Here is a 576,716-nt window from a genome sequence, read left to right on the forward strand (position 1 = left end):
CTGGAAGCCACTGGTTTTAAGCTGGGAAGTGAAATAATCCAGTTTATGTTTGGACTGACCACTTTTGCTGCTTGCTGCTTTGTGGGGAATAGATTGGAGTGGTAAGTGCAAGTCCCAAACAACCAGTTAGGAGACTGTTGCAGCAATTAAAGTAGAGATGATAGTGAATGTGGCTAGAGGGAGGTCATTGGAGATGGAGATGTGGGGACAAATTTAAAATATATTTTGGAAGCTAATTAAACAAGATAATTGATAGAATGTGGAAGTGAAGGAGAAGAAGAAATAAAGAGGGGGGAGGGATAGCATTAGGAGATATACCTAATGTAAATGACGAGTTAATGGGTGCAGCACACCAACATGGCACATGTATACATATGTAACAAACCTGCACGTTGTGCACATGTACCCTAAAACTTAAAGTATAATTAAAAAAAAAAAGAGAGACTCCTTACCCACAGCTTAAAACATTAAGTAATTAATGGGTGCCATTTACTAAGAAATAAGCTTATTTGGGAAGAAGGATTACATGTTCAGGGGACCCGTAATATAAGGGTAAGATAAGGTTTTCTGGAGAAATTTACTAGTAGAGTAGAAGCACACTTCATGGGTCCCTGTCTTCTCACTATCCTCTAAGTTGCATGCTTGGATCAGGTATAGCTTGCTTCACTAAACAGCATTTTCCAAAAAAGGGGCCCTCTTACCCATTGTTTTACATATTCATAGGTAATTGAGGTTGAAGAAACATTTTCTCGACCACTGAATAATGTAAGTTCGCTGATAAAGAAAAAGGCTTCATAATGGGTACCTCTGGAGCTCAGTTGTCTCGACTTCCTTTATGATAGCTCAGATATGCTGAACAAAACTTGCTAATCTCCTAAAACAGGAGAGAAAATGAGTCTCCAGAGCTCTCTGAATTTGGCTTTCCTCAGAAAGAGAGAAAAATCAAAAGATTGGGATGTTTGTAGGCTATGCAACAGTGAAAAGCAAGCAGGAAATTTGAAATGGTAAGGGAACAGCTGGATTTAAAATATACATTTGAATATACATTTCAGGTAAGAACCATAGTATTGATAGTCACAAACAGGGAGATGGGAGAGGACAAAAGACTTTGCAAATACCAGTAATTAAAGGGAGGTTAGAATGGGAATATCTGAGAAAGGAGAATAAGAATAATTGATTAAAGAAACAGGGAAAAAAAAAAAAAACTCTCCGTGTATTTTCACCTTAAGCTAAAAGCTGTTGGTGGGGAGATAGGGAGGGCTTCAAAATGGAAGGTATGGTCAGCTGTGTAGACTGCTATGAGAGTTTATAAGACAAACACAGAATCTGCAGACAGCTGCTGAGAATCAGAAGGGTTACTAAGTGATGTACTAAGATTCACTTAGACATTAGAAAAAAATAAATTTCTAATATATTTTCTAATAAACAAGCATATGTAAAAGATGTAAAATGTTTGTTAGTCAAGTGTAAAGTTATAAAATAAACTGAACATTTTCCCTAAGCTGACTTTTTGCTTCATATCTTATTATTAATTTTGACTACATTTGTTCTAGGTCTGAGAGTAGAGCCTAGAGTCATACTTCTGGTGTGTCAGGCATTCCAGAAGCCATCATGGTACTGATTGATATTTCATAAATTACACTTATTAGAGTATTTTTAAAGGACAAAAGACTTACATGATGCATCTGTGGGGCCTGGGTCCACAACATATGCTGTACTTTCAATGCATTTATATCAGTCCAGACATGAAACTTCATTGAAACTTGTATGTGAGATTAAATTTGCAAAGTTGGCTATCAATCAGTGTCAGAAAACACAATGATGCATGAGGCATAGAAATACAAGCAAAAAAAAAAAAATTAGCCTGCATGATAAAAAATGTCAATTAAAAAAATCTCATTTAAAATTGTTATTTTAATAGCTTGTGTGCTTCACTGTGTTCAGCAGAAAGACCCAGTAAAGTTCAAGTAAGCTCTTCAAATGCTAAGATGTCGAAAGTTAAATCTAAATATACAATCATTTTTTTGAACTCACTTTAGTCAATATAGGAAAGTTGTTTATAACTACAAATCTCTAGTGGTATTTGTTTCTAGTAACTGATGAAATGAAAATAGATTCATATTTCTACCTCAAAAGATGTGTCTAAGTGTGAAAGTTTATCTAAACATATACTTGCTGAATTTAAACCCATTCTTAGTTTTTCAATAAAATAGACATATATGACATTAAATTAGTCTCTACTTTTTAAACTTATGAAATGAGCTTTTTTAATCTGTCTTCTGGGTCATTTATCTAATTTTATGTTATTTTGTGCTTTTAAATTACATGGATACCCAGAATTTGTATTCATATTATCCCTTTAATGTAAGTTATATTGCAGACAATATGCTTCATACAAAAATTCTAGTTTTATAATTCCTCCTTCTTAAAAATCTAGACGACCATTTTCTTTTTAAGTTTTTAGAAGTAATACAAAACTTACACTGTTTAATTTGTTCTCTCTTCTACCTACTAATTCACAGTAATATTCTAATAATTTTCACTCACTTTTGCCTCAATGTCCACATCAGTAAAATAAGAGTATTCAAATGAAACTTTTTATGGGCAACCTATATCCATTAAAACATTCCAGTTAAAAATACAGTGATAGCAAATGGAGTAGGAGAGTGAGGTGTAGAAGGAAGTGAAGGAGGAGGAGCAGAAGAAGGTGAAGGAGGAGAAGAAGAAGGAGAGGAAGAAAGAGAAGGATAAAAGGATAAGGAGAAGAAGAAGAAAGAGGTGGAGGAGGGAGAGGAATAGGAGGAGGAAGAGGGGTAGGAGGAGGAGGAGGATAGGAAAAAACTCAGATCACAGGGGAACCCAATAAGGGCTTGCAAGTCCGAATAGATTTGCGATGATATTTAAGTCCATAGGATCTAAATTTTCCTAGAGAAAAATGGAGGCAGAGCATCTTTTTGGAAACAAATTACCTGCTATAAATTTGCTTTATCCTATTAAAGTATCATGGAACTTTCAAAAGAAATAGAGTAATTTTCCGATAACTATAGATAGACTTCAACAACTTTATGAAGTGTTTAGTTTGAGTTCATTTCAGTCTCAGAAGGCACTTTAAATTTAATCTCACTTAATTTGCTTGGACATCTTTAATGAAACCACTCATGTGGACCATCAGTGATAGTTTTCACCCAGTTTTACACCTGAGCTGACTGAGGCAAGAGAATTAAATAATGTGTGCAACTCACAAGGTGAGTTAATGATGCAGTTGAAGGTAGAAAATGGCACTTTTGTCTTCCTTTTAGCCATTATTTCCCAACACTTAAACAACTTTGTTTTATCATTGGATGGAGAATTACACATTTAGAAACCAGATATGTTAATGAGCAATCAGTAGGCTGCTGTTAAATGATTTTTTAAAATATCTTCAGAATAGAATAGGGCAAAAAGAAAAATCACATCCTTTCTGCAAGAGTTCAACATAGAAAAATAATCCCTAATGTTTATTCTTTATTTTCTTATCACTCCCACTCCACCATTCATTACAATTATTCCTACAGGAGGCTTCATAAAGTCCTATTACTCTTTTGTCCGCTTTTATGTGAATTTCCTACCTTTCACTTGTGTTTGGTTTATCCAGCCTAATTCATTTATTCATTAGTTTAGTCGTTTATCTGTGATGGTGCCTTGTTAGGTATTGGTTTACAAAGATAAACAAAACAGATCTCTTCCTTTAAAATGATCATAGTCTGAAAGGGAAGGACAGAAGCAACTAAACAATATAGTGTCAATAAACATTTCTAAAGTACAAAATAGGGAGAGTGTGACATAGTGAGTCCAAAAAAGATCTTAGAAAATATGATTATTAAGTCCATGCAGATAGACATTGGGTTCACTTAACAATTATTTAAAATGATGACTAACAGCATTTAACAAACCAGATACAATTGTAAGAGTCATAATATTAACTTCATGGTTTATCAGCACCAAATAGGCTCTACTCTCTGACCCAAAGCAATTGATAGAGCATGTGTTACTACTTGGTTCTTAAAGTAAATACAAGTGAGCCTACTAATACATGAACCCTGATTGATTTTAATTTTCCCCACTGTATTAGTACATTCTTGCACTGCTATAAAGAAATACCTGAGACTGGGTAATTTATTTTAAAAAATAGAGGTTTAATTAGCTCACAGTTTTGCAGGCTGCATAGGAAGCACGGTGACATCAGCTTACAGGGAGGCCTCAGGGAACTTATAATCATGGTGGAAGGCAAAGCAGGAGCAGGCATGTCTTACCTGGCCAGAGTAGAGGGAAGAGAGAGGGGAGAGGTTCCACATACTCTTAAAAAGCCAGATCTCCTGAGAACTCTGTCATGAGAATGGCACCAAGGTGATGGTGCTAAACCATTTATAAAGGATCTACCCCCATGATCAAATCACCTTCCAGCAGGCCCCACTTCCAACATTGGGGATGACATTTCAACATGAGATTTGGTTGGGGACACAAATTCAAACCATATCATTCCTCCCCTGCCCCCTCCAAAATCTCATGTTCTTATCATACTTAAAAATAAAATCATGACTTCTCAAGAGTCCCCCAAATTCTTAACTTATTCTAGCATTAACTCAAAAGTCCAAATCTCATCTGATAAAAGGCTAGTCCCTTCTGCCTGTGAGCCTGTAAAATCAAAAACAGTCTATTTACTTCCAAGAGACAATGGGGCTATAGGCATTAGGTAAATACTCCCATTCCAAAAGGGAGAAATTGGCCAAAAATAGGGGCTAAGGGCCCCATGCAAGTCCAAAACCCAGCAGTGCAGTCATTAAATCTTAAAGTTCCAAAAAATTACCTCCTTTGACTCCATTTCTCACATCCAGGGCATACTGGTGCAAGAGGTAGGCTCCCAAGGCCTTGGGCAGCTCCACCCCTGTGGCTTTGCAGGGTTCAGGCTCCAGAGTTGCTCTCAAGGTCTGGTGTTGTGTGTCTGTGGCTCTTCTAGACTGAGGGTGCAAGCTATTGGTGGATCTACCAATCTGGGGTCTGGAGGATGATGGTACTCATCTGAAGCTCCACTAGGTAGTGCCCCAGTGGGGACTCTGTGTGGGGGTTCTAACCTCACATTTTCTCTCTGCACTGTAGTAAAGGATCTCCATGAAAAGCAGCAAGTTTCTGTCTGGGCATCCAGGCTATTCCATGCATCCTCCGAAACCTAGGTGGAGGTTTTCAAGCCTCAACTCTTTCATTCTGTGCACCAGCAGGCGTAACACCAGATGAAAGCCACCAAGGCTTATGGTTTACATCCTCTGAAGCAGCAGCCTAAGCTGTACTTGGGCTCCTTTGAGTCACAGCTGGAGCTGGAGTGACTGGGATGTGGGAAGCAGTGTCCCAAGGCATGGCAGCTGGGCCCTGGGTCTGGCCCAGGAAACCGTTTAATTTTCCTAGACCTCTGGGCCTGTGATGGGAGGGGCTACAGGGAAGGTCTTTAAAATGTCTTTGAGGCTTTCTCCCTATTGTCTTGGATATTAGCATTTATCTTCCTTTTAGTTATGCAATTTATGCAGCCTGTTTGGATTCCTCCCCAGAAAATGGGCTTTTCTTTTCTACCACATGGTCAGGCTTCAAATTTCCCAAACTTGGCTGGGCGCAGTGGCTCATGCCTGTGATCCCAACACTTTAGAAGGCCGAGGCGGATGGATCACAAGGTCAGGAGATCAAGACCATCCTGGCTAACACGATGAAACCCCATCTGTACTAAAAATACAAAAAATTAGCCAGGCATGGTGGTGGGCGCCTGTGATCCCAGCTACTTGGGAGGCCGAGGCAGGAGAATGGTGTGAACCTGGGAGACAGAGCTTGCAGTGAGCCAAGATTGTGCTACTGCACTCCAGCCTGGGCGAAAGAACGAGACTCTGTCTCAAAAAAAAAAAAAGTTCCCTAACTTTCATGCTCTGTTTCCCATTTTAATATAAGTTCCAGTTTAAGTTATTTCTTTGCTCACTTATATAAGCATAGGTTGTTAGAAGCAGTCAGATTACATCTTGAATGCTTTGCTGCTTAGAAATTTCTTCTGCAAGATACCCTAAATCATCATTCTCAAGTTCAAAATTCCATAGATCTCTAGGGCAAGGGCAAAATGCAGCCAACTTCATTCTCAAGTTCAAAGTTCCATAGATCTTAGGGCAGGGGCAAAATATAGCCAACTCCTTTGTTAACACATAATAAAAGTGACCTTTACTCCAGTTCCCAAGAAGTTCCTCATTTTTATCTGAGACCTCATCAGCCTCGACTTCATTGTCTATATGCCTATCATCATTTGAGGCATAACCATTTAACAAGTGTTTAGGAAGTTCCAAACTTTTCTTCCTCTTCCTATCTTCTTTTAAGCCCTCTAAACTGTTTCAACATGTGCCTATGACCCAGTTCCAAAGTAACTTCCTAATTTTCATGTATCTTTAGAGCAATGCCTCACTCCTTGGTACCAATTTTCTGTATTAGTTCATTCTTGCACTGCTGTAAAGCAATACAAGAGACTGGGTAATTTACAAAGAAAATAGGTCTAATTGGCTCATGGTTCTGCAGGCTGTACAGGAAGCATGCTGATAACAGCTTTTGGGGAGTCCTCAGGGAACTTACAATCATGGCAGAAGGCAAAGGCGGAGCAAGCATGTCTTACATTGCTGGAGCAGGAGGAAGGGGGTTGTGCCACACACCTTTAGATAAACAGATCTCATGAGAACAGCAGCACAGGGATAGTGCTAAACCATTTATGAAGGATCTAACTCCATGATCACACCACCTCCCATCAGGCCTCACCTCCAACATTGGGGGTTACAATTTCACAGGAGATTTGGGCAGGGACAGAGATTCAAACCATATCACCCATTTTTACTGGGCTCTGGAATTATAAGCAAAAGGCAATGGCATTCCATTATTTGGGTGTGCCTTTGGGGAATATTGTAAAAGGAAATCAAGCAAAAAGAAGCTTAAGCATAAGCCTTTATTCAAAACATCTCAGTCATTTCTTGGGAAAGAAGGGGAGAAATTTCATAGAACTTTAACAGGAATCAGCCCACGTTCTGACAGTTTCAAAACGATTTCATCAAAAATACTTCTTGGAATGCTAAGAATTTTTTGTGTGATTTGGCAGTTACTGGTAGGGCAATTGAGATTTATTAAGAATGATGAGGCAGAAGAGTTCAGAATGAAGGTCATGAACAAGAAGGAGCACGGATAACAAGTTCTGAAGGCTTACAACTCTCCTGGAAGTTAGACTAGGTCAGTGCTTTTTCCTCCCTCCAGCAAGGGGGGCTACATCCAATGTCATTTTCCCATGAAACTAGGGGCTGAAAGCTTTGGGCAGCTGTATCTTTCAGCACTCTGAAACATGTTGCACCAAATTTGAAACTAATTGGGACCTCAAAACAAATGTTCATTTCACCATTATTATACTTGCCATATAAAACAGTATCTGAATCTGACTAAAGAAAGATGGAAATAGAATGTCTTTCTTGGAAATCAATTACTTATTTTGCATACATATGCTTTATTCTATTAAAATATCATAGAATTTTTAAAAGAAATAGAATAATTCCTCTGGTTATAATAACAATATTTTAATATATAGAAAGGGAGAGACTCAGGAGTCAAAGTCCTTCCACTGGACCATGCTCTAGGGTGCTTCCAGTTGAATCCCAGCCCATAAAATGTGATCCTATACCTCCTGGCCCTTCTATTTCTGAGTTCAAGCCTGCTGCAGCCAACAGTTACTGGTGATTACCTCAAGCCCCAAACCATCCATTAGGCTTAATTGTGAAAAAAAAAATAATCTGCAACACGGAAGGATGTGTCACTCATAGGGAGAATGAATAAAATTATTTGGAACATGTTGAAAATTTCTAATTATGGCCAATTATAAATACATTCTGTTAAAGGAAAATATCCTTTTAGCATATGTGAATCATTCTTGAGTTGAACTATTATAAATAAGCTAATTTTAAAAAATTATCATGGCTACAAATCAAGTAAGCTTTGATGCAGCAAGCCCACATAGGGGTACCCTCATATGCTGAACAAAGATTAGGTAAACTACTCTGCTCCACATACCATGCAACATCATGGTATTCCTTTTGTAAAGAACCAAGAAACAATTCTAGAGATTTAATGATGTATTATTGAGCAAATAAAACATACTGTGCTGGTTCAGGTTAGAGAAATAATTCAAAAATTTAACTATCAAATAAAACTACATCTGGACATAGCTAAGAAAAAAACTTTATTCAAAGGATTATTGCAGCACAGGGAAGGAACTATTTGCAATAGCTGGAGGGAGACTATTGCAAAACGGAGAAATCTTTAATCATAAGAACTGTAAGTATATCAGAAGTCAGGCAGAAAAGAACTCTTATGGAATAAATAAGTCTAGAAAAAAATAAGTGTGGAGTGGGTGGTGTGATTAGACAGTTGATCATTTAATTATTTGCCCTGAGGTCAGCCTATTCTCAGAAGAAAATGAGGAGTGGCTGTGTGCTAGCTCAGGGTGAGCAGCGGCCAAAGCTCAGGGGCCTGGGAGAAGATAAGCTTATTTAAAATTTGGTTTTTGGTGTGATTACTTTTGGCATCTTTGTCATAAAATCTTTACCAGTTCCTATGACCAGAATATTAGTGCATAGGTTATCTTCCAGGCTTTTTATAGCTCTGGGTTTACATTTTAAACTGTCTTTCATCCATCTTGAGCTGATTTTTGTATATCGTGTAAGGAAGGGGTCCAATTTCAATCTGCATATGGCTAGTCAGTTATCTCAGCACAATTTACTAAATACAGAATCCTTTCCCTGTTGCTTTTTTTGTCAGCTTTGTTGAAGATCAGATGGTCTTAGGTCTGTGGGCTTATTTCTGGGCTCTCAATTCTGTTCCTTTGTTCTATATGTTTGTTTTTGTACTAGCATTATGCGTTTTGGTTACTATAGCCCTGTAATATAGTTTGAAGTTGGGTAACATGATGTCTTCAGCTTTGTTCTTTTTGCTTAGGATTGCCCTGGCTATTTGGGCTCGCTTTTGGTTCCATATGAATTTTAAAATTTTCTTTTTTCCAGTTCTGTGAAGAATGTCATTGGTGATTTGATAGGAATAGTATTTAATCTGAAAATTACTTTGGGTAGTATAGCCATTTTAATGATATTGATTCTTCCATTTGTTTGTGTCATCTGATTTCTTTGAGAAGTGTTTAGTAATCCTTGGTGTAGAGATCTTTCACCTCTCTGATATGCTGTATTCCTAGGTGTATTGCATATTCATAGGTATTTCATTCTTTTACGTGTGGCAATTGTGAATGCAATTGCCTTCCTGATTTGGCTCTTGGCTTGGCTGTTGTTGGTATATAGGAATGCTAGTGATTTTTGTATGTTTATTTTATACCCTGAAACTGCTGAAGTTTATCAGCTGAAGAAGTTTTGGGATGACACTCTATAGAGTTCTAGATATAGAATCATGTCATCTACAAACAGGGATAGTTTGACTTCCTCTTTTCCTATTTGGGACCTTAATTTCTTTCTCTTGGCTAAACTTCCAATACTATGTTGAATAGGAGTGGTGGGAGAGGGTATTCTTGTCTTGTTTGGGTTTTCAAGGATAATGTTTCCAGATTTTTCCCGATCAATATGATATTGGCATTGGGTTTGTCATAGAGGGCTTTTATTATTTTGAGTTACATTCCTTCAATACCTAGTTTATTGAGTTTTTAACATGAATGGATGTTGAATTTTATCAGAAGCCTTTCTGTATATATTGAGATGATCATATGGTTTTTGTCTTTAGTTCTATTTATGTAGTGAGCCATATAACCTAGCTGGTTGTGTAAACAGATAGTAACCTACTCTTATGCCAATCACTGAGTTTCAGCCAATCAAAGATGGCCAACCATTCAAACCCTGTTCAAATAAGGCAAGTTCCCAACTGTAACCAACCCAGCTGTTTCTGTACCTCATTTCCATTTTTCTGTATGTCACTTTCCTTTTTCTGACCATAAATCTTCTTTGACCATGTATTAGTGCTAGAGAATCTGCAAACCTATTCTGGTTTGGGGGGCTGCCCAATTTTCCTATCATTCTTTACTCAATTAAACTCTGTTTAATTTAATTTGTCTAAGGTTTTTCTTTTAACAGAGGTATTTGGTTAGTGGAGAGAAACAATTCAGCTAATTATTTTTGAGGCATAGCATAGGAATTTGGAGGGTCCACGTTTGTGTCTGGATTTGCCATAGATAAACTAAGTGGTTATCCAGAAGTCTTATGTAAGCATGTGGGGAAGGCTACTTCTTTGCTGTCTTTTCTTGAAACAAAAAAGTGGGGGTGGGTTTCTTATCACTGTCCTTCCTTGTTTTCTAGGATCCTAGGGCTCAGGTAAAATTCAACATTTTCACAAGTTACTGAAATTTTTCTCTTTACTGAAAGCAATACTCTGTCTTTCTCAAATATCTTTTTATGAATAGATTTGTGGCAGTTCCCTGCAGCAGAATATAAAGAGCCACCCGAAAATTTCATTATGATACTTTCTGTACTAGAAAAAGTGGATTCACCAATCTGTGTTCCACTATCTGACTGTCTGACAAAGAAGCTTGGATATTTTTTCAAGTATATTCAGCTCTAACGGAGAAAGAATCTTCTTTTCTTCTTTCAGATCAGTATTGATTTTTGGCTATCTTAAAGACCCATATGAACATGCCCAGAGGCAAGAATTCGATTTTCTATTCATCTACTGGGTGTTTGCAGGAGGTAGAACTCTGTGTTTATCTCACACAATTGTCATGTCTCAGCACATGTGGCAGCCTGATATTCAAAGAAACAATGGTTAGTGTTAATGAAACACTAGTGAACCCATATTTTTGCAATGAAGTAAAGTTTATAGGTCATTTATAATCAGCATTTCTAACATACTTTGAATATGAAGTTCATGAATAACCCATCGGTTCATTGGGAAACTGTATTATGGGGCAATCATGTTACAATTTCTGTTAGTAAAACTACTCTGTAATCAATTCCATAGATGTGAGGACTGCAGAACAAATGATCTAAAATCACTTTATAAATGTACAAAAATGAATTAACTGAAATGTATTCTTTTAACTTGAAGTGACTCATGCAAATGTGAAAATGAACACACACTATTAAATGAGAACAGAGGCTATTTATTCAGAATTTGCTATATCAGGACAATTAGCCACCATAATTCACATTTGACAGAGTTTTAAAGGCTGACAGAGTTTTAAATACAGACAGAGCAGTGGAAAAGCTTCATAATGGAAAATGAAAAATGCAAAAGCTTCACGTATTCTCCGAAGGGATGTTGTAAGCATGGGGAAGCTGCAAGTGGGTTAACTAAAAATAGAGCATATTGTATGATTGGTTTAGGAGAGATATTTACTTTCTTTGGTCCTGAGTTAGAATCAGGGCTAATAATAATGATGAAGAAGAAAAAGAAGAAGAAGAAGAAAGAAGAAGAAGAAGGAGAAGGAGAAGGGGAAGGAGAAGAAAGGGGGAGGAGGAAGAGGAGGAAGAGGAGGAGGGGAGGATGAAGTGACGGAGGAACCCGGTAGTTATTGGTCAAGCCCTAATTGTTCTGGGCCAATTGCTGCAGAGTTTTGGTTTGGCTTCCTGGGCTGGCTACTGCCAAATTCTGTTGTCATATGTGGTCTGTCCATTGTTTGTTTGCATATTTAGGCTCACATAAAATTATACAGTTTATAGTAATAATTTAATGATTTTCCATTGAGACATTGCATTTCATGATAGAAAATTCTCAAGCTTATACATTGAAACAAACCAATAGAAGAGAATGTGGTATTAGTTTAATTACTCCTAAGGAGTACCTGCTCTAGAGAAAAGTATGTTAACTCATCAGGATCTGTAGATTAACACTACTGTGCTAAGTTCTAAAAGAACTCAGTTAATGTTTCCATTCTCTAATATTGAATAACACATATTTAGTCCATTATAAGAAACCAGTTGTCTTTCAGTTTAAAAGACTAGCCTTTCTGTAGGCTAAAAGTATGGTCTAATATAAAACTGATACTTTCAAAAGACATTTTTTTAGCCTAGAGTAGAAATAATTCTCAAAAGCCCTAAAGATCTAATCTTGAGTATATTTTGCAACATCATTTAATGCTCCCCAGAAATAAGAAATACAAAACAGCAAAGGCATAGAAAGCAAAGGCAATAGAGAAGCAACAAAGAAAAACACAAGCAACAATGAATGAAACAATAAAGTTAAAGGCAGAATACAAATTGAAATTAAGAACAGAGCCACTAAAGAAAACAAAGGTCAACAAATCTCTGGCAAGACTTATAATGAGAAAAAAGAAAGAAGATACAATGAACAATATAAAAAATGAAAATGTGAAAAATAGAAGCAAGCATTTAACAAATAAAATAAAAATAGCAACAACTGCATAAACATACAGAAGAACTAATTAACAAAAAAATAGAGAATACCAAAACTGGCACGCGAATGAATTGAAATGAGAAAAAAAAAATATTGAAAGAATTTAAATGGTAATCTTAATGTACCCAGATTAAGATGCTGTTATGGTCAAGTAAACAATCCTTCTTACATGAGTTTATATGAAGGAAAAAAAAGAACAAAAAAAAAAGAGTGAGGAATATCTGTCCATCTAAGATAATCTGGCCGGCATAACTTTGATAAAAATAGTGTATAAAATAAGACCCAAATAACAAATATACAAAGAAGAGAACATTTTAAATATAACTTTAGCTAATTCTGTGTATCTGTAATTATACAGCATGATCAATGACATAATGCAATTTATGTGAATTAAATTATCATACATAACTCCATATCTAATATTTTAAGGATACATACATTTTCCTGGATATTTCTTTATATTAAACACATTAGCCAGGGTGCCATTTGAGGGAAAGTGAGTGGCATTTGTGATACAGTTAAAACAAAATATAATAAAACCAAATAAATTAGTTTTTAATGAACAGAAAAACTTAGTTCTTAACAGGTTGATGGGGGAGACATTTTGATGTAACTAAAGCCCTGTGGCCCCCTCTTAAGAAATTACTGGGTGAAGCTTTCCTACAGCACTAGATGACATACCAGTGCTGAGTATTGTGGGTGTCATAAAAGGATTGAAAGTGTATTATAAAAACTAAAAATGCCATTGGTAGGAGACACAAAAAGGTAAGAAACTAACATATTTGACATTTTGGAATTTTATACTTCTACTTTTACATGTTATTTTTCTGCCGAGTATTTTTTTTTTTTTTAACGGAGTCTCAGTCTATCACCAGGCTGGAGTGCAGTGGCACGATCTCTGCTCACTGCAACCTCCGTCTCCCAGGTTCAAGTTATTCTCCTGCCTCAGCCTCCCGAGTAGCTGCGACTACAGGTGCATGCCACAACGCCCAGCTAATTTTTTTTTTTTTTTTTTTTTGTATTTTTAGTAGAGGTGCGGTTTCACCGTGTTGGCCAAGATGGTCTCGATCTCTTGACCTCGTAATCCACCCACCTCAGCCTCCCAAAGTGCTGGGATTACAGGCGTGAGCCACCGCGCCTGGCCTCTGCCTAGCAATTTTTAATTTGGAAACCAGAAATTAGGAAGACCTACAGGGGGAAAAAAAAGAAAACCAAAACAAAACAAATACTCTTTTAGAAAGACTTTACAAAGCAATTGGATAAAGACAATAACACTCAGCATTAAATTTGTGAAAATGTCATTACTATTATTTTAGCATTATAAATACATTATCTTGTATAATTTCAACATTCTTCCATTTTCTGAGTTTGTTCTTAGTGCCAAGTGCAACATTATGCTGGGAATATAAGGAAAATGAGGCCTGACTTCTGATTTCAGAGAGCTCACTTTCTAACTAGTGTTTACCACATTTCCTCAAGTACCCATGTGGACCAAATACATTCTTTTATTTTAGTGCCTCACATTTAAGTAAAATGTTCTTTTATTTTATTATTTGTATTTTACAATATTAGAATCTAATTATCTAATTATTTTTATGTGTAAATAATTTTCTATTATCACTTCATAATGGGATAGTTAACCAAAAAATAAAAATACTTTTTTTTACTTCTTATAAAGTTTTAAATCTTTTTATAAAATTCTAAATTTTAGATTCAGGAGATACATGTGCAGGTTTGTTATATGAACGTATTTCATAATCGTGGGGTTTGGGATCCTAGTGTACCCCTCACCCAAATAGTGACTACTGTACCCAATAGGCAATTTTTAAACCCTCACCACCCTCCCAAGCTGCCCCCTTTTAGAGTCCCCATATCTATTGTTTCCATCTTTATGTCCATGTGAACTCATTGTTTAGCCCCCACTTATAAGTTAAGGACCTGCGGTATTTGATTTTTTGTTTGAGTTAGTTTACTTAGGATAATGGCCTCCAGCTTCACCTATGTTGCTACAAGGGACATGATTTTGCTCTTTTTTATGGCTGTATAGTATTCTGTAGCATACACATACCACATTTTCTTTATCCCATCAACTGTTGATGGACACTTAAGTTGATGCCATGACTTTGCTATTGTGAATAGTGCTGTGATCAACATATTAATGCACATGTCTTCATTATATAATTATTTATTTTCTTTTGGGTAGATGGTAGCCGGATTATTGGGTCAAATGGTAGTTCTATTTTTAGTTATTTGAGAAATCTTCACATTGTTTTCCATAGAGGTTGTACTAACTCACATTCCCACCAACAATGTATAAGTGTACCCTTTTCTCCACATCCATGCCAACATCTGTTGTTTTCTGACTTTTTAATAATTACCACTCTTAGAGGTATAAGATGATATCTCATTGTGGTTTTAATTTTCATTTCTCTGATGATTAGCAATGTTGAAGATTTTTTCATGTATTTTTTGGCTGCTTGTATGTCATCTTTTGAGAAATATCTGTTCATGTCCTTTGTCCACTTTTCAATGGGTTTAATTTTTTTGTTGTTGTTGGATTCTTTCAATTCCTTGTAGATTCTGGATATTAGCCCTCTGCTGGAGGCATAATTTGCAAATATGTTCTCTCATTCTTTATGTTGTCTGTTTACTCTGTTGATTATTTCTTTTGCTGTGCAGAAGCTTTTTAGTTCAAGTCCCATTTGTATACTTTGCTTTTGCTTTGTTTGTTTTAGGGGGTCTAAGTCGTAAATTCTTTTTGTAGGCCAGTGCCCAGAAGAGGTTTTCCTAGTTTTTTTTTTTTTTCTAGGACTTTTATACTTTCAGGTCTTACATTTATGTCTTTAATTCATCTTGAGTTAATTTTTGTATAAGAGGTTGGGTGTGGTAGGTAGCTCACACCTAAAGTCCCAACTCTTTGGAAGATCAAGGTGGGAGGATTGCTTGAGTCCAGGAGTTTGAGACCAGCTTGGGCAACAAAGTGAGAACCCGTCTCTAAAACAATAAAAAAATTCGCTTGGCATGGTGATGTGCACCTGTAATCTCTGCTACACAGAATGCTCAGGCAGGAGAATCCCTTGAGTCCAGTGGGTCAAGGCTGTAGTGAGCCATGTTCATACCATTGCACCACAGCCTAGGTGACACAACAAGACCTTGGCTCAAAAATAAATAAATAAATAAAAAATATTAAAAAAATAAAAATTTTACCAGGCACGGTGACTCACACCAGTAATCCCAGCACTTTGGGATTATGAGGCCAGAGGATCACTTGAGGCCAGGAGTTCAAGACAAGCTTGGGCAACATGGTTAAACCTTGTCTCTACTAAAAAATGCAAAAAAAAAAAAATAGCCAGAAGTTATGGCCCATGCTTATAATTCCAACTACTTGGGAAGCTGAGGAATGAGAATCACTTGAGCCCAGAAGGCGGAGGTTGCAGTGAGCTGAGATTGCACCACTTCACTCCAGCCTGAGTGACAAAGTGAAACTCTGTCTCTAATAAAAAAATCTAGAAAATTGTATATGATGAGAGATAGGTGTCCAGTTTTTTTTTTTCTACCTGTGGCTAGCCAATTTTCCCAGCACCATTTATTAAATAGGGTATCCTTCTCCCATTTTTAAAAAATTTGTTGAATAACATTTGGTTATAGATGTATGACTTTATTTCTGGGTTATTTAATCTATTCCATTCATCTATGAGGTATTTTTGTTTCAGTAAAATGCTGTTTTAGTTACCGTAGCCTTGTAGTATAATTTGAAGTCAATAATGTGATGCCTCTGGCTTTGTCTTTTTTACTTAGCATTGCTTTGGCTATTTGGGCTCCTTGTTCGTTCTTCACAAGAATGTTAGAATTATATCCTGCTAATTCTGTGAAAAATGTTAGTAGTTTGATAAGAATTGTGTTGAATCTGTAGATTGCTTTGGGCAGTATGGTCATTTTAGTGACATTGATCCTTCTAATACATGAGCATGGGATGTTTTTCCATTTGTTTGTGTCATCTATGATTTCTTTCATCAGTGTTTTGTAGTTCTCCTTATGGAGATCTTTCATTTCTTGGTTAAACGCATTTTTAGCCTTTGCGTGTGTGTGTGTGTGTTTGTGTTTGTGTGTGGCTATTGTAAATGGGATTGAATAATTGATTTGGTTCTCAACTTGAATGTTATTTTATGTAGAAATGCTGCTGATTTGTGTACATTGATTTTGTATCCTGAAACTATTAAAGTCATTTATCAATCTAGGAGTCATTTTTTGGAGGAGTCTGCTAGATTTTCTAGGTATAAGATTATGTCAGGCCGGGTGTGGTGGCTGATGCCTGTAAACCCAGCACTTTGACAGACCGATGCAGGTGGATCACCTGAGATCAGGAGTTCAAGACCAGCCTGACCAACATGGACAAATCTCGTCTCTACTAAAAAATACAAAATTAGCTGGGCATGATGGTCCATGCCTGTAATCCCAGCTACTCAGTAGGCTGAGGCAGGAGAATCGCTTGAACCTGGAGCCGGGAGGTTGCAGTGAGCCAAGATCACGGCATTGCACTCCAGCCTGGGCAACAAGAGCAAAACTCCATCTCAAAAAAAAAAAAAAAAAAAAGAAAAATCATGTCATCAGTGAACAGAGATAGTTTGATGGCTCTCTTTTCCAGCTTGGATGGCTTTTATTTCTTTCTCTTACCCGATTGCTCTGGCTAAGACTTCCAGAAATATGTTGGATAAGAATGATAAGAGTGGCCATCCTTGATATATTCCAATTCTCAGAGGAATGCTTTCAACATTTCTTCATTCAGTATATTGGAAGTGGGTTTGTCATATATGGCTCCTATTATTTTGAGGTATGTTCTTTGATGGCTAGTTTATGGAGGGGTTTTATCATGAAGGGATGTTAGATTTTGATGAATTATTTTTCTGCATCTAGTGAGATGATCATATGGTTTTTGTTTTAGTTCTGCTTATACACTGAATCACATTTATTGACTTGCAAATGTTGAACCATTCTTGTATCCCTGGAATAAAACCCATTTGATTATAATGAATTATCTTCCTGATGTGCTGTTGGATTTGGTTTGCTAGAAATTTGTTGAGGATTTTTGCATCTATTTTCATTAGGGATATTGACCTGTACTTTTCTTTTTTTGTTGTTGTATCCTGATGAGATTTTGATATCAAGATGATGCTGGTTTAGTAGAAGGAATTAGGCAGGAATCCCACTTCCTTGATTATTTGGGATAGTTTTCATAAGATTGTTACCAGCTCTTCTTTTTACACCTGGTAGAATTTGGTTGTGAATACAATAAAAATACATTTTAAGGTCACCTATTTCTTAGATTTTATTTTGCAGGATGTCAGCTTACCATTTGTTTTATTTTAAGAAAAGAAACAGGGAGAAATCTATAACCAGAGTGGTTTCAGACAATGCAGGGCACAATGTCAAGGCAAATTAGTGAAACAATCTAAATGATAAATGATTTGTGATAAATGTTGTTACTATCTTTTCAGGCATGCACAATAAACTGAAATCAATTCTGAGAGAATGTTGGCTACTTGAGAAACGAAATATGCATAAGCAGAGAAAGAGCACTGGTCCAGCTGTGGGGAAAATAAGAGTTTGGTTAATCAATTTGTCTCTCTCATACATTCATTATGCCACAAATTTATTTGGAGCACTTTCTCTATGCCAGGCACTGTTCTAGGTGTTTGCAGAAAATCAAGAAACAAAACAGACATCCTGCTATTCTGGGGCTTCCTTCCAGTGTAGGAGACAACAATAAATGATAAAGAAATAACCCTATATAAAAGATCAGTTAAACATACATATATTAAGGAAGGAGAAGCAGGGAAAGAAAATATGGAATAACATTTGTACCTTAGAAAAAGAATTGCAGGAAGCCTTCTCTGAGGAGGTGACATTTAAGTTGAGATCTGAATGTAATGTGGGAATATGGCATTCCAAAACACTGCAACACAAGGAATCGTATTCCAGAAACCAGGAATAGCTAATAGATGGGGTCAGATGCAAAAAATCCCTAAAGTGTTTGATAAGCGTCACATGGCTTGAGCTCAATGAGTAACAGTGATAGAAAATTAAATGGAACAGATCATGTAGATTGCCGAAGTCAGTAAGTAAACATTGCCTTTCATTGGAATGCGGTAGGGAACAATTTAATTGGTTTGAGGAAGGTCTGCTCTATGATAAGATACTGTTGGAGATGGGATGCAGGAAGGACATCAGAGAGTAGTTATTGTAAGGAGAAAACAGTATTAGCAGTGGGTGTTGTAAGGCATGCTCACATCTGGGATTTTACGGAAACTAAAATAGGAAGTATTGGCTGGAGGTTTTGGATGTGGCATGTCATAGGAGAGAGACAAAGATGGAGTTCTGGTTTGGGGGTTGAACAACCTTGATGACTAGAAGTGTAACTTTGAAATGAACACAAAAAATGATGTTATGGGCCGGGCGCAGTGGCTCACGCCTGTAATCCCAGCACTTCGGGAGGCCGAGGCAGGCGGATCACGAGGTCAGGAGATCGAGACCATCCTGGCTAACACTGTGAAACCCCATCTCTACTAAAAACACAAAAAATTAGCCAGGCGTGGTGGGTGGGGGGTGCCTGCAGTCACAGCTACTTGGGAGGCTGAGACAGGAGAACGGCCTGAACCTGGGAGGCGGATCTTGCAGTGAGCCGAGATCACGCCACTGCACTCCAGCCTGGGCAGCAGAGTGAGACTCCGTCTCAAAAAAAAAAAAAAAAAAAAAAAAAAAAGATGTTTCAGGAATAGGGGAATGATGTGGTTCAGAACAGATTAAGTTGAATGGTTCATTTGACATTTAAGTGAAGATCTTCAGTAAACAGGTTCATAAAAGTCTGGAGTTTAGGTGTGAGTAGGTAACTGGATCTAAAAATTTGAGAGTCAAATATTCCCATTTCTTAATTGAGAATGCAGAAGAAAGGAGCTAGAGGCTGGATAAACTTTAAGGGAAACAAATGACTACTTATGATTGATTTGTTGATGTAGGTTATATGTTTAAAGTAATATTAAGAGAAAAAGCTATAATGAACTTGAGAGAGGCATTTGTTATTGGAGGAAAACAAGTCATATATCTTCTACTATAGACACAGAAATGAGTATGAAATATGGACAAGATCATCAAAAAATAAGGATTATTATTTTATATATCTAAAGATGTATATATATCTTTATATATTATCATTTTACATGTAAAGTTATGTATATATATATCTTTCAAGAATATTTGACAATTTGTTTTGTATTTGAAAGCTAAAATTATATTAAATGTTTAAAAATTGACTGGGCAAGAGCAGGGGCAGTTTAGATCTCATCATGAAAAGATAAGAAAAAATATTTTTTTCAAGTAAATTCTGGGAACCAAATAGAGTAAATTAAGAGTTTAGATTAATTTTAACATACTAGTACAAGATTTGGGGAAAATGTAGTGATTTCTTTAGCAATGGTCAAAATACAATGATGAGGAAAATTGCAGGATTAGTAGATATTATAAAGGGTTTTGCTAAATTATGTTCAAATAATTGTTATGTGAAGGAACACAAATTGATTAAAACATTGCAGTATATTTTAAGACAAATGAATATAATTCTCTATATATGTGTGGCTATGTCGGGCTTAAGGCCATTTTTTTGCAGATATTTCAGAATTATTGTTTACTTGCAATGAATTCAAGAATTTATTTTTTTCATAGGAAAGTTAAGAGGTTAAACTTGCAGAAGCAGGGTGCTGGTGTTTTTCAAAATAAATAAATTATTTTTTTATTTAAACATTTCAATAGCAAAATATTTCTTAAATATATCATAGCTGCGACAACTAGAATAAGCTACAGATGTTTTTAATAAGTTGAATAAATTTGATTTTCAAAACAGAATCACAATACCACCTTGCTTAAAGCCAAAATATATAAATTGAAAGTGAATTTATCATGTAAAGTGAAATGTAAGTGCCTTTTTTGAAACTTGGAGTACATAATTGATACATATATTGAAGTGTCTGTGACTTTTTAAAATGTCTCATTTGGGAATAGGAAAACTGATACATTACTCTTGCCTGATAAATCCCAGACACCAAAAGGAGAAAAGATAAATAAGAATTGTGAACGTCAAAGAAATGCAATTATGTGCACCCCGACATGCAAACAAAACATCAGCTACTTCTATTTCATCTAGAAAACTTTAAACATTTATATCTTCTCATTTTTTATGTTTATGAATTTATCATCATTAACAATTCAAATAAAATACAGAAGATAAATAAAAACCTGAGGCTGAATAACACTTTAAATACTATCAGTAATTTCTTGTTTCATGTTTTCTACATTAAGTTCATATATAAATGTTATAAACTTACATGTGGACTTATAAATAAATGTATATGAATAACACACCACATTTATCTCTGTGTGTTATTTATATTACATATATAAATATATATATATTTATTTATTTATATATTTGACCCTTGAACAATTGTGAAGTTAGGGGCGCTGACCCACTGTGCAATCAAAAATCCACATATAACTTTAGATCTCCCATAAACTACTAATAGCTTAATGTTGACTGGAACCCCTGCTGATAACATGAACAGTCGATTACCACATATTTTGTATGTTATATGTATTATATACTATGTTTTTCCAATAAAGTAAGCCAGAGAAAAGAAGTGTTCTTAGGAAAATTATAAGAAGGAGAAAATACATTTACTATTCATTAAGTGGAAGTGGATCATCACAAAGGTCTTCATCCTAGTCATCTTCACATTGAGTAGGCCGAGGAGGAAGAGGAGAGATTGGTCTTGCTGTCTCTGGTGGCAGAGACTAAAGAGATGGAGGAGGTGGAAGGGGAGAGAGGAGAGGCAGGCACACTCGGGATAATTTTATGGAAATATAGTTTCTATCTGACATTTTTTTTTCTCACAAAATGTTTCTATACAGTAGCGATGCTTCTTCCACTGTTTGCTTTAGTTTTAGTGCTTGTATCATAGAAGGGATCATGTTGTAAAAGAAGTCAGAAGCAGTCTCTAATAATCTGAACACTTTTCCCAGATTGTTTAATGTCAATTTGTTTCCTGGCACTGCTTCTTCTACATCTTCTTCTTCATCATCGAGCACTGGTTCAGAAGCACTCACCTCTATTAAGTAATCTCCTGAATTCCATTAAGATCCATGTTTTGAACTTCTCTGGCAGGAATTTACTGTTTGGGGCTTGGTATCTTTTTCTGTAACAACAATGGCATTTTAGATGGTGTAAACCTTCCAGAGTTTAATAATATTTTATCAGGGCTCTGTTTCATAGTGTTGACAATCTTTTCTATATAGTTCTGTGTGTAATGAACCTATAGGTCAATATGACACAATTATCTAGACGTTGAATTACAAACTCTCTGTTTGGGGGCAAGCAGACCACTTTAACACCTTCAGTGTGAAACTCATGGTGTTCTGGTGGTCAGGGGCCTGGTCCAATATCAAAAGAACTTTAAAAGGCAGTCTCTTACAGACAAGGTGCTTCCTGATTTCAGGGACAAAGCATTGATGAAACTAATCCAGAAAAAGTTTCCACATTCATCTGGACTTTTTTTTTTTTTTTTTAACAACAAAAAGACTGGCAGCTGGTGTTTGTTAAAATGTCCATGCTACCCAAAGTGATCTACAGATTTAATGTAACCCCTATCAAAATACTCATTATTTTTTCATAAAATAGAAAAAAAATTGAATTTCTAATGGGACCACAAAAGACCCCAAAGAGCCAAAGCAGTCTTGAGCAAAAAGAACAAAGCTGAAGCCATCACATTATATGACTTTAAAGTATACTACAAAGCTATAATAAGCTATAATAACCAAAACACATGGGACTAGCATAAAACAGACACACAGATTTACAAAACATAATAGAAAGCACAAAAATAAATGCATATGTTTACTGCCAGCCAACATTTGACAAAATTGTCAAGAATAAACAGTGGGGAAAGGACAATCTCCTTCATAAATGGTGTTGGGAAAACTGAGTATCTACATGCAAAAAAATAAAAAGATATTGGATACTTATGCCACTCACAAAAATTAACTCAAAATTAACATGTAATCTAACACTTACATGTAAGATCTGAATTCATAAAACTAGAAGAAAACATAAGGAAAGTGCTCCTTGACTTTGGTCTTGACAGTAATTTTCTTTTTGAACATATAGCATCAAGAGCACAAGTAACAACAGCAAAAATAAATAAGTGGGGCTGCATCAAACTAAAAAGCTTCTGTACAGCAAACAAAACAAGAAAATGAAAAGATAATCTATAGAACGGGAGAAAACATTTTAAAACCATGTATCTCATAAAGATTTAACATCCAAAATATATAAGGAACTAATTCAACTCAATAGCAAAAATCAACAAACAAAACAAAAAACAAATACTTCAGTTAAAAAACTAGTAAACATTCTGAATAGACATTTCTCCAAAGAAGACATACACATGGCTAATGGGTATAAGAAAAAGTGATCAGTATCACTAATAATCAGAGTAATGTAAATTTAAACCTCAATGATATATCACCCCAGCCTGTTAGCATGGCTATAATACTAAAGATGAAAAACAACAAGTGTTGGTGAGATGTGGAGGAAAGGAAACCCTATACACTGTTGGTGGGAATGTAAATTGGTACAGCTGTCATAGAACAGAGTATGGAGGTACTTGAAAACATTAAAAATAAAACTACCACCTGATTCAGTAATCCCACTACTAGGTATGTAGTCTAAAGGAAATATAATCGGTAGCTAGAAGAGATATCTACACTTCCATGTCTCTTGTAGCATTATTGTCAATAGTCAAGACATGGAAAAAAACAATTTTTGTGAGTATGTAATTGCATGTAACCTGAGTTAAATCAAATGACATATGCCACCTGGTCAAATTCTCTTTTTCCTGCTTATCATATATTAATAAGGCCTAAGATACATCCTGGCTGTGGCACATGCAGACCATTCTTACTTTTGTGAACATGAATTTAGGTTTCATGTCTTATGCCGATCATCTCAGAGAAATTTATTTCTTTGTCTTTTCCTGGTATTAGTTACCATGGTAACTCTCAGCTTTCTCTCACAGCCATCCTTGTTTTTTTTCCATAGATTTGGGAGACCATTATAGTATTTATTTGTTAATTTGGTGGTATAGTGATATCCTGGTTTCTATAAAGTCAGAATTACCTGTTTTGTAGTGTTCTTTTAATTTTAGATAACTTCTTAAAAATGATGATAGACAATTTTTATGTTACCATATTCTTGATTGAAAGTCCCAGATGTTATATTTCTCAATGTTTCTTTAGGCAAGGAAAGTCCCTGACAGGGGATCTGGAGCTAGCAGAAATACTATTGACTTTAGGTAAACTCTGTCCAGAACTCAAAGCTCAATTCCTGGCTACCACATAATCCTTTGATTCTTGAGGTTCATATTACTCTTTTGGAATTTATATGTGTATACATTTCTCTAGTTTGGTAGTTCTCCCTGACAGGGTTAGCTGCAATTAGTAGCTGTTCTGCAGCCAGAGAGATCTGATTTGATTTGAGTAGAGTAGGGTAAAACCTCATGTCCAGGACATTGTAGAAGATAGTTGCAATCTCAGGGGCAAACAAGTGGTAAAATCCAACGGTGCAGCTGCCAGATGCTATAATACTGCTTGATGCAAGCATTCAGCCTTTCGCTACTAAAAATGACATTAGCCATAGATTTCTTGTGGGTATCTTTTTATCAAATTGTGCATACTATTATCTATTCCAAGTTTGTTTGAAAGATATTGAATTTTATCAAATGCCTTGTCTGCATCTATTCAGGAGATCATGTTTTTTGTCCTGATATTTTATTAATGTGTTATAGTACATTAATTGATTTTCAAATGTTAAACTCACTTGTTATTCTGAGATAAACTATACTTGACTATGTCATATATTATTTTTATATAATGCTGGATTTGATTGTTAATATTTGTGAAAGACAGTTGCATCTCTGAGGGCTATTGTCATAAAATTTTCTTTTCTTGTAATGTCTTTGTTTGGATTTAATATCAAGGTAAAACCATGTATTTGTATGTATCCAGTAGTGTAGTCTATTGTTACTTAGAACTCAGAAAACTCCCAAACTGATCTCATTATTTATTCCACACTTGGAACTTCTAACTTCCTTTTTCTGATTCCATAAATGTATCATTCTTCCAATCGATCCCATTATTTTTCTGTTTTCAAAAACTAGAAACATGGGAGACTAGTATGTCCCAATTTTCTCTGCCTATATCTAGTCATTAACAGATGCTATTGGCTTGCATTTTGACAAAATTCCTATCTAAGAAATTGTTAGTCCAAAGATTAGCATTTGTTTGTTCAGCTTTTTGCTCCTTGTCACAATCCATAGCTTACAATAACATTGATAATAAACAAAGATAAAAAGTAAAGAGCACTGAGACACTATCATCTCAATCCACATCCTCAATATCTTCCTACCGGACTTCAGTAACAGCCTCTTCTCTTGCCAGATTTATAATACCTGGAACGTAGTTAGATGTAATACATTTTTGTAGAATTGAGCTGAATTATCTAAAAAGTCATCCTCCAATTTGTCCCTCCTTATCTTCTACTATTTTCCTACATCAGTTCTTGACTTCGAACAGTTCTCCTTCATATCCCCTAACAAGTTATAAATTTTCACATCATGCACATGTCTGATTACCTACAACATCCTAGTCTCCCCTTTTTTCTATCAAAGCAGTTCTACTGACTCTTATAAACTCACCTCAATTTTATCTCCTCTCATAAGTACCTCATGAGACTGAGATATACCTCTTCCTGAGGCAAAATTAATTAGACATTCATTTATATGATTTAAATATTTATGGCACTTCTATTGTAAAATTTAAAACTTTGGATATCTTTTTTTTTGACTCCATTTAAATAGTAGAAGGGAATTTATGTAACTGTTTGTTTCACGTCAATTTTCTAGTTAAACCTGGTCAGTATTCAGGCAAGTCCTTACTTGAAATAATGTAAAATAATTTTCTGAAAGATGCCATTAGTGTGTTTAATATACTTGAAAATAACTATATAGAAACTTTATAATTTTCATTTGGAAAGCCAGATGCAAGATCACATATTAAATATGCATTTCACAGATGAATTTTTACAAATATAAGTCAGTGAGAACTCTATGTCTTATGAAGATGTCATGTTTTCTTATTGGCTTCCTAGGATTCTTTGGGTAAAAAATGTTTTCATATGAATAATAACGCTTTCAAATTTGTAAATATATGTCATAATATAAATTTAGCATTTAGTTTAAAATAACTGGGAAATGCAAACACATTATTCAAGAATTACTTCATTGTCACAATATTTTTATAGTCATTACATTTTGCATGTTTAAACTTACTCAATTTGTATAAACTTTAAGTGATTTGAGATGTTATATTCATTTTCAAGTATCATTTATAACAAATCATATGTTTTGGCTATCTTCTCACATTTGTGGCACTCTGCAGAAATCATACACATAGCTCTAATCTCTGGGGGTTAATAATGTCAGAAATCTAGACAGATCCGAAACAGTAAATGAAAGTAGAAGCGTTCTCTAAATGAAGATCAATATTCTAGATTCAAACTTCATTGACAAGACTCCTTGCAGATGATATTATATAGCTCAATGAAGAACTATTTTTAAGTGATATATTAGTTATCTATTACAGTGTAACAAATCACCACTTTCTTGATGCACCAAAAGATAGTGTATAACAATATGGTAGGTGTTTTTTAGTCCCCAGAGTTGGGAGTAAGCTGATGCACAGCAATGATAGCTAGAACATCTAAATGTCTGAAGGCAAGTCATATCTTTCTGATATACCGAATATTTAACATGTATCAGCATTTAAAAAGTCAAACACGCTGAGGTTTCTGGGAGATAATATAAAATATTTTAGGATGGGCCTGGTCTTCTTGTTCCAGGGCAGGGGCCCTATCAACAGCCACTGGGGAAATAAACAAGATAGAGTTTACAAAGCGTTTTACCATTTGTAATGCTAATTTGGTTTTGGTTTTATAACGTTTTACTGAATTAAAAAGAAAAAGGATACAAGAAAAGCCAAATAGTAAAGTTAGTTGAATAAATCCTGTGTTGTAAGATTTTAAAAATACAAGAAAACTAAGTTTTTATAGCAATGATGCAATCCAAACCCATCCAAAAAGAATATTTTGTAAAAAGTATAAAGGTATTTCACATAAACATACCTCAATTATTTTTAAAGGAAAAATAGAAAAATAATGAAGCTGTAGTGAGTGTTCAAATTTATATTCATCACTCTTTTATTTAGCATTTATATCTATATTAAAATCATCAAAACCTAAAGTTTACTAGAATAATATTGTCATATTTTTAAATGCCATGCCAATATTAAGCTATGGTTTTATAGAAATTCCCTAGACCATAATATACACTTCAGTATGTTGCCTATGGAAAGGTTGCTGCACATTGTTATACAAATAGAAGAAAGAAAATTGTGACTAATATCTGAACTCAATGCTAGACGAGAAAAAGCAAAGGATTCCTGTACCAACTGCTAAAGCAGGATTAATGTAGAGATTCATGATATACATGGTTTTACTATATATGGTTTTATGTTTATTATTACTATGTATGGTTTTATGTTTATTATTAACTAAAAGACCCTAGAGAGTTTAGCTTGCAAACTTACTTTGAATACCATGTATGTGATGCTTCTACTCTTAGATTCTTATGTAAGATAGCCACAGACATTATTCTCTACTTGAGAATAGATCAAATAATGCCTTCAGGTGGTAAAAATTTGCTTATATTTTTAGTTTCATAGCAACACAGCGCAAAGGCTGCCCCTGGAAACTGTCAACCTTAAAAGGAAGGCCAGCACATTAGAATATCATTTCTGGAGTTGGTAGCCAGCGGCTAGATGACTACAACCTCTCAGCAACTGAATTTCTCCACAAGGTTCTCCTTTGAGGGCAGCGGTCCACCTAAACTAAAATGAAAGAATTTGAAACGCAACTTACTTGCAACACTGAGAGTGCTTATGCTAACAACATAACCAGAATTTATGAAACATATGCCAAATGTAGCTGGAATTTAAAGAAGTCCAACATCTATCTGATATATTATTCACATTCCTTAAATTGGAATCAAAATGTCACTGGTAAAGTTTCCAATGCTAGCTGAAAAGTTATATGTCAAGTCATGGGATCAAGACTGCAGTTTGGAACACCAGCCTTCTAACTCTGATGCTAATCACTCTTCTATATTCTAATTCTTAATCAGATAGATTTTTCCTACTTTATATCCCTGTCAACTGTTTAGTAATTTCCTCTGCTAGGTACAGGTGTCAGTATTTGCCCTAAGATTCAGCCAGGCAGCATTTCAGTTTTCATGATTACTAAGACTAACAGAGCCAATGATCCTAAGTCAAAGGTATAAAATATCAGTACAACAGTTCACCTCTCAGGGACCAGACCCAATTTAACTCTTGGTTCTTCACTGATGTACTTCCAGGGCTAAAAGCTTGTAGCTATGCTTGCAGTTTATCCACTTCCTTGTATCTGTTTTGACCTGAGGTTCAGATTCTTCACTTTTTAAGGTTTGATTTTCTTTTAATGCAACTCCAGGGTTTTATAAACCTTGTTGAAATTTTTAATTCCTCTACTAAGAAAACTCTAACTGATCTCTAACACCTGAATTTCAAAATTTTCCTTATGAAAGTCAGGTAAGAAGGAATAAAAGAAATGAAGTTTCTAGCATGTATAAATTATTACTCTAGCTGATTTATATATTTAATCTCATTATTCTACATAATCCAATGTATTACTGTACACGTGCTTTACAAATAAGAAAACGGAGCCTCATAAAAGTTGGGAAATTGTAAACATACTTCCTCCAAAGTAAAGGTAGATATGAAAAAAAAAAAGAATATCTATTATTCAACTATTAAAAATAGAAAACATTCCATTTATATCAGTGGTTCTCAACTAGCGGTTATTTGCCCCATCCCCAGGGGACATTTGGCAATGTCTGGAGTTATTTTGGGTTGTCACAGGAGGTGGGAGGAATGATACAGTTATCTATTCTATAGATAGATGCCAATGATACTGTTAAACTTTCTCCAATCCACAGAAAATGGCTCCAGAACAAAGAATCATTGACGTGGTTTGACTCTGTGTCCCCAGCCAAATCTCATGTTGAATTGTAATCACGAATGTAGGGGGAGGGACTTGATGGGAGGTGACTGGATCATGGGGGCAGATTTCCCCCTTGCTGTTCTTCTGATAGTAAGTGAGTTCTAATGAGATCTGGTTGTTTGAAAGTGTGTAGCACTTCCCCTTGGCTCTCTCTCTCTCCTGCTCTGCCATGTGAGGATGGTGCTTGCTTCCTCTCTGCCATTTGCCATAATTGTAAGTTTCCTGAGGCCTCCCTAGCCATTTACCTGTACACCCTGCAGAACTGTGTAGCAATTAAACCTCTTTTCTTTAGTAATTAGTCTGCCTCAGGTAATTCTTTATAGCAATGTGAGAACGAACTAATGCAATTATCTAGTTCAAAATGTCAATAGTATCAAAGTTGAGAATTTTGGATGTAGATTAATAAAACACACATTTCATTTCAATTCTTACAATGCACTGCTTACAATACTATTTGTCTTCAAATTTGGAACCCTGTATTCATAGAACTAATGTGTGAAATTATCCTAGGAAGTAATTACATGTAATTGATGACTAATGGGACCATAAGAATAAATCTAGAAAAGTGATTCCCCCTTGCTCTTTTATAAAATAAATACAATTCCATACAATCTTCCTACACATAACCTTGTTTAATTAAGTTTTGGTTTGTATTAAATAAATTGAAATGTACAAAGATAAGTCACTATGAATTAATAAGAGTATAATATTGTATATAAAAAACAATGTTTGCATATAGTTGTTTGATACAGAATTGCACTCACTGAAGTACTTATAAAATAACTGCAAAAGCAACTTGGAAGGAAACCATATCAGAAGATATTCTGAAAGATTACAAAAAGTGTGTCTTATCATGAGCATATAAAAATATGCTGATCTCACCTATCAAGAGGAAAAAAGTTGTTTCCCTACAAAACATCTTATATTTTAATGAAAGAAACAACTATAACAAACTTCAGTTGTTCAGAAGAATTTGGAGAATGACAAGTTAGTATTATGGAGAGTTGACATTATAGAATATGATAATGTAAATGCACTTGATCAAAATATATTACCAATGGCCCCTAAAATTATAAGATTATAACCTATGTACTATATTAATGATTCTCTCCAATGTATAAACTAAAATAATCTATAATTAGCAAAGAGATTACCTTTAACTAAATGCAAGTTTCTGAAATTCGTGGGGAGATTAAAAATATTTTCCTCCTGAGGTGGTGCTTTATTCTTCTAAGTCTACTATAGCAAATTACCATAGACTATGCGGTTTAAACAGACATTTGTTTCTCACAGTTTCAGAGGCTAGGAAGTTCAGATCAAAGTGACAGAAGTGTCCATGTCAGGCAAGGGCTCTCCCTTTGGGTTGCAGGAGGTGATCTACTCACTGTGGCCTAACATGGTGGACAAAGAATGAGCTCTGATCGCTCTTCTGCTTCTTAAAAGGCCACTAATCCTTTTATGGGAGCCCCACCTTCAAGATCTCATCTAAACCTAACTATTTCCCAAAACCTCTACCTGCAAATACCATCATATTGGGGGGTATAAATTTTGTATAAATTTCTGGGGGATACAGACATGCAGTATACAACTAGTAGTTTAATCATTATTAAGAAATGTATTTATATTTCAAAGCTTTTCTTTATAAGCATTACAAGTATAATTCTTATTCTAACCTTTACGTAGATTGTTATAAGTTCTGATCACTGAAGTCTGAATTAATTAGATTTTACTCTAATCTCTATTACTTAATTCATAAAGATTGAGAAAGCTTCCTCATCGGTAATTCTTAAATAAATAAAATAAATAAATAAATAAATAAATAAATAAATTCTTAAATGCTTTATGTAAGTATGGTGTCATTTTAACACAATTCCAAATAGAATGTACTTTAATATTTCTTCTTAATTTGATTTTTCATTTCTTTTGTAAGCACAGATGCAGAAACACTTAACATCATATGATTAAGTTTGCATGTCATAACATTTCTAGGATCTTTGTGGAAGTTGCCATAAATCGGCATGTTTCTGATGCTGCTGAACAGCAGTAACTTTCAAAGAAGAGAAATTTTCACATTTTTCTGAAAATTACTCTCTCACTACAGGTTCCCATTTCCATTCAAATTTGACATATGACTCACTTTTAATCAGAGGAAATCAAATGCAAAGCAGCATAGTCCCATGGTGAATGTTTCCTCTAATGAGGGCTTAACTTTTGGTTACATCAGGTATCTAGCATGCAATGTTAGAACTACTAAGCCAAAAAAAAAAGTCCAAATGAATCTGTGTTAAGTTTCTCCAGAAAATATCTGCACAAGAGAAATGAAAACATGTCCACACAGACTTGCATGTGCATATTCACAGAAACACTATTTACAGTAGCCAGAAAGCAGGGAATAAACCCAAATGCCAATGCAAATTGTTAAACAAGATGTGATAGTGTATTCATACAATTGAATACTATCTTACAATATAAAGCAATGTAATATGGATACATATTACAACATAGACTGACTTCAAAATACTGTGTTAAGTGAAAGAAGCACAGTTCCACGAATCCTATAGCCACAAGGAACTGGAAGCTGCTGACAACCAAGAGAGTGTAAATGTGGATCATTTCCCAATCAAGCATCTGATGAGAACCCAGTTGTGGATGGCATTTTAATTGCAGCCTTAGGAGACCCTAAACAGAGCACCCAACTATGCCATGACCGGATTTATGACCCACTGAAACTATGGATAATAAATGTGTTGTTTTAAGCTGCTAAGTTTGTGATAATTTGTTATGCAGCAATGAGAAGTACCTTTAATAAAGCTGTTCACGAATTTCTCCAGGAAGCAAGACAGAAATTTCCCTATATTATTCATATAAATTTCTCATAATTAATGAGGTCATAATTTCTTAAGAAGTTCAAGTTCACCTAAATTATACATCCCTTTGGATCTCAGATTTTGCACTTAAATTTTTATCAAGAGTCATGATGAAAACACAAAAACTAACTTGATATAGCTTGGCTCATTTGTGGAGACTTCAAGGTTAAACCAGCCTAATTAAGATGTTAATATACTTTTTAATGATTTTGGCTCTGTTTTTCTATTTATCACACATTCTTCAAAAGAACTAAACGTTAACACCATCTGCATGCTCTCTTTTAGTGGCATAAACATTAATGTGAGATGTTTTATTTAAAAAGTAGAACTAGGCTAACTACGTGATATGATGAAGAATTTGTTTTCTTAAGCTTGAAAACAGAAAATATTTGGTTGCCTTAATATATTAAGGACCACTAGAATAATGTGTCCTTACTAGATTTTCAAAATCTTGAAAAAAATACTTCAGCATATCTGTGGTTATATCAAGAAATATTAGACAAAAGTCAAGTTTTTTAATATTATGAAAAATTATGTAATGCATACTTTAAGTGAACTGAGATAACGATAATGGAAAATTAGAAAATCAGATACCGATGAGTAGGACATGAAGTTGGAAATCAGTTTATCATCTTGCTGACATGAGAACTATCAACATTCACTTTCTTACTTCTCATTCTGAACAAATGGGAATGTCAGATACTAAATTTAGACTGAACTCATCAGTGCTTGGGTTCGACATGGATGGAACTGAACTATTATCAGAGTTGTACTGGATAGACTAAAAGAGCATCAGAGGCAAAATGGTCAGGCACAAAGTATCATTGAGACTTTGGTACGGAAGGAGCAAAGCAGAGAGACTAAATTCTAATGTGAGGCAAGAATGTGTGTCTGAGAAGACATAGATTCCAATGAAGAGAGATCAAAATAGCAGGAAAGAAACTGAGCCAGGGTATATTTCTTGAACTGGGTACCTGTGGTCTAGCGGATGTGTGGGGAGCAAGTTTATTAAGGGTGTAAAACCCACTGAGATAGAAATGCTATTTGAAATATATGAGAGAAGGAAAGCTGAGGTAAAACTATATTAAATGAAGAGTGAATGAATAAAAACACATTCTAATAAAACTAAAGTAGTTGAAGAATATGAAGATTGTAGAAAAATTAAGGGAAGAACAAATAGGGATCTGATGGAAGCCCTTAAACAGATAAAAATAAAGATGTTTAAATACTGTGGAAAGAATGACACAAAAGGGTATTAATTAATTCCATGAACATGCCTAAAATACTACAGGTGAATTCCATAATAACAGAAGCAACAAAGCAAATAATTTGAGATGTATTATAATCTTGTAGTATTAGGGTTCCGTATATTACAGAGTTGTACTAGGATTTTAAAAATTTGTGTACTCTTGTTGGTTTCTGCTTATTAGCGCAAACTGCACACATCCTAATTTGGATATATCTGGAAAATGTGAGCTACACGTTGCACATTGCAAAAAAAAATTTTTAAGTGTGAATATTATCCCTGATATTTAAATAACACATACAAAAAAAGGTTTTAAAACAGGATGATCACTGATCATTGGCAGTGGCCAGAGTGCTGCTGCCTCTAGAAGGATTTTGAGGTCGAGTTCAGATTCAGTAGGAAAGTTTAATATTTAATTATTCATGTTTTCCATGGTTAAAAGAGGAGAGATGGGAAGTATGCCTGGTTTAGTAGTTTACCTTGTATTGCTACAATGTACTTAAAATCAGTGTGATCCATTATAGAGGATTATGCCCAATATCTGATGGTTTACCTTAACAGGAGAGTTAAATAGCAGTTTTCACTAATTCAAAAAGTTATACTGAATATATTACAGCCCTGTTTTTCTTCTTCAGTATGGATTAAAATAAAGGAAATATATTTCATGAAGGATTTACCTTAAAATTAGAATTTTCTGAATATGAGTATGGACTCTGATATGCTTTGGCTGTGTCTCCATCCAAATCTCATCTTGAACTGTAGCTCCCATAATTCCCACATGTTGTGGGAGGGACCTGGTGGGAGATAACTGAATCATGGGGGCGGTTTCCCCCATATTGTTCTTGTGGTAGTGAATAAGTCTCAGGAGAAATGATAGTTTTAGGAAACCCTTTTTGCTTGTTTCTCATTCTCTCTTTGCCTGCTACCATGTAAGATGTGCCTTTGCTCCTCCTTAGCTTTCTGCCATGATGGTGAGGCCTCTGTGCCCATGTGAAACTATGAGTTCATTAACCCTCTTTTTCTTTATAAATTACCCAGTCTTGGGTATGTTTTTATTAGCAGTGTGAGAACAGACTAATACAGATTTATTTGGCTGTTATGTTATGTTAGTGAGAGAAGTTACAAATGCTGTTCAATTTGCAATGCTTTATTTAATCAACTTACAAATCATGTATGTTTCTGTCACCCTTTCAATAAATATTCTTACTTTGTATTTTAAAATAATAAAGGGTTTTATAATAGTATAGTTATTTTCTCTGAAAATCCTTTAATTTAAATGTGCCAGTTCATTTTATGTTCAAAGAATACAAAAGAAAATAATTTGAATTATGATGACCTATTCAATATATTTAATTTTTTTATGAATGTTTAGTCTTTTACTCACAAATTCAATTGTGAAGTGTAAGCAAACAAAATTTTATATTTAGATTTATATCTCTATTGGGAAAGAATAAAAAATTTATTTTTAAAAATTACTAAGAGTGATAGATCCCAACAGTAATCTCTGAGTCAATTACTTTGTGTTTTATATTTAATAAGCCTTGAACTTTCTTGTCAAATTTGGTTGCTCTAGCAAAAGAAAATGTCATAATAGTCATAGTCATATAACAATGACAATATTTTCTTTTCCAGATAATCCTCCCAACAAAAAAATTGTATCAGCAGTAGAATAGTAACTTTTAGAATCTATGTATCCATGTCCTGTGCATCGTTACTGTCATCTATTACAAAACCTGACCAAATTTCAGAATCACATGTAGAGTTTTAAAAGCACTGATATTCCTAGATCCTAGTCCCAGTCCACTAAATAAGAATCTCTAGGATAGAGTATTCAACAAGTTATGTATTTAAAAGCTCCACAGTGGCAAGTGATCAGCCAGGCTTGAGAGCCGTTCCCACATCTATCTAAAGTATTTGTGTATACGTGGGCATGTGGAGATGGTCAATAGTGAAGAGAAAGTCCTTGTGTTAATATTTATTGCTGGTGCACTTGTATAGTCCTTATAAAGAATCTCTTAATAATATTGACTTAAGGCCACATTTAGATCACTGCTAGCTGCTTTATAATGATTTCTCACAAAAACTCTTGAGAATTTTTGAGCATTTGACACATGTGATATACTGGAATAGAAAAAGTATAGAAATGAACTGTGCCAATAAAAAAGTCCTTTAGCTAAAAATAAAAATAAAAAGTTGAAAAACATGCATAGAAAGAAGAGGGTTGATTTTAGCTTAGTGACTAGATAAAAGTAGATTAAGTAACTGTTGTTGTTTTGACACAATTTAGGAGATTACTGACCTTCATTTCTTCAGTGGAGGAAGTGAGATTTGTTGCTTACAGCTAGTGATTTGAATCCAGGCCTTTTTAGTTCAAAATGCCTCACATGTCACTCTTAGCCCCTTTAGATGTCACTGTCAGTCCCTTTACTAGAGAGGCTGCCTATCTTACATTCACATCACAGGCCACTGAACTTGATTTCTTGGATGACATGGCATACTACCAAATGTGATACATAAGTATACTGACAAAAAAAAAAAAAGAGAGAGTACAAAGTAAAGTTTCCTGAGACAATTTCAGCTGGAAACACAGAAATCAGTAAGATGCTGGGACTGCTGCAGGTTGTATTTCAAAGATGCCTGAGGTAGGAGGTACAAAGACCCTTTGGAAGTAAACATATCAGAAGTGGTGGGGACTAGAAAGAAACAAGCATATTTAGATGGAACTCAAACACCCATATTTATTTATTTAAGGAATCCCTGAAAATGGGTATAAACTTCCTATCAAACACAGAGATGATATGGCTGATTTAAGATGTTTCAGGCTTCATAAGACACTGTAATAATCAATATAGAGGAATAAGGTTGTAAAGAAACTGAAAATTTATTTGATGAAACAAAATTGACAATATAGATAATAGAGAAATATCATGCAGAGAAGGAGGTGAGACAAAAACAGGATTTTATTTTATTTATTAATATTATTTAGAGACAGGATCTCACTATTTTGCCTAAGCTGATCTCAATCTCTTGAGCTCAAACAATCCTCCCGCCTCAGCATCCCAAACTGCTAAAATTATAGGCATGAGCCACCATGCCTGGCTGAAAACAGGATTTTAGCTAGTACTTACAAATGTACAATTGTTTTTTTTTTTTTTTTCCCCCCGGAGACGGAGTCTTACTCTTTCACCCAGGCTGGAGTGCAGTGGTGCGATCTCGGCTCACTGCAACCTCCACTTCCTGGGTTCAAGCAATTCTCCTGCCTCAGCCTCCTGAGTAGCTGGGATTACAGGCACGCGCCACCATGCCCAGCTAATTTTTGTATTCTTAGTAGAGATGGGGTTTCACCATGTTGGCCAGGCTGGTCTCGAACTCTTGACCTTGTGATCCGCCCACCTTGGCCTCCCAAAGTGCTGGGATTACAGGTGTGAGCCACCGTGCCCGGCCAAACTTACAATTAATCGGAATCTTCAAGAAAGATTTTTTTAAAGTGCAGATTCTTAGGAATGACACCCAAGAATCCTGACTCAGTTGGTCTGAAGTAAGAGTCATAAATCTGAGTTTTGATGGATTCCCCAGGTGAGTCAGATAGGGAATTAAATGTAGAAGTCACCAGTTCTTGGAAAGAAAGCTATTCTTGGACTCTTAAAATATGAATTCTACTTCTGTCACTTAGTAATAAAGCCAGATGGAAAACACTATTTTAAGTTTCTAGGCCTCGATGTAAAATTAGGGACATGAACTAGAATACAAGGCATGAACTTCTTTGCTCAACTAGAGTAGTCCATGGAACCCCAAGAGCTGAGCAGTCTTGATGAATTAGGAATGGGACCCAGATCACTGTCTGCTTAGCCATCCTCCCCAATGGCCAATAGCCTCAGAGAGGACTTCTCAGAGCCCCTCAGAGTCCAGGTTGAAAACCATGAAATTAATGCATGCTAAGATCCCTTCCATGTCTAAGATTATAAAATCAGTAAGACTAGTTCCTGGCATATTAATTAGTTATCAGTCAAATGAGGCAATTGGAAGACAGAAGGAGGGTCAGCCAGAAGGTCCAATTATTAGAACAAGAATTCTGTCTTTAGGTGGGCAATTGGACAAATAGGCTGTTCAGGGTGAGAAAAAATGGTTAAGGAGGATGCAATGTGTGCCTCTTCTTTTGCACACAGCAGAGATACATTTGATAGGAAGTCTAACATCTGTTATATGAGCCAAGAAATCCAGGCTTCCATGGCAAATGTCATAATGATGCATGAAGCTGTGATCCATCATGTCTTTGGGTCCATAATGGAGTATCACATCAATTCCGTCTTGCTCTGTTGACAGTTGACGACATGCTCTCTAAACTGAAAAACTAATGCCTTGCCAAACAAAGGAAAATATTATTTAAAGGTTACCGTGCTTTTTAACTTTTTTTTACTTTATTAACAAATAATACTGAGATCATCATCTTTATCTCAAAAGATTTAGGTATTCCTCCACAAATTTATTTTACAACCACATTCTAAGTTGTATAGACATCTGTATCAATTAATGTATTCCATTTTATTTTTAACCGAGTACATCTAATTTGCAAATAAAACATCCCCAGGAGGTAGAAATAATACTCTGATTTCTTTACTGAATTAGCTCATTAGAGTAATGTGTATATATGCACTACTTTATTTTATGTAGTAGGAACATTTCGTGGACACTTTAGAACAGTAATTAAGTATTTAATATGTAAGATAATACCCATAGATGTGTCTTTTCTATCTCTTTTTTTTTTTTCTTATGGACACATTACCCTTTCTTGGCTCTCTAAGCCTCTCACCTTTATGCTAATAGTCACTATTTAAAAATATTATTTAAGACTCTTAAAAATTTTGTAGACAAGTACATGTTACCACTAGGGAATGTATCTGAGTCACACGGCACCAAAGTATGTTAGGAGCTGAGAATCCATATGGGTCTGTAGCAACCTCAATTCTTGCCTCCTCAGAAGAAACAATTCAACCTAGGGGCACAAGGTAGAGTGAGAGACTGAGGCAAGTTTTAGAGCAGGAGTGAACGTTTATTAAAATGTTTAGAGCAGGAATAAAGGAAGTACACTTGGAAGAGGGCCAAATGGCAACTTGAGAGATCAAGTGGACAGTTTGACTTTTGACTTGGAGTTTTATACTTTGGCATTCTTCCAGGGTCTGCATCTTCTCCCCTGATTCTTCCTTGGGGTGGGCGGTCAGCATGCACAGTGGCCTGCCAACACTTGGGAGGGGTCACATGCACAGGTGTTTACTGGAGTGTAGACATGCTCACTTGAGGTGTTCTTACCTTACGAGTCAAATGTTCCCAGAATGTCATATGACAGTTGAACACCATCAATTTTCCTCTTAGTGTGTGTGCATGCTTGAGCCCCCTCGCCCAACTCCTGAGATCACCAGGTTCAGGGTTTTTTTCTGTGTATTGGGAGACTGCTTTTCCCTGGCACTGGCTGCAACCAATTATTATTTTACAGAGATAGTTTTAACAACTGCCTCCTATCACCTAATGATTGCCTGTCATTCCTTGGTAGGGGCCCTCTCCCACCCTGCTCATGTCTGACTGACTTCCTACTGTAACACACATATGTTTTGAAACATTATTTAGGAAGGAAAGTGGATATTTATCTTAAAAAATGTGTGTTCTATTTCGAAATCGTTGACCAATCAAACACAGACATTTGCCTTCTCCCCTTCCCAAATGCAATTAAAAAGATAGAAGAGTTTTCGTTTTGGTTTTTTAATGAAAATAAATAATAAAGCCATAGAACTAAAAAAACATGGGGGAAATGTTCCCTAAACACAAAAAGTTTAGGGAATTTGGGGCAATATATAGCAGTTGGGCTTCAGATTAATGACAATAAAACAAAACTACTGGCATAAAACGTTGTCTCCTCAATTAAGTCCTAAGGACTTGCTCTCATAGTGGTCAGCAGACCAGCAGCATTGACATAGCCAGAGAGTTTGCTAGAATGGAAATTCTCAGGCCCCACGGTGCACCTAAGTAATCTGAATGCATTTTCACAAAATCTCCAGGTGATTCTTATGCACAATGTAAGTTTGAGAAGCCCTGTCCTAGGGCACTGTAATACAAGCACTATTATTCTTAGCTTAGCAATAGACTCACTTGGAGAACTTTTAGCAGCCGATCACTTTTCTTTATCCCTAAAGATCTGAGTGAATTGGTCTAATGCAGATATGACTTAAACTCTCCTTGGATCATTTTAATGTACAGCTAGCATTGAGACTCTCAGGAGTAACAGGAAAGCTGTGAGAATTACCAAATTACCAGAATTACCAAAAAACTTCGGGCCAGCTGAGCTGCACACTAATCTAAAATATTGTCTGCTTTATGTAAAAACAGCAGCAGAATGCATAAAATAACTGAAAAATAAAAACTGAGTGATCTTCTGTGAACATTGATTTTCAGTCATAGCTATGAATGAATAATCACCTCTGTGGGTGGGATACAGGCAGCAATAATTGTTAAAGCTCCCCAGATGTTTTCAATTTGCAGTCAAGTTTGAGATTCACCAGCCCAGAAAGTGTTGGAAATGGAGACATTTGATGATAATGTCAGGACCACACAGAGAATGCAAGCAGAATTATTTATTGAACTTCCATCGTACACACAGAGTGGAGGAAAGGGTGCAATATAAACCAAGAAGACTTTTTTCCTTCTATTACAAAATAAACCATAAATTTGCCTATGTTCTCACACCTCATTCTGAAAGGAAGTTTGCCAGTTTGAACATCCTGCACAATTATCTCTAGAAAATTATCCATTTGAGGGATGAGATTCCATGAACAAAGACTCATTTTAAAATTGTCACAAGATTCTACATCAGCAACAATTTGTAATTATGCTTAGACAATGAAACATCATTATATATTTGGGAAAAATAAAAAATAGAGAAGCATCTTGTGGATTAAAAGAGAGAAAGAATGAAATACAAGTGACTGTATAAACAAAAATTCAAGATTAAGCTTTTGCATTAAAAATAAAATAATAAGGAAATCTCAGAAATCAAACATCACTGCCGGAAGTTAAATATATTAATAGCGGTACTGCAGAGTTGTATAGACATAATCGAAGACTGAATTCAAAATCCAGAGTATGAAGGATAGAAAATCAGCCAGAAGGTAAAGAAAATAGAGATGCAGCATATGTGAAAGATAGGGAAAGAGAGTATGAAAGAGAAAGAGAATGAGGACAAGGGAAGAAATATAATCTACAAAGAATATAAATAACTATAATTAGAATTCTGACCTTGATTCTAAATTCTGGGAGATAACGGCATAATTTATACTAAATTTTAAGGGAAAAGATTTGAACCCATGTCCAACATGACTATCATGCAGACAAAAGAGCAAAATTCAGGAAACAACAGATCCTGGAGAGGATGTGGAAAAACAGGAATGCTTTTACACTATTGAGGGGAGTGTAAATTAGTTCAACCATTGTGGATGACAGTGTAGCGATTCCTCAAGGATCTAGAACCAGAAATACCATTTGACCCACCAATCCCACTACTGGGTATATACCCAAAGGATTATAAATCATTCTGCTATAAAGATACATGCACACATATGTTTATTGCAGCACTGTTCACAATAGCAAAGATGTGGAACAAACGCAAATGACTATCAATGATAGACTGGATAAAGAAAATGTGGCACATATATACCATGGAATACTATGAGGCCATAAAACAGGATGAGTTCATGTCCTTTGCAGGGAATGGATGAAGCTGGAAATCGTCATTCTCAGCAAACTAACACAGGAACAGAAAACCAAACACCACATTTTCTCACTCATAAGTGGGAGTTGAATAATGAGAACACATGGACACAGGGAGGGGAACATTGCACACCAGGACCTGTCAGGGGGTGGGGGGCAAGGGGAGGGATAGCATTAGGATAAATACCTAATGTAGGTGACGGGTTGATGGGTGCAGCAAACCACTATGGCACATGTATACCTATGTAACAAACCTGCACATTCTGCACATGTATCCCAGAACTTAAAGTATAATAAAAAAATTTTTAAAAAGCAAAGATTCAGAGATAATAAGCCGATATACCCAATGTTAGAACTAAGAGAAAGGAGGGGAAGAAAGAAGATTGCAGAAAAGACAGAACAAATATTATTTCAGGACACATTCTAGGAAAGCAAATTAAATAAGAACAAATGAAGTGAAACACACACAAAAAGGTATTATAACATGTCATAAGATGCATATTTGTCTAAAAATGATTGATCATAAACCTCTGAAATTCAATATAATTGTATAAAATGATTTTTTAGAATGGTAGTGTAAATGTGGTAAAAATGAAATTTTAATATGAGTGATGAAATAAGTGAAGGAAGGGAAAGGAGATAAACACACATCAGAGTTCTTGTCTTGTCAAAATTGATATAGAATATTAAAGGTGAAAGAGCATGTAATTATAATATTTTTGCCAAGTTTTAGCGTAACTACTAGAAGAATAGAGAATATGTAATTTTAAATGAATAGGGGAAAAACAAAATAATGTTAAACATTTCAAAAAAGTCATTAAAAACATGTTAATAACAAAATATAAAATACAGTGGCAAGGACAATCTAAAATTTTAAGCGAATAAATGTAATTAAATAGACTAGATCTCACTCTGTAGATAAAAATGCCAAGATGTGTCCAAAGTAATATTATACAGAATGCAGTATATAAACAAAATGAACGTAAAGGGAAACTTAAATTATTTGTTTTAGGTAATTCCTAAAATGGTATCATTAAGTATGATGAAAAAGAATTTAAGGAAAACTTAGAATGCTAAAAGATATAAAACCGATATGTCGGTAAGGGTTGATCAGGAAAATGGAAGTCACTCCTTGTATTGCAAGTAGGAAGGGCTTTTATACAGGAAAATAATGGTGTGCAAAATCACTGGAAGGTCATGATAAGGAAGGGTGGGAAAGCCATTACCTATCTCTATCTGCAGTAACAAAGCTTTGATTCTAAAGAGTTGAAAAGAAGTCTATGCAAATCTCAAGGATTTCTGTGAGGTCGAAGGAACTCTGTCATTTGCAGTCCTAATACAAGTACTTCAAATCTCACATTGGCTAGCTACCCATGCTACTGCTTGCTTTGAAAGAATGAGAACATTTCCTTCTCTTCAACCTTTGAAATATCATTGAAGACATTTTATTGAAAACTCATACCTGGAATCACAGAAGGAAAGGAAATTTTGGAAATGTGGTTTCTGACTTCTTTGCAACACAAGGAAAAGGAAGTGATTATAAAGCAAAATTTACAAAAGAAAACCCTGATAATTTTTTAAAGGTACAATCAATTAAGAACACATGCATCACCTGATAAAAACTAACTAGGCCAGTTAATCAAGTGTAATATCAACAGTGGTAATACATGTTGATCATATGTACTCTTCACTAGTATGATGAAATGGCACCACACATTGTTGATCTTCCTTATAATTTACAATTCTGGTCTATTACAAACAAAAAATCAGATCAATTCCAATTGATAGAAAGTCTGCAAAATACGTAACCAATATTCATCAAAACTGTCATGGCCATTAAAAACAAGGAATTATGAGAAACTCTCACACCAAGAAAAGCCAGGAGAGACAGGATGACTAATTGAAATGTAATAGCTTTATTGGAATCCTAAAACAGAGAAAGGAATTAGGCCAAAATTAAAGAAATTAGAATAAATTCTGACCTTTAGCTAATAATAAAGTATCAATATTGGTTCATTAATGGTGACAAATATTCCATAGTATTTTGATGTGTGAATAGCAGGAGAAACTGGGTAAAGGGTATATATGAACTCTCTTTACTATATTTTACAACTTTTTAAAAACATCATTTTACTCTAAAATTAAAAATATTTAAAATATGTATTAATTTTGATAGGAAAATGAGCATATTAATGTTTTACCAGTTTTCATGTCTTTTTACCTACTGAGAAGTAAAATAAAACTTGAAAAATAACCTGTTAATAATACACATAGACTAAATACAAAAGATGCCAAATGTTATCAATAACATACTTCACTGTGAGCTCAGTCTGTCACATTTTCCTATTTGTTTTATTTTAGAAGTAGAATTTCTGTAGGTATAGTCGTAACTTTTGAGTGAAAAGGTATTTTTCTTCAACTGCATTTGAATATTAGTTTATTTTGCTAGTGTTTGAATTATCACTCTTAAATATTTAATATGAGCATATATTTACTTTTAACATCCTCTGCTTTCTCAAGCAGTTATAATTTTGAAATTCAGTTTTAGTGACAGATAGACCCATTTATTATTTTAAATAATCAAATGTATTATTATAAAAATAATCAAAATCACTTATTATCTAAAAATAATAGAAAACCATTGTAATATATTGAAAAATAATTTTTAGGATCTTTCTTTTTCCAAAGTTATGTTAAAGATAAAATGACTATATACAATGAGGTCTAAAATATATAACATTTATTAAATTTATATCTACAGTAGGTTTTAAAAAGTTGCCATACAGTTCTGGAAAACTAAAAAGCTATGCACATATACAGGACTGTATTCATGCCTAGAAAATACCTGGGAAAACCATAATCTCATGCCTCTAGTTGATCCTAAGGTCCTGGCCAAGTAGAGTGAAGTTTTTAAGGCAGAATTGAAACCACTGGGGTATTAAACGGCTCAGCACATAAGCTGTGCTTGTTAGCCAGAAGTGGGAGACTTACTTGTTCAAAGCAATTAGGAAGATAAATTTTATTGTCAAATATTAGGTGACTGCCAAAATGCCTGAGCAGAGCTTACAGTGTTTACACAACAAGGAATATAAATATATAATTAGTAAAGAAAATTACTAACAAATAAAAAAGCAGCAGCAATAAAACCACCAACAATAATGAATATCAACAAAATCAAACTATGCGTAGAAGGGGATTTGATTTCCAAACTTGGTTTACATTATTTAAAGTCATTTTCCATTGACAGAAAAAAATTACACATGCAAAAAAAAACATAAAAGAATGGTCTACATGGCAGGGAGAGCATGGTCGAGACTTTTCCTTAGAAAAATCAGGTGCTAGTTTTAGTGGATAAATCTGTTTATCCACTAAAAGACAAACATGTGTAAAAAGTGTAAAAAGTTTTTTTACACTTTTACACTTTTTTTCTCCTCCCTGTGTCCATGTGTTCTCATTATTCAACTCCCACTTATGAGTGAGAAAATGTGGTGTTTGGTTTTCTGTTCCCGTGTTAGTTTGCTGAGAATGACGATTTCCAGCTTCATCCATTCCCTGCAAAGGACATGAACTCATCCTGTTTTATGGCCTCATAGTATTCCATGGTATATATGTGCCACATTTTCTTTATCCAGTCTATCATTGATAGTCATTTGCGTTTGTTCCACATCTTTGCTATTGTGAACAGTGCTGCAATAAACATATGTGTGCATGTATCTTTATAGCAGAATGATTTATAATCCTTTGGGTATATACCCAGTAATGGGATTGGTGGGTCAATCCCATTACCCATGTGTAAAAAGTTAAAGTGTGAGGACATGTATTGACAAATATAGGATATCAATAAAAAGAAAGAAATTATAAAAACAAAATAGAAATTGTAGAGTTGAAAAGGATAATAACTAAAATGAAATTTTCACTAGAGGAGTTCAACAACCGATTTAAGTGGCCAAAGGAAAAAAATCAACATAATTTAACATAAATCAAATGAGATTATCTTATCTGAGAGCCAGAAAGACAACAGAATGATGAAAATGAACAAGTCCTCAGAGGACCTGTGGAACTTTGTTAATTGTACCAATATATTAACACATGTAATTGACTCCAAGATGAAGAGGAGATGATAGAACAGAGGGAATGTTTGAAAAAATTGTGGCTGGTAATTCCCAAATTTGATAAAATATCAATTTATACATCCAAGATCAGCTAAGTTCAAGTAAGATAATCTCAAAGACAACCACACGTATACACATACTAAAGCTTTCAAACGATAAAGACAGAGAGAGAATCTTGAATGGAGAAAGAAAAAGTGACTTATCATGTACATGGGATTCTTAATAAGTTAATAGCTGACTTTCTGTTACATATTACTGAGTGCAGAGGGAAATGGAATAATATATTTAAAGTGCTAAAAGAGAAAAATGTCAATCAAGAATTCTACATACAGCTAAACTCTCTTTAAAAATGTAGAAATTAAGATATTCTCAGATAAACAAAAATTGAAGAACTTGTCTCTAGGGAACCTACAAAACAATCCTAAAAGGAGTCATTCAGTCTGAATGAAAGAACATTAAAAAGTAACCTGAATCAATATAACAGTAACTTGAATCAATATAAAGTAATAAAGGGTACCGGAAAAGGTACCTATAAGTAAATATACTTATATTTTTATATAGTATTTATATCTGGTATATATAAATACATAATATATAGTTAGTATAAATAAATTTTTGTTTGTAAAACTTTTCTTATATCTTATTTAAAATCCACCTGTGTATATAACCAATTGTAACATTATGGTGGTGAATTTATATAATAATGCAGCCTGCATAATAATAATAGCACAAGTAGGGTATTGTTAAGCACAATTAGGGTATTGTTAGGAAGCTTATATTGGAGCAAAGTTTTCATATATATTGGAGCAAAGTTTTCATATATTTTTAAATATTAATTAATATTAAAATTAATATTTCCTATATTATTGAAATTTTAATATCAATTCAGATGATGTTAATTCAAAGTATATTGTATTAATTTCTTTATTATAATTACCAAAGAAACCACTGACAAAAATTTTAAAAGTAAATATTAAAGAAAAAATATATAATTAAAATGGCCCTTGAAACACTAAAGATATCTATTTAGTACAAAAATATGGTAATTAAGAAAAGAGAGCAACAATGAATAAGACATAGACATATAGAAAATGAATAGCAAAATAGCAAATGCAATTCCTACCTTAGTAATTTTATTCATTTGAATGGATTTCTAGAAAGGTACAAACTACCAAAACTCACTCAGTAAGGAATAGAAAATCTGAATTTATTCATAAGAAAACAGAGATTTAATTCATAATCAACAACCACTCTCAAAAAAGTTACTGGGTAGATGGCTTTATTGGTAGATTCTACCACATGTTTGAAAAATTTATACCAATACTTCAAAGACTTTTTAAAAATTAGAAGAGGAGGGAACACTTCAAACTCATTTATGGGTCAAGTAACTCTGATACTCAAACCAGAGAGTCATCACACAAAAAGAAAACAAAAAACAATTTTCCTTATAAGTATGATGCAAAAAATCCCAATTATATGCCAGCAAACTGAATACAACAACTAACAAAGAGGATTGAACACCAAGACCAAGTGGAATTCACCCTAGGAAGGCAAGGTTGGTTTAATGTTCAAAAATCAGAAAACAAGTACATGATAATCCTAATAGAATGTCATGTGACAAATGCAATTTCATTTCATGATAGAAACACTCAGCCAGCTAGAAATAGAGGGCAGCTCTCCCAACCTAAGCAAAGCATAAGAAAAAAGCCCACTTAATATCCTATTAGCTGAATGACAGAATGTTTTTCCCTTAAGATAAAAAAGCAGACACATATGTCTGTTCTTACCTCTTGTGTTCAATACTGTACTGGAGGGTCTAGATAAACAATTAAGCAAGAAAAAAACAAGAAAAATCATGTTGGAAAAGAGTAAATAAAGCAATCTATACTTAGAAAACCTAGATTTAGTACATAGAAAATCTAAAGGCTCTACTACAATTTGTTGGAATTAATAAGTGATTTTTAGTAAGGGTGCAGGATAAAAGATCAATATAAAAAGATCAACTGTGTTTTTATACACCAGCAAAAAGAATTTTTAAAATTAAATTAATAAAAAAGTTAATTTACATTTGCCACAAAAAGAACACAATACATAGAAATAACAAAAGAAATATCAGATTTGTACACTAGAAACAACAAAAACTATGTTGACCGAAATTAAAGGAGATGAATAAATGGAAAGACACTTGATATTCACAGATGGAATATTTAATATTGTTAAGATAGGAATATTCTCCAAATCGATATACAGATTCAACACAATCTTTATCAAAGTCTCAGATTTCTTCTTTCAGAAATGGACAAACTGACTTTAAAATTTATGTGGAAATGCAAGGAACCCAAAAGAGGCAAAAACAATTATGAAAAAGAAAAACAAAGGAGGAAATACATTCTTATTTCAAGTCTATCTACAAAGCTACAGTAATCAGACATCATGGTGCTAGCATGAGGATAGCTATATAAATCAATAGATTAAAAATTAATAACTTGTATTTATAATGATAAAATAAATTCATTTTTTAAAAAGGGCAGAGGAAATTCAGTTGGGGAAATAAAAATCTTTAAAAAAAATAGTGATGGGACAATGGAATATCAATGTACAAATGAAAAATAGGACCTTTCCCCAAAATCATTTAAAATAATTAAATGAAAATAAGTCATAGATCTACAGGTAAGAGATAAAACACAAAAATTCCTGTTAGAAAAAAGCTCAGGAGTAAATTTTTATGACTTTTAGTAAGTCAATTATTTCTTAAATATTATGTCAAAACCACCAAGAGAAAAATAGATTGGATTTCTTTAAAATTTAAACTTTTTTATTTTTTGCCTCAGAAGTTGCCATCAGTACAGTAAAAAACGAGCCCCAGAATTGGAGGAAATATTGGCAAATTATATATCTGATTAGATTCTTGTATCAATTTAACAAAAGATCTAATTGTACATTCCAGCAAGGAAGATACATAAATGGTCAAAAGACACATAAAAAGGATAGTCAACATAATAATCATTACAGAAAGGCAAAAAAAAATCATAATGATATACCCATAAAACCCACTAAAATGAGTATAACTTTAAAAAAATTGTCAGATGAGGTAATTTGCTTCAAAGTAAAATTGTTGTTACATGGTGTGAAACACATTATCTTAACCCTAGTTTTCATGACAGTTTGGTGTCATGTTAGAATCTAATAGTCTTAGCCATTAGCATTTTCTTTTGACTGAAGGAGAAAAAAATCCTAATGGTGTATAAATTAGGAATTTATACACGCCAAATAGTGGTGTGCCACCATCACACTCCTTGGGAGTTACCAAATAACAGCTTCACATAGATTCTATTATCTCATGTTACACCATTTGGAAATATTTTAATGGTTGGCAACCTCCAGGTAAAGCAATACAATATTTTTTTAATGGTTGGCAACCTCCAGGTAAAGCAACACAATCTTTTTTTCTTTTTCCTGGATATCTTGTATTTCAATAGACCTCAAGTTAGGATGTAATTTTCATTAGCACGAAGACTGTACTTCTACTTTCAAAATCTCAGGTTATACCTCATACAAGTAGATATATTCCTGGGCAGGAATTCTATGCATTTACTGACTTTTAGAATTACTCCTTTCGAAGGATTCCAAAAATACCCCCCCAAGAAATGATTTTGTAGTACATTGAATTATTTGTCCCAATTGTTTAAAAACCTTTCTGTGTTCAAGCCCTTTTCCATGTGATGTTGCAGCTCCTACCACAATGGGAAGAGTGTAATTTTCTGTGCCTTGACATTGAGACCCAAGTTGCCTTGGTCAATATAATGCTAACAGATGTCATACAAATCAGGCTCTTAATGTCTTTATGGAGTATATATTCTCTCTTCTGATTTTGCTTTCATTATGAGAAGATGTCCTGACTAATCCACTTGTTCAAGTAAAATGAGAGATGTTGAGAGCAAATCAGTACACAATCTGCGGTTTGTAGTCTAGCCTACCTGGGCACAGTCTGAATCAGTGTGACTTTCAACTGTGTGTTCAGTGCTATTGTAGTGTCATTGCTGTTATGCCCGCTTAGTTACCAGAGCTAAGGAATATATGCATGTTTACTAACTTTCTTACATATTAACTCTGACTTATATATTATGTAAAATATAATCCCAGCACGTTGAGATGCCAAGGCTGGCAGATCATCTGAGGTCAGGAGTTCGAGACCAGCCTGGCCACCATGGCTAAATCCTGTCTCTACTAAAAATACAAAAATTAGCTGGGTATGGTGGCACATGCCTGTAATCTCAGCTACTTGGGAGGCTGAGGCTGAAGAATTGCTTGACTCTGGGAGACAAAGGTTGCAGTGAGCTGAGGTCATGCCATTGCACTCCAGCCTGGGCAACAGAGCAAGACTCCATGTAAATAAAATAAAATAAAATAAAATAAAATAATTATACACATATGGTATAATATATACATAAAACTAAAAGTTTACACTGATGCCTGTCATTCCAATGCAGTTCTTTATAGTTCATTTTAGCCTTCACCTTTTCCTATTTATAATTTTTTTCTAGCAGTGAGAAACCTGACTGTCATTATCTATATTATCTTTACTTATTTGTTGAATTCTGGTATATACATAATTTCAGAATAAGGATCCTATACTGCTGTGAGAAAACTTCCTTACAATATTACACCACCTGAATGATCATTTTGTTTCTAGCCTGACAATATTCATTCAAGACACAATAATTCCCTCTTATTCATGGGGGATAAATTCTAAGACCTCCAGTGTATGCCCAAACCTACAGATAATACCAATACTTATACAGTACATTTTTTCCCTATGCAAACTATACAGCCACATGAAAACTTCCCCTTCATCCTTTGAAGGTTTGCTAAACATCAACTGACAAAATGCAGATTAATAGGAAAAAGACATATACATTTTATTTTAATGTTTGCAGCACAGAAGTACACAGAACAATTACCCAACTTCCCAGTGGAATATAGATGTTTATGTACCCTTCTTCATGGCAGAAGGGGAAATGGGGAAAATGTGGCAATTTGAGAAACACAAAATGAATTTTAGGAGGAAATAAGTGGACTTGGAGAACACACAATGGCCTAGGACAAGGTCTGCTGGGCCCACAGAGCAGAAAATTGTTTGTGACAAAAGTCTGTCCAGTGAATACTGGATTTTGCCAAATGATTGTGCTGCATCTACTGAGATATTCTTAAGTTTTTTTAGATTGTTAAAATGATGAATTATACTGATTGATTATTTAATGTTAGGCCAACCTTGCATTGCTGACTCTGATATATTGTCTTTATTATTCGTATTGTATTCAACTTGCTAAAGTATTGTTTAGGGTTTTTTTAAAAATTTCTGTTCATGAGACATATGGTCTTTTTTTTCTTTTCTTGTAATATCTATATCGTTTTGGTAGTACATTAATTCTAGTCCCGTAAGAATTGGGAAGTAGTTTCTGTATTTTTATTTTCTGGAACAATTTTTGTAGCATTGGTATGGTTTTGTGTTTGAATGTCTGATAGAAATCACTAGTGAAGCCATTTGTTTCTCAAGTTTTCTCTCTGAAATGGCTTTTAAATGCAAGGTCATTTTTTAAACAGAGATATGAGGGTGTTCAGTATACCTATTTCTCCATGAGTAACCTTTAGTAGTTGGTATCTTTCAATAAGTTGGTCGATTTTGTTTAAGTTACTAAATTTATTGTTCCAATAATATCTCCCTATTGTTCATAATGTCTCCCTATTAAGCTTTTGGTGCCACTGGAAAATAAATTGATAATTTGTGTTTCTATCTTTTTCCAGCCAATCTAAATAAAGGATTAACAATTTTATTAATTTTCTGTAATGGGTTTCATTGATTTTCTCTATTATTGTTTGAGTTCTGTTTTACTGGTTTATTTTCAAATATTTATTATTTCAACTCTCCTTACGTTGAGTCCTATTTTTATTTTAATAGATTCTTTTTGAATTTTTATTTATTTATTTTCTTTAAACAAGAGTATTGCTCTGTTGCCCAGGCTGGAGTGTTGTGGTGTGATACTGGTGTGCTGCAGCCTCAACCTTACAGGTTCAAGTGATCCTCCTGAGGTAGATTGGACAGAGTGGTCATACAGCCTTACTTAAAGGGGAAAACACATGCCAAATGGATGGATAAAACAAACTGCCCAATAACGTACAAACAGCATCATGGACTCATGGTTAGAATGTTCTGCAGCAAAGAAGTAGAAGAGCAGAAGGAAAAATTCCCAAATTTTTGCAAGTGCAGAAACCTACGATTAGTGTCCTTGGGCTGACCTGTGCTCATTATAATAGTAAAAACACACCCACGGTGGAGATTTTAGATGCTAATGAGACATGTGATGTATATACTAGCACACACAGCCACTGTGCATGCAGGTTTAAGAAACCACCAATAACATGCTAAATAGCAACACCCTTTCCCACCCCTTTATGAATCATCATGTAAAATTCCCATAAAGGGACGTTCTTCAGTGCCATATGGTGCTGTCTCACCAGTTGCACCTGCTTTGAGCAGCCTGCTCTGATCAGCTCTCAGAGTGCACTTCCACTTTGCAATAAACACCTTTAATGACTTTCACTTTGGACTCACTCTCAAATTATTTTGTGCAGCCAAATCAAGAACCTGAACTGGCCCACTTGCAACACCCCTACCTCAGCCTCCTGAGCGGATGGGAACACAGGCATACACCATCACATCTGGCTAATTTAAATTTTTTTTTTTTTTTTGGTAGAGACAGGGTTTCAACATGTTGCCCAGGCTGATCTCTAATACTTGGGCTCAAGTGACCACCTGCCTCAGCCTCTGAAAGTGAGCCACCATGACTGGCCTAATTTTTTTAACTGACATAAAATTGTATATGTTTATCATGTATAACATGTTGTTTTGAAATATATATATATATATATATATATACACACATTGTGGAATGACTAAATCAAGCTTATTAACATATGTATTACCTCAAAAAGTTGTCATTTTTTTGTGGTAAGGACACTTAAAATATAGTCTCTTAAACATTTTTCAAGATCACAGTATATCATTATTTACTATAGTCACCATGTTGTACAGTAGAACTTATTCCTCCTATCTAAATGAAGTTTTGTAACCTTCTACCAATATCTCCACAGCCCCATATCACACCATTGCCCCAGTCCCTGGTAACCACCATTCTATTCTCTGCTTCTGTAAGATCAACATTTTTAGATTCTACATATGGGTGAGATCATGCAGTATTTGTCTTTTTGTGCCTAGTTTACTTCGCTTAATATAATGTCCTCCAGGTTTATCAATGTTGTTTTAAATGACAAAATTTTACTCTTTTTTGATAGCTGAATAGTATTCCATTATGTATAGATACCACATTTTCTTTATTCTTTAATCGACTGATGGACACTTAAGTAGATTTCATGTCCTAATATTGTGAATAATGCTGAAATAAATATGAGAGTACAGATATCTCTTTAACATACTGATTTTATTTCCTTTGGATATACATAGCCAGTGGTGGGATTGCTGGAATTGCTGGATAATAGAAAAAGTCCATTTTTAATTTTTTGAGAAGCCTCCTTTCCATTTTCCATAATAGCTATACTAATTTACATTCCCACCAACGGTGTGCAAAGGTTCTCTTTTCTCCACAACCTCACCAACATTTACTTTTTTCTTTTTGATAATGGCCATTTTAATAGGTGTGAGGTCCTTTCTCAATGTGGTTTTAATTTGCATTTCTCTGGTGATTAGTGATGTTAAGCATCTTTTCATATATTTCTTGGCCATTTGTATGTCTTCTTTTGAAAAATGTCTATTCAGGTCTTTGCTCATTTTGAAAATCAAGTTGTGGCCTGGAGCGGTGGCTCATGCCTGTAATCCGAGCACGTTGGGAGGCTGAGGCGGGCGGATCACGAGGTCAGGAGATTGAGACCATCCTTGCTAACGCGAGGAAACCCCGTCTCTACTAAAAATACAAAAACTTAGCCGGGCGTGGTGGTGGGCGCCTGTAGTCCCAGCTGCTCGGGAGGCTGAGGCAGGAGAATGGCGTGAACCCGGGAGGCAGAGTTTGCAGTGAGCCAAGATAGCGCCACTGCACTCCAGTCTGAGCGACAGAGCGAGACTTTGTCTCACAAAAAACAAACAAACAAAAACAAGTTGTGTTTTTGCTATTGAATTGTTTTAGTTCCTTATATATTTTGAATGTTAACTCATTATACAATATATGGTTTACAAATATTTTCTCTCATTTTGCAAGTTGTCTTTTCACTGATGACTGTTTCTTTTGCTGAACAGAAGCTTTATAGTTTGGTGTAATCCCATTTATCTATTTTGGCTATTGTGGCCTGTGCTTTCGGGGTCATATCCAAAAATATTATCGTTCAGGCCAATACCACAGAACTTTCCCCTTGTATTTTCTACCAGTATTTTTACAGCTTCAGGACTTACATTAAAGTTTTTAATCCATTTTGAGTTTATTTTTGTATGGTCCAATTTCATTCTCTGCATGTTGGTATTCAGTTTTCCTAAAGCCATTTATTGAAGAGATTGTCCTTTCCCCATTTTGTGTTCTTGACTATTTTGTCCAAAATCAGTTGGCTGTAAATGCACGGATTTGTTTCTGTGCTTTCTATTCTATTCTATTGTTCTATATGTTGGTTTAATGCCAATATTATGCTGTTTTGGTTACTATAGCTTTGTAGCATATTTTGATGCCTGGTAATGTGATGCCCCCACCTTTTTGTTATACATTGCTTTGGCTATTTGTGAGCTTTTTGGTTACATATGAATTTCAGGATTGTTTTTCTATTTCTTTGAAAAAAATGACGTTGATATTTTGATAGGGATTATATTTTTGTAGCTATTTTAAATCAAATTATTTTCTTGATTGAATTTTCAGATAGTTTGCTATTTGTTTACAGAAACGCTGTTGATTTGGGGATGTTGACTTTGTATTTGGTAACTTTTTAAATTCATTTATTACTTCTAAAAGTTTTTTAATGCAGTCTTTAGGGTCTTCTTTATAGAAGAACATGCCATCTGCAAACAGGTACAATTTAACTTCTTCCTTTTCAATTTGCATGCTTTTTATCTTTTTCCTTGCCTAATTACTCTGGCTAGGACTTTCAGGACTTATTTTTCTAGTTTCTTAAGGTGAAAACCAAGGTTATTTATTCGAGAGCTCTTGCTTTTGCCACTGTAAGTATTTATTGTTATAAATACACCCTAATAATACGTTAGTGGCATACCAAAACGAATGTGTTGTATTTTAATTTTCATTAAGCTAAAATGCATTTCAGTTTCTCTGTTGACGTTGTCTTTGACTTATGAGTTTTTAGAAGTATGTTTTTTTTAATTTTGATAATACTTTTGTTTTTTCTTTTTGTTATTGATAGTCTATTATATTAATAATTTCACTGTGGTCAGAGAACATTCTTTGTATTGTGAATTATTTTATGACCCAGAATATGGTCTGTCATGGTAAATTTTTTGTGCGCTAGTAAGGAATCTGTATTCTACTGTCTTTGGGGATAATATTCCAAAAAGTTTATTTAGATCAACTTGGTGGGTACTGTTCCTCACATCTTTTATATTTGTACTGATTTTCTGCCTACTTTTTCCATCAATTATTGAGAAAGAGGTATTAAAATCTTGGCCTGTATTTATTTGTTTGTTCATTTCTTGTTGAAGTTCTATCAGTGTTTCTTTACATAATTTGAAGCTCCAGAAAGCATTCAGGATTGGCATGTTATCTTTTTGAATTGACCTTTTTATTAATTCCATGTTACCTTATTTTTGGTTCTTAGTAATACTCTTTGTTTTGAAATCTACTTTGTTGTTAATGTAGTCACCATTGTTTTCTTTTTATTAGTGTTAGTACAGTATTTTTTTATAATACTCTTTTAACCTATTTGTTACTTTATATTTGTAATACATTTTTGTAGACAGCATGTAGTTGAGTTTTGCTGTTTTTATTCAATATAACCTCCTCTTTAATTTGTACATAGACACTATTTATATTTAGTGTGATTTATCCAAATAATTAGGTATAAATATTGCTTTTTAAAAAATATTTGTCTCTATAGGTTTTTGGGTTTTTTTCCATTCTTCCTGTTCTCCTTTTAGATTTATTAAATATTGTAGGGTCTCATTTTTCTCTCATTGACTTATTGTCATTTTCTCTCTCTCTTTTTATTTTACCTGATGTTTTCTGATTTATAGTTATCTATCACAGTCTAACGATAAGTGACACTGTACTAACATTAGGTAAGAACCTTAAAATAGTACACTAAAATTTTTCCTCTCCTGAATGTTTTACTTTCATGTTAAAAGTTCCACACTATTTACATCTTTTTGTTTATAAACAGCGAATAATATTGTAAGGATATTTAAATAAAAATATATTTACATAAAAATATTTACATAAAAATATTTAAATAAAAAATAAAATATTTAAATAAAAATATTTTATATTTACATAAAATATTTTTAAAAATTACATAAAAATATTTAAATATAGATATTTAAAAAAACTATAAACCCTTATATTTTTACTGATGGGCTACCATTTCTCATGTTCTTCTTTCCTTTGGGTAGATCCATATTTGACTTGGTGTCAATTTCCTTCCTCTGGGATGATTGCCCTTAATATTCCTTGTAGTGTAGGTGTGCTGATAATAAATTTGTTAAGCTGTTATACATCTAATAATTACAACCTTATTTTACATTTATTTTTGAAAGGTATTTTTACTAGACATTGAATTCTTGGTTTGTAGATTCTTTTATTTCAGTATTTTTAAAATGTTGCTCTACTGACTTTTTACATCTTTGTCTGGTAAGAACTCTGCTATCATTTATCTACTATTTATTCATCTGTAGATCATGTGTCTTTTGTTTTCCCAGAAACTTTAGTAATTTTTTTTTCACTGACTTTTGCTATCTAATTAGAATGTGCCTTTAATTAGTTTTCTTTGTATTTCTGCACTTGAGCTTTCTTGTATTACTCGGATCTGTGGATTTACAGTTTTCATCAAATTTGGGAAAAAATGCATATTATTTTGTTAAATATTTGTTCTGCAACTCTTTCTCATATCTCTTTCACATTAAGTATATTAAGCTACTTAAAGTTACTGCACAGCTTTCTGATGCCTTTTAATTCTTTGAGTTTTATTTTGTATAGTTTCTATAGTTATATCTTCATGTACACTATTCATTTTTTGGCAACATCTACTCTGTCTTTATTTCAGTCAGTATATTTACCATCTCATATATTGTAGTTATTACAACTTATATGTAGAATTTATATTTGCATTTTCTTTTTACCTTTCAGGACTCTTTAAATTTTTGATCCTTTGGAGTACAATTATACTTACTATTTCAATGTTCTTGTCTGCTAATTCTAACATTTCTATCAGTTCTTATTAGTTTTCAATTAATTGAGCTTTTTTTCTTCATTTTGGGTCACATTGTCCTACTTTCCTTGCATGTTATATTGAATGTCCTTCATTGTGAATTTTACCATGTTGGGTGCTAGATATTTTTGTATGCCTATACATTTTCTTAAGTTTTTCTGAGACTCATTTATGTTACTTAAAAGCAGTTTCATCCTGTCACATCTTGTTTTCACCTATTGTTCAATGGGACCAGAGCTCTACTCAGTCTAAGGTTAGTTATTTCCTAACACTGAGACAATATCCTCTTTGTAATCTACCTAATGCCTTGTGGCTTGTGAGGTTTTGCAGTCTGAATAATTAGAACATCACAATTCCCAGACATGTATGTGTGCTGGCTACTGTTTCCTCCTCAGGTTTCTGGAGTTCTTTCTGTGTGCAGTTTCCTCTTCTCTGATAGTCGGTCCTATGATCCCTACCTTCTCCTTTGCCTCCCTGGAATCTCAACTTTGCACCTTCAACTCAATAAATTTTCCAAACTTGAGCCATTGCCTAAAAACTCTCTCAAGACAGTAAGCTAGGATAGTCATATGGCCCACTTTGTTTGTTTATCATTTCCTAGGGAATGTTGCCTGATGTCTGTTCATTCCCAATGTCTAGTGTCTATTGTTATGTAATATATGTGTTCTTTTTGTTTGTTTGTTTTTAAGGGAGAGGTCCTTGTTTTTTTTTTTTCAGTTGAAAGGATAAGTCCATTTATCTATTTTTTTAAAGCAGCAAATAAAACTGGAGAACAAGATCTTACATAAATGCTGACAGACCCAGGCCTGTTGTGAAAAGCATTAACAATGAAAAATATCCTAAGACAGAGCTAGGTTAGAATCTAAGATTTATATCCTGGACAAGTTATTTAATCTCATATAGACTCAATTTTCTCATCACATGTAAAGTGTCTAGCAGGGTAGTATTAACAGTGGCTTAACAAATTACAAGTGATGTATCCTTCATTGTTTTGTATAATGTCACCTCTGATAAACAATTGAATAAGCATGTTCTTTTAATTATAGAAACTAAGTCCCTTAATTCTGTAGCCTAATCCACTGTACCTCTTCAGAAATCGTAAGAAGCAGCAATAGCTTTATATGTGTCTCTTGAGTATATGTGTTTGATAGATTTCTTTTCCAATTTATATATCTTTGACAGAAACTTTTATATTCTCTCTCTTGAAGATTTGCCCATTAAAAGCCCCATTTCCTACTCTCCTTAAATTTACTCTTCTAAAGTCATATAAGATTTTGTATCTTAAGGCAGGGCAGATTGTCCAGTGAACTTGACCTAGCCATTCATGCCTCAGAGGTTTTAGTCTGTCTGTTGAGCAACTACAGAACTTCTCCTCCTCCCCCACCTCATAAATTATGCTTCCTTCGTAACCCTGGCCAAGATCACTTTTCCCATGAAACACTTGATTATCATGTTCAAACTTTCTTTAAATTCTTTGCTTCTCTCACACAGTCAGTACGACACATTCTAGCATTTATATCTACATATTTGTTCACTCATGGCTCTTTTCTTTAGGATATAGGACCCTGCATAGATAAAAATGAGAGTGATCTGTTCAATTATTATGAATCCAGATAGTTGGGAAAAGGTGAAGAGATTGTTTTTTGGTCAAAGACCCCAAGGAAATGGGCTAGGCAATTTCTGTGCCAAGGCTGAAGGCAGCTAGAACATCCTAAGGCTGTCTGCTTAGAGATAACTTGTCTTGCCAACTCCTCTCATACCTATTTAGCCTGCCTCATTTCATTAATATTTACCATTCTACAAAAATCCAGTATCCAACAGCCTCTCTATACCTAATAGAGATAGTGAGCTTTGCCACCGTGGTCAAAGCTCAATCATCTCTTGGTTGGACAGTGATGATATCCAAACAGCTGGTCCTAGCCCTGCCTTTGTTTTTGTCTCAACATAGAGTGCAGGAAAATCTCACTTAAAGTAAGGCCAACCTTGTTAGTTGTCTGCTCAGGGATCAGCTATGGCTTCTCCTCTCACTCTGAGTAGATCAGAACAGTGTCTGCTGGATTGTGGGAACTCAATAAATATGTGTTGAATGATTAAATGGTGTAATTGAATATGCAGTGGACAGCTTTTGTACTCTCCCAGATTGGGGGAGTGTAAGTTTCTAGCTAATTCCACTTAATTCCTCTCAGGCATGTGTGGGTAGCTTTTCCTTTCTTACAGCCTCATTTATGGATTTCCATAGCCTTCCTTTAGTCTTCAAGAGCTAAAAATTCCCAGGGTTGTCAAATTGGAGGTTGTCTGAGACCAGTCAGAGCAGGTACCAACGAACTTCAAGGCCACAGAGCATCACTCCCATCAGAAAGTCATGGGATACTTGTTAGTATGTTGCCATTGTCAGAGGAAGAGCTTTGGTGAATCACAATTGGAAGTTCAGATGATACATGGCGTAGATAATAAATGATATTTTTAAAGGAAGGCTAGATGGCCTGTTGGTCCTGAGTTTGCACACAATTCTTGGTGGCTAGCAACAGAATGTGCTCACTGGAGTAAGGGCTGGAAATAGTGAATGCTATCTCAATTTCCTACCACACCACATGGTGCTTTCAGGTCTGGTTTCCTCATCTCAGCCCTCAAAAATTGCACCCTCTCTGCTTTCCTTCTCACTTACCCTAGAAAGTCTATTCTATTCTTACAAATAGGAAGACTTGCTTTTACTCGTCAAATGTTTTACTATCTCTTTGTCCATACATATGAGCTCCTTTCTTTTATATCAGAGAATAAAACTTTTAAAAGGTGAACACCAAGGGTTGACTCCTCTTTTCTATTTTCTGTTGGGTTATCTTTTCCATGGAATTCTAGAAAATTTAACAAGCAGATGAATGGCCTAGGGATTAAAGAAAATTAATGGGTTTTTTTTTTCATTTTTTTTTCCTTGCAAGGAACAATTTATTTTCTAATAATTCTCTGACAATGTTTCTAAAAGTGGGGTTCAGATCACTTGAATAAGAATCATCTGTGGTCTGGAGATCCTGCTGCAAACATTTTGAATTAAAATTTCTGAGAACGAGCTCTGAAATTCTAATTTAAAGAAGAAGGAAAAAGAGAAGAAAGGAAAAAGACTGTGATCATTTATGTAACATCATTTTTCCTTATTTGAAGGCTTCCTTCTTGAAGCTTCTCATATCTGAGAGTTAGCTCATCCTTCCATCCCAAAACAACTTTTTCATTTAATTTCTGTTATTCACTTCTCTCACTTTTTAATTCTCCTATTAAATGGCCTTGCCTTCTAGATTCCACTATTGGCTCCTCTTCTACTAATCATTAATGGTGGAACACCTGAAGTGTCAATTTTGAGACATTTTTTTCTTCTCCACATTCTCTCCCTAGACTACATCATACAACAACCTAGTGTTTTTTTTTTCCTCTGTGACTTCCTCTACACTGATTTTCATACTCATTTTGTAACCTTAATAGGTTCCTTGCCTGAAGCACATGGGAGATCAATATGTAGAGACAACAGCAGAGAAAAGATTAATTGTAGGGATGCTGGATTAGGATACAGAGGAAACCTCAACTCCATCTCCTCAAGGAGTTTGGAGAGAGGGGTTTTAGGGGTTTTAGACTTGGTTGAAGAGTGGAAATCATTGATTGGTTGAAGAGTAGGGGGAAGTCATAGGATAGAAGGCTGAAGAAACTGTTTTCTCATGCTGATTTTTTCCTCTGTAAAGAGGTCTTCAGACTGGTTGGCATCAGCTGTTTCACTGGAATTTGGGGTCTGGAAAACATTTTAAGCAAAAAAAAAAGAAAACAAAAAAAGCCTGTTTTTTCAAATTTTTTTTTTCTTACCATACGTGTTGAACATGAAGCATTAATATCAGGTCCAGCATTGAGTAGTACTAATGCCAGTTCATGCCAGTGTTCTATAAAATGGATATTTTATCTTGACCTTTAAAGGAAGTTGGTAAAAATGTAAACAAATCAGGAGTTTTCCTTCTTCTCATAGCTTTACAATTTACAAAATCCAAAACATGGAAGTGTGGCATAATGTGACTAGGAGAAGTTACATGAGAAAGATGGGTGGTTAGGGTCAGGGCAAGGCTTCTAATCCTATAGGATAGCTCTGCAAATAAATAGCCAAACATTTAAATCATTATATGCAAGGAAGAGAGGCTAACCAGGCTCTATCGTAGTGGTTGATATTCATATAGGGAAGCTAATCCTGGGCTGTGATGCAGTAGTTGGAATTTCAAGACAGAACTGATGATTGTGGTCATACATATAGGACAGGACACCAGCCTGTGGAAGTAAATAAGGCATCAGTGTCTCAGTCTAATGGTCTGGCATTTTAGCAAGCCTTGAAGTATTTTTGTTTTGTTTTGTATTTTTCCTCTTCAGGGTAGAGGGTAGTAGGAAGAGGAAGGGTATGTCCGTTAAAATACTTATCTATGTCAAGTGCTTTGCTGGATATTTTACAAAGAATATCTTATTTAATATTTATAATCAAAGGTGTTACAAGCCTTCTTCCAGACATACCAAGCTTGAGAGAAAAAAATGTATTTTATACCTCACTTAGAGAATAAGACTTTCTTTACTTCTGTAAGGCTTAGTCAGGCAGGAACAAATTAACCCTGGGTGGACTTGAATCTGCAAGTTATGTTCTTAAGTACTTGCAGCTGAGTGGAGCCAGTGTAGCAACCAAGACACTAGGCACCCCATGATCTGGGCAAGGATCAAGCCAAAAGGATTCTGGTAGTTGCTGATTGCTTCATTGCCTCAATTTAGCTGCGGGCTTGCTTCTTTGCCTAATGGAAAGGTTATGGGCTTTGGGAGATATGACTTCATCTTAAAAGCAATTTTGTTTTCCTGGATAATTTTTGATACTAGGAGAAAAATTGAATCCTTTATAGAATAGTAATGAGAATTAAATTATAACACAATAACTCATCAAAAGACTAACACTTATTAGGTTATTCCTAACTAGTCTCTTTTATTTGCCCTTCTGTGTTCCCACAAGGCCAAGCACAGTTTCTCAATCCCACATGCATATCAGAATCATATATGAAAGTAATTATAAAAATATGACAAAGTTATACTCCACAGGAAATCTAGCACAGACCCCTGAAATCTATATAATATTTAAAGATTCCTAGAGGAGATGCAAATGCAAAAGTCAGGGTTGAAATTTCCCGGCCTAGTACAATACTGAGGGCTCCATAAATGAAACATTGATTAATTGATTATGTAGTAAAAAAGCAAAGAGACATGATGAAGAATTTTGCTAACATATAACTGGAGAGACTTGTGAAGCACATTGTGTCTTATGTTTGAAGAAAGAATCTGGTATTTTCTAACATCATTAACACTTGTTGTTAGCACCATTTTAGACCAGCTGCCAGGAATTTCAGCACAAAAGGATTTCTTTGTAGGCTTGGAAACTAATAATTTGAGGTAAAAACCAAGTATGTTTGCAATAATAAGGGAAGTGAAATTTTAGAAAGAAGTAGGGTTTTTTTATTGCTTTTTTGTTTTTTTTTGCTCTAGATGCTATTGCTCTGATCTTAACAGCATGTGACCTTCTTTGTAACATTTGATGACCATGCTTCAAGAGAAATAATCGAAGAAGGTGTAAAATTACATTAAAGATAGTTTAAATTAAATACAACTTTCTGTTAATCTGATACAAATACAATGTTATATTATTTCTTGAAAAGTCATAAATTATCAGTTGTTGCCATTATGTTGAGTACTATTTTGACAAAATCTCCCTACGTTTGCATATTCAAACCAAGCGTTCTTAGGATTAGTTTAGGGAAGAGGTAGTCTTAGGTGGGTGAGTGTGAGGCTTCTAGAACATCCTTTTAGGTAGATTTCCTTAGTGCCATGCTCTGGGATTTTGACTTAGTGCCCTAACAAATAGGTGTGCCTGAATAAGTGTTAACAGATGATGAATTCAGTGAGCATAAAGGGTTCTGATTAAGTATAATTGAGCTGGCCAGCTGCTGAGACAAAGAAATAGCCTTGGCCATGCGACACTGGCTTTTACAAGTTGTCATCATTTCCACGTCCGTCTCATAGCCACAGCTTACAGAATGCTGCTCAGGGGGCATTTCAGAGAGGAGCTACTGGGAATTTTAGCTTAATCTCCCACTAGATTGTCAGAGAGAGGATCAAGTCAGGACACCAAGCTTCTAGAGAATTAATGCGCTGTTCTAGGGTGAGGCAGCCTTGAGGGAGAAAGAAACAGCTCCAAAGTATCTTAGCATTGTCCTCAGAGTTTCACAAAATAATGTCTGCTGGACAAAGTAGGCCAAGGACTATTTTTATACAACTGTCAGCTAAGAATGGTGTTTTACAGGCACAGGCATGTTTATTGCAGCACTATTCACAATAGCAAAGACTTGGAACCAACACAAATGCCAATCAATGATAGACTGGATAAAGAAAATGTGGCATATATACACCATGGAATACTATGCAGCCATAAAAAAGAACGAGTTCATGTCCCTTACAGGGACATGGATGAAGCTGAAAACCATTATTCTCAGCAAACTAATACAGAAACAGAAAACCAAATACCACGTGTTCTCACTCATAAATGGTAGTTGAACCATGAGAACACATGGGCACAGGGAGGGGAACATCACACGTCAGGGCCTGTCAGTGGGTGAGGGGCTAGAGGAGGGACAGCATTAGGAGAAATAGCTAATGTAGATGACAGGTTGATGGGTGCGGTAAACCACCATGGTGTATGTATACCTATAACAAACCCATACGTTTTTCACATGTATTCCAGAACTTACGTATAATAATACAAAAACCAGTTAAGAGTATAGTTCTTATATAAAATGCTCTTACCACCAATAAAAAAAGGTGCAAGGAAACTTTCAGAGGTGATGGATATGTCTGTTACCTTGATTATGGTGATGGTTTCACAGGTGGATGCATATGTCCACACTTCAAACTGTACATACTTAATATGCTTAGTTATTTGTATATCAATTATATCTTAATAACGCTGTCCAAAAATAAATTTGAAAATAAAATTTATTTTCTCCTTTTTTAAAAAGTAAAATGTTTAATAATTATCAAGAGCATTACAAATTTCTATAATTTATAAGAAAACTGCTTTTATGCTGTTAATACAACCCCTTCTAAAACAAAACAAAACAAGAATGTTGTTTTAAATATTTAAAGAGTTTAAACAAACACAAAATTATTTGACAAACTGTTTGTAGCCTACGCATCCTAAAATATTCACTACTGGACCTTTACAGAGAATGTCTGCCCACCTTGGTCTACCTAATCCTTCTGTGCCTTTTACTGAGAGGAGGAGGAAAAAAAATTCTTCAAGTAATCTGATGAACTTGAGATTCTCAAGTCTAGATGACAGCTGGGGTCATTTTTTTACTGCTTTAAACAATGTTTTGGCCCTCAAGTTTGTATGTATGGGTTCATGCATTTGTTTATTCATTTTCTAAATTTGTTATTCAAAAGCATTGGTAGTTGGAAATATATGCATATATAACTCAAAGACAACATCAGAAATATTTGAGCACAGGAGAAACTAAAGAAAAATAAGGGGGAGGGAAATAATGGCACTCCCCATTACCCTTATTATTGATGTATATATAAAAATACAATTTATATATGTTCATATGTTTTTTATATATGCTCATTTTATAACAGGAGCATTTATATTTATATTTATATGATTTTATAACATCCTGGGAAATTGAATGATCTATATAAATGTTTCAAGAGATGTTAATTGCTCCCAATAATCTATATTGTCTACTGGGCATATTATGGAGGTTTGTTATTAAAATACTTACAAATAGATTTTTTTTTGATTTGGGTTTTAGTTACACCCTGGGCTTTACATAACTAAAAGAAAAATATCTTCATGGATATCATCATGAGATGCTGATTTTTGTTTTCTTCCTTTCAAATTTTCCAGTTGCATGTGACCAAAATTTGCTATATCAAACTACATTTTTGTTATCTGAACTAACAAAAATTGAAATGGCCAGATGTAAGAGTTGCCTAAAAGAAACAATCTAGTAAATGGAAAAAAAATCCAGTGTCTGGAAAATCATGCTATTGTTAGAAATAAGAAATTTTCCAGAAGGGGATTTTAAATGGATTCTATTTCTTTTTATAAAATTTGAGCAGACATGAAACACGATTCATCAATTTTACTATCAAAACCTTTCATTGTAACAGAAAATTGTTCCAAACTGTTATGATAAAGCATTTAATAATGAATAAAATATAATGCTAAAAGTATTATGTCAACAGATACAATAAAATGGTATTCAAACCTATCATGAGTTTCAGTAAATCATCTTCACCAACTCATTTCCCTTGAATATGAGAGATGTGTGATGTCATTCTTCCCTGTGGATGTTTTGATGGCGTGTAATAGAAAAATAAGGGTGTACTAAAATTTGAGGAAAAGGCACAGCACAGTGAGGAAACTACAGACAGCAAATAACTGCATGAAATTACACATAAGAATGAGATACATATGAGTTACAGCAAATTAGAAGAAAGTAGACTGCATATAGTTGCATTATTTAAGCTGAAATATGTTAAGAAGGAGAGAAAGACTCATTGTGGTGAGGAGCTGTTAACGTACACTGGATGTGTCAGTCAGTTTTCGTCAAAGTCAGTTTTCAGCAAAGTCAGTTGTCAACAGGTTGTAGACTCTTTTTGTAAGTGATACAACTCTCTAGGTAGCACATAGTGAAAGAGGTAATGACACTTTAGGGGTCAAAACAATTACTTTTAAATTTGAGTGAAAGCATCATTGTTTTGTGGTAATTTGACTGGATTTATGGTAATTTGGGTTTCCTGATGGCTTAGAAGACCAGATTAATGACATAACAGGGTTTGCATTGGAAGTTTCTCAGAGCTAACACATTCTAGGTCTCCTTAGGACTTCAGTTTCCTGTCACCCTCACACTTATCAAAAGGTGTGACAGTATTTGAGAAAATCATCCTGGACTCTTCAAAATATAAATCCTAGCAGGTATCAAACTTCATGTTTGACCTGTAGGAGATTTGGAAGTTTTCAGTAGTTTTTGCTTATATTTTTTCAGAAAGATGATAATTTATCCTGAAGACAGTTTATGGAAATAATGCAAAATTTTCCCCCAACCTTGACAAAATTTTTTTTTATAAATGTGCTTTGATCCGTAAAAAGTCCTCCAAACTAGTCTTCTTTTATATAAACGTATATGCAAAGAAGGTTATTCTTATATTGTGTTTTACATATATTATGTATTATTATTATCTATATATTACATTTCTATTAAATGGTCCACTGTCAAGAGGAGTTTGTGACTTCTCTGAAAACTGATAAAACTAGGCCCAAGAACTGCCTTCATTTATATTCTCTCATGAAACATATTCTATCCATGAACTTAGTGTCAGCTTCTAGAAATTACTTTTTTACTGTGTTACAGAAGTGCTGAAAGATATCTATGGATCTAATTACATAAACCCTATAGTCACATTTTTTAAAGTGGTCACTGTATTGTTGCAATAGAAGCTTTATTAATTGAAGTGAATAAATGAGCATTATCTAAAAGTTATCTAAACATTTTCAACCAGTTCTCCTTAGTGGCATAATTGCAGAAAATCTTAACACTTGGAGAAAGCTAAAGCAGACATTTCTTGACTTCAAAAACATTCCATTTCTATATTCAAAATATAGCCAACTTTTCAAAAATTTAATCTTGTTGTGCTGTTTTATATCTATCAAGAACCAATTATGGTAAGGGTTACCACTAAGGAAAGAATAGTGTGTGGAAGAGGGAGCAAGAGCTGAGAGAGTTTCTCCGAATCAAATTTCAGATTTCTGTGACATACATGTGTGAAATTCCACTGAAGTCTTTTTGATTACTACAGATTTTCAGTCTTTATTTCTGACATGAAATTAGAAAACTAAGAATGTAAAGCATATCACTTTGAAAATAAAGCTGTGGGTTGTTATGAAAATAAAATCTGTGCCATAATAATAATCCTGGGTTATTTTTTTAATGATGCTGTCAATATGTAAAGTGTAGTTAGCAGCACACATTTAATTTACTTTGTAGAGATTTTATCACCTCTGTTACCATAATATATCTTGCATCCCTGTTTAACGATTTTTATTTCTTTGATGCATTCATACAATACAGTTGGGGCTTAGAGAACAGTCTTTGTCTAAATAATTATGTATCTGGGTAAGAAAAGTATCATACTATTTGAATCATTTGCTTATGATTTTACAAGAATGTAGCATCCCTACTAAATGGTAGGTATTGGGCCAGGGGTTTTCACATATTTTGCCTAATTTTATCACCAAAATACCTTTTGGAGATGTACATCTCATTATTTCCTGTGAGGAAACTCAAACTCAGAGAAGTAATGCCCTAATAAATGGCATTGCCTAGATTCAATAGCAAATCTTCAAACCTGGTGCTATTTTCATGATTTCATAATAATCCACAATAGATTGAAAATAAATAATAAATGAATTACTGCAGTTGCTGCAAGCCTCATGTCTTTAGATGAAAGATAAGTGATTGAATTTCCCAAGAGGAGAAGAGAAATTCTCTCTTAATTGTCCTTGAATGAAGGAAACATTTTGTTCCATGATCTAATGAATATTTTATACGGGAAAACTTTCTCAGGTTGTAGGGTGTGATTCCAGCCAAACGGGGCCTAATGAGGCTCTAGAAAGCAAGAGGCAAGAGATTGCAGTAAATTATGACAGGATAACAGGGCAGACCTTCATATGGTCATGAAGAGTGTTTACCACCAGGAAAGATGGGAGATTTAGTTGTTGTAGTTGGCCATGTTACCAAATGAGCATTGTTTGTACAGCTGTGATCATTTCCCTGATGTAGTCAGACCAGGATGTCCCCATTCTTGGGAGATAATTAGTAGTTGCAGATGACAAACTTTCACCTTATCTTCCCCAAGCTGTACTGAAAAGACATTCAGAACGCCCAGTGAATTTAGAGAAAATGCACTTCTCAGTTAAATAGCCCTTGTGACATTCTATGATATATCACAGCAATTTGTGGAAACAATTAATTGCAGATGCATCTACATGTCTCTGGAAATAAAAGGAAGAAAAGATTCACCAGGGCTACTGAGTGATGTAACATAAATTACACATATTAAGTATCTTTAGGTACCCCAGTTTAAGGACCTCCTTGGTGCTTCCGGAGAATCAGCTACATTCTTTTAGGCAGGATCCCATCTGAACTCTCTCTGCTGAAATTATGTTTGTAGCTCTAATGGATTTGTTCAATTCACTGCTGGACAGGAACTGAAAAGCTGATGAAAACTGTATCATTTTCAATTTTTAAAATGGCTTTTAGGTCCATGCTAATAAATTTTGAATCCGTAGTTCTTAAGTTTTGGTTTAAGCACATAATTCTTATTTTGTTTACTGTCTCGAGTCTTAGCATAAAATGCTATGCTCATGATTCTAGGCCCTAAAGAAAAATTACCTGTCAGCTTGAATTAAAAGTAGTTTTTCAAAAATATTTTAAGAAAAACCTCTCGTTCAAAAGTACTAAACAACCACAAACCTTTTGTTCACATATTTTTAAATGTACAGAGGGAGATAAAAAGCAATGAAGAATATACATTTCCATTTATTTATTACTCTCTATATTACTATTTTTAAGAACTTTGTTATAAATACTGCTCTACGTAAAAATGATGGAAAATACTTACTAGAGGGTAGCATGGTATAGCACAATATGCAATGCATCAGGCTTGGGTAGCTCTAGGCTAATTTTTGTTGCTCCTCGGTTATAAGTCTGAACATGTCATTTAAGGTGTTTCGTTTTCCCATTTATAAAGTGGGAATAAGAAAATCTAATCCCCATTATTTATTGATTGAGTTATACTATGTTTATTTCCCAAAAGGATATCTAGGAACTTCATAGTATTTACATACAAATTTTGCTTGTTTGCTAGACAATGCCACTGCTTGTTAACATACTAATTCACATTAACTAGAGAGAGGATTTTAGCTTTCACTGTTAATAAGCTCAATACAAGCCAATGGTGTCCTGTGTTCTTGCATTAATAGAAGTGAGGTTAGGATGGGGCTTCTCTACTCTGCACTGGGAAGACCTCACTAGGGTACTGTGTTTTCTTCTGGAAAGCTCACTTTTGGAGGTCTTTTAATCATATTGAAGAATGTTCTAGTACAAACAGTGAGAACATTGCTGCTCACTGTAAATCACGACATGAGAAGCTACCTGCAAGAGCTGAGAATGTTTCATTTGGAGAAGAAAAGTATGAGGAACTTGATAACTCTTTTTGATTATTTAAAGATTCATATGTGTAGGAAAGTCTGGATTCATTTTGAGAAGTTCTGGAGGACAGGACTAGAGTAAAAGGTGGAAATGATGGGGAAGAAAAATTTAACTTAAGATAAAATAATTTCCAATAACTAGAACACATCTCAAAATGGATTGTTACCTCTTTCGAGAATGTATTTCTCAGTCCTGCAAGTGTTCAGTGAGAGGCTAAAAAGACACTTTCATGAACTTTCATAAAGAATTAATCTAGGCCGGTCGCCGTGGCTCAAGCCTGTAATCCCAGCACTCTTGGAGACCAAGGCAGGTGGATTATGAGGTCGGGAGATCAAGACCATGCTGGCTAACACGGTGAAATCCTGTCTCTACTAAAAAAATACAAAAAAAAAAAAAAAAAAAAATTAGCCGGGAGTGGTGGCAGGTGCCTGTAGTCCCAGCTACTCGCGAGGCTGAGGCAGAATGGCGTGAACCCAGGAGGCGGAGCTTGCAGTGAGCCGAGATCATGCCATTGCACTCCAGCGTGGGTGACAGAGTGAGACTCTGTCTCAAAAAAAAAAAAAACAAAAAACAAAAAACTAGATTACCTGTTAAATGTTAAAATCCCTCTTCTATTTACATTTGAAATTTTCTTGTTTTTATTTCTCTTTTTATTAATCACAATTATCTGTAAGAGTCTAAATTTCTTTCTAAAAAGTACATGTGAAAATAAAATAAAATTGCATCATTATGTGTCCGAAATTGGTGGGTTCTTGGTCTCACTGACTTCAAGAATGAAGCTGCGGATCTTCACAGTGAGTGTTACAGTTCTTAAAGATGGTGTGTCCTGAGTTTGTTCTTTCTGATGTTCGGACGTGCTCGGAGTTTCTTCCTTCTGGTGGGTTCGTGGTCGCGCTGGCTTCAGGAGTGAAGCTGCAGACTTTTGCGGTGAGTGTTACAGCTCCCAAGGCGGTGCATCCGGAGTTGCTCATTCCTCCTGGTGAGTTCCTGGTCCCACTGGCCTCAGGAGTGAAGCTGCAGACCTTCACAGTGAGTGTTACAGTTCATAAAGGCAGTGCAGACTCCAAGAGTGAGAAGCAGCAAGATTTATTGCAAAGAAGGAAAGAACAAAGCATCCACAACGTGGAAGAGGACCAGTGCAGGTTGCCGCCACTAGCTCGGGCAGCGTGCTTTTATTCCCTTATCTAACCCCACCCACATCCTGCTGATTGTCCAATTTTACAGAGAGCTGATTGGTCCACTTTACAGAGAGCTGATTGGTCTGTTTTGATATGGTGCCGACTGGTGCGTTTACAATCCTTGAACTAGACACAGAGTGCTGACTGGTGTATTTACAATCCTCTAGCTAGATGTAAAAGTTCTCCAAGTCCCCACAAAATTAACTAGACACAGAGCACTGATTGGTGCGTTTACAAACTTTGAGCTAGATACAGGGTGCTGATTGGTGCGTTTAGAAACCTTGAGCTAGACCCAGAGTGCTGATTGGTGTGTTTACAATCCTTTAGCTAGACATAAAGGTTCTCCAAGTCCCCACCAGATTAGCTAGATACAGAGTGCTGGTTGGTGCATCCTTAAACCCTGAGCTAGACCCAGAGTGCTGATCGGTGCATTTAGAATCATCCAGCTAGACATAAAAGTTCTTCAAGTCCTTACCTGACTCAGGAGCCCAGCTGGCTTCACGTAGTGGATCCCGCCGCGGGGACGCGGGCGGAGCTGCCCGCCAGTCCCGCGCGCGCGCGCGTTCCCGCACTCCTCAGCCCTTGGGCGGTCAGTGGAACCGGGTGCTGCCAAATAGGGGGCGGCGCACGTCACGGAGGCCCGGCTGCCCGGGAGCCCACCGCAGTGGCGGGGGGCGGGGCTTGGGCATGGCGGGCTGCAGGTCCTGAGCCCTCCCCTGGGGGTAGGCGGCTGAGGCCTGTTGAGAATTAAAGCGCGGCGCGGGCGGGCTGGCAGTGCTGAGGGACCCGGCGCACCCTCCACAGCTGCTGGCCCCGGTGCTAAGCCCCGCTGAGCCTGCGCCCACCCGGAACTGGCGCTGGCTCGCGAGCGCGGCGCGCAGCCCCAGCTCCCGCCCGTGCCTCTCCCTCCACACCTCCCTGCAAGCAGAGGGAGCCGGCTCCGGCCTCAGCCAGCCCAGAAGGGGGCTCCCACAGCGCAGCAGCGGGCTGAGGGGCTCCTCAAGCACTGCCAGAGTGGACGCTGTGGCCTAAAGAGGTGCTGAGAGCGAGCGAGGGCTGCTAGCACGATGTCACCTCTCAATTACAGTATTGTAGTTTAACATAGCTAATCTTGGCTTCATGAGGCACTGTCTTTTCCGCGTTGCCATTTGGTTTGTGAGGTATTTAAGTACATGTTTCCCTTTTGACATTATCTTTAAAAATCTTTAAAAGATTAAGAGTTGAAGGAATCTTTAAAATTTCTAGTCTGATAATTTATCCCAAGTTCTTAATCACCCTGTAATACCTTTGGCCAGGGTTTTCCTGCCTTGTGCTTGAACTCTGAATAGTCTAGCATTATAAATTCATTTTAAGTTTGTTATTCAGAACTCGACTCAATCTTATTATAGCTGTGGTTTGGCTATAGAGAGCAGAAAAAGACTGTCTCCTCCCTTGTTCTATTGCCTGTAATTCTATTAATGCAGCCTAAGCTTTAGATGATGTCTTGTAGCAGCTAGAACTGACACTTCACTTATTAATTCACTTGTGCATTCAGCAAGTATTTAATGAATGTCTACTGAGTACAAGGCTTCAGTTGCAGGTAAACAAGGAGTGAGCAGTGGGCTTTTACATTTTAGTGAAGCACATGTAGAGAAAACACTTCATTCTCTTTCATAAAAGCTCTTGTTAAACCGTGGTCTCTATTGGAAATTATGAAGTAATTATTAATGATGTGTAGGACATTACGTTTTTATTCTATTTTGTTAGGTTGTGTTTTGTTTATTCACTCCACAAATTTTGTATGTTATTTCAGCATTTGAGGAAACCGTCTTCCTGAACTCCACAGATTTTATATGTTATTTCAGCACTTGAGGAAACCGTCTTCCTGAACTCCACAAATTTTATATGTTATTTCAGCACTTGAGGAAACCGTCTTCCTGAACTCCACTGCATCTCAGGTAACATTGTATTACATGTTCATCTATCACCCTTCTCTTGTGGAAAATTTTTAAGCTACAATTTGATCAGCACTGGCAAATTTGTCTGGCATGCTAATAAACCCTCTGAGGTACTAACTGACACTGCTCTATATTAGTAATTCCTGTTCTAGATGCAAAATATAATAAAAATAGAAATAATATAAATGAAAAATGTAGACTAAAAAGAATAAGATAAAGCAACAAATATAAAAAAATTTAATAAACATCTCTTCATACGCTGAAAAAACATTATGTTCTCAAAATTTTATTAGATGTTGTGATACGATGAGAATTAAAGACAAATGCGATCTCAATCCTCTTGAAATTTGCCATCCAGTGGGGGGAACTGGCATTAATCCAAAAATCCAAATAGTCATGCAAATATATTTAAAATTTCAGCTCTGATATAAATTTTTTAAAAAGGGTATCTATCTTTTAGAGATACATGTTGAATTATTTGAGATGAAAAGGGAATTGTCTCAAAATAATCTGGATGGGGAATGGGTGATTGCATAATGAAATAAGACTACCGTGAATTGCTGGTTTTTCGTTATTAGTCCATTAGAGCTGGTATAGCAAAATACCATAAACTGTGTGGCTTATAAACAATAAAACTTTATTTCTCACATTTTTGAGGTGGAAAGTCCTAGATGGAGGCACTAGCAGATTCAGTGTCTGATGAGGGCCAACTTCATCATCCATGGTACCTTCTCACTGTGTCCTCACATGGTGGAAGGAACTACCTAGTTCTCTGTGATCTCTTGTATAAAGACACTAATCTCAATCGCGAGGGCTTCAGCCTCAGGACCTAGGCACCTTCTAAAGGCCCTGCCTCTTGATACCATTACCTTGGTGGTTAAGATTTCAACATATAAGTCTGGGGAGGACACAACATTAAGACCACAGTGATGTCTTAGACCTTTCATGCTGCTGTCACAAAATACCATGAACTAGGTGGCTTAGAAACAATGAGAATTTTCTTCTCACAGTTCTGGAGGCTGAGTGGAAAGCCCAAAATCAAGGTGCTGGTAGATTTGGTTTCTGATGAAAGCCCTGGTTTATAGACAGTCATCTCTTCAGTGTGTCTTTACGTAGCGTAAAGGGCAAAAGAGTTCTCTAAGGCCTTCTTTATAAGGGCACTAGTTCTGTTTACTAGGCCCTGATGATCTAATCAATTTCCAGAGGCCACCTCCTAATATCATCACCTTGAGGTATTAGGATTTCAACATATAAATTTGAGGGGACACACTCAGACCACAGCACTGGATCTCAGATGGGTAAATGAGGCTTCATCATGCTCTTCTATTTGTGTATATCTTTGATATTTTCTGTTAAAAACTTTATAAACATGAAAATTCAACTCTGACAGGTGGTACAGAGGAAAGGCAGCCAGTTTGCTGACAGCACATAATAGAGGGATTTCATAAAGTCAGGGAAGTCAGGAATGGCCTCTGACAGGAAGTGATGCAACATTAGACTGGAAGAATGAATGGGAGTATGGAGAACAGATCCCTATACCCATTTGGAGCCCTACTGCAGAGGGACCCATACCATATCTGAGGGACAAAGGGAGCCAGTGTGGCTGGAAGGCTAGCAGAGTAGTAGGTGTAGCTGGGGAATGAGACAAGGACACTGTAAGAAGTGATCTTCGTGTGTCCTAACAACAATAGGAAGCCACTGAAGGATTTTAACCTTGGAAGTGACAAAATCATATTTGCTTTTGGCTGCTATGTGAAAACTGACAGTAGGGGGCTAGAGTGATGCAGGTGGACTGGTTAGATACTGCCAGTTTTTTTCCAGAAAACAGCCTTGTTACATTAGCACCCTAAAGCTTTAGCTTCCTTTAGTTTAGACATATAGCCTTCCCTATTGATTTTATCACTTTCATATTCTATAATTCTATCAGCTTTCCTCTAGCTTTTCTTTTATCTTCTTAGTGCGAGTCTCCTTCACCTCCTGTCTAGAATACATAACAGCCTCGACACTCCAGCTGCATCTACTCAGAAGCATTCTTTGCCCAGGAAACTCGTCCTTTTAAAAATGTATATTTCATGAAGAGTTTTGGGCATAATCACGTTTGGCTATCATAGTTTAACTAAAATTGAGTTCTTTAGTTCAAAAGTGTGCATGACGGGGTTGCCAGAAAAATTAAAAAAAAAACAATATCCAGTTAAATCTGAATTTGAGACAATGAATCTAAAGTCTAAATATGTCTCAAAAATTAAGACATATAATACTTATATTAAAATATGGGATGGGCAATAGTTAGGATTTACCACTACAAAACATTATTTTCTGTTTATTGAGAAATTCAAATTTAATTGGCCATTCTATTTTTTTAATTTCATAATTCTGACCATTCTAGAAGTTTGAAAGCAAGTAAATGCCTATTCATGTAAACCATGAGCCTCAGTGACTATGCCATCCACTTTATGAACAATGGAAAACAATTATGGAAACCTAATTCCAAATATATAGTAAGTTAAAATGGAATATTGCATTCAGTACATATGACACAACTGTTATTTTGAATATAAAGAAGTATATAGTTGTAATAAATGGAAAATCAGTTTTCTACTTGCTCCCATTAACAAAGATTGAACAAAATATTTAAAGAATATTGGTGAGGAGGGAAGCCTGCCTAGCATCTTACATTTGTAGGTTCAGACCTGCCTTAGGTCTTGTTCTTATTCCTGTCTGTGGTTTTCTCTCTGCCTCTGTTATTATGAGCAGAGACTTACACCATATCATGATGAACATATGGTCCAACAATAGTTCCCCAGGTGAAAAGAAGTATCTCTACAAAATTTCCAGGAGGCATTTGACAAAGAGATTTAAAAATTACATGAAAGTAATTATATCTACTGCTTTCCTCCCCACATGCCCTTTCCTGGTATTACTCCATTTGTATTGTTTTAATATAAGCTGGCAACTTATCACATTGGAAAGTGAACAGATGTGGTGCGTGGTGCACTTAACAATCCAAAGGGCATTAAATTTAAATAGAGAAACTATTAATATTTATAAATACAAATGACTTATTTAATTAGAACAAAATTTCATTAATACAGGATCTTTTTAAAGCACTGACTCTTAAGTCTGTTAAAAATGAAGCACAAGAATGAATGGGAGTCCAGTTTGAATAATTCTGATAAAGAAATTCTGTAACGTTTTCTTGCAAACAGTTGTTCTAAGTCCTCTGATTTGATAAGATATTTATGCTACTTTGATGATATATAGACATTTCAAGTACCTTATAAAACACAATATTAAAACTGTGACATATCAAGTTGTGCTTTAAAATTTAACTATTAGAATAGTAGAAATATTTAAAGTTATGAATTTCATATATTTATTGATAAAATATATTTTAGGTGAAAATGCAGAACTTATTTATAATGTAGAAATGCTTTGTTTATTTTTTTCGCTATTGTGAACATCATGGTTGTGCTGTAAAAAAACCCTGATCTGCATACTGGGTTTTTTCTTATAACAGACATACATGGGCTATTACACTTTCAAGCACTTTAAAAAATATATGTCACCTAAAATCTTGGGGAAAAATATAATACAAATGCAAATTAGTTGAAGAATCAAAATGATATGTTTTTATTAATATAGTGTATTTAAGTTTAAAAGGAGCTGCTTTAATGGAATCCCACAGGATTTATTTTAGAGCAATTGGATACAGTGTACTGATCATTAATTTCAGAGATGAAGAAATGAAGATGGATATATATAAATGTGCAAATGGCTATAATAAAATATTATGTGCAATGAAGATTCAGCAGAATTTCTGCAGAATAATGAAATGGGCCATTAAGAAGCAAATATTCAGCAACCTGGGAATAGAACATGACTTATGGGAAAAGTTTAAATGTTAAACAAAACAAATTTTAAATCTCTAAACAAAGATCTGTATGCTTAATGGGTGCATTCTGTTTATTTGATTTAGATGTACATGATTTCTTAGGGGGTGGTGGGTTTCTGAAAATGTTGATAACAAGAAAGAAACTGGGCAGAAAAGTAGATTGAACAGCTAAACTGATACAAATGAGGATTATGTTTGAGACACAGTGTAATAGGGAACAGATGGGAAGACCATTTTCTATGTAAACTTATCATGGCTAGGCTCCAGCTAGCTTCAAATGAAGTATTGGCTATCATCTCTTTAGAAGATCCAGGCTTAAGCAGAACTGGGCTCTAGTTCAATTAGCCAAAAGTCAATTCACCCAATGACCAGTTCACTTGTTTCTTTTAAATATTTTAGTTTTAGTTGACCAGTTTTCCTTTTTTCTACATAAAATCTTCAAAAGTTTTTAAGGTGCTTCTGATTCCTATCCATGTTGCTGCGTCTAGAGACCAAGGAAGGGAGAAAAAGAGAGATTGTAGAGCAGAGGAACATGTTTTTGGATATAGAGAATTCTTGTCAATATAGTCTTTATAAATATATTGAATATATTTTTATTATATATTACAATATTATCGATATATTTATCTAAAAGAGAACATTAACACATTAGGTAAAATTTATCTTTTAGTGAATAAATTGTTATAAAAATGTTCCTTTTATTTGGGAGAGACAGAGTCTCACTCTGTCACCCAGGCTGGAGTACAGTGGCATGATATCGGCTCACTGCAGCCTCTGCCTCCCGAGTTCAAGCAATTCTCATGCCTCAGCTTCCCCAGTAGCTGAGTTTACAGGCACCTGCCTCCCAAGCCTGGCTAATTTTTGTCTTTTTAGTAGAGATGGGGTTTCACCGTGTCGGCTAGGCTGGTCTCAAACTCCTGACCTGAAGTGATCCATCCACTTCAACCTCTCAAAGTGCTGGGATTACAGGCATGAGCTACCACACTAGGCTGTCATGAAAATACTTTTAGGAACTTCATAATTGCATATATTTATATAACTATATAACATTCATAAATATTAACAATATTGCCATAGATATTTTAGAATACCCACATTTATTTATAGTTCATTTTAATTTTATTCATAGGTCCCTCAATTCCTGATCCCTTCTCTACATTTCTTGCTCTACCGTGGTTCTCGCTTTCTTCCCTCAATCACCTGCTTCTTAAATGCTGGCATGGGGGACAATTGATAAGATAGAATTGTGTATGTATATATTTATAATATAGAATTAGAATTAGAATGATAAGAGACCAGTAAATTTGGTGAGTTCATGTATTGACTGGAATCTGTGGCATTTAACACTGGTTGAAACAAGGTTTTTTCTGTTGACGAAAGACAATATACAGAAATTTGGAACTTAATCCATAAGATAGAATGAATTAAAAGCCTAATTATTGGCTTGGAATTAGCATTTTATATTCCTTTTTGTGTCATACCTATTTTGGCTAGATATTCATGAAGATTCATGATTTAAAGCAATATTTATTTAGGGTTAGTTACTATTATGTAAACTTAGTAATCCTCCAGTAGATTTGCCACTTCGTCCTGGTTTTTTAAAAAATTGTATACATTAACATCTCCCATAGTAAGTCTTTGTATATGTGTATGTGTTTATTCTACCAATTATACTACCAACATTTCCTTAGTAAGATGGTATTAACCAAACTAAAGGAGTGGATAATATTTCATGTATGTGATTTATTTGTTTCCAGATAATGCTATTAAATAAGAAAAATGCTGAAATTAAAAGAAGGAATAATGTGGAGTTTGCTTTTAGATTAATTTATTTCAGAGATTTAAGGAAATGCATACATCAAAAGCAAAGTATTCCCCAATATTTTGAATAGAATAGCCTTAGAGCTTCCCATTCCACTGGGTGACAAAGTGCACATTGTTGTGCTGTGAATAGGTCTCTTGCAGCCTTATCTGGTTACCCCTGTGTGGTAGATGACACTAATAATAATCAATTTTACTGAAGGCTTTAAGGGGTAGGTGATTAGCCATCTTATCTTATAGCTCCTAGGAAACAAACAAAAAACCCCAAAAAACATAAGTTAAGCAACCATTGTCTTTTTTGATTTCTTAAAGAGAATTTAAAAAGCTGAGTAACACTTATTAATTCTAATCAAATTCACATCAAAAGGATTGTGTTCTGAGAAAATAAATGAATGCCACCAAGGAACATCCCTTGCACTCCTATCACATCAAGTTAGATGTAATAAGTAGAAAAGCTGAACACTACTTCCAGAAGCTATTATTCTGAGAGACTCATTTGGTAACCAAAGGAAGATATTAATGGGTGAATTTTTTGATGACTATAATGGAAATGAAACCTTCACAGAATGCTAATAGATGATAGCTTACTGTTTTCTTGATTTCCAGATGTGCTGTTACCTGGGAGTTCATTTGAAAAACAGGGGACAAAAGTTGAGAGTGATCATTATACTAAAAATAAAGATGCTTCAAATCTGAAAATATTTATAGAGGCTTGCTAGGAAAGATAACTGTTAGAACTTTGGTTCAAATGAATGAAAATATTGAATTCCAAAAAGCATCCAATGAATGGCAGCTTTGTTCACTTTAAATTCATACAATTACTCAGATTAACTTAATATGTTTTATTAAATGTCTTTATTTATTAGTAGATAGAAATGATTCATGAAGCAGCATATTAAGCTATCAACCCATAAAATCAAGTTTCAATTCCTACTGCAGGAATATTTTTGAATTTGCAATATCCAAAATATTTCCTTGATGTCTGGAACTTGTTTTGTAAGAAATGACATTTCTTAACTTTTATTTCAATGCTGATTTCTTACCAACTCTTTATGATTATCATGACCAATGTAAACCTTGGTTCACACCCTTTTTCAAGTCACCACAAATTCCAAACTTGTAAAATTAGAAAAACTATGATCCATAATTATATTTTTATAATTGTGGTTAGTTCTCATTAATATAGGTATTATCTATACTACACTCCAGTATTTATTCTGGAGAAAGTAATCTATTAAATAATGAAATATGACAAATATGTATTAAGATTTGGAAATGTTCTCTTTAATTACATAGTAATGTAATTTGTTCAAAGCAGCATATGTTGTCATAATGAAAGTTTTCAGCCAAAATTCTTTCTTATAGCCAAATAGATATTTGAAATAATCATTGCTGCTGAAAAATAAACAATTAGGTAGGGAAGAAAGATGTAGATGTGATTTTTCCAATATTTCCTACCCCTCTTAATTTATTCAGTCCACCTTTTCCTTTAAGATCCAAATAGAATATATCCACATCCACAACACTTACATGAGGGATCCTTTTGGTATCCTCCTTAATATCTTTGGCACTTGAGTAACATGGAGTAGAGGTCACATTTCATATATGTCAGTCATTGTTTCCCTCCTCCTCTATCTTAGCTGTAACTCTGAGCACCTGCTACTTGCTGTCATGTCTTATTGGCCAATTGCGTCCCATGTTGAACACCACCCTTGTATAGGGCTGTGAAGAGATTTAGAATTTACCCTATTTGCAAACTAACAGGTTAGCTTGCCACAGTTTCATGAACTCTAACAGGCAACACAAGACTCCTGGGTCAGAGACAAATGACAAAGCATTATCCCTTACAAAGCATTATCCCTTACCAATGTCGTGGCCAGATAATCAACATTTTGTCATTTTCCTAAGCTTTGATTCCTATAATGCCACATAACAAATAGAGTGGATTATAGAAAAGAACCCTGAGTTTAGAAAATCCCAAACTCTTCAATACACTGTAAGAAAAGAAGAGAATATTTGCCCCCAGAGAGCAGCATTGTCTTTATTACACCAAACAGCAAACAAACCTGCCCTCTACATAGAGAGAGACATTATTTCTGTCTTCAAGGCTATGAGCTATACGAACATCCTTAGAAAGATAGTTCAGAACAATAAGTTGTTTAGTGCCTCTGCACTCATGTATCCCAACACATTCTTATTTTCCACAGTATATTCCCAAGGTTGTCATGTCTGGCAGAATATTATTGAAGTTTTGGCGATAAAAGAGTTCCAGAAAACAGTATTTAAATTAATCTTTAACCACTATTCTTAGCAATTTTTTTTTTTACTCCAAAGAAGCCATTTGTCATTTGTCATATCCCTTAGAATACCCCTCTTATCTCAACGTATTTCAGGGACTTATTTTGGTTCTACTGAGCTCATCTCTCCTCCCTCTTGGTCTATTCTCAGAAATTCAAATCTCTTCTCTTAATTGTGCAGGTCATTTTTTCTCTTTGTTTTACCTTGTCTTTCAACATGAAGCTTTGGCCATACTTGAGATACCAATGGCAGAAACTGACCATATTCAGAGGTCCATCAAAGCCATTTTCAAAAAAGAAAAATGAAATAAAGGATGGAAGAAAGAAAGGAAAGAAAGAAAGACAGAAAGAAAGAAAGATAATTCAGAAAGCATTCAGATAATCCTAAAAGCCAAAATCACTAATTTAGTGAATGTTGACCTTAGCCTCAGTTCCTTCTTTTTATCAACAATTATTTTTAGTTGACCTCAGGACAAAGGGTTCTGCTAAGCATAAACTTTAAGGAAGTATTTTGAGATGTCATCCTGTATTTTTTGTTCCTCTTGGTTGAAAGCAGGAAATTTACAATGTAAATAACTGAAATACAAAGGATCTCTGATGTTAAAATAAGGTACTTGAGAGAGAGAAATGAGCTATCTCCCAAATGATATAAGCCACATAGTTTATTTTGATTCTTATGTGCTGCCTACCTTGAAATCTATTCTCTATAATTACGTGGCTTCAAGAAATATTTTATTTTGCCCTCTTGCTGTATAAACAAATTATGTAGAATTCACTTAAAAAATAATCTCTGGTAAAAAGATGAAGAAGAAAACTTGTTTCCCAACATTATTGTAAGGCATTGTTATATATATTATACAAATAAATAAACATATATAATAACTTTCAAGATATGCATTATACAAGTGACTCAGTGAAATATAAGATTAATAAACTCTAGTTTCTGATTCACTATTCTCATCTGCAGATAAAGTTTATTCCTTAAAAAGGGAAAATAACAACAACAGAGCATATAGTCATGAAGGAACTCTTGTTATCACAGCAAATAAAGTGAAGTAAGGGAAAATGGCTATGGGTTGCAGACTACAACTCAAATATGCACAGCTACACGTATTTAAATAGCTGAGGATGAAAGTCTTTTATATTCACAAACAGGTTATGTGAACTGAGTTGGTTAACTGATAGGTAAAAAGTCTCTGTATTTATGAAGAAAATAATGTATATAGTGGCCCATTTCCAAGACAAAGTGCCTTGAATCAGCTTAGGTCAGCAAACTACAGAAGAAACAGGATATACTAGGCCCCTGCTTAGACAGCTGACACCTGCTTGTCAGCCTCCCTCTTTTCACTCCCTTCTTCCTGCCTTAGTTGTCTTCACCCAAACCAAAAAAGTTTAGTCTAAAATGAAAGTTTACTAGCCTGCAAAATAGCTCACTTTGTCTGTTCTTATCAGCCTGCCCAGCTGCTTAGATCATAAGTCAAATACTTAAAGAGCTCGTAATCTAACTAGGATTGAAATGCATTGTGGGCTGCAACAAAATGCAGCAAGACAACCCTAAAGAAAACACCTAAAGCCCCTACTCAATAATCAACAGGCGATGTCCAGGAAGATTGTGACCCCATAGTACCCAGCCTATGAGGAAAGGGGGAGAGACCTCTGCACTAGGGAATAAATTGCTTGTTGTGACTGTGCTGGGTGTTCCTGCCTATCAGACACCCTATCTTGCAAGACCGTCATTAAAAGTCTTATTTTTTGGCCACGTGCGGTGGCTCATGCCTGTAATTCCAGCACTTTGGGAGGCTGAGGCAGGAGGATCATGACGTCAGGAGATAGAGAGAATCTTGGCCAACATGGTGAAACCTGTCTCTACTGAAAATACAAAGATTAACTGGGCATGGTGGCACGCGCCTGTAGTCCGAGCTTCTCGGGAGGCTGAGGCAGGAGAATCGCTTGAACCTGGGAGGTGGAGGTTGCAATGAGCCAGGATTCTACCACTGCACTCCAGCCTGGTGACAAAGTGAGACTCTGTCAAAAAAAAAAAAAAAAAAAGAAAAAAAGAAAAAGAAAAAAAAAAAGTCTCACTTTCACTGTTCTCTGGGTCTCTGAGTCCCTTCTTTGGGCTTGGACTGGTGAGTTTGTTTCTCACAACCTGGTGGCCCTTATGAGGATCTCTGTGCCTGCGTGGAGTGAGACTCCAGCCAAGAGGGGAGATGCGTTCTACCAGATTTAAGTGACCCACCCTCTCCGGGTATCCTAGCTCCCTGCAGAAGCCTTGGCCAAACCTGAAACTTTTATTCAGGAGGCAGCAGAAGTGACACACGGAGAAAAGCAGGCACTGTGGCAACCAGGCAACCTAGTGCATGAGCCAAGGTAAGAAAAGTGGATTCTAAGTACTGCCTTGGTGGTTGGTCATTTTCAGAGGTCTCAGGATGTGTAAGAAACCTCCAGTGGGGGGGTTGAGTACACAGGGAAAAGCTCAGACACACAGACTAACCGAAAATGGGAAACAGAAATTTTAGGCCTAAGGAACAAATGAAAGAGGTTAAGTAAAAAGACCCCCTCTGACATTCTCCCAGATAGTCTGTTGGGGAGAATGTTGCAGGTTTGAAGATATAATCCTCAAACCAGGGACAAGGAAAATCAAAAGATGATGAAGTATTGCTTTTTTATCTAACTCAGAAAGCCCATTTATCAGCCTTTGGTCTTTTGGCCTAAGTTTGGCTCAGATGAAGATTGGGTGTGCGAAGCTTTAATTCTCTATGTCAATGATAAAACTCCATTCTCACAAGAGGAGATGGGTTATGCTCTTTGTTGGTTTGTTGGATTAATGAACTAGCCCCATATTCCCCCTTAAAGAGGAAGAAAAAGCAGAGTAAGGAGTGCTTGTCCAGTGAAAAGCCCTGGGATCCCCTAACATGGTACCCCCTCACTGCACATACATCTCACAAAGTAGAGGACAGGTAGATCAGGGGGCAACAGGAAGGCCGGAGGAAAAGGAATCTGGGGGTCATGAAGGAGCTAAACCCAGTCTTGCCTTAAATACTTATCCAAACTTGAGGAAAGAATTAAAACAATGTAAGAAGGACATTGAGAATTTCCCTATTCCTTCTAAACAGTAGCTGTCTAACATGTACGCTCTTAGAGAAGTCCCTATGGGGCAGGGAGAAGTTGGATTTGTGAGTGTGCCTTTAACAAGTACCAAGGTTAGGAATTTTAAAAACAAAATGAGGCCACTCTTGGAAAAACCCCTCAGTTTAGCAGCTACATCAATTTTTAGGACCCAATTTTTATACTTGGGCTGAGACAATGTCAATCATAAATGTTCTGTTTACTCGGGGAGAGAGGGGAATGATTATAATAGGGCAGCCATGACCATTTGAGGGAGATAGCATCTTCTGGGGCAAAGAGTCCTGCCAGCTGAGCAGAAATTCCCAAATGCAAATCCCAGTTGGGATAACAATAACCCCAGAGATCGGGTCTAAATGCAAGATCTTAAGGAGCTAATAATAATTAGAGGAATTAAAGAGTCCACTCTTAGGACACAGAATGTCTCGAAAGCATTCGAGATCCAACAAGAAAAAGAGACTCCCTGTGCATTTCTGCAGAGGCCCAGGGATCAAATGAGAAAATATTCAGAATTAGATCCGGAGGACCCAGTCGGGCAAGGCCTTTAAAAGGTTAATTTTGTGACGAAAAGCTGGTCATAATTGCTGCAGACAATTTTCGTTGGTTATAGATGATGATACTTATTATCCATTTCAATCATAGCTTATTCTCTTGCTGTGTTTAACTGCATTACTCCCCATGGTTTTGCTAAGATGATACAAAACTAAGTAATTTAATTAATGTCAATTCATGACTAGTTAGTTCAATCTAAACTAATTTGTTTTTTACATTCCTGACTTATGTTTGGCTGCTAAGAAGTGATAGCTTAAATGTATCTAAGATAAGAGCAGGGATTTTGTGCATAATGAATATAGAGTTTGCCAGAGTTGAGAGCATATATATTGTGAGAAACAAAATCACCCATCCAAACTGAAAGAATGGACTTAAAGAACAGTGAAAGTGAGACTTTTAATGACAGTCTTGCAAGATCGGGTGTCTGATAGGCAGGCACACCCAGCGTGGTCACAACAAGCAGTTTATCCCCTAGTGCACAGGTTTCTCTTGCATCATGAATTGCTACAAATTATTGTCTTTCAGTTTCAGTGGGGTGATTAAAGTTAGTTTTCATCTCTTAAAAATAATTTCATATTAATCACCTTGCACAGTTTCTGGTATGTAGAAAGGGAGAAATAAACATTAATATTTTATTACCATTACTTATATAATATTTAAACGATTAGCTGTATAAAGCTTAGTAGGAGGGCTTCGTTTATCTTCTTCCTACCTGGCTGACCTTGCCACATGTGTTTCACAATACACCCTTGTTTCTGTTATAGCCAAATGTTTATTCACCCACCTTGACTTCCTTTTTGCTTCTTTCACTGGTCAATATCCAGCTGCGCATTGCTTTCACCTCACTTTGAGTAGTTGCAAGTAGTGTTTATCTGAAATTTTTTTTTTTTTCTGATTCAGATTCAACCCAAATCTGTATTTTGTGACTTTTGGGCTTTGAAATTTGATTCCAGCCACCAACTTCCATGCAGTCTTTTCACAGAACTCTCTAAGAGGAATTTCTTCAAAATACATTGCTGATTTTATTTCATGACTCTTCAAGCTCTTGATTCTTTCCGTTTTTTCTATTGTTACTTTTTAGACTTAATGGTTGCATTTATTTTTGTTATTAATATATCCACAGTCAGAAGGCAGGAAAAGTATATCCAATTCCCAGCGAATGGATGTTCACTGACATCAGACTAAGTCTCCTTTTAATGATTATTTATCCTATCTGAGTTTGGAGAAGTGAGAATTTAATAAAAGGAGCATGGAAGAGAGAGAGTCTATACAAGACAGTAGCCTCCTACCTGGTGAATAAAGCAATTACCTCAACTACATGTATGTTTTTCTTATATGCCACATATCCATGGGTTTATCAATACAGAGATGCTTCAAAGTCAATTTGTAGAAATAATCTGTTAGTCATGTAGATATGATAAACTAGCAGATATTTTAGTGTGGCTATTGTCCATATCAAATTTTAGTAGGAGGATATTGAGGAGTTCTGCTTCTGATTAAAAACCTATGTGTGATTTTTAGGCCTGACAGATGCAGCTACAAAGACTTTATTTGACAGGCCTCACCAGGGAAACTGCCCTACCCACACGAGACTTGGTGCCCAGTCAAGGGTACTGCATTCTCTGAAGGGAGTTGCAGTCAAGAATACAGGCTCTCTTTGCTGGTCATAATCTTTCACATATTTGCATTTTTAGTTTAATGCTTCATCTGAGGCCATTAGCAAAGGTACTCTTCAGGTGTTTCCAGGGGTCTCTTTTTAGAGGAGAAGGGAGAAACCTTAAGGATACTTTCCTAGACTGATTCAGTAATCAGTACTTTTCCATTCCTAGCTTAAAACTCACCCCCTTCCCACCTTCCCTCTAGCCCCACTCAAATCCAAAAAACTGACAAATACTTTTGTTTGTAGATCCCTGAAGAGTGAGACAATCCCTATGTTTGCTTTAATCCTCCTGACTCTCACTCTATGTGACATTCTATGGGGGAAATGGAGCAGGGGAAGTGAGCATTTCTTCTGGTTTTAGACTCTTGCTTACACCATCACAGTAAGGGACTAAAGACTGAACTCTTTATTTATGGCTTGTTTCTTTGATTGGTGACTTTGACACCAGACAGCTCAGTTCTGTCTCTCCCAGCCCAGCTGAGCTCCTGACATTTATATGTGTAGAAAATAAAAATAATATCTATTTTTCTAAAATTAAATAATTAGTAATTAGTTTTTGTATTAAAAAAGTATGTCTAAATAAAGTAGCCTATATTTTGATTGAACCTTTTTAAGTCACTTATATTTTCTAAATTAAATAATTTATAATTTTAATTTTCAGTAACATAAAAATAATTTTGTATAAAAGAGATTCCCTTTGTTAACTAAGCTAAGCTGGTGATTTCAAAATGAAGCTAATTCAATACAATTCACACTTGATTTAGGATTCTTAGATTGCTAATGAAAATACAGCATCTCAAGTCCAAAAATATGAAATCCAAAATGCTCCAAAATCTGAAACTTTTTGAGTGCTGACATGACTCTACAAGTGAAAACTTTCACATCTAACCTCATGTGACAGGCTGCAGTCAAAATGCAGCCAAAACTTTGTTTTATGTGCTAAATTGTCAGAAATATTTTATAAAAATTACCCTCAGGCTATGTGTATAAGGTAAGTAAAAATATAAATAAATTTTGTGTTTAGATTTGGGTCCTGTTCCCAAGATATATCATTCTGTATATGCAAATACTCCAAACTCAAAAATAAATAAATAAATAAATAAATAAATAAATAAATAGATAGATAGATAGATAGATAAAAACAGAAACACTTCTTGTCCTAAGTGTTTTGGATAAGAGACACTCAACCTGTATTGCTATCACAAATGAAGGAAAACAAATAAATGTACAAAAAGTTAGCTTCTCTCACAAATTTTATTTTATTTTAATAAAGCTTCAAAAATTATAAATAATGTCTAAGCAGATTTAGAATCTCAACAATAAATGCTTAGCCTTAGAGTACTGCATTTTTGTATTATAATTTGATGGCCACTTCTTGCATGGTTTCTACAAAAATTAAACAAGTTCCTCACCCATTTTTATCAAATATCTTTTAAGGCACAGTTTGGATGATCAAAAAGGAAGTGGTAAATTTAAATATTTAATATATAGACTCTTTAAGACATTGGTATTTATTTAAAACTTTGTTCTCAATTATTTTAATGTGATGTGGTTAGTCACATTTAAACAAAAAAAGAGTTTTTTCTTATTTATCAGCATGAAATATAATAGGAAAATAATATTTATATGTTAGAAATTTACACTTTTGAGCATTATTGCATAGAATTACAGAATAATGAGCTTGTCTTCTCTTCAGGAAGACAGTAGGGCAGAATCTCCTAACTTTTGGAATAATCTCTGATGGATAGTCGTGGGTTTGTGTCAGTCAGTTATAAGCCCCAGAAGGGAAATAGCTCATGATACTTTTAACAATTAATCCTGTGTCTGTAATGACATTTGCACAATTAATTCTAAACAAAAAGGCAAAATAAGTGATCTTTGCATTTTCACTTGTTCAAAGTCAACATTCCTCAACAGAGAAAATCAATTTTCTTGAATATGACTTTTGCATCTTGTCTTTAATATCACTGTGTTTTTGTAGCCAAGACGAATGTGGTGTAGAATAGCAATCAGATTTTTGTCAGTTCTGTAGGCATAAATCCAGGGTTTAAATTTAAAACCTGAATTAAGTATACCAGATATGGATGAAGATTTACTATAAAATTCCATTATCCCTGACTCCAGGAGATTGATATATCCTTGGATATTTTTTTAAAATGCCATGCCTTTTCTTGCCATTTTTGCACTGCTTAATATTTTTTTTCTTCCCTTTTCTTTGGAACAAGCTTTCAGTATTTAATACTGGAATGCACAACTTTATGATGCATACTATAGCATTCATTTTTCATAATGTGATGAGTGATCAATTTTAAAGCACTTGCCATTCTTCTGTAATGTAATATCTAATGTATAGAAGGTTTAGTACTTGGAACTTATTAGAAGCAATGCTTTTCAGAAAATAGAGATATTTATCGTCATATTATTCCTAGTCTAGTTTTTCTCTATCTTTGCTCATGCGTAGGTCTTGACATTTTAATTTAGTCCCACAGGGAAATTATCTTCTGCCATTTCCTCTCTCAAGACTTAGAGTGAGTTCAAAAGAAGCCATGGACACAGAGGAAGCTCTCGTTTGGGGAATTTGACCATAGAATAATTTGAATGAATGCTACATATTTTTTAAAAATTGTATGCAGTACAACAGAATATAAGATTAAGTGTAAATGAAGAGTAACATAACAAACTCAGCAAGATGACAGGAGAAAGGAAAACATTTGTTCCTTATTTAAATAGTCTCATTATAATTTTCTGTGCTATTCAAGTTTACCAGGGACTGTTAGAACTTGACTTTTGGAGTTAGGCTTTCATGAGTTCCATATCTTGCTGGTTTTGCCCTTTACTTAGACTATCACACTATCACTTTGACAAGTTAGTTCAGCCTTCTTATGTTTATATTTTAAAAAAAGGAAAGGAGGCCAGGCACGGTAGCTCACACCTGTAATCCCAGCACTTTAGGAGGCCGAGTTGGGTGGATCACGAGGTCAACAGATCAAGACCATCCTGGCCAACGTGGTGAAACCTCATCTCTACTAAAAAAAAAAAAAAAAAAAAAAAATACAAAAATTAGCTGGGCATGGTGGTGCAAGCCTGTAGTCCCAGCTACACAGGAGGCTGAAGCAGGAGAATTGCTTGAACCCAGGAGGCAGAGGTTGTAGTGAGCTGAGATCTCACCACTGCACTCTAGCCTGGCGACAGAGAGAGACTGTCTCAAAAAAAAAGAAAAGTGAAAGGGAAAGGGAAGGGGAAGAAGGGGAAGGGGAAGGGGAGAGGGGGAAGGAAAGAGGAGGGGGAAGAGGAAGAAGGGGAAGGGCAGGGGGAAGGGGAAGAAGGGGAAGGGGAAGAAGGAAAAGGGGAGGGGAAGGGGAAGAAGGAAAAGGGGAAGGGGAGGGGAAGAAGGAGAAGGGGAGGGGGAGGGGAAGAAGGAGAAGGGGAGGGGGAGGGGGAGGGGAAAGGAAAGAAGAGGAAGGGGACGGGGAAGTGGAAGATAAAGGAAAAAGGAAAGGAAAGGAAAAAGGGAAGGGAAAGGAAGGGAAGGGAGGAAGGAAAGGGGTAGATTCATTGGATGTTTTAGACACGAAAATGAGCTGGGACTGGTGTTTTCCTGTATTCTCTCACCCTTCATCAAAAGCAGGAGAGGTTCAAGGCCTGAGTATTTGCCTCTGGATGGCCATTGCTGGTATATTATTAACTTCTCTTGAGATCAAGACAATACAAAACTCAGGTCTTCTCTGCCAAGGATCCTGTCTATGAAATACTGAGTGTTTGGGGGTAGTTTCAAAGATTTTCTAAATAGATAGTAAGTGCTGAGAGTATTTTACTTACAACTTTTGGGTGAAAGTTTTTTTTTTTTATTATTGTACTAGTAAGTAAATTTCTACTAAATTTGTAACTAATTATTTCATTTATCCAAATAAGCACATTTTAAAACAAACTACTTAATATTTAAAACTAAAAATATTCCATAAAATTTCAAGTCCTTTTCTCTTCAAGGCAATAAAGCTACAATATTCTTTTAAAAATTGCTACACGGATTGTGAAAAGAGCCTAACATATTGCTTGTCACATAGCATGCTCAATCAATGTTATTCCCACATTCCTCTTAGCAGGTCCTGTTCTTCATCTATAGTGAATTGCTTTTGATTTCAAGGTCTTAGAAAAAAGCTTTTTCCTAAGAAAGTAAATTATGTTATTGTCAAACTACTTTTATAAAAATGATATGTTGGATTCAGTGGCTAACTTTATGGATTGGTTTTCTAAATATGCATGAAAATGCTAGATTTTTATTTTCTGAATCATTGCTGTGTTGATGATTGTTTGCCCACTTTATTACTTCACTGAAAAACAAATGGGATCAAACAAAATGTTGCTGCTCTTCTCTTTGGAAGCCTCGAGTCATTCTGGAGCATATAGTATATTCTGTATTCTGACTGATGTTTTAACAATGTAGTGTTGCTATATTAGTACTATATTCTTTAAATTGTAATATTTGTGATAATATTTTTGTTTACTTTGAAACTACAGAGTCTACACTTTTTATCAATATAACATTTTGTGAATTATAACAAAAATATATAAATATTGTTTACTAAAGAAAACATAATCAAGCTTTGGAAGGATTAAAGTTAGTGTTATTCAGAAGTCTTACTGAAGACTATAGACTGAAGCCTGTAGCCCTAGGGCAGTTCTGCCAGACTGCTCCTGCTTAGTGTTCCAGCCACTGCTTATATACAAGTGGTGGGGGTTCAGTCTGTGCAAAATCACATCAGACTTGCTCAGGAGTTACATTAAAGCAGAATCACATCAAGCTTTGGGTGTAAGGGTACATTTGGTTATAGATTACAGAAGCATAATCACTACCCCTGTCAGAAGTTATCTTATGTGCAGGGAAAGGCAAGGACTAGGGTCCTTTATCTTGTAAGAAAAATATAGTAGCTCAGACAAGAGACACTGGGGGCTCTGCACACTATCCTGTTTTATTTCCAAAGCCTCCCTTGAGAGAGCTGCAGATGGTAACAAAGTCAGGGGTTTGTGAAATTTTGCTAGCAAGCAGAAAGGAGCAAACGTGGTTTGTAACATTTGCTACTTTGTCTCACAATATATTCATGAACTTCACTTGTGATTAAGAATAAAACCGCATTTTAATGTAAAATTTACATGCATTCAAGTAAAAGAGAGCTGATTGTAGATAACCTAGTTTTACTGGCACTAATGTCAACATTTGCAGTAATGCTATTGTATTAGTCTGTTTTCATGCTGCTGATAAAGACATACATACCCAAGATTGGGCAATTTACAAAATTGTACCCTAAAACTTAAAGTATAATAATAATTTTTTAAAAAATAAACAATAGTGAAATAACAGCAAAAAATAAAAAAATAAAGAGGTTTAATGGACTCACAGTTCGATGTGGCTGGGAAGGCCTCACAATTATGGCAGAAGGTGAAAGGCATGTCTGGGAAGGCCTCACAATTATGGCAGAAGGTGAAAGGCATGTCTCACATGGTGGCAGAGAAGAGAAGAGAGCTTGTGCAGGGAAACTCCCCCTTATAAAACCATCAGATCTCGTGAGACTTATCCACTATCATGAGAACAACATGGGAAAGGCCTGCCCCCGTGATTCAATTACCTCCCACCAGGTCCTTCCCACAACAAGTGGGAATTCAATATGAGATTTGGGTTTGGACATAGCCAAACCGCATCAACTATGAATTAAGTTTTTAAGTTTTAAGTAGTGATGTGCTGCGAATGTCTAAGAACTGGCCTCAGGGAGGGAATCTGGTCTGAAGAATTTGCAGGCCTCCATAGTATAAGTAACTACCTCATCACCATATTCAAACTATCGATAGTTTAAAAATCTGCTTGAAAAAAATCCTGAAAATTAAAAGATAAAATGGCTCTTGTGAACCAATGTCTTCGGCCAGTCTTAGCACTATGTTGGGATTAAGTAAATATCAACTGTGACATACAGGCATGACTTTTTTTTTTTTCATTGTGCCTTGCTTTTGTGCACGTCACAATATTACATTTTTTACAAACTGAAGGTTTGTGGAACCTTACATCTAGCAAGCTTATCAGCTCAGTTTTTTTCAACAGCATGTGCTTGCTTCATGTCTCTCTGTTACATGGTAATTCTCACAATATTTAAACTTGTTAATTATTATCATATCTGTTATGATGATCTGTGATTATTCATCTTCCTTTTTCTGCATCAAAAATTTTAATAAAGAAAAATATGCTTCTGAGGGAAAACAGCTAAGCTCATTGGTCTGTAGTCCTTTGAATAAAGCAATATGATACTTGTGGTAGTATCCCGACTGTGGAGCCCACCCTGTCTTCCATATGGTTCGGAGGCCTTCCACTTGGAGACAAAAATAAGTCTTGCTCTTATTTTAGGAGGGATATATCCACTGAGATGAGAGGTCAAGCTAGGTTTTTAATGAAATTTATTTTTTGCTTTTATTATTTTTTAATTGACACATACTACATTCATTCTGCATGAATACGTTCTGCATATGTATGGGGTAAAGTGTGATATTTTGATACGTGTATACAATTTGTATAATCAGGGTAATTAGCATATCTATCACCTCTGACATTTATTATTTTTGTGTGAAGAACATTCAGAATCCATTCTTCTAGCTATTACTCTGAGCTTCATTTTCTTCTTGTCGGAATATGTACAACAGCATGCCTAGAAAGACTTTGTTTCATTGCAAATGTTTTGCCACAGCCAACATGTTCACATGCAAAATGGCACCTTTTTTCTCATGGAAAGGATATGGATTTGTAGAGTAAACACAGTTGTGTAGGTTCTTCCAGAGACTTCTCTTGTATGTCAAAAATATCCCTTTCTGGGGCATGAATGTTCATATGTTGCTTAAGATAATGTTTAAATGTTTTCTGGCCTGCTTCATATGTTGTTTCCTTTTTATAAGTTTCTCTCACATGTTTCAAAACTTCTGTTCATGCTTTCACCACAAAAGAACACGCTTTTTGACATATAGAGCCCTCATGGGCCTTGCTGCTTGCTGGATGGATGGGGAAAAATGCTTCCCACATCTTTCCTGGGTACAGTTGAATAGTGGTTCATTGGTATGCTGGTAGTGATGGTTTTTCAGCTGCTGATGTTTGTAAAGGTCTTCTTCCAACCTCCAAAATTGCATATGTATTTTTTTTTTTGGCTGGTTTTCATGTTTGCCTGTAAAATGTCTCTTCAAGTTTGATTTTGTGTTGAATTTTTAGATCACAGCTACTAGCTGCACAAACATATGGCTTGTCTGCAGTACGATCAGGACATGACAACTCAGATGTTAGTCTCTTGAGGTGGGTCTTGCCACACCCTTCACAGTCATAAACAAATGGTTTCTTCCCCATGTGATTACAGGTGCACATTAAGCTTCCAGGCCTTTTTGTAAGTGGTGCCACACTGGGGAAGTAGCAGATGACCCTCCTAAGAAGTGTGTGAAGGGGGAACAAGGGAAGGGAGAAGCAGTGGCGGGGCTAGACTCTCACAAGCCTCCTTGAATACATCAGTGATGTATTCTGGAGACCAGAGATCAAAGTCAATGGCTTCAGGTTGCTCAGGCCTGTGTGTCTTGGCCCAGGCGTTTCCATACTAAGCCACATACTATAAATTGGCCACTGGCCAGTGATTTTTGATGTTACTGTTGTAATTGTTCTGAAGTGCCACAAAAAGCTCCCATATAGGATGATGAATTTAATTCATTCACTTTGTGTGTGTCCTAAGTGCACCATTTACCAGTCATTCCCCCTTCTCTCTTCCTTACCTCAGGACTCCTTATCCCTTGCAACATAACAATATTTTAATTAGGCTAGTTAATAACCTTACAATGGTCTCTAAGTGTTCAAGTGAAAGAAAGAGTTACACATATTTCACTGTAAATCAAAAGCTACTAGTGATTCAGTATATTGAGGAAAGCACATTGAAAGAAGAGATAGACTGAAAGCTAGGCCTCTTGCACCAAACAACCAAGTAGTGAATGCAAAGAGAAAGTTTGTGAAGAAAACAAAAGTTCCTATTCCAGTGAACACACAAATAATAAGAAAGTTGAAATAGATTTATTGCTGATATAAAGAAAATTTTAGCAGATTGGATAAAAGATAAAACCAGCCACAAGATTTCCTTAAGCCAAAGCTTAATCCAGAGCAAGGCCCTAATGCTCTTAAATTCTATGAAGGCTGAGAAAGGGAAGGAAACTACAGAAGGAAAATGTGAAGCTAACAGAGGTGGCTTTATGAAGTTTAAGGATAAAAGCCACCCCCATAACATAAAAGTGAAAGGTGAAGCAGCAAGTGCCAAATAATATAGAACCTGCAGCAAGTTATTCCGAAGATCTAGGTGAGATCATGGATGGAAGTGGCTGCACTAAACAGCTTTTCAGTGTAGGCAAAACAGCCTCCTATTGGAAGAAGATGCCATCTGGGATTTTCATAACTTGAGAGAAGCTAATGCCTGGCTTCAAAGTTTTAAAGGACAGGTGGACTCTCTTGTAAGGGATTAATGTAACTGTGAACTTCAAAGCCAATGCTCATTTACAATTCTGAAAATCCTAGAGCCTTTAAGAATTATGCTAAGTCTACCTTGCCTATGTGCTATAAATGGAACAGCAAAGCCTGGATGACCTTACATCTGTTTAAAGCGTGGTTTACTGACTACTTCAAGTTCATTGTTAAGACTTAACTGATCAGAAAAAAAGGTCCATTTCAAAATATTACTGCACACTGGCAATGCACCTAGAAACTCAAGAGCTCTGATAGAGTTGTACAAGGAAATTAATATTGCTGTCATGCCTGCTAACACATCCTGCATCTGGTGGATCAAGGAGTAATTTTGACTTTTAAGTCTTACTCATCAAGAAATATATTTTGTCAGGCTGCCATAGACAGTAATTCCTCTTATGGGTCTGTGTAAAGTAAAGTGGAAACCTCCTGAAAATGATTTACCGTTCTAGATTTCCATTAACAATATTTGTGATTCATGGGAGGAGGTCAAAATGTGAACTTTGAATGAGGAGTCCGAGCAAAATGGCCAAATAGAAGCTTTCACTGATCATCCTCCCCACAGGAACATCATACTTGACAACTATCTACACAAAAAGCACTTTCATAAGAATCTGACAGCATGTAAGCAATCACATACCCGGTTTTGACTTCTTATTGCTGAAAAAAGCACTGAAGAAGGTAGAAAAGACATTTTTGAATTGCTGAAAACACCCCTTACCCATCCCCCAGCTGCGGCTGCATGGCGTTGAGAGAGAATTTGTGCGCTTTGGGCGAGGGAGAGCACAGTGATCGGGGGACTTTGTATTGAAACTGAGTGCTGCCAGCCCTGGGAAGAACTCAGCTGGTGCCTACGAAGGGTACATTTAGACCAGCCCTAGCCAGCGGGGAAGTGCCCTTACCAACAGTTGAAAGCTAAATTTCTTTAAGCCTCACCACCTCAGGCTAAAGTAATCTGGGGTTCTAAATAAACCTAAAAGGCTGTCTAGGCAACAGAGACTGCTTATGTCACTCCTCCCTGAGCTCCAGGAAGCTCAGCAGAGAGAGATACTCCATTTGTTTGGGAGAAAGTAAGTGAAGAGAGCAAGAGTTTCTGAATAGTAACCCAAAAAAATTTTCCAGATCATATCCAAGACCACCAAAAAGTCTGAAAGAACTACAGTTTCACTGGGCTTGGGGTGGCCCCTAATATTGATATGGCTGCAGTGACCAAAACCTTATATCACAACACCCAATTCCCTTTAAATACCTGGAAAGCCTTCCCAAGCAAGATGATTAAAAATAAAAGCAGAGTGTGAAGACTACAAGGAATTCCTAAGTCTTCAATGCTCAGACACTGTTGTATATCCACAAGCATGACCATCCAGGAAAATATTGCCTGAGGAAATGAACTAAATAAGGCACCAGGGGACAATCCTGGAGAGACAGAGATATATATGACCTTTCAGATGGGAAAATAAAAATATCTTTGTTGCAGAAACTCAAAGAAATTCAAGATAACACAGAGAAGAAATTTAGATTCCTATCAGATAAATTTAACAAAAAATTGAAGTAATTAAAATGAATCAAGCAGAAATTCTCAAGTTCAAAAATTCAATGGCCCTACTAAAGAATGTATCAGAGTTTCTTAATAGCAGAATTGAACAAACAGAAGAATGAATTAGTGAGCTTGAAGACTGGCTATGAAAATACACAGTCAGAGGAGACAAAATAACAAAATAATAGAAAGCAATGAAGCATGCCCACAATATCTAAGGAAATAGGTCCAAAAGGGCAAATCTAACGATTATTGGCCTTAAAGAGAAGGTAAAAAGAGAGACAGTGGTAGAAAGTTTATTCAAAGGGATAATAACAGCTTTCCAAAACTAGACAAAGATATCAATATTCAAGTAAAATATACAGGATTATCTCAAGGTATTTAATAATTAAACTCCCAAAGGTCAAGGATAAACAAAGATTTCTAATAGCAGCAAGAGAAAAAAGAAACAAATAATAAACAATGGATGTCCATTATGTCTGGCAGGAGATTTCTCAGTGAAAACCTTACAGGCCAGGAGAGAGTGGAATGGTATATATTTAAAGCACTGAAGGAGAAAAAACTTTTACCCCGGAACAATATATTCAGTGAAAATATCTTTCAAACATGGAGGAGAAGCAAGACTTTCTAGGCAAACAAAAGCTGAGGGCTTTTGTCAACACCAAACATGTCCTACAAGAAATGCTGAAGGGAGTTTTGAGAAATTCATGAAAATTAATTCAGAAAGAAAAAAGAACATTAATGAGCAATCAGAAATCACCTGAAGGCACCAAACTCAGTGGTAATAGTAAGTACACAAAAAACAGGCTAGGTCAGGCACAGTGGCTCATGCCTGTAATTCCAGCAGTTTAGAAGGCTGAGGTGGGTGGATCACTTGAGGTCAGGAGTTTGAGACCATCCTGGCCAACATGGTGAAAACCCATCTCTACCAAAAACACAAAAATTAGCCTGATGCGGTGGTGAGTGCCTATAACCCCAGATACCCGGGAGGCTGAGGCAGGATAAATGCTTGAACCTGGGAGGCAGAGGTTGCACTACTGCACTCCAGCCTTGGCAACAGAGTGAGACTCTGTCTCAAAAACTAATAAATAAATAAACAAACAACTCCCCCCCACCCCAGAACCCACACTATTATAACACTGTAATTGTGGTATGTAAACTACTCATATCTTCAGCAAAAAATGAAAAAAATAACTGATCCAAAGTAATAACTGGAACAACTTTTTAAGACATAGACAGAACACTAAGATAGAAATAGAAGCCACAAAAATTTAAAAAGCAAGGAGATGAAGTTAAAGCATAGAATTTTTATTAGTTTTCTTTTTGCTTGTTTATTAGTATGTTTGTTTATGAAATCAGTATTGTTCCCATCAGGTTAAAATAATGGGTTATAAGATATTATTTACAAGCCTCATAGTAAACTCAAATTTAAAAACTGCAATGAATACCCAGAAAATAAAAGCAAGAAATTAAAATATACCAAGAGAAAAAATTTACCTTCACTAAAAGAAAGAGAAGAAGGAAAGAATGAAGGAAGGAAGGAAGAGGAGACCACAAAAAAGACATAAAACATAATCAAAATGGTAGAAGTAAGTTCTTATTTATCAATAGTAACAGCAAATGTATAATAAATAGACCAAACTGTTCATTCAAAAGATATAGAGTGTGGCTAAATGGATAAAAATAAGATCCAAAAACCTGTTGCCTACAAGAAATATCTGTCACTTATAAAACACACATAGACTAAAAATAAAGAGATGGAAAAATATATTCCATGTAAATGGAAGCAAAAAAAGAGCAGGAGTTGCTATGCTTACATCAGACAAAATATATTTCAAGAGAAAAACTATAAAAAGAGACAAAGACGGTCATTATGTAATGATAAAGGGGTCAATTCAGCAAGAGGATATAATAATTGTAAATGTATACACATACTCAACACTGAAACACCCAGCTATGCAAAGTAAATATTCTTAGGGCTAAAGAGATATACCCATATACAATAATCACCAGAGACTTCAAAACCCCACTTTTGGCATTGTACAGATCATCCAGACAGAAAATAATCAAGAAAACACTGGACTTAATCTACACTAGAGACCGAATGGAACGAATATATATTTATAGAACATTTCATTCCGTGGCTGAAGAATACACATTCTTCTCTACAGCACATGGGTCATTGAAGGATAGACTATATGTTAGGCCACAAAATATGTCTTAAAACACTTTAAAAAGTTGAAATCATTTCAAGTACCTTCTCTGACTATAATGAAATACAACTAAAAATCAACAAGAAGAATACTTTTTGAAAGTATCCAAATACATGAAAATTGAACAATATGCTTCTGGATGACCAGTGGGTCAACAAAGAGATTAAGAAAGAAATTGAAAACTTTCTTGAAACAAATGATAATGGAAACCAAACATACCAAAACCTATGAGATACAGCAAAAGCAGTAACAAGAGGAAAGTGTAAAGCTATAGGTGCCTATAACAAAAAAGAATAACAACTTCAAAAAACAACCTAATGATGCATCTTAAAGAATTAGAAAAGCAAGAGCAAACCAAACCCAACATTAGTAGAAACACATCAGAGTAGAAATAAATAATATTGAAACAAAGAAAATAGTACAAAAGATAAATGAAATGAAAAGGTTTTTTTGAAGAGATATCAAAAATTGAAAAACTCTTAGCCAGACAAAAAAAAAAAAGAGAGAGAAGACCCAAATAAATACAATCAGATGAAAAAGGAAACATTGCAACTGATACAACAGAAATTCGAAGGATCATCAGTGGCTACTATCAACAACTATATGCCAATACATTGGAAAATCTGGAAGAGATGGATAAATGCCTAGACACATACAACCTACTAAGATTGAACCATGAAGATATCCAAAATATGAATAGATTAATAATGATGAGATTGAAGCTGCAATAAAAAATTTCCCTAGCAATGAAAATCCTGGGAGCTGATGGCCTCACTGCTGAATTTTACCAAACATTCGAAGAAGAACTAATGCCAATCCTACTCAAACTATACCCACCCCCCCCCAAAAAAAAAGAGAGAGAGAGAGAACACTCCCAAACTCATTCTATAAGGCCAGTATTATTACCCTGATACCAAAACCAGTCAAAGACACATCATCTTCATCAAAAACAACACCACCACCCACCTAAACTCACAGGCCATTATCTCTGATTAACACTGATGCAAAAAAGCAAAATTCTCAACAACATACTAGCAAATTGAATTCAACAATGCTTTAAAAATTAATTCATCATGAGAAAATTATATTTATTCTTGAGATACAAAGATGGTTCGACATACACAAATCCATCAGTGTGATACATTATATCAACAGAATGAAAGATAAAAATCATATGATAATTTCAATCCATGTTAAAACAGAATTTGATAAAATTCAACACTGCTTAATGATAAAAATCCTCAGGAACATATCTCAGCTGGGCGTAGTGGCTCACGCCTGTAATCCCAGCACTTTGGGAGGCTGAGGCGGGCAGATCATAAGGTCAAGAGATTGAGACCATCCTGGCCAACATGGTGAAACCTCGTCTCTACTAAAAACACAAAAAGCCCACAAAAATTCGCCGGGCGTGGTGGTGCATGCCTGTAGTCCCAGCTACTCAGGAGGCTGAGGCAGGAGAATCACTTGAACCTGGGAGGCGGAGGTTGCAGTGAGCCGAGATCAAGCCACTGCACTCCAGCCTGGTGACAGAGAAAGACTTCGTCTCAAAAAAAAAAAAGGAACATATCTCAACATAATAAAACCCATATACGACAGACCCATAGCTAGTATTAGGCTGAATGGAGAAACACTGAAAGTCTTTCCTGTGAGATCCAGAACACAACAAGGATGCCCACTTTCACCACTATCATTCAACATAGTATGGAAGTCCTAGTTGGAGTACTCAGATAACGAATAAAGGGCATCAAAATAGGAAGGGAAGTCAAATTATCCTTGTTTACAGATTATATGATCTTATATTTTGAAAACCCTAAAATCTCCACCAAAAACTCTTAGAATTGATAAACAAGTTTAGTAAAGGTGCAGGATAAAAAATCAACATACAAAATCAGTAATATTTTTGTATGTCGAAAGCGAACAATCTGAAATCAAGAAAGTAATGCCATTTACAATAGCACAAATAAAATTAAATACCTAGGAATAAACTTACCAAAGAAGTGAAAGATCTCTACAATGAAAACTATAAAACATTCATGAAAGAAATTGAAGAAAACATAAAAAAGGGAAAAATAATGGTTATGAATTGGAAGAATCAATACTGTTAAAATGCCTGTACCACCCAAAACAATCTACAGATTGAATGAAATGCCTGTCAAAATTCCAAAGATATCCTTCACAGAAATAGAAAAAAAAATCTTAAATTTTATATGGAGCCACAAAAGACCCAGAATAGCTTAAGCTATCCCCAGTCGAAGAAAAATCCTGGTGGAATCACACTACCTGACTTCAAATTATATTAATATTATGGAGTATACTAACTGAAGCAACATAGTATTGGCATAAAAGCGACACACAGATCAATGGAAGAGAACAGTGAACCCAGAAACAAATCCATACATCTATATTACACTATATTTGACAAAGCAACCAAAAACGTAAATTGTGGAAAGGATAGTCTCTTCAATAAATGGTGCTGGGGAAACCAGATGTCCATATGCAGCAGAATAAAACTAGATCCCATATCTCTTACCATACACAAAAATAAAATCAAAATGGATTAAAGTCTTAAAGCTAACCCCCAAACCATGAAACTACCACACACACACACACACAAATTGGAGAATCTCTCCAGGAAATTGGATGAGGGAAAGATTTATTGAGTAATACTCCACAAGCACAAGCAATCAAAGCAAAAATGGACAAATGGAGTCACATCCAATTAAAAAGCTTCTGTGCAGCAGAGGATAAAATCAAAGAAGTGAAGCAACAACCCACAGAATAAGAGAAATCATTTGCAAACTACCCATCTGACAAAGGATTAATATCTAGAATATATAAGGAGCTCAAACAACTCTATAGGAAAAAATCTAATAATCCAATTAACAATGGGCAAAAAGTCTGAATAGACATAAAAATGGCAAATAGGTATATGAAAAGGTGCTCAACATCACTGATCATAAGAGAAATGCACATCAAATCTATGATATCACCTCACCCAGATAAAGTAGATATTATCCAAAAGACAGGCAATAACAAATGTTGGTGAGGATGTGGGGAAAAGGGGACCCCTGTACACTGTTGGTGGGAATGTAAATTAATACAGCCACTATGGAGAACAGTTTGGAGGTCCCTCAAGAACGAAAAATAGACCAACCATATGATCCAGCAATTCCAATGCTAAGTGTATACCTAAAATAAAGGAAATTAGTACATCAAAGAGATACTGCACTTTCATGTTTATTCCAGCACTATTCACAATAGCCAAGATTTGGAAGCAACCCAAGTGTCCATCAATAGATAAATAAATAAATAAAGTGTGGTACTTATACACAATGGATTATTATTCAGCCATAAAAAGAATTAGATCCTGTCATTTGCAACAGCACGGATGGAACTGGAGGTCATTATTTTAAATGAAAAAAGCCAGGCGCAGAAAGACAAACTTTACATATTCTCACTTATTTGTGTGCACTAAAAATTAAAACAGTTGAACTTATGGAGATAGAGAGTAGAATAATAGTAACAAGAGGCCGGTAAGGATAGTGGGGGTAGTGGCAGGGAAATGGGGATGGTAAGTGGATACACAAATATAGTTAGATTGAATAAGATCTAGTATTTGATAGCACAACATGGTGACTATAGTTAATAATAATTTAACTTTACATTTAAAAACAACTAACATAATATAATTGGATAGTTTGCAACACAAAGGATAAATGCTTGAGGTGACGGATACCCCATTTACCCTGACACAATTTTTAGACATTATATGCATGTATCACAATATACTATATACCTCAAAAAGATATACACCTACTGTGTACCCACAACAATAAAAAATTTAAAAACTTAAAAGTAAGGTAAAATAAATTAAAATATTATATTGACATTAACAGGAGTCTGAAAGAAGTTGATTTCAACTCTCATGAATGATTTTGAGGTGTTCAAGACTTTGGTGAAGGATGCAACTGCAGATGTATTGGAAATACCAAGAGAACTAAAATCAGAAGTGGAGCCTAAAGAGGACACTTAATTGTTGCAATCTCAGGGTAAATCTCGTGATAAAATTTCAATGAATTAGGAAATTTTAGCATTTTTTCAAAACATATATATTAATTTTTTAGCTATATCCTATTGTATTATTTTTAGTGGTTGCCTTGGATATTACTGTATTTATCTTATCACAGTCTAGTTTAAGTTAATATTGTGCTAATCCAGGTACAGTGTAGGAACCTCACAAAAATATGTTTTCATTTACTCACTATACCTAGAGCTACTATTGACATATATATTGTGTCATTACACATTATAATACAAATTATTATATATTATTACTTATATATTATTACATAAATTATTATAAGGCTTACCTTAAATGAACATATATTCTCTTAAAAATATTTAGAGAAGTAAAAAATATATATGTATACTTTTAATTTACTCACATATTTACCATTTCTGATGCTCTTCATTTCTTCCAACATATTCAAGGTAGTATCTGACGACATTTTGCTTAGACTAAAGAATTTTCTTTCACATTTATACTTTTTGTTTCTTGGACCTGTAAGTTAGTATTGTTTATCTAATTATGAAAGTGTTTGATAGTCACTTCAAATATTTTTTGCTACTCATTTTCATTCTCTTTGTTCTTTCTATGACTAAATTTACATTTACGTTAAACTTCTTGATAGTTTTCTACATATAAGTAACTTAATTTTTTTAAATCTTCTTTTTCTGCATGTTTCAGATTGAGTAACCTATATTCATATTTTCAATTATTAATCTTTTCTTCTGCCATTTCTAGTATGCTGTTTATGGCACCTACTGAATTTTTAATTTCAGTATTAGTTTTTAGTTCTAGAATTTCCATTTTGTATAGTTGTAAATCATGTATTAATATATCTTATCTATTCACAGTAGGATTATTTTGTTTTTTAGTTGTTTGAAAACAACTTTTAATATTCTTGAAAATTATTTACAGTAGTTGTTTTAAAGTCATAGTACATTAAATTCAACTGCTTATTATCAATTTCTCTTAACTGATATATTTTTCTGAGTATGGGTCCTACTTTCATGTCTTTCATCCATAGTAATTTTTGTTTGAAAACATGACATTTTAGATAATACATTGTGTCGACTCTGGATTTTGTTATATGATTTTGATGACTTTTTTTTGTTGTTGTTGTTTGATCCATAGTCAGTTAACTTGCTTGCACTTGAATTTCTTCTCTCCCAGGGTACAGCAGCTACTTTTACTTAGTACAGATAGATTCCAGCTGCTGCTGTTTTATCCTGGCCCATTGGATCGTTGCTGTGACTGTTTGGTTTGATAATTACCCAATAATTTGGGGAGGTTTTATGATTAGATTTTGGAAGGAGGATTACCTATCTATTCCTTGCTTTGGATACTTATTTAAATTACCAGTTGTTCTGCAAGCCTTGAACGTTTCAATCTTTTGACACCTGAAGCCAATAATGTTTAATGTTCTGCTGCTTGACATGAGAATGGGTAGGGGAGTGCATACAGTTTAAAAACATATATAGGAAACTCAGAAACCTCATCTTTTGTCAATCTCTTTCAGGATTAGTTTCCACTCTGGACATGCCTTCTTTTTCATGGAACCCGTGGTGCCACCTCTACACATATATATTTTAGTTATTAATGTGGGAATTTGGGCAGTATTTTTACTCATATTTTGTGTCTCATTCCTGTTGCTTTTTTGCTTTAAATATTTCTCACTTAAGTTTTCAATTAATTTTCCAGCCCCAAATTCTCTCCTCTATCACCTTAAATTGAAAATTCTGTAGTTTTGCAACTGTTGTAATCATGCATGTGGGTTGGAAAATCAACCCAAGCAAGAAAGCCACAAATTCACAACTCTTTACTTTGCAGATGGGTGGTTCAAAAATAAAATCTAATTTGTTTTATGTCTTGATTTGGCCACTTTTAAATGCCTGTAGGTAGTTGATTTTCTAAAATTTATTTTGTAGGTATTTTGTAATTATTACCTATAACACGTTTCATGTAGCTGCTTCATTTGCCTTAATTACCTGCTTCTATTCACTCTCAAAATGAACTTTACTCATGGCTCAATATAACACACTGTTGCTTCATGAGCTTTCCATATGTATAATTTAAGCCTGTACTCCATATACCAACTTTTCACATTTCTCTCTTGAAACTATCAAAAGAGAAAATCTTTATTTGTTATCTAATTACCTAAACATATTTGGTCAGAGTGTCAGTGCTGACCGGGCTACATGTTGTCTTTCCTTAGGTCAGTTGCTATTCCCTAGCCTAATTAATAATGGCAAGACTGGCAAAGTCTAACAAGGTTCAGAACATGTACCCCAGCCTGGCTCAGAGAGGTAATAAATCTCCTAGGCTTTCTCTGTAACCTTGATCAACTTGTTAATTAAATAATTTTTTGTAAAGGATGTGAAAATGAAAAGCATTACAATTACTATTACCAGTTTAGAAGAAACCCCATAATGCTGAAAAAAAATTACATTTTGTTTTAATTTTATTTAGGTGATGAAAAATTAAAGTTTTTGCAAGTGAAGCTTAATTTTTTTTAAGAACCTGTAAAACTCAGTGAAGAAATGTATGATTGCATATTGAAATTTAGAACTTAAAATGTCCTTAATGTTTAATGTGTTCAACTACTAAATAGATGAATTTCAAGATATAATTTAACATTTCATAGCCAGATAATGACATAACAAGACTAGCATATACATCTTTAAACTCCAAGTCTATTGCTCCATTCATTCTACACTTCTGCCAACATATGTAGGCTTATATAAAAAGAAAAAAATCCCAAAATACTCGCACTATAACACTAATCTGAGGAATATTTATGCCAACTTTATATGGTAAAGTCCTTTAAATTATGTATATATACTTTGGTGCATCTAACTGTGATACAATATACGAAGATGTTTAGTAAATTCTACAATCTTCACAAGATTGCTACATTATATAGTTAAAATTAATAATTAAAAGTATACATTCTTGATTAGATTAGAAATGATTTTAAAATTTTTCATTCAAGATGGCAGACTTGATATATATATAAATTATTTTCTTTCATGATAAATCATAAACATGAAATATATATATTTTTAAAGACACAAACTTAACAAATAAAATAACTAGAATTTAATAATCAACAGACAAAAGATTTAAACACATTTCTGGGAGATGAGAGTGGATTGAAAAGGAGATAACAGCTGAAAAAGCCACAACCTATGCAGTGTTTCTGGTCCAGGTGAATTAGAAGGGAGCTGATCTGCCATAGAGAGTAAGAATTTCAGAGAGGCTCTGAATTCTGGAAAGTTAGCACTGTATAGGAAGGAAGAGAAAGAGATGCTGCAGACAAGGAAATATACAAAGTCCATATGAAAAAAAGGCTTGATACTTTTCCTAATCCTGCATGCCAAATTGCCACATAGGGCTGGTTGGGGGAGGCTTTCTCTAAAGAAGTAGAATGTATTATTCAAGAGAACATGATCCTGTATTTGGATCTTTTTTTTATTATTGATTCAATTTGCTGTAAGTAGTAGTGTCATCAATTTGGAGACATTTACTCTTCAGAATTCCCAAACTATCTTCTATTATTACCTAGATAATTTCCTGCTGATAATTTATATTACTAACTTGATAATTTTGTTTTATCTGTTCTCTCTTTCCAGTAATCCTATTGGTTGAATATTATTTTTACTGTGTTTTGATCTGTAGTCTAATATTTCTGCAAATATTTTCATTCTCACTAATATTCATGTTTTCTTAAAATATACATTTATCAGGTAATAATAGAAGTTAGTTTAGCAACCCTGAAGAGTGTTTCCAAATTGATGACACTACTACTTACAGAACAATGAATCAATTAAAAAAATAAAGATCCAAATAAAGGGCCATAGTTTGTGAAATCTCAGAATGCCAAACATAAATGTAAGATCCCAATGACTTTCAAAAATCAGAAATAGGCCACCTACAGAGGACTAAGTTACAGGAGGATTAGATCTTCCACCAGCAACAATAGGTGCTGAAAACAACCTAACCGAGTTTTGAGAGAGTAGAGGGAAATAATGATGTTTAATTTAGAATTCTAAACCTAGACAAAATACAAACAAGTGTGAAGGAAGAACACATCAATTTTCAGACGTGTAGTTACTGATGCCACATAAAACTGAAAGCTGCTTTTACTTCAGTGAAGAAAAATTATAGATCAAAAAGGAGGACTACAAGGGATCAAGAAAACATTGAGAGGATTTAGAAGTCCCAGGACAGCTTGGATTCACTAGGAGAATAGAGATATGAGACATAAAAGGAATTCAATAGAACATATAATATGATGAACAACTTCATTAATCCAAAATATAATAAAACTACTTGGTAGAGCGCAAAACGGAGAGTCAATTTAAACTTTATATTATGAACATTTCCTTTCTGTAGTGCATGGCTAACATAGAACTTAAGAGTAGGAAATGTAATTCCAACATACAACTTCCCTTTGCAGAGAATGATATTTTAAAAATGTAACCATGATAGTTTAAATATTATATTGGTTTTGAAATTTCAAATCAACACATCCAATGATTTAAGAAGAGTTAACAAAAATGTAATAAACCTGTATCTTCTCATGTCTTCTTACTGTATTTAATAGCAAAGGAAACAGGGGCTTGAATATATTATTGGAAATTTTAGAGTTGTAAAGTCAGATTAGTGGTAAAGCAATATTTTCGGAGGGAGTACGTGAATGGTATGAGATATAATCTTACCTACTATATCAGAAAGTCACTAAGCAGTATCTAAAGTTGACAGACCATAGAATATTATTTAGAGATGTGGAGTTAGTAACAAAATGAACTAAAAAAGCAAAGATTGAAAGGAGTTGATGGTGAGGAAAGAAGAAAAGGGATTAGTCTGGGGATGGAAAGAAAAAGATTGAGGTGGGAATTTATTGTTCTTCATTATAAACATTTCAATATAATTTTACTCTTTAAAAACCCTTTAATAACTTTAATAACTTTAATACACCCATGTTCATGTATTACTTTGATCTTTTAGAAAAAAATCTAATGAAGCAGAAAATTACCAGAGTATAGGGCATTACTAGAAACAGTGTGTGTGTTCATGTTTTGGTCTGGTCTACCAATATAGATAATAACTTGTTGGAGGCACAATCTATCATCAAAACAAAACAAAATTATATGCTTCCTACATTATACATCAAATAAAAGGCAAAATCTCCAGGAATAATTCTTAATAGTGGATTCAAAGATTCAAGTAGTAGTCACCTTCAATATAATTATTTAAGCTAAACATTTTTTAAACTGCAGACAACAAGCTAGCAGTTTGATTATGTTGAAAAACATCCAGCTCCTATGTCTAGGAATTATTTGAAGATTAACAGACAAATCCATTTAGTTAAAAGTCCTCAGGAAACACACATTTTATTCCACTTACTAAGTGCATAATTGAAAAAGGAATTTTGTTAAGTGATTTTTTTGGAGGGTAGCTATCTAGGAGTGAAGGTTTTAAGGCAATTTGATTACAACAGTGAGAGTACGATTTTGTATATATGGAAATATTCTCTCAAAAAATTGCCTTAAGACATCATTGAGTGTATGCCATGGTTTCAGTGGTGGAATGAGTTAATTCACATCATAGGGCCAAATAAAAGAATCAGAAATAAATTGAATTATCTATCTGTTGTCCTGATAAAGTGGAAGTTAGATTTTAAAAGTTCCAACATTACTCAATTATGCTCTCTACACAATGCATTTTAACTAAAAAATATATTGATATCCTGAATGGCGTTTGAAGGCCATTTGATAAGATTTCACTGTGCACGGAAGATCCTGATAACTATATTGACTAATGGTAAGTAAAGAATTTGGAACCATAGTGTTTTAATGACTATAGCTTTGTAATATAATTTGAAGTCAGGCAATGTGATGTCTCCAGCTTTGTTCTGTTTACTAAAGATTGCCTTGGCTACTCATGGTGTTTTGTGGTTCCATATACATTTTAGGATCACTTTTATCTATTTCTGTGATAAAGGATATTGAGATTTTGTTAAAGATTACACTGATTTGTAGATCACTTTGGACAGTATGGACATTTAAACAATATTAATTCTTCCAAATTATAAACATAAGATATCCTTATATTTATTTGTCTCTTCTTGAATTTCTTTTATTAAATTTCAATGTAATTTTCAACGTATGGAAAATTTGTATGTATGTATGGAAAATTTCAGTATATGAAAATTTGTAATTTTCAATGTACGGATTCTTCACCTCCTTAGTTGCGTTAATTCCTAAGAATTTCATTTTTTATATTGCTATCATAAATTGATTTTTTTTTATTTTGGGGGAATAGTTTGTTGTTAAGTGTATAAAACTGTTACTGATTTTTACATATTGATGTTGTATGCTGGAAATTTACTGTATTTGTTTATCTGTTTTAATAGTTTTTTGTGACGCCTTTAGGGGTTTCTATATGTAAGATTATGTCATCAGCAAACTGTAACAATTGTACTAAAATATAACACATTTAAGTTCTATTGACCATTAAATAAATTTGCACAGATTACCTGACAGCTACTGCTATCTCTGGTATTTATCTAGAGGGACTTTTGCCCAGATGTCCATATTTCCCTGGTTCTCAGTCTCCCCACAAGGCTTCTAAGAAGCATTGCATCCTCCCTTGCTCTAATAATCTGTTTTGAAGCACAGTATTAGAGGGCTAATAAATTTGTGCCTGTCACTGTGATAATACAGTTGAGGCAAATTAATAACATTTGGCATAAAGTATGTTTAAGATAATCAAAATAAGAAGTTAAATTTTAATTAAACCATAAAAAGCTACAACTTAAATAAAAATAGACTATGAAAACATCTTAAACATCTCTGAATACATAACGAAAACCTAAACTGTTAATAGATACCCCATTATGCTTAGCTCTAAATGTAAATTATTCATCAAAATTATTTGCCAGAGTAGCAGTAGCAAACAGCCTAAAACTCAAAGGACTTGGTAGTGCTGAATGTTGCTACTAGAGGAGCCCATTCATACTCTTGAAATGAAGCCTTTCTTCAGTCCTTTTCAGACATCATCTGGTAATTCCATCCTGACTCCATGAAACATTGCTATAGGTCAGACACTTGCCTACCACTAGCCTCTCTGCAGGAATGGGGAATGGAGTTGCCTTCTTCATGAGCCGGATCATTTGTAGGTGTGCTCAACCATTACCGCCATGTGGAAATTTCTGACCCTATTTTCCCCCCTTTATTTTTTCAAGAGGCACTGTAACATGGAGTCACACATGTTCAACTCCCAACTCCATTACTAGTACTGTGCTTGCAGGAAAGTGGTTCATCTCTTGAAGGCGATTTCTCCCAAGCAGAGTGTGAGTAATAACTGTACACATCCCACAGAATTCTTACCATAACTAAATGAAGTTATGCACATAAAATGTTTGGTAAGCAGCATTTGGCACAGAGTTGGCACTACATAAATATTAGTTATATAATTTCACTTTTTCTTCTTCCACTCTTCTGCCAGTAGTACCTGCAGACATCTATTAAACTCTACAAGAGCAATTATAAGCAGAATATAATAGTGTGTAATCCCAGCACTTTGGGAGGCTGAGGCGGGTGGATCACGAGGTCAAGAGATTGAGACCATTCTTCTGGCCAACATGGTGAAACCCCATCTCTACTAAAAATACAAAAATTAGCTGGGCGTGGTGGCAGGCACCTGTAGTCTCAGCTACTTGGGAGGCTGAGGCAGCAGAATCACTTGAACCTGGGAGGCGGAGCTTGCAGTGAGTGGAGATTGTGTCATTGCACTCCAGGTTGGCGACAGAGGGAGATTCTGTCAAAAAACAAAAAAAAAATTAGAAGGTAATAGTGATAGCCAAAGCCATGAATAACTGGGTTTAAACAGATTCTTGGCCTACTCTAAAGGTTAAGGAAAAAATAGTCCTTCTTTATCTTAGAGATAATCTATGCTTTTCTTGCTAAAATGTATATCATAATTTACACTTGCAAAATGTCTATTTTAATGTAGATTGACAATTTACTGATAAAATCGTTTGACAAAAAACCTGAAAAGGTGGATAATAAAAATGATATGCATTCAAAAACCAGTGTGAAGATTTCTGGATTTTTTTCTACCGTCCTGTTTCAAACAGAATTTATTTGTGTATTTTTAAAAGGAGCAACATTTAGTCTCTCATCTATCGCCGAACTAGAGTAGATTTCCAACAAGTATCTAGGTTGTAAAATTGTTTTAGGAAACTATGATCACTACCTTTAGGTTCTATTTTTTTTTTCATCCAAATGATTTTTGTTCAAATGCCCTTTCAGTATTCACTTTCGTGGCAGCTAAAATGCTGTCACAGTGTTCTCAAGATGCCGTCAATGCTACTCTGTAGTAAATAACATTATAATGTCAATGCATGACTAAGGAAGTGACATGATGTCAAGGATGCACTCAGTGTGGTTGTATCATAAATTCAATGGAAAATGCATATTTATGGAGACCTTTGTAGGATGTCAAAAGAGAATAATGCAGATGTTACATTACTGAGAAAAAAAATCAGAGAAACTTTGTTAAAGATGATGGAAATTCTACTGAGTAAAGGGAATTTCAAGTCTTGGCAGTCAAAGTGCCTTCAGATTTCTAGGTGTTTTTATATCTCCCGTGACAACTCTGAGGACTATACTCGCCCCTCTCCAGTCTGCCACCCAACCCAGTTGCCAAAGCTTGATGTCCTGGGTCCTGAGAGGGTCAAGAGACATAGATTACAACCTGTTTCACCTTTGAATTACTGATAGTACTGGATAATTTCTATTTATACAAAAGAAAGAGATCCTTCTGCGGCCGTAATGGCAAGGCCTGCTCCCTTTGAAGATTCTTGTTCTTCTACTATGCTTTGCACCAGAATGAGAAGAGTGGAATTGAGGTTTTGGAACTACCACGGCCTGCAGGTGAAGAGAGGGGTGTGTCTAAATCCAGTTAATGCCTGAATTTATTTTATTAGGAAATATGCCATTTGGTTTAAATATTAAAATATCAGTGCTACTAGGCAGATAACAAATGAAAGCTTCTCTTCTGGTGTCTTCTTTTCCCACCTGCATCCCTTTAAACATTCCCTCAAACCACGACGGGAGTTAAAATTATTTTCCTTCTCCTTACTTTTACTGCAATCTCATTTTATCTCCTTTCTCCATTGATGTGACTGACCTTGTATTGTTGTGATTCTGCTCTTTTTTCCTCAAGTTGGTGGGATAAGAGGATAGAGAGAAATGGGTTCTATTTTTTAAATGGAATCATTTTCCATTAATCAGTTAAACAATTATTTTTAGCTATAGGTAAAATGTTAGCATTGGTACTAATACCAACATGACAGATGCTCTCAGTGCTCTGAACTGTCTGGTGGGGAAGTGAGAATGCCAACTAATAATTACAAGGTGACAAATACTAATGTAGACCTGGATATTATGAAAGCAAAATGGGGCAGATGCTAATGGAACCTAGGGATCATTTATTATCATTTTCCAGTCAAAGTTATTTTAATTGCACAGAAAGGGAAGTTTTACTCTAGACGATTCTTGAACGGCTTCTATTAGAGCTTCTATTAGATTGATGGAAATAGAACCCAAGGGTAAGATAAGTTGTCTGGGTTTCTAATAACTCAGAGCTAGACAGCCACCAGGCTTCTAGGCTCACCATTCATCTACAATGATATCTCTATGTCTACTCCTTTCTCTTATTTAACCACCTTTCTTTGCTTTCTTTTCTTCTGCAAAGCTCTACAAGGGTATTATTGCTTATAGGACCTTATTATCCTTTCAACACCTGGGGCTACACCACCTGTGGACTCCCTTTGTAGTTCTCGGTGGAAATTCCTGATGCAAAGCAAAGAGAGAATGATTGCAATTTCCTCAATAAGTCGCTTTTTTTTTTTTTTTTTGGCTGGGGATGGGGGTGGAAGGGTAAAAGCCCTATATGTCATTATCTAGTTTATGCTTTGTTTCTACTGGAATCAAATTTAAATTGGAAAAGTATTGAGTATGGGGCTGGGCATGGTGGCTTACACCTGTAATCCCAGCACTTTGGGAGGCCAAGGCAGTCGGATCACCTGAGCTCAGGAGTTCGAGATCAGCCTGGCCAACATGGCGAAACCCCGTCTCTACTAAAAATACAAAAATTACTCCAGCCTAGGTGGCAGAGCGAGACTGCATCTCAAGAAATAAAAGAAAAGAAATTACTGGGTATGGGAGAACGTTACTAATATGTCTCATATACCTCATTCCCTTTTAAAGCTATACAAGTTTCTAATTTTCTTCTCTATTTTATAATGGAATGAAATTAGTTCCTTAAAATATGAGATGAACAGATGTTGTCAGTGGGGAGGGTGACAGGGGGGAAGTCCAGTAGAGATAAGGTCTACAAGGAAGCACCAAGGCTGGGGAAGACTAAACATTTGGGGTCACTGGGTACCTAGTTATTCTGAGGTGAGAAGAACACCAGAAAAATAAACAATATCTAGGCTACCAAAAAGTCGAAGAGATATTCAAAGGGAAAAGACAGAAAACAGTAATACTAACCTTTACCCAGCACTTCTCTGAACAATGTAAGAATAATGATTTTCCTTGATTAGACTGTTACTCTGATTATAAAGTCATTAATTTATTCCCAATCTAGTTGACAGAATTTTTGGGTTTCTTACTAAAAAGTGAACTTTAAATCCTGGAAGGGATCATGTCAATGTATGCTCTTGTTTGCCAGAAGGGTAGTGGAGTGTCGAGCAATCAGAGAAAATTGATCCCACTTATATGGCAGAATTGTTACATCATCTTATGAATAGATATATGTGAATTCATTTATCATAAGAATTATATTTTACATATGCATATTACAAGGGGTATGGAGACGGTAAAGAACTACTGATGGTAACCTGATGAAGAGCAAGTAAAATAACAGAAAAAATTCAGGTACAGTAAGGCCAACATTTTTGGAAACATGCTAGTTTCTTCCTCTCTTCTTTCCTTCTTCCCTCCCTTCCTCATCATATTCCAAGCACAATTTTAGGAGGGTTAGCACAAGCCTAAGGTATAAAAAAGAAGTAATAATAAAGAGTGGAACATAAGCAAAATGATAACCTATGATAGCATTGTAAGGTAGAACCAAGAATGGGATTTAAAATATAAAAACTAATGTGCCACATGTCTGCTACAAGTGAGCCATGATTTTAATGGCTGTAATCACATTAGAAAAAACATGGTCAATTATTTCTCTAATGGAACTGGAGTGTCCCTCCCTGCCATTTGTGACTTGTTAAGATTGCCCGATGATGCCACCTTCATTCCCCATTTTCTGGCCAATGGAATTTCAAAGTCGTTCGCTAGATTTTGGAGAATTCCCAAAGAACTTCTATTTTCCATGGTCACTTCTGGTATCAAACACGTGTCCCAGCAAGTTTGTTCAGGATAAGGGATGTCTTCCATCCTGTGGCTGCTGTTTCTCTTTCAAGCCAGTTTGACTATAAAGTGAAACTCACCACCTTCCTCACCAAAATACTCTCTCCATGAGGCATTTGAGTTTAGAAGATTTTACTGAGGAATTAAGAAGACTGCAGAGTATTTATTGTGTAACAATAGATCATCAACCTGACGACTGTTAAATTCCTCTAATTTTGGAATATTTTTTGTGCCAACTTTATTCTAACAGTACTCAGTCTTACATTATCTCAATGGCTCCTCTATCCATTTCCCTCCTTTTTTTCCATTTATTCCCCTCCCACATCCCCTAATTAAAAACAAAACAAAACAACAACAACAACAACAGAAAACCTCAGAACAATTTAGCTTTCTTTTCTAGTACATTGGCAAGGGGCTTAGGTTTTTTGCTATGTTATTCTGATCGCTTACCCCAGAGAGATATTTAAGGTATTTCCCAAAACATGTACAATTCCCAATTAAGAGATTTCTAGGGCTGACTTTAAAAAAAAATAAAATGTCACTGCATTCTAGATTTTTATCAGAAAAAAAACTTATTCTTAGATGTACAACTACTCTTGACAATGAGAACACATAGCAACAGACTCACAGTTCATCCACAGCCTAGAGCAGAGCTGTGGAGCTACAGCCAATTTGCAGCTGTAATTTGTAATGTGAGTAAAAATAAATCTTTTTATAAAGTCACTGAAATTTTAGAGTTGTTTGTGAAATTGCATTACCACAGCGAAAGCTGACTCACATGGTGCTATGCATTCTCAATTTGACAAATATGCGTTCATAAAGACCAAATAAAATATATGTACAACTATGGTCTTTATGTAGCTGCAGGTTAGCAAAATATTTTTAAAATAGGATGTGTTTAATTATTATTGTGCATGCCTCAGTTTTCCTTTATAGGCTAGTGATGTTCATGTAAGTATAAAGATATCTTAAATCAAAAACCATTTTATGTTTGTTTTCTAAAATTTATTTTTGTCTCATTTCAGAAAAATATATTAATTATGCCATTTTAATAAAGATTTTAGCATAATTTATATTTAATCGATTGAAATGACAAAATATGTACCTGTGTTTTTGAGTTTTCAATTATTACACTTGGGGACCATTTCAAATTTAGTCTTGGTCATACATCTTTGCAATTCAAACTTAAAATGACTACTGTGTGACTGGCCCCATAACAGATACTGCTGAGTTCTTTGCAATGTTGAACAAGAATCAGCTTGTGCGAGACCTCTATTTTTCCTTAGTCATCTTTACTCAGCAATTCCCCATTTCATTTTTCTAATTTTGTTTTAACATTTTCATATAGTAAAAATAACTTTAAAATATCTTGGTATGCATTTCTGTGAATTTTAAAACATGTAACCATGTAACCATGCATTATCAGGATGCAAAACTGTTAGCCCAAAGAAACTTCACCATCGTACCCCTTTATACTTGCACCCCATTTTCCACCCTCCCACCAACACAAATCTTTGGCAAAGGTGGATTTGTTCTTTATATTTTCCATTTCAGGAATATTATATAATAATATGGCATGTAATATTTGAGATTGGCTTTTATCATTTAGCACATGCTTTTGAAATGTATCAGGCTGTTGTATTAATATTTCATTTCTTTCCATTTCTGAGTAATATCCCATTGTATGGTTGTACTAGTGTTTATCTCTTTACCTGCTGAAGGACATTTGAGTTCTTCTCAGTTTTGAACTATTACAAGTAAAGCTTCTTTGAAATTTTTTTTTTGAGATTTTTGTCTGAAGATTTATCTAGGATAAATATCTAAGAGATACATCACTGGGCCATATAATAAGAACTAACTTATGAAAGAATTCCAAATCATTTTCCAGAGTGTCTATAACATTTTATGTTCCTATCAGCAACAGATGAGCAATCCAGTTGCTCTGCATCCTCCCCGGTGCTTGATATTGTTCATATTTTTAAATTGCAGCCATTCTAATAGATGAGTAGTGATATCTTATTATGGTTTTAATTTGTGTTTTCCTAATGACTAATGATGTTAAATATCTTTTTATCTGATTTACTCATCTTGTATTTTCTTAGGTGAAGTTTTTGTTCAAGACTTTGCACAGTGATTAATTTGGCTTTTTATTATTGCATTTTGAACATTCTTTATATATACTGGAGAGAAGTTCTTGTCAAATATCTTCTCCCAGTGTAAAGTTTGTTATCTCTTTACAGAATATTTTAAAGAGAAAAAGTTTTAAGTTTGCTAAAGTCCAATTAATTCATATTTTTGACATTTTTACTTTTATGTTATCGTGTCTCAGAACTCCTCATATAATCAATCCCCTGTCATGAAGGTTTTCTCTTACATTTTCCTCTAAATGTTTTATAGTTTTCTGTTTTATATTTAGAGCAATCATTCATTTTGAGTTAATTCTAATAAAAGTAGCAGGTTTGGTTTGAGATTCATTTTTTTTTTAACTTATAGCTGATCGGTTGATCCAACACTATTGATTGAAAAGATGAGCCTTTATTTTTTGAATTTCTTTTATGTGTTGATCAAAAACCAAATGACCATATGTGTGTGTGTTTATTTCTGAACTCTATATTCTGTTACTTTGATCTACATATATATCCTTTCACCAATATCACACAATATTAGTATAGCTTTAGAGTGATTCTTAGAATTTGGTAGTATTACTCATTTAAACAAAATTTATTTTTGTCAAAATGTGTTAGCTACTTTAGTTCTTTTATTTTTCAGATTTATCTAACTTTACCTGTGTAGTTCCTGTACTGAAATAGATTTTAGAACCAATTGTCTACATACACAGAAAATATGCTCAAAGTTTGATTGGTATTGGATGAAGTCTATAGATCAATTTATGAAAAAGATTTGGAATATAGGCTTATGGATAAGTCACATGATTCATATTTTGTGTTTCTATTAATGAACATGGAATGCTTCTCATTTTATTTAGAGCTCTTTAAAATTTTCTTTCATCAGTGTTTTATAGTTTTCAGCATAGGTATCCTGTACATGTTTTGTTAGATTTGTATCTAAGAATTTATTTGATATCAAAACTATTTTAAGTGGTATATTTATTGCAATTTCCAATTTTACAGTTCTGGTATATTTGTATAGCCACTACTTCTTTTTATTTGCGTAACATAAAATAGCTTTTCTACATTATTTTATTCTTTCAACCTCTCCATTTAATTTTACTTTGAATGAGTTTCTTGAAAACTCACATAATTGGGTCATATTTTTAATTTATTCCTAAAATATCTATCTTTTAATTGGTGTGATGAAACCAGTTACATTTATTATCACTGATAATGCTTGAATTTGGGTACACATTTTCTTTGTTTTCTATTTGTTGTCTCTGTTTCTAGTCCACCTACCCTTTCATCTTTCTTTTGGGTTATTTGTACATGATTTATTATCTCATTTTAATTTAGCTATAGTAATTTTGACTATATTTAATTGAATGTTTTTAGTGTTTTCTCAAGGAATTACAAAATATATATATTATTGTACTCAGTCTATTTAGAATCATGATTTTAGCACCTCAATTTGAATGTAGAAATCTTACCACCATATAAATCGTCTTTAAATCTTATGCTATAGTTGTCATATATTACATGTGCATACATTAAAATAATTTCAGAAATTTTATAATTGTTGCCCTCAACTTTTAACCATATTTTAAAGAACTCAAGAGAATAAAACTATTATATTATATTTATCTATATTTTTACCAATTGATACTACAGGTTTCTTTCTGGTATTATTTATCTGCTGTCCAAATAACTTTCTTTAACAATTATTTTAGAGCAGGCCTACTGTCTATTCCTTTGGAAACAGATCATAAACTGGGAATTTGAATACTTAAAAGAGAAAAGAAAATCCCTGTAGATTACATATGTATGAAAAATCACCTAAAATGTTTTTGGCACATAGTTGTTGCTCCAAAGCTCAGTCCGAATAGGGGATAGCATTTTTAAATTGATTGAACCTATGCTACTTCATTTACATTCCAAAATATAGACACAATTAATGATGATTTCATGAGGAAAAATAATAACAAATAAATCAAGAGCAAAAACCAAATACATCTGTAGCATAGTTTTGCATTGCATTCTTAGTTTTTTAAAAACGGTAACTCCTTAGATATTTTTTCTTCCAATAAAATCCCAAAGTAAAAGTTGCTAAATATTTTTAAATTGGATTTCTCAATATTACATTGATGCTATCTGTATCACAGTAAATGTATCGAAGAGTTGGAGGCCACATTGAAATTTGCAAATTATTTCCTGTTATGTAGATATTTTTATTTTGCATAACTTATTCCAATTTTCTCATTCCTAGGTTGGGGTCATACTAAAACTGTAGAGAGCAGACTCCTCAGAGTTAATGTTGAAATGAAAGATTGAACTAGAGCTCTTTTGCCCTGCTGGGAAGGCTCCTCAGTTGAATGTTGCTTCCCAGGGGTCCTAAAGAAAGAACTAATCAACTGCATGTTTCCTAAGGGGTAAAAGCAGCCAGGGGCAAAATTTTAGGAGACAGATCATTAAAGTGCCATGTTGTGAATTCCACTTTTATATCTGATAAGCTGCTTGATTAGGTAGCCAAGGTAGACATTGTATAAACATCTTTTAAAATATCTTTTACAGAACAGTTATCAGTTTCTTGTCTCAGAGGATTATCCTGAATAACACATACTTCAAACTTAAGAAACCAAATTACTATATTAAATTAGTTCTTTATTACTAAAAATACCTTGAATAAAGTTACTTACCATGATAAGCATATGTTTTCTCATTCACTGAACTAGGAAATGATAGTAATGCTTTTCTCAGAGGGTTGTCATGATGATTAAATGAGGGAAAATATATAAAATCTTAGAATGGTGCCTGACACATACCAAGCCCTCCAACTAATGTTTATTATTATTATTATTTTGTTGCTATATATGACATTTTCAATAGTTTTGAGGTATGTAGGAGGTAGTATTATAGTTTTACATTTTGTTAGAAATACTGGCTCACAGTAAGAGACTAAAACACACTGCAATTTATCTGTGATTAGATCAGAAAGTAAATATCAATATTAGATAAAGATTCCAAAAATGTTCCATTTAATAGTTTATCAGTCAGGCTGTGTGTCATATAGATACATGTACATACAAAAAAATCATAGAATGACCTATATAGTTTTTACTTAATTTAAATATTATGTAGACAAACAGTTAAACTACACTTAGTAATTAGCAATTATATGTCAGCTTTCCCTTCTAAAAACCTCTTTATTAGTGATTAAGTTGATCACATTCTCAGAGCCAAAACTAGCCCCCAGGATAATAGGATATTCTAGAACAAGAAGATAATATCATCTATGTTTGTTAGGGTTAAATAATGAACTCCTCCACTCATAGAGTCACATGGAACTTCAGGTATTTTGTAAACTCATTCACTTCAAGGTGTTAATAGTTTGTTATCTCCAAGTATATTTTCTTCCCCATCAGATGATATTGAAGCATAATTTCCATAGAATAAAATGCATGGACTTCATATTTATACTTCAATGAGTTTTGACAAATGTATAAAACTGTGTAACCTCTTCAAGATATCAAATATTTCCATTATCCCAAAAGACCCCTCCTATCTTTTTTTTTTTTGATCACTCTCCCCTACTCCCTATCTCAAGCACACACTGATCTGCTTTCACTCACTGTTTATTAGTTTTATGGGTTCTAAAATTCTATGTAAGTAGAATAATACTGTGTCTGATTTCTTTTACCCAAAACATTATTTTGAGATTCATCCGTGCTATTATGTGCATTAGTATTCTTTTTGTTTTGTTTGTTTTGATGTAGTTTGGTTTGATTCTATTGTATCTTTTGGTATGAATTGACTAGGTTTAGTTTACCTATTCATATTTTGAATTTGAATTGTTTTTGTTTGGGACTCCTATGAATAAAATTGGTATGGATACTCATTTACAAGTCTTTGTGTATACCTACTTTTCATTACCTTGGACAAATATGAAGAAGTGGAATAGCTAGGTCACGTAGTAAGTGTATGATCACATTTGTAGAAAATGAGCTCCCAAAGTAGTTGCAACAATTTGCCTTCTTACTAACACTATAGAGAATATTTTCTCCTGGCTATGGCTTTCCTTTTTATGTTTTATTGTTGTGTTTTTCATATATTTTTATTAACATTATTTATAGTTGACAAGTCACAATTGTATACATTTATTAGATACAATGTGATGTTTTGATTTATGTATACCAAGTGAAATGATTAAATGAAATTAATTAACATGTTGATCATCTCACTAATCTATCTTGGTATATTTTGAAGAGCCAAAATTTTTAAACTTGAAATTATCCAATTTATTAATTTGTCTTTCTTTCTTTTGTACTTTTTGTCTACCTGAAGGTTGTGAAAATATACCTTTACTAAGTGCCCGTGGGAGTGTCTGGCAACTTCTTGTCATTCTCTTTAGAACATGCAGATAACTTGTGACCCCTGCCCTAAGCTTTTGTTCTTGGCAGAAATTCTGTGATGGCATAAAAATTCCCACTCAGCATTTTACCACCTAGTTTATAAGATAAAGTTGCCAAAGAGACTGAAAACTATTTCTCTACATTTGCCTCTTATTATTTTTATTCACAGAAAGTTGTATCCTCTTCTATAATACTATGCTCTTCTACATTAAGTGATGGTTTGCTTAATATTTTTTATTTTACTATGACAACATATACTTTCTTTTATTTTATGAAACAGGGTCTCACTCTGTAGCCCGGGCTGGAGTGCAATGACACAATATTGATATCTTAGCTTACTGCAACGTCCGCCTCCTGGGCTCAAGTGAACCTCTCACGTCAGCTTCCCCAGTAGCTGGGACTACAGGTGTGCACAGTCATGCCTGGCGAATTTTGAATTTTTTTATAGAGACAGGGTCTGCTTATATTCCCTAGGCTGGTCTCAAACTCCTGAGCTAAAGTGATCCTTCTGCCTCTGCCTCGTGAAATGCTGGGATTATAGGTGTGAGCCACCCCACCTGGCCTGTATTTTCAACATTAGCAACAACAAAGTTTCAATATTAGTACAAACAAAATTTTAATGTTGATAAAAAGTTTATTACAAAATGTCTGAAAGGTTCGTTTTCATGACTGAGACTAAACGTACTGTTTGGAATTAACTGGACATGCTCTACTGACTGGACCTTAGGAACTTCCGGAAGGAATAGTTAAAAGAATACAAGTCTAGTCTGATGGACTGCATACTAGTTTCATATCTCCAACCCATTATGTGATCTGTCAGTTTTATCCTATGTAAAGTGACCTTTGGTGTTGCTTTCGGTTTTCAGTACTATGATTTTGAGTTTATTGAGGTTAATTTTGCTTTTGTAAATAAATAAATATTCCCAATGCATTTGAAAATTAAACAATCTTGTCTCTCAGTAGTATAAGCTTCACCATCAGTCTATCCTGGACTGTGAGGTCTTTTTTAAGACAAATTCTCATGGATCTTTTCATAAATAGGACCAGCACAGTGTCTGGGAGCATAATGGTACAAAATGCCTGTTTATTAAACAGTGAATAAATAAATACATTTTATTTCCAATGAAACCCTGAGATTTTCACGTTGTTTGCTCTAAGGCATTATATTAGTAATTTCCTCTACTATAAGCGAACAGATTTATAAATGTATCATTGATATCTTCTTGCCAATGGTTTAATAATCTATAAAGAATACCAAGTCCATTTCATACTGAGTTCACATATTTGATATGTAGAACAGTGTATTTGGGTTTTATGCTAATATGCCCTAGTAGCAAAGAGTGTGGTGGTAATATATGTGTGTTAATAATCATGTATGAATAAGTGTTTATTTTAATTCTATGCCCCTAGAATTATTTTTCTGTAAGTTTGGCCTTTTTCATTGAGCTTGTAAGCATTTTAGAAATCTTTTGTTAAATGAAAATGGATTATGACATTTGCTTTTTTTCTCCTTTGAGTGATTCTAAACTGCTGCAATTTACTATTCCTTTGTTAGATTGTGTAGCCTCTGTCATTTCCTTCTGGTTCGTAAAAGTTTATTTCTAGATATTATGCTCCAGTGGAGAAATAGATATACGGTGTTTCCAGAAAGAAGTCCTCTGTGACCTACACAATTCAGTAAAAAAATCTATTTCAGGATTTATAACAACTTTGTATAGAAGAATCCATAACTTTAACTTGATTCTAATAATAAACACTTAGTTTTGATGAGGAAAATTCCATTTATTGCGTTTTCCGAAAGAATAACATTAGATAAGCTATTTACTCCAAGGTATATAATGGAGTCATTCTAAGCATTAGAGTCAAAACACATTCATTGATCTTGAAAGTTGGCCCAAGGCACCTCCTTGAAACTACCATAAATCCCATTTGTGTTTATTTTTATAGTTCATCTTGGCATAATTTTTCTAAAAGTCAAAATAAAATGTGATTGGCATTCAATCTGGTTATCATCTTTTGAGCTTGAGGCTAAACTGCTTTTAACCTTGGGAGGGGAACTCAAACCCTTGACATGTATCAGTTTGTGAAGAGTCCAGCATTTCCAGAACTCCAACAAGGTCATCACTTCAAAGCTTCCACTGGCAACTATTAAACACTGAAGTTATTAAAAGATCTTACTGTATATACTGTGTCTTTTTTGTCCAGCATTTTATTATATTAGAAACTTCCATTGTAATTTCATATTACATCATTACAAGAGGGGCTTCTTTGTGTACATTAACCCCATATTCAATAAAAAAAATTCTTAAATGGCTCCATATTCCCTGCTCCAGCCTGAGACATGATTCATTATAGCATCTTTAAACAGGACTCTCATATCAGGCACAGATGGCTTATTGATTTAAAGATGGTCTCTGGAGGAAGAACTATATTTTCATGCATAAAAATATAGCACCTGGGAATTCTGTGGTGTTTTAGGTTAATATTCCTTCCCAAGATAAAATATAGGCTGTCACCAAAATGATTATTTTAAAAATTAAGGGACAAATGCTATACAAATTTTGGAAAAGATTGCAATAAGTGGAAACTTGCCTTAATAGAAGCATAAAATATTATAAAGAAAAAATGTGTTGTTCAATATGTGTAGGACTGAATGAACAACCTAATGAGAGAGTTCTGAAAACAGTATGGAGTTTCCTCTAAAAATTTAAAAAATAAATAAATAAAATAATTTAAAAAGGAACATATGATCAATCTCATTTCTTGGCATATATCCAAAGAAAATAAAATTCATATCTCAAACAGATATCTGTACCACCTGTTTATTTCAGCATTATTCACATTAGCAAAGATGTCTGAACAATCTAAGTGTCCATCAACAAATAAAAATTGGAGATATATCTAGACATAGGTATTTATAAATATAGATATATATACAATGGAATTTTATTCAGTCATAGACAAGAAATAAAATCCTGCCATTTGTGACAACGTGGATGAACCTGGAGGACATTAGATTAATAGAAATAACCCAGACAGAGAAAGGGAAACTGTATAATCTCACATACATGTGGAATCTAAAAAGAGTTCAACTCACGGAAACAGAGTAGAATGGTGGCTCCCAAGGGTTTGGGGGTAAGATTGGGAGCCAGATGTGACAGGTAATGAGTTTCAGGAGACAATTCTCCATAGCATTTCTGTGTCAGCTTTCTGGACTATCTTGTCAAGGATGTTTGTATAACAAGCAGCTTTGGAAAATGGAGAGATGATTTCCCTTCAGGGAAGAGGGCAGATATGATTCCTGACCATAATAATAAAGATAACATCGTCCTCAAAGACAAAGATCAGTTGGGTTTGCTAGTAGCTCCTTTAATAACACTAGGATTTTCTAAGTTTGGAGTTTCTCGGCTGTGATACAAACTCACTGTGTGTGCGGTTTTCAACTGGACCACTCCATGTGGCCCCTGTTGTGTTGGGAAGGCAAGGGCCAAAAATGTGAACACGAAGCTCATGCTGCTTCCCTTGATATAAGAAACACAGTTCTTCCCTCTAACTCAGGAGTCTAATGTCTCCTGTTGACATGAAGGTTTGCATGAAACATGACTTCAGTTACGTTGAAAGTATGGTAAATTTCAGACCCTTCAGAGTTATTTAAAAGGAAGACATAGTCTAAGAGAACACTGTAATAATCATCACTCATGACAAGAAGGTTTTTTTTTTTTTTTTTTAAATTTGTCTATGTGTGGGAAGCAGATTTATAGTGAAGCCATTAACTGGGCTAGAGAGTGCAGAAATAAGAACTGATTGCAGGGAAATGTAAAGCTAAATTGGGGCTTGTGAAATTTAGAATGTCAGGAAAATAATTAGGAAACTCTAGATGTTGGGCATTTTTGAGTGTGTAAGAATTGTCTGAAATATCATCTCACCACAGATAAAATGCCTTATACCCAAAGACAGACAATAACAAATGCTGGCAAAGATATGGGGAAAAGAAATCCCTCATACTCTGTTGGTGGGAAAGTAAATTAGTACAACCACTATGGAGAATGGTTTGGAGGTTCCTCAAAAAACAAAAAAAAATATGCTAATAAATGATCCAGCAATCCCGTTGCTGGGTTTATACCTCAAATAATGGAAATCAACAGAGAAGATATACCTGCACTCCCATGTCTGTTGCATCACTGTTCATATTGGCCAAGATTTGGAAGCAACTTTAAGTGTCCATCAACAGATGAATGGATCAAGAAAATCGTGCTATTTGTACACTATGAAGTACTATTCAGGCATAAAAAAATAAGATTTGGTCATTTGCAACAAGATGGATGGAAATGGAGGTCATTATGTTAAGTAAAATAAACCAGACACAGAAAGATAAACATTGCATGTTCTCATTTATTTGTGTATCTAAACATCAAAACAATTGAGCTCATAGAGATAGAGAATTGAAGGACGGTCACCAGAGACTAGGATGGGTAGTGGGGTGAGGGCAGGGGTGAAGTGGGGAAGGTTAATGGGTACAAAAAATAGTTAGAAGAATGAATAAGACCTGGTATTTAATAGCACAACAGGGTAACTATAGTCAAATATAATTTAATTATACATTTACAAATAACTAAAAAGGTATAATTGGATTGTTTGTAACACAAAGGATAAAGCTTGAAGGGGATGAACTGCATAATTTTTCATGATGTGATTATTATGTATTGCATACCTGTACCAAAATATCTTATTTACTCCCAAATTATATAAACCTACTATCTATCTATAAAAATTAAAAATTAAAACAATATTTAAAAAGAATCCTCTATATAGAGGTAGTGTGTTAATTCATGAAAGTAAAGGCAATCCTAAAATCGCGTTATGAGAATGTACTCCTTCCTCTAGAGTAAACTTAGCTTAGTTTCTATAATAAGTATCTGCAACCACTTTGCCCTTTTAAGGGTATAACTTCACTATTTAATATTTTCATAATTAATTTTTATTATAAAATTAAGGTTTTTGTTAATAGCCAGTATATAGCTACTTTTCAACACTTCTCAATTTTACCTTCTTGTCATCTCTCAAATATATCTCTTTCTATTGATTTGCACTGCTCTACCATCGAATTAGTCCATAACTGCTTCTCATTCTGACAAACCTCTAATTATCCCCTTGTGTTTGATCTCTACTCCTGTCTCCTCTCTCAAATCAGGATCAACTTCATTATTTTAGAAGACTAATGATTTAAAATACAGTTTTGACCATTTTATCCTTGTTTGCACAATCTTTTGAATTTTTCTTATTACCTACTGCATAAAACCTAACTTAAATGCATAATCAAGGGTCTCAAAAATGTCCTCTTCTATAGGTTTCTTTCAGATTTTTGACTTGATTTATTGCATGTGGTTTGTCTCTGAGATTTATGTGAGAATTTTTCTTATGCATTTCACTTTATAACATGGATCTTTATTCTTATTTATTTTTTATTATTTATTGAGATCTCCATTTATTCTGTCATGTTACGGGCTCCTGAAAGTTAAATAACTTTATTAAACTTTATATATATCAAGTTCCTATTATTGTGTCTTACACCTGTTAGGCACATAGCAAAATTTACATGCTGGATAAACACATCCAGTTATACATTAATGACTATATGTAGACATTAAAAGACACCCAATTGCCCTTATTAATTTAACAGTTCAATCTTATTGTTTACTATTTATGTCTCAATTAATATACAACAATCTACAATACATATTTATGTATTTATATTTTGGCATTACAACCCCATTGATTTTCAATATACTCTGACCCTAATGGGCTAACACGATTGCCTAAGTCAATATTTTGTTGCTTAAACCAAAAATAAGAAAAATGGAGAAATATGTCAAGTTTATTTTAAATTAAATTAAGGAGAAAAGACAGAGCTATCGCAATAGTTTATATTTTAATTAGATGGGAAAAAGCCATAATGAAGAAATTAAGATACATGATTTAAATATGTGGAAATCTAGATAATCCATAAAGATTTCCAGAGTACTTCTGCTTACTGTGTCCAGGGGCTGCCACACAATTTAATTTGCAGAGGCAAATTGATGAGACTGTCGAAACAGTATATGACATGCTGTGTTGCTTCACCACACTTTTTTCAAAGCAATTCACAAGGGTGTGTCTCTAACTATGCCTTTAAGCCTCAAATTGATTACATAAATCTTGGAGGAAGCCTGAGTAGACATTGAGTAAAATGGATAAATCATGAAAATTTTCTGACATATAAAATAAACATTCAGCAGTTTTGAAAGACATTAGAGACTTTTAATTACAAGTTAGAAGTGTCTGATTATACAATAACTATTATTAATGGGACCATTACTGGGTTTCAGGGTTTTTAAATAAATATTCTATAATTGTCAAAAAAATATGCAAAGAAATAGTTACTGGACTCATTTTACAAATATAGAAACTGTGGCTCAAAATCCATTTGCAGCAACATGGATAAAACTGAAGGATATTATGTTAAGTGAAATAAGCCAGACACAGACGGACAAGTATTACGTGTCCATACTCATATGTGGAGTCTAAAAACATTGCTCTCATGAAAGGGGATAGTAGACTGATGGTTACCAGAAGCTGGGAAGGGTAAGGGGGGCGGGGGTGAATGAAGAGAGACTGGTTAACGGGTGCAAAAATAAGATTAGAAGGAATAAGCTGTAGTGTTTCATACTGTATAATATACAATAAATTATATTTACGGATACCACAGTAGCGTGACAATAATTAACAATATTGCACATTTCAAAATTGCTAGAAGATTAGGAATGTTATTAACACAAAGAAATAGTAAATGTTTGAAGTAGTGAATATTGTAATTACCCTGATTTAATCATTACACATTATACACATGTATCAAAATATTATATTATATATACAAATTATATGTTGTATATCAAAATATATATTACATGTGCTCCCCAAAAATGTATGATTATTATGTATCAATAAAAATAGGCTAAGTAATTTATCAAAGATCACATTGTTAGGAAGTATTCAGATCAAGCTTTGAACTGCTGTCTCCTAGGCTTTATTCGTTTTGACTTTAAGCTTGAACAGAAATGGTGAAAAGGTATTTCACATTCATGAAATCACAAATGGGAGCAGCAGTCTTGTCAAGAGGTAAACCTGAAAGCTTCATAATTTTATTTAGTTAGGGGTTGGTGTACATTTCAAGCCAGGACATGCTTCTTAGAAAAGTGTAAGTTTCGATAGAATAGGAGAAAAAAAATGTAAATACAATAGATAAAGAGTAAGGTGATTTGTGGTAGAACTAATTTACAATAAGATGTAAATGACTGATAGAATAAAATTAAGTCTAATTAAAATACTACAGGAAAATTTGCCTTTTAAAATTATTTACCTTAATAATCTAAATCAATGCTATGAAATATTGAATTTACAGATTGATCATTTTTCTCTCATTTTTTTCTTAGAAATAATCTTTTAAAATCAGTTATCTATTTCTTTTTGATAATGCCACCTCTGTAGTACATATTTAATATTCCACATGTAATTACCTATTTGACTTCTAAATTTAACATACTTTATGACACAAACTTTGAACAATCTTCAACTGATTTTTAATCATTCCAGTAAAATGATTTAAAACAAAGAGCTATTTAAAACAGTAAAACTGAATTTATTTTTAAATTAATTTAATGATTCAAATATTTGTAGCCAATGATTGTGTCCCTGTGCTGTCACTCTTCAAACCATAGTAAATTTTTATGGTAGTATCTTTTCTCTCAAAAGATCTTTAAAACACTCTTGTGGATTCAGAATCTTTCTATCGAACATGAGGAATACATTTTCTAAAGGAGGTGGATAATTACTACTCATCATGTCTGATGAGGAAAGTTCTTAGTGTATTGGATGTATCATTTGGCTTGTCTAAAGCAGTGATTGTATCTATAAATATTGCTGAGATATCTGGCTTATTCATGTCCAAGAGCACTTTTAATTAGCACATTGACTTTTTAAAAGGTATTTCACATTCATGAAATCACATTTAATCTCATTTCTGGTGGCTAAGTTCTTGTCTTCTTACCTTTCTCTCTTGTTGGTCAGCATGCAATCTTGACCTTCGAAGAAGGCAGTAAGAATAATCAATGTTGAAGTTCGCTGATAGTTTACACCAGGCAAGAACCCCTTTTTAAACTTCATTCCTGTCTCACTTAGAACTAAATCTGCTACATACCAGTCATTTCAAATAGGCCTTTAAGAGGTTTTCTCCAAGTATCAAGTTTATTTATTTATTTATTATTTTATTTTATTTTTATTTTTATTTTATTTTATTATTATTATACTTTAAGTTTTAGGGTACATGTGCACAATGTGCAGGTTAGTTACATATGTATAAATGTGCCGTGCTGGTGTGCTGCACCCATTAACTCGTCATTTAGCATTAGGTATATCTCCTAAAGCTATCCCTCCCCACTCCCCCAACCCCACAACAGTCCCCAGAGTGTGATGTACCCCCTGTGTCTCTATAGGCTTTTAGTACTCCTGAGATTTGATCACATGTCATAATCTCATTTCTCTCATAGGAAAAACAACTTGACTGCACTCTTACCATTCACATGTCCTTAAAAGCAATACTGAATTATCTTTTAAAACAATAGTAATAGGTATTGAATATAGCAGGAGGTACACTGGTGAGTACCTCATGTCGAAGGGAGTGGGACCAAAGTGAAATATATGAAAAGATTTCTGTATTAAAATTAAGATTTTTCATTTTTGAAACACATATTTGTTAAACACCTTCTTTGATGGAGAGAGTATTGTATTTGAAAATAGAAAAATGAGAAAAAGTCTCTGTCTTCATGTGGTTTCTAGCAGTAAAGAAAGCATGCGTACATGTAAGTAATCCACAAGATGATGTGATTATTTCCAGAAATCAGATATATAAGGCAGGCCATGAGAGTTCATGGAGGAAAAGAAGGGTCTTTTTGCTGATATATCCAAGAAAGACTTTGCAGTTACATTAAACGTAAATGTACTTTATGATATATCCATTGTACCCCTGGATATTTACAGCAGCTATATCATCCAAGTCTAAAATTAGGGGAAAATTTTATTAACAGTAAGTAAATTAGGTACTATATATAAACAATAAAAATAGCAAACTTTGCTGGTAAATGCAAACACATAGGGGAGTGTCAGAATTAATATGTTGAATAAAATAACGGAGAAAAAACATTACCTATTGCAAGATTACATTTATAGAAAAATGCAAAGAATTATGATGATAAAATTGCCAGTAATTGTTGCCTAAAGCAAGTTATAGACTGGGGTTGGAGAGCTGTTCTCTGTCGTCAATTTGCTGATGGTTACAATGGTGTACACAGCTGTCAAAACTCATTGAATTGCCTACTTCAAATGGATGCATTATGCTGCGTATAATTCTACAATGAATTTGATAAAGTTTTAAAGAAAGATTTAAAACTTAAAAAATATTAAATTCCACTAATTCTTACATGGTAATCATTGCCATGGTTTCTCAACATAGAAACTGGTATATATAAAAAAAAACTAATAAGAGTGTAGTTTTTGACATTTACGGTTGTTTGCTGGATAGTTTATGTTAAAAATAGGGATAATTTTTATTGTACATTGTATTTTATTGTATTTTTACAGTATATTTATCTGTAGCTTTAAGAGTGTCAACTAGTAACTCAGTAAATCAATAAATCTTATCATTAATATGATATTTTGTTAAGTTTAAGGTACAACTTTTAAAGTAATATTTCCCATGTAATATTACAAAAATGCCATAAGAATAATATGAGTAATACACTGACTATTAAAAAATAAATGAGCATGAAACCTAATAGTAATTTGTGAAACAAAATTTTGTTATGTATTTGTTTATAGTTCAATAAAATATTTTTGAAAATAATTTAAAATATTTAGAAATTTAACATAACTAAAATCAAACATGAAAAGTAAAAAATAAAATGTATTTATAAATAATAATTCCATTGATAGAAATTTAAGATGAAATGGGTTAAATATTGAGCATAAGGGACTCAATAGTGCAATAGTGACTTTTCTAATAGGAAATATGCTAAAATAAATTTAAATCATTGAAGGCTTTTTGTTATAAATCAAAAAAATGAAGAAAAGAGAGTTTAAGGTTGGGATTGATATGGAGGAACAGAAATGTATTCTCAATAAACTTACAGTCTTTCCCTAAATGACTTGAATACCTTGTATAGCCACTCATATTTTAACAATTTCTTATAATGGTCATAAGATTAGGAAAATGAGTGAGGGGCCCCTATAAAGTGAGAGTCCTAACTGATTTTAAACAGGAAGTTAATTTAATGAACTGAGATGATTTATCTTATGTGCTTTGTAAGCTCAGCACATGTTCTGAGTATTAACATCAAAGTAGTGGTGTATGTTGATGTAACCTTCTGGAAGGTAAAGAAATAATAATGTTACATATATGAGTAAAATATTTAATATTCTATTACTCTATATTAAAACACTGTTATTATCCTCAGAAGAGAAATCTACAAGCTTATCCTTCTCTTTAAACTTCCTCATTGTTTTGATTAAACTGAACAACCTATTAAATAAATAATTCATATTCAGTCACACCTCCTCTTCCAGATCATCATACTTTCCAGGAGATGGCACTCTAACACTTTGTTTTATAGTCCATATAGCAAATCTATAAGCCAAAGATTATTTTAGCAATGCATTATATAATATCGAGTGATTTAAACACTCTATGTCCATATATAATCTTCAATTATTGGTCTTGCATATTAAGATTATTAGTTAGTTATCCAGGCCTGTATTAAAAGTGTGACAAGTTCTACTACAGTGTTATAATATATAATTTTAATAAATGACCTGTTTAATTTTGCAATTACATTTAAGAAAAAATTTAATCTTATAAAGAACATTAAATTATTTATGAATCAAAATGTCAGAGGTTGCAATGTTTCGTAAATAATAGTAAACTGCCAAAATGCCAGTAAAGACCAAATTCAACGTGATTTACGTTTTTAATAACCTTGAGAATCCCTGGAATTTTATCTACTCTTCTGTAATTTTGGTAGATTTCATAAACAGACATATTTTTATATAAAGAAATGTTGACTTTAACATCAATACGATATGGAATGAACCCTTTCAGTACTTAAAACTTATTTTTTTATACTTAAAACTTTCTTTCTGCTCCTTTAGTTTTTGTGTTTATTCTTATTGCATTCTACTGTACTATATGTGACCACATATAGATATTTACTTGCCAAAGCAGCATAAAATAAATCAGGTGCTTATTTATTAGTATGGCTCAGAAAAAAATATTTATAAAGCATGAGTTCTATACCAAGCATTATGATAGGTACTAGTTGTGTGACTATGAAAAAGAAAAACAAGAAAATCTTTGGTCTTGAGGAGCTCAAAGTCTTATGTGAGGCAGGTGTGAGAACTTATCCTAAATTGTTAATTTTTGTGTGATGCTGAAGACTGAACAATGGACATTTCCTTCAGTTTTTTAAGAACTTAAAAGGTATCTACAAAACCTTTTAGGGGTTTCTAAAGTAGTCATTATGCTTGTCAGGAAGAATATCCATTGAAATACAGATGAAGAACCTCTTTCACAGAGAAATTCCTACTCTCTGGAAAATAAGACTCTACCAGAGCTTAATTTTAACACTTATTCCCAATTTGAGAAGGGGATTCCTTCCCAAAGGAATAAAATCATAGTGCATAGAGGTCAGGTCTTTCTTGAAGAAAATAAATCAAGAAAGCTGCAGCCACTGAAAGGAGTAGGAGGTTGGGAGAAAATAATGCAATACCTTCGAACAAATACTTGAGAAAGTCACAAGCTCAAGACACAGGCACAATGAAAGACAGATTTATTCAGATGATTTTAGAATGCATTTCCTCCCCCAAACTTAATACCACCTGGGCTCCAGCATAACAGCTTAAAGAACTGTAAGATTCAGACTCTGTTTATGAGGAGAGGTACAAAGGGAAGCCTAAAGACAAAAATGTTGACAAGAACAAACACACTGCAGAACTTGAAGCCTCTGGCACCTATAGCCACAACAAACATTAAGTACAGAACAACCCACAGCCAGATTAACATGGATCCTGCTATTCACAATCTAATCTATCTCAGTCCCTATTACCCATATGTATGGGTAATAAAGCATGTGAAAGCCATGTCAAAAATGAGAAAAAAATAAAACATAAGCTGAAGATACAAAGAAGTCATGAGAACCCAACTCAATTATGACACAGAATTCAGATATGAGACAGGGTATTTAAAAAATTATGATTAGTATGTTAAGGACTATACTAGAGTTTGGCCTAAAGGTTTCTCTTTACATCATGAGCTATAACCTCAGTGGAGGTATAAGCAGACTATAGCCTATCTTGTGCCAATTACTGAGATTTGGTCAATCAAAGGTGGCCAACTGTTCAAACTATGTTCAAATAAGGCAAATGCTGAGTTGTAACCAATCCAGCTGTTTCTGTACCTCACTTCTATTTTCTGTACCTCATTTTCCTTTTTCTGTCCATAAATCTTTTTCCATCATGTGGTTGTGCTGTAGTCGCTGAGCCTACTCTGGCTTGGGAGGCTGCCCAATTGACAAATTGCTCTTTGCTCAATTAAGCTCTTTTAAATTTAATTCAGCTACAGTTTTTTTTTTTTTGAACAGATGGTGTCAGAAGTGGGATACAAAGTAGAGCTTTTAGCAACCCTCAGGAGTGCCAAGTGACAAAGTGAGGTACCCATCAGACCCATTGTGTCCATTGTTTTCTCAGAGCAACTGAGGATTGTGATAAGTGCTCTCTTGGATTCTGAAGCTTCATAGATTTGTGTTTTGAGCTCTCCAAGTTTCTTTGAGCAAATCTCTGATCCAAATTGGGTTTGGAAGTAATGAAGAAATAGGAGTGGGCTCAAGATTGGACTGGATCTGATAATTAATTAGCTTGGATTCAGTTAGAGGTCTCTTACATCTGAATGGATCAGAAATAAACTGACAGTAAGTGAAAATATTACAGACAGTATAAGTATTGTCTTTTGAAAATTTGCAGGGATTTTTGTATTCTATCCATTTGTTTATTTTTATTGCATGCTTAGTGTATTAGTCTGTTTTCATGATGCTGATAAAGACATACTGGAAACTGGGAAGAAGAGGATTAATTGGACCTATATTTCCACATGACTGGGAAGGCCTCAGAATCATGGCAGGAGGTGAAAGGCACTTCTTACATGCTGGCAGCAAGAGAAAAATGAGTAAAAAGCAAAAGTGGGAACCCTTGATAACCTCATCAGATCTTGTGAGACTTATGCACTATCTTGAGAAAAGCATGGGAAATACCGGCCCCCATGATTCAATTACCTCCCCCTGGATCCCTCCCACAACACATGGGAGTTCTGGGAGCTACAATTCAAGTTGAGATTTGGGTGGGGACACAGTCAAACCATATCACTTAGGTAAGGAAAAAAATATCATTGGCTAAGTTGATCAAGGGAACCTGAGAGACAAAGCCAATATTTGAAGTAAAAATGGGATGCATAATTTCTGAAGATCTGAATTCCTTCTAGCTTATACATGCATAATTATTAGGCCCCAGAAGCAGCAAGTCTTACAGAAACAGTAAAATCTTACTAAAATATAAAGTTACAATGGAACATTCCAAATAAGCAACACAGCACTGAAGAAGTATATTTGAAAATGAAGACTCCCAAATTATTCTCATCTAGAGATTTGTATTGATATGCAGAAGTTTCAAAAAGCATTTCATTTTTTAATTATTTTATTTTTATTTAAAGACTTTATGAAAAGCAAATAACAAGCTTAAGCAACTAATTGATAAGAAAAATTAAAACTGCTAACCTTTTGGCTTAGTTGGTATCCCACCCCAAAGGTGGAAAGAAAGCTATCCTAGATAAGGTGTTTATAAAAGGTAGGCTCACAGAATAGGCTTGCTTCTTTTATAGATACATCCATCCTGAGGCCTTAAGAATGCTTTCCTGTCCCTAATTGAAGGGCTGCATACTGAACTTAGTAATTTTAGCTAAGAAACAGTATCTAAGTTAAAAAAGAATACCCTACTAAGCTAAAATACCCTCTAAACTAAAATACACCTTTCTGAAATTTAATTGGCTATCTTGAAACTCGTCTGCAAAAGAAATTCACATCTATCAAGGAAATCTCCAATTTTACGGATATCTGCTATTGCATATTCAAAAATTTTACCAGTCTTTTAAATTTACATATTAAGTCATATGTTTCTTTAAGGTGCTTTTCTGGCCATCTTGTCTTAAGCGAACTTTTACTTGAGAAGTTATTTTCCCCTTTCCAAGTTTGAGCAAATGATGATACAATATTTAGGCCTGAAATCTTAGGTCTGTGCTTACGAAATATAAAATTTTTTGTTCCGTCTAAAAGTTTTTCTTTTAGAAATGCAAATTTGTTGCCTAGTTAGCAATTGCATATGGCAATGAAACAGGTAACTGGAAGATTGATAGACTGAATGGGGAAAAGAAAAAAAATATTTAAAAGCTGGTAAATGGAAATCCTTTATGAGAGCTATGAGATCTGCTTCTGTGTGTTTGTATGTCTCTATGTATTATATGTGTGTGATAGTTGGTTAATAAAGCTAGTTTTAAAATTATTGGCACAATATAAATGGCTTCAAAATTATTAGTTAATTGTAATTAGATACTTGCTTGATTTGACTGTGAACTTACATCTTTGGTTTACAATTGCTGGATTCAGGGTTCTGGATAGGTGGCCATAACGAAATCTGGAGACATGTTCTTAGTGCCTAGACCAGCAGTTATAAGCCAGAATCGAGCCAAATTTAGCCCTTTCTTTCTCTGCTTTTCCGATTTCACCTCCTAGCTATTTTGAGAGGGGTTGTATCCTCCAGATATAGTCTTCACAGCTTCTGTTCTTATAGTCCTGACTTTCATAGTCCTCCTGGGTGCCACGTGGTTACTTGAAACGTACAATGACTGGAGAAAGACATTAGGGAGGCTACCCGTGTCATAGTATCAATATTCTTTTCAGTAATTTAAAATCTTAGAATTATGTTATGTTAAATTAACCTTTTTCCCATTTGCCCCAAGTATACTCACCAGTGGTGCTTGTAGCTGGAGCATTTACCCCGAGATAATTTTGCCATGAAATATCTCACTTTTGTTATTATTTTCAAATTTCTCAAGCATATTGACTTTGCAAATAAAAAAATCATTCTATTTATAGCATTCTGTTTTTAGTAGTGGTATTTCCATATAGAAAATATAGTAATTCTCAATTGCTGAAAATGTCAAATCCTAGAAAACGTAGCATTACTACATGTAACGTTAACATCATTCTTGCACAGTTGTTAGACAAAGATTAATTTGATGAATCCAATTTTTCCAAAATAGACCATTCTGATGATTCAGATGATTCTGATGTTAGATCTGTTTAGAAAGAACTCCAAAAACAGTTTTTATATTTTATTGTCATGTTGAAAATCAGTTAGATTTGCTTCAGCTTCAAGGAGCATGTTTTCGTAAAATTAAATGAGCGCTACAAGCAAGCTGTGCTTCTTTTTTCTAAATGGGAAAAAGGTTAAGTAATAAATAATCATAAAATATCTGACTCATCTGTAAGTTAAGATACTGAAATATTAATTATTAAACATGAGTCTAAATCTATGTATTTTGATATTACTTTTATATGGTATAGAAAAGCTAAATATGTATAGATCAGTTAATAAACAATAATTTGAAGATTTTTCTAAAAAATTATAAATATTTTTTTCCACAAATACTGATATAAAACAGTTCAAAATTGCTTTCTAGGGTTTTCTCTACATACTAGGATTACTAAGATTTAAAAACTACTAGATATTAAAGAAACAATTGTGTATACAGAGTCTATAAACAAAAGCAATATATGTTTTTGATGAATAAATTTATTAAAGAACAAAAGTGTGTGTTAAAAACTTTGGTTCGAAGTTATTTAAAGTTTTCAAATGGAAGAAATAAAAAATAAATCAAAATGACTATAGAAAGTCAGGGAAACATATAAAACAAAAGTCTTATGGAAATTTTGTTTTCAAAAGATGACATATTTGATAAATTTGTTTATGAAGTCTTATTAAAATTAGTTTTAGTATTGATACACTAATATGACATTAAAATCTAGTTTTCTGTTTTGAACAAAATTTTCTTTAGTATTAACAAGACACAGTAAAATATTTTTGTCTTTTGAGTAAACTGCAAAAAGATGAAGAAGAAAGAGAGGAAAGAAATATAGATAGATTCTATTTTATGCTGTCTTAAGTCTTCTGATTGGAAAACGGAGTGTCCTTTATCAAAGCTTATAGGTATTTGCTTTTACAAATGTTTTAATTATCACTCTGGTTGAATGAATGACTGTTGTTTTATGGTGATTTGTGATACCATTTTGGTCTAATGCTTTAAGCCTTTAACACATTTGAAAGGCTTCCCAAAATCAAATTTCTTCTTCAAAACTAAATCTTTGTCGACCTCTAACTTCGGGATGTTACAGAGGGCCCATGAAGCATTTAAAAGAGAGGCAAACAGGATTATTTGACATATTAATTTACATGGGGTGCATTGTCAAATATGAAATAATGTTTATCCTTCTTCAGATTATATTTTAATGAAGTTATTAATATACTTTCCAAAATTGAATGGGATTTCTAAAATTCTGATATGTTTGAATATATGCTATCAATCATAATTATGGTTATTACATTAAGTTATTGTAGACCACAGAAATAACCAAATTTCCTTGCCAACTGTGTCTTTAACTGTGACTACTTAAAGTCATTTCCACAGTTAATTGCTTCTCTCTGTTGCAGTTTCTGAAAACTTTGCAAGCACACAAAATCCTAGAATATGGGGTATTTGAGGAAGTCCATTTATGAACGGATGAAAAAGACCCTGAGAAACGCTCTAGAATATGGGTTTTTGATCACATTAGAATTATACTATTTGGACTTTAAGAATTCCTGAAACTTGAATAAAGAGATTAACTGGTTTGTAAACTGCTATCCCAAGCAAGATAAAAATTAATAGAATACCAGGAAAATACTTTGCCAGATTTTCCTGCTAAATCAGCCAGTACTGAAATTGTTTATATATACAATTTCAATGAACAACAAGATCTCAGTAAAATTACCTGTGATAACCCATCAATTATAGTGCTATGCACCTAAATTGGAGAAACAACCGGTATTCAAAAGGACGTAAGTTCAGTGTTAAGCATGAACTCATGAAGAGCCAGGATGACCACCTTGCCCTTCCTGAGCCCTTAAACCTTTTGTTATTAAAAGTTCTGCATTCCATGATTCTTCATGGAAAAGAAAAAATATCCAAATTAAATATATATATTAGTGTGATAACTTCTAAATTACTAAAAGAGTTTATGATTAGTGTTTTCCTGAGTCATTAAAACTTTTGTTATTAAAAGTTCTGCATTCCACGATTCTTCATGGAAAAGATAAAATTATCCAAATTAAATGTATATATTAGTGTGGTAACTTCTAAATTGCTAAAATAGTTTATGGCCAATGTTTGCTTTGTCAAACACATATTCCTGGGAAGACAATCAAAACTTTAGGTATATTCGGCTACTTGATGGGCCATTTAAACATTTATAGAGGGATTTCATTCAGTTGTCATGTTTAATTCATGTTTTCTGGTTGTATAAAAGCTTTTCCATGCTAGAGGACTGATGTTACAACAGTAGATCATTATGCCACAGTATATTATCACCAGGTAAAGGAAGCTTTCTCTAGTTCACTGACTGAGGACAATTAACCCCTTCACAATCTAGAACCCCAAGCTTGGATCTTCTGAGAACATCAGAGAAACACTGCCCTTGTTAGCCACACTGCAGTAAAATTTCAGGACCTTGAACCTTGGGTTCATAATCTCACAACTCAAAAGCCTCCCTCCATACTTTTTGAGCTGTACACCCATTGGAACCATTAAGGTAAAGCTAACCAGGGAAGTTTCTCCCCAGAAGAAGACAGCATCCTTGATGTGGTCAGCTTTTTCTCAAAATCACAGATCAAGACTTCTCTACTATAATGAGACTCTTATCTTTAATTTTTTTTTCATGGCTTATACCTCTATGAAATATAGAAATGAAAAGGAGGTCTGTTTTTTTCACTCATGGGTTATACGTATATTTGTGAAGGGTTTTTGCAGTCAGCCTTATACAAGGATAACCTCATCCCTTAATCAATGGAATATGAAGGCCTAATGTAGGTGAGAAATTTTAATGGTACATATAATGCTTCATAGTCTGAAACAGAACATTGGTCCACCCTTCTTAACCTATACCAAGGGTTAAAGAGAACATTGTTGAGAGGTCTTCACTCTTCTAAAAGTGCATCATTTGTGAGATCCTTTTTTCTATAGTTTGGATTAAATGAGGTAATGATTAGGAATTTATCCCTCATATTAGGCTGTATAGCAGATTATACTCTAAAGTCTATGGTTACACAACAGACTTCAAATTTTCTTGTGAAAGTTATGCTAAATAATAGAATTGCTCTAGATTACTTACTAGCTAAACAGAGATGTATCTGGCAGCTGCTGGCACTTCTTATTGTCCATGGAGAAACACATTACATTGGGTATTAGAAAGATTTAGTTGTAGGGCACTGATTAAAAGACTGCTTGTTTAAAGCGAGTAGGCTCTTTAGCTAATTCTTGGATCTATTTGATTTTAGTTGGTTTATTTTATGGGGACCGTGGAGTATGAGCATACTCCAGACTCTTGGTATTATCTTCCTGGTAGTCACAGTAGTAGTCTCCCTTTGCATGTATCCTCTTGAAAGTTTTAAACGTTTGCACTCAGCCGTCTCTAGAATGTCAGATGTTCTCTCTTCAACTGGAATGACAAGAGCTGAAAGAAATGTGTGACCATGAGGGAACCATAACCTGTGAATGATATGCTGAAACCAGAAACCCAAAATGATGGTAACTGAGAGTGGCACTAAGACCCTAAGTTTGGTCATACTCTCACCTAAGTGAGAACATGACCGAAACAGGGGAAGTTTTAAACAAAATTACGAGGCCACTGTTTTGGACTGAGCTCATGCACTAGGCCCCAAAAGATCAGACCAAACCAAAATGGAGTCACTCATACTAAATGTGTCATAATCAAACTAAGACTTTAAGGAAACATGTAGTTCCTAGAAAAGATTAGGTTTTGTTTTTCTTCTGTAAACAGCACATTCCAGAATAAGAATGTACTCCCACTCTAACCCTTACAAAAAGAAAATCACCTTACAAATGGTTTTTATCCACAAATACGGATACAAAACAATTCAAAATTACTTTCTAGCATTTTCACTAGAAATTAAAGTCACTACAAGCTAAAAACTACTAGATATTAGAGAAACAATTCTGTGTACAGACTGTATAAACTAAAGCAAGATACGCATTTGATGAGGAAAGTGATAAAGGCACAAAAGAGTGTGTTAAAAATTTTGTCACAGTATTGTAGAAGACTTCAACATCTATCAGTAATTGACAAATGCAGCAGGAACATACTCAGTAACGATATAGTTAACTTGAACACCAGCCATCAACTTGATTTAAATGGCATTTATTGAATACGTCATTCAATGAGGGCAGGGTACACAAATTTTTCAAGCTCATATGAGATATTCACCAAGATAAGCCATATTCTAAGCCATGAAACACACCTCAACACGTTAGAAAAATTGAAATCACACAAAGTATTCTGTCAGATCAGAAAGTAAACAGGAAGTAAATAACAGAGTGAAGAAGTTTAAAAATAATACAGATTGGAAATGAAAAAATAAAACTGTCTTTACAGGCAAAGGGCATGATTGTCTATGTAGAAAACTATCTTCAGAGAAACTATTGAAAGTAATAAGAAAGTATAGCAAGGTTTTAGATTCAAAGGCCAATATACAACATTTATTTTTTTGTATGCCAGCAGTGAACAACTGGAATTAGACATTTAAAAAAATAGCAGAGATTTAAAATAGCCTTGTCAACACAGGTGTTGACTGATCAATTTTATTATTTATTTAAGCAAATGAGCAACAGAGTGCCCATTTTTTATACAATCTGTTAATACCAAGAGCATCTGCTAGATTACCAGAACTACACTGAAAGAACACCCGGTAATCTCTTTTGTTTTTTACCAAAGATTGGGCAAATTTTCCCAGCAATGCCCTTCCCCTTGACACAATACATTATTTGGAACAATTATTTTATTACAAAAAAGGCCACACTCATTTTTATCTATTATTTCATTAATGCAGTACATTTAGTATCAATGTAGCTCTTGAGTTTGTGTTGCAAAGATAGATCCAGAAGCTATTTATTCTAAGGCCACAGGACAAATTTCTGTCTGGAAGCTTTCATAAGGAATCCTATATGGAACTTTCAAAGCCTCTATTATTAGCTCTTTTATCGGGCTGATAGGAAACCCTTCAGGAAACCTTCTCCACCAGATTTTAAATGCAGTACTTGTAAATGTGGGTGAATTATGCCCTTCATGAGACCTCCATAATTTTTTAAATTTTCTAGTCTGCCTACAATTGACCTCCCTTACCACCTGTAAGAGTAGGATTCTCTACACCCAACGTTAGGCCACTTTTTCTGCAGGACTTTGTAAAGCTTGGCTCCATATAAATTCAAACAGGACACTCCACATATGGTCTTGGTTGCACAACAGGCTTAAGTTACATCCTGGTTAAAGAATTAAAAAAAGTATTGATGTTACAGAAATAATTATATTACAATATAAAGTACAGAAAGTAAAAGTAACTGCTTCAGATTTCTGGCGAGATCTCATGTCTTTGGCTTCATGTTCCAATATGGTTTTATATAGCTGTTAAAGAATAGTTTCTTTTATAACGATTTTGATTTTTTTATTAATAATTCATTGCATTATACTTATTTGTAAAAATATTATTTCTCTTAATTGCTGATGAGTATGTTTATTTTCTTTTTGCCCAGCAACATTACTTAATTATTTGAGCTCATATACCAAAAATCACATCATGATATGCCATCAAATTATATTTTAATGGCCTATCTGTTAGTCAATTAGATTATCTCTCAATATTGTTGAAAGTGAACACATTAAGAAAACACATCATTTTCAGAAATGATATGCTAATCAGTTGTTAGTTTAACAGCTCCTCAAAAAAATTAAACATAGAGTTAGTTACACTATGACCTAGCAATTCTACCCCTAGGTATATATCTAAGAAAATGGGAACATTTGTCCATGCAAAAATTTGTATACAAATATTTGCAGCAGTATCATATATAATAGCCAAAATTGGAAACAAGCTAAATGCTCATCAAAAAATAAGTGAATAAATAAAACATGGAATATTCTTACAAATACAAAGGAATGAATTATTGATAATTGATACAATATGGATGAACCTTGAAAACATTAGACTAAGTGAAAGACAATGGTCATAAAAGATCATGTATTATATGATTTCACTGATATGAAATGCCAGTAATAAGAACATTTATAGAGGCAGAGAGTATCTCAGTGTTTTCCTGAGGCTGGGTGTATTGGATGAAATAGGGTGTGACTGCTGGCATGGGGTTTATTTTTGGAGTGATAAAAAGTTTTAAAATTGTGCTGATTATTGCCACAACTCTCTAAATTACCAAAATCCATTGAATTGCACACTTTGGTGATTTTTTGTCAGGTGAAACATTTCAATAAAGTGGTCACAAGTATATTTTCATTGTCTATCAAGTACAATCAATCAGATTTTCTTTAAAATTGTTGGAAACAATTATACAGAAATGACATTATTTTCTAAAAACAAGTGTCGATTAGCTATTAGACTCATTGTAGCATCAACAAACATGATGCAGATATTTATTCCCTGGGGCTAGGTACAATAGTAATATCTGGATGAGTGCAAAGAGTTTCTTTTATGGAGTGAGACAGGAGAACCAGCAGTCTCAAGAAAAAATATATATATGGCATTGGTTCAGTTGCATGTATGCCCCTTTGGGAAGAAGTTCGGTACATCTGAGTACATTTTCTAGTGTACAATGATTGGTCTAGAGCTGATCTGTCTAAAACAGTAGCTATTAGTTACATGGGACCACAGAAAATTAAATAAAATTTAAAAATTATTTTCTTTACTAAACTAGTTACATTTCAATACCCAATAACCACATGTGACTATTGGATTATACATTTGGCAAAGTGCAGATATAGAAATTTTTATTGCTTCAGAAAGTTCTATTGGACAGTCCTGATGAAGAATTTCAAGTTTAAACTTCCTATCCTGGCCTATCTTTTTCCTGATTAGGGTTCCACACATGTCCCCAGTCCCTGCCTACAGAACGGCCCATCCCAGGTGCCTGGCAATGTGGGCTCACTAGCTTACTCCTGAATTCCTAAAGATGACAAACTTTTTTCCAGCCTCTGTGTTTTTGGAAATATTTTCCCATCTTCAGTTAAGGAAACCACGTTATTTTTCATCATCTTATTTATGCCCTGCTTCCACTGTGAGGCCATCTCTGACTTTTAGAAACAGAATATCTCATTTCTATATACATAGTCACATAATACTTTACACATATAGATCAGAGAACATTTTTACATTGCTTAATATTGTCTGTGAAAATTTTTTCTTCTAGTGTATTTCTAGGGTTTCTGAGATGTGTCTTTATATTTTATCCCCATTGTCTAGATGTCTTGATTTCCAATATTGATGACATACTCGTATCTATTTATGTCTATCAACCTAACTTATAAAATACGCATTGAAATATATTTGTATACTGATATTAATTTTATTTTATACACTCCAGCTTTGTTAGTGGTTTTACAATTCAATTATCAATTGTTGTTTTCATTATTTGCCATAATTATTTCATTGTATATGATAATTTATTGTAAGTAGGTTTGTAGTTTATTTCCAAGTATGTTTACCCTTTATCAGAGAATTTTACCTGTTTCAATGTAGGTTTCATTGTAGTATTACCCATTTCTGTCTTTATTGTTTATTGGGATTTATAAATTATAGACAACTCTAAATTTATAAATGGGCATTATTCCAAAAGTTCATTAAATTTGCTGTTTTAAAATTATAACTTTCCATAAAATTAGAGCTCTGAATGATAAATCTCAAAGAGTCGACGAATGCCTATTAAAACTCACTTCTTTGAAATATGCTTATAATGATACTGTTTAATTTAAAATGTTATGACATTTGAAGGAAAGGCATTGCCTTATGAGTTTTGAATGAATTGTATCAGAAACACATCTCCATTGCCCTTCCACGAATTGTGGAAGGAGTAGAGAAATATCCAGGGAGCGAGAGAGGGATAGTCTGTTTCTTGCTAAAATATGATTCATCAGTGGCAGAAGCATTGGCATTGTGTGGGAACACTTCAGAAATGCAGATTCTGAGAATCTGCTTCTTAACAAGACCCTGAGATAACTCGTTCACATTAATGTCTGAAAAGCACTGGGGGTCAAAAGTAGAATTTTTTCTTTTTGTAACTGTGAAAAAAACTGCATGCCATCTCTGTCAAATATCTATGTAAGAGAAATAACTACTCAAGACCATTAATTTCTGAAAATTACTAATTCATGAGCAAAAGAATATTTCTCCTCCAGAGAATTAGGAAAGAATCAGGACCCAGGATCCCTTACTTTCTATTGGTAAGTGAGTTTCTCATAATGCTAAAAATATATTTTAAAAATCTAAAACAAAACTCTCATACACACATAAAATGAACACGTCAGAGATATTATTTAACTCATTAGTTTATGAGAGAACCAGTGAGATGTTACAACTATTTCAAATAATTCAAACACGCTCACCCACACATACAGGCAATCATGAACACTGAAGTGAATTTACAAATGAACAAGAAACTGTTGTCCGTATCCACAAGACAATTGCCAACTGGATCACCAGCTGACATAATTATTTGCATTTCTGTGGAAAGAATAATTTGCATTAGCTATATTGTAAGGCTTCTATTGAAACAAGTAACCTGAAAATGTAAGGAAGGAAGCCAGAACACTCATTTATCACTATGCCTATTTCAAAGTATTTCACAATTTTTCCTGATGGTTAGGGTTACAGGGAAAATGTCTATCATAAAATTAAAAACTTGTAAACTTAAACATGAGGCCAAATTATTCAATTTAGTTAAAAAAAGGAATGATAACACATACTACTTGTTTTTGTCTTTTGTTTACTTGCCAACAAGATATTTTAGCTGTTCATGGTTTATTAGAATAATTTAAAATATTTAACAATGGTTGTTTATAATAATTCTATTGTGTTTTTAAAATTGGGGTAAACAATGATATACTTTCCATAAAGTTAACTAATGAAAAATCTGGGTTTTTCTCTTTCCCTACACAAATACACTCACACAGCATTATGATTAATTAATATGGAATAAATTTTAGGGTTCATTTCACATAAGTTCAGTTGCCATATTTTGAAGATAAATATACCCAAATAGCCACATAAGTTTTAAAAACCTCCCAACTCCCAACTTCATTAAAAAATGATGCAAATCTGAATTTAGAAAGTATATTAGCTTGTCACTGGCACTTAATAAGATATTTAAAACTGTGGATTCCAGAAAGAATTTGGGCATATTTATTTCATGTAATTAAGGAGAGTACATTGATTGAAAAGCCCTCTGAATACCTCTCTTTACTATATGCTGACTGTAACATTTCAAGAACTTTTCTCAAATGTCTAACAGGACAAAACATAATAGATAAATGCAATCTGGTACTTAGATATTTATGCAGGCTTCAGCTCTATTACTTCCTTGGTAACTAATTACAATTAAAACTAGTTGGCTTAATACATCGAGTTCTTGGAAAATGCCTTGTCTAAGCTTTAGTAATTCTGTTAGTATTTGTTGAATTGTGTTTTGAATTTTCTAGCGGTAAATTTACCTTTGTAACAATATGTGCTGAATGAGTCTTACCATGCAGAAGTCCCCAAAGACTCTGAAAATAAATAAATTATTACTGTAAGCAGAACTGAAAAGGAAGATACACAAATAGCCTTAAAATCAAGGATTATGTCAGAGACAGAGGACCCTTTAGTCTAAAGTTAATTTAGAACTCTAACAACTGCCCCGTGTATCACAAGGTCCATCCTCTAGCCGATGGGGCTGCAACCTCTTCTTGGTCCTGTGTGAGCTCAGAGACACGCACTGTCTATTGTCTTCTGTTTCTTTCAGTCCCACTGAGGTTTTCCCCATACAAGTACAAATAATCTTTCAGCTGAAATTTTGAGGAGACACCTTTGCGGATGTATAGGATTCCCCACTTTTTGCAGCTTCCTCTTTGGTATCCTGCTCTACAAATTCTAACCACCTCAATCTCTTCAAACATTGACTCTGTTTCCTTCCATCGGAGATATCACTGGCCCCTTTTTGGGTTTCAACTCCCTACTTTGCAATTTGGAAACTGCCTCTTGTAGTAATGGGGCAGGGGGACAGCTGCAAGGCTCACGTAATGTTTCCATATTATCACAGACCAAAGTCCTGTAATGCCCATCTTTCAATGGCTAAATATAGGTATTTTGTATGTTTGGAGGATTTTCTAATTATTTTACAAGAGGAATTTCTGATAGTTCATCTTTAATGAATAAAAGCAAACACAACAATACTTTTTATTTTTATAATACATATTTGTGTGTAAAGCTCCTTCATAACATGAAGATATTTTTATTTTGTTTTGTAATATAATACAAAATAGTGTTTATTATTTACATTATATGTTTCAGCATCCCACTAAGCACACTGTTTTAACCCTTATAAGAAAATATGCTAGTTATGAGAGCAAAGCTGGGGGAGATAATTCAGAATATAGAAACTTTGGGAAAAATGGTAACGAAGGAAAGTGACAAATGTTAAATTAATGTAGACTGTATAATATGTTTATTGTTTCTCAGGCATCTCTAGTATTCAGACATACATAATAACAGTACAGAAACACAACTATTAGTGATAATTTTGCAAACTATCGTAAACCAGAACTATTGTAGGGGGAATGTGAGATGGGGCTTTTTTCACATTCATAAAAAAAAAAGCTAAATAAAAAGTATAGTGTCAAAGACTATAGATAGGTATGTTCTTATTTTAAAAAGTTCTCTTCATTTTTCAGATCTTAAAAGTTGTATTTTGTTAAAAAACAAAATTGAAGAGTGAAAAAGTGGAAGTAGAAATCCTGATAGCCTTCTAGCAGCTCGCTGATGAGAGAAGCAAAAGGGAATTTGTTATTATCTCTTGTAAATTCTGAAAGGGTAATTTACACTCACATATTTTTTAATATTTGTTTTACAGTAGAAAGAGAACAGATGTTTTCTAAAAAAATAAAAATTAATAAAATATATATGCTGTCTTAAGCTAAATTTTATCTGCTACTATAAAATAGAATCATACATTTCTATATAGGAAATATATTTTTATATTATTTATATCTTACATATTTTTCTTTTATTTTAATGTTATTGTTCATTTAATTTTAGAATAAATATGTGCTACATCATTCTAAATTTGTTATAAAAGTTATTTGTGTAGCACATAATATGCATTATTATAAAAAAAGGAAGAATAGGTTACAACTACATTATAATAAATATTCGGAAAAAGATAAAATATCATTACATGCAAAAATATGAGTGTCTTATTTGGCAACATATAAATACACTGCATTAATCTAAGTTGTTCCCATAACTTCCACCAGAAGCATCTTGAGGGCAGGAAAAACAGACTGATGGGTGCAGTCCCCTGAGTTTCTTATTCAATAGTTTCCAAGAGATGTTAATGTTGCCAGTCTTAGGACCATACCTTAAGAAAGGATTCAATAGAAACATGCTTCTTTTGAGCCATTTAGAAATATATCAATATATGTGTGTTATATCTATATAAATATGTTTTTGTTAATAGGCTTTCTGTCATTTAAAATACTTAAATGAATAATAAATTGCTTGATTAAAATAATGACAGAAAATATGTGACCATAGTTTTGCAAAAGAAGCAAAAATAACATAAAGCTCCAAAATTGTCTGTAGTACTAAAAACTTATCATTCTATTAAAATAATTTCTAAATAAAAAATCCATAGTCCGAGAGGCATAGCAGTAATGTCCAAAGACAATTCAAAATAATTTTTATCTACTGCATGCTTTATACAACTTTTCTGAAGAAAACAGTTCTTTCTCTTTAGGAAGCTCCTGTAGATACATTTTGTTTATCATACTTCTACTTCTCCTGCTTACTACCATTCATACTTATACTTTTTCAAATTTTCTATCAATTTTAAGGAAAATGTAATCCTGTATATCCTGAACTTTAACTTTTTTTACAAGATTATGTGCTAGATTAATTGGCATAGAACCATATATCTTTCATCATGTGCAAGTATACTTGATTTAGATATCACTAGAAGGATAATTGAAAAAGAAATTGATTTTCCTTTTGGGAGTATTTTTCCATAACCAAAACTTAATAAAAGCTACAGTTTAACTGTAATTACATGAAAATTATTTAAAATGAAATCTATAAAGTGATGCCAAAATTCTTGCTATAGAAGTGACTTTCTCATTTAAATCCCTGCCATTAGCTTTCATTTCGTATGAGATCAAACTCAAACTTTACATCCTTGTCATATTAAATCCCCTTTTTCTGAAGCTGTTCTACTGCACTTCAACTGCTAGGTAACATTCTACAGATGCTGATTTATAAATGGAAATAAATGATCACTCATCTCTTCAGATTTACAGGTGTACCTCTGCTTTCTTCTCACACATAGAATGTTATCCTTTCCTCCTCTTCACTTACACATTATGTATTGGATAATGAAGAATTATTTCTAGTTCTAAATGTTTCAAGAAACAAGTCTCAGTAATTGCTAACAACAAATTTCTTCTCACATTCCTGACTCTTCCTACAGATTATTTTCTTTTATATATATATTTAGAAATTGATTGTATTGGCTTCTATAGGTTTTTAAAACTCTTTCATTGCTTTTTATGTAGTATACATACTGTCCTCCATAAGAGTGTTAATTTCCCATAGGCAATTTTTTGTATGTTCTATAGTTCCTAGAAATTGGCAAAATTAAGTCACTCAAAAGACTAATATTAAATTAATTTATGAATTAGTTTCTCAAGCAAAATGACAGATGAACTAGAATGAACTAGAATCATTTGGCTGGGAAGAGTTAAAATACAACTCTTTAAAATGAAAATATTATGTGTTGAAATGGCATAAAAAATTAGACAAGCAATGACATTAAAGATGGGTGCTAGGACAGAGAATGATTGAATCTCTAGAAGTTAGAGTTTTTAAAGAGTTTGTAGAAGCCCTGTTTTATGTTTTTAAAAGGAGGGGATATTTCACTTTCTGTAACGATTTCCATGTGGCTCTCTCTTAGAGGAGAGGTATTTATTAGTAGTCCCTCAGATGTGTCCTGTTCCTATAATTACATGCTTTAAAAGAATAGCAGAATTGCTACTGTCCTTGTAGAAAATGAAAAGGAGCTGAATTTAAGATGGTCAAGGTAACTTTCTGTGTATTAAAGTTTACCTCTAAAATCACTGTACACTGTGTTTTTAGCACAGAGTGCATCACTTGTGCGATAACACAAAGGCTGACAGAAACAAGAAGTGTTCTTCTAACATATTCTATGTTTGAGAAGAAAGCAAAGGTACCCTTGTAATTATACTTATTGTGTAATATGTAATAATTTTAAATATTTAGTTTTGAAAAGTAATTATTACTAGTGACATGTGAATGTTCACGAATAAAGAAATTTTGAATACAATAAAGGGATCACTATGACTGGAATCATCTTGCAGAGATTTCAGAGTTTTTATGACCTTAGGCTCTGCTCTTCCTTGAAACTATTACAATGCATTCAAAATGGAATGTTAAGGCACATGAGAGTTAGTCAAAATTTCCATTTTTTTCTCTACCAAAATTGTTGATGCTACATTTTAGAGAAAAATACACCACATATGAAAGTACTGAAGCATCACATTGTGCCCCATAAATATGTAAAATTTTATGTGTCAATAAAAATAAAATAAAACTTAAAGGGCTAAATGCTTATTAATATGAAAACAAAGCAAAAAAACACTGTATATTAAAAAATGAAAGTGAAAACAAATAACAACTAGCTTTTTATCATAATACATCTCAACCAAAGGCAATGTATATTTATATTTGTATACATATGTATATAAATATATAATAAAATATAAGAAACATGCTGGTTAATTTATTATTTGTAGTTATTTGACTGGAATCTCAAGAAGAAAGTGGACTTCATTGAAAGAAGCCAAGATTATGATTCTCACAAATATTCTTAAAATGATTGTCTCGTAGTGATCTCTAATATTTCATAGAAAGCCTAATGGAGTTTTTCTGCTTGCCTGTGTTAGGCCACAAACATTTAATTAAGGATTATCTGTTGCAACTAGTAAGTTCAATCCAGTTTCAGCAATAAAGTTTACTATTATATGTTTTAATATATATTAAATAAGTATTTTGAAGTGTGGTGTTCCTGGTGGGAAGAGTGAGCCCTATCAGAGCGTTCAGACTATAAGAAATGCAATGCTTTGGCTCTAACAGAGCTAACTTATTAGGAAAATGCTCTCAGTACTCTACTCCAAGAAGTGCTGAGGCAAGGAGCACAAAGGGGACAGGCTAACTTACCACCTGTGACAAAGTGTGACGTGAGAGTCAACAGTGTCAAGGGAAAGGATATAGAGAAACTGTACCTAATAGTGAGAGTATATAGTGTGGTGGTAGAAGACTATTTAATAAAAATATGTACATGCTTTTATTGAAGATAATAAATGCCTGTGTATGGCCTGCCAGACTTTTTCTAGAGAATTTTCACTATCATGTCTGTTATATTTTTCTATTACATTGCCCAAAATGCTAATTGTGTAAGATCTAGTCCAGATCTAGCCACACAACTGGAAGAATTTTAAAAAACCATGTTTACCTATATCTCTATATTGGCCACATGAAACAGCTACATTAATACTAATCAGTTTTAAAGGACAACTAAAACATTGGAAATCAAATAATAATGGTATAAGATATGAATTATAATCCTTAAAGTTAATATAAAGCTAATAGAATCCCTAAAACTAATATTAATAATGTCATATTTAACAATTATATGATTCCATCATAAATATGGTTGTTTTTAGTTCATTTCCATATTAACTGACATAGACCAAGAAAGCAAAATACATTAGTCATGAAAATTTTATAAATAATTTTAAAAATGGAAATGCTATCTTGACTTTATAAATCACATGTAGATTATTTAATAGTATTGCTATACAACAGATTCAGTTGAATCATTATGCCATTTATGCAAATATGAAGTTGCTTCAAATGGATATAAAATGTTTTTTAAGTTCAGCTTTTTCCCTACACTATGTATCTGAGGGTATAATGCTGTAAAATAACAATTGACAAATTAGTTATACAAATACATAATCTACTTTATTTAAAGAGATAATTTTTATTTATTTTAGAAAATGATGCTATAAAAATACTTACAACTTACAAATCAACTTGAAAAATTTTAGACATCTTTAATCATAATTTGAATCTTCATTTTTCACATTCTTTACATTTTTCTTGCTTTAATTTTAAGCCACAGTGAGAATTTAGTCAAGTTTATCTCAGATTTTGCACCCAATGCTACTTGAAGAGGCTATCATTGTAAAGTCTGATTTTTTTAGCTTATAATTAGAAACACATCTGTATATTACAGGAGTATTCTATCCTGTGTAGGGTCTGCATGTTATTTGGCACCATTGAGGTAGCATGATATACTGCATTGAATTAGACAAAGTAAAAGTACTTTACAAGATAATTGCTTTTAGATCTGACAGCTCTTGGCACTCTTGGTTGTTCGTAATCCAATTTACTAGAGCTTTGCTAGTATAAAATCCATCTCCTTTCAATTGTCTGCACACTGTAAGTTTATAAGCATTAGTGGTTGGGAATAATATATTTTGTTTGTTTAAAGGATACGACTACTAACAATAGGAGGCAAGGTACCTAAAAAAAGCATTGATCGATATTGTCAGCCCTCCAAATCCGTAGTTCCTGCGTCTGTGGATTCAGTCAACAGTGGATAGAAATTATTTGAAAGTAAAATTTAAAAAAATTAATTAATAAAAAATACAGCAATAACAAAAATACAAACAAAACATACAATATAATGACTATTTATATAGCATTTACATTTTATTGGGTATTATAAGTCATCTACAGATGATTTAATGTATACAGACAGATGTGTGTAGGTTATATGCAAATACTACACCATTTCATACAAGGGATTTGAGCATCTTTGCATTTTGGTATCTGGGGGAGTTCCTGGTACCAATCCCTTCTAGATACTGAAAGATTGTAATTGAGAACAATGTCAAGAAATAGGTGACAAATTTAAAAGGAAGAAGTCAGTGAAAGAGAAGTTTTAATCATTGAGTATAAGGGTGTCTGTTAGGGATTCATAGTAAGAATGAATGTATTTGTAAAGAAAATGAGAGATGAGAACGTAATTGGTGTTAAATTGTATTAGAAGGGAGGCAAAGCTAGAAGAATCCCTGAGCAAACAAAGCCAATTAGGTCTCATAAGTGACCTCAGTGTTGCTTGATTTGCAAACATAAGCAAAATGTAACTTGAGCTATTTCTTGTAAATTCTGATATTAAAGAAAAAAGCAGAATGTAAGATCAACCAACCAGAAACGGTCAACTAAGTTATAAATATATAACTAGAGAATTTCCAGTGGAATGGACTAAGTAGGGCAACTTTCTAATTGCAAATCAATCAAATATTTTCTTTACTTTACTTCCATGTTCATTCTATAAAAACCTCCTGGTGGAGCTTCTGAACCACTTCTTGTTTGCAGCTGTCTGATTCATGAATCCCCTTTTCCCAAATAAACTCTTATAATTGTACTGTGTCTCAGTTTACCTTTTAAACAATAGTAAATTTGCTCATATGCCTTTGGAGGATAAAATTTTCTACTTAGTATCTTCTTCAGATGATGAAGGAGCCATAGACTGAAGTTCGCAGTTAGTCCAGACCATTTCCCTGAATAAATGCCCCTCAACAGTGAATACTGAAGGGCCAGTTTAGTATTGTAAAACATGACTTTTTCTTTGGTCACATCTTCCTGGATCAGTGTGGAAAAATCAAGAACAGTTCAATCTTAGGCGGGTAAAGAAGGACAATCTGATTCTCACTTACAAAATTATATCCTGATACTCTATAGGTGGGAACCCATGGATGAAACTTGAAACAACGTGTAGGGGCTGGAGTAATTATATTTGGCCATGTGCAAGGTGATGTGTAGGAAGGGGAAAAATCTTTATATAGAATTAAGGGATTCATGGTATATAGAGAAGAGCTGTGGCCCAAAAGAGATATGAAAAGAGTAGCCATTTAATTGTTTATGTACCATGTATCCTTTATAGACATGCTATATAGTCCTACACCATTAATAGGGAGAAGTCTTGAAAAGTTTTAGTTTTATCCTGAATTTATAGATTTTCCATTGGTATAGCATATTTTCTATTCATTTCCCGGAGATTGTTAGTCTTAAGTAATGTGTGTGCATTTTTAGGGAGATATATATATATATTTTTAATTAAATATGATATATTTTATATTTCACTACACTATTAACACATATGTATGCATCTATTTACCTAATTATAATGTTATAATTATATTTAATGGTACATTTTGCTCAATCTTTAAGCACTATTTCTCCTACTGTATATGATCTCTTTTAAAATCTCAGTTCAGTGCCTTAAGCCTTTGCAATGCTTCCTTCAGTCTGTCACATGTATACCTGTGGTGTTCATGCATAGAATAAGGGATCCTTTTATCCATGTATTTACTTCACCAAGATTTCCTAGACTTTTTTCTCTATTTCCCCATCCAAAAGGGCATCAGAGTTTGTATCATAGTTTTAACTTTTCATACTGCTTCATGACTTAAGACCTTCTCTCTGAAAAAATCTATCAAAAAGAAATTACAGGTAACTAATTGGCAATCACTTATCCAATTTTTGACTCCCCTCAACAATCTGCCTCTTTATGTTTACACTACAGAATTTCCAGAAAGTTGCCTTTTTAAAAAATAAAATTTCCAATTTTATCTAGAATTTTAGCTGTTATCAGAATAGCCTGTACTTAAGAGAGTAATACAGCCACACCAGAAGCAGAAATGTGGCATTCTTCTTTAAAGCCATGCTAGTATGTTTACTTTTATGATGTATTTCTAGAATTTAAATAGCTAGTCATTAAGCATGTACCTTTAAAATTCTTGCCCTGAAAGAATATTGCTCAGTCTTATACTTCCTTCAACATTTTACAGAATTTATTATTTCCTCCATTTTCATTAATACTGGATATTAACAAACTTTATCATTTCTGCCACCATAAAGGAAGAAATACGTAACCTATCATTGCTTTACATTCTATTTCCTGATTACATATGATGCTGTTGATCCCCATTTGTATTACTTTTCAGCAAATTTTCTGATCATATAGTCATCTGATTTTGTTTTTTATACATTTTCTAAATCTCAGACACAGAGTGTTGGTTAGAAATATTTTCAATCCATTGGAAATTATCAGCAGTATTGTGTGTTATTTCCCTCTTGTTTTATTTTTTGCTATTTCTATGACTTTTTGTTTTTGTCTCTATATCTCTGCTATCATTCCATGCTGGATTCATCAGAGACTGTGCCTTGATATTTAGTATGTGTAGTTAAGTATGGGTATTTTATTAGGACATATGCAATGCAGTTTTGATTAAGTATATATTTTCATTTGCCTAAGTACATAAGTGGTATTGTGCTATAACTTTTATTGTGTTTCCTAATTCTTTGAGGCAACATACATTTAGAATAGTTCTATGTGGCATCTGACTGCTGCATTGTATTTTTCTGATAAGTTCCACCACATTTTACTGATGATATATACTAATGAGGGACACCTAAGTTATTCGACTCCCTGTTAATTGTGTGTAGTTACAGATGCATCTTATTTATCTAATACTGACAAGTTGTTTTCTAGAATAATTGCTTAAATTCATTCTCTGGTATAATAAAGTAACTTTGCTAATTAACTTACCTGTTTTTTTCCTTTGCCTATTTCAACATAAGCATCTAAGAACAAAAATCATTCTTAGTTTGTTCATCTTTGTTTCTACAGCATAACTCCATAGTGTCAAATAGAGAAGACAGTCAATAAGTACTTGCGGAAAGAATAAACACAATTCCTGGTTACAATTCCATGTGATATTTACTATTGTTCATTAAAAATTCTTTAGAACATCTCCTCTAAATGCATAAACTAAATGTTGAAAATATTCTAAAAATTTCTAGGTTGACCAATGGTCTGAGAATAAATTTACTTCCATTTAGGGACCACAACATGCTTCATTTAAAGAAATCTGATTTACAAAAAAAAAAAAAAAATTAATAGAATACAAGTACTAGATATTTTTCTGAAAGTATTCACTGTGCAGTCCTTTAATATGTTCTCCTAATTGGCCTAAGAGAGTGCTGAAAACAGATAATTACATTTTTAGTAAAATGTTTGAGCACTGAAGAAACTTCATAAGAAATTGTTAGCAGATGTTGCTGTACAATATTAGTAATAAGTATAGATAAAATGTCTGTGGATATATAAGTTAACAGATCAAATAATTTTATTCATAAAATTCTTTTAGTGTACTCAAATTAGAAACATGTCTAAGAAGGAGTGCAATAAGTCTTTTCATTTTACAGTATTACAAAGATGAGCTCATTCTCTATCTGGAGCATCTTTGGGTTATCTTGAAGAGATACTGTCAGTAGTCCAGACTGCTGACATTGATGTGATTGATCTGAATGAGCACAGCTGTCAGGAGCTAAATTTTATTTTTACAACAAGGAGAGTATCCTTTGGAAGTTGTTCCAAGAAGCATTCTTTTTATTTTTCAATAAAAATGTAATAAATATTCAAAGATTTATGTTTTACAGAGAAGTTAACTTTCTGTTATTTTACAGGTTGTCATAATCTAAGAAAGACTCTGAATAAAACCAGTGTGGCATAGGAAGCAAGGATATAAAGAGTCACTTAGCCACTTAGCACATTTCGTGTTTTGTGAAATGCTTCATTGTGGAAATGTAATAATGCCTCAAGAACAAGATTATGATTTCAGCAGCATTTATTAAGAAGATACCATTAATGACAAATCTGATTTATAAAAAAGATTTTATTTTGATTTAATTTTGATTTTAAACTCTTGATTTACGATAAAATTTTTTGTAAAACATTTGTCAGTGGATAACAAATGTAGTTTGCATTGTATGGCATGAAAATTTTTGTTTTAGAGCATATGAATTAATAGATAAATTATTTCTAAGTTTCTGTAGTCATCCACTTATTCTTCCAATATATAAAATAAAAGCATTACCTTTACAAACTGCAACTTATGTTTAAGCTACTGGTTACAGAATATTATTATAAACTACCTTCTCCAATTGTAAATCATGTCAGCATAGAAAAAAGTACTGTGTACAAAAAATTATGGATATAGCATATTATAATTAATAGAACAAGCCATACAAATGGAAGAGTTCAGTTATTATAGTCAGGAGTAGAGATGAATGGTAGTAGAGAAAGCTTCACATTAAACGTTTATTTTAGAATCCTCAAATAATACCTATAAATCTTATCTAGATTATTTTCCTTTATAATCTGTTTAATAACAAATCTAGACATTACTTGTCTAAATACATCTGTCAAATGATAGTGAAGAAAGTTGGCTCTCATCAATGACAACCTGGCTTTAGTGTCTAAGAATTACATTCACTAAGAGAGTCCTGAAAATATGATACGTATTGAGCTTCAAACTGCTGTATTTTCAGCCTCACAGAATATAGAATTTTTCTGGAGTGCACCAGTGTAAATATATATGGCTAGCTAGCCTTTGTGCTGATACATATGAGTGTATCCATAAGTATTTAGATAGTTATCCTTGGACTGTTTCTGTGGTTAAAATAAATGACTGCATGACTGCATAGTTTTGTAACATCTTCTGTGAAGTAATATTTTTAAAACTAAAAAAATTAAAAAATTTTTAAACAACGTGAACCTATTGACAGACTTTTTTAAAATTAGGCTTTTAAAAGAAGGGCTCATTTTGGGCATTGGTACCTAGATTGAAAATATGTAATTGTCAGTGACGTCACCTTGAAGTAACTAATGTTCTTTCAGATTGTCTTAACTAAGTTAATATGAATATTTTGATGTAAATCATTGTCACGGTTCAAACGTATTTACTGCATTAACAAAATAGTCATTTCAACTAATAATAAATATTCAACATATGGTAAGATATTGGTTTAAAGCATGCTATTCATTCAATAAACCTCAACTGAAATGCAAGATCATTGAATAAGCTGACAGCATTATTAGATGTATTCTATCTGCATGAACTATTTGGGTGTTGTGAAAAAAAACTCATAATCTCCTTTAATTAAAAATATGGGCCAGGCACAGTGGCTCACACCTGTAATCCCAACACTTTGGGATACTGCGGTGGGCAGATCACGTGAGGTCGGGAGGTTGATGCCAGGCTGACCAACATGGAGAAATCCCATCTCTACTAAAATACAAAATTAGCCAGGCAAGGTGGTGCAAGCCTCTAATCCCACCTACTCAAGGAGGCTGAGGAAGGAGAATTGCTTGAACCTGGGAGGCGGAGGTTGTGGTGAGCCGAGATCACGCCATTGCACTCTAGCCTGGGCAACAAGTGCGAAACTCCGTTTCAAAAAAATAAAATAAAATAAAAAAATGCAGGTGAATGTTAAAATTTGTTTCGTTTTGTTTTTTTCGTACTCTCTTACATTCTGGCATTACAAAATGCTCTAGCCTTCTCTTGTGTACTTCATGTCTCAGTCCTAGAATTAGTTGTTTCTTAAGGATCCCTGGTGTCTTTTACTGGAGAATGCTATTAGAAAGAAGGATCTATGTGCTAAGTGTGGTCCTTGCTATTGGGGTGACTTTGCTTCTAAGCCCTCTCAGGAGGTAGAGCAAGGAGATACATGCATGTATAATAACATGAAAATAAATCCGTATCTATAAATATTCATCTATGCATTCATTTGTATCTGTTTTAATCAAAACATGTTTATGCTGATATATCCAACCCTAATCTACATGGAGAATTCCAACCTCCTCTGCTTGCTTATCTGTAACAATTCACACAAATAATGAGAAACTGGGCTCCCACTGGCATGGAAGGGAAGTGCTCGGAAGGGAAGGGTGTAGTCCCTTTAAGTGATACAGAAGGGTGTAGTCCCTTTAAACGATATGGAAGGGAGAAGGGGAGTGCTGGGTTGAGGAGGGCATGGTCCCTGGCTAAGGCTTCACCCCCAGGCCCTTACCAGGGGACCTAGATGAGGACAGGCATTCTTGTTTTCCTGCCAATATGTTGCATTTCCCAAGACCACCCTGGCCTGCCATGCCCCCGTCCTGTGCCTATAAAACCCCTGAAACCCAGACAGACAGACATTCAGGTGGCTGGACGTCGAGGGGAGCACATCAGCAGGCACCGGCACACCAGCAGTCCACTGACCAGCAAAGTGTCTCAGAGTTCGGGTGGGGCAGTCACAGGAGAGCCCGGGCTGCGGAGCCACCCAGCTCCAGGGGAAAACCATCTCCCTTCTGCCTCTCCCACCCACTGAGAGCTATTTCCACTCAATAAAATATTGTACTCATTCTCCAAGTCCACGTGTGATCCAATTCTTCCAGTGCACCAAGGCAAGAACCCAAGGATACAGAAAGCCCTTTGTCCTTGCGACAAGGCAGGGGTCTAATTGAGCTGGCTAACGCAAGCTGCCTATTGTCAGCTAAGCTGAAAGAGCACACTGTGACCACCCACTGGGGGCTTCAGCTGTAAACATTCACCCGTAGACACTGCGTTGGGGTCGGAGCCCCACAGTCTGTCCATCTGTATCCTCCCCTAGAGGTTTGAGCAACGGGACACTGAAGAAGCAAGCCACACCTGCATACCACGCCCTGTGAGGGGACAAGGGAACTTTTCCCGTTTCACAACTACCGGTCATCGACTTACTGTTTAATTCCAGTATATATGCATAATAATATCAGAGTTGTTCACGTATACCCCCATGGGAAACAACTTTATCAGGTACATACAGTGCTGACGCACAGCTCCTTTCCCTTTAGTCTTAAAGTCTTTACTCATTTCCAAAGTTATTTAGCTCAGCAGTTTTTTCTCCTATTTCCTTTAGTGAGATTGTCTCATACATTTATAATACAGTTAGATTACTTTGTCACAAACTCTATTCTATCTAGGATTCTGTGGCCTTGTAAATGACGTTTTAAAATTTGTATCCATTAGGCATTAATTTTTTTCAGTTTCATGTATTTACCATTGCAGTATTATTTAGAATAATTTTCTTCCCCTAAAAATTTCCCTGTGTTTCACCTAGTCATCTTTTCTCCCTCTTATGCACCCATGGCAATCATCTGTTTATAATGTTTTTAGTAGTGAATTGTCTAAAATGTCATATAATTGAAATTATACAGCATGTGCACTTTCAGAATGGCTTCTAAGATTCCTCCATGTCTTTATGTGGCTTGGTAACATTTTTTAATGTTGAATAATTTTTCATAATATGGGTATATCTCAACTGATTTGTCTATTGACCTTTTTAACACCATCTCTGTTTGTTTCAGTTTTTGGCAATTATGAATAAAGCTGCTGTAAATATTCATGGGGAGCTTTTATGTGGATATAAGTTTTTAAATCAGTTGGGTAAATACCTAGGTTTAACTGTGTTAAAAATTATTTTAAAAATATTACCAAAAGGAATGAGAGGTTTTCAGGGGATATATGAAGCAGTATATTGCTAGGTCTTAAAGAATATGTTTTTGAGAAAAAAAAACACTCATATTATGGTTGCTGTAGCATATAGAAATATTAGTGGAAGAAATAAATAAACTGGGACCATTTTATGTACTTGGCATGCTTTCAAAATTTAAAATATCATTTTATTTATTTGCTATACAAAAATTGAACCCATAATGGTTTTTGAAGAATATAATAAATATTAAATAATTGATTAGAGCAAATGGGTATTTTCAGAATGAAGGCACAAGTGACATTTTATTTGAATTAAGTAAATGAGTATATAATGTAATGCTAAAGTAAAATAGAAAAAAACATTTAAGATGCTTTGCATTTCAGGGAGGAAAGCTTGATATAGAGAAATTTTTTCAGGGTGTTAAATTGAATGCTTCTGCTCTTTATTAAAAATATTTATTACATGGAAAACTTCATTCTGATATCTGTTGGTACTAATGAGTTTGTTTTAGAGGAGACCTTCATTTATAGAAGAAATGGAAAAATTACACTTATAAGCTAAGGATTGCATATTACTGCAAGAGCAAATTATTGAAGCATACTAAAGTAAGTTTTCTTAAAAATGCAACACATTCTAGGCTCAGGAAACAAGATAGGCAAGTTATTAATATATTGAGTTTCATGAAAGTAGTGATTAACTTTTGGAGCATACCTATGGGAAATATGTTTGAATAGTTTCATACTGTATCAAAGAGACAGTATGTGTAAAAGCGATTTGACATGAGAAAATTTTTAGCTTGATTATAAGATTTTTGAAAATGTCTTTATCTTTAAACATCAGAAATTGTTAAAGCGTAGCTTGTTGAAGTATAACTACTATAAACATTAAGATGAAATTGTATACAGAATTTTTTCTGAAATTATAAATTTTAATGCATAAAGTAAATTTTCTACATAAATATAATTTTTCCTAATTCAAAATATTTATAGACATTTTACAATTGTAATTTAATTTAAGTCTATCTAAAGTGAATTATGTACCTCCATGTCTCTTTAAAAGTAGTATATAGAACATATATTGATGGTTTGGTTCTTCTATTAGAGACGTGAATTGCTAATCAGGGCTGTGAAACAAGGATGCCATGTCACCATCAACAATGGTGTCTACTTTATGGTCTTTAAGTGTTTATAATTTATTTCATATTCTTTTTTTCTGATAGCTTTTGCTGTTATCAGATGTTTTGCTGCTTATAATCTGCTGGTTCTTTTGATACCTGATTGGCAAGTGAATGTGTTTCAGCTTCTCACATTGATTTGGAGACCGTGTTCTAGATAATCTCAAAAATCTAGTTAATCTGAATAATCCAGTTAATCTGAAAAAGATATAACTCTGAAACACAAAGTAAGCCGTTGTAGGCACCCACTGAGAGACACATAGGTGGCATCTTACAAATCAGTGTTCAATCTTTCAGTCATAAAGGCTGGTGAAAATCTTGACCAGTATATCAATCATTGGTTAAACAGAAGCCTCAAGTTCAGTTCCCTTTTCTTTTCAAGAGAATTCATACTTCAAAATATTTTGGGAAATTAATATTTCTATACATTTTTTTGCAATGTATGCAGTATTTCCATGACTCTACTTATGACCATGAGTTTGAAGGAGTGTTATTATGAAAGGGCAATCACAGTTCTTACAGTTGTCTATCAAGTGGTCATGAAAAATCATATTAAAGTAAATCTCAGGAGGTATATTCTAATTAGAGTTTACAGCAAGCTGCTTTAGGAGACTGCAGCATTTTCAGTGGTATTCAGTGTGTGTTCAGAAAATTTAGGGCAGAGTTAACTCAGAACAATTTTGTGCCAATATAACACTTTTGACACTTTCATTCACTTAAAAAAATTTATTCTACAAGCATTTGCAGTACTATGATGTGCTATGTAAATAAAATGTGCATCAGCATTCCTGAAGACCGCTATATATTTCCTTTCAGTTCTTTGTTAGAAATATATAATGTAAAGAAAAAGTAGTAAATCCTTTAAGACTTGCTTTTCCTATTTAATAAAACTTGTGTCCTTTTAATTCTTATTTATGTATTTATTTATGAGTCAGGGCTTACTCATGTTGGAGTGCAGTGCTCAATCACAGCTCACTGCAGTCTCAAACTCCCAGGCTCAAGTGACCCTCCTACCTCAGCTTTCCTGGTAGCTGAGACAACAGGCATGCACCTCCTGCACAGCTGATTTTTAAATTTTGTGTAGAGATGGGGGTCTCCCTTGTTGCCCAGGCTGGTTTGGAACTCCTGAGATCAAGTGATCCTCCTGCTTTAGCTTCCTGAAATGCTGGGATTATGGGCATGAGCTACTGTGCCTGATCACTTTGCTTCTTATTTTAAACTCTTTACCATTTTCCTGTTGTTAACAACCACACTCACTGAAAAATAAAACATTTAAATGTTAGTAATAATTATTTAAAATTCTCAAAATTTGTTTTTAAAGACAGGAACTTAAGATAGCTACGAAAAATATTCCAGAGTATTCCAGAGATACTCTACAAACTTCGTTAGGTAATTAGTTTGAACACAGATTTAATCATGAAGATGTATTGATGCTGTAAAAGGAAAACAAAGAAAAATTGCAATTTTTGATATTTTCCAGTTTAAAAAATTTCAGGTTATGTAGGTTTTTATACTCATAATTTCCTGAAATATATACAAGGTATGGGGATCATAAATCAAGAGAAAATAACTGGATGAAGATGAGACATAAACATGTGTTTGCACAGTAATTACTGAGCTTTTGTGTTTACTTGCAATTGAGCAGAATAAATTTGTTTTCAAATATAGAGATGACAGATTTTTTCTTATATCATATACTTTTATAACCAGTCCCATGTCCAAAATGAAAAGCACTATAAATTTCATCACTTTTTATTACCAAACTAATTTATTTCTTAGGGTTCAAAACTTTCTTAAGATGACTTCCTGGTCTGTATGTAGATCCAGCTTCTTTTTTTTTTTTTTTTTTTTGAGTCAGAGTCTTGCTCTATTGCCCAGGCTGGAGTGCAGTGGCATCATCTCGGCTCACTGCAAGCTCCGCCTCTTGGGTTCATGCCATTCTCCTGCCTCAGCCTCCCGAGCTCCCGAGTAGCTGGGACTACAGGTGCCCATCACCTTGCCCGGCTAATTTTTTGTATTTTTAGTAGAGACGGGGTTTCACTGTGTTAGCCAGGTTGGTCTCGATCTCCTGAACTCGTGATGCACCCGCCTCGGTCTCCCGAAGAGAACCAGCTTCTTAATCCTCAAGCTCAAATTCCAAGTACTGTGGGCCTAAACAGTGAATATGGACATAACCATCTTCACCGCTGCTGCTGTAACTCTTGCCATTTGAAGGGAAGGCAACCCTGTTGACAGTTGTGAAGTAACTCTTGACTCTTCCAAACTATTTTTCAAAGGCCGGATGGAAGAACCTGGGCTCAAACCTGCCAGTCCTGTTGGAGGTTGTGGTTACATCCATGGCTTTCTCTCTGTTACCCAGTATCACATGGTCATTATAATTGGGGAAAGGGCATCTGAGTTGATGAGATGTTCTGTCCAGAAAGTCTCTTGATGTTCAAGAGTTGTAGAATCAAAGAACTTGGCTGTGTTGTCCTTGGTTGCAGTGACAAACATGATCATGTCCTTGGATAACTTGATGTTACTGATCTTCTGGGAGTGCTATTTAACACTTACCAATACCTCTCCAGATGTGGCATTATACTGGTTGGACACTCCACTCTTGTGGTCTGTGATGATGCACTCCCTTGGGGGGTCCTCAAAAAGCACTGGTGATATTATAGTCATTGTAAAGGATTTTCATGTATGTCTCATTGCTGTCAATCTGCCTTAGGTCCTGCAGATAAAAGAAGCTCACAAAGCACTGGTAGCCCATCTGCTTGTCTGTAGAGAATATAGTGATATTGTTCCCAAAGTCCTTGCCACAGGTCTGGACAGCTAAATCAGTTTTGAGTAGGGCCAACTGCTTCCCTGTCCCAGAGATGACAGCTGTTGTCAGCTGAGCCAGGGAGGACATGCTTGGTGTGCCAGTCACTGTCCATGCAGCACACAGCTGCTGTATGGTCCACGTGGGTGCCCAGCCTCTCACCGTTCACAGAGTAACACACATTGACGATCATCCCACTGGGGACAATATATATTCTAGTTGTTCGTTTCTTATTTCTGGAAGGACTCCTTGATCCTCTTTATAGATCATAATACAGACAGGGTCCAAAAATATGGCAAATGTCATAAGTAAATGCACAGCACAAGATTCAATTTGGAGTAGTTGACTTTAAGATTTTGCCTAAGGAGAAACTGAGATGTGAACAAGCACACCCTTGACATTTTATAGAGTGTAACACCAAGTAAAGCAGGGATTATTCATAATTGTTAGAAAACTCTATTTCTGAAAGTAGTAAGATGCAAAATAGAGTTTGATGTGTAGCTGGAAAGTAAAAAATAATTTCAAACTTAGCATAAAGTTTATTTCTATAATCAGAATTTAGGGTGGAAGTGGAAAAATTCATCAAGATTGATTGGGTAAAAGTAATATTTTCTTTATTTTAATTTAAACAATTTACAATAATTTTGTAGCCAAAATACAAGAATACCTTTAGGATTTAATTAAGTAGAACATGAATTGATCTATAATGGTATGTTTTGTCTTCCACACATCTTTCAATGAACAATAATGTCTTTACATTACTGAAAGACATTAATGATAAAGAGCCTTTATCACTGAGCCTCCAAAGGCACAAGGCAACATTTGGCTACTTCAGCAGGGGCAGGGTAACTGAGAAAGCCTTACCCCAGGCACCATGGGACACAGGGCCACAACAAAGTTGACAGAGAAGTTTCTACCTTCTGCCCTGTACAGCAGAAGATACCCAGTAGTGGGATTGCTGGATCAAATGACAGTTCTACTTTTAGTTCTTTAAGGAATCTCCATACTGTTTTCTATAGTGTTTGTACTAGTTTACATTCTCGCCAGCAGTGTAAAAGTGTTTCCTTTTCACCACATCTATGACATCAGCTATTTTTGATTTTTTAAATTATGGCCATTCTTGCCCTTCTTGCAGGACTAAGTAAGGTGGTGTCTCGTTGTACTTTTAATTTGCATTTCCCTTACAGTTAGTGATGTTGAGCATTGTTTTCCTATGTTTGTTGGCCATTTGTATATCTTCTTTTGAGAATGTCTGTTCATGTCCTTTGCCCATTTTCTTTTCTTTTTTTTTTTTTTTTTTGAGATGGAGTCTCACTCTGTCACCAGGCTAGAGTGCAATGGCACAATCTTGGCTCACTGCAACCTCCCCCTCCTGTGTTCAAGCAATTCTCCTGCCTCAGCCTCCTGAGTAGCTGGGACTACAGGCATGTGCCACCACTACCAGCTAATTTTTGTATTCTTAGTAGAGACAGGGTTTCACCATGTTGGCCAGGATGATCTTGATCTCTTGACCTCGTGATCCACCTGCCTCGGCCTCCCAAAGTGCTGGGATTAAAGGCATGAGACACCACACCTGGCCCTTTGCCCATTTTTGATGGAATTATTTTTTTTCTGGGCAATGTGTTTGAATTCCTTGTAGATTCTGGATATTAGTTCTTTGTCAGATGCACTGTTTGCAAGTATTTTCTTTCACACTATAGGTTGTCTCTTTACTCTGCTGATTGTTTCTTTGGCTGTGCAGAAGCTTTTTAGTTAAGTAGGTGCCATCTATTTATCTTTGTTTTTGTTGCATTTGCTTTTGGATTCTTGGTCATGAAGTCGTGAAGACTTGCCAATGTCTGGAAGAGCTTTTCTGTTGTTATCTTTTAGATATTTTTACGATTCCAGGTCTGAGATTTAAGTCTTTGATCCATCTTGGGGTTGGTTTTTGTATAATGTGAGAGATGAGGATCCAGTTTCATTCTTCAACATGTGGCTTGCCAATTATCCCAGCACCATTTGTTGAATAGGGCGTCCTTTCCCACTTTATGTTTTTGTTTGCTTTTTCAAAGATAAGTTGGCTGTAAAAATTTGGCTTTATTTCTGTGTTCTCTATTCTGTTCCATTGGTCTATGTGCCGATTTTTATACCAATATCATGCTGTTTTGGTAACTGTAGCCTTGTAATATAGTTTGAAGTGGGTAATGTGATGCCAACAGATTTGTTATTTTTGCTTAGTCTTGCTTTGGCTATGCAGACTCTTTTTTTTTTTTTTGGTTGCACATGAATTTTAGGATAGTTTTTTCTAGTTTTGTGAAGAATGATGATAGTGTTTTTGTGGGAATTGAATTTAATTTGTAGATTGCTTTTGGCAGTATGGTCATTTTCACAATATTGATTCTATCCATTCATGAGCATGGGATTGTTTCCATTTGTTTCTTTGTGTCATCTATGATTCCTTTCAGCAATCTTTTGCAGTTTTCCTTTTAGAGGGGTTTCACCTCCGTGTTTAGGTATATTCCTAAGTATTTTATTTTATTTTTTGCAGCTGTTGTAAAAGGGCTTGAGTTCTTGAATTGATTCTCAGATTTGTCATTGTTGGTGTATAGCAGTGCTACTAGTTTGTTTACATTGATTTCATATCCTGAAACGTTACTGAATTCATTTGTCAGATCCAGGAGCTTTTTGGATTAGTTTTTAGGGCTTTCTAGGTTTACAATCATATCATCAGTGAACAGCGACAGTTTGACTTCCTCTTTACCATTTGGATGCCCTTTATTTCTGTCTGTTGTCTGATTGCTCTGACTAGTACTTCCAGTACTATGTAGAATAGAAGGGGCGAAAGTACACATCCTTGTCTTGTTCCAGTTCTCAGGGGGAATGCTTTCAACTTTTCCTGGTTAAGTATAATGTTGGCTGTGAGTTTGTCATAGATAATTTTATTACTTTGTATGCCCCTTCTATGCTGATTTTGCTGAGAGTTTTAATCATAAAGGGATGCTGGATTGTCACATTCTTTTTCTGCATCTATTGAGATAATCACACGATTTTTGTTTTTACTTCTGTTCATGTGATGCATCACATTATAGACTTGCATATGTTAAACCATCCCTGCATCACTGATTTAAACCCAAATTGATTATGGTGTATTATCTTTTTGATAGGCTGTTGAATTCTGTTACCTAGTATTTTGCTGAGGATTTTTGCATTTATGTTCAGGGATATTGGTCTATAGTTTTCTTTTTTTGTTATGTTATTTCCTGGCCTTGGTATTAAGGTGATACTAGCATCATGGAATGATTTATGGAGGATTTCCTCTTTCTCTATCTTCTGAAATAGTTTCAGTAAGATTGGTAAAAATTATTCTTTGAATGCCTGATATACTTCAGCTATGAATCCATCTGGTCCTGGACTTCTTTTTTTGGCAATTTTTTATTACAGTTTCAATCTCACTACTTGTTATTAATCTGTTCAGAGTTTTTATTTCTTCGTGATTTAATATAGAAGGGTTGTGTATTTCCAGGAATTTATCCATCTCTTCCAAATTTTCTAGTTTGTGTGTGAAAACGTGTTCACAGTAGCCTTGAACAATCTTGTATTTCTGTGGTATCAGTTTTAATATCTCCTGTTTTGTTTCGAATTAAGCTTATTTGGATATTCTCTTTTCTTTTCTTGGTTAATCTTGCTAATAGTCTATCAATTTTGCTTCTGTTTTCAAAAATACAGCTTTTTGTTTTATTTACTTTTTGTATGTTTTTGTTTAAATTTTATTTAACTCTGATCTGACCTTGGTTATTTATTTTCTTCTGCTGGATTTGGGTTAAGTTTGTTCTTGTTTCTGTAGTTCCATAAGGTGTGATCTTAGAATTTCTATGTGTGCTCTTTCAGATTTTTTAATGTAGGCATTTAATACTATGAGCTTTCCTCTTACACTGCTTTTGCTATGTTTCAGAGGTTTTCATAAGTTGTGTGACTATTATTGTTTAATTCAAAGAATGTTTTAATTTCCATCTTGATTTTATTATTGACCCAAAAATTATTCAAGAGCAGAATATTTAATTTCCATGTATTTGCATAGTTTTGAGGGTTCCTTTTGGAACTATTTTTTTTTTAATTTTATTTCACTGTGGTTTGAGAAGGTACTTGATATAATTTTGACTTTCTTAAATTTATTAAGACTTGTTTTGTGGCTTATCATATGGTCTATCTTTTAGAATATTCCATCTGCTGAAGAAAATAATGTATATTCTGCAGTTGTTGGGTAGAATGTTCCATAAATATCTGTTAAATTTATTTGTTCTAGGGTATAGTTCAAGTCCATTGTTTCTTTGTTGACTTTCTGTCTTGATGACCTCTCTAGTGTTGTCAGTGGAGTGTTGAAATCACTCATTATTATTTTGTTGCCATCTATCTCTTCTCATGTCTCGTAATAATTGTTCTATAAATATGGGAGTTTTCATGTTAGGTTCAAGTATATTTATTATTGAGATATTTTCCTGTTGGTCTTTTTCTTTTATTATTATGTAATGTCACTCTTTGTCTTTCCTAACAGTGTTTGCTTTAAAGTCTGTTTTGCTAATATAAGAATACCTAGCTACTCCTGCCAGGTAGGGTGGCTCATACCTCTAATCCCAGCACTTTGGGAGGCCGAGGCAGGCACAGTAAGAGATCAGGAAATCGAGACCATCCTGGCCAATATGGTGAAACCCAGTCTCTACTAAAAATACAAAAATTAGCCAGGTGTGGTGACATGTGCCTATAACGCCAGCTACTTGGGCAGCTGAGGCAGAAGAATCTCTTAAACCCGGGAGGTGGAGGTTGCAGTGAGTGGAGATTGCACCACTGCACTCCAGTCTGGGAGACAGAGTGCAACTCTGTCTCAAAAAAAAAAAAAAAAAAAGAATAGCTAGCTACTCCTGCTTGCTTTTGGTGTCTATTTGCATGGAATATCTTTTTGTATCCTTTTACCTTATGTATTAAGTGAGTCTCCTGAAGACAGCAGATTCTTGGTTGGTGGATTTTTTTCATTCTACCATTCTGTATTTTTTAAGTGGAACATTTTAATGTTAGTATTGAGATGGGAGGTACTATTTTATTCATCATGCCAGTTTTTGCCTGAATACTCTGTGTGTGTGTGTGTGTGTGTGTTATTGTTTTATATACTCTGTGAGATTTATGCTTTAAGGAGGTTCTATTTTGGAGTATTTTGAGGTTTTGTTTCAAGATTTTTTTGTTTTTTCCTTTTAAGGATCAAAAAGTTTAATAGCCAAGAAAGAAGGAAGGAGAAAACAGCTCCCTCTGACAGAGACAGAGGGAGGGGGGGTTCAAACAAAGAGAAAACCCCCAGTTTCAAGATTTAGAACTCCTTTTAGCATTTTTTGTAGTGCTGGCTTGGTAGTGGTGAATGCTCTCAGTATTTGTTTTTCTGAGTAAGACTATCTCTCCTTCATTTATGAAGTTAAGTTTGTCTGGATACAAAATTTTTGGCTGGCAATTATGTTGCTTGAGGATGCTAAAGATAGGACCCCTGGCTTGTAGGGTTTCTGCTGAGAAATCTGCTGTTAATATGATAGGTTTTTCCTTATAGGTTACCTAATGCTTTTGCCTCACAGCTCTTAAGATTCTTCCCTTTGTCTTGACTTTAGATAATCAGATGACTGTGTGCCTGGGTGATGATCTTTTTTTGATGAATTTCCCAGGTATTCTTTGAGCTTCTTTGATTTGGGTTTCTAGATCTCAAGTGAGGGCCCGGAAGTTTTCCTTGAGTATACCCTCAAATATGTTTTCCAAACTTTTAGATTTCTCTTCTTCCTCAGGAATACTAATTTTTCTTAGGTTTGTCCATTTAATCTAACCTCAAATTTCCTGGAGGCTTTGTTCATTTTTTAAATCCTTTTCTCTTTATCTTTCTATGATTTGGTTAATTTAAAAGCCTTTTCTTCCAGCTCTGAAGTTCTCTCTTCTATTTGTTCAATTCTATTGTTGACAATTTCCAGTGCATTTTTTTTTTTTTGTATTTCTGTAAGTGTGTCTTTCATTCCAGGCATTGTGATTTTTTTTTTCTTTATGGTATCTATTTTTCTGGAGCATTTTCATCCATATTCTGTATTTTTCAAAATTTATTTAAGTTGGTTTTCATTTTTCTCTTGTATCTCCTTGAGTTGTTTAATAATCAACTTTATGAATTTTTTTTACCTGGCAATTCAGTGATTTCTTCCTGGTTTGGATCCAGTTCTAGGGATCTAGTTTGGTCTTTTGTGGAGGTGTTATAGAACCTTGTTTTGTCATAATACCAGAATTACTCTTCTGATTCCTTCTCATTTGGGTAGACTATTTTAGTGGAAAAATCTGGAACTCAAGGGTTGCTGTTCAAATTCTTTTGTCCCACGGGATGGTCCCTTAATGTGGTGCACTCCCACTCCCCCTAGGGATAGGGCTTCCTGCAAGCCAGACTGCAGTAATTGTTGCCCTTCTAGGTCTAGCCACGCAGCAGGGCTACTATGCTCTGGCCTGCTGCTGGGAATGTCTTCAAAGAGTCCTGTGATGCCATCTATCTTCAGATCTCCCAGATGTGAATACCAGCATTTGCTCCAGGGAGGTGGCAGGGATGTGAAGTAGACTCTGTGAGAGTCCTTGGTTGTAGATATGTTTAGTGTGCTAACTTTCTTGAATGCTGGTTATGCTAGCTGTGAAGTTGTCACATGGACAGACTCAGGACCACTGGTTAGCCATGATGTTGCGGGCAGTGGAATAAGCTGTTATTTTCCTCTTTCTTGGAGCAGACTTATTCTGTCATGAGTTGCTATAATGTTTTAAGTTGGTTGGCTTCCAGCCAGGAGGTGGCAATTTCAAGAGAGCATCAGCTGCAATAATAGAAGGGGGACATAAGCTTGCCTTAAGACGGCCAGGATTAGTATTTGGTTTTCTCAGGTGATGAACGAGGTCATAAAGGTCCCAAGAGTTGGTCTTTTGTGATTGACTATTGGGGGTGGGTAGAAAAATACCATCACATGGGAACAGGATTAGGCAGGTCTGAACTCAGACTCTCCTTGGGTGCAGCTTGCCACAGCCACTGTTGGGGCTTGCAGGTAGTTCTCAGGCTAATGGGGTTATGTTCCAGAGGGGATTATGGCTGCTTCTGTTGCCAGGGAAGTGGAGGAAAGCCAGTAGTGATAGGCTTCACCCAGCTTCCATGCAGTTGGCGAGGCCAGTATCACTCCCATCGTGCCCTGCTAACAGCACCCAGTTTATCTCCAGGCAGCTTGTGTGCTGGACTCAGACCTAACCTCAGGCTGTAACTTTACTTGCTGAAAAAGCAAGCACAGCTTTCAGGCTATGCCCCTCCTTGTCTGCTCATACTGTTGGAGGCGAGTCCTGCTTTTCTTTCTGCAGCAGTTCTTGTTCCCCTTAGATTCTGCTCTAGAGAGTTTGCATCAGTCAAAACTTACAAACTTCTGTTGGAAGCTCTTTCACCCTGTGTCCCCTCCCAAATATCGCCAGCTGCCTTCCCCGAGGGTCACTTTGAGATATAATCAGGAATGGCTTCCCTGGGCTCCAGCTGGAGAAATGGAGTTCTTACAAGGCTCTTCCCACTGCTGCTTCTAATTTTACATTTCACAGTAAATCTGTTTCAGCTCCAGGTACGGTTAACTTCTTCTCCTGTAATATGGATTTTCAGGTTCCCTGGTGCAGACGTGTGTCTGGAAGCAGGTTTCCCCACTTCTCACTCTTTGGGAATTCACATATTTTGTGCCTGTCTTCCAGAATTGGCAGTGGCCTGCCGTTTCTTTCTAAAGATCTGTGAATTCTTTCAGTTTTCCTAGTACACACCTTTGGTGGTTCTTGGAGCAAAAGTCCACGGTGTGAGTCTCTACACACTTTTCTGTTTGTCCAAGTGGGAGCTGCATGCCAGCCTTGTCTACTATCCACCATCTTCCCTGACTATGCTTTTGAGTTCTTATTTATAAAATATTTTTCCTGGCCAGTGTCCTAAAGTATTTCCCCTATGTTTTCTACTAGTAGTTTTATATTTTTGGGTTTTACATTAAGGTCTTTAATCTATTTTGAGTTGATTTTTGTACAGCACGAGAGGTGGGGGTCTAGTTTCATTATTTACCTGTATTTTATGGTAGACACCCTCTACCATAGGTATATCAGTGATTAAGTCCTGCCTCTTCTGGGAAGTTCTTTCTTTAGAGAGTTTAGGTTAGTTGGTTAGCTTGTGACCTCACCTCTCTGATGAGCTCAAGAAAGTTTATAATTTTCTAGATTATTTATCTTCTTGTCATTTGGTATTAATGTAGTTCCTTCTTGTGTTTTTTTATCTTAAATGAATGCCAAAACTCTATCAATTTGTTATTAATTTTAACTAAAATTAAAATTATAGGGAGACTCACTATTATTTGTTCTGGCAGTTATAATGAAACTTTCTTATCAATAGCTTTCTACACAGAGAGGTAGTAGAGTGACTAGAAGGGATTGTTCTGAGGACTGAAACCATAAATTCCTCAGGTTCTATTTCTCAGTTTTTTTACTTATGTTCAATTACTTATGCCTCTACTTTCAGTTTATTCTTGTGTAAGTAGAATAATTATAGAATCATTCTTAAGATTAAATAGATTGGCTGGCCGTGGTGGCTCATGCCTGTAATCCCAGCACTTTGGGAGGCCAATGTGGGTAGATCACGAGGTCAGGAGATCAAGACCATCCTGGCTAACATGTAATATGGATTTTCAGGTTCCCCGGTGGGGACATGTGTCTGGAAGCAGGTTTCCCCTCTTCTCACACTTTGGGAATTCACAGTTTTGTGCTGTCTTCCAGAATTGACAGTGGCCTGCCATTTCTTTCTAAAGATCTGTTAATTCTTTCAGTTTTTCTGGTACACATGTGTGGTGGTACGTGGAACAAAAGTCCACAGTGTGAGTCTCTACTGAAAATACAAAAATTAGCCGGGTGTGGTGGTGCATGCCTGTAGTCCCAGCTACACAGGAGGCGGAGGCAGGAAAATCACTTGAACCCGGGAAGCGGAGGTTGCAGTGAGCCAAGATTGCACCACTGCACTCCAGCCTGGGCTACAGAGGGAGACTCCGTCTCAAAAAACAAAAAACAAACAAACAAAAAAGATTAAATAGACTAATGTGTTTTAAATCCTGCGTGTCACATGGCAAGTGCTTCATGAACACAAGTTAATGGAACAGGAGAGGTGTGGTTGTATTTTACATATAATATATCTATATTGGCAAGCTGAAATTTTAATTTCTTAATCCAGTAAGATAAAATCTTAATTTCTCTTTTTTCTCTTTATAAACTCATATTGATTTAGTAGGTGTTCTCAAGTGGGCACTGTACTATTATCCTCTCTATTTTCAGAACAATTTTAAAGACCATAATATGGTTGGGAACCTCACTTATTGTTCTGAATTTAGATATAATGCTAAATTTTCTAAAGAAAATCATGTTTTCTGAAAAACAAAAATAACAGGGCATATTTCTTATGTAAATTTTTAATAAAATAACTTTTATTTTTGTTGTATTTTATGGAATTAAAATAAACATTTGCAGGGTGAAAAATTGTTGCTATTTGCAATTTCACATGCCAATATGAAACTTACATCAAATTAATGTCAACTAATATGTTTAATGGCATTTAAATTTCTTTATCTCTGTTTATTTATAGATCAAATCACATTTACATTAGAGTTCTGAAGCAGCATGTGATTTCAATATTTCCTGTCTATGTTTCTGTTATTTATTTTTAAATAAAATTAAGTATGGTGTGGTAGCTAATTAAAATTTTACGTAATCCTGTCATATTATTTGATGTCATGATTTCATTACTGTTATCTCTCCATGGATAATAGTTTATTGATACTAGTTTTTTGTTGTTGTTGTTAAATTCCTAGAACTTATTAATCTATTCTGAAAGCATATTTCACTTTAAAAAGTTAAGATATGTTAAGAAGGACTTTAATGGTATATCTCAACAGGATTGTAATAGTATTGATGCCTTCGCATTTTACATATAGCACATTTTGAATAACTTTAAAAAAATTAATCAGACAATGCACCAGTTACCCTGGTGAGGGAGATGATGGTGTTTCCTTCATAGTTAAGATGCAGCGTCAACATGACTTATGTAAGAATATTCTGATATTCAGAACAGTGGCAAAGGTATAATTATTTCAATTAAGTTGAAGATAAATTTTAAAAAGTTTAATTTGATTTTATATAGTGTACTTTACATTAATTTTTTAAAAAGAAGCTGACAGATATGTGATTGGCAGACAGTTATCCTTTTTATATTTAAAATAACTACTTGAATATAGATGAAAATTAGAATGTGAGATACATTTACTCAAAATGTGTAAGTTCACATGATACAGACATTTATCAAAATGTCCTGCTAAATAAGAATTGACTCACAAGTAACTAAAAGGTATTTTGGAGAGTAGCTACTCCGAATTCCTCCAAATGCAGTGATCCTTTCCAGAGCTCTTCAGACATGGATTTTATGTGCAAACGCTAAAGGCTATCAGCTTAATGCCTTGTAAAGATGTCTGTACCCTGCTTGTCAGTTCTGAAAGTCATACTGTTTTTATTTGACCCTAATTCTGCATCTCTATAAATTCTAGCCAGTGAAAGGCTTATAAAAGCAACAGAGAGTATGTCTACTCTTCTTTCTTTATGCTATTCATTTATTCATTCATCTGCCCATTCATCCATCATGTAGCTAATAGCCAAAGTTTCTATCAGATCTTGCATATAGAAATGCACATTACAAATCTCTACCCTTGAAAAGTGAACAAGTCAAATACACAGTCGGCCAATACGATTAATCCTATGAAGAAAGTACAGCCAAAGATCTTACAGAAGCTGAATAAAAGAACTCCTGACTCACCAGTGAGGTTGGATATCAAAAAAGCCTTCAAAGAGGAAAAGACTTCTGACTAGACCAGCTATCTTCAGTGCAGGCAGGAGTATGAAGGCCTACCACGAAAGCAGAGAATGAGTCTCACAGATAATTATAATTTGCATACAGATTGAAGTAAATGGAAGTGGCGTTCAAATGTTTAAAGAAGGCTGTCAGTGCTCTCCTACATTTTTGCTTTTCCAGACTAAATAGACCTGCCCTTAGTTCTTCGTTATTTGTTATTTGGTTCGGTTTCCAAATATCTTTAACAATTTATTTTATGGCACTTTAATTCATCAAAAAATATAATGCTTAAACAGCACAAAATATTCCACATAACTGAAGTGCCTTTAGTCTTGCTGCGTTTACAAAGAGCACTGTTAAAACTAGTTTTTAAAACCTAACTTGAAGATGCTGTAGAGCTCACAACCTAAGAGCAATACGCCATAAAGTACAAACATGCAGCCATATTTTGTTTCTTATTATGTAGTTGTTGCTCTTATAATTTATCATTATTTTCAATAAGGATTCAATAATTTAAATTACGATTGATGAGAAGAAATATTTTAAAAATCTGACTGGATAATGTGTAAATTATATACAACTTTCTACATGGATCCTAGTATCATCTTGTAGGGGCAAAGCAAAGTAGCTGTTTAGCAGCATATATCTATTAATTTACTGGAATTCTCAGACACATCAACCATATGGAAATCAGAAGAGAATTCAACAAACTAGTTCTATTTTGTTGTGTTTTTCTAATGGCGAAGGATAAAGACAAATAAATATAATAGTTGGTAGATGACAATAAGAGAGGGAAGTGAGGTGAGGAAACCTATGCTCTAGAGGTAAGAAATTTTGGAATAACTGAATAGTTTCTGGAGAATTTATGCCAGCATTTGTCATAGATCATTTAAATTTATCCTTGAACACATTAGGAAGTAAAGGAAAGTAGAGCCATTGAATCTAATGGTTCATAGCAATCCAAAATTGATTATCAACTTCTAGCTGTTCAAGATCTCATCTTTGTGCCTCTTCAAGAGCAAGAACAAAGTAGAACTTTAAGTAGCCTTTGAACATATATTAGAAATTTTTGTCTGCTTACCAAATAGATAATGCTCACATTTCCCTGTATAAGAAAAAAGCACTTTCACAGCATAATTCTCAAAGCATTTGTTTTCTGTGTCCCTTATTTGACAGTCAATTTTGTGTGGGCGGTTAATTTTATATAGGTACACTGATGATTAAGAGCAAGGTTTCTCCCGCTTCCTGGGTTCACACATCAAGTTTGCCACTTAGCCCTTGTGAAGACACAAACTTGAACATAGATTGCTTAATCCTTCTGGGTCCCAGTTACAGCTAAAATAAGAATAATAATATCCAGTTTACAAAACTGATATTTGATTTGGTATGCAAAGCGGCTAAAATTCTTCTCGACACATGAGAGGAGACATTCTATAAATTGAAACTATTGTTGGCTTCCTTGATTACTTTATTTCTGAATATATTTGCTTTGCCCCCTTAACAAAGTTTGATGCTGCCATGGGAAAGGACTGTGGAATTCCTACTGTTTTACCACAAATGTAAATTGAGTTTCTGTTATATGTGGTCTGGCTTAGAACTTTGCTTTGCTTATCTGCAGAGACAAAAACAGACTATAGCTAGATTGATTGATGACTTACCTTAGAATTAGGACCAATATATTTCACCAATAATGCCAGGTAATAGGTCATTTATTTCTCTAACAAGAAACTTCGGGTGCTGACCTGACCTCCTCCTTCTAGTGTCTCATATGTCCTGAGGACTAGACTCCTCTCACTGCCCATACATCAGTTTTTTGACTAGTGTCTACTTCTCATCTCAATTTTTTAAAATAATATTCTATTTTAGGATAGTTTTAAGTTTAAAGAAAAATCAAAAAGATAGTACAGAGAGTTTTCATATATTTGATACTACATTTCTTCTATATTTTCAAGCAGTACTTGAACATTTTAAGGAGTACTGGTGAGGTATTTTATAGAATCTTCAATTGGGATTTGTCTATTATTATTTTCTCATGATAATACTGGAGATAAGGGGTTTAGTGAAGAAGAACACAGGGAAAATTGCCGTTTTCATCACATTGTATCAAGGATAAAATCTATCAACATGACATCACTGTGTGTCTTAACCTTGATTCCCTAGTTGAAGTGGTGTCTGTCAGGTCACTCCATATTGCGAAGTGACTCTTTCCCCCCATTTCGAAACTCAAGTCTATGGAAGGAAGTCTCTGTATGTGCAGCCCATACCTGAGGAGTGGAGATTTATTCTGCAGTGGAGATTTGTCTTGTATGTCCCATTTAGTTATTTATTTATTTATCTCATGTTTATTTATGTTAGTATGGACTCATGGATATTTATTTCATACTTTGGGTTATACTCCAGTACTGCTTTATTTATTTTGTTGCAAAAAATTTTCCAGCATTGGCCATTGGTAAAAAGACAAAATTGGCTCTTGTATCCCTTAGGAATATGCCCATCATTGTACATTTTCTTTTGTTTCTTTGTCTTATTTTGTTTTTTTGAGCATTTCTCTTTTTTTCTAGCCTAGAAAAACCTCCAAGCTTATCTTTTATATGTTCTGCCCAGTCCTAAAACGGGCCATTTATTCCCTCTTCCTCATATTGGAGAATAGTATTTGTAGAAAGCAAAATTTGTGCACTCTATGTGCTTCTTGTTCCTGGCCAATATTATAACATATTACATTATATGTAAACATATTAATTGAATAGCTATCACACATATAAAAATTAAGTGTACATCTAAACTTAATTGCTTACATTTGAATTTCTAAATGTGATCTAAAAATTTGTAGAAAATCCCCTGAGCATTGAGTAAATTGCCATCATGATCATGTAATATAAATATATAAATATATTAATATTGTTAATATTCAATGAGAAAAAGTATTTTCAAATACAAAATAAAATATTGTCAAATGTTATTTCAACTTTTAAAATTTCTATTGTGTGTATATTTTATAATTTCCAAAATATATTTTACAATCATAGCTGTGCCTAATTTATAAATAAATAAATATTCAAATACTAAGCATGTATGCTAATTTTTAACTTTTAAGTTTCATCATAAATAATTCCTGTGATCTCTGTTATATGTAATTTCTTCCTTTGGAGGTGATGTTGACAGTGTTACTTCTGCTGTAGACTATAGGGAAATGCTTCAAACTTTAATGGGAATAAGAATCAATTGGGATTCTTATTAAAAATGCAGATTCTGGTTTAGCATGTGTATGTTTTCTATTGCTATGAACAAAATACCACAGACTAAATGCTTTAGAACAACACACATTTATTATCTTATCATTTCCACTGGGTCAGGATTGCAGGTACAAGTTTTCTGGCTCCTCTGCTCAGCCTCTCAGCAGGCTAGAGCCACACTGTTGCCAGGGGCTGCGATCTCACATCCCCCCTCAAGTTCATTGATTGTTGGCAACATATATTTCCTTGTGGTTGTAGAACCAAGAACTTCAGTTCATAGGGCATCCCACCATTTCCTGCTATGTGGTCATCTGCATAAGGCAGTTTCTTCCTTCACAACAAACAGGAGTGTATCTCTCCTGCTTCAAATCTCTCTGAATAACCTGTAGACTCTCATTTAAGGGGCTCATCCAATTAGGCAAGGCCCACCCAGGATAATCTCCCCCTGGAATGAATTAAAGTCAACTAATTAGGACATTTTAGCATATCACCGAAGTCCTTTTACCTTTGCCATGTAATATAACCAAATTATTGGAATAAATCCCGTCACGTTGACAAGTCGTACTCGCAATCATGGGGAGATGCTCACAGAGAGTGTCTGTAGCAAGAGGAGGAGATCTCACGGATCATCTTGAAATTGATTCTCTCTTAGTATGTGTGAGGTAGGGCCCGAGATTCTACATTTCTAAGAAACTCCTTGGTGATGCTGATACTACTAGTACACAGGGGACACTTTGGCAAGACTGTAGAGCACGTGGAAGAACTCCATTGGGAATATCCCCTTTCCTCCCATCTCCTTCCTTAGGTAGGCTTGGAGCATCCATGTTTCCAGGCTTTGCTGATTGTTCAACATCTTTGATTCAGGGAGCATGACTTTTGATTAAATCAGAGTCGGAGAAAGACAAATTCACAGGCATGTTTAAAAAAGAAACAAAACAAAAAGCCCACTGTCTCTAACAGTCAGTGGATTTTCTGTCAGATACTTTGGTATAGCCTTGGATGAAGGATTTTTAAGCTAGAGATAGGTACGAAGTAACAACAAATAACCAAGCTGTTCTAGGGTTTTCTTATTGCTTTTTAAAAGAATGCTATTGTGGGGGTGGTATGCAGCAATATTATTAATAATATTTCGGTAAGGTAGACAATATTTCTTTTTGAAAGGAGCATTCTAACAGTGTATTTTATATATTCAAATACTTTGGGATACACTGAATCAGTAATCAGCATAGCAAGGTAGTTCATATCTTAGTCATTGCCACTAAATACCAGAGCGATCTCTGGTAAGTTATTTAAAAGACTTAATTTCTCCATCTGTAATAATAATTCCAATCTCACAGAGATGTTGTGAGGGTTAATGAACAATACACATGAAACACAAAAGAGGTTCTGACAGGTAAACAATGCTCAATAAATGTTAGCAAACTGGGCGAGGTGGCACACATCTGTAGTCCCAGCTACTCTGGAGGCTGAGATGGGAAGATGCCTTGAACTCAGGAGTTTGAGGCCAGCCTGAGCAACATAGTGAGACAGTATCTTTAAAATGAGCAAATAAATAAATACTAGCAATGGTTCTGGGTATATTAGTGAAACATTTCCATAAAGATAGCAGGTTATTATTCAATGAAAATATAGAAGTACTATAGTTGAAGATAAGCAAAAATGCATTGAGAATATTGTCTAAGTAAAAAGCATTAACTATATTCAAGGATACATTATTGAGGTATAATATAAATTGTGCCTGAATATTCGTATGCCTTTCATTTTATTAAACAATTCATTATATAATCCACAAGAAATACTTGCTGACCAGCTTATTCCTGTATTAGAGAGTGTAGGCAAAAGAAGGGATATATGAATTGGCTAATGTCCTTGAGACATCACACCTTAAAAAACTTAAGCAAGATAAGCAAGTGTCCAAGATTGTACATGAATTAAATGTTAAGTGGGTGTTTAGCCCAGTATGTGTTGCACTTAATGCTGACAGCCAAAAGTGAAAATAAAAGGCTCTGCTTGTTTCATTTGAGTGGCTAGAAAGCTATCAGTGTCACAGAGTCAGGAAAGCCATTTGCTCTCTATTTGTCGATTTTCTGTGTTCCAGAGTGTTTGATAAAGAAAGAGGTAGAGAAGAATCTCAATGAAGTTAAGTACTTCTGACATAGTTACAACAGAAGTAACTTAAAAGTGGCCCACTGGATACTGCAGGGTGATGTGGTGTATTTTCCAGAAGAACTGTGAAAAAATTTGTAGACAGTTTTGCCCTGTTCACCATGTATCCCAAAATATGAACAAAACATAGTATGTGTATTTAGCAGCAAAAGAGAAAGACTAAATAGTCTCATGGAAAGCATGTAGAATAGGGATGATACTGAGAATGCAGAAGACAAATTTATTATCCTCTGAAATCCTAGATTCAGCTCTGTGGAAGAGGGAAACAAAATTAACTTCTCTTGCCCTAAGACTGCCTGGAATTTAGTAAACACAAGGGTATATACACCGCAAAATTCAGTCTGGCCTTGAAGATTTTTCCACAAAGTCAATAAAGAACACTGAGGAAAGTTAGATGAAAGAATAATAAAGTAACTACTCTTTAGTAGATATAAAACACTGAATGCTTAATCACATGCTTAATATATGTTTTCTTCCCCCAGATACTGTGAGAGATCAGTATGATTTCTATTTTATGGGTAAGAAAATTTAAGCTCTGAGAAGTCAAATTATTCACTGTATGTCACAACAGCTTGGACTTGCTTGGATCTGGGTGGACTGAGTTTTTTTTGTTACGTGTAGATAACTCTGTGTGTGACTGTGATCCAGAACAGTGGCTAATTAGTGGACGATTCCAACAGATAGCAATACTCAGACAGTATGGAAACATAATGACCTGTCTGATAGGTTCATTGCCTCAGGTAATACCTACTATGCATGCTGCAAATGCACACCAGCTTTCCTGCTAGACCCCAAGGGGTAAGAGCTTGAAGAGCAGGCACTTGTCTTGCCATAAGCAATCATTCAAAAAAGCCAGGTGGAAAACGACTTTCAGTGTGGAAATAAATCAAACGCAGTGTTAAGACATTGGTGAGTGAAAAAAAAAAAAAGAAAGAAAAGAAAGAAATAAACTGCCCTGTTTCTATTTTTCATTAAGCATGCATGAGGGTTTTTCAAATTATTATTATTATTAATAAAACCAATTTTGAGTGATGATGTGGAGAAGCTAGAAGTGTCATCTATTGCAGGGAGGAATGGGAATTGGTACAATCACTTTGGAAAACAGGTTGGCTATACCTGAACATAGGTATAACCTATTATCCAGCAATTCCTCTCCTAGGCATAACTCAACAGAATTTATCTATGTGTTTACCAAAAGAAATGTACAAGAATGTTCACAGAACTATATGAAATAGTAACTAACTGAAAATCATGTAAATGTTCATCAAAATTACATAGGGTAAATAACCAGTGCTGTATTAAAAATAAAACCAAATACCTCAATAAGAATGAAAGGATTACTACTGCGACTTCTATCATAATGAATGAATCACAGATATAATGAAGAACAAGAGAAGACAATATATAATGTGTTATTTCATTTATATAAAATACAAAAGCAGATAAATCTACCATATGGTATCATAATTAAGGATAACATTTGTTTTTAGGGCACGTATAGACCAGGAATTTCGCTATTTCTAGATCTCTGTCTCTCTCTTTTTTAACTTTTTGACCTGGAGAAGGTTATATGGTATACTTACTTGGTGAGAATTGATTAAGCCATACACTTATGACTAGCTCACGTTCATATATAGCTTATATTTCAATAAACTCTTTTTTAAAAAAATTGTTAAGGCGTCACAGGTGAACGATAATGAGAGTTTCTAAAATACAGTTCCAACTCGGCAATTGAGAACAATTTCAATGAGGAGGAAAAAAGACATTTATCTAAAGAAATTATTAACACTATATTTTAATCTCAAATTGTGAAAGAAAATACTCAAATTTCAGAAAGGGCAATGTATATCAATGTTGAAAAACATTGTGCATTGTTGTGACTCTTTAAGAATATCCTTGGGAAGTCTAAAATATAGATTGAGTTTTAAAAAGTTGACTACAAGCAACAAAGTGTATGTAAAGCCTAAGGAACAGTATAAGATGGAAAAAGAAAGGATGTGTCAATACAATCAGATTTATTCGATTAAAGGCAGAAATTTATAATTTCTATATTCTTCCTTTTCTGCCAAGTATATCACTGTTCAAATATGAAAGTGTTACATATACATGCCAAAACAGAACAGAAAATATGAATGCAAATTGCTATTTTTAAGTGAGTTCAAAATCACAGCCAAGGAGTTGGCAAACTACGGTCTGCAAGCCAAATCCAGCCAGCTGCCTGCTTTTGTAAATAAAGCTTTATTGTTTCACAGCCATTCTCATTCACATATATATTATCCATATCTGCTTTTGTGCTATAGGCAGAGTTGATTGGCTGAGATAGAGATGGTAGAGTCTGCAAAGTGAGAGATATTTGCCCTCTGGCCCTTTATAGACAAAGTTTGCCAACTCGTGGCATACGTTAAGACAAATGATTTTTTAGAGTTCTAAGCTATTAAAATATTATTAATATTTGAGTTCTAAGCTATTAAAATATGATTAATAGTTTGTTTCTTTTGTGTGTGTGTGTGTGTTTGTGTTTTTGAGATGGAGTCTCACTCTGTCACCAGGCTGGAGTGCAGTGGCACGATCTCGGCTCAGTGAAACCTCCTCCTCCTCAGTTCAAGGGATTCCCCTGCCTCAGCCTCCCAATTAGCTGAGACGATAGGTGTGTGTGTGCCACCACGCCCGGCTAATTTTTTTTTTTTCATGTATTTTAGTAGAGACGGGGTTTGGTCTCAATCTCCTGACCTTGTAATCCGTCTGCCTTGTCCTCCCAAAGTGCTGGGATTATAGGCCTGAGCCACAGTGCCCAGCCAGAAGTGGTTTTGTATCTACTTTTGTAATCTCTCATGAATCAAAATTGAGAGAGGAGTTAAGTTTGGAGAAAGATGACTATTTTTGTTTAAGTTTCTATTTTTTAAATGTTCGGTCTGGGGATAATATGATGGTAACCTTAATATTGATCCTTTGTAAAATTCCAGAGTAAATTTTTAGACAAATGGTTTTCTGAATACTGAGAGCAATCAGCAAATTGATAGAGGTGGTGCTAGCTACTAACTTATTTATCACAAAACTCTATGATATAACTACGTTATTATCTTCACTTTACCAATGAAGAAAATGTGATACTAATCTAAACTCACATAGCTAGCAATAATCTGACATCTTGATGTTCTTATTTTGCTTACCCCATATCCCATTACACAGACTCACTAAGAAGTTGCATGAGTTCTGTCATGTTCTTTCAAGTATCATTACTAGGAAAATGGCATGGATATACTATATTTTCATTTTATTATGGTCTTTAGCAAAATGTGTTATAATTTGGAGGAAGCAATACAAATAGGAGGATTCATAGTATATTATTATCTAAAATATTACCTAAAGCAAAATATTGTCTAAAATATGTAAAAATATCAGATAAAAGTTGTAATTTAATATAATTTCATAGGACAACCTTAGCTTTTTTGTATTTTACATTCTTTACTACCTTAGTAAGTATCAAAAAGGATGACTGAAAACAGATAGAGGTTGCTGACATACTGCAGAGTAGAATCAAAATTCCACATTGACTCCATAGCTCAGTAGATTCATACGTACTAGGTACCAAGCCCTCTGTGTCCTGCCTGGCTTATAGCAGGGGAGAAGGCAAACATGGATGCTGCACGCACAGCATGCTCTGTTTAACACTGGAAACCAATGCTGACTATTTGGTGAGAATACTGAGTGTTAACAAGGAGCTCTTCAGTGTATAAATTACATATAACTGGCTGTTCATTGAGACCCTCCTGGAGGATTGTAAATTTGGAACTGAAGAAAATGCAAGTTAGTGAGCCAGCTAAAGGAAATTAAGAATAATGAATGTGAGTGGGTGTGTATATGCAATGGACTGAATGTTCATGTCCCCCACAAATTCATGAGTTGAAACCCTAATTCCAATGTGATGGTATTTGAAGGTGATGATCTTTGGGGGATAATGAGGTCATGAAAGGGAGCCCTCGTGAATGAGATAATTGCTTTTGTAAGAAGAAGCTAGAGAGCTAGCTAGCTCTTTGCCATGTGATGACACAGCAATAACATCTGTCTATAAAACCAGGAAGAGGGCCCTCACCAAGAAACTCATGCTACTGGCACCCTGATTTTGGACTTCAGACCTCCAGAACTGTGAGAAATAAATGTTGCTTAAACCACTCAGTTAATGGTATTGTTTTTCTAGCAGCCAAACTGACTAAGGCAATGTGGGATTGGGAAGGGCCTTTTGGGAAAAGAAACAGGAGCTGCACAGACCTTGAAGTAGAAGAGAGGATAAGAGTACATGTATGTGAAGAAATTCAGTATACCTGGACCGTGAAGATCAGAATGAGCTGTAATGATGAACAGAAACCAAAAAGCTTTCAAAAGTAAAAAAAAAAATATATTTGCATAGCAAGTAGAAATCTTGATTACAAATAGGATATCTTTTTTTGACAAGTTGTATAGTAACAAGTGTGTGATAATCTTGGTGAAAGCAAGCAAGAAGACATACACATATAGCTCTAATTACATCCACATTCACTTGCATTTACAGCAGTGTAGTGTCCGGATGAGAACATAGTCTCTGACCCTGATTCTTTGCTATCCTACAAATAGCACAATATATTGTATTGTAGGTGCCACACAGAAAGAGAAGATTGACCAACTAATACTCTCTAAACAGATTTGAAGGGTTTATGTGAGGGACAAATTCAGGAAAATGTAAAGTCTTGGCCTGGAGAGAAAAAGCTTAACCAGAGGCATTATTGCATCTTAAAGTATCTTAAAAACTTTCATTTAGAAGAGGGAGTTGATTTATTTTGTATGCTTTTAAAATGTAGAACAAGGAACAATGGGCAGACACATTTTTCACTCTAAATAATCAAGAACTTTCTGAGAATAATAGCTTTCCAAATAAGGAAGCCTCTCCACAACATACTCCCTGCCATGGGATTTATTTAAGGGAGACCAAAGGCCATTTCTGAAGGATGCTGTGCAAGGTGTTCTTTCATTGAGATGGAGATTGGGCGACGTGACCCTTATGTCTCTAAGAGGCTGTAGTTATGTGTTTCTTATACTGTCTTTCTCTTTATTCTGCTACACTGCTGGGAGAGTAAAAACTTGAGGTGATTTTAAAATGACTTGCCCAGATGCTAGTTTCTGATACTCAGTCAAAACACTGGTTTCTCTATCATGGCTGATGAGTTAGTTTTTTGTTTGGATAAAAGTCATGAATTTGATTATGTTAGGGTTATTTCTGTTAGGGCTCTCCAAGCACAGGCAACATTTTAATGACATGAATCACACAGAAGATAGTAATTACCGTTTTGTGAACTAAAAAGCCCCACCATCCTGTATAGCAGGGTAATCATCATTAGACAACCATTTCTAACAATATGTGCCACACATTTATTGTCCTAGGTTTGTATACATTCCAAATAGCTTGAAGCAGAGCTTTGAGTGTTTAACATTGTTGATACTTTTACAATATTAAAAGTTGTCTTTCCCCATACCTTTCTGGACACTTAAAACTCTGTTCTCTTTTATTGTGACCTCATCACATGCATGACAATCTGGTGTCCAGAATTTGTTTTCCTGTTATGGAAATAAAGATACACACATACTCTCTCACAAACTCTCATAATGTTTCTCACACACGCACACTTCCTTCTCTTAGTTCGGATTCAGTTTCTAACTTCACCTTTTCATTGAAAATATTTAAAATTTTAATTATTTAAACCAATATGCTAAGCTATCAAATGTTGGAGTTTAATGTCAGGTATATTTTAGAATCTATATCATACTGTTTGGTCATGGACCTCATGAGGCAATTAGGTAGTAACGTCTAATACACTGTCTTTTTTTTTTTTTTTTTTTTGAGATGGAGTCTCCCTCTGTCACCCAGACTGTAGTGCAGTGGCGTGATCTTGGCTCACTGCAAACTCCATCTCCCAGGTTCAAGTGATTCTCTTGCCTCAGCTCCCGAGTAGCTGGGATTACAGGCGCCCACCACCATGCCCGGCTAATTTTTGTATTTTTAGTAGAGACGGGGTGTCACCATGTTAGCCAGGCTGGTCACAAACTCCTGACCTCAGGCTGTTTGCCTGCCTCGGCCTCCCAAAGTGCTAGGATTACAGGCGTGAGCCATAATAGATTGTTTTGATCCTGTGTATGGTATCATTCATGAGCTGTCATGCATACTGAAAACAATGTACGGTATATCGGTGGTACATTTTGATGATCTCCAAATGTAGTTACTATAGTTAACAAAGTTACTTAAAAAATAACATTTTAAACCTTATTCTGTTTTTTAATTTTGTTTTATATTCTAGTGTTTAGTCTTATTTGTATGTTCTCATGCCTATGTTAAACTATATATAATTTACTTTAACCTATATCAGCCTGGTTAAGAAATATGTCTGTGCATTAATTAGTTGTAAACTATCCCCTTTAACCAAGAACAGCTAATTTCTAAACTGTACTCTTTAGGAAGGCACTCTCGAGAGGATGTCAGCTAGCATTTAAATCAGTCGTCCCCAACCTTTATGGCACCAAGGACTGGTTTTGTATAAGACAATTTTTCCATGGACGGGGAGGGGTATGGTTTTGGGATGAAACAGCATGAGGCATTAGATTATCATAAGGAGCCTACACCCTAGATCCCTTGTATGTGCAGTTCACAATAGGATTTGCACTCCTATGAGAATCTAATGCCCCTGCTGATCTGATAGGAGGCGGAACTCAGGCGGTAATGCTTGCTCACTTGATGTTCACCTCCTGCTGTGCGGCCCGGTTCCTAACAGGCCACAAAGGGGTATAGGTGTGTGGCCCAGGGGTTGGGTACCCCTGGTTTAAGTGATTTTTATTTAGAAGCCCGCAATGCAGGGTAAGCTACTATTAAGTATTTCTTTTAACATGGTATCTACTCAACATCTTAGAGTGTGCTAGTCTAATATATCATAGAAATGACTTTTTTATTGATAAAGTAAGTGGTTTTCATAAGGTGTGAATTGTTAAACTACTGTATAGGAATGTGCGCTTGAAACAACAGAGTTTTAAGAATGTATCCAGCCCTATAACCTACTCCATTGGAAATAATATCTTAAGTTTATGATTCCAAATAGGTTCTGTGTCCAGTAACATGTTTCGTTACATGAATCTGTAAAAGTTGAGCTAAATTGTATCTCTAAAATATGGCTGCACCTGCTTTGAATGAATCTTTCATATAACGTGGCATCGTTCTACCCAAAGAACAAAGATCTGTGACTGCAGTGAGAATGGAGAACCGGTGCTATCAAAGTATTTTGGATCTGTTTGCCCATAAAGATATATATAGTAGGTTTCCTCCTGAAAATTACAATTATTGTAATATTATACCTGATAAAAATGTTGTCAGTTAGAAGGCCTGTATTTATTACCTACCTCCAACTAAAAGGAAACTAATAAGTGTGAATCATCAAATTGATTTATGTTAATATGCATCAGGAAGAAATCTCATAAAAGGATATTTTTAATGTAGATTTTCCTGGGTATTATTAAAACTAACAATACAAAACATGTGATACTTCTTTAGTGAATAATTATCTCCAAGCCGTTAAAATTCCACTTAAAAAACTCACAGCATAAAAATCTGGGAGTATTACTTAGTTATTTTTAACATAAAAATTTCAGAATCTTTGAAAAAACGTTTCTCATTTAATTTTCTTCTGCTATTACATAACTCATATGTTGAATAAAGGGGGTTGTTACAGGAGAAAAACCAAAACAAAGCTAAAATGATGACAGATAGGACCCATCCCTTCAGGACCAAGCAAAATAGAATCAAAATTTAAAAATCCATATACCATCACAACATTATGCGTCAAAACCAATATCATTTAAAATAACCTCCAGTGGTAAAATAAATTATCTCTCATTAATATTTGAGTGCGGAATAATGTTCTGCAAGTACAATTGTGTTTTATAACTCAGATTGTACACCTTACAACTGATTGTGGTTGACATGGTAAAGCTCAACCCATATGTATCTTCCTGGAAGGGCTTATTGTACCAGCTGCTGGGAGCATTAGATGTCATTCAGTTGTCAGCCCCTTTCAGGGACTACCTCAGTGCCAAGGATTACTTTGCTCAAAGTCATTCCGTTCCCTAAGCAGTCCACCTCTAATGACTTACAGGAGAGGTTACAAAGTCTTAGCCATTTCAGACTAGCCCAGGACAACTCCAATGAGCCATATTTGCTCCAGATCCTACCACTGAATCGGAGGAGGCTTTTGCCCAGTTGGCATTACCCTTTCACTTCTCCAGCTACTCAAATCTGCTGCTGCTTCTGCTGTAAGTAGCTGTTGATCCCAAGACCCTGCCCTAATAGACCTTCTGCACATTGAATTTAATTTCAAATGTTGCTTCCTGGAGAACCCATTCTGGGACAATATTATTTTCTCTAAACTGCTATCATAATTTTAAAAATGTGCATGTGTGATACACTTCAGCAATCTAAAGCAAACACATATCTAATTTTCTTGAATTAATGTATCTTCTATATATATGATAGGACTTAATTAGATAATTCACAATAATTTTTATAGATAATTATTGTGGCGACATAAAATTTGGACATTTAAATTCACCTTAAGTAAACATATGAAAATTTGTATTCTTTTCAAAACATAATTTTAAAATTATTTTACCCAGATACAAATATTTTAAGAATTTGAGTCAATGTCATTGAATTTCAAATAATAGAAGAAATTCCTTAAAATGTAGGTTCAAGAGACCTTCTTTCTCTGGTGAGAAATAATGAAATGGAAATGTACTGAAATACTGAATGCTCATAGCAAACTTTGTACTGTGCAGGAAAGATATATTCTATAAGAAAGACATTTTATCTCTTTCAATAATGCTTCTCTTTTAAAATAGATCATTTCATTATTAGGATCAGAGAATGGAAAGAGACTCCAAAAATTTTATTTTAAAACATATTGTCTTTTTACTGTGTATTTATTGAAGCTCTGCTGAGGGTCCATTTAAAATATGTGCTGGCTCTTGAAGAATCAAGTTTCTCACTCTTGGAAAGTATGCTTGTACTTTTGTAATATGCTTGTAGTTTTGTATAAAATATGTAATTGGTGATCTACATACAAACGTGTTTTGTTACCAAAAGAGGTTATATGACATAGTGTACCTCCTTCAACACAGAAATATTTATAGATAAATATGGAGATAATGTCTTTTTTATTACATAGAGTATTTCTGAAGATTAAACAGCAAACAAAAATAAAATGTAATATATACATGTGTAAGACAAATATTAAGTTGTATTAACATAAAGGATTGTGTAGTTTATTATTATGAGTAATGATTTAATCAAGTTTCTAATTAGCATCTTTCATTTGTTAATTGCCTTTCCAGGGAAGAAATCCTACTTAAATTCTAACCAAACAATTGGTGGTTTTAGTATTATTTTCTCTTGCTTCTTTCTCTATGAAAAGTAATAAAAATTTGTAAGTACAATTCTAATCACTCTTTAAATATTTGTGGAAACTCATTAAGTTCCTTTTCTGTCTGTTTATTTCAAAGCTTACCAGCTCTAAATCTTTTCAATTTTTCTCATTTGCAATAGTTTTCTTCCTGAAATGATTCCTTTAAGATTTTTATAAATCCCTTCAATTATAAGGTATGATTCAAAATGAGAAAGTGCACACACTCATAGTGTTGTAAAACGCAAAAAGCTGTAGACATATTCTAGTGCCAATCTTTGGGGGCAAACTTTTTTTCTTTCCAAGGAGCTACTTAATTCAGCTTTTGAACAAATAGGAGTCCTGGACATGTTGTCGATAATACTTTCCTTATATTTTGATTTTTGTAGGCTAATATTTGTTGTGAGATGTAACTTTTTAATGCATGTCCCTTTCTTTACTTTTTATATATTTTGAAAAATTCTAACGTAATATCCACTTACTTTTTAGCAGGTGAAACAATAAAACAGCATATATGGTTTCCTCTAAGGTCCAATCTTACTGCTGGACTTAATGTCAATGGCCTATTGAGTATTAATCTTTAATTTTCTGCATATATGTAACTAATGTTAATGTCAATGTCCTGTTGAGGATTGATCTTTAACTTTCTCCACATATTTAACTTTCTTCACATAAATAAACATGAATAAAATCAATTATTCTTATAAAATAAAAGCTGACACATATAGCAGGCATTCCATTTTAATTTTCAACTTGAGGTTCTCTCAAAAAATTACTAAAATGCAGATGTGATTCACTTTATAGTTGTATAAAATTTTATGGTATGATATATTGATATTTAGTCAAATGTATTTCTCTTATAGGTATGCAATTTGGTAGTTTTTATTCTTTTTCATGCCTTTTGAATTTAGAAGTATGTTTTAAATAAACATCCTTGAATTTATCTTTAAATACTGATGCTTTTATACTTGAGAGATACATTCTATAAATGATGTTATTATATCAATGTTAAGTATATATCTCATTGTCTTATAATAACCATTTTGAATGAGTCTGTAGCCAAATAAAGCTGTAAATATCTTTTTAAATATGTCTTTTCCTAGTCATGACTTTCCCATTTTATACATACCGTTAGGTTTGAAATCAAAATGTGGAACTATGCAACTGTATATTTTAACTTTAATTGAATATTTAATTATTCTAAAATGCTCAGACACTTGGGCATTCTTTTAACATTAAACAAATCTGTTGTTTCTCTATGTGTCTTTCATATTGTTTCTACAGTCACATATTTTTAAAAAAAGTAATAAAGACTCCCGGCGTAGCTGAGATATTAGTTCCACACAAAACAGAATGTTGCAAAACATCCTCCAACCCTCCAAAACTATACCGAATAGGAAGCATAAACAAATCCATATAAATCTAATGCATTCAGCGTAACTAAAAGAGAACTCTACAAATTTCAAATTATCAGCAGTACACAAAAATAAACAGCATTTAAAGCCAAAATATTTTTCCTTCTCACTTCAAAACCTTGTGAAGCCCAAGGTAGAGTCTGAAGTAAAATGAAAACCATAGAGAAGAGAAAAGAAGGGAAAAAAAGGCTCAAGTTTGAAGCAAAATAACCCGAAAGAGACAAAGCTCACATTTAGTGCAAAAATATGAAAAGCACTCCTTGGAAATAAAAATTAAAAAATAACTATAGGTAAGTTACTGAAAGGTGAATGAGGAGTTTATTTCTTATATCAGTTTATCCTGAAAGTGAAACAACTACAAATATGTCAAATGGTTTTCAGACTTTGGATATCAAGCAGTGCAGAAAAGTGATCTCTGAGAGAAGGGAAACAAATAAAATGAATCCTAAAATTACCACAGTTTACTGACGAGAGAGTTTTCAGGTGGTAGCAGAGGGAATATTGGGGATGGAGACAGCTGTCCTCAATGGAGGAAACAGTTAAAAGACATAGACGACCAAAGCACTTAGAGTTGACATGGCAGGGTATTGAAAAGGAAAGAGCTCGAGAGAGAGTGCTCCAAAGTGGGTATCTGCCAAAGACCACTCTTGAGTTTTCAACTAAGTACTCTCAGCGTACGTATGTAAGAAATGTATACAAGGCAAGGAAAAATTACTGAAAAGGAGCAGGAGGAAAAATAAATAGTGCTTACAATCACACAGGGCCAGGGCCAGGCTTCTAACCAACAGATCAACATTATAATTTATGGGACATTGGGTAACATTCATAGAAGTTTTTTTTTATTTTACTTATTTATTTTTTGCATCAATATTGTGGCAAAATTAGTCCTAAAGGTCTCTTTGCTCCTGTTGAACAAAATATAAATTCAAATTGCTTCCCGGTAACTAAACTCTATTCTAAAAAAAAAAAAAAAAAAAAAAAAAAGCATGAGACTATTTACAGCAAAAATATCCTACATACAATGTGGTGAAATTTACAATTTCTGCTATCCAAAAAAAAAAGGTTTAGCATTAAAAAGTTGGAACATATATTATGAGGAGAAAATGCATTCAATGAAAACAAACACATAAATGACACAGATGATTACTTCTATCTTACATATGTTCAAGAGTATAGATAGAAAAGATTGAGCATGTTAAACAGAGATATGTAAAATATCACCATAACCCAAAGTCTGTGAGATAAAAAGTACAATATGTTAAAAGAAAAATATAATGGATGAGAAAAATGTCATATTAGACCCTGCAGAAGAAAAGATATGTGAACTTGAAGACAGGAAGAGAAACTATCAGCTGTCAAACTCATGAAGAAAACAGACTGAAAAAATTAACAGCATCAGTAAACTGTTGGACAACTGTAGCCAGATATACATGTAATTTAAGACCACAAAGGAGAGGAGAAAAAGGTAGAAAAAAAATATTTAAAGAAACAATGGCTGAAATTGTCCAAATTGAATAAACACCATAAACTTACAGATCCAAACAACTAAATAAACCCTAGGAGAAGGAAGAAGAGGAGGAGGAGGAGGGGGGAGGAGGAAGAAGAGCAGGAGGAGATCAAAGGCATATCATAATCAAATTGCTTAAAACCAGCCACAAAAAATAAACTTAAAATTACCAATAAAAAATAAAAACTGAGAAACAAAAGAAAGACAGCTAATTTCTCATTATAAAGGATACAGCTAGAAAACACTGAAAAATTTTCTTCAAAGTATTGAAAGAAAAAATAATCAACTCAGCAAAAGTATATGTCAAAAATGAAGGTGAAATGAAGACCATTCTGCATATATAAAAGCTGACAAATTTCATCACTAGCAGATTTGTACTATAAGAAATGTTATAGTACAAATAACTTAGAAACTTCCTTTAAAAAAAGGAAAATGTCAGATGGAACTCTGGATTTAAATGAAGGAGTGAAGAGAACCAGAAACAATAAATATGTGAGTAAAAACAAGGTATACCTTTACTTACTATTAAACAAATCTTTGTAAGCTATATGTATGTTTAAAGCAAAGACAGTACACTATATTTGACAACTTACAAGCCAAGATAAAATGTACGACAGCAATTATGCAAAAGCTGAAAGAGAAAAAATTGAAAGTGTACTATAGTAAGATTATCATACAATATATGCATAGGCATAGAATTGCTTGATGGTAGATTTTAATAAGTTAAACATATACTTCATAAGCCCTAAGTTAAGCACTAAAATAGAAAAATGGGAGGAGCTTATAACTAATAAGTCAATAATAGAGTTAAAATGATATCATAAAATTAATTCAAAAGTGTGAGAAAAAAGGATAAAAAACAAAAGAAATATATAGAAAAAATAACAAGATTTTAACACAATATAATCATATTAAATAGAAATCTAAAATCACAATTAAAAGACGTTTTCAATATAATTTAAAAAATAAGGTCTAAATACATGAGGCTTATAAGAAACTGATTTAAAAATTAAGAACAAATATGTTGAAAATAAAAGTATTGAAAAGATATACCATGTTAAAATAAAAAAAGAAAGATGGAATGGCTATACTCATGTTATACAAAGCATTTTAGACTACAAATTATTACAAGGGATAGAGAACATAACTATGATAAACATTTACAAACCATCTAATAGAGCTCCAATATACGCAAAGCAAAACCTCACAGACAAAGGGAATTAGACAAATCCCCAACAATAGTTGGAAATTTTACCACCTTTCTCTTCATTATTGATAGAACAAGTAGACACAAAGTTAATATTTGTAAGAGACCTGAACAACATTACCAAACAATTATAATTTCTAGAATATTCTACCCAATTTAAGCAGAATATATATCATTTAAATGTGAATATAAAATATTTAAAGATAGCTAAGATTCTGGGCCATAAAATTTGCAATACGTTTTAAGGGATTTATTTTATGCAGAGCATATTCTGTCACTACAATACAATTAAACAAAAAATTAGTAAGAAAAATGTACTCAAAATATTCTGTTCTTTCTGTTTACTTGTTCTTTCAATCAGAGAATTTAAAACTAAATAAGATACTACTTTTTTTTTTCTTTTTTGAGACAGAATTTTGCTCTGTCACCCAAGCTGGAGTACAGTGGTGTGATCTCAGCTCACTGCAACCTCTGCCTCCTGGGTTCAAGTGATTCTCCTGCCTCAGCCTCCTGAGTAGCTGGGATTACAGGCGTCTGCCACCACGCCCGATTAATTTTTGTATTTTTAGTAGAGACAGGGGTTTCACTATGTTGGCCAGGCTGGTCTTGAACTCCTGAACTCAAGTGATTCGCCCACCTCAGCTCCCAAAGTGCTGGGATTACAGGCGCGAGCCACCACGCCCAGCCAAAAACTCAGTAAGATACTTCTAAATAACCCCAAAGTTAAAGAATTTAGAGAGGAAGAAGAAATAATTTTTAAATAAGCAAATAAAAAAATACAATATGTTATGTGAGATACATCAAAAGCAGTACTTAGAGGGAAATTTATCACACTAAATACTTCAACTACTCTATTGTGGAAATAGAAAATGAAGAGCAAATAAAATTCAAAAGAAGAGAAAGAATAAAATAATAAAGATAACAGGAAAAACCAATAACATAGGAAAGAAAAATATCAGTAGAGAAATTCAATAAAGACAAATTCTGGTTCTTTAAAAATATAAACAAAAGCCCTCAATATTGAAAGGAAAAAAGTAAAATTCTTACTACTTGCAGATGGCATATTTATCTATGCAGGCAATTTCACGGACTCTACTAGAAATCTTGTAGCAAGTTTATCAAGTTTGTATAGCACAGGATAATTAAACAAAAGTATTGTGTGTAAACAATAAAAATTAGATATTGAACTTAAATTTAAAAAAATTCACAATAGCATAAAATATTCAATACTTTGTGGTATATGTTATACATGATGTACAACACCTACATGGTAAAACTTATTAAGTATTGCTGAGAATGGATTAAAGAATATCTAAATAAAGAGACACACTATATTCATTCATTGGAAGATTTAATATTAAGATGTTAATTTTCTCCAAATTGGTCTACAGATTTAAATTAATTCCAATAAAAATTTTATTTTTAGTAGAAATTGGCAAGCTGATTCTTATTCATATGGAAATGTAAATGTTCTGGAATAGCTAATACAACTTTTAAAAAGAGCAAAGTTGTAAGATCTGAAATCAATTATCACTAAAAGCTGCAGTAATCAAAGTGTGGTTCCCAACAAGATGGAAATATTGACAAGTGAAACAATAGAGGGTCTGGAAATAGATCCACCTATAGGAAGACCCAAACTTATATGATAACTGAGTTTTGGTAAAGACGCAAAGACAATTTAGTGGAGAAACGGTAATTTTTAAACTGTTTGGGAATAGTCAGTGATACGATTCAGCTGTGTCCCCACCTAACTCTCATCTTGAATTATAGCGCTCATAGTTCCCACCTGTTGTGGGAGGGGCCTGGTGGGAGATAATTGAATCATGGGGGCAGTTTCCCTCATTCTGTTCTCCTGGTAGTGAATAACTCTCACGAGATCTGACGGTACTATAATGGATTTCCCTTTTCTCTTGGCTTGTATTCTCTCTCGCCCGCTGCCATGTAAGATGTGATTTTTGCCTTCCACCATGATCGTGAGGCCTCCCCAGCCGCATGGAACTGTGAGTCCGTTAAGCCTTTTTTTTTTTTTTTTGATATAAATTACCCACTCTCTGGAATATCTTTATCAGCAACATGAAAACGGACTAATACAGTCAGCCTTAAATGTCTCTGGCTATGCTTTTCCAGTCACTTTTACTAGTTTTGCCATACCTCCCTGATTTCTTATCATGGAGTGCCATGGAGCATGATCCTCAGACCATAGTTTCTATTTACACTCATTCCCTTATTTCATCCAATCTCATGACTTAAAATTTTATTCATCCGCCAAAGTGACTCTCAAATGTATACTTCTTGCGTTGCCTGAAACTTGGTCTCCAGACACAAATATTTACTATACAACTCCAGTTTGATGACTGATAGGTTTTATCAATGTAACAAATCTCAAACCAAATGCCTGCTTATGCTCCTAAAACTGTATTCTCTACAGTTTTTTACAACCCTAATTAATACTGTATTCCAAATGTTTCTCTACTAGAATATACCATCCATGAGGGCACATGTTATTGATATATCTCAGCATCTAAAAAAAGTATGGCAACAATATTTGTTGAATGAATAATTTGGCTCAACAGAATATTTTTTCAGTCTTTATCCTATTCTCAATAATTCTCTCATGGGATTCAGAAATATAAGCATAGGGAAGCTCTGATTTGTCTCTGCATTTTATTTGTATTGTAAAATACTTATTACATATATTATTACAGGGTTGTTTTGTATAATAAATGTATTCTTAATATCAGTTAATGGTTTAATGATTACTGGAGGTGTAATACAGTTAAGGTTGGTTGCATTAAAGCTCTCACATTATTTATTGCTATTTACCTGTGCATTAAAAATTTAATAAAATGCCATTTCTAACATTAAAGAAATAATTGTTCACATGGAACATAAATACTATTGTTCTAAATAAGAACTTAAAAACGGATGCTCATTCATCTGGTAAAAACTTTTTTGGTTTTTTTTGGTAAAAAGTGATGCTTTTTTGTTAACATTTACTTTTTTATTCATATAAATGTAAGGGGTGCAAGTGACATCCGCTTTTTAATGATAAAATGTCATCTAGAATATTTCAAATCCCTTTTCTCAGGAATTTGAAAATTACATTTCAAATGTAATGTAAGCATCTAAGACTGCAGTGTAATGTAGGCATGCAGACTGTGTCAAGCTATTTTGAAAAGAAAAATTCTGTTTTAATGTTTTTTAAGATACACTATTTTTTGCAGGTTTAGCCGCAACCTAAATAAGCCTGGGTTTATCTGACTTAGTGAATCACAGATAGCAAAGACAAATAAATCTTCTAGATGTGAAAACTTTTAAGAAAATTTCCTTCACTACATTAGAATTTGACTTGTATGGAATACAAAGAAATATTTAATTAACTATAGACAAGATAAAAAAAACAAAACATACAAATTTTAGTCTTGTCACTTTTACTTCACAATCTTAGGATATTACATCTGCCAAAATGTTAAAATTAGATCTCTGGTGTTTTAGATAACAATAACTTCTATCTAGCTGAGGGACAAATGCCCTGAGAAGTTGTCTGAACAATTTCTTAAGTAGAAAGTACAATTATTTTGAGAGTTTGAAACAGTAAAGATGTTCTATTCCAAATTTAACAAATTAACAAAGCACCCGTCAGAAGAGAATAGTTTTTATTCTCAAAGTTAGCTATAGAAATAAACTTACCAAAGAGACTAAATTCAGAGTTTATATTATTTGAAGATTTTCAGGAGAGAAAAAATAAAGAATAATGTTATTTATATTTTCAACCTCATTTCATGAGTAGAATGAGAAACTTTATGAGATGCTTTTAAAGTAGTTATCAAAAAATCTAAATATTTGCTGTTATAAGCTGTAGAAAATTTCTTAAGATAGGTGTCCAATTTTTGTACTGTGTAGGGGTTTTCCTTTGTTTTTATATTATTTTGTTAATGCCATTTTTATGAGGGTGTAGAGAGAAGAGTTGGCTGGTTAAAAGTTTAGTGATAAATTGTCTACATTTTACTCACTTTCTTATAAGGTTATAATTGACACAAATTGTATTGGCTCTATTTTCTTGATGCAAATTATATAACATCTTCAACCAAAACTTCTTTATTTCTAGATACTCTCCTGTAGAATATCTACTAGGGAGGAACGTTTGCGTATAATTGACATGAGTTTAGCATGATCATACTTTTCAGAGATTTTCTAACTTATACTTCTTTCTATGATTATATTATCAAGGACACTCTCATGCACCAAATGAATCTTTCACACATTTATTGCTTCCAGTAGCTTGTTTTCTCCAAATTCTGTTTTTCTCATTAAATATAATTAAATAAAATTGATTAAGAGAATTTACATGAACAATCTCAGATGTCAGGTATTAGACACAATAACTAACATCGAATGATTACTTCTATTACAGTTCAAGATAATAAAAAAGTTATTTATGTAAACACCCCATCTATTTATATTTTTCTACAAAATTAGTCCCTACAAAGTGGCATTTTTACAATTAGGTAAGTTTGACATATATCTACAACCAAGAAACCACTGCGGTAATCAGGAGAATGAACCTATCCATATCCCCACAAGTCTCTTAAGCCCCTTCTTGAGCGTAGTTTTTATATATTTGTCATTAATATCTCTTCTTTGGTAAAGTATCATTTCAAAATTTGTATCCATTAAAAAATAAATTTTTTTGTCTTTCTAAAAATTATTATGGGGCACATGTGATGTCCCAACACAGTTCATACGATGTGCAAACATCAAACCAGGGCACCCAGGGTACCCATTACTCCAAACATTCATCACTTCCCTATGTTAAAGATATCTTTGACTGCAAGTTCTTTATCAAATACATGATTTCCAAATGTTTTCTCTCAGTCTTTAGCTTGTCCATTTGATTTTTTGTGATGCCTTTTAAAGAGCAGAAGTTTTAAATTTTGATAAAGTTCATTTAATCCATATTGTCTTTGATGAATTATATTTTATATACAAGAAATCTTTGCCTAACTCTAAGTCATAAATATTTTATTCTATGTTTTCTTTCAGATATTTTATAGATTTTACATTTGACCCTAGGATCCATTTTCATTTCATTTTTGCATAAACAAGAAATACACATTGATAATTTCTTTTCCAGGGAAGGTATAATATGGATGCACAATTGTTCCAACACCGTTTGTCGAAAATATTATTCATGTTCCCAGCATAGTGGCTTATGTTTGTAATCTCAGCGCTTTGGCAAGTTGAAGTGGGAGGATCACTTGAGGACAGGAGTTCCAGATCAGCCTGGGCAACACAGTGAGCCCCTGTCTCTATAGAAATAAAACATTAGCCCAGCATGGTGGCATGTGCCTGTAGTCCTATGTACTCAGGAGGCTGATGGGAGAATCACTTGAGCCCTGGAGTTAGAGGTTACAATGAGCTAGGATCACACTAATGCACTCTAGCCTGGGTGACAGGAGTGAGACCCTGTCTCTAATACAATAAAATATTTGTTATGCACTAAATCTTACTCAAATTTGTATGTATCGCTATTTTCTTCAATTCATCTGTCTTTATATCAACATGACATTGTGCTGATTACTGTAGCTTCTTAGTACATATTGAAATCAGTGCTTTACAATAATGTTCTCTTTCACAGTCATTTTGCCAACTCTAGGTCCTTTGCATCTCATAAAAAATTTAGAATCAATTTCTACAAAAAGTGTCTATTAGGGTTTATACTAGGATAACATTCAACCTATAAAGCAAACTGGAGGTTAATTTAAATTTACATATTATTGAGTTTTCTGACTTATAGGCATAGTATGTATCTTCATTTATTTAGTCTTCCATTTCTCTCTGTAATAATGTAGTTTACAACGTATGGATCTTGCTCATTTCCAATTACTTGAATTACTTGTTTATGGTTTTATGTTCAATACAAACTATTTTGAAAATGCAGATTAGAATATTTGCATGTTGTTTTTTCTCTGCATTATTTTTTTACCTTCAAGATCATCTGTTTTGTCTGTTCATACAACTGCATTGCTATCTTTTTTAATTGATTTTATCTGATATGGAATCACTGATGTTGAAGCAGCTAAGAATATCCTTCACATATGTCCCAAATACCACCAAATATGTAACTCTGGCATATTGACTATTTTGAGTTAAAGGCAATTGAAAAATAACAGGTATAAGATCACTTTGACCTTCTTACTATTTCTTTAAAGCATGAGTTATAAGTTCCATATGAGAGTTGTTCTCCCTATACTAGAATGAAAATAACAATGGAAGTTTAGCCCAGAAGAATTTTGTACAGAACCTATTAAAATAACTTATCTTCTAGCTGCTCCACTTAAACTAGTTATTTTTTCACAACTTACTACTCTTTGTCCAATACAATATATAAGCATTAAACTCTATCTTTGAGTCTGCATTTTCTTATGCATGCTTTCATGTCACATAAAACTAATATTCAATAAATGTGTATGTTTTTCTTTTGTTTGTGTTTCCTGTCAATTTAATTGTCAGGCCTAGTTAAAAACACTCAGAAGGTAGAGGTAAAATTTTGCCTCTTCTACAATATTTATAGAGTATCCATGGCAAGAATCACATGAAGAGATTTCTAGAATGGTACAAAGATAATCAGACTGTATATTTAGACAGACAGGCTTCCCTTCTTAATATGTGCAAAGCATTTAGACAAGTTGATTTCTTTCCTAACTGAGGTAAAGACAGCTTTCTGATACAAAATACTGCTCTTTAAAACACTTTACTCATCTGTGTTTATAAAGATGTAACACCAATCTCATTAAGAATCTCCACCTGTCAGCCTCATGGTTCTCAAAATTGGCTTATATTGATAACACCTGGAAAGCTTAAAAATTACTGATGCCTGTGTCTTACCCCCAGTGTTTCTTACTCATTTGCAACTTTGGCTGAGAAGCATTGATCCAGGGAAATATCCTGGGTTTTCCTCACTTGTCAATTCAGCCTGCAATTTCTACCCTAAACAAATGCCTTGACTCTTCATTATTTGAGATTAATGAAACAGCCCAGCTGCTCCAGAATTTTTAACTAATCCTCACAATCATCTTGTGGCTCACCAATAACTCCCACCACCTCTTGATGTAGAGCCAAGTGCAGGAATTTTAAAATCTGAATGTGCATTGAATTGACCTGGGGAAATTTTAAGTACCACTGTGAAGAAATGATCTGGAAATTTATTTTGAAGTTTTCAAACTACAAATTTAATTTAAGAGATATGGTACTGTTCAGTTGATCCATAAGTAAGTTTAGTGGATTGTTTCTTTTGAGGAATTTGTCCATCTCATCAAAATTGTGAAAATTTGAGGCATACATTTTTTGTGATTGTATTTGTTATTTGCTATTTATTTTGCTATAAATGTCTGTATTATAATTTAAATGATTGTAGAGTTTTCAGTGAATGTAGAATCTTTATTTCTTGACATTGGTGACTTTTCTTTTGTCTTTTTTTTGTTGTGATGTTTTATCACTTTTCTTTTTTTTCAAACGATCAGCTTTTGATTATATTGATTTTCTCTATTTAGATTTCTTTCAAATGCATAGATTTCTTCATTTTTTTTCCTGCTATTTGCTTTGGATTAGATTTGTTATTGTTTTGAAAGTTTTCTAAGCTAAAACTTAGATAACTGATTTGAGGCCTTTCTTATTTACTAATATATGCACAACATAAATATTTAATGCTGTTTTTTTTCTTTTAAGCACTATGTTAACTGCATCCCACATATTTGAATGTTATGTTTAATTTTCATTCAATTTAAATGTTTTCTAATTTTCATTTTGATGCTTTTGTGAATTATAAGTTATCTGGAAGTGTTTAATTTCAAAATGTTTGTTAATATTCTAGCTATATTTCTGGTTTTGATTTCTAATTTAATTCTGGTATGGTCAGATAGTATGTCTTGTATTATTTTGGGGAATTTTTTTGATGGCCCAGAATATTGTCTGTTTCTGTTTATGTTGCATGTGCTATTGAGAAAATATCTATTTTGCTTGTTATTGTGCACAGGGTTATTAATTGTCTATTAAGTCTATTTTTGGTAGTATTATTCAGGCCTTTAAATCCTTGCTGATTTTTATATCTACATTTTCTATTACTGTGGTAGAAGTGTTGCAGCTCCAATGATAATTGCATTTTTTAATGTCTCCTTAGAGTTCTATCAAGTTTGTGTGTGTGTGTGTGTGTGTGTGTTTATGAATTTAAAGCTCTATTTAGATCCATACACTTTACAATTGTTACATGTTCATGGCATATTGTCTCCTTATCATGATGCAATGTTTCTCTTTATTTCTGGTGAAATCTGTTTTGCCTTATACTCATATAGTCACTTAATTTTTAATTTTTTACCAGTTTTATTTAAATTTAAAGTAATTTCTTCTATCAAGTATATAGTTGAGTCTTGATACTTTATACAAATTTGACATTCTGTGTTTAGATCAATTACACTCAATGCAGTCATTGTTGGATTAAAATCTATTTGTTCTATTAGTTCTCTATTACATTTTCCCTTTATTCTGCCTGATTTTGATTTTTTGAAATATTCACATTTACTCTTTTTATGGTCGCTATTTATATTTCTTTTTTATATTTTAATGGTTATGTTTAACATATTAAGTTATATTGACTAACTTTTGTCTCTCTTCAAACAAAATTATACTTTATATGTAGTATAAGACTCCTACATCAGTAGGCACATACTTCCTTTTTTCCCATTTTTTTTGTAACTTTTTGTAAAATATTTAAATTTGGAATGATATATACTCACATTTTTCCTCCTAATTTTTCTATAGTCAGAAAATAATTGCTTGGTGAAAAAAATAATAAAAAACAAGCCTAACATGTTTACATTGATTTTAAGTGTTCATGAAGATCTTCATTTCTTCATGTAGATGCTGTTAATAATAATCCTATGCCTGAATTTTATTCCCTGAATAGCAAGACTGCTAGTAACAATCTATAGTAGGAGGTTTTGTTTGTCTAAAACTAATATTATGACTCTTTCATTTTTGAATGATATTTTCACAGAATATAGAATTCTAAGTGGGTAGATTTTTTAAAAAATACTCTAATGATGTCACTTCATTGTCATCTGACTTTCATATTTTTAATATGACATCTGATAAAATTTTAATCATAGTTCTGTATATTGTGCGCCTTTATCTCTGGTTAACTTTAATATTTTATCTTTATCTTTGATATTTAGAAATTAGATATCACGCATCTAGGGCTTTTAAATTTGGTGTGGGAGGGTGGTGTTATCTATCCTGATTAGGGTCACTGATATTCTTAGTTCTACAGATTAATATATTGTATTATTTTTGAAAAATTCCAAGCCATTATCTCATTTAATAGTACTTATGACCTATTTTCTCTCTCTTGTCTCATGGAGAACAATTATACATATGCTAAACTATTTGATATTGTCTCTAACAACTCTTCATTGCTATTGTTTTTGGATTTTAAAATGTATTTTTAGCTATTATTTTTCAGTTTGTGTTTTAGTTTGGAAAATTTCTGCTGACCTGTCCTTAAGGTTACTGATTCTCCTGTTGTCTGTTTAAGTAACACAGTGAATCCTTTAAAGACATTGTTCATATCTATTAATGTGGATTTTTTTTCTAGCATTTTAATTTTTTTCTTATAATTTCAATTTCCCATCCGTATTTTTATCTGTTCATACACATTTTACCTATTTTTTTAATTTATTAAATATGGTAATTATATTTTTTCTAAATTCTTTAGTAGTTCCAACAATTGTGCCATAGCTAAGTCTGAATCTGTTAAGTACTTTGTCCCTTGTTGAAGGCTCATTTTTTACTTGCTTTCCTGCATGTCTTACAATGTTCTGTTAAAACTTGAACATTGCATATTGGAATGTAGAGACTGAGGTAGTCTTTTAGTTGCTTGAGCATGGGTATGACTTCTTGTCTTCTAAGACTTTACCAGGGAATTGAATTTATGTAGCCAGAAGTTGACCTAAATTTGGTTGTTGCTATTACTTAGGTTATCTTTATAATTTACTGTATATAACTGTCTTTATAATTTACTAAGTGTTAACTAGTGCATAAAGTGAGGGCTGGATTGTTGAAGGGTTTTTCATGCTTTTCTGCCCTCTTCTTTAGGACTTCTCTCACTATTTTCTCAAAGAGTCTGTCTCTATGCTTTTGTGCTCCCCCCAGTAGAAGATCGTTAACACTTGGGAGCCTATGCTAGAATGAGAATGTTCTTTGCTGTGATCCAGAGGCGGACACAGGCAGTCTCTGGGTTTCTAGTTGTTTGGAGTAGGGCTTTCGCAGTTTCCCCTAATGGGAAGTGATCTGTGGTCTGGACAAGGGTGTTTCCATGATGCTGTTTCATTGGAATTTGGCATGCCACTTTCTCTTCTCCTGGCCACAGTGGGTCTTACCATCTGTCTTGGGATACAACAGATATGTTTTCCTTTCCATAGCAGCTTAATGGTTTTATTCTGTGGAAGTATTAATCTAGGAAGGACTTTCTGCAGGGCTTTATTCTTTCTTGAGTAGTGACCACTCCCTTCGCCACAATCCAGCATCACTGATGGAGGCTTTGTCCATTACCCACCTGCCCATATTCTTTTTCCTGAGTACTCAATGGTATTCCTTGGAGAAGAGCCTATGATTGGGTTAATAATTACACTTTTGTATTCAGATACAAGTGTTTCCATGCTACCACACTAATTCACACTTGACTTTTAGCAATTTGTTAAAAAAAAAAAAAAGATGAATTCTTAACTTCTGGTGTGGTGGCCTAGTCTTCCTCCCATTCTTTGCTCTATATGAGTCTATGTTCATGTGCTATCTCTTCCTGGGGGAGCTTGTGTTTCCTTAGATTTTAAGCTAATTGGTTGACCTGCAATCTCAGCTCTCAGAAAGACTCCAAAACATTGTGGTTTTATATATTACTGAGTTTTTTCTTCTTTATATTGGGAGCAATATTTTCTGCTTTCTATAACTTAAGTGGAAGCCAGGAGTCTCTACCTGACTTTTGATATTATGTTTTCTCTATCTTTCATATTCAACTGTGCAACTATTGTATCAATTTAGTATCATCCCTACGTCCACACCAAACACTCAGGAATTTTGTCTAAATTTAGTGTCTGAGGATCCCACTTATTCTAAATGAGAAGTAAGAAAGTGGCTGATCTGACAATTTTAATTCAGCAAAATTCAAAAATGATTCCCAACTTCATGTCATATTCTTTTCTTTGAGATCTGACTTTACCATTTTCATCATCACAGTCTAAATCTACTTAAGAGTAAAAGTAAATCGTAGACATTTAATAATATTTTAAAACCCATCAGTCTTTTTTCCATAACCATACCTGATTTGAAGTATTATTTTTTAGGTTCTGAAAACTAAGAGAAAACTTCAGTTAGCAACCCTCAAAAGCTTATCTGTTCTCCTGCTGGAAGGAAAAAAAACAAAAATAAATTATTTCTCATAGTACATAATTTGCCTAGATTTTTTTTTCCTTGCATGAGCTGAGTCAACCTATGCATGGTTTATGTAATTGAAAATGAGCCTAGAGACTGTTAACATTCAGGTCTTTTGAACAATATCTGGAGGATAGAAGAATGGATGCAAAAGTCATTTAAAATTCACCACCATGTTTAATTAAACTTATTTAACCTTGCAGGCTCAACAAATGAGCCAAGCTAGATCAAGTGAATTTTTGTTAGTGTTTTTAACATTATCCTAGATATTAATTGAAGGGATACACACAGATTGAAAATTGATGAGGCATATGTTGTGGCTGTACTTGTGGCACCAGAGAACTGTGACCTCTCTAATGATGGTGAAATGCACAAAGGTTATAGGGCAGTTTTTCTAACTTCCTGGAGTAATTTATTAGAGATTTGCTTAGACTTTTCCTTGGCTTATTAGTCAGTTATATTTTTGAAAGCTAAATTATCTGACATGAGCAGAAGTTAAGTTCTCATTAGAACAACCATTCACTATCAGCCTATGCTGCTTTGCATTTGATTATCATGCTTATTTTCTCCAATTAAAAATGATTCATATGTTGGAGTTGAACACAAATGAAATCCTAGAGCAAGGGCATTATGTTAGGCACATGTTAAAACTTCTGTTCTGTAGATGAAGATTACACTTCCTCAGCAGCATCAACAAACATGCTGATTTATTTCTACTTGCATAAACATAAATGTTTTAAACATGCTAACTTAATCACATAATGTTAAGTGTTTCTGCAATGATGCTTACAGAAGTACTGCAAAGTCTCATTACCAAGGAATATTAAGACACATTCAATATTCTCTTCTAGTTGGAATTACTTTATAGTGACACAGTACTTATTTCAGGCATTTCATCAAGGATGGAAAAGTATTTTACTGACTGTGAAACTTTCTGTGTCCTTGCAAAAATTAGAATTTAGAGTAAAATCTCATTAATCCAGACATCAGTATTTCAGAATGTGCCAAAATTTAGACAAGTATTAAACTGATGATAAAACTTATATTCTCTATAAAGAAACTGTGTGATACACAAATGTGTAATATAATGAATGAGCTACTTGGGAAGATACACTTTAAATACCCTAAACTTCTTCAGAAAATCAGTTTTAGTTCAAAGTCATTTGTTTTTAGGTTATTTTTGTCCACTTATTATGGCCCACTCTTGGAGATGTATCATGTTCTTTTAATCTGATTTTGCAGATAATTGATAATGTAGTATAATCAAATTGTGTTTTTCTTTATAATAAACCATATTTTAACCTTCCTGTAATATATTTTTTCTTCCAAACTTGTGACAATTAGAGTCACAATTACATATTAAAAATATTAACTGTTAAATTATATATATGGTATACTTTGTGGGAATATGTAATTTCTCCCCTCTATGTTACAAACCAAGTTATCAGAATCCTTCTTCTTCTGTTGCCCAGGCTGGAGTGCAGTGGCTCGATCTCTGCTCACTGCAACCTCTGCCTCCCAGGTTCAAGCGATTCTCCTGCCTCAGCCTCCTGAGTAGCTGGGATTACAGGTGTGTGCCATCACTCCCAGCTAATTTTTTTTTTTTTTTGTATTTTTAGTGGAGACAGGGTTTCAGCGTGTTGGTCAGGCTGGTCTCGAACTCCTGACCTCGTGATCTGTCCACCTTGGCCTCCCAAAGTGCTGGGATTATAGGTGTGCAGAATTCTTTAGTTTATGTATATAGTCCTTTATTTTTGTGGAGTCACTTGCAGTTGCTTTGGATTTTACATGCACTCTTATGAGTGAGTTTTCCATTATCTTCATTGTAATAGATTCAAGTTGTGAAAAGCAGATGCTGTGGTAGAACACATTTACCATGCCGTATATTTCTAGGTTAGTATTCAGCTACATTGACATATCTAGCCTCTTTTCCCATTCAATTAATCATGTAATTAGTGAGTATGGCAAAGATTCTCCATACGATATTCCCTTTCTCATTTTTAGTATCAAATATAAAATTTATTCTGAGCTTCCATATCTCTAACTGAAGACTCTCTTGACTAGTTTTCATTGCAGCCAGTCGTGGCCATGTGACTAAGTTTTCACTGATGAGAAGGAAAAAAATTGTATGGCATTTAAGAAAGTCCCATTAAGAGGAAGGATGAGTTCTCTTTCTTTCTTCTTTCCTGCTGGCTGAATGCATATGAGATGGTGCTCCTGCAGTCACCTTGGACCAGGAAGTGACTTTTTCAGGATGACAGAGCAGCAAGTTAAACAGAGCCTAGCACTCATAGAATGCATACCTCCAAACTGCCATGACATGGGCTCTATCTTGTTTACCCATTGTTATTTTGGCTTTTTTCAGCGTCAAGTAGTCAAACATAAACTAATTGATACCCTGACTTGGAGAGAAGTTACAGAGCATGTTTGGCTCAGCCTTTCTTCTCTCTGTTCCAGATCCCTAGAATTGTCTGCCCAAAGACTGGCTGCATTCAGAACTGATTTCTCAAGGGTAGCTTGCAGATGTCAGCTGCGTTGGAAAGCAGGAGTAAATCTACCTAATTATGCATTAAAAAACTAGAAAGCACATTTGGCTGCAGACTCTAAAGCAGCTTCTGCAAATAGCTTCATCATTAATAAAGGTCATATTTTTATCTCCATCTGCCTGACTTGTATATCAGCTATGTTGATGTTACTGACATGATGGTCATTGAGAATCAATGAAAATAATCATATAACTATATACAATGGTGTACAATTGAGTCTCAAGGAAAAGTAGCTTCAATCCATAGTGTTTGCTGACTTTGGTGGTTGACATATTCCTCCCTTGGCCAATTTCAAGTTATAAATGTAATATCACTGATCAAAGTAAGACAAAGAAGTACAGAAGTACACCATTATATAGTATTTCTGCCATACAGATGCAATATATATAAATCTCAAGCATATATGTAATTTATGACTGTTAAAATAATCAGGAAATGATCTTTTAATATCGATTATTTTTAAAGTTAGTAAAATTTATGTATGTTTATATAATTTAACTTTTAATAACAGTTGTATTTAACAATACTTTTTAAATTCTGAACCTAGCAATTACCATTTATATGTCAGTATACACTGGCTCTTATACTCACACACACCACTGAATGAATATATATTCAGGAATGAAAATGATCATTATTTGTGAAAATTCTATACCTAAATCTTGCATTTGAATGCCATATTCATAATGAATTATTATAGTAATATAATAATACTTTATTTCTACATTGCAATTAACTTAATACTAGTCAAAAGCTAATAAATCAATGCCATATACATGCAAGTTGTGTGGAATTTTATATTGCTTTTCCACATGAGAAAAGTGGAATGACACTCTCTACTTATCTCTTGGGATGTTATAGTCCTAGTCTTCAGTGATTACCTTTGATAACTTTGTAGGATAATTTCACATATTAACTCCATAAATATAGAATATCAGGTATGAAAAATAAGATTTCATGCATTAGTCTGTGATGATTAAAATACCTGTTTTATTAAGTTACATTGATTTACATTTTAGTATTTAATAAGTAAGTACTACTGTTTCAGTTATTCTTCTATATTTACCTTTATACAAAATGTGACAGTTCCCAGAAGTGGACCACCAATGAAATGGAGTTTTTGCTCCTTTGAGAAAGCTTTTCTTTTTTTTTTTTTTTTTTCTTTTTGAGACGGAGTCTTGCTCTGTCGCCCAGGCTGGAGTGCAGTGGCAGCAATCTCGGCTCACTGCCAGCTCCGCCTCCCGGGTTCACGCCATTCTCCTGCCTCAGCCTCCCGAGTAGCTGGGACTACAGGCGCCCGCCAACACGCTCGGCTAATTTTCTGTATTTTTAGTACAGACGGGGTTTCACCATGTTAGCCAGGATGGTCTCGATCGCCTGACCTCGTGATCCGCCCGCCTCGGCCTCCCAAAGTTTTGGGATTACAGACGTGAGCCACCACGCCCGGCCGAGAAAGCTTTTCTATACTCAATCATTTAATATTATTTAGTTACAGTGAGGCTTTATGTGTAAAATACATGAACATTGTTATGTTGAAGTTGCCGTGTAAGAATTAATGAGATGGACTATGTAAAGCAGCTAGAGTAATTATCAGTGCATACCAGGATCTTCCTGTTTGATCATTTTCACTCTTACCTGACTCTTTCAGTGCCAAATTTGCAGTTAGGGTTGGGTGTTAGAGGTTAGATTTCAGAAAAAGAGCTTACTTAAGATTGAAATTAAGACATTGTACATATGTTGACATACTTTGAGTCATATGCAAGGAGAATCACATGTCAGAAGAATGATGGATCTGAATAACAGAAAAAAGTAAATAGCAAACAGTAAAGAAAGTCAAAGTTTTTAGATTCAAAGTTAAGGAAAGTGTGAAATGATCAAAAGGCCAGCTGTATCTGGTATCTAAAAGATAAACAACAACATCATAGTTCTGAAATGCTAAGACTGTTAGCTCTGCCATTTCGAGTTATTAAAGAAAAAGGAACAATTTTGGTAAGACTTTGCAGGCACTTACACTTAAAATTATCAGAACATTTTTGGATACCTGACATGAACGTAAACAAGAAAAATCAAACTTAGTACAAATAAAGCTATAGAAAAGAAATTATCAGAATTTGGAAGTTGATGTTTCACACCAGACTCGTGATTCCATGACTAACCATATGATTTCTCAGCTGGTATTTAAACCCTGTCATAATCTGTATCTGACTTCAATTGTTATAGCTGTTCCTCTCAAGATCTTAGATCAAACATGTATATTACATGAATAAGCTATTATTGATATGTGTTTATAATATCTGGTTATGTTGGAGAGAGCAGCGTCAGTATGGTGAGGAATATGCATCTTGTATTTATTCCTTTTGTTCAAATGAGCTATAAATAATTTTACAAAATGGAAAATTATCCAGAGACTAAGTAGATGCTTATGGTATGTATTTATTATCCTGACAGTTGGCTACCTTTGGCAATGTGTCATTCAGAGCTGCCAGCCTGCCACTCACTAGGGACCCTGTTTTCACTGATGCAGTTTGAGTCCAGACTAAAATCTGTGAAATGAAAAACAAAAACAAAAACTATTGAGTTTTGTTTTGAAGAATGCAAGTCTTTACTAATTGAAGGGCTTTAACTTGTCTCTCTATGTAGAACATGGTAGTTGTGGCTGACTTACAGAAGAAATTACTCATAGAAAGCATCACACATGTGCATGGGTGCACACGCATGGGTGCACACACACACACACACACACACAGCTCCAGCCTTCAAGGTTAGGTTGGTAAACTGATCTCTCCAGAGGCCTTTATTCAATAAGAAATTAATGACCTTCCATAGTACTGCTAGTCTTTCTCTCTCTACATAATTACTGATATAGAATTCGCTTTTGCTTATTAGAACTTAGTGTTTAGTTTAGATATCAGATGTTATTCTCATTATATTTGCATGTCCGAGTACAATATCTTTCCTATAGAAAATGTACTTAAGTTTCATATGAAAGCAGACGAGAGAAGCATAATTATCCTATACCTAAGGAAAAAACAGATAATATTGTAAAAAATATTATTTTAGTTATATTAATATAGGTAAATGTGCTAAATAAAATTAAGTACTGAATTTAAATATCAACTCGGGCCAGTCATCTAAACTTATTTCTCTGATTCTTCCTTGGAAAAAAATAAAACAAAGCAAAACATAAAACTGCCAAGTTTATCTGGATTGTTTTTTTCATTTCACCCCTACCCATAACTAAAGAGCTAAATTATCATTAAATAAAAGTACCATTATGATTAGTAAAAATATTGCTACCCTGTGGCTTATTCTTTATCCAGGGAGCTGTTGGCAGGACCTTGGCACAAGAAACAGAAAATCTGACAAGTTAGCCAGAGCCTCAAGCAGGATTCTGGGTCTTCTTACATCATGTCCCAGAGCACTTACCGGACTTCTCTCAAAAATGCTGATACCTGCTGAAATTCTAGTGTATCAAAAAGATGGAGCCTGTCCTCATATGTAGATACTTAGATATTCAGGCTTTCTATTGTTGTGTAACAACTGACCACAAAACTTAGGGCTTAAAACAGATACCACACTCTTATACTTTATAGCTTTGTGGGTCAGGAATTCGGGACCTGGCTCAGCCTCATGATGCTTTTCTTCCATATGATATGGACTGAGAACACTGGATAAAATACAGCTGGCAGGGTTGTGAAATACAACCCTGTGAGCTATATTTATCCAGGGTTTATCTGAAGTATTCAGTGTGGGTTCACAGGCAGATATCTTTCTGGCTTCTTCTCTTGGAGGCTCAGAGTTCAAATAATAACCTAGTCTAGTTGTTCTCAGGTTTTATTGCCTGGATTGAGAGCATCGGCATCACCTGGAAACTTATGAGCCATGTATATTCTTGGGATATACCCCAGATAAGAAATTCTAGTGATTGTGTTATAACAAGCCCTCCTCCAGGTGTTTCTGAGGCATAATATAATTATCCTGCTTGGTACTTACCTATATCTCTACCCCTTCAGATAAATCTTCTGCATTGGCCCTGGAGGGAGTAGCATTATAAGGAATTAAAAGGATTTAAACATAATGACATTTAGAAAGATTATCCCAAGATATTACAAGATTTGATTTATCAAAAATTAAATAAAAATTTGTATCCTGCTATTACTTTTAATTACAAGTGTTCTAATATATTTCAAATAATGATGAAAGAGTAAAAATAAATTTAACTGAAACATTTTCCTCAGTTTTATTATATTTTTTGTGATGATTCCTGTCAATTTAGTTTGTTTCCAGAACATCTTTTTGTACTTGGAAGGCAAATTTACTTTATTGTTTACTATTTTAATTTTGTTTCTAAATATCCAATGTCTATGCTAACTGAAGTTGATATTCCTGAAATTTTAAATAAGAGAAAAAGTTGATATAGCAGTCCTCATGCCAGTATCATACTGTCTTGATAAATGAAGCTTCAGAGTAATATTTGAAGTTGGGAAATATTTTGAATGCTTTAACTTTGTTCCTTTTTTTCAGGATTCTTTGATTATTATGGTCACTCAGACTTCTGTATGAATTTTAATATCAGTCAATGACTACAAATAAAACAGTTGGAAATTTGGTAATTATTATGTTGAATTATGAATAGGTTATTTACAACAAATTCATTTCTCATATTTGTAGAAGATGGGAAGTCCAAGATCAAGACAGATTTCATGTCTGGTGCTGGTTCATCTTTTGGTTCATAGACGGTGTTTTCTTGCTGCCTTCTCACTTAGTGGAAAGGGCTAGTTAGTCTCTGGGGCCTCTTTTATAAAAGTACTAATCCCAATCATAAGGGCTCTGCCCTTAAGGCCTAATCACTTCCCAAAGGCCTCATGTCCTAATACCTGGCAGGTCACGATTTCAACCTACCACATTTGGGGGTAACAAAAGCAATTAGATCATAGCACTTTTTTAGAATAAAAGCCTTACATTTATTTTTTAAATTTTTTTCCAAGTATATGTTTTGATGCTGTTATAAACAAAATTATTTTCTTAATTTCATTTTCAGATTCATTGCAAATATATAAATGAGATTGATTTTTTATATAATCTTTTATCCTGCAACATTGATGAAATTTTTCATTATTTCTTATAGGTTTTTAGTAGATCCTTTAGGATTTTCCGTCCGTCTTGCTACCTATTAATATAGATTTTTTTACTGCTTCTTTTTTTAAATCTGTATGTCCTTGTCCTTTATTTTATTTTCTTGCCTAATTGCACCGCCTTGTCTCTGCAGTGCAATGTTGAATATAAGTGGTGAGAACAGACATCCTTGTCTTGTCTTGACCTTGGGCAGAAACTTAGTCTTTCTTCGTTGAAGGTGATGTTTGCTACAGGTTTTTCTAGATGGTTTTCATCAAGTTGGGGAATTTCCCTTCTATTCTGACTTTATGAGTCTTTTTATTAGGAAGCAGTATTGGGTTTTGTTGAATGCTTTTTCTGTATCTGTTGAGATGATCATGTAGTTTGCCTTTATTTTATTGATATGGTACCATATAGTAATTGGTTTTCTAATATTAAGGCATCCTTCCATTCCTGGGAAAAATACTTGGTCATATTGAATAATCTTTTTTTTAACGTGTTGGATATTTAAATTTTGTTTAGGATGTTTGTAGCTATTGTCATTAGACAGAATGTGTAGTTTTCTTTTTGTAATATTTTTGCCTGGTTTTGGTATTAAGGTAATACTGTCCTCATAGCATGAATTAAGAAATATTCACTGCTTTTTTAATTTTGGGGAAAGTTTGTGAATAATTGGTATTAATTATTCCTTAGTTGCTGGTAGAACTCACCAGTGAAGTCTTCTGGGTATTGGGCTTTTCTTTGTGGGTAGATTTTTGATTACCAATTCAATGTATTTGCTTGTTATAGGTGTATACAGATTTCCTATTTCTTCTTGAGTCAGTTTTGGTAGTTTGTACACATTTGCCTATTTCATCTAAGTTATTTAATTTATTGGCAAATATTATATTCCAATAATTTTTATTTCTGTAAGACTAGAAGTTATGTCCTCATCTTATTGCTATTTTCAGTAACTTTAATCTTCTCTCTTTTTCTATTGGTTAGTCTAGGTTGGTTTGTTAACTTTGCTGAATCTTTCCAAGAATCGACTTTTGATTTTGATTTCCTCTATAGTTTTTCCTATTCTTGATTTTATTTATTTCCACTCTAACCATTATTTTATTTTTCTTTCAGTTTTATGTTTATTTTCCTCTTTTTCACATTGTCTTTAAGTAGAAAGTTGGGTTACTGATTTGAGTGTTTTTTTCTCTTTTTTTAAACAAATGTTTATAACTATACATTTCCCCGTGAGCACTGTTTTTACTGCATTCCATAATTTTAATTTGATGTGTTTTTGTTTTTATTTATCTCTAATTTCCTTGTTGTCTTTTTCTTGAATCCATTGACTACATAATTTCCACATTTTGTGAATTTGTAAAGTTTATTTCTGTTATCAGTGTCTAATTTTATCACTGTGGTGGAAAAGTATACTTTATATTATTTCAACAGTTTTAAATTGATGAAGTCTTGTTTTATGGTAGGATATGTGTGTAACAAATATAGGAAACAATTTGAAAATATGCAAAGAACCAAGTAGAATCATATAAAATATCTTATTTCCAAGTTTTCATTATATTTCTTGAGCTTACATATTAAAACACAGATATTTTGATTATTTTTAAACTTGAAACTATTAACTATATTATTCTATTCTATATATGTTAATACAGGTACTATTTATTGAATGTTTTCATGTGAGATACTAAATTCTAATTTCCTAATTCACTGATTAATTCTTCCAGAAGTATTTACTGCATGCTTATGCTATACCATATGCAATTTGAAGACTGGGGATTCAGCAATAAAAATACAAAGTCTCTGCTTTTATAATGTTAACTTTTATTAGTGGAGACAATTCAGAAGTAAATAAATGCATGACCAGGAAAATTTCAAATAGTAAAATGTATGAAGGTAATGAAAATAAAAACATTTCAAAAAGTAGAAGATAAAAAAATAATAAAGAATTGGTCTAGATAATAAAGTATCTAGAATGTATTTTAGTAGCATTGGCAAGAGAAGCTCTCGCTAAAGACCTGGGGTAGAAACTTCCTGGCAGAGAGAACAACAAGTGTAAAATTGTTTTAAGAGAATTGAAAGGAGACCACTGTGGCTACAGTAGACTGATCAGAGGAAAGAGTGACGGACAGTACATGGAATGGAGACTTGGGCAAGGTTTGTAACTGAAAGTCTCAAGTCTTATTTAATAATTCTATTGAAATTCCCAATATTTTAATTTAACTGATGAGTATCGGTATGGGCTTAATATATATATTTTCCCAAAAATCATATGTTGAACCCCTCACTCACAATGTTGTAGTATTTGGACACAGAGTTGTTGGGAGATAATTAGGTTTAGATGAGACCATAAACGTGGGGTCCCAATGATAGGATAGTGACCTTATGAGAAGAGGAGAAACCAGGGTTTTCTCTTTCATCACTGTGTGAGGACATGGCAAGAAGGTAGATATCTGCAAGCCAAGAAATGGGCCCTCACCGGGAACTGAATCTGCTGGAACCTTCGTCTTGGACTTCTCATCCTCCACAACTATGAGAAATAAATGTCTGTTGCTTAAGCCACCCAGTTTATGGTACTTTTGTTATAGCATTCTGAGCTAACTAACTGTAAATAAATGTAGAGATTTGCCATGGTCATGCAGCAAATGAGTAAGAAATTCATGGCTCTTTTTCTCTAAACCTTTCCTCTTAGCCAATGGCCAAGCACTCTTAGAATGTTAAGCACTGTCTGCTTAAGCACTCTTAGAATGTTAAAAAAAATATTTCTAAGTCTTACATTTTTCAGACTAAAAATAATGTCAACAAAAAGCTTAACATCAAATACATTCCTGGAATAATATCTATTATTATAATGGATATTTTAAGTTATGTATAGGATTAATTATATGCATAGATATATCATTGAATATGAGACTAAAGGAAAATGTTTCATGACCAAATGGTTTCACCCAGAGTTTTAACTTAAATGTCATCATTAACGATTTATCATCAGTTAAGCAATGTGTGAAAAAAAGTTCACAGTCAACAGTATTTAATAAAAGGAACTCACTGAATATTTTATTACTAAAACATAAGCAAGTCCATTTCTGCTTTGTATACAATTAAAATATATTTGGGAGTCGTAAGAAAACCATATGAAAATATAATGGTACAAAAATATATGAGGGGCTGGGGATATATGAGGCATGGTAGCTCACACCTGTAATCCCAACACTTTGAGAGGCTGAGGTGGGACGACTGCTTGATTTCAGGAGTACAAGCCCAACCGGGGAAACATATTGAGACCTCATATGTAATAAAACATTTAAAAAATAGCCAGGTATGGTGATGTGATGTGAGCCTGTGGTCCCAGGTACCTGGGAGGCTGAAGCAGGAGGATCGTTTGAGTCTAGGAGGTTGAGGCTGCAGTGAGCCATGTTTGTACCACTGCACCCCAGCCTGAATGACAGAGCAAGACCTTGTCTCAAAAATAATTAAAAAATATGTATATGTATACATAAAGTGTGTCAGTGAGTTGCAAAAGTGTAAATATTAAAGTAATTCAAGAGGGGAAACACCATAGAGGTTGGTGGGTTATGGAACTCTTTGAAAATGATTTAGGACAGAGTTGAGTTTAGAGATGAGATGTGAGGAGGAAGAAATGAGAGAGGAGGTTGGCAAGATAAGAGGAAAACTTTTGGTGAAGTGCTTTGCATAGAAAATAGCATGGAGGATGCTTTAGATGTATGTAACCATGGAAAGACCTGATTAAATTAACAGTTGAATAAAATTATACCAGTGTTGGAGTTGAGAATGGATAACTCTTAACAGTTTAGTATCAATGAAAGATTTAAACTTTTCAAATCCATCCCATGAGGTGCCAGTGTACTAAATCACTGGATATATATAGTTTTAACTTAACAAAACAGAATATAATCACATTTCTCAACTCTCAGTATTTTATATGATAGAATTTTATATTGAAATTAGAAACTAATTATTTTTATTTATGTAGAGTGCTTACATCACTTTATATAAATGAGTTAGAAATCTAACTTAGTTTTGTAACACATACTCATGTATTGTGTGTATGAATATCTATTTTCATATGTGTGCACATATGTGAGCAAGTTTATGTGTACATACATCTATTTGTGTTGAAGGTAGCAGGATGAGTTTTTTCAGAACCATTATAAAAGAATATTTGAGGCCACTGCTTATGAAAACCACTGAACTTTGTAATTTTGCAAATGACCTAAAAATTTGCTTAACATCTTTCTGAAGTCTTCTAACAGATGATTGTTCCAAGTCATCATTGACTTGTGCAGAGAGAAAATTTAGTATAATTACAGATTTCTACATATGTTAACTAAAAGACCATATAATTCCCCTCAAAAGAAATTGCTGTGGTGATCTCTATTAATTTGAATTAGTTCTTATTGCATATACTGTTACAAAGTAGGTTCTTGAGACTTTCCAGCATCTCCCAGCATAAAAATCTTGGGGAAAATGATGATAACAATGTAATTACTATGTGTCAACTGATAGTTTATTATATATCACTTATAGTCATTTTTTAATTAAAAAGTTATCTGACTATTCAGCCGTTATCTACATGGTGTAAATTAATAGGAGATCTAATTGTGATAAAATACTTCAGATGGGGCTTTAGAGAGTATATTTGTAAGAGATCTCTAAGTGTTTTTGAAAAATATGTCTAAGAAAATTGAATTTGATACAGTACTTTCAGATGAGCAAGAGAAAAGGGACATCTCTGCATTCACTCTGCTTTTTCCTTAGTTCTGGATATGATTAAAACCAAAACAAAACACGGGAGCCTGGTGTTGGCAAAATTCTATTAAATGGAAATGCTTATATTGTGCATATTCTTCCTGAAGAGCAATATGAGCCAAAAATATGAAAGAATTGTGTTGTAACCAAGATCTGTCAGACTACATCATGTGGATTATATTTTTGTGAGTTCTAGTTCCCTTGTGAGGGGACTTTGGAAGCTGAGAGAAGCTGTTTGGAGAAATGATGCATCTGTTCTTTTCAGTATGAATGCTGGGGCATAAAGTTAACCTATACTTCATCTTTTTTTTAAAAAAAAAGTATCCAAAATATAAAAAGACAAGAAAAAAACCCACACCAAAACTCTCTTTCTGCAGAAGCTAGGAGATCACAAATTTCCCAAATCCACAGGTAAGCAGAAGGGCTGGCTGTGGCTGTGGAGAACAATGGGGTTCCTGTGGTTGGGAGCAGAGAAAAGATTCCACAGTAGCCTCTCCAAAAAAACCTAATAAAGTATGCTCTAAGAAGGGGATTGACATAACCTGAGGTGGGAAGCCTAAATCTCATGTTTTTAAAAATCTGGATAGGGTGCAGGGATGGCTATAGGAACTTATCTAGATGTTATTTAACTCCAAGAAATGAGCTGTTAAATATAAATATGGAATCACAAAAATAAGCCATATTTGCAAATAGCAGTCTACTTTCATGGGAAATAAGAAGAAAATATTTCTTTTTGAGAAACCTCAGTTTCCTGCCTTTATTAGCTGGGGAAGACATAAAGACTAAATAAAATAAGACATCTACTGTAAGCCTGGAACCCAGGCTTTTTATTTCTTTTCCAGAAGAACATATTATCCCATTTTAAATAATCATTCAAAAAATTAGTAATCAAAAGGGAATTACATATATATGTATAAAGAGAAAGAGATTGATAGGTATACACACACATGCCCAATAAACAGGAAAAAATAAGATTGTAGGTTACAAACATTTCAGGAAAATGCTTCCATGGAATAGAAGAAAACTGAACATTATTTACTACAAATTTAAGGTAACAATAGACAATATCTCAAACATACAGCCCCAATTATATATATTCTAAAAGGGAAGAAACCCACTCTTTAAAATTCAATTTTACAGTGGCTGACAACTGTTTAGTAATTTCTAGGGGTTAGGATATGGGGCTAGGGAAAGGGTTTGGTTACAAATGTTAGCATGAGGGAAATATTTTTGGTTGGGAGAGGTTGTTAAACTGTTTCTAATTCTATTGACAGAACATTAAGCTAAATGTTAACATTCATAGAACTGTACATCAAAAAAGTGAATTTTGGGTGGGCACGGTGGCTCACACCTGTAATTCCAGCACTTTGGAAGGCCAAGACAGGCAGATTACTTGGTCAGGAGTTCTAGACCAGCCTGGCCAACATGGCGAAATCCTGTCCCTACTAAAAATATGAAAATTAGCTGGGCATGGTGGTGGGCACCTGTAGTCCTAACTACTAGGGACACTAAGGCAGGAGAATTGCTTGAACCCGGGACGCGGAGGTTGCAGTCAGCCGAGACCGCACCACTGCACTCCAACAAGACTGTCTCAAAACCAAAACAAAAGCAAATTTTACTTTCTGACAACTGAAAAAATGAATTTAAAAAAACCTAAAAGTTTGTAAACCTGAATATGTATTTGCTGTCATTTTCTCAAATTTCCAAATAATTATAATTTGTTTTTCATGTTAAATCCAAATATTCTTTCAATTTATCTATTAAGCAGAATATTCTTTTGACCCTCTGTTGGCAAATCGAATTGCAATTAAATTAAAAATACCTGGGACGTTTTCCAGGTGGCTAAACTATGATATATTTGAGTGATGTTTAGCTAATAGTGTTGTTACATTAGTAAAGCAACTTATTTTATCTGAAATATTATGCCATCACTTTGCCTCTGGAAGCCTAGCCTATGCATGTCTGTGTGGCAAAGCAAATATTGAGATTTATTGCCAGTAGCATTAGAATTCTCATTATTATAAGAATTATACGAATTCTGAAATATCAGCCATTAAAATAACCAAGTTAATAAAGCTTAAACTTTTTATGGAATTATCCATTTCTGTTTTGAAAAATACTGAACTCTTTTCAAATACTATTGCTTCTTCACTTAACAATGATTACTTGAACATAGTTCAGCTAAAGCTTTTATGATATTCACTAATCTAGCATTTATTTTTGCATTGCTTTCCACCATCACTAAAGTAATTACTACATGTTCACCAACTAATTATTCTGATGGTGCATTAAGAATTGATCTTTACCTTAATATTTTATGGTATCAAGTGTTTTTGCATTCATCAAGAATATTCCATTTTGCTTATATTTTAATGATGAGCTCTAGAATATCATCACTGACATATCTAGCAAATTATAAATATGTCATTTTTTAGGTGAAATATTTAAGAGTATGTAGTGCTATATATTTAGTTATTTTAAATCAAATACTTAATGTTTATACTTTTTAATTGATGTACAATTTTCAGTTCTTTAGAATGCACTTATGAAATAATTACCCTTATTATAGTTTTATAACAACTTTCATATATCTTCTGTATCTATAGCAGATGATTTATAAAAATGCTTTTCTTTAGTAATAACTGTCTCTATATCAAGTTCTTCATAGTGAGCTATTTTTTCTTTTTATATTCCTGTAGAGATACATACTTGTACATAAACATGCCAATTATAAGTAGATATATAGCTCTCTTAAATATTATGAGCCTTCAGCTTCTGACTTTAGTACCCTCCATTGAGAAATGAGAAAATTTGACTCCCAAACATGTATCTCTAGTTACATCTTTGCACCTGAAATCCAGAAAAATATATTCAGTTTTCCACTCAATATTTCTTCTTGGATTGCAAATGCAAATGAATATTTTAAATTTAACTTGTTCCAAGTCACTCTTTCTTTTCTATCACTCTCATACCAGTTGTCTATCTCAATAAATTGTTTCACCATCTACCAAAGTGCTCAAGACCCAAACACTGATGTCATCTTTGCTCTTCTCTTTCCCTCATAAACCACATTCAAATCCTTAGCACAATTTTCCCACTCTGCTCTACAATAATCCTAAGTCTTGCCGTGCTACACAACAGCTACTCCTACTACCCGAGAATTAGCCATCACTATCCTTTAGGAGTAGATTTCTTGCAGGCTTTATTTTCCTAATGACCTGGTAACAACCAGTGAAATATAAATTTTATGGCCGCAGGGTCTATAGAAGTCATACCCAATGTTTTTGGCACTGGAGGCCACTTTCGTGGATGACAATTTTTCCACAAATGAAGGTGGGGGGTGGTTTCAGGATGTTCTACCTCAGATTATTAGGCATTAGTTAGATTTTCATAAGGAGTGTACAACCTAGATCACTCTCATGCATGGTTCACAATAGAATTCAGACTCCTGTAAGAATCTAATGCTGCTGTTGATCTGACATGAGGCAGAGCTCAAGCAGTAATGCTTGCTCACCTGTTGCTCATCTCCTGCTGTGCAGCCTGGTTTCCAACATGCCACAGATGGGTAATGGTCCATGGCCTGGGATTTGGGGACCTTTGGTCTCCAGGATCTGCCTCCTGGCTATTTGTCTCACTTCATTTCCTCATCACTCATCCAATTGACCAATGAACTCAAGCCACTTGGCTTCCTGCCATTTTCTCAAATCACAAAGGTCATTTCTACCTCAAGACCTTATACTTTGTTATTATCTTTCCTGAAATGCTGTTTCAAAAACTGTACACTTACAACTATCTAATCTTCACAAACCTGACAAAAACAAGCAATGGGGAAATGATTTCCTATTCAATAAATGGTGCTGAGATAACTCTCTAGCCATATGCAGAAGATTTAAGCTGGACTCTTTCCTTACGCCATATACAAAGATTAACTCAAGATAAATTAACGACTTAAATGTAAAATCCGAAAGTGTAAAAATCCTGGAAGACAACCTAGGCAATGCCATTCAGGAAATAGGCATGGGTAAAGATTTCATGAAGATACCAAAAGCAATTGCAACAACAAAAAACTGGCAAGTGGGATATAATTAAAGAGCTTCTGCACACAGAAAGAAACTCAACAGTGTGAACAGACAACCTACAGAATGGGAGAAAGTTTTTGCAAACTAAGCATCTGACAAAAGCCTAATAATACACAGCATCTAGAAGTAAATTAAACTTACAAGAAAAATCAACTTCATAAAAACGTGGGCAAAGAACATGAACAGACACTTCTCAATAGAAGATACACATGTGGCCAACAAGCATATACAAAAAAGCTAAATGTCACTTATCATTAGAGAAATGTAAGTCAAAACCACAGTGAGATACCATTTCGTACCAATCAGAATCGCTATTATTAAAAAGTCAAAAAATAACAGATAGTGGCAATGTTGTGGAGGTAAAGGTAAGCTTATACACTGTTGGTGGGAGTGTAAATTAGTTCATCCATTGTGGAAGACAGTGTGGTGACTCCTCAAATACCTAGGGACAGAAATACCATTTGACCTAGCAATCCCATTACTGGGTGTATATGTTCCCCAAGGAACATAAATCACTCTATTATAAAGACACATGCATGTATATGTTCATTGCAGCACTATTCACAATAGCAAAGACATGGAATCAACCTAAATGTCCGTCAGTGATTGACTGGATAAAGAAAATGTGGGTACATATGTACGATGGAATACTATGTAGCCATACAAAATAATGAGATCATGTACTTTTCAGGGACATGGATGAAGCTGGAGGCCATTATCTTTAGCAAACTAACACAGGAACAAAAATACCACATCTTCTCACTAATAAGTGGGAGCTAAATGATAACACATGGACTCATAGAAGGGAACAACAAACATGGGACTTTCAGAGGGTGGAGGTTGGGAGGAGGGAGAGGATCACAAAAAATATCTAATGGGTACTAGGCTTAATACCTGGGTGATAAATAATCTGTACAGCACATCCCCAGGACACACGTTTTCCTATGTAACAAATCTGCCCTTGTATCCTGAACTTAAGATAAAAGTGAAAACAAAAAAAAGAGATAAATGCCATTTTCTCTGGGAGGAATAGTATTTTCCTATATGCTAGCATTTCACACCTCGTTATTTCATTCAGGACTTTACTCAAATGCCAGTTCCTCAGAGAACACATGCAGAAGATTTAAACTGGACCCCTCAGAGAACACAATTTCTGCCACCTCATTTCCAGAAATCGTTACCAGACACAATTTCTAAAACAGCATGCCTGTCATTTTACATCTCTGTACCTGCTTTTATTTTTCTCTATAGTAATTAACACTCTAAGATCTTTTATTTCTATTTTTACTTGTTAATTGACTGCTTTACCCACTGCAAGAATCTCCAGGAGTGAAAGAACTTTGTTTTCTTCTTGATTTATCCAAAGCACCTAGAATGTAGAAACGTCTACAAATTGCTGAATAAATGTATGTTACCAGGGAGATAAGTCAATATGAGCACTACCAGCCATTCATTAGCAGAGAAGAGACCAAGCTCTTATTTCCCTACCTGATGGGCTGGTATTCCTTCTCTGCTTTCACATCTTATTCCTTTTCCAGTAGTGAGAATTCTTGGGGAGCTAAGTTCCAGTGACTATATATAGCTGAAAGGACAGCAATGACTTTCTTTGTAAAATAATTCATAATCCATACTTTTATTTAGCCTAGCGTTTACCCCACTTAGTCTAAAAAAGCTCTTATTATTGTTTTGCACCTGTTTATTTCAGTGGAAAAAAAGAAAAATTTGTAAGAAATATACTATAAATCATAACCAAAATATGTTTTAAATAAGGATTTTAGTTAACCATCAAATATTGATGCAATCACAATATATATGAAATTATTTTCAGTAATTTCAAATTTGAGTACTGTAAAACTTAATCACTAAGAAATGATACATCTAAAAGAAAAAAGAGTATTAAATTGTATCCAGGTAGTCACTTTAGAGAGTATTTAACTGTTTATTTAACAGTGACTAAAAATTGGAGTCTCCAAAATCAAAAGCCAGGCCTTATTTTTCCCAATATAGCATGGTGCTTGGAACTCCAGAAAAGATCAATAAATGGTTGTTGAATGGAAGCATTTCAAATTCTATATAAAAGTTTATATTTAATTTCTTACATAGTAGCAATGTGATTTCAATAAAAATATTTCTGATTGCTCTTGAATACCATTTGTCTTTATCCAATAACATATCTGGATCCAATAACATATCTCCAATATCTGGAGGGCTCGTTTTGCATTTTTTTTTTTGTCCTGTAAGTGCTCATTAATTCTGAGCTTTAAGCATTAGGGTTTAAATTAGAAATTACTAAACAGCAATGAATAAGAGAATCAATATAAAATCTCCACCTGTCACAATTGTGAGTGTCTTCTATTTTTGCTACTCTTGCCAAAAGGATCATGTTCATCTTCAATAAATGCTTTAATTATCTAGAGATCCACAATGTTCCAGACTGACCTTACATGGAAGGCTTCAGGAAAAACCTGCAGAGTATGTTTTAAGGAGGGCCACAGTGTCCTCATTTTTTCAAAATGTTTCTGACATTAGAATATAAAATCTAATTTCTTCTTTGTTAATGAAAAATCTGTTTTCTTAAATTTTTTATACCCATCACAAATCCCATTCTTTCTCATACCATATTCATTTATTCAAATGTGATTAATATTAGGGTATCTCTAGGAATCTGTGCTCTTAAAATTTTCTCTCCTGGGGTGTTCTTACATTTCTGATTTCTACTTAATGTTCTACAATATACATCAATACATCACTGCATTTTACGTATTGTTTTGGCTATTGATACATATCCCTATTTTGCTTCAAAATTACTGTAACTTCAAGCGATACTACAGTAAACATCTCTCTCTATAATATATATATATAATATGTGTGTGTATATATATGTGTGTATATGCATATGTGTGTGTGTGTGTATATATATATATGTATGTATACAAGGACCACTGCCAAATATGTATATGAGTGTTGAGGGGTGTTTAAACCTAGCAGTAACATTTCTAGGTCATGGAGTACAGGCATATTCAACTTCCCTGAGTATTGCCACAGGTATTTCCAAACTGTACTACTTACATTCTGGTTTTCATTTTCTTACATCTGGATCAATATTTCATATGATCAAGCTTTCTATTTTCTGATGATAGTTTTGATATAAATTAGAAATTCTCTGACTCCTTGTGATTTCAAGCATATTTTGTGTTTATTTAATAAACATAGAGCAATTACTATATTTCAGGTATCCTTCTAAGCCCTTAATTTGTTTTAATTTAGTGAGCATTCATTACAGCCCATAATAACTCATCTATGAGCTAAGTACTGTTATCTCAATTACATATAACTGGAAACTGAGGCATGGAGAAGTTAAGCAATCTGTTCTTCATCACATGGCTAATCAATGGTAGAAATGAGATTCAAACCGAGCTGTTTGTTTCTAGGGTATGTGTTCCTAACCACCTTTCACGTACTTCTTACCCATTTGGATTTTTATGTATTTTCCATTTTTACTTTTTGCCTGTTTTCTCTACCGATACTGACATATGTCAGTGGACACAACAAAGTACCTGATCTCATAGAACTATATTTTGACTGGTGCTGTGGGAGAAAAAAAGATAATAGGCAATGCCAAGGTGTGTAGGGACCTACACTTCTCTACATTTGTTACAGAAGATGATTCTGGTGTGATATTTAAGAAGAAACTTACATAAATAGAAGAATAAGCCAATAGAGTAGCTGGAGGAAGAGCATTTCAGGCAGAAGGAATGGGTGACAAGGCTGGAACAGGCTTTGGGAGTTTGAGCAGAGTGACAAGTGAGACTGACACAGAGTGACCAACAAGCTGAGTAGTGGTGGGAGGAGGTGAAGACAGGCATGTAAAGGGGGAAGGAGGTATATGGTGCAGTACCTTATAAGCCTAGGAAGGATTTTGGCTCTTGCTATGAATAAGATGTGAAGATAATAAAGGTTTTAAGGAGAGGAGTGGCATGAACTTAGGCCTGCTTTACAAAGAGCTCTGCCAGATAGAGAAGAGACTATATGGAGGTGGAGGGTGGAAGTAAGAAGACCAACTAGGAGAATTTCACAGTTTTGCAGGCAAGAGATGATAGTGATGCCCTACTTGATCATAATTTATAATTTCTAATGCATTGGTGCACAGAATTAGCAAGAGTTCTGTTTATCTGTTTTATCATGTATATTTACATATTCATTCGGCCTATAGTTTTTCTATATTTTTTTAAATGTATACTGGCCACATACTCCAAAGTGGACATATCTCCCTCATATTTTCTTTTAGTTATTTCTTTTATTATCTGTGTCAGCTCATATAAATTGGATTAAATATTTGAAACACTGCTAGAAATCACCTAAAAATATCATGCAGACATTATGTTTATTTTGGTAAGGTAGATTATGACTACCATAACCATTTTTTTCAGTATCTATTTTTCATCCATTTTAGTTCATTGTTATGTATTTTGACATCTTACGTTTTTCAAGAAATTTGGTTACTTTGTTGTTGAAAGTATGCTTGTCTTTAGCTATTTAATATTTTTCATTCTATATTTGCATTTTCACTCTATTGCTATTATGAATCTTGCCAGAAATTTTAAAAATTATATAGTATTTTATATTACCATCATTTGTTTTCTAAATTTGTTTTGTTTTTACTTTAATATATATGCCATCTCATACATTGTTATCTTTTCACATTTCTTTGATATTCCTTTTGCCATTATTCTGGTTGTGTGGTTAAATGTATAACTCTTTCTATGTACTTTGTGATAAATAATATATTCAAGATTTATTTCTGTTTTTTAAATTAATAATATATTTAAAGCTCTAATTCCCTTCTCACTACTGCATTAACAAGTTGCATAAATTTTTGATATAACTTATTTTGTATATATTTATTTCACACATTTTTCTCATGGGTTCACATTTATCTTTGTATTGTTATAATTTGTTTTGTTAATTTTTGAGCCTATGACATTTTAAGCTGTTATTTGCCTATGGATTCCTAATTATATTGTGTTATAAGTCTCTATTGTCCTACCTCTGAGCCTTGCATTTTATATCTCAAGTTTTATTTTATGTTTTCCACTCTACTTCTTCCTGATATTGTTCTGGTTGAATTTCTTGATCTTCATTTTTTGCTCTTTCATTTGCCCTAAGGCAGTATCTATTTTGCTATTTAATCTCTCTATTGAATAATTTATTTCAATTATTATATTTTCATACCCAATGACTCTAATTGGTCACTTTTATGGCATTGTTTTTGCTTTGTGTATCTCGTAACATTTTTATCCCATTAAATTTACTTTTATGTTTATTTAAATTATAATTCACTCTAGGCCATCAATTCTGCTTATTTTTTCATGCATTGTGTCGAAGCAAAAATTACACCAGACAATGTTAATTAGGCAAGGGAGACTCTATTCAAGCCTATTATAGTAGGGGAGAGAGAGACCAGAATATTACTCTGAACTCAACTCTTTTAAAATAATAGTAGTAGGATTTATTAATAGCTGGAATGAGAGGGATGTCTTAAGCTACTTTTGTTTGTTAATTGGATTAAAGGAAAATATACTTTAATGTGTCTTTATGACAGGAAGTAGTTTAGAACTTGGAACAAGTTACCTGCTTAAGTACTTTAATTTCGCAGTTTCTGTGGGAGAGGCTCCCACTCTCCCACAGAAACTGGAAAATTGGGACACTGTCTTCCTTTTGATCATATTTCAAATAAACAGCTTCTATGTCCTTAAGATGAAAGTTCTTGGGTTGTAAAACTGGCAGGATGCTTTTAAACAGATTACATGTCAAAGGGACAGAGAAAGAATTTCCAGTGAAAGTTTCTTAAAGTAATTGAGAAACTACTTCTGACGGGCCTAGAGTCAGGGAGAAGTCTATCTAATGTTCAGTCAAGCTGAAGGGAACATGAACATAACTTGGTCAGTGAGTTGTCTCTTCCATGATAGTTGTGGTCCCCAAATATTGTGTTGTTTATCCCAGTAAATGCATGATTCCTTAAAAATGGCAGCTTCTTTGTGAAATAATGTGAGTTAGTGGGAGGGGTGAAATACCAGAGTCTAGCCTGTGAATATTCAGCCAAGAAGGGAGAGAGATCTTGGGTGAAGAAGAAAAAAAACTTGCTATGGATAAGGCGATACACTTTTCCCCTCTTGATCCTCAGAAACTTTTCCTCTACCTACATATGTAGAAATTACACATGTTCTAAGAATGATTCTCCATGGTTGAAATCATCAAAACCAGTTATAGGACAGTGTGGCATGCAGGGATGGAAGAGAGTATGTTTAGCCAATTGTGTTTCTGTTCATTATCTCCTTGCCAACAGACCCTAGCTCTGGTACAATTTTGATACTACTTCATAGCTGACAGTGACCGAGAGACAGGTACTACTGTTTTCCTTCTCCATATCAAATATGATAGAAAGTGAGCCCTCCAAGGTAATAAAACAGTCAAAGGAACATAAAAAATGTTAATTCTATGTTGCCGTCTACCTAGAAATCCAGTCTCTTCCGTGTTAGGCTTCTCTTTCCCACAAAATGGATCTGATTGTCTTCTGTCTCCACAGGTATTTCTCTCAGCTTTCATGATTTTTTTCTTAATCACATTTTTAAATTTATGTTTTATAATTTCATTTTTGTTTTAGATTCAAGGGGTATATGTGCAAGTTTCTTACAAGGGTATATTGTGTGGTGCTGAGGTTGGGGCTTCTATTGTTCTCATTAACCTATAGTGAACATTGTATCCAGTAGTAAGTTTTTCAGCTCAAGCCTCACTCCTTCTCTCCCTACTTTTGGAGTCCCCAGTGTCTATAACTCCCAATTTTATGCTGATTTGAACCCAAGATTTAGCTCCCATGTAAACATGAAAACATGTAGTATTTGGCTTCCTATTTCTGCATTAGTTCGCTTAGGATAACCACCTCCAGCGGCATTCATGTTGCTGCAAAAAAACACATGATTTTATTCTTTATTATGCTTGTGTAGTATTCTATGGTGTGTATGTACCACATTTTCTTTATCTAATATACCATTCTGGGCACTGAAGTCAATTCCATGTCTTTCCTACTGTGAGTATTGCTGTGATGAACATACACAAAGGACCAATGAAATGGCAAATTGGTTATTTGAAAGAACACACAAGATTGATACACTGCTAGGTAAAATAACAAATAAAAGAAGAAAGAAGATTCAAATAAGCCCAATCAGAAGTAATAAAAGTGCCATCACAACCAATCACATGAAAATATAAAAAAACCTCAGAAATTATTATGTATGTCTATGCACACAAATTAGATAATCTAGGGGAAATGGATACATTGCTAGAAACACAGAACCACCAAAGATTAAACCAGGAAGAAATTGAAACCATGAACATACCAATAACTAGTAACAAATCTGAATCAGTAATAAACAACCTACCAATAAAATAAGCCCTGGACTGGATGGATTTGCAGCTGAATTCTACCACAAGAGCTGGTACTAATCCTATGGTAACTATGCTAAAAAATTGAGGAAGAGTCACTCCTCCCTAATTTATTCTATGAAACCAGTTCATCCTGATACTAAAATCTGGCAAGCACGGCACACACACACACACACACACACACACACACACACACACACACACAACCAGCCAATATCCCTGATAAAGATAGATGCAAAAATTCTCAACAAAATACAAGCAAACTGAATCCAACAGCACATTAAAGAGTTAATTCACCACAATAAAGCATTTATGTTCTGATCGAACTACTTAGGTGTTCTTGTTGCATCTATAAAGTTGGCTTCAATATGATATCTTAATGTTTTGACCTCAAACTCGTTGTTTCTAGATAAAGTCTCAGAGAAGATTAGAATATAGGGATGCAAGAAGTTGCTGCAAAGAGTGGGAGCAAATGGAGATAACTCTGAGAAGGTTTCTACTTGATACTTATACATGTGTAGAGGCTAATGGGTACAGATACTGTTGTGTTGTTCAGATCCAAATACATTTCCTTTAGCTAGATTCTATTGGTAAAAGTTGTTGCTTATAGCATGTATTGCTTACAGACAAAGAATAAACTGTCAGGTTGTATTCATAATTAAAAGTAGAGCTACTGCTAACATATTTATTTTAGCATTAGTAACATATTTGTGATAATATCTTATGCATAGAATTGAATTAATTTTTTATCAGATTTTATATTTAATTCCCAATTTTTAAAAGTATTTCTGACATCTTTCCTTCCCTCAATGTTTAAATCTATGTAAACTGCAAACACAGAAAGATCAATTTTTTCTAAGAAGTAAACTTTACTACTCTTGATATATCTTTTGTACATTACAGAGTGCTAGTTATCTGAAAGGTATAATATTCAAAGAAATTATTTGATTATTTGAGTTTATATTCACTTTACACATTAAATTTCTCTTTTCATAAGGAGGGAATGTTTAAAGTCTAAAAAAAGGCAGACTAAAACAGATATTTTGGTCATCATAAATTCAAGAATTTCTATGAAAATCAAGTATTTCATGATTAAAGTTCTGTAGGTTTATTATATACTACACTGATTATTTTTGTGGTCACCAGAAGTTAGTTTTAGTAGAAGAAGATAATTCATTGTTAACTTTAAGGTAGTAGATAAGGTATGGGTATCAGTATAATAATGTTGTAAATATAGTTGTATCTAGGTTTTTGGTTGTTTTCCAAATGATTTCCGAACTAAAAACAAATAATCTATTAAAGTATTTACTATTTTCTTATTAGACAGTTTTTTCTTCCTATAGAAAGCTTCTTTATATAAGCTAAACTGTAACTTAGCAGCAGTATTTTTTTGTAATAGACTAAACATGTATTGTTGAGAGAAATCCATTTTTATAAAATAAATACATCAAATGAATTCTGTGAGGAGTTATATGAAGTCTTAATGTGCAGATTCTGATGAGCTACGATATTTCTCTTTAGGGAAGCTGCTTTTCAATAGAGAAAAATAGCACTCTGTCTCCTTTTACATTTGTATTCACCTTCATATACTTGGGGATTTTTTTATCATAATATGCAAAATTATTAAATCATTACAATAAATGGAAAGATTTTTGCGATAATAAATTCATGTTAAAGGGATAAATTTTACTAAATTTATTTTTGTCACATACAAAATAATTTTTGGATCATTAGTTTCACAGTTGTATTTGTGGAATTGTTGGGGAATAGTTTTATAAATGTTCAGTTTCATAAGGGACATCAACACAGGGCTTCATAATAAATCATTCATCAAATTTATGTGCAAAAAAATTGGGGGTTGCTTACTAAAAATGATTTGTAAACTTTATAAGAGAAAATACAGAGATTCTAAAGAGAGACATCAGCAAGATGGCTGACTACAGATGCCTGGTGCTCACATATCTACTCCTCCAAAAGAAAAACAAAGACCAAAACAGCAAACAAACAACTAAAATTTGATTACAGTTTCTGAAAGAGGGTATTTGAGCACAGCAATGGAGTAGTAAAAACCCTGTGAAGAACAGAAACTCAGGATTGCAACATAGAGAAAGGAGTGAAGCATCTAGCCTTTGCCACACCTTATCTCCCCTACTGTGATCTGCTTAGGGCCTCCAGGGACTTTCTCTTGTGGAGAAAAGGTAAAAAGGAAGCCCCTATCAGCTCCCATTGCCACTGCAAACACTTTCAGTTTGTGGTACAGGAGAATCCTGCAGTCCTTAGAGGCTTGAGCCCAGTTTGGGGAGCTGCATGGAATTTACATGACTGCATTGCTCCAGAATAGTAACCCACATTGTGCACTACCCCCCCAAACTCCTTGACCCAAAATGCTAAAAGATGGTGACATTTTAAGCCACTTCTGGATTGCACACTATTCTGAGGCCAGTATCTACTGTGTCTCTTTATCCCTGAGGCTCCATCGTCATTCAACCATGCTCACACAGGTAGTTGCTGTGCCATGATTCTGGCTGTTCAGAACTTTGGTTCAGTGGAATGGCTGTGATGTTTGTGCCTGAGACCATGCAGTGCTCTAAACCCCAAGGAACAGATGGTTCTACACAGCAGGAAAGCCAAACCTGGGCCTGCTGAATTGTTGTGCACCCATAATCCTAGCCTGAAAAACAGCCCAGTGTCCCCATCCCCAGCAAACCAGTCCTCAAGCACAAGCTCAAGCTGGAAACTAATTCTACAGGATCAGGGTCCCACCCTTGCAACCTCATTTAACCGAAATTATTATTAATATCTTAAAGGCCTGTTCTTCAAATATAGTCACACTGGGGTTTAGGAATTTGGCATGAAAAATTTTTTGGCGGGATGGAGTGGGAAGGAGGAACAAATATTTGTAACAAATGGCAATGATAAACATAGTGTTCACTGCTGGCACTTGAGGACTGGATTGCTGGTGGTAGGACACTAGGATGTTTTTCAGGCCCGGGTTATGGGTGCACAATAATGTGTATACAGCTCTGGCCTGAGAACCAGCCCAGTATACTGCCCCCAATGAAGCTGCAACACTGCCACCAGATGCTCCTAAAGCTTACACCACTGAGGCATACATAGCCATCACTGATGTGAACTATAGCTAAAGAAACTACACAGTAACTTCAAAAATGCATCCACATAGAACCAAAGTCAATACGTCCTACCCAACTGGCACCCTAGAACCTAACATCAGGAAAACGTTTTCTTACCAAAAGTTGTTCCATAAAATTGGAAGAGATGACTATTTTACCACTTGTGCAGATGTCAATGGAGGGACACAAAAGACATAAAACAACAACAAAAAAAGAATAGTTCCAAAGAAACACAATACTGTAATTATTCAAAAGGTCATGAGGAAAGGAAACTTAGAATATGCCCACAAAGAATTCTAAATAATGATCTTAGGAAATCTCAGCCAGATAGAATAGAGTACAAGTAAATGACAAAATCAGGGAAACAATTTATGACCTGAATGAGAAATTCAGCAGAGATAGATATTATTTTATAAGAAGGCAAATAGAAATCTTGGAACTGAGGAATTCAATAAGTGAAATAAAAATGCGTTGGCAGCTTCAACAGCAGACTAGATTAAGCACAGGAAATAATTTTTGAATTTGAGGACTAGTCTTTTGAAATGACCTAGACAGAGGGAGGAAAAAGAATAACAAAGAATAAAGAAAGCCTACTAGACTTATTGGACATCAATAAGCAAACAAACATTTGTATTATTAATATTTGAGAAGGAGAAGAGGTGGAGAAAGGTACAGAGAACATATTTAAAATATAATAGTGGAAAACTACACAAGTCTGGATAGATATGTAGACATCTAGATCCCAGTAGCTCAAAGATCTCCAGATATATTCAATCCCAAAAGGTCTTCTCAGAGGCAAATTATAATCAAATTGCCAGAGGTCAAAGACAGAGAGAATGCTAAAGAAGCAAAATAAAACGCTAAAGCCGATAATGGAATCCTCATTGGACTAGCATCAGATTTCTCAGCAGAAACTTTGTAGGCTAGGAGAACATACATTCAAAGTGCTGAACATACATTCAAAGGGCTGAAAGGAAAACAAACAAGTAAACAACAACAAAAAACCTATTCACCAAGAATCTGTATCCAGCATAGTCATTTTTCAGACATGGAGGAGAAATAAAGTACTTTCAAACCAGAAAAAGCTTAAGGAATCCAGGACCACTTTAATGACCTTACAAGAAATAAAAGTTTCTCATATATTAAAGCTAGAACTACCACATGATGCAGCAACCATTACTGGGTATATGGCCAAAGGAAGTGAAATCCGTATGTCAAAGATATATCTGCACTTCTGTGTTTTTGGCAACACTATTTATAATAGCCAAGATATCAGCCTAAGTAATTAATCTTCAAAAACAGATGAATGGAGTTTTATTTTTAAAAACAAATAAATGGTTATAGAAAATATAGTATATATACACAATGGAATACTATCCATCCATAAAAAGAAAGACATCCTGTCATTGCCAACAGCAGGGAAGAACCTGGAGGACATTTTATTAAGTATATTAAGTAAAATAAGCAAGACACAGAAAGTCAAATACCACATATTCTCACTTATATGTGGAATCTAAAATGTTAATCTCTTAGCAGTGGTTAATAAAACAGTGATTACCAGAGAATGGGAGGGAAGTTGGAGAGGAGAATGTGGAGAGGATGATTAACAGATATGAGTTTTAATTAAAAAAGATAAGTTCTGATGTCCTAATGCACAGTGGGGTAACTATGGTAATTGATAAGATAGCGTATATCTCAAAATAGCTAGAAGAGAGGATTTTGTATGTTTCCACCACAAAGAAATGATAAATGTTTGATGTGATGGATATGTTGAATACCTTTATTTGATCATTACACAATGCATACTTGTATCAAAATATTACACTGTAGCTTATGAATATGTACAATTATTATGTGTTAATTAAAATAATAAAAATACCTAAATGGCAAAAAAGAAAATATATAATTTAGTGAATATTGAATTATGAACAGCTGTGGGTTTTTTTTAATATTAGTCTAGCATGTGTGCTGAGGCATACCAATTATGTAAATACTACACATGTGTATACATGCTGTGTAGTACATGCTCACATACATACATGGGTTCGTATAGCTACCTATAGCTTCTCAAAACTCCTGGAGTGCGGACAGGCAATTGAATCTTTGCCTTTGAGTATGCCCATATTGCTCATTAATACAGACAAAAACCAAAACTGAACTTAATGCAGAAACAACTATAAAAGGATGCATTTTACATTATTATTCAATGTCTACTATGTTTTATGGGCATTGCAAATGTTACACAAGGTTCACCAGACTAACTCCTTTGTTGCCTTTATTGTATTCCCTTCTAATCTAGCCTCGATTCCCTATTGATAATTGTTGTAACTCTTCCACAAATATTCTCAACTCTGTTGCATTTACTTGAGAAAACCTAAGCTTGGTTTAACCAGCTGTCCAAGTAGCTAATTGTTGCTACAGAAAAACACATAACCAGAAAGGTGGATGGTACTGACTTTATTCTGGTAACTCAAATGGGTCCTCAATACTTCTCTGAGATCCCTTTTGTTTTTCTGTAGTAAATTCACTCTGCCTTATTTTACAACACTTTTTCACACCTTGATTCCAATTTTCCACTCATCTCTTGTCCTATGTGAATTTTAGTTGATGGCCTTCAATCATTCTTCATTGAACAAATAGAAGGTATTAGAGAACTGTTTCCCTAACTTTCCATAGTCAAACAGGTAATCCAACAATTGTTTGTGCTATCGTCACTTCTTTTCCTCTTTTTACAATGAAGAAATTGGTTCTTAATTCTGAAAAACATCCATATTAACCTTCTCAGAGATTTAGATACTTTTTTTTTTTGAGATGGAGTCTTACCCTGTCACCCAGGCTGGAGTGCAGTGGCACAATCTCGGCTCACTGCAACCTCTGCCTCCTGAGTTCAAGTGACTCTCCTACCTCAGCCTCCTGCATAGCTGGGATTACAGGTGTGCCCCACCACGTCCAGCTAATTTTTTGTATTTTTAGTAGAGATTTCACCATGTTGGCCAAGCTGGTCTCAGACTCCTGATCTCAGGTAATCTGCCCACCTTTGCCTCCCAAAGTATTGGGATTACAGGTGTGAGCCACCACACCCGGCCTAGTTACTTTTTAAAATCTTCCTAAACTCTCTCGGGTCAGCGGCCTATTACTGCATCATTCTCATCAGCATTTAACAAGGGCTGCTTATTATCAGGGTGTTCTCCACAGTCCATGGCAGTAGGGCTTAAAGAAATGTGAAGTGGTGGATGGACGCATGGATAGATGGATGGATAAATGGATGGGTTAAGTGGTACAGAGTGAAAAATTCTACCTCCGAGTGTCTCTAAATGAGATATAACACAAGATATATACCTTGAGGGAAATAAGGAGCCTATATCAAAAAGTAAACGTTATGAACAAAGCAACATTTAGCAAGAAATTTTTTCCCATTTACGATATAGATTATTTGTTTGTTTGTTTGTTTTAGGATGGCCTTTTAAAATTTATTTATTTATTTTTTTACTTTAAGATCCAAGAAACAGGTTCAGAACTTACAGGTTTGTTACCTAGGTATACATGTGTCATGGTGGTTTGCTGCACCTATCAACCCATCACCTAGGTTGTAAGCCCCGCGTGCGTTAGCTATTTGTCCTGATGCTCTCACTTCCCTAACCCCTCTCACCACTGACAAGACTGGGTGTGTGTTTTTCCCCTCCCTGTGTCCATGTGTTCTCATACAATATAGATTCTTGAGAAAAAGCCATTATGCATTTTATTATAGGTAGCATGTGAATGACAGATCTGTAAAGACTGGCCTACAACCTTCCACACCTCTGAGAAGAAAGACTAGTGGGAAGTTATTTGTCCTGTTTCTCATTAATGAAAGTGTATAATGCCAATATTCTGTAAGCATAGTATAAGTAGAAACAGAAAACCTTTATAAAGCATGTATTTGAATTTAATGTGATTGTATTTTTGGAATAAGACAAACAGATATACTAAAAGAGTAAAGAAACAAATCAAACTCAATTAAATTTAATGATCTACTAAGGTTTGTAGTTTTATTGCGTATTAACCAGGTACTTGAGCTTCTTGGAAAAAAAATTGTGAAGTCAAAACAATATTATAAAAGGTATATGGTCAAAATCACTTTTATTTCTCTGTGAATGTTAGATTATATGGTGATGTCTTTCAAGGGACTTAATTTGAGTGAAGTACCTGCTGATTGACTCCAGTATCTCATAGGCACACTACCAATGTGTTCTTCAATTGCCTAATCTCTAATTGTAAAGTGTTCTGTGAAGTGAGGCTTGGGCTCTCTTTATCTCACTCTCATTAATTTATTTCTTTAAGGTGTTTTTTTTTGTTTGTTTTTAATAAAGGGTATGAGTTGGTAAATGTGGATGATGCTGTTGAGAATGACCATCGCATTGATATACTGATACATGTAATTTCACATATTGCTGGTTTTATTGAGAAAGTAATAGTTTATTTCGTTCCGAGTCTTTTTTTGTCCCCATGTTATCTGAGTATTCATTTAGCATATCCTCTCCTCTCCTCTCTAGTAAAGGAAATGCAAGAGCAAAAATAACAAAACCAAAATGAAAACCAAGTATGCATATCTATGCAATGCAGGTCCTGCTTCTGCAGAGGCAGTTTTAGTCACCTTAACTTGACTGTATTTTATTTTTCAAAACAAAATTGGCAGTGCCCTTTGAGTGAGGGCACCATGCCATACAAACAGATGGTCAGGAAAGTAGATAGCTTGGAGACCAGGTTTATTTGTCAGATTTGCTTATAGAGGGTGACATTCACAGCCAGAATGGTGAATGTTGCACTCTCAGAGTTTCTCTGCCTTTGGGAAGACTATTCCTCTTTTAAAACTAAACTTCATTTGCAAAAAATAGTAATTATCTCTGGTTCATGGTCACAAAGGAGAAAACACAGATTAAGTGAATCAGTTTTTCTAGCAGAATAGCATAATGAATCATTGGGTGACAATCTCTTATAAGGTGCTCCCACAAAATCTATTTATGAAAATAACCTTCAGAAAAAGTAGAGGTGTGCTTTCAATAAACAAAGATTAAATAAATTAGAAACATATGTTATAATTTATCCCTTTCATGTACAAGCAAAATATGGCATATTTGCTTAACAGTTAATCATTAATGTTTTGATATGTTTTTTGGTTATCTCTGAAAGTAACTAATATTATTGCTAGATATATATAATAGAGTCATTTGCCTAAGCCTTGCTTCATGCTTGTGGTGCCAAATTTAGTGTGCTTCCTGGGTCAAGCCTTTAGAATCACTATATTTTAAACATTGCTTTTCAACACTCTTCAAACTGATAAAGTATACTTTAAATAAAATGTGAATATATTTACCTTTGTAAGTATTTATTAGCATATTTTAACCCCTTTTGGGTATTGAAATAATTTGTTTTATCAGTCTTCTAGTGTTGACAATTGAATTGCATTACATTTTTTATTGTTGTAACCAATGTTGAGAAGAACATTTATGGTTATATGTTTATATACTTTCCTTGTTCGTTCCCTTAAATCCCTAAAATATGAACTCTTTTATTTATCGATCATTTTATGTCATCTTTAATTTGGAGCCCTTTATATCAAGACAAGGGATGTTTAATCTCTTTCTTGTTTTAAGAAAAATGATTTAAAGTCTAGAAATATATTAGCTTGAAACTAAAAGTCTATTGGGCAGCTGGAAGTGTCTTTTTAGAGTATAATTTATAAAAGGAAGAAACACTAGTCTATATTTTTAATAAAAAAAATTGAAAAATAAAACAAGCCTAAACAATTACAGAAAATTTTCATGATATAATGTTAATATACAAAAGCAAATCACTTGCTTATATGCCAGAAAAGAAAAAATAGAATTTGAAATTTAAAATATAATGCCATTTACATTAGCACCATAAAAGTTAAATACTTAGGGATAAATCTGACAAAATATATAAAAACTGTAATGAAAGAAATCATAACTAAATAAATAATTCTTATTCATGAATGGGAAGACTTAATATTGTCAAGATGTAAGGTCTGCCTAACTTATCGATGAATATAATGCAATCCCAATAAAAATACCAGCAATTTACTTCATTGATATCAACAAATTCATTCTACACTTTATATGGAAAGACAAGAGACCAAGAATAGCTAAACAATATTAAAAGAGTAGAATAAAGTTGGAGGATTGCCACTACATAAATTCAAGATTTACAAAAATGCTAGAATAATCAAAATAGTGGGGTATTGGTAAAAGAATAGACAAATAGATCAATATAATAGAATACAGAGCCCTAAAGTACAGTCACATAAATATACTCAATTTATCGTGACTATGCAAAGGCATATGATGGAGCAAAGATAATCTTTTCAACAAATGGTGCTGGAACAATTAGACATCTATACACACACACACACACACACACACACACACACACACACACAAAGCCTGAATCTAGATACAAGTTTTACACTTTCACAAAGATTAACTTGGAGTAAATCACATATGTAAATGTAAATTTCAAAACCAAAACCCACTAGAAAATAACATAGGAGAAAACTTAGATGACCTGTGGTTTGCCCGTGACTTTTTAGCTCCAACACAAAAGCACACTCCATAAGATAAAAAATAGATAAGCTGGACTTTGTTGAAAAGATTTTGCACTGCATAAGACATTGTCAAGATAATAAAACATGAGCCACAGACTGGGAGAAAATATTCGCAAAGACATATAAAGGACTATTATCCAAAACATAGAAAGAACATTTAAAACCCAACCCTAAGAAAACAACTTGATTAAAATATGAGCCAAAAACCTAAACAGACACTTAACCAAATAAGATATACAGATGACACCAAGTATATGAAAGATACTCCACATCGTATGTCATCAGAGAAATGAAAATTAAAACAAGATAAAGCAGTTCCCCCTTATCTGCAGTGTTACTTTCTGTGGTTCAGTTCAGCTAAGTCTCAGTCTGAAAATATTAAATGACAACTTTTTGAAATAATTTATAAGCTGTAAATTGTGAGTCATTCTGAGTAGTGTGATGCCATCCCACTTTATTCGGCCTGGGACCTGAACTATCCCTTAGTCCAGTGTACCCACATTATATTTGCTACCTGCCAGTTAATAGCCATTTGAGTTATTAGGTCGACTGCTTTGGCATTGCAGTGCTTGTGTTCAAGAAACCTTTATTTTACTTAATAAAGCCCCCAAAACTTAAGAGTAGTGATGCTGACAATTGAGATATGTGAAAACAATGCTGTAAAGTGTTTTAAATAACAAGGTGAAAGTATTCTACACAGTAAGGAAAAATAATTTCATGTTGAAGTTGCAAAGATCTGTAGTAAGAATGAGTCTTCTATCTGTGAAACTGTGAAAAGGGGAAAGAAAAAATTTGTGCGTAGCATATACATGGATCAGGAGTATGTATGGATTCCTTCATGTACTTTAGATATTGGAGGAATTTCCACACAAACCCTGCACACAGATGTTTATGGTAATTTTATTTACAATTACTAAACTTGGAAGCAACCAAGATGTCCTTCAATAGGTGAATGGATAAATAAACTGTGGTACATCCCAACAATGGAATATTATTCAGTGCTAAAAATAAATGAGCTATCAAGTCATGAAAAGACACAGAGGAAACTTAAATGCATATAGCCATAGGCATATAGTGAAAAAAGTTCATCTGAAAAGGCTACATAGTATATGAGTCCAACTATATGACATTATGGAAAAGGCAAATATACCTAAAGGATCAGTGGTTACCAAGGGTTGGGGGAAAGGAGGAATAAATAGGTAAAGCATAGAGAATCTTCAGGGAAATTAAAATACTCTATGTAATTCTATAATGGTAGATAAACATTATTAAGAACATGTCCAAACTCACAGAAAGTAGAACGAGAGTGAGCCCTAATAAAAACTATAGACTTTGGATGATAATGATGTTTTACTTTAAGTTCATAAATTGTAACAAATGTACCACTCTAGTGGGGGAGGTTGATAATAAGGAGGTTTGCATATGTGAAGAAGGACTATGTGGGTTATCTCTGTACTTTCCTCTCGATGTTGATGTGAAGCTAAAATTACACTTAAAAATGTAAAATCTTAAAATCCAATGAATTACTATATGGCCTGTTTTATTGTTTAAATTACATTTGCAGCATTGAAATTACGTTGTTGTTATTATGTTCTTTGAAAATACTTGTCTTTATCTGATTAAGATAAAAATAAATTATACTCAGTACATTATCTCAGATCACATTTATTTGTTTTCTCTCAATCAAGCAATTATCCTAATTGTCAATTTCCTTTGCTATTAGAACATATAGTCTGTCAACATCTTTTAATTCAGGTTTTGTAGTCTGCTGGGATAAAATTTCATAGTCTGCTGTGATATTATTTGAATTATATTTACTTGGTTATTTTGTAATGTATATAGTACAGGTAGAAATGTAAATGATTTATAGCTATTTAAGAATGCAATAAATGGTCTTCATTTTACACAATTTTAGTTTGAATTATTAAATATTTAGTGCATTAAAATGTAGGGCTGATAAAAATATATACATATGTAATCCAAATACATGTTACCTTACATATAGTTATAATATGTAGTATGTATAGATTATATTATATATCCAAAAAGATATTGTTTTCTTTGAAAATGGTGGTTTTCTTAAGAGAGGTAGTCAAACACATTTTCTGAAACCTCAATTATCTATAAATTTTGTTTGTAAGCAATTTCAGTTACATTGTTGGAAGCATGTTATTTATCTGTTATGGTGGAGGGGTGTATTCTTAAGATTTTTAAAATTGTAAAAGTTATTTACAAGTTGTACCGACATGCCACATTTTATGTGCTTTTTCTAAGATACAAGTTATTTTCTTTTTTCTACCACTGTACCTTACAACGGTTTGGTAATGACTTACTATAAGCCAAAAGAAAACTTTGAGTTGTTTTTTTTTTATTATTTTTCAGCATTCTACATATTCATTTAATATAGATTCATTCATTTTATAATTCTTTGTCAATTATTTCCATAAAAATGTACACATATATGCAGACATTTGATAACTGATGGGATTATAATATTTTGGAGGCAACTGTAGTGCTTATGTCTGGTGGTAGTGATTTGGATGTGTATGTACATTAAGTTTGTTTTGAAAATACTTTCAGAGAGCCAGACATTTGTGACCAATGAAAAAATATTAGATAATTTTGGACTTACAGAATTTTCTATTTTATGTTCTTTGTCAACCATTTACTTTGTGTAATATGTAGGGTTTACAAGTATAATTGATTCTCCCTTTATGAAACCCTGAAATTTACAATAAATTATATAAACCTCAGAAGAAATTATACTGGCTAAATACATAACCATTTTTAGGCTCTAGGAGGTGTTGAATGTTCTGTAAGTTGTACTTTATTATTGAATAAGGCCCATTAGAAGATAAACTATTTTAAACAATACAATTGGCTGAAGCATGTTTTAATATGTGATTTTGTAGCACCAATGTAAAAGATATTTCACATTAGCTCATTCAATAAATACTATTTTTCTCCTTTTATAAATTTCTGCATTTTTTTTCCACAAAGAGATAAATGTGCTTGCTGGTGCAATACAGTTTATTACAAAGAAGAAAGGAAAGAATCATCCTGATAAGTTTTCCAGAAAATTTATCTTCTACTTAATTAAACTATGATTGCAACTGTGTTACAAATTTATTTGTAAAGAAAACTCTCATGTCCTCTAGACATGAGAAGATATATAGCTTTCTTTCAAGAAACTAGAAGATATATAGCTTTCTTTCAAGCAACTATGTTAAACAGAGTAATTTGGAATTTGTTATGTTTGACAGCCAGTGGGAAAGGAAGTTCAATCTTGTCATTCAAGTCATTGGCAATCAAAAGGCAAATAATGTCTTCAACCAGTCGTGGAAAATGTGGTCACCTCTGATTTCTTTCAGCAGTATTTTGTAATTCTCATCGTAGAGGTCTTTTGATCAGCTATATTCCTAGGTATTTTCTTTTTGTGGCTATTCTGAAGGGGACTGTGTTTTGATTAGGCTCTCAGCTTGGATGTTGTCTGTGTATAGAAATGTTACTAGTTTTCGTACACTGATTTTTTTTAGTTTTTTTTTTTTATACTTTAAGTTCTCGGATACATGTGCAGAATGTGCAGGTTTGTTACTTAGGTATACATGTGCTATGGTGGTTTGCTGCACCCATCAACCCTTCATCTACATTAGGTATTTCTCCTAATGCTATCCCTCTCCTTGCCCCGCAACCCCCAACAGGCCCCAATGTGTGACGCTCCCTTCTCTATGCCCATATGTTCTCATTGTTTAACTCCCACTTGTGAGTGAGATCATGTGGTGTTTGGTTTTCTGTTCTTGCATTAGTTTGCTGTGAATGATGGTTTCCAGCTTCATCCATGTCCCTGAAAAGGACATGAACTTGTCCTTTTTTATGGCTGCATAGTATTCCATGGTGTATGTGTGCCACATTTTCTTTATACGGTCTATGATTGATTGGCATTTGGGTTGGTTCCAAGTCTTTGCTATTGTGAACAGTGCTGCAATAAACATACGTGTGCATGTGTCTTTATAGTAGAATGATTTATAATCCTTTGGGTATATACCCAGTGATGAAATTGCTGGGTCAAATGGTATTTCCGGATTTAGATCCTTGAGGAATCACCACACTGTCTTCCACAATGGTCGAACTAATTTACACTCCCACCAACAGTGTAAAAGCATTCCTATTTCTCCACATCCTCTCCAGCATCTGTTGTTTCCTGACTTTTTAATGATTGCCATTCTAACTGCCGTGAGATGTTATCTCATTGTGGTTTTGATTTGCATTTCTCTAATGATCAGTGATGATGAAGTCTTTTTCATATGTTTATTGGCTGCATAAATGTCTTCTTTTAAGATTTGTCTGTTCATACCCTTTGTCCACTTTTTGATGGAGTTGTTCATTTTTTTCTTGTAAATTTATTTAAGTACCTTGTAGATTCTGGATATTAGCCCTTTGTCAGATGGATAGATTGCAAAATTTTTCTCCCATTCTGTAGGTTGCCTGTTCACCCTAACGATAGTTTCTTTTGCTTGTGCACTGATTTTTTATTCTATAACTTTGGTGAATTTGTTTATCAGATCAAGGAGCTTTTGGGTAGAGATTATGTGGTTTTCTAGATACAGAATCATATCTTCTGCAAACAGGGATAGTTTGACTTCCTCTCTTCCTGTTTGGATGACTTTTGTTTCTTTCTTGTACCTAATTGTTCTGGCTAGGGCTTCCAGTACTTAGGTTGAACAGGAGTGGTAAGAGAGGGCATTCTTGTTTTGTTCTGGTTTTCAGGGGGAATGCTTCCAGCTTTTGTCCATTCAGTATGACGTTGGCTGTGGGTTTGTCACAGATGGCTCTTATTATTTTGAAGTATGTTCCTTCAGTGTCTAATTTATTGAGAGATTTTAACATGAAGGGACATTTAATTTTATAAAATTATTTTCTGCATCCATTGAGATGATCATGTAGGTTTTGTTTTTAGTTCATATTTATTAATTTGTGTATGTTGAACCAACATTGCATTGCAGGTATAAAGCCTACTTGATTGTGGTGGATTAGCTTTTTGATCTGATCTGTTGCTGGATCTGGTTTGCTAGTATTTTATTGAGGATTTTTGCATCTGTGTTTATCAAGGGTATTGGCCTGAAATTTTCTATTTTTATTGTGTCTCTGCCATGTTTTGCTATCAGAATGATACCAGATTCATATAATTAGTTAAGAAAGAGTTCCTCCTCCTTTCTGTCATTTCTCTCTGTGCTATGTGCTCCCCTGCTTCCCTAATAAATCCCGACATGGTTTCTCAGATGATCCGCCTGCAGGGTCAGTGTTCATTAGCCCTTCTGTTTCCTCTCCATGAGAGCTATGCACATGAGCTGCTTGTAGTATGTCATCTTAACACCACCACCCCTCCGACGCCTGTATGCATTAATAGTTTTTATAGCCATTCCTTTTCTACCCATCTACACAATGCTGCATTCTTCCCTTCTTATCACAGGCAAGGATCCCTAAATAGCACATCATTCCAGTCTTCATCTCAGTGTCCTCTTCTAAAGAACTTTAGCTATGAGTGATCTAAGACAATAATATATTAATAAGGAACTGAAAGAGAAAAACACAACAAATGAATTTTGGAGAAAAACTGAAAGAACATATTGTCATGGAAATTGAGAGAGTAAGAATGCAAGAAATAGAACATTTTGCCAAATGGTGACACATGAAAAATAAGGTGAGGAATAAAAACTGTCCATTGGATAATTTACCTAGGGGTTTTGTGGACAAGCATAAGAATATTTTCAGTGAAATGTTGGTGGCAGAAACCAGGTTTGCCTAAGTAGGATTGGGAAGGTCCGGAGGAAGAAGAATAATGAGCACAGATCACTCAGGAAGTCTGGCTGTGAATGAATCCGGAGAGATGGAGAGCATAGTCCCATGAATTGGGGCAGGAATGAGTTTTAGTTACTGAAGAAAGAAAGTGGACAACTTTAAAATACTGAAGTGAAGGAACTGAGGAATGAGAAAGTCAAAGAGAGGGCAGTAGGACTTGTTCTTCATTGAATCTAAACACCACATGTTCTTACTCATAGGTGGGAATTGAACAATGAAAACACATGGACACAGGAAGGGGAACATCACACACTGGGGACTGTTGTGGGGTGGGGAGAGGGGGGAGGGATAGCATTAGAAGATATACCTAATGCTAAATGATGAGTTAATGGGTGCAGCACACCAACATGGCATATGTATACATATGTAACAAACCTGCGTGTTGTGCACATGTACCCTAAAAGTTAAAGTATAATAATAATAAAATAAAATAATAAATAAAATAACAAACAAACAAAAAAAGAATATGTGTCATGTACAGGCTTTAGTTGTGCTTATATCAAGTAGGTTCTTGATAAATGCCTGCTGAATGAATGAAAAAAAAAGATACTCTCTTCATGTTGAACAGAAAAATTTCAGTGAAATAAAGAAAAGTCCCACAGCTATGAATTGCAGAACTACAATTTGAACTCGATCAGTCTGGCTCTTGTCTTTTTTCAGTACCACAAAACATTGATCCTCAATAAGACAATGGAGATCACTGGAGATTTAATCACAGAAAAGTTGCGTTATTTAAAAAATCCATTGAACTGATGTACACTTTGAAGCCAGAGAAAACCTTTAAATGAAACTACAGCAATGAAGCAATTTATTTTATAGTTATTTTATTGATTAACAAAATATATGCCACCAAAATGTTAACAGCCCTGTGCATTTTTTAAGGTAAAAAACAATTATTGACAGCCTTGTGCTTTTTTTTTTTTTTAAGGAAAAAAGCAATTATTTACTTTCTTCTGGAGAGATCATTTGTATTTATTCCTATAGGGTATAGAATAAATCATAAAACTATGAGTCTCTGTCAAAATGATATAAGCATTATCCCTATTTTTCTAACTCTCACACATACCTTATTCTAGCATGCACAGCTGCTAAATCATTATTCCCTGCATGAGTAATAGGTGCAGATATTCTTACTGATTAATGAGGTATGGCTATATTTATAGTGGCTTCTATGTGGCAACTACAAAACTATTGATGCTGTCAGGACAAGGGTACTGTGCTGTGACAATGGGATATAGAAGTCCTGGGGATGATGCTACTTGTTTGTCCTTGTTCTCTAGCATAATTATCCCTGTAAAGATCTTTAGAACTCTTCTTGCGCTAATCTCCATCCTATTTCCTACATTCCCTGCTGTAATGATCCTCATTCTGCACACACAGGATATATTGGGTAATGAATATTTTCCTTTTATTCTTTGTCATATAGTATTTTATTTAGTGAATCAGATTCAGTTTTGCTCTCTCTGTTTAAGAATGACAAACACAGCTGTTAAAAGAATCTCTTATTCATACTTATTTGGGGGACTATTTCTTGTTCTCTTGGTTTGGTGACCCTTACCAGTTTATTTGTAAAATATTTGGGGGCTTTATGATTGATTGGGTAGAAAATAAACGTAGTGTCAGGTGCAGTGGCTCACGCCTGTAATCCCAGCACTTTCAAAGGCCGACGCGGATGGATCACTTGAAGTCAGAAATTCGAGAACAGCCTGGTCAACATGGCAAAACCCTATCTCTACTAAAAATACAAAAATTAGCCAGGCGTGGTGGTGGGTGCCTGTAGTCCCAGCTACTGGGGATGCTGAAGCAGGAGAATCCCTTGAACCTGGGAGGCGGAGGTTGCTGCGAGCAGACTTTGCACCACTGCACTCTAGCCTGGGTCACAGAGTGAGACTCTATCTCCAAAAAAAAAAAAAAAAAATGGGGGGGAATATAAACTGAAGAAAATACATAAGAAGTGAATAACTTGGGACAAGGGGCCAGTAAGTTGTGCTTGATCAGGTTATTTTCCTTTGCCTTAAGTGTATTTTGATTTAAACTCATTCTGACTTCCATACAAGGCAACTGGGCTTACTGTTTGATTTAATTTTTGTGCTCAGATTACTGATCTGTAAAATAAAGAAAGGCCTATTAAGTATTCAACAACATACCTTGCACACAGTAGGTATATAAAATGTGCTAGTTATGTTTTGAGTTTTTGCTCACAAGGTAGTTTATGCCCCTCAAGAGAGGGGAGTAGAACTTCTTCTTCCTTGCATCTTCTACCCATACAAATACGTGTCCTGTATCGGCCTAAGTGGTGCCTTTCCCAGGTAGGTTCTTGATAAATGCCAGCCGAATTAATGAATATAGAGACACTCTCTTCATGTTATTTTGTTTTTCAGACAACTAAGGTTCAGGGCATCAATGATGTATTACATTTTCAATTTAAAAAGAAAAGGAAAACTGGTCTCTGTTTCTCTGACACTAATATTGTGGTTTTCTCTAATCAAAGTCACTTATATTGCTTACAGTTAAATTTTATATTTGTTGATCTTAAGAAATGAATTTTCCATTTGTATGATAGTATTTTGGGATTGGTAATTCAGATACTCTACAGATTGTTGATTACGTATTATGTGTATCTTACTGAATTAAGTGCCAGAGGCGATGCAGAGCATCCTACCTTATATTCTGGAGAAGGACACACTATAACTACACCAAGCAACAAGGAAAGTCGGGAGGTGCAAATGACAGACTTGGGGTCAAGAACTGCTTTTCTCTTGTTAACTATGTACCCTTGAGGAAGTCTTTCAATCTTTTTTTTTTTTTTTTTTTTTTTTTTTGAGGCGGAGTCTTGCTCTGTCGCTCAGGCTGGAGTGCAGTGGCGCTATCTCCGCTCATTGCAAGCTCCGCCTCCCAGGTTCACGCCATTCTCTTGCCTCAGCCTCCCGAGTAGCTGGGACTACAAGTGCCCACCGTCACGCCTGGCTAGTTTTTCGTATTTTTAGTAGAGACGGGTTTTCACTGTGTTAGCTAGGATGGTCTCGATATCCTGACCTCGTGATCTGCCCACCTCGGCCTCCCAAAGTGCTGGAATTACAGACGTGAGCCACCGCTCCCGGCCAACTTTCAATCTTCTGAGCCTCCTTTTCTCATCTCTACAGTGACAATAACAATCACTCTACAATCTGAAGTGGATTTAAATTTAAAGGAGAATTTAAAGCAGAAATGAGAAAATAAGTTGATACCACTTTGAAAACTGCTAACCACTATTTATATTGTGCTTATACTGTGCTATAGGCCGGGAATGCAATCTTTTTTTAAAGCTTTTAGAGCAGGGTGGAGCAGCATAAGACAGATCCTGACAAGTGGAACTCGGGAAAGAAAAGCAGGGCATATGCTGTGACGTCCCTGCTCTTCCAGAAAGTCGTAATGTTACTGCCTGAAATACCCTGTGAAGAAGGTGGCCAAAATGTACTATCTTCAAGTCTACTCCACTTGAGTTGAGACAGGCAGGCTGTTGATAGCATCATATTGAGAAATTCTGAAACATATTAACAATGAAACTTTATAATAAAAAGAAGCAATCTAATCGAAGTATGTTTTGATGAAACATGGGGTAAAAACATGGCATGTGTTTCATACCATTAGAAAGCTGAAGAAATAGAAGCGAATTTAGTTCTTGTATTACTGGCATCTAGGCTTATAGCAGAAGCAGCAGCTGCTTCAGTCTGTGGGGATCCCTCTAGGGCACTGGGATTCTGCTTGGTATCCTAGTGAGCTCTTCCAACCCTGTGAGTTAATCATTTAATTCTAACCTGATCCTGGAAACCTGGCCCACTGCCTTTGACCAAACAACCACTACTTGGCAGTCATCACTTGACTTTGCTGCCTGTTGGGCAATGTTCTGTGTTATACACTTTTGATGCTATGGGCTTGGTTTGCCAACATACATACTGCTCAACATTATCTCTGAATTTGATGTCCTTGCCTCAAATGAGGATATCTATAAATTTGGCTGGCAGCACTTTCCATCTGGAGATTAAGAGTCTGTGAAAGAGGAGGAGACAGGTAATTGTCATCACTGGGTAACAAATGAACAGTTTTAGGCCAACCTAACAGTTCCCTTAGCACCATGTAAAGGCTCTGAGAAAAGCTGGCCAGATAATGATGCAAGTCACTGCACCTGAGTAGCTAGAATTTCGATGGCTTGTGAAATTATCTGAATTTCATTTAGTTTACAAAAATACTAGTTTAGTTTTATAGCTATTTCAACTTACATATTTATTAAGCTTTTTTTTTTTTAAGTTCTTGTGTTTACGGATGTCTAAGGAGACTTGCTTGGATCTAGAAATCCATAAAGAAAAACAGAAATGTGCATAAGGAAAAAAATCTTATATAGGAAAACTATTAGTTTATTCTCTGAGTTAATTGGAGAAAGGATATAGCATAGTGGTTACAAGTACAAACTCTGGAACCAGATTTCATGTGGATGAATCCTGGCTCTACAACTCACAACTTGTGTGACTTTATCAAATTGTGTAACCTTTTAAAAAACTCTCCTCTTTTCATCTGTAAAATGATCATAAAAATAATTCGAAAGCCATGGAGTTATTGGGAAAATCTGAGCCCAGACAGGCTGGTGCCCAGCTTCCTTCCTCTCTGCTGTATGTGCTCCCCGACAGCCCTAAAGTATCCCAACGTGATTTATCAGATGATCGACCTGCAGGGTCAGTGTTCACCAGCCCTTTCTTGTCCTCTCCATGAGAGCTGTGCACAGGTGCTCCTGAAAAGTGGCTATAATGAATAGATCAAGCATCATGTACATCCAAAATTAATAAAATATCTATATTTTCAGGTGTATGTAGTATTCTGGTATTCTTATTTTGAATATAGTCAAGAAATATGACTTTAAAAAAAAAGGATACACTATCTTTCTAGAAAGGCCTTAAATGATGGTGCCTCAGAGGAGACTTTGAGGAGCCAAAAATTTTTAATGACTTCCTTTGTCAAGCAGCTCATTCATTTTATTTCTTTTTCATCTCTGTTAAGATGTTTGATGGTATCATATTATTGCTGAGACAAATCCTCCCACAAGTATAGTATAATACGTTCCTTTTATATAAATAAAGAAGCATCACATCTCTTCATTTTTATTTATCACTTTTTTAAAAGTCTATGTTGTTAAGTTACATACTCTTTTGAAGAGCTTTACCAGTGTCAGACTGTTTTCTATGCATAATAATTATGTAAGTTAGGTATAGACCAGGCAAGATTAGATAGTAGTGCTTTTCAGACTTTTCATCTAATAAAATTTGTCTATCCACAGAGCTGGGATTTAATTTAGAATAGCTACCCTAAAGCCTCAAGATGTTTTGAAATTCCTATTTTAACCTAAACAACACATGATATATGTGTTCTTGCAAATAATATATTCATTTTGATTTAACATATAGATATTTAACATATAGATATTTAAATTACTTGGTTAAATTATCAACCTCTACCTCCAAAAGCTGGGATATAATCAATGCTTTATGATGATGAGCTATATTTATGCTGTGGCTTTGACAACCCTTAGCACAAGACTAAATATCCAGGAGAAAAAACACACAGTGAGTGAACCATCTAAGGCTACTTTTCTTTTATCTCCTATCTTTCATTTGCTTTCTGTTGATTCTCCTGTCACTATGGTATTCCATTCCTACTTGTTCATTCTCTGCAGTGACCACCTTCCATACCTAGCCTTTCTGTTTCTCCTAACACTGACAGTTCATAACACTGATGTCACCTAAAGGAAAAAGAAGATGCTAACCAACCAGTGAACGTTGAAGTGTTTAAAACTCAGTGTCCATTTGAACTACTAAACTTCTCAGCAGTGTTTACATTTTCAAAGAAAGTTGCTAAAGCCAGTCTTACGTATAAATGCAAATTTTACCTTGAGTATTTCAATCTACTAAACATGATAACTGTGTGTTTTATGGGTGCTATGGTTTGAATGTTTATGCCTTCAAAAACTCATGTAGAAATAAGGTGGGAGTCTTTAAGAGGTGATTGGATCATGAGAGCTTTGTCCTTATGAATTTATTAATTTATACATAGATTAATGGGTTTTCACAGGAGTAGAATTAGTGGTTTTATAAAGGAAGAAACAGAGACCTGGGCTAGCATGTGTATCTCTCTTGCCATGTGATGCTCTGTGCCACATCTGGACTCTGCAGAGTCACCAGCAAGAAGGCCATCACTAGATGTTCCCCATTGACCTTGAACTCCCAGCCTGTAGAACTGTAAGAAATAAATTTCTTTATAAATTATAAAGTTTCAGGTAGTCTGTTTTAAGCAACAGAAAATCAATGAAGATAGAAAATTGGTACTGGGAGTGGGATGTTGCTGATAATAAACACCTCAAAATGTCAGAGCAGTTTTAGGACTGGGTAATGGGCAGAGGTGGAAAGAATTGGAGAAGTGGGCTAGAAAAGTTCTAGACTCTGAATAGGTCTTAGAAGACAATAAGGATTGGGAAAGTTTAGAACTCCTTAGAGCTTGATTAAGTAGTCATGACCAGAACACTGATAAAAATATGGACAGTTAAAGTTATTCTGACAAGGATTCAGATAAACTGAGGAAAAAGTAAAGGACATTTTCTAGAAACTAAAGTAAAGGCTATTCTTGTTATAAGTTGGCAATTAACTTGACTAAACTGTGTCTATACCCAAGGGCTTTGTGGAAGACCCAACTTGTGCATGATGAACTAGGGTATCTGGCAGAAGAAATTTCTAAACAAAATGTAGAAGGAGCTGCATGGTTACTTTGGCCACTTACTGAGATTTGATAACAAAGGAATAATTTAAAGACATAATTTATAATCAAAAGGGAAGCAGAGCAAAGAGATTTAGAAAGCTGTCATCCTGACCAAGAGAGTGAAAAAGTATGTTTAGGAGAGAAAACGAAGGATGTAGCACAGTGACATTTTGGTAAAGAGATTAACAGATTAACATAAATAGAAGGGAACCAGATGCTACTTCTCAAGAAAATGGAAGACCCAGAAAGCATTTTAGAGATCTTCTAGACTGCCCCTCCCATTATGGGCCCAGTGGCCTACAAGGGAACAATGATTTAGGGGGAGAGGCCCAAGATATGCTCCACAGGTTTGCTGCTCAGGACTGCCTCCAGATTCTGCTCTCCAAATTCTAGTGCTGTACTTCTTGACTACCCCAGTTATGGCTCAAGCAGTGCTTGGTATAGATCAACCCATCACTCAGAAAGATCCAAGCCATAAGCCTTGGCAGCATTCAGGTGGTGCTACTATGTAGGTTTTGCAGCCTCCACCAAGATTTCAAAAAATGTCACTGAAAGCCTTGAGCCCCAGACAGAGACTTGTTGCAGGGGTGATGCCACTGCAAAGCCTCCAGAGAGCCAAGTATTGTGGTAATGGAGCTGTTACATAGTGCCCACCAGGGCAATGCCTAGGAGAACCAACAAAATAAGACCTCCAAAGAGTTCCAACTAGAGTAATGCCTAAAGGAACTGTAGGAACAGACATGCCCACTGTAACCCCAGTACGGTGGAGTCACTGGAAGCATCCAACACTCACCTGGGAAAGCTTCAGGCACTGGACTCCAACCTGTATGGGCAGCCATATGAGTTGCACCCAGTAAAGGAATAGAGATTGTGTTGACTGAGGCCTTGGGAGCCAAATTCCCACCCCATTCTGTCCAGGAAGTGGTACATGGAGTCAAAATATATTATTTTCCAGCTATAAGATTTAATGCCTGTCCTTCTGGGTTCCAGATTTTCTTTCTTTTTGCCTATTTCTCCCTTTTGAAATGGGAATATTTGTTTTATGCCTGTACCACCATTGTATACTGGGAATAGATAACTTGCTTTAATTACACAGATTAAAGATGAGATAAGGTACACAGATGAGACTCTGAACTTCAGACTTTTGATTTAGTGCTGGAATTAATTGAGACACTGGGGCAATGGGGATTGAATAAATGTATTTGTATGTGAAAAGGTCATGAGTTTTGGGAGGCCAGGGGCAGAATGCTATAGTTTGAGTGTTTCCTCAAAAACTCATGTTGAAGTTTAATCCCAAGGGTGGCAATATTGAGAGATGGGGCTTTTAAGAGGTGACTGGGTTATGAATGAATTAATCTGTTCATGGATTAATAAATAATGGAGAAATGTTGGGCAAACCACCATGGCACACATTTACCTATGTAAGAAACCTGCACATTCTGCACATGTATCCGAGAACTTAAAATAAAATAAAAAATTTAAAATAAATAATTGGGAAACAGATTATCACAGGAGTGGCATTAGTGGCTTTATCAGAGAAGAAAGAGGTACCTGATTTAGCACACTCAGCCCCTCTCTATGTGATGCCCTGAGCCACCTCTCAACTGTGCAGAGTTCCTATCAGCAAAAAGGTCCTCACCAGATGTGCCCCTTAACTTTGGCCTTTCCAGCCTCCAAAACTATACAAGTAGAATTTATTTATAAATTATCCTGCTTTAGGTACTCTATTATAAACAACAGAAACTTGCCTAAGACAGTGAAGCAGGTATATAATCCTAGCTTCCCATGTCCATCTATCCTACACCCATTGCCTATTCTCTCTCCCCTCTTTTACCCACATACCTCCCTACTTTTCTCTCATATTAAGTGAAGACTCTACCGTAGAGGTGTAGCTATACACAGAAATTGAATTTTATTACCTTAACAAGTAAATGGAAATATAGAAAGGAATTCTCCAAAGATTAGCTCCAAGATAGGTTTTTATAGCTGTATAAAGACTATTTTTGGTAAGAAAAATGAGCACAATTCAAATTCAAATGAAGTTAATAATTATTTCCCTATAACCTTCCCCAAAAATTTAGTAGGAAATTAAGTAGCATTATAAATAGGGTTATTCCTGATTGAGAGAATCTTTTTTTGACACTAGAAATATTCAAAATAGAGGGAAGCGATTTTGACTACCTGAGAGAAGTGATGATCACTATCATTATTTTGCCAATATAATTATCATGATTTTTAAAAAGTGCCTGTAAGTATTTTGAATAGTTCCCAAATATATAAACTTAGAAGTAGAGATGTATAATTTTTAAATGCCTCATCTAATATTTTCCAGGAACTGCTATTGTTTGTCGAGTTAGATTTATTCTTCCCAAATCACCCCAAGCAAAACCACCTAGTCACAGCGTACCTTCTGGGCTACTATTCAGCTTATTTTTATTTCATTCAGAAATTGTTTAGCTGGGCTCAATTGTGATCTGTATCACTGTGTTTGTTGCTAATTTATCCAATCATTAATTTTCTTCTTATTTTAATTGTTATTTTCTGTAGGGGTTTGTATTGTATAACAATAAATTTGTAAAACCTATTTCTGCATATTCTTTATCACTTTAATTTTTAAGAACTAGGTCTGGGTTCAAACTGAAAGTTTGTTTAGGTAGGATTAAGGTTATATAAATAAAAATTTATTTTGAATTGAAATATTATTCATCACAATATGTTAATATAGAGATGATGAAATCACATTTTTAAAAAATTTTGTTTATTATTGTGAGTCCTGCATCTAAACAAATCAAATAATTTCAAATTCAGTTACTCAAGTTTTGGTGGATATGTGGTACAGAGACTGGCATAAAATAGGTCAATCTGTATATATTTTGTTTAAAAGTAATCATGAGCTGTAAAAATATATCAATTACATAAATTTGAAAGCAAGTGTTTTTTCCTAAATTGTTCATGTTTAAGAGCCCTTAGAGCAAAAGGAAAGTAAAATAAGGTGGGGTTAAGATGAAAAGAGTTTAATTCTAAATTATTCTACGATGAAATTCTGTGATTGTGCAGTTTCAGTAAATATCAGAACATTGTCATTTGTTTTTGATATTTTGCTTGCTTTATAACTGCTTAAAATCTCAGCACTCAAAAGTACAGTATTTCTGTTGGAAATTTGCTTCTCGACTTTATTTCTTATTATTTGTGTTACATAGATTTTTTTCAAGGGTATGTTATTCTCCTAAGTTACGTTTTGTAATTCTCAACATGTTATCAACATAATGGATATTCAGTTTTTATCTTCTCCTCATAAAAGACATTTAAAATAATTTAGCTTGAATATCAAAAATTTAACTTTTCAAGTTTCACCTATATTTAAATTCTCTAGGAAATGATAATTTATAAGTTTAAAAATATTCTTCTTTTCATGTTTGTTTCATAAATTCATTGTATTCAGGTTTTATAGCTTGACTATTTTCATAATCATATTAGCAAGAACTGAGACACCAAAACTCCATGTTTTATTTTTTACAAATATGAAAAAAAAATCTTTTAATGCAGAGTAGATTTTTTTTGCTCATACTAGGCTTTAGAAACTAAAATAAACACATCACTGATTTTGTGTCATTTTCTTCTAGACAAGAAAGCAGTGAGCAATTAACATGGCAGGAAGATTTAACAGTTACTCTTTAAACAAGAAAACAAGTTGTAAGTTAAGAGGCTTCATTTCTAATGAATAAGCACATATACAGCATCCTGTAAAGTTTTATTTTCAAAATTTAAAATTAGTATGATGATTTGAAAACTACCATTTTTCACTAATACTCATAAAGAGTTTGTGATACCTTGCTTTTCTAAAATTATTTCAAATGTGGCCACAATTTAAATGCAATTTATATGCAATTTAAATTGTGGCCACATTGGAAATAATTTTAGAAAAGCAAGGTGTGTGTGTGTGTATATATGTGTGTGTGTGTGTGTGTATATATATATTTGCTCTCTATATATACCTTGCTATATATACACCTTGCTAGCTAGTATCTGTGTGTGTATATACACACACATATGGAGAGATTCATGTGTTGCTTAATGATTGGAATGTATTCTGAAAAATGCATTGTTAGGCAATTTCACCATCGTGTGAACATCATAGAGTGTACTTACACAAATCTAGGTGGTATAGCCTACTCACACCTAAGGCTATATGGTATAGCCTACTTTTTTTTGGCTGAAAACCTGTACAGAATGCTGTTATACTGAATTCTGTAGGCAATTGTAACACAATGGTATTTGTGTATCTAAACATATTTAAACATAGAAAAGGTACAGGAAAAATATAATGTAAGAAATAAAAAACAGTGTACCTGTATAGGGCACTTAACCATAAATAAAGCTTACAGGGCTTGAAGTTGCTCTGGATGTGAATGGTAAGTGAATGGGAATGGCGAGGACATCAATGTATAGTACTGTAGACTTTATGAACACTGAACACTTAGGCTACATTACATTTATAAAAACATGATTTTTCTTCAAAAATAAACTTACCTTATTGTAACTTTTTCCTTTGTAAACTTTTTCAAATTTTGAGTCTTTTGTAATGATACTTAGCTTAAAATACAAACACAACATACATTGTATAAAAATATTTTCTTCATTTATATTCTATAAACTTTTAACATTTTTAATATTTTTAATTTTTAAATTTTAAAACTTTAAAAAAAATACTAAGACACACACATTAGCCTAAGCCTACAATGGATCAAGATTATCAATCACTGTCTTCCACCTCCATATCTTGTCCCACTAGACGGTCTTCAGGGGCAATAACATGCATGGAGCTGTCATCTTCTATGACAACAATTCTTTCTTCTGGAAAACCTCCTGAATGACCTGTCTGAGGCACTTAGAGTTGTCACTTTTTTTCAGAAATATATCCATTGTGGTTTGCTTGGTTTGTTTCTTTTTTCTATCATAGATTTGCTTAAAAGCAGATAATGCTTCACGAACATTCCTCTCTATTAATGAAAACCTTTTGATGTTGGGGTCCATGTTTTTACACTTTTTAAGGAGCTTGTTGACATCTCTAAAAGCTTCTGCTAAACCCTTCACTGTGAATGTTCATGGAGGGTGTTCTTTATCTTCTGCAGTTTCCACTTCTCTTGCCTCTTCTTCAGCAGTTGCATTCTTTTTTCAGTTTCAACCACTCCTTACTAGTCATTTCCTCAGGAACCACCTCTAGGAACTCCTCAATGTCATCCTCATCCACACCAGGTTAAAGTTGTTTTCCATTTTAACCACAGTCTTGTTAATGTTTGCAACCTTCGCATCCTCGGCAAATCCTTCAAATCCATGGATAAACCTCTGGAGTATCTTTTACCAGATGCCATTCATACACTCCTTGGTAACATCGCCCCAAGCCCAAAGAATTTTCTTAATACAGTCATAGATGTTGTAATCCTTCCAAGATTTCATGTATCTTCTCAGAATCTTCCTCAATTGCAGCAATATCTTGGGCAAAGGTCTTCCTCCAGTAGTAGGCCTTAAAAGCTGCTATACCTCCTACCTGTAACCAAATAGTTTAGCTTCAAAGTGCACTTTAAAACTTTGTTTTTCCTTTTTTGCTTTCAGCTTTGAAACATATGTTTAAAACTTTGTTTCTCTCCATTTCCCACCAGACACCCCCTTGCACCATCCACATTTATCTGATTATATGCTCACTTAGAAATTCTGGGGGCTAATTTTGAAACAAACCAGGCATAGAGACCCAGCTGAAGAATTTTCCTGCTTAGGGGTTGTTATGAAGAGTTAGTCCACCACTACCAGGCCGATGTCGTGATGACACAAACAGGAGCTCTGTATAGGCAATTACTCAAGATAACTATTGGGACAAGACGCACAGACGTACACCCTCCTGCACCACTCCCACATATTTTCACACCAAGTTTTCCTTCTTAAACCTTCTCAGTAAGCTCAGAAGGCTGAGATAGTTTCTTGGAGATGTGAGCCCAGCCATCTCCCATCTGCTAGCATTTGGTTAAAGCTTCTTTCTTTTCACTACTCCTTGCTTCTCATGTTTTTGGCCAGACTTGAAAGGGTTACAACCCATTGTTTGGATCAAAGAGGTGGTGCTTGAAGAAAGCAACATACTTTGATATTGGGATAATGGTCATGAATGAAAGAAGAATGTGCAGCAGCATTGCTAACAATAAACAAAATCTTGAAAGATAAGTTATTCTCCAAATAGTGTTTCTCTATTTTGCTGGCATAGGAAATTTAGGAGGGCATCTTGGAAGAGGAGTTCACCATTCACGACTGCTTATTGGTCTTGGAGTATATTGGCAGTGTGTTTACTGATACTCTGAAAGATCCTGGAATTGGCACTGTGTCAGATCACAAACAGTTGCAATTTACAGTTACAACATTGCCCCCAAGGAAGACTGTTACCTTGTCCTTAAAGGCCTTGAAACCTGGCATTCATTTGCGTCCTTTGGGATGAAAGTCTTTTCAGGAAATTATTTCTAGAATATGGATATTTCATCCATATTGAAGATTTTTCAGCTGGGTGCGGTGGCTCATGCCTGTAATCCCAGCACTTTGGGAGGCCAAGGCGGGCGGATCGCGAGGTCAGGAGATCAAGACCATCCTAGCTAACACAGTGAAACCCCGTCTCTACTAAAAATACAAAAAATTAGCTGGGCGTGGTGGCAGGCGCCTGTAGTCCCAGCTACTCGGGAGGCTGAGGCAGGAGAATGGCGTGAACCCGGGAGGCGGAGCTTGCAGTGAGCCGGGGCTTGCAGCGAGCGGAGATCGCGCCACTGCACTCCAGCCTGGGCGACAGAGCGAGACTCTGTCTCAAAAAAAAAAAAAAAAAAAAAAAAAAATTTCTCTTGCAAGTAATTTTCCCCCACAATCAGCTTATCTAGAGTTTCCAAAAATTCTTCAGCTGCCTTCCTATCAGCACTTTCAGACTCACCACTCAACTTCACATTATCTAATAAATAACAGTTCTTGAAACCTTTATACCACCCAGAGCTGCCAGTAAATTCAACATCATAGTTGGGTCCAGCCTCTACTTACAACATCACAAACCAACATTTTGCTTTGGCTATCATGGTGCTGAGAGGGTTAAACATCTGCATCTTGTCTTCAATCCAGACCCATAGAAGTTTATGCATATCTGATAAAGGCCTACCCAAATTTTTGTTGGTCTAGTTTCTTCACTAAAGCAGATCTTTTAACAGCTTCTGTCACCTTGTTCCTTGAGATTGTAGCTATGGTGGAATGGGACATGCTTGACTGATGAACAATAACCATCACTGATTTTCCAGTTTCCTAGTCCTTAATCACTTTTCATTTTGTTTCCAGTTCAATCACTTGATGTGGCTTCTTACTGGCAACATTAACAGTGACTTTGTATGCTTAGGGGTCATGACGAACAAAATACCAAGAAATTAAATCAAGCACAGAGAAACTGATGCAGTCAGGAGATGTGGTAGCCCAAGATGTATGAGGCTGCTGCAAGCCTAACACAACATACAGTTTTATAGTAAATATATTTATTTTAATAAATAGAAGGAGTAAACTATCAAATAATAAAATTAAAGTATAGTAAATACATAAACGGTTAACACAGTTGTTTACTATCATTATCAAGTATTATGTACTTACATTATTTACAAATAATTGTATGTGCCAGACTTTTATATGACTGGTGGTGCAGTAGGTGTTTTTATATCAGTATCACCACAAATACATGATTAAGTAGATACAGACACATATTTAAGATGAGCATTATACGTACACAATGAGGGCATAGATATTTTGTATTCCCAAATTATATTAAGCTATGCTTCATATACAAACTATTATGTCTCATATATATTTCATATGTATAAGCTATAGTCTAAATATATTATGTTATTTATATATTAATATTTTATACACAATATATCATCTCTATATTAATATATTTATTGATACATATGTCTATATATAAATATATAATACATTTATATATTATATTAATATATTTTATATATTGATATATGAATGTATGTATATATATACACATTGTTATTTGGTGCACCTAAATTATATTGCATTTCATTTCAAACATAACCTATACTTCAAGTACATATGTGATAATCCGTATTTATGAATATGGATTTATGAATCCATATTCATATTTTTAATATTTTTACATATATTTTTCAATTGTATACTATATTTCAAGTGTATATGTACACATACATGTATTACACATTTCTGTCTATATACACATAGAGACACATACATGTATGTTCTTACAAATCTGGGTATTCTTTGGAATTCTTATAAATTTATTTGCCACGCCAAATTTAGTTTAAATTACAGATATGCTTCTGGGTTATTTCTATTAAATGTGGGTACTTGACCAGGATGATTTAAACATACTATTAAAGAAAGGGAATCTATAGATGATTTGTTGAGAACTACATGAAAAACATTCTGTGAGAAGCAATAATTCAAGAAATCAAAGACATAAAAGTGACTGTTAATAGTTTTTTCCTAAGTATTCTAATCAAAGTTTAGAGTAAATGATAGCTTTTCCTGATTAAAAAAATGATATTTCTTAATATTTACAATTATCCAATATTGTACCTCAACAGTCTTTATTTCCCCTTCCCTTAGACTTGATTCTTTTAAAATATCTTCATTTTTATTACATAAAATTAGCATTCCAAAATTAAATGACTAAACATAAAGCCTCATGGTAAAATCTTGATTGTATGATAATATGGGTTATTAATATACACATTAATTTTTCTTATATTTCCACCTCCAGAGGATCTTTGCTAGTCATATAAAAAGTCTGATCCTTTAAATTATCACTTAGAACTCAAAGAAGTATATTTTTACTCGAGTGAAAGAGTTTTCTTTTTCTGTAATTATTTCTAAAACTGGGCGTTTTATTTTTCTCTCAAAGTTAGAAAGGTAAACATTTTTGCTTGGAGAGTAATGAAAGTTGGAAACTAGGAAGAAAATGAAGCCAAAGGTAATTTCTCTATTAGACACAGTGGGCACAGTGTGTCCAGAGCTCATGAAACTTCTAGAGAGTACAGAAAATGATTTAATTTATCAGAAAAGCATATTTTATTTTGGAGAAAATAGTTTAATATATTAATCTACTCAGCTTTATATCAACATAGCTGTAAAGTTAAGTGGCCTACAAATGTCATAGTGTAGGCTTTGGTGAAGTCCATGCAGTAGAGTGTAATCAGTATATGTGAACAAATAGGAATTAGATGATAGGGGGTTACTCTCTCAAAACTACTTTTCTTGGGAACAGAGTAAAATGCATAACAAGATTTATCCCATGAGTATATCATGAACATTTGTAAGTCTACAATGCTGGCTGAGTGAATACTTATGGCAGAAAATGCCTTCTCCTGAATGGGCTGATTTACTGAATGCTGTACAATAGATTTTCCTTGGGGGTTGGCTGGCTGCCCCCACGCCATGTCTAGGATAAAAATAATAACTGGAAAAAAAGTGATATCACATTTTTTTCTGTGTTTTCCATCCTGTAGGTTTATTAACAAATGTTATGCAACTATTTAGAGAGAATCACTTTTCTTTAGTGGCTATTTTGGGTAATTTTCCCACACCTAGGTACTTCTGCCTATCAGATCTTCTTATAAAGCCATATTTTCAGGTAGAAGTGGAGTTGTTAAAAAAAATGAAGCACTAGGAATACACTCTTAAATTCAGTTACAACAGAGAGTGAAATGAGAGGAAGAAAAGATCAAGAGAATTTTGGGGAAAATGTCATTTACACTCGCCTGCCCATATATTTTTTTTTCTATACTCTGTGTCTTAAGTGATAATTTTAATAAAAATATCTATTTAGAATTTTTAATTTTAGTGTCATAATTGAGCAGAATTTTAGAGGGAAACTCTACCTGATAAAAATTAGACATGAATTAGACACAGTTTTTGAAGACTTGCTATGATGGCCAATTTTATGCATCAAGTTGCATAGGCTATGGTGCTGGGTTGTTTGGTCGAACATTAGTCTAGATGTTGTTGTGAAGGTATTTAGTTAGATGTAATTAATACTTAGAATAAGTAGACTTTAAAGCAGATTGATCTCCATAATGTGGGTGGCCCTCATCAAATCAGTTGAAGACCTTAAGAAAAAGACTGAGGTCGCCTGATAAAAAAGAAATTCTGCCTCAAGAGTGCAACATAGAAACCCTGACTGAGTTCCCAGCCTGCTGGCCTGTTCTGTGAATTTCAGACTAAAGACCGTAGCATCAACTGTCCCTTGAATTTCCAGCCTGACAGCCTGACCCACATTTCAGAATTTCCACTTGCTATAAATGGGTAAACTACTTCATTGAAAAATCTATCTCTGTTATCTCAAATGAATGGGTAAATAGATAAATTTTAAAAATAGCTTTATTAAAATATAATTCTCATATTATACAATTCACTCATGTAAGGTATAAAATCTAATGGTTTTTAGTTTGTTTACAGAGTTATGTAACCATTACCACAATTAATTATAGAACATTTTCATCATTCCCCAAAAAACTTCATAGCCATTAATAGTCATTCCCCACCCACCACCCCCACCATGTATACTTCCTACCCCTTCTGACTCCAGGCAATCATTTATCTACTTTCTGTCTCCATTCATTTGCCTGTTCTGGACATCAAAATATATTTCTTCTATCAAACTATAATTATATATCCTTTGACCAACATCTCTCCATAACCCCTCACCAAGGACATCCTCCCTAACCACCCAAACCAATAGTAACCACCATTCTACTCTCTACTTCTATGAGATCAACATTTTTGATTCCATATATGAGTGAGATCATGGGATATTTGTCATTCTTTTTCTTGTTTATTTCACTTAACATAATGTTCTTCGGATTCATTCATGCTGTTGCAAATGACAATATTTTATTATTTTTATGTCTTAAATACTATTCCTCCATTAATGGGCACTTAGTTTGATCATTATCTTGGCTATTGTGGATAGTGCTGCAATGAACATGGGAGTGCAGGTGTCTATTTGCCATATTAATTTTATTTCCTTTGGATATATATTTGGTAGTAGGATTACTAGATTATGTGATAGTTTTATTTTTAATTTTTATAGGTATTTTCATACTGCTTTTTGTAATGGTGGTACTAGTTTACGTACCACCATTATGAATGGTTTCCATTTTTCCACATCTTTCCTAATTTTTGTTATCTTTGTCTTTTTCAAAATAGCTATTCTAACAGGTGTGCGATGATAGCTTAATGTGTTTTTGATTTGCATTTTCCTGATATTTAGTGATAATGAGCATTTTTTCATTTACCTGTTTGCCATTTGCATGTCTTCTTTTGAGAAATATCTATTCAGGTCATTTGCACATTTTCAAATAGGGTTATTTGTTTTCTTGCTGTTGAGTTGTGTGAGTTCTTTATATCTTTTGAAAATTAACCTCTTATCACATATGTCCTCCCATTCCGTAGGTTGTCTCTTCACTCTCTTGATTGTTTCCTTTGCTGTACAGATAGATAGATCTTCCCTATTGTCCTTTATTGTTTATTTTTTTCTGGAGAAAAAAGAAATCTAATACACTTGCTGCTCTGAAAAAAAAATCTAAAAAAATTATCCAGTAAACACCCTCACTATACAAAAGTCAATTAATTAATTAAAAGCACAAAGAATTAATATGAGTTAGGGGCATTGTGAAACAACATTGGAATCTGTAAGATCAGGAGTTGGGTTTGGTTTCCAGAGCCTGATCATTAGTACCTGGCAATCAGGACCACAGAGGCAGGTAGCCAGAACAGATGGGAGCCAGAGAGTCCAGCAGACACTGAGTAGGGTGGAGGTGCTGGGGAGTGGATTCCAGCTGTAGGGTTCCTGAACTTCTGAACTTGAACTTCTTTCTTAAAGCAAAACTCTCAAATGAACTATAATGGTTCTGGGTTGAGGTTATCCTCAAGCTACTATTATTATTGTAATAAACTCATGCAGTTAATTGTTCCTATATAAATCTCATAACATAATACAGAAATGAACATAAAGAAATGAGCAAACAGAAAAGTATTCAGACAGCTAAAAGGCTAGCAATCATAAGGAGAATCAATGAAATGTACAAGTAACGGATTTAGCCACAACAGTCTGTATATGCTGGAAAATCCTATTTTAAATATATACAATAGCTGCATACAAAATGTTTAAAGATATACTCGCTGCATTAAAATATAAGCATATACTGAGTAATAATCAGAATGAACAGACAGATGGAAAGAAAAACATTCCTGAAATAAGAAGTATAAATATGAAATATATGAAAAGTACAAGAAATCTGCCGCTAGATAGATGAAATTACACATTTGACATCATTTTAAAGAGAATTGTTGAAGAATATTTTGATGAAATGAGTCAAACTCTGTAAAATATTTGAAGAGATCTACTCTGAGCCAAATATGAGTGACCATGGCCCATGATACAGCCCTCAGGAGGTCCCAAGAACATGTCCCCAAGATAGTCCGGGTGCAGCTTGGTTTTATACATTTTAGGGAGGCGTGAGACATCAAAGAAATACATTTAGGAAATGCATTGGTTTGGTCCAGAAAGGCAGGACAACTCGAAGGGAGGGAAGGGTTCCAGGCTATAGGTAAATTTAAACATTTTCTGGTTGGCAATTTGTTGGGTTTTTCTAAAGACCTGGGATCAATAGAAAGGAATGTCTAGGTTTGTAATAAGAGATTGTGGAGACCAAAGTTTTACTATGCAGATGAAGCTTTTAGCTAGCAGACTTCAGAGATAATATATTGCAAAATGTTTCTTAGCAGACTTAAAGTCTCTGTTGATGTTAATTCTGAAGAGGTATAATGAGACATGTTCGAGCTCCACTTCCCTTGATGGCCTGAACCAGTCTTTCATGTTAAGTTTTAAGAGCTCTGGCTGAGGAAGAAGTCCATTCAGATGGTTGGGGGTTCCTTAGAACTTTATTTTTGGTTTACATGTATATACACAAAGAAGTAACACAGAAAGCTGCATGGAGAGACAAGGGAATGGACAATGCAAAAGTGATAAAATACATGAACATGAAAATGTATAAGCTCATAATCAGAGTCTAGGAGGAAGAGATTAGAGAAAATTGAGTAGAAGCAATATTCATAGAGGTGATGTCCAAGAATTTCCAGAACTGATTAAAGTAATGATTCCACAAACACAGGAAGCATAGAATGTACCAATCAAGACAAATTTTTTAAAGAGGGTACAAAGTTTCAGTTAGTAAAGATGAATACATCCTAGAAATCTTCACATAATGGCATTTATACTGTATTGTATACTTAAAAATTTGCTTAGAGGATAGATGTAATGTTAAATGTTCTTAACACAAATAATAATAATAGTAAAAAGAAGAGTGTGAATCCTGAAAATCTGAGACTGGTCTCAGGTAATTTATAAAGTTATTTTGTTGAGGTTGAGGACATGTGCCTGTGACATAGTCTCAGGAGGTCCTGATGACATGTGCCCAAGATGGTCAGAGCACATTTTAGTTTTTTACATTTTAGGGAGACATCACACATCAATCAATATATGCAAGATGATCATTAGTTTGGTCTGGAACAGCAGGACAACTTTGAAGCAAAGGAGGGAAGACTTGAAGCAGGGAAGGGACTTCCAGGTCACAGGTAGTTAAGAGACAAATGGTTTTATTCTTTTGAGTTTTTGATTAGCCTCTTCAAAGGAGGCAATTAGATATGCATTTATCTCAGTGAGCAGAGGGGTGACTTTGAATAGAATGGGAGGCAGGCTGGCCCTAAGCAGTAGTGATTTGGAGGCCCCAAGATTTATTTTTCTTTCACATTTCCCTGCTTTTCTTTTTAAAAATCTTTTGAGGAAAATATCTTAGAAGAAAATGAGTCTCCGGTCTCAGGTTTCATCTAATCTCTCATGGCTAGAATGGTTTAATCCTAAATGGTTAGGTACCGACTAATTAGGAAAGCTCATTTTTAGCAGGTTGTGAAGTCTCATGTCCTATGAAGAGAAAATAGGGTGAGGAAAGGAGAAAAATAAACATAAGAACAATCCTGGAAAATTGATATAGGCCACATTACTGTGAAGTCCATACATCAGTAGGCAGGTATGAAAGTGGGTTATGTATGTAAATAGGTTGTTGTTATTTTCTTCGGAAGTTTAAGTTGTCTAGCCAGGGCTTTATAAAAGTATAGCTTAGTTTTCAGTGATTTCAGATTAGGAAAAATGAGGTTTATTTTCAGGAAAATAAAGAAGAAAAATAAGAAAATTTTTTTAGAGACTTGTATACAGGAAAAACTAGAATTCAGCTCAAACTGTAAAAAATAATAAAAATTGAAAATCATTAGAAAATACTAGACTCTAACAACGAGTGACCTATAGTTTTGAAACATAATATTTCCCTCCCCAGTTTCACATTTTTACTAAAAACAAATTATGGTAGATCTGGTTTGCTTTATCAGATTTAGCCTAATTATTTGTATATGGTGTGACAAGAATAATTATTTTTTACATTGGCATTTCAATTGGCTTTCATGGAACGGTGTGCAGGTAAGACTTTTTAAAAGACAAACCCAGTCATGGATTTGTGCCATCAAATACCTGTGACTTGGGTGATCTCCTCTTGAGGTTCCAAGATAACCTTGAGGCTCCTGGTCCTGTGATGAAGTGACATTCATTACCTACCACAGGTCAGGAACCCTGTACAGGGGCTGTGTAGGCAAAGGTGTGAGGCCAGTTGTTTTTTTTTTTTTTTTTTTCATGTGGGGCTTTAATTGGCTCTATAAGTCAAGTTTGATTATTTAAAGGATGGTGCCTTATTTCAGTCAAAGTCTTGGTAAAATAACCAGTTTCTTCAATTGTGTCCTGTTACAAGTGAAAACAGATTGCACTTGTGCAAGTAACTGTATTGTTAGAAGTTAAGAATACTCAAAAATAGTTTTCAAATCTTGGAGAAATCAGGTAGAGAGAAACAAGTATGCTCCAAATTTTGTTCTTAAGAATATACCTTACTTAACTGCTAAAAGCTGTAAATAGCTTAAAAGAAAAGTTTTCCTGACTCTGAAAAACTAAACAAAGAATCAGCAATATTCTAAGCAAAAAAGTTAAAAAGATTACTGTAGTCTTCTACCAGTTTAGTTTATTCAGTTAACTGCTGTTCTGCTTGATATTCATGAACATTTCAGCTCTCTATAAGAGTGCCGAAATTTTTTTCCTCTATTCTGATGTCATAGTCTCCAAAGTTATCAGAAACCTGAATTTAGGAACACATGTTAGAGTTTTATAGCTGATTATAAAACCACCTTCTAAGGAAGACCAAAACAAGACAATTGTCCAGGATGACAAAAGGTTTTAGGGCAGCCACAAAAAAGACACAATTGACAAGGAAATTTGTTACCTCTGTGGCACACAATAATTTAATATAACAATTATAATTATTCCTAATTGTATACATTAAGTCATCAGAATTATAGGAGTTTTCCATGATTTTGGAACACATACCAATAACATATTTATACAAATACAACCCAAAGAAAACCAAACACCATTTCATATTTGACAATGCTTCCTGTATAATATTTCTACAAAATAAGCCAAATGATGTCATTTTTGGACTTTAAGAAACCTCATATTTTAAAGGATTAATTAGGTCAGAAAGAGACATAATTTATAATTTGATTTTGGAAAGTTTGTCAAATATCAAAGGTTTAAAACATTTGATATCACAAAATAGGATCAGAGGTCATTGTAAAATCAGTCATTCATTTAACCAAAGTGATAACCCAAGGACTTTTTAAAAAAAGGCAAAAACCTTCATTCTTTGAGAGAGGAGTCTTATTTTCCAAACAATAAACCCTAATAAAAACAGCATAAGCCCAATTACATTTATTTTTCAACATTTTTTAACAATGTATAAAATTTTAATCTTGGCCATAAGATATAACTTCCATTAACCTTTTATAACCCTATAGCCTTTATTAAGAAGTCAGTTAATGCTTCAATAAAATCTAGTTAATCTGACACAGGAGCTCATATGCTGGTCTTGCATCAGTGTGCCTTTGACATTCATGATTAATTTATCGAGAAACTGAATCTATGTTATCTTTCAAAAATTGGCCCTTATATTCTCACTTGCCCACCTCTTCTGCGATACCCACTGTGCCTTGAGGAGTTGACTAGCTTAAATTTCTGGCCTTGTGTCTTAGGAATGCAGTTTATTCCAATTGGCATTTTCTGCTGGGCATGAAGATGAGGCTTCAGTTGCTGTCAAGGTTTCAGATTTGGCACGACTTGATGTCCTTTTTAGACCCAGGAGTAAAAGCCCTGTAACTCAATGTCAAAAGAACTTTAAAAGCACATACAGAAAGATACATGGATGTAATAATGTTAATTAAAATAAAAAATTTCATGTCAGTTTTTTCTAAGCAAACTAAGACTTAATAATAATGGCATAGGAATTTTTTTGATAAAACATAAATCTTTTAGGCCAGTTAGCAAAAGGCAAAAGAAACGACCTTCTGCACTGCACAGAAGATTAAGTTGGAAGAAAGTATTTCCTTTAGGCCTTTAAGAAAATATTATTAATATCAGGTCACTACAACAGGATTCCAGAAAAAAAATTATGTGAGCTGAAAATTTGTTGGAGAGCATTACTATTTCATGCCCTTTTAAAGGGGAGAGAAAACCGAAAATGGAGAGATGCAATAAAAGTTGAACTTTGGATTAGAAAATAAAATAAAATCTTTTATAATTTATTAAGGGTAAATCAAACTCTTAAGAAAATTTTATTGTTCTAAACAATGTTTAGTATATGTGTGTTTTCTACATCAAACCCAATCTCTAAAAACCATTATAATTTCCCTTTAATTATAGACAACTTGATCATGTAGGTTATTTTTTATAAATCCTTTTATTGTGATTTACACACACTATTCATGACATGCTTGGACTTTCTGGTTTGTCCTGAGCATCCCTCTCTCTTAACAACTAGTCATTTTATGCTAGCTCTAAAATACCATACACAATTTTTTCTCATATATAATCATTTCTTGTTAAGCTTTCTTGCCAAAAAAATTACCTCTTTATTTCCACTTACCTCTTTTTAAACTTCTCTTATTTCCTGGTTCCTTTTACCTTGTTTTATGTGTAACCTTTAAATAAGCTTTGAGTTAGACAAAAATTGTCCACTCTTTTGAAAAGGACTTTGTTTTTAGAAAGAATGTGTTCCTAAAATATATTTGTATTGGAAAATACACAAATAATGAAATATCTATTATTTAATTTAACTTTATATTCTAAATTATGACAAGCCTGTCTACAAGTATTGATCCCATTACATTTACCTAATTATATTATTTTAATTGTTTACCTAGATTATTTATGAAAAGTGTGATGGTCATGATTAAAAGTTATAAAACTGCCATTGCAAAATTATAACTGAGACAGTGAAAAAGATTTGACCTCACTGACTGCATTTTGCTTTTAACCTCCAAGCTGTCCTTGTTCATTCCTGGGTGTAGGCCAAACTAACTTTTGGAGGAACTTAGTGCATAGTTACCTTTGAAACAAAGGCAGTAGCAAACCTTACTGCCTGTGGACTAGACCACCAAAATCCACAGGGTTAAAGTTATGGTAATATTACTATATTTTAGATGTACCTATTTTTTATTAAACCAATATAATGTCTTATTTATTAAAAATTACACAAGCAAATATCATTCTGTTTCAGGCTGAGTTTTAGTTTTGTAACCCCTCTGCCAAATTTTGACACCTTGCAGTACTTGGTAGGGTTAAGTATGAAATTGCTTGGTTAATAAATGCAAACAAAAATGTATGCTGGTAAATTCTTAAGGCATTTCTATTATTTTATCAATGATTTTAAAGCCAGCTTATTAAGATTTTACTTAAGTCATGTGAACTTGAAAAGCATTTGACTAGTCTTTTTTTAGTGTCTGATTTAAGCACTTTTATGATTTGTAAGCCAATTAATTCGAGCTCTTTTATATATTTTTAGTAGCAAAACATTGCATATACAACACATAAATATATAGACATATTGGGCATGCTGATACAAGTACATCTTAATAGATTGATAAAGACTTTCTATTTTTCCTTTTTTTTTCTATCCTACCCTAGGCAGTTGTGAGCTAAACAGCCTTAGATTTGCATATTAAAGGAAACAACTCTTAGATGAAAAATTAGATAGCAAAATTTACATCTCAAGGTACACAGAGAAAATGTTTGGTGATGCTAGAGGGAGATTAAAGAGGATGTCAAATCAAACATAAAATTATAAAAATGTATCATAGGATTGCATAAGGAGAGCAAGTTTATTTAGATAGGGACTACCTATTTTTTTAACTGGATCTCTGAGCTCTGGGCAGAGCCCACACTGAATCCTGGGTCTCCAAAAAGGGAGAGTTATTATGAGGCTAGAGCATGTGATGCTTTTACAGTGCAATTAAAATATATTGTTTAAACAAGGACATTTCAAAGTGTATAAGCTACACTCCTACTTAAAAACCCAAGAGTAGCCGCTGTTGCAATAACTATTTTAGTCAAAAAATCAGGTAAAAACAGTTCATTCAACTGAGAAGAAAAAAATATTTTGCTAAAAAAAAAAAAAAGGCAAGGTCATAGGAGAGGAAAAAAACATGAAAGTCTTTTAAATACAAATGTGCGCACATGCACATATACACACACATATTGGATATGAGCCTACTAATTACCCTGGCTTTTAACCATTGAACTGCTTAAAAAAAATCCTTTTAAATGTCATTACCATATTTTAGGTAGGACAAATTCCTGCTCTTTCAGAAGTACCAAGTGTCAAACCAGAAAGAGCTTTAGGAATCAAACTTAAGCTGTTGTGGTGAAAAAACGAAGCAGGACCTTAGCTATAGACCTTAGCATGGGGTTGTAGACATTGCTCTTTCAGTTTGGCCTGGCTAGCAGAAAGATGGCCTTTTATGTAAATAAAGCCCCTTAAGTAGTCAAAAAAAAATGTGTGTGTGTATATATATATGTTTATTTTGCAGGCTTTTTTTCTCCCTCCACCATAGCACCTTTTATTTTGGGGGTGGAGGGAATTTAGCCACTTTAAAGGCCTAGTTCCCCATAATTTGGAACTTTCCTTTGGATTTGATCAAGTCAGATAGAGTTGGTCAAACCCAATGGGAAAAAGACTGAAACAACAACAGAAACAAACAACAGAAAACAGTTAAGCAAAAACAAATGATTGCACAACTTATATGATTACTGAGTGCTCTAATGGTAAGGAGAAATTAAAGCCATTTGGTTGTTAATATTCACTTTAGCCAAGAGAAACCCCAATTCAGTTACTTACCTAGGGATGGGTCTCAGACTGTAGACTGCTCTCTACCATTCTAGAAGCAGGAAAAAAAAGAAAAAAAAAAACTCATTTTCCCTATTGGAAGTGCTCAAACTCCATAAAGGAGTTATTTACCTTCTATTATCATGAAAACAGGAAATATTGCCTTCTTTGTTGGAAGCAAGTAAAACTCCACGAAAAGAGGAGTTATACAGCAAAATAAACTTTAGATCTTGACCAAATTTTTGGAAATCAGAGATTCTCTGGAGGGGGTGCTGTTAGACCTCAGCAAATTATCTTATTGGTTTGAGCTATAAAGTCAGCTCATGCTGGTATCAGGCACTGTTAGGATATTTGTCAAAATCAGGGGTATCTCCACTCAGAATCCCTCTATGGTTACCAAAATGTGAACTCTGAAAATCTGAGGCATGTCTCAGTTAATTTAGAAAGAAAGCTTATTTTGCCAAAGTTGAGGACTTATGCCTGTGACACGGCCTCAGGAGGTCCTTATGACATGTGCCCCAGGTGGTCAGAGCACAGTTTGGTTTAGTGCATTCTAGGGAGACATGACACATCAATCAACACATTCAAGATTAACATTGCTTCAGTCTGGAATGGGGGGACAACTCAAAGCAAAGGCAGGAAGACTCAAAGCGGGGAGGGGACTGCCAGGTCATAGGTAGATAAGAGACAAATTGCATCTCTGGTTGCATTCTTTTGAGTTTTTGATTAGCCTCTCCAAAGGAAGTAATCATATATGCATTTGTCTCAGTTAGCAGGGGGGTGACTTTGAATAATAGAATGAGAGGCAGGATGGTCTTAAACAGTTCCCAGCGTGACTTTTCCCTTTAGCTTAAGGGAAATTTGGGGGCCCCAAGAGTTATTTTTCTTTCACAGGAGGAAACATTTGGAGGTTATGGATGTATTTATAGCATAGTTCATAATAATGGTTCCATGGTTATATGCTTATCCCCAAATTCATCAAGTTGTATAGGTATAGCTTTTTATATGTAGATTATATTTTGATAGAGCAGTTCTAAAATATAAATAAATAAAACAAGTCCACACTGTAAAGATGTTCAAGGACCTAAACATCTTGATGGGAGCCAGAGATTAAACATACTTCAATTAAAAAGGAATGACAGTTAAACTAATAGCAAAACCCTCTTGAGCAACAGTTGTAGTCAGAAATATGCACAGCAAAACTTCAATACCAATCACTAAAGATAATATAAATTGTTATAAAGAAAGTATAATTTCAAAATCAATACGACAAAATGTATATGGGGCTAAAAAGAAAACAATATAATTTTATAAGGAGTAATATCATTATCTTATTCCTCAATCTGTCTTTATTTTGATTGTAATTATCATATTTGTTAACAGAGAGTATACCTGAATTTCAAGTGTATCTGCATCATTGTAGCAGTTTTCTGTGTTTTTAAGATATATAAGTGGCAGATAATTATGCCCATTCAAATAATAACATATGTGTTATTTTAGACCGAAACCTGAAAGTTATGGATATAATTATTATCTAGTCTAAGGTATTCTATTAAATTAAGAGTTGACGTTATGGAAATGATTTCATTGTCGCATCCAAGAAACACTGAGCAAGTTCCAAGTGCAAACATTGTGAGAAACACGAGGAACAGAAAGATTAAGTTCCTGGTTCTTACCTTTAAGAAAAAAAGAGGGATCATCCATTATTAGCAGATTATAACAGCAATCTTTTTTACCACTTAATCTCTAATTATTTTATTACTTTTCCATGTTTTACTGTCTTTCTATGTACTTTAGGTTTTAGTATACTGGATTTGTACTAGTTATTATATAGTAATTAACAAAACAACTTCAATGTTTTATGCCTATGTAATAGAAGAACAAGTAATCTTTAATTTGGTAAGTTTTGCTTCTGTGATAACAATTTATATTAGACATTGGATCGAAATCACAATTTCCAGCTTGGTTTTTGTTTTTGGAAAAAAAAGAACATATTTGAAAGATTTAACAAGAGGAAATTTCTTTTAAGTTCATTTTAACCCTTTATCCCCCAAATATTATTTAATATACCCTTCTTAGATAAATTATATCTATCAAAATGAAAAATATAGCACTCTATAATTAAATATTATGAAGCTAATATTTTGAATCTAGACTTCAGAGTCTTGTAGACATGATTAAAAATAGATATCATTCATTCAAATTCAATAAATATTTATAGTCAAGCATAGTAATAAATGCTTTATTTCATGGAACACTTGTGGCAACTCTCTGAGACAAAGTGAACACACTCTGTTCACATTTGGGGGACATGGAGTTTAGGGAGATTGATTTCAAAACATAGGGATGAGAAGTGACAAATAGGTTTTGAATTTCCCTATGTAATTTAAACCCATGCTCTTATCTCCAAAAAATATATAAGAATGACCAAGAACCACATGGAAAGATGCTCAACATCACTAATCCTTAGGAAAATGCAAGTCAAAACTTCGATGTGATATCACCTGACACCCATTAGGATGCCCACTATAAAAAACAAACAATCCAAAAACAGAAAGTAACAAGTGTTGCTGAGAATATGGAGAAACTGGACCCCTTACCACTGTTGGTAGAATGTAAAATGGCACAACCTCTATGAAAAACATTATGGTAGATTCTCAAAAAAGTAAGAATAGAATCGCTATAATAACCAGCAATTTCACTTCTAGTTATATACCCCCCCCAAAATGGAAAACAAGGTCTTTAAGATAGTTGTACATCCATGTTTATAGCAGAATTATTCACAATACCTAAAAATATAGAAATAGTCCAAGTGTCAATGGAGGTATGAATGGAAAGGAAAATGTGAAATACACATACAACAGACTATTCTTTGCCTTAAAAGGAAGGAAACTCTGGCATACACTACCACATGAATGAACCTTGAGGACATTAATGCTAAGTGAAATAAGTCAGACACAAAAAGACAAATACTATATGATTTCACTTACATGAGTTAATAAAGTAGTAAAAGTCATAAAGACAGAAAGAATAGTAGCTGTCAGAGACTGGGGGAAGGGGAAAATGGGGAGTTATTGTTTAAAAGGTAGAGAGTTTCAGTTTTACAAGATGAAATGGTTATGGAGATGGATGGTGGTGATGGTTCTATGACATTATGAATATTGTGTGATTAATATTGCTGAACTGTATGCTTAAATTGGGAAAGATGGGGACCGGGCGCAGTGGCTCACGCCTGTAATCCCAGCACTTTGGGAGGCCGAGGTGGGCAGATCACGAGGTCAGGAGTTCGAGATGAGCCTGACCAACATGGTGAAACCCCATCTCTACTAAAAATAGAAAAATTAACTAAGTGTGGTGGTGTGCACCTGTAATCCCAACTACTTAGGAGGCTGAGGCAGGAGAATCGCTTGAACCTGGGAGGCGGAAGTTGCAGTGAGCTGAGATCATGCCATTGCACTCCAGTCTGGGCGACAGAGTGAGACTCCATTTCAGAAAAGAAAAGAAAAATAAAGTAAGATGGTAATATGTATATAATACCACAATTAAAAAATTAGAGAAAAAGAAATAGAGTGATTCTAAATATACATTAGTCTATTTTTTATGGTTTAAGAAGCAGCGATTCTATTATACACATTGGCCAATATATTGTGGAATCTTTCTAATGCTAAACAATAAAGCATTTATTCTTTTTTATTTTAATTTCTTCAGTACCTTCTAAATAAAGTAATTGTAGTGATATATCATGATAGATGTAAAGCAATTCTATTTCAACTGTCTTAAGACCAAGGACAGTATTTATATTCCTTCTTTTCATTCTTAGTAATGAGCAGAGTTTCGCTTGTAATTGCTACTCAATAACTATATTCTTAAATGTCTTTAGATATATCTAATTATATCCTTATATATATATTTATCCTTAAATATATACTGGCCTTAAATTCTGTCTATGCTATCTACAACACTAATGACTGTTGGTAGCCATAAACTATACAAAGGTACCTTTGAAAGTAGCTCTATTATATAACAAGTTCCATTCAGTGGGGCTGTTTTTAAGTAACTCAGTGCAATTTTCCATTTCTATTGCAAAGAGATAAAAACATGTCTGCAAAATGAATTTGTATAGTTTCTCATGAGCATTTAAAGAATTTAAAGCAACATTGTACTTTTTTTTTTAACATCATAATGCTTTTCACTGGCTGAACTCTATTTTCCTGGGCAAAAAAATCAGAAAATCAAGCGTTCTAACAAATAGCCTTCTAGTGAGAGAGGTAAAGTGACCTAAACAGACTTACCTACTGCCCTCAAATTTGGAGAACTTCATGTTTTTTAAAATAAAGAGATGGCCCTTTTTGTTCATCTTTGAATTTGGACTCCAAGCCTTCTTATGTGTCTTTTAAATTGAATGCTTAGAGTCAATTTAGTGTGAAGCTCTGAAAATAGGCCTGCAGAGCTGGAAAAAGAACATTGCCTTTCTCTACTTAAAAACACACTGACGGCTGTAGTCAGGGATTTAAAAGAAAAAGTCTTGGCTTGCCACCTAAGTTTTCCTTCATTGTGTGTTGCTCTTTCTACCTTCTAGTTTTCCATTGTGTTTGCTGTGACTTTGTTTTGCTTGACTATGTCACTTTTCTCATTCCTTGCTTAGCTTATCTATTTCTTGTTCTATTTCTTTCTCTGTACTCCATTCTCCCACCCTAAGACTTCCTGAAGTTTGGGAGACTTATTTTAAGTCTGAAAAGTTGCCTTTTCTTTATTTTGAAAAACTTCAGCTCACAGAATAACTCCCTGTAGGTCTCACAGCTGAGCCACAGATGTTCTTCAGCTGCCAGGTGACAGACAATACCTCTGCAGAACAGGTGGGACCACTCAGTCTCTAGAGGTATAAGCCTCCCACAAACTGCTTAGATTTGAGAGAGTAAGCTGCACCCAGGACAAGTTCATGGGGGAAGACATTGCTTCTGCATCACATTTAATTCATGAAAAAAAATGTAAAGTCCTTTCTGAGAAGGACCCTGAAGGAAGTAACGAGAAAGAAATGCACTGTCATCAATCACCTATACTTGGTGCTTGTAGACTATGGGCAGAAATTGCTGCAATTTAAATAAAATTTGTACTTAAACATTTAAATCTGTCTTCAGTTAATATATATTTTTATAGTCCATATTTATCATTAAATATTATCTATTCAGATTATCTTTGGTTCCAGTACTTCTCTTTACTCTGTGGTAAATTCTTCATCTTTTTCCTTTCCCTTATATTTTCTTCCAGATTTAATTCACTATTGTATAATGTAAGCTAAGTTTGTGTGTTTGTTTTTTTGTTTGTTAACTCACAGCATTTGGAGAAAGGTGAAACAATCTATTAATACCAGGGTGAGCACTGGATTTGGAAATAAAAATGTCAGTGCTTTCAGTTTTTGGTAATGAAAAACCCTACCAATGCTTCATTTTACTATATGTTCAGATGTGCAAGTAGAGTATGCTATACTGAATAGTATAATTCTAAAAAAAAATTTATTAAACAGCCATAAACATAGACTCTTGGGAAGCACTTTGATTTCGTCATATAGCACAGTGCAGAAAACGGGTTGTGTTCACAATAAGTATTTCTGGAACAGATGGTGCATAATTGAATAGGGTTGGACAAACAGGTGTACTAGATATATTTAAGGCTGCGTTCTGAGCTGAAGGTGTCCCCTACTTTACCTAGTGTTTAAAAAATAGGACTTTTATTTTAAAATATATTATCATTTTTATTCCCACTTCTTCCTTATCTGTTTCTGTGTTTTTAATGCATGGTTTAGTTGTTGCTTTTTTTAAATAAAAGTCTCTTTGGACAGACATTGTGCTAAATTTTCAGGATACAGAAATAAAATATCTTTCCTCTGATAGCTGACAATCTAATAAAGTAGTCAAGTATTTAAAAAGCCAATAATTCAGCATGATATGTTAAAATATCTATATGAAGAAAACAGAGTGATACTAGTCAAAACAATTACTAATATTAGAATATACTAATATTTGTTTCTATTTATAGATGGCTAAATGTCTGACACAGTAATAAATTATTACATTATCTTTTTGTGTGGATGGGGCTTTTAAAATACTTTTAAAAGAAAACTGGTCATTTAAAAAGTTTTAGTGAAAACAATACATTCGTTAAAAGCAATTGAGACAATACAGCCAAGGTAGAAGACACGAATAAAAGTCATCCAGAGTGACAGAACACAAAATAACTATTATTAACATTATGTAAATATTATCTAAAATATCTATGCAATATGCGAAGAAGATAAGATGCTATTTGAATAGGAGAACATATTTGCTATGTTTAATTTTTTAAAAGTGAAAATATTAATGTTAATGGATTGAACGAGGTAAAAGAAACAGTTGAAGATATGCTTATAAATGGTTCTTTTAATGTAAAGAATATTATTTTTCCTAATATATCTTTTTTCTAATTAACCTCTCAAGTTATAGAAATAATTGTGAAATTTATGTTAGTAATATTTGAATTACTAGTTTACATTTAGATAGTATGGAAGATTGTGAAAATTATAAATTGGCTACATTCTCTCATCTTCTTTCCTGATTATATTTTTAAACTTACTATTCAAATAAGTTAACATTTGAAATTCTTTGGGTGTATAACATTTAGATTTCTGCTAAGAAAATAATCACCATAGGCACTTACACTTAATTTTTTATTTTACATGTATCAAAAGGATGACACCTGCTTTTTAAGTATATCATTTCCATTTCCCAGTGCTAAATTTTGAATCTTGCCTGTTTGGATAGATTTCATTATCAAGTTTGTTTTGTTTGTTTTGTTTTGTTTTGTTTTGTTGTCTTGTTTTGTTTTAGATGGAGTCTCACTCTCTTGCCCAGGTTGGAGTGCAGTGGCACGATCTTGGCTCACTGCAACCTCCGCCTCCCAGGTTCAAGCGATTCTGCTTTTTCTGGGACTACAGGCACGTGCCACCATGCCTGGCTAATTTTTTGTATTTTTAGTAGAGACGGGTTTTCATCATGTTAGCCAGGATGGTCTTGATCTCCTGACCTCGTGATCTGCCCACCTCAGCCTCCCAAAATGCTGGGATTACAGGCATGAGCCACCGCGCCTGGTCCTATCAAATCATTTTTTGAGTGATTGTAGATTCTGTGTTCTCTATTGTTTGCCCAGGAACTTTGACCCCCTGATTATTATTATTTTTTATTTTATTTAATTTTTTTGAGACAGAGTCTCGCTCTGTCACCAGGCTGGAGAGCAGTGGCGCAATCTCGGCTTACTGCAACTTCCCCTTCCTCAGTTCAAGTGAGTCTCCTGCCACAGCCTCCTGAGAAACTGGGACTACAGGCGCGTGCCACCACACCCAGCTAATTTTTGTATTTTTGGTAGAGACAGGGAGGGTTTCACCATGTTGGCCAGGATGGTCTGGATCTCTTGATCTTGTGATCCGCCCTCCTTGGCCTTCTAAAGTGCTGGGATTACAGGTGTGAGCCATGGCGCCCAGAATTTCCTCATTATTTTAAACTGAAATGCAAATATGCCTTGTTCTAGTATTCTAGGATCAGACTTATTTTTCTTTGATATCTATATACGGTTGTATTGTCTTCTGAAATTTAATTTTGCTATTGAGAATTCTGACTCTCTTTTATCCTATTTAAAATATAATTACTTCACTATAGATTTTAGTTGCATCATTTTCCGAAACACATTGTACTTTTTTCATCTAAAAACATAGTACTTATGCATCATGAAAATCTGCATTACAGCATTGAATACTTTTTCTGTATTATTTGTTAAATTTTCTGTCTCTGCCTGTCTAGTTATCCTTTGGGTTTATCTCTATTTGTGCTACAGAGAAATCACCTTCTCCACTATTCAGTTTTTTATCTTTTGTATTTACTGTGATTGATTCAAAATTTTCTTCTCTGTCAGCAGTTCAACATCCTGTGGTGTCTAATACATTTTACTTAGTTTTGTTTCTGATTAGTTGTTTACCGGTATAATTTTGGTTCTGTTTGCTATCTCCTCTGCCCCTCACAAGAGCTAGATTATATAGTCATTTGATGACCAAGGAGACAGGATCCAAGTGAGAAAGTAATGTTACTAAAGCCCAAAGTAGAGCTGAGATTCAAACTTCGATTTGCCTGACACCTGTTTATCTTCTACACTTCACCCAATTGACTTTTCCTAGACAGTAAAATAATAGTAATTTTTTGTTGTTGTTTTATATCAAACTAACTGAGGCTGTAGTTTTACTCATCCATTACTTATACCAATGTTTTTGATTCTCTATTTTTTTCGTTATTTTGAACATTTGTACATAAGAATATAGGATGCTTATTTAGTTGTTCATTTATTTAGGGATATTTTGCCATACAAAAGCTAAAGCCTAGCTGAGAGAAAACATTTTAATGAGTGGCCCATTTCAGTGATATTCGATATATGAGTAGAGGCTTCAGTAGTTGAAATGAGTTCTAAATTACAAGATCTGCTGGGAAAGGCAGCACACAACATTCAGTTTTACTTACATGCAACTTTGCTTAAAGGGAATATTGTAATAAGCAGAGTGCTTTCTTTGTATTTCTATAAATAAAAATTAGACCAATAAAATATTTGCTGTCTATAATCATAGACACTTAGGTATTTTCACCCCAGAACAGCTGGAAGTAAGGCAAAATAAAATAAGATCATTTGCAAGATTACTAATCCTATAAAAAGTCTGAAAAATGGGGGATTTGAGAAGTTAATATAACTTTCATTTGTCAAACATACCTTTCTTTTTCTTGTGGTGACTAAAGGTCTTAGAAAACTTGTCTTGATTAACTTCAGCCATTAATTAGAGTGAGTCTGGCCAACTTCTCTTTATATTAGAACACAATCAGAAGAAAAAGTAGTTGATAAGATAAACATAAATTTTTAATCTGTGGTTTTATGAAATGAACACTAAATCTGATTTTACACAATCATTTTGCTGGCACATTTATAAACATAGCAAACTTTTATAGAAGATATAATAGAACAAGTGATAGAGTAAGGTTATTAGGTGCAGATATGGCCTTCAAATAGATAGTGAAGCATCAGTGTGTGTGTGTGTGTTGTGTGTACGTGTGTAAATAAGGAATGAAAGAGCATTTGAGACCCGGGTAGTGGACCAAATTCTCTCTGGGCACACTGGAGCATTCCATATTATGGGACTCTAACATTAAGCAGGCCTATCATTTGTTGTCCCTCACTCACTCTCCCTCAGGCTACTTTACTCAAATGTAAATAAACTCTAAGAAAGTCAATAGATTCTTAAAATTTTGTCTTTATTTTTTCTTAGTTTTATTGGGTAATTCATATTTTAATATTGTCCTTTGTTTTGGATGAGCCAAGATGATTGCAAATTTTTATTATATCTTGACCATTTTTGAAATATCTAGGAGATGTTTTTCTAATACATTTTGGGGCTTTTTAAATGTTTCAACATCTTATTTTTCTTAAGTTTATCCAGTACCGTCATGTCTCAGAACAGAGGGAATAATCTAGATAGATGGAGATATTTTTTTTTTTTTTTTTTTTTTTTGAGACGGAGTCTCGCTCTGTCACCCAGCCTGGAGTGCAGTGGCGCGATCTCCGCTCACTGCAAGCTCCGCCTCCCGGGTTCACGCCATTCTCCTGCCTCAGCCTCCCGAGTAGCTGGGACTACAGGCGCCCACCACCACGCCCGGCTAATTTTTTTTTGTATTTTTAGTAGAGACGGGGTTTCACCATGTTAGCCAGGATGGTCTCGATCTCCTGACCTCGTGATCCGCCCGCCTCGGCCTCCCAAAGTGCTGGGATTACAGGCAGATGGAGATATTTTTCAGCAGCCACTTAAAAAGCTAAATTAGACTCTTCAAAGCCCAAGTGTTACCTGGAATATAGATAGCATTTTCTTTCCTTCTATATTGCAAAATTTTAGGGTTGACCTTTGTCTTATAAACGTTTTAGATTCATACCTTAAATTAGTATTTGATGGGACCAAATGCTCTGCTGATTTAAACCTTCTGTCTCCATTTGAGATGTTCTACCTCTCTCCTCATGTCTGCACCTTAAACCCAGTGGTTTCTGTGGGATATTTACTCTTTGGTAATCATTTTAGCTCATTTACAGCTGAGCTAAGAAACAAGCGTCAGTCATTGTGATTGTGACCAGCAAATGTCCTCTTTCCTTTTCTAGGAGCACCACAAATAAATAGTTAAGACTTCACACTATTTTTCTCAGTTTCTTTGGAAAGACCCAAACAGGTTTAATATGAAGTTTTTCATGGTGTTAAATAGGATTGTCAAGGTTTTGAGCGCAATTCATTTTTCCTAAAGAACCAATTTTATTTTGCAGTAATGAATGGATATAATATCCCCCAAAAAATTGTAAAAGTTATTTGTCTGTGTCAAATTAAGGATCAGGGAATTCTTTTTGTTTGTTTGTAGTCTGTCCTGTTTCCCTTTTCTTTCCTGTAAGTGAATAAATATAACAATTTTTAAATCCGAAGATAGTGGTGACTCTTAAGGAAATGTGTTTTATTGTAGTTTTCTTTTTTTCAGTCCAAAGCATATGTGCTTTCATAGTATTTATTTACATGGAGTTCTGGCTAAAGCTATTCTGCATGAAAATAAACAGATTTATGAAAGGTACTAGTGCCTGAATATTTTGGTTTGAATATGGAAGTTCTATAATTGTCTGCTACCTGGCTTTTAAATGAGAGTGTTTCTCATGCAAAATAGCAAAAGACAAACAACAAAAAACTTAACATTTTCATTATTTAGAGCACTAAAACATATATATTTTATTCACTGGAGACAGAGAATATAAACATCCAAATCTCCAAATAATTACTAAACCTCATTTTAGCTTACAGTTCCAAACTTCTTATCTTCAAACAGAGAAAAAATGATTTTTATGCACTCTTCTTTACAGCTACTGAGCAACAAAATGCATTAAAAGTACAAAGTAATGTTCTTTGTTAACCCATGGGCTGCATGTACAGGAGCCATAAGATGCAATATGTGTGTCATGTAGAGCACTCCCTCTAAATGTTACGTTAATGCTAGCGTACATATTATGCTATATATTATGTTCACAGCTCTGCTCTTCTTGTAGATCCTTTTTCTGTGTTCTAAATAAATTCTGGATTAAAGTGTATGGTGCTTTGTTTCCTTTGATAAAATTAATATACCTTATTCTTTAGTGTGGTTCTAGGTTTACAGAAAAATTGAGTAAAGTACAGATTTCCTATTGATTCAGTGGTAACGTTTGAGAGGAAGCATTATATAATCCTATAATTAGGTGCCAATCTTTTAGAAAGCTTGTGTCTTAAGCCTGAGAAATTTGGGGGCTTGTGTTAGTTTGTTTTGCATTGCAGTAAAGAAATACCTGAGGCTGGGTAATTTACTTTAAAAATAGTTTTTTGGGGCTCACAGTTCTGTAGGCTATAGCAGAAGCATGGCACCAGCATCTGTTTCTGGTCAGGACCTCAGGAAGCTTTTACTTACCATGGGAGGCAAAGAGTGAGCAGGTGCGTCACATAGAGAAAGAGCAAGAGAGAGAAACAGAGAGGAGGGTATGCCAGTCTCCTTTAAACAACCAGTTCTCATGTGAACTAACAGACTGAGAACTCACTCATTACGAAGGGAAGGACAGCACCAAACCATTCATGAGGGATCTGCTCCTACGACCCAAACAACTCCCACTAGGTCCATTTTCAACACTGGAGGGTTCATTTCAAGGTAAGATTTGGAGGAGTCCTACATCCAAACCATATTGGTGCCTCCCAAACTCAAGTGACATATCACATAAAAACTCTTTTCAGCTACCCTTTTAAGGGAATTGAAGAAGAACTGACATGTTATGGATACTTGGATTTTTTATTTATTTTTTGCTGGTTTGTATTTTACTTCACTTTGTGTCATGGATTTACTGTGAGTTTCAGGATATAGTAAATTATTTAAATGAGAAAGCATTTGAAAATATATTTTCTAGACTATTACTGACATATTAGTATTCCAAATTGATTATTTCTTGATTATTACTAAAATTTCTAGGAAGTATTTATGTAATTCATTTGGGGCCTTTGAAATACTTTAACATTTATTTATCCAAAAGCTTTCCAGTACCCTAAACTTCTCATAAAAAAGAGAATAATGTGGAAATAAGTGGAAATACTTTGAGTATCCTTCAAAACACTAAAATGAAAACTTCAGAGTTATTATAAAAAGTCTATATGCTTTAGTTTCAAGTAAACACTCAAAACCTATAATGAAAATATACATTTTACTAATTCCTATAAAGTTGTTATCTATTTTTGGCAATGAATTAGAGTTAATAACGATAGCTCAGCAAAGGACAAAATAGAAAAGGTTTAAAATCATGATAAGAGGCCTAAAAACCACAGCATACCGACTTAGTTTAACATTCAGCAAACTGATTCATTGGCCAGACTTTTTTCAAAGGCATTGTCATATTACATAAAAGAGAAATAATTGTAAGGCATTAGCCAATGTTATCGTGCATGAAAAATGTTTTAGAAATATTTTACCTGTGGTTGTTTAAAGTGTTGGGACTCTGGAGAATTTAACTTTGAAATCTCAGTTCCTGGATAATGATGGATAAATGATGAGTTGTTGCATATAACTGAGTAACTTGACTTGCACAAATTTTGACTTTCAATCAAACTAGACTTTCAGCAGAAGCATTACAAACAAAATGAGAGCAATAGAATATGGAGAAAACTCTTTTAGAATAACATTATTTTCCAGTAAAATGCTATTTATAAGTACTACTTCCTTTTTTTGTTTTTAGTTTTGGTTTTGTTTTTGTTATTTTGGTATGATTTTTAATCCTCAAATTTCTTTAAAAAGAAAATTTTCCGTAGTGGTCTTGCCTTTATACTTAGGACTACGACAGTCTCACTATTTGAGAATGTCTGCTCCCTACTGGGCTGAGAGAATTTTAAAATGTTCACTTTTCAGCTAAACTTTGGTAAACATCTTTTGTTACGACTAAAATTGTTGATGTCTTGTTTTTGGCTATGCTTTTTTAAAAAGTCCACTTTTTCCAATATAAATTTATAAATTCAATATTAATTTAAAATGGAATTTTTAAATCCTCAGCCTTTTTTTCATTAATTTCAAAATAGACATCTATTTTTTAAATAATTGAAATTTAAGATCGCATGAAATTTTAAGGAACTGACCTAGCTTATTCTTTTCTAGTTCAACAAAGTGAAAATATTTTATGCAACAATCACAGTCTCATTGGTGACCTTTCCAAATATAAGTTGTTTGTGAAATTTCTGTCATATTGCACAAGATCAAGAATATACACTAGCAATTAAAATTTGTTGCAAAATGATTAGGAAATATTTGAATAGAGGGTCTTGGTTTACAAGTGTATATGATGGGGCCATATTTTGACTCAAGTGCATATAGTTTCAATAGGACCCAATCTCATGATCAATTTATTGTAATAATCAATATTTAGAAAATGTGTTTTCCAGTTACAAAAATGCTGTATATGTGATTTTAGTCATGTTTAACAGTTCATATTGTATTATTTTTCTTCTATGGTTTACCCCAATTAATTATGTCCTTATGGTTTCCACCTGTTCCAGGTCATCTTGATTTCTCTTTTCATTGCCTATATCCTTCTTAAATGACTTGTGATCTTCCCCTGCTTACTTGTTTTCACAAGCAAACGTCTCTCAAAATTTATGCAAGCCAGGTTATTCAGAGTTTCTATGGCAGTGGTAGTTTCACAAGAGGTAGAAAGAATCATGGCCTAGAAAACATTAGACTGGCTGGCTGGGCCTTTCACCTCTGGTGCATGTGTGAAGGAGAGATAAAGAACAAGTTGCTGGCTTTCTCAAATGTAAACAGGGATAGAATATCATTGACTAGAAGGCTTGCCAAAAGTGATTGCTAGGCCATATCCTGGAGTTTCTAAATCAGAGGGTCTAGAGTAGGGTCCAAGAATGTACATTTCTTGTAAGTCACCAAGTGATGCCAAAGCTGCTGGTCCGAAGACCACACTTTGAGAATCATTGTCTAAGACCTACACTGCAGATTGCTGTTAATGCTCCCTTGATGAACAAGAAGAGCCAGCCGCTTTCAGAACTACTTGCATTAGGTGGCTAGAGGGTTATCTTTTCCCTATTCCTAGAGATAATTGTGATGTCACCTTCATCCCCTCCCATGTCACATACCCTTGAAAATGTGGATTTGGTGGTATCCTCTCAGAATCTGCAAAACAAAGAATAACATGCTAAGCCAGGCGTCCCCAACCCCGGGTACTGGTCCATGGCCTGTTAGAAACCTAGAAACTGGGCTGCACAGCAAGAGGTGAGCAGTGGGTGAATTAGCAAAGTTTCATGTGTATTTACAGCCGCTCCCTATTGCTCACATTACTGCCTGAGCTCTGCCTCCTATCAGATTGGCTATGGCATTAGAATCTCATTGGACTGTGAACCCTATTGTGAATTGCATGTCAGAGGGATTTGGTTGCATGTTCCTTATAAGAATTGAATGCCTGATAATCTCTCGCTGTCTCCCATTACCCCTAGAAGGGACCATCTAGTTGCAGGAAAACAAGTTCAGGGCTCCCACTGATTCTACATTATGGGGAGTTGTATAATTATTTCATTATATATTACAATGTAATAATAATAGAAATAAAGTGTACAATAAATGTAATGCACTTAAATCATCCAGAAATCATCCCTCCTGCTCCCTGTCTATGAAAAATTTGTCTTCCATAAAACCAGTCCCTGGTGCTAAAAAGGTTGGGGACCACTGTATTAAGCAACCAAGCTTTAATTGGAGGCGCAAGCAGGCATTATTATACCTGGAACTTTTTCAGGAATTCTCAGGATAACAGCTTTATTAATGCTATCTCACAGGATCCAAGGGTTGGCTCCAATAGGATAGAATTGGTTTCCTGAGGAATTTAACTAGGATATCCTGATATAAAGCAAGGGGTCAGAAACATTGGCTCAGGTTTCCCTTTCTCAGAATCGAGCTCTATCCCTTTCCCATTAATATGTGCTAATCCTTAATTATGTTTTTTTATCCCTTCCTCTACTAATATATGCCATACATTTTATGCAGAGTGATCTATATTTTATTAATCTGATCACTGTCCTATTTTCTTATAAAATAGGTAGAGTACATTAAGTAACCAGTAAAAATATTATATTGTTAGTAGATTTTGTAACAGAGTCCTGATTGACACAGATACAGGTCCATAATCCCTTATGAAAAACCCCAATGTCCAAAAGGCTCTAGAAAGGAAGTAAATGACACATTGTAACTTATTTTGGGGAAAGAAAACCAAGAGAACATGATTTAAACTGACATGAAAATATTTATAGGGTAACTTTCCCGTTTACTTTGAATAATTGTATGTTTCACTGCAGCAACAGTAGTATATGTAATTATGAACTGATGTTCCAGTTCCAGATGGAGATATTATATAATATAGATTACATGGTCCAAATTCTAAACTTGGGGTTTTGAACTCACTGGACTCCACAGGTTTTGGATAGAGGACAGTGCATTCATATAAACATGCATATTATAAAGGCCAATTTGCTTACTTTGTGTGATGTTGGACCCAACTTGATTCTATATTACTTTTTTTTAAGTACACAAATGCACTCCATGCAATATGCAAAATGCATAATGACACATTTTATTTTGAAATTTTTAATAATTTGATTACAATAATAAAAATACATCATTTTTATTAAGCCTGACAATTTCCTAGATGGCAAAGTTAGAAAAACCAATATCTGAAAACTTCAGGGCTTTCTCTCCTCCTTTTGACTTGTAGAGGAGAAATCGGATTTACCTGCCCAGACAGCTATAGGAACCTAATAGTCTTCTGTCCATAGCTGTCACCATGTGTCTGCATCTTGCGCAAATTTGAGTAATCTACTCAAAATTACATAGCTCCTCAGGCTTTTCAAAATATTATTGTTGGCTAAAAAACCTTTGTCTATACTCCCAAGGGAATGGAGCTTAGCACCCAGCTCTTAAGGAACCCACATTAATCTGAGATCCTACAGATAAAGAGGTGTTGCTTTATAATAGACTCATGTCTCTCAAGTTCCTGTTACAAACATTTCTGTTTGAAAGTTTCTTAAAATACAGATTCATGGATCCTAATCTGAGCCTAATTAGTAACTCAACTGAAATGGCTTTGTTATCCTTAAATATAAGAAATAAATTATTTTAGTATTAGTCAGTTTTAGATAAAAAAAATCCACAGAATCTTTTGAGCACCAAGAGTAAAAGGAAAGAGAATTCAAAATTATTTTCTATAGAAAGTAGAGGGAATAGGACATTCTAGTTAATCAACTACTCTGGTATATGCTTAGTTTCCTTCTTTAATACACAGGCATTACTAGTTTTCAAAATATAAAAATTATGTATAATTTTATTATTTAGGAGAAAAATCCAAAGGTCTGTGGCCTGAATTAATGAGAATACTCATGATAATATGCTTTAAGAAAGAGTTTAGAGGTGGGCATTATGATTATCAGTGTTATCAAGGATCCAGAATCCTTTAGCCTTGCCCCTCTGCCATTTTCAGTGCATTGGTTGACTATCCCATTATGTTTACACTATGGCTGCTTCAGCATAAAACACCATACCTCCTTAAAACATCCATCTTCAAAGAAGGAAGAAAAGAGTTGTTAGCAAGAGACCCTTCACGTCACATATTTCTATTCCTTATCATAAATGAAATGACTTTCCCAGAAGCCTACAGCATTCTTGTATGTCATATTGTCCTGTGCCTTATATAATGTCCTTATTTTAAATAATTACTGAAATTGGCTGCTGGAGTACCATGTCTTGACATATGGTCTATTCCTTTGGAATGGGCAATTTTCTGCCTTAACAAAATCAGGGAATAGCTATTCATGTTGCAAAATGGTGCAAGATACAACCATTAACACCAATACCTTGCTGAAAATAATTTAGCATCTACTGATCCAAAGTACGTTATAGGATGTAGAATGCACAATAATCCACATAAACACTAATTATGATGATGTCAGAGTTGGGTACAAAATTATGGTTTAGGTTATCTTATGAATGTGTCATACTTCCTTTGGCTTACAGTCTTCCTGTTCACCTCCTTAATTTTCTTCCAAATCTATTATATCACTCATTGTTCCATTCAGTAGGTTACTTCTTAATGTATAACTTATAAGAAAGCTTGCTAAAGGAAGTTAGAATACTTTGTTAAATGAGAAATCAACACAATCAAAAGCAAATTTTAAGAATTTCTTAAGTCTCAATGTTCCATGATCATTTACTAAACATTTATTACTATTTCAAATGTAAAATATTTTCATTTGAGTTATGTTATTGAGATAATGCTCCTCAAAACTCTTTACAATAGCTCTGTTGATAAGAGTTTTTTTAAAAAAAATCAAATAACATGTACATTCAAATAATCTAGAGTAACCTTAAAGTATAATAATTCTACCTCATACCATAAGCCTTAAGAGGATTGGTTATCATAATTGATACAGGCTTTGCTCTTTCTATAATCAATGTGACATCTTTTTTAACAGAGATGATCTGGATGGAACTTTTATATTTAACTAGAAACAAAAGGTCTCCCTTATAGAACATTTGAAAAATCTTTCAGATTATAAACAAATACATATTTCTAAACTTAAAAAAATGCCATGTTAAATGTGAAATTTTTTCTCAGAAAAAAACAAGTACCTATAAACAACAAACTTTTCTATATATCCCTTTGAAAAAAGTCAGTTGAAACCAATGGTGAATAATTTATTCCTTTCTTATAGAAAATCTTAATTGCACCAAAAATACACATGTAGGTTATAGGAGATTTCCAGTAACTTGAAACAGTTACTTCATTAGTTTTTTTGTTTTTCTGATTTAAATCATTTGTGAGTGTTTCTGTGTCTATATTCTGCATAAAATTTATTAGACATCAATAGCTTTTTTTATTTTACAAAAAAAAACATGGTCAATTTGAGGAAATAAGAGAAAAATGACAATAATTTCAGAGATACATAGAGAAAACAAATAAGATGAAGGCTATAATAGTTCTAATGGATTGCTATAAAAATGGCCCTTGTATGTGGTGTGAGAGGAAAGAACCCAGGTAGACTCCAGTGCATTCCGTTAGTCCAGGAGATTAAAATGAGATTCTAGGAAAACCTAGTAATCTAGAGTATGCAGAATACAGCACTAGATTAGATAGATAGAGACCTGTATATTTGTGTAGAGATTAGCCCTTGAGTATTTGCCTGAGTACTAATGAACACACGTGTGTGAATAAACCATTTGGGTAAGAGAAAGAACTATGTGATAGAACTAGAGACAACAGCGCCAGGTATTCAAACTAAGCTGGAATCGTGCCTATTCCACAAGTCAACTGTAAAATCTCAAGATTTGTGGAGCACTAGATTGAGTTTATAGAGAGATTTTAACTCAGTGGAGAATGATTAGCCCCAAGCTTTTGGGCTCAACTCAGAACTAGCAAATTGCAAGTCAGTCAAAAAGATTAAACTGTTTTTAATTAACTTAACTACATCACAGAGCAAAGTTCAATAATATTTATGAAAACACAAACATGCTGTGAAGCTAGCAAAATAAATAGGAATCCAGAAAAAAAAAAACTACAGATCTACAATAATGCAGGAAAATATGACCTAAAAAGGGAATGTGTATTAATTGATCAAAACTAATCCAGAACTAACATAGGTATCATAATTAGCATACAAGAAAATTAAATTAGTTATAATAACTGTATTCAAAACGTAGAGACATAAGGACATAAAATGATGAAAATTGAAGCTCTAGCAATAAAAACTCTTAAGCTTGAAAATAAAAATACAGTGGACAAAATTAATGACCAATCAGATATTACAGAAGAAAAGTTAGTAAACTGGATATCATAGCAATAGAAAATATCAAAAATGAAAAAAGAGAGATAAAACAGTAATAAAAACAATGAGTATAGTATCAGTGAGATGTAGAAAAATTTTGAGTTGCTTAATATACATGTAATCATAGTCCCAGAAGGAGAGAAGAAAGAGAGGAAACAAAAAAAGTATATATTTTGAAGAAATACCTGTCAAAGATCTTACAAATTAGATTAAAACTATAAGCCCAAGAACCAAAAAGTTCAATGAACTCTAAAATATAAGAAAAAGAGAATCACATCAAATCATATAATAATCAAATTGGAAAAATTTAAAAACAGCCAGATTAGACAGTGTTAGATACAGAACAGAGACAACAATAAAGGTAAATGTCTCATTGAAACCAATGCAACTGTGAAGACAATGGAGAAACATTTTATAAGTAGTAAAGAAAAAAATAAACTATCATTTTAGAATACTATGACCAGTAAACATATATTTCAAAAACAAAGAGTAAATGAAATTTTTTAGAGGTATAAAATCATAAAGAATATATCTCTAGTAGCCATAATTCAAGAAAGGTTTTAAAAAGTTATTTGGGCATAAAAAAATTAACACCATAAGGCTGTATGCATTTAATTTTTATAAAAGAAGACCACTGGAAATGGAAACTACATAAGTAAAAATCATAATTATTCTTATTTACATCTCTTGAAAACATAAGTTACTACTTAAATAAAAAATATTAACAGTATAATAGGATGCTTCAAAGATATCTAATGATAAAATGCATAACAATAGCACAAATTTGGCAGAGAAGTAGAAGTATGTATTTTATGTTTCTTCAACTATATGTGAACATCATAAAGGTAGACTGACAAATTAAAAATACATATTGTAAATCTTAAGGTAACATCAAAATTAATAAAACAATGAATTATAATATGGCAACAAATGAAATAAAATGCAACACAAAATTCAATTAATTCAGATGACAAAAAAGGAAAAAACAAAAGAGAAGTATAACTATAAAACAAATATCCTGATGATAGATTTAAAATTAACCATATCTATAATCAAATTAAGTATAAATAATCTATAAACGGTTACAAAATTGTCAGAGATTGTCAGATTGTACTAAAAATTAATATTCAACCACTATGAAAAGTGAGTTGAAGTGGCTTTTTTAATATTAGACAAAGTGTATTTCAGAAGAAAAAAATACAACCAGGCTAAAGAAACGCATTTCATGATGATAAAGTGAATAATTCTTCAAGAATGTCTAATGACCCTAAAATTTTTGCACCTAGTAATAGATCCAGGTATATGAAGCAAAAACTGACTGAAATTCAAGAAGAAATTTAAAAGCACCAATATTATTTGAAATTTTAACACATTTCTGTCAATTATTAATAGAACGAGTAGACATAAAGATTTGAACAACACTATCAACCAATTTGATCCAATTGACTTTTATTTTTTGAGATGGAGTTTCGCTCTTGTTGCCCAGGCTAGAATGCAATGGCATGATCTCGGCTCACTGCAACCTCTGCTTCCTGGGTTCAAGCAATTCTCCTGCCTCAGCCTCCTGAGTAGCTGGGATTACAGGTGCCCACCACCACACCCAGCTAATTTTTGTATTTTAGTATTTTTAGTAGAGATGGGGTTTCACCATGTTGGCCAGGCTAGTCTCAAATCCTGACCTCCAGGTGATTCACCTGCCTCGGCCTTCCAAAGTGCCAGGATTACAGGCATGAGCCACCACGCTTGGCCCCAATTGACATTTATAGAACACACCACCCTGTAACAGCTAAATATCTTGTTCATTGCACAAATAAGACTATATTCTGGGCAATACAATATCAATTAATTTAACAAATTTTCAGCCAAATATGGTATGTTCTTTGAGCAAAATGATATTTAATTAGAAATCAATAACAGAATAATCTCTGGAACAATCCAAAATCGAGGAAACTAAATAGCAAATTTAATTTTTCAGTGCTATTTAGCACTCAAAAACATGTATTTAGCTGATGATTAGTGTTCTATAAATGTTAGTGGGGTCAAATTGATTGACAGTGTTGTTCAAGTCTTCCCTATTCTTAGTAATTTTCTGTCTAATTGTTCTGTTAATTATTGAGAGATGGATATTGAAATTCCAAATAGTAATGGTTGGAAATTTAAAAACTGTGTTACGTAGTTTTAAAGATCTGGCCATTGTGCTATTTAGTTTCTAATTATTAAATGTACATATCCATTTGGAATCATAGTAATCCTTAGTGTCAAAAAATTTGGAAGTGGAAATTTAAAAGTATTTCAAAACTAAATTAAAATGGATTAAAAAACATCAAAATGTTTGGGATTATTCTTGAGCCGTACTTACAGAGAAAAATCTTGTTCTAAATGCATATATAAATAAAAAAGATCTCAAATTATTAACTTTAATTTACACCTTAAAATTATATATTATACATTACATATATAATACGCATGTATATTATACATTACATATATAATACGCATGTATATTATACATTACATATATAATACGCATGAATATTATACATTACATATATAATACGCATGAATATTATACATTACATATATAATACGCATGAATATTATACATTACATATATAATACGCATGAATATTATACATTACATATATAATACGCATGAATATTATACATTACATATATAATACGCATGAATATTATACATTACATATATAATACGCATGAATATTATACATTACATATATAATACGCATGAATATTATACATTACATATATAATACGCATGAATATTATACATTACATATATAATACGCATGAATATTATACATTACATATATAATACGCATGAATATTATACATTACATATATAATACGCATGAATATTATACATTACATATATAATACGCATGAATATTATACATTACATATATAATACGCATGAATATTATACATTACATATATAATACGCATGAATATTATACATTACATATATAATACGCATGAATATTATACATTACATATATAATACGCATGAATATTATACATTACATATATAATACGCATGAATATTATACATTACATATATAATACGCATGAATATTATACATTACATATATAATACGCATGAATATTATACATTACATATATAATACGCATGAATATTATATATTACACATATAATACGCATGAATATATTACATACATAATACATATGAATATATTACATAATACGTATGAATATATTACATACATAATACGTATGTACATTATATATTACATACATAATACGTATGTACATTATATATTACATACATAATACGTATGTACATCATATATTACATATATGATACGTATGTATATTATATATTACATATATGATACGTATGTATATTATATATTACATATATAATATGTATGTATATTATATTGTATATGTATATATAATCAATTAAACCAAAGCTAGTTCTTTGAGATCAACAAAATTGAAAAACCTCCAGCCAGACTGATCATGAGTTGGTGGGAAAGAGAAAACACAAAATATCAATATCAGTATTGAGAGAGATGACATCAGTATAAATTTTATAACTACTGAAAGGATAATGGGGAATGTTATAAAATTGTCAAACCAATAAATTTTACAACATTGATGAAATAGCCAAATTCTTTGAAAGTGTCAATCAAAGAAAATGACGAGACAAGTCTCAATCATTTTTGGAGATTTATTTGCCAAAGTTAAGGACTCATCCAGGAGACAGGTCTATGCCTTTTTCTGAAGATGATTTTGAGGGCTCCAAATTTAAAGGGGAAAGGGTGGGATATTGAGAAGCTCACAGTTTTCACTTAAACAAAAGGAGCAAAGGAAAAATGTGGGGAATCTGCATTTTACATAAGATAATACAGACAAAATGGGGGAGGGGAACAATATGATGTACACTTGTGTCTGCCAGGCTGAGGTTACTCCACCTGTGAAGATAAACTATCAATTAATCTTGTCATGGAGAAGTTTTAACAGCTAAGTTTTAACAGCTCACCAGGAATTTCTTTGTTGGCAAAAAATGGGGAAGGTGGGTAGCTTTTAATCTCCTAACCATTTTATTTAGGAACCAAAAGGTGGAGTCAAGTTTGCGTGACTCAGTTCCCAGCTTGACTTTTCCTTTGGCTAAATAAGTTTGGGGTCCCAAAATTTAATTTCTTTTCACAAAAGAAACAAATGATCAAAGCCAACGCATAAATAGATAACTCAAATAGTCTTTTATTTATTAAAGACATAGTACGTATAATTAGAAACTTTTTTCTGGTGAATACTACAAATGTTTTTTTTTTGTTTTTTTTTGTTTTTGCTTTTGCTTTAATATTTTCTTTTTTTCTTTTTTTTAAATTGTATTATTATTGTACTTTAAGTTTTAGGGTGCATGTGCACAATGTACAGGTTTGTTACATATGTATACATGTGCCATGTTGGTGTGCTGCACCCAGTAACTCGTCATTTAGCATTAGGTATATCTCCTAATGCTATCCCTCCCTCCTTCCCCCACCCCACAACAGTCCCCAGTGTGTGATGTACCCCTTCCTGTGTCCATGTGTTCTCATTGTTCAATTCCCAGCTATGAGTGAGAACATGCAGTGTTTGGTTTTTTGTCCTTGAGATAGTTTGCTGAGAATGATGGTTTCCAGCTTCATCCATGTCCCTACAAAGGACATGAACTCATCATTTTTTATGGCTGCATAGTATTCCATGGTGTATATGTGCCACATTTTCTTAATCCAGTCTATCATTGTTGGACATTTGGGTTGGTTCCAAGTCTTTGCTATTGTGAATAGTGCTGCAATAAACATACATATGCATGTGTCTTTATAGCAGCATGATTTATAATCCTTTGGGTATATACCCAGCAATGGGATGGCTGGGTCAAATGGTATTTCTAGTTTCTAGATCCGTGAGGAATCGCCACACCGACTTCCACAGTTGTTGAACTAGTTTACAGTCCCACCAACAGTGTAAAAGTGTTCCTATTTCTCCACATCCTCTCCAGCACCTGTTGTTTCCTGACTTTTTAATGATCGCCATTCTAACTGGTGTGAGATGGTATCTCATTGTGGTTTTGATTTGCATTTCTCTGATGGCCAGTGATGGTGAGCATTTTTTCATGTGTCTTCTGGCTGCATAAATGTCTTCTTTTGAGAAGTGTCTGTTCATATCCTTCACTCACTTTTTGATGGGGTTGTTTGTTTTTTTCTTGTAAATTTGTTTGAGTTCATTGTAGATTCTGGATATTAGCCCTTTGTCAGATGAGTAGATTGCAAAAATTTTCTCCCATTCTGTAGGTTGCCTGTTCACTCTGATGGTAGTTTCTCTTGCTGTGCAGAAGCTCTTTAGCTTAATTAGATCCCATTTGTCAATTTTGGCTTTTGTTGCCATTGCTTTTGGTGTTTTAGACATGAAGTCCTTGCCCATGTCTATGTCCTGAATGGTATTGCCTAGGTTTTCTTCTAGGGTTTTTATGGTTTTGGGTCTAACATTTAAGTCTTTAATCCATCTTGAATTTATTTTTGTATAAGATGTAAGGAAGGGATCCAGTTTCAGCTTTCTACATATGGCTAGCCAGTTTTCCAAGCACCATTTATTAAATAGGGAATCCTTTCCCTATTTCTTGTTTTTGTCAGGTTTGTCAAAGATCAGGTAGTTGTAGATATGTGGTATTATTTTTGAGGGCTCTGTTCTGTTCCATTGGTCTATATCTCTGTTACAAATGTTTTTAAGGGAGAAAATACCATTTCGCCATGAACCTTTGCCACAAATGAAAAAGATATGTGACATTCTTCAATTTATTCTATGAGGCCTCATTGGCTGATCCTGACATAATCAAAGACATTGCATAAAAAGAATACTACAGAGTAATCCCTGTATGACCATAGATGCAGAAATTCTAAATATTTAAGTAAATTAAATTCAGCACAGCACTATAAAGTACAACATCTCAAGACCAGGTGTGATTTACCCCCCAAAACCATGTTGGTCTAAAATTTGAAAATCAAATAATGTAATTCATTATATTAACAAATGACATAAGCAAACTATTTTGGGTGGTGGATATGTTCTATATCTTTATTTTGATGGTGGTTATATGATGATATTACTTGTCAAAACTTGTAAAACTATCTCTCTAAAAAGGTTGACTTCTAATCAGTAAATTATATATAACTTTTATATAACTTTAAAAAATATATAGCTTTTTGTTTTTTGAGATGGAGTCTCACTCTGTTGCTAGGCTGGAGTGCAGTGGTGTGTTTCGGGAGACCTGCGCCGAAAATCACATAGGTTCTTTTCTATTTTCCTAAGCGTCGGCTGGCTTGAGAAATAAAGGGACAGAGTACAAAAGAGAGAAATTTTAAAGCTGGGCGTCTGGGGGAGACATCACACATTGGTAGGATCCGTGATGCCCCATAAGCCGCTAAAACCAGCAAGTTTTATTAGGGAGTTTCAAAAAGGGACAGAGTGTGCGAATAGGTGTGAGTGACAGACATCAAGTACTTAACAGGGTAATAGAATATCACAAGGCAAGTGGAGGCAGGGTGAGATCACAGGACCACAGCTCCAAGGCGAAATTAAAATTGCTAATGAAGTTTCGGGCACCATTGTCATTGATAACATCTTTTCAGGAGAGAGGGTTTTGAGATCAACTGGTCTGGCCAAAATTTATTAGGTGGGAATTTCCTCTTTCTAATAAGGCTGGCAGCATTATGGGAGACTGGAGTCTATTTCACCTCTGCAGTCTCGACCATAAGAGACGACCACGCCCAGGGGGGCCAGTTTAGAGACCTACCCCTAGGTGCGCATTCTCTTTCTCACGGATGTTCCATGCTGAGAAAAAGAATTCAGCGATATTTCTCCCATTTGCTTTAGAAAGAAGAGAAATATGGCTCTGTTCTGCCCAGCTCACGGGTGGTCAGAGTTTAAGGTTATCTGTCTTATTCCCTGAACAATTGCTGTTATCCTGTTCTTTTTTCAGGGTGCCCACATTTCATATTGCTCAAACACACATGCTGTACAATTTGTGTAGTTAACACAATTATTACAGGGTCCTGAGATGATATACAACCTCCTCAACTGACAGGATTGAGAGATTAAATTAAAGACAGGCATAGGAAATCACAAGGGTATTGATTGGGGAAGTGATAAGTGTCCATGAAATCTTTACAATTTATGTTTAGAGATTGCAGTAAAGACGGGCATAAGAAATTACAAAAGTATTAATTCAGGGAACTAATAAATGTCCATAAAATCTTCACAATCCATGTTCTTCTGCCATGGTTTCAGGCGGTCCCTCTGTTTGGGGTCCCTGACTTCCCGCAACAGGTGTGATCTCAGCTTACTGCAACCTCCTCCAGGGTTCAAGTGATTCTCCTGACTCAGCCTCCCAAGTAGCTAGAACTACAGGTGTGCACAACCATGCCCAGCTAATTTTTATATTTTTAGTAGAGACGGGGTTTCACAATGTTGGCCAGGATGGTCTCGATTTCTTGATGTCATTGTCTGCCTGCCTTGGCCTCCCAAAATGCTGGGATCACAGGCGTGAGCCACGGTACCCAGCCTATATAACTTTTATATAAATAAAACTTTTAAAAAGCACATTCATAGAATGAAATTTATAATGTGGTAAGAAAGATTTTGCTAAATACACATGGTTAAATGACTTGAAGTTAGTGTTTCTGATATTTTATTTAACCATCTTTTGCTCTCTGATTCCCTGACCACAGAAACTAATGATGGATAAGAATTAATCAAACATTTTCTGCGTTGAAGTAAAAAGATGAACATAGTGTATTCTGCCATAAATGTTCTTGTCCATATGTTAGAGGTACAATATTGGCCCTGAAGTCTGATGTCCATCTGGACAAAGGTACATTTACTGCATGAGGCAAAAGTTTTGAAACACACCATCTGTTTGTATGCCATTTTTGCAAAAATTCAAAACCTGTAAAGAAAAGAATATGTATCTGCAGAAATACCACAGAGATAGTGTTTCATTTATTTAGCCCAATAAAATGTGTTTCATAAAAATCTATTGAAAATCATCAAATGAAATATCTTTGCTGTTTTGAAAATATATATACTCCATATGATCTGTGTAATAATAACTAATGGGTATACTGAGCATCAAGTCCAAAGTGTCTTATTAAATTTCAGTTATCTTCCCTTTGGCTAATAATTTATAATTTAGATAAAACCAGGTTTATCCTGCTATATTTAAAAGTGCTCATCACTTGTGATGTTTGTGGAATTCTGGATATCAACTGATAAATGGATAGATTAGTAAAATGTATTACTTATTGGGAATTGGTAGTTAGTCCTTAATTATGTGTTATTTCTACAAGCAGCAGTGTGAAATAGTTGAAAGCACAGACAGTGGAAAAACATACACCAACATTCAAATCCTGATTTTTTCCCTTTTCCAGTTGTATGGCCTTAGGCAGTCATTATATCTTTTCCTCAATTGCCTCTGTTGTGAAGAAGTGATAATAATATTGGCTTGTCAGTTACTGTGAGCATTAAATGAAATCAGGGAAGGTCTTAGTTCAGTCTCCTATAACAAAATGCCATAGACAGGGTGGCTTATAAACCACTGGAATTTATTTCTCACAGTTCTGGAGTCTGTAAGTGTGATATCAGAGTGCTAGTATGGTTGGTTGATGGGGGCCCATTTCTAGGTTGCTAACTGCTGACTTCCCATTGTATCATCCCATGGCAGAAAGAGGGCTAGTTAGGTCTCTGGCCTCTTGTTATAAGAGCACTAATTCTATCAAGGAGGGCTCCACTCTCATTACGTAATTACCTCCCAAAGGCCCCACTTTCAAATACCATCACATTGGGATTAGGGTCGGCGGACACACACTTTCAGTCTATTGCAGTATAGCAGAATTATTATTCATAATAATACATACAATATTTATTAGTATGCTTATTACCTTAAAATGTACTTGTTTCCCATGTAAGCATAAACAGTGAAGGGTGGCTAATGGAATATTGAAATTACTAACTTAATTACATCTTTTAAGCCCTTTTTACCAAGTAAGATCATGTTCACAGTTTCCAGGGAAAATATATTTTTTGGGGGGGGGGGCACCATTAAATTCACTATACTTCTTAAACGGTTACATCTTCCTACCATTTGCTCCTTCAAAATAGAATCACGTAGTTTTGTACATCTTATCTATTTTTGCACCCAAATGCGTAAACTGGTTGTTTCCACTGTGTTCTAGTCTTATATTGTAAGTCTTGATATGAATCCTTGGTGCAGATGAACCTAAAATTCCCTCCCGTAGCATCAGTACATCTGCAGATTCTTATAAGAAGTGAAGGCATAATCAAGTGCTGAGTGTTTTTGTAGAACATTGAAGTATAAAAATGCATGTGATTTGGACTTTACTGGTAATCGACAAAGTTGGAGGATTCAGTTCTACAAAGGTTGTGATCTCAGTTTTAAAACCAAACTCATAAAAAATAGTTCAAAATCACCAAGGCGACAACTCAACATTAATCATAAGAGAGTAGTGTATAATTTCCTTGCTGAAACAAATCGCATCTCCACTTCTAACTAGTCTATACACAAGCCATTAGGATTTCAGTTTATAAAATAAAGAAATGTATTTATGTTTTGTAGTCAGAATTTTTTAAATATTAGAGACCCTAAAATTCGTTTAAATACTTCTGACAAAGTTCCAATATTTTTAGATTATATATTTGTGAGCTATAGGAATGCTAATGAAAGTTCTGCCACCATAAAAGAAAAGAAATACTATAATAAAAATACCAAATATGTGTGTCTGGTTATGATTAAGTGTTTTTGTAACCAACACATTTTGGGGAAGATTTTAATGAAAATCAAGTGTGTCAAAGAAGAAGAAACACTTCCCAGATTATGTTTGTTTCAAATATAGTATCTTGGATTCAGTAAAGTTTAAGAAATCTGTGTAGTTAGTAGATTAAATATGATACTGGATGTTATTAATTTACAGTAAGTATATGAAATGATGTCATTGTAGTAATAATTGTTTGCATGTTATCAACAGGTATAATAAAAATAATATACTTGGGGAAGAGGATCTGTGTTTGAGTCTTTTTTCTAATATCATGAATTTGGACAAGTTTCATATCAAATCTAAACTTCAGTTAATAGTCTAAAAATATGATCACTTGAACCTGGGAGGCAGAGGTTTCAGGGAGCTGAGATTGCACCACTGCACTCCAGCCTGGGCAACAGAGTGTGACTGTCTCAAAAAAAATAAAATAAAATAAAATTGAAGTAATCATGCCCACCTACAAGTTTCCATGGAAAGATTAAATAAGGTAACAGATAAAGCCAATTTATGGTTTTAGAAAAATAAAAAGTCAACAATAAACCTCTGTTTTAGATTTTATTTTAATTAACAAATATTAATGGTACATATTTATGGGGCACAATGTAATATCTTGATATATTTACACATTGTGTGATAATTAAATCAAGCTTATGAACATGTCCATCACCTCATATACTTACTATTATTTTGTGATGAGAACAATTAAAATCAAATTTTAACCAACTTTCAAATATACAATACATTATTATTAACTATAGTTGCCATGCTGTTCAGTAGGTCACTAAAACACACCTCCTCTCTAACTGAAACTTTGTACCCTTTTATCAGCATCTCCTCTTTCTTCAACCTTTCCCCTTCATCCTCTGGTAACAACCTGCTTCTATGAGTTTGACATTTTTAGATTTTACATACAAGTGAGATTTTATAGTAATTATCTTTCTCTGTCTTGCTTATTTCACTTAGCATAATGTCCCCCAGATTCATCTATGTTTTCAGAAAATAATCAATTTTCTTCTTTTATAAGGCTGTATAGTATTCTATTGTGCATGTATACCATATTTTCTTTATCTAGTCATTCATTGACAGACCTTAGTTTGCTTCCATTTCTTGCCTATTGTGAATAATGCCTCAAAAACGTAGGAGGGCAAATATGTTTGTAACATACTGATTTTAATTCCTTTGGATACATATCCAGAAGTGGAATTGCTAGTTTATATACTATTTTAGTTTTTTTCAGTAATCTTCATATTTTTTTCCATAATGGCTGTACCAATTTACATGATCAACAGTGTGCAAGGGTTCTTTTTTCTCTATGTTCTTGACAATATTTGATATATTCTGGTGATTTTTTTTGATAATAATCATTCCAACAGGTCTGAGGTGGTATCTCATTGTGGTGTTAGCCAGCACTTCGCTGATGATTAGTGATGTTGAGCATTTTATCATATAGCTGTTGACTATATGTCTTCTTTTAAGAAATATCAGTTCAGGCCCTTTGTCCATTTTAAAATCAGGATATTTTTATTGAATTGAGATTTTTATACATTTTTGATATTAGTTCCTTATTGGATATATGGTTTGCAAATGTTTTTCCCCAATCCATGTATTATTTCTTCACTCTGTTAGTGGTTTCCTTTGCTATGCAAAAGTTTTTTATTTGACATAATCCTATTTATTTTTGGTTTTGTTGTGTGTATTTTTAGGGTCATATTCATAAACCAATTACCTAGATCGATGTCATAGGGCTTTTCCTCTATGTTTTTTAAAGTCAGATTCTGAATATATGCATCTTGAAATTTATATTGGTTTTCATTTGCCAGGTGGTAATCTTGTCAAAATTTAATAATTGCTATAATAGTATATGATGTGACATGATATAGTGATTGTTATACTTCTATTTACATTCTTTTTGAAGGAAACATGTAAGATATTCTAAAGGCTAGTTCAGAGTATTTGATCAAACTCCCTGAATCAGACGATGACAAGAGCAAAATTTCTTTCATTTGCCATGACAGCGAAAACTCTGTGGGACCCTTCTTTCACAGATAGTACTGTGGTATGCAGCAGGTCTTGAAGAGGAAAACAACTTTTTTCTTCAGCTGATTTGAAAACTTTGAGCTTGTCATAAAGGGCAAAATGTAGGGAAAATTTTCTATATATTTAATTTATGGCTTGCCTTCTTGAGAGAGGAGATATTTTAAAAAGATCTCTTTACTGCTTTTGATCAAGGTTTGTGCTTCTTTAAAAAAATCACAAATCCTGAACATTAGTTTACTCTGAATACTAATAACACAGGACATTAGAGAAATACTTTTAGCCATTGAAAGAAAAGACTTGGTTATGATAGCTATGCCCTTCTCTTCCTTTGGGCCTACAGAACTGTATGATCCATTCCAGAGAGAAGGTCATAGTACCATGTTTCCTAACTTACTCTAGCACAAAACTATTTTGGTTAATATAATTCTCTGAATATTTATTGATTTTATAAATGGTTGGTAGTTGTAATTGTAGATGATTTAGAAGAAGAGCATGACATGACTTTGCCCTTAAGGAGCTTAAAATGTATTGAGGGTACAGCACAGGAAATCAAAAGAAACTGTTATTTAAACTAATTTAATCAAATGTATTAAACAATCAATAGACTTGGCCTTCAAAGAAAGTATAGATTAATGTGGATTGTAGTAGTTTTCAAAAATTGTCATGAAGGTCATAAAGAGGTTGACAGAAGTTATATATTAAAGAATGGATAAGGTTTATATGATGATATGGACAAGGCCAGTGTTTTGGTGAGTACAGTCATGTTGATGGTATGTTCTCAGTAGTGTGATGAAACACTTTGGGTAATAAAAAGACCTCTGGTTGGGTGTAGAACAGTGGTTTCTTGGATACAAAGGGACAGACTGAAATATAGAAAGAACTATGTAAGCATAACTCTACTCACAATGGAAATCCAATATAGGATTTTGAAAGATAAAATAAGTTGATAAGATAAATATTTAGGAAGTTTTCTAATATTATAGTTTAAATTAGAAGGACAAAGAATATATATAAAAAAGGAAGGTCATTGCAGTTACCCAGGATTGGAACGATGAAGCTCTAAACTAGGAAAATGGCAGCAGAAATTAAACATTGTATTTCACATAGAATAACTTTTTGAGGTAGGTAAAACAAATACTCGTTAAAGAGATTAAAAACAAAACAAAAAAAAAGGTATTAAGAGGTTGGATTAGAATGCAAAGTCAATGAGCATCCAGATGTATTTGCCCCAAGCATTGAATATTTTTTAGTGAATAATGAAATCCCCAATGATTATTTAGGTAGAAGAAAAATGTTATTTATAATTTTAGTTTGTCACCATTAACGCTACTGCTCTTGCTTTACCCAACCTTTTTTATTAATTTTCTCTGTTGATATGTAAGATTGCTTCTTCAATTTGATACTGAGCCCTACATAATGCAGAAGATAATTAGAATTCCTCAGAAATCATGAATACTAACATAGCATATTTTCTTCAAAGGATCGTGTTAGAAATGAAATGATTTTAGAGCAACTACCACACTACATAGCACAAATTATTGTAGAGTATTATGGTTCAAATATATCTGATATATATATAAAATACATATATATATAAAATATTGTTAATATGGGTTTCATTCTAAATGTTTATTATATTTTTATGTCTGTTTCTTCCCTGACTTTCCACTTGCTCTTCTTTTGGCCTGGAATATCCTTTTTAACCGATACTTCAGGTCCTCTTCTCCTTGACTAATTCTTGCTAATCCCTGGAGACTAAGGCAAGCTTTGTTTCTGTCACAAAAATTTTCCTAATCCCCTTAAATTGGATTAAAGCCACATACCTCAAGAGTGTCTTACACAAACTATTTTCTTCATTTTTTTTTTGTGCCAGTTATCATAACTATAGACTAAAAGAAACCATGCAGCTCATGCCTGTAATCCCAGCATTTTGGGAGGCCGAGGTGAGCAGATCACTTGAGGTCAGGCATTTGAGACCAGCCTAGGCACCATGGTGAAACCCCATCTCTACCAAAATATGAAAAATTAGCTGGGCATGGTGTCCCATGCCTATGGTCTCAGCAACTCCAGAGACTGAGATTGGAGGATCACTTGAGCCTGGGAGATGGTGGTTGTAGTAAGCTGAGATTGAGCCACTGCATTCCAGCCTAGGTGACAGAGTGAGACCCAATCAATGATAGGCTAGATAAAGAAAATGTGGTACATATACACCATGAAATACAATGCAGCCATAAAAAATAATAAGATTATGCTCTTTGCAGGGTCATAAATGGAGCTGGAGGCATTATCGTTAGCAAACTAATTCAAGAACAGAAAATAAAATGTCGCATGTTCTCACTTATAAGTGGGAGCTAAATGACGAGAACACGTGGGCTTGTAGAGCGGAACAAAACACACTGGGGCCTATCAGAGGGTGGAAGGTGGGAGGAGGAAAAGGATCAGGAAAAATAACTAATGAGTGCTAGGCTTATTACCTGGATGATGAAATAATCTGTACAATAAACCCTCATAGCACATGTTTACTTATGTAACAAACATGTACATGTATCCCTGAAATTAAAATAAAAGTTTAAAAAAATGATACACTATGAGTTCCAAACTCCGTAAGGTCAAGAACTGTATATGTCTTGTCCACCACTCTCTTCTCAGTATCTAATATAGTACTTCTTCTTAGTATGGAAAAAGTATCTGTTGAGACTAATTCTCTGTTTTGCTCTCAGTAAACTCCAGCTGAGCCTGGCGATCAGGGCATCCTTCTCTAAGTTCTTACAGAGCATCCCTCCACTGGGTCCTGATGCAGAATTAGAGGCTTTGTTCTCTGTACCTCCACAGCACTTCTACATATGCTTTGTATTAATAAACACAGCATTTGGAAGGTTTTCTCTATATTTACAGGGCACCATTTATGCCTAGGAAAACTGCCTTTTATCTTGCAAAGAGTGGTAGCATCTGTCTCTTACCAGCTGAACAACGAAGGTCTCATTTCATAATCTCTCTGAGACTGCTTCCACCAGTCTAAAATTAAAAATATATAAGGCAATTTATAGGAAGATAGTGGGAATTAAATAAGTCAAATTAAGTTAAATAAAGTGTGTGAATGTACAGCATATAGAACTTGGAATGTAGTAAGTTGTCAATAAATTTTTGTGTTTTTCTTTCCTTTTATTCCCTTATGCTGCTTTTCCTTCTTTCAACTTCCCTTCTTCTCTTTTATTTCCTCATAGTTTGTGAACAATAAAAGTTAAGAACAATTATTAAATTTCTTTTTGTGTCACCAACAATAATCAAAGTAGCATAGTGGCTGAACTGTCATAGTTGTTGAATGAAAATTTTAGAGTAAACAAATGATTGAATGAATGACAAAACAAACACCAAAAAGATAATTCACTTCTGCCCATTTTCTGAACCATAAAATCTATGTGGGGATATTATATAATCAAAATTGGGAAGAAATTCTCTGTTAACTCTAAATACTCCCTCATTATTTGCTTAATATGTAAATAGGAATGCAATTATTATAATTTATTTTTTTCAGGGTAAGAAAATTCTTATGAGAGAGAATAGACTAGGAAACAGACTTTTAAAGCATAGTTGCAATTATTTTCAGGCTGTTTCTTCTTTCCTTCCTTCTTTATTGTTTAATTATAGCTTTCTTTTTTATTCTTTGCTTTTTATTTCTTTTTAAATATGATGTTAGCTAAATAATTTTTTCTAGATTCCTTTGATTAGGTTAAAGGCATTTTCCTCTATTAGTAGTTTGATGATAATTTTTATCATAAGATTTTAAAATTTATCAAATTATTTTTGTGTATTTATTGATATAATCATGTAGTTATTCCTTATTCAGTTAATATGGTATATTACATTAATTGATTTTCAAATGTTAAAACTATTTTTGTATTCCTGAGATATATTCCTTTTGGCCATGGTATGTAAATTATTTTATGTGTCACTGAATTTCATTTCCCAATATTATCTTATGGATTTTTGCATCTAGGTTTATAAGAGACATTGGTCTATAGATTTTTTATGCATTCATTATCTGGCTTAGGTATCAAACCAACACTAGCCAAATCAGATAATTTCCTCTATCATCTGCAATTCTTCATCCAATAATGGTATTTATTCCTTAAACATTTGATAGAATTTATCCATAAAGAAATCTGGGAATTAAATTTTATTTGTGAAAAGGTGTTTACTTGTTAATTGAATTCATTTATGTTTAGCAGTCTTTAAGATTTTCTAATACTTCCTGAGTCAGTAGGGTATTTTCTGTGTTTTATTAGGCATATGTCCACTTTTTCAAAGTTGCATAATTTGTTGCCATAAAGTTTTTTTCAGCCTGGACGCAGTGGCTTATATTTGTAATCCCAGTACTTTGGGAGGTCAAGGTGGGCAGATCACCTGAGGTGGGGCTTTGCCAACGTGGTGAAACTCCACCTTTACTAAAAATACAAAAATTAACTGGGTGTGGTGGCACATGTCTATAACCCCAGCTACTCAGGAGGCAGAGGTATGAGAATCGCTTGAACCTGGGAGGCAGAAGCCACAGTGAGCAGAGACCATGCCACTGCACTCAAGCCTGGGCTACCATATTAGTTTGTTTTCACACTGCTAATAAAGACATACGCAAGACTGGGTAATTTATAAAGGGAAAGACATTTAATAGACTCACAGGTCCACATGGCTGGGGAGGCCTCACAATCATGGTGGAGGGTGAAGGAGGAGCAAAGACACGTCTTACATGGAAACAGGCAAGAGAGCGTGTGCAGGGGAACTACCCTTTATAAAACCATTAGATCTCATGGGACTTATTCACTATCATGAGAACATTACAGGAAAAAGCACACCCCCATGATTCAATTACTTCCAACTGGGTCCCTCCCATGGTATGTGGGAATTATGGGATCTACAATTCAAGATGAGATTTGGGTGGGGACACATGTACTCACATTTCAAAACACAATTATGCCTTCCCAACAGTCCTCCAAAATCTTAACTAATTTCAGCATTAACTCAAAAGTCTACAGTCCAAAGTTTCATCTCAGACAAGGCAAGTCCCTTCCACCTAGGAGCCTGTAAAATCAAAAGCAAGTTAATTACTTCCTAGATACAATGGGAATACAGGCATTGGGTAAATACACCCATTCCAAATGGGAGAAACTGGACAAAACAAAGGGACTACCAGCTCCATGCAAGTCTGAAATCTAGTGGGGGAGTCAAATCTTAAAGCTCCAAAATGATCTCCTTTGACTCTATGTCTCACATCCATGTCATGCTAATAATGCAAGAAGTGTGTTCCCATGGTCTTGGGCATCTCTGCCTCTGTGGCTTTGCAAGATATAGCCTCCTTTCTTGCTGCTTTCATTGGTTGGTATTGAGTTTGTGCAGCTTTTCCAGGCACTTGGTGCAAGCTGTCAGTGGATCTACAATACTGGATTCTGGAGGATGGTGGTCTTCTTCTCACAATTCAACTAGGTAGTGCCCCAGTGACAACTCTGTGTGAGACTCCAACCCCACATTTCCTTCCTACACTGCCCTACTAGAGGTTCTCCATATGGGCTCTGCCCTTGCATTGGACTTCTGTCTGGACATCCAGGTATTTTCATATATCCTCTGCAAGGATGTATGGAAACCTCAATTCTTGACTTTTGTGCACCCATAGGCTCGATAAAATGTGGAAGCTACCAAGACTTGGGGCTTGCACCCTCTGAAGCCTGAGCTCTACCTTGGCCCCTTTTAGCCATGGCTGGAGTAGCTGGGACACAGGGCTCCAAGTCCCTAGGCTGCATACAGCAGGGGGGCCCTGGACCCTGACCAGGAATCCATTTTTTCCTCCTTGGCCTCCAGGCCTGTAACAGGAGGGACTGCTGTGAAGGTCTCTCACATGCCCAGGAGACATTTTCCTCACTGTCTTGGTGATTAACATGTGGCTTCTTGTTACATATGCAAATTTATGTGGTGGGCTTGAATTTCTTCCCAGACAATGGGTTTTTATTTTCTATTGCAACACCAGGCTGGACATTTACCAAACTTCTATGCTCTGCTTCCTCTTGAATGCTTTGACACTTAGAAATTTCTTCTACGAGAACACCCCAAATCATCTCTCTCAAGTTCAAAGTTCCACGGATCTCTAGGGCAGGGGCAAAAAGCTGCCAGAGTCTTTGCTAAAGCACAGCAAGAGTCACCTTTGCTTCAGTTCCCAACAAGTTTCTCCTCTTCATGTGACCCATATCAACCTGGACATTATTGTCCATATCACTATCAACATTTTGCCAAAGCCATTCAACAAGTCTGTAGGAAGTTTCAAACTTTCTCATGTTTTCCTATCTTTCTCTGTGCCCTCCAAACTGTTCCAACCTCTGCCTGTTACCCAGTTCCAAAGTTGTTTCCACATTTTCTGGTATCTTTATAGCAATGCCCCAATCCTGGTAGCAATTTACTGTATTAATCTGTTCTCATGCTGGTAATAAAGATGTTCCTAATACTGGATAATTTATAATGGAAGGAGGTGTAATTGACTCACAGTTCCACATGGCTGGGGAGGTCTCACAATCACGGTGGAAGGCGAATGAGGAGCAAAGGCACGTCTTACATGGCAGCAGACAAGAGAACATGTGCAGGGGATCTCCTCTATAAAACCATCAGATCTCATGAGACTTATTCACTAACACTAGAACAGCATGGGAAAAGCTACCCCCCTGTGATTCATTTACCTCCTACCAGGTCCCCCCCACAACACATGGGAGTTATGGGAGCTAAAATTCAAGGTGAGATTTGTGTAGGGACACAGCCAAACCACATCAGTGACAGTGACAGGATAAGACTGTAGCCAAAAAAAAAAAAAAAAAAAAAGTTTTTTCACAATAATTGCCTGTAACTTTTAATTTCTAACACCTCTAATGATGAGACCATGTAGTTCTAACTTTAGTAATGTCCTTCTCTTTCTGTTTCTTTTCCTTTCCTTTTCCTCTCTTTCTTTCTCTCTCTCTTTCTTTTTCTTTTTCTCTCTTTCTTTCTGTCTTTCTGTCTTTCTCTCTTTCTCTCTTTCTTTTAGTCTAACCAAAGGTTTATCAACTTTGTTGATAAATGATCTTTATTTTTTAGTTATTTTTCTAAATTTTATTTTGGTAAGAATACTAAACCTGAGATATACCCTTTTGACAACATTTTAAGTATACAATACATTATTTTTGGTGACCATAGGTTCAATGTTGTACAGTAGATATCAGTTATTTATTATTTTTATTTGCGTTTTAAAATTGGCAAGTGACAAATTATGTATATTTATAATGTACAACATAATGTTTTGATGAATGCATAGTGGAATGATTCAATTGACCTGATTAACGTATCTGTCACCTCACATATCTGTCATATTTGTGATGAGGATATTTAAAACATATTCAAAAATTGTTGATATTCGCTAAGTACACTATACATTATAATTAATTATAGTTACTATGCTGCACAATTTATCTCCAAAACTTATTCCACCTGCCTGAGTGGGATTTTTAACACTTTAACCAACATCCCCTGATTCTGCCTTCTCTCCCCAACCCTGGTTTCTGGTAATCATCATTGTGTTATTTGCTTCTATGAGTTTAGTTGTTTCAGATTTCACATATAAGTGAGATCAGAAGATATGTATTTTTCTGTGCCTGGCTTATTTAATGTCCTCCCTGTTAATCTATGTTGTCACAAATAACAGGATTTCCTTCTTTTTAAAGCTGAATAGTATTCCAATTTGTATATATACATTTTCTTATTCTATTCATCCACTGATAGAAACTTAGGTTAATTTCAAATCTTGTCTATTGTGAATAGTGCTGCAATGAATATGGGTGTCCAGGTATCTCTTTGACATACTGATTTCATTTCCTTTGGATATATATCCCCAAATGGGATTGCTGGATAATATGGTACTTCTAGTTTTAATTTTTGGAAGTACCTCTATAATGTTTTCCACAGTGCCTGTACTAGTGTACATTCTCTCCTACAGTATACAAGGTGTCTCCTTTCTTTACATCCTCAACACTGCTTATCTTCTATCTTTTTGTTAAACTTCATATTTAGAGGTATGAGGTAATATGTGATTGTGGTTTCAATTTTTATTTTTGTGATGATTGGTGTTGTTGAGTGTCTTGTCATATGGCTGTTAGTCTTTTGTATGTCTTCTTTTGAGAAATGTCCATTCAGTTCCTATGCCCATTTTTTAGTCACTTTGTTTTCTTGCTGTTGAGTTGCTTGTGCACATCTTTCTTAACTAAAACTGTATTCTCATTGATTAGTAACTCCCCTTTGCAAAAAGGCAACTCTTGACTTCATTCATTTTTCTACTCTTGTGTTTTCTACTTCATGGATTTTCACTCCATTTTTTCTTACTTCCTTACTTCTGTTTAGCTTTGCCTTGGTCTTCTGACCTCTTGAGATGAAAACTCAATTTTTTATTTTAGATTTTTTTTCCTTTTTATGATTAAGTATTCTGTGAACTTCCCTGTCGGCACTGCTGTAACTACATATGACAATGTTTCTATATAATTTGACTTTCTTTTTCATTTAGGTTTAAGATATTTTCTAACTTCCTCTTTGATTTCTTCATTTACTCTTGAGTTACATAGAATTGTTCTGCTTAATTTTCAAATAATTTGGTGTTCCCGATTTTCTTTCTGCGGTTCACTCTAATGGAATTGTCTGTGATAAAAAACATTATTTGTATTTCTTCACTCCTTCTGACAATATTTCCATCAGTTTACATCCCTTGCTTAAAAATAAGTCCACCCCCTGCCAACAGTGTTGCTGTTTTCTCACCTTTTTCTACACTGGTAAAATTTATGCTCACCAACTGAGTTAGGAGGATGGCAGCATGGTGAAAAGGCCACAGATTCTCATTGGTATTACACAAAACTGCAGCAGTTTTTATGAATAAATGCTTCTCAACTTCTTGTTTTTCTTTGATTGATTTCTGCAGCCCTCAAAATGGTTGTTAAAGATAATTTTAAATAGTTTTAGACTTATTATTTAGGGAGAGGATTAGTAAGCTTCTTCACACTACTACAGCTAGATGTCTACTTGTAGAGCTTATATCCCAAGTCACTTACTGAGGAAAGATTTACTTGCTTGTTTACTTTTTATAGTGAGAAGTGAAAGCAAAGTCTTACTTAATAAAGAATGGAGTGTTAGTTATAGGAAAAGAGGACACAGAAATGAAACCTGAGGTAAATTTGTTTAATGTCTTGATTTTTCCAGTGACAGTCCAATATGGGTATTGTGGGTAAACAGGGTATCTTCATAAGCTCTTGAGTGTATGGAAACAGCCCATGGAGAGGAAAGAGTGTGAGAGACTGAAGTTCTGTTTGCTATGATGTGCTTTGGGAATCTGGGTAGCCAAATCAGTCTTTAAGCTTCAACACCCTAGTCACTACTAAAGAGTTGAACTATATGATTTGGCACTCATCTCTAAATATCTAGCTATACAGAAGTTACATTACAGTCAATTTTAATATAGAATTTCTTGGTTTCCACTGTAAAGTTCTGATTCAGTGTGTGAGACAAGGAGGCAAGGTATTTGTTTTTAGCCAGCTTCTCTGCAGAGTCTACATGGAGCCAAGCTATTGGGGCACTGCTCTCTTACCCCACCCACGCCACACCAAGGTTTCATGATTCTTCCTCTTGCCTATGTCAGGTATTATAAGTAGATATTCTTTTTTTCTAAACAATTATACAACAAAAATATGGTGTTTTCTTGGTGCATTGGATTTCTCTGAAATCAAATGTCTTTTCCCCTCCCCCATTGATTATGGTATCTGGTTCAGTTACTGAATATAGTTTATGTAGGTGTTAGCAGCTCTGCAAAAAGGAGATTGCTTACTTAGTAAAAATACTGCTACAGCCCTCTCTACATGAACCAATAATGCATGTCAGGCCAACGAGGGCTGGAAAAATCTTTGCATCACTCATCGTGTTGTCTGTTCACATTGAAGGGGTGGCCTGCCCCTTCACACCTATGGGCGTTTCTTATCAGGTGGAACGAGAGACTTGAGAAAAGAAAGAGACACAGAGACAAAGTACAGAGAAAGAAAAGTGGGCCCAGGGGACAGGTGCTCAGCATACAGAGGACCCGCACCGGCCCCAGTCTCTGAGTTCCCTCAGTATTTATTGATCATTATCAGGGGTTTCTCAGAGAGGGAGATGTGGCAGGACAATAGGGTAATAGTGGAGAGAGGGTCAGCAGGAAAACATGTGAACAAATGTCTCTACATCATAAACAAAGTAAAGGGAAAAGTGCTGTACTTTTGATATACATAAACATCTCAGTGCCTTAAAGAGCAGTATTGCCTCCAGCCTGTCTCACCTCTAGCCCTTAGGCGGTTTTCTCCTATCTTAGTAGATGGAATATACAATCCGGTTTTACACCCAGACATTCCATTGCCCAGGGACCAGCAGGAGACAGATGCCTTCCTCTTATCTCAACTGCAAAGAGGCCTTCCTCTTTTACTAAGCCTCCTCAGCACAGACCCTTTATGGGTGTCGGGCTGGGGGATAGTCAGGTGTTTCCCTTCCCGTGAGGCCATATTTCAGCCTATCACATGGGGAGAAAACTTGGACAATACCTAGCTTTCCTAGGCAGAGGTCCGTGCAGCCTTCCGCAGCGTTTTGTGTCCCTGTGTACTTGAGATTAGGGAGTGGTGATGACTTTTAATAAGCATGCTGCCTTCAAGCATTTGTTTAACAAAGCACATCCTGCATAGCCCTTAATCCATTAAACCTTGAGTCAACACAGCACATGTTTCTGTGAGCACAGGGTTGGGGGTAGAGTTACAGATTAACAGCATCTCAAGGCAAAAGAATTTTTCTTAGTACAGAACAAAATGGAGTCTCTCATGTCTACTTCTTTCTACATAGACACAGTAACAGTTTGATCTCTCTTTCTTTTCCCCACACACATCCCCTAAGAAAATGTATTTTTGCATTTGTTCTACTATTGACTTATTTTCTTAACATTTTAAACCTTAAGAACAAAGGTTAAATAAAGCACACCACATAACCTTGCAGGGGATATTTGCATTTTAAAATTGCCAGTAATAGAAGCATGTGATAGCACACATAGACATAGGTTTTGATCAAAGATGGGACATATAGGGAACTCTGAAAAAAATCTCTAGGAGTAATGAAAAGTAAATAGAGATGGGCTTAAAATAACTCATAGACTATCTCATTTTTGCCTTGTATTTTTTTTGTATCACAGGAATTTGAGCACATAAATATCGTTTCTATGAAGTACTGATCATATTCCTTCAGCTTAGTGACATAGCTAAGCTGAAGTTAAAGTAGAGCAGGCTGTCATTAGTAAAAATGCCCAGATAACAAAAAATAATCATGGACCAAACATAATTTTCATAACTATAAAAGTTTAATGTTCAGACTGCTTTTAAGTTTTTCAATGATTTTTTTTTCAATCAGACACATTTTTGTGCTTCACACGTTTTCATGCTTCACACATTTGTAAGATTTGCAGGACAAGAAATTGTGGCCATTTTTAGAGCATAGGAAAATGACACACACAGAATTGTCTTACATAAAGTCACAGGAAGAGAAATGGTTGATCCACAACAAGGACTCAGTACTTTTAGAAATTTGCAACAATCAAAATTAGAAAATGGATTGTTTGAGGCAAGCAATTTCAATCTCATTTACTAGAGTAGGAGCTCTTCAAATATCTGGTAGGTGATCGCCTAAAAAGAACAATAAAACAAACTATTTGGGGGAACTTTAGATATAATTTATCACAGAAAATGCTGAATGACTTGGAAAGCAGCTCAGAATCCTAAATCAATAGCAAACGTGAATGTTTTTTCATCCATCACCCAGTGATATTAGAGGTGACAACTTGGTGAAGGCAACAGAATTCTGCACATTTTATGATGAGATTTGCTACTGCATTTTATGAGAGGTATTTTGAATGAAAACTTTGTCACCATTTTTTAAACAATTCTTATTAATCTTCACATTTCAAAAACATATTTGTGCAATTCTTTGAGCTTACTCTTCTTCAATCTCAATAAGACACAATATTATCTCCCTTGGTGCTGTTTCCTGACAAATCTCCAGACAAACTTAGCTTTTAATATCAATCACACCTCATTCCTTTCTCATCATATCAGAACAAACAAGATAAACAGAAGTGTTGTGCATCTTTGCAAGTGCAGAGTATGATTTCAAATGTGCTGATTCAGCTGAAAGTCTTAAATTTATATTAATCACCACATAAGAGAGTAATTTCTTGGCATGCTGTATTCTTCAACTCAAGGGTTTTATCCTGGATGTCTGCACAATTCCTTTCTGGCAAATGAGCATTCAGAAAAGCACTTTAGGTTAAATGAAGCGATAATGAAACAGAATTTACTATTTCAGCCAAAATTTTCGACAGAATTAAAACGTAGAAATGAAATAGTTAATCAGAATGAAATTATGAGATTGGTTTTCCTTTGACAATTATGCAACTTTGATTAAGCTCAGGAATGGCCCCAGTTTATCCTTCTCCCAGATCTGTTAGGCTAAGCTACTGGCCTGGAGCTGCTCCTTTCCCTGGGTTGAGAATGTTGCTTCTAGACAGCTGCTACCAGTTAGCTCTTTCCACCTGCAAGAGCTAGGTAAAGCACACTCGGATTAGCCACTGTTTTCATCAGAAATCATTTAGAAAGCCTGGGCCTGGGCCAAAGAGTTGCTGCAGTTTTCATATTATTGTAAAGGTACTTATTGTTTTCCTCTGATTGGTCTCTTTTCTCCTGTGTCCTTCTTGGCTATTGCCTGCTGCCTTGTACTTTTGAACTCTTTGGAATATATGCTCTTTGCAATATATGTTCCTGCTCTTCCTCATGATGAACCATATGCCCTTCTCTGCACTTTGGCATTTGACCTCTTTGTATTGTTGTCCGTCTACCTAATTCCTGTCTTTCTTTCTCAGTGGGAGTTTTCCAGATAAATAAATAAATCTGAATATTGCTGCTCACTTTCTAATTATCATTATTGTTTATAGGGGCTCTGTTTGTGTCTAAGTATAACAGATATACTATCTACTGTGAGTGATTGCCTATTAGTTAAAGAATAAAGGAAGTTAAAGCATCTGGCCACTGATCCACTCATCCCTCTCCCTGTTGGGTGGGGTGTAAAGTTTGAGGAAGTCAGTGTGTGGGGAAAAGCAGGTCATCTGGGCTACCCTTCTTGTTAACTTGACCTCTGGGTAAATAGACTAATGATGTTTGCTCAGGAGGAAGAGAGTTTATCTCTTAAATATTCTTAGCTGGATGTCCCTAGCTAAGGACTACTCAGGTCTACTAGCATGCTTCCTGGAAAACATCACATAGGTGATACAAGTCTCTGTACTATAAAACGGTCATGTGTAATACTTGACAAGCTAGACTTCTGTGAGGTAATCCTGTGAACCTCACTGAAACACCTCATGGATTCTGGACCAGAGAAGCTTATCTAACCCAAGAAGAATCGTGGGAGCAGCCCTTGGCGTCTCTCTGCCTTGTCTGAGTCCTTTAATTGCCTGTGTCCTTGACGTTATTTAGCAAAGCTTTATACTAATTAAGAACTCTGTTCTATGTGAATCTGAACTCCGTTCTGTGTGAATCTGACAATGTCATTTTGTGAATGAGCTCTAGATTTTTGGCTTTAGTGTGAGATTGCTTGGATTTGAATCCTTTTTTCCCCAATGTTTACCTGTGGGCTCTGGGCAAGCTACCTCACCTCCCAGTGATTGATGTTTCTACGCGTGAGAATAAGGTTAGGAATAGTTTCTATTTTGAATAATGCATATAAAACACACAACAGTATCTAACACTAAACTTGAAGTTAATGTTAGATATTAAGATTCTGTTCAATAGCTGGGCCACAGTGATAGCAGACATTTATCATGTATTTAGTGTTTACCAGATATTGAGACAAACACTTTAAAATAATTGTTCTCCTCAAATTTTTACAGGCAACCCTATGAGTAATGAGAAGAATTTCTACAAATGTAGAGGAGACTGAGTTTTCACTTTATTCTTAAAGCATGTATCTAATCTGTGTAAGGCATAATTACATGTACAGCCATTACTCCCAAAATGAACATCTCCAGGCCCTGGATACTCAAAATGCTATCTGAATCATTGGCATCACCTGGAAGCTTGTTAGAAAAGAAGACTTTCTTTCAAAAAAAAAAAAAAAAAGCTGATTAAGAATCTGTATTTTTAACAAGACCCAGCCCCCCATCCCAGGATGATTTATTTGCTTGTTAAAATTTGAAAATTCAATTTTAGCTAGTTTTAGGTGTTTCTTTCCCCTGCTATGTAATCAAAAGCAGCCATGATTTCTAAATTAATCCATTTTTAATTGCTACATATACTCATTGAACTTTGCGGTTTAATCTTCAGCTACAACTTGGGAGCAATTTCATGAGTGTTCAGCGCAGGTACTGTGGAAGGAGGGATGTGAGAGGGAAAATAAAGGTGAAGCATTCAGCAGAGGAAATGTTCCTTAATTGAGCTGAGTTTCTCTCCTAGCAGATCTACTATTCAATCTACATTAAAAAGTGACCCACAATTAATCACATAAAACTTAAGTTCATGAGTAGATTTAAACAGAAGTAAATCTTATATTTTCACAGTCTATATTTTCTTTTCCTGGAGTATCTGCAAATTAAGATCAGATATGCATCACAGGTATTTGCTAATTATTCAAAGTCACTGATTTTATGAATCTGTTGAAAGTAATTTATCTCAAATTTTGATCCTGTATTTTTCTTGTTTAATTCTATGATTTGTAAAATATTTGCAAAAAGTTTATTATATAGTTTTTATGGATCATATTTGATTAGAAGAAATTGTGCTACTTAGTTACCCTATTGATTAGGAGGATAACAGAAATAATGATAACTTTTTGTTTCATAATAATCCTAAACTTATGTAGAATACTACATAAATCACTGAATCAATGAAGATGATCATAATAAGCAATGCACTATTACTTTTTAAAACAGTTAGTGTAATGTGGGAAAATATTTAAAAATTAAATTAAGGAGAAAAAATTGTTTGATAATCTTCAGCTTGTAAGAAAAATAGCCAGAAGCCAATCTTAATTCTCAGTCTGCCCTGGAACATTCAAAACATAGATCACTTTAGGGCAGTAAAAATAAATGAAAATAACCCCCAAAAGAACAAACAGAGGCTAGTTATTCGAACTGTGTCATAGGATGGGTGTCAGAAATGATGATTTGCATTTGTCAGAGACTCAGGCAACTGAGGGAGTGACGAAGTGTCATAGTGAAGAAAATGAAAGCCTTCAGGTATGTTTGGTATGCTCTGATTGAAGGTTGTTGGCATTTGGTACTCGAAAGTGGGCAAATTACGATCACATCTTATATAATTAGTTTGGAGAGCTTATTTATTTAGTTTCTGTTTGGTTTGAGTTGGTAGCAGAGGCAAAAATTAGGAAAGCTGGAAGTAATCAACTAAATCCTAATTGCTCCAGCCAACTGCTACAGAGGTTTGGCTTCCTGGACTGGTTGCTGTAGAGGCTGTAGGTCAGAGTTCTAGTTTCATTTGTGGTCTGGCCATTGTCTGAATATTCCATATCTCAGAGCAGAATCCAAATTGTTGACATAAACTATGTGAAAACATAAAATCTGCTATAATTATGATTTTTAAAGCAGCCTAATGTTGCAAAAGAATTATAGGCCAATATTCTCAAATATTAAGTTATTTAGAAAATGATACAGATGAGTATTTGAATATTTGCATTTGTGCTAAAATGCTGCCCACCAGAATTACAAGAGGTATATCAAGCCAGCCCCTATTCTTGAGGTAATTTGACAACTTTTATATTTTATCTCTATTGGACCTGAGAACAAAGCTGGAGCGGGGATTTTGGAGAGGAAATTCAAAAAAGATTGGAAGTGAAAACTGAAATTTACAGTCATCATTGGTAAGACTAGGAGCCATCAATGCAACTTTCATAGTAGGTAAAGGACAGTGGAGTGAGATAGATTTGTAGCACCATAGAAAGCCCTGGTTATAACCTGTAGCACTAACTTGATAAATGAAGTAGTGAAGTCATTTTAACCAACATTTGAGCATTTACATTGTTCCAAGCACAGTGTCATGGGTTGATGATTCTAAAAAGAATATGATAGAGGTCAGCCTACATGGAAATTGATGAAAAGAGAAAATATTTAGGCACTTAGAGACAGATGGGAAAATCCACTATTTAAATATGGCAGTGTTTTTTTAGGAATGGATTGCAGCAGTTAAAACCATGTTTTTATCAGTTGATGGGCCATAGTGCAACTTTAGGATGGTAGTAAATTTATGCTTTTTACACATAATATATATCTTGTTTTCCTGCTCTTATGAATGTCAGATACATGTATGCTATTAGAAAACAAACTATCAAAATAGCTTTCTAACCTCCTTCTAAAATATAGTTCATATCAAATTTTAATGTATTAATTAAAAATTGTAACACTGTTATGTACACAGTCAATTACCGATGAAAAAATTCATAGTTAATCCATTGTTATTAGAATTAAGGGTTTGGTACTTAAGATAAATGGCACCAGAAACCAAACTATTTAGTTTATATTCTTGGTTACTAATGAAAGTCAGTAAAGAATATAAACATTTCACTAGATTTCTGAAAGCTGTTCTGAGGTCCTGCAATTCTTCACCGGTTCTCACTTTAGGGTTCTGAACTAAATGTTCCAAAAGGCTTTTTCAAGTTCTTTCCTGGCTTCAAGTTTATATTTATTATATTATGTGCCCATATAGATAGTTAATGGACTTGGCAAAGATAAACATGATTTTTTGCACATTGGACAAGTTTAAAGGTGTGCTTGAAATCAATGGACATTTTGAAGAAGAATAAGTGTTACAAAGTGGAATTGGACAAAAAATAGGATACAGATGGTTTTGAAATCTTCCAGGAGTTTTGTGCTGGTGTGGCAGGCTGCTTTAAATTTATACTCTGTCAATATTTGTAGAGTTTGCTTTCTTTTACTTGTAATTTGCTTTTGTTAATGTTTCATGTTAGTGATTTATTTGAAAATGTAACTCTCTGAGAACGAGGAGTTGAGAATGAGTTCCTCCCTGACCCTAAACAAATTGAGTGTAGCTCACTCTTCTCTCTGGTCACTTGGAAACCTCCCCTAAAAATGTCTCTATCAAAGACCCTTTATACCCTTTAGCCTGGTCCTCACATCTATGACAGCTTTTCTCTTTTCCTCACTTTCTTGAATTATCTCTTGATTCCTTATTCAGTGTGATCCTCACCTACCTTCAAACCTGTCAAAGACATGCATATTTTCCTAAAGCATTCTAGAAAGCATCTCCTGTTCTGTTCCTAAAGTTAGTTTTAGAGTGAACTGCAACCCACCCCTATCCCCAGTAAGTTTTCTGTCCAAATGACACATCCTGCCTCCAACACACAAGTAGTACTATCATCTAACTGAATTTTCTTCCTAATTTTTAAGGGTATTCAATTTTATTCAAATCCATGCAGCTACTACAAGCTTCCTTCATTGTAGTTTTTCTTACAGGGTGCACATTTGGAAATTATATTTAGAATAATGAAAGTAAACATGTCTATTTGGTCATTATCTAAAAGATGCTAGTATAGGTAACATTTCTCATCTTTAAAAATAAAATTATAGAAATTCTGCTTTTTATGCAAATTTGAAAGACATAAATTTTGTATCTTTAAAACTCTAATTTTTAAAAATTGTAGGTACATAGTACATATATATATATATATATATATATGGTGTATGAGATGTTTTGATACAGGCATGCAATGTGAAATAAGCACATCATGGAGAATGGGGTATCTATCCCCTCAACAATTTACCCTTTGAGTTACAAGCAATCCAATTACATTCTTTAAGTTATTTTAAAATACACAATTAAGTTATTACAGACTATAGTCACTCTATTGTGATGCCAAATAGTAGGTCTTATTTATTCTTTCTATATTTTGTACCCATCAACCATCCCCACCTCCCCCTACCCACCCACCAACAACCCTTCCCTGCCTTTGGTAACCATCTGTCTAGTCTCTGTGTACATGAATTCAAAGGATTAGATTTTTACATCCCCGAAATAAGTGAGAACATGTGATATTTGTCTTTCTGTGTCTGCCTTATTTTTCTTAACATAATGATCTCAAGTTGCATTCATGTCATTGCAAATGACTGGATCTCATTCTTTTCAATAGCTGAATAGTACTCCATTGTGTGTATTTTCCACATTTTTGTTTATCCATTCATCTGTTGATGAACACTTAGGTTGTTTCCAAATCTCAGCTATTGTAAACAGTGCTGCAACAAACATAGGAGTGCAGGTATCTCTTCGATATACTGATTTCCTTTTTTTTGGGTATATACCTAGCAGTGAGATTACCAGATCATATAGTAGCTTAAGTTTTAGCTTTTTGAGGAACTTCCAAACTGTTATTCGTAGTGTTTGTACTCACATTCCCAGCAACAGTGTACAAGGGTTTCTTTTTCTTCACATCCTCATCAACATTTTTTATTGCCTGTCTTTTGGATATAAGCCATTTTAACTGGGGTGAGATGATATCTCATTGCAATTTTGGTTTTCATTTCTATGATGATCAATGAGTTTTCAATGATGTTGATCACCTTTTCATATGCCTATTTGCCATTTGTATGTCTTCTTTTAAGAAATGTCTATTCAAATCTTTTGCCCATTTTGAATTGGATTATTAGATCTTTTTCCTATGGAGTTGTTTGAGCTCCTTATATATTCTGGTTATTCGTCCTTTATCAAATGGATACCTTGCAAAATTTTCTCCCATTCTGTGGGTTGTCTCTTTACTTTTTATTGTATCCTTTTACTTGATGTGATCCCATTTGTCCATTTTTGCTTTGGCTGTCTGTGCTGGTGGCTTATTTCTCAAGAAGTCCTTGTCCAGACCAATGTCCTGGAGAGATCCTCAAATGTTTTCTTGTAGTAGTTTTATAGTTTGAGGTCTTAGATTTAAGTCTTTAATCCATTTTGATTTTATTTTTGTATGTGGTAAGAGATAGAGGTCTGGTTTCATTCTTCTGCATATATATATCCAATTTCCCAGCAATATTTATTGAAGAGACTATCTTTTCCCCAATGTATGTTCTTGGAATGTTTATCAGAAATTAGTTCACTGTAGGTGTGTGAATTGGTTTCTGGGTTTTCTATTCTGTTCCACTGGTCTATGTGTCTGTTTTATGCCAGTACCATGCTGTTTTGGTTACTATAGCTCTGCATTATAATGTGAAGTCAGGGAATTTGATTCCTCTAGTTGTGTTCTTTTTACATAGGATAGCTTTGGCTATTCTGGGTCTTTTGTGGTTCCATATAAATTTTAGGATTTTTTTTCTATTGCTGTGAAGAAAACATTGATGTTTTAATAGATATTGCTTTGAATCTGTAGGTTGCTTTGAGTAGTATGGATACTGTAACAATATTGATTCTTCCAGTATATGAACAAGCAATATATATTTTTTTCATTTTTTGGTGTCCTCTTCAATCTCCTTCATCAGTGTTTTTTTTAGTTTTCATTAGAGAGAAATTTCACTCCTTTGGTTAATTCTCAAGTATTTAATTTTATGTGTGGCTATTGTAAATGAGATTACTTTTTATTTATTTTTTACATTTGTCACTGTTGGCATATAGAAATGCTATTGATTTTTGTATGCCAATTTTGTGTCCTGCAACTTTACTGAATTTGTTTATCAGTTCTAATAGTTTTCTTTGGAGTCCAGGTTTTTCCAAGTATAAGATCATATCAGCAAACGTGGATAATTTGATATCTTTCTTTCCAATTTGGATATCCTTTATACCTTTCTCTTGTCTGATTGCTCTAGCTCAGATTTCTGGCACTATGAGGAATAACAGTGGTGACAGTCAACATCCTTGTAGTGTTCCAGATCCTAGAGGAAAGACTTTCAGTTTTTCCCCATTTAGTATGATGCCAGCTGTGGGTCTGTCATATATTATGTTGTATATTTATTATGTTGGGATATGTTCCTTCTATCTCCAGTTTTTAAGGATTTTTATTATGAGGGGATATCAAATGATTTTTCAGCATCAATTGAAATGATCCTTCATATTTTTATTCTTCATTCTGTTGATAAAATGCATCACATTGATTGATTTGCATATGTTGAACTATCCTTGCATTCCAGAGATAAATTCTACCAGGTCATAATGAATAATCTCTCTACTGTATTGTTAAATTCAGTTTACTAATACTTTGCTGAGGATTTTTACGTCAATATTCATCAAAGATATTGGCCAACAGTTTTCTTTTTTTTGATGTCTCCTTGGCTGGTTTTGGCATCAGTGTAATACTGGCTTTGTAGAATACGTTTGGAAGTATTCCCTCCTCCTGTATTTGTTCTGAGAATTTTGAGTATGATTGATATTAGTTCTTTAAACATTTGGTAGAATTCAGCAGTGAAGTCACTGGGTCCTGGGCTTTTCTTTACTAGGACAGTTTTTATTACAGCTTTGATCTCATTACTTGTCATTAGCCTGTTCAGGTTTTGGATTTCTTTCTGGCTCAATCTTGGTAGGTTGTATGTTTCTAGAATTTTTTTCATTTCTTCTATTGGCCTATAGTTGCTCATAATAGTCACTAATTATCCTTTGAACTTCTGCAGTATCAGTTGTAATGTCTCCTTTTTCATTTTTGATTTCATTTGGAACTTCTCTCTCTTTTTTCGTAGTCTGTCTAAAAGTTTGTCAGTATTGTTTAACTTTTCAAAAACCAAATTTTGTTTTATTAATCTTTTGCATTTTCATTTCAATTTCATTTATTTTGGCTCTGATCTGTATTTTTTTCTGCTAATATTGAGTTTGGTTTGCTCTTGTTTTTCTAGTTCTTTAAGATGCATTGTTAGATTTTTTATTTCAAGTTTTTCTTTTTTATGTAGGCACTTATAGTTATAAAATTCCCTGAGTACAGTTTTTGCTGTATCTGATTGGTTCTGGTATGTTGTGTTTCCATCATCATTTGTTTCAAGAAAATTTTCAATTTCCTTTTTAATTTCTTTATTGACTCACTGGTAATTAAGTATCATATTGTTAATTTTCATGTATTTGTATAATTTCCAAATTTAGTTTCATTACTAATTTCTAGTTTTATTCCATTGCATTCAGAGAAGATGCTTGATATTATATAATTTTTTGAATGTTTTAAGATGTGTTTTGTGACTTAACATATGGTGTATCCTTGAGAATGATTCATATACTGAGGAAAAGAATGCATAGTCTGTAGGGTTGGATGAAATGTTTTGTAAATACCTATTAGATCCATTTGGTTTATAGCATAGATTAAGTCTGATGTTTCTTTGTTGATTTTCTGTCTGGAAGATCTGTTCAATGCTGAAAGTGAGGTGTTGAACTCTCCAGCCATTATTGTATAGAAGCCTATCTCTCTCTTTAGTTCTAATAATAGTTTCTTTATATATTTGGGTGCTCCAGTGTTGGGTGCATATATATTTAAAATTGTTATATCCTCTTGCTGAATTGACCCCTTTATCATTATATAGTGATCTTCTTTGTCTTGAAATCTATTTTGTCCAATATAAGGATAGCAACTCCTGCTCTTTTGTTGTTTTCATTGTCATGGAATTCCCTTTTCCATTCCTTTATTCTCAGTCTGTGTGTGTCTTTATAGGTGAAGTGTGTTTCTTGTAGGCGACAGATCAATTAGTTTTGTTTTTTCATCTATCCAGCCAGTCTATGTCTTTTAATAGGGGAGTTTAATCCATTTACTTTCAGTGTTATTATTGATAAGTAAAGAGTTACTACTGCCTTTTTACATTTATTTTCTGATCTTTTTGTAGTTTTCTCTTCATTGTTTTTTCCTTCCTGTTTTCCTCTAGTGAAGGTGATTATCTCTGGTAATATGATTTAGTTTTTTGCTTCTTATGTTTTGTGTATCCATTGTAGGTTTTTTGGTTTGAGGTTACCAGGAGGCTTGCAAATACTATCTTATGACCCATTATTTCAACCTAATAATAATTTAAAACTACTTGCATAAACACACAAACAACCAAAAAAAAAAAAAACTAATAAAAACTCTATGCCTTAATTTTGTCTCCCTGCTTTTTAAATTTTGTTATTTCTGTTTATCTTGTTGTATTGACTATGCCTTAAAAAGTAGTTGTAGTTAATTTTTTAATCTTTCTATTTAAGGTAAGAGTAGATTACACACCACACAGTTACAGTGTTATATTATTCTGTGCTTTTCTGTGCTCTTACTATTACCAGTGACTTTTGTAACCTCAGGTGATTATTTATTGCTCATTAATATCCTTTTCTCTCTGATTGAAATCCTTTAGGATTTCTTATAGGACAAGTCTTGCAATGATGAAATCTCTCAGCTTTTGTTGTCTGGGAAAGTCTTTATTTCTCCTTCATGTTTGAAGGATATTTTCACCAGATAAGCTATTCTGGGGTGAAAGTGTTTTTTATCCTTTGATCTTTAAATATGTCAAATGGCTCTCTCCTGGTGTATAAGTTTTCCACTGAATAGCCTGCTGCCAGACATATTGGAGTTCCATTGCATGTTATTTATTTCTTTTCTCTTGCTGCTTTTAGGATTCTTTCTTTATCCTGGAACTTTGGCTGGACCTTTGGGAATTTGATTATTCTTTGGGTTAAATCTGCTTAGTGTTCTCTAAACTTCTTATACTTGGATATTGATATCTTTTTCTAGGTTTGGGAAGTTCTGTGTTATTATTTTTTGAATAAACTTTCTACCCCTATCTATTTCTCTACCTCATCTTTAAACTCAATAACTTTTCAATTTGCCTTTTTGAGACTATTTTCTAGATCCTGCAGGTGTGCTTCATTTTTAGAAAATATTTTTTTCTCCTCTGACCATGTATTTTCACATAGCCTGTCTTCAAGCTCACTCATTCTGTCTTCTGCTTGATTTACTCTGCTGTTAAAGGACTCTTACACATTTTTAGTATGCCAGTTGCATTTTTCAGCTCCAAAATTTCTACTTGATTCTTCGTATTTTAATCTTTTTGTTAATATATCCGATAGAACGCTGAATTCCTTTTCTGTGTTATCAGGAATTTATTTGTGTTTCATCACCATAGCTGTTTTGAATTCTTTCTCTAAAAAGTCACTTATCTCTGTGTCTTCAGAATTGTTCCCTGGTGGCTTATTTTATTTGGCCAGGTAATGTTTTCCTAGACGGTGTTGATGCTAGTAGATGTCTTTTGGTGTCTGGGCATTAAAGAGCTTGGTATTTATTACAGACTTCACTGTCTAGGCTTATTTGTAGCCTTTCTTTTTGGGAAGGCTTTTCAGATATTTGAACGGAGTTGGGTGTTGTAATCTAAGGTGTATCTGCTTTAGCGGGCACCCAAGCCCAGTAACACTGGTTCTTGCAAATTCATAAAGATACCTAACCTTGATGATCTTGGACAAGATCTGAGAGAGTTTTCTGGATTATCAGGTAGTCTCTTGTACCCTTCTGTTACTTTCTAACAAAGATATAGACTCTCTTTCTCCATTCTGAGCCACCTAAATCTGAGGGTGGAGTGACACAAGTGGCCCTGTGGCCACCACCACTGTAACTTCACTGAGTCAGATCTGAAGCCAGATTAGCACTGGGTCTCACCCAAGGCCTGCTATAGCCACTCCCTGGCTACTGTCTATAGTTGCTGAAGGCCTTGGGGCTCTACAATCAGCAGGTGGCAAAAGCCAGCCAGACCTGTGTCATTCCCTTTAGGGTGGCAAGGTCCCCAAAGCCCTAGCTGGGTCCAGAAGTGCTATCTGGGAGTCAGGGACTAAAGTCAAAAACCTTAGAAGTCAATCTGGTATTCTGATATATTCTGGCTGAGCTGGCACTCAAACCACACAACACAGTATTTCCCACTTTTCCCTCCCCTTTCCAAAGGCAAAGGAGCCTTACCCCATAGCCATCAACATGTCAGGTCAAGAGGAATATTGCCAGACTGCAACTGATCTTCCCTTAAATCCCAAGGTCTTTTAAGTCAGCTTCTGGTGAATACTGCTTGGCCTTGGCCTCACCTGTCAGGGCATTGGGCTACTCTCTGGCCCAGGGCAGGTCCAGAAATGGCTTCCAAGAGTCAAGTCCTGTAATCAGAGACCTCAAGAGCCTGCTTGGTGTTGTACCCCTTTGTGGCTGTGCTGGTTCCTACAGTGCATGACAGAGTCCCCTTTACTTTTACCTCTCCTTTTCTCAAACAGAAGGAGTTTTGCCTCCTAGCCATGATAGCTGTTTATGTATTGAGTCTCACCTGAAGCCAGTAAGTCTCAGAGGCTCACCAAGGTCCTTGATGTAGTACCTAGGTATTGCTGCTGGTTATTCATGGCCCAGTGGCTCTTCAGTTAGCAGGTAATAAATGCTGCCAGGATTGGGTCCTTTCTTTCAAGGTAGCAGATTTCCTTCTGGCCCAGGGTATATCTAGAATTGGAGATCTAGGGTCTGGAATAGGGGCTTCATGGACTCTGACAGGTGCCCTATCCTGCTGTGGCTGGGCTGGTATCCTACATGCAAGAAAAAGTTCTCCCCAGTCTTCCCTCTCCTCTCCTGAAGCAGAAGGAAGGCACCTTATTTTGAAGCCATGAGCTATGCAGCCTGGGGTTAGGGGAGGGGTGATGCCAGCGCTTGCTTTGCTACCCCAGCTGGTGTCACAATATGTCACATGTGCCACACCACCATCCCCAAGTCCACTGTCTCTGGGCCTAATTCAGCACTAGGACTCATCCAAGAGTTGCAGTTCTTACGGCTTAGACTTCCTTTTAAATTTACTTGGAGACGCAGTGCTGTAGCCTGTTGTGGTGAGGTTTTGGGGAACAGAAATTCTGATCCCTGGGACTGGCGATTCCCCTCTGGCTAGGGCTGGTTTAAATGCACCCTCCATGGACAGGCAACAGCTGAGTTTGGTCTGGTTTTCCTTTCTGCTCTAACAGGACAGCACTGAGGTCAGTGCCTCACAATTGCCATGTTCTCCCTATCTCAGTGCTCAGAGACTCTCTCTTCACCATTCTGCTGCTATGGTGGGTGGGGGAGTGTTGGCGTCCCTGATTTGGGACTGTTATTTTATCTCTTCAATGCTTCTTTCAGCAATATGAAGTTACAACCAGGTACTATGAGTCCTCACCTGATTTTTGGCTCTTATGAAAGTGTTTTTTTTTTCCTGTGTAGATAGTTATTAACTTGGTGTCCCTTAAGGGGGTAGCGGGGATAATCAGTAGAGCCTTCTATTCTGCTGTATTTCTCCATCCCCAAGATAAATTGTAAAGATAAACAAAATCAGTGTCATTCTCAATAGATTGAAAGTTGCATCCTTTAACTTTTGGGGGAAAATGCTTCATATAAAATATACTCCTGGCTGTGAAGTGAAAATGATATAGTACTCTAGAAGGAGTTTTCATGTTTCCCATGAGAAAAAGACAGACTACCCAAGAGAGATTAACTTTATTTTTCTTTATAAAGTAGACTAGTTTTTAAATAACAACTGGAGAATTATACAGTTAGTCAAAGGAGTTAATCAGAGAGAATGGGCAAGTAGATGCTTTATTTGAATCCATCTTATTTCATGAAAATAACTGAGGAACATTTAAAAATGGTATACGCTTCGTAGAGGAAATGTCGTTCTTTTGTGTTTTACCTACTCATAACAAAGAGTCACATGCATTCTAGACACCACTGAAAACCCGTAAACTCTGAGAGTAATTTTACTAAAATTTATTTTCTTCCATGAATCTCTTGATCAGCACTGTCCAATAGAAATATAAAGGCAAGACACAAATATGAACTACATATGTGATTTAAAACTTTATAGTAGTCACATTGAAAAAGTGAAAATAAGCATATATTGTTAAAATTAATATATTTCTATAAACCAGTATGTGAAATTATTATTCTTATGTATTCAACATAAAATAACTAAGACAATTTCCATTTATTTTTCTTACTAACTTAGGAAATCTAGTGCATGTTTTACATTTACAGGACATGTAAGTTAGATCAACTCTATTTCATGTACTCAGTAGCCACATGAGTCTAGTAGCTCCCGTGTCAAACAGCAGAGCTCTGGATATTTTACTTATCCCAAATTTTCAACTGCTACCAAAAAAAAAAATCACTGGAGTAAAATCTTACAATTTAGGCCTTGCACAAACATATAAATATTGATAAACTGAAGCTTATAAATATAGAAAAATGAAAAATCTTGCTGAAGAAAACAATAGATACCATTTTCAGTAAATATCAATAACCATTTTTTACTTTTATTTACAGTTTATATCTTTTATCTTTGTCATGATGCCACTGTGGCTCTACATTTAGAAAGATGATTTCTTTAGGGTGATATTTAAGTTTAAAACTAATGTTCCTGAAATACACTAGATATTCAAAATTGCCACAATAAAAATTACTGTAAGCTTAAAAAAGTTCAGAACCATGTTTAAGAGAAATAGGTTTTGTAATAAATAGAGAAAATAATAGAATATAGATTACACAGTTACAGGGTCATCTTTTTAATTAGGAAACCTTAGCAGTTGTAGATAATAGTTGGCAAATGAAAGTGAATTATCTAAGGTGTACTTAGAGTGACCCATAAATCTGTGCATTAAAGCTGTTGGGTTGATTAATTTGTTTGCTACATCCCTACATGCTGTTTATTGACTTGTTGACTTGCTGCATACTACAGGATTTCTGAGAACTTTTTGTTTCTATTTTACATTTCTATTCTTTTTATGATTCTAAATATTCTTTAGTATTGATACCAAGCTTGATAGAATTGTCTATAGATAACGGGTGGGGTAGAGATGCCCAGCATTTCTGTGTACATGTAGAGTACATTATGAAGTTATCTTCTTCAAAATTGTGTGACCTAGTCACTCAGTGCTTTAAATAGTATAGGTTAGGGGTTTAGTACAATTAAATAATAATTTAGTATAAATGTCAATAAATGTCAGTACTTGACTGTGAGGCAAATCTTATATATACATATATAAAATTTTATATATACATATGTAAAATTTTCTATAAATAATTAGACCTATGAAATATATAGTATATGACCAAGAAAGATGTATCCATGGAGATACATGAAGCTAAGCATTATAATGTTCTAATTCTCTTAGTCAAAGACCATTATTTCTATGTGACAAAAAACAACTGATTAAATCAATTTTATGCCCTTCATGCAAAACTAAATAATGGAAACAACCTTCCAGATGTGGTGCTACTTGCCCTTTCAAATCTGATTATCCAAGACTTTTCTTAGTCATACAAGATACAGTACTTATTTTTATCAGCCAGTATCATTTTACTCATGAGTTTTAAATTGTGATTTTTAAAGCATCATTTAACCTAATAAAAGAGACAGGAGACACTACATCTTCAATGATTGAGACTAACAGTTATATACAAATTTAAACATCAGGTATGACTCAAAGTGCTTCAAATGCTATACTTTAAAGATATTTTTCAGGACATTTTTGTTACTTTCCACATCATTTACTTTGAGGATCTCTATAATCGCATAGTTATTTCTAAAACCATTAAATTCAAATACACTTTTTGTTTATCTCTTTCTGCCCCTTTACCCTCAAGTCTTGAGATTGCCTTGATCCTAACAATGGGATCCTTCTCATTTCCTGTATGCAGCTGACACTTTCTTCCTCTGTGCCTTTGCCCTTGGCCTTGGCAGAGCTTTACCTGCCCTTTTAACCTGGCTGACTCTCAGCTAATCTTCAAGGGTTTGTTCAGTGTCAATAATGCAAGATGCCCTCCCATGTCCCCCATTTGAGTTAGACACACCACTTCCACTACTGCTCCTAAGGTAAGGATGCCTAGTAGTAGGAATAAGCTTCCTCCTGCCTCAGGCTGTGAGCTCCTTACATGAGCTGTGGCTTAGCTGTATAAGCATTCCCAGCACTGAGGCCACATTACATTCAGTATTTGTTGGAGAAATCAGTGAATGGTTTGGTGGCTGGTGGATGTTGAATGAATGAAAGAAAGCATGTATGGCTGATCATCTTTGTGTATAAGAAATATCAACATTCAGTGAAGTGGCAAGAAGAAGCATTTAATTTGATTTTGTTTACATAATGAAAAAAGAACATATATTTTAAAAATGAGATTAATCAGGATTATTCTCTTATTTATTTTTCTTGTTGTTGTTTTTCCTGTCATGCCACAGCACTTGGATGAACCTGAGCTCATGTTTAACCATTAGGGTGATTTTTGTATGTTTTAGGGTAACATATTTAGATTTACTGTCATTGATCATAATTGTTATAGAAAAAAACACATCCCTTTATTAAGAAGGCTCTTTTGGCTGGAGAAAAGTGCTTATATAAACTGCATGTTTGTACCCAATCCAAAGCCAAAGCCAGGGCAGCTGCTTTAGTCTTTTAACATCGTTAGTTTTCTCACAGGGCCATTGTTTCCTTAATAGTTGAAGAAACATTCCAAGAAACACTAAAACTGTCTCTGTAATCATTGCACTGAGTGATACTCCGAGCTGCACATTTGTCTTAAAATAACTAATGATCTTGGACTTCTTCCAGGCATCTTACACTTTTGGAATATTTATTTTTATTCAGAAAAACAACATAAACACATGTCTCCTTTCTTAAAGAAAAGCTGTCTTAGTTCACCTCATGCATGGACTTAATAAACTCCCCACAATAAAGTAATGTTGATTATTGCTTTGCACAGTTGTAGCAGCCTCATTAGTTTCACTACATAGCTTGAAATGGTTTCATGCCAAATTAAAAATATAGGTCATTCAAAGGACTAATGGTGCTAGTTCAGCAGGAAGTAATTTCAAGCTCACCCATATCCAGAAGTCTTTTATCTTACTCTATTGCAAACTATTGTTTGCAGTGGTTCTAAAATTATATGTAAGTTTCATGAAAGCATTTATAAGTGAATGGTTAGAGACACATGCCCTACATGTCTAGCAGATTATGAAATGTTTAAGGCGGTAATTTTCAGTGCCTGATATAGTACTCAGAAATTTGGTATTTTCCTTTAATTTTATGGAACAATTTTTACAATTTTATGTTTCAAAAATGCATTTTACTGAATGCTAATTCTATTTTCACTGAATATGTGCTATTTGAGAAGGAACAAATGATCAAGTAAATATGAAAAACTATGAATAAAAGTTTTTGTATGGATTTTAATACTGCAGGACTTCTCAAACTCTGATATATGCATTCACATATGTCACCAATGTATCAGTGACAATGAAAATATTTCACACTTCTCATTGTACAGTTACTGGGATTCCCAGCAGTGTATAATATTGTTGCCTGCTTATGTTATTTTTCAAAAATCAAGTTATTTATTTATTTATTTTAATATATTTTTATTTCCGTAGGTTTTTGGGGGAACAAATGGTGTTTGATTACACGAGTCAGTTCTTTAGTGGTGATTTGTGAGATTTTTTTGCGCCCTTCAATAAGCAGTATAAACAGTATCTAATTTGTAGTCTTTTATCCCTCACCACCCTCCCACCCTTTCCCCTAAGTCCCCAAATTCCATTTTATCATTCTTATGAATTTACATCCTTATAGCTTAGCTCCCACTTATGAGTGAGTACATGTGATGTTGTGTCAGGATACAAAATAAATATACAAAAATCAGTAGTTCTGCTACACACCAACAGAAATCAAGCTGAGAATCAATTCAAGAACTCAAACCCTTTTACGATAGCAGCCAAAAAAAAAAAAAAAAACTTAGGAATATACCTAACCAAGTAGGTGAAAGACGTCTACAAGGAGAACTACAAAACACTACTAAAAGAAATCATAGATGACACAAACAAATGGAAGCACATCCCATGCTCATGGATGGGTATAATCAATATTGTGAAAATGACCATACTGCCAAAAGCAATCTACAAATTTGATACAATTTCCATCAAAATACCACCATCATTCTTCACAGAACTAGAAAAGACAATCGTAAAATTAATACGGAACGAAAAAAATAGCCCACATAGCCAAAGCAAGACTAAGCAAAAAGAAGAAATATGAGGCATCACATTACCTGACTTCAAACTATACTATAAGGCCATGGTCACCAAAACAGCATGGTACTGGTATAAGAATAGGCAAATAGACCAATGGAACAGAATAGATAACCCAGAAATAAACCCAAATACTTGCAGACAACTGATGTTCGACTAAGCAAACAAAAATACTTTCAAGTTATTCCATTGTCTGTACAGAAATAGACATTTTGTTCTTATAGATCAATATTTTCTTCTTTGGATATAACAATTTATTGAATCTATCCTATATTGATAGATGTTTAAGTGTTTTCCCAGTGTGCTATTACTATAAAAGTGCAGCCACCTTGTTCATAAATCACTCCACATGTATTAGTATACATTAGGGATAATTTTACCAAAGTAGAATTTCTGAATATAAAATTATTGCATTCACAATTCTGATAGATATTACCAAATTGTCAACCATACGGAATTATATCAAACATTAGTAAAAAAGTGCTTATTTCTACACAGTCTGGCAAAGAGAATTTAACAAATGTTAAGTAATACCTTTTCCAGGGTTGTTCTCTACTTTGTGCCCCTCTTTCTCATGATGTGTTTTTCTTCTAATGTGTTTATGGTTGCTGATGTTAACATTAGATTTAGGATTTTTTCACTGAAGGCTTTAAGTGAAGCTTCTTTGTAATTTTATTTTGTTATATAATTTTAGACACATGTTAATATCAATGTTATATTTGCTTCATAAAATTGGACAATTAAATTATAAGTTAAGTTCTGACATTACTTAGATAACATTAGAATAACCTGCCCCTTAATGATTTGATTTGGGTACTGGGAAAACAGTTGGAGATTGTGCTTTTCTGGGATGCAACCCTTGGAATAATTTGTATATTATCTATTTGGAAGTCAAGTGATTAGATTACATATCTTTCCTGGTGCAAATTTTGGTAAATCATATTTTTCTGAGCATTATCCACTTCATGAAAGCTTAAAATATGTTAGCAAAGAACTGAGCAAATTTATTTTATTTTTTCTGTAGTTATTTATTTCCTCAACATTTTAAGCATTTGTAGTCTTTTTTTTTCAATAGTTATAACAGCTACTAATTTATCTGTTGTTTTTATAGGTTTGAAAGGTAAAATTTTTAGCAATCTTTATTAAATCTATTTTTAAATCTTTCTTACCTGTTAGTCTCTGCTTTTATCATATTAATTTGCTCCTTCTTTTATTTAGGATACTTTGTCTCCTGGTAACTTTGTGAGATGAATGCTTTAACTATTTATTGACTGAATATTTGTCATTAGCATAAGCATTTTAAACTACAAATTTTTCTGCAGGCATTGTTTCACCTGCATTATATCAGTTCCAAACTGTAATAAAATAAATTTATTTTAATAGACAATAATATAATTTTATTTAGTGAAAAGCTTTATCATTATTTTCTCTTTTTTATACTTTAAGTTCTAGGGTACATGTGCAGAATGTGCAGGTTTGTTAAAAAAATAGAATAAATAATTCAGTTTAAAGAGTGAAGTAGTTTGGTAGCCAGACCTAAGTATATTATTTGACATATCAACCTCGAAATTCTAGATGTTTCATCAACTAATATGTTGTCAGTTGGCAAGAATATTGAGATAGTGGTTGTTTTCACAACAATTTTTTTTTCTGAAATGAATAATGGTTCTATTTATTTCAGAATAAGTGACTCTCAGATATTTTTTCAGATATCTTTCTTTCAGATATGAAGTGACTATATGTATCAGAAGTGAAATTTGTTCTTTTGAAATTAATCAAGAACCAAGTATAATTCATAAAGCTGTCAGCTTTGAGGGAGTACCACAGCTGACGAAACTCTCCAGGAGGTCCTACCAGTTCTGCCACTTCGTGGTGGATCAGTGATGCATTGTGTCTGATCTGTGGTTAATCAGGGTGCTGAATTCAGGCTATTTAAGACCCTGGAACAGGCCTCCTGTGTTCTTGGAGAGGCCTTGATTGTGTTCTTGGAGAAAAGCTGTTACTTCCAGCAAGAACTTATTCTCTTTTTGAGGAACATTTTCTAGCTTTACTATTAGACCTTTATTGGTTAGAGTGCCTGACTATGGTGGTTTTAAAGCATGGCCGTAGGTTATTTGATATTCTTCTATTGAAAGGTGGTGTATATGTCCCTTCCACTTAAATCTGGGTGAGCTGTGACTGTGTTGACAAATAGAGATTAGTGGAAGTGATGGTATGTAATTTCCAAGACTAGGTAATAAAAGGTCATGCAGCTTCTCCTATGGGGCTGCAACACCTGCTCTTGGAGTTTTAGCCTACCACCTAATACATCCAGATTCACCCAGGGTCCATGCTTGAATAAGCCCAAATCACATGGAGAGACTACACAAAGCACTTTTGTTAAAGTCCCAGCTGCACCCCAGCCTTCAAGTCATCCCTGCCTAGGCACCAGACATGTGCGTGAAGAAGCCTCTGGATGATTCTAGCTTTGAGCTGTTTGTGTATTCTTTGCTATTCAAACATTTTCAGCCGAGACTGCAAGCATATGGAGAAAAAACAAAACAAAATGATTCAATATATCCAATATATCCAACATGAATGGTGTCCTTATAAGAAGAGACACCAGTGGTGCAAGTGTACAGAGGGATGGCCATGTGAAGAGGCAGCAAGAGGGCAGCCATCTGCAAGCCAAGGAGAGAGGCCTCAGAGGAATCCGCCCTGCCACTGCCTTGTTACTGGACTTTTAGCTTCCAGAACTGTGAGAAAATAAATTTCTGTTGTTTAAGCAAACAAATAAGCAAAAAACTATCTGAAAAAAAATTAAAAAGTTATCATTATTTTCTAGATAACCTAAAAGTTTTACTTGTATTTTATTTGTCTCAGGATATTTTAAAAATAGTTTTTGAGTTTCCAGGGGAGAGGATCCTTTTGCTTTCTGATATTATTGCTAATTATATATTGATATTGATACAGGCAGGGAAGTGCTGGTTAGAGAAAGGTGGGGCCCTTGGCCAGGGTTTTGTCCTCAGGCCTGTGCCCACGGACCTAGGTGAGGATAGGCACTCCTGTTTTCATGCCCGAATGTTGCATTTTCCAAGACCACCCTGGCCCAACACACCCCCCATTCTGTGGTGCCTATAAAAACCCTGAGACCCTAGCAGGCCGACACACAAATGGCTGGACGTCGAGAGGAACACAGTGGCAGAGGAACACACCAACAGACTCTGGCAGGCCATCGATGGCAGAATGACACAGATGACGTGGAATTTTGGCTGGAGCCCGTCAGAGGAGAGTCTCCAGGGCAAGATCACCTTCCTACTCCATCCCCCTGCTGGCTCCCCATCCATCTGCTGAGAGCTACCTCCACTCAGTAAAACCTTGCATTCATTCTTCAAGCCCATGTGTGATCTGTTTCTCTGGTACACCAACGCAAGAACCTAGAATGCAGAAAGCCTTCTGTCCTTGTGATAAGGCAGAGGGTCTAAGTCTAACTGAGCTAATTAACACAAGCTGCTGTTGGAAAGCTAAGCTAAAAGGGAGCATTGTAACACATGCCCACTGGGGGTTCAGGAGCTGTAAACACTCAACCCTAAATGCTGCCATGGGGTCAGTGCCCACACTCCCCACCATCCGCCCGTCATCATGTTCCCCAGTGGTTTGAGCACTGGGACACCAAAGAAGTGAGCCACACCCCCATCTCACACCCTGAAAAGGCAATAAAGGAACTTTTCCCATTTCAATATGTTCAGATGAGAAGATGCAGATTGTACCTGCTACTTTTTTTACATTATTGAATTTCCTTTGTGTTTAATATACATTCTGTGTTCTGTGAAATCATTTGCATTTTCTTTACCTATGTTGAATGTTATATGTGTATATAAATACACATAGGCATATTTTTATTTATATATTTATATACATACATTTATACATACATATATGACCTAGTTTAAATAATGTATTATGGTATTTATTTCTTCTACATCAGTAGCTTTTTCTTATTTATCTTATTTTATCTAAGACTCTTGTAGCATTAGGTGAGTAAAGATCTCCGACTTCTAGCACTTTCAATCCCCTTCTCTTTGTATCTTCTTTAAGTACTGTTTTATGAATGTGCTTCTATGTGTTTGGTGCATACATATTAATAATAATTAAATTTACTTTTGAATGATACTCTTTAGCATTGTAAATTGTTCTTTCTTACTTTTTTAAAGTTTTTTTTGACTGAAATTTACTTTCTTTGATTCTATGATCAGGTCTTTCTACCCGCCTTCCTTTCTTTCTTGCTATACATCTGTCCATCCTCTTATATTTAACTTCTGAATTTATCCGTTTTTTTTTTTTTTTGCATGTGGCATAGAGTAGGAGTTTGCTTGGTAATTCACTCTGAAATATTATGTTAATGGAGTGAATGACAGGTTTTTTTCCTTTATTTTGAATTATGTATTTTAAATAAGACCCTTAATGTATAATCTATTTGTTTCCCTTTTCTCTCTCTGTGTGTGTATGCATGTGTGTATGTGTGTGTGTGTGTGTGTCAAAGAGAGAGAGATTATGTTTCTTCTGATACTGCAAATGGTTTCCATGTTTTGTTCTAAGTGAATTCTTTTATAATCATGTTTATACTAATACCTTAGTCCTCTATTAATTTAGAAAATATTTAATAGATACCATTTATGTGTACTAATTAATGTAACATTATCCTGGCAAATGTCAATTGCTACTTACAAAAAAGGCTAAATTCTAATTTTAATGCAACCAAGCTAGATTTCTTATTTGAGTTTTCTAACATGTATATCTTTTTGGAAGTTCCAAATGAACTTAAATTCAATATGTCAAAAACTAACTTCATAATCCTCTGTCCTTCTTGCATTTTTCCGGTTCTCCTATTTCAACACTCTTCACCATTTCTACCTACGTTTGGAAGGCTTAGACCTTAGAGCTTGCCACTTTCTTCCCCCAATCTCCATTTTTAATTCATTATTTGAGTATCTCACAAAGGCATCTCCGCTACTCAATTTCTACCATTATTACTCTGAGACAATCAAAAACTATTATTAGTATAACCTTTGTAGAAATATTCAAACTGATTTGTTCACAAAAGCCCTGGTTTCATTCCAATATTTCCTTAGCACCTAAGGTATTAATATTTTTGAAGCACAAATATTCAATTTTGAAATCTCCTGAATGACTTCCTTTCTTAGCTAAAGACACATTTTAAAATTGGCCTGTAAGGCTTTACACAGGCTGATCTTACATACTTCTATTTGGCAGGTTTCCTTCACTTAAGGAATAAATTTTTTTAAAAGTTTTGTATACAGTGCTATCTTCTCTACTGTTAAGAGAAATTTATGTATTTTTTATTGCCTTTCTGTCTCCTTAAAGGTAAATCCTACACATTTATCAGATCTCATTTCAGTTGTCACTTTCTGAAGGAAGACTTCGTAGACTTCCCAGGTTAGATCAAACCATCTTATTCAAATCCTCATATTATCAAGTTCCTTTAATTGTATGACATATTATAGTTGCTATTTTTGGCATGAATAATTACTATATTAATGCCTGTCTTCTTGACAATACATGTTTTCTGACTCCTTCTAGTCCTAGGCCACAGCACCATAAGTTATTATGTAAATGTACTTAGAATGAAGAAATGTGACAATTCTCAAATGAATTTGATTATGAAACTGATTTGAGGAGGAATATCTTGAAGGACTAGTAATCTTACATATTGAGAATAGCGTAAGAAATAAAAAAGCTAGAATGAAACTTTGTATGAGGTTTATTCGTTTGTTGTCTAGATGACATACCTCATTCTTAGCAATGTTAAGTGACTCAGCCAAAGCTAGGAAAAAAAAGGGCTGAGATTAGAATAAGTTCTCCATCTAGACTCTGAGTCTTATCTATTTAGTTTGTATGGTATTGTGTAACTTTAAAATCTACCATTCATTTGTACTTTTTGCATGTTAAACTTTTCATATATAATGGAACTCTCTTTCTGTTTGTTTTATAAATTGAATGGAAATAGGTGAGCTCTACCTGGTCAAATTCTTTTTTAAAAATTCAAAAGGAACAGCTGAGGACATAAATGTATTACCAAAATTTGCATTATATGAAAAAAGCTTCATTTAAATGCACATCCATATAGAAATGCAAATGATCCTTGCAGAAATACAAGGAGCACATTTTTTCTCTCTCTGAAGCCTGACTTCTATCCTAAATATCACCACTGCTTCATTCAAAGGGTAAAACAACACATTTTCTTGATTCATTTTTTTCATTTCACCATGATGGATGAGTCCTGGTCTGTGGAACACGTCAAGATGTCTTCAGAATTGAAGTCGGAAAACATAAAATGGATTCTTACATAGCCCAGGTGACATAATGTTTTGTAGCATATGAGGGCACTCAGGATGGAGGAAGTTTTCTTATTCTACAGCTAGATAAATTTAAAATTCTTAAAACCAAGTACGTTTAATGAAATAGGGAGATTACCTTTTGCATTCTGAAATGGTGTTCACTGGCCTATGTTGAAATCTCTCTTTTGATCAAGTAATGGGCAAAGATCTTTAGATAAGTGTACCCACTTGGCTGTGCTGACCTGTTTTAAGTTATGGAACCCAACAAGAGAATCATTTTTGTAAATATCATTTGACTTGTGCAAAGTCCATTATGGATTTGGGAGCAGACAGGGTATCTGTAATATCCAAGGATACTAATCCTGAGTCTACATCCACTTTCAAAACCCTGCAATTTTTTCAAGAGGGGAAGAATAATCAGGTGAAAGAAATATTTTTCATCTATAATTAGATAAATATGTTAAAAATCACTTTTCCTGAGTTTTTGCTAATGATATTTTGATCTTTATGTGAATATGGAAATTGCCTCTAGTTTATGTATGCCAGCAGGTAAATACCTTCTCTACTATGTAGGATATAGGCAGGTGGAGGATATATGATCCATATTAATGAAGAATTTTCAGATTATAAAAATTGCTTTAAAGCCAGGCTTTGAAAGCATGTGTTACACAATTTTAGAAAGACTACTAATATTGTCATTGGCATGAAAAAATGGGGTAGTATTCTCTGTCCTTATGGGATTGAAAACAAGAATGGTGAAATATGCCAATTAACTTATTTATAAAAATGTAATCTATGTTACATGGCTAAAATTCTTTCATGTGGATTCTGTAATTGCCTGAAAGAAGAAGATAACTTTGTGTTTCCTGCTGTCTGGGGTCATTTTGATTTCCCTCAAAAAGTCTGTATAAAATTTTCTTAAGTATATACTTGCCTTAAACTAGATTTCAAAGTATACCTCTGTTAGTAAAGATGGTTTAAGCAGTACTTCTTACCTTTAATTTTCAGTGAGTCCAAACATTTTTGTGTGATTTGGTAATTTACAATAGATTTATGTAATCATGCTTTATTTAAATTAGTGTTACTTACGTATGAATTGCAATGAAATTCTTCTTAACGGTAGAAATTGTCCAAAAAGAGAAAAAAGAACACATTTTTGTTTGTTTTTGCTCAGCTGAAGTGGTACATATAATAGACCATATAAAGAACCACATCTTACTTATATATGCTTATTCAGCAAACTTTGTTTGGTACTCTAGAAAATCCTTTCAATGCTTTCATTTATATGATTCAAAATTCCCCTATTGTTTTATGGCTATCTGCTTTAATTTGCTAATATTTACATCATAGTTGTCTAATTTATTCAACATGTCTCTGTTTCAAATATAATTTGGTTTTTAAGAAACGTGAAATTAACCAGAATAATGAAATGGATATGTGCATAATTTCTAGGAATATGGCACATGCTTGTCAGTCCTTTCCCTTTTAGTTTTCAAAAATGGCAGTAGAATAAATGCCTCAAATGTTACTACATGCATTTGTCAATGGGAACATTCAAAATGATGCCCTCCTTGAACAGATTTAACAGACCTTTGCTTTGCAAACAGAATGTCAATAATTTTAGAGTTTATGACCTCCACCTTAGACATCTGCACAGATGAATATCTATAAAACATTATCTTTATAGAGTTGGGAATTACCAAATGGGGCCATTGGAAAGGACATCCATTTCATTTCAAATCTTTGCATAATTGTTATTTACATGCAACAGCTGAGACTGCAGAACAAAAATGAGTTAATCAGATGTCACTTTATGGTACATGTTAGAGAAAGTGCACCTGCCTTGCCATAGGCACCACTTCCTTGGGGAAAATAGCAATTTTGCATAGCTAACATAAAAGATTCATAGCGTTCTCTGCAAAAAGTGTTGTTGTAGGAGGTGGTGATTCTAGCATTCAGAACATCTTAGATTTGGTCATAGCTCTGACAGGTATTATCTTCTGCACTTTTTTCTCTTCCATGAATATCATTTTATAATGGTTAAAGCAGAAATAATGTTATATCGATTGCTTTCCTGTTAGGCATTTGTGATCATATTACTGGAAGCAAAGTCAGGGTGAGTCACATTTTTTATTGGCCATCTGAAGTAAAATATTCAACCAAAAATGGTGATTGGTTTAATTTATAATACAATAAGATAAATCCTAAATAAACTATATGTTTCTGAAATCTAGGTTGCAAAGGGTAAGGTCATATAAAGAAACATATATTAAATATATATTATAGGCATGTTTTAGAGAGCCAACAGGCTGTTTGAGTTATAAGCGTGGACTCAGGATCCAAACTGCCTGAATCAGAATCCTGCTGTGTCACTTAGTAGCTTTGTGATCTTGGGGAGGTCGTTAAACACTTTATGTCTCAGTTTCTTCATCTGTAAAACAAGGATAACAATGTCATCTACATTATAGAGTTATGAAAGTTTATTGGATGAATATCAAACTGTCTGACATATGGTAAGTTCTCAACTATTATTAGCATTAGTGTTATTACTATTTAGCTGCTCATTTATTAATGTGTAAGACACTTTACTCAGCAGTTTGGTGTGGTCCATCTCAATCTTCTTTGAGATTACAGCTGGTCTATTTAAAAATAGTCTATAGTGTGAAAATTTTGAACAAGGAAAGAAACCTATGGTAATATAATCTAAGAAAATGAGGTTCTTACTTCCTAATCATTTCATTATTTCACTTCCTAATTATTTCATTCACTTAAATATGTTTGAAAGGTTATAGCGCAGTACACTATAGTCAAATAAACTCATTTTCTTATTTCAATTTCACTAGTGTAATCTCTTAGTTAAATTTTTAAACTTTCCTCTGAATTTTCACATTTGTTTATTAGATCTATTGTGGGGATTTAATAAGACATCTTATTTCTCTTGAAAACGTTCTTAGAATTTTTGTAAACTATGCACGTGACAAAGGTCTAATGTCCAGCATCTATACGGAACTTAAACAAATTTACAAGAAAGATAAACCACCCCGTTAAAAAGTGAGCAAAGGACATGAATGGACACTTTTGAAAAGAAGACATACATGCTGCCAACAAATATATGGAAAAAAGTTCAACATCAATGATTATTAGAGACATGCAATTCAAAACCACAAAGAGATACCATCTCACACCAGTCGGAAAGGCTATTATTAAAAAGTCAAAAAATAACAGTTGCTGGTAAAGTTGCAGAGAAAAAAGTACAATTATGCACTGTTGGTGGGTGTGTAAATTAGTTCAATCGTTGTGGAAAACAGTGTGGTGATTCCTCAAAGACCTAAAAACAGAACTACCATTCAACCCAGAAATCCCATTATTTGGTATATACCAAAAATAATATGAGTCATTCTGTCATAAAGACACATGAACGCATGTGTTCACTGCAGTAGTATTGACAGGAGCAAAGAGATGGAATCAACCTAAATGCCCATCAGTGGTAGACTGGATAAAGAAAATGTAGTACATATACAGCATGAAATTCTATGCAGCTATATAAAAAAAAAGGCTGCATCCTTTGGAGAAACATGGATGGAGCTGGAGGCTGTTATCCTTAGCAAACTAATGGAGGAACAGAATACCAAATACCACATGTTCTCACTTATAAATAAATGGGAGCCAAATGATGAAAACATAGAGGGAACAAAAAATACTAGGACCCAATTGAGGGTGGAAGTTGGGAGGAGAGAGAGGATCAAGAAAAAAATAACTAGTAGGTACTAGGCTTAATACCTGAGTGATAAAATAATCTGTAAAACAACCCCCATGACATGAGTTTGCCTGTAAAACAAACCTGCACTTGTACCCACGAACTTAAAAGTTAAAAAAAAGAGAAAATGTCCTTAGAATATAAGATTTACTTTATAAACAAACAACAAAAATATCCATAACTAGGAGAAAAAGAGGAAGAAGGAAGAAGAGGAGGAGGAGAAAAAGAAGAATAATACTTAAAATTTAATGTGAAAATTGTTTAGGGGTCAAAAGTTTATTTTCTTGAAGATTTTAAACATTGAATCATAAATGTCCCTGGCATATAGTGGTTACTCAATATTGGCTGATTGATTAAAGAACTGAATAGATAAGAGAGATATCTGTGATATTAGAGAATAAAAGTATAACATAATATAACTCTATGTAGATGAGGTTTTTCTGAATGTACCCTTATTCTCCAATGGCTTTCTGGCCACACATTAGAAAATTAGTTAAATAGAATATTGAAAAATGACCTATTCCTAATTAGCAATATTTTGAGAGTTTGTTTTGACTCAACAAATACAATATTTTATCTTATTAGAAATACTAGCTTGCTTCCAGATAAAATGTGTGAATTGTTGAGTATTGTTACAATTCAAGTATGCATGTTCATTAATACTACTATAAGTAGCTCTATGCAATAAAAGTTGAGTTCATAATTCTGCCCAGTGAGGAAGAGGCAATTACTTAGATAAGACTGCATCACAGTGCAGGGAATGGCAGCAACTGCTTCTCTTTGGAGTGAAAGATTTTACAGTAATAAAACAAATTTGATGGGCCAGTTCACTCTTTTTCAATCATGCTGTTAAAGTTTACTATTGAAATACTTGCTGTCTTGGGAATTACCATCACTTCAGTTTATTTGCAGCCTCTGTCCTAAAAAAAAAAACAGCAGGACTATTTTTTTTTCTCCCAGAAAGATGAAATTGCAACAGCACAGTGAATCTCACATAACAAAAGCACTTGTACTTTAAAAAATGTCTTAAGACTTCCTACTACAAATAACAGATTTAAAGCAGATTTAAGACGTGACTAACTTTATTTAATCCATCATAAGGGATCCTAAATGTAAAGAATGAGACTTTGTAAGAAACAAACTGCAAATTAATCTCTAGCATCACAGAAATATTCCCCATTCACTGCCTTTTATGACTTTCAATTCATTGATAATCAAAAACATCAGTTATTCTCTAATTGTATGGAAAATCACTGGTTGTCTATAAAAAGAACAGAACTTTCCAATAATAGCTTTAAACTTTCAAATCATCATTCTTTTCCAAAATTCATAAACAAGAAAGAGTCACTAGCTGTTACTGACATCTTTTAATAAACATGGAACTTGAAAAAAATAATTCACAGAGGGATTCTTTCCTTTATGTTCCTATCTCCTTTGTTCTCTTTCCCATGAATTCCCCTCTTGTTATTAAATTCCTAACTTCATAACTAAAATGTATAGTTGAAATTGACTTGAACCTAATAGAAAATTGAGCAAAATACTTGGCAGGCACTTTAAAATTAGGATTCTAAATGGTTAATTTGTGTGTGAAAAGATACTCAATTTGTGTTTTTACTATTCATCTTTAATAATTGTATCAACAATATATACATTATTATTTCTAAGTGAGATATTATTCACATAAAGATAACTGTGTTCCCTTCTCCCAGTGCTCACCCTGGGGTGTTACGATGAAAGCCAGATGAAAACATTTTCTACATGAGTGACCAGAATTTCCATGAGAGAGGGATGGAACAAAAGGGGTTGCCTCTGCTTATATATAGGAAAAAATGGCTGTTGACCTTCCTCTTCTTAAAAAGAGACAAAATTTTCACCCCTTGGAGACAGAATGGGAAGGATTCCAGGATTTCACTCTAAACTCTTAGAATGTACATGCATCTCTCTGAGGGCCAGGTAAACTCTGATGTGTATATAGATTTTAGGATATAAAGTTATCTATCTGTACCATAGTAACACAGATAAAACATTGAACTAGACAGTCAGGGCTGCTGATATATCTTGTGTTATGGAGTGAATTTTGTCTTTTTGCCCCATCCTACCACCAAATTTCTATGTTGAAATCCTAACCCCCAGGACCTCAGGATGTGGCCATATTTGGAGACAGGATCTTTAAAGAAGTAATTAAATTAAAATGACATCATTAAGGTGACCCAAATTCAACATGACAATCTTTATAAAAAGAGAATATTTGGACCCTGAGATATACAGAGGAAAAATGATGTGAAGATAGGGAGAACATGGTCATTGTGTTAGGCTGTTTTTACATTGCTGTAAAGGAACTATCTGAGACTAGGTAATTCATAAAGAAAAGATATTTAATTGGATCACAGTTCTGCAGGCTGTCAAGCATGGCACAAACAAATGCTGCTGTTGAGGACCTTAGTACGCTTCTACTCAGGGTATAAGACTAAGGTGTAGCCAGCACATCACATGGTGAGAGCAGGAGTGAGACACAGAGGTGGGAGGTGTCACGCTCTTTCAAACAACCAGTTCTGCTGAACTCAGATGGGTTACTCACTCATTATCTTGAGGAGGGCACCAAGCCACTCATGAGGGATCTGCCCCCCATGATCAAATTTCTCCCTCTAGGCCCCACCTCCAATATTGGGGATCAAATTTCAAAATGACATTTGAAGGGCACAAATACACCAACTATTTGAGTCATCTCTAAGCCAAGAGACAGGCCCGGAATAGCTCTTTCCCTCATGACTATTAGAAGGAACCAAACTCCTGACAACTTGGACTTCTGACCTCCAAAACTGAGAGAAAATAATTGTTTGTTTGTTTAAGACCCAGTCTGTGATAATTTGTAATGGCAGCCTACTCAACTAATACCAAGGATAATACAGTCACAGTTTTAATAAGTTCTATGAAGAAAGTGGACAGAATGCCAATGAATAAATAACCTAGGTTAAGTTAACCGGACCTGGATAGAACGGCTAAAAGTTCCTAAAGAATTGACACTTCATCCAAGACGTGATAAAGGTGATGTGACAGAGAGCCCAGAGAAGAGCTCTCTGGGCAAAGTTAACATTAGCTTGGGACAATGAAGAGCCTGGCTCTAGAGAAGGTCAGTGCTGCAGGATCGGGGTGGTGGTGAGGGCAGGGGAAGCTCTCCATGTAACACAAAGTGCAGTGAGGAGTGAGAACCACAGTGTAGAATGAAAGGAGGAGAAGCGGAGGCACTGGGTCTTGGTGACAACCATTATAAAAAGTTTGGTTGAGAAAGATGAGTTGTAAGAGAAGAGAGAGAGCTTAAGTCATGCCAGCATGTAAGTACATCTGTTTCTGTTGATACAAATATGTACCAATTAAACACACTTCTAAGTAACTAGGGAGACACAGAATAAATCCCAAGGAAATTAGACATGCTATAATAAGAGATGAAAATAAAAATACAGCATACAAAAAGTATAGGATGTAGCTAAAACAGTGCTATATGAGAACTTTATAATACCTTATAACACTAGAAAAAGAATTAAACCTAAAGCAAGCACTAGGAAGAAAATAATGAAGATTACAGCAGAAATAAAGGACACTAGTCATAAAGAAAATCAACAAAACCAAAGCTGATGTTTTGATCTACAAAGCTGACAAATTTTAAGTTACTTGGCCTGGAAAACAGAGTGAAGCCATCAAATTACAAAAAATCTAGAATGAAAAAAGAGAAAATTAACACTAACTATACACAAATATAAAGAATTACAAGGCAGAACCTTCACAATTCAATCCCAACTAATTATTTAAATGATAAAATATATAAATATTGGCCAGGCATAGTGGCTCATGCCTGTAATCCCAGCACTTTGGGAGGCTGAGGCAGGTGGATCACCTGAGGTCAGGAGTTTGAGACCCATCTGACCAACACGGTGAAACCCCATCCCTACTAAAAAAAATACAAAAACAAGCCAGGCATGGTGGTAGGCACCTGTAATCCCAACTACTCGGGAGGCTGATGCAGGTAGAATTGTTTGAACCTGGGAGGCAGAGGTTGCAGTGAGCTGAGATCACGCCACTGCACTCCAGCCTGGGCAACAGAGCCAGACCCATCTCAAAAAAAAAATAAACAAAAAAAGGATAAATATTTTGAAAACTCACAGACTACAAAGCTGACTTCAGTAAAAATTTTTAAAAATCTGAATAAAGATCTATGAATTAGTTTTCTGTAACTACTATAGCAAAATACTAGAGAATAGATTTTAAGTGTTCTGACCAAACACACACATACACACACACACAAAGTATGTGATGTAAGTAGATATGTTAATTAGCTTGATTTAGCCATTCCACAGTGTGTATATATTTGTGATATATATATGTGTGTGTATATATATATTTCAAAACATGTTACACTATAAATATGTACACTTTATTACTATGAAAATGGTGAAAAGAAAAAATAAAAATAAAGTATCATAAACGCGGTGGCTTAAAACAACAGAAATTCATGTTCTTGGAGTTCTGGATGCCACTAATCCAAAATCAGTATCGCTGAGCGAAAACAAAGGTGTTAGCAGGGCTTCATATTCTCTAAAGGCTTTAGATGAGAATCATTCCTTGTCTCCTCCAGGTGCTTGTGGATGTCAGCTTTCCTTGGCTTGTGGCTCATTATGCTGATCTTTCTAGGCCAACATCTTTAAATCACTTGGTTCTATTTTCTTACAGCCTCCTCTTGTGTGAGTATGCAGTCCCCTCTTTATCTGTGTCAAATCTCTCTTACCCCTTATCTTAGTAGGACACTTGTGCTCTCAATTAGGGCCCATCTGAATAACCAGGATAATCTACTCATCTCAAGATCTTTCATTTAATCACATCTGCAAAGACATCACCATATAATTTGCCTAAACTGTGTTCAAGTGGATTCCCCTGTATTCCACATCATAAAGTATACCTATATCAAGTATTACATTAAATTAAAAATTTAAAATCATGGAAGAAAAGCCTAGGTGCCAGTGAAGCTGATGAATTTTACAAAGTGATTAAAGAAGAATTAACACCAGTCCTTCAAAACACTTAAAAAAAATTAGAAATTCACTTTCCAAATCATTCCTTGAGGCCAGAAATACCCTGATACAACCAAAGATATCACATAAAATAACAAATTATATTTTCTCAACACTAACATGATAACCCTCAACAAAATATTTAAAAACTGAATTTAGGAACATATACAGAATTATAAAACATGATTTATTGAGATCAGTGTAAGACATCATATTAATACAATAAAGGATAAAAAAATTGTTGTCTCAATAGAAACAGAAAATACACTTGACAAAATCCAATGCACATTCATGATAAAATCACACAATAACCTATGATTAGAAGAGAACTCTCTGAATCTGATAAAGCATTGGATTATATACTCATACTTATTTATATAATACTTAATGAAAGACTAAATGTTTTTCCCCTATGATAACAAACAGAACAACAATGTCTGCTCTCACCACTTCCATTCAACATGGTACTGGAAGTTCTAGCCAGGATAAGTAGACAAGGATAAGAAATAAAAGCCATTTAGATTTGAAGACAAGAAAAGCTCTCTCTACTGGCAGGTGAAATAATCTTATATACAGAAAATCCTGAGGAATCCATACATACACATACATGCAAAACTATTTGAACTAATATACAAGTTTATCAACTTTGCAGAATACCAGATTAACATACAAATGTATTTCATTTCTATACAATGTCAAAATCAAAAAATAAATTTCAAAAACAATTCCATTTACAATAGCATGAAAATAAAGAAAACAATACATTAAAAAAAGTTTAAGATTTGTACATTAACAATTACACACATGGTTGACAGAAATTACAGAAGGCCTAAAGAATTGAAAACTGACATCCCACACTAATGAATTGGAAGGCAAAACTTAAAATATCAATAATCTATAATGATCTACTAAATCAATACAATTGCTCTCAAACCTCAGCTACTTTTTTCTATAAAATCACAACTGACTGTTCAATTTATATGAAAATGCAAAGAAACGAGATTAGCCAATACAACTTGAAAAGAACAACAAAGTTTGGGCTCACTCTTCCAGATTTCTATTATTTACTACAAAGTTTCAGTAGTCAGTACAATATGGTATTGCATATGGATAAACTTGTAGATAAACTGGATGTAATAAAAGTTGAAAATAAATTCCTTTTTATGGTCAACTGATTTTAGAGAAGGTTACCAAGATAATTAAATAGGGAAACAATATTTATAACAAATCTTACTGAGACAAAAGTATATTAACATGCAAAACAATGATAGTTGAGCCCTACCTGACAACATATACAAAAATCAAATCAAGATGATTATAGACCTAAATATTAAAGCTAAAATTATAAAATTCTTATAAGAAAATATGGGAGCAAGAGTTCTGTAAATAATGTTTCCTGGATATGAAGCAAGATAAGAAAGCAAAATGAGAAAGAGTGCATTGATTTGACTTCATCGAATTAAAAACTTTTGCACTTCAAAGGACATCATTCAGATAGGGAAACTCAACACATATAATCATAGCAACATTTGAAATTTATATACCTGATAAGAGACTTGTACCTAGAAAATATAAATACCACTTATAACTCACTAGTAAAAATGTGAATAACTTAGTTAAAAGGTGAAAATTATTTTAATGAACAATTCTCTAAAGAAAATATACATTGGTCAATAAGCATATGAGAAGATGCTCAACACTATTAGTCATTAGACAAATTCAAATCAAATCCTTGATGCGATATTACTTTGTACCCAGTAGGAGGGCTCACATAAAAAAATAGAAACACAATTACAAGTGTTGCCAAGAATTTGGAGAAATCAGAATTATTCTAAAATATTGGTGGATTTGTAAAATGGTGCAGACCCTTTGAAAAACACTTTGAAAGTTTCAAAAAATGATATATATAGCACATACTCAATATAATTAAAAACATATGTCCACATTAAAACATGTCATTTTTCTAGCATCATTCTTCATATTAGCAAAAATTCAGATATGACCCAAAAGTTGAACAACTGGCTAACACATAAACTATAACACATAAATTATGACTATGTAGCATAGTCATAATATGGAATAGTATTTGGCAATAAAGAGGAATGAAGTATAGATACATGTGGTAGCATAAATGAAGCTTAAAAACATTATAACAAATTTTAAAAAGCCAGATACCTTTAAAAGGCTACATATTAAATAAATCAATTTGTGTAAAATCTGCAGAATAGGCAAATGCACAGAGACAGCAGGTAGATTTGTGTATCCCAGGGGCTTGGGAAGAAGAGAAGAGTGAGTTGTTTCCTTTTTAGAGTGATAAACTGTTCTAAAATTAGATAGTCATGATAATTGTACAACTGTATGAATATACTAAAAACTACTGAATTGTACAAATTTGAAAGTAAATTTTATGGTTTGTGTATTATATCACAATAAATCCATTACTTAAAAAATAGTTGATTTGTGTGCTGGGTATGATCTTGAGAACTTGGTATTTATAAATAAGTTTATTTAGGAAATGACTTTATTAGCTACTTTTCACACTGCTATGAAGGATACTACCTGAGACTGGGTAATTATAAAGGAAAGCGGTTTATTTGACTCCCAGTTCCATAGGCTTAACAGGAAACATGGCTAGGAAAGCCTCAGGAAACTTACCATCATAGGAGAGGGAAAGCAGGCACCTTCTTCACAAGGTGGCAAGGAAGAAAATTAATGCAAACACGGGAAAAATTGCCACTTTTAAAACCATCAGATCTTGTGAGACTCATTCACTATCACCAGAACAGCTTAGGTAAAACCGCCCCCGTGATCCAATCACCTCCCGTCTGGTCCCTCCCTCTACACCTGGGAATTATGAGGATTACAATTTAAGATGTGGGGACACAGAGCGAAACCATATCAATGACAGTCATCTGTATGACTATATATCCTCGTGTTAATGGATTAATGACTAGGTGTGAGATTTGTGATGATCTTTATGAATTTTTAATGCTTATTTGATTCACACCCATTGTATGTTTTCAAATGTCTTTATAACTTTATATAATCAAATTTTTAAAATTTGACATTTGTAACAAAAATGAAGTTAAGAAAATATCAACAAGTTATAGGCGAGCTAAAATGTGATTAGAAAACTAGTTAACATAAAAAGTAACATGATATAGTAAAACTGAAAAGCAATGCTACAACAGAATGGCTGTTTTCTTTGCCAAGAAATTTTAGCCGTCTTAGTTTGCATCTTTGAAACTAATGTTAAATGTCTCAACCCATATTTCTAATTGGGGAAGATTAGCAAACTAATAAATGCAGTGGCAGATATTTATCATAAAATCACCAAGCAGTAGTTAAATCTTCTTCCTTCTGGGATCATTAACTACAGCTTAATTAGTTCTGCTTTAAAATCAGCTTGTACTTTTAACTCAACTACATAATAAAGTATACAAAAGTCATATAAATATAGTGAAATTAATTTTCTACAATGAAAGTGCAATAATTTAATAATCAGAAAATATTACTTCACATTATTACAGACATGATTTTCTATAATCTGAGAGAAAATTTAAAGATAATTTATATTCATTGAAAGCACTGAAAGGAAATAGGACAAGATAGTCTTAAGGGAAATACTTTTATGAATTTAGAAGAGCATATAAATTATAAGCACACAGGACAGTTACATTTTGTAAAATGGCATTGCCTATGAAACTATTATTTAACTGGAGTAGAATTCTTATATCATGTGGCCAGGGTATCAACATCAATTTTGCGTACCTGGGTATGTTCCAAGCGGGACTGCTGGATCATATGGTAGTTCTATTTTAAGTTTTTTTTGAGGTACTTCCATACTGCTTTCCATAAGGTTTGTACCAATTTATATTTCCACCAACAGTGCACGAAGTCTCCCTTTTCTCCACATTCTTGCCAACACTTTTTATCTCTTCTCTTTTTGATAATGGTCACAACCATGGTTATAATCCTACAGTAGTCCTTATAAGTTCTGAAATATGTTATTTTCTCTTTAGCGAAGTAGAATTTCTGAATACTCTGATTGGCTTATTGGAATAAGTAGGAAGGTTTTTTTAACCTCCTAAATTAAGTGGCTTCAGATTTTGCCTTGAAGGGAAAACTAGCAGTGTGTCTCACTCAGTTCACTGCTTTTTACTAGTTATGTTGGTGCAAAAGTAACTGCGGTTTTTGCCATTGCTTTTAGTGGCAAAAACCGCAATAACTTTTGCAACAACCTAATATCTTGTCTTTGAAGTCTCTAATTTTTTCTGTCTAATCCCTTGAGACCACCAGAAGTTCTGCTTGTTTTTTCTGTATTCTTCAACAGCATCTCTGTGAACTAGCAAATTCTGAATTCAAACCTACTTACCCTGTGCCCAGAATGTTGATTGTTGACTGACAGCTAACATCTCTGTATTTTCCTCTCTCTCAAATGTTGTATCTCCTAGTACAATTTGTTTAGCATCTCCCTGGCATGACTTAAAGAAACAAAAACAGAAATAAAAAGCAATAACGAAAAAATCCAACTGAGAAACATAACAGTTTTTCTTATATGTCTTGGATTTTGCCCAGATATATAGTTGTTTTCTTCACTATTAATACCAATGGACTTGACACCATTTACATAGTGTCTGACAACACTCCACCATACTCATAAGCAAAAGTAACACTGACATCTTTTTAATTTTATTTTAAGGAAAATAACTTCTCAGCCAAGTGCAGTGGCTCATGCCTGTAATCTCAACATTTTGGGAGGCTGAGGTGGGTGGATTACCTGAGGTCAGGAGTTCTAGATCATTCTGGCCAACATGATGAAACCCCATCTCTACTAAAATTACAAAAATTAGCTGAGCGCAGTTGCACGTACCTGTAGTCCCAGCTAGTCAGGAGGCTGAGGCAGGAGAATCACTTTAACCCATGAGGCTGAGCTTGCAGTGAGCCGAGATCGTGCCACTGCACCTAAGCCTGGGTGACAGAGCAAGACTCTGACTCAAAAAAATAAAAATAAAAAAACCCTCCTATACTAAATTTGTTCTATAATCATTATAATTTTCATATAAAATAAAGGTAAGGAAGGGGGAGAAAGGCAAATTAAGTAAAGATTTATTTGCTCTTAAGTTTATTCTGACCTCTGAATGTGGAATTCCCTGAGAGTTAAAATGTATGAGTCAATATTTACTCATTTAATTCATATTAATTGAACACATCTATAGTTAGGTAAAAAGTCATAGACCTGGAACTTACAGAGTTAATTTGTCTAGTGCAAGGTAACATTATATTACAGTTATATCACACAGCATCATGTTATGTTCATCATATTATATAAATGTATGTCATAGAATAGAAATCTAGGGAAATCAACTGAGATAACTAGGGCTGATGATTTAATGTCCCTTTATATAAATGTGTATTTTATTTATATTATAATCATGTATTTGTCCTTCAAACTAGTGGTTCTGGTTGCTATTATTATGCACCATATCTGTGACTGTGATAAAATACACAGTGACCAGCTGCCCCTTCTGTTCTGACATCCTTGTGAGCTATTTGACAAATTATTACTTTGGACTCTGCCAATAGAGATTTTCTCTGTCCTCAGGAAGGCTGCTACTTACCCTTGGAGCAAACCATGTTTTCTTCAAATTGAGTCATTCTTCTGCCGTTTGTTTTCTTCTATCTTAGCCTCCTGCTGCTTCTCCCTGCCATTGACATAGATGGTACATTGCTTCAATTATGCTTTGTGCATCTTTGAATTAGTCTTGCCTGCTTTTTGTACAATTTCCCTTTTTTCAGGTCACTCTATTATCTCAGATTTAACATGTAGGTAAAATTCTTTAGGGAGTGAAAAGCCCAGTATGGGAGAGTCATGGGGAATGTGGGTTTTCCCTCTACAGTGAATTCCTGAAGACTTTGTTCTTCTATTTTCAAATGTAGCTCCTGTGAGAGGAAAATGAAACCTTTCCTCAGAATAGGTGAAGAGAAGCATTGGGTCACAAAAGAAACATTTCCAAATAAATAAATTATACATGCTTTTAATAATCTGAGTAAAATATTAGCAACTCTGATCATAACCATGACTTCCCCAAGGAAACGTCAAAGTAACTATCGTTTTTCATGTGCTCACTGAGCACCCACAAAGCATGATCCCATCCAAGGGTTATCTACTTCATCCTGTCTAATGGATCAAATTCTCATTATGACAGCTTAAATAATAGCAGACAAAAAAAAAATCATATTTATTGACACAGTTCCCTGAAAATGGTGATGCTTTCAGAATTTGAACAGAAAGATAAGATTTATCTAGCATAGAGGCCTGTGTGCAAAGTGATACAAACAGGGAAGGAGTACAGTATACTCGAGGCACTGGAAAGAAGGAAAAGAAAAATTGTATTTTAATATTTTAATACAAGGAGGTCTCTAACAGTCAATTTCTTAATTTCTTATATATATATATATTTTATCATACCTTAAGTTCTAGGGTACATGTGCACAACGTGCAGGTTTGTTACATATGTGTACATGTGCCATGTTGTTTTCTTTCTTTTTTTTTTTTTTTGAAACCGGGTCTCAGTCTGTCACACTTCATATATTATTATGCCATCAAAAACCTGTAAGCATGATAATAAAATAAAAACCCAAGGCAACAGTAGCTGCCAGTGGGTTTTACAGATTAATCACTATATGCCGTAAATAATATGGATTTCAATGGACTCTGAAGAAGATTTTTTGAGTTAAAGCATATGGGCTACAGAAGCTTCCTAAAATATTTAGGAATTAGGATAGCCACTTGTGACATTATTGAAGTAGGGTGAAAAGTGAGGCAGAAACATCATATGGCCCTCAATTTCCACTTTAGCCCCTTTCTTTAGTTAGACCCATCACTTTGACTTTAGCATTTATAGGAAGTTTTAGGTAATATAAGTTAGTAATTTAAAAGCTGTCCTTCAGAAATGTATTAGTTGGCATACCACTCCCTTGAAACGCTCCTAAAAAAAAAAAAAATGGAAATGTAAACATTTTAGAAATTCTGCATGAAATAGTCTCCACCTGAAAATAAATTAACATGTTTTAATGTATCCTATTACCTCTAGTGAATATTTTTGCTTAACTCTCCAATCAGTATTTCCAAATTTATTTGACCCCAAAAATTATTTATTTTGTTCCGTAACACTCCTTAACACTCTTGTGTTTTATCTCAGATGTTTTCTTCTAACATAACACTTCTTAACATCTCAAGGAATTGGGGTTCTGTCAAACACCTTAAAGTAATTGTTGTGCCAAAACAGACACATGAATGACTGATTAAAACAGTGCTCATTAACTCTTATCTCTTTAGTTTCTCTTTTATACTATTTTCAGAGTTGCTTTCTAAAACATATTTTGGCTGGATGCAGTGACTCCCAGCACTTTGAGAGGCCAAGGCCAGAGGGTCACTTGGGGCCAGGAGTTCAAGGTCAGCCTAGGCAAAATAGCAAGTGCCCATCTCTCCAATTTTTTAAAAATTTTTTTTAATTTTTAAATAATTAACTGGGCAAGGCTGAGGTAGGAAGATCACTTGAGCCCAAGAATTCAGGGCTGCAGTGAGCTATGATCATGATCATGCCACTACACTCCAGCCTGGGTGATAGAGGGAGAACTTGTCTCTAAAAAATAAATAAATAAAAATAAAATTAAATAAAACATATTTTAATCTTCTGGAAAAAGGCAAAAGGACACATTTTGTCTATGTATAAATATATGTATATTTTATTAAATATATATGTGATAATAGTTGCTATGTTCTATATTCAATATGCATTTTCATATTTTTTTTTGAGATGGAGTTTCACTCTTGTTGCTCAGGCTGGAACGCAGTGGCGTGATCTCAGCTCACTGCAACCTTCACCTCCAGGTTCAAGCGATTCTCCTGTCTTAGCCTCACGTGTAGCTGGGATAAGAAGCTCCTGCCACCACGTCCAGCTAATTTTTGTATTTTTAGTAGAGACAGGGTTTCACCATGTTGGCCAGGCTGGGCTGGAACTCCTGACTTCAGGTGATCCGCCTGCCTCTGCCTCCCAAAGTGTTGAGATTACAGGCTTAAGCCACTGTGCCCGGCCGCATTTTTATACTTTGCATTCTTAAATTTCCCTTACTTTCAATCAGAATGAATCATTTCTTCAAAGCCGTATCCAAGTTGCATCTTATCCTCTTAAGCTATGCTATTTTAATCTTTCTAATATCATCCCATTTTTTCTCCAGTCAAAATCATATTCATCTGTCATATATTTACATATTAATACTGTATTTGACTTAAATTTAACATCCTCTATAAGTTTTGTAGAAACATAAATTATGCACTGAGTTTTCTTATGTCTTCCCAGAGGTCATGTGTAGTATCTCAACTACAAAATGTATTTAAATCCAAGTTGTACTATAATTGAATTATAACATTTATATGTCTCTCAAATTTTAATGCAGTATTTTAATCATGCAATGACTCAAATGCTGAAAGTTGATATTTTCAACAAACTTTCCTCGTTATTTTTCCTTTGGGTGTTTTTGTTGTCAATATCTAAAGCACATATTGGAATACTTTATTTCTTTTATATGAATATTTAAAGGCAAAATTCAAGTCAGCAACATTAATTAATATCATTTAGTGCCTGAAACAGGGCCACGCAAATAACAGGCTTAATAAATACTTTTCAGGTGGAAAGGATTCAAGCATCTGTTTTTCCAAGTTGTTGATATTTGTTCCACTTAGTAACCTTTCCTTTTTAGCTCTTCGGTTTTTTTTTTTAAGTTATTATATTTATTGAAACATTTCCATGGGAATCTTTAGAAGACTTTTACAGATGCACTATTAGCAGGCTGGACTACACAGGGAGTCTAGGAGTCCAGCTTCATTCAATAGTATTTGAGTAACTAAACTTGATAGAGCAGCAAGGGAACAGATGCATTTTTACTAGAAGTGAAGACTTGTGTTCTTGTAGAATTCTGATATATAAGAATGCCACTTCTTGGCCCATAAGAAAATAGAAAATTATGCTCTGTGTATGTCTAGCTAAGCTAAATATGTTTACAAAAATAACTTTTCTGTCACATTCCATTATATGGGTGAACAGTCAAACAGGTAGGAAGAGAATAAAATGCTCACATATTTTAGAATTTTATACTCAAGATCTCTTCCCTCACACACACAAAATGAAAATATAAGATGAATAACTGAAAAATTTAAGGAACTTCTGGGCATATTTTTCATTGCTATATTTATTTCTCACATATTACCACTTTTTATGTTTACTTAGTTCCAGATTCCGTGAAGTAGGACTGCTTCAGTTTGTATTATCAGAGCTCTTTTACATTTAGAGTTGTTCATTTTCTAGTATGAGCACATTGAGGATCTATTTTGCATATGGAGTCTGAATTATTTAGAGACCACCAGTGACTTTCATTTTTCTTTGAACTTAGAAAATCATTTTCTGCCCTGTTATGGAGAAACATATCAAAATATTTGTTGATTTTTCTGTGCTATCCTGAGCACTTCATTTTTTTCCTGGAAATAAAAGAGAGACAGTATCGTGAATATTATACCATCCAAAATAGTTTAGAGTCAAGTTAAACGCATATTAATTTCTTCTATATCTTGGGTTTTCATTTTATGCCATGTGTGGTTTAGGGCTGTGTAATGAAGTTGGTTGAGAGGGTCTTTGCCTTTCAAAATGCCAAGTATAGAATTCTTCTCTACATGCTATAGCTACTATGTAGTGGTGCATTTCTCTAGTTTTCAGATATTGAAATAATATGCAACCATCCTGAAAGGCGATGCTTTTTTTAGTTTTCATGTTTTGGTTGGCAAATGAGTTATTAATTATTCTACATGATTGAAAGTTCTAGAAAGTCATTTTAAAATTGACAAGTATATGTGTTTATATAAAGAGACACCTTCATAAAGTCCATTGAATATTTTCTAGCTCAGAATCAGGGATGGGGAGTCTCGACAAGAATTCCTGTTTAATTAGCAGTGCTCAGTCAATACCCACCAAATATACCACCTCATCTTCTTTATTTCTGGCTTACTCTTTTTTTCAATAACCTACATTCTTTTCCCCCTCCATCCTAGTTTGGGGGGCGGGGGGCAGTACTTGTCCATTGCATGTTTGCATGGAGATACATAATATGCTTTCCTCTTTTTAAATATTTTTCCTGTTTCTGTGTTATTGTCTCTCAGGGAGTCAAAAGTAACTACCATGTGAAATACCACTAATTACTATAGAAATAGGGGAAGATAGAAAAAAATGTGCATTAACTCTTCAAGGCTATACTCCAGTGATTTTATATGTCATTTATGTTCATCTTTCATTAGCTATAAGAGTGAAATGCAATTTTAGTTTATATCAAGGAGGAAGAGAAATAGAAATGCTATAGATCAGTACTAAAGACTACCACAAGGCATTAGATTAATCCAGTTGCAGTTTACAATTTATTTTAAATTTTTAATGAGAGGAGATTAAGTTAAAAATTTGAATTCTAAAGCCTCAATCTAACAAAAATGTTATAAAAAACCCAGAGCCATAATTCAGCTTACTACAAAAAATAACTCATGTCCTATGTGATATCCAATAATTGTCACAATAATGTGACTTCAGGTGGCAGGAAGGAATGTGCATGTACCACACCATCTAAGAGCTAGGGGGCATTTTAGGGTGAATTGGATGAATTATCTGTCTTATCTCTTACTTTGAGGCGCTATGAATTATTCACTCTAGCACAATTGGACTCTGAAAATGTAAACCATTTTTGCTTCTTATTGGCAGAGTTAAAATTAGATTTCCCATTTTTCAAGGAATAATTTGCCTACAGTTAATATGTACTCAGTACAGTAGGCAAAATTCCAGAAAGGATTTAAAATGCATGGGTGTCTGCTTTGTGTTTGTGTAGTTCAGATGTTACCCATAGACTCAGAAAGAGTTTAAATGGGATTTAGGTTCTCCTTCTCTGGCTCTCTTCTTTCTAAAATTTAGCCCCTTAACTTCCAGTAGATGTGGGCATGGATTCCTTGGACATTTTCCTATGGTATTTCTTTTAAGCTAGCAAGTGTGTTTTTATATAGAATTTCAGTCATCTGCAGAGTGTAGACCATCATTCCATAGGGTGAGAAGCCATAAAAAATAGGGTATTGATCTTATAATGTTTCCTTCTTTAAAGTGTTAAATTCCCTCTGCTATCTGCCCACATTCCTAAATTATCCAGAAACTCTGCATGGGAATTAGTCTGATAGGGGCTACACAGGCCTACCTGAAGCATACATCTTTTTGCTTTCAACTTTATTAAGGTATAACTAACAAAATTGTATGTTTTTGGAGTGTATAAAGTATAAAATGTATACATTGTGAAATAATTAAGCTAATTATCACATCCTCACATATTTAATGCGAGTATGTGTGTGTGTGTGTGTGTGTGTGTGTGATAGCATTTAAGATCTATTCTCTTAGCAAATTTCAAGTATACAATAGTATTATTAACTATGGTAACTATTATGAAGATTAGATCCTCTTAAAATATTCATCTTATAAATGAAAGTTTGTACCCTTTAACCAACATCATCTCATCTCTACCACCTCCCAAACCCTCACAACTGCAATTACTCTCTGTTTCTATAGTTTCCACCTCTTGAGATAACTTGTGTAAGTGAGAACATACAGTATTTGTCATTTTTGTGACTTACTTTACTTTGTATGATGTCTTTAAGGTTCTTACATGTGTCAAAAATGGCAGAATTTTCTTCTATTTTATGGATGATAATATTCCATTGTATACATCTATGCCACATTTTCTTTAGCCAGTCATCTCTCAATAGATACTTAGGTTGTTGCCATGTCTTGCTTATTGTAAATAATGCTGCAGTGAACATGGGAGTACAGATATCTCTTCAACATACTGATTTTAATTTCTTTGGATATATACCCAGGAGTTAGATTGCTGGAACATTTGATACTTATTTTTAAGTTTTTTGAAGAGACTCCATACTGTTTTCTATCAAGGCTATAGAAATTTACATTCTCAGTAACAGTAAATTAAAGTTTCCCTTTCTCTGCATCCTCACCAACATTTATCTTTTAAAATTATGTAATTATTTTATTTTATTTTCATTTTATTAATAAAGATATCTCATGCAGAATAATTCAAAATGATTTATTTATAATAGATATTTTACTCTCAAAGAGGTTGAGTGTAACTTCCTACTCCTTAAATTGAGTTATACCTAGTGACTTCAAAAGTCTAAGAAAAACTATATTATTTCTTTCTCTTTGTATATTTATTTACTTATTTAACTGACATAAAATTATATTTATGTATTAGGTAGAACATGTTGTTTTGAAATAATGTATACATTGTGGAACAGCTCAATTGAACTATTAATAGCATATATGGTATCTCACATATCTTTTTTCAGCGAGAACAGTGTATATTGTTATTCACTTTAAAATATGAAGGAAAGTAAGATAGCATAGTTCAAGAGGGAAGTCTTTGTTAGCTCAGAGTTGTTTAAAAAGATTCCTTGTTCCATGTCACCAACTATAGCCCATGGGTCAAACCTAGTCAGCCACACCTTCATGAATGGCTTTTGAGCTATGAATTGTTTTCACAATTTTGAATAGTTGTACAAAATTCAAAAGTGGAATGATATTTTCTGACACATTAATGTTTTACAAAATTCATAAAATTGAGTGGTTGTGACAGAAACCACAAGGCTAACAGTTTCTATCTAGCCTGTTACAGAAAAAGAGTGCTGACTACTCTAGAACATGGTGTAGCCCTGTATGAGCACCAAATAATTAGAAACCACTTGCTGTTATCACAGTCCTTTGCAGATCCTTCTTCCCCTCTGGTATTACTACTAGACCTGTCCCATGGCTTTGTGACTTACTTTACCTGGAAAGACTATGATACAGAGTGAAGTGTTATCTACTTCCAAAATGCGTAATATAATGGTGATATTACTTCCAGTAAACATAGTAATATAGAGATTCTAATGTAGAAGAAGTCACAGTGATACCATTTTACCATCTATTTGGGAATATCCAGATGAAATAATCACTTTGGAAGACTATCTGTCAATATCTATGATACTTATGCCAACTGAGTATCTACTGAAAACGATTCCACCCCTGGGTGTATGTCTCAAATTTATAAATTTATATTTCTACGAAAAGATATTTACAAGAAACTTCAGAGAACTTTGGTCATGGGGGACAAAATTTGGAATAAACCAAATGCCTATCAAAAATAGAATATATAAAGAATTTTTAAATGCAATACTACATGTGAATAATAAGAAAAATACTACTGTTACAGCAAATACCATAATAAATAGCAGAAGTCAAAAAATATGTCTGTATGATGCAACTTATATAAAATTGTCAACAGACAAAACTAATCTAAGATAATAGAAGTCCAAATAGTGGTTACTTACGGGAGAGTATGACTGGGAGGAATATTGGAAATATTCTCTATGTGGATATAATTAGTGCTGCTACGTACACACATGCATACACGTACATATGTGTGTGTTTATTCTTTGGAATGTATACTTAACATTTGTGTATTTTACTGTTTGTATGTTGTCCCAAAATTTAAGAATGAAGGAAATTCAGGCAACCCAGTATAATTGAGTCTTTGTTAGTCCAGAGTTGTTTAAAAGTCTCTTTTGATAAAAACAAAAACAAAAAAAACAGAAAACCTAAATAAACAAAAGATCATCCTTAGATATTTGGTTTCAGTCTCCCAAAAAAAGCATGTTTCAACATTGATTCATTTTGTTTCATATTCTTTTACAGACAGAATTCTATGGAGAGACAGTAACTTTAGTCATTGGGCAAATCTGAGAACATATAGTGTAAAAAGTGTGTGCAGCTAGTATAGTGTCCCCAGGGGAAAAGTGTATAAAAGAAGACTTGCTGAATGAATTGTATAGTCTTTTTATCTTCTGAAACCATGGGATAATTTTGACATGAAGACTAGAATATAATTGCAAACGTAATTAGAAAAATGGTTTCAAGAACTGTTTGAAGAACCATTTCAAGTTCTTTGTTTTCAATTATCCTCAATTTTGGTTTTCCTATCTTCTAAAATGAAACACATCAGCAGCATTGCTAATAAGTATAATTCTTAGAAATCAGAAAAAATGGCAAAATACACTATCATGCATGCCATTGCAATAAAAATACATTTCTTAATGAATGCTTATATGTTTTTTTTTTTTTTTTTTTTTTTTTTTTGAGACGGAGTCTCGCTCTGTCGCCCAGGCTGGAGTGCAGTGGCGCGATCTCGGCTCACTGCAAGCTCCGCCTCCTGGGTTCACGCCATTCTCCTGCCTCAGCCTCCCGAGTAGCTGGGACTACAGGCGCCCGCCACCACGCCCGGCTAATTTTTAGTATTTTTAGTAGAGACGGGGTTTCACCGTGTTAGCCAGGATGGTCTCGATCTCCTGACCTCGTGATCCACCCGCCTCGGCCTCCCAAAGTGCTGGGATTACAGGCGTGAGCCACGGCGCCCGGCCGCTTATGTGTTATAAGTGTTGTCTTTTCTCAAGGGATCCCTTATACAATAAAGTTCCTGTGCTCAGACCAATTCAGACATTTTGTTAGCCATCATTTTGCTGACATTTACTGACATTTGACCCATAATGCTTCCCTTTAGGAGAAGATAGGATACAACCTGTGCTTGCTCTTCTGGAACCCTTTATCCTCTAACCTAATTTAAGGGGTTTATTTGGAATATATATATATATATATATATATATATATATATATATGTATATGTGTGTATATATATGTATATGTGTGTATATATGTATATATATACACCCATATATTAATAAAAAGAAAACCTAAATAAACAAAAGAACATTCTTAGATATTTGGTTTCAGTCTCCCAAAAAAAGCATGTTTCAGTATTGATTCATATATATGTGTATATGTACATGCACACACATATGTATATATATGTATATATGCACATAGACACGCGCGTGCGCACACACACACACACAAACACATTTTATGTCTCACACTGTCGCCCAGGCTAGAGTGCAATCTCAGCTCACTGAAACCTCCACCTCCCAGTTCAAGTGGTTCTCCTGCCTCAGCCTCGTCAGTGGCTGGGATTACAGGCATGTGCCACCACACCTCGCTAATTTTTTGTATTTTTAGTAGAGATGGGTTTTCACCATGTTAGCCAGGCTGGTCTTGAACTCCTGACCTCAGGTGATCTGCCTGCCTCGGCCTCCCAAATTGCTGGGATTGCAGGCATGAGCCACCGCACCCAGCCAGGGCTACCTTTTTAGTTAAGACAGTAAAACGATCATGAGCCCAGGCTTATTAGTGAAATCAACAAAGTGAACTTTAAGAAATCTGTACAGTATATACTAATTCTTTCTGAATTGCTCTTGTGAATTAAGAATAAACAATTTGGCTACTCTAAAAAAATTGTTAAATTGGCAAGCTTAAACTACTTTAAGGGCAAGAACAAGTCTTATTGTCAAAACAAATAATTTACAGAAAAAGAAAATCAAGAAAACATCTTAAGGGATAATATTATAAAAGCATTTAAATATTTTATTTATCTGGACTTTGTTTTACAAAAAAATCTGCCCTCTGTTGTGAGAGCTTGCAATGAGTAAGGATGCTTTAGTAATCTTTTTCTCTTTTCCTTTTTTAAAAATCTAGTTTTTCTGCTAGAGGCAGAGCTGTTTCTGGAGAAAGACATTAAATCATGCTGCTGGCTCTGCCCCATTATTTTATACACTCATAATGAAACTGGAAATATCTTCAAATAGAAATTTATATAGTAGCACTAAATAACTTCAAACTCCGTGTGTTTCTTCAAGGATAAACTAAGTGTTCAATACAGGTTTTGCTTAATAGTCAAGCAGAAGCACACTGAAAATCCTTAAAGAGTAGGAAAGAGCTGAGACTTTCTACAGTTTTCAACACGGTAAAGTTTTAGTAATGACAAAACATTTCTATTAAACATGTTGATTTTCCCCCAGCATTGCATTGACCAAAATTTTTTTGGTAGGTAAAACTGAGCAACAGAAAAATATCAGTGATAGCCCTGCATAGTAAATGAAAAACAAGACAAAGGTGCCCTAAGAGATGATGTAAATACAGCATTACATAATATTTAATCTACTACAGATACCCAGTAGCATATGTATGAAGTTAAAATTAACAGGCTCCAGGCTGGGAAACATTCATTGTCTTCCTACTAATGATTCCCTAATGGACAGCTTCAGTGCACGATGTGGTGTGTTTCACATAGAATCATTTTACCACAGACTGACTTTCTTGCCCAGTCTAATTTGCAGAAGGGATAAAAATACTTGGAAGTGAGACGTTTAGGGAAAAAAAAAAGTTTTTTTAACAGAGTAATTTTGTAAGATACCACTATATGTGGATCCTACACATTCACATGTTTATCTTGTGTGAAGTGGAATCATCTATTAACTGCATATTTCAATTCAAATTGTTGAAAGATTCTGAGATGATGCTCGCACTTGATTAATAATAAAATCCTATTCTCTAGGTAGATGTAAGTCAGTAGTCCAAATAAAAGTTCTGAAAGTAAACATTCCTCTTAGAGAAACGTACAAGATCAATTTACAGAATCTTATGGTATATGGGATTTTGAACATGACTTGTTTGGACCAATAGGAGTGAACATCCTAATAGAGGCTTTGAGGGAAGAATTTTGACACCGTGCCAAAGGGCTCACTTAATGTAATACAATTTTCTTTAAAGGCTATTTTGAGTATCTGGATATGAGAACCCATCCTTATTTTTACTTGAGGCATTAACATTGAGAAAGTGTTGGTCTCTTCCACAGGTAGAATTTTACAGTAGAAAGCTGGAAAATTGCTTTTATTGATACCTGTTGGCTTTTGTTTTTCATAGTTCCAGTTTTCTAAGTTCCAGTAAGACTGAAATTAATTTAATACATTAAAATGTTTGTTATGGAAAACTCTGAGTATTTATGAAGTGTTGGTAAATCTCTAATCCTGGCTACTTGAATCTGATTGGTTAGACTTTCAAACTGAACCCATAGAGAAAACGCTATCATAGTAAAATGTCCCATATAATCAGGTGTGTTTCATACATACATTTATGAAGAAATAAATTGACATGTGTGGATCTATTGTAGAGTAACCATTTTACTTTAGATTTCCAAGAACTTATAGTGATTTAAGATGAGATTTCTAGCACTTATAGTATGAAATTTCTGCTGTTCAAAATTTGTAATAATTTCATTCATATTGTGATATACATGAAATCATGTAATATATAATTAATAAAGTGAAATATGTAAAAGTTATATTCCTGTGCAATTCCTGAAAGATAATAGATTAATTTCAGGAGTTAGCACAATTATTGACTGCATAAATGCCTTAAGTATTACAAGTGTTTATTTCCTGTTCACTACATCAAAATCAGATGAATCTCCATTATTCAACACTTGGGTAATAATGACTATTTGCAATAAGTTTTTGAAAGAAAAATAATGGACTTCTTTTCCAATGAATTAATTTGGATTGCTGTTAGAATCTCTAGGATTTTGTTTTATGTAAGAAACAAATGATTGTCTAGACTCACATTGTATGCTTTAATGCAATTAAAAATAATATTTTGCATCCTTTATTTGACCTATAAAGAGAAAAAAAGGAAAAATAGCAGAGCATATATTTCTGATCATACAGAAAAAGTGCATCTTTCTTTTATATTACAAATATAGTCTAATAAAATAAAGTCAACTTTATTATTTTCACTGAATATCCTACTGGAATAACAATCCATGAGCTATATCCTCCAATTATATTTGATTATAATATTTGCATATTGTCATATATAGATTTTTTAGAAAATTCAATAGTAGGAAAATGTGAGTTCTTGTGCTATATGTTTTTAAATTTTCTCCAGTGTTTTCACTTCCATTAACCTATTATACTAATTTGCTGCATCGATGTGATAATGTACACCAATAGTTCTCAACATTAAAAGAAAAATAGAATTATATGAGAAATTTTAAAACCTACCAACACCTGGTCCCATCCCAGATATTCTGATTAAGTTAAGAAGAGACATCCCCCAGGGATTGTGAAATAAATTTATGAGAAAAAGCAAACAACCCCATTAAAAAGTGAGCAAAGGATATAAACAGACACTTTTTAAAAGACAAACATGCAGCCAATAATCATATGTAAAAAAAGCTTAACATCACTGATTATTAGAGAAATGCAAGTCAAAACCACAATGAGATACCATCTCACACCAGTCAGAATGGTTATTATTTAAAAGTGAAGAAATAACAGATGTTGGTGTGAGGTTGCAGAGAAAAAGAAACACTTATACACTGTTGGTGGGAGTGTAAATTACTTTAACCATTGTAGAAGGCAGTGTGGCAACTCCTCAAAAACCTAAAGACAGAAATAACATCTGACCCAGTGATCTAATTGCCACGTATATATCCAAATGAATATAAATTATTATAAAGACAAATGTATGCACACGTACGTTCATTGCAGCACTATTCACAATAGCAATGACATGTAATCAAACTCAGTGCCCATCAGTGGTAGACCAGATAAAGAAAATGCGGTACATATACACAATGAAATACTATACAGCGATGAAAACGAATGAAATCATGTCCTTTGCAGAGACATGAATGGAGCTGGAGACCATTATCCTTAGCAAAATAAGGCAGGAACAGAAAACCAAATACCACATGTTCTCACTTACAAATGGGAGCTAAATGATGAGAACACATGGACATGTAGAGGGGAACAACACACACTGGGGCCTCTCAGAGTGGAGGGTGGGAGGAGAAAGAGGATAAGAAAAAAAACTAATGGGTACTAGGCTTAATACCTAACTAATAAAATAATCTGTACAACAAACCCCCAGGACACAAGTTTACCTGTCTAACAAATCTGCAAATATAACCCTCAAAAAGTTTAAAAAATATTTTAAAAGAGGACCAAAGAAACCAAATTCTCAAGTTGATTCTAATGTATATCCAGGTTTGGGAGTTATTATTGTATAGAACTCAGGTTGAGCATAATAATTTTATACAATGTATCATTTTGAATAAACTCATTTAATATGCCTTGTATTACATAACATATATCATTTCCCCGTCTTCATTCATAAACAGAGAAAGTTTAAAAAGTAAATTAAAAAGGTGTTCCTATTTCCTATTCTCTAGAGTCCTGAGCTTTAGTTTTGACATTCATAAGTATGTAAAATATGCATACTTTACACTTTAATTAGCTCTTTTTTGTTTATCTATAATTGCAGTTTGCTACATTTCCATCAGATTGCTAGGTCCTATTCTAAGGGAGAGTTATCCCAGCATCAGGTGTAATATAACAGCTTAGAATTAAGCCTCAAGAGAATGCAAAAGGCTGGTTTACTGGCTTCTGTATAATGTGGATACCAGAATCTTGACTTCTATAACAGTGATTTTGTTTTAAATTTTGTGATTTTTATTTTTAATTGGGGTTTACTACATTTAAAAAACAGCACTTTGTCAAAGTGGCCCAACTCAAAAATTATAGGTATGCCACAAAAACACCATGGATTAAGTTCTAGACAACCTCGATAAAGAAATATCACAATAAAGTGAGTCACACAACATTTTTGGTTACCCAATGCATATCAAAGTTATGCTTACAATATACTGTAGTCTATTAAGTGTTAAATAGCATAATGTCTATAAAAACAACGTATAAACTTTCATTTAACAATACTTTATTGCTAAAAGAAAATAGTAAATAATTGCCTGAGCCTTGGAAGTGTCATAATAATTTTGCTGCTAGAGAGTCTTGCCTCAAGGCTGATGGCTGCTGACTGACCAATGTGGTCATTTCTGTAATTTGAGGTGGCTGTGTCAATTTCTTAAAATAAAACAGCAATGAAGTGGGCCACATCAATTGACTTTTCCATTAAAGATATCTCTGGAGCATGTAAAACTGTTTGATAGTATTTTGAGAATCAAAACATGTCCATATCTCATAGGCTGAAAGCTAGCCAAACAGCAAGCCACGTTGTAAATGAAATGAAAAGTTACTGAAGGTAATTAAAAGTGCTACACCAATGAACACACAAATGACAAGAAAGCAAAACTGATTGCCACTGCTTTATCAACTAAGTTTATGTAGTGTTCTAAATCCTTTTTTTGTCATTTTAACAATTTTCACAGCATCTTCACCAGGAGTAGATTCCTTCTCAAGAAACCAATTTTTCTTCTCATCAATAAGTAATAACTGCTCATTCATTCAAGTTTTATCATAAGACTGTAACAATTCAGTACACTTCTAATACTGGTTATCTTGCTAGTTCCCCCAAATCTGCAGTTACTTCCTCCACTGAAGTCGTGAACCCCTCAAAGTCATCCATGAAGGTTAGACGCAACTTTTTCCAAATTCTTGTTAATGTGGGTATTTTGACCTCCTCTCATAAATCACAAATGTTCTTAATGGCATATCAAATGGTGAATTTTTTTCCAGAAGGTTTGCAACTTATTTTGCCCAGATATATCAGGGGAATCATTATTTAAGGTAGCAGCAGTAGCCTCATGAAATGTATTTTTTAAATAGTAAGACTTAAAAATTCAAATTTCTCTTGATTCATGGGCTACAGAGTGAATGTTGTATTAGCAGGCATGAAAACAACATTATCTCCTTGAACATCTCCATCAGAGGTCTTAGATGACTAGGTACATGGTCAATGAGCAGTAACAGTTTAGAAAGAAATCTGTTTCTGACACACAGATTTCAACATTGCACTTAGAATATTCAGTAAACCATGCTGTAAACAGATGTGCTGTTATCCAGGTTTTGTTATTCCATTTCTAGAGCACAGTCAGAGTAGAATTTGCACAATTTTAATAATTAAAGTCACCAACTGCATTAGCTACTAACACGTGAGTTAGGCTGTCCTTTGAAACTTTGAAGCCAGGCATTGACTTCTGCTGTCTAGCTAAGAAAGTCCTAGATGGCATCTTCTTCGTCAAATAGAAGGCTGCATCATCTACATTAAAAATAGGTTGTTTATTGTAGCCATGTTCGTGAATGATCTTAGCTAGACTTCTGGGTAACTTCCTGCTGCTTCTATGTCAGCACTCACTGTTTGTGTTATGGAGATGGTTTCTTTCCTTAACCCTATAAATATACCTCTGGTAACTTCACACACTTTTTTTCCGGATCTTTCGTACCTCTCTCACCCTTCATAGAGTTAAAAGCCTTGTTCTGAATTAGGCTTTGACTCAAGAGAATGTTGTAAATTTTTTGGTCTTCTATTCAGACCAGTAAAACATTCTTCATATCAGCGATAAATTTTGTTTTCTTGTCATTTGTGTGTTCACTTGTGTAGCACTTTTAATTTCCTTCAATAACTTTCCTTTGCATTTACAACTTGGCTTACTATTTCTCACAAGAGACCTAGCTTTCAACCTATCTTGGCTTTCAACATACCTTCCTCAATAAGCTCAATCATTTGTAATTTTTAATTTAAAGTGAAACATGGAAATCTTCCTTCCTTCCCTCTTTACAAACCATTGTATTGTTACTAATTAGCCTATTTTTTCCATAAGTTATTGGGGTACAGATGGTATTTGGTTACTTTAGTGGTGATTTGTGAGATTTGGGTACAATTATCACCCAAGAAGTATACATTGCACCATATTTGTAGTCTTTTATACCTCACCCGCCTCCTATTCTTCCCCCCAAGTCCCCAAAGTCCATTGCATCATTCTTATGTCTTTGGGTCCTCATAGCTTAGCTCGCACATACCAGTGAGAACATATGATATTAGGTTTTCCATTCCTGAGTTACTTCACTTAAAATAATAGTCTCCAATCTCATCCAAGTCACTGCAAATGCTGTTAATTCATTCCTTTTTATGGCTGCATAGTACTCCATTGTGTGTGTGTATACACACACACACACACACACACACACACACACACACACACATCACAGTTTCTTTATCCACTCTTTAATTGATGGGCATTTGGGTTGGTTCCAGAATTCTGCAATTGTGAATTGTGCTGCTATAAACATACACATGAAAGTATCTTTTTCAAATAATGACTGCTTTTCCTCTGGGTAGATAACCAGTAGTGGGATTGCTGGATCAAATGATATTTCCACTTTTAGTTCTTTGGAGAATCTCCACACTGTTTTCCATAGTGGCTGTACTATTTTACATTCCCACTAGCAGTGTAGAAGTGTTGCCTGTTCACCACATCCACATCAACATTTACTGTTTTTTGATTTTTTGATTATGGCCATTCTTGCAGGAGTAAGATGGTGTCACATTGTGGTTTTGATTTGCTTTTCCCTGATCATTAGTGATATTGAGCATTTTTCATGTTTTTTGGCCATTTGTATATCTTCTTTCGATAATGGCTTATTCATGTTCTTAGCCGACTTTTTGATGGGATTGTATTTTTCTTACTGGTTTGTTTGAGTTTGTTGTAGATTCTGGATATTAGTACTTTGTTGGATATATAAATTATGAAGATTTTCTCCCACTCTTTGGGTTTTCTGTTTGCTGACTGTTCCTTTTGCTGTGGAAAAGCTCTTTAGTTTAATTAGGTACCAGCTACTTATCTTTATTTTTATTGCATTTGCTTTTGGGTTCTTGGTCATGAAATCCTTGCCTAAGCCAATGTCTAGAAGGGTTTTTCCAATGTTACCTTCCAGAATTTTTACAGTTTCAAGTCTTAGGTTTAAGTCCTTAATCTATCTGGAGTTGATTTTTATATAAGGTGAGAGATGAGGATCCAGTTTCATTTTCCTACAGGTGACTAGCCAATTATCCCAGCACCATTTGTTGAAAAGGGTGTCCTTTCCCCACTTAATGATTTGGTTTGCTTTGTCGAAGATCAGTTGACTGTAAGTATTTGGCTTTATTTCTGGGTTCTCTATTCTATTGCATTGGTCTATGTGCCTATTTTTATACTAGCACCATGCTGTTTTGATGACTATGGCCTTATAGTATAGTTTGAAATCAGGTAGTGTGATGCCTCCAGATTTATTCGTTTTGCTTAGACTTCTTTTGCCTGTGTAGGCTATTTTTTAGTTCCATATGAATTTTAGAATTTTTTTTTTTCTAATTCTGTGAAGAATGATGGTGGTATTTTGATGGGACTTGCATTGAATTTGTAGATTGCTTTTGTCAGTGTGGTCATTTTCGCAACATTGATTCTACCCTTCCATGAGCATGAGATGTGTTTCCATTTGTTTGTTTTTGTCATCTATGATTTCTTTCAGCAATTTGCAGTTTTCCTTGTAGAGGACTTTCAACTCCTTTGTTAGGTATATTTCTAAGTATTTTTTTGTTTTGTAGCTATTGTAAAAGGGGTTGAGTTCTGGATTATCTGCTTGGACACTGTTGGTGTATAGAAGACCAACAGATTTGTGTACATTAATCTTGTATCTGGAAACTTTGCCAAATTCTTTTATCAGTTCTAGGAGCTTTCTGGAGAAGTCCTTAGGATTTTCAAGGTAAATGATCATATTGTCAGGAAACAGTGACAGTTTGACTTCCTCTTTACCGATTTATATGCCATTTATTTTTTTCTCTTGTCCTATTGCTCTGGCTAGGACTTCTAGTACTATGTTGAAGAGGAGTGATGACAGTGAACATTCTTGTCTTGTTCCAGTTCTCAGAGGGAATGCTTTCAAGTTTTCCCCATTCAGTATTATGTTGGCTGTGGGTTTGTCATAGGTGGCTTTTATTACATTAAGGTATGTTCCTTGTATGCTGATTTTGCTGAGAGTTTTAATCTTAAAGGGATGATGGATTTTGTCAAATTTTAATTTTTTTTTTCGGGGAATAGGGACACCTGAGGAAAGGAAGGGATACAAAATAATGGCCAGCCAGAGGAACAATCAGAACACACTCATTTATAGAGTATTTTTGCCATATTATATGGTGCTGTTCATGACACCCCATAACAATTACAATAGTAACATTAAATATCACAGACCACAGATAATTATAACAGATAAAAAATGTTGGAAATATTGCAAGAATTATCAAAATGTGACACAGAGACACAAAGTGAACACATGCTATTGAAAAGATGATGCCAGTAGACTTGATCAATGGAGGGCTGCCACCAACTTTCCATTTATTAAAAAAAAAAGCAATATTTGCAAATTTAAAATACAGTAAAGTACAATAAAACAAGGTAAGCCTATACATTAAACAATTAACTAAACACACAAGAACATTGAATTCTACATAATAGATTTTAATTTCCTAATCCCTAAAGATCTATTAAATAAATGAATGCAATTTCACTATATCACTTACTACTAGAATAAGTTTACATATATAATGTGTTCACTATGTACAAAGATTTGTTCTTAATTCAGTAAATATATTAACTCTTTTCCCCTTTATTGATATGTAGTAATTTTACATATTTATTGAGTACATGTGAGTCTTTCTTACATACGTTGAATGCATAATGATCAAGTCAAGGCATTTGGAATATCCATTAAGTATCATTTTTATATGTTTATATCATTTCAAGTCCTCCTCTCTTTCAGTTCTTTACAAATATACATAATATTGTTGCTAAGTATAGTCACTCTATTCTGCTGTCAAATATTAGAATTCATTTTTCTGTTTAATTCTCTGTTTCTACCTATAATGAACCTCTCTTTATCCTTATGCTTGCCTTCACCCACCCTTCCCACTCTCTGGTATCTGTTATTCTATTTTCTATGTCCATGAGGTCAAGATTTTTAGCTTACACAATGAGTAAGAGCATAAAATACTTTTACGTCTGTTCCTGCTTATTTGACTTGACAGAATGACCTCTGATGCCCTCTGTGCAGTTGCCAATGACATGATTTCTTTTCGTCATTTCTTTTCTTTTCTCTTTTTTTATTTTTTTTGAGATAGGGTCTTGTCTTGCTCTGTTGCACATGCTGGAGAGCAGTGGCACATTTGTGGCTCACTGCAGCCTCTACCTGCCAGGCTACAGGGATTCTCTCATCTCAGCCTCCTGAGTAGCTGGGACTGCAGGTGTGCATCACCATGCCTGGTTATTGTTTTCATTTTTATTTTATTTTATTTTATTTTATTTTATTTTTCTACAGATGGGGTTTCACCATGTTGCCAGATTGGTCTCAACCTCCTGGGCTCAAGCCATCTGCCCTCCTTGGCCTCCCATAGTGCTAGGATTACAGTTGTTACACACTGCACCTGCCCAACATTATTTCATTCTTTTACATGGCCAAATAATATTCCATTGTGTATATATACATATCAAATTTTATTTATCCATTCATATATTGGTAAGATACTTAGTGTGATTCTCTATCTTGGCTATTGTGAATAATGCTGTGATACACATGAAAATGCAGGTTATAATTTTGATACACTGATGTCTTTTCCTTTGGGTAGGAGATACCTAGTAATTAGATTGCTGGATCATACGGTAGTTTTATTTTCATTTTCTTTTTTTAGAAATCTAGACACTTTTTTCCATAGTGGATGCACTAATTTACATTTATACCAACAATGTATGGGTTCCTTTTTTCTGCATCCTTGACAGTGTTTGGGTTTGTTTTTTTTGTTTGTTTGTTTGTTTAGCTTTATAATAACCATCCAGAGGTAAGATAATATCTCATGGTGGTTTTTGATTTGCACTTTCGTGATGATTAGTGATGTTGAAAATTTTTTCATATGCATGCTGGGTATTTGGATGTCTTTTTTCGGGGGGCAATGTCTACTCATGTTCTTTGCCCATTTTTAATAGAAACATTATGTTTTGTTTTGTTTTTAGTGTCGAATTTTTTGAATTCCTTGCATATTATAGATATTACTACCCTTTCAGATGAGTAATTTTCAAATATTTTCTCCCATTCATAAGGTTGTCTCTTCACTCAGTTGATTGTTTCTTTTGGCATGCAAAGCTTTTTTATTTTCATATACTACTGTTTGTCTATTTTTTGCTTGGTTGCCTGTGCCTTTTTCGGTCTTAAACATAAAAATATTTGCCTAGACCCTTGTACTGAAGAGTTTTCCTTATTTTAATCCAGTAGTTTTATAGTTTTGGGTCCTACATTTTAGTTTTTAACCCATTTGAATTGACTTTTGTATATGGTAGCAGGTAGGGATCCAGTCTCATTCTACTGTCTAAGGTTATCTGGTCTTTCCAACATCATTTATTAAAAAGTGTGTTTTTTTTCTGCAGTGTATGTCCTTGGAAGCTTTGCTGAAGATCAACGACTATATTTTGATGTTCCTTATTTTGTTCCATTAGTTTATGTGTCTATTGTTATACAGATATTATGCTGTGCTGTTTTAGTTACTATAGCCTTGTAATATGGTTTAAAGTCACATGATGTGATGTTTCTAGTTTTTCTTTTTGCTCAGGGCAGCTTCGGCCATTCAAGATCATTTTTGGGGCCATATGAATTTTAGAATTTTTTTTCTCTTTCTTTAAAAAATAATGTTGGTATTTTGCTAGGAATTGCATTGAATCTGTCTAATGCTTTGGACAGTTGTTCATTTTAACAATATTGATTCATGCACTCCATTAAGAGAGGATTGGCTTTTCATTGTTTTGTGTCCTCTTCCATTACCTTCATCAGTGTTTCGTAGTTTTTCTTGCAGAGAGCTCTCATTTCCTGGGTTAAATTTATTCCTAGGTATTATTTTTTGGTAGCTATTGTAAGTAGGATTACCTTCTTAATTTCTATTTTAGCTATATTATTATCAGTTTATAGTAATGTTACTATTTTTGTATATTGATTTTGTATCCTGCAACTTTACCTATTTCTTTAATCAGTTCTAAGAGGTTTTTGGTAGACTGTTTGGTTTTTCTAAATATAATTTCATGTCATCTGCAAATATGGGAAATTTGTCTTTTTTTTTTTCCAATTTGAATGCCATTTATTTCTTTTTCTTGCCTGATCTCTCTGGCTAGGACTTTTAGTACTGTGTTGAATAGAAGTGGTGAAAGTGGGCGTTCTTTTCTTGTTGCAGTTCTTAGATGAAAGGCTTTCAACTTTTCCTCAGTCAATATATTGTTAACTGTGGGTTTGTCATATATAACTTTTAGTATTTTATGGTATGTATCTTCTATGTTTAGTTTGTTGAGAGTTTTTATCATTAAGTGGTGTAAATTTTGTCAAATGCTTTTTTTGTGTCTATTGAGAGATCATAGAGTTTTTGTCCTTCATTCTATTGATGTGATGTGTTACATTGATCAGTTTGCATATGTTGAACCATTCTTTCATCTGAGAGATTAATCCTGCTTATAAGTGGTGTATTATCTTTTGGGTGTGCTGTTGAATTAGATTTGCTAGTATCTTTTTGAGGATTTTTTGTGTGTGTCCATGTTCATGATGGCTATTTGTCTGTAATTGTCTTTTGTGTTTGTATTCTTGTCTGGTTTTCTGTCAGGGTAATGCTGGTTTTGTAGGGTAAGTTAGGAATAGTTCTCTCAATTTTAATTTTTCGGAATGCTTTTGGGAGGATTGATATTAGTTTCTGTTTATATGTTTAGTAGAATTTGGCTTTGAATCCACCCATTTCTGCACTTTTTTTTTCATTGAAGGGCTTTTGAATACTGATTTAATCTTGCTATTTCATATTGGTCACAGTTTTTAATTTCTTCTTGATTCAATATTAATAGATCATATTTTTCCAGGAATTTATTCCTTTTCTAATTTGTAAGCATATATTTGTTTGTTAAAATTGTTTTTTTAATCTCTGTTGTATCAGTTATAATGTCTTTTTTTTTTTTTTTTTGACAGTTTTATATCGTCTCCCAGGCTGGATTGCAGTGGCACAATCTTGGCACACTGTCACCTCCACCTCCCAGGTTCAAGCAGTTCTCATGCCTCAGCCTCCCAAGTAGCTGGGATTACAGGTACGTGCCACCATGTTCAGCTAATTTTTGTATTTTTTTAGTAGAGATGGGGTTTCCCATGTTGGCCAGGCTGGTCTCAAACTCCTGACATAATGTGATCCACCCGCCTTAGCCTCTCAAAGCGCTGGGATTACAGGCCTGAGCCACCATGCCCAGCCAAGTTATGATGTCTTATTTTTCAATTATGATTTTATTTATTTGGATATTTTCTCTTATTTTCTTCATTACACCAGTTAGCAGTTTATCAATTTTGTTTATCTTTTGAAGAACCAGCTTTTTATTTCATTGATTCTTTGTAATTTTGTTGTTGTTATTCTTTATTTCATTTATTTTGGCACTGATCTTTATTATCTCTCCTCCTTTACTAGTTTGGGTTTGGTTTGTTCTTGTTTTTCTAGTTCCTTGAAGTGCATTGTATTATATATTTGAAACATTTCTGTTTTTTCGATGTAGGCATTGCTATTACATTCCTTCTTAGCACTGCTTTTGCTGTTTCTCATAGGCTTTGGTATGTTTTATATCTATTTTCATTTGTCTCCACAAATTGTTTGATATCCATTTTAATTTCTTCATGGACCCATTGGTCATTGAGGAGCATGTTGTATTTCCATGTATTTGTATAGTTTCCAAAGTTTCTGTTGATATTGATTTTTCGTTTTATTCCATTGTGATCTGAGAGGATACTTAATATGATTTTAATTTTTTTAATTGGTTCAGAATTCTTTTGTGGCCTAACATTTTGTCGATTATGTACAATGTTCTATATAATAATGAGAAAAAGGTGTATCCTGCAGTTGTTTGATAAAATGTTCTGCAAAAGTCTGTCAGGTCCATTTGGAAATCACTGTTTAAGTCCAATATTTCTTTGTTGATTTTATTCTAAATGACCTGTCTAATGCTGAGAGTGGGGTATTGAAGTCTCTCACTATTATTGAATTGGAGTTTATCCATTTCTTTAAATCTAGTAATATTTGCCTTATGGATTTGGGTGCTCCAGTATGAGGTGCATGTATATTTTGAATTATAATATGCTTGATGTAGCAATTCTTTATCATTATATAATGATATAATGATCTTTTTTGTTCTTTTTTACTACTTTGACTTAAAATATGATTCAGTTTATACATACATAGCTACTCCTGCTTGCTTTTGGTTTTCCTTTGCATGGAATATATTTTTCCATTTCTTTGCTTTCAGTCTTTATGTATATTTATAAGTAAAGTGTGTTTCTTTGTAGATATATATTTTTTCTTTAATCCACTCACCTATTCTATATTATTTAGGTGGAAAATTTAATCTGTTTACATTTAAGGTATTTATACCTATGTGAGATTTAATTCATATTATATTGTTAATTATTTTGTAGTTGTTTGGTGTATTATTTGTTGGTTTTGTTTTCTCTCTCTTATTGTTTATCTGTTTGGTTTGCTGGTTTTCTGTCATGGAACCAATGGAGCCCTTTCTTTTCCTCATTTGTGCATTTGAATTACCAGTGACTTTTATAGTTTAGTGTGCTTTCGTGATTATACTGTCATCCTTTCACCTCCAGGTTTAGGACTCCCTTGAGCATTTCTTATTAGGCCTGTTTTAGTGGTGGTGAATTCCTTCAGCATTTGCTTCTCTGGAAAAGACTATTTCTCCATTTATAAAAAGTTTTTTCCTGGCTATATTATTCTTGGGTGACCATTTTATTCTTTTATTTTAATTTCAGTCCTGTTTATACATCATCCCATTCTCTCCCAGACTGTGAAATTTCTGCTGAGAAGTTCACTGCTACTTTGATAAGGACTTTAAAAAATAGGTGACTAAATGTTTTTCCATTGCAGTTTCTAGAATTTTCTTTTTATCATTGACTTTATACAGTAACTATAATGTGCTGTGAAAAAGACCTTATTGCATTGTATCTGTGAAATGCAGGGACTCTTGTACCTGAATTGAGAAGTTTTCATTTGTTATTTTGTTTAATAGGTTATTCTTTCTTCACCTTGGGGGATAGCAACAATTCATACATTTGGTCACTTTATATGTCCTATATATCACAAAGGCTTTGTTCATTGTTCTTTTTTATTTATTTTTGTCTAACTGGATTATTTGTAAAGGCTTATCTTTATGTTCTGAGATTCTTTTATTCTGCTTCATCTACTCTATTATTAAAGCTTTCAAGTGTATTTCGCATTTCATTCAGTAAACTCTTCAGTTCCAGAATTACCATTTGGTTCTTTCTTTATGATACCTATCTCTTTGGTTAATATATTATTCATATCCTAATTTTTAAAATTTTCTTTGGATTATTCTTCAGAACGTTCTTGTATCTCATTGAGCTTTTTTAGTCACATAATTTTAATTATTTTTTCTGCGATTTTTGTGGATTGTTAAAAACTGGGATCTGTTGCTAGGGAATTATTGTGTTCCTTTAGAGGTGTCAAATTTTCTTTCTTTTTAATGTTTACTGTGTTCTTTCATTGATATCTGCTCATCTGGTTTAATAATGAACTCTTTTGATTATTTGAGTTTGTTTTCATAGAGGAGGACGTTTTTCTTATGTTGTATCAATTGTATTGGTTGAGTAAGGCCCTTCGGATTTGATTCTGGTGGCTGCAATGGTATAGTCTCTGCATGATTTTTCTGCTGTAAACAGTATCAGTAATATCTGTGATTTTCTCAGTGGTTTAGAGTGCAGTTATTAGTGGAGGCTAGGGTAAAGCTTTGCTAGGCACAAGGAAGCCAGGTGAGCCAGTGTTTGGGCCCCAGGAATGGCAGTGTTGGGCTGAGCGTACCTGTTCTTAGGCCTCAAGGCAGCATTCACTGAAACAGGTGTTAGCAGGGCCAGGTGGACCAACTCTTGGACATTCAGGTGGCTTTCTCAGATGCTGGTAGTACCAGTGATGGGCAAACCAAGTGAGTTGGTTTTTGGGTCACTGGGCATCCAGCATGGTGTGGTCAATGACAGTAGCAGTGGCAGGGTGGCCCTCTGGGTCTGAAGCAGTGGGTACTGTTGTTGGCAGTGGCTGCAATGTGGGATCACCACCCATAGATCAAGACATGCAGCTTTCAGATTCACCTGTTATTTGTGAGAGCAGGGCCATACAAAAGGAGGGAGGGACGCTGACCTTCACATGCAAACCTGATAATGGAGGCCACTCTGCCCCCAACCCTAGTGAGCACATGCTTGCCACTAGCAGCCCCAAACAGGTAGACCTCTGACTCATCCATCCCGGCCTTTGCCTGCACCTGCAGAGCCTGCAGCTGCAATGGTGTGCAGAGGGGGAGATGTGTTTTTGTTCTCTATGCACAAGCCCAAGCCCAGCAGTTGCTTCACTAGTGGGGATGGCATCACTGTCCACAGCCCCAGATAGTCAGTTCTCAGATTCACCCAGCTGGATTCCCGGTAGCAGCAACTGCTGCTGCAGTGTGCAAAGTAGGAAAGGAACCTCATGCTCAGCTTGTGAGTTGGAGTACAGGGTTTACACTACTACTGGGAGTGGAGTCACTTCTCACAGCCATAAACAAGGAGCCTTCAGGCTCTGGAAAGCATGCACTTTGGTTTCCTTTTTCCCAGGAGCCACATTTTTGGTGAGCTGCACTATCCTTTCCCTGGGAATTAGTATTCCTTGTGTTCTAGAGTACTGGGGACTCCACAGCATCACTGGGTTCAGCCAGCGCTGTGCTGCTGTAGCCCTCTGGGTGGACACCGGGAGATATTAGTGGAGACTCCTAGCATGTGGAGATATAGGAGTTTTTGTTCCCAGGGCAGGATGCAGTCCCATGACAGCTGTACTCACACAGTGGTACAGTGCTGCAGCTGCTTAGGTCTCAGAGGTGTGAGTGACCCAAAGCAAGTTCCCTTCCTAGTTCAATACCCTCATGGGGTCTCCAGATCGTTGCCCACTCTAGTGTCGGGGTTCATATGAGTAGAAAGGCTCTTCCATGGTTCAGATTGCAGCAGCCCATGGTAGGGATGTGGACCACTGAGGGTCTCTCACTTACTTTTTCCTGCAATAGTGAATCCCTCTGGGCTCACAGCCAATCTCAGCCAAGACAGTCACTCACTTTCATATTCTTCTGTGTCATAGGTGTTTCCCGTGACTTCTCTATTGGACTCTAGCATTCTATCCTAGATGTTGTATTCAAGATGTGATTATTTATCATTTTGGCTCTTTTTTCTGGAGAAGGCAAGTGTCTGATGTCTCTAGTCAGCCATCTAGAGCCCCTTAATTCTTTTAATACACAGGTCAGTCCTATGGTTTGAGTACTATTATTACTTTCATTTTTTTGGAAGAGGAAAATTAAATGTGGAGAAGCTAAGTTGAATGAGTTAACATAGCTGCTAAGTGATAGAGCCTGTATTAGAAGCCTGCCAGCCAGGATTTAAGGTCCTTGTTTTATTCTCCACATGGTTTTATCTTTGTTTAATCTTTATTCCAAATATATGTAGTCTCGTTAATAAACCTGTCACAGACAAGGAGAATAAGTTTTAGCGAAATTAAATAACTTTTCTAAATTAAGCAACTACAGAGTTGTGATAACATATAAGTGACTCCAAATTCTATTACACTTTTTGCCAGATCAGAATTTATGATGTACATCTTTTTATAAATGCATGTTTACAATTCAGTAATCTTAATTACATTTTCCAAAGGTAACAACTTTTGGATATTAAGATTACTTCTATGATATGATTCCTTGACAAAATATGCATACAGATTCTGTTTCTTTGCTCTTAAGTTGAATCGGGAAATTCCTTGAAAAGTAGTTTTGGTGATTTAAAAAATTAGCAAAAATTACAGCCATTAGCTCATGCATTTTAAAAATCGAAACAGCCTGAAGTCAAATGTTCCTGAGATCGCTCCTTCATTATGTATTCTTAATTTTGGCAAGATGAATTTTTACAAATGTTTAAAAATCCCAAAGGTTTTTCTAGGTTCAACTTACATTAGGTAGAATTTTTCTGAATTGCTTATCAGATAATACTTGTAAAATTAGAAACATATGTTTGCTTTGATTTTATGTCACTTTGTTTTCAAAGATAAAAGATAAAACTCTGTTACCTGTGGAATTAATTGCTTTTGGTGTAACAAATAATGTATGTTAAATAATAAATGTCCTCTGAGAATGTACTAAAAAAGGAATAAAAAAGGAATAAAAACTCATCTGAATTTCACATTGCTCTTAAGGTATTATTTCCCATGAATATTACAGTAGGCCTACATTCAAATAGTTCTCTGCTCCTATATTATATATATGAAGTTAAAATGTCATGTATCTATTTATTTTAATATGTATCCATATATATGACATATATGAAAGTATATTATATTGATAATTCTTTTATGTTTTCTTTACAAAAGAATTCATGTTATATATACCTAGTGCTGCATAACAAATATTATTTTTACTTTTAATTTTAATAATTATATAAGAATTCAAGAAAATGTCAAAGAAAAAAGAGATTCAGATATTTTACCAATGAAGATTTCATATTGTGTTAGATCATCCAGAATAAATTCTGATCATGTGGTCAAAATACATTTCAAGACATACCACTTTTCATTTCAACAATGTGGCTTTGCTGTTTGACATATTTTATTTATTTATAGAGTGTGCAGATTGCAAAGTGTAATTATCAATTACAAATTGTAAGATCAAAGACAGGAAGTTAAACTATGAAGTCCCCTTCTATAGAGCTTATTTTCACCACAGTAGGAACATTTTATGAGGATATAAAAAAGTGTATCTATAACTACCTTCCTATGCCATCTACAAAGCAGATAATCTCTCTCTATTCTATTCTATTCTATTCTATTCTATTCTATTCTATTCTATTCTATTCTATTCTATTCTATTCTATTCTATTCTTCCTCTTCCTCTCCTACTTTTATCAATCCTTCCTCTGCCTTCTCCGGTATTTTCTTCCTTCTTTAAAAAGCTTCCTCAAACACAGATCTCATCTTACATTTTCATGCTCTAATTTCTCTGACATGTTTATGTTTTAAAACTTCAGTGAGTAATTCTGAGAACTTATATTATGCTGGGAAATATTAGGAGCATCATAAAATAATTCCAATAAATGAATGAAGTAACAATGACCATAGGGTAAACGTGGTGTCTCTGTGTATCTGCTTCCTACTCTGCTAGGAATTACCCCACCAGAATTTGTATCTCTTAAATAGAGAATGGTCATTCTCTCTACCCATACCCAAGCCAGGAATCTGGAATAATCTTCAAGTCCACCGTCTCCTTCAGGTCTATATAACATCAAAATTCATTTATTGTTATTTTTAAATTCTTAGTGCCTCTTGAATCTTCCCACTTTCAATACTTCTACCACAGACTACCACATCACCTCTTACCTGGATTACTATGATAACTAGCAAATGAATGCCTAACTCAGGAAAACTCTTTGAAGCCATTTCCCCATGAATGAGCCAAAGTGAGTTTTTGTCAAACTAAATTATCATGCTTTCGCATCAATTAAACCATCAATCTATGTATATTATCTTCAAGGTAAAGTTATAATTTTTTAAAATGGCAGTGCTGTCTGTACCAGTGATCCTCAACTGGGGTTGGTATCACTCCCCTGGGATGTATTTGGAAAAGTGTTAGATAGCACCTCACACCTGTTAGGAAGGCGATTATAAAATATAAAATGAAATATTTTAGTGAGGATGTAGAGAAATTGAAACCAACTTTCTCACCAACGGGGCACAAGGGTTTCAATATTTCAATATTTCCCCACATCCTCAATGAAACATTTCCTTTTTTTTTTTTTTTCAAATGGCCTTTCTAACAGTGTCAGGGAAAACCAGCCCCCGATATTCAACATGGGTGCTTTTCTATTTTCCCTAAGCATCAGCTGGTCTGAGAAATGAAGGGAAAGAGTACAAAAGAGAGAAATTTTAAAGCTGGGTGTCCGGGGGAGACATTACCTGTTGGCAGGTTCCGTGATGCCCCCCAAGCTGCAAATCCAGCAAGTTTTTTTTAGTGATTTTCAAAAGGGGAGGGAGTGTACGAATAGGGTGTGGGTCACAGAGATCCCTGCTTCACAAGGTAATAAAATATCACAAGGCAAATGGAGGCAGGGTGAGATCACAGGACCAGGGCAAAATTAAAATTGCTAATGAAGTTTCGGGCACGCATTGTCATTGATGACATCTTATCAGGAGACAGGGTTTGAAAGCAGAAAACCAGTCTGACCAAAATTTATTAGGCAGGAATTTCCTTGTCCTAATAAGCCTGAGAGCGCTACGGGAGACCGGGGCTTATTTCATCCCTTATTAACAACTGTAAAATACAGATGTTCCCAAAGCGGCCATTTAAGAGACCTCCCCTTAGGAACGCATTCTCTTTCTCAGGGATGTTCATTGCTAAGAAAAAGAATTCAGCAATATTTCTCCTATTTGCTTTTGAAAGAAGAGAAATATAGCTCTGTTCTGCCCAGCCCACAGGCAGCCAAACTTTAAGGTTATCTCCCTTGTTCCCTGAAAATCGCTGTTATCCTCTTCTTAAGGTGCCCAGATTTCATGTTGTTCAAATACACATGCTCTACAAACAATCTGTGCAGTTAATGCAATCATCACAGGGTCCTGAGGTGATGTTCTTCTCAGCTTAAGAAGATGATGGGATTAAGAGATTAAAGACAGGCATAGGAAATCCCAAGAGTATTGACTGTGGAAGTGATAAGTGTCCATGAAATCTTCACAATTTATGTTGAGATTGCAGTAAAGACAGTCATAAGAAATTATAAAAGTAGTAATTTGGGGAACTAATGTCCATGAAATCTTCACAATTTATGTTCTTCTTCCATGGCTTCTGCTGGTCCCTCTGTTCGGGGTCCCTGACTCCCGCAACATAACAGGTGAGAGGTGATACCTTACTGTGGCTTTGACTTTTATTTCCCTGATGATTAGTGATATTAAGCAACTTTTTATATGCCATTTGTATGTCTTCTTTGAAGAAATGCCTTTTCAAGACCTTTGTCCATTCTTTAAATGGGTTATTTTCTTTTTTTATGTTATTGAGTTGTAGAAGCTCTTTATATATTTTGGCTATGTACCCCTTGCAAGATATATGATTTGCAAATATTATGTCTCATCGAGTAGGTAGCTTTTCCACTCTGTTCATTACCCTTTGCTGTGCAGAAGTTTTGGGTACAGTACTACTTATCTATTTTCACTTTTGTTGTCTGTGCTGTGGGGTGCAGCCTCTATGGAAAACAGTATGGAGTTTCCCTCAAAAATTAAAAATAGAACTACTATATGATCCAGAAGGCCCATTTCTAGGTCTCTATCCAAAAGAATTTAAATCAGGACCTCAAAGAGGTATTTATACTCCCAAACTCATAGCAGCAGCATTATTCAAAACAGCCAAGAGAAAAAAAAAACCTGAATGTCCATTGGCAGATAATTAGATTTAAATTTTGTGTATTTACATGTATACCATAGAATATAATTCAACCATCAAAAAGTAGGAAAATTCTATCCTATGTTACAACATTGCTGGATCTTGAGGGCATTATGCTAAGTGAAATAAGCCAGTCACACAAGGACAAATATGGCATGATTACACCCCTGTGAGGTATATTGAACAGTCAAATTTATAGAAGCAGAAAGTAGAACAGTGATTATCAGGGCATGGAGGGGAGAGAAAATGAGGGTTTGTCACTTAATAGGTATAGAGCTTCAGTCTAACAAGATTAAAACCTTGTAGGGCTCTGCTGTACAGCATTGTGCTTATAGTCAAAACTGGGCACTTAAAACAGTTGTTAGGTGGGTGGATCTCATGTTAGGTGTTTCTTTACCACAAGAATGATAAATAAATCAAGAATGTTAAATGTGTGGGATAGTCCCATACCTTGAAAAAGTTTGTACTCTAAATGCCAATAGTAATAAAATTGAAAAAATTTGCAATAGCAGATAAGATATAAAAGAATATATCTAGGAGAGTAGATGTCAATTCTTTTTTTTATTTTTATTTTTTTGAGACAAAGTCTCGCTCTGTCACCCAGGCTGGAGTGCAGTGGCATGATCTTGGCTCACTGCAAGCTCTGCCTCCCAGGTTCACACCATTCTCCTGCCTCAGCCTCCCAAGTAGCTGGGACTACAAGTGCCTGCCACCACGCCCGGCTAATTTTTTGTTTTTTTAGTAGAGACAGGGTTTCACCATGTTAGCCAGGATGGTCTCAATCTCCTGACCTTGTGATCCACCCTCCTCGGCCTCCCAAAGTGCTGGGATTACAGGCATGAGCCAGGGCGCCCAGCCAATAGATGCCAATTCTTTAGAAGAGTTTAATGGGATGTGATGAGTTAAAGCAAAGATATGTTCTATTTGTATGTGCTAGGTTTTCAGCACTGGCACAATGTCAAGGAAATATCAGCTTGTAATTATTATGATTATTATTATTATCATTATTGTATATAAGTGATTTATCAGTATTTAAAGTGAAAAAATATATGGTGCCCAAAGGAAAGACTAGAGAGTCATTTAAAAATATTCTGTGCAGATGTAAAATTAGATCTGCCCTGTCAACATGTGAGTTGACAATGGAAACAGTCAATTAAGGGGAGAACAGGACATATTCCAGCTTTTAAGGAAAAGTTACACTGAATAGAGGAGAAGAAAAGATTGGACATAAAAAGAAAGAGAGAGACAGGAAAGAAAATAAACCATGAAATTTTGGCAGGGTCAAAGAATCCATATGCTTCAATTTAAAGGATCAGTCATGCAACATGCTCCAAAGAGGAGAAAACATATGCAAGATTCAGAAAAAGTCTACTTCATTATTGATGAGAATATGCTTTGCATAGAACAAATATTCCAAAAACTTTGTCAAATTTAGTTCCAAAAATCTGTCAAATTGGTAAGCATAAAGAGAGCAATTTTATGACAGTAAAAACTTAAGTATAAAGTGAAGGAATTAAAAACTTGTTTTAAAATTTGGTGATAGGAAATAGTTGAAACAAAGAACGGAGACAAAAAATTGAGAGAAAATGAGGAAATACATTTTTGTTTACTAGGTTTTGGTTTTGGAGGTGTAAACCTTCAGTCAACAAACATTTATGGGGGATTTGATTGTGACAGGCTCTGTTCAGGGCTCTGTATCACAGGCACATTTCTAACGGAGAAGCACAGAGAAATACAGAAACATACACACTCATGGCCCCAAAGAATTGTCTCCTCGTTTATCTTTCAAATCCAGAAGGCATCACGTTCAAAACTGTCTGCTATAGCTCTATGAATATTACAGCACTTTTGGCACTCTAATGTACTCCCCAGACATTTCACCTGCCTTCTAGAAACACACAAAAGCAAAATGTACTTCATGAAGATTTCCTGAATCCCTATGACAGAGATAATTTTTCTTATTATTGGTTGCTCTTCATGTGTACTTATGTTAAAATATTTAATAATCTAACTTGCTGTTGATGTATGTATATGTTAATTATTCCTTGTAGACTGTTTACTAGTAGATGGCTATACCTTGCACATACTAAGTGTGTAATAATGCTAATTTAAAATTTCATACCATTCATATATTTCATTGTATAAAATAAACCACGATTCACCTTTAAATTACTAAGAAATTAATGAGTTTGGGTCTCAGAAATATTCTCAACTCTAGTAAAAGCAAGTTCATAAATATTCACAGCAAGATATTTCAAAGTTTTTTGCTAAGTTACAATTTTATATTTTTGAGTGAACACAAGGAACAGAAATACAGACCTTAATAATACCCTTATCTTACAGTGGGATAATCAAAAACAGACAGGAGAGTGTTGGATTCTGGTATCATTTGTTGTTAATACATTGTCCCTAAAACTTGAAGAAAGTGTTGTGGGACTACTGCATATTTAAGAGTCTGGCTCATTTATAGTGGTAAATTTCACCCATTGAGCAGTGACCATCAAACAATGTATTTTTACTGCTCAGAAATATGACAGAATTTTGCCACTTCCAAATTACAGCCCTTCGCATAGAGACTATAGACATATTCCTTAATAATTAAGTCATGTTCTACAAAGTTGTCTGTGAAAAAAGTTTATGGATTGAGTTATAGGAAAATATGTAGTGCCAGGAAGTTGAAATAACTCTTTTATCTTTGTTCATATGCAGAATTTTTATCTTTGTTCATATGCAGAATTTTTAGATCCAACAAGATAGTCACAGAAATATAAAGTCATTCTTATTATGCAAATATACAGCTTATTAAATGTTATTCTCCTTATTTTCTCAATGTTGGGAGAAGTTTCAAATATGGAGAACAAAGTAATAGGTTACAAGGCACTCCATAATATAAAATGAGATGGAGATCCATCTCATTCTTTAAGGACTTATGAAGGAGCTGAAGAAAATTGGTTCTACTAAGATTAGTTAATAACCCCTTTCAGCTTATAAAAACGGTTGAACAGTCTAGTAGAGTTCTCCTTAGAGAGAATGTTAATGTGCTAGTTTCTCTCCCTCAATGAGCAAAGAAATAATGCCCACCCTTCTCCTCAATTTGAAACTCATCAGAAAGATGCTTCAAAGGAAATACATGTACTCACAAAGCTTGACATGTGTACCCTAGAGCTTGAAGAACAAAAGGTATCATGTTTGACTGAAGTATGAAGACTTAAACAGTCAGAAGCTATGGTTAGATCTACCTCTGTCTGCAGGAAGAATGCAAAAAAAAAATGTACCTGTTTGTTGGATTTCCATTCGTGGACCAAGGTGCATGTCTCTAGGGGCTAGTCCCTGCAGAGAGAAGGCAGAGACAAGAGTGGCTCATCTTAGAAGGATCTCATTCAAGAGAATACCTAAAAGATTACCAGTGGAAGGGTGGATGACTGAAACCCCAGAGGTTAAGAAAAGAATCCTAAGTGTCTATAGCACAGGACAAAGGACATTATCTGCTCCAAAGCAAATACATTCAGATATTTTCAGCTGGAGATAGCAGAGAAATCTCAACAAGTGACTCACCAAATAGAGCACAGCCACCGCATATGAACACAAGACTGGACCCTGCCTCAAATTCCCTCCCCAACCCCAACTCCATCCCACACCCAGACATTGGAAGAGTCAGAAACAGTAGTCTATGAACAAAGGATTAAGTACAATAAGAAGAGAAAGGGTCAGCTTAGCAATCTTGCCATAATTTTTCAAGCAAACGTTGAAGCTGTGTGGAGAGGAAAGCTTTAACAAGAAAAAAGCTGGAAGTTTTGATAATATTGTGGATTCTATTGATCACTTAAATATGAGTGTTATGTGGCTTAAGAGATTTTTTTTTCCATTTATTTTTATTTATTTATTTTAAATTTTACTTTAAGTTCTGGGATACATGTGCTGAACATGCAGGTTTGTTACATAGGTATACATGTGCCATGGTGGCGCATCAACCTGTCAACCCGTCATCTAGGTTTTAAGACCTTCATACATTAGATATTCGTCCTAATGCCCTCCCTCCTCTTTCCCCCCACCCTCCAAGAGGCCCCAGTATGTGATGTTCCCCTCCCCATGTCCATGTGTTCTCATTGTTTAACTCCCACTTATGAGTGAGAACATGCAGTGTCTGGTTTTCTGTTCCTGTGTTAGTTTGCTGAGAATGATGGTTTCCAGCTTCACCCATGTCCCTGCAAAGGACATGAACTCATTCATTTTACGGTTGTAGGCTTAAAAAGATTGAAAAGATTATGGAAACATTCCAACATTTAATCCAGCAGCAGGAAAGGAGGAATCCAGAGAGAAGACATAAATGGTCATTAGTAGGGAAGATAAGGAGAGTTGTATTTTCACTCTACTCAGTCCAAATTAATTAAGCCATTACACAACTGAGGGAGTAAAAGTGATTGTTTTTTCAGAATGTATGATTCATAAGAGTTATTGGAAAATTTGAATGTTTATAATCATATTGTTTTACTTTCCTTAACATTTTAGATAATGCATTTATGTATTTATTTATTTTTGTTGTCTTTTTTAAAAACTACATTTTATTGTGTATATTTAAGGTGTACAGTACAATGTTATAAAATACACATATATTAAAATGATTTTTATAGTGAAACAAATGAACATATCAGTCATCTCAGTTTTTAATATCAAAATAGATAATATAGTTGAGCATTTGCCATTTTTGGCTAAATTGTGTATTTTTTAAAACTGCACACGCTGAAAAGGACATGGATTTAACTCAAATTATCACAGATTCTGAAATTTGTACATCATACAATTAGTTTAAGTATTTAAAATGTTTGGAAATATAGAAATTTAACAAGTAAAATATGTATTTATTCCATATTAAAGTATAATATACTCATTAAAAATGTTGCCGTATAATACATGGAAAAATCACACACTATGCACACTTTATTGTTAAAGAATAACACTACTGTTAAGGAATACAGGAACCAACTGTATTAGGGTTCAACCACAGGACAGAAAATATGCAGCAATTGGAATAAATGAAAATGCAATATAATAATTATTTAAAAGCAGGAAGGGATTTATTCTAAAGAATAAAGAATTATAGACAACAGTCACTGTTGCTAGGGTGGAGTCAGAACCCCCAAGGAAGCAATAAATCTGGAGGATTCCCTTCCTTCAGTGGCCTGGCCATTCAGGCCTCATGACAGAGAGCACAACTCTGGCTCTGGGTGACAGAATTTGCTAAGGTGCCTCAAGCAAGCAGAGGTGTCCTGTGAGGCTCCTGCGGAAATGACTGGGAAGCTACTGGAACTGGCTGGAGCAAATGCCGCTGGCTGCCTTTCCTGCATGCAGCTAACACACAGTAGGAGAAAAAAGGAAACAAGCACACTGGAATCAAGTCCTTTTCTACTCTTGTGTCTCACCAGCGCCATCTACTGACAAACCTTAAGCGTCTTGCCAGCTGGCATAGGAGAAAAGTATATTTTTAAAATGTTTTTAATTGAAACAATAGAGTTCAGAAAAGCCATGAAAAATGAATTTGGAGCTGAGAGGTAAGAAAGCAATAACTGACATGCCAACGTTTACGATGGAAAGTGTATGAAATCTGGAAAGATCACAGGTGGATGGATACCTACGTAGACAGGCAGATGTAGATATCAAATATTTTGGCATATGGGAAATAGTGGAAAGTATTACATAATGTTTTAAATAATATACTGTTCATTACAAGAAATTAATATGATGGTATAAAATGTTTATTATTTCCACAACTGAAAAAGAAGTGGAAACAGGAGAAGGACTAGCATCAACAGTAAGGATTTCTATAAAATAAAATAAGCTTTCATTTTAATAAGACACACATCATTAGGAAAAAATAGACTGGAATATTCTTGGTTATATTTTTGACTAGAAAAATAAAGATCTTTAGGATTTTCAGGAATCTCCAGATTTAACTCACCAAGTTCATGAAAATTGATATCACCAACCCAATATTTTCTCTACTAGAATTGCCTTATTTGAAAGACTGTGTCTGAACTTAGACCCAGTGTAACTAATTTTATGAATATATATATATATTATATATATATATATATAAACAGATTCTGATAAATTCTAAGAGTTGTTTAGTATGTCGGAATCTTTTCTGTGTCCAGCCATAGTCTATTAAAACAGCTTTTCTCAAAGTGTGGTCTTGGGATCAGCAGCGTCACTATCACCCAGGAACTCACTAGGTCAGGTTGTGTCCTGACCTCAGCCACTGAGGTCAGGCCCCAACCAAGATCTCCTGGATGAGACATTTTGAGAAGTGGGCCCAGTAATCTGTATTTTCAGAGCATTTCTAGGTGATTCTGATGCATGCCAAAGTTTGAGAATCACTGATGAGTTTCTCTATCATAAGTTTTATTGACAATTGCTCTAGATTCATAAAATATTTAATAAATATCTCTTTTTAGAAGTCTACTTGAATATAGTTTATTCTGAGAGTTGCTTCTTCTGGTAGAGTTTCCCATTTATATCTGCCTTGTCCATTGAATGAACATATTAGAAGTATTGCTGTTACCTGAAGCTTATTATGTATGGACAAAAATAACATGTAGTTGGCTGGAGTTTAAACATTAGAAACAGAGCAAATATTATTACTTGAAATTTACTAACACTAAAATAAATGAAAACCTTATTCTGGTGTTCAAACTATGTATTTTAGCTCTGTTGTTTTATAAATCAATGTTTCAAATTATATATATATATGCAATTTTATATACAAAAACATGTAGTACATTATTCTCATTTCAAAAGAAATGTGCAATTTAGTGTTCGGCACCCCAAATCTTTCAAATTTTTGCCATTTGGAGCACGGAAGCAAATCAAAAATAGCAACTAATTCAATACTGTAACATGTTTAAATTGAGCAGTATATAAATTCAGATTTTTGTTTTTCTGCTGGGAAAATCCCCCTCAACACTTTAAGATCCATCACCATATCCTACAAGTATCATCCTACTAAGTAGTACTTTTTACTTTTACTTGGTAATCAAATCGATATAAAATTCTATAAGCTAATGGCACCAAGCTACTTAAAGCAGATATTAGTAAAACCAATTCTATATTCCAGATGAATTTTCTTCATCTCCAAAATTGTATTTGAATTTAAAGTTTTTTATACCACTTGCTAGGAAGCTAAAAGTTTTCATGTAATATTCAGGTTGTTTATTCAGTTATACATCTCAGGTATTACATTCAAAACAGATGTAATATACACTATTAATTTGTTCAAGAATCTCCTTATCTGTGCAGTGTCTGGTTACAGGGAAAGCACTATTCCCTCTAGATTTATTTTATCTTAATATTTGGTGTTATGGGCAGAAGACCAAGTTGACTCCCAAATCTGAGATCACATGTCTTTTGGTTACTGTAATCTCCATTTAATATGCTTCACTGGATTCTGCACTGAGCAATGTCCACATATACACAGAAAATCAGTTGTACTCTATCTGGTGTCAGCTTCTCAGAGTCCAGACTCAAGTATCATGTATCTAAGAATCACCATTTGTGCCTGGGAACTAATCTCAGCTACCATTGATTTACATAATCACAAATGAAATATTTTTTGTTGTTGTTATTTTTGTTTTTTGACATTCCTCAAAGCAAAGGGGATATATTTATTCATATGGTTCAGAGTAAGATAGAGCTATCATTCTAAGGAACTGAGTTCTTAAATAGTTTAAAAAAGACAAATACCTTTTTTATCTACTAGGTTTGAAAAAAGAGAATCATCTTTTAGATTTTTATTCAATTTGTGGAGCTGTTTCTACTGTTCTATTCATTAAGATTTTAGCATCATAAAAGAAATTCAGCCACTGAGGTCAGAAAGTCAGGTTTCCATGGTAAAACTTCCTCTGATGGTATTTTGCAAGCATTAATAGGAATTCTGGTCTTTCTATGGCACAGGTTTTGAAGAACGTAACAGGAACTTACATATCTAACTTACCTGTAGACATCTGAAGGCAATACGCATTAAAGAATCTGCATGTTAGTTGAGTGCATTCTCTCTGACTGGTCTTAACACTAGGATGATAGATTTTCTCCAGACAGTTTTCACGTCACTACTTTAATTTCAAAACTGTGTTCTTTTCAACAGGCCTATATATCTGCTCTTGTTCCAAGATGCATTTCACTGTCATGTGTATTTCTAGATACCAGAACTACAAATAGAACTACAAAGGTTCTATTTTTCTGTATTAAATTTCACAAAATACTGCATTTTGAGAATGAAAAAGCTGAAGTAATAATGTTTGTTAGGAAATTAAGATCATCATCACCTCTAGCAGAACTGGAATCATCTGACAGCTGTTGTTGTCATGTAAACTTCGCCCTAAAATTTATCCGTGTGTCAGAGCCAGATTCTTATTGGAAGTCAGCATGCCTGCTGTCAAAATTACGATGTGTGTGTGTGTGTGTCTGTGTGTGTGTGTGTGTTTTCTTTTCTGTCTTTGTAATTCCAGTCTTCAACTTTCATTTTAATTTTTTTTCTTTCTACCTTGCTGTGGCATGAATTGTATGCAGTTTCTTATGCAACACCCTGCTGTTTTCTTTAAACATTCAAGTATGTTTCCCCAGCAATACACTTTTAAGAAATATTTCTAAGATATATGTTTAAGTAAAACAATAAAAATGTACAAATTCACCTTCAGAAAGTATTGCCTAAAAAATTATCTATCTCTATATCTATCTATCTATCTATCTATCTATCTATCTATCTATCTATCTATCTATTTATGTGATCATCAAGACAATTTAACCGCAAAATTAATGAGGAACAGAGCTTGGAGAAACACTTCACTATGTGGCTTTTTGAAATTTTTTTGTTATTTGATTTGTGAAGTATTTTAGAAATTTAAAATAAAATTTAAAAAAATATACATAGAAGAAAATAGTTCCAAGAAAATAAATCAATATAGAATAGTCAGTTCAAGTAATACATCAAAGATGGCTTTAAACCTTTCTCTATGTGATTTCTCTTTCTAGCAGGGACAGACTTCTTATGTGGAGGTCTTTCTAGAGAGAATGTGGCAAGCCTGAACCTTTATTTTGGCTTAGGATATGGTAATTTGGAGTATTTAATAAGTAGAAGAGATAAATATGTAATATATTATTTCTCTCCATTTATTTATGTGTGTGCATGTGAGTATGCATGTAACAATTAGGCCTACCCTATTAAGTGATATATATCCTTACATATTTCATATACTTTTTTGAGGGGGGACCCCGTCTAACTCATCATGAACTGAGAGAGATAAAGTAAATCTTACTACTAGCAGGTTTCTATTTCTCTTTGTATTTTTTAAAGAAATTGCTTCCTGACCGTTGGTAAAATTTGATGTTTGTAAGTTTTGTTACCTCACAATTATGAGTTGCATTTTCAGTATTATAAAAGTGTTATACTTTTTTTGTTTAATTTTTCCTGGCCTGAAATTCTGTTAACCTGTTTGGTATTCAAATTACATCTCTTGCCTAACGTTTAGCACACTTTTAGATTTAAGTATAAAATACAACAGGAACGTGCTCAAATCTCAAAAGTGAAGCTAGACACACTTTTGCAAAGTTAACACACCTATGTTACTCCCAAGCTTATCAAGATACACAGCATTGTCTGCACCTAAGAAACCTTTCTATATGCATTCAACAGGCTATATCATTATTTTACCTCGTTGGCAAGTTTGGGCTTCTATGCTATGTAATATGGCAAGTCAATCTCATGGTCATGAAACCACTCTTGGTCTTCTTCAGCTATAAAGTAGATCTACTGTAGTGATCTTATGTAGTGATATTATGCAGTATCCTGTATGCATGTATTAAATTTTTCGTAAAACCTTTGGTAGTGGTGCTGGCTGAGGCCGTACAAGCATGAAAGAAAAGTGCAATTGCACAAAAATGTGAATTTATCTAAGTAATTTGCTTCTCTTCTTTGTAAATGAGGGCTTCAATGTAATCTATGTTACCACTTGACCAAAAGATTCTTTTTTTTTTTTTTTTTTGTTTTTTTTTTTTTTTTTTTTTTGAGACGGAGTCTCGCTTTGTCACCCAGGCTGGAGTGCAGTGTCGCAATCTCGGCTTACTGCAAGCTCCACCTCCCAGGTTCACGCCATTCTCCGGCCTCAGCCTCCCGAGTAGCTGGGACTATAGGCGCCCGCCACCACGCCCGGCTAATTTTTTGTATTTTTAGTAGAGACGGGGTTTCACCGTGTTAGCCAGGATGGTCTCGATCTCTTGACCTCGTGATCCGCCCGCCTCGGCCTCCCAAAGTGCTGGGATTACAGGCGTGAGCCACCGCGCCCGGCCCGACCAAAAGATTCTTAATGGAAGTACAGTACTGGGGATCATCATTGCTTTCTGTTGGCAAGTTGTACATTTGGTAGCAGCAGTTCAGAAACACAGTAGGTGCCTCAATTCCAGTCTTCCACATTTCAGTTCTTTAATTCTTCCTCCTTACAGGCCTTTGACTAGCTGGCTAATGAATTTGCTAACATTCACAAGTTGAGTTGCCATTCAAAATGGGTAACCAGGTTACTGTGAATTTTACTTACTGGGAATTTTTTGCTTCACCACTATCTTTAAAGGCCACTTTTGAGTGGGAATTTAGTATAGTTACAGCTCACTTACTAAGCCACCTTACTCAAAAACACAGTTGGAGATTTTCCCTCTCTGTTATCTGGTCACAAATGATGTCCCCAAGATGCCATATTGCTATATTGGTGCAATAACTTGTGCGATACTGGTGAATATCATGGACATTTAGGCTACTGACTCATGTGGCTTGCTTGTGTTTTGTGTTTTCCAGTCTTGTTAATGTTTGTTCCAGGATGTACTCTTTTACCTTATGATGGAGTATTGCTGTCCTACTCAATTTTATAACTCCATGAGTTTAAGAAAATCCAGTTCATGATGAGTACTACTTTCTATGTTGTTCCTTAGTGTTTCATGTCAAGAGGTCTTTCTCTACCTGTATCCAGTAACATACCAGTAACTGCTTTTCAAAACTTGTGCAATTCTCTGCTGCAGATGGCATGCCGTTGTTATAAAATATAGTTGTCTACTTAATATTTCCTCCATTTGTCTAAAATGCACCAGCCAGTACATTCCTTTCCAAGAGTGTACTTTAAAGAGTATATATACTTGAAGAGTATATATACTTTCTACAAATATAATTAGGTTTGCAGTGGATTTTAAATTATGTTGGGAAAAATTGTCAGCCTTACGATAGTAACTAGTCCATTCTATTAACTTGGCATTTATCCTAGCATTTCTGTATATTCTTACACAGAATCATAATATCTCAAAGTGTGTATTGTTATTATGGATAGTATTCTGCTTTCTGCTATGTTTTCTAGGAAATTATTGCTGATATATGATAATACTATTAATACTATCGATTTTTGTTATTTGAGTTTGTATCTGGAGAGTGTGTTGAATGCTTTACTTGTTGTAGACTGATACCATCCCAGATTACATTAACAAATGTTGTAAAAATTATTTCACTGTCTTATGCCAGAAGCTACCTGTGGTCCATCTACTACAGGTGATTGAATCTTCATTGCCATCAGGATGGAAAATGATCCAGACACAAAATCCAATATTAGCTTCTGCTGTTTTTAATGACTCCATTTTTGGTAATACTTGCCAAAATGATGGTGTCCAGTAAGTAGATGATAATAAATATGCAATATTTTATTGGAGAATTGACAGCTATAGAATGGGGTTGAAGGAAGCAGGTTTGGACAGGAGGAAAAGTGTTACTAGGCAGCCCAAATGAAGGGCTTAGACTACCTGATGAGGAACTCTGGATCTTCCAGAGCCTTTTAAAGTTATTCTGAGTTGAAGAAAAGAGGCTGTTATTGTATACTGCTACCTTAATTAGTCACTGGATGTAGGCTTCTGATGGAATAGACATGGCTTTGGGCAAATCAATTGTTTTTCAAATGAGGTACTTTGCAAAGGAATTGAACATTGAAAGTTATCTTCTGGAAGCAATCTCACTAGCTAGGGCAGTAAGATTTTTATAAAGGGGGATCTGTGAAGCCCATTACAGTGTATTCATTACATATACATTGAATTTTGTGTCTGTAATTACATACACACATAACACAATATAGCAACATTTTTCTGATAATTTTTATTTGTGAGGTAATTCATTTTTCTAGTGTTTTTGTTGTTTTCTTTGTAGTATAGTTTTATAGATCCTGTGCTAGTTCTTTCTTTCCTTAAAATTTTTTATTGAATGAATTTGTTTTTTCTCATCCAGATGTTTTCTAAGTTTCTTTTATTATTATGAACTGGTAAGTTAAACATATCTAGATAGCTCATTTTCAGAATGCCAAAGTCCTTTCTTTCTCAGTAACCACAAACACACACTGCTTCCTGCAAATATGGCTTGTTGTGTGAATCTTATCTATGTAAATCTTACTGCCTTTATTTATCTGAAATTAACTGGGCTGGAAGAGCTCCTGCCAATATCCTGCATGCTTTATATTTTCTACATCTTGCAACTCTTTTGCCTTTAGGCCGTATTCTCTCCTCAGAAGTTATATTTTGTCATCTACTTTAGCTAAGTTCAGCATCAGGAAACTATCCTCAGTTTTTCTCCTATTCAGTACATGTGTATTTTGAATAAATATGCTTGCTTTTGACAGTCATTAATGTATTATGGTTTCATAAAAAAAAATCTTGGGTTTTTTATCTTTCACATTCTTATACTTTTGAGTGATTTCTAGGAGGAGAAAGAAAAAATGTTCAGTTTTCCAACCCATATAAATTCTGGAAATTAACTAAATCCTATATTAAATAAACTTCTTAAAAGTCTTTCTATGAATATAATTAGGCTTGCAGTGGATTCTATATTATGTTGGGAAAAATTGGCAGCCTAACAATAGTAAGTAGTCCATTCTATTAACTTGGCATTTATCCTAGCATTTCTTTATATTCTTAAACAGACTCATAATACCTCAAAGTGTGTATTGTTATTATGGATAGTATTCTGCTTTCTACTATGTTTTCTAGGAAATTATTGGTAATATATATTACTATTAATACTATTGATTTTTGTTAGTTGAGTTTGTATCTGGAGAGTGTGTTGAATGCTTTATTTGTTGTAGACTAATACTCTTGCTTTTCCTAAGACATTTTATTTCCCTTAGAATTATGCTTCTACTTCTCTCATTTTTCTTCCTCTGAGATTATATTGAACAACTGTATATCATCTTGTTATCATGTTCTGTTCATGTTGAATAGTAAACATTCCAGGGTTGTTACTGATTTGAAAAGGGATCACATGTATAGTTATCTCTGATGTTTCTATATTATGTTGGTAGCTATATTAGATAAAGAGAATTCCTACTCAAAATTACTAATTCTGAGCATTATTAAATATTTTAGACATTGAAATTGATCAAATATATTTGGGACATTAATTTACAATTCATGTCTTAACTAATTAATGGTAAAATACGTTGACAAAAGTTCCTGTTATTAAGATAACATTCGAATATCTGGGCAAAACCTTTCATAATTATGATCCACTGTAAAAATATAAAGATAGACTCAGATAATACAGTCATTTAGAATTGTGGTGTGGATGAGCACAAGAGAAATGACTTTTCTGTTTTCATGTCATCTTAACTAATTTTGAAATTAATTATTGTGATGATTATTATTGCATGTCAACTTGATTGGATTGAAAGATGCAAAGTATTGTTCCTGGGTGTGTCTGTGAGGATGTTGCCAAAGGAGATTAACATTTGAGTCACTGGACTGGGAAAGGCAGACCCACCCTCAAGCTGGGTGGGGACAATCTAATCAGCTGCCAGGACAGCTAGAATAAATGCAGAAAGAAGAATGTGGAAGGACTGGACTGGCAAAGTCTTCTGGCCTTCATCTTTCTTCCATCCTGAATGCTTCCTGCCCTCGACCATGGGACTTCAAGTTCTTCAGCTTTTGGACTCTTGGACTTACACCATTGATTTTCCGGGGGCTCTCGGTCCGTCAACCACAGGCTGAAGGCTGCACCATCAGCTTCCCTATACTTTTGAGGTTTTGGGACTCAGACTGCCTTCCTGGTTCCTCAGCTTGCAGACAGCCTACTGTGGGACTTCACCACGTGACCCTGTAAGTCAATTCTAATAAACTCTCCTTCATGTATTTATCTGTCCTATTAGTTCTGTCCCTTTAGAGAACCTTGACTAATACAGATTTTGGTACCAGGAGTGGTTCTAGAGGAACAGAATTTCAAGGATGGATTTCTTTAGTTGATTTTGGGGTTTCTGGAGTTGGCTGCTTAATATGATTAGACCCAAAAATGCTAAGGACTCTACTTCTAATAGTATGCAGAACACTGAGAGTCCTTGGTATGAACTGTTTAGAGTTAAGCAAAATAAATGCATTTGATACTCCTGATCCACTACTCATGAGAGGCAAGGAGTTTAGTGACTCTATACATAATATCTGTGATGATAGGTGGAGAACAAAGGAATATAATGAAGTTGGTTGGTTACTCCTCAGTTGGTTGGACAAAGTGATGAAGGAAAACAGTGAACTCAGGGCTTCAGAAGCCCTAATTCCCGGCTTCAGAAGCACATACTGAGCCTCAAATCTTCTAAGATTGCCCTGAGTGAGAGTCTTGTCTCCTGTAAAGAAAGAGCTAAAATTGTGGAAAATCAGACACCAGCTCTTATAATGCAAGTGGCTGACCTGCAACAAAAGGGGCATGCACAGCCTCACCAGGTGTCTATTGTTAAAGTGAGGGCATTGATTGGAAAAAAAAAAAATGGGACTCTGCAACTTGAACTGGGGGATGTGTGGGAGGACACTGATGAAGCTGAGGACACTGAGCTTGTAAACTCTGATAACTCTGATGAGTCTTTTTTTTTTTTTTTTGCCAGAGGAAACAGCTTCCCTACCACAGTGGTGGCAAAATTCCCACCCTGACCCTCCCTGCCATTAGCCTTTCCACTTTTGTTTGAGAATAACCCTGCACTGCCTGAGGCAAGAATAACGGCCTCCCCTGAGACAGTTGCCAGGAAAGACAATGTTGACTTTCCTCAGGACCAACCCACAACACCCCTGTTTGCTTCTAGACATATAACAAGATTCAAGTCCTGGCAGGCCCCTAGAGGTTAGGGTCAGAGTGTGAACCATGAAGAGGTGCACTACACTCCAAAAGAACTACTTGAGTTTTCTGATTTATATAAGCAGAAATTTGGAGAACACACATGGGAATGGATACTAAGGGTGTGGGATAATGGTGGAAGGAACATAAAGTTGGATCAGGCTGAATTTATTGATTTGGGCCTACTAAGTAGGGATTCTGCATTTACCGTAGCAGTTAGAGCTTGAGAAGTTAAAAAAGTTGTAATAGTTTATTGGCTTGGTTAGTTGAAATATGGATCAAAAGATGGCCCACTGTGAGCCAGCTAGAAATGCATAATCTCCCTTGGTTTAATGTAGATGAAGGGATCCAAAGGCTTAAGGAGATTGGGATGCTAGAGTGGATTAGTCACTTTAGACCTACTCATCCCAGCTGGGAGGGTCTAGAAGACATACCCTTCACCAATATTTTGTGAAGTGGATTTGTGAGGGCAGCACCTGCATCCTTGAAGAGTGCTGTGATTGTGCTTCTCTGTATGTCATGTCTTACATGGTGAGCTACAGTCACTCAACTGCAAAATTCAAATGCACTGGGACTAATTGGATCCCAAGGTGGCAGAGGCTAAGTGGTGGCACTCAACCATCAAAGGCAAGGTGGGTGTAGTTACTGTAATGGACAGCAGAGGCAAAGCAACAATCAGAATAGTCTGAGTCATGAAGAACTCTGACATTGGCTAATTAATCATGGTGTTCCTAGAAGTGAAATTGACAGGAAGCCTGCTACACTGTTACTCAATTTATATAAGCAGAAAACTTCCAGATCAAGTGGACAAAAGGCTAATTTCGATTATAAAAACAGAATCATGGCCCCTAAATCAATTTCCAGACTTGACCTGTTTATAGATCCAGAACCCCTTTAATGAAGGGAAGGTTGGGTCCCCTTGAGGCAGAACTTCACTATACTACCGACAATTTATGATGTTTATCTTTCTCTTATCCTTCCCCAAAGAGACCTTCAGCCTTTTACCAGGGTAACTGTGCACTGGGGAAAGGAAAATGATCAGACCTTTAGGGTACCACTGGACCCTGGCTCTGAGCTGATGTTGTTGATTCCAGGGGATGCAAAATATCTTTGTGGTCCTCCAGTTAAAAGAGGGGATTATGGAGGTCAGATAATAGAATTTTAGCTCAGGTCAGACTTACAGTGGGGCCAGTGGTTCCCCCTACTTATCCTGTGGTCATTTCTCCAGTGCTGGAATGCATATTTGACATAGACATACTTAGCAGCTGGCAGAACTCCCACATTGACTCCCTGACTGGTAGCTATTATGGGTTGGGGCTATTATGGTGGGGAAGGCCAAATGGAAACCATTAGAGCTGCCTCTACCTAGAAAAATAGTAAATCAAAAACAATATCACATCCCTGGAGGGATTGCAGAGATTAGTGCCACCATCAAGATCTTGAAAGATGCAGGGGTGGTGATTCCTATCACATCTCCATTCAACCCTTTCATTTGTCCTGTGAGCAAGACAGGTGGATCTTGGAGAATGACAGTGGATTATCGTAAGCTTAACCAACTGGTGACTCCAATTGCAGCTGTGGTACCAGACGTAGTTTCATTGCTTGAGCAAGTTAACACATCTCCTGGTATCTAGTATGCAGGCATTAATTTGGCAAATGCCTTTTGCTCCATTCCAGTCCATAAACCCCTCCAGAAGCAATTTGCCTTCAGCTGGCAAGGCCAGAAATATACCTTTACTGTCCTATCTCAGGCGTATATCAACTCTCTGGGTTTGTGTCATAATCTTGTTTGGAGAGATCTTGATCTCTTTTCCCTTCCACAAGATAACATGTTGGTCCATTACATTGATGACATAAGCTGATTGAATCTAATGAGTGAGAAGTAGCAAACACACTGGACTTATTGGTGAGACATTTGCATATCAGACAAGAAAAATAAATCCTACTAAAATTCAAAGACTTTCTACTTTAGTAAAATTTCAAGTGGTCCACTGGTGTGGGGCCTGTCAAGATATTCCTTCTAAGGGGAAGGATAAGTTGCTGCATTTAACCCCTCCCACAACCAAGAAAGAGGCACGAAGTCTAGTGAGCCTATTTGGATTTAGGAGGCAACACATTCCTTATTTGGATATGTTACTTTGACGCATTTATTGAGTGACCTGAAAGGTTGACAGTTTTGAGTGGAGTCCAGGAAAAGGCTATGCAACTGGTTCAGGTTGCTGTGCCAGCTGCTCTGCCACTTGAGTCATATGACCCAGACGATCCAATGGTGCTTTGGGTGTCAGTGGCAGATAGGGATGCTGTTTGGAGCCTTGGCAGACCCCCATAGGCGAATCACGTAGGAGACCTCTAGGATTTTGGAGCAAGGCCCTGTCATCTTCTGCAGATAACTACTGTCCTTTTGAGAGACAGCTCTTGGCCTGTTACAGGGCTTTGGTAGAAACTAAACATTTCACCGTGGGTCATCAAGTCACCATGTGACCTGAACTGCCTATCATGAAGTGGGTGCTTTCTGACCCATCTAGCCAAAAATTGGAGCATGCACAGGAGCATTCCATCATCAAATGGCAGTGGTATAAACATGGTCAGGCTATAGCAGGTTCTGAGGGGACAAGTAAGTTACATGAGAAAGTAGGTCAAATGCACATGGTTTCCACTCCTGCCACCCTGCCTTCTCTCCCCCAGCCTACACCGATGGCCTCATGGGGAGTTCCCTATAATCAGTTGACAGAGAAAGGGAAAGCAAGGGCCTACTATTCTGATAGCTCTGCACGATATTCAGGCACCACTTGAACGTGGACAGCTGCAGCACTACAGCCCCTTTCTAGGACATCACTGAAGGACAGTGGTGAAGGGAAATCTTCTCAGTGGGCAGAACTTCAAGCAGGGTACCTCATTATGCACTCTGCTTAGAGGGAGAAATGGCTGGATGTGTGATTATATACTGATTCATGGGCTGCAGCTAATGGTTTGTCTGGATAGTCAGGGACTTGGAAGAAGCATGATTGGAAAATTGGTGACAAAGAAATTTGGGGAAGAAATAAGTGGATGGACCTAACTGAGTGGTCAAAAACTGTGAAGAGGGTCGGGTGCTGTGGCTCACACCTGTAAATTAGCCGGGCGTGGTGGCGGGTGCCTGTAATCCCAGCTACTCGGAAGGCTGAGGCAAGAGAATGGCGTGAACCCAGGAGGCGGAGCTTGCGGTGAGCCAAGATCACACCACTGCACTCCAGCCTGGGCGACAGAGCAAGACTCCATCTCAAAAAAAAAAAAAAAAAAAAAAAACCTGTGAAGATATTTAGATATTTGGATGTCATGTGAGTGCTCACCAAAGAGTGACCTGCACAGAGGAGAATTTTCATAATTGTGTGGATAGAATGACTCATTCTGTGGACACCACTCAAACTCTTTCCCTAGCACCCCTGTCATCACCCAATGGTCCCATGAATAAAGTGGCCATGGTGACAGGGATGGATGTTATGCATAGGCTCAGCAACTTGGACTTCCACTCACCAAGGCTGCCCTGGCTACAGCCACCGCGGAGTGCCTAATTTGCCACAGCAGAGAGCAACACTGAGCCCTTGATATGGCACCATTCCTTGGGGTGATCAGCCAACTACTTGGTGGCAAGTTGATTGTATTGGACCACTTTTATTATGGAAAGGGCTGTGGTTTACCCTCACTGGAAAAGACACTTACTCCAGGCATGGGTTTGCCTATCCTGCACACAAAGCTTCGGCCAAGACTACCATCCATGGACTCATGGAATGCCTTATCCACCATCCACCATCATGGTATTCCACACAGCATTGCCTCTGACCAAGGCACTTACTTTACAGCTAAAGAAGCGCAGCAGCAGACTCACGCTCATTGAACTCACTCATCTTACTATGTTCCCTGTCATCCTGAAGCAGCTAGATTGATAAAACAGTGGAATGGCCTTTTGAAGTCACAAGTACAACGCCAGCTAGATGACAACACTTTGCGGGGCTGGGACAAATTTCTCCAGAAGGTTGTGTATGCTCTGAATCAGCATCCAATATATGATACTGTTTCTCCCATAGCCAGGATTCACAGGTCCAGGAATCAAGGGGTGGAAGTAGAAGTGGCATCACTCACCATCACCCCTAGTGATCCACTAGCAAAAGTTTTGCTTCCTGTTCCCGCAACATTATGTTCTGCTGGCCTAGAGGTTATTAGTTCCAGATGGAGGAATGCTGTCACCAGGAAACACAGCAATGGTTCCATTAAACTGGAAGTTAAGATTGCCACCTGGACACTTTGGGCTCCTCCTACCTCTAAGTCAACAGACTAAGAAGGGAGTCACAGTGTTGGCTGGGTTGACTGACCCAGACTATCAAGATGAAATCAGTCTACTACTCCACAATGGAGGTAAGGTAGAGTATGTGTGGAATACAGGAGTATCCCTTAGGGTATCTCTTAATGTTACCATTCCCTGTGATTAAGGTCGATGGAAAAATACAACAACCCAATCCAGGCAGGACTACAAAGAGCCCAGACCCTTCAGGAATAAAGGTTTAGGTCACTCAACCAGGTAAAAAACCATAATCTGCGGAGGTGCTTGCTGAAGGCAAAGGGAATACAAAATGGGTAATAGAAGAAGGTAGTTATCAATACCAGCTATGACCACATGACCAGTTGTAGAAATGGGAGCTGTAATTGTCATTAGTATTTCCTCCTTATTTTGTTAAGAACATGGTTGTGCATATACACACTTGCAGGAAGAGAATATCTTCATTTTATTTCCTTTCTTTTTCCCTTATACGACATAAGATTTACTGACTTCATATCAACATTTAAGTGTTGTTAAGTTTATGTAATAGCATTTGGGTCAGGGATTGGTGAGTTTCCGCTAGTATGAAGAAGAGCTGCATTATATTAGGTGTAATTATAACTTCATCATTGTCTTTATTTGAAGAGTATGTATGATTTCAGGAGATGTGTATGGGTTCAAGTTGACAAAGGTAGACTTGTGATGGTTAATATTGAGTATCAACTTGATTAAATTGGAGAATGCAAAGTATTTGTTCTGGGTGTGTCTGTGAGGGTGTAGCCAAAGTGGATTAACATTTGAGTCAGTAGACTGGGAGAGGCAGACCTACCCTCAACCTTGATGGGCACAATCTAATCAGCTGCCAGTGCGACTAGAATAAAAGGAGTCAGAAGAACGTGGAAAGACTAGACTGGCTGAGTCTTGAGGCCTCAATCATTTTCCTTTGCTGGATACTTCCTGTTCTCAAACATCAGACTCCAAGTTTTTCAGCTTTTGGACTCCTGGACTTACACCAGTGATTTGCTAGGGGCTCTCAGGCCTTCAGCCCCAGACTAAATGCTGCACTGTCGGCTTCCCAACTATTGAAGTTCTGGGACTTGGACTGGCTTCCTTGTTCTTTAACTTGCAGATGGCCTATAGTGAGACTTCACTTTGTGATTATTGGAGTCAATTCTCCTAATAAACTCCCCTACATATATTTATCTTTCCAATTCGTTCTGTACCTTTAAAGAACTCTAATACAAGTATATTCTAACTTTGACAAATAAGTGAGGCATTTTTTCTCATGTTTTATTTTTCATGTGAAAGTTGTATAAAATAGAGTTTTCCTTGATAATTTGGTAGAACATTTCTGTAATACAATCTTGTATGGGCATAAAGCATGTGTGGATGGGTGTTGGGTGTGGCAGTGGTGGGCAATGAGAAGTCTCTAAGTAGCATTTCAGTTACTGTCATGCTTCCTTATATGTCTACTATGCTAACTTTGGCATTTTAAATTTTTCCAGAAGAGCGTATTCATTTTGTCTAGGTTTGCAAATTACACTGACATATTATTGTGTGCATGTCCACATAAATGTGTGTATATGTGCACACACACATATGTATACACATATATTTATATGCACAATGCATATGTCTCTACATATATATTCTGTTTTGACTAAACTTGTTTTATTTAGTTTTTTTGTTTGCTATCTTCTTTCTCTTATGTTGAAGAAGTTTTTCTAGAGTTGTGTTTGCATTTCAATCTTCTCCAAAAAATATCCTTTGGATTTGCTTAAACTTATTAATCATGCCAGTCAAATTCACTATACTGAAAAAGGTTTCTAAGAGTTCTCATGCTATTCTTCATGCTTTACCTTCAGACTGTCTTTACCTACTTTTTGTCTGGTGTACTGGGTGTATGAGAGGGAGCTGGAGTTCCAACATCTTTCCAAGAGTTGCCACCTCTTCGGGAGCTGATCTCAGAAAAAAAAAAGTACAGGCAGGGACAGGTAGAATAGCTATAAAACTCGAAGATGTTTGCTATGTCTTTTGGCCCATTGTGACTGCTATAACAAAATGCTATAAAATTTGGGTAGATTATAAATAAAAAAGAAATCATTTCTCACTCTTTTTTTTTTTTTTTTGAGACGGAGTCTCGCTCTGTCGCCCAGGCTGGAGTGCAGTGGCGCGATCTCGGCTCACTGCAAGCTCCGCCTCCTGGGTTCACGCCATTCTCCTGCCTCAGCCTCCCGAGTAGCTGGGACTACAGGCGCCCACCACCACGCCCGGCTAATTTTTAGTATTTTTAGTAGAGACGGGGTCATTTCTCACTCTTTTGGAGGCTGGGGAGTTTAAGAAAAAGGTGCCAGAGAATTTGATGTCTGGTAAGGCCTACTTTCTGGTTCATAGATGGCACCTTCTGAATTCTGTCCTCCCATGGTGGCAAGGTCCCTTGGGCCACTTTAAAAAGGTACTAATCCCATTCCTGAGGGAACCTTACCAATTATGTAATTGCCTCTCAAGGGTGTTATTTCCTAATAACATCATATTGTGGTTGAGGATTCCAGCATATAGATTTTCAGGCCATTGTACTATGTTAAGTGTGCTTTTACTAATAGGTAAGCACTAAACTAATAATGCCTTAATAATTGAGATTTAGTCTTCTCAGTTCATAAAATGTCTGGAGGACAGAATTTCCTAGCAAAGGTTTAATGGTTAAGTGTTGTCATAACTCTAGGTCACCATCTTATACTACCTCAATTTGTATTTTAGTACCCTTTACACTCAACCTGCAATTAGCACTTACTCTGTGCCAACCTTTTCTTTTAAAATAGATAATTTTTTTTCACATTTAATCCTTACAGAAAAACTATAAGGTAGACCTTGTTACTTCTCCCTCAGATGAGTCAATAGGAAATAAAAATCTTTACCAAAAATTTCCAACAAACTTCACTTTATTTCTCATTGGCCAACACTGAGTCACAGCTTCTTCCTTTGCCAGGGACTGGATTTTTATTTCATGAAATCAAAAGATCTGTGTCTATACCAGAAAAAAAAAAAATAGGGTTTTGTTACCAGGCAAAAATGCAAGTAGAAATAATAGTCTCCAAACTAAAATCTTTGTGGAAGAATTGAAATTATGGGAGAAATAAATCAAAAGTTCATAGTGGGTACAATGAGAGATAACTTATGCAAATTATATGAGCCACATAATTGATATTATTGATATCACTGCTATTACTTAGATTTAAATACATAAGCAAATAAAATGCTTTCAATGTTTTTTTATTTTTTAAATAGAATGAAAAGTTTTTATAATAGATGAAAACAATAAAGATGAAACCACTATAACATTAAGAATTATAAAATCTTATTGTATTGAACTTGTTGTCTTTGAATGTATTCAAGTGAATTTATAAATAAATAAATACAATAAGTGAATTGCACCACAAAATATAATGAAATCCAAAGATCAAGTGCATGTTTTGACCATCAGTATTGTGTTTTGGCAGGAGATATGTAGAATTGATCATTAAAGGCTTTTTAGAACTGTTGGAGAAAAAAGTCTAAAAAACATTTTAAACTATATACTATAAAGTATGACAGTTAATGAAGTTAAAGTGTATGTAAAACTGTAGAAATATACTATAAAATAGGACAGTTAATGAAGGTAAAGTGTAGTAAAACTGTAGAAAACAAGAAATAGAATTTGGAAAAATACCGTGTTTTGAGATATCTTTGTAAATCCAGGCAACTATATTTGTAATAAAATTTTTAACAAAAATATGAGCTTATGGTTATGTAAGCTGTATGGGATGAGGTTTAAGATTAGATCACGGTGATGATAAAACACAAATTGTGCAAAGAAACAGATTTAATTCATTAGTTATGTGAAGCATAATATACAGTCATGGAAGTTCATACCTCTTGCAGTCAAATTTTCCAGCAATCCAGTGCTAGCTTAAGTATAAAACTATTATTTCTGAAGTTGCTTTCTAATATATTCCACTCGTAAATAACTTCTATTTTTTATCATCCTTTTTAGCATTTCATTTGTATCTCTTAATGAAAGAAAATGAAAACTTTTAGAGCCACATAATTGATATCATTTGTATCAATTATGGTAACATCTGGTAGTTAGCAGTATTCATGGACCTAAGCTTTCTCTCTTACTAAAGAGTCTAACTTCCCTAATGGTATATATGTAATTTTTGGTTTTTCTCTGTATTCAGTGCCATTTCCCTGATGCTGACCGACATGTATAGAGAACAGAATACAGTGTATTTTTATTGATAAAATTCAGAATATTGATTTAATGGTAGCAGAGTTGTTTATTGAAAAAAAAATAAGCACAACAGTTCCCAACAACAAGCTACCAACCCCCTGTTAATTTAAGGAAAATACCTAAGACTTACTTATAAAACCTACATACAGAATTTTTTGAAAAAAAAATTTAGTTAAAATATGAACTCAATGACTTCTATATTATTCCCATCTTTTAATACTATATTATTGCTTAATTCTTACTAAATTGTGCATTCATTATTAATAGAAACTATAAGAATTCAAACTAATAAGATTTTTAATTGCTACAAAGACATTTTAAAATAAGATTAAATCCAAAGAAATCTATATTACACATCATAGATTTGTTAAAATTGCTGATGTTTTTCTGACATTTGTATGGGTTTATGTGCTTAAGAATCAGGTGGGAATCTTGATAAAAATATACATATTCAGAATGTACCATTTGATATTTTAAATCTTTGGGGATAAGGGTGAGAGAAGAGTCAACATTTTTATCAATTTCTCAAGCTGATTTTGATACACCATGAAGTTTTATAAGAACTGATATAATTTTTTCTCTTTACTATGGCTGAAGGGTGTAAGTGAATTAAGGTGAGAAGTAATTTTCAATGCACTAGTCTAGAACTGTACAGATGACAAATGATATTTCAACAGATGAAGAAAAAATAAATTTTACTATTTATAGAAAAGAATTTGATTTCACTCCTTGATTCAAGAGTGAAAAACACAATAATTGAATGCACTTTGTGGTGATGGTGGAGTCTTGAGGTTCTGTTTTTATAAGTCACAATATTTCAAATTAACCATACAGAAAAAATATTGTATTTCCTTATATTGGCCAGCCAGAAAGTTATTGGACAATGTCATATACAATATGAGTGCCAGGCTAGGGTCCATTAATAATAAAGGAGCTAGTGAGTGAGACAATTTAGATGGCTCAATGGGGTGTTTCAGAGACAGACTTTGTTGAAGTTATATTTAGTTGGCAGTTATAAGTTAGATAATTAAAATTATCTAATACTGAGTCAGGTGCGGTGGCTCACACCTGTAATCCCAGCACTTTGGGGGGCTGAGACAGGTGGATCACTTGATGTCAGGAGTTCGAGACCAGCCTGGCCACATGGTGAAACCCTGTCTCTACTAAAAATACAAAATTTAGCTGGGCATGGTGGCATGTGCCTGTAATCCCAGCTACTTGCAAGGCTAAGGCTGAGGCAGGAGAATTGCTTGAACCCAGGAAGCAGAGGTTACAATGAGCCAAGATCACAGAACTGCACTCCAGACTGGGTGACAGAGTATCCATCTCAAAAAAAAAAAAAAAAAAAAGAATTATCTAATACTGGATTCTTATGTGATAATTACCAGGTTTTAGAAATTTTGAAAAGTATACAAACACATAGAAATTCCTAAGAATAGTGACTCTTCATTTGAAGAACTAATGTTTTTCCTTTGGAGTCTATGAATGGGCTAAGTGTTGCTGCTCAAACGATTAGGATTATTTCACTAGTATTTAGAAGTCTTCAAGTCAGAAACCAAGGAAGAGCTGCTACTGAAAAGATCTCATTAAGTAATCATCCACATCTCTCCCAACCTATCACCCTTCTAAGTCTCCATTGTCTAACATCCCTCTCTCTATGTCCATGTGTACGCATTTCTTAGCTCACATTTATGAATGAGAACATGCAGTGTTTGGCTTTCTGTGCCTGGTTTCTTTCAGTTAATAACTGCTAGTTCCATCCATGTTGCTACAAAAGACATGATTTCATTCTTTTTTAAGGCTGAATACTACTTCATTGTGTATATATACCACGTTTTCTTTATCCAATTATCCATGGATAGACACTGAATTTTCCATATATTTGCTATCACGAATAATGTTGTGGTAAACATAGAGCACAGGTGTGATATATTTTTGATATATTGATTTCCTTTGGATAGATACTCTGTAGTGGATTGAATAGTAGTACTATATTTAGTTCTTTGAGAAATCTCTATACTGTTTTGTATAGAGTTTGTTCTAATTTAAATTCCCACCATCAGTGTGTAAGTGTATTCTTTCCTCCACCATTTCCTCCACTTTCTCACCAATGGGATATTTTTAGTCTTTTTAATAATAGCCATTTTTTTCCAAGATAGAAGATTAGAGGCTTTTAACATGCCTCAGCCACTTGTAAATACCAAGATAATGCATTAAGATAAACTCTGTTAGCTTTAACACAAGAAGAAAAATGGGAATCCACTGAAATCATGAAGGACACTTCAGATCCTGGGGAAGAGAATGAGAGTAAACAGCCCCATGTGAGTGTCCAGCTGATAAAAGTGAGTGAAACCATAATACATGAGAGAGGCAGAGAGCTTCATTCTGTGACTCAACTTTCCACAGGGGATATGAGCAACCAGGCTGAAGCAGAGCACTTTGTTTCTCCCATGCACTGTAACTAACATGTGGAGAGGCTTGGAGGTATGAGAAGAAAAGACACTGGGAAAAGAAGCAGGCATTTTCCCAGATCTGGGACTGACAGCAGGAAGCCTTTTATTCCAGGTGCATATGAAGCCATTTTTAATCCAGTGGCATATAAAGCTATTCTTTGGAGACCTAGCAGTATGGCCATCCATGCAAGCATTTCAGTCTTGGGCCAGAGATTGGAGTGCTTGCTCTAGAATGGGTTAGAGACTTCTACAGCCAGAACTGTGGCAAGCACCCCAGCAGTAGGCACTGAAATTGTGCTCTCTCCTGCCACAGGCCTGGGGTGAGAGGAAAGCTGTCACAGTGACAGTTTCCCCTGGAAAACAAGACTTGCATCCAGGGCCAGCTTGGTGACCTGGAAATGGTGTTTGTGTGCCCTTGCTGCATGCCCCAGTCTGCTTCCCTGAGATTATGTTGTAGTGGGATTCTCTCTGCTCCACCTAAGAGCACTCACTCCCATGGACCAGCAATCTGAGGCACCCAACCCTTCATGAGCAGAGATCATAGTACAGCAGGGCCCTCTCCTCTCTACACCCAGGCAAAACTCCAGGCATTCAGAACATCTGTTCATCTTCCTTCTGCATAGATTGTGATGCAGTGAGACCCTCTCTGTTCCACAACCAGGCAGGTCTACAAATTTGGAGCACCCATTTGTATGGATTAGCAAACTGAGGTGCCCCACTATTACTATGCAGAGATCCTGGGGCAAGCTGACCTTCACTTCATGCCCAGGCAGATCTAGAGACATGCAGAGCAACTGTTTGCCTGGTTAAGCAGCTTCAGACATGCCACACATCCTGGGAATGGATGGTGGTACAGTGAGGCCCTATTCACTCCACACACAGGCAGCTCTCCAGGCATTTGGAGTACCTGCTCGCCTGGATCAGCAGTCTGAATGATCCTACCCTTCCTGCACAGTGATCGTGGTGCAGGTGGACATCTCTGCTTCATGCCCAGGCAAAACTCCAGGTATTCAAAGGACCTGCTTGCCCAGCTTGAGCTGCCATGCCCTTCCTGTGCAGAAATCCTGTACCTCTCTAATTCAAACCCAGGCTGACTTCCAGGCATTCAGAGCACCTACTTTCTTGGCTCAGCATCCTGAGCTACCCCACCCTTCCTATGTAAAGATCGTAGTGTAGCGGGGCCCTCTCCGGTCCATGCCCGGGAAAATCTCTCGGCATTTTGAGCACAAATTTACCTGGATTACCAGCCTGAGTTGCAGTACCCTTCTTGTGCAGGGATTGTGCTGTAGGGCGTAGCTCTACACTCCATGCCCAGGCTAATCGCTAGACATCTAGAGTCCCTATTCTCTTGAATTAGAAATTTATGCCACTCCCACCCTCAGTGCAGAAAACTTGAGGCCAAAGAGGTTTCCAGGGTCCGTGCCTAGGCAAACCTCTGGGCACCTGGTGGTCAAACACTGGATGCTTCTGCCTGCTAACAGGGAACCTGTAGGAGGATCTGCCCAGCCTGGCCCCCGTCATCTTTCCCATCCCAACCCCCGGAGGCTGATCAGGGAGGTGAAACTATGTGTACTCCACAGATGAGCTCATTGCTTGAGGCAACAGAGAACTTCTCAAAGTAAACAAGAATGAAGTATATTCGCAGCCACAGCAGCCAAAACCGGCTCTTACCTATCCGCGCCATCTACTAGCTTGTGGGTCAAACTGCAAGCCCAATATAAAACCTATTGACAGAAGTGCATAGGGCTGCAGAGGCAAAGTGAAAAGACCCCTACCCAGCACTCTCTACAGTCACACCCCTCTAGGAGGCAGGTACAGGGAAACAACTAATATTATAGAGAAAGTAAGAAAAAAATCTTACCTGCATGAAAATAATTACAAAATTTATAAGTGCTAGTATCTTTGGATTAGAAGGAACCAGTGAAAGAATACTGACATCATGAAAAACGTCAAAGTGATGACACCAGAGGATGATACTGGCTCTCCAGCAATGATCCCTAACCATAATAGAAACTCAGAAATGAATATAAAGAATTCAGTGCATGGATTGCAAGGAAATTCAACAATATCCAAGACAAGGTTGAAAATCAACACAAAGAAACTTCTGAAGCAATGCAGGTAAGGAAGAAAAGATAAACATCTTGAAAAGAAATCAGTCAGACCTTATAGAAGGAGAAACCTCACTAAAAGAATTTCAAAATACAATTGAAAGCTTTATCTAAGGACTGGACCGAGCAAAATAAATAACTTTAGAGCTTGAAGACCAGTCTTCCAAAATAACCCAGTCAGACAAAAATAAAGGAAAAAAAGAATTTTAAAAAGTGAACAAAGTCTTTGAGAAATATGGGAATGTGTAAAGTGACAACATATGAATTATTGGCATTCCTCAGAGAGAGAACAAACAGTAAATAGCCAGGAAAACCTATTTGAGGGAATAATACCAGAAAATTTCTCTATTTTTTAGAGAAGTAGACATCCTGACACAAGAAATAAATACGACATCTGTGACATACTATACAAAATGAACATCACCAAGGCATATAGTCACAAGACTGTCCAAGGTCAATGTTAAAGACAAATCTTTAAAAAGAAAAGATTAAATCACATACAAAGGGAACTACATCAGGCTAATAGCAGACTTTTTATCAGAATCCTTGCTAAACAAGAGAGATTGGCAGCTTATTTTAAGCATTTTTAAAGAAAGGAAATTCCACTCAAGAATTTCATATTCCACTAATATAAGCTACATAAGCAAAGGTGAAATAAAACCTTTTTCCAAACAAGCAATAACTAAGAGAATTTATTATAACACCAGCTTTACAAAAGATCTCTAAGGGAATTCTAAACATTAAAGTGAAAGAATGATACCTGCTAACACAAAAACATACTTGATTACCTATCCCACAGACCTTATAAAATAACCACACAATGGAAGCTACAAAGGAAACAGCTAACAACTCCATGGTAGGAACAAAACCTCACATATAAATACTAATCCTGAAACTAAACAGTGTAAACACCCCCACTTAAGAGGCATAGTTCCAAGTTGAGTAAAAAACAAGACCTCTCCATCTGCTGTTTTCAAGAGACTTATCTCACACATAATGCCACTCATTGGATCAAAGTAAAGGTTTGGAGAAAGAGCTGTCTCACAAATGGACATTTAAAAAGACCATGGGTCACTATGCTTATATTGAACACAATAGACTTTACACCAAAAACTGCAAAAAAAGACAAAGAACAGCATTACATATTGATGAAAGTTCAATTCAACATGAAGATCCCATACTTAAATGAGATAGTTAACCTATTTAGAGCATCCACCATTAGAGCAACACCACTGATAAAACAAGTACTTTGAGACTTAGGGAAAGACTAAGATATCCACATAATAATAGTGGGAAACTTCAAACCCCACTGAGAGCATTAGGTAGATCATCTAGGTAGAAAACTAAAAACTGAATTTTGGAAAGAAAATTTACACTTGACCAATTGGACCTACCTAATAAACAGCAAATAATAACAAACCTAATAAACAGAACCCTTCACCCATCAACCACAGAATATATAATCTTCTCATCTACACATGGAACATACTACAAGGTTGGACTCATGCTCAGCCACAAAGCAAGTGTCAATAAGCTGAAAAAAAAATGAAAATCATATCACTTGTACTGTCAGATCACAGTGGAATAAAAACAGAAATTAATACCAAGAAGATCTCCCCACAATTACATAGGAATTGAACAACTTGCTCTTGAATGACTTTTGGCAAAGCAACAAAATTAAGGTAGAAATACAAAAATCTTTGAAATCGATGAAAACAGAGACACAACATACTGAAATTTCTGGGATGCAGCAAAAGCAATGTAATGGGGAGCGTATATATAGCACTAAACACCTATCTCAGAAGTTAGAAAGATCTCAAATTAATAATATCATACCTAGAGGAACTATATAAACAAGAACAAACTAACACCAAACATTGGTTCTTTGAAAGGATGAACAATATTGAATGACCACTAGCTAGATTAACAAAAACAAAACAAAAAGAAGTTTCAAATATGCACAATCAGAAACAATGGTAATGTTACAACTCATCCCACAGATACAAAGATTATCAGAGACTTTTATTAATAACTCTATGCACACAAACTAGAAAGTCTAGAGGAAATGGATAAATCTCTGTAAGTACATAACCTCTGAAGATTGAATCAGTGAGAAATTGAATTTCTGAATAGAGCTATATCAAATTGCAAAATTGAATCATTAATGAAAAACCTACCAATCCATAAAAGCCTTGAAGCAGGTAGATTTGCAGTCAAATTCTACCAGATACACAAAGAGCTGTTAGCATTTCTATTCAAGCTATTCTAAAAAATTGAGGAGGAAAAACTCCTCCCTAAGTCATTCAAGGAAACCAGCATTACCCTGACACTAAAGCCTGCAAACACATAACAAAAAGAACAAACTACAGAACAATGTCCTTGATGCCATAACAATCTTCAACAAAATAATGTCAAACCAAATCTAATAGCACATGAAAAAGTTAATTTACCACAATCAGTTAGCCTTTATTCCTGGGATGATGCAAGGGTGGTTCAACATATGCAAATCAATAAATGTGATTAACCATGTGAACAGAATTAAAACAAAAATCATATGATCATCTTAATAGATGCATAAAAGTGTTTGATGGAATATCCCTTCATGATAAAAATTCTCAACAAACTAGGTATCAAATGAACATACATCAAAATAATTAGATATGTCAGTGACAAACCCACAGACAACATCATACTGAATGGGCAAATGCTAGAAGCATTCCCCTTAACAATAGGAAGAAGACAAGGATGCCCGCTCTCACCACTCCTATTCAATATAGTGCTAGAAGACTTAACCAGAGCAATCAGGCAAGAGAAAGAAATAAAAGACATCCAAATAGGAAAATAATAAGTTAAATATCTCTCTTCACTACATTTGAAAAAAACAAAAAACTATTCTAAAATTTATATGGAAGAAATAACAGAGCCCAACTAGCCAAAGCAATCCTAAACAAAAAGAACAAAGTTGCCTGGGCACGGTGGCTCATGACTGTAATCCCAGCACTTTGGGAGGCTGAAGCAGGTGGATCATGAGGTCAGGAGTTCGAGACCAGCCTGGCCAACATGGTGAAACCCCGTGTCTACTAAAAATACAAAAATTAGCTGGGTGTGGTGGCGCACACCTGTAATCCTAACTACTCAGGAGGCTGAGGCAGGAGAATTGCTTGAACCTGGGAGGCAGAGGTTGGAGTGAGCTGAGATCATGCCACTGCACACCAGCCTGGGCAAGAGGGCAAAACTCTGTCTCAGGAAAAAAAAAAAAAAAAAGAACAAAGTTGGAGAGATCATATTACCTGACTTCAGACTATACTAGAAGGCTACAGTAACCAAAACGTCATGGTGTTTGTACAAAAACAGAAACATAAACAAATGCAACAGAATAAAGAACCCAGAAATAAAGCTGCACACCTACAGGAATCTGATCTTCGACAAAGTTGACAAAAATAAACAGTGGAGAATGGAATTCCTATTTTAATGGTGCTGCGATAGCTGGCTAGCCATATGCAGAGAACTGAAACCAGACTTTTTTAGTAACAGCCATTCTGACTAGAGTGAGATATCTCATTGTGGTTTTAATATGTATTTATCTGATTATTAGTAATGTGGACCATTTTTTTCATATACCTTTTGCCCATTATTGTTTCTTCTTTTGAAAACATATCTATTCATGTGTGTTGCCCACTTTCTAATGGAATCATTTGTTTCATCTTGTTGATGTTCTTGAACTGAGTTTCTTGTATATGTGGATACTAGTCCAAAGGTTACTTCTTTATTTATGCAACTATAATGCACAGTGAAGCATTAGTATTCTTAGGTTTTTATTTGTTTTATTTGTACAGTCCTTGAGGGGTTTGAGAGTACAACTTTAAAAGTGCACAAAATTCATCATGATACTGGTCATAATAAACACACATCAAGTGTGTTAGCACACTATCATTAGACTGTAGCAATCCTAAATATCTGTAACAATTTTGTAACATAAAGCATAACTAGAAAACTTATTTCAAAGATCTCTTAGTATATATGACTGAAGTTTCTCAGCCATGGATGATACTAGTTTTGAATCAAACACTTAAATTAGTTTATTATGCCTCCTCTTATGTCCAGGTAAAATTAGAATGTCCAAGAATACACATTTCTTTGGACTGAGGAGTTTTTCAGAGATTTTTGGTGCTAAGCCATGAAAATTCCATTAAAAAGGGGAAAAGTTGTTAACATGAGTTACATGGTTTCTAGTTGCTATAAATCCAGAAATGACTGTCCCCTCCTCACCCACTGTTGAATACATGTAGACTTGGGCAGGAATACAGGACTTTTTTTGATGTTTGATGTACTTTTGATTTCAAAGCAATTAAATCTGAATAAAGAGAACATCAAAGGGCAGATTAGTTTAAGTCTCTTAAAATATTTCTGAATATTGTGGGGATTTTCTGAGCAGCCTGCTTCAGAAATTCTAAAATGTGATGAATGAGCAATCTAGTCTCATGCTCTGGAAGCCTTTGAAGACTTGAGGAGCAAATAGTGGGAATAGAAATGAGCAACTTTGATCAATGTCAAGGGACACTTCTCCCCTAAAACACACATACAAAGGACCACTTAATTGTATATTCTAGTAGCTTTCCTTCGACATGATATTTTCTTAGCAACTTTTCCTTCTCACAGAAACTATTACTTGTACTCTTGATTTTTTTTATTATCAGCATCAGTTGGCCTAGCATTCAAAGAAAGGAGTAGACGCTGACTAAATATTTCCTAGTGGATACAAAATAGATCACATATTGATGGTCATAAAGAAGATATGAAACAGAAATTTCCCTTCTATATAAATTATATTCATTAATGTATTTGAGTCACACTGGAACAAGAAGGCACACATTATATCAAACATGGAGGAGAGATTTGATTTTGTATTTTATTTTCTATTCTAAGCTTACTAGGACATACTATTATTCACTATCTTGACTAAATAATTATACTTCCTGAATCACATTACATCAGAACTTTGGTGAACAACAATGACATAGGAATTAATAGTAGACATGAAGGTGAGTGAATTAAATAAAAGGTTATTACTATATTCTTATGAAATAATTAATTAAATTTTTAGCATTTTGTTTTGTTAAGATTTTACATATGATTTTTTTAACATGCTACTTTATAATTTCATTTTTTAAAGCATTAAGTTTTAAACATCTTTGCACATCATTAAATATTCTTTTACATAAATATTTTTAGGTAACTACGTAGGTATTCATTTTATAAAATCATGATTTTAAAAACATTTTTCATTGCTGGACCTATGGGTCATTTTTATTTTTATTACTATAATAAAGAATACTGCAAATAAAACATTTAGATTTTCATGCTAATTGTTGTCTTATATAGCTTTCTATATATAAAGCCGAGGAACCAAATAATGCACAAATGTTTCTGGTTTTGTTAAACGGGCATTCAAACATATTATACAAACTTACTCTCCCAAGTATATTGTGCAACAGTACATTAATATAAATGATCATTAATTATCCATAATTTATGTAAGCTTCATTTTTTCTTCTTATGTTAGAATGGAAAATAAAGCATATTGTATATTGATTTAGCTAGTGTATCAGGGCTGTTTTACTAGAACAATACACCATGATCATATTTTCTTTTTGACTACTTTAGGGATTACATTTAGTTTCATTCTTATAAAAATTTATAGCTTAATGAATAAATCAACAATGAGGTAATGTTCTTCAAAGCATGTCCAGTTTTATATCATGATTCATCACATGTAAGAACTGCTATAGAAAAGATAATGCTATTCTAGAATTGCATATATGACAGGTTGATTTATCTTTGCATTCTGTGTGTTTTGATGTACAGACTTTTTAATGGCATTCATTCATTAATTTCACAGGGCATGCCTCCTATATGTATGACAGCATAGTGGTTCTAGAGGTATATAAAATGAATAAAATACAGACTCTGCCCTTAAAGAGTTTAAAAACTAGTAGGGGAGAGACATGAAAATAAATAGCCATGATACAGAATGAAATGTTAAGTGCCCCCAGAGAGGTGAAAGCATACTCCAGGAAAATGCTGATAGATGAAATTGCTTCTACAGAAGGTAACCAGGTAAATTGACATTGGTTGGGACTTTAAATATTGAATAGTGTTTTATTCTTTTTCAGAACAGTCATTTTTTTGGCACTTTTAAAAATAATGAAAGTGAAATCATATTTCCACATATGATAAGTAACACTAAAATACTCACATTTCTTAAAATGTCAATAATGGAAAGGATCTCAAAGATCATCTAGTCATATATGTTATTAATATCAAGACATGAATAAAATATTTTGGAAATTGAAGTATGCTTACAACAAAACCTCAACTATCCATAATCATGTAATAATTCCGTAAGAGTTCTAACCTTGACAAATACATTTGTCTGCTTCCTAGTCTATTTGTCCTGGGCAGCAACTTGACTTTTTACAGTTCATTTCGAGAGAAATCTTTAGCAATACTACTTGGGATCCTTGATTTGGTTAAAGCTAGAGGAAATTGTGGCTGAAAAAAGAAACAAAAAGAGACTTAATAGGCTGGGCGCGGTAGCTCATGCCTGTAATCCCAGCATTTTGGGAGGCAGAGGTGGGCGGATTGCCTGAGGTCAGGAGTTCGAGACCAGTCTGGCCAGTATGGTGAAACCCTGTCTCTACTAAAAATTAAAAAAAAAAAAATTAGCTGAGTGTGGTGGCATGTACCTGTAATCCCAGCTACTCAGGAGACTGAGGCAGGGGAATTGCTTGAACCAGGGAGGTGGAGGTTGCAGTGAGCCAAGATCGCACCACTGCACTCCAGCCTAGGCGCCAGAATGAGACTCTGTCTCAACAAAAAAAAAGAAGAAGACTTAATATACTTTCAGATGATTGTATTATCTTTATTGATAATTAATATTTAAGTTACAATAAATTTATTGATTTTCTTTTTATTGGAGAGTATTTTCAATTGAGAATCAGAATATTGGGATTTAGTTTTATTGTTTAAATAATTACTAGTATGAACTTAGGAAAGTCTTTAGACTTTTCTTGACATATATTTTCTCACCCAATTATTTCCAAGTCCCTTTTAACTATATCTAAAATATTTGCTTTTTTTCTTTGTAAAATCATAAACAAAATACATATATGATATTGATATTACTAGATAGAAAGGCTGTGAAGTTCGCTGTTGGAAACTCTCATGCTCAGTTCTCATTACATCAACCATTTCAATTGTTTCAGTACGTGATTTTATAAGACCTTTCTCCCACTTTCCCAGTGATTACGGCATCCTACAAGTTATTATTTTTGTCTTCCATTTCTATTTAATACACTGGTAAAATTCTAAGCCAAAATTTAACTGTTAGTTCAAACTACTTTTTAAGGGTATAATTTTATGCTTTATTTGCCCTTTAAATAAAGCTACATAATTGCTCTAGAGAGAATAAGAATGCATGTGGGATATAATATAACATGTACCTTTTCTGAACAAGGAAAAAAAGTTGTGCAAATTGAAGCTGTAATTACTACGTGCAGGCGTAAAGAAAAAATGATTTTCTAGTCACTGTATTCATTCACCTTGAGTAGGAAATTATAGTTTTTCTAATTTAAAAAGGTAACTTTATTTTTCTGAGCATTTGATTGGTTGAATATCACACACTTTTACTTTTTGCATGAATTGGGCTGTTTGGGGGTTACTGTCTAGAAAATGTTGAGACATTTATTTAAATGCAGGGTATATTATTGATTCCAGACTGTCAACTCAAGGCTAAGATCCTGCTTGAAACATGAGAAGTGGATAGCCATGTGCACATGACTAGTACCTACCCCATGACAGTTTCTTAAGAACCCTGTAGTAGAATTAAATTATCAGAGGTTATGGAAACGGCTGCTTGTGTCTAGTGAGTATCACACTGGAAGGCCATTATTGAGGCAGCCATAATTTTTATTAACAATACACACACAACCAATAGTGCCAAGATAATTCAAGACTGAACAGCCCATCCACACACCAACCTGTAGATTCCTGCCAGTTCATGCAAGTCAGGGAATTACCAAAAATAAATTTTAAAAATTAGAGTATATTCCAGTGGATTTAATTTTGAATGAATTTTTTGTCAAAATTTTCACTTTATCCATCTTCTATCCTTTAAAAGTTGTTTTGTTCTGTTAAAATTGAATTTACATATTTATTGAAAATATTTACATTATGTATTTACTTTTTACTATAAGTACTCTTCAATATAGTTCAAAATATTTATTTTTCTGAATTATTTATTAATTTTAATTGACATAAAAATTATTTATCTTTATTGTACACAGGATGATGTTCTGAAATATGTGTACACTATGAAATGGCTTCATATCCAGTAAATGGTCTTGATACTAAATTCAGACCAATACAAAACCATAAAAGGAAACTACTGACCAATATCCCCAATGAACATAAATGCTAAATTTCTCAACAAAATATGAGCAAACTGAACCCAACAGCACTTCCAAAAGATGATACACTATGATCAAGTGGGTTTTATACCAGGGATGCAAGGATGGTTCAATAATGCAAATCAATAAATATGATGCACCACGTAAACAGAATTAAAGACAAAAACTATATAATCCCAATAGATACATAAAATTGATAAAATTCAGCACTTATTCATCATAAAAAATCCCTCAACAAACTGGCATGGAAATAATAAAGACCATATATGGCGAACTCACAGCCAAAATCATACTGAAAAGGGAAAGTTGAAAGCATTCCCTTTAGAAGCTGAAACAAGACAAGGATGCTCATTTGCATCGCTCCTATTAAGCATAGTATTGAAAGTCTTATCCAGAAGAATCAGGCAAGGAAAAGAAATAAAACGTATCCAAATTGGAAAACTGGGCCTCAAATTATCCCTGTTCACTGATGATATGGTCTTATATCTTGAAAACCCTAACCATTCCACCAAAAACCTCCTAGATTTTGATGAATGAATTAGTAAAGTTTCAGCATACAAAATGAACATGCAAAATCAGTAATATTTCTATACACCAACAACAATCTAGCTGAGCACTAAATCAAGAATGCAATGCAATTTACAATAGATGCAAAAATAATAACAAGGAATATATTTAACCAAGAGGAAAACTACAAAACACTGATGAAAGAAGTAGTAAATGACACAAATGAAAAATAATCACATGCTCATGGATCAGAAGAACTAATATCTTTAAAATGACCACAATGCCCAAAGCAATCCAGAGATTTAATGTGATTGCTATCATTATACTAACATCACATTTCACAGAAGTGGAAAAATAATCCTAAAATGTATATGGAGCCAGAAAAGGACTCAGACATCCAAAGCAAAACTAAGCATAAAGCAGGCTGGAGGCATCACATTACCTGATATAAAATTATACTACAAAGTTACAGTAACCAAAACCGCATTGTGCTGGTACAAAAATAGATATATAGATCAATGGAACAGAATAGAGAAACCAGAAATAGGGCCACATACTTATAGTCAGCTGAAGTTTGAACAAAGTCAACAAGAACACACACTGGGGAAAGGACAACATTTTCAATAATGATGCTGGGAAAAATGGATTTCTGTATGCAGAAAAATAAAATGAGGCCTCTGTCTTTCATCATATACAACAATCAACTAAGACGTATTTTAAATAATTAAATATATGACCTAAGACTATAAATTACCAGAAGAAATCTAGAGAAAATTATTTTGAACATTGGTCCAGGCAAGGAATACAGGACTGAGACCTCAAATGCCCAGGCAATGAAAACAAAAATAAATGGAATTTAATTAAACTAAAAATCTTTTGTGCAGCAAATAAATAATCAACAGGGTAAAGAGACAATCCTCAGAATGGGAAAAAATACTTGCAAACTATTCATCCAATAGAGGACTAATATCCAGAATATGCAAGGATCTCATACAAGTCAACAACAACAACAACAAAAGAATCCCATTAAAAAATGGTCTAAGGACACGGTAGGAATTTGTTTTAAAAAAAAGTCACAAAAGTCCAACAAGAATATGAAAAAAAGTTTGTATCATCACTAATCATTAGTGAAATAGAAATTAAAACCACAGTGAAATATCATCTTACCCAGTAAGAATGGCTATTCTTAAACAGAAAAAAATAACAGTGGTTAGTGAGCATGTGGAGAAAAGAAAGCACTTATACACTGTTAGTGGAAGAGTAAATTAGTACAACATCTATGGAAAATTTTTGGAGATTTTGCAAAGAACTAAAAATGGAACTAAATTCAATCAAGCAATCTCACAACTAGCTATCTATCTAAAGGAAAATAAATCATTATATAAAAAGACAACTGCATCTACATACTTATTGTAGGACAATTCACAATTGCGAAGATATGGAACCAATCTAAGTGCCCATCAAATGATGAGTGGGCAAAGGATACACAATGAAACACCATATGCAGCCATAAAAATGAAATTATGTCTTTTGCAGCAACATAGATGAAACTGGAAGTCATTATTTTAATTGAAATACACACAGAGACAACACGTTATCACTTATAATTGAGAGCTTAGTAATGTGTACACATACAGGTAGTGTGTGAAATAACAGACAGTGGAGACTTAGAAGAGGGTGGGTGATGAGAAATTACTTAATGTCTATAATGTATGCTAATCGCTGATAGATAGACACTAAAAGCCCCGACTTCAATGCTTTGCAATATATCAATATAACAAAATAATACTTGTACCTCATAAAGTTATACAAATCAAATAAAATTTTAAATAAGATTACTGAGATCAACATGATGGAGCTTTACTCCTAAATTTTCTTCTAGTAGTTTTAAAGTTTCTGGTCTTACGTTCAAGTCTTGCAATTGATTTTGAGTTGACTTTTTTATATGGCGTGAAGTAAGGTCCAATTTTATTCTTTTGCATGTAGATGTCCAGTTATTTCACATTTTTGAACATTCTGTCCTTTTCCCGTGCGTCCTTGGCACTTTTACAAAAATTAATTGACCATTGATGTGTAGCTTTATCTTTTGGCTTTATATTCTGTTCTATTGGTTAATGTGTCTGTTTTTATTGGGGGGAAGAGGATATTTTTTGCCAATACCATGTTGTTTTGATTATAATTGCTTTGTAATACATTTTGAAATCAATGATATGGTTTGGCTATGTTCCTACCCAAGTCTCATCTTGAACTGTAGTTCCAATAATCTCCACGTGTTCTGTAAAGGACCCAGGGGGAGGTAATTGGATAATAGGGGTGGATACCTCTATGCTGGTCTCATGATAGTGAGTTCTCATGCAATCTGATGTTTTTATAAGAGGATTTTCCCCCATTCCCTTGGCATTTCTCATTGCTGCTGCTATGTAAAGAAGGACGTGTTTGCTTACCCTTCTGCCATGAGTGTAAGTTTCCTAAGGCCTCCCCAGTCATGCTGAACTGTGGTCAATTAAACATCTTTCCTTTATAAATTACCCAGTCTCTGGTATGTCTTTAAGAGCAGCATCAGAATGAACTAATATAGTAAATTGGCACCATGTGTGGGGGTGCTGTTGTATAGATACCCAAAAATGTGAAGTGATTTTGGAAGTGGGTAATAGGCAGAGGTAGGAACAGTTTGGAGGGCTCAGAAGAAGAAGTGAAAATGTGGGAAAGGTTGGAATTTCCTAGAGACTTGTTGAATGGCTTTGACCAAAATGCTGATATTAATATGAACAATAAGTCCAGGGTGAGGTAATCTCAGATGGAGGTGAGGAACTTGTTGGGAACTGGAGCAAAGGTGACTCTTGTTATGCTTTAGCAAAGAGACTGTCAGCATTTAGCCCCTGCCCTAGAGAGGTGTGGAACTGTAAACCTGAGAGACGATTTAAGGTACCTGGCAGAAGAAATTTCTATGTGTTCTCATTGTTCAATTCCAAAGCATTCAAGAGCTGACAGAACATAAAAGTTTGGAAAATTTGCAGCCTGATGATGCAATAGAAAAGAAAAACCCATTTTCTAAGGATAAATTCAAGTCTGCTGCAGAAATTTGCATAAGTAATGAGGAGGCAAATATTAATTGCCAAGACAATGGGGAAAATGTCTCCAGGGAATGTCAGAGACCTTCACATGTCAGCAGCCCTTCCCATCACAAGCCTCAAGGCCTTGGAGAAAAAACATGGTTTCCTGGGCTGGGTCCAGGCACTCCTGCTGTGTGCAGCCTGGGGAATTGGTGTCCTGTGTCCTAGCTAGTCCAGCTATGGCTAAAAAGCGTCAAGTTACAGCTGGGGCTATGGCTTCAGAGGGTGTAAGCCCCAAGCCTTGGCAGCTTCCACTTGGTGTTTGTCCTGTGGGTACAGAGAAGAGAAGAATTGAGGCTTGAGAACCTCCACCTAGATTTCAAAGGATGGATGGGAAGGCCTGGATGTCCAAGCAGGGGTATGCTGCAAAGGGCAGAAAACTCTTTTGAGAACCTCTCCTAGGGTAGTGCAAAAGGGAAATTTGGGGTTGGACCTCCACAGAGTGTCCCCACTGGGACACTGCCCAGTAGAGCTGTGAGAAAAGGGCCAGCCTCCTCCAGACTCCAGAACGGTAGATCCACTGACAGCTTGCACCATGAGTCGGGAAAAGCTGCAGACAGTCAATGTCAGCCATGAAAGCAGCCATGAGAGGAGTTGTACCCTGCAAAACTACATGGTCAGAGCTGCCCAAAGTCCTAGGAGCCCACCTCTTGCATCAGCATGTCCTGGATGGGAGATATGCAGTCAATGGAGATCATTTTGGAACTTAAGGTTTAATGACTGCCCTATTGGATTTTGGACTTGCATGGGGCCTGTAGCTCCTTTATTTTGGCCGATTTCTCCCATTTGGAATGGGTGTATTCACCCAATAACTGTATTCTCATTGTATCTGGAAAGTAACTAACTTGCTTTTGATTTTACAGGCTCATAGGCAGAAATGACCTACTTTTCTCAGATGAGACTTCGGATTTGGACTTTTGAGTTAATGCTGGAATGAGCTAAGACTTTGGGGGACTGTTGGAGGGCATGATTGTGTTTTGAATTGTGAGAACATAAGATTTCAAAGGGTCCGAGGGCAGAATGATATAGTATAGCTGTGTCCCCTCCAAAATCTCATCTTGAACTGTGGTTCTCCACATATTGTGGGAGAGACCTGGTGGGAGGTAGTTGAATCATGGGGGCGGTTACCTCCATGCTGTTCTCATGATAGTGAGGGAGTTTTCATGAGATCTGATGGTTTTATAAGGGGCTTTTCCCCCACTTCACTTGGCACATCTCCTTGCTGCCGTGATGTAAAGAAGAACATGTTTGCATCCCCTTCCACCATGATTGTAAGTTTCCTGAGGCCTCCCAAGCCATGGTGAATCATGAGCCAATTAAACTTATTTTCTTTATAAATCACCCAGTCTCAGGTATGTCTTCATTAGCAGTGTGAGAACAGACAAATACAGTCAGGGAGTGTGATGCCTTTAGGTTTTTTCATTTTTACTCTAGACTGCTTTGGCTATTCTGGCTTTTTTTTTGGTTACATAACAATTTTAGGATTTTTGTTTCTATTCCTGTGGAAAAAAAGATTATTGAAATATTTATAGTAAATGCTTTAAATCTGTATATCACTTTGGTATGGACATTTTAACAATATTAATTCTTCTCATCCTGGAACACTAAATTTTTTCTGTCTATTTATATATTTGGAAATGTCCTTCATTAATGTTTTCTAGTTTTGGGTGTACAGTTCTTTCTCCTCCTTGGATAAATTTAGTCAGAAGTATTTTATTTTACATGTTGTAGTCATCACAAATGTTTCTTTTTTAAATTTCTTTTTCAGATACTTTGTTGTCATCATATATAAATACTACTGATTTTTGTATATTTATTTTGTACCTTACAACTTTACTAAATTTGTTGACTAGTTCTGACAGTTTTATTGTGTAGTCTTCAGAGTTTTTTAAATATGGGATTCTGTCATCTGCAGATACAAACAATATAACTTCTTTCCTAATTTTGATACAATTTATTCATTTTGTTATTGCCTGTTTGCTCTAGGTAGAACTTGCAGTATCCTCTTAATTAGTAGTAGCAGGAGTACACTTTGTCTTGTTCCATATTTTAGATGAAAAGCTATCAACTTTTCCCTTTTGAGTGTGATGATATTAGCTGTGGGTTTATTATATATGGCTTTTATTGTGTTGAAGTACTTCTTTTTATACTTACGTTGTTTGAAGCTTTTATCAGGAAAATACGATACATTTTTTTTTTTTTTTTTTTGAGGCGGAGTCTCGCTCTGTCGCCCAGGCTGGAGTGCAGTGGCGCGATCTCGGCTCACTGCAAGCTCCGCCTCCTGGGTTCACGCCATTCTCCTGCCTCAGCCTCCCGAGTAGCTGGGACTACAGGCGCCCGCTACCACGCCCGGCTAATTTTTAGTATTTTTAGTAGAGACGGGGTTTCACCGTGTTAGCCAGGATGGTCTCGATCTCCTGACCTCATGATCCACCCGCCTCGGCCTCCCAAAGTGCTGGGATTACAGGCGTGAGCCACCGCGCCCGGCCGATACATTTTATTAAATGCTTTTTCTGTATCTATTGAGATGTTCACATGGTTTTGTTCTTCATCATTCCCTTAATGTGATGTATTACACTTATTACCTTGCGTATATTGCCGCATCCTTGCATCGCAGGGACAAGTCCCACTTGAAAATGGTTAATAATTTTTAATTGTGCTGTTGAATTATGTTGTATTACAGTCTACCTCTCCCTTCATAGTTATCTATTAATATTTGTTTAATATATTTGGGAGCTCCAATTTTGGATTTTATATATATATATATTTATAAATGATATATTCCCTTGATTAACCCCATTAACGTAATATAATGAATGACCTTCTCCTTTCTTATAGTTTCGGACTTCAAATCTGTTTTATCTGATATAAATATAGCTATTCCCGCTCTCTTTTTGTCTTCATTTGTACAGATTATTTTTTCCATTCCTTCACTTTCAGTCTATGTGCTTCCCTTAACAGTGGCTTATAGTTGGATACATTATTATTATTTTTTAATTGATTAAGTTATTCCTTACCTTTTGATTGGATAATTTAATCCATTTACATTCATGGTAATTATTAATTGATAAGGAATTACTATTTCCTTGTTTATTTCAGCTTGAACAACTCTCTGTAGCATTTCTCGTAAAGAAGGTCTGATGGTAATGGACCCCCTCAGCTTTTATTTGTCTGAAAAAGTCTTCATTTTTCATTTCTAAATAACATTTTTATTTATAGTATGCTTACTTTGCAGTTCTATTTCCCTCAACACGGTGACTACATCATTTCATTCTTTCCTGGCATGTGGTATTTCTACTGAGAAATCTGCTGATAGCCTTATTGGAACTCCCTTACATTTGATTTATTTCTTTTCTCTTGCTGATTTCAGAATCTTCTCTTTATTTTTAATTTTTGATGGCTTAATTATATTATGCCTTGGTGTAGTCTTATTTGGAGTTAATCTGATTAAAGATGTTTGATTTCTAGCCTTCTTGGAACTCTTCTTAAAATTGATTTTTTCTTTCTTTTCTCTTGCTGCTTTCAGGATCTTCCCTTTATCTTTACTTCTTGATGGTTTGATTATAATATGCCTTGACATAGACTTATTTGGAGTTAATCTGATTAGAGATCTTGGATTTTCCTCTAGATGGATATTTTTATATTTTCTCATATTTGAAAAGCATTCTGCTATTGTTTTTAAAAATAATCTAATACTTTGCTGCTCTCTTCTTCTTCTATTTTTTAGCATTATTTGAATTTTATTTAATTTATTTATTTTATTTTATTTTATTATTATTATACTTTAAGTTCTAGGGTACATGTGCACAATGTGCAGGTTAGTTACATATGTATACATGTGACATGCTGGTGTGCTGCACCCATTAACTCGTCATTTACCATTAGGTATATCTGCTAATGCTATCCCTCCCCCCTCCCCCAACCCCACAACAGTCCCCAGAGTGTGATGTTCCCCTTCCTGTGTCCAGGTGTTCTCATTGTTCAATTCCCACCTATGAGTGAGAACATGCGGTGTTTGGTTTTTTGTCCTTGCGATAGTTTACTGAGAATGATGATTTCCAATTTCATCCATGTCGCTACAAAGGACATGAACTCATCATTTTTTATGGCTGCATAGTATTCCATGGTGTATATGTGCCACATTTTCTTAATCCAGTCTGTCATTGTTGAACATTTGGGTTGGTTCCAAGTCTTTGCTATTGTGAATAGTGCCACAATAAACATACATGTGCATGTGTCTTTATAGCAGCATGATTTATAGTCCTTTGGGTATATACCCAGTAATGGGATGGCTGGGTCAAATGGTATTTCTAGTTCTAGATCCCTGAGGAATCGCCGCACTGACTTCCACAATGGTTGAACTAGTTTACAGTCCCACCAACAGTGTAAAAGTGTTCCTATTTCTCCACATCCTCTCCACCACCTGTTGTTTCCTGACTTTTTAATGATTGCCATTCTAACTGGTGTGAGATGGTATCTCATTGTGGTTTTGATTTGCATTTCTCTGATGGCCAGTGATGCTGAGCACTTTTTCATGTGTTTTTTGGCTGCATAAATGTCTTCTTTTGAGAAGTGTCTGTTCATATCCTTCACCCACTTTTTGATGGGGTTATTTGTTTTTTTCTTGTAAATTTGTTGGAGTTCATTGTAGATTCTGGATATTAGCCCTTTGTCAGATGAGTAGGTTGTGAAGATTTTCTCCCATTCTATAGGTTGCCTGTTCACTCTGATGGTAGTTTCTTTTGCTGTGCAGAAGCTCTTTAGTTTAATTAGATCCCATTTGTCAATTTTGGCTTGTGTTGCCATTGCTTTTGGTGTTTTAGACATGAAGTCCTTCCCCATGCCTATGTCCTGAATAGTAATGCCTAGGTTTTCTTCTAGGGTTTTTATGGTTTTAGGTCTAACGTTTAAGTCTTTAATCCATAGCTTACCAACCAAAAAGAGTCCAGGACCAGATGGATTCACAGCCGAATTCTACCAGAGGTAAAAGGAGGAACTGGTACCATTCCTTCTGAAACTATTCCAATCAATAGAAAAAGAGGGAATCCTCCCTAACTCATTTTATGAGGCCAGCATCATCCTGATACCAAAGCCGGGCAGAGACACAACCAAAAAAGAGAATTTTAGACCAATATCCTTGATGAACATTGATGCAAATATCCTCAATAAAATACTTGCAAACCGAATCCAGCAGCACATCAAAAAGCTTATCCACCATGATCAAGTGGGCTTCATCCCTGGGATGTGAGGCTGGTTCAATATACGCAAATCAGTAAATGTAATCCAGCATATAAACAGAAGCAAAGACAAAAGCCACATGATTATCTCAATAGATGCAGAAAAGGCCTTTGACAAAATTCAACAACCCTTCATGCTAAAAACTCTCAATAAATTAGGTATTGATGGGATGTATCTCAAAATAATAAGAGCTATCTATGACAAACCCACAGCCAATATCATACTGAATGGGCAAAAACTGGGAGCATTCCCTTTGAAAACTGGCACAAGACAGGGATGCCCTCTCTCACCACTCCTATTCAATATAGTGTTGGAAGTTCTGGCCAGGGCAATTAGGCAGGAGAAGGAAATAAAGGGTATTCAATTAGGAAAAGAGGAAGTCAAATTGTCCCTGTTTGCAGATGACATGATTGTATATCTAGAAAACCCCATTGTCTCAGCCCAAAATCTCCTTAAGCTGATAAGCAACTTCAGCAAAGTCTCAGGATACAAAATCAATGTACAAAAATCACAGGCATTCTTATACACCAATAACAGACAAGCAGAGAGCCAAATCATGAGTGAACTCCCATTCACAATTGCTTCAAAGAGAATAAAATACCTAGGAATCCAACTTACAAGGGACGTGAAGGACCTCTTCAAGGAGAACTACAAACCACTGCTCAATGAAATAAAAGAGGATACAAAGAAATGGATGATCATTCCATGCTCATGGGTAGGAAGAATCAATATCGTGAAAATGGCCATACTGCCCAAGGTAATTTATGGATTCAATGCCATCCCCATCAAGCTACCAATGACTTTCTTCACAGAATTGGAAAAAACTACTTTAAAGTTCATATGGAACCAAAAAAGAGCCCGCATCGCCAAGTCAATCCTAAGCCAAAAGAAGAAAGCTGGAGGCATCATGTTACCTGACTTCAAACTATACTACAAGGCTACAGTAACCAAAACAGCATGGTACTGGTACCAAAACAGAGATGTAGATCAATGGAACAGAACAGAGCCCTCAGAAATAATGCCGCATATCTACACTATCTGATCTTTGACAAACCTGAGAAAAACAAGCAATGGGGAAAGGATTCCCTATTTAATAAATGGTCCTAGGAAAACTGGCTAGCCATATGTAGAAAGCTGAAACTGGATCCCTTCCTTACACCTTATGCTCTCTTCTTCTTAAACTCATATAACTCTAATAATTTCTTTTCTGATACTGTTCCATACATTCTTTATTCTCTCTTTATTCTATTTCATTGTTTTCCTCCTCTGACTGTGTATTTTCAAATAAACTGTCATTGAGTTCACAGATTTCTTTATGTGTGTGTGTGTAAAAAATTATATTGTTTATGCTATTTTATTTTATTCATTGTATTTTATAGGTCCATAATTGCATTATTTATTTATTTTAATAGCCTTAGGAGTACAAGTGGCTTTTCATTACATGGATGAATTTGATAGTGGTTGTGATGGTTAATATTGAGTATCAACTTGATTGGATTGAAGGATGCAAAGTACTGATCCTGGGTGTGTCTGTGAGAGTATTGCCAAAGGAGATTAACATTTGAGTCAGTGGGCTGGGGAAGGCAGACCCACACTTAATCTGGTGGGCACAATATAATCAGCTGCCAGCAAATACAAAGCAGGCAGAAAAACGTGAAGCGGCGAGAATGGCCTAGCCTCCCAGCCTTCATCTTTCCCCCATGCTGGATGCTTCCTGCCCTAAAACATCCGACTCTAGGTACTTTGGTTTTGAGACTCAGACTGGCTCTCCTTGCTCCTCAAGCTTACAGACAGTGTATTGTGGTACCTTGTGATCATGTAAGTTAATACTTAATAAACTTCTCATATATAGATATAGATATCCTATATATCTATCTCTATATCTATCTATAGATATAGGTATCTATAGATATATCTATATCTATCTATAGATATATGTCTATATATCTATAGATAGATATAGATATCTATGTCTATATCTATGTATCTATCTGTCTATCTATCTATCTATCTATCTATCTATCTATCTATCTATCTACCTATCCTATTAGTTCTGACCCTCTAGGGAACCCTGACTAATACAGTGGTGAAGTCTGGGATTTGAGTGAACATTGTACATAATATGCAGTTTTTTATCTTTCACCTCCTTTCCAGCCTTCCCACTTCTGATTGTTCAGTGTCCAGTACACCAATCTGTATGCCTTTGTGTAACCATAACTTAGATACCACTTATAAGTGAGAATATGTAGTATTGGGTTCTTAATTTCTGAGACACTTCACTTAGAATAATGGCTTGTAGTTCCATCAAAATTGCTACAATATACATTATTTTATTCTTTCTTATGACTGAGTAGGATTCCATGGTGTGTGTGTATGTGTTTGTGTATGTGTAATCAAAAAACAATAACTAAGACAATATCTTTAACAGAGAATATTAAAGTTATTTTAAAAAAATTATGGCAGTAACTACATCACTAATCATGGAAATGCAAATTAAAACCACAATGATATATTGTGTGTGTGTGTGTGTGTGTGTGTGTATCACACTTTCTTTATCTACTCATCACTTGATGGACACTTAGGTTGATTTCATATCTTTGAAATTGTGAATTGTGCTGCAATGAACATATGCATGCAGGTGTCTTTTTGATATAGGGACTTCCTTTACTTTGGGAAGGTACTCAGTTGTGGGATTACTGGATCAAATGGTAGGTCTAGTTTTGGTTCTTTGATAAATCTTCATACTGTTTTCCATAGAGGTTGTACTAATTTACACTCCTACCAGCAGTGTATAAGCATTTCCTTTTCACCACATTCATGTCAACATCTATTGTTTTTTGACTTTTAAATAATTTTGTATGCAGTTCTCTCCATAATTTCTGTTTGATTTCTTTATAAAAACTTCAATATCTCTGTTAAACTTATTGTTTTGTTTATTGTTTTCCTGATTTCATGAAATTGCTTTTCTTTATTTTCTTAAATTTTGTTGAATTTTCTTAGAACAATTATGTTGAAGTTTTTGTCAGGTAATTTATATAGTTTCATTTCCTTGAGGTCAGTTTGGGAGATTATTGTGTTCTTTTAGTTGTATTATATCTCCTCGGTTTTTTGTGTTTCTTGTTGTCTTACATTGATGTCTGTATATTTGAAGAAGTAGAAACTTATTCCACTCTTTGTGTACTGGTTTTGTTTGAGACAGTTCTTGACCAGTCAACCCATTCAAAAATTCTGGGGAAGTCATCTGGAGTGGCCGGTATGTAGACTTGGTTTAGAGTCTTCAGGTAGTCTTCCCTGGTTCCTGGGCCAGCAGGTAGATAGGCCTCGCATCTAGGTTCATGGAGTTATGCCTGGAGTATAAACTGACTGCTTTGGACCAATTGGGTCTGAGTAGATGAACCTGGAACCTAAGTCTGTGTGGATAGGAATGGAGCTTGTATTCATAGCCAGGGTTCACAGACACTGATCTGTCATTGAGGTAGACCCTGAGCATGAATATACAGATGCTATCCAGATACTGGGATAGCCCTGGTGCCCACATCCTCCATGATGGGTTTAGAACATGAGTCCCCAGGGGCAGGCCTGACATTGGGGTGGGCCTGGAGCTTGAGTCTGTAGAGAAGGGCCTGAAGCCTGAGTTTGCAGGGGTGGTCTTGTAGCCTCTTTCTGTGGAGGCTGGTGGAACCATGGGTAACAGGAGTGGGTCTAGGTGCTGGCTCTGCTAGGGCAGGCCTGGACCTTAACCATGACCCTGGGTTCACTAACCCTAGGGGCCACATGGACCAGGCTAAAATTATGAGGCCAGGCTGGTTCTAGGCAGGCATTGAAACTGAGTTTGTGGGTGCAGATATGGAAACTGGGATTGCAGCTGTTAGACTTGAGCCTGAAGCCATGTGGCCTGGCCTGGGGCCTTGGGTTGTATGCACTGGAGCCTATGTCTTTAGGTGCCAATTCAGTGCTTAGGGACTACTGGGATGAGCCTGAATCTGGGTCTACTAGAACATGGAACAGCTGGGCCAGGCCTAGAAGGTGGGGCAGTCTTCCATTTAGCAGGCCTATAATCTGTATCTGTGGAACTGGCCTGGTGTCTGAGATCAGACATATCAAGTTGGAGGTGGTATGGGCTTGAAGCCTGGGTCTCTGTGAGCTGATTTGGCTCTGGGTTGGTTTATAACTGCCGGGTGGGCCTAGAGCCTAAGGGATTACTTGTGGCTGGGTAGGCTTGAAATCTGCATCCATAGGGGCTGAACGGAGGGTTAGGTCTGTGAGTGCTGGCCTCATGACTAGAAATTTGGGGCCACCTGGGTGCTAGACCAGGCCTATGCAGCCAGCCTTGTGCTGTGAGCAGTTTGGAGCCTGGGGCAATGGGTACTAACCTGGAGTCTAGAATCCTGGGACTACCCCTGGGGCCTGAGTCCATTGGGGGTGGCCTGGTCCTGGGTTGGGACCAAAGTTCAGTGGCATTGGATTGGAGCTTACCTAAAGCTGGGGCCAGCCTGGAGCCCGGATGCACTGGGGTTGGTCTGATTGAGGGCAGTCCTAAAGACAGAGGCTGACAGGCCTGATCTATTAGTGAGGGTTCTCTAGAGGTACAGAACTAATAGCATAGATGTATATATGAAGAAGAGTTTATTAAGGATTATTGACTCACAGGATCACAAGGTGAAGTCCTATAATAGGCCATCTGAAAGCTGAGGAGCAAGGAAGCCAGTCCAAGTCTCAAAATCTCAAAAGTAGGGAAACTGACAGTAAAGCCTTCAATCTATGGCCGAAGGCCTGAGAGACCCTGCAAACCACTGATGTAAGTCCAGGAGTCCAAAAGCTGAAGAACTTGGAGTCTGATGTTCGAGGGCAGGAAGTGTCCAGCAAGGGAGAAAGATGAAGGGCAGAAGAGTCAGCCAGTCTAGTCCTTCCACATTCTTCTGCCTGCTGTATTCTAGCCATACTGACAGCTGATTAGATGGTGCCCCTCCGCGCCCAAACTGAGCATGGGTCTGCCTCTCCTAGTCCACTGACTGAAATGTTAATCTCCTTTGGCAGCTCCCTCACAGACACACCCAGGAACAATACTTTGCGTCCTTCAATCCAATCAAGTTGACACTCAATATTAACTATCACACCTGGAGACTGGGCCTGTGGGATTCTGATTGACACTGGGTGGGCCTAGAGCTGTAGACTGTAGCCGGTGTCTGGGTCTGTGGGGGTCTTCCCAACACTAAGTTTTACTTGGGCAGACCTAGTGTGAGTGTGTGAGGTGAAGTCCGGTGCTCATTTTCCTCTCCTTTCCCCCATGGAAGGTATGTCTTTCTAAACTTTGCCACGTGGGGTTGGGAGAGTGATAACAAAAATAATGTAAAATTATCCTACTGACTCCCTTTAATGTTTTTTTTTCTTATTTCTGTGCTACAGTCAGTTGCTGTAATTTCTCACTTTGTTTCCTTAGCTCTTGTAAGGGATTTCTGTGCACAGATAATTTTTTAACTTGATATTACTGCAAGGAGAAGAGCACTGGGAAATCCTATTTGTCAATCTTACTATATCCAGCTCCTATTGACTACAACTCATTGGCATCCCTGAAAGAGATGGGGAGAAAGCACGCAACTTGAAAAACATGTTTCAGAATATTGTCCCTGAAAATTCCTCCAGCCTCGTTAGGGAGGCCAACATTCTAATTAAGGAAATGCAGAGAACTCCTCGAAGATACTACATAAGAAGATCATCCTCAAGACACGTGATCATCAGATTCTCCAAGATCAAAGTAAAAGAAAAAAATGTAAAGGCAGCTACAGAGAAGGGGCTAGTTACCTACAAAGAGAACCCCATCAGGCTAACATTAGACTTTTCAGTAGGAACCCTATAAGCCAGAAAAGATTGGGAACCCATATTCAACATTCTTTTTTTTTTTTTTTTTTTGAGATGGAGTCTCGCTCTGTCGCCCAGGCTGGAGTGCAGTGGAGTGATCTCGGCTCACTGAAAGCTCCGCCTCCTGGGTTCATGCCATTCTCCTGCCTCAGCCTCCCGAGTAGCTGGGACTACAGGTGCCCACAACCATGCCCCGCTATTTTTTATTTTTTTTAGTGGAGACGGGGTTTCACCGTGTTAGACAGGACGGTCTTGATCTCCTGACCTCGTGATCTGCCCGCCTCAGCTTCCCAAAGTGCTGGGATTACAGGCATGGGCCACCGCGCCCGGCTTCAACATTCTTAATGAATATTTATTTCTTTTAACAGCATCATGTATGAATAAAGTATTTTTATATTGTATTCTTCAACCAGATTTTTAAGTAATTAGAATGTTAGTTAGAAATAATCTATATAGGATTTTAATGTATTCTTTTCTCATGAATGCCCTTTATAAGCTCAGTCATGAATATAATTAGAAAATATTAATTAATTGACACATAGCCAATTTTTCCTACTTAGAAATACAGATCGATATGGATTTTACTTACATCAGTCCTAAATATGATAATCAAATATATAATTTACACCTAAAATTGCATTCAAATATTTTTGGTAATTGTTAATGCCCAGAGCTAAAAATACTTGTATAATTAACTTTATATTTTAATGTAAGTAATGGTTATTTTGTTCCATGCTGTACCTGACTCCAGACCAAACATTTTTTGTTATTATGCACTGAATGAGAGGGATAAGGAGGTATTTAAATTTTTTTCCATAATAAATTTTAACATATTCAGCTTTGTTAGAAAGTATTTGCATCCCGTGATTGAGACTCCAAAGCCAGCAATGCCATCATTTGAGGTTGTGTATATTTTTGTTCATTTGTTTTCGTTTTGTACACTTTTGAAGCCAGTGTTATCTACAGCTTTGAAAGTATTTTGCCTATATAATTCTTGCAGAAAGCCAATATATTAAAAAGATTGTCTCTCACATGGCCCGACTTGTCATTTTTGTCCATAATTAGTACCACAAATTACTTCCAGTTACTTAAAGCTAAGCAAAATATCCTGCCTGGTGTGTTTATAAAAATACATTTAAGATTTGTGTGACTTATTTCTATGTTGGAAGATATTAAAGAAGAAAAAGTAGATATTAATGTAAAACAGTAAAATATAGACACTAAAATGCAAACTATGTTATGATAAGCAGTCAGTAGTTGGTATGCTACTTATTAGCTTCTTTAACAATGTAATTACTATTAGCTTTTTTTCTCTCTCTCTCTTTTTATCTTCTTAATTATTTTTTAAACTTTTATTTTAGGTTTGGGGGTAGATGTGAAGGTTTGTTACATAGTTAAACACGTGTCAAGCGGGTTTGTTGTATATATTATTTCATCACCTGGGTATTAAGCCCAGTAAACAACAGTTATCTTTTCTTCTCCCCTACCTGCTCCCACCCTCCCGTGTCAATAGACCCTAATAATGTTTGTTGTTTCCTTCTTTATGATCATAAGTTCTTATCATTTAGGTCCCACTTATAAGTGAGAACACATGGTAGTTGATTTTCTGTTCTTGCCTTAGTCTGCTAAGGATAATAGCCTCTAGCTCCAGTTTGACTGTTTCTAAACCAAAGAAGCATGTTGTCAAAAATACATACATACATACATACATACATACATACATACATACATACATACTTTTCTCAGCTCTTACCAGAACTGGTCAAATAATACTCACTAATTATCTACAATTGGTTTTACAAATTCACTACAATTTCTGTTCAGAAATAAAGGTACAAATTCTTCAAACATTTGGATTAGTGCTTATATGGCTTGGAACCTTTTATTAGCTAATAATTCTGGGATCTTAAAATACTTTAATGAGTCTTAAAATATAGACACTATTAATTTTTAGTACTTTGACATTTTGAAGATTATGATGCACATGATTAAGGCTAATTCAATAAGATAATTACATATATAATTTGCTTAATTGAGATGGATGAGTGTTGGAAAAAGTTGGCTAAATATAGTGATCTCAAATTGAAGATTACATCTGTTCAGTTGAAAATGTGACCCTCCTAATATAAAGCACAATTCTGTCATTTTAATCTAAGACTAAATTCTGCAACTATTTCCTTTAGCTGTAATTTTCCATGTTAACAATTTTTTAGCAAATTAACAATGCTTCTTTTTTATATGTAATTATTAGTATTGTTGGCATTCATTATATTTAAACTGGTTATTAATATAAACATTAGAACTGTCAAGTTAAGTATCTTCAATTAATATATAAATCATACATATATACTTCTTCATTTAATAATTAAGACATAGTTTTTAGAAGACACAGGACTGAGCTACTATGCTATTGTATGTATTTAGTTTAAAGTAAGTATCTTGGGTTGGGGATGGTGGCTCATGCCTGTAATCCCAGCAAATTGATTGATAAGCTGAGGTGGGAGTATTGCTTGAGTTCAGGACTTTCAGACCAACATGGACAGCATAGCAACCCCCTGTCTCAACAATAAATAATTAAAAAACTAACTGAGTGCAGTGGCATGCACCTGTAGTCCTAGCTAGTCAGGAGGCTGAGGTGGGAGGATTGCTTGAAACTAGGATTTCAAGGCTGCTATTAACCATGATTGTGCAACTGCTCTCCAGCCTGGGCAACAGAGCAAGACTCAGTATCTAAAATAAAATAAAATAAAATAAAATAAAATAAAATAAAATAAATACTGAGAAACTTTTTCTGTTAATTAAAAAGTTATACTTTCATTATCTCCTCTATAACTTCTGTTTCTAATTCCTACAGAGTTGTAGACTATATTCAAAATTTGATTATCTGTTCATTGACAGATTGTCTAGCAAGTTTAAACGTGGTAGGTAACCACACAATTTTTCTACGACATACTCCAAATCTCACTATTAACTGTAAGAGAAATTTATCACATTTTCATTGTATAAATCAATATTGAATTACTATTATTAGCTTCACTTCTAGATACAGCGGGATAATTGTGCTGGGTTTACCTTATTGTTGTAAACAATGATAGCACTGAACAGATATGAAAGATGACATTTTCAGGCTTTCTACAATAGTTAGCACAGGTCTTAGATTTTTGAGAGAACAGAAACATGTCTGAGGTTTCATCCTACAGCATTTTCTGGCTGCAGAACAAGGGTGTGAAGGCCAAGTGGAAAACAGCTCTCTTGAGAAGCTGAGGAAGTAGAAATAGAAGTTTGAGGGTGCTGAACTTTGGAATTTGTCAAGCATTATACCAAAAAGGAGAGAGCTACACCCAGAGAGGTCTCCAAAACGTCTGTTGTTTCTTCTAGAGACCTCATTGAAAGCTTGGCTATGTGTTATGAGGCTTAAAGAAAAAGAAAAAGAGTTACCGCAGGACCAACTGCTAAATAAATATACTAGAGATTTCATGGTGTTGGAAATTCTAGACTTCCAAGCCATATGGAGCAGAGATATTCTCTTCGAGATATTCTATATTCTAATGAGAAAGCAAGTCTGTGGTTTAGAAGCATAGATTCACAGAGCTTTTACATAAAAGGCCAGCTAGCAATTATTTTAGGTTTTCATGGCCGTATGATCTCCATACCAACTACTCAGCTTTTCAATCTTACTGGCAAAGATGCTACAGACAATCCATAAGCAAATAGGCATTGGTATGTTGAAAAATATATTTTAAAGCAAAACTAAACATATAAAAATCAGATTATTTGGCCTGCAGACTTTAGTTTGCCTACTCTTGTTCTAGAGTATTTGCCAAATTCTAGGAATGAGCACAAAATTAAAATAGACTTGCCCTAGCAAAACATAAAATCAAGCATGACATTACTAGTAGTGACCTCCACTATTTTAACTGTATCTCAAAGCAAAATGCAATGCTTTTTAAAGGAAAGTAATGTAATACCAGTTCTCTACAATGTATAGTCCACAACAGTTGGCATAAAATTAACCAGAAACATTATACATGCAAAGAATCAGGGAATATAACTCATAATTTTTTAAAAAAGTGTATAAATAGACCCTGTGGTCTCAGATGCTGTATTTCAAAAATAAAACTGACAAATAAATATGTATCAGACAATTTAAAACAAAGGATGCATATCATCAATAGAGATGTAAAAACAAAAGGAAAAGGACACAAAAATAAAATAGAAATTTTTGACTGAAAACTATAATATCTGAAATTCTAAAGGACATATATAAATTTCAGAAAATGTTCTCTGACCACAGTGGAATTGAATTTGAAATTATTATTAAATAAGATGGGAATTATTGCTAAATAAAAATCAATGATCTCAGTAAACATTTGGAATTTATTACTTTTGTTTTAACTTTTAGGTTGAGGGGTATATGTGCAGCTTTGTTACACAGGTAAACATGTGTCTAGGGGTTTGTTGTACAGATTACTTCATCAAAGAGTTATACACCATGGAATATTATGCAGCCATAAAAAAGGACAAGATCATGTCTTTTGCAGGGACATGGATGGAGATGGAGGCCATTATCCTTAGCAAACTAATGCAGGAACAGAAAACCAAATTACGCATGTTCTCACTTGTAAGTGGGAGCTAAATGGTTAGAACTCATGGACACATAGATGGGAACAACATACACTGGAGCTCTCAGAAGCTGGAAGGTGAGAGGAGGGAGAGGATCAGGAAAAATAGATAATGAAAATATTTGGAACGTAATTAGCCCATTTCTAAATAATTTTTGGGTGACAGAAATGGTTTTTAGATATTTAAAAATTAGATATATTTTGGACTTGATAATATGTAACATATCAAAATGTATGTGATACAGGTAAAACCATGCTTAGTGTAATAATTTATAGTACATTTAAATGCTGTTAGAAAAGAAATTTAAAATTAATAATTGGAAGTTCTACCTAAAAAAAACTGGAAAATAAAAGCTAATTAAGTAAAATGAAAAAAGTATAGAAATATTAAAATAATAAAATAAAAGCTAATTAAGTAAAAAGAAGAAAATAATATAGAAATTACTTAAATAAATAGAAATTATTTGAATAGGACATAAATTATTCAAATAAAAATAAAAACTAGAGAAAATTACTAGGCTCTAATTTGGTTCTTCAAAAATATTGTTAGACTTAAAATTGATCATGTATACAATAACTGACCTTAACCACAGTTGGGCCCAGATTTAGAGCAATACCTTTTATGCCAATGATTATAATCAAAACAACTTTGACCTTAACATTTTATCTATTCAGTTGTTTAAGCTGTAGTACTACTTACTATCATAAAACAAGGACTTTGTGGATTAGGAAGCAGCAGGTATGCTTCCTGTTATTTGTTGAGTACTTTGTATTAGGAAGTTTACACTTACTATCTAATATTATAGAAGTTCTTAGAGATACACATAAATATACCCATTTTTAAGATTAGAAAACTGAGAATCAGACAGGTCTTGCTATTAAGGGTCAGAATTAGAACTGAACTCTACTCTGATGCTCTCTGTGCTACAATTCTTCTCTAAAGTTCTCTATATGAAAGGGCAACCATGATATTTCCTAGTTAACTTGACTTCCAGTCCATGTACTGGGCCTGAAAAAACAGGTTAAGTAGGTCACTCAGTGTGTCTTAATTTAAGCAGTAATAACATTTTTTTTTTTCAAATGGAAACCCAGTTTAACCCAAACATAGGGGTTTTTCAGTAAATAGCATAAACAGCAGTAATGATTTTACTTGCTTTTTTTTTTTTTTTTCTCTCAGACGGAGTCTCGCTCTGGTGCCCAGGCTGGAGTGCAGTAGTACAATCTTAGTTTATTGCAACCTCCTCCTCCTGGGGTTCAAGCAATTCTCCTACCTCAGCCTCCTAAGTAGCTGGGATTACAGGCACATAGCAGTATGCCTGGATAATTTTTGTATTTTTAGTAGAGACAGGTTTTCACCATGTTGGCCAGGCTGGTATTGAACTCCTGACCTCAAGTGATCTGCCCACTTCAGCCTCCCTAAGTCCTGGGATTACAGGCGTGAGCCACAGTGCCCAGCCATTTTGCTTGTTGTATCTTCTCGTTTCTGACCTACATTCTGTCTATGATACCCCAGTCTTTCCTAACTTGCTTTAAACCAGCAGATGACGAACTATAGCCTATGGGTCAAATGTGGTCACGTGCTTGTGTTTGTAAATAAATATGCATTTGCATATGTTTTTACACCTCTGCTTTCCTACTACAATAGCAAAGTTGAATAGTTGTGACAAAACTCATATGGCTCACAAAACCTACAACATTTACTGTATGACCCTATGCCAAAAAACTTTGCTGCTTTCTTTAAATCAATGTATCCCAGTATCTTAAATTGAGGATTACAGCAAACTCTCTCAAGTAAGTAGACAATTCTTTGTCTTGAGGCAGCAGGTATAACAAAGAAGGTTCTCAGAACCACTGTGTTTGTTGTAATTTTCCTCATTAGTTTTTGTTGTTGTTCCCTCAGATGTGTGCATCCCCGAGTAAACAAAGTTCAAAGGGCCAGCAGAATCATTACAGATGCTATGTAACATCCATATGCATAAATGTAATAGGCCTGAAACTATGATAACTAATTATGATGCTCACTTGCTCACTGATTTACTCCAAGTTCTCCCTAAACCCTATCCTGTAATAGAACGAAGAGTACCTCTATTTCACTGCAGTGACTTAGGGGGAAGGACTATGGCTTGTTGGGAAGAGATCCCTTCCACACATACACTTGTATGTGCCACACTGTAAAGTTAGGTAATGTTCTGCATTCATTTAACAAAGTGTACATAAATCTGGCTGGAGCGAGTGGCCACACTGTGCAGAAATAGGTGAAGCCAATTACACCACACTCTCCTTAGAAGCCACCAAGTCCAGAACAGGAGCTCACAGCTATCACTGACACTCTCCTTGCAAGATGGGGCCTAGAGAGTTCTGAGAAGCATCATTTTATGGTTCATTACATTCTTTGATTTTTAGGGCCTAAATAATTATTCATAAAAGGTACAGTCAAATAATCTATAAGCCTAATTCTTCATTAAAAAAATGTTTTTAGACATAGTAACCTTCTGATTCCTGGAGAAATCTAGCTCACTGTCTGAGGCCACGTGTTTACCAAGGTAAGACAGCAGAGTCAGCACCCAGGATTCATAGTTAGCTTTCTCCTCTCACCACAACATGCAGTAGTTCTGAATGTGGTTTCTCTTATCAACATAAACAATTTGACCAGTAATTGCATGTCAGGAAACACCCACATGCACCCACCCCACCATAGAGTAATATATAGCAGACACACAGTCATATGTTGCTTAACAACCAGGATCCATTCTGAGAAATGCACTGTAAGGTGATTTCATCACTGAGCATACATCATAGAGTGTACTTACAAATCTAGATGGTAAAGCCTGCTACACACCTAGGCTATATGGTATAGCCTAATTCTCCTAGGCTATAAACCAGTGCAACATGTTACTGTAATGAATAGAGTAGATAATTATAACATAATTGTAAGTATTTATGTATCTAAACATAGAAAAGTATAGTAAAAATACAATATAATAATGTTACGGGATCACTGCTCAATATGTGGTCCATTGCTGATGAAAATATCATTAGGTAGTGAATGGCTATGTGTGTGTCTATATACATATATGCACATGCTTATATATATACACGCACTACTATACATACATATGCATATATGCATATATATGTTTATCTACAGACAATGTAAATATATGTATGTATATAAACATTTATGCATATAGGTATAGTAAAAGATCAGTATATCCAGTTGTGCAAATTTGATGTTTCTTGTTATTTCTAGATTATGATAAACAGACTATTTTTTAGGTGACCTAGGGTAATGTCTTTAAATCCTTCCTCTACGCATAATGTTCAGTACAGATGTATTAGTGTGTTTTCATGCTGCCAATAAACACATACCTGAGACTGGGCAATATACAAAAGAAGGTGGTTTAACAGACTCACTGTTCCACATGGCTGGGGAAGTCTCACAATCATGGTGGGAGGTGAAAGGTACATCTCACGTGGCAGCAGACAAGAGAAGAGAGCTTGTGCAGGGAAACTACCCTTTTTGAAACAATCAGATCTTGTGAGACTTATTCACTATCATGAGAATAGCATGAGAAAGACCCGCCCCCATGATTCAATTACTTCCGACCAGGTCTCTCCCACAACACGTGGGAATTGTGGGAACTACAATTTGAGATGAGATTTGAGTAGGACCACAGCCAAACCATATCAACAGAATTACTTGCTAATAGAGTATGACTTCAGCTTTACCTTTTTATAATCTTGACTAAAATTATTAATTTGACAAGATATTTACAAATGCCACAGGGAATTTTTGAAGGACATCATATAGACACATATTTAGTGTCTTCTGATGCTTCACTTTTCACAAACATAATCTTTTTGCAGACATAGCTAAAGTGTAATTTTACAATTATTTGCTAGAATTATGTAGCCATTGAAGTAGTGTGTCTTGTTAAATATCTTATGTTTTAAAAAAGTGAAAGCAAGTTTATTAAGAAAGCAAAGTAATAAAAGAATGCTCCATAGGCAGAGCAGTCACTAGATATCTTGATACGTATTATCACATTTTTCATCATAGGATACAATTTAATATTTCAGGAAAAAGATGTTGGAAATTTTTTTTGTTATACTTTAAGTTTTAGGGTACATGTGCACAATGTGCAGGTTTGTTACATATGTATACATGTGCCATGTTGGTGTGCTGCACCCATTAACTCATCATTTAACATTAGGTATATCTCCTAATGCTATCCCTCCCCCCTCCCCCCACCCCACAACAGGCCCCAGTGTGTGATGTTCCCCTTCCTGTGTCCATGTGTTCTCATTGTTCAATTCCCACCTATGAGTGAGAACATGCAGTGTTTGGTTTTTTGTCCTTGAGATAGTTTGCTGAGAATGATGGTTTCCAGCTTCATTCATGTCCCTACAAAGGACATGAACTCATCCTTTTTTATGGCTGCATAGTATTCCATGGTGTATATGTGCCACATTTTCTTAATCCAGTCTATCATTGTTGGACATTTGGGTTGGTTCCAAGTCTTTGCTATTGTGAATAGTGCCACAATAAACATACATGTGCATGTGTCTTTATAGCAGCATGTTTTATAATCCTTTGGGTATATACCCAGCAATGGGATGGCTGGGTCAAATGGCATTTCTAGTTCTAGATCCTTGAGGAATCGCCACACTGTCTTCCACAATTGTTGAACTAGTTTACAGTCCCACCAACAGTGTAAAAGTGTTCCTATTTCTCCACATCCTCTCCACCACCTGTTGTTTCCTGACTTTTTAATGATCACCGTTCTAACTGGTGTGAGATGGTATCTCATTGCGGTATTAATTTGCATTTCTCTGATGGCCAGTGATGATGAGCATTTTTTCATGTGTCTTTTGGCTGCATAAATGTCTTCTTTTGAGAAGTGTCTGTTCATATCCTTTGCCCACTTTTTGATGGGGTTGTTTGTTTTTTTCTTGTAAATTTGTTTGAGTTCATTGTAGATTCTGGATATTAGCCCTTTGTCAGATGAGTAGATTGCAAAAATTTTCTCCCATTCTGTAGGTTGCCTGTTCACTCTGATGGTAGTTTCTTTTGCTGTGCAGAAGCTCTTTAGTTTAATTAGATCCCATTTGTCAATTTTGGCTTGTGTTGCCATTGCTTTTGGTGTTTTAGACATGAAGTCCTTGCCCATGCCTATGTCCTGAATGGTATTGCCTAGGTTTTCTTCTAGGGTTTTTATGGTTTTAGGTCCAACATTTAAGTCTTTAATCCATCTTGAATTAATTTTTGTATAAGGTGTAAGGAAGGGATCCAGTTTCAGTTTTCTACATGTGGTTAGCCAGTTTTCCCAGCACCATTTATTAAATAGGGAATCCTTTCCCCATTTCTTGTTTTTGTCAGGTTTGTCAAAGATCAGATAGTTGTAGATGTGTGGTATTATTTCTGAGGGTTCTGTTCTGTTGCATGGATCTATATCTCTGTTTTGGTACCAGTACTGTGCTGTTTTGGTTACTGTAGCCTTTTACTGTTGGAGGATGAAATAAGGTAGTGAAGTTGTTAATTATTTATCAAGCTTCTACTCTGGACCTAGTACCATTTTCAGTACCACAAATGTAAAACCAACTTCCTAATTCCTCAGTAAATATATTACAGTTGGAAATAAAAATTTCATGTGAAATAAGTAGAGATAAGTAGAAGTTAATGTATACTAAAAAGAAAATGTCAAGGAATGTTTTTAAAGGATTAGTACTTTAGTAAGAAATAAGAATTTACATGAAATGAATCTACTTGAATCTGATTGTTTCAAGCTGTAAATGAGAATATATTTCTAATGATTTTAGCTATAGTTTCTTTAATGTCTCCTGATATACAAGCAATTAAACCACAAAAAAGTAAATCTCTATGGCCTTATTCTTATAATAATATTCCTATTGTTTGCTATCATTTTGACAATAAAAAGATATTTAATTGTATAATTGGAAATACGACTTAAAACACTAGTATTCTTGGGAGAGGAAACACAGTTACATGTTTAAGCTAGAGCAAAAATGACTGGAAATTGATTATTTCTTGAGGCCAGATTTTGATGCCTGGAAGGCTCTAGTTGGAAGCAGTGGGGATAGAAGATAAGGCGGGGAACTAAAAGCTGAATTACTTTCTTTTCATTATATTGATTATGTCCAGCCTAAAACAAGTCATAACTTGGCATGCAGTTTTTCTCTCACAGCATCTTGGAGTTCACTGGAGGATGATAGTAAATATTAAGCAATAGGCACATATGTGTGGAGAAAAATGATAACTCTGGGCTCGTTGTCTTTGCCAAGTATACCAGCATTGCCAAGTTCCCAAGGACTAATTTCCACTTGTAGAAATTACACCTGGTAGCTAAATGTTACCGGTGGCTGTTGCATATTTAGACCAAGTTTCAGCAAAATTAATTATTAGCATACAGAAAGAAGAGTGGTTACAAGGTATTTCTTTGTGAGCTGAGTAGCTCTGCATGGGAAACATATCTTAGAAGATGATATTAAAATACATAGTAAAACTCACAATGAATTTTGAGAGGGGAAGAAAAAAATACCTGTTACAGCAAATTCTTGACACGTGAATTTTCCATCATTTTTTCCCCAGTACTTTCTGTGTTTTCAGTAGAACATGGTATTTCTCTTGTAATGGACTAAATTAGTGGAATTCAAAGAAATAGTAAAATAAAGGCATTTTATATTGAACCATCAGTGCATGCATAATGTGTCAGCAATTAGAATACCCAAACAAGGTTCTAGTCTTAAAAGTTCATGTGTTCTACTGATGAATCAGGAAAATTCATTAACAGTGAAAATACAGTGGAACTCTAGGTAGACACTTCCGCTAACTCTGCTTACATGTTTGAGGATTTTTTTCTTTCTTTTGTCCAATGGGGAAATGTCTAATGATTCATTGTGCCACTGCAACTGAAATTATTTTGTTTTCTCCTTAGAAAAAAAAATCATTGGTTACCTCCTCAGTTCAGTGAAAAACGTATTTTACTCCCCTCTTCTAGTCCGCATAAACCTAATACCTTTAAAGTTTCCTTATAAATTTTCCAATATTTAAAATGTTTCCTTCTTTTTTCTCTATTTTTCTGAATCCTCTTTATTCTTCTGCTTGATCCTTTTTAAAAAGGACATGAAATGAATCATAAAATGGTATTTATGAGGCAATCAATCATGGCCAGAAATTTGCAAAAACATGTAACTACAGGTGTGCTCCTTCTAGGTTAGCAGCTGCAGAATTTATAATCATGTGGCAACATTTGGTTTATCTGTCGCAAAATTAATACATATGAAGAAAGGAAATGTGTTTCCATATGTAGTGAATCTTTTGATGTAAATGCCAATATAATCAAAGGAAGAGACAGAGCAACCTAGAGAACTATCCCAGGAAGTGTATTTTTAGCATTAACTTCTCCCTATTTTTTACTTACCAGGTTGGACCTGTGTCATTGGGACATATTTTAGTTCTGACACCATGTATTTCCTGAGTTATGAGCTTATGTACTATGATTATCAAAGTTATTTCTTTCCCTTATTGAAAAATGATAAGCAATATTAAATTATTGTATGGCTTCTTGGCACAGATTTTCATTCAACTTAAACAATGGGAGACCATTTTTATCCCCAAAGTCCAATCATCACTTGATAAATTTAATATATTTTTTCTTACTACAAATTTCAACATTTTGTAGTATAGAAGTAAAAGTGGGCTTGAGAAATGTATTCAGAAACAATATTCCATAAACATAATTGTTTAAAAATCTGTGATAAAAACATAATTTAGGTCTTTCTTTTGGTCATAAGTTATAGAGATTTGATTGTAAACATACACATATATGTTCTTGTATGTATTATATGTGTACATGTGTGTGTGAATGTGTGATGCATCACCAATTTTTCAAGGAATATTTTAAATTGATTTATTTGTTCTTTTTCATTCCTTTTATTTTTCCTTCAACCCATGTCTTGTATCCCTCCACTCCATAGGTACCAATTTTAATGCATGTATTTGTTTATTTTTGTTTATATGTGTTCTTAGAATGTATGTTCTCTCAGTCTGTGTACACCATATATTAATTTTCATAATTTTATGCTATAATTATGACTATATTTCTTATTCTTTGTTTTTGTTTGTACTCAGCACTGTATTTTCAAGTGACATCCATGTTCCTATGTCTATTGCTTATCCTTTCCTTTATCTGCTGTTAGCACTCCATGGTAATTTGCATCAATGACGTTTAATATCTAGTAGAAACTAAAATCCCAGGTTGTCTCCAAACCTCCTCTTCCCCAGTATTTCACTTGGTTTCTTTGAAATATACCTTTGAGCAGAATTTCTGATACTTTAGGACTAAGTTTATGAGTTTTGACTCTGTAAATCCAGATTGCTCTCCAAAATGTTTGCACACATAGAAATTTCTATCAGCAGTGCACAAAGATTTCCAAATCCTCATACCTGGACAACAGTTCATAGCATACCGCTACCTAATAATTCACATTCTGATAGATGTAAAGACATTTATTTTGTTGTCTTGAATTCAGTTTCTCTGACTGCTAGTGGGTTTGAATTTCTCATCCTATGATTGTTAGCCTTTGAGTTTTCCCTTCTTTAAGTTGCTTCTGTGTCTTGTGCTCAGCTGTAGTAGCTGTCTTATAGTTTTTTAAGAGATCCAAATATGTTTTATAAATTAATTTCAATGTTGAAAAGGTCCTCTATCATTGCATTATCTTTCTGCTATTTTTTCTATGTTTCCTTTATGTAATAAAATTCTTGAAGTTTGAAGTAATCAAATCCAACATTTGATTTACCTTATGAAGTGTCTCTATATTACGAAGATAATCTGTTATATCTCTTCTCTGTTAACTTATAGTTTTACATTTTATATACAGTTTTTAAAATTTATTTATACTTTTTTTGATATATGGAACCTTGCTCTGTTGCCCAGGCTGAAATGCAGTGGTACGATCTTGGCTCACTGCAACCTCCACCTGCCAGGTTCCAGTGATTCTCCTGTCTCAGTCTCTAGGGTGGCAGGGATTGCAGGCACGTTCCATCATGTCTGGCTAAGTCTTGTATTTACAATAGAGAGGGGGTTTTACCCTGTTGGCCAGGCTGGCATCGAACTCCTGACCTCAAGTGATCTGCCCGCCTTGGCCTCCCAAAGTGCTTGGGATTACAGGTGTGAGCCACTGTGCCCGGGCTGTATGCAGGTCTTAATACACAGCAATATCTCTGTGCTCTGCATTTTGAACAACTTTTGTATCTTGCACCAATACCACACCCTTACAATTTTGGTTTTATAGAATGATAATCTATTTAAATTGATTTTATTCACCCTCTACTGTGCTTTATGTGATCATTATTTTTTATAAATCAAATTGTTATTTTTATTATATTAATTTTAATATTTGTATGAGATCAAAAGAACTTTACTGTTGTCAGTTTAGCATTTTTCTCTTATAAAAATAGATTTTGCAAAGGCCTTTGTAGGTAGATGGTAAAGCATCTCAGTTGAAATCTCATTATTCTTTCATTAACTGTTGTTAATTTAAAAAGAAAAAGCAAACCAATTTTTCACTTTAAACTACCCATTAGTAATTTTGAAGCCAATTTGTTTGCATCTATTACAATATCTCAAAATCTCTTTAAAAATCTACCTATACTTGTATCTAAATTACAGCTATACTTGTATCTATTTACCTCCTAACAAAATCTTCTTAAATAAATTTAATTGTTTTTTTCTAAATGATATTGGATGACTATATAAATTTTTTAGTTTTCAAAGTTATAAACTAGATTCAGTATAAAAACAACAGCAAACTAAATCTTGGAACTAAAGTAATATTTTTTCTCAAATATTATGTATTAATTGAATAATAGAATTATTATTACAATGACTGGCTATGATACACTAAGGGTAAATTTAATTTTAAATTGTATTATTTAAAAAATTACTGTTTGTGTAATATTACATTAGGATATAGATAGGCTATATTGGTTTCTAAGTTATTAAATTCTCTTGGATAATTTTATGCATAATTTTTTCTCAGATTTTTATTTTCTGAAAGTTTCTGCTAATTGAAATAGCCAAAGAAATGTAGAATAATTAACAATAAAATGGAGTGCATTAATTGCAAAGGTAAGGAATGTGGTATCCAAGAAAGCAGGAGATGAAATTATATGAAAGATGTAAAGCCTTTTCAAGTAAGTTTTGTTGCTGATTCATTCTTTCTTTCTCCTCATCATTGTCATCTATCCCATAATTCATTCGATAGGTGAGGACTGCTCATTTAGTTACATATTAATGTTCTATTACTGCTATAAAACATTACCACCAATTTACTGGCATAAAACAACACAAATTTTTTTTTACATTTCTGAAGTCAGAAGTTTGAAATCAGTTTTGCTAGAATAAGATGAAGTTTTCCACAAGCTGATGCTTCTGGAGTCTAAAGCAAGGAATCTGTATCCTTGAGTTTTTCAGCCTCTAGAGAACAGTAGCGTTCCTTAGCTCATTACTCCTTCCTCCATCTCTAGAAAAAGCAGTGCAACATCTTCTATCTTCTCTTGTGTCTGGTCCCTGCTTCCACTCTTAAATTCTCTCCTGACTTTAATACTTCTCTTATAAAGGCCCTTGTGATTATCTTTAACCTCAAAATATAATCCAGGATAATCTTCCCATCTCAAGACCCTTTCCATAATCACACCTGCAAAGTCATTTTTATTTTTTTACCATGTAAGGTAAAATATTTACAGGTTCCAAGGATCGATGTATGGATATTTTGGGGTGCCATTATTAAGCTTACCACAGGTCACATAATGTGAACATTATTGGTGATCTAGCAAAAAACTAGGATGGGACTTGATGAGACAAAGTGTCCAGTCTGAAGGCAGATTAAGGAAGAAGGAGAGGATAAGAATTGTAACCAATGGATATAGAAAACACTGTTTAGGAGGTTTGCTGAAAACCACGGGAGGAATAATTGAGTACTCACTGGCAGAAGTGCCATTAATAACTTGTTTTACTCATTTAATATAAAATGTGAAAAAATGACATATTTTGTTGATGGGCGTAGGGTAATAGTAAAAATATTGATGTAAAAGGAAGAGAAAATAGTTTCTGGAAAGATTTCCTTGATTAAGCAAATGGGGATTAAAGCATGAATAAGAACATGAAAAGTATATTTATGGAAACAGGAAGGTAGAATGTAAGAGATAAATGACAGCACATGGATAGATATGAGGTTGACAATTGAAAAAAGTCTTTCTCACCCAATTATCTCAGTGAAATAGGGCCTGAGTGTTGTTGAATTATTATAGTTGCATGTGAAATGTTTAAGACAGCAGTTCCCAAATTTTTGGCACCAGGGACTGATTTCATGGAAGACAATTTTTCCATTGACAGGGTCAGTGGAATGGGTTGGGGATGAAACTGTTTCAACTCAGATCATCAAGCATTAGATTCTCATAAGGAGCTGCACAACCTAGATCCCTCCTGTATGCAGCTCATAATAGGATTTATGCTCCTATGAGAAGCTAATGCCCTTGCTGAACTCACAGGAGGCGGAGTTCAGGCAGTAATGTGAAATCTATTGATGCAATTTTGACTTCTGAAGAGGATGTACATTACTCATGTGTGCATACTCCCTTTATCACCTGTGGTGGGATGTACTAATTAATGCTACTATATTAAATGATCTGGGAATCTAGTATCTTACGTTTTGGGTCTGTATTTCTAATGTGTAAGTTATAAGAGAAATGTATGAAATAATGGAGTTAAAATGGTAGGAGCAAAAGCATCATGGCATAGTAGAAGTTATGTGGATTCTTGTTTCTGTCTTTGGAAAATCATCTAGTATAACAAAGCATCTATTTTGTCATTTTAAAAATAAGAGTAATATCTACCACATTGAATTTTTGTGAGGATTTATTGTGATAATCTGCTAACAGAACTATTACACAACTGTATCAGTCCATTTTCACGCTGCTGATAAAGACATACAGGATACTGGGTAATTTATAAAGAAAAAGAGGTTTAATGGACTCACAGTTCCACGTGGCTGGGGAGGCCTCACAGTCATGGCAGTAGGCAAAAGGCACTCTTACATGGTGGCAGGCAGGAAATAATTGGCGCAGGGAAACTCCCCGTTATGAAACCATCATATGTCATGAGATGTTCACTATCACAAGAACAGAACAAGAAAGACCTGCCCCCATGATTCAATCACCTCCCACCTGGCCCCTCTCACAGCAGCTGGGAATTGTGGGAACTACAATTCAAAATGAGATTGGGTGGAGACACAGCCAAACCATATCAACAACCATGCACAAAAGTAAATATAAATAAAAACTATACTCATTTAATATCTGGTCCTTGTTACTATTGTAGTAAATAAGTTTATTTTGTTATTACTCCTCTGGTGGTGGAAAATAATAGGTTGGGAATACATGCTGCACTAATTTCATATGTATTTTGAGATCAAATATATATAGTTATATGGAGATTATATAAGTTTATGTATAATATACACATATGCACGTGTACGTGCATGCACAATACACACACACACACACGTTCTCTTTCCTAGACTAAGGATTGCAGTTATATAACTTCATGTAGATCTTCAATCAAATTTGAATTTGAAATATTTTGCTCACATACATTGGGAAGTTGTTTTGGACATCTTAAAACCTTTACTGATGATCTAATCATCTGATCAATCCCAGCTATGATAGTAGTTTTGGTTTTATTTTTCAGCCCAACTTCAAATCACTAATTAACATAATTAATATGTGCATTTAAAAATACTGAATTAAAATTTTAAAAATCTCTTTTTGTGTAAACAAAAGAAAACTGGTATCGGGATAATTGTATAATTACTTGTATGATAAAAGATATAATAAATATCATACAAATAATATATCTAATCAATATAAAGTATTTATTTACAGTAAGTGTAAAAATATCAGCAGAATATTACCAGTTGTGATGGTAGCAACAAAATATGATAAACCACATGACATTTGCCTTCTTTCTTATGAATAACTTATAAAGAAATCTAACTTATACTTTTTAGAAGTGCATGAAAGTAAATGTCTGTATATGTCTGTACATATATACATATATACTGAAACCATATATGCACATGGATAAGAAAAGAATAGCATCTTTGGAATAAAAAAGATCCATAGCTATAAACATTTATGAAATTGGCTGCGCATTAGACTCTCAAAGGGAAACTCATGAACCATTATCTTTGAGATTCTAGTACATAGTCAGTTTCATGAAACTTTGTAGCCAGTTACTGAAATACTTTTTGTTATAATTTAATCATATTCACTTTATAAAAATACAAAGGGAGTTGGTGGGACTCTACTGAATAATAGTTTGTTTCAGTTGAAATCTAAACTTATTTATGTGCAAAATAACAAATAGTTCCTCCCTAAAAATACACAGTATATATAGCCTCCATAGCACAGAATGAGCCAAATAGATTTATATTTACAGGTTTATCCCAGAATATTTCAAATGAAGGGGAAACTTCAGGGCAGCATGAACACTATGTGAATCAGGAATACATGTTACTCCATGTAGTAAAAATAAAAAAAAGCTAGTGAACAATAATATTAATAAGATTTATCAAATTATTCATTTTTAACACAGAGCAGCTAAATGTCATTGTTTTGGGAATACATTTTTATCAAGCAATTACATATTTTAGAATTTTTTTAACATTTTATAAACATTTTGACCAAAGACACTTTGGTTCTATCAACAAAGAAATATTCAGATTGTTTTTCCCCTAACAAACATGAAAACATGTGAGTGAATAAACTATTACTATTTTATGTCTACTACTTCTTCGATGTTTTAATTAAAATCAATGGTCCATTTTCTACTAAGATGAAAAATAGAACTGAATCATCATGGAATTTAATTAAATATTTACAAAAGCTTATCTATGTGTATAATTTTGTTTTATAAGAAAATAAATATTCTAGACAAATATGTTTACTTAAATCATCTTCAATTAACTGGTGGTGTTATAAAGAAGTAATTTACTTAAAAATAGTTTACTGCTGTTGTTTCTAAGGGGATATAGAAATTATTCCTTCTGGAAAGTTAGGGTTTATTTTGAGAGCAATATGAAGACACACCATTGAAAAAATCATAGGGAAGCATAGACTGAATTTTCAAAAGCATGACAAAGTGTGTAGGCTAGGTGAGAAATGGGAAACATAAATCACAATTACAAAACAATAGACTAAATGGATAGAAGTCTTAGGGGCTGATGGAACACGAGGTGGAAAGGGAAGTTTCTGGTTTTGTTTGATTTTATGCCAAGGAAAAAATTCAGAAGGAGTTTTTTTTTCATGTAAAAATCCCATGAGAGAATACAACCAAAAGTACCTAATAATGTGTTCAATTGGGTTAGTGGCTAGGAAACCAAATCAGGAAGTTATTTGAAGCTGCATAGCACAGCCAGACTCAGAGCATATGCTCCAAAGGAAGGCTGCTGCTTGCATAGGCAGGGTCTGCCTGGGATACATCGATCTATGCCCCAATTAGTGAAATGGAAATAATAATGTTAATTGATCATTGGATTCTTTGAGGATTAAATAAGCTAACGCTGTTAAACACTTAGAACAGTACATGGCAGATTGAAAACTCTCCACAAACGTTACCTTTTCAATCCACAGCACATTGCTGTCTTGACTAATCTGCTGTCAAGCAGAGAAATCTTGGGGTGTAGTAGGCGTGTTACTGAGTGCAAAGTCTACATACACAAAGTTCTAGGGATATAGAGCTCAAATTAAAGAAACCATAAAAAATGGCTGTGCCAAGGGTGATAGATGGGCATGTGGCATTTGTAGAGCATATTGGCATACATTTCTTCAGTAATACTCTTGGTAAAAACTTGTTATTTCAAAGCAAAATTTTAACCATTGCAAATAGATATTGAGAGGACCCCAAATGAAGGAATAAGTACTCTGATCCAAATCAGTAACAAGTAGGCAGAAATGATTTGACAAACATGGGTACATAATAAAATATCAGGAGAAATTTGAGAGTGAAAGGACAAGAGCAAAAAATAGAAGAGATAGACACCTGCATATACGCAGGTATAAATCACATTTGTGTATATGTGTGTGTACATACACATACACATAACATATATTACAATGTATTTCCATATAAATAGCTCATAACCTGTTACTATATTTTTTAAAGTAATAATTTAATCACGTAGGTGGTTCTTAACCCATAGAAGTGATATGATATTTTTGACTAAACTTTCTGCTGCCAGCATACAATAAATAACATAGGCAAATCTAATTAATTAATGCCGTTTATGGACTAAATTTTTTGTTTGTCTGTTTTGGTTTAGAAACAAGGTCTCGCTCTGTTACTTAGGCTGGAGTACAGTGGTGTGGTCATAGCTCACTGCATCCTGGAGCTCCTGGGTTCAAGGGATTCTTCCACCTCACCCTCCCAAGTAACTAGGGTTACAGGTGCTCACCAACATGCCTAGCTAATATTCTTAATTTTTAGTTTGTTTGTTTTGGTAAAGATGAGGTGTTGCTGTATTGCTCAGGCTGGTCTCTAACTCGGCTCAAGTGACCCTCCTACCATGGCCTCCCAGACTGTTGAGATTACAGGTGTGAGCCACTGCACTCAGACTATTTTTATGAAATAAAGTTTAAAGGGTAATATATATCCTACACATTAATACATACCAACAATCAGGTTATTGTAGAAAATAAATCACAAGTAAAATAATCAGGAAATTATCTAATAAATCATATTTTAATACAATTGTATTACAAGTATAAATATTTATAGGAAACATAGAAAAAAACCTATTACTAATAAACTACATTGGTCACACTGATAAATAGGAAATGTTCATTAATGTTGTCTTCTGTGGTAAGTATCTGCTAAATTTCAATTATTTGTGTGATAGATGAATTAATATTAGAGTTTGGGGCAAAAATACTAAAATTCCCAGATTTTGACAATCTGAGATTATTACTTTTCAAATATATTAAGAACAGAAACATATCAAGGACATTTTTCAGAAGGTCAGACTCTAGCCTTAGCTTTTCAGAATATATTAATTGTAAAACATCACTAATGGATTCCCTGGTTGACTGAGCAACTGCTGGATATACTATTGGACAGATGTCTTAGTCCCTGAGAGTTGTATCTGTACCATGTAAACTTACAATGAGTAACATCCATTTTCTGAACTTCTATACCCATAGGTAATTAAATGCCTTCCTTGCTCCCAGTCTGTTTCCTAATCTAAGAGGCAAACTACCTGGCCAAACATGCAATAGCACCTAAACCGTCTTCTACCTTATCATTATTCAAATGACCCCCATGGTTTTTGCACAAAACACTGCGTCCTATTTCTTTCCTTTACATCTGCTCACCATTCAGTTCCCTGAGTCTTAGTCATTGTACATGTTTCACCTTAGGATGTATAAATTAGACCTTTTTAGAGTACAGTAATATAAAGGCATCAAAACAAATGAAGGCTAAGAGGTAAAAAGTGTGTGTGTGTGTGTTTTGGTATTTTGGAGATAATGTTGGGTTTCTTACAGTGAGTCTGGGGTTCTAAAATATCCAATGTATGAGAACGTAAGAAATTGGGAGAACATATAAAAAAACATAAACTCACAGAATTCTCCTATTTTTTCCTTCTGTACTTATTATTATATATTTTATACAGTATCTTTATAACAGCAATCCCTTCACATGTCTAATAGGAGTTCATGTACTTAAGGTCGGCTTGCCCTTTCTCTTCACAAAAGAACTCTTCTAAGAGAGAGGAAAAATGCCTTCTCCTGGTCATCTTCTGACCTTCTAAAGGCTTCATCTTGGACTAACATAACTGAACAGGCCTTCCAAGATCTCTCTTACCTCCTTTCAATAGGTACCATATTTATCTTAGAATTGCTTAATGCAGAATGTTTTATAATGTGACCTAATTGTCAGAATACTTGTTTGAATTCATAAGTACTTTTTATACCACAATAATAAGAGAAAAGTTCTATTTGTAAGGATATTGTGAATAAAGGAGTGATTTTAACAATTCCATCCACCCATCTCCAACCCAATATCCCACAGTAGGGTGTTTTTACTGAGCTGACATCCTTGGAATGCATAGGTGCTAAGGCGAGAGTTTTCCTCAACGTTAGTTGATTATGGCCCTATATTTCCTTTGTTTTCCTATATAATACTTACAGAACTGTAAGGTATATGAAAAATTCCATGTTTAATTGCATACAACTCAATTGATTTTCAGAAATGGAATGAACTCATGTAACTAGTAACTGGATCAATGAATAGAAACTTAGCACACAGAAGCTCACCTTTCCATCCATTTTTTTAACTTGATATAAAAAAATACTAACATAATGTACTGTTTTGCATTTGGCTTTTTTCATTTAACATTGTATCATAAGATTTAGCCACATAACTATGTGTAGTTATAGATCATTTATTCTCCTTGCTACACAGTATTTCTTTGTGTGAATATAGCACAACACATTTATCATTCTTCTGTTGATGGACACTTGGGTATTTCCAGTTTGAATCCATTAAAAATAATTTTGCTTTAAACTAGTATATATCTTTTTCAAGAGACTTTATTTTTTAGAGCATAGTATGCATCTTTAGGAAACTATGTGAACACATTTACTGGGGGTGTATCCTATGGAATTGCTGGACCAGAGGATTTGCAAATGCTTACTTTTAGCGGATATCATTGAAAAGTTTTCTAAAGCATTTGCAGTTCCAATTTCGTCACAAATTCAAAATTTGATGTAATTGTTTTTGTTTCAGCCATTTTGGTGGGTAGAAAGTGATTTTGCATTGTTGTTTTGCATTTCTTTTAAAAATATCTATTTAACTTGGGAATATTTTCAAATATTTATTGATTATTTGCATATTCTCATCAACGGAGTGCAAGCTCAAATTTTTACCATTTTTACTGGGTTGTTCTATTTTTTTCTATATATATACATATATATACATATATACATATATACATATATACATATATATACATATATACATATATATACATATATATACATATATACATATATACACACATATATATACATATATACATATATATACATATATACATATATATACATATATATATATATAGCAAAACCTCACTTAATATCACCCATAACTTCTTTGAAACTATACATTTAAGAAAACTGATTTTTTTTAAAAAAGTTTTATTTCTCATCAGTATTATAATAAAATTACTGTTTTAGAGGGTCTGCTAGACTTTATTTCACTTAAAGTCACAGTTTCTAAGGGCCTATCTACCATGTTAAGGGAAGACTTGCAGTATACTACTTAAATCTCTTGCTGAAAAATTTGTTACAAGTATCTTCTCCAACTTCCTGGATGTCCTTTCACTCTGTTAAGAGTTTAGAGAGAAGTTTTTCATTTGAACATAGTTTAATTTCGTTTAAGTTATCATTTTTTCTTATCATTGGTGCTTTCTGACCCCTTTTCAGAAAGCTTGTCTACTCTATCCTCACAAGGACACTCCCATGTTTTTCCTTTATTGTTTTTCTTCATATTAAGAACTTCAGTTCGTGTGTGTGTGTGTGTGTGTGTGTGTGTGTGTGTGTGTGTGTATTTTAAGAGGGTAAAATAAAGATCCAGATGCATACTCTTTCACAGATGACTATACAATTGAGCCACTAACATATGTTGAAGTTCTATTTTTTTACAACTACACCGTAGTGTCACCTTTGGCATAAATCAACTATGTATATGTGCATCTGTTCCTCTACTTTATTCTGGGTACTTGGTCAGTATGACTATTCTTGCACCTACACTGTCTTAGTAACAGTGGATTATGCTATCTGTTAGTTCAAATCCTTCAACTTTGTTCTTTAAATAACCTTCTCTATTTTTGTGCTGATGGAATTTCCTTTGTGATTATTTTAAATCTGACATCTTTCCATGTTGAATTCTTCAAACTGTAGTCATTGTGTAACTCTCTCTGTCTTTTTATTTTACTTTTAAAAATTATGCCTCAGTTGGGAGGTTTGCACAACTTTTTAAAAAAAGTTTCCAGATATTTTGTGATATTTCAGTACTACTCAAAAGTTTATCTTTTTTGTTATTATAAAATTAAAATTTGATTTGTTGCTTATTTACTGTGTATCTAGTGGTTTTTTCAAACTGATAAGTTCATTTATAAATTCATTTATAAATTTGTTTGTGGTTACTCGGATTATCTTTATTTACAATTCTATGGCATGCCTGATGATAGTTTTATTTATTGCTATGTCTTTGCTGTATGTATTTGCATGTTTTCTTACATTTATTTTTACCTTTAGGTCAAGTAAAGGCTGCTTGTATTTTTTTAAATGGAAGTAGTAGCAGTCATCTTTATCTCCCTCCCAACCTCAGAGAAAAAATATTTCAATAATCCATTAGGTATGATATTTGCTGTATTATTAATACTGTTTGTTTTGTAAATACTCTAGTTTAGACTTCTTAAAACAGAAATGTTTATACTGTGCCTCCTCAATCATATGATTTTTCCTCTATTTTTACTTGATGTGCACATTGACTATTGAGCACTTAATGAAATTTGCCTTTCTAGAATAAATCAATGGCATGCTATTTACATATCACTGAAACTAATATGCTAACTTATTTGTTAGGGTTGTTTGCTAATGTTTATGAAAGAGATTGACCTATCATTTTTCTTTGCGTTTTTTTTTTGGTCATATAAAACAGTTACTGATCATATAAAATTAGATGGTACACATTTATTCCTTTCCTCCTCCCAGGAAATAAGTACCTACAATTGATATTATTTCTTTCTTAGAATTTTGTGATAATTCAACAATGAAGTTAACTGAGGTTAGACTTTTCTTCATGAGATTTTTAAACTAGATTCAGCTTCTTTAAAATAGAGAGCTGTTCTAAGTAATATTTTTCAATAAATTTGTGTCTTCCAAATATTTTGCCAATTATTTTGGAGAAAAGTTTTATTCTTTTTCAAAATATACTGTCTTATTTACATATTTAGACTCTTTAATTTTTCCATTGTTGGCATTGGTGTATACTTTCTTCTATATTTTTTCCTTGATCTGTCTTCCTAGAATTTTATTAATATTATTAGGCTTTTCAAATAAATAATTTACATTGATGATTTTCTATATTTTGATGTTTGCTTTCTCTTTATCTTCTGTTGTATTTATTCATCTCTTACACCTTTATTTAGGATTTATTTTCTGTTCCTTTTCTAGAAAAGTGAGCTACCATCATTATGCTTTCTGTTACTATGAGTTTGACTATTTTAAATACCTTATATAAGTGATGCCATGTAGTATTTGTCCTTCTGTGACTGACTGATTTTACATAGCATAATGTCACCTATGTTCATTTGTATTGTCAAAAAATCGTAGGATTTTTTCCCTATTAAGACTGAATGATATTCCATTGTTCATATATACCACATGTGCTTTGTCAATTCACCTATCAATGGTCATATACCTGGTTTCTCTTGGCTATTGTGAATAATGCTGCAATAAAATATGGGAGGTGCACATAGCTCTTTGAGATTCCCATTTTAATCATTTTGGATATGTACCTAGAAATGAGATTGCTGCATCATATGGTAAGCCTTTTCTTAATTAATGAGGACCCTCCCTATTTTTTTCATAGTGGTTGCACTATTATACATTCCCACCAAAAGTGTATAAGGGTTTTATTCTCCCCACATCCTTACCATCAAGTATCTTGTTTTCATTTGATGACAGCCATCCTGAGAGGTATGAGGTGATATTCATGGTAGTTTTGATATACCTTTCTCTGACAGTTAGGTTGAGCACCCATTCATATACCTGGTGTCCATTTGTGTGTCTTCACTGGAAAAATGTCTGTTTCAGCCCTTTATCCATTTTTAATAGACAATTTATGGCTTGAATGTATTTTCTCCTACTTAGTAGGTTGCCTTTTTACTCTGCTGATTCTTTTGCTGTGCAGAAGCTTTTTAGTTTGATGTAGCCCACTTGTCTATTTTTGCTTTTGTTGTCTATGCTTTTGGTGTCAAAACCAAGAAATCATTGCCAAGACCAATGCCAAGATTTTTCTTTATGTTTTCTTCAAAGAGTTTACAGTTTCAGGTCTTACACTTAAATCTTTAATGCATTTTTAGTTTATCTTGGTGTATGGAGTAAAATGGGAGTCTAATTTCATTCTTACTCATACCCAGTTTTACCAACACCAATTGTTTAAGAGACTACCATTTTACAATTTTGTGTTTTTGACACCCTTGTCAAAGATCAGAAAGTTAGTTTCATCATGTTTGGTCACATCACATCCCAAATTTGTAAGGTATCTAAATGCAACTAAAAGTAATGTTAAAAAACTGTTGTTGGCTCTCACATGGCATTCTCGCACTGACTAATTTTTCTGCATTGGCATTATTTTAATGATGCAGACATTTTTTGGGCAAATTAATATACATTCTTCTATCCATACTGAATTTATTTAAAAACATATTTTTCCTGTACTATTTTCAATGAGCCATGTTGAATAAAATAAATTTATTTTAAATCTTTATTTTCTAAATATTTAATTTAGTTTAATTTCAATACAAAAACATATTTTACATGGGATTAACCCATGTTTTAGATTAATTTGAGATTTTAACTATTTTGTTAAGTTTTGATGTGATATCAGAGGACTGTCCTATTTTAGCTTAATAATGTAATAATCTGTCATGTATATATTCATAAGTCCCCTTGGTAAACAAGGGAAGTTCTCAGTATCTTGTAGATTCTCTGAGATAAGCAAGATGGGAGAAGAATCTGAGAGATTCAGACTCCTAATGCTGAGAATCTTGGCCATAGAAACATCTACTCAAAGAGGAGATGGAGAGGAAGAAAGGAAACATGAAGCAGAGACCTTAGACTATCCATAGTGTTACATAATGCATTGTGTTGGTGATACAGGCACATGCAGGATCCAGTTATCTACCTAGCAATGACTCAATGACTAGGCTATGCAAGATGAGAGATTATCAGTAAGTGGGTGCTTTCTGGTGGTTCTTTGTTGTATCCTGACAATTTTCTTCTAAAGTTCTCCTTACTATGATATATATTTGCCTATTTCTGTACTCACAGTGATTTAAATGCTAGCCTTATAGCTTCAGTCAACATTATTTATATAAAAAATATTGCTCTGAGGGTTACTTTGTTAAATTGCTTAAGTTGTGCATATGTTTAGCTTCCTTCTAGTCTCAGAATGGCAGAAGTAGTCTCTTATTTTTAGAGACTCTCAAGGACTAACTTTGTCGTATACGTTCTTGATTTATTTAGATAAACTTCAGCTCATTGACTGTTCTTTAAGATTTGAGGGATCATTCAAAAGTTAAATGACTGCAGAAACTAATAAATTAAGAAGAGAACTGATGTGGATATTAAACTCTTCATTGTTTAATATTAAACTCTTCATTGTTTAATATTAAACTATTTATTGTTTAATATTAAACTATTTATTGTTTAATATTAAACTATTTATTGTTTAATATTAAACTATTTATTGTTTAATAAAGAGTTTAAATTATGGAAAAGACAGAGTATTTTTCTTTTGTTCTGCAAGCCAGTATTGCTCTGGGTGCATTTTTTTCCCCAAGGATTTTATGTAACAAATTGGCAACTGTTTTGTTTTGTTTTGTTTTGTTTTTCTCTGTGTTCAGGCAACAAAAGTAATTTGGAATATTTGTGCATCCTTTGAAAGGAAAGGGAGGACAACAAAATGTTGCTATATAGTATGACCACTCAAATTTTTAAAAAGCTAAGTTTAGGGAAAAATATATTGTAAATGATTATAAAATGAAAGAATGAACTTTTTGATAATAAATAAAATGGAAACCTTAATTTAATAACAAAAATACCTAAAATATATTATGACATTTGTCTTCCTCACTCTGGAGGACACTTGGCCTTTTCTCTCTTATTATATGTTGACTAATTCGCTCAGAATCAGACTGAAAAATCACTTTTCACGTGAGTTAATTTCCCTAGTGGAATCCAAGGTCATATCTGAAATCAATTTTTCATTACATTATGCTAAGTGTTGATACAGCTTATATATCGCACTTTCATTCAAATATTTTCTTTACCTTTATGCATATATAATTGCCACATATTCATACTTTTTATAGTAGGGTATTTAACTTTTTCCCAAATATACATATATAGGGATCAAAGATACAAAGTATAAATTTATGACAATCTAGAATAGCACTAGTTACTTATATAAATCCAGGTAGTTCTTAAGTAGAGCTTTTGGCAATAATTTTGGTTTATTATCGGAACATAACTTTAGTTCAAGTCTCTATTTCTATGGTTGTTATCACATATGTGTTTATTATTGGGGAACTTTCATAATCAACTTTCTTAATTTATTCAATTTAAACTTAGAGAAAAGTAATTAGAGATATAGAATATAAAGGTGAGAGGAGTTTCTTTGTAATGTAAGTGTTGTAAGTTTATTTTTAATGTAAGTGAAGGTTTATTGTTTTATAATAGACTTTATTTTTAAAGCAGCTTTATATTTACATAAGAATGGATGAGACAGTTTCTATATAGAAAATGCCCAAATAGCACATAGTTTCCCCTATTGTTAACATCTTACATTAACAAGATACATTTGTCACAATTAATTAACAAATGTTGATTTGGTATTACTAACAATAGCTCACATTTTATTCAGATTTATTTTTTACCTAATGTCGTTTTCTGTTCCAAGATGTAGGCTTTTAAAAAATTTACTTTTTGTACTTACTTTGTATTAAAGCAAAGTATTTCAATCTCATCATGTATATTTCCTGCATAAGTCCTAGAACCATCTTTTCTCCAAAGATCCCTTTATTAGATCTTTATTAGATAATCATATTAACAACCAAGATTTTACACTAAGTGTGCTCATTGCCACTGAAGACTTACTCACTTACACAGCATATATACATATACATGCTGCATAAATATATATGCATATAGTAATCCATGTATTTACATATTTATAAATATTTCTATATGTAACCATCTTTAATTTTATTATCCTAACCATGATTTCTTACTAATGTCTCAACTCTAAGCCATTAATAAATGTATCATTCTAGCCTCTTCCCCTTGATTATCTATAAATTTCCTGTCCAACAATGAGAAACCTGATTTCACCATGCATTATCCATTGACTTGATTATTCCTAATGATGTTAAATGTGTTTAATATCATCTGATAATTTTAATTTTTTCCTAACATAATATAAACATTTTATTCTGAGACTATATGTTTTACTACTTAATCTTTTCAGCTGTTTTTCACTTCTTATCTTTTGCCCTATTAAATTTAAGGACTCAGCCTGACTCATACATATATTGTTCAAGTCTCTATTCTTTTTGATGTTATTTTCTAAAATTCTTTGTGTACACATTCAACTGCATCAGGTGATCTCTTACAATCAGTATGTATTTTAATATAATAGGACTTGGAGTAAAACACTTTGCAGACCTTTGAGCAATTTACAATAATTCTACTATCTCATATACATTTTAGGTGTATATGTGAGAATGTGTATGTGTTCGTGCTATCATCTAACATCCATGTTTGTAAGCCTCTGCTTATACATTAAAACTCACTAGATATGATAACAACTCTTTGAAATTCAAAGAAAAATCTATCAAATACCTAATACAGGTTTGTTTAACATGACTTTATGTAAAATATATTGAGAAGAGGTAACTGATGGCATATTTTTCTTTGAGAAAATGACTCTTTTTATTGCTCATTTTATCATATACTTTCAGGGATAAGTTATATTGAAGAATAGATTCTGCCTATTTTGATTAGGCAACACTATAATGCATTGTAGATTTTATACATGTCAGATGATTTCTTATTTGAAGATGATAAATATGATCAATGATAGTAAAACAGGTGTTTAATCTTATTTTTTCAGTAGTAGGTAGAACTTCCTTTAGCTCCATTCATGCTTCATTGACCAGTAAGGGGATATTCACAAAGACTCTTGGCTTGATCAAACTTCAGTCATACTCCTGAATTTTCTCTTAGGCCCATCTCTGCACCTCCTTGTAAAATTTAGTTTGAAGAAGAACATTGCCAGGTCACTTTGGCAAGAACTTCCCAACATTTGATATCTGATCATCCTGCGTATCTGATCAAGCTTCTTATCCTTCAGTATCCCTCAGATGATGTCTAATGACTGTGGCTTGCCTTCAATACAAATCCTATTAGGTCGGTTCAGCTAGAATCCCACTAACTCTTAAGGTTCATGCTTAGTAATTTTCCATGCACTGACATCCCTTACCGCCCCCTGCTCCTTGATTGTAAATTTCCAATTGTGTATGCTGTATTCTGAGTTGAACCCAATCTCTCCTCTACTGCAAAATCCGATACTATGCAGTAGTCCTGATTAAAATTTACCTTACTATTTGCTTTAACGAGTGTCATTGAATAATTTTTCTTTAACAGTATGAAAAGCCTGATCATGGAATTGATTTGTAATCTATGACCAAAAACTAGTGAAACTCTTACCAGCGCTTCAGGACAAGCAGACCCATTTAGCTAACTTCAATACCAAAGTAGATATTTCAATTGTGACTTATTTTGCATAGTTTCACACTTTCTCATTGCTGCATATTTTAAATTGTAAAAGCTATTTATGTATTGATACTATTAAAATATTTTGGAATAATACTAATATTTGTAAGATTAATATAATTGACAGATCCATGGGCTAGTATATTTTGGTCACATTGATATACATTAGAATTGCCAAGTTTTCTATAGCTATTATTTATCACAAAATTACCCTCTTATTCTTTGTAGTCTGAACTGAATTTGACCAGTTGGTTTAAATGGAGGCTGTTTTTTGAAAATGAGTCTGCTTATTGGTGTTCTACTATGTCTTTTTGAATAAAGGAATTTATGTTCTTTTGTACTAGTTTATGTATTATTCATATATTAACACATCTAATCTTCACAAGAACTCAAGGAGTTTGGTTTGATTATTTTATAGGTGAAGATAGTGAATAATAGAAAGAGCTTTAAAATTATTTAAGATTGCACAGCTAGACAGTGGCAAACAAAATTTGACCTTACCTTGGACCTAAATATGAATTCTCTACTTAGGCACTATATTTGCTATGTGTCACCTGAAATATGATCTCTTACCTTCTGGTCTATTTCATTTGAAGGATAACAAGAACTTAAAAAAAAACTGTGAAGTAATATTAGTAGATAAACCTGGATTTTTAGAATTTTCTCCCATGGAAAAGTGGTAGTGTTGGTATTAACAGCAAAATTTAGGTATTTCACCTTCACCTTGTTGGTGCCTTCACAAAATATTTAGCTCTCAAAATATTAATGCTCCTGAAGCTCAAGGCTATTGGTAGTTAATTTGATTATGCAAACTTAAAAACAAATATAAGTAGGATAAAGTTTTGGTGCCAAACAAAACTGAATTTTCATAGACTTCACTGGTGGGAGACAGAAAATCTTCTTCATTCTGAGTCCTTGTGGCATAGGCTTCTGGGCATATGTTTTGACTGAGGATAAACAACACGATTTAATCTAAATAGAAATTAGATATATTTAGCTAAGAGAGCTTCCATTGATTGTATGTGTTACATTGTACCGTGACCGAAATACTGTTTTGGTTCTGTTTTATATTTCAATAAATTTATTTTTTTGAATAATATGATATTTATGGAAAAGTTTCAAAAACAGTTCAGAATTACTGTACACATCTTGCCTAGTTTCCTCTATTATTAACAACTTGCATATCTGTGGCACAGTTATCAAAACTAAGAAACTAATACTGGTGCACTATTGATTAACCATGCTCCAAGATTTATTTGAGTTTTATTACTAATTACTTTTCCATTATTGCACTGTTTCTTCTCCAAAATGCAGTCTAGAGTATTGGATTTATTTGCATTTAGTTACTGTGTCTCCCCAGTCTCCTGTGGTTTGTGACAGTTTCTCAGTTCTGTCCTTTTTATTTTTCCTTTTACTTTGATAGTCTTGGGGTAAAATGGCCAAGTATCCTGCAGAATGCCTCAATCTGAGTTTCCTCAATGTTTTATTTGTTTGCTTATTTGTTTTTTTATAATTAGATGGGAGTTATGAGGTCTTGGACAGAATACCACATAGGTGATGTAATCTTACCATGGCCTATTATAGTATCTACTTGATGGCCCCAGTAGTGTTTCATCACCTGGTTAAAAATAGTGCTTGCTAGGTATTTCTTCTTTAAGTTGCTATTTGTTGCTTTTCTAGCCTTCTCTTTGGAAGTGAATCATTAAGTTTACTCTAACATCAAAAGTGGAGAGTGGGGAGATAGGAATTGTGTACTACCTTGTGGAATAAGAAATATCTGCTTATATTATTTGGAATTATTTTGTAAGAAAGATTTATCTCTTCTTTGCCATTCATTTACCAAAGTATTCTTTAAACACACAAATAAATTCATTTTTAAACCATCATGTTAGCAATTATTTCTATCACTTGTTGCATTGGTTTCTTAATTTAATTAACTGAATTAAAAACAAATAATTGTGAGCATTATTGCTTTTCTTATATGATATATACCTTAAGAACATTACACTATCATTGTAAAATTGCCATTTGAAATTTTCCCTGTAATTTATTTTGAGTGTGGTAAGTGATAATAAAAATTCAGTGAAAAGACAATTATAAAACACACAAATAGTATACCTAAAATACATATGACTGAACATACCCTTGTGTACACATAACATTACAATAAAGATGTGCATTTTCAGATGATTTCTGCAGTGCTGATGCTTACAGATACCCTAATCTCCCCAGGTGGGAAATGTCTGCTTTGTATTGCTTCTGATACTACCAAGGTAGAGTGGCGGTAAAATAAATGCTGCTAGAAAATTCAATGACTGTAAACAAACAAACAAAACACCAGAATAAGTCTGGATTTGCTTTATTTTGCCCATGATTTTTGTTTAAACACTGTATACAGAGTTCTTTCATTTAAGGATGTTTAAGCTTTATCATATTTGAGAAAGGCACTTAAGTTAAACTGATAAAAATGAAATTACTGTCTCAAAGGCACTGATGCAAGTTTAACTAGTATATTTCTGGTTTCTGATTGCCTTCAGTATAGGGTTTTAAGAAATGATAATAAGTGGATATTATTAAGACTGACTCACCTGGTTCAAATTTAACCCTAGTTCTGAGTTATGCTTTGAAAAAATTATTCATTTGTATGTTTTCTTACATAGTTGGAACATATATGACTTTCTGCTATATTCAGTCTTTAGATTTGTTAACTAGAAAGGAGACTAAATAAATTTCTTATAAAGAATCAGTTTTAACAAATTCTTCATTAAATAGATAAAGAATAAAAACTTTCCCTAAAATTTCAGAGATTAATTGTGAAGTGAGACTTTTACCCAGTGGCCCTTATAAAGACAAAGCTGATTCAATTCAGTGCTCTTGTCTGAACACAGAAGGATGCACTTCTATTGGTGATGATACCAAATTATTTGGTCTTCAGATATAGTCACATATTAAAATATTTTTAAACATAAAGATACATAAGTATTAAAGATAAGACTATAAAAGTAAAATTTTTGAAAATTAATTATATAAATGTATTTTTGAATGGACAAAGTCATCTTATTCTAACTTTTAAGTGACTAGAATCCAGATTCAAACTTCTTACTCAGAACTTAACTAATATTTCACCCAATCCTCCCATTTTGCAGATAGGAAGTGCACTGAGAAATATTAAATTAATAACCTCAGCTCGCCTAAGCTCAGTTCACAAAATACAGTTTTACTTAGTTGAGTTTTAACTTTGGTTCAGAGTCCTAAGTTTAATTCTGTGATAGTCTCTATTTGTCAGCCCTAACATGTGAAATATCTAGGTAGGGTATAGATTGTACAAGCAATTTTACAGAGTAATTTATGTGACGAGTCATGGGGTTACTGAACCAGTCAGGAATTATAAGACTGCTGCTACATAGAGAGAATCAATTAAAAACAAAAAGGAAGCAAAGCAATGTGAGATAAACAAAGTAGATGTGTATGACATTCTTAAAAGCATCTGTTTTAAGATGTCCTGCTGGTAGGAGAAAAATTAAATTAGATTCAAATATAATTGTGACATATTTTAGAATATGAAATGTCATTCTGTTTGTCAGGCAGTCTTGTGTTACTTGGATTCACAGCAATTATTATTTTTTTAAATTCAAGAGTGATCTAACAAATAGTCTGTCTTACCCCTAATACCAATGCTGAAATTTTAAATACTAGGTAGAAAATATTAATCTTCATGAAGGTGTTTATATCCTTGGAATGGAAAATTTTTCTCTCCATGGACAAACTGTTGATTGTTTTTCTCTCCTATCTCTGGAGAAATGGGAGATTTAAATTTACTTTTATAATCATGTTTTTTCAGATGTATCTACTTTCTAAGGAAAAGATAATAGAAGAAACTGGGATTTTGGAAATAAATACAATAAAAGACCCATCAACTAAAGAGTGAGTTATTAGTAATGTGCATTTGAAATGCTGCATCATGTTTATTTGAAAAGTAAATGATTCTGTCATATCAGATCATCTGAAAAACTGACAAAAATATATCCAAAGTAAGCCTATGTAAATATATTTATAAAATTTATAATGGAAATATATAAATATACTTATGATATTTATAATGGAAATATTTAATTCACATAATATAAATATGATTTAATTAAAATATTTCATAGTTGATAAAATATTTTAGGCTTTTAAATTTTACTTTGAACCAGTATAAATAGCTATCTTTTTAACATTTAAAAGGAAAATATCATTAGCTTAGCATTTTACAGGTTTTCAAACTCTACAAGGGGAGAAAAATGAAAACAAAAAGCATAATTTTGTATTTGGAAGTGCAATGATTAGGACATAAATTATAATTATAAAATAATTAGGTTATATTACATCATATTATTGAAAGAAGGCTTCTAAACCAGCCTGATTAATGATTGCTTCTTTTAACAGTAACACATTTTCAAATCTATAGAAAATAAAATATTTAACATCTTACCGTCTAATTAATATGCTCATCTTTAATATTTTGGAGACCTCTCACTTGTATTATAACAAACAGTGAAATCTAAGTGTCCAAAGTGAACCTTTTCATGTTGGTAGCTTTGCAACTGTTACATAACACTAATGCTGACAGCACTTTGCCATCTGACCATCAGTTTTACTTTGGGAACAATGCAGTGATGTTACTGCTGTCATGAGAGCCTTTCATTTAGTATTTTATAATTTTATGCTTATATTTTCTCCATACTAATGTATTTAACATAATTTAAAAACTTTAATATTGTAAAAATTTGGAGGATTTGTGTGTGTGTATGAGTGCAAGAATTTGATATTATGTCAAAAATTGTACAGTCGTCCCTGAAGTAGATGTCAATATTAAGAGCTGAGTAAATTATTTCATAATATAGACTTACTGATAAAAGGCAAAGTATTTCTAATATATGAAAACATGATTACGAATGAAAAAGAGATAAACATAAAACATACGAAGCTTGCTTCTTACTAAGGTATAATAACACTTTTAAAAGAACAAAAAAGCTGGCAAGACACACAAAGACAGATTTTCTCATTTCCTTCCTTGGCTTTAGGGAGAAAATGTACTGTACAGTGGAACCCTGGCTTTGGCTGGACCCAAGACCGTATGTTAAATTAATTAATGTAAATTATATTGCTTTTTTAAAAAAGCATACATTCCATTTCCCATCATTTAAACCTCTGAACCCACATATATACAGAACATGGACAAAACTACACACTGTTTCCTGCTACTAATAATAAGCAAATAAAAGATAATCTTTTAGTAGGTAAACTCATCCTTAAACAAATTTAACTCATATTAGGTGAGTAAACAGATGGAGTTGGCAGAGTGCCTTAAAGGTCAGGAAATTCAGACTTGGTAGAGCTGATGAGGTGGAAAGGCAAGAGTATACCAGAGCTGAGGATTGTCCGGAGAAAAACTCTTCGTTTCTATCCTCACCTTCAGTAATGATCTTGGATTCTTAATGGAAAGTTTTGAACAAAATCCATATTTTATGATGATATATCATGAAAAGAAGAGCCAAATCATAGAATACAAAAGGGACTGTGTTGATTAAACACCTGCAGTACTTAGTATTTATCTTCCTTAACTTTACTAGGTTCTGCCTATAAAGCCAGCAAAATGGATTAAAAACAGATTTATGAAGTAGTTGATATTATTACTTTGTAATTTTAACTGTAGTGTATCATAAATAAAATATTAGGTGTTTTAAAATTATTTTGGATTTGAAGAAAGCACATATAAAGTTATTAAAATTAGTGAGCAACCTATTTGGGATTGACTTTTGTTTTAAGATTTCATGTTCTCGGAAACACAAAGTGTAAATGTAAGGCGTTGTTGGTTCTGAGATTGTAAATACAAATAAGGCTCTTCCCTTTATTTGCTTTTATGTCTCTATATTATTCATTCTCTTAAAACAATGATTAAAAGTGAAGTTGTTGGCAAGAAAAGCAGATGGTTTTTACAGCCAATAATTATAATTCCCCATAAAACACATAGAAAATGGGGATTTGTTGGACAACCTCGTGTATTTCGTTTAAAATATTCTGTTGTCAAATCCATTTTACTCAACTAACAGAATAGGATTTGTGTTAACACTAAGATAATCCTCATTCCTTTTCTCATTCTTCATGTCCACAATTAGCAAATGCCTTTTTAATATGAGAAAATCAAAGAAGTAAGAAAAAATACTTGAGATAAAAATGTTAGTATTGTTATGGGATCTTTGGGTGTTGCTTTTCTGGCCAGAAACCTCTGTGGCCGACAGTGCGTTTTCCCGAGTTCTTGTCCTCCACTCAGGAAGAATGAGGTACGCAGACAAGTGGAGGGAAAGCAAGATGAAGAGGAGCTTTGCTGAGTGTTAGAAAAGCTCAGAGGAGACCTGCAGGTGGGTAGCTCCTCTCTATAGGCAAGTCATCCCTTCAAGTGTTCAGCTCTCAGCAGAGTGGAGGCCCTGGAGAGGCAGGAAGCCCTGCCAGTTTTCCATGGGCGAGCCTGTAAAAGGCACCACAGTCCCTATTCCAGTCTGTGTTACTGGCAGCCTGGTCCCTAGCTTTCAGGCCTTCCCGGGACTAAAGGTGGGGCCTCACTGGAGACCCATCCCCTTTTTAATATGAGAAAATCAGAGAAGAAAAAATATGTGAGATAAAATTGTTAGTATGACTAATCTTCCTTGATTATTTACATATGACTCTTTTATAAACCCATAAACAAAAGAGTTTACCTGTGTTTAACAGAGAACGATCTTCTCCGTTATTAGTCATTAATCTGAATTTACTTTTTCTTTCAGAGTCTACTTTAGCATGCAGTTAAGAGTCACAATTATGATGCCAATATGTGTTTCTGGACTTCAGAAGAACTTAATACCACCTCAGTATATCTTGCCTTGTGGGTTATCAATAAATATTTCATATCATTTTGTTTCTTTAAGCCTTAGAAATATGTCATGTGAAGTATTAAGATAGTCATAGTTCTCCAAATCTGAAGAATATATTATGTGAGAGAATTAAATAGCTTTTCCTGAAGAATTTTTTCATGATAAAAGTCACTTAAAAAGCTCTGAGCATATCTCATTTCCCAGAGCACTGCCAGCTCCCGTTCCTTTTCTACACAATTTGGCTTTGAAAATCCATTATCTATCTGTATATTTGTATCAGTGTAGTTTAAAAAGTGGCTGGTCATTCTTCACTGCTGAAGCTTGTTGAAAGTCATTTCTACTTACCAGATTCAGTAATTGGGCAAGAACAAATAAAGTACATAGAAATCAGTGTCTCTGCAAAGAGACTAGTATAATTTTTGCAAACACTGTCACTACTTTGTTTTATTTTCATGTGTACATCCACAAGATTGAACAAGTTGAGCACTTGATGCAAAAAGTATAATTTGATTATTTTCCTTTCTCTGAAGATTTCCTTGTTATGTCTGCACGGGTTGGACACCAAAGGGTCTATGATCTCACTGGTCATATTGTGAAAGGTCCTCTGGTCACAGTGGCCCACAGAATATTCTCGGTATATAATTACCAAGTTTTTTAGCATAAGCCAAACTTACAAAATCGTGTTCATTGTTCTGGAGTGCTTTAGGATCATTTACAGCAATAGTAAAAGAGAGAACTTTCTAATTAGAAAACATAAATTTGTTTATGGAAATTCAACTTTATTCTCCACATTTGCTAATTTCAGGATTGTACTTGGGCAACTGAGAAGAAAATGGGAGTGTAATTACAAAGACACTTCTTGAATATAGCACCATCTTGAGGTGTTGACATTCTGTAGGCTCAGCAGGTGTTCAAAGACGACACAATGTTTCATTAAGTGCTTTGGTGGAATAAAGTCTGGTTTTCTAGGAAACAGCCCCTGAGATGATGTGGTTTACCTAACGTAGTGATTCTTTTTTTTTTTTTTTTTTTTTTGAGACGGAATCTTGCTCTATCGCCAGGCTGGAGTGCAGTGGCGCAGTGGCCCGATCTTGGCTCACTGCAACCTCCGCCTCCCAGGTTCAAGTGATTCTCCTGCCTCAACCTCCGGAGTAGCTGAGACTACAGGTGCGTGTCACCACGCCCAGCTAATTTTTGTATTTTTAGTAGAGATGGGGTTTCACCATATTGGCCAGGATGGTCTCGATCTCTTGACCTTGTGATCCGCCCACCTCACCCTCCCAAAGTGCTGGTATTACAGGAGTGAACCACCGCGCCCGGCAATGTAGTGATTCTTACCCGAATCAATAATGAGTCTCAGCCCATGATCATTTCTCAGGCTGTGACTGTGGCACTTTTCTCTTTCTGGTTAGAAGTGAGTTGAAGAAGAGCAAGAGAATGTTCAGAGAAACATGGGAGTAACTAATATAATCTCCCTTCTCAAATTATGTGTTACCAGAATTACTTTTTCTGATGGCCATGATCAACTAGTGCTGACAGAAGTATTATTACTTATACCGTTCATGTTATTATTCATTTTCCTTGATTACTCTTGATGCTTATTTTTGTTAAAGCGACTATTTTGATTATTTTCTATTTCCCATTTTCTTAATTTCTGTTACTTTTAAATACATATTTATTTCATGTACTTAATACGTTTAGTTTGTTCTTTTAGCTTCCAAACAAAATTATCAACATAGAAAAGACAACACAATTTAAAAAATCTACAGTAGAGCAGCAAACAGTTTCTGCATTTGAAATAGCAACAAATGTTAGAATAATTATTAGTATGTTTTTATGTCTTTGTGCCACATACTGTGCTATGAATCACTTCATTACACAGTAGGGTAACTTAATGTTATGTTTAGGCTGAGTGCAAGGAAACCAGGAATATCCAATAAAAGAATGGGTATTTACATGTGAAAGTATTGGGAAAATTATGGTGAAGGAGATAACTGTATTACATAGAAACATGGAAGGAAATTATAGGAAAAGGGCAGAGCACAACTAAACACACAAGCAAGAAAGTAAATGGCTTGCTTTGGGAATAGCTAGCAACTTTTCTTATTAACACCATATGATCAAAATTATAACAAAATTTTAAAAAATGAAACAATGCAGGTGTTTATGAAAATAAAAAGGATAAAGAACTGAGAATTTTTGCCTTGATTGTAAGCCTGTGTGAAAACTGTGAAAACTGTTAGATGTTAAATTTCACAAAAAGATATGGAGAAGAATATTCATTATAGAAAACAATAAAACAGGAGTTAAAGGCCAAAAATTCAAGCTAAAAACTGTTATAAGAAATTGATAAACAGTATTGTACTCTATGAATCTATCTATGTCCTTATCTATGCATCTATGTTTTGTAGAATGCAAGTGGAGGCTCTGAAACTTCTTATCCAGCCTCCTTTACCTTTCCTCCACTTTTCTTCCTGTCAGTAAAAGGAAAACTCTATTTTAACTCAGAAATATTTTGCTCAGAAAAGATCTCAGAAAAAAATCTCAGAAGTGTTTGTGGTTCAAAAATCTGTTTCCTTAAAAACTTAACTTTTAAATACAGTAAAAAGTATTAGATCCTCTCGTACTTCTGAGTAAACATCTTTCTAACTTATAAAACTAATTTGTAATAGTATCCAAACTCTTTCCAAAAATGTTCAATATGCTTTTTTATTAAAATAGATGACATATGAAGAATTTACCATAATGAAAATATCTTATATTGTTGATTGAAAATACCTCACTAATTATTATATTTCAATGTCTGTGACTGTAAAAATGAGAGAATTATACTAAATAATTGGAATAGACTTTGCTAGCTCTAATTGATGTGAGTGAATGCATTTTTGTTATTATGAAATAACCCAGTACATTTGTAGAAATATAAAAATGATTTCTAAATTCTGTAATTAAGTTACATCTAATGAAATTAAACATTTTATTTTATTATTTTTCTCTTAATTGGCCAAATGTTACATTTCTCTAATTAAGTAATAGGTGGGCTAATAGAAAACACCTTATATTCAAATATCTGTCCTTAATGTTTTAATGGACAACTATACATTTTCCAAGTGCTCAAATAGGAAAAAAACATGTATTAGAAACTTTGAACCTGGTCCTCAAAGCAATACCTGTTTCTGAGTAGCCAATATCACCACATAATTCTGTTGTGCAATGAAACTCAGAAAGTTTTGTAGTTGTTGTTTTTAAGACACTCTAAATCTAAATATGTAGGGTAAACCACTATGCTTCATGGCCAGGAATTTAGGCATACTGATTAAAAGTCTTTCAATAGTAATAAGACTCATCTATATATCTCTCAAAATAATGCCACCAACTCCCTCACACATACTTTCTTAAGTCAACATCCTCTCTTCTACATTAAAAATGGAAAACAAATATTCTCTTTTAAATAACTTCTAAGTGATCTGCTCAGAAGTTGTACCTCAGCCTCTTGTTTCCTCATTTATGTTCTGATCTGTTGTGAACTATGGCCCACTTGGTTGCTGGTCACCACTTAAACAGAAGCATCTATCTCACTTCTTGCAAAGGGTGAAGGGAAAGGCGATATAAACAAACCACATTTCATTCTACTGACTTCTACTTTTTCTCCACGGCAATACTGAACAACGCCACCTGAGTGGGTCTGACAGAAGAATTAAAGTTTAATTGTGCAGTAAGTATATGTGCAATAAATATACTGGGGTGCAAAAAAATACCATATCTACTTATTTTTGAAACCGAATTCAAGCTCTCCCATGCAACTATTCTTAAGGATGGAATAAAATTCATTATCAGTCATGAACAATGGTTGAAATGAGGAAGATTCCTATTTTTTTTATAATCCTACTTAAGACTCTAGAAGAAAGACTCTTCTTCAGTCCACGACACCAAGTCTGGAATGATGTGTTCATTGATCCAGCGTACCTTGAGATAGCTTCTCTCCTCTCTTTGACTCTAGCTTAAATTCAGTGATTATTTTAGAGCTGAAGGCTGGGACAACCTGAGTGCTGTTTCCAGGAGACAGCACCACAGTCATTCCTGGGGACTCAAGAAAAGGTATGACCCATAAAGTCTTAATTCTCTTCCTAGTTCCTGTTGGACACTTTTTAGACACCCATTCTCCTGCTTGTGCAAATTCTGCCAAAGTTTGTCTTTAAAAAAGACATTAATATCTTAGGGTAGAAAGTGTCTTCCTTGGATTAAAGACATTAACACATCTCTGAGGAAAGAAGATAGAAGTTCATCTCTTCATCCTTCCATACACCCAGAGCAATGGGAACAAATCAAAATTAATTTATCAGTCATCATTCTACCACATATGATTTGTCCCATTGTCTGGCATGAAGAAAGCAAAAGCGTATGTGGATACAAAGGGGCATCTAAACGTTTTACCATTCACATTGATCAAAGACTTGCACAGAGAAATGTAAAATTTTAATTGTTTATTTATCTTATTTTTTCCAACTTTTATTTTAGATTCAGGAGGTACATGTGCAGGTTTGTTACATGGATATTTTGCCTGATGCTGAGATTTGGAGTATGAATGACCACATCATCCAGGAACTGACTATAGTTCCCAATAGTTTCATTTTCAACTTTTGCCCTCTTCCTCCCACCCCCCTCTAGTAGTCCCCAGTTTCTATTGTATCTATTTTTATATCCATGTGTACTCAATGTTTAGCTCCCATATATAAGTGAGAACATGCAGTATTTGGTTTTCTCTTTCTGCATTAATTAGGATAATGGTGTCTAGCTACATTCATGATGCTGCAAGGGACACAATTATTTTTGTGTCTGCAGTGTATACAGTGTGGTATACACATACTACATTTTCTTTTTTTTTAATCCACCTATGATGTGCACCTAGGTTGATTCCATGTCTTTGATATTGTAAATAGTGTCTGTTAAATATGTGAATAGATTTGTCTCTTTGGTAGAACAATTTGTTTTGCATATATACTCAGTAATGGGATTGCTTGGTCAAATGGTGGTTCTGTTTTTATTTATTTATTTTTTTTTTGAGAAATCTTCAAACTGCTTTCCACAGTGGTTGAACTAATTTACATTCCTATCAATGGTATGTAAATGTTCTCTTTTCTCTGCAGCTTCACCAGCCTCTGTTGTTTATTTGACTTTTTAGTAACTATTTTGACTTATATGAGATGGTATCTTGCTGTGGTTTTGATTGGTATTTATCTGATGATGAGTTCTGAGGATTTTTTATATGTATGTTGGTCATTTGTATGTTTATTTCTTCTGTATATGTCTAGCTAGCTATTCCAGCACCATTCAAATAAGAATTTCATTCCTCATTGGTTATTTTTGGCAACTTTTTTGAAGATTAATTGGCTGCAGGTGTGCAGTTTTATTTCTAGGTTTTCTATTGTGTTCCATTGCTCTATGTGTCTGTCTTGTACCAAAACCATGCTGTTTTAGTTACTGTAGCCATATAGTATAGTTTGAAGTCAGGTAAGGTAGTGTCTTCAGCTTTGTTATTTGCTTAGGATTGCTTCAGGTATTCAGATTCTTTTATGATTCCACATGATTTTTAGAGTCTTTTTTTTCTAATTCTGTGAAAAATGGCATTGGTAGATGAAGGGAATATTGTTGAATCTGCAGATTGCTTTGGGCAGATGGCTATTTTAAAGGTATTGATTGTTCCAATCTATGAGCATGAAAAGTTTTTCTATTTGCTTCGGTCATCTATGATTTCTTTTAGTAGTGTTTTAGAGTTTTCCTTGTAGAGCTCTTTCACTGTCTTGGTACTATTCCTGTGTATTTTATTTTGTTTTTGGCCATTGTAAATGGGACTGCATCCTTGCTTTGGCTTTCAGATTGGTATGAATAAATGCTACTGATTTTTTTATATAGTATCCTGACACTAACTGAAATTATTTATCAGTTACTGGTGCCTTTTGACAGAGCCTTTAGGGCTTTCTTTGCATAGAATCTTAACATCAGAACAGAGAGATTTTTGACATTTCCTTCCTATTTAGATGCCTTTTATTTTTTTCTCTTGACTGATCATTCTGGCTAACACTTTCAGTATTATATTGAATAGGAATGGTGAGGGTGAGCATCTTTGTCTTGTTCCAGTTCTCAAAAGGAACAGTTCCACTTTTTGCTGGTCCAGTATGATGTTGGATGGCTGAGTTTGTTACAGATGGCTCTTAGTATTTTGAGGTATTTTTGTTTGGTGCCTTGATTATTGAGGAACTTTATGATGAAGCCATGATGAATATTATTGAGAACTTTTTCCAAATCTATTTAAATGATCATATGGTTTTTATTTTTAATTCTGTTTATGTTGTGATTTATATGTGTTGATTTGCATTTGTTGAATCCAACTTGCATCCCCAGAATGAAGACTAATTGTTAATGATAAATTAACTTTTTGTTGTGCTGCTGGATTTTGTTTGCTAGTATTTTGTTGAGAATTGTTGTGTCTATGTTCATCAATGATGTTGGTCTGTAGTTTTATCTTTTATTGTTTCCTTGTCAGATTTTGGTATTAGGGTGTGATGCTGGTTTCAGAAAAGAGTTAGAAAGGAATCTTTTCTCAGTTTTTTGAATAGTTTCATTGAATTGGCACCAGATCTTATTTGTAATTTGGCTATGAATCCATCTGGTCCAAGGCTTTTATTGGTTTCTAGGTTTTTATTACTAATTCAATTTCAGCTCTTGATATTGGTCTGTTAGGGTTTCAATTTCTCCCTGAATCAATTAGGAGATTGTGTGTTTCCAGTATGTATTACTTTGTTCTCACACCTCTATAAAGAACTATCCATGAATAAGTAATTTATAAATAAAAGAGGTTTAATCGACTCACAATTCCTAGGGAGGCCTCAGGGAACTTACAGTTATGGCAGAAGGCAAAGGAGAAGCAAGCACCTTCTTTACAAGGCAGGAGGAGAGAGAGAGAATGCAAGAGGGGAAATGCCACACTTTAAAATCATCAGCTCTTGTGAGAACTCACTCACTATCATGAGAACAGAATGAGGGTAACCACCCCCCATGATCCAATGACCTCCTACCAGGTCCCTCTTGACCTGTGGAGATTACAATTTAAGATGAGATTTGGGTTGGGACACAGAGCCAAACCATATCATCCTGCCCCAAACCCTCCCAACATTCATATACTTTTCACATTTCAAAACAAATCATGCCTCCCCAACAGTCCCCCAAACTCTTAACTCATTCCAGCAATAACTCACAAATTCAAGTCCAAAATGTCATCTGAGACAAGGCAATCCCATTCTGCCTATGAACTTCTAAAATAGAAAACAAGTTAGTTACCTCCAAAACACAATGGGGGTACAGGCATTGAGTAAATGTTCCTATTTTAAGTGGCAGAAATTGGCCAGAATATAGGCACCACAGGACCCATGCAAGTTGAAACCTGGCAAGGCAGTCATTAAATATAAAATCTCCAAAATAATCTCCTTTGCCTCTGTGTGTCACTTCCAGTTCACACTGATGCAAGGGGTAAACTCCCAAGGCATTGGGCAGCTCTGCCTCTCTCTCTGGCTCTGCAGGGTACAGGCCCCACAGCTGCTTTCACAGGCTGACTTTGAGTGCCTGCTGCTTTTCCAGGCATATGGTGTAAGCTGTTGGTGGGTCTACCATTCTGGGGTCTGGAGGATGGTGGCCATCTTCTCACAGCTCCCCTAGAAAGTGCCTCAGTGGGGACTCTGTGTTGTAGCTCCAACCCCACATTTCCCGTCTGCATTGCCCTAGTAGAAGTTCTCCATAAGGACTCCATTCCTGCATCAGACTTCTGCCTAGACATCCAGGCATTTTCATACATCCTCTGAAATCTAGGCAGAGGTCCCCAAACCTCAACACTTGTCTTCTGCATACCCTCAGGCCCAACACGATGGGGAAGCCACAAAGGCTTGGGGCTTGCACCATCTGAAGCAAAGGCCCAAGATGTACCTTGTCACCTTTTAACCATGGCTGGAGATAGAGTGGCTGGGACATAGGGTGCCATGTCCTGAGGCTGCAAAGAGCAGTAGAGTCCTGGGTTTGGCCCATGAAACCATTTTTCCCTCCTAGGCTTCCAGGCCTGTGATGAGAGGGGCTGCTGTAAAGATCTCTGGAGATGCCCTGAATACATTTTTCCCATTGTCTCAGCAATTAACATTTGGCTTCTCAATACTTATGCAAATTTCTGCAGCCAGCTTGAATTTCTTCCTCCAGAATAATTTTTCTTCTACCACATGGTCAGGCTGTAAATTTTCCAAACCTTTATATCTGCTTCTCTTTTAAACATAAGCTCCAAATTCAAACCGTCTCTTGGTGAATGCACATAAATGCATGTTTTCAGAAAAAGCCAGGTCACCTCTTGAATGCTTTGCTGCTTAGATATTTCCTTTGCCAGATACCCAAATAATCTCTCTCAGGTTCAAAGTTCCACAGATCTCTAGGGCAGGGGCAAAATGCTGCCAGTCTGTTTGCTAAGGCATAGCAAGAGTGACCTTTGCTGCAGTTCCCAATAATTTCTCAATATCCATCTGAGACCATTTCAGCCTGGACTTCATTGTCCATATCACTATCAGCATTTTGGGCAAAACCATTCAACAAGACTGTAGGAAGTTCCAGACTTTCCCCCCTCTTCCTGTCTTTTTCTAATCCCTCCAAACGGTTCAACCTTTGCCAGTTAGCTACTTCCGAAGTGGCTTCTACGTTTTCAGGTCTCTTTATAGCAATACCTCCACTTCTGGTACCAATTGTCTGTATTAGCCTATTCTCATGCTGCTATAAATAAATATCAGAGACTGGATAATTTATAAATAAAGGAGGTTTAATTGACTCACACTTCCATATGGTTGGGGAGAACTCTGGAAACTTAACAATCATGCTGGAAAGCAAAGGAGAAGCAATCAACTTCTTCACAAGGTGGCAGGAGAGAGAGAGAGTGTGAGGGGTGAATTGTCACATTTTAAAACCATCAGCTCTCATGAGAACTCACTCACTATCATGAGAACAGCATGGCAGAAACTGCTCCCGTTATGCAATCACCTCCCACCAAGTCCCTTTCTCAACACATGGGGATTACAATTTGAGATGAGATTTGGATGGTTAAACAGACCCAGGCCATATAACAGGAGTATGTCCATTTCCTCTAGATTTTCTAGTTGGTGTACCTAATTGTCTCTGAGCACCTTTTGTATTTCTGTGCGATCAGTTATAATGTCATCTTTGTTATTTCTGCTTATTTGGGTCTTTTTTTCCTTTTTTTCTTTATTATTCCAGTAGGTGATCAATTAATCTTGTTTATTTTTTCAAAGACCCAACTTTTGGTAACCTTGATTCTTTGTATGGATTTTTGGTCTCAATTTAGTTCGTTTCTGCTGTAATTTTAGCAATTTATTTTCTTCTGTTTGCTTTGGGGTTCTTTTGTTCTTTCTTTTCTAGCCCCTCCAGGTGTGATAATTGATTGTTAATAGGATATTTTTCTAATTTGTTGAGGTATCCATTTAGTGCTTTAAACTTTCTTCTCAACTCTGCTTTTGCTGTATCCCAGGGATTTTGGTATGTTGTGTCTTTGTTATTCATTTCAGATAAGTTTTTGATTCTTGCCTTAATTTTGCGGTTTACCCAAAAGTCATTCAGGACCAACTTGTTTAATTTCCATGTAACTGTGTGGTTTTGAGAGATCTTCTTGATATTAATTTCTAATTTTATTTCACCTTAGTCCAAGAGTATGGTTGGTATGATTTTGATTTTTTTGAATTTATTGAGACTTGCTTTATAAGTATGTGGTCAGTTTTGGAGTATTTTCTGTGTGCAGATGAGAAGAATGTATATTCTGTGGTTGGTTGGTGGATAGAGTGTTCTGCAGATGTCTATTAGGTCCAGTTGGTCAAGTGTCTAATTTATGTCCAGAAATTATTTGTTAATTTATTGCTAGATCTATCTAATGCTGTCAGTGCTGAAATCCTGTGCTATTACTGTGTGACTTGCTAATTCTTTTCTTGGGTCTAGAAGTACATGTTTTATGAATCTAGGTACTCTCATGTTGAGTGTATGTATATTTTTGATAGTTAATTCCTCTTGTTGAATTTGAGCCCTTTATCTTTATGTAATGCACTTTTTTTGTCATCTTTTACTGTTGTTATCTTAAAGTATGTTTTATCTACTATAAGAAGACAGACATCTGCATTTTTCTATAACTCTTTACTTTGAGCCTAGGATTGTCATTACATATGAGTTGGTTCTCTTGAAGACAGCACAGAACGAGTCTTGTTATTTTAATCCAACTTGCCAGTCTATACGTTTCAAATGGGGAGTTTAGACCATTTACCTTCAAAGTTAACATTAATATGTGAAGTTTTGATCCTATTGTGAAGTTGTTAGCTGGTTGCTTTGTAGTTTCTATTTTGTGGTTACTATATAGGTACCGTGGTGGACTATGCATTTAAGTGTGTTTTTGGTGGTAGCAGGTATTGTTCATTTGCTTCTATGTTTAAAACTCCCATAAGGATCTCTTATAAGATTGATCTTGTGGTAATGGATTGCCTTGGTGCTTGCTTATCTGGAAAAGATTTTATTTCTCCTTTGCTGATGAAGCTTAGTTTTGTGGGATGTTAAATTTTTGATTGCAATTTCTTTTCTTTAGAATGCTAATAAATGGTCCCTAGTCTTTTCTGGCTTCTAACGTTTCTGCTGTGAAGCCTGCTATTAGCCTGCCATATGTGATTTGGTCTTTTTCTCTAGCTGCATTGAAAAATTTTTCTTGAATGTTGACCTTGGTGACTATATGCCTTGGTGATGTTTACTTTGTATAGTTTCTTGCAAGTGTTCTGTGGATTTTTTTCTATCTGGATGTCTATCTCTCTAGCAAGATTAGGGAAATTTTCATGAATTATCCCATCAATTATTTTGAATTCTTTCCTCAAATATCCAGTTTTCTTGGTTGTTTATTTTTTCCCTTCTCTCACAGGTATGCCAGTAATTTGTAGATTTAGCCACATTACATAATCCTATATTCCTCTAAGATTCTGTTCAATTTTTTGTTTATTTTTATCTGTGTTAGTTTGAAACTCTGGTGTTCAAGCTCTGAAGTTATTTCTTCTGCCTGATCCAATCTGTTATTAAAGCTTTCAAGTGTGTTTTGAAATTTTTTAAGTTTCTTAATTTAAAAATGTCTGGTGATTTTAAGATTTTTATCTTTTTCTTCATTTTCTGGATTTCTTTAGAAGTTTCTTTGTGTTGATTTTCAAAGTTTTCTTGGATCTCATTGAGCTTTTTTGCAATCTATGCTTTGAATTCTTTTCTGTTATTTATGAGTTTCCATGTTGGTTAGGGACCATTGCTGGATAACTAATGCCATTCTTTGAGGACGCCGTTGCATTTGGATTTTTCATGGTGCCAGTATTATTGCACTGGTTCCTTCCTAAATATGTAATTATTATCATACTGGTAGAATCTTTTTTTACTTTTTCCCCTGTACTAATATCTCTCTATATATTTTTTCCCTTTCCCTTTCCATCCCTCCCTATGGGGTGTGACTGTAGAGAATGCTGAGTAGAATATTTTGGCTTTGCTTCTGCAGCCCTGTGCACTTCCGTCAGTAGGTTTTATATTGGGCTGTGCAGTTTGACCCACCAGCCAGCAGATGGCGCATATAGGTAAGCGCCGGCTTTGTCGCTGTAGATGGGTATATATACTTTATTCTTGTTTACTGTGAGTAACCCTCTTTTGCCTCAAGCAATGGGCTGTTTCGTGGAATGCACAGTGGTCTGAGTTCCCTTCTCATCCTTAGGAGGGCAAGGCCCACGATGAGGGCCTAGACCTGGCAGGTCTGCCTACAGGTCCCCCGATGGCAGGCAAAATCACCAACACTAAGGGAGAATCCAAAGTAGCCACCAAGCCCCCAGAGGATTGTCTAAGAGTAGAGCTGGGAAGCCTTCTCAGCCCCAGGGTCTCTGCATAGGAATGGGGCAGCCTAAAGTACTAATCTTTGAGATTGTTTCAGGTGCCTGGAGATCTTCCTGAGCGTCAAATGTTAAGTGGCCCTCTGCACCAAGATCTTTGCACAGGAGAGGTAGGCCACTCAGGCTGCTGGTCCAAGTGAACTAGTGCTCCGAATTCCTGGAGATCTGCCTGGGCATGAAGCAGAGAAGGCCTTCCTGCACCAAGATCTCTGCACATGAAGGGTAGGTTAGCTCATCTTGCTGAACCAGGTGAACGTGTGTTCTGAATATCTGAAAACCTTCCTGGGTGTGGAGTGTAGAGAACTTCTCTGCACCAGGATCTCTGTACAGGAGAAATGTGGTGACTCAGGTTGCTGAACCAGGCAAGTAGGTTCTGTGAATGCCTGGAGATCTGCCTAGGTGTGGAGTGGAGAGAGCCCCACTACACAACGATCTATGCCCAGGAAGGGTGGGGCATCTCAGGCTGCTGAGCCAGGCAAACATTTGCTCTGAATGCCTGGGTGTGGAGGGGCGAGGTCCTGACTGTCCCACAGTCTGTTTCCACGAGGAGTAGGACATGTCAGACTGCTGACCCAGGCAAGAAGTTACTCCAAGTGCCTGGATTTCTGCTTGCAGGTGGACTAGAGAGGGCCCTGCTGCATCACTGTCTCAGGAGAGCAGGCTGGGGTGCCCTGCAGTGGCACACACAGACTGGTTGCAGGTTGCCTACCTGACGCTGGTTACAAGTGTCATTGCCCAGGAGAAACTACCACTGTAGCAGCTCTCCTGCCTCAGGCCTGTGACAGGGGAGAGCACAATTTCAGCACTTACATTTCCCGATGCGCTTTCCACAGGTCTGGCTGTGTAAGGCCCTACCCTGCTCCAGATTAGGCACTCCAATCTCTGGCCCAAGACTGAAATGACTGAGCAGCCATGCTGCCGAGTCACCAAGAGATGTGTAATTGTGTATGTGCCTGAATTAAAAATGGTGTGCTGCTCTTGATCCTGCATCTGGGAAAATGTCTGCAGCTCTTCCAGTTGCCTTTTCCTCACAGTGTCTCCAAGCCTCTCTGCAAGTTAGCTCCAGGGCTTGAAAGAAACAACATGCTCTCCCTTGGCCTGAGTTGCTTGGATCCCCACTGGAAAAGTGAGTCACAGCCGGAGGGTCTCTGCCTGTCTCCTGGGCTTTACTTACTCGGCCAGACACTTACGGAGGCTGTTTACCCATGTTCTTCTCCCCATGACCTGGGGTTTCCTTCAAAAATCTAGTGGATTCCCATTTTCCTTTTTGACTTAAAGCTCACAGAGTTTATCTTTATGGACTATCACGCTATTTCCAATTAGCTGAGACATGCTAAAAGCCTCAAATCTATCATCTTGAAGGAAAACTACAATTTTAATAGTACTATTTATTATGAAAGAAAGAGACAAAGAAAGGTAGCACTACAGTGTAGTAAAATAAAAATAATCTTTGAAATTTCAGATGTGGATTTGAATGTGAAATTAGACGTTTCTGAACACATCAACTTGAGAGGTTGTTGTATGTTTCTTCCACTTGTTCTACTATAAATGGGGGTATATTATATTATTAAGAGTGCCATAACATAATAGCACAGCCTGGGTAGCTTAAACAACTGAAATTTATTTTCTCACAAATCTGGAGGCTAAAAATCCAAGATTAAGGTGTCAGCAGGTTTAGTTTTCTCTGAGGCCTCCCTCTTTGACTTTTATATTGCCAACCTTTCCCTTTTTCCCCATATGGTTTATTTGTCTCTGTTGTCTGTGTCCTAATACCCTCTGCATAAGAAAAGGACACAAGTCATATTGCATTAGGGCCCGTGCTAATGACCCCATTTTAACTTAGTTACCTCTTCGAAGACCCTATCTCCAAATACAGCCACATCATTATGTATTGGGCATTAGGGCTTCAACATTTGAATTTGGAGAAACAATGCAACCCATACATGGGAAAATGACATTTATCTCATATGACTTTTGTGATGAACACAGAATAGTGTGTTTATTCATTCCTAGTGTTGGAACGTTGTGTTATTTATAGCTTTGGGGATATGATCTATAAAGCAGCTAACAATATTTTTCGTACATATTTGGGTGGATTTGTGTTCTCATTTGTCTTGGATAACTTCCAATAAGCAAAAATGCCAGGTAGCATATTAAATTCATATTTAAATTAAGATACTGCTAAAGTATTTCCAAAGTGTCTGTACCAGTTTGTATTCCCATCAGCAGCATTTGGAAGTTTAATTTGGTCTACTTCTTTGCCAGTACTTGATACCATTTTTTTTTAATGTTAGCCATTGTAGTGAATATGTAGTGACATATAATTTTGATTTTTGAATTTGCAATTATATGATAACTAGTGATGTTGGCTTTTTTTCATGTGATTATTGGCCATTTGCATAGCTTCTTTGGAAAAATGGTCAAATCTTTTGGGTTTTTTGGTGTGTGTTAATTGGGTTGTTTGTCTTTTATTATTAAATAATATTAGTTCCTTAGATGTCTGTATACAAGTCAATTAAAAGATACATGTTTGTGAAAAGGTTTCTCCCACTCTGCAGCTGGTCAATTTGTTTGGTTTTTGTAATTATGCCTTTTGAAGGACAAAAGATTATAAACCTAAGGTCTATTTTACCTTTTTTTTCTCTCTATACATAGGATTTATGTTGCCTAGTTTTAAACTAAAAATAACTTTGCTTCACCAAATATCACAAATATTTCTTCCTATTTTCTCCTGGAATTTTGATAGTTTTAGTTTTTACATTTAGGTAAAAGAAACTTTGAGTTAGATTTTTGTATATGGTTTGAAGAGAGTCATTGTTGATTATTTTCTATTCAGTTATTCCACACAATTTATAGAAAACCTCTTTTCTGATTGAATTACTTAAAAAGCTTTATACATTTTTCCATCTATTTCTCCTACGTATATTATAAACATCATAAGATAGTGTTACTTTTTTTTTAACAGCATATGCTTATCAGGAACTAAGATATTATTAATAGAGAAGAAAGTCAAACATATTATTTTCCATTTACTCAGATATTTTTTATTGTAAAACTCTTCTTTCTTTTCTGAGGAGTGGTTTCCATTTCACACATTTTTTTCTTCTGTTCTTAGACGCCTTCCTGCATTGTTTCCTACAGTTCAGGTCTGATGAAAATTGATTCTCTTACTTTTCTTTATCTGAAAATATCTATAAGAAATCCTCTTTCTTGAATGATATTTTAGGTGAATATAGGATTCTTTAATTACAGATTTTTTTTTTTAAAAAAAAGAAAGCTGGAGATGTTCCACTCTCTTCCCTTCTTCATGAATTTTGATGAAAAGTTAGCAATTAAGCAGATTGTTGTTCCTGTATATCTAACATGTCATTTTTCATTTGTCACTTTCAATATTTGTTCTTATCTCTGGCATTCAGCAGTCTGAATATGATGTTCCTGAGCTTGCGCTTCGTTCTGTTTATTATGGTTGGTATTTGCTCAATATCTTGGATTTAGAAATTTCCATATCTTGCCAAATTTGGAAAACATGTAGAGAATAGTATCTTCACCTTGTTTTTGCTCCATTTTTTAAAACTGTTTTCTTTGTGATACCCTAATTATGCAATGTCCAAGGACCATTTGCTATAATCTAACAGGTCCCAAAGACTCTGTTCTTTATTTTTTATATTTTTCCTGTTTGCTATTTACTTGGATCCTTCATATTAATCTATCTTCAATATACTTTCTCTTTATTCTGCCATTTTATTTGGCTATAAAATTTCATCTTTTTCCCCAGAAACTGCATTGCCCAGTTCTAGATTTTCCATTTTCATTGTTTCTCTCAGCTCAAATCTATTTATCTGTTGAGATTTTTATTAATCATGCTTTATTTTCATGTATTGCACATAGTTATAACAGATTCTTTTAAATCCTTGCAATTTAGTTGAAATATGTGGTTCATCATGTTCTTGGCTGAGTTTGATGTTATCCTCTCTGGCCCTTTCCCTTCCAGGGTTCCTCCACTCTTTTCAGTGTTCATGGTATACAATCTTTTCTTTCCCCATGGAAGGATGATTATTTCCACAAGTGTCTCCAACACGTTTTTGCATGCATCGTGAACTGCTAGCTACAGGCTAAAATCTTAAATGGGAGGAGTCCTTATATATATAGTTCTCTATATGCTCTCCTTCACATACTCAGTCCCCAAAGGGCACTGTTTTCTTCTGTTCCTTTTCCAGTACAAGGAGTCCTCGATGACATCATTTTCATTCAATGTTGTTTTATTATAATGTTGATGATAAAAAAATGTCATTTCTATCTAGGGCCACTGTCTGCCTGGAGTTCGCATGTTCTCCCTGTGTGTATGTGGGTTTCCTTCAGGTACTCTGGTTTCCTCCCAACTGTCAAAGATGTGCATATTAGATGAATTGGTGTGTCTTCATTGTTCTAGTCTGTGTGAATGTATTTTTGTGTATGAGTGCTGCTGTGATTAAATACAGCCTTGGCCAGGGTGGTTTCCACTCAGAGCCCTGAGATGCTATAGGCACTTGCCACTCACAACCCTGAACTGGCCTAAGCATGTTGGAAAGTGAATGACTGAACAAAAAAGAATAATTGTAACATTAATATTTGCCATAAACAATAATCATACAAATGCGTGATAATAAACAATGTGGTCTAAAAACTTTCACTGAACCACCATGTTTTGTTATGGTTTTTGAACTGCTTGGAAGTAGGACATGCTGCTTACAATTTTCACCTTGCAAATATTTATTGCTTGATTTAACCCACCACCACTATGACCACCATCACTTACTAATTCACCAAAAATTGGGTCAATTCTTATTTTATTTGTTTTCATTAATCTTTCTCAAATGCATATATAGCTCACATTTATTTCATGTTTAATATTAGAAGTGACTTTTATCTTTATGTAGAAGTTTGGTGATTGTTGTGACCAGAAATATGCCATAGGAACTTAATAGTTTTTTATATCTATTAGTATAGGGTAAAATTTGATTCCTTATACATCGTTCCTTTTTAATTCACAGTTTCCAAGAACATGTCAATGCTATAAAGGACTTACTATACTTTCAGGTAACTGTGTTTATATTATGTTTCAGTTGTTTTTCTGCAGGGAGTATTCCAATACAGTCATATCTATTGTAGTCAAATGTAGAAGTTACATAAATTATTTTTTGATATCTGAATTTTGTGTGCTAATAAATGCAGAACATTATTACAGCTACATAAATAACCAATTATTAACAGTTAACTACTGACTATACTAAGGTATGACTGAACAAGGGAGGGGATCATTCTCCAGATGTGCTAAGTTGTAGAAACAATTAATTTGGGCTAAATTAGATTAATAGTAAAAATATTGAGGCAAAACGAAGAATTTTCAGACTACAAGGTTTTTGGATACTAGAAATAAAAGCCATGATAGGATCTAAGACTTCTAGATTATTTTAAGCATAGAATACAGAATAGTCTGCAGTCAGGTAGTTGGTGTAGTTTTGGGGTGGTGATGGTAGTGACAGTGATGACGGTAAAAGTTGCAACAATGCTGGTAGTGATGATTATGTCATTAGTGGTGGTGGGAATAGTAGTATTGGGGTGCTGACTAAGGTAGAAGTGGTAATGGAAATTTTGTAATGATAATGATGTCAAAATCTGGGAAAATCTATTTGAAGAATAGATTAGATAACAAGTTTCACAAGGGGATGAACATTCTTCCTTTTTCTAACATTGTGAAAATCATTCTCTTAAAAAAACGAAATGGTATTTTAATCTCAGTTTAAATAATCTTCAAAATGTAGTTGAGCCTCATTTAACCAATTTGATGTTTCCCATGAAGAATTATTTATTTTTTAAGCTCCCACAAAGTTGTGGAAACGTGCACTCCCGAAACCAAAAGCATATTACTCAATAAAACTATATCTGCAATTCTTTACTGGCTATGATCCTATAGCATTTTGTTCATATTTTGTAATACTTACAATGGTGAAGCACATTTATTCATTTATGTAAATTATTTGAGAATGAGGATGATGCTTATTTGTTCACTTATTTATATTTTCAAAAAGTTTATTTGAGTACACAGTAAGTGTGTATATTTATGGTGTACATGAGATCTTTTGATACAAGCATGCAAAGCATAATAATCATGTCATGAAAATGGGGTATACATTCTTTCAAGCATTTAACCTTTGTGTTACAATCCAATTATACTCTTCTAGTTATTTTTAAAATGTACAATTAAATGTACAATTAAATTATTATTGACTATAGTCACTCTGTTATGTTACAAACCCTAGCTTTTATTCATTCTTTCTAGTCTTTTGTACCCATTAACTATCCCTAATTCTCCCCCTACTCCATATCCTACTACCCTTCCCATCCTTTGGTAATGATCCTTCTTACTCTCTATCTCCACAAATAAGAACATGTGATATTTGTCGTTTTGTGCTTGGCTTATTTCACTTACCATAATTACCTCCAGTTTCATGCATGTTGTTGGAACTGACAGGGTCTCATTCATTTTTTATGGCTGAATTATACTTCATTATGTATAAGTACCACATTATCTTCATTCATTCATCTGTTGATGGATGCTTAACTTGCTTCCAATCTTTGCTCCTCTGAATAGTGCTGCAAAAATCATGGGAGTGCAGATACCTCTTCAATATACAGATTTCCTTTCTTTTGGGTATATACTCAGCAGCAGGATTGCTGGAACATGTGGTAGTTCTATTTTTAGTTTTTTGAGGAATCTCCAAACTGTTCTCCATAATGGTTATAGTAATTTACATTCCTACCAACAGTGTTTGAGGCTTTCCTTTTTTCCATATTTTCTCCAGCATTTGTTATTGCCTGTCTTTTGAATAAAAGTCATTTCAACTGGGATAAGATGATATCCCCCTGTAGTTTTGATTTGCATGTCTCTGATAATTCATGATATTGAGCACCTTTTCATATGCCTGTTTGTCACTTGCATGCCTTCTTTTGAGAAATGTCTAATCAAAGCATTTGCCCATTTTTAAATCAGACTATTAGATTTGTTTTCTATAGAGTTGTTTGAACTCCTTATACACTCTGAAATTAATCCCTAGTCAGATTGGTAATTGGCAAATGATTTCTCCCATTCTGTTGCTTGTCTCTTCACTTTCTTGATTGTTTCCTTTGCTGTGCAGAAACTTTTAAACTTGATATAATCCCATTTGTCCATTTTTTGCCTTGGTTGCTTGTGCTTGTGAGTACTATTCAAGAAATTTTTGCCCAGACCAATTTCCTAGAGAGTTTCCTCAATGTTTTCTTGTAGTAGTTTCATAGTTCAAGGTCTTAGATTTAAGTCTTTAATCCATTTTGATTATATTTTTGTATATGGTAAGAGATAGCGTTCTAGTTTCATTCTTCTGCTCATCCAGTTGTCCCAGCACCATTTATTGAAGAGACTTTCCTTTCCCCAGTGTATGTTCTTGGCACTTTTGTTGAAAACAAGTTCACTGTGAATGTGTGGATTTGTTTCTTGGCTATTATGTTCCATTGGTCTGTGTGTCTGTTTGTATGTCAGTACCATGCTATTTTGAATTCTGTAGGTCTGTAGTACAATTTAAAGTCAGGTTATGTGATTCCTCCAGTTCTGTTTGTTGTTGTTACTGCTCAAGATTGTTTTAGCTATTCTGAGACTCTTGTGGTATTTTGATAGGGATTGCATTGAATCTGTAGATTGCTTTGGGTAGTTTGGAAATTTTAGCAATATTACTTCATTCTAACACGTGAATATGAGATATTTTTCCATTATTTTGTGTTCTCTTCCATTTCTTTCATCAGTGTTTTTCAGTTTTCATTATAGAGATCTTTCACTTCTTTGGTTAAATTAATTTCTAAGTATTTAATTTTATGTTTAACTATTATAAATGGTATTAATTTTTATATCATTTTCATATTGTTTGCTCTTGGCATGTAGTAATGCTTCTGATTTCTGTATGTTGTTTTGTCTCTTGCAACTTTAGTGAATTCATTTAGCAATTATAATAGTTTTTTTTTAGTGGAGCATTTATGTTTTTCCAAATATAAGATCATATCATCTGCAAACAAAGATAATTTTACTTCTTTCTTTTCTATTTGGGTGGCCTTGTTTTCTTTCTCTTTTTTGATTGCTTTAGCTAGGACTTCCAGCACTGTTTTGAATAGCAGTGGTGAACGTGGGCATCCTTGTCATTTTTCAGGTTTTAGAAAAAAATACTCAGGTTTTCCCCATTCAGTATGATACTAGCTGTGGGTATATAATATATGACTTCTTATCTTGAGGTATGTTCCTTCTATGCCAATTTTGAGGTTTTATAGTGAAGGGATGTTAAATTTTATCAAATGAATTTTCAACATCAGTTGAAATGATCATATGGATTTTCTTCTTCATTCTGTTGATATGATGTATCACATTGATTTGCCTATGTTGAACTATCCTTGCATCACTGAGATAAATGCCACTTGGTCTTGATGAATGATCTTTTTAATGTGTTGTTGAATTTGCTTTGCTACTAGCATTGTGTTGAGGATTTGTACATCAAAGTTCACCAGGAACATTAACATGTAGTATTTTCTATTGATGTGTCTTTGTCTGGTTTTGGTATCAGAGTAATACTGGCCTCATAGAATTTGTTTGGAAATATTTCCTTCTTTATTATCTGAAATAGTTTGAGTAGGATTGGTATTAGTTCTTTTTAAAATATTTGTTAGAATTCAATGGCGAAGCCATCAGGTCCCATGCTTTTCTTTACTCGGAGAACTTTTATTACAGCCTTGATCTCATTATTAGTTATTGGTCTCTCAAGATTTTGGATTTCTACTTGGTTCGATATTGGTAGGTTGCATCTGTCTAGGAATTTACCCATTTCCTCTAGATTTTCCAATTTATTGACATATCTTTGCTCACAGTACCCACTAATGATCCTTGGAATTTCTGTGGTGTCAGTTGTAATGTCTTCTTTATCATCTCCGATACCTTATTATTTTGGTCTTCTCCCTTGTTTTCTTTATTAGTCGACTAAAGGTTTGCCAATTTTGTTTACCTTTTAAAAAAACAGGTTTTTTTAAATTGAATCTTGGTATTGATTTCATTATAATTCATGAATTTTGCCTCTTATTATTTCTTTTCTTCTACTAATTTTGGGTTTATTTTGCTCTTGCTTTTCTAATTTTTTAAGATGCGTTGAGGTTATTTATTTGAAGTTCTTTTTTGACATAGGCACTTAGAGCTATAAATTTCCCTCCTAGTATTGCTTTCCCTGAATCTCATAGGGTTCAGTATGTTATGTTTCCCTTATCATTTGTTTCAAGAAATTTCCCATTTTCTTATGTCTTCATTAACCCACTGGTTATTCAGGAGCATGTTTTCAAATTTTCATATGTATGTATACTTTTCAAAATTCCTTGTCTTATTAATTTGTGGTTTTATTCCATTGTGGTTAGAAAAGATGCTTAATATTATTTCAATTTTTTAAATGTTTTAAGACTTGTTTTGTGATTTAATATATGGTCTACCCTTGCTAATGATCCATCTGCTGAGGAGAAGGTGTACTCTTCAGCCATTGGATGAAATGTTCTATAAATGTCTATTAGGTCCATTTATTCTATCATGCATATTAAGTCAGATGTTTCTTTGTTGATTTTTGTTGTCTAGGAGATCTGTTCAGTGCTAATGGTGGGGGGTTGATGTCTCCAGTTATTAATGTATTGAAGTTTCTCTCTGTCTTTTGCTCTAATAACGTTTACACATCTGGGTGCTACTGTGTTGGGTGCATATATATTTAAAATTGTTATATCCTCTTGCTCAACTGACTACTTTATCATTATATAATGACTTCCTTTGTTTAAGTTTTTTTTATTTCTCAGAATCTATTTTGTTTGATATAAGTATAGCAACTCATGGTTTTGTTTTGTTTTTTACTTCCGGTGTTATGGGATATCTTTTTCCATCCCTCTATTTTCAGTCTGTGTTTGTGTTTGTATGTGAAGTGTATTTCTTGTAGAAAAACGATCACTGACTTTTGTATTTTTTATCTATTTAGCCACTCTTTGTATTTTTATTGTGGAGTTTAGTCCATTTACATTTAATACTATTACTGATACGTATGGACTTACTTCTGTCATTTTGTTATTTTTTGTTGTTTTGTGGCCTTCTCTTCATTTAGTCCTTCCTTCCTGTCTTCCTTTTAGTGAATATTTCTCTGGTGGTATGATTTAATTTCTTACTTTTTATTTTCTGTGTATCTATTGTATCTTTTTCACTTTGAGGTTACCGTGAAGTTTATGAATGCTATCTTATAACCCATTTTTTAAAGTGATGACAATTTATCACTGACTTCATAAACATACTAACAAACATGTGATAAGAGAACTAATAAAAATTCTACACTTCAACTTTATCTCCCCAGTCTTTAACTTTTCGTTTCTTCTCTATGTTTTATTGCACTGTCCATGTCTTGTAAAGTTGTCATAGTATTTTTTTGGTTTATCTTTTAGTCTTTCTACTTCAGAATAGTTTACATACTACATGTACTATATAATAATTTTCTGTTTTTTTCTGTGTGCTTGCAATTACCAGTGAGTTTCATACCTTCAGATAATTTCTGCTTGCTCGCTAACATACTTTATTTTTTTTTTTAACAGATTGAAGAACTCCCTTTAGCATTTCTCGTAAAACTAGTATAGTGTTGATGAAATCTTTCAGGTTTTGTCTCTCTAGGAATATCTTTATTTCTTATTCATACTTAAAGAATATTTTTACTGGATACTCTTTGTTCTCTTCTGTTTAAGCAGAAGTAAGGAGTCGCTTTCATTGCAGTGGGATACACTGCCTGGGGTTGCAGGAGTGGTAATGGAAAAACTCCCTTAGCTGCCTTTGCTATTGTCTCCCTAGGTCACATGCCACTCTAATCCACTCACTCTGAGCCAAGCCCAGCACTAGCAGTTGCTTATGAATTGCAGTCCTTATGTCCTAGACTGCTTTTCAAGTTTACCTAGGACACTAGAGCACTTTGGCCCTCAGTGCCAAGACATTCAAGTTCCAACCATTGACATATTCAATTCTCATCTGGCTAGATCTGGTCTAAATGTCCCCTCCAAGTGTGGGCACTGGTTGAGCCCAGCACATCTTTGCTGTCTGCTGTGACAGAGCAGCACTGAGTTCAATGCAAAACCCCCGAGTCACTATGCTCTCCCTCCCCCAAGTACAGATTCTCCTCTCCACCACACGGCTGCTGCCAGGGGATGGGGAAAGGGTGCTATTGGTGATTTAAGTTTCTATTTCTTAGCCCCTTCAATAGCTCTTTCAGTGATATGAAGTTAAAACCAGGTACTGTGATTGCTTACCTGATTTTTGATGATTTTGACAGTGTTTTCTGTGTGCTGATAGTTGTTAAAATGTGGTGTTCTTGATGGAGGCATAAGTGATGTAGGCTTCTGTTCCGCAATCTTTCTGTGTCCTCCAGGACTACTATGCTTTGTATTACCATACAGAGTAATTTGAATGATGATGAAATAGAAGGTTTGGAATTTCAACCACTATTTGCAGTGTATAGATGCACAAACCACCATGGTACATGTAAACTTATGTAGCAAACCTGCAAATTCTGCACATGTATCCCAGAACTTAAAGTAAAATTTTAAAAATGTTAAATTTCTTACTAAATAAATGAAAAAGCTCTAATAATACTGGATCACCTAGAAGTGTATTACAAAATCTTTAAAAGAGCTTCCTCTCTACCTTTACCAACTCAATATTCCTCAACAATCTGTACAGCCAAAACAAATAAAGGCTGATGCCTCCAAGTTTGGTTCACATGTCTTTCCTCTGATAATCTTGGGGCATTAGCACACAGAAAACTTTGAATTACTTAGACATGAGAGTCCTATGATGCTGAAGTGGAAAACCAGAAGCCACTTATAGGACCACTATGGATTATTCATTTTTCTTTACCAGCTCACCTTCTATAGACAGAGACACATAGGAGTAATAATCATAGGATTTATGGACCTCCTTTTTCCTTCCTAATATAGGGATGTCTTTTCCTCTCTCTTTCTTTCTGTTTTTTTTTCCTCTCACTGTCTTCTACTTTAGAACAAATTCTCACTCCGAGATCTCAAAAATAATAGTAACAGGTATCCTAGAGGGAAAGGTTTTTTTAGAAACTCTTATTTTATTTTCTGCTTGTTATATTCCTTTCACTGAGCCAGTACAAAATATGGCTACCTGCTCTAAATGAAGCATATTTGGAAGTGTAGAAATATGCAGAGAAACAAACTACTAATAGAACCTTAATAAATCATTCTTCTGCCTACTGAGTGAATATTTGTGAAATCAAGGACAATAAAATTAGTTTAGAGATGGAGAAAAATTCTAATTTTCTTTAAATTGGGTGATATTTAGAAAGAAAAAATCCTGGCATTTTCAAGAGTTCTCATAGTTCTCTACATTATCAATCAGTGTTATTTTTGTTAAACTTTCAGAAGTCCCTTATAGTTACTCATGTTTAAAAATAAGACTGAATTTATTGAAATTTGGCAGAAGAGGGTGGGTTTAGGAGTCCAGTTGATCTCTCCACACCATACTGTGTTATAGAGTAATCTGGTGGGAAGTTAAATCATTTCTGGGCTGGTGAAAGAAAAGAAAAATAAAAGAAACTTACACTGGACTGAGAGGTGCTGGGGCTTTAAACAAGTTTCAAAATTAGGAAAGTGATGATCTTATCTCACATTCCATATCTTGTCATACCCTCTTATTTGTATTTCTTAATGCAACCTGCAAGCCAAAGTACTATTTTAATGGATACACTTAGTTCATTACTGTATGTTAAAGTAGAACAAAATTCCTCTAGCCTCTATTTTATTCTGAAGAGAAATAACACTATTTCAACTCAGCGAGTTTTAGGAAAATACCAAATTTTTTTCTGATTAGTTCTGTGCCTTTTTGTCCTGATAGTATTCAAAATATATTGAATCCGTGTGCTGATCTGTAGCACACATCAAACTCCTTAGTTAGCAGGATTTAAATTACTTCAAATATGTCCCTAGGGTGGATCTCAATTGAATTAACAGCCAGGTCCCTACCAAATAATCTCTTGAAAGGCGACAAAATCTTTCTTTGTGAAATGGCTTCTCTGACAAATGTCTGTCTAAAGGACTGCTACTGAAATTTAATGTGCGTATAAAACACACAGAGATCTTGATTAAATGTGGATTTTAGGCCAAAAATTTAAAGCTTCTGTTTCAGTAGGCTTGGAGTGGGACCCAGCTCTCTGTGTTTTTAACTAGGCCTCAGGTGATTCTGAGACAAATGCTTTGTCTATTCGAGCATCTACCTTATGTGATATTTAAGAGATGTTCCTCTATCCTTTTTCAATCACATTAAGAATATGCTTGTTTCTTATTTTCTTTTCTCCATCACCTCTTCATTTTTTCCCACAGAAAACATGGAGAAAGCTAAAACCTGGTTTTCATTTTTTTCAATCTCGTGTATTTTAGATGGTTTTGTTTTTACAAGGCACTTAAGCTTTTCTTTTCTACCTTCATTTTCCTCAAAATGTTTTATGCTACTACCAGAAATTTATTATTTCCCTAATTAAGCAACGTATAGAGTTCTGAATTCACTATGATAAATAATTGATAGTTAAGTGGAGTATATATATACACATGATTTTCACAAATAAATATTAATCACTACAAAAGAAGGAAAATATAAAACCAGTAACTTAAGCTTCTTTATTAAAAATTCAATATTTCTGAGACCTCTGTTCTGTTCCATTGGTCTATGTATCTGTTTTGGTGCCAGTACCATGCTGTTTTGGTTACTGTAGCCTTATAGTATAGTTTGAACTCAGGTAGCATGACACCTCCAGCTTTGTTCTTTTGCTTAGGATTATCTTGGCTATACAGGCTCTTTTTTGGTTCCATATGAAATTTAAAGTAGTTTTTTTCTAATTCTGTGAAGAAAGTCAATGGCAGCCTTATGGGGATAGCATTGAATCTATAAATTACTTTGGGCAGTATGGCCATTTTCATGATATTGATTCTTCCTATCCATGAGCATGGAATGTTTTTCCATTTGTTTGTGTCCTCCATTATTTCCCTGAGCAGTGGTTTGTACTTCTCCTTGAAGAGGTCCTTGACATCCCTTGTAAATTGTATTCCTAGATATTTTATTCTCTTTGTAGCAATTGTGAATGGGAATTCACTGATAATTTGGCTCTCTGTCTATTATTGGTGTATAGTAATGCTTGTAATTTTTGCACATCGATTTTGTATCCTGAGACTTTGCTGTAGTTGCTTATCAGCTTAAGGAAATTTTTGGGCTGGGACGATGGGGTTTTCTAAATATACAATCATGTCATATGCAAACAGAGACAATTTGACTTCTTTGTCTCCTGTTTGAATACCCTTTATTTCTTTCTCTTGCCTGACTGTCCTGGCCAAAACTTCCATCTGAATGGTTTGTAGAAAAATTATATTGATCTTACCCACATTATTTGAAAGTTGAAAATACTATTTAGTTTATAAGATAGCACTCCACTTGTCAGAATAACCAGTTAAATTTCTCAAGTCATAACTACCATTTATCCTCAATCTCTTAACTTTAGCCAAACTGCACTTTTTTCTCCCACCTCAGAACCTACTCATAGTCACTGTTTATTAAAACACCAATGTTTCCCTCCAGTCACATGACTACCCTCTTACTCCTTTTGGAACTGTGCTGTAAATTTTTATATATATATTACACAGACCTTTAAAAACAATCAAATCATCTCTATTCCAGATCATTCTGTGCCATCTTTACTTTTTATAGTATATATTGTCCCTTGTGTTTATTTTTATTTTTTAATATCTGTTTTCTTTACCCCATCATGGGAGTTCCATGAGAGTTGAAAGTTTCCCCTTACTGCTATTTCCTCATTACCTAAAATAGTGCTTGTCACACAGTGAAAGTTCAATACCTAATCAGTAAATGGTGACAGAATGACTGGCAATTGTGTATGCACTAGAAAGGTTTTATGTTACAATGTCACGGAACTCATGAACGAAGCCTCTGACTTGATACATATATTAAGGTAACAGCAATAAAACTTTTATTATGAACATATTGAATTAATGTCTGTCTTTACCTCAAGCTCTATTTGTGCAATATAATAATTCAATTAAATGCTTTTCTTTCTACATTGCCTTAATGCCAATTTTATCTTACTGTAACTAAGAAATACAGTGAATATAATATGTAAATAATGAATGCTTAGATTATTATTTTAGAATATATTTCTCAAATTGGTTTTGTGCTTTGTCTCCGGAAACACAGACAACACTAAAATTATTATATTCTAAAGAAGCTGAGCTTTTAACTTTAACGTAGTTTTAAAAAGATGTGAAAATATGGCTACTCAGTGTTCTGCCTTGTAGTTCTATCACATGAGTTCCCATGTAAATAATTCCTTTCACTTATTATAATACCTTTTTCACTGTGGAGAAACTCTCTATAAAGATCTAGTAAGTCTCATAAAGGGGAAAGAAATGGATATAAAACCCTCAGGAAATAGTAGTTGGTGAACTACAACTAAAATGCAGCAGTTGAGGGAAGAGATAAGAGAAACAAATATTTTCAAGTGAAAACTTTGAAAAGTAATTTCGGAAATACATTGACAATGTTTACTAAAAAAAAATGAAATTTTCTCTGCAGTACTTCAAATTTTATGAATAAACAATAGAGACATAACAGTCTCCACTTTGTTTTTGATAGTAGACTATAGTTTACATAAAACATATGCCTGAATATATTTTCTATAAGCTGTTTGTCTGAACAACCATCTAAATGAGATTTATTTACTATTCCTGAACAAATACACTTTTTACAACTGTGACTTACATGCTTAATTTATACAGTGATATGACATTTTCTGTTAAGTTATTCAGGAACATTTTATTTGTATCACAAAGCCTGATATTTTAATGAACAGTATTTGTTTAAAATTGACTACAATAATATTTCCCCACCAGATATTTAATGTTTCTCTTCTTTGAACCCAGTAGGTTAGTTTGAATTATAGTTTTGGTGGCATTATAAGAAAGAATAAAACTTTATTTTGTATCTGACTTTTTTGTTTTAGTTCTTTCTCTATATATTGAGGTATAAATTACATTGAGCAAAACATACATATTTTAAGTATAAACCTAGTAAATTTATACATATATATGAAATACTATCTTATTCTACTATAATAAGACAATATCATACAAGTTTATAAGTAGGCTATTTCCAAAACTCCAGCAAACCCCTCATGACGTTGCACAGTTGATATTTCCACTCAATGATAATTGATCTCTTCATCGCTGTTATCAAATATTAGTTTTGCTTATTTTTGAAACTCATATAAGTGGAAACATATAGTATATATACTTTTTGAGTTTGACTTTTTTAACTTAACATTGCGAAATGTATCCATATTGTTTTATGTAGCAATTTATGAATATCTTTATTGCAAGGTAGTATATAACGTACTTATCAATTCTCCTCAACACATTTGGATTGTTTTCAATTTGGGGCTAGTATTAATAACATTGCTATAAACATTCTTGTGTTTGTATTTTTGTGGACATAAGCACATACATTTGTTTAATATAGAATCAGAAATAAAATAGATAATATATAGGTTAAAAAGTTGGCTTTAAATACATGCAGCTTTTTGGTGCGGTTGTACCAATTATATTTTCACCAGCAATGTATGAGACTTCTAATTAGTCCATATCTTCACCCATCATTTGTATGTTTAGTCCTTTTAATTGTAACCATTCTGATGAGGGATTAGAATAACTTGTAATTTGAATTTAGATTTTTAGGATGAATAATAATTTTGGGAATATTTGCATATATATGTCTATTGGTCATTTGGGTATCCACTTTGGTGAGTGTTTATGTCTTTTATATATTTTGAACAATCTTATTTTAAAAACTAATTTTTTAATTTTCTGGAGCGCCTTATATATGTTCTGAATAGGAGGACTTTATTGGATGTACATATTGGAAACATGTTCTCATCATCTGTGACTTGCTTACATACTTTCTTAATGTTGTAAGTGGATGAGCAGTTCTTAATTTTAATAAAGTATTATTTATCTGTTTTTTTATACTGGTGGATTTTTTCTGCAATGTTTAAAAAATTGTTACCATGCTCAAGACCAGAGGACTGATTTTTCATTCTCCTATTAATATCCCTGTGTGTAGGCAAAATTTGATACTCACTCCGCCAAAATGTGGCAAGTGTCTCTGTGTTAGTTCATGGTGCCTTGCTGTAAATGAATACCCAAGGCTTGGTAATTTGTAAATGAAATAGTTTGATTTGGCTGGTAGTTCTGCAGGTTGTACAAGCATGGCACCAGCATTCAGGAAGCTTTTACTTATGGTGGAAGGAGAAGAGGAGCAGGCCTGTCACATATCAAGAGAGGGAGACAGCCAGAGTGGAGGAACTGCCAGGCTCCTTTTAAATAGTCCGCTCTCAGGAGAACTCATTACTACTCATTACTATGGGACAGCAGCAAGCCATTCATGAGGTATCCACCCCCCAGGACACAATACCTCCTAATGGATCCCACTTCAACATTGGGAGTCACATTTCAACGTGAGATTTGGGTAGCGGGGACAACATTCAAACCATGTCAGTACCCAAAGAAGGAAAGACCATTTATTATAAACTCACCTTGAAAAGATCCTCCTAACCATGTGTAATCCCAATTCATGTAGTTTACGTTGTTCCTACAGCTGTCAAATGATTTAAAATTAAAGTGGAAATTAAAAAGAATAATCTATCCTTTTCTATTAATTGCATCAGGAACATTGAGATTCTGTAACTTGATATAATGTACTCTGTAGTGGAGGTCTTCATAATAATATTTTTCATGCTAATAAAATAATTACTTGAATATACTTCTCAAATTTCAATTAGTTAGACATATATTTTGAAATTTAAATTTTAAATATTTTTATAATTAACCTTGACATCATCTCCAGGAACTGGAAAACAATGAAATTTTCTACATTTCATAAATGGTACAGACAAAATAAATCATTTCTTCAAGACTTGTTGCAAACTGGTGGCAGTCTGGGAATAAAACCAAGTTCCTTGGTATTCCATCTGCTGCATTATATGGGATTTTACTAGGCAATTTTACAAAATAAAATTCAGAAGTTTGGGGAAATAGTCTTAGGCATTCATATACTGTTTTCTAATTACATAATCTACCCCTCCATATATATGTGTGTGTGTGTCTGTGTGTACGTGAATGTGTATGTATGTACTGTAGCTAAATCTTTTCATCTTTATAAAAGGAAAAATGAGAATTTGGAATATGTGTATTAAAAATAGTACTTAAGTGCTGAAGAAACTCTAGAAAGGAGTAAAACATTTATTTTCATGGATTACAAATAATATGAGCTTTTCACAGTCCTTGGTGGTTTGTATAAATGGTACAAAAGTGCGTAATGTGTGTTTTAGGGTAGAATCCATGTATTATTTTCTTATAAATACTTTCAAGCAAGTTGTCATGTTGACAAAATAGCTTGAAAGTTCTCATGCTTAAATATAGTTTTTCTTTTTCTGTATTTAAATGTGCCATAATCATATATTCATCAACTCTATTTACAGATATTTCTATTAGGGTTTTCATTTGCCTTGACATTAGTGCTTGGCAACTCTAGTTAATAGCACATCAGATAACAAGCCTGGACCCAAGGGAGAATAGGGATTTCAAATTTAAGTAGTTGATTTTATGAATTCTTATATGTTATTGAAGGTAGCAAATGTCACATTTTGTCAAGATTGAACTTGAATATGCCATTTATTATAATTTTATTAAATTATTGAGTTTATTTTTTTCTTTCATCTATTTACTCAGCCAACAACTGAGCCTAGGACATCTCTGAACATAGGGTGGTGAGTGGCACAGCCTAGACCACGGTGACTAGATTGTCTGCAGCAGAAAAATTGTCTTTTGAATTTTGATCCCAAGATTGGTGATGGTGAGGGATAGTCTTCTTCTGCCTAGTTGTGACACTTTGGGCAACTTAAGTTCTATACATTGCTTGCTTCTTATCTGTAAAATGAAAAACAAGCAAATATCAAATTATTGTTGTGTAACTGAATGAGTCAAGGTGTATAACTTCTGCAGTATAGTTTTTAATACTTTGAAGTGGCTTGAAACATGTTTTGTTCCCTTTCTGAGGCTGTGTCTGTGGCCAATGAAACTCTGATAATAATAATAAATCTGAGACCCTTTTATTTGAATACAGTTTGAGGCGTTTCATAAGTAACCATTACGTTGTTTTGCCAATTGTTCCCCCATATAAAGTAGTTGAGAATTTGATTAGCTTAGTAGGACTCAGTTTTATGGCTACAACCTCCACCTCCCAGGTTCAAGCGATCCTCCTGCCTCAGCCCCTAGAGTAACTGGGATTACAGGCGCCCACCACCACACCTGGCTAATTTTTGTATTTTTAGTAGAGACGGGGTTTCACCATGTTGGCCAGGATGGTCTTGAACTCTTGACCCCAGATGATCCACCCGCCTGGACCTCCCAAAGTGATGGGATTATGGGTGTGAGCCACCATGCCTGGCCTCTTTCCTTCTTTTAATTATTCCTCTCAGTCTTTCTGTCTCTCATTCTATTAGTTATTTCACTTTTCCTTCAAGTTATATAGAAGTTGAAATATATGAATTAGTGAGAAAAATACAATAAACCTGCAACATTTTTTGTATATAGCTCGATGATTGATATAAACTATTTGATCACAGAAATATGACCGTGTAAATCAAACTACTTAGATACTATTTATTTTGCCATTACTTCTAATTGCAAAAACCACAGTTACTTTTCTATCAACCTAATACATAATACATAATTACATTTGTATCTACCTAATACATAAAAATTGAGCTATTATAGAGGTCTTATGCTTCAGTGCAGTTTTTACATTGATTTATAAAAAGTAAATTTCAATGACTTTTTTGTTGGTAATCTGTATTGTTCTGAACTGTTCTTTTAGTACCATATTTTTGTTTGGAAATAGTGGATGTATATTTGATCTGTTATTTCTTATCATTGGGTAATTTGATTATTTTAAGAGTAGATATTTATTATTCCCCTGGTTGTTAAAAAGTAATAATGGCATGTAACAAGAGTATAATGAAAATACTTGTTCCAAACGTGTAATATTTATCAAACTGACTTGATTATCTATACACATATATGCACACGATATTATAAAGTGTTAATCATTTTATGAAGAGATGTTTTTTCATTAGAATGCATTTTCCCTCATAATTTTAGATTATTTTTTTCTATATTAATATGACATTTTGATTCTTCTTCAAATTAGCAGTGAAGAACTTTTCTTGTTGGCGGTCTTATTTTGCTGCTTTTTCTCCCATCATCTCCATAATGACTGTGCTGAGCATCACAATTGCTTGAGACAGTTTTACTCGCATTTCCTGGAGGCACTTCCCCTTTAACGTCTATATAAGATCAATATTTAATCACCTTTTTAAAATCTAAATTTATACCATGTCTCTCCAAAACGACCTATTTGTCTATCATGTGCTGTTTCTTCATATTTTAAGTCCTAAATGGATTAGATGTAATAATTAAGTGTAAGTTTCAAAGAAAATATGACTGCTTGAAAGAATAAATTGAATGTGTGGAAAATTAAATTTTTCACTTAATACAATTAATAAAGGTCACATTCTTCATATATATGTAAGTGTTCAACTTATACTTGATTAGGAGTTAGGCAATACAATGTATATGGCAATTAATGAAAAAAATTCATGAATATAAATCTGCTACTTTTTGTTAAATTACTGTGTGAATGGGTTTTTTTTTCAAGGTTTATTTTATGTAATGTTCAAACAACACTGAGCAATAGCTATAGTATTTCTATATTGTATGTAAGAAACCTGAGATCTTAAAATTAAGCAATTTGTCATAAATTGCCCTGCTGGTAAATCATAGGCTCAATATTTAACTCATTTACATTCACACTATCTTCAAGAATTATTTCATTTTTATTTTCTCTCTGGGATTATTACGGTGGCCTCCTAATCACTCTCCCCTGAAATCTTGTGCTTCCACTACCCTTAATATTATCTACTTAATAGCCAGAATCTACTTTCTATAAAAATATGTGACAAGTCCCTTTATTTAATAAAATTCTACATATCCTTGAGGTTTGTTTCAATACCATCTTTTTCAGATATTGTTTCCTTACCCTTTTATTTCCTCCAGGCTCAACTACTACTATTTTAGTTGTCATACTTCCTGTATATTTGTAAGGTATGACTTAACACCTAATGAATTATAGTTGTACATTTACTTGTCTTTCTTCAACACCTGACTATGAAATTTTGGCAATAATAGTCTATATTTTATTTCCATGTTCCTTTCTTCTAACAGAATGTTCGGCTTGCAGTCAATTCTTTAAAATACTATATGAATGAAGATTAAGTGCGTATCTATACATAAGAAAGTCATGAGAGCCTTGGTAAATTGCAATAAACCTAATATCTTGGCCTCAATTTTTGGAATTTAAAGTCATTTATGAAGAACATACAAAAATAATAGTGATATTTTAAGTATGAATATATGACTTTTACAAAATGTCCAGTTAATAAAATATTGTATATATCAAGTGATAATTAAATAAATCACTTCACTGACTCTGCATCTCCTATAAAAATAATCTTATGATAAATTTTTTCATAGAGCAACATTTTATTTATGATATATTTTAATTCCCTGGGCTGTTTCACTACAAATTTTTTGAATGATAGTATTTATTTATACTAATAGGAAATATTTTAGAAAATTTATGGAATATGTATGCATATGTTCCATATCTTTTCTATAATTTTATTGATAATATAAACAAATAGTATTTTTATATTTACATATAATCACAATAATATTTTTAAATGCAGGAGGTAATATTTGGATAGTATTATCAAAATTATTTTTGGAGGTTAAAAACTTAGGTAGGTTCAATTTTAACTTGTACTTATTGGCTTTCCCATCTCTTTCTCTTTCGCTTAATCATATTGGGTCATTTTCTATATTTCTTCACATTTTTTCACAAGTTAACATCTCTAAAATGATATGTATTTTATGGTTGCTTTGTATCTGGTGGCAGGTATATGTTATTTGATATTCCCTATTATGTGTTTCTTTAAATATACACACGTGAATGCTTTCTGATAAAAAGTGTCCAAATGATAAAGGAATTTTTCAATAAGTATAAAATAAGGCCGGACGCGGTGGCTCACGCCTGTAATCCCAGTACATTGGCAGGCCGAGGTGGATGGATCACCTGAGGTCAGGAGCTCGAGGCCAACCTTGCCAACATGACGAAACCCCGTCTCTACTAAAAATACAAAAATTAGGCAGACATGGTGGCAGATGCCTGTGATCCCAGCTACTCCGGAGGCTGAGGTAGAAGAATTGCTTAAACCCGGAAGACGGAGATTGCCGTGAGCCGAGATCGCACCACTGCACTTCAGCCTGGGTGACAGAGCAAGACCCTGTCTCAAAAATAAATAAATAAATAAAATTAATTAATTAAAAAATAATAAAGTAACTCATATAGCTAAATTGAGATTTTGTAAAGTTTTTTAAGGCATTTTGGAATAATGCATTTTATACTGATGATAGGTTTAATGAAATGTCTTGTATATGTCTCCAGCACTTGAACTTTTAGACATTCCTAAGAACAAGCCAGGAACCTGAATTTGTTTTTTCACTGTACTTATATATGCTGTGCACTTTAAATATAGGCATTTAAATATTTGTTAAAGAAATACTTGATTTAAAAACGAGAATTGAAATAAGGAAACTTAAGAGAGGCAACAGAAAATTCTCATGTAAAAACATAACATGTTTGTTAAATCTTTTTGACATCTCAAAACACACTTTGCCAAACAATTTACAAAATATTTTTATATTTAAAGTAAACTCAGATAGTGCTTATAAATAATAAAATAAATTAAAACAAAAAAATTCTAACTATATTTAGACCAGCGCTATCTAATTATGTGTTTGATAAAAACAAAAATAAAACATATTTTGGATCACTGATATTTTTATCATAATTGAATGTTTTATAAATAATTCTGCCATTAGAAAAATTGTATAGTGTCCTTAATTCTCCACAATGAGTTATATTATGTTACCACTGAAATGAACAAACACAATATACATAAGTGGCGAAATAGTGTTGCTCACTACAATTTAAATATCATTTAATTTAACATTTATTAAAACCAACATATTTGACAATATGAATTTTTAACTTATGGTAAAACAAGTTTTCCTTTAAATGTTCTTAAATGAAAATCATTTCTGCCAACAAAAAATGAAGAAAGAGAAATTTGACAATTCTAAATTTCTACTTTATTCAACTAAGAATGGGAGGGATATGTTTTTTCATACAATAAATGATAAATCTTATTTAGTTTATAAAGAATTAAGGGCACTAAAAACTGTGGTATAAAATAAAAATCCTACAGCCTTAGTTGGTTGCCTTTCTTCTCACGAAATGTTTAAAGTGATCGTTGACATTTTCAAAACAGAGTTTGAGAAGCCATTTATATGAACTTTCTATTGTTAAATTAACTACATAGACTCTAATCTTAGATAATTTTAATTATGTGTAGCACATATTTAATCATAGAGTTGGAAGTCTAAGATTGAGATACTAGCACACCACTCTCTCTAAAATTTTATATTTAAACAAAGTGAAAAGACCATGTTCAAGATATTTTACTAAAAGAAACTACATATGCTCAATACATTGGTCTATTTTCTATTTTTAGAATTACATGAAAATACTAGTATTTGAATGTTTTCTGTGATATGATCATTTGTAATTAACATAATTAGTTTACATAAATATACATGTATATATATTTATCTCACAGATTGGTAATGAATATCCATATGTATAGTGTATTTCTCAGCATTCTTTTATTTGGATATTTATTCTTAATGGAAGTTTTATAAATAATAACATTTAATTTTCTTCCATTTGTTCTGTATATTCAGAACATACAGAAAACAAGTTGATTACTTTCTAAAATAATTAGCACCAATCTTTGACAGTGCAATTGTTTATCTGTATACAAAGTAATGATTTAATAGGGAGTGTCAAATAAATCTTGTTGCTAGTCAGATTTATGGTGGAAAAGTCAACAAGGAATTAAGTCAAGAAAAGGAATAATGTTGTAGGTGGAAAAGAAGTTCATAAATTATTTCTTGTCAATGGTAAAACTATTGGTATGCTCTGCATGCAATTTTGACTGAACAAAAACCTGTCATTCACTGTATCCCTAATCTGATATTTCAGTTAACTTAATCTTGGGAAGCATTATGTTTCAAAGATTACGAAATTAGGGAAAAATGAACAACTACAGATACTTTCTTTGAAAGTGACCTCACTCTTAAGATTATGACAACATGTATATGTACCTATTTGGTGCATTTACTTTCCTGTTTAAGGTCTCATTATTTTTAATTATTTTACCAGTTTTATATTTCTAAAGACACAGCCAAATAACTGATCATGTTACCAATGATATGAAAAATTAAATTCAGTAAAACCAGGCAAATGCTAAAACACATTGCAATAAAATAGTTGTTAATCTAAACTTTCTTCTAAATAATTATTACTTTCCTGACTGGTATAGCAGGATGTACTCAATAACCTATTTATATGATTGTATGATTGATATAATTATCATAATTAATAATCATAATTTACCTGTTACATTTTGCCTTTTCACTTAAAATAATAGAAGAAATTCAGACTCTCATGGTTAACACAATATACACACACATAATATAAACTATTTAATACTTTAAAATAGTCATATACCTAGTTATGAATCCATGCTGATTTACTATGAAATTTTACCAAGTAGTATAGTTTGAGTATAGATAGCTCTGTACAATATTCTAATCTAAATTGGTAAATTGAAGGGTAGCTAATGATTATTATGAGTATCATTGTCTGTTATACTATATTGCTGTCAAATTAGCTTAATGAATTTCAAAACACATTTTGATTGTGAATATAATACTGGTTTCATATATGCCTGGTTAGCAGTGGTATAACAAAACCAATTGTCTTTACATGATGATGTCTAAGAATTCAGCAATCCAACCATTTAAACAAGAGCTCAAACCTCAAAGACAGTAGTCTGTCAGTCAAGCATCTTTCTACTTCTCAGAGAATCCACAATGCAATCTCAACCCTGTGGATGTGTATTCTTCCATCTGCTTGAGAGGAAGATTTTTCTACAATGTTCTTGTCAGTGTATTGGAGGCCATAAGTAACAACATTGGTATCACTCAATTAGATGGCAGAAAGAGCAATTTCTCTATAAGTACTGTTAGGTTAAACAAGTTGAATGACTTTGTTCCTTTGCTTATAAATGACTGTGCTTTTTTCCCCCACTGAGGGATTGATTTGGCCTAGAATTTCCTTTTCATCAGGATGTGCTCACACAGAAGCAAGACATGGAAGTGAGAACTTATAGATTGCTCCTTCTCCACCTCCAACATACAAGAAAATTTATGTGCATAAAAATGTATATGACATTCACCCATTGGTCCATTGTTAGGACCATTCATTTTACTTAATATGTACATATTTTCTATTTTTTTTATTTGGACAGTTAAAACTACCACATCTGATTGGAATAATCATTCTAGTGTTTTAAAATCATAACAAATTATTTATTTCAAAATAAACCCATAGAAGTTGGATTATTAGGCATATGAGCCTAGTAATGCATATGATAATTTTTTTAAAAAAAATCAGGTATCTTTTATGTCAGCTTAAACTTATGTGAAATTGTGTAGCTCATATGTGAACTTACATTGTAGTAAGAACATTTAACATGAGATCTAACCTCTTAAGTTTCTAAGTGTAAAATAGAGTATTGTTAACAATAGGAACAATATCATACAGCAGATCTCTAGAATGTATTCATTTTACATTATGGGCATTTTTATGTTTTTTGATTTGTACTACCATGTTGTTCTTCAATAGGATATATCAAAGCATATCATCATAGTATTTGAATGTCTTCTTTAAGCCTTACTATTTCTTAATCTGAATCACTTGCTTATATATTAAGCAAAACATTGCAACTTTAATTTGAATTTCTTTGCTTACTATTAGAATGGCATTTTCCCATATGTTTGTTCATTACTTTTTGCTTGAAGTGAACTTTTCATTTAATTTTTCCAATTACTGTATGAGATCCTAATGTTTTCGTGTACATTTAAACAAATCATTTATGCACAATATACAATAACCAAGTATGTTTTGCTTAGTATTAATAATTTCACTTCATTTTATCTTAATTACACTATATTCTATGATTCACTAAAGTTTCATAATTTGTGCAGCATAGACTTGTAATCTTGTGATTGTTGGTTAAAATTCGGATACATTTTTTATAACACAGTTCTAACAAATATTTATTTAACTTTGTCATAAACTATAAAAATTTTATTTTTATTATGTTTATGTAATCTATGCTTTTTCTCAGCTTGCAAACATGTTCAAGTATTTACTTTCAAAAGTAGGCAAATTTGGATTTATTTCCAATAATATGACAGGTTATATAGAGTAGGATGTGATTCCCACTGACAAATCACCTACAATGACTAACCAAAAGATAGAAAATGTTTTAAGTATGAAGTTTAAATAGAAGGAGAATTACGGAAAGCCCAAGAGGTAGAAAAACACTTACAAGGAAATATTGATGAATTTGACTAGATTAAAAATTAGGGATCTCTATTCATCAAAAAACACAACAAAGAATGTGGACAAAAACAAAGTTAACAACTGGGGAAAGATATTTGATACACATAGAAAATATGTTTGAAACACATATAACAGAAAAATCCAAGTTTGTAAGAAACTATAGGAGAAGATATATGTGTATATATATAATGTGTGTGTGTATACATATATAAATATATAAAATAGATAAATAAGTGAAAGAAAAGAGAAAATTGATGGCTTGTAAACATTTGAAAATATGTTAAGCCTAATTGAGAATAAATATGTAAATTAAGATCACAATGAGATGTAACTGTCCACCTATAAGATGGCAATTTCTCCAAATTCCTATCATTAGCATTAATCTTCCCTTGAATTCCAATCCCATGTCCCCAGCTTTCTACTCTATTAAGACTGTACTTGGATGACTATGCTTGTTCAAATGCTCTTTTTGTCGTATTTCCCATCTTTATAATTTTATACTTTGATCGTTTAGGAAAAAAAAAAAACACATAGACTCTTTCCTGACTACTCTCTTTCTCTCACATTTCAGTCAGAGACATTCACCCTGTTAGTAAATCCATAGGCTCTACCTGTGAATTATATCCAGGAATTCACAACTTTCTCACCAGTTATTCTGCTGCCATCCAGGCAGAAAAACAAATTAATTGCAGTAATTTCCCTGCTCTTCTCTTTCTTCATTATAGACTATTTACAAAACAGAAACTAAAGTGACCCTTTGAATACATGAATGATATCTTGTCACTTCTCTGCTCAAAACATTCCCATAACTTCCCATTTCTTTCAAAGTAAGAGCCAAAATTCTCCCAAAGGCTTTGCAATACGCAGCATCATCTGGGTCATCGGTAGTTCCTTCTGTTCTTTTACTAATTCATCGCAGCTAGCTATCCTAGCCTCTTTGCTCTCTCTCTCTCTCTCCCTCTTTCTTTCTCTCTCTCTCTCTCTCTCTGTGTGTGTGTGTGTGTGTGTGTGTGTGTGTGTGTGTGTGTGTGTGTTTAAATATATCAGGCACCCTCCAGCCCCTCCACCTTCTTTCTATTTTTTTAATTTAATATGTGTTTAAATATATCAGGCACCCTCCAGCCCCTCCACCTTCTTTCTATTTTTTTAATTTAATATGTGTTTAAATATATCAGGCACCCTCCAGCCCCTCCACCTTCTTTCTATTTTTTTAATTTAATATGTGATATTATCATTTAGTAAACTAGTAATTTACTTTTTATGTCTCCTATTCGTAGTTGGCCTCTCCTCACTAGGATGTAAGCTCCATGGACGCAGCTTATTTATTCTTGAATGTATCACAAGATGCTAAAAGAATATTTGGTACAAAATTGTTCTTATTTATTAATTAAAGGAATGAATCCCCGTAATGCACATTTTACGATGCAAATAATGTGCCTGCTACTAAGAAGACAGACAAAGATGTATTACTATTCTGGAGTGGTGAAAACAATCTAATGGGTAAAGAGGTACGGGTTACAGTTTATTAGAACAGAGAAAAGCCATTTTCCAGGACCATAATTGCATACCAGGTACTAGGGTCTATAACTTTACTAGAAAGAGGAATCCATCTGTAGTGGTTACTTCAGAAGATATTAACACCTGGTTAATTTTATTGTATGGCAATGTCATCTCATTAAATTTTGCTATTTATAAATTTGAATAGGGATGCTATGGGAATCAGTAATATAGTAAGTTTCTAGCCAATATTTTCTTAACCATGTGATTGTCATAGCCCCCAAGACTACCGCTTGGCCAGAAAGATTCTTCAGAATGTGATCCAGGTTAGAGTCAGTATACAGTAGCTCATAAATATTTGGATCATTCATTTTGCATAGTGCAGAGTTGCCTTAGAAAATGGCAGCAATTCATCTTAGGAGAGATCAAGTGAACAAGTTTGTTGGTTATGGAAAGCTGTTTCCCCAAAGTTTCCCAGCTCTCATTTTATTCAAGGATATCTAGATTGTAGAACTAATTCATGTCTGTGACCTGGCAAGAGGACATAAACTATTTTTGTTTTGTGTTTTGCTTTGTTTTATTTTTAAGAGGCTGAAGTTAGGTCTTTGTTGAAAAGACTAAGATATTTTTCCTCCCTAATGAAAATCAACTAATAGCATAATGAATTTAATTGTATCTACCACCATCTCAGTATGATTGGAAATCTACTGGGATTCTGCTCCTACTCCTACCAACATTCCCATTCCAAAATAAAATGTGAATCAAACTGTTTCTAAATAATGTGGTGTTTTACTCACTAATCTAGCTTTCAAGACTTTAATGAATGGAGAGTTTCATAGGATGGCTTCATGATTTAGTTGGGAGAGAGGAAGGAGCATGATATATCCAATACATATTCCAGTCCCTTGGAATTATTGATTTTTTTCTCTATATTAGTTCAAGTGTTTCTGGCCTCCTGCTGATGTTTAGAACAGGCTGTTTAAATCTAGACTTTCAATAGATAATAGAATACCATTGCTTATGAGATAACACTAAATACAAAATAATATTAATTAATTTTTGTTTAGTATACTGAATTCAATAATTGAATGTACTGTTATGCAACTGTGGATCACAGGCTATACATCTTTATACAGATATAGTCTCGTTCCCCCTATATTTCCAGAAAGCAAATTTCAAATACACAATGGAAACTAAAGAAATGTCGTCTAAAATCCATTTTCTGTTGCTAATGTATAAATTTGTCATATATTAGAATATGCCATTAGAATGGAAAATGAATTTGTGTCTTTGGGAAATATTGAATTATCCCTGAGTCTTTGAAAGCTGTTGCTGAAATAAACTTTAGCAGTTTGTCTACATTTTTCTTTTTCCTTTTCTTTATTCTAAAAATAATGGGATACATGTGCAGAACGTGCAGGTTTGTTACATAGGTACACGTGTTCCATGGTGGTTTGCTGCATCTACTAACCCATACTCTAAGTTCCCTCCCTTCACTTCCCAACCCCCAACAGGCCCAGGTATGTGTTATTCGTCTCTCAGTGTCCAAGTGTTCTCAATGTTCATCTCCCACTTATGAGTGAAAACATGAGGTGTTTGGTTTTCTGTTCCTGTTTTAGTTTGCTGAAGATGATGGCTTCCAGCTTCATCCATATCCTTGCAAAGGACATGATCTCATTCCTTTTTATTGCTGCATAGTATTCGATGGTGTATATGTACTACATTTTCTTTATCCAGTCTATCATTGAGGGGCATTTGGGTTGGTTCCATGTCCTTGCTATTTTAAATTGTGTTGCAATAAAAATACGTGTGCATGTGTCTTTATAATAGAATTATTTATATTCCATTTGACCCAGTAATGGGATTGCTGGGTCAAATGGTATTTCTGGCTCTAGATCCTTGAGAAATCACCATACTGTCTTTTACAATGGTTGAACTAATTTACATTCCCACCAACAGTGTAAAAGTGTTCCTATTTCTTCACAGCCTTGCCAGCATCTATAGTTTCTTGACTTAATTGCCTTTCTGACTGGCATGAGATGGTATCTCATAGTGGTTTTGATTTGCATTTCTTTGATGATCCATGATGTTGCGTTTTTTTTTTCATGTATTTGTTGGCTGCGTAAATGTCTTCTTTTGAGAAATGTCTGTCCATAACATTTGTCCACTTTTTGATGGGGTTATCTGTTTTTTTTTTCTTATAAATATGTTTAAGTTCCTTGTAAATTCCGGATATTAAACCTTTGTCAGATGGGTAGATTGCAAAAATTTTCTCCCACTCTGTAGGTTACCTGTTCAGTCTGATGATAGTTTCTTTTGATGTGCAGAATCTCTTTAGTTTAATTAGCTCCCATTTGTCAATTTTGACTTTTGTTGCAATTGCTTTTGTCATCTTCATCATGAAGTCTTTGCCCATGCCTATGTCCTGAATGGTATTGCCTAGGTTTTCTTCTAGGGTTTTTACAGTTTTGGGTTTTACATTTAAGTCTTTAATCCATTTTGAGTTAATTTTTGTACAAGGTGTAAAGAAGGGGTCCAGTTTCAGTTTTCTGTATATGGCTAGTTAGTTTTCCCAGCACCATTTACTGAATAGGAGATCCTTTCCCCATTGCATTTCTTTAGCTTTCCTGTTGTCCCCATTGATCATTGGTAAGCCATGGCTAGAAAATACACTGCATTTTATTGGCAATGTTTAGTTCAGATAAGCACTACTGGTAAAATTATCTATGGCCATATGTTTCAACCAACTTTAGATAGTCGTTGTGTTCAATCATCTTTTACTGGATTAGCTTGGAGGTCCAAAGCTAAAATAGCATAATTAAAGACTTTGAAGAACTCACATTTGAATGATACATTGCAAAAAACACTTATAATATTTAGAACTTATAATGCATTTATAAGCCAGTGGCCAAAGATAAACAACTAAGACCAAGGGAATACATTCTATCCTTAATCTGTACACCCTGCAGTATCAGATATGAGTATGTCAGCCTAATTGCTAATTTTCCAGTATCTATTAATCCAAATATATTTAGTAACATTATGTAGTGGTGTAAATTGGTGGTGCCATCAAAATTATTTCCATATTCTAATCCATGGAACCTATGAATCTTACTTTATTTAAATAAACAGTCTTTGAAGATGTTATTAAATTGAGGATTTTGATATGAAGACATTTGCCTAGATTATCCAAGTGGACTTCAAATTTAATAATCATTGACCTTTTAAGAGATAAGCAGAGAAAAAGGTAGACACACACACAAAAGTATGTGATATGAAGACAGAGGCATAAATTGGAGGCTGTGGCCATAAGCCGAACAAGTTAACAACCACCAGAAGCTGTAAGCGGCATGAGACAGATTTTCTCCAAGAGTGTCTTTAGGGAGTACCCTACACCCACCTTGGTTTGCGACTTCTGACCTGCCGAACTCTGAGAGAATAAATTTCTGTTGTTTGAAGTCATCAAGTTTGTTGTAATTTGTTACAGGAGCCCTAGGAAACTAATACACATTTAAAAATCTCAGACAATCTGTTGGGAAATAGGAATAATATTCTTTACTGAAATCAGCATTGGATCAGGCATAGAAATATGATATTATGTCTACGGCTGTTCTGTGTAGAAAGACCACCTGTCTAGTCTCTGAAACTTTCTTGGCAAAGGTATTTAAGACCTTAGAAGTATTATTGCTCCTACAAATTGCCATATCATAGCATAAAGTGTATTTTTCACCATTCCAACTTTCTTAAAATCATAAAATGGACCCAAGAACGTGTTTCAGAATGCCCCCCTCAGAAGTTAAGATTTTATGTATCAAATTGTGGCCCAGTTCATTTCCTTCTTGACTGTACTTTAAAGATCATATTATCTGGATCGCAGTTGCTACCTTTGGTGTAACTATGTTCTTTCATCTTGGTTTATTTACATTCTTCCCAAACAATTATAAATAAATAAACTCTATTATAATGTGCTGAAATTACACAGATTGAGTTAGCATCTGTTTTCTTCTGTAACCTTATAAAACCACATGTTTAATATTCATCTCTCACTGTAAAAGAAAAATCGAAAATGTTCTCTGACAAGATTACTTTCTTTACTGCCATATGCATATAACATAAAAGTGTTAAAATTTATCTCTATAGTTCCAGAAGGAAATATAAGTGAATAATTTTATATCTATAGATGCATGCATTAGTTCCCTAGGGCTGCAAAAAGTATCACAAATTGAGTGACTTGAACAATGGAAATTTATTATCTTAGAGATCTGGAAGTTAGAAGTGTGAGATCAAAGTGTTAGCAGGGTTGATTTCTTCTTACGGTTGTGTTTTAATTCATTTTGCATTGCTAATACCTGAGGCTAGGTGATTTAGAATGAAAATAAGTTTATTTGGTTCAGGCTTCTGCAGGGCGTATAAGCATGCTACCAGCATTTGCTAGGCTTCTACTGAGGCCTCAAAAATGTTTTACTCATGGTGGAAGTTGAAGGAGCAGCAGGTGTGTCACATGGTGAGAGAGGGAGAAAGAGAGATCCCAATTGTTTAAATTTGATTCTTTTAAACAATCAGATTTCATGTGAACTGAGCAAAAATTCACTCAGACCATGGGGAAGGCACCAAGACATTCATGAGGGCTCTTCCCCCATGACCTAAACACTTTCCCCCAGGTGCCACCTTTAACAGTAGGGATCACACATCAACATTTGATTTGGAGGGGACGCACATCCAAACCAAATCAGGTTGTGATGGAGAGTCTGTTTCATGCCTCTCTTCTAACTGATGGTGCTTTTCCAGCAATCTGTGGTGTTCTTTGACTTGTAATTTAACACTCTGATCTCTGCTTTTATTTTGCCTGGTGGACATATCTGTATCTGTGTCTAAATTATTTCTTCTTATAAGGATTACAGTTACATTAGATTTAGGGACCAGTCTAGCAACCTGATTTTAAGTTGTCTATCCCTGTAAATACCCCATTTCTCAAAGAGATCACATTCTGAGGTACTTAGAGTGAGAACATCTTTTTGGTGGACATAATTCAACCTACACTACCTTATGAAATATGATATATCAAACACACAAAAGAAAACATTTATATATTAGCATATCTAGACATTTGCAGTATTTAACAGAAGGGCTAATCTTATGACTCCACAATTCTAATACTAATATTTATCTTAAAGGTTAACTCACACAGGGATGCCATTTTAACATTCATTCATTAGAAATGGATGATACTGAAACATTAATTCCACTAATAAAAATGAGTAAAAAAAATGAAAACACCCTAATATTCCATAAGAGCTGTTTATTTTTTTAATTTAATTTAACTTTTTATTTCCAACTTTTATTTTAAGTTCAAGGGTACCTATGCAGGATGTGCAGCCTTGTTACATGGGTAAACGTGTGCGACGGTGGTTTGCTGCACAGATCATCCCATCACCTAGATATTAAGCCCGGCATCCATTAGCTATTCTTCCTCATACTCTCCCCACTCCTACCCAACCCCTACCCTGTGACAAGCCCCAGTGTGTGTTGTCTTCCACCATGTGTCCTTGTGTTCCCATTATTCAGTTCCACTTATAAGCAAGAACATGCGGTGTTTTGTTTTCTATTGCTGCATTAGTTTGCTGAGGATAATGGCTTCCAGCTCCATCTGTGTCCCTTCAAAGGACATGATCTCATTCCTTTTTATGGCTGTATAGTATCCCATGTTTTATATGTAATTTTTTTTTTTGACGGAGTCTCTCTCTGTTGCCCAGGCTGGAGTGCAGTGGTGCGATCTTGGCTTACTGCAAGCTCCACCTCCCGGGTTCACACCATTCTCCTGCCTCAGCCTCCCAAGTAGCTGGGATTACAGGCACGTGCCACCATGCCTGGCTAATTTTTTTTTGTATTTTTACTAGAGACGTGGTTTCACTGTGTTAGCCAGGATGGTCTTGATCTCCTGACCTCATGATCCACCCACCTCGGCCTCCCAAAGTGCTAGGATTACAGGCGTGAGTCACCGTGCCTGGCTGTACCATTTTTTTTTATCCAGTCTATTATTGATGAGAAATTGGGTTGATTCCATGTCTTTGCTATTATGAATAGTGCTGCAGTGTATCTTTCTAATTGAATGATTTTATATTCCTTTGGGTATATTCCTTTGAGGGTATATATATATATTGGAATTGCTGCATCGAATGATATTTCTGGTTCTAGATTTTTGAGGAATTGCCACACTGTCTTCCACAATGGTTGAACCGATTTACACACCCAGTGTAAAAGTATTCCTTTTTCTCCACAATCTTGCGAGCATCTGTTCTGTTGTTTCTGACTTTTTAATTGTAGCCATTCTGACTGGAGTAAGATGTTATCTCATTGTGATTTTGCTATGCATTTCTCTAATGATCAGTGATGTTGAGCTTTTTTTCCAGTTATTTGTTGGCCCCATTATGTCGTCTTTTGAGAAGTGTCTGTTCATATCATTTGTCTACTTTTTAATGAGGTTATTGTAAATTTGTTTAAGTTCCTTATAGATGCTGGATATTAGACCTTTGTCAGGTGGATAGATTGCCAAAATTGTCTACCATTCTATAGGTTGTCTCTATACTTTGTTGATAGTTTCTTTTGCTATGCAGAAGCTTTTTAGTTTAATTCGAGCCCAATTATCAAATTTTGCTTTTATTTCAATTGCTTTTGTCATCTTCATCATGAAGTCTTTGCCCATGCCTAAGTGCTGAATGGTAGTGCCCAGGTTTTCTTCTAGGAGTTTTATAGCTTTGCACTTTACATTTATGTCTTTAACCCACCTTCAGTTGATTTTTGTATATGGTGTAAGGAAGGGTTCCAATTTTAGTTTTCTGCATATGACTAGCCAGTTCTCCCAGCACCATTTATTTAATAGGGAATCTTTTCCCCAGTGCTTGTTTTTGTCAGTTTTGTTTTAGATCAAATAGTTGTTGGCGTGTAGTCTTATCTCTGTGTTCTTATTTCTTATTTGTTTATGTGCTTGTTCTCATAACAGTACCATGCTGTTTTGGTTACTGTAGTCCATTAATATAGTTTGAAGTCAGATACGGTAATGCCTCCAGTTTTGTTCTTTTTGCTTAGGATCACCTTGGCTATTTGGGCTAATTTTTGTTCCATATGAATTTTAAAATAGGTTTTCTAATCCTGTGAAGAACGTCAATGGTAGTTTAATGGGAATAGCATTAAGTCTCTAAATTACTTTGGTCTGTATGGCCATTTTCACAATATTAATTCTTCCTATCCATGAGCATGGAATGTTTTTTTCTATTTGATTGTGTTATCTCTGATTTCTTTGAGCAGTGGTATGTAGTTCTCCTTGAAGAGTTTCTTTTCTTCCCTTCTTAGCTGGATTCCTAGGTATTTTATTCTTTTTGTGGCAATCGCAAATGGGAATGCTAGCGATTTGTGCACATTGATTTCGTATCCTTAGACTTGGCTGATGTTGTTTATCAGCTTAAAAGGCTTTTGTCCTTAGATGATGGGGTTTTCTAGATATAGGATCATGTCATCTGCAAACAAAGATAGTTTGACTTCCCTTCTTCCTATTGGAATAACTTTTTTTTTCTTGTCTAATTACCCTAGCCAGAGCTTCCAATACTATATTAAATAGGACTGGTGAAAGAAGGCATCCTTGACCCCACAGAACTACAAACAACTATTAGAGAATAATATTAACATCTCTACTCGCATAAACTAGAAAATCTAGAAGAGATGGATAAATTCATGTACACATATACCCTCCCAAAACTGAACCAGGAAGAAATCAAATCCCTGAATAGACCAATAATGAATTCTGAAATTGAGGCAGTGATAAATAGCCAACCAACTAATTAAGAAAAACTAAGGTCAGATGGATTCACAGCTGCGTTCTACCAGAGGTACAAAGAAGAACTGATACCATTCTTACTGAAACTATTCCAAGCAATTGAAAAGGAGGGATTCCTCCTTAATTCACTCTATAATGCCAGCATCATCCTGATACCAAAACCTGGCAGAGATAAAACAAAAGTTCAGACCAATATCCTTGATGAATATTGATGCAAAAATTCTCAACAAAATACCTGCAAACTGAATCCAGCAGCACATCCAAAAGTTTATCCACCATGATCAAGTTGTCTTCATGCAACGTTGGTTCGATATATGCAAATCAATAAATGTGATTCGTCACATAAGTAGAACTAAAGAGAAAAACTACATGGTTATCTCAGTAAATGCAGAAAAGACTTTCAATAAAAATCAACGTCCCTTCAGGTTAAAAAGTCTCAATTAGGCAGTGCATGGTGGTTCACGCCTGTAATCCCAACACTTTGGGAGACCAAGGCAGGAGGATCATCTGAAGTCGGGAGTTCGAGACCAGTCTGACAAACATGGAGAAACCCCATCTTTACTAAAAATACAAAAAATTATCCAGGTGTAGTGGTGCATGCCTGTAATCCCAGCCTCTCGGGAGGCTGAGGCAAGAGAATCGCTTGAACACAGGAGGTGGAGTTTGTGGTGAGCCAAGATCACGCCATTGCACTACAGCCTGGGCAACAAAAACTCCGTCTCAAAAAAAAAAAAAGCCTCAATTAACTAGGTATTTAAAGGACAGGGACGTACTTCAAAATAATAAGGGACATGTATGACAAACGCACAGCCAATATTATACTGAATGGGCAAACGCTGGAAGCATTCCCCTTGAAAACTGGCACAAGAGCTGTTTAAATACATTATGATTGGCTGTATTAAATTTGAGGAATGACACACAGCTTTTTTTTTTTTTTTTTTTTTTTGAGACGGAGTCTCGCTCTTTCTCCCATGCCGGAGTGCAGTGGCGCTATCTCGGCTCACTGCAAGCTCCGCCTCCCGGGTTCACGCCATTCTCCTGCCGCAGCCTCCCGAGTAGCTGGGACCACAGGCGCCCGCCACTGCGCCCGGCTAATTTTTTGTATTTTTAGGAGAGACGGGGTTTCACCGATGACCTACAGTTTTTAAGAGAATGAGATCAAAGATGGAAAACTTTTGAGGATAGCGGAGTTAAAAATCAAGTTTCAAAGCACAAATTGTGTGTGCCTAGAAAATAGCCACAATTCTGTCATTCAGATTCTTAATATGATTATTTTCAGGGAGCGAGAAACAGCTGGTTCAGATCAAAGGGGTAGTGGAGTACATGCCAGAAAATGCATTTTACTTTTGACTTTATTTATGTTTGAAATGATTAAATTAACTGTTTTCATAACAAACAGGACTTACCATTAAACAATGGGGAAGAAAAAAAGCTTATAGAGATTGCTGGGGTTTTTTTTTTTTTTATTAAACATCTCTTAAAGTAAAAAATTCAGGGGGTTTTTATTGTTGAATGAAAATTTATCTATGTCTTATAAAAAATAATGGGGATTATACTTCCTCCTATGCCTCAGGGACTAATCTTCCCCAAATCATTTATTTGCAGAGTCTGAAATTATAGCATTCATTTATATTACTGAGCTCCTTCTATGTTCCAGGAATTGTTATGGAGCCCCTACTGTGCTCCAGTCATTATTTTGTGTGCTTGAGATAAAGCAAAAAACAAGACTGGCAAGAGGCAAAATTTCCTGTCCTCATGGAACTTACATTTTAGGGGAGGAGTGATTAAAAATATGACTGTAACAGACACTTACAGGACATTCTACCCAACAACTACAGATTAAAAGTAGAAGGATGAAGAAAGATGCACCATGCTAACACTACTTTTAAAGCTGAAGTATTTTTATTAGTTTCAGACTAACTATACCGACTTCAGAAACAAAAAAACTAATTAGAGATAATAAGCAGCTTTACGAAAGATAAAGGAATTGATTTTCAAGAATCCAATACGATTGTAGGTGTGTGTGTAACTAACAGTATACCATCAAAATATTTTAGAAATAAAAGAAGAAGGCCGGGCGCGGCAGCTCATTCTTGTAATCCCAGCACTTTGGGAGGCCGAGGCGGGCGGTTCCTGAGGTCAGGAGTTCGAGACCAGCCTGACCAACATAGTGAAACCCCATCTCTACTAAAAATACAAAAATTATCCAGGCACATGCCTGTAATCCCCAGCTACTCAGGAGGCTGAGGCAAGAGAATCACTTGAACCTGGGAGGTGGAGGTTGCAGTGAGCCAAGATCGTGCCCCTGCACTCCAGTCTGGGCGACAGAGCCAGACTCTGCCTCAAAATAAATAAATAAAGAAGAAATAGACAAATCAATTATTATAATCAAAGACTTCAACACCTTTCTTGATAGATAATGCAGATTTTTTTAAAAAATTGACCTGAACACCACTGTCAAATTGATCTCCTGGGCCTTTGTAGGATACTCCATTTAACAATAGCATAATACACATTTTTCTGAAGCTCATGCGGATCACATATGAAGATAACCACATTCTGACCCATATAATGCACTTAAACACATTTAAAAGAGAAGAAATCATACAAAGTATGCTGTCAGAACATGATAGCATTAAACAGTAAATCAATAACAGAAGAAGAGCTAGAAAACCCTCAAGTATTTGGAAATTAACACACATCTAAATAACACATGGGATAAAAAAGAAGTCTCACGGAAAATAAAGTAGATAAAAATAAAAATTAACTTACCAATATTTGTTAGTGTAACAAATATATTACACAGGGTCAAATTTGTAGTCTTAAGTGCATACTTTAGAAATAAATAAAGATTTGAAATCAATAATTTAAACTTTTACCACACAAAATCAAAGAAAAATTTAAACTTAAAGAATATAGGGGAAAGTAAATCATAAAAATTAACATGGGAATAGAAAACCAAATGCTGCATATTCTCACTTATAAGTGAGAGCTAAGCATTAAGCGTACATAGATATGAAGATGGGTACAATAGACCCTGGGGACTACTAGAGAGGAAGGGGAGAAAAAGGGGTGTCAGCTGAACAATGACCTATTGGATTCTATGCTCACTACCTGGACGATGGTATCATCCATATTCCAAACCTCAGTATCACATAGCATACCCATGTAACAAACCTCATGAGTACCCCCTAAATCTAAAATAAAATTAATTTTTTTAATTAAAGCAGAAATGAATGAAATTGAAAACAGGAAAGCAATAGAGAAAATCAATAAAACCAAATGTTGGTTCCTTAAACAGGTAAATAAAACTGACATACTTCCTGTGAGGCTAATGAAGGGAAAGGAAAAGAAGAAGAAGGAGAAGAAAATGAGGAAAGAAGGAGGAAAGAAGAAGGTAGAGAAGGGAGAGGAGGAGTGGGAAGAGAAGAAGAATTATTTAAAATTCCTATTTCAGAAATGAAAGAGATGTCATTACTAATAATTCATGACATTCATAGGATAATATGAGTATACTATAAACAACTTTATGCTAATATAGTTGATAATTTAGGTGAAATGGATCAATTCCTTCAATGACAAAAAGCAGCAAAACCCAAACAATAACCTGACGAATAGTGCCAGGTCCAGATGCGTTCACCAGTGATTCTTTGAAATAATTATAAAGTAAACGCTATGAATTTTTTTTCTGGAAATTAGAAGCTTAGAGGACACTTCTAACTCATTATATGAGTTCTGCCTTACCCTAATACCAAAAACAGATAACAGTGTTTAAATAACAGAAAACTATAGAACAATATACCTCAAGAACATAGACTTATATGTTCAACAAAATAACAATAAATTCACCAATATATAGAAGAATTATACATAATGCCACGTAGGATTATTTCTGGCATGCAAGACCAGTTAATAATTCAAAACTCAATTAATGGAATCCACCACTCCAACTAACTTAAAATAGAGTATTCAGGTCCAAATCTAACTAAATATGTACAGGGGCTATGTGAGAAACTATAAAATAATAATAAAAATTCAAAGTTCTAAATATTTGGAGATACCTTTCATGTTCATAGATCGGAATACTCTCGCTCTCTCTCTATATATATAGATATATCTATGTATATAAATGTATATATATATGCATGCACTATATATATGAATGCACTATATATATAAATGCCCTATATATATTTTTTGTTTGTTTGTTTGTTTGTTGTTTTCGAGGCAGGGTCTTGCTTTGTTGCCCAGGCTGGAGTGCAGTGGCCCTATCTTGGCTCACTGCAACCTCTGCCTCCCGGGTTCAAGCAATTCTCCCGCCTCAGCCTCCTGAGTAGCTGGGATTACAGGCGCCTGCCACCACGCCTGGCTAATTTTTGTATTTTCAGTACAGACATGGTTTCACCATGTTGGCCAGGCTAGTCTTGAACTCCTGACATCTTGACCTGCCCACCTCAGCCTCCCAAAGTGCTGGGATTACAGGCGTGAGCCACTGCGCCCCTCAATACTTTTATGATGGCAATTTTTCCCAACTTGATGTGTACCATCAATGCAATACCAATACACAATCCAGAAAATTATATTGTGAGAATCAGTGAACTAATTCTAAAGTTTATATGGAGAGGCAAAAGGCCTAGAATGACCAACAAATACTAAAGAAGACTGGGCCAGGTGCGGTGGCTCACGCCTGTAATCCCAGCACTTTGGGAGGCCGAGAAGGGTGGATCACGAGGTCAGGAGATCGAGACCATCCTGGCTAACACGATGAAACCCCGTGTCTACTAAAAATACAAAAAAAAAAAAAAAAAAAAAATTAGCCAGGTGTGGTGGCGGATGCCTGTAGTCCCAGCTACTCAGGAGGCAGAGGCAGAGGCAGGAGAATGGCGTTAACCCGGGAGGCAGAGCTTGCAGTGAGCTGACATCACGCCACTGCACTCCAGCCTGGGCGACTGAGCAAGACTCCGTCAAAAAAAAAAAAAAAAAAAAAAGAAGAAGAAGGCTGGAGTACTGAAACTATTCCATTTCAAAGCTCACTGTAAATTTATGTGCATTGGCGAAAGAAGAAACATATATCATAGTAAATGATCATAAAGTCTATATTTAGAATGATACAAACATAGACAACTATTCAACAAAAGAGAAGACAAAATTAATAAAGAAAGGTACACTTTGTAATAAGTTGTTCTGGGATATTTGGACATCCATATGAAAAACAAACAAACATATCTGGATACAGAACTTACACCTTACACAGAAATTAACTCAAAATCAATTACAGACCTAAATGTATAATGCAAAGCTGTACCATTTTAAATAAAAATCAGTAAAAAATTGACATGGTTTTGGATTTGTCAATTAACTTGTAGATACAACACCAATAATATGCTGCATGAAAGAACAAAACGATGATAGGTAAACTTTATTAAAATTATTAACTACTGCACTGTGAAAGTGTAAAGAGAATTAAAAACCAGCTACACTGTAGGAGAAAATACTTGCAAAACATATCTGATAAAAGATTTGTATCCAAAATAGATAAATTTTAAAATTCAATAATTAAAAATAAAAAATGGGCAAAATTCTGATACCTAAATGGATAATATATACAAACTATAGATAAACATAGGAAAAGATGCTCCACATTATTAGTCATTAGACAAATGCAAATTAAAACCAAAATGAGATACTACTACGTGCCTATCACAATGAAAAAAAATCTAACCAGGCCATTATGCATAGCAACAGAGTCTCTTATTCATAGCTGTTGAAAATGTAAAATGATACAACCACTTTGAAAAACAGTTTGACAGTTTTTACAAAGTTAAGCAAATCTTACCATACAATCTTGTCATTATGCTCCTAGGAAATTACCCATCTGATTTAAAAATTATATCCATGCAAAAGTCTGCATGTTAACATTTAAAGCAGCATTACTCATAAACAACAAAAACTGGAGGCAACAAAGATGTCCTTCAATAAGGGAAAGTCTAAATTAACCACAGTTCATCCATACAATGGTGTATTATTTTTCAATAAAAAATACTGTGCTATCAATCATTAAAAAGCATAGATGAATCTTGAATGCATGATGCTAAATGAAAGCAGCCAGTCTAAAAACTGCATACTATGGTTGTAATGACAGGACATTATAGAAAAGGCAAAACATAGAAATAATATAATTAACAGTGATTGTCAGTGGCTAGTGGTTTGGGGTTGAAGGAACATTGAATAGGTGAAGCATAGATTTTTCATAGGCTGGTGAAACTATTCTGTATTATACTGTAATGGTAAAGAAAAGATATTAAGCATTTATTAAATCTAAAACTTTATAGCCCCCAAACATAAACCTTACTGTATTCACATTTAACATATCATTTGTGTAGCTGGAGATCTCAAGATGAATACGGAATATGAAAAAGGCTCTAAATGTATTACAAATTTATAAATGCGATGGGAAGAAGGTGCTAATCTAAGAAAACTTAGAAATGAGTAGTGATTGTAAAATGAAAGGTAAAAATAACTATACATATATACATAGCACTCTACTTGATAAAGTTGCTTTTCTTTTTTTTTTTTTTTTTTTTTTTTTTTGAGACGGAGTCTTGCTGTGTCACCCAGGCTGGAATACAGTGGCTAGATCTGGGCTTACTGCAACCCCTTCGTCCCGGGTTCAAGTGATTCTCCTGCCTCAGCCTCCCGAGTAGCTGGGACTACAAGTGCATTCCACCCCGCCCAGCTTATTTTTTCTTTTTTTTTTTTTTCGGTGTTTTTAGTAGAGATGAGGTTTCACCATGTTGGCCGGGATGGTCTCCATCTCCTGACCTCGTGATTCGCCCTCCTCGGCCTCCCAAAGTGCTGGGATTACAGGCATGAGCCACCGCGCCCATTCACAATAAAGTCGTTTTTCCTAAGGGCAAAGCTGAGCAGTTTTGAAAGCACTATATATGCATACTGAAATTAAGCAAGTATGGGAATGGATGCCAGATAGAGAGAATTAGGTTTCTCACTGTTGGAATTGGAGGTTAGACTTGAGCAAATTGAAAACGCTAGAATTATCAATGCCTTAATGAATTAGAGCTGAAGAAACCAGTATGGAATGTTCAGATTAATATAGGTAAAAATGTTTACATACAGAAATGTTTATAGATATATTTCTGTACATGGGTTATTATACACACATACATGTCTCTGCTCTGTCAGCTTAGAGGGCCTAGAAGAAACAACACTTTTCTTTCCACTCTCAGTCTTATTCAGCCTGGTCTCTTTTGCCAGGAATGAAGACTCGTTACATATAATGTAGAAACAGACATGCTTCAATGCATTCACATGGAATGGGGGCCTATATACCATGATCAAACACATCTAATAAAGAATCAAATTTAACTTCTAGAAATCAAAAGAAAAAATGAAAGGAGTATGTTCTTTAAATGAAGAGGGAACATGGGTGGATAGGCAGGAAAACTCCCAATATGCTTTAGAATACTAACCACTCAGATGTACAAAGCCACCTAGTAAAGACAGAATATATATATACACACACACACATATATACACGTATATATGAATATATATATTCAGAATATATGTATATACATATATACACATATATGAATATATATATAATCATAATTTAATGGTGGAGTAATGCCCAGCTCAGTGCTTATTATCTCATCGTGATTTGTCTTAAAGAAGAGACTCTTTCATTCTCATAAAGTAGATGGGAGTGGAATTCTGCTTCATTCATGGGAGATCTTTCAGATAATTGACTATTTCTACTAGTATTATTACTGTTATTAACTCCTGGTAAACGTAATGTTCACCTATTAGTAAATAATACTCTTGAATTCAGAATTAGAATCTATAAATCTCAATTGTATAGTTTCTTCAAGAATATATGTTCAAGCTCTTGAATTAAACACGGAGATTCTAATTAATCCAACTAGTAGAAATAAGCATAATATAATTTCTAAAAAGAAAACAACAATCTTAAAAGAACAAGTTCTCCTGTAGCTCCAAAGAACAATTTTAATTTCTCTCTTCATATTAAAATTCAAAAGAGAGAGTATGCAAAAGCTTTACAAATCGCTCACATTTTTTATCCATTTTAGTAAGAACTTGAAAAGACGAGTAGTTAAAAAAAACAATGATTTCTATGCTTGTGTAACATTAGCTGTTTCTTGGAGATAGTATTTTCATTCAATTTTGTCTGCAAGCACCATAAGTTCTATTGATGAACATGGATTGACATAGTTGTTTAAGCCTATAATGAACTAAATGTTACACAGAATACAATTTTCCTCTTCATTTACCTTAATTTATTCTAGTTGTAAATGCCATTGACTTCCATGATTACAGAATAAATCTCGCTGTAGGATCAATTACTACTGTTTAGAATAAAACTTCAGTTGCTTTTTAAATGATATCCACTGGGTATTCCATTTTAATTTAGCATAGCTTTTACAAAAATACTGGATCTCTAATGAATGACATACACGATTGTATCTGAGCCATTTTATATGTAATTATTGAAATTATGATAAACTTATTTTTCCTTAAAATTCATTAATTTCACCATTTAAAAATATATACATACCTAAGCATATGCTTCCAGGGCTTATCATGTAAATTACCTATTTGTTGTTAGAAACTTTTTTTTTTGCAAAATAAGAATGTATATTTTTATATGTCTGAAATTTTCTAATTGATTTTCTTCTCTTCTTGAGAAAGACTAAGATCATTTAATAACTTTTGTCATCACTAATTATAATTAAAATACTTTCATTGTTCCAAGTAAAATTAAAGTTAAAAAGCAAGTCAATTTTCAGGAAACAACCTTACATACATCTTCCACTTAACACAAATATGAACTTACACATACATAGTATTTTAAACAAATGGTTTTCAAGCTTTTTAGTCTCCAAATCACTTTACTCTGTAAATAAATTATTGTGGAGCAAAAAGGGCTTTTGTTGATAGGGTCGATATCTATCAATATTTATCACATTAGGAATTAAAGCAGAGAAATTTTATAAAAATATGCATGCATACATTACACTAGCTTTAAAAGCAGTGGCCTAATCACATTGTCATTTTTGTGTAGCTTCTGGAAAACTATTGTTCACTGAAAAGAAAAGGCAGTTTCAAACAACTGAAACATTCTTGAAATCTCCACACCACCAACTTGAGAATATTTGCTTTACTTTAATGTAAACAGTAGTTTTATTAAACTCTAGTTTAACTTTGAATATGAATGTCTATTACTTGTTATAGGCTATAGCATATCTATATATACTATCTCTTATAAAGTTTCAAATGACACTTTTCTTTACACAATATCTCTAAAAGCACAATATATTGCTTTAAAATCATTTGTTTTTCTTGATCGGATAAATGTGACTAAGAAGGAGGAGGAACAGCTTTTGTTAAAGAAGATATGGTTTTAAACCTCACAGAAATTTTAAATCTTACCCTCAGATGCTAAAGTGTCATTTTATTTATTTATTTATTTTTCTTTTTTTCTTTTTTTATTATACTTTAAGTTCTGGGGAACATGTGCACAACGTGCAGGTTTGTTACATATGTATACATGTGCCATGTTGGTGTGCTGCATCCATTAACTGGTCATTTACATTAGGTATATCTCCTAATGCTATCCCTCCCCCCCTCCCCCACCCCATGACACGCCCCAGTGTGTGGTGTTCCCCACCCTGTGTCCAAGTGTTCTCATTGTTCAATTCTCACCAGTGAGAATATGCGGTGATTGGTTTTCTGTCCTTGCCATAGTTTGCTGAGAATGATGGTTTCCAGCTTCATCCATGTCCCTACAAAGGACATGAACTCATCATTTTTTATGGCTGCATAGTATTCCATGGTGTATATGTGCCACATTTTCTTAATCCAGTCTATCATTGTTGGACATTTGGGTTGGTTCCAAGTCTTTGCTATTGTGAATAGTGTCACAATAAACTTACGTGTGCATGTGTCTTTATAGCAGCATGATTTATAATCCTTTGGGTATATACCCAGTAATGTGAAGGCTGAGTCAAATGGTATTTCTAGTTCTAGATCCTTGAGGAATCGCCACACTGTCTTCCACAATGGTTGAACTAGTTTACAGTCCCACCAACAGTGTAAAAGTGTTCCTATTTCTTCACATCCTCTCCAGCACCTGTTGTTTCCTGACTTTTTAATGATCACCGTTCTAACTGGTGTGAGATGGTATCTCATTGTGGTTTTGATTTGCATTTCTCTGATGGCCAGTGATGATGAGCATTTTTTCATGTGTCTGTTGGCTGCATAAATGTGTTCTTTTGAGAAGTCTCTGTTCACATCCTTTGCCCACTTTGCTTAAGTGGGCTTCATCCCTGGGATGCAAGGCTGGTTCAACGTACGCAAATCAATAAATGTAATCCATCATATTAACAGAACCAAAGACAAAAACCACGTGATTATCTCAATTGATGCAGAAAAGGCCTTCGACAAAATTCAACAGCCCTTCATGCTAAAAACTCTCAATAAATTAGGTATTGATGGGACATATGTCAAAATAATAAGAGCTATTTATGACAAACCCACAACCAATATCATACTGAATGGGCAAAAACTGGAAACATTCCCTTTGAAAACTGGTACAAGACAGGGATGCTGTCTCTCACTACTCCTATTCAACATAGTGTTGGAAGTTCTGGCCAGAGCAATCAGGCAAGAGAAAGAAATAAAGTGTATTCAATGAGGAAAAGAGGAAGTCAAATTGTCCCTGTTTGCAGATGACATGACTGTATATTTGGAAAACCCCATCGTCTCAGCTCAAAATCTCGTTAAGCTGATAGGCAACTTCAGCAAAGTCTCAGGATACAAAATCAAATGGGCAAAAATCACAAGCATTCCTATACACCAATAACAGACAGAGAGCCAAATCATGAGTGAACTCCCATTCACAATTGCTTCAAAGAGAATAAAATACCTAGGAATCCAACTTACAAGGGATGTGAAGGACCTCTTCAAGGAGAATTACAAACCACTGTTCGAAGAAATAAAAGAGGACACCAACAAATGGAAGAACATTCCATGCTCATGGATAGGAAGAATCAATATTGTGAAAATGGCCATACTGCCCAAGGTAATTTATAGATTCAATGCCATCCCCATCAAGCTACCAATGACTTTCTTCACAGAATTGGAAAAAATTACTTTAAACTTCATATGGAACCAAAAAAGAGCCCGCATCGCCAAGACAATCCTAAGCCAAAAGAACAAAGCTGGAGGCATCACGCTACCTGACTTCAAACTATACTACAAGGCTACAGTAACCAAAACAGCATGGTACTGGTACCAAAACAGAGAAGTAGACCAATGGAACAGAACAGAGGCCTCAGAGGTAACACCACACATCTACAACCATCTGATCTTTGACAAACCTGACAAAAACAAGAAATGGGGAGACAATTCCCTATTTAATAGATGGTGCTAGGAAAACTGGTTAGCCATATGTAGAAAGCTGAAACTGGATCCCTACCTTACACCTTATACAAAAATTAATTCAAGATGGATTAAAGACTTAAATGTCAGACCTAAAACCATAGAAACCCTAGAAGAAAACCTAGGCAATACCATTCAGGACATAGGCATGGGCAAGGACTTCATGTCTAAAACACCAAAAGCAATGGCAACAGAAGCCAAAATTGACAAATGGGATCTAATTAAACTAAAGAGCTGCACAGCAAAGGAAACTACCATCAGAGTGAACAAGCAACCTACAGAATGGGAGAAAATGTTTGCAATCTACCCATCTCATAAAGCGTCATTTTAAATGCTACCATGATTATTGTTTTATCCATATTGTTTTAAAACTTTAGTTACATGCCAACAGTTGTTTGTTGACAGATATCATTTACTCAAGTGTTTCTTCTGAGCAAATAAAAAAAACCTTCACGTTTTAAAACGTGATTACAAATTTTCTATTAAAATTTAGATTACATACTGTTAATCATTAGCTCAATGGATAAACTGCTAGTTTTGGAGAAAAAGGAAAAAATAAAACAATAATATATATTTGTATGTGTGTAATAAATATATGTAATGCCACAAATGTGTGTATATATGTATAGATATCTAGATGCAGATAGATAGATAGATATAGATAGATGATAGATAGATAGATAGATGAGAGTTGTTGTGTTTATACTAATGTAATGTAGAAAAATTAAATGCCTAACTGCTTTTCAGTAAATGTATTTCTGTTCTACCACTAGTACCCTAAGTAACTGACATTGCATTAACAATGGAATGAAATAAAAGGCTTGTTTATTGCAGGAATATCAGGATTGTCAAATTTATTGATAATAGGGATTAAAAGTAAGTTTTAGAAGGAAAAGAGCAGAGATTATGAGAATATTTAAAAGGAAACTAATCATTTAGACCGGGTGACAACTGGGCAGTGAAGAGGAAATAATATTTCAAATAATCTGATAGATGAGTAGACACTGGCCAGTGCATAGATGGAATGGTCTTTCTTACAGAGAAGAAAGCTGACATCAGAGAGTATTTACATAAAGCTCACAAAGGTTGCCAATGACTAGGGTGAATATGTTCAGAGTGACATAAGAAGAGACTGCAGAGGTAAGCAGATATTAGATATCAAAGGAGTGCGGGTAATTTTTTCTCTATATTTATATTCGAAACGATGTAACACTGTTCTCCTATGAAACACAAATTATATGTGTTTTTGAACATGAAGGGTGATAAAATTATGAACTAACTGAAGATGTAAGTGCAGACTAGGAACAAGACCTATCCTAGGCAAACCAATTCATAAGCTATGTTACATATAATTGCTGTTGTCAGTGTTGTCATGACTATAATTTAATATGCCCGTAGTCTTTAATTCTACTCAAATTTATAGCCTATTTGTGGGAAGGGAGTAAAATATTTATTAGGGAATTAGGAAACAGACACTGGCCGAAGTATTATAATATACAGAATATTAAATATATGTTAATTTTGTCATTTTACTCTTTTCTCAGAAAGTTGGCTTTTTCTTTTTAAGACTACAAACAAATCTAGTTTTTATTCATAAAATTCTAAAAAGGCATATTTATCAAAGTCACTTTTCCCCTGGCTTCCATGTCTGGTGTACATGTATTCAGAAACATGCTTAATACATTGTTGATATCTATAATTATCCAGCTTGATCATTTTATCTAAACAGAAATAGATAAAAGTAAAATACTAACACATGCTTTCATTGCATTTGCATAAATGTCAAGTTGACCTACTAAACATCTATCAAGGCATACTCCCTTTTAAGGGTGATTATCAGAAGCTGACAAACAATGGTTTTTTAGAGCTGTGAAATTTTGACTATCTTCCTAGTTCATGTTTATTCCCTTTGAAATACATTAGTGGCTGAAGTTGTTTGTCAGTCTTGATTCTTGCCACCAGGAACACAATTTTTTTTTAAAAGAAAAACTTTATCTGAAAAAAAAATTAACAAGTTAAATTATTTTTTTTAAAAAAAGACATAAAGGTCAATCACATGAATAAATAAAGGGGGAAGCAAAGCAATTTAAAAACTAATTTTCATGAATCATTAGGGTAAATGGCAGAGTGAGGACTTCTGGAAATTCTTTTACAAAAGCATTACTAAAACTGACAAAATAAAATATTAGAATTAACTTCTTCAGAACTCTAGAAAATTTGTCAAAGGTTTGCAGCCATTCAGGGAGTGTTTATTCAAACACACACAAAAAAACAGCCGAGTTTTGGTAAGAACAGACAGCTTCATGATGTTTTAATTTGTTCTATTCCCATATCACCCTGTCTAGCCCTATAGTAGCCATAAAAACCAACAGACCATAATTATGGTGAAGCCAATTGCCTGGCAGCCACCAATGGGAACAGAATGGAATTGCAACTACTTTTGAGACTGCCTAGAGCTAAGGAAGAAAGTAGTCAGTCAGTCAGTACAGTACAGTAATCATCTGTGAATCATCTGATACCTGGGGATGAGGGCCAATTACAGTGTAAAATTGAGATGATTAAGTGAAATTGGAGTAAAACCTTTATAGAGCTATGGGAATTAACCTAGAGCTTTCCAGACAAATAGAAAAGGAGTAAATGGCCGTAAAGTGAGGAGTGCTGACATTTCCCAACAACAGCAAGTTCCAGGAAGGGAGTGGATGGGTAGTCAGGGAGTGTTAAAAGAGATCAGTGAGTTAGGTTCAGAGGTAGGAAGATAATAACAATTAACTGCTGATTTTATGTAGAAAATTGGACTAAAATACCTTGAATATATAAATATAAATGTCTTTGATTCATAAAACTTGAAACTCAATTTTTAATTGAGGTAAAATATACTATCAATTTCATATTTCTTTTGCTCTTAGCAAGCTACTGGTCATGGTTCTTTGCCTTGTGAGGTGACCTAAATATTCATTCCTGAGGAGTCTGGACCACTGGTGTCGTCCTGCCTGAACTATGTTTTCATTGACTTTAATGAATGACTAGGTTTTCATTGACTTTAATCATAAGACATGGTAGGACTAAGAAATATCCTAAGGTATCTCCTGTATCCCACGCATACTCTTTCTTACCTCCACTGTGTAGTAGGGGCATTATTTCCCACTGGCAATCAGTATAAATCACCCCAGTCAGTACAGTAACCCACTTCTTTGTCTGTTGATTCAGAGGCATGGGAAGCACGAAGTGGCATGGCAGCAGTTTTAACTTTTCGTTCAATACAATTATTGCTGTGTCTCCTGGTGGAATATTTCTTTTTCTTTGAATCTAAGCAGAATTTTGCAAGTGGATATCTAGGGCTAATGGCACTCCCCTTTTCGCCCCTTGAGTGAACCTGTAAATCCTGGATTTGAGGGAAAGTAAATAGCATTATAGCTTGGGTGCTGATTTGGGTCATATACAAACTCCTGAAGGACTTTTTCCCACCCTGCAAAGTATCACCACTTACACAGCAATGTAAGTTAGTCTTCACAAGGCTGTACCACTATTCTATCAAGTCAGCTGTTTCAGAATAATGAGGAACATGAAAAGGACAGTGAACTCCATGAGTATGAACCTATTGCTGTACTTCATTTGCACGTCTCAGGGTCCTGCCCACAGAGAGGGTTTTCCTTCACTGGTATCCATTAGGAATATCCTGGAAATGAGTTGCAACTGTCCATACAGGTAATCTTCTCTATATCATGGCCAATATTAGGTCTTCAAATCCATTGCTTTTTTCATTTATTTAGGTTATCTTTAGTTTCTTTGAGAAGTAGTGTGTAGTTTAAATGTAAAGATCTTATACAAATTTTACTTCATTCTTATGTAATCAATTTGTTAAAATTGATATTTTTCAGATTTTATTCTCCAATTATAAAAAAATTATATTAACTATTTATTTTGCTATCTTGAAAAATTTATTTCATGGTACCACTTTTTTTTTGTAAACAACTTAAGATTTGTTCATGTTTAGAATAGTGACACATCTGAATAAATACTTTTTTGGTCTTTCTAATTGTTCCAGTTTTTTCCTTTATTTATTGCATTATTACTCTGGGTAGCCTGCCTGGTTTAATGTTGAGTAGGAGTACTGAAGGCAGACATTTGTTGTTTTTGATTTTTACTTGGTTTTGAAGTTAATGTGAAAGTACTTAATATTTTATCATTAAATATTGCATTCATTCTAGGCTTTTAGTAAACGTTCTTTGAAATTCTGGGGGAGTTCTGCTTCTAATTGGTTGTGAGTTTTGTTTTGTTTTGCAATGTTACATTCTGTCAAATGTTATTTATACATCTATAAAGATAATTATATATTTATTCCCCTTGAGTTTCTTAATATAGTAAATAAACTTGATTAATTTTCAAATGTTATAACAACCTCAATTACCTTGTATGACCCTTTTATATATTGATAAATTTAAATTTGCAATGATTTTTAAAAAATTTTCCCTATATTTATGAGAAATATTATTTTGTAATTTTATTTCCTTGGAACATTTTTGTCAAGGTTTGGTAAGTGAAATATACTGAGCCCAGCAAATTATTTTATTTTATTTTATTATTATTATACTTTAAGTTTTAGGGTACATGTGCACAATGTGCAGGTTAGTTACATATGTATACATGTGCCATGCTGGTGTGCTGCACCCCTTAACTCATCATTTAGCATTAGGTATATCTCCTAATGCTATCCCTCCCCCTCCCCCCACCCCACAACAGTCCCCGGTGTGTGATGTTCCCCTTCCTGTGTCCATGTGTTCTCATTGTTCAACTCCCACCTATGAGTGAGAACATGCGGTGTTTGGTTTTTTGTCCTTGCGATAGTTTACTGAGAATGATGATTTCTAGTTTCATCCATGTCGCTACAAAGGATGTGAACTCATCATTTTTTATGGCTGCATAGTATTCCATGGTGTATATGTGCCACATTTTCTTAATCCAGTCTATCGTTGTTGGACATTTGGGTTGGTTCCAAGTGTTTGCTATTGTGAATAGTGCCACAATAAACATAAGTGTGCATGTGTCTTTATAGCAGCATGATTTATAGTCCTTTGGGTATATACCCAGTAATGGGATGGCTGGGTCAAATGGTATTTCTAGTTCTAGATCCCTGAGGAATTGCCACACTGTCTTCCACAATGGTTGAACTAGTTTACAGTCCCACCAACAGTGTAAAAGTGTTCCTATTTCTCCACATCCTCTCCAGCCCCTGTTGTTTCCTGACTTTTTAATGATTGCCATTTTAACTGGTGTGAGATGGTATCTCATTGTGGTTTTGATTTGCATTTCTCTGATGGCCAGTGATGGTGAGCATTTTTTCATGTGTTTTTTTGGCTGCATAAATGTCTTCTTTTGAGAAGTGTCTGTTCATATCCTTTGCCCACTTTTTGATGGGGTTGTTTTTTTCTTGTAAATTTGTTTGAGTTCATTGTAGATTCTGGATATTAGCCCTTTGTCAGATGAGTAGGTTGCGAAAATTTCCTCCCATTTTGTAGGTTGCCTGTTCACTCTGATGGTAGTTTCTTTTGCTGTGCAGAAGCTCTTTAGTTTAATTAGATCCCATTTGTCAATTTTGGCTTTTGTTGCCATTCCAGATTCATAAAGCAAGTCCTGAGTGACCTACAAAGACACTTAGCCTCCCACACAATAATAGCGGGAGACTTTAACACCCCACTGTCAACATTAGACAGATCAATGAGACAGAAAGTTAACAAGGATACCCAGGAATTGAACTCAGCTCTGCACCAAGCGGACCTAAAAGACATCTACAGAACTCTCCACCCCAAATCAACAGAATATACATTTTTTTTCAGCACCACACCACACCTATTCCAAAATTGACCAGATAGTTGGAAGTAAAGCTCTCCTCCGCAAATGTAAAAGAACAGAAATTATAACAAACTGTCTCTCACACCACAGTGCAATCAAACTAGAACTCAGGATTAAGAAACTCACTCAAAACCGCTCAACTACATGGAAACTGAACAACCTGCTCCTGAGTGACTACTGGGTACATAATGAAATGAAGGCAGAAATGAAGATGTTCTTTGAAACCAACAAGAACAAAGACACAACATACCAGTATCTCTGGGACGCATTCAAAGCAGTGTGTAGAGGGAAATTTATAGCACTAAATGCCCACAAGAGAAAGCAGGAAAGATCCAAAATTGACACCCTAACATCACAATTAAAAGAACTAGAAAAGCAAGAGCAAACACATTCAAAAGCTAGCAGAAGGCAAGAAATAACTAATATCAGAGCAGAACTGAAGGAAATAGAGACACAAAAACCCTTCAAAAAATTAATGAATCCAGGAGCTGGTTTTTTGAAAGGATCAACAAAATTGATAGACCGCTAGCAAGACTAATAAAGAAGAAAAGAAAGAAGAATCAAATAGATGCAATAAAAAATGATAAAGGGGATATCACCACCGATCCCACAGAAATACAAACTACCATCAGAGAATACTACAAACACCTCTACGCAAATAAACTAGAAAATCTAGAAGAAATGGATAAATTCTTCGACACATACACCCTCCCAAGAATAAACCAGGAAGAAGTTGCAATCTCTTGTAGATAATGCTTTACCTGATTTGCTTTTTCCAGTAATTCAGAACATATTATTGCAGCAGTAAGACCTGCTGAGGCAGTTTCTTCTGCAAGTTTTTTGTTTGTTTGTTTCACAGAGTTCTGTTCTTTTGAAGTTTTTGGTTTTTTTTTTTTTATTTTTTAGCACATTTTGTCTCTCTTTAAGTGCAATGCACTTTATTCCTTGTTTCACTTTCACATAACTTAGTAAAACGCTAGAACAATTTCAGATTATGAATATTATTTTAGATTAACATTTATATTATCAAACTGATTACATACCTATATACTCCAAATAAAACTTAATCTAGAATCACCCCGTTGTTATTATAAGTATAACTAAAATTATGGTTTCCCTGATTTGATTTATGAGAAAAAAATTCAGACAAATCATTTAAAACTACATGTTTTACTGAATGGGCAAAAGCTGGAAGAATTTCTCTTGAAAACCAGCACAAGACAAAGATGCCCTATGTCACCACTCCAATTCAATATAATATTGGAAGTTCTGGCCAGGAAAATCAGGAAAGAGGAAGAAATAAAGGGTATTCAAACAGAAAGAGGGGAAGTCAAATTATCTTTGTTTGCAGATGACATGATCCTATATCTAGAAAACCATATCGTCTTAGTCCAAAAGCTTCTTAAGCTGATAAGCAACTTCAGCAAAGTCTCAGGATACAAAATCAATGTGCAAAAATTGCTAGCATTCCTATACACCAACAGGCAAGCTGAGAGCCAAATCACTAATGAAATCCCATTCACAATTGCTAAAGAATAAAATGCCTAGAAATACAGCTAACAAGGGAACTGAAGGACCTCTTCAAGGAGAACTACAAACCACTGCTCAAACAAATCAGATAGAACATATACAAGTGGAAAAATTTGCATGTTCATGGATGGGAAGACTCTACATTGGGAAAATGGATATACTGCTCAAAGTAGTTTATAGTTCAGTGCTATCCCCATTAAACTACCATTGACATTATTCACAGAATAATGGATTCCCTGTTTAATAAATGGTGCTGGGATAACTGGCTAGCTATATGCAGAAAATTGAAACTGGACCCTTTCCTTACACCACATACAAAAATCAACTCAAGATGGATGAACAACTGAAATGTAAAATCCAAAACTATAAAAACCCTAGAAAAAATTGTAGGCAATACCATTCAGGATGTAGGCACAGGCAAAGATTTCATGACAAAAATACCAAAAGCAATTGCGAGAAAAGCGAAAACTGATAAATGTGATCTAATTCAACTGAAGAGCTTCTGCACAGCAAAAGAAGCTGGCATCAGAGTAAACAGACAACCTACAGAATGGGAGACAATTTTTGCAATCTATCCATCTGACAAAGGTATAATATCCAGAGTCTATAAGGAACTCAAAAAATTTGCAAGAGAAAAAAAAAACACTAAAAAGTAGGCAAAGGACACGAACAGACACGTCTCAAAAGAATGCATGCTTGCAACTAACAAACGTGAAAAAAAAGCTCAACATCACTGATCGTTAGAGAAATGCAATTCAAAACCACAATGTGATACCATCTCATGACAGTCAGAATGGCTATTACTAAAAAGTGAAAAAACAACAGATGCCGGAGAGGATACAGAGACAAAAAAATGCTTTTGCACTGTTGGTGCGAGGGCAAATTAGTTCTAGCATTGTGGATGACATTCTGGCGATTGCAGAAATACCATTTGACCCAGCAATCACATTACTGAGTATATAACCAAAGGAATATAAAACATTCTGTTATAAGGATACTTGCATGCATATGTTCATTGCAGCACTATTCACAATAGCAAAGACATGGAATCAACCTAAATGCCTATCAATGTTAGACTGGATGAAGAAAATGTGTTACATATATACCATGGAATACTATACAGCCATAAAAAGGAATGAAATTATTTTCTTTTCAGGGACATGGATGGATTTGGAAGCCACTATCCTCATCAAACTAATGCAGGAACAGAAAACCAAACACCACGTGTTATCATTCATAAGTGGGAGCTGAATGATGCAAATACATGGACACACTGGGGAGAATAACACACACTGGGCCTGTCGAGAGGTGGGGTGAAGGGAGGGAGAGCATCAAGAAGAATAGCTAATGGATGCTGGGCTTAATACCTAGGTGATGGGATGATCTTTATAGCAAAACACCATAGCATACATTTACCTATGTAACAAACCTGCACATCCTGCACATGTACCCCTGAACTTAAAAGTTGAAGAAAAAAATGCAGGTTTCAAAATGTAATAGGCAAATCTAAATTAATATTATTATACAACTATGGTGGCTGAAATTGATTTTTGTGGTATTCAGACTGCTTAATAAACCTGATAACAACCACATTACTAATGTTTATAAGGGTGGTATTTGTTAAGATTCTTAATGGTTTACCTTGTACAAAGTATAGAGATACATCTAATTAATTATTTCTAGTTTGTATAGAAATTAAAAAGTTCTCAAAATATTAAACATAAGGAGTTGCACTATGATAATATATGGAAATTGGTGTATGTTTTTTAACTGTGAACTTTGTCATTAAATTATTTTGGATTTATTGTAGGCTACAGTATCGCAATAAAATTAGAGATAGTCTCTAGATAAGAACGCTCATTTCTATAATAAAATAGGTGACAACACACAAAAAACAACAAAAACACAAGGCTGCTAAACATTTTCATCTAGATGTTCTATATGTAACTCATCTCAGCACATTTGAAGTTTAATTTATTGCAGACCTCCTCAATCTGTTCTTCCTAATATATGTCTGATTTCAGTAAATGAGACTATTTGCCATCCTGTTGCCAAAGTCACAGGTATGATTCTCATTTTTTCATTTCTCCTATCTCATTTCAAAGGAGCTAAAACTCCTGTTTTATATTTCCTGATTACTTTTCTGAAGTAGGCACTTCTTCCCTACTGCTATCACCTGGTGCTGGATTCCGCTAATTGTTGTGATAACTTCTTAGTTGTGCTCTCTGCCTTCCATTTTGTCTCTGTCTCCATTTCACTTCCATAAGGGTAATATCATTCTAAGGAACTCTAGTGGCTTTATGGGAATTTCTGTGTAAGATTGGTTTGATGTGAAGCTACGCTTGTATTATTTGTTTGTAATAAGATTTTGAAACCATTATTTTATTAAATGAGTGAAGAGAAAAATTTGAGATGGGTAAACGGCTATTAAATTCCTATGAGATGTCCCTTGGAGCCATATCTACAAAAAAAAACACCTTTCATCATAACTACCTCCTGTTTAAATCCCTTCAGTGAGGCTCCATTATTCTCCCTGCGGTATGCTTTAGAAGACCCTTTGAGATTTGACACCTCCTTCAAAGTCTTATCTTCCTAATGCTCTTTTGATTGTTCTGTCTGCATTAGCCAAATATAGCGCTTTCATAACTCTCAATAGGACAGAGCCTTTGAACATCATTTTCTGTGCCTATAACATACTCCTAAAATATCTGGCTAATTCCTCTGTGTATTTAGGAGGGCATTGTGTGTAATGTCAAAGGAGCAGACAATGATGGCAAACTGGGAGGAACTGGATTAAACCTCTAACACTCAACTGTGGTGTAAACTTTACTAAATCTTTACTCGTACCCATATATAAAGAGACTTTGCATTAAGATGAGCCCAAAGTGTTTCCATGAAAATGAAACTTTTGTACATATTTAACAATAAGGATTACTTTAAATGCCTGCTTAAATTATTTAAATTTTTATATAAAATACATTCATATTTCAATTTATGAATAACCTTTTCTACCTTATATGTATTTTTCATACATTTATTTTTATAAAACTCTTTATATGACCATTTCTCATAACCACCAAGATGCCCTTTGGAGCCACATATGATACTGTTTTGTTTTGTTCTGTTCTGAGTACATCTTACCTGTGTTGTGATGCTGTTTGAGGTTCAAAACTTTTAAAATTAATGTATAATGTTGTAATTGGAAAGTTTATTTTAAATCTCAATGAAAGTTTGTCTAAAACAAATTATTACTGTATTTATTGTCTTCATGGATCAATAATATTTGTGAAGACATTGTAGATAAAATTATACCTTTATTAGATGATCCTCTGAGGTGGGAGCTTAGCATGTTGCACTTTTTGTGTAACACTTCTGAGACTTAAACTTTGCATATAATTTGTATGAATTGGATTTTAAATACATTGGTCAGCTGCTGAATCTTGTTAAAATGTACTCCCAGCAGCTAATGTGGTATATATCACATGATAGTACCTAATCAATACATATATTTTTTGACATTTTGAAGAAGTTGTTAGATCTGGTATGTATTACTTGGGTAGAGCCAATCATTTCTGCCGAAAATTAGTTATGGTATATAAAAATAAGAGATTGCCAGTTATTTAACCTCAGCAAACTGCCCTATTCTGATATGTGTGAGACAGATAATTTTATATAAACTATAGTTATTTATCCAATGCACATGCTACCATTCCTTACTAACAGACCGTCACATTTTGAAATAAGTCTAGAAGAATATGTGGGGAGTAATGTCTGATAAATTAGACTCCAGCAACATGTCCTTGGTGAAAATGAGCAAGACAACAGTTAAATAAGCTCTGTTAACAACAGTTGGAGGGATTAATAGCAGCAACATCTAAGCAACCTTCCGAACGCTAGCTTCATAAAATTTTTACCTGACTTTCTTCTCCTCAAGACTTTCTTCTAAACCTGAAGTTAGTATTCCCGCCTTTAGCTCATCCATTACAGCACTCTGGATATAACCACTTTAAACTGTTTTGTGTGATTCTTTCTAAAACTTTTTATGCCTATTTTTCTCCTGCAAATCATATATTGATAGTTCATTTTAAACGTCTGATACTGTTTATGCTATTCAGGAATTTTTGTTTTGTACTTAACAAATAATCTAGAAATTATCTAGGTAGCTTTCTATGACTGTGTGTGTGTGTGCATGTGTGTGAGTGTGCGCGCATGCATACATGGGTGCATGTCTTTTTGCTTAGCTATGGCATCACAATTTATAGTATGGTACATAAATTACTTACTGGTGCTCAACCATTTAACATTAAAATTAAATATTCTAAATACACATTCATAGACGTTGAAGTTTGGAGTTAAAGTATATGAATTTTAAGCACATAAAAACTTGGCCGGACATGATTGTGCACACCTCTGGTCCCAGCCACTCGGGAGGCTGAGGTTGAGCCCAGGAGGTCAAAGCTGCAGTGAGCAGTGATCCCATCACTCCACTCCAGCCTGGGCAACAGAGCAAGACCCTGTTTCAATAAAAGAATAAAAGAGAGAGAGAGAGAGAGAGAGAGAGAGAGAGAGAGAGAGAGAGAGAGAACTGACAACTTGCCAACCAACAATTTTGAAACAAATCCATTAGATCATTTGTTTATCAAGTATTTGACATTATTCTTGTCCACTCAGGAAGAAAACAGGTCTTAACAACCTTTATTTTAGCAAAAAAAAAAAAAAAAAAAAAAAAGCTTCTTTGATTAGGAAATAAAATTTCCTGATCAAATTTAATTTGTATTACAATGGCCATTACTGAAGCTAAGCATTTTTCATTTGTTTCTTAGCTTTTGTATTTCTTCTGTGACTCCTTTGTGAAAATAAATTTTTCATTATTCTTTGTTGTTGTACTTGAAATAATTTATTCTCTTTTCTTATGAGATCATTTATTTTTCAGATCTCCAAAGAAGACTTTACATCAGTACTTACACATATGCACTTTAAAAACAAACAAAGCTAGAATAGAGGAAAAATGGTGATTCCTTAGTATCATATCTTTGACAATGATTCTTCAATAATTTGTGAAACCAGTAAATGAGTTTATCCTGGCATTTGTGACAAAATTCACTACCCCCTTGACATTAACGAAGGCAAATTTCCTTCATATAAAATAGCATTGCATAAGGAAAAACAACATAGCAGAGCCTTATGCCCTATGTAAATTATAAAATTGTAAATGAGGCAATACATTTAGAAAATTACTGCTATTTAGTCGATTATTAGAAACATGAAGGAACTTGTACATTCTTCAGTATGTGCTCTATTTATAACCAGAAACTATTTGATTATAGCTGATTACTTTTAAAAATAGGTAATAATTTTCTAGAAAGTCATAGAATACTTCTATCAAATTTTAACTTAATTCTAAAATGTCAGCTCTTTCTGGTTGCAAGATTAACCATTTTATTTAAAACCCAGGATAATACAGAGGTGTATGACTTCTTTAAATAAACTTCAAGTAGTCAAGGATATATAAAATATACAGCTATTTGAGGCCACAGTAATGTCTATCCTAATAATAAAACAGAAAATACCAATAGAAAATAAAATAGAAAATTAATTTTCTATATGAAGAATATTTGTAATTATTACTTTGTGAATTGGTGATCTCAACTGTGTTCAGATAAAATATATATGTGCAATATTTTAAATGCTCTAATAAATGTAATACTTAGCCTGAATGAAACAATATACTTAATTAAATCATGTTAAACAACAAAGAAATAATTGTTTCCTTTAATGTGCCAAATCTATACATGCAAAATCTAAGTATATCTTATGATCATATGCAATTATAATTGATGGTGGAGATAACAGTACCTTTATTAATCACAAAGAAATCTTGTTTATTTTTTAAATATGTATTCATATTTAGGCTATGGCTGTGGCACATCAAATGAAACTATTCATTATCTCTCTACATTAAATCATTGACTTCCTCTTGGCCATGGACATCTATTTGAATAATGCAACACTTTTCCATGAACACAGATATATTATAACATTCACATCTTAATTGAGATCTCATTTTATTACTAAGGTTATAGACAGCTTTAAGAATGTATTAATATTTTAAATATACATGAATTTTGAGAAGGAGAATGTGATTAAGTGACATAGAAAACTGGGGAGAAAGTTGTTTCAAATGAAGACGAAGAGATCCTGCCACTTCAGGGACATTTTGGTACAACCAATTCATTTAAACATAAGTTTGTGATATTGTGCACTGGTTTGGTTTAAATTTTATAAACTGTGACAAGTACTTGTTTGGGGTTTTTGATCTGGAAACTCAAAATTTAGAAATATTTTTGAATTAATTTTGATATATATTTTTTCTAATCAGGTTCTCTTTTCTCTCTTTCAGAGACTTCAATTATTTGGAGATTATATATCCTTTACCCGTTACCCATCTTTATGTTTCTCTCCCTTACATAATGTTTTTGTGTACTTGTTTTATTTTTCTACATATTTTCTTAATTTTATTTGCCAAAACCGTTATTGTGACTTTCATTTCTACTTGCAATTTTAATAATCAAGAAGCTCTTTTTGTTTCTCAGAATAGTATATAAATAAATATTATCTGATTCCGTTTTCATGAAAATATTATATATTTTTTTGTTCTTATACCTTTTAATTTTTATAAACTGGCAGAATTTATATTTTCCACAATTTACATTTATCTCTTTGTGTGCTGTGTGCTCTGCCTTTCTTATTAAAAACGCTTCTACAGAAGCATGGCTACCCTTTGCTGTCTGTTCATATTTAGGATAGGGAAATGAATAACAAATTGGAAGATTTATATATGTGTGCCAGAGTCTTTCAACAATTGACTTCACTGATAGATCTTTTAGCAGGCTATTTTTAAAAATACACATATTTTATGTCTTTTTAAAAAATAATTTCAACTTTTATAGTCAGCGGTTACATGTGCAGCTTCTTTTACATGGGTACTTTGTGTAATGCTGATGTGTGGGGTACAATTGATCCTTTCACCCAAGTAATGAGCATAGTACACAATGGTTAGTTTTTCAGCCCTTGCTCTTCTCCCTCCCTCCACCGTCTAGTAGTACTCAGTGTGTATTGTTGCTATATTTGTCCATGTTTACCCAATGTTTTGGTTTCATACATAAGTTAGAACATGTGGCATTTGATTTTCTGTTCCTGTATTTATTGGTTTAGGATAATGGACTCTAGCTGCATCCATATTGCTGCAAAGGATATGATTTCATTCATTTTTATAACTGCACAATATCTCATGGTGTGTATGTACCACATTTTCTTTATCCAATGTACCATTAATGAGCTCCTAGGTTGATTCCATGTCTTTGCTGTGGTGGACAGTGCTACAATGAACATACAACTGAATTCGTCCTTTTGGTAGAATGATTTATGTTCTTCTGGGTATATATTCAATAATAAGATTACTGGTAGTGCTATTCTAGGTATATATTCAATAATGCTAGTAGTTCTGTTTTAGGTTCTATGAGAAATCACTAAACTGCTTTCCACAATGGCTTACCTAACTTACACTCCTACCAACAATATGTAAGCCTTCCCTTTCTTCCTCAGCCTTGCCAGCATCTGCTGTCTTTAACTTTTTAATAATAGGTATTCTGACACCTGTAAGATGGTATCTTATTGTGGTTTTAATTTGCATTTTTCTGAATGTTAGTGATGAGCATTTTTTCACTTGCTTGTAAGCCACCTGTATATCTTCTTTTGAGAAGTGTCTGTTCATGTCCTTTGACCAATTTTAATGGGATTATTTGTTTTTTACCTATTGAAGTATTTAAGTTTCTCATAGATTCTACATGTTAGGTCTTTGTCAAATGCATTATTTGTGAATATTTTCTCCCATCCAGTAGGTTCCCTGCTTACTCTATTGATAGTTTCTTTTGCTGGGCAGGTATTCTTTAGTTAATTAGGTCCAATTTTTCAATTATCATTTTTGTTGAAATTGCTTTTGAGGACTTATTCATAAATTATTTTCCAAGTCTGCTATTATTTGAAGTATATAACTTTAACATAGTCTAAGTTATGCTATGATAGGCAACCAAAAACTTCAGAATTTGAATGTCTTTAGGCAACTACATGTCTACTATATATTAAGGGTTGTCTTTTTCATCTTATTGTCACTCAATGATCATGCTACCTGAGGCTCTTTTATCTGATATACATCTCGACATAGCAGCAGGGAGAGGCAAACATACAGAGAATCACTGCTGGATCTTAAATGCATCTATATCTGAATAAGAAACATTATTTCAGTTAGTATGTCATTGAGTCTCATGACCACAACTAACTTTGAGGAGGTAAAAATATGTAATCCTCCTAATGCACGGAAGTACTTGTGAGCAGTGCTAATACTTTCCATAATTATGCCATATTCATTTGGGCTTCTCTCTCAGCTTATTAGACTACCCATAGAACAACCTCCTATGATTCTATTTTCAGCATGTATACTCAACCTTTAATAAAATAAAATTTAATACTAACTTTTTTTAAAGAAAAAAGATATACTTAACAATAATACTCCAGCATTAAATATTCTAATATCATATTCTTTTTAAAAATGTAATTTCAAGTAGCAATTAAACTAATCAAAAATCAGAATATTAGAACATTCTTTAAGGTTTAATATTTTGCTAATTTGTTCAGTGTCTTAAAGGCAACATATAAGATTAACAGACATCTGTAATAACTTTTAGTTTTTTCTATCAGAAATTTGAGGATTTTTGAGTTACTCCTTTCCAGGCAATTTAACAAGAAGGCTTGGATATACTTTATCAAGTTATTTTTAATTAATCTTGGCCACTACATCAATTGCTTTTTAGGAAAGAAGAGATGTTAGATAGTACACTAAAATATTATAATGTTATTAGATCACATTTTAGATTTCAAGTAGCTAAGGAACAGTGATTCCTTTGTAAACAGAAGAATCATACCTGGATTATGGCTTAACAGCATCATTTTGGTTGTTTCATAGAGAACAAAGTGTATAATAACAATATGAGATTGTGGAGACATGTTAGAAAGCTACTGAAATAATACAGAAGATAAATGATAGCAATTTGGACAAGGGCAGCGTTAGTGATAGAAAGTGGCCACATTCTAGACAGTTGCTGTTGGTAGGTTCAAGTAGATCCGCAGATATATTTGGATGAATACATTAGGAAATTCAAGGATTTTTCTTTTTTAATTTTTAAGTTTTTAAAAATTTTTTTCTGGGTACATTATTAGGTGTATATATATATATATTTATGGGGTATATGAGACATTTTGATATAGGCAGGCAATGTGAAATAAGTGTATCATGGAGAGTGGGGTAGCCCCTCAAGTATTTATTCTTTGAGTTACAAACAATCCTATTACACTTTTGAATTTAGTTATTTTAAAATGTACAATTAAGTTATTACTGAGTGTGATTACCCGATTGTACTGTTGAATAGTAGGTCTTATTCATTATTTCTAATTATTTTGTGTACCGATTAAGCATCCCATCTTTCCCCAACCCTTCTATTACCCTTCCTGTCCTCTGGTCACCATTCTCTACTCTCTATGTCTATCAGTACAATTGTTTTGATTTTTAGATCTCACAAATAAATGAGAACATGCGATGTTTATCTTTCTTTGCCTGGCTTATTTCACTTAACTTGTTCTCCATTTCTATCCATGTTGTTGCAAATGACAGGATCTCATTCTTTTTATGGCTGAACAGTACTTCATTGTGTATATGTAACACATTTTCTTTACCCATTCATCTATTGATGGACACTTAGGTTGCTTTCGAATCTTAGCTATTATAAACAGTGCATAAGAAAAATAGAAATGCAGGTATTTCTTTGATATACTGATTTTTAAACATTTCTTTTCTACTTATGAAGGAATGGATTTATAAAAAATTTATTTTTATTTATTGTAATTAGAATGTAGGAACATATTTGAGAGAATCAAAAGCAGATGACTAATATAGAGGTAGTTAGATAACGGATTCAGGAAGAATTTGAAACAAGAAATATACGTTTGGGAGATATCGGCATAATAAAGGTATTTTACCTAGGAAGCAAATAGAGAAGAAGAACATTTCTAGGATAATGTCTTGGAGAGAACTTATACTTTCAGGTTAAAAAGAGGAGAATCCAGCAAGGGATAAATATCACCAAAAGGATTTGTGTAATGATTAAATCTAAATTCCTGAAGAATGAATAGATGTGGAATTGCTCCAAATCCCTATCTAATATTGATTTCTAATCAGACCAGTTGTTTACTAAGAAAGAGGGAAATGAATGTTTTACATACTTATGACAGCATTATATCTCATCTCATCCCTAGTTCTGAGTAGGTGCAACATTCTCCGGACATATTTTGAATTTTCCCTTCTCTATCATTTAATTTTCTTTTCTCTGCCTTATTTTTCCCTCCAACCAAGGTGGTAACAAGATTTAAACAGACAGAAAAAATTTAGGTGTTGAGGATTCATTGAACAGGGAGAAATACTCCACTGTGACCTTCAGGCTTTTCAGTTTTTTTATTTTTTGCACCACAACTATGTCTCCTCTAACCTTAATGATAAAACATATAAATTAAATGAACATTAGTTATATGCAAATATTTATCAGTTAAATTCTGCTAAATTGGATATATGAATTTCAATGTACATTTGTAGGCATAACTTAACTAAGAATTTATCTAAATATTTTGAATAATTTCAGTCAAAGCTCAACATTTTGTTGACTAGTAAGTGGGTAGTGCAATAAAGGTAACAAAACTATCAAGATAACAGTCTCAATTTTAATGTAATTTGAAATGAGTAGATAACAGATGTGACAAAATCAGTTTGATATATTTGTGTTACATCTAAGAGTTATGTAATATTTGTTTCATACCCACATGGTAAAATTATAACCACTTTGGTAAACAAGGCTTTTCAATATTTTGTTAATTACTTGATGGTCTCCTAAGAAAAGACTTATATGGGCCTGTGTAAGAAATGTGGAAAAGAAATATTTGGGAGAGGATTCTCTAAGAGATTATTGTGAAACATTACAAACACAATGAAGATTCATTTTTAATTTTAAACATTTTAATCAGTTAAAAACCTTTTGTAAATCTTAAACATATTCCATAAATTCTGAAATTGCTGTCTGAACTGTTGATTAAGAGATAAAATTGCTTATCAATTTGAATATAGGTATCTGAAGTATTGAACACTAGGAAAATATGACAAGTAAAATGTAAACAGCTCTATAAACTAGATGTCTGGTAAAATTGTGATAATCAATTTTACTATTTTTGGACCTGAAAGATAAATAAATCTAAAATGGAAATTTTTACAGATTTTGCTTTAAGTCTTGGTGTGTGTGTGTGAGTTAAATGGTAGATTTCATTAAATGTCCATGTACTTCAATTTGAAATTATGTAATATTCTGGGCTTTATGAAGACACTTAAGAGAATTTAGAGTATACTTGCTGATAGCCACCAAACACTTTCCCAGTAAAACTGGAAATACCTTTTAAAATTATTATTGAGGATCTCTAGGTTGTAGAATTCTCTCTTTGCCTTGACCTAAAGTAAACTGGTCTTCTGATTATGAGAGAAATATAAAACACAATTAAATTCAATTAAATAAAATATATTTTTATGTTTTGTTTTTTAACTTAACTATGAACTGTCTTTGAAAGACTTTGTCTCTTTCGCAAATTCTTTTTAGTAAAATTCTACATGTAAAATATGGTACACTTTTTAGAAATTCATCTAGCTCAAACCTCAAATTCTAGTATGGGTTATCGATTCATCTTTTCTCTCAATCTTGCATGTCTAAAATGGTATTAATGGTATTACAATGTTCTCTATCAAAATTTAAACTACAGCTAATTTACCTGTATACATAACAACTTCTATATAATAAGATGCATATACATATATATGATATACGTACAAACAGAAGCACACACACACACATATAAATGTGTGTATAGCCATGCATCACTTAACGATGAGGATATATTCTGAGTCATATAAAGGTAGATGATTTCGTCATTGTGCAAACATCATAAAGTGTACTTAAACAAACCTAGATGTTATAGCCTACTACACACCTAGGTTAAATGGTATAGGCTATTGCTCTTAGGCTACAAACCTCTATGGCATGTTACTGTACTGAAAACTGTAGGCAATTGTAACACAATGGCATTTGTTTATCTAAACATATTTAAACGTGGAAACATTATAGTAAATATACAATATCATAATTTTAAGGGACACAGTCTACATGTGGCCCCTTATTGACTGAAACATTGTTATGAGCTGCATGACTGTTTATAGACATGACTGTTTATATATATATATAAACATATATATGTAATATATAAACATATATGTTATATATGTATATATATAACATATATAAACATATATATACATATATAAACATATATAAAGCGTATATATAAACATTAACCCATCCATGTACACATTCACATTTTATTTCCAGCACACACACACACACACACACACACACACACACACACATTTTATTTACTTTCCAACTGTATATTTACTTTTATTAGGTATCTATGTTAAGGATCCTTGCCCATTTTTTAGTCAGGTTGTTTGTTCCCACTTTGCTGAGTTTTAAGAGTTCTTAGTATAATATACTTTGGATAACAGTCCTTTATCAGAAACTTATCTTGCTAATATATTCTCCCAATTGGTGGCTTTATTTTCATTATTTTTAACAGAGAAGAAATTTTAATGAAAACCAGCTTATCAATTCTTTCTTTCATGTATTGTGTATTTTATGTTATTTCTAAAAATTCATCACCAAACAAAGCCATTTACATTTTCTTCTATGTTGTCTTCTAGAAGTTTAATAGTTTTGTGTTTTACATTTAAGTCTGTGATCCACTTTAAGTTAATTTTTATGTGTGGTATATATTTTAAAGAAAGAAGGAATAAGGTATTTTGACTAAAGAAATGGTATGGTCACCACCAAAGTAATATTCTGCGTTTTGCTAATTCACAGTGTAACACAAAAATAATAAAATAATTAAAAGGGACTTCTGTTCATGAGTAGTTTTCCTTATACATATCAGGCAATGTAGAACAGTAGGACTTAAGAGTACATAGTCAGTACTATTTGTTTGCCACGTAATTTCCATTCCCCATGAATACACGTGCACTCAAATATATTAAATATATGTATACATTTTATATATATGAATCTTAAACATAATATGCACCCATTATTCATTTTATAGCTTCATTAACACCATCATCTTCATTAATATTATTATTCCACTTGATATTCAGCTGACTTTTAATTGTCTGAGCATAGTGACTTAAATTGGTCAACATGGATTAAAGTGTATGGCTTTATTACTTGAATAAGTTTCTGTCCATTCTGATGCAGGACAGGTGAGCTCCCAATTGGAGCTTATCCCAGGAAGTTTCTTTGCTTCACCCAGGAAATAATTCAAAGGTGAGCTGATAGAAGAAAACAGCCTAAATGAAATGGCAGTGTTACAGCTTAGGCTGTGTTATGGCCCTCTGACTCCTCCTACAGAGCAGGACTACCCCATGGGTAGTATGCAGAGAGTAGCAGCTCAGGGCAGTTCTGCAGTCGTATTTATACTTGTTTTTAATTACATGCAGATTAAAGAGAGGTTTATGTAGAAATTTCTAGGAAAAGCGTAACTTCTGGGTCATTGGTCATTGTCATTGGAAAGGGGCAGTAACTCCTGAGTGTTGCCATGGCAATGGTAAACTGACTTGGCACACTGGTGGGCATGTCTTATGGAAAGCTGCTTCTGCCCCATTTCTGTTTTAGCTAGTCCTCAATTTGGTTCCTTGTTCGAGCCCCATCTACAGAGTCAAGTCCCACCTCCTACCTCAATTCCACTGGATGAACAAAAGGAATATTTCCACAGGTGCTGCCTGCAGCTCAAATATCTTGTGACCAAAAGGGGAACAAGCTGAGCTGCCATTTCTAGGAGGGCATAGTGAAGATATGGAAAGTATCTCAATCTTTGATGACACTGTTTAGTTGCTAAATTAACCAAGTATGAGTCCCCTCCTCCCTATCCCTCCTCACCCCTAGATTTTTGTTATGTGGGATAATAAATCCCCTTACTGTTTTAGCTGGATAGAGTCAGAAATTACATTAATTACATTCAAAATCTCCCTGGTACTGAGACAAAGTTTTAAGTACTAGATTTTTCTCTTATAATCTGCATGACCTTATTAGAATTATTAATGTTATTGGGGTTTGGTTTACTCAACTGTAAAGTTATTTGGGTGACACATTCCAACACAAAATCATGTTATGTTTCCTGTAGACCCGATGATCAAATTTAGTTTATAAAAATCTGAGTATGCATAGCAGAGGATTTTTTGTGTGACTCATTCTGGCAATTTATGATGCAAATTATAGATTTTTCCTCTATTCCCCAGAATCTAATATAGTAGGATGTTCTTAGTTCTTACAGTTCCTCAAGTTCCTGAGGGTGGAGACTCCATATGAAATGATTCTAGTTATGATAGTCACTTCTCTTTGGTTGAAGTAACTGTTAATTAAGAGACCATCAAACTCACATGTTTCTCTCAATAGCCTACCTTTGTATATTCAAAGCAGTTGAGGAGCCTGCAGGATATAAAAAAATGCTGAAGGAATCATGGTTTTCCTTGATATCTAAGAACAGATGTGCATGATGTCTGTCTAGGGTGAAATGTAAATCTGGATAATTATATATTACACCTGCCTGTTTTTCTCCCTGAAGCATTCTCAATTAGGTTTTGGAGAGTACTGCCCACAATCACAAAGTCACCATCTGCTCTTTTAAACAACTATACTAATTTTGCTAAACGAAATGGAGCTTATATAAAGGGTTTGCATTATAATTTATTTAATTTTTCAGTTTAAATCAAGAGGAGCAGAGCTATTGAACTTGCTCAATTTTGTCTTTTCTTTTCTTGTAAAGATGACCCTGCTTTTCCTATATTAGCTTAGCTGAAGGATTATAAGACATTCTGTCTGAGTGTTTGCTTTTCTCATCAATGTGACTTACATCTGTCGACCTTTGAAGACATATAGTTTAAAAAGAATCTGCTCAAGGATAAAACCCATAATAAAGATACAAGATAGACATGTTAGGGATAAAACAAAAAGCTCCATAAAATGTTAACTGACCATAAATACAATACACATATAAAGTCTACTTGTTTTGACCCTCAAACATGCTCAGAGAGAAAAACAAAAAGGGCAAGTCATAATTCTCATAAGAATCATGTATGCTTAAAAGCAATATTTCTCCCTTGCTATGGAAGGAATATAGTAGTAATAATAATACCACCAACAACAAAAACAATAAGCAATTGCTCCTACCTTGTTGATTAGAAAATTATTTTCACAAAATTTTAAGTTAACATATTCCGTTAAAAAATTTTCCTTGATCATTGTGGAAGGATGACCAACAAATTTAAATTAAATATATTTATGTTTATCTAAATATTTTAAATCCTTTAAATATTAAATATCTTAATCTTTATCAAAATATTTTAAATATTAAAATACCTAATATTTTAGCATTGTTTTCATGGCCTTGCAGTCTTACCTTTCTTCTATATTTTGGTAAATTTTTTTGCCGTCAATCCTCAGCCTTTTCACGATTCAGGGATGCAACATATAATACATTATTTCATCTTTGTTTCTATTCTCTATCCATTTTCATCAGACTTTATCTATTCGAAGAAGACTTCTCTACTACTCAATTTATCACTTTGAATCGTTAGGAATATTTTTCAATGCTTAAGGAATTGTGTCTAATTTTAAATTTATGTGCCTATATCCACATCTCATAAATACATTTAACATCTTTCAGATCAGATGCTGTTGTGTACTCATATTTAAGTCACCAGAACATTTTAATAAGTACCTGAACATATTTATGATACTGAGTTATTCCCTTTGAAAACTGGCACAAGACAGGGAAGCCCTCTCTCACCACTCCTATTCAACATAGTGTTGGAAATTCTGGCCAGGACAATCAGGCAAGAGAAAGAAATAAAGGGTATTCAATGAGGAAAAGAGGAAGTCAAATTGTACCTGTTTGCAGATGACATGATTGTATATTTAGAAAACCCCATCAGCTTAGCCCCAAATCTCCTTAAGCTAATAAGCAAATTCAGCAAAGTCTCAGGATACAAAATCAATGTGCAAAAATCACAAGCATTCCTATACACCAATAATAGACAAGCAGAAAGCCAAATCATGAGTGAACTCCCATTCACAATTGCTACAAAAAGAATAAAATATCTAGGAATCCAACTTACAAGGGATGTGAAGGACCTCTTCAAGGAGAACTACAAACCACTGCTCAACAAAATAAAAGAGGACACCAACAAATGGAAGAACATTCCATGCTCATGCACAGGAAGAATCAATATTGTGAAAATGGCCATACTACCCAAGGTAATTTATAGATTCAATGCCATCCCCATCAAGCTACCAATGACTTTCTTTAAAGAATTGGAAAAAAACTACTTTAAAGTTCATATAGAACCAAAAAAGAGCCCACATTGCCAAGACAATCCTAAGCAAAAAGAACAAAGCTGGAGGCATCATGCTACCTGACTTCAAACTATACTACAAGGCTACAGTAACCAAAACAGCATGTTACTGGTACCAAAACAGCGATATATACCAATGGAACAGAACAGAGGCCTCAGAAAAAAACATCACACATCTACAACCATCTGATCTTTGACAAACCTGACAAAAACAAGAAATGGGGAAAGGATTCCCTATTTAATAAATGGAGCTGGGAAAACTGGCTAGCCTTATGTAGAAAGCTGAAACTGGATCCCTTCCTTACACCTTATACAATTCAAGATCCCTTCCTTCCACCTTCCTTATACAATTCAAAATCCCTTCCTTACACCTTATACAATTCAAGATGTATTAAAGACTTAAATGTTATACCTAAAACCATAAAAACCCTAGAAGAAAACCTAGGTTATACCATTCAGGACACAGGCACGGGCAAGGACTTCATGACTAAAACACCAAAAGCAATGGCAACAAAAGCCAAAATAGACAAATGGGATCTAATTAAACTAAAGAGCTTCTGCTCAGCAAAAGAAACTACCATCAGAGTGAGCAGGCAACCTACAGAATGGGAGAAAATTTTTGCAATCTACTCATCTGACGAAGGGCTAATATCCAGAATCTACAAAGAACTTAAACAAACTTACAAGAAAAAATCAAACAACCCCATCAAAAAGTGGGCAAACGATATGAACAGACACTTCTCAAAAGAAGGCATTTATACAGCCAACAGACTCATGAAAAAAATGCTCATAATCACTGGTCATCAGAGAAATGCAAATTAAAACCACAGTGAGATACCATCTCACACCAGTTAGAATGGCGATCATCAAAAAGTCAGGAATCAACAGGTGCTGGAGAGGATGTGGAGAAATAGGAATGCTTTTACACTGTTGGTGGGAGTGTAAACTGGTTCAACCATTGTGGAAGACAGTGTGGTGATTCCTCAAAGATCTAGAACTGGAAATACCATTTGACCCAGCAATCCCATTACTGGGTATATACCCAAAGGATTATAAACCATGCTACTATAAAGACCCATGCACACGTAGGTTTATTGTGGCACTATTCACAATAGCAAAGACTTGGAACCAACCCAAATGTCCATCAGTGATAGAGTGGATTAAGAAAATGTGGCACATATACACCATGGAATACTATGCAGCCATAAAAAGGATGAGTTCATGTCCTTTATAGGGACATGGATGAAGCTGGAAACCATCATTCTGAGCAAACTATCGCAAAGACAGAAAACAAAATACCTCATGTTCTCACTCATAGGTGGGAATTGAACAATGAGAACACTTGTACCCAGGGTGGGGAACATCACACACTGGGGCCTGTCATGAGGTGGGGGGATGGGGGAGGGATAGCACTAGGAGAAATACCTAATGTAAATGACAAGTTAATGGGTGCAGCAAACCAACATGGCACATGTAAACATATGTAACAAACCTGCATGTTGTGCACATGTACCCTGGAACTTAAAGTATAATAAAAAAATCCTGAGTTAATTATTCATCCTCTCATGCAAATCTAAGTTTTTGGGATTTTAGTATTTAACTATGCTTTAAAATATTACTGCACTTTTCAAGTTCTCTTTTAGAAAAAAAAAAAAACTCGGCTTATAATAGAATTGATAAACTGGTCAGAGATATACAACTTTCCAGAGAGCAAGTTCTGTGATTCCTTGATCTTTACTATTTGTGATCATTAACTTTTGCAATAGTACAGGTGCTCTTGGGTCATGCTCAGAATGTCCTTCGGAAAGGTTCGTGGCTAGTTTATACATGAATTGCTTAACTTTACCACCCTGGTTCTCTACAGGCTCTAATGAGCTTTGCTCACCTGCATCAACGCACTCTGCCTAGAGCACATTGCCCTTGCACTGCCTTATTTTACTCTATAGCATGCCAGTTTCTAAAAATCTTCAACCAAAATAATCAGTATTGTTAATTAAACATTGCTATTAGTTATTCAGTATTATTTCAGCATACTTTTATCACACATCTACCAGGTAACGGGCAGTGTTCTGTTTTTTTTACATTGATTATCTCATTCAATAATCAAAACAAACAAAAAGATCACTACTTTTTTTTTTTTACTATTAGCCTTGTTTTATAGAAGACAAAAGTCAAGATCCTAGAAGTGAGAAACACTCAAGATTACAGTGTTGTTAAGAGTTGGTAAAGTGAGGATTTGAATGAAACAGTATGATTCAGGATTGTGTTGGTAAACTAGCTGTCAGTTTGGATCATGGAGAAGGAGGCACTGATTTATAAAGTTTGATGATTTTTGTGGTACAAATGTTACCACTCTTTCTAATTTCAAGCTTCCAAGATGATATGCCTCAACAGGAGCTAGCAAGGTATATGTGAAATGGCTCTTGAGAGCCACTAAGGGCATTAAATTACTTTTATAAAGCATTATTTTTATCTCCTAAACAAACTTGGAATATCCCCCCATGAGGTTTTGCTTCTTTCATTTCCTCTATTAAACATTATCATTCTAAAATCTACCTGATAAAATTCTACGTACTCTTCAAGGTCCCGTTCATCAATCACCATTTCTATAAAGTACTGCAAGAGCCATATTTTTTTTTCTGGAACAAAAACATAAATCTCTATGCTATTCATTTGTTAAAATACATTTGTGTCATCAGTTAACACTTCTTTTAAAGTAAGTACTGTCTCCATAAGGGCAGGTATTTGATCTTTTAATCAACATGTTACCCTGGATAGTGCCTCACAGAGAGAACATAGTTGTTCATGGAATTTCTGAAAAAAGCGCATAAAGAAATAAATATATTAGTAACCGTGCATAAATAAATAAATGAATAAATTAGTTAATGAATGGCTGACAAAATGACAAAAACTATTAAGGTTCTGGATAATAGTCATCTGGGATTTTCTTGTCAATCTTGTCATATTGTCTCCAACACCATAGGATGAGGGGTTGAAGTGAATTGAATAGTGTTTTGTTGATACAATCTGGTTGCCTTTGTGTGAGCATGTTACTATACATACATAAACACACACACGTATATACATACATATATATGTATAATATATATGAAATATTGAAACTCTTCAGTATTAAATTCTAGATAATATCAGAAAAACGTGAAAATGTATCAGGTCAAGAGAGTAGTGAGATCTGAAGCAGGCTTGTTTTTCATGTATTGTATCTGGATATTATAAACACGATGACTAGATTTCTGGCTTGAATTGCAGTAGAGATATTGGCCTCAGTTCTGTTTGCCCCTCTCTGAGGATATTTTACTTATCTTTGACTCTAAAGCTGACATGAAGCAAATAGAGTGGGGGAGGGAGAGAGATAGAAATATTTCACTAGAAAGTTCAAAAATCATTTTATAACATTTAGCTCATTCAAAAAGAAATGCATAACTACTTTCTGTGAATGCTGAAAGTTTGATTCAGATTATATTGAACTACATGGTCAGCAAAGTGAAACACGTGGCACAATTTGAAATCCTGAGTAAATAATCATAACTTAATTGTTGCAATGAAGAGAAAAATCTGTATGGAGATTTTGAGTTTTGATATAATCTGATTGTTGCCATTAAATAATAAAGCCTTAACAATAAATAAAATATTTTATAAAGTTACAATTTAATACTCATTTACTGGAAATATTTCTTTCTATTTAAGAACCATTTTATATTTATACTTAAATATTTACTTTTCTAATATAATGCCTCCTTTAATGTTTCAAATAATTAGGAAGCATTAATTTTCTTTTGATACTTAGTGAACTAAAAGGGTATATATTTCAGGAGTTCCTTCACATATCAAGCATTTTTGAGAGAACAGTAAACTTCATTCTGTGATATCTAAGTTAATATAGAGTGAGTACACTGAAGCATTCAAATATAGACTCATCCTTTTTTCAACGGTAAGTCAGGTCTTTTAGGTGAAATTCTATTTTTAATCATGTGAGAACATAATTAATTTTCTTGACTCTATCCTCTAAGAAGATGAATAGACTCTATCATAAATATAGTTTTTTCAAATTAAAACTATTTTATTCATGTATATATATATAGAGAGAGATAATACAGGCTCTTTCAATGTCATCTGTGAATGCATTAATCAAGTTCTTTACGTGCTACAGAGCATTGCAAGGTAAGAAGTCTATTGCACCTTTCATCAAGGCAAAGATTTGCTTATGCACATTTGAATGAAAAGCTTGCTTACTTTTCAGGTTGCTTCTGTTTGAAAAATGGCTTACTAGAGTAAATTTTATACTATTTAGTTTCAAAAATGAAAGCTTTCTATGCAGATTATGACAAATTAGTAAATAAAATTTGTTGCAATGGCTCTCTATTCCAATGCACATAATATTTTCACAGACTGTAAACATATGTCAATATAATGATATACTGTTTATTTCAGTAAAATGTTATGAAGTTAAACAAAATAATTTAGGAATGAAAAATAACCTGGCATTTGGGCCACCACATATACTTTTTGTCCTAGTGGTGGCTGTTGGTAATCAATTACAATACCCCTTAGATTAAAAGCATGTGTGCCTCTTATTTTTCATTCATGCTGTAATCAAGACAGCCATTACCGTTTGATTGAAACTGGCCAGTGAGAGGAAACCTACTTGTCATCACGGAGTGTTCTGCAGGAGAACATATCAAAAAAAAATCAGTTTTAAAGTGTGTTGCAGATAAATGTTATTAGTAATATAAGGTAGTACAAATATAAAAATGAATCAATTCAATAATTTGTACCAGATTCAATATTACTCCTATAATATTGGCAATTCTATTAAAATATACTCTCTTCAATTAGATTGATAAAGTATCATGACAGCTGGTATGCAATATTGTACATAGAATTTGTCTGCATGTGAACATAATCTGAAATATGTACCAGGGCTCAGAAACACCGCACTGAAGAAAAGACTTGAGAAGAGGTTCTCCTTCAAAAATGGGAAACATCCACCCAAATATGCATTGGTTTGACATTAAGGTAAGATGAATGATTTAGACTTTATAGAGCACTGTTATATGTTAGACAGTGTGCTACATGATGTGTGATGTCACACAGAACTATTTTATTTAGTCCTGAGAAAATCTGGGGATACAGCAATAGGTATCCTCATTTCATGAGTGTGTATTAAAAAGGATGAGCTGATTTATCAAAAATTATAAAGATATAGGGTTAAAAATTAGGTACTTTGATTCTCAGTCATATGTATAACTCCAAACAAGCACAAACCATGGTGTCCCTACTTTAAACTAAAGTGCTCATATTAACGGTTAAGTGAAATAGAACCTCTGTGAGAAATTATGCATCAAGTTTTATTGATATGGTACTATTTCTTGAGTCATGGTTTCGATTACTGTAGCTTTGTGGTGAGATGTTTGCTTTTTTGTTTTGTTTTGTTTTGTTTAGTACCCTGTGATGGCAGATGCAGTAAGTTTTGAAATTGGGAAATGTAAGTACTTTGACTTTTTTTTCAAGATTAATTTGGTTATTTGGAGCACCTTTAAATTTCACATAAATTTTTAGATCAGCTTGCCCATTTTGGTAAAAAAAATGAAAAATACAACCTACATCCTCAAGTAGTTTCCAGTGTCCATTCCCTTCTATGTGTCCATAGGTACTCAATAATTATCTCTCACTTATAACGAGAACATGTGATATTTTGTTTTCTGTTCCTGTGTTAGTTTGTTTAGGATAATGTCCTTCAGCTCTATTTATGTTCTTGCAAATGACTTGATCTCATTCTTTTTTTTTTTATGGCTGGATCATATTCCATGGAGTCTATGTACCACATCTTTCTTATTCAATCCAGCATTGATGGGCACATAGGTTTATTCCATGTCTTTGTTTTTGTGAGCAGTGCTGCTATGAACATACACGTGCAAGTGTTTTGATAGTAGAAGAATCTATGTTCCTTTGGGTATATATCCAATAATGGGATCGCTGGGTCAAATGGTAATTCTGTTAAGTTCTTTGAGAAGTCACCAAACTGCTTTCCACAATGGCCGATCTAATTTACATTACCACTGGCAGTGTAAAAGTGTTCTCTTTTCTCCACCATCTTGGCAGCATCATTTATTTTTTGGCTTTTTGATAATAGTCATTGTGATTGATGTGAGATTGTATCTCATTGTGGTTTTAATTTGCATTTCTCAAATGGTGTTGAGCATGTTTTCATGGGCTTGTTGGCCACGTGTGTGTCTTCTTTCATGCAGTATTTGTTAATGCCCTTTGTATACTCTTTAATGGGATTGTTTGCTTTTTGCTTGTTAATTTGTTTAAATTTCTTATTGATGCTTGATATTAGACCTTCATCTGAAGCATAGGTTGCAAATATTTTCTTTCATTTTGGAGGTTGTCTGTCTACTCTGTTGACAGTTTCTTTCACTGTGCAGAAGATCTTTAGTTTACATCTCATTTGTCAAGTTTTGGTTTTGTTGCAATTGCTTTTGGTATCTTCATCATGAAATTTTTGCCAGGTCATATGTCCAGAATGGTATTTTCCAGGTTATCCTCCAGGGTTTTTATAGTTTTAGGTTTTACATTTAAGTCTTTAATCCATCTTAAGTTGGCTTTTGCATATGGTAAAATGAAGAGATCTAGTTTCAATCTTCCACATATGGCTAGCCAGTTATTCCAGGCACCATTTATTGAATACAGTCCTTTCCCCATTGCTTGTTTTTGTCAATCTTGTTGAAGATCAGAGGGTTGTGGGTGTGTGGCATTACTTCTGGGCTCTCTATTCTGCTCTATTTTTCTGATTCTGTTTTTGTAATAGTACCATGCTGTTTTAGTTACTATAGCTTCGTATATGACAAAGTCGGGAATGTGATGTCTCCAGCTTTGTTCTTTTTGCTTAGGATTGTTTGGCTATCCAGGCTCTTTTGTGGTTCCACATGAATTTTAAAATAGTTTTTTTCCAATTCTGTGAAGAACATTATTGGTAGTTTGATAAGAATACTACTGAATCTGTAAATTGATTTGGGTAGTATGGTCACTTTAACAATATCGATTCTTCCTATCCATGAGCATGGAATGTTTTTCCATTTGTTTGTGTCATCTCTGTTTTCTCTGAATGGTGTGCTGTAATTCTCATCATAGAGGTCTTTCACCTCCTTGGTTAGCTGTTTTCCTAGGTATTTTATCCATTTATGTGGCTATTGTGAATGGGATTGCATTCTTGATTTGGCTTTTGACTTAGATACTTTTGGTGTATAGAAATGCTAACAATTTTTGTACATTGATTTTGTAACCTGAAACTTTGCTGACATTGTCAGATCAATGGGCTTTGGGGCAGAGAGTATGGGTTTTGTTTTGTTTTGTTTTGTTTGGTATAGAATGATATCATCTGCAAACAGGAATAGTTATACTTTCTCTGTTTCTATTTGCATGTCTTTTATTTCTTTCTCTTACCTAATACCTCTGGCTAAGTCATCCAGTAATATGTTTAATAGGAGGGGTGAGAGAGGACATCCTTATGGTGTTCCAGGTTTCAAAAGGAATGCTTCTAGCTTTTGTCCATTCAGTATAATGTTAGCTGTGAGTTTCTCATTGATGGCTCTTATCATTTTGTAGTAAATTCCTTCAATATCTACCCAATGTATAAATAAGAACTGGTACCACCCCTACTGAATCTATTCCAGGAACTTGAGCAGGAGAGACTCCTTTCTAACTCATTCTATGAGGCTAGCAACATCCTGATACCAAAACCTGGCAGAGATACAACAAAAAAAGAAAACTTCAGGCCAATATCGTTGATGAACATTGATGCAAAAATCCTCAAAAAAAAAACATATTTGCAAACCAAATCCAGCAGCACATCAAAAAGCTAATCCACCATAACCAAGTTTCAAGGTGTCATCCCAGGGATGCAAGGTTGGTTAAATGTAACGCAAATCAATAAATGTATACGTACCACATCTTTGTTATTCAATCACATAAACAGAACTAAATTTTTTCCAGATGTAAAATTTGGTTATTTATTTATTTTAATTTTTAATCTAAACATTTACAGCTAAAAATTTTTCACTGAAAGTTGTCCTTGCTTCATTCTACAAGTTTTGGTATGTTTTGTTTTCATATGTATTTTCTAATTTACTTTCTGATTTCTGTTTTGGATGATTGGTTGCTTAATAGTGTGCTGTTTATCCTCCACATATTTTTTGAATTTCCCAGTTTCTTTCTGTTATTGATTTATAGCTTCATTCACTTGTAGTAAGAAAAGATACTTTGTATGATTTTTAATTTTTATATTATTGGGTTTATTGTGTAGGCTAACATATGTCCTACTTTAGAGAATACTTACTGAGCCCTTGATAATAATGTATCCCTGATGTTGCTAAGTGGAATATTTTATGTGTCTCTTAAGTCTAGTTGGTCTATAATGTCTAAACCCTGTATTTCCATTTAGATCTTCTGTCTAAATGTTGCCTCTATTATTGAAAGTGCCATATTGAAGTCTCCATCTGTTATTGCACTACTGTCCAATTTTCCCTTCAACTCTGTTCATGTTTGATTTAAATATTTTGAGACTCCATTGTTGGTGCATGTATGTTTATACTTAGATCCTTATGAAATTAACTTTTCTCGATATATAATAGACTTACTTGTCTTTTGTAGACTTTTTGATTAAAAATCTAACTTGTTTGATATTTATGTAGCCACCCTAGCTCTCTTTTAGTTACCAATTACAAGGAATACATTTTTAAGTCTTTCATTTTCATTCTATGCTTTTAGATTTTAAATGACTCCCTTATAGACAGCGTGTAGTTGGACAGCATGTAGTTGGACAATGTATTTGTTCATTTTATATATTCTTCCAATATTTAACTGTGGATTGGTGAGTTTAATCCACTACCTTTAAAATAACTATTTTTAAGGAGGGGCTTACTTTTGCCATTCGCTATTTGTTTTTGTAAGACTTATGTCTTTTTGTTTCTCATTTTTTCCATCACTGGTTTCTTTTGTGTTTAGTTGATTTTTTGTGGTGAACCATTTGAATTTCCTTCTCATTTCCTTTTGTGTCTATTTTATAGGTATTATCTTTGTGATTACCACGGAGATTGCATTTAACATCTTCAATTTGTAACAATATAGTTCAAATAGGTGTCACCTTTACTTCAATGGCATACAATAACTCTGGTCCTATACCGCTCCACCTTCCACCTGTCTGTTCTATGACATGGCACTACCTAAAGGCATAATGCAAGATGTTTCTCTGTGCTTTTTCTAACTGGAAACTCAGTTGAGAAAAACAGAGGACATTGCTGAAAAACATGGCAAGCCAAACTAAGTACCCTCAAGCACTTGGGGCAAAATATTATATCAAAACACACAGTACATTAACTAAAAACAGAAGCAAAAGCTGAGGTAAGATATGCTTTTTACACATTTTCTCCATTTAAAACAATATATCTCTTCCTTTATGGATTTATACCTTGTCTTCGGTACACATCCAAACTTCTCAAAGTACGTTTTATATTATCGGATCCATTTATTCACTTAATACTCATTCATCATAACACTACACTTCAAAAGAGAAATCACCAGTGACTTAAATGTTGATAATCCAATAAACAATTTTATCTTTCTCTCTTTTTTCCTTCCTTCTTTCTTCTTTCTTTTTTTAAAATTTATTTTATTTTATTTTATTTTATTTTTTTAATTACTCTCAGTGACTTATGTAACTGCACTTTTACTTTTTTTGGTTATTTTTCTCTGTAAGCTCTTTTTTTTTTCCATTTTACTGACTTCCTTTAGTCACTTCAACCATGGAATGTGGAATTTCCTCAATGTTATGATGCCTACACTTTTCTGACTTCGTTGCTGATATTATTCATATTCATGACGTTGATCACGGCGGCTGCCTGTGGAGCCACCAGGAACAAACGGGAGCCCCACCCCTTGCAAGATGAGACGAGAGCTTTCAGGTGCCACTGAAGCCACCCAAAACATGGCTGTGGACCTGGACTTCTCACTCGATCGAGCAGGGAGGAGCTCTGCCCTCCTTGGTGGGGCTGCAACTGCCCAAGTTGTGGCTTCAGATCTGAACCTCCGTGTGTTCTTGGGATACTGGGAGCAGGCAGGAGTCTTACTCTCCCGGGTGCAGCTGCAGCCACCCAAACTCGGGCATCCTTGCACTCTTAGGGGTATCGGAAGCCCCCGCTACCCTCACAGGATCAGAATTGTCTGCTCCTGCTGCCTGGCTTCTCCCTACTGTGGGCATCCACACCGATCTTGAAGCAAAGTTGGGGCTGAGCCCTGCTGCCATGAAAAGCAGCAGGAGGCAGATAGATTCCTGGGCAGAAGTGGGTGGGTCCCCGGTGAAGCCCCACCTTCATGCCAGGTAGGGCCTGAAGGCTGGGGCAAGGCTGCAGGACCTGTGCACCAGAGTGGGAACTTGTGGTTCCTTATCCAGGCCCACCCATGGACCAATTGGCATGCACTTCCTCCCCTCTGTGACCCATAAAATCCTCAGGTTCAACCAGAGCTGAACAGGTGACAGGACAACCAGCTGCAGAGAGGAGGTATTCACTCTAGGGGCTCCTCTCTACTGAGAGTTTCAGAGGCCTGCAGAGACGTCGAGACTACTAGCTGCAGAGGTGAGCAACCCACTCTAGGGCCTCCTGTCTGCTGAAAGCTGGGAAGATGATAGGACAACCTGCCTACAGAGAGGAGTGTCTGACCTGAGGGTCTCTTCTCTGCTAGGAGCTGAACACTCATGGGGTCACCCTGGCTGCAGAAAGGAGCTACCCCCTGAGGGCCTGTTAGCTGTTCTATTGCTCAATAAAGGCCTCTTCATCTTGCTCACCCTCCACTCGACTGAGTACCTCATTCTTCCTGGTCACAGGTCAAGAACTCAGGACCTGCCATACGGCAGAGCTAAAAGAGCTATAACACAACACAAACAGTACTGAAACATGCTCCTTGCCCCCCACATTGCTGGGGAAGAGAAGGAAAGAAGACCTGTGGCCCCTCAAGAGCCCAGAACTGGGAGATCCCCAAACCAGTGCTGTGACTCTGCTTTGGGTTCCTCTGGTGCCTGGCATCCCCAAGCATCCATACACCACTGCATTTCTTGATGCCAGCTGGGAAAGCTGCTTGCAGAGAACCTGGTCCAGCTGCAGCCTTGTAGAGAGCTGGTACCCATTCCAGCACTTAGAGCTGCCTGCCCCACTGCAGCAGCCAGCATGCCTGACTGTACAGTGGCCAGACCCCACGCTCCTCACACACCCCTCATTGCTCCACACCTGGCCCACACTAGTTAGGAGTGCAATCCAGGCCAGTAGCGTGAGTCGAGTGCAGGCTGCCAGGCCGAGTGAGCGGAATGAGCCCAGTGGCTCGAGCAAAGTTCAGGCAAAGGCGCCACTGACCACAGAGGTTTCTGGCCAGAAAACTGACACTCAAAAATCTCATAACAATGTGAGTTGGATTAATAAACTCACATTTTAATTGGCTGTCTCAGGCCTCTCCTCTAAGTTTATATCCAATTGTCTACTCAATATATCAAATGGGATACCTCATATATTCCTAAAACTTACCGTGTATCAGATTTAACACGTAATTCTGCCCACCAAATATATTCCTTACTTAGGATTTTGTTGCTTAGTAAATTTTAAAACCAACCCTATTTTTCCTTTTTATATTTGTGTCTTCTTCCTCAGCTCCCTCCACATCTAAACTTATCACCAATTCTAGTCAACTCTCGCTTTTAAATATCTGTCAAGTGTGTCAAATTCTCTTCTACAACCTTCTCTACAACTTTTTGGACAACATCTTAATCAAGGCTGCTGCTGTCTCTTATATGAACTAGTGCCAGAGACCAATATTTGGTTTTCTCCAGAGCATGTTAATAATTCTAGAATTTGTTTTTTTGTTTGTTTGTTTCATTGAGGCCATATTTTCAAAACACAAATCTGTTTATACTGCCTATTTAACATTATTCAGTAACTTATCTTCGTTCATAGGATAGAAAGCAAAATATTAATTTCTTATGTGTTATGCTCTTAGATATAACATTTCAGCCCCTTCTTCTGGACACTTTCTACACTATATTTCTCTATGATATTTGTAACTCAGACATTCAGGTCAACTTTCAGTTATTCAGAGGTATTTGCTTTATAGCAGCAGATGCTATTTTGTCTATCTACTATTTTCACTCACACTCCCTTTGTATGGAGAAAAATTATTTATTTTCCACAACACATCTTAAAGTTTCTAGCTCAAGAGAATTAATCTGTGACCCATTCCTCCACAAGTTTAGGTCAGGTCACTTTATTATGGTTTCTCACATAACAAAATTCTTATGTTAAATGACTCCATTTTAAAATAATCATCCATCTTTGTCATAATTTGTTTAATATCTATGTATAAGACATAGTAAACATTCATCAACATTTGATGAATGTCTTAATAAAGTAATGTGTACTAATTCTAAACCAAAGAAGAAATTAGTCAATAATGAGAGCAAAGTATATTTTGCTGTTTTATTACGTATTTCCAACTTAAAACTTTTTGATTTTCTCATGATTCACAACACCTCTTTTTCTAAACTTATATTGAGAAAATAATGACAATGATTGTTAAGAAATCTTTAATATAGGCAGTTACTCTTATGCAGTACATTGACAAGTGCTTAGTATACATAAACTTCTGTTTGACATAATTTTTCCTTTTTTAATTTATATTCTTCTTGAAATTGAAGGAATAAGATACAAATGTGAAAGAGTTTGCAACACAGCATGATAACCAGTGAGCAATGCAGCTCTATTAAACAAAAACACATCTATTTTCTATTATATGCTAACTATAATAGACCATGACATATATCATCCTGGAAAACCTCACACTTTATAATAGTTTATTATTAAGCACTACAAAAAGGCTTTGGGTTTATTATGGAAAAGCATAGCACAATATTTTGTACACTGTAATATGAGGATATAGAAAGTGCTATGAAACAGAAAGAGGGGTTGAGAGATTAAATTCAGTCATGTGTCACTTAACGACAGGTTTATTTAGGCAACTTGGTTGTTGTGCAAACATCATAACATATACTTATGCAAACCTAGATGCTAAAACAAACTACACACCTATGCTAGATGGTGTAACCCATTGCTCCTAGGTTACAAACTTATACAGAATGTTACCATACTGATTGGTGTAGGCAATCATAACACAGTGGTAAATATTTGTGTATCTAAACATGTCTAAATATAGAAAAAGTATAGTAAAATACAGTATTATAATCTCATAGGATCCCCAACGTATATGAGGTATATCATTGACCAAAGTATTGTTATGTGGTGTGTGATTATACGATGAATTAAATCATGGGAAAGAGTGATGCGAGTATTTTCCAAGAAACATAAATAGGATCTGGATCTGAAATGGTAGATAGAATTTGGATAGATGAGGAAGAAAATATTTCAACAAAAGAAATAACATCTCTAAAAGATTGTTAACATTAAGCAGTAATCAGGGAAAGGAGGACAATCTGTCAATTGCAAATGAATTGTGTAAATAATATAACAGAAAATTATATAAGAAATTTAACTTGTGGCCACTTTAATAATAGATTAAAAAATATTAAAATACTTTTGTGCCAGAGGACTAACATAGGAGATAGATGGCCTAAAGAGTAACAATTGTGAAATGCTACTGTCTCTGTTAGATCGAAGAGACTATAGAAAGAAGTGATATTACTAGAGCTTATAGCCAGATAGGGAGGAGGCTATCTGATGTTAACTGGAGTCATCGTTTATAAGTACAGCCGATTTTAGAGATAGCGCTGTGTAAAAATACTACCTTCACATCTGACAAGAGGAGCGGTTAGGTGCTTTTCAGAAAGATTTCTACAGAGTCATTTAGAAATGCAGCTTATATTCAGAATGATGTAAAGGAACAAATTGTAAATATATAAATTAATTATTGTACTATGAAAATAATACTCAAAAATAACGCAATGTGGAGAAATACTCAAATTTACTGTTGAGCAAATACATTGGTGAGATTGGTCATCTTTAATCTCCCATGTAGCTTTTAGGCCTCAAAAATTCAGCAAAGACAATAATTAATTACAAATTTAAGTTTAACATTGCTTGCACTAGAGTCATGAAGGTAACAATAAATCAGCATGGAAAATAAATCCCCATGTCTTGTCTTTCAGTCACAGAGACTCTAACTTTCCTAAGACTTTGTACATTTGTATATTTGATAATATTTTGAAGTTTTCTTTTACTTTTGTTTATGGTTTCCAGAATTACAAAAAAAAAAGTTAAATTCTAATGAAAACACGGTACCATTTTTTCATGATGAAACTTATGTTTCACTTAATTTGTACTGTGGCTTTTTGAAATCATTAATTTAGACAACTGTGTCTTCATTTGTCATAAATTTGTTTGGTATTTTGAGTATTGTCTTAAGAGGAATAAAAGTTTTTTTCGAAGTGCAGCCCATTTTATCTTGTGGAGCAGATAATGCCATGTTAGCTTGGTTTTATTTAGGACTTTACTGGCAAGGACAGTGAAATTATTTCAGATTTAGGTGGATGAAAGGCACTACATTTTCCTTTGGAAAGGAGAGAACGCATAGTACTTTATTTTTCCCAGTCTTTTTAGATCTTTAACAGAGGAATTTCCCATTTCAGAGTTCAAAGAGCTTAAAAGCGTTCCTTACTTTAGATAATTACTTTTTCAAATAAATTTTGCCCACTAATTTCCTTTGGGACTGAACTTGTTCACCTATCATTCAATGTATACCTGGAGAGTGACTTTGTTGTGTGTCTTCTGACATTCACTTCAGTTGTTAATCTGATGGGAAATGAAGATAACCTTTTCTCTGTGTTACTAACTTACTCAAATTTCTCCTACTAGACATTTTACTTTTTAATACAATGAAAAAAATTCAGTATTCACTTGTCTCATATATCACTAGATTAACCTTTGCTGAGCAGTGAAGTTTCTTATCAATTCTTTTACAGTGTCCTTTGTTTTTTCTCACAAGCCTAAACATTTTATTTTCTTCGAACTTTGCCACTCTTTTCTTCTTGGCAGTTTTTTTCTAGAATATCTCAGAGAGTTAGGTTGCTTTTCTGTGTATAGGCAAAGAATATTACTCATCTGTGTGGTTGAAAACAACCTAGAAATAATAGTAGTCTCTGTACTAACAAATAAATAACAGTGCTTGCACAAGAAATGTTATTATTTTATTTTCCCTGCTTTTTACATGTTTAACCCTGAGAAGAAATGCTACTTCTAGGTTTGGAAATGATGTGTATACTCAACAATTCTGTTTTCTTTCCTTGTCACATTAAACTGATGAAGGTATGAGAGATAATTTATTGAAGTTCCTTCAGGAGCATACTATAATAAAAACACCACACAATGGTAAACAGTATCAAAGATTTGATTCACTATGTTAAACTGTAGTCATTGCAAACTGCATGTATCACATTTTTTGTTTTGTTTTGTTTTATTATAGAGTTACGTAAATTCAGATCATTTCAAAAATGGAATTCCTTTCTTGGATTTTTTTTAATTCTAGAAAAATGAGTTTTGCTCCCTTGAATAACATAAAATAAAAATACTGGTATCCTGAAGAAATTTAAGCATAGCATTTATTTTCAAATGATATTCAATTTTAGTAGCCAACTGATTGGATACTCCATTTGCTATAGCAATTTTTAAAAAGTAATTTACTTTATCAGCAAAATTGTGTTTTCAAACAATCTTACTTAGAAGTTTAACATTGAAAATCAGCATTTTCTGGTTGAAAGATGAGTGTGGGTTCAAAGTTTCATCAGTTTTGAGCTTCTCAGGTGGCTAAAGTCTCCTGCAGCACATAGTGTTCCGTGGAACAAATATGTATGATTCAGAAGTGCCCATTACAAAGTTGTTGTGGTTTGCAGCAAAATAAAAGTTCCTAAAGGACAAATGGTGTAAACATAGTCTGTAAGTTAGCATTCTCCTGTGACACAACTTGGACTATAAACATATAAGCAGAAAAGTTTCAATGAAACAGCATTTCTTTTTATAAATATACTTTTATCATGCCTAGTTCATATAGCTAGAACTAGGGTTTAAGTTATATACAAAATTATTCAAACTGGTAAAGGTTTGCGAAGCAATGCCTGAGACTTTACAGGAACACACACCATACCATTCTCTTTCTCTCCCTCTCTCTCTCTTTTGTTGGACTTCTCATTAAGCCTGTCATTGAAAAGTGCATGCAGATGTTACTAAAATTACAAAGTACTTACCTTTGTGTTCCATATTCTATGACTGTTAAATCTCTTTAAAATTAAAACTGAAAATCCTGACAATTTTAGTCAAAATCAAAAGGAAGTTATTTACTTCCAAGATACACTGAAGGTACAGGCATTGGAAAATGTTCCCATTGCAGTGGGACAAATTGGCCAAAACAGAGGGGCTACAGGCTCCATGAAAGTCCAAAATCCAATGGGGGCAGTCATTAAACCTTAGGGCTCCTAAATAGTCTCCTTTGACTCCATATCTTACATCCAGATCATTTTGATGCAAGAGGTGGGCTCCCTTGATCTTAGGCAGCTCTGCTCCTTTGGCTTTGGAGGGTACACCCTCCTACCCTGGCTGCTTTTGTGGCTGGTGTTGAGTGTCTGGAACTTTTCCAGGTGCATGATACAAGCTGTCAATGGATCTACCATTCTGGGGTCTGGACGATGGTGGCCTTCTGCTCAAAGGTCCAGTAGGCTATGCCCCAGTGAAAACCCTATGTGGGTGCTCCAACACCACAATTCCCTCCTGCACTGCCCTAGCAGAAGTTCTCCATGAGGGCTTCCCTGCTGCAGCAGACTTCTGCCTGAACATCCAGGTGTTTCCATGCATCCTATGAAATCTAGGCAGAGGTTCCCAAACCTCAATTCTTGACTTCTGTGCACCCACAGATTCAACACCACATGTAAGTTGCAAAGGCTGGAGGCTTGCAACCTCGGAAGCAATGGCCTGAGCTGTATGTTGGCCCCTTTTAGCTATGGCTTTGATGCAGGGTACCAAATCCCAAAGCTTCACAGAACAGCAGTGAGGCCCTGGAACTAGCCCACAAAACCATATTTTCTGTCTAGACCTCAGGGTGTTTGATGGGAGGGGCTGCCATGAAGGTCTCTGACATGCCCTGGATACATTTTCCCCATTGTCGTGGAGATTAATATTTGGTCTCTCATTATTTATGCAAATTTCTGTAGCTGGCTTGAATTTCTTCCCAGAAAATGGGTTTTTCTTTTCTATTGCATCATCAGACTGCAAATTTTTCAAACCTTTATACTCTGCTTTCCTTTTAAACATAAGTCCCAATTTCAGATCACCTCTCTCACACCCAAATTTCCACAGTTGTCTAGGGAAGCAGCAAAATGCCACCAGTATCTTTGCTAAAGCATAGCAACAGTCACCTTTGCTCCACTTCCCCAGAAGTTCCTCATCTCCATGTGAGACCACCTCAGCCTGGACTCCATTGTCCATATCTCTATAAGCATGTTAGTAAACCATTCAACAAGTCTCTTGCTAGTTCCAAACTGTTCCAGCCTCTGCCTGTTATGCAGTTCCAAAGTCACGTTCACATTTTTGGGTGTCTTTGTAGCACTGCCCCACTCTCTGTTACACCAATTTACTGTATTAGTCTGTTCTTACACTGCTATAAAGAATTGCCTGATACTGGGTAATTTATAAATGAAGAAGACTTAATTGACTTACAGTTTTACATGGCTGGGGAGGCTTCAGGGAACTTCCAGTCATGGCAGAAGGTGATGGCAAAGCAAGGACCTTCTTCACACTGCAGCAGGAGAGAGAGAGTGTGTGAAGTGCAAGGCAAAGAAATGCCAGATGCTTATAAAACCATGAGATCTCATGTCATGAGAACTCACTCACTATCACGAGACGAGCACAGAAGAAGGCTTCTTCATGATCCAATCACCTACCTCCCTTGAAAGGTAGGGATTACAACTCGAGATGATATTTGGGTGGGGACACAGAGCGAAACCATATCAAACCTTAAATGCACATTACTAAGTGAAAGAATCCAACCTGAAAAGGTTGCATACTGTATAATTCTAACTATAAGACATTTTCAAAAAGATGAAACTATGGAGACAATAAAGATGTCAGTGGTTGCCAGGGGTTTGGGAGAGGGAGGGATGAATAAATGAAGCACAGAAAATTTTTGTGACAGTGAAACTATTTTGTATGATACTACAGTGGCAGATACATGTCATTATACATTTGTTAAAGCACATAGAATGTACACGCAAAGAGTGAAATTTGATGTAAACTATTGACTTTGGTGTATAATGATGTGCCAATGTGGGTTCATCGATTGTAACAAACACACTATTGCAGTGCAGGATGTTGATTGTGGGGAAGGTTGTGGAGGTGTGGGAATAGTGTATATGTGGGAACTCTACTTTCCACTCAGTTTTGCTGTGAATCTAAAACTGCTTTATAAAGTTTATTAGTTAAAAAAAGATATATTCCATGCCAGGATATAGCACCGGATTTTTAACAATGGTATTTTTGTTTTCTTAAAATGGTTCCATATTGAAGACAGCCTTCAGCTTTAGTTTAAACATGTTGAAATATAGCCAATAATTGCAATTATTATCCAACTTTCTACTACCTTAGGTTACACAAAACATACCCATTAATAAATGGTAACTAAACAATATTCGTTCTGCTGGTTTGAGTCTACTGTGAGTCAATACAATAGACTCAAACCAGCTGGTGTTTCTACATGTCTTATTACATTTTATCTCAGATTTTATTTCCAAATTCTACAGTTATTTTCACAGCAAATAGCATTGGTAACTAGATGTATTGTCTTTCTCCAGGTCAGAGGAAAACTTTGTTTCCTGGGTAGTATCATAAAGATAAGGAGTCCTCTAAAAAAACTTTAAGTAGGTGCATTAGTCTTCTCTCTCATTGCTATAAGGACATACTAGAGACTGGATAATTTATAAAGGAAAGAGGTTTAATTGACTCACAGTTCCACAAGGCTGGAGAGGCCTCAGGAAACTTACAATCATGGTGGAAGGAGAAGCAAACATGTCCTTCTTCACATGGCAGCAGGAAGGAGAAGAATGAGTGCCCAGCAAAAGGGGAAGCACCTTATAAAACCATCAGATCTCATGAGAACTTACTCACTATCATGAGAATAGCATGGAGGAAACTGCCCCAGTGATACAATTACCTCCCACCAGATCCGTTCCATGACACATGGGAATTATGGGAACCACAATTCAAGTTGAGATTTGGGTGAGAACACAGCCAAATCATATCAATAGGATTGCTAGAAACACCCTTATACAATTGAATATTCTCTGCGTTTAGAGTTCCTTAGCTGTGACTTCATCTTCTGTGTACATGTTCCTGATATAAGCTCATTCTGCATTCTTCATGGCATTTAGGAAAAATAGGGAACTAATGCAAACATGAAGTTTGTGTGTCCTGCTATTGTACGTGTACTAATCTGTCGAATTCCATTTGAGATTGTTGTTATCTTACCTAGAGGATAAAAAGGAGCATGTAGGAGCTGATATAGCAATTTCTTGCTGATTAAGGGCTGCTTGGTTGCTTGACAATCATAACTTTGAACATCTCTCTTATTCTCATTCCCCAACACACAGACACTCACACACAAACGCACACACACACACACATCATTGTAAAACTGCATGTTTTCCTATAAAATGCTAGCATTCTTTAAAAACTAAATTGATTACTTAAGTTTGTACAACATTATTATGTAACAACACCATTGTACTCTTCTATACAAGAACTCCTTTCATACATTTAATGGTCTTTATAACGTAGATAGAGATGGAAATTAGTTCACTTATTCTGAGGTTGAGAGCACTGAAAACAAAACTTTTAAAATCAATGTATTCAGATTATCCTATTTATCAAATCATTGAGTTATATGTTTAAGGTGTTGACACAAAGATGAGTATTGCATACTTCTAGCTCTGAACTTCTTACAATATATAGCCAATGATTAAACATTTAAAAAGCAAATAAAGTAGGGAAATCAGTGCTGCTGCTGCTGACTTAAAAAATAATGATGATTACAATTTCTGGGTTACAATATAGAGGAGCAAAGGTATGTATTATGATGGCATAATAACTAGACTCTAGTGGAAACAAGATAAATTAACTTATTTAAAATAAATAGCTCTTACTTGAATGTCAACGCTTAATAAAGTCACAATGTTGATGTATAGTTTTAAAACATATTAAATATTAAGTAAAATATTTTGCTGTCTACTATCATTGTCTTCATTTTCATGGTTTAGATAATTTGCTTAAATTTTTCTTTTATTATTTTTAAATAAAAGATAATTTCTCTTAATACTTAACCTTTTAACCTGTTTCTTAGTAAGTAATCATGCATCATAAATGTTTTCGTAATCCTAGAAATATTCCAAGGTTTAGTTTGGCTGTATTGTTTATGTTAGTCATGCTGTGATCTACATGTTATCTTTTACTTCATTTTTCTACATTGGTACCTTAGTGATGACAAAAAAAACATTCCTTTATTAGGTGATTTCATTGTGAAATGCTGAAGTATGGCATTGTTGATAAATCTTAAATACAGATGAAACTGACAAAAACTTAAAACATATCTACACTGACAAATGTTTAACTTTGAAGAGGGATGTGTGATCTATTATTTTATATACTGAGTATTAAAAAAGATGTTTCATGCACAGAAACCTGATTTTAATTTTTAAATGGAGCCATATTGACATCAGTTGGCAGACATGTCAGGTATAATTGTTTGAGGTTGTGCCAAAAAATGTGCATCTCAATCTATTTAATCTGTGACTGTTGAACAGCTTTTAAATATGCTTTTCACAGTGAATTGATAAGAGCTGTTTCTCATTAAATTATGTACTTGATAAATATTAAGGTTAATCAAATCAATGATATCAATTTCCACAATAAAAAATGTCGCTAAGAGGAAGAATCACAAACCTAACCACAAATAGAACACTGTGCACTTTTAATCTATTTGCATTGACATTGTATTTTAGGAATACATATTAATATATTGAAAACAATAAAAAATAATCAGGTCTGCCTCAAAATCTTTCAAGAAGAAATTTGAGCATATATATGTGCTAATAGTAATTATTACTATATTTGATATTTATTAACTATTGATAATAGTCATATTATTTATATTGTTCTCCTCTCAAAGACACTGACTCCATAATAACTGTAGGATAAAATTCACAAACTGCTTATCTTGGCATATAAGGCCTTCGAGAGCCAAGTACTAATATATGTAACCAATATCATTTTTCCCTAGTTGATAATAAGAGACCTATGCCCCACAGTGATTTGTTCCTGAACAAGCCAGTTGTTTTAATTCCTGTATTGCTTACAGTTTTTCCAAACCTCTACTCACTCTACACTGTTTATAATATTTTACATCTCTTTTTTAAACATAAATCCTATCCACCATTCATCTATTGTGGGGGGCTGTTCCACAGACCCCAGCTTGCACAATGGATGAATAATGTACCCAGACACCAATATTCAGTGAAAGAGCAGCTAGGGTCTGAACAGCTCACAGACACCAAGGAAGGTGCTGAAAAGAGTCAGCAACCACGGCCCTGACCAGCTGGCCCTGCAGGCATTTATTTAGCACAGTTTTAATGACAAAGGCTTTCCGTCAACACACCTGTGGGTAGGTAATCTGGTCACCTCCACCCCAGGAGAGCCATCTTGCCCATTAGTGATCAAAGGTTAGTTTTAGGACCACATGAGTAAACAAGCTCTTTAGATAAACTACTCTACATTCCTTTGTATCTGCACCCTAAGGCATTAAGTGAATTTGGCTGCCTTTAGCCAAACACTTTATGCAAACCTCTAGGCCTTCCAAGAGGGTTTGTGTTTATTTCCTATGACTTCATATTACATTTTTTCCTACTAGCCTGAATGAACTTCCACTATCTATGTATTAGGATCATCTTTGAACTTAGCTGAAAAGAATTTGAACCGTCTTGAGAACAATGAGGGGTGGATCCAAGTTCTTGATTCCAGGGCTTCAAAATCCTAATATTTTATTCACTTTACCTCTTAATCTTTTGTTGCCTTTGAAGAAGCAGGTTGCCACCTTGTATGCTGTCTTATAGAAAAGGCCATAAAATCCTAATATTTTATTCACTTTACCTCTTAATCTTTTGTTGCCTTTGAAGAAGCAGGTTGCCACCTTGTATGCTATCTTATAGAAAGGGCCATGTTGGTGCACACGTATGTTTATTGTGGCACTATTCACAGTAGCAAAGACTTGGAACCAATCCAAATGTCCAACAATGATTGAGTGGATTAAGAAAATGTGGCACATATACACCATGGAATACTATGCAGCCATAAAAAATGATGAGTTCATGTCCTTTGTAGGGACATGGATGAAGCTGGAAACCATCATTCTCAGCAAACCATTGCAAGGACAAAAAACCAAACACCACATGTTCTCACTCATAGATGGGAATTGAACAATGAGAACACATGGACACAGGAAGGGGAACATCACACTCTGGGGACTGTTGTGGGGTGGGGGGAGGGGGGAGGGATAGCATTAGGAGATATACCTAATGCTAAATGATGAGTTAATGGGTGCAGCAAACCAGCATGACACATGTATACATATGTAACTAACCTGCACATTGTGCACATGTACCCTAAAAC

At 34.5% G+C, this 576,716-nt stretch overlaps 1 protein-coding gene, 2 long non-coding RNA genes and 1 pseudogene across 8 annotated transcripts in view; 1 reads left to right on the forward strand and 3 right to left on the reverse strand.

The window, feature by feature from the left end:
• Positions 1–70,017: 70,017 nt before the first annotated feature.
• On the forward strand, positions 70,018–473,230 carry LOC129534673 (putative uncharacterized protein encoded by LINC00575). Of its 4 annotated transcripts, none has more exons than XR_010134756.1 (7): positions 70,018–70,625; positions 71,382–71,526; positions 373,133–373,248; positions 467,281–467,363; positions 468,506–468,556; positions 469,705–469,843; positions 470,246–472,526. XR_010134756.1 is itself a non-coding variant. In XM_055392499.1 (2 exons), the coding sequence occupies exons 1-2, from the start codon at positions 395,522–395,524 to the stop codon at positions 467,306–467,308; spliced, it is 312 nt and encodes a 103-aa protein (XP_055248474.1). In that variant the 5' UTR covers positions 395,219–395,521; the 3' UTR covers positions 467,309–467,614. The 4 variants fall into 4 exon arrangements, 1 of the variants encoding a protein (XP_055248474.1); XR_010134755.1 differs by having other exon boundaries at positions 70,232–70,749; positions 470,246–473,230; XR_008681344.1 differs by lacking the exons at positions 70,018–70,625; positions 71,382–71,526; positions 373,133–373,248 and adding an exon at positions 395,219–395,805 and having other exon boundaries at positions 470,246–472,524.
• On the reverse strand, positions 161,448–162,327 carry LOC101134838 (eukaryotic translation initiation factor 3 subunit I-like; annotated as a pseudogene).
• On the reverse strand, positions 337,902–468,018 carry LOC109027669 (uncharacterized). Of its 3 annotated transcripts, XR_008681346.2 has the most exons (6): positions 467,914–468,018; positions 384,924–384,978; positions 350,922–351,005; positions 350,174–350,271; positions 349,676–349,784; positions 337,902–338,911 (listed from the first exon to the last, which is right to left on the reverse strand). It is a non-coding gene; the product is annotated as an uncharacterized lncRNA (long non-coding RNA). The 3 variants fall into 3 exon arrangements; XR_008681345.2 differs by lacking the exon at positions 337,902–338,911 and having other exon boundaries at positions 343,340–349,784; XR_008681347.2 differs by lacking the exons at positions 337,902–338,911; positions 350,174–350,271 and having other exon boundaries at positions 343,340–349,784.
• A 93,348-nt stretch (positions 473,231–566,578) lies between the features above and the next one.
• LOC129534674 (uncharacterized) overlaps positions 566,579–576,716 on the reverse strand; it is a 25,216-nt gene continuing 15,078 nt past the window's right edge. Inside the window, exons 2-3 of the long non-coding RNA XR_008681348.1 lie at positions 571,722–571,800; positions 566,579–569,919 (exon numbers count right to left, since the gene is read on the reverse strand). This is a non-coding gene — a long non-coding RNA (uncharacterized lncRNA). The remainder of the gene's footprint in view (positions 569,920–571,721; positions 571,801–576,716) is intronic.

This window comes from Gorilla gorilla, chromosome 6 (genome assembly GCF_029281585.2).
Source record: "Gorilla gorilla gorilla isolate KB3781 chromosome 6, NHGRI_mGorGor1-v2.1_pri, whole genome shotgun sequence".
Lineage (NCBI taxonomy): Eukaryota > Metazoa > Chordata > Mammalia > Primates > Hominidae > Gorilla > Gorilla gorilla.

What these genes read in the sequence shown, in the direction of transcription:
- LOC129534673 (XM_055392499.1), top strand. Translation starts at nt 395,522, where the DNA reads ATGCAGAAAGAAGAATGTGGAAGGACTGGACTGGCAAAGTCTTCTGGC. An exon ending in GGACTTCACCACGTGACCCT is followed by an intron (nt 395,806 to 467,280) that starts GTAAGTCAATTC and finishes ATGTTTTTTCAG; the next exon opens with ATGTATCTACTTTCTAAGGA.